Source organism: Misgurnus anguillicaudatus, chromosome 20 (genome assembly GCF_027580225.2).
Source record: "Misgurnus anguillicaudatus chromosome 20, ASM2758022v2, whole genome shotgun sequence".
NCBI lineage: Eukaryota > Metazoa > Chordata > Actinopteri > Cypriniformes > Cobitidae > Misgurnus > Misgurnus anguillicaudatus.
This window is the reverse complement of record NC_073356.2, coordinates 2,549,127-2,962,237: the sequence shown is the minus strand read 5'-3', so window position 1 is coordinate 2,962,237 and position 413,111 is coordinate 2,549,127. Positions and strand designations below refer to the sequence as shown.

Below are 413,111 nucleotides of genomic sequence, written 5' to 3'. Positions count from 1 at the left end.
CACACACACACACAAGCTGCTCATTTAACAGTGCAAGTGTTTAACCTGATGTGTTTCAGTGTCATGAAGTTGTGAGTTTGAAGGCTGCCAGCAGCTGCAGGGTCACACACACGCCTCGTAAACATCACAGAGCTGTCAGTGCTCAGGCATCTCTAAAGCTCTGCTTTTACCTCACTTTACATGTAGTGATCATGCGATCTTACCTTCACGATTGTTGTTTTGTTGTATTTGACAGGTAAAAGCATCATAATATCTCTGCAATTTAATACAATACACTTTATTTGACCCCTGGTACTATTAACTGAATCAGGTGACGTTACTGACTGTTTGATAAGTCATAGCCAAGAATGCTAACAAGAGTTTTCAGTTATATACGCTTAAGTACCTCACTTTAAAAACACTGTTGCGTTATGCTTGAGTTCATATCGAAACCTCTGATTTTTGATCGAAGACTTGACAAATTCATACACACAGTCTGCGACTTTACAGTAATGTTATTTTCAAAAAGACAAATGTGAAATTACAGTATTTTCCCCACAGAAATTACATGTTTTCAATTGAATCTCTTTGGTGTTGGAAAACGTGGGTGATTTTAGAAAACCTGTTTATGATTTTTTTTACTTTTGTGGTTTAAGTAAGATACGTTGACTGAAATGAACCCTCTTTTGTTATGTCAATCTGGAGCACTTGAGAAGTTTTGAGTTATGTGTGAACAAGGTAAGATTTTGATAGTCTGATTGATGTTTATGCAGTCATTAACACCACAGCCTGCTCGTCTGACACTCCTCAGCTCTGACAGACTGTTTTGTGAAGGTCCCGCTGGTTCAGAAACACAAACATGGGGGTTTTACTCTAACCACCTACACCAGACCCCGAAACCTCACAGCTCAGAAGTTCCTGTAACACAAACTGATGCTGTAAGATTAAAAGTTGAAAGTGAGCTCTTGATTAAATAACACATCCATGTCATTTATCTCATTACCTCTTTCTCTTCATTATATATCTCTATTATTCTTTTTCAAGATACAATCCCAGCTGGCACACAACCTACCTTTAATGTTGAAATTTGGTTGAAATACGTTCTTTGTTTAACTTTGAAACAACAGTTAGTGCTAACTGTTGATAAAAAGTTAACAAAATGCTTAAAAATCAACGTTAAAATTCGGTTGAAATAATGTCAGTTGTTTGTTAAACGTTGATATAACGTTGAAACAACAGTTAATGCTAATTGTCTGCAAAAGGTTAATAAAATGCTTAAAAGTCAACGTTGAAATTTGGTTGAAATAATGTCAGTTGTTTGTTAAACGTTGATATAACGTTGAAACAACAGTTAATGGTAAATGTCCGCAGGAGGTTAATAAAATGCTTAAAAGTCAATGTTGAAATTTGGTTGAAAAAATGTCAGTTGTTTGTTAAACGTTGATATAACATTGAAACAACAGTTAATGGTAAATGTCCGCAGGAGGTTAATAAAATGCTTAAAAGTCAACGTTGAAATTTGGTTGAAATAATGTCAGTTGTTTGTTAAACGTTGATATAACGTTGAAACAACAGTTAATGGTAAATGTCTGCAAAAGGTTAATAAAATGCTTAAAAATCGACGTTAAAATTCGGTAGAAATAATGTCAGTTGTTTGTTAAACGTTGATATAACGTTGAAACAACAGTTAATGCTAATTGTCTGCAAAAGGTTAATAAAATGCTTAAAAGTCAACGTTGAAATTTGGTTGAAATAATGTCAGTTGTTTGTTAAACGTTGATATAAAGTTGAAACCATACTAAAATGCTAAAAGCGATTTTAATGTTGACTCAATTTGCAAAATCAATGCATATTTCAAAGTTAAAATTTGCTGTTGACGCAAAGATCTTAATTCACCCGTGTTGAAAGTGAGATATCAATATTGATTCAATTTCAAAATCAAAAGGTAATTCAACGTTGATTCAACCTTGACGTTGAACATTGAAATGCTGACTGGGGATAAAAACAAACGTTTACAAAATTTCTATTGTTTTGTACCAAGGGTGCTTTCCATTCTCTTTCTGTAAATAGAGCTTGGGTTTATGGTAAGTTGGTAAATGAAATAAACTTCTTCTATTACTTCATCGACTGAAATGTTTGAGTTTAATGGATGTTGTTTACCCAGAAGGCCTGTTATCATTTACACACTCTTACCATATTACTTCAAAGTGGTGAATTTTCTTATTTAAAAAAAATGGAATGGAGACAGACATCACAACCAAAATAACATCAACTTCCCCCCAAAAGACAAATCATTATCTACATTGATCACTAAAATAATCCCCTCTATGCAGCATCACTGGAAACTTGTGAAAGATAAATGAGTACAATGTGAATTGTACAACATCACTGGGTTGAAAGCAGATCATACATATGAGACAGATTCATTCACCTCATAAAATAATCACAAATGTATATATTCTGGTAAGAGATTGTGTTGAATAATGATTATTACCATGCAGAAATTCAATTCTCCTATGCAGAGGTGTGAATGGTATTTGAGAGCTGCCGTGTGTACAGTTTTTGGGAAATAACGACTACAAATTTTGATTGACATGACTAAAATATGACAGAATTTAAATCTTTGACATCCATTCACTGATAGATGTAATTGATTTTACTTACCCACACATGTACATATTTAAAGACAAAGAAGCCGAGCCTAGGCCCGAACTCCCCCACCTCCCCCCAGCAAAGCCTGATGTCTGTTAGACAGCTTGTGCGGCTCAGGCTCAGATCGGCCGCAGACAGGGTCGCAGTAACGGCTGCTTACCGGCAGCCGCGCAGCTGTCTGCGCACGATGACCCCTTGTGTGACACCCCCCGATGTTGATTCCCAGGCCAGGAGAGGAACGGGGTGGGGGGTCGGGGATTACAGCCACCACACTCCCATCCTGTACTTACAAAACACATACACACGGCCCACCGCCCCAGACCAGCTCTGATCACAGCAGGTGTCTGTGTGTCATCAGTGCAAGCGATCGGGCAGTGTGCGTCCTTACGTGTGCACACCGATCCCCGACACATCTGCTTGAAAATATGAATTTATTGGTGATTGCAAAATATCACTCATATTCATGATAGCACTTTAATTAATCATTAAACTTTACATGTTAGCTGGCTCGATGGGTAGCACTGTTGCCGTTCAGCAAGAAAGGTCCCTGGTTTGAGCCCTATAGGCCTGTGTGGCTAGGTCAAGTGGCCTTTTTGTGTGGAGTCTGCATGTTCTCCCTGTTAGCATGGGGTCATTTTGGGTAATCCAGTTTCCTCCCAAAAGCCAAAAAGATGCAGTTTAGGTGAATTGGAGATACCAATTGCCCCTCCCCCAACATGTGTCTGGATTAACTTGTGTGGATCAACTTGTGTATTGAATAACCAGTTCAAAAACAACTTTACTTGTATTGCACTTTTATGCTTCCTAAATATCTTTAAGACCTGTAGACACCAAAATATCGTAACAACTATTCGAAACACCTTTGCAACTGTATGCACATTAATATGTGTGTTATTATATGGGTGATTCTCACGAAAACTTGGTTGTAAAAATGTCAAGCATGAAAATGTAAAAATTGCTTAAATTTACTTTTTTTTCCACCAGACATTAGAAACAAAGTCTGAAGTATATGGGAACATTAATTTAAAAACTTTTACTTATCATTTAACACTTTTTGTAACATAATTTCAAAAATAAGTCCTAAAAAATCTCATTACCGCAACAGTCAGAAAACATCAACACTGTTAGAAAAGCTAATATCTTTTCACATTTTTAAAAATTGATTATTAATAGTCATGCACAGTAAATTGAAATTCTGAAATAATATTTATTTTAAATTTAAGGTTTTTTTTTATTTTGTTTTATTTAGCTCATATACCGCAACACCTTCCACAATTTACAACTATTTTTTTTATATATTTCGAAGAAACCTGACACATTTTCAAAATGACATGACAAACCTGAAAGAACATAATTTGGAGATTCTGCACATGCATTTAAAATCAAAGTATTATGCTTCTATTAATGAAATTAACATTTAATAAGCATCTGTTGCGGTAATGATACATAGGTTTCGGAAATGAGGTTAATTATTTCGGTAATGAGAATACGTATACTAGCCTGAGATTTTGTTAAAAACTAATTTTAAAGTTAAAAGTCTGATAATATTTACAGCATCATGCGTTCAAGTTCAAAACTGTTTTATTGTGTAGTCTTTGAAAAAAATATTAAAGAAAAAACATGAGAACAGGAAGGCTTATATTAATATTCCTTTGTGTCATATTTAAGTCCCCATTTATGCATTTAACATACTGAAATAAGATGGTCTTGATGACATATGCTGCCTACAAATGCGAGCTCTGAAGGCTGCAGCCATCGGATTGAGAAATGGCCAGCTAATGTCAGCTGGATATCACAAAACATTTGTGTAAATAAGATGAAAAATATTTCCTTGCTGGATATGATTTGGTCTTCTGACCTTTTACCATTCTGTATCTGTTTTGATTAGAGAGAGAGAGAGAGAGAGAGAGAGAGAGAGGGAGAGAGAGAGAGAGAGGCTGTATCCGAAAGTTTAGACAGCTGACTTGTTCCCTCGCTGCCTTATGAGACAATGACTTTGGCTGCATAATGGCAGCTCCAAGAAATGCTTTAGGACAGACTTCATAGGCCCTCTCTGTGTTCCGGGATGTCGCAAATCTGCTTGTGGTGCGGAGGTCTGATCGACCCACCCAATTCACACGAGCTCTGTGTGCTCTGCTTGGGGCTTCTCCACCCAAAGGCGCCAATTGTTGGCTCAGGGTGTCCCTTATTGTGAGGATCTCCCGATGAAGGTGCTCAGGACCCGGCTCAACATCGCCCTTGGAGGTTTCTTACTGCAGTGTCCCACTGCCGGCAAAGAGCCGCTGGTGGTTGTCCTCCCCTCGCTCAACCGGTTCAGTTTGTCACCGAGAGCCTGTGTCCTGAACCGGGAGCCGCCAGGTCTGTTTCCTTTGGGTTTCCGGCAGAGGAAGATGAGATGTCTCTGACAGCGTTGGATGGAGACTGGGACCAGGCTCCACGTGGTGCATCAGACACACAGCCATCCTTCTACAAGGAACTGGTGCGCATTCTCTTCAAAGCCGTGAAGGACTTGGAGATTGAGTGGAGCACCCCACAAGAACCCCAGAGAAGCAAGCTTGACTTTTGTTTTCTTCACTCAGGCCACCCCGCTGATGCTTGGAGGAAAGTCACCAAAGCGTGGGCTACCCCTCCCCCCATTTTTTTTCTTAGGTAGGCTACCTGTGTATTCCCCCCATCAAGGACGCTGTGGCTGCTCACCTCTTTCCCTTGTCCACTTCCTTGGATGGTGTGGCGCAGCTTTGAGGGTAGTGAAGCCTCATGACAGCACACCTGTCCGAAAAAGCATACGCGCGCCGAGAGAGGCTCTGTCTGCATTGCACACTATGGCGGTCCTACAGATCTTTTAGGCGCAGGTGCTTAAGGCTCTGGATGAGGGCAGCGTGGATCTAAATACCTTCAGGGATCTGAGAATGGTTACAGATTTCACGCTAAGGGCCACAAAGACCACTCATGGTGGCCATGCACAGTCACGCCTGTTTCTCCATCCGGCCTGTTTGGTGACACGGTGGGCACAATCACGGAGCATTTCTCGGAAGCGGTGAAGAGCTCTAAGGCTATGAGCCACTTCCTACCTCACCACCCTGTGTCTCATGGACCAGAACCGGTGGTGCATCACAAGAGTCCCTGGCACAAATCCTCCAGTATATGATGCAAGAAACTGGGTCTTGGGGGACTGCCGTCCGGAACGAAGCCGCTCAAAAACAGAGCATTTTTCTCCTCAGTTGGTTTTGTGTTGCTCGCCCCAGGGCCCGTCCTCACATAAGCGTCTACAACACGCCCCCCCCACTCTCGAACACGACCCACATGCTGCGAAGACAGCAGAGGCGGAAAGGGTTAACGCACAGTCCTAATGAATTGCGCAGCAACCCGCTTTCTGTCACAGCGCCGGGCGCTTTTAGGCCATCCCCTCTGGTGTCTGTGACTCACGCACTGCGCAGAAAGGAGGTGCCGCCCTTAGTCTCCCTTTGTCCCTCGCCCCCAGGCAGCAATCTGACGCTGCAGACAGCGCGCGTTGTGCGGTCGCAGGTAGCTGAGATGCTGGCACGCATGGGATCCAACTTTGTGGATCTTGTGATCCAACTGATGTTGCAGCGCCTAGATGTGTGGCGTGCCATCGCTAGGTTGTTTTTGATACCTGAAAGTGGAAAGAAAGCATAACATTAAATTAGCAAGTCTCACAACATGGGAGAAAAAAATGAATGTACACATCATCATATAGTTTAGACTTGTTGCGTTGTGTTGTGTGTTTGTCATGTACATTTCCTAACACTGTAGTGTGTTTTTTGCTAATTACACCTGCTAGTAACATCTCCAAACCTAACCTCTCTCTCTCCTTCCTTCTGTACTCCTCTAGCCATTCTGGGTTGCTGTTAAGTTTCTCCCTGAACTTTGTCAACCTGGCCTTTGCTAAAGCTTTTTCTCACTTGCTGACTGTCTACAATGAAGCATCATAAAGCAAAATATCAGCAGTTATTACATTTTAAATTTATATTAAATTCATAAGAGAGATTTAAATGTAATAAACAATATGCTTAAATTCTCATTTCCGAAACAGAAGTTCTCTTTACCGCAACTGCTATTAAATGGTTGCGGTATATGAGAATGGTGTTGCGGAGGATGAGGTACCCCAGTATGTTTTGCTAAAAATAGAGAAGCCACGTAGGCTTTGCTAATTTTTTATTCAGTGCATATAATTAGACTTTAATAAAGAACATTTTCATAAAAAATTGTAAATCAAACAATTTTCGAAATGTAGAAAACTACCTGTTTCGGTAATGATAATCAAAATGACGTGTAAGCATTCTGACAAGAGAATATATCAAATTTAACTGGAAATATATAAAGAGATGATCTTAACTGGTAGCCAACTTGAAGTAACTGGTCCATGTGCTTGGTCACTCAAAATCAAACTTTATTAAAATTCTGTATGTGTGCTTAAACTGTTCTCAAAAAGTGTTGCGGAGGATGAGAACATCAGGCATGGACACATCAATTTCCTAATTTTTCTTCAATATTATTATACATGAATATTCAGTAAATTATTTTTCTGTCATCTAAAGTAGTCTAGCAAAACATCAATTTATTTTTTTTCTAAATATTTTTGTTTTAATATGTTTAAATTACAGCATAACGCATGTTCAAACACAGCCGGACGCATTGCGGTAATGAGAATTTCAGCAGAAAATGAGATAAAATTGACAAATTATAAATTCTTATGTTGAAATCACACATTGTGCAAGGTAGAACACAGTATTGTGTTAATTCTGATGCTTTTTAATATTACTATATTACACATTTTATAGCTAAAATCATTAGTGCCGTGGTGTTTCAATGGTTTCGTGAGAATCACCCATATGTGTGTTTTAGACCATTCATAAAATGGTGTCCTTGTAGCTCAGCTGGTAAAGCATTGCATTAGGTCATGGGTTTAATAACCAGGACACACAGTCCTAAATGTAGAGATAAAGTTCAGGACCTGATTGATGTTAAAAGAGTTATTAAGAAGACATGAAAACGATTCTCGCGCTGACTGACAGATCTGAAGCATGCACACATGTGTGCAACCCCGATATATATACACATAGACAGAATTACAGTTTTAAAAATATCTCTTTTGAATGTTTGATTAACTGTTGTGGATCTGATGTGTAATATTTAATAAGATCCTTACATTACAGTAGATCTTAAAGCTGTCTATCTCAATGTCAATCAAACAATAAAAGAAAGAAAAAAGTTGAACTTTTCCTAAAGTGTTGTTTTTGACTTGTGTGTTGTGTGTGCCAAATTAGTCTTACCAGTGATTTCAAGGTATGGATGCAGTGATTTTGTTTTAAACCTTAAAAAATCTCCAACTGACTAAAAACTGACTCGAGCTGACTCTATCAACTTCAAACCGGTGTAGCACTGTCATTTCATACATAACTCATACATAATTTTGAATTTTTTTTTATAGAAAATTTCAAAACACCAATAACAAATTTTTGTAAATTTGCTCATTTTGCCAGCACGGGTCACAAATGCATAAATGTAAGTGTAAAATGACTAACAACTGACCTCAGCACACACTGAAGACCTCTTCTGCAATGCCACCAGCAGTCCGTAGCAAAAGCAGAAGTGCTACAAAACACCAATAGGAAGTGGTCAGCTAGTCTGGTGGCGACCCTTCAACAAAGCTGAGAAACAGCATAAACTGTAAGCTGACTGGGCTTTAGGTTCCTTCTTCTCGAGGAATGTAAGCTCACCCAAAAAGAGGAAAGTAAACATTTTTCTTTCGGAGTCTTTTTTCGTGCCATTGTGTTGCTTATTTATGGAAGCTGGCTGCCGCTTTATGGCATGTGAAAACTGCTTACACAGTTCCTGCACGTTCACTAACCATGTTTAAGCTGCGCAGTGCATGGTATTTATTTTCCTGAGCGGGAGTAAAGACAAGGAAGCTCAGTTTCCCTAGCAGGGAGAAACCTGTTCTCTAACGGGGCTGTTTAACTCAGGAGTATAGTTTGCTTTTTTTACGCCTACGAGTACAAAGTACGCACTGTTACAAAAATCCGGTGTTGTGCGAATACTATTCAGATTGCAAAATTTGCGACATGTGCATTATACGCTGACCGTCGTGTACGCATGAAACCTGAACTATAATAAACAGTAAAGTTTTCTGTTCATTTACATGATGATGCCTTTGAAACTTTTGAAGACAGGTTTCAAAGTAAAGGGTTTTAAAAACAACACCTTGTTGTTTCAATGTTAACGCAAATCTGTGATAATGGTGACGTCATGCACATGTTAATTCAGTCTACAGGACTGCTTGTGCTGCTCAAGATACTAAGTTTATTAACGCTTCTCCAAACAAAGTTTAGCAATTTTTATAGTAATTTAATAGTCGTGGCTCATTTGTAGCAATAAACATTGATCAGTCTAAACATAACTGCTCATCGTTTTTTTATCACTCTGTTGAACAGTGGTCTCAAACTGCCGGCCCTGCATATACTGTCAAAAATATAATGTAATTTTTAAATATTGGGTTTCATAATTGTTTGATTATTGATCTTAACTTTTAAGGGGTCATTCGCGTCATGTCTAAAAACGTTTTTAAGCTGTATTTCCACAGAACTCAGGTTAAACTCCCATTGCATCTTCCATAACTAAGCAAACATTAGCCGAGCTTTCTGAGCTTTTTACTCAAAAAAAAAAAAAAAAAATGAATTACGAGTTACCAATTACATCTTTAATCATGTAATTAGATTACTGTACAAATTTCTCTGTCCAAAAAGTATTTAATTCGTAAAAATTACTTTCTAAATCCTATTTAGTAAATAATACAAAGATAAAACGGCTCAAATTAATCATATAAAAGTACATCAATTAATCTGTTCACGCATTTTAATGTGCAATTCTAACTATTAACTGGGTGCTTCTTGCGAAATTAGACTTATGAGGTGTTATGAAACATTTTGATAAAAAAAGTAAATGCAAAGTAAGAGTATCAAAATAAGGAACATACAGTTACAAACATCTCTTCATGTACTATTTTGCACATGATTTCAAATGACATCATACAAACCAATTTTGTTGTTTTTTCCACATTTAAGGGGAAACTTTTCATTACCGCAATGTGTCCATGACTTGATTTGGGTTCTTTGAGATGGAAATATTATAATTAAAAAATCTAAAAAATAAAAAGCTTCAGTGCATCTTATACTATAACCATTTACAGTAAAGAAACATGTGGTATTTGGTGATCATTGGTAAATGTAGAGACAATAATAAGGAATATAAGTGTCCAAGAAAATTTTTCTCATCCTCCACAACAGTTTTCAATCATTGTTTAAGCCCTTAATAAACTAACATTTTCAAAAATAAATGAGTTTGAAGGGCCATAATTGACTGTGACACTTAAGATGGCTACCAGGTGAGAAGTTCTTATTTTTTCTCTCCAGATAAAAGTTGACATTTTGTTTGTCATAGTACCTAGACAACTTTTTAGTTCTCATTACCGAAACATGAGTTTGTAAATGAATATATTCAATGTAATATCATGTTGTGGTAATGATAATTTTTGATAATGATAACAATTTTAAATAATTCTATAGGAAATATTTTTTAAATCCTCTAAAAAATAATTACTGATTATTATTACTTAGTGAAGTAGCTGTTAAGTTTAAGTTTTGGTAGGAATTGGGTAGGATAAATAAGGTTTTGTAGAATCAGGCATTAATATGTTAAACAAAAATAAGAGCAATCCTTTACTTTACTTTTGCAAGGGAAAATTAAATTACAGTAACTAATTACTTAGTAACTACCCACGTCAATCATATAATTGTCAACATGCAATCAGTTAATCTGGTTGTTCGCCCAGAGAGGAGCTGTCACGTCAGACACAGCTTATGCATTTATACTGTACAAACTGTATATTCTATTCCCCTTACCTACCCCATTCCCTAACCCCAACCATCACAGAAACCCTTCTACTACTTCACATTTTCAAGAAACATCGTTTCGTTTGATTTATGAGCTTGTTTCCTCATGGGGACATCAAAATGTCCCCACAAGGTCACAAAACACTGGTATTCCTATCTTTGTGGGGACAATTGGTCCCCACAACGTGATAATTACCAGGTACACACACACACAGACACACACACACACACACACTTCCTTTGTCCCTCGAGGAGCCAATTCCCATGCAGTTTAGGGGTGGTTTGGTTTCTGTCTCACCCAGTCACACTGTTCTGTAGGTAACGACACATTGTTCTCCAGCTGGGTCCCGACCGGGGAAGGGTTACAGGAAAGAGGGTGGTGAGAGAGGGAGAAGCTGGCCTGGTAAGGACCTGAATGGAGTTTTGTCTAGGCTGTGCGCTGCAGCAATCTGATCTGGTGGGAAACCTTTGAGACGACCACAGAGTCACAAATAGAACAACAGGAACTAAAGACAATCACAGACTGCCCCATAAAAGAGGCACTATCCCCACGTGAGACAGTCCTTCCCCTCACACATGTGCTCGGACTAATATATAATATTAAAGTAGCTGTCATGTTATATTATACATCCGAAAAAATGCTGGGTTATTTTTACCCCAGTCTTGGGTCTAAAGGGATGAACCCAGAAAATGTTTATATTTGACCCAACAATGGGTCTTGGATAGATACAGGACAAACCCAGCATTAAATACTCATTTTCAATGCTGGGTTTGTCATTTTGATCACTGACTCCTTGACATACCACACGTCTTCAAGCGTGACCTTACTGTTCATTTTGGGGAAACTGTAGGATGCACAATAATCAGTCAGTTTTATTGATTCATGTTAAGATCTATTCGTTTGGGGTTTCATTGCACTAAATCCACCTTTCAAACACTGAAATCAAACGTTGATGCCTCATCCTTATGAGTCTGGATTTCACAGACAGGATCACATATTATTCTTATGTCCCGTAATATTCTCATAAATAATAAAAAGCCAATGTTTTTGTGTTAGATGTTGACAATTTCTGTATTTATTCCAGGGAGGAAGTCTCTCATGAGTCCGTCTACTGATGTCATTCATAGACACAAAATGACTCACATTTTCCCATGCATGCGTCTTCTGGACCAATGACATGCTTTGGATCTCCAACTGCTCGATGTGTTTGGGTGAATTTGGTTGAAAAATCACTCACTGATGCATCCCACCGGTCAGCTGCTGCGATTTTGTCTCCTTTATTGTTGTCTTGGGCCGCTGATGTCACTTCCTCTGCCGTAATCACGGAGAGCAACTGTGGGCCGCAGCAGGATCAAGCTGTTCTAGCACATGGTTGAGCTGTGCGGTAATACTCAGTAGGTGCAGAAAAACAAGACTCACTGGATCTCAATACACACACGCCAAGTGTCATGAATTTGAATATATAACCTCACAGTCATGTGTTTCTCTAAGCTTCAGTAAAGGTGACTGTGTGTGCGCACGTGTGTGCGTGAGGACATCTGTGTGTGTGTGTGAGAAAGCTAGATGCAGATCTGTCCCACCCTCTCAGATGTAATTATCTGCAGATTTGGTTCTTGTGTTTTGCTAGACTGTGTATCTATACAGATGTTCTTTTTGGCACCTGAGCAGACTCTCAAAACCCTGGTGAGAACTTCCTCTGTAGGCCAAAGAGCTCTGAGTGAGCCGGGAAGAGCAGGGGAACATTTTAATGAAACATGATGGATAACAAAATGAAAGTAAGTGAGTTTTGGACATTTTCAGAGGAAAATGTGAGTCATGCAAAACCTGCAACTAGTCAAAGGTTCTCAAAAGAACAATTTATTTTTTACCAATTGTAGAACCCTTCATGCAACAAAGAATCTTTTGTTCAACAGATGTTAAAGGTTCTTTATGGAACCATACAGCCCAACAACAACAGCCCAAGGACTTCTGAGTGGTTCTTAACATTTTGTTAGGGTTGCTGGGTGGTTATGTGGACAATACTAAATGCTTACTTACTGGCCAAAGGACTCAAAACAGTAGTCAAATAAACCATGACCAAGATAACATGATATTCTGATTCTTACACCCCATTCAGACAGCCAACGACAAGCAGTAGCAGAGCAACGCGATCTCATTCATTTCAATGGAAACTGGGCGACTTCCGGCGACACGAGCGAACGTGACCGTTGGCGACAGAAAGTAGGCGCGATTAGCGACGGAGTCGCGCGACAAAAGTTGAGAAAAGTTTAACTTTATGCAAATTAGCAGCGAGTTTCACGAGCGACTACCAATGGGAGTGAAGTAAGTGGAGCACTGATTTGTTGTTTACAACATGGGGTAACGTCACACTACTACGCAACCAGAAGTGGGAACGCCCACAAGCGACATCAACCACCAGCGGCAGGCGATGAGCAGCGATAACATCGCTGGCTGTCTGAATGCGGCTTTATGCTGCATTCCAGGGGCCCGCAAATCACGACTCACGACTCAAAACTGGGAGTGTGCGTTCCAGGCAACCTGTAAGCCGTGTTTTTCCAACCTTCTACCCGTGAAAGCGCACTGGAAGCCAAGTCAAACCCGTGACTTCCCACCCGTGAACTCATACTAGATCGATGTACTCACAGTTCAGAGTCGTGAGTCATGGTTTTGAAGTCGTGATTTGCGGATTGTTGGAATGAAGCATTAGATACAGTATATGGGTGCATCCAAATTCAAAGGCAGCTTCCTCCGAATGCTGTATTCGAAGGCCAGTGACATCACCACACTGCGACGAAGGCTGTCCCAATTTGGAGGCTCATTCAAAAGGATCCAGCCTTCGAAATGGAATGCCCCCCTTCCTCAAATGTAAATCTATATGATTTTTTTCCACCAATTGAAGTGGTCAATGTGAAACTGTAAATTATTTAGCAAAATAATAGCACACAGTTTAATGTTGCATTCACATGGGGTGTCAGCGCTAGTGTGGCTCTAATGAAATCATAATAGTGAACAGCCAATCACAGCTTTGTTATGATAGCTAATGGATGCTAAAAAATATATTGTCATAAAGGACCAAGTGATTACCCACCGCAATTTAACTTTCTTCCATTTTTTGCTTCTCTGTTCTCTGGTCTTCCATAAACATAATTGGATAGGGTCTGCACTAGGTTATTTGCATAAGGCGATAATGCTTAAAAAGTTGAACAATTTTCAACTTCTGCCGCAAGCAATGCCAATAAAGCAACACAGACAGATTCACAATTCGGATGCATAACATCACTCATTTAAAGTAAATGAGAAGCGTTAATGCTGACGTCCTGTGTAAACCGCGTAAGTTCTCATTCGTATCTGTGCAAAAACTATGCAAAATGACTTGTACTTAAAAGTTTGGGACTTTTCAACTGTGTGGCATGACTAGGCTTGCCACGATGCGGCTTGTTTTACTTTGGCTCGGTTTGCTTTTCCACAGCAGTTTAGCACTGCTTTAAAGTGTGTGAGATTATAGACTTATTTTAGTTGCACCACATCTACAGCTATGATATCATCGTAAACATGACACAAACAACACAGGAGCAATGGAGCAGACCGATGGAATGATGCTCTTGATTTTTGGCATGTGGGTGTTTTTCGTTAACTTTGGGAACTCGTACGACAAAGCACAGATGGCGATATCACTTGGTTTGCTCGACAGCACATGAGAGTAGGCTAATCTTGCATTTAGCAATGATGCTTGGTAGTGACGGTTCTCTCTGACCAATCACTGATTGGCCATGTTTTAAAGGGACAGTAAGTAGGGTTTTAAGTGTTTTATTAATCAAAATCAATGTCTTTATTTATAAATATGTCCTCGTTGGTGTCAAATTACCTCTGTCAGAGTTTAGAATTTTTTCTCTTTACTTACATTGAACGGGTAAGTCCAAGGAGGCTTCCATGTCGTTCCACCATACTGATAAACTATAATAGCAGAGAGGGACAAAAAGCACTAGCCTACCAACGCGTTTCCACAATGTGTTTTCATTCATTTTCATTTCACGTGAACCAGCTGAAACGGACAAGGAGATTTGTGATTACATAAAGGCTACCGTAGATGCAACACGCATTTGGAAAAGCGAGGCGCTAGAGAGCACTATTCGTTTGAATGCAAAATACAATTTCACAACTAGATGGGGGTAAATCCTACTTATTGTCCCTTTAATAAGTACTGCTCGCTTAGAACCTCAACAAATATTGTACTAAAAAAAGTAACAGGAACTAGGTACTGTAAAGAGTGGAAATTTCCCCACTCTTGAGTCATACCGAGCTATATCATGCAGTGGAAAACACCACTATTGATCAATAATAATAGTAATGCTTGCCTCAGTAAACACTTCCAATGAAGAGTTTGAAGTCATATATTTATGGTGGGAGAAGCATGGGTCAAATCCAAACCTGTGCTGTCCTCTTCAGAGCTCAGTTTGTTTTTGGTGTTTCCTGACGGTTCAGGCGCCGTGGGGTCCAGACCGGCCTGACAGCATCTGACTCTCCCATTGCATCACACACTGTGATCGTCCAGACTCATTCACTTTATACAATGGCCTGTGATGCCTGACACATAAACCTTTGAGTCATTGTTTACTGTAAAGCAGTTCTGAATGAAAAGAATACACGAGCAGTGCAGTAGATCTGCGTCCAGTGACCGCTGCTTCTCTCCAACATCTCATCACCGTGGCAACTTCATACCTCACAATTAAATACGGAAATTATGGATGTAAAATGAAATTGTTATCCGCTCACGGTCAGGAATTTAGCTTTGTTGTTGGACTACAAGAAGTTTCGCTGTTCAGTCCGCAATAATGACACGCTGAGCACAAAGTGGAACTCTGGACAGCTCAGTTTGATGTGGGTGATGTTATAAAAAACATCCAAATAAAGAGAAACAGAAGTGGTTTTCAAATTGCATTCCAACAACAAAGCAGAAGAAGCCAAGAATAATCAAGCTTCTCCTCAATGGTCCAGACGTACTGGCAGGCGACAGAAAAGATTCCCCCCTGACCACACCCTAACCACCAGAGAAAGAATGTGGGTACAAAGACCCAGACAGAAAGAAAGGCTGATTGGGTCGAGCGTAGAGATTCTTGTTGTTCTCTGTCATTCTCTGGCCTAAACCGCACCACACACGCAGAGGGGCCACAGTAAAGGACCGGGCCCCTGCTAAAAACACAGTGGTCTCAGCATTCATCTCTTTAAAAATAAAAACTTCACGTGAAATGCTGGGAATCATAAACTGCTCACACAGATCACACAGCTCTATTAGTGTGGATGACAGGTCAAGTATGTCATGTATATGAACGCAAGCTTTTGTTTTGTGTTTTTTAAACCCAATTCAAAGCATCTTTTCTAGTTATGATACTTACATTTACATTTTATGCATTTGGCTGTTGGCAGTTTGGCAGTTTCTGTGTCCCCTAGGAATTGAGCGAACAACCTTTGCATGGGAAGCAGATGCAAAAGCCTACAAAGCTCCTATATTAATAGTTTCTGATTTCGTAGGGTGCTTTCACATCTATAGTTCGCTTCATTTGGTCTGGACCAAAGTCAAAAAATGATACATAGTAGCTTTTTAGCAGTTTTGGTTCCTTTTCACACCACACCGATTGCACTGATCCTCACCAGTTGAAAATACAGTCATGTACAGTAATAACATCCACATCACTCATTGGCCACATGTCTTTGAATGATTTCTTAAACTGCTTCTGGATTGGTCAGAATCAACATGTGGGAACCTCCAACGGAACCCCCGAAAGTAAACGAAAAGGAGGAAAATAAATTATTTTATTATGTTTTCGTGGTTGTTATATACTACATAGTCTGTATACAGCACTCTACACAAACTATTCATTTCCAGAATGAAGTGCGGATGCGACTTGAAAACATCATTTTAATGCACTGCAAACGGCGAAGCCACAAAATTTCTATGAGGCTCCGCACCTTCTCGCAACTCCAGAAATGTATGAAACACTTCCTCATCCCATAATGCACAGCGCAGCTAACTACAGCAGCTGGTTTAGTCTAAAAATTCATAGTACTTTTTGCAGTTAGGTCTGTTCGATCACAGATCGCGTTCTCACCACAAACAAACCACTCCACAGTTCGTTTGAAAGCTCTTTGAGGAGGTCTCGGTACACTTGTTTGGTCCGCTTTTGGTGCGCACCAAAGTTTGATTGCTGCATTCATACCTGCCCAAACAAACCGCATCAAGTGAGCTATCGAACTCTGGTACAATTCAACCAAACTAAATAGGCAGTATGAGAAGGCACCCTTTATTCCAACCTATAATAGAAACTATTTGGTAACACTTCATTTTCATAGTTCACTTAAACCAGTGTTCTTCACTCCCAATCCTGGAGAGCCGGTGTCCTGCAGAGTTTAGCTCCAACCTTAATCAAACACACCTACCTATGATTTTCTAGTGATCATGAAGACATTGATTAGCTTGCAGGTGTGTTTGATCAAGGCTGGAGCCAAACCCCGCAGGGCACCGGCTCCCCAGGGCTGGGAGCGAAGAACACTGACTTAAACATTCCCGGTCTTATAAGTCCACACCTTACGTTACATTCACACTGGCTATTAGCGTTAAAGTGCCCATATTATGACTGCTTTTTCACAAGTTAAATAGGTGCATGAGTTCCATTTTTCAAAAGTTGTTTGCTCGAAATAGCTTGTAGGAAAAGATTGTTACCCATCTCTAGGAGCCTCTGTTTCAGTGCATTTCAGATTGGTCGCGTTTTGAGGTGGTCATTACATATTTATGAGCTGCTGCTCCTTTGATCACGCTCCACTACTAACGTCATGTGCGCGTGCATAGTGATATCGTGAGCACTGAGCAGTACAGACCATACTGTGTTATTTTTATATATTATTATTAATGGTTTATGTTGCCAACAGACAAATCAAGCAGAAAAGTATCACTAATAAGTACACTACAGGAGAAGAAACTCATGACACACAATGATTCCAGAGTAAATTGTGAGGTGTTTCAACAATAAACGCGTTTTCCCTGGACAATGCTAACATATTCCCGTTATAAAACATTTTCAAACGCATTATTTTCGCAAATGACAGAAATTTAGACCCGGCGGGGGATGTATACTACTTGTGGGCCGCATGCTAATTGCTAGAAGCTAGCGGGAGGTCCGGACCGTAAAGTTACAAGAGTCTCGGGGGTTAGCCTTGTCAGAAAAGCCGGGTCGGTAAGGTTTGGCAAAACACTTTTAGTTTGGCAAAGCACTATTACTTAGTTCATGTAGAATTGTAAAATAAAGCCATTAAATATTTTTTTAACTTTCGAAACCACACTGCAAACTATCTAGCCTGCAAAAAATATCTATATAGCCTACTGTCTAAACAATATTATTCACAATAATATAAATTTAAAAGGTATAATTTACGAGATTAGCATTAATGTATGGTCTCTGTTTTATAGGGGTGTCACGATTCTCCAAATCCTCAAATCGATTACATTTTCGATTCTAAGGCCACGATTCGATTCGATTATCGATTTTTACATAATTTTTGAAAGACAAAAATGATATGCCATTATTCATTATTATTATTATTATTATAGTTTAACATTAACATGCACATTGCACAACTCGCATGGGGGTTTGTGGGCTTCACTTAACACAAGAGCTTGTAGAGAGAGGATTCCTTCTTGCACGCACATGGACTTAATGTGCACGTCCTGGACTGCATATGAAATAAAGCGCGTCATAATCAGATGCGCTTTTCTCTGTCTCACGTGCATGCGCTCTCGCATCCGTCCGAAGTCTAAACATAAACTAAAGTAGTAATCCTTATGTATTTGTTCAGTTTTATGCGTTTCATGCGAACTGAGGCAAACTATCTCTTTTGTTTAAAATATAACCCGCTGCGTATTGCCGCCTCTTTCACTCTCACGGACGTGCAGAGAGCTGCGCTCTGTTCAAAGTCAGATCACTAGGTAGTAAACCTGTTTATGATATGCATTTCAAGGAGTTGTAGCAATACATTCCTCGTGTTTAAAATATGATCGCGTTCCGCTGGACCGATGTTTTTAAAGGCATCTATAAGAGCTTTTTTCCCTTGCTTGGCACGCCGACCGGACGTGACATGGGGGCGTGGCAGCATCGACGATCCCATTTTTTAATTCGAAGTTCGAAGCTGTGACTTAATTTCGATCAATTTCGATTTAAAATCGAAATCGTGACACCCCTACTGTTTTAAGATACAGATGCTCTAGCATCATAAATGTAGTTTGTGACAGAAGATGACTACATGCAAAATATAACGTGACTTCTTACCTTTTGTGTTGATATAACGATCATGAATCGAATCCAGTCTGTCAAAAAAATCCAATGACCATTATTGTCCACAAATGCGTATAATCCATGAAATATAGATACATAACATAGTCTGTTGTTTACATCAGATTTTGCATGAACGTCTTATCGCCTACAATCTGATGACTGTTTGCGTCGTCGTAACACACTGTATATAAGATTATTCTTTAGGTTTAAATAAATACGCGTTAAAACTTTGTTTTTAAAAGTAGGCGGGAGTATAATCCATAATATCCAAATAGCGCTGTTATTTCCGTGAGACATGATAACAGCATAGAGGGTATCAGCGAAGTGACTACTCTGTGCTTTCTAGCTCCCTGGTGGGTGGAGACCTGCAAGTGGGGTTTTGCGGGAAAATTCAAACGGAATGTGACGAAACGGCTAGTTACGTCACAACGGCGCTGGGTTTGAACTCGTGCAATCTGAGACTCAAGGCAGAGGACATTCAGAAACATGTATCTCACTCAAAAAAGCATGGATGGATTTTTTGTTTGTTTGTATGCGTGTGAGAGCATCAGAGACACAAATGAACACCCCAAAACCCAGAAAAAGTGAGTTTTTCATAATATGAGCACTTTAACGCTTGACGGAAGGCGTGTCTGAAGCCAACATCACAGTGGCCGCAACACTTGCATAAAGGTAATTGGCTGGTTCTGCAGTAGGTTATTTGCATAAGGTGATCTGATTGGCTGTCACAAGCGTTGGTGCTTGAAAAGTTGAGAAATGTTCAACTTCTGCCGCGAGCAATGACAGTGACGCGAAGCCGACGGATTCACAATTCAGTTCGGCAATGCATGATGCCATCCATCCAAAGTAAATGAGAGACGTTAATGCTGACGCCTCGTGTGAATCTACCATTAGTGACGAATTGCACTTTGACTGTCATAAGAAAGTCTGCCCCAAAGCTCACACTGTTGGAGGCTCAGGAAAAGTGTGCATCAATGGCACATAGGGACTGAAAAGGGGGCGCCCATGAGTACATTTGAAACCTAAAATGACAAATAGGTCCCCCTACGGTCTCTAAGTCCACATGAAGTGCGCCATTTGGGACGCAGCCATTTCACTAACTATAAGTAACTTTGCAACTTCTTGTCTGTCAACTACAGGTCATTACAGTATTAATAGACTATCAGCTTACACTATATTCTTATGATCGCCCTACAGACATTTATCTGTTTATAAATAACTAAGACTAATGAGAGTTAGTGGACATGAAGAGCCACATGTTTTATTCTGAAGACCTTTCCAAGCTCACGCTGTCAAAGGACCCGCGGTATCACATAAACATCTTTACGCAACATGAGTATAATAGTCAAGTATTTGTAACTGCAGACTCTCACTGTGGATCAGCTCGAGTGATCAAGTGGTTTGTTTGTCTACTTCATCCTTCAGCACCTGGTGAAAATCCCTTCTTCTGCATGACCAGACCTGCTGTATGGAGAATGCGGAGGAGATGCGGATAAGGTGAGAAAACCAGATTTATACAGGTGTCGAAGCCCTGAGGGGAGGATATGACAGTTAAACTCTATCCTTTTAGAAGAGACTTAATGGATTAAACTTGTTAGTACATAATGGAAGGTTAAAATGTCATTCAGATATTGTTAAAAAAAATAAGAGTGGTCAGATGGAAAAGTTTAGAGTAATTTTCAGTGAGAAACACACTTCAATACAATATGATTTATCCAAGACTGGATTGTGAAATCTGGTTCTGTACAACAAGAAGTTGGAGGGAAAAGAATATAAAAGGAGAACATTTGATGACATCATTGAGATTATGAAGAGAATAATAACATACATTTAAGCAATATCGCTCGAGTAGGAGTGTGATATAGCTCTATATCATCACGGCTGTGATTAGGCCAGAGGCACTGTTTGAACGTTTGCTTAGTGAGATTCGGTACGTATGAGAACCAAAGCATGAGCGGACGTCAGTGTTCACTCGCCCCGCTGACCACCGCCCTCTCTGGGCTACATCTCTGAAAGAGATTCCCCGGCTCTCATGTTGGCCTTGTTTGTTTATGATCGTCAAAATGAGATCAAATCAGCAGTATTTGGTGTCATGATCAAACTATTACTTGTTTTTTAATTCATATTTAGTGTCTTTTGTGTTGTTATTGTTTTGGCGCGAGGTAAAAGTTAATAAAACTACTTGTATAACGTTACTATTGCGTTCTCATTTATTCTTAACGCGATACGAGCACTCGATTATTATTATTAAACTTTGTTCTTGTCAGTACTATACAAAACGGTGTTTTATAAGTGTCAGAGAGATGTTTTTGCATGCTGCTTATAAATATACCAGTGGCGATATCTCATAACATGTTTTAATAGTCACGTCACGATAAAGTAAATGATCAATGTCCACATTTAAAAGCTGCGGTGCTTACCTGCTGTTTCACGGTGTTTTCGCGTTCTGATAAAAGATGTAGCTCCAGAAAAAACGAGTGTTTATATTCCTCTTTCCAAGTGTTAATAATCCACACGATGTGACAAGACATTTCTCCCATTAACTTTAACGTAACATCCAAGAGCGCTGATCTTTGACGGAATAATACTTCTGATTGGGGATTCACAGACTGATTTATGAGCTAGTAAACTAATGAGACACACACACACGGAGAGTGATTCAAACAGCGCGTCTGTGTTTTTCCATTCAGAGATGAGCCTGCTTAGGACCTCCATTCACTAGGTGGCGGAATGATACGAAAGGTGAAGCGGTTACAGTGCCGATATTAGCACAATATCGCACAGGTCTTAGCCAATCAGATTCGAGAACCAGAAAGAACTGTTGTATAATAATGAATATCACAAATACTAGGAGCATATACTGAGATTTAACCCCCCCTTGAACCCCCCCCCCCTTCTTTTTATGAGTGGGGAGAATGTGAAAAGTTGATGTTCACCTTCAAATCTGGAATAACTGGAATTATTTGCTCTAGAAAGCTAAAGGTACACTAGGGCAATCCATGTATGTGAACAGTACCCGTACAACAGTGCATGTGCATGAAAATATTGAGACGGGACACTCCACTACAAACAATTTCACAAAGGCAATAGACAGCATTTGCACAAACACCATCGTCTTTTCTTCTTTCATTTTCACTTCTTCCAAGAACAGAAAGCTGTGGAGCATTTTTGTTACCATAATGTTTGATTCCTGTTCTTTGTTTTCTTCTTGTTTGTTCTAAACTTTGTTTGCAATGGTGGATCTGCTAGTTTTCTTCATCTATCCTTAATTGAATGTACTGTAAATGTCGTGAATCAGTACTGCCCTGACAGCCTGGTAGAGTAATAATTTGAATAAGAAATCATTTGTACTGCATACGTGTCGAACATGGCCATCCGCACGTAGCTGCATATGCATGTGCGCGAGCCAGTGTGCATACTCACAGATTTGATTGCAAAGTATGCGCGAGCCAGTGTGCATACGCAAAAATCCAAAGCAAAGCTCATATTCATAAAAACTGTCAGGGTCTGAGCAGACGTACGCATTTTTGCTTGTCCGATTGCTGCAGGCTTTTGGAAATATAAGCCATTCTTGCTTCTCGAAAAGGGTTTAAACATTGACAAGCGTTCTTTTTTATGTCTATGACATTAATTAGGCATCGCTTAAAGGCGGAGATATGAAACTGCTCAGCTGCGCACAAGTTCAAGATCATTTACGATTTATAGATTTCACATTTGAAATAAAGTGGTACACGCATTTTCTTAATATACGTTTGTTCTATAAATCACACATACGCATTTTTGAAAAATGATTGTAAGATCAAATGTGGGTTGGTTTCTACTCAGCATTTTATAACTGAGGCCCCAGGTCTCTTTTTAAAGAAGACACTTTAAAGTGGAGTTGTTATTATTACGTGATCCAAAATAAAAAAATCACAACAATTGAGGTTTTTGTGTCACTTTAAGAAGATTTACCAACAACTGCCACTAGGTGTCATTGGTTTGTTGCATATTCTTGTCCCAAATTGATACATTACTGTCACTGCATTGTTATTAGTGTAACTATGTTTTTAAATATGAAAACTACATTCTCACAGCTTTCCAATGATATATAGTTTGTCAAGATTATTTTGGGTTTAGAATATTAAAGGAACAGTATGTAGGATTGTGGCCAAAACTGGAATTGCAATCACAAACCTTGTGGCTAGAAATGGTACTGCAATCACACAACTGGTGGCCAGTACACAAAATGACAACATAAACATCAGTTGAGGGCTGCAAGTCCACTTTTTAAATGACAATATCCTGGCCAGACCACTGTGGTCAGTGATATAAGTATTTGAAATGAAAATGATTTCTTAATGTCTAGTGACATATCAGGGCCATTTTATGATTAATTTATATATATTTCTTACATACTGTTCCTTTAAGTGTAAGTTAAAAATTAGTGCCACCCTTGGGCCTGTGATATTTCACAAAATTACTTTCACTACTACATCATTTTTTTGATGAAAACTACATTCTTAGATCTTTCCAACAATATATAGTTTGTCACAATATTTTTAGTATTAGAATCGTGTGTGCCTCATAAGTCTTGAGAAGTGTAGCCGTTGGCTCTTTGAGCGCCCCCTGGTGGCTGGCTGCAGTACAAGTCATAAACCCCGCCCTCTCCATTCAAACGAATGGGACACTGCTCTAAATAAATAAAATATTTACACTTCCAATAAAAGTTTGCGAAAGATGGTTTTGGTCCTTTCAGGTAGCTGATATCACGCTGATATATGTTCAATTTTTTGTGATACGTTTTATTTTAGCTAGTAATTTGATGCTATAGAATCCGGCGTGTCGTTATGATTGGCGTGGTTGAATTGGGCGAGCGAGCGTTTGGGCAGAAGTTTGATACTGCGGCTCCGCCTCTGGCTCCACGAACGATTCCTTCTGCGCATGCTCCAAATTGACGTTTTTATGTAACATGGCGGCGACCAGGGTCGGACATTTTTGGCTTCAATTCATTACAAATCATCCATCTTTTTTTTACAGTCTATGATTAGAATAGGGTATTATTGGTTCAATAGTTACATAAACAATTTGGGTTCACTTGTGGGCCTGTGACAGTTAAGAAACTATATTTCTGTACTATACTGTTCACAGACATAACTGAAAGAGCATAAATATTGATTATAGAGAACACATACCGGCCTAAAGCAAACATATGAAATAACTAACCACTCATATTAAATAATGAAATACACAGCAAGAGCCTCCCACCGACCCAAAATACTGAAAAATATGATGATCAGCAGGAGCCAGTGGCCATCAGGCTTCAAGCGTGTGTAAAGTACAGGGAAGCTTTCAATGCATGTATTCACTTTTATTTCCTCTCTTTTGCTGTGAGTCTCTCACTCCCATACTGTAGTTTGGCAGGCACAAACAGGCCATCCTTGTGTGGACAAAGCAACTGCCGCACGGCCTGCGGGCTGATCCCATGACCCCTGACGACATGGGAAAGTGTTTCGTTCAGCTGTCGGCCAGCTCTGGTCCCAGCAGCGAGATGTTCCTGAGAAACACACAGTCCGTATCGTCGACACGGACACGTTACACTGTAACACGTGATCTCGGTGTCTGAATGATGCTGTGTGGAAATGTCAGAAATGTCTCTGTGAGAAATCCACTGATAACCGTGTGTGTACTGAAGGACCAGTCGTAGCGATGCGTCTTGAGCCACGCTGGCTATTCTGGTCATTTCACGTTTTATGTGCGGTTCTCACAGTGCCTGGGAATGAAGGAATTCATGGTATTTGAGATCTCCAAAAGTGGACGACGGTTTGAAATGTGATTGAGCGCAGGGCTGGTGGTTCCCATGTCACAGGGCTGACAGCAGTACAGGGAGTTTGTTAGCGGCTGTGCGCCCTTACACATCTGAAACAGAGAGAGATATAGACTGCAAGCTCAGCTGCTGATACTGTACTGTATATACATACCAACACACACGCATTTGAATGATCGTTTTATTCTTAATTATTTGGTTTAGTAATCACAGGCTAAATCTGTTGTGTGTTTATCATCTCATTATGTAAATGATCAAACTACTGTAATCTTGATTATTGTGGATTACTTTCTCTCCTACCCGCACTGCTTGTTTTTCTCCTTCATTGATCAGATGAGACAGACAGATGCGCAGGCAGTGAGAGAGACATACAGGAGCAGCAGAGAGACAGGAGATCTGCCATTGTGCCCTAATTGGTTAAGAGGCAGAGATGTACCTTTCATCAGACATGTGGCACGCGGTGGCACTCTCTCTCTCTCTCTCTCTCTCTCTCTCTCGTGTGTGCAGCTGACTGCATTAAATATTTCATAGGAACGTAGTGGGGGCACTTTCAGGCCTGGTGGGGGAGAAGTGGGTCACATGGTTTAAAGGGGTGTAATTACCCCCAATTATGCATGCTGTCATTGCCGGGTCAATAACACAGGACTCATCAGAGATGTGAGCTCTTGCGTCCACACCTAATCTTGTTGAAAAGTCATAAGTTTGATTCCCAGTGAGCACACATACTGCTCAAATGTGTACATTAAATCCATCGTAAGTTGCTTTGCAGATTTTACTGCATGAGATTAAAAAGAGTTAAAGGTGCATTGTGTAACTATTAGAAGGATCTTTTGACAAAAATGCAATATTATTATTTAAGCAATAAGGTACGAGAGGCTGTGCTGTATCGTGAATAAGTAACGGCTGAAGGGCGTTGTTAGGCACGACGCGAAGCGGAGTGCCTGCAACCCCTTCAGCCGTTACTTATTCACGATACAGCACTTGCCTCGAGTACCTTATTGCTTTTATAAAACGGTTACCACACAATATTAAAGTAAAAAAAATATTAGTGCATTTAACTTTCATGAAGTTAAATCAATAAAAGCATTCCTTCCGCTAGAAAAAATAGTCCCTGAAGCAAACAACAACATGGAAGCTCAAATAAAAACAACAAACTGTTCTCAGACTTTGTCTCATTATATGTTTATGTGTTGCTAAGGGCGCAGTGATATTAAATAGAACCGTTGGGTGAAGCGGTCATAGCAGTGCTTTATTGTGAATAAAGCACACCTATTGACCAATCAGAATCAAGGATTGGAACTAACCGTTTTATAAATTATTATAAACAATATCAGTGGTGTATAAAGGCCATACATAATGAACTATATTGTTTTTATTAACTTAGAATGAGGCATTTTTATCTACATACATCTCGGGTCCCCTTACATGGAGTCACCATCATGTTTCTACAGTAGCCCTAAACGATCAAAATGCTCTATTGACCCCAGATTTACACCGGCTGCGGAATGTGTATATTTCCACTGACTGCGTTCCAAATCCGTCATAGCTCCGGCCATCCGCAGCCCTCCAAAACAAATACGCCGAGCTTCTATTTTTGACGGATGCCGGACAGCTCTGCAGTGCGGAGCCATGACTATATCGCGTGATCATACCTGAATTCGCGAGATCTCGTGTTGTGATCTGGGCTGGTCCAGCAAAACGTCATCATTTAACGTCAAATTGGGCGGAGACAGAACTAGATATCGCACGATCATCACGTTAATTTGCGAGACCTCATGGGTCCTCGTCACTTCAGCACGGAGCCGCTCTGCAACAAATACGGAACTGGTGGGTATTGGCGGAGCCGATCTGCAGCTGCTCCGCAGTCGGTGGAAATCCGCGGTGAGAGCGTGTTTTGTCACAATGTTGTCTCAGACGATGACATGTTTGTCCTGTTGCAACTTATTTATGCGTTTTAAAATGGAGGGGCGAGGTGAGGACTGAGCTGGTTGCAATTCACAATCTCACCACTAGATGCCGCTAAAATCTACACACTGTACCTTTAAAAGGATGAGATATAAAATATATATTAGATATACAGAGTCTATTTACAAAACTCACATTGAACTAAAATAATGTAAACTTTTTTAATAATACACCTTATTCATTCCACCGCAATGTTAAATCCAAATCGAGGCTGTGAGGGATGGACGTCCAAAGCGTGTGTTTTACAAGTCGCCACAGGATAAAAAATGTGAATTGTTAAAAAGAAAAGGGACATATGATCTAATGATGAGAATAGTGTTGTGTACATAATAAATAATAAAACACCAATACTTTATGACAACAACTAAGTATACACTTCCAATTTGTATAGAACATAAGAGTTATTAACTTAATAAAGTGTGATTGACTTGATAACAAGCTATTTGCGTGATAGTTCATCGTGTAAGTAGCCTATTGTTAGAATTAAAACCCCATATGAACCCCAAAGTTGTGTACAAATGTTATTTAGTTAGAAATAAATCCTGCTTCTGTTGATTCCAGTCAATGTGCTTAAAAACTGAGAGAAACGTTTTTAACGTGTTCATGCCTTGCGTTTTTCTGTACGAATTGGAGATATGTACTTAGTTATAGGACTATATTACTGTTTAAAAGAAAAGTAAACATGCTTACAACATTAGAAATTAATGCCAACATGCTAATAACAAAACAGATTTTATGTACACATTGGCCTGCGCTGTAACAAACTTCCGTAGAAATTATGGTGTTACTTGCAGCTGTTGCCAGTAACTTACTGTAGATTTAAATTTATGTTATTTAGTGGCAACATTTTGGTTAAATGAACATCAAACATTTACAAGTCTTTGTCTTTACAGAATAAAACTAAAATAACAGCATCAATCAAAGCATTTTGGGAAACAAAATCTGAAACAAAAAAAACAGAATAAGTTTGATGATGATTTCTGGTTCCCAGAATGCTTTGCATGAGGATGTTATTGTATAGTTTTATTCTGTAAAGATAATGACTTGTTAATATTTAATGTACATTTAACTTTGAACAAACTCTTGCCGGTAAATAACATACATTTAAATCTACAGCAAGTTATTGGCAAACAGCTGCAAGTAGAATTTTTTTACAGTGTGCTCTTATTTTAATATTAGGTCATATGTCCATTCTCATTTTAAAAATCCATGATTTCTGAGGTAAATTGTCCTGTGGAAATTTGTAAAATTAGATATTTACTGTGTTTAAATGGCTGAATGACCAGTATCCTCATACAAAACAATAGGTTTAAAGCGCACGCTATGGACGTCCATCCCTCACAGCCTCGGTTTGTAATCTACATGGCGGTGGATTGAATTAGGCGAATATTAACCAACAAATAAACATGATGCAACACATGGTGGGAACTTTCAAACAAATATTTTGTTCAGATTACAACCCTATATTTGGCAAGTTTGGCAAGTTGCATAAACTTTCTGACAAATTTTGGATATAAATGAAGTATCCAATCAACAAATAATCTATTAGCAACATGTTTGAGGCCTCATTTAATTCAGTATACACAAAATTATGAATTGATTCATAACTGATGACTAAAACCTCTTTGTTAAACTTACTTTATGATGTTTGTTAGAAGAAGATCTGTAAGTTAGATTTTTTTTACAGTTATCATTGTAACAGAATTATCACATTGAGCATTCAATACGACACTAGCGTGAGGAGGCCTGAACGAAACTCAACTCCTCCAAGAGCGCCGCAAGGAATGAAAATAGCGAGCGGAAAAGAAGACGAGAGTGAAGGAGCAGGAGCGTCTCTCTTTGATGTAAATGAAAGGCTGAAATGATTGTGATTGGATGAAATTGGTGCTCTGTGGGGAACGCCATAGGCTAGCTACACACGGACTGAATGAGAGCCAGACCCGACACTAGACTCTCGATCTGTCAGATAAAAGGGTGTGGTGAAGAGACAGATAAACTGAGCGAGACGTGCGTGAGGATGTGTGTTTCTAACCTGTTTCTACTCTAATGTAAGTTTGTTATATCTGACAACCTAACTTTTGAAGAGGTCCTAAAAGAAAAAGTGCCTTGTAAATTGAATGAATTATGTTTTATCCAAAGTGGACATAATAAGAGTTACAAATCAAAAACTATTAAAGGCGGAGTCCACGATGTTTGAAAAACGCGTTGGAAAAGGAGACGGGCCGACTACCAAAACACACTTATAGCCAATCAAATCAAATCAAATGCCGGTTGCGTATGTGTGGGGCGGGTCTATCAACAGAAGGTCCAGATTCTATTGGGGTAGGGGCGTGTTTGTTTTGGTGATTTCAAATATCAACATTGGCTTTCAAACATCGTGGACTCCGCCTTTAAGATCAGAGAATTGTAGGGGTTTGTGTCTGCTTGCAACATAAAGGTCATGGGTTTGATTCTCAGGAAATACACATGCAGATAAAAAGTATATCTTGAAGTGCACTGTAAGGCTCTTTGGATCAAACATTTTGCTTAATATGTCACTGTAAAAAAAACTTTGCTGCCTAAAAATTTTTTGTTAAATCAACTCAGATTTACAAGTCATGTCAACAGACATTAGTTGTCACAACTTATAAAATATAGTTGAGAAAAGTCAACTTAAATTTATAAGTTATAACAACTCACCTGTAGTTATAACAACTTATCTCTAGTCAAAATAAATAATAGTAAGTTGAAATGACAAAAAATTTTAAGGCAGCAAAGTATTTTTTTACAGTGTATAGACAGTTTTAGCGGCAACAACATAAACAGCTTCTGTGGCCCAAACTTAACTTCTGGGATACATCCGCATAGAATCAACAACAACCATTTACATACTAGTAACAATAACACTTTCTATGAAGCCCATGCAATGAATTATTGCCCCCTTTATAATTGTTTATAGGTAATATATTTATAAAGAAACAACAACACATATAGCCCATTATAAGAACAGTTATAGTTACATTTATTATATTTTTATTATTACTTGCATTTGCGATGCATTTGCTTTTTCAATGTGCAGCTCATAATCCATAATACACTGATTTATAAGTAATAATTACTCAGTCGTATACCTCCATCAGTCTATATGTAAAGACGCAGCCTGCATCGTTATAATGTCATTATATTATAGTTACGACTTATTAGTAATGCAGATTTAGTTCAACAATTTTATAAACTGTTTAATATTGTTGTTAATAGCCATGTTGTAAGTTAACCTATTATTGATGGCTTTAAGTAAAGGGAAAGCCAAGGATACAAATGTTATGATATTATGAGGATATTATTCATGATCCATCTTAAAAGGTTTATTTGCTAATTTAGCTACAGAACAATAATGGCAATAATAAAGTAATGAAAATAAAAATACAGAAATTATATTAATACAAACAGTTACAAATATCAATTATTGGAAAACACAGCAACATTATTTTTTTCATTTATTCAATTATTCATTTTTTTTTAGGTAAGTGATTTTATTCCCTTTGTATGCATCTTCTTTTATATGTTCTTAAATTTGATGTATGTGTACTTTATAATGTATGTTTTATATGATTCTGTAAAGCGCTTTGAGATGCAACTTTAAAGGCGCTATATAAAATAATGTTTCTTATTATTAATTTGCATTGCATTGATTCACAGTAAGTAACTAACAACATGGGTATACAACAATATAAAACAATTCAGTTATTTGACAAAAAAGTAAATCTGCATTACTGATTTAGTCATTGAATATAGTATGTGCATTGAAAAGCCAATACATCACTTATAAGTAAGCAGTGTTGGGGGTAACGCATTACAAGTAACTTGAGTTACGTAATAATATTACTTTTCTGAAGTAACGAGTAAAGTAACGCATTACTTTTTAAATGTACACATTAATATTTGAGTTACTTTTTCAAAAAAGTAACTCAAGTTACTTTTTTAGTTTAATTAATTTGATTAAAAATATGTACTGAATTAAACTTAACGTATGCACTTTCTGTGCCTGTGTGGAAACAGTTTGAGTCAGAAACTGAGATGGCAGGCCAGAGCTAAACATTTTTGTGATGAAATATGCAATTTCTGAATGCAGAACTTTTCAGTCATAAAAGCAAGGCCTGAAAGAGATCAAGCTTTAGCCAAGAAAAAGTAACGCAAAAGTAACAAAGTAACGTAAGCATTACTTTCCATGAAAAGTAACTAAGTAATGCAATTAGTTACCTTTTTAGAGAGTAACTTAATATTGTAATGCATTACTTTTAAAAGTAACTTTCCCCAACACTGTAAGTAAGTAATAATACAAATTCTATAAATGTAATTGTTATTATAATGGGCTTTAGTGTTGTTGTGTCTTCATAAATATATTTATAGAACAGTAATAATTACCTATAAATAGTTATAAAGGGGGCTATAATTCATTAAGCATGAATTTCATAGAAAGTGTTATCATTAAATGTGCCATAGAATAAAACAATTTATTATTTATCTAGGCACATATGAATAATAAGAGCTATGTACATGGTAATTACATATTGTGAGCTTCAAAAGCGTTTGTTTCTTCCTTCTAATGTAAGCCTAATGGATGCAAAAGACTGCTGGAAAGCAGACAGATATCAACATAATGTAACAGTCAAGATGTATGCCCCAACATTAAATGACACATTAAATTAAGTACAAAGTTGTTATGTTTACTAATGCGAGCTACTGGCATGAGCCGCAGAGCACAGCACAGCAATTCATTCTAAATAAAGGCAAATCCTGGGGTTGTATATGGAAATGTCTCTTTGTGTGTGTGTGTGTGTGTGTGTGTGTGTGTGTGTGTGTGTGTGTGTGTGCGTGCGTGCGTGCGTGTGTGTGCAGTCCAGCATACTGGATTTGACTGTATTGAGGCCGTGCGTGTCTGCGCGCTTGTGCGTCGGCCTGGCATGAGCAGGCCTGGTGCATGTGAATGGATCTGAACATTGACAGTCAGGTGGTCCGGCGTGCAGACAGGTGGTGGTTTGTTTCATGCACAGCCACTAATTGTGATGAAGGTCAAGTTTACAAGACATGCACTCGCACCAAGAGAGAGAATAAAGAAATGAGAAAGTGAGGGAGGGGGCGGCGCTCACAGGCTGTAGTCTGTAGATCACTGGCCGCTTGACCGTGTTGTGCGCTAATGGAGCTGGCAGGGCGGAATCAATTATTGGCCCGGGTGGATTTTCCCACAGGCTAGAGCTTGGGAAAGCCGGAGAGCTCCGCGGCCAAGACAGCTGGCACGGAGCAGCCACTGGGAAAAGAGCTGGTGCCCCTGAAACAAGGACCTAATACATTTGTGACAGACCATTACTTATGTTTCTTTCCTCCTAAATCCTGAGTAAACCAGTTAAACCTCATCACCTCTGCCATCTTCATCCGCTGACACTGAATACACTTTAATACATGCCCAATACATAATAGAGTGTGATTCATAAATGTCATGATTGTACATCATACCTTACCCATAATTCATTGCTGTTTTTCATTGCATCACAAACATAAACACTTTTTGGGTGGGGAAATAATACACTGTTTTTATTACTGCATTATTACTGTAAAAGGAGAAATGCCTACTGTAGAATCTGTATACAACATGTTGCTGTGGGCCTGCAAAGCATCATGGGTAAATTTCATTGGCGAGGATTAAAATATACTTTCCTTTGAATCACATTACAGTCATTCTGAGCAGGATTCTTTCAGCAGTATAAACAGAAGCGATCCACACATTTTTCATAATTGAGCTCAAAAATGTAACATTGCTCATTTTTTTCGATATTTTTTTCATTGTGATTATAATAGCAAAGTTTCCCTTGTAAAGTTATGTGTGATTAACTTAATATGAAGCTCTGTAAGAGAAAGAGGTGACATGCACTTTCGACATATCAATATCGTACATATCACTATTTGTGAATAAAGTTATGAGGCATTTTCATATTTCACAACTTTTTATTGATAATGTTTTCAGTTTGTTGAAGGACTAACATATAAATAATCCAGAATTGTGTCCGTGTGTATGTGATGATTGTGAATTAGAAGTTTAAAGACACTAATTCGTTTTTCTCTTGCTAGATAAATAATTACTAAACTGAGAGAACACAGCAACAGGTAAGACTTCAAAGATTTTAAGAGAAGTGAAGCACTGTGATGAATTTGAATTAGATCATTTGATTTGAATGCAATTCAACTTAAAGTGCACCTATTTCATTGCTAAAAAACAATGTAATTTTGTATATTTGGTATAATACAATGTGATTTGGTAGAATACATCGCATAGTTTCTGCTTAAAAAAACATTAATTTCCACATATCATACAATTTTGTAGCTCCTGATATATTGTCTTCCTGAAACACACTGATTTTGTTCAAAACTCATCGATTTGAAAAGCGCAGTGTCCCTGATTGGCCAGCTAATCTGTACATTGTGATTGGCCCAAATACCTTACAGGCTGTGAGCAGTGGCGGCTCGTGACTGCTCATCCGAGGGGCGCCAATTCAAAAAAAGTGTTCGGAGTATCATGTGTGTGGTTCCATTTTCCAAAATATGTGACATGTGTTTTGTCATAATAAGTGCCTGCTGCACACGCGTCAAAACCGTTTATGATAAAAGAGACGCTCACGTTCACAAAGTACACGCAAGACACTCCCTTAACAGTGAACTTTGATTACACATGAGATTATGCAAGTATCTGGCAAACGCGGTCGTCTCTTTTATCATAAACCCTTTAGACGCGTCTTCAGCAGGCACTTATTTTGGCATGACACGTGATGCACACACGCTCTCTCAAAGCGCAGAACACATATTTTGAAATTACGAACCACACACATGACAAGCTACATACATGGTGTGATGAACTTCGCATCGAGGGCCCTCAAAAAAAGAAGTCACCAGCCGCCACTGGCTGTGAGTCAGATACGGGAGGAATTATGATAATATCGGTCTTTGCTACATCACCAATCCCAGGAAGTAAACTGTTGCCTACAATCCGTGTGTTTGTTGTAGTCCAAGAAAAGAGATTTACATTGAAGACGATAACTCGCGTCATCGTTTACTTTAGGGTTTGTACCTTTTGCATATTGTTAACATGAACTAATACACACTTACACATCAGGAAATGTGAAATCGTGAATCGGATCATAGTTACTCTTTAACAAAACATTGTCTTGCTTATACTGTAAGCTTGTTTGTTAATAACTATTTGTTTTCTCTGCAAGGAAGAGGAGTTCTAAGGAAATTCCTACAACAGTTACAAAAATGTTGCTGAAAATTATATATTTTCTAGGTTTTGTACAAAATAAAATGTTTACAGAATAAAAAAATACAAATTGTAAATAGATGTGTATGTATTTTTACATTTAAAATGTTTCCTGTTGTTTAGTTATCTGGTCACAAATTGTTTAATGTCCTCCGTTCAGCACTGTTAAGACTTTTTATTGTATATATGCGTTAACTCACTGGCAACGCGTTACTGTTTCTATCTACAATTCTCAATAAATTATTTACACTGCTGAAAAACAATTCACATTTTGAAATGTGCTTCACTGCTAAAAGCATAACAAATAACTGTAGTTTTATTCGACTACAGTAGCACCACTGCTGTTGTTTTACAGCAGTCTACCGCAAATTCAAAACATACAGTAAATCACTGTAAATTAAATGTTAATACCCATAATGCAATGCATATTACAGTAATGATCTAGAAAAGAAAATGATGGTATTTTACTGGGCATTTTGTGGTAAGTAACTGTAGAAATTACAGTTAAGTCTAACAGTGAGGTGCGTCTTATTTAGTCATCTGTTCTTTCTGTTGTTGTTTGTACAGCGTGGTTAGTTTCTATGTGTTATTGAATTGAAATATGCAAATTGTGCATCTGATCCTTCTCTTTGCTCTGCAACCACAGGTTCAGTCAATAAATGTTATTTCTGTGACAAAAACAGTGTCTTTCTTTTTAAATGTATGGAATTATGCTCATTACAGTAGTCTAAAATTTGCTGTGATTTAAAATACAGCATCCTGATGGCATTTACAGCACTGAAAATTGACAGTAAACATACTGTAAACTATACAGCAATTTACTTGCTAATTGCAGCCAGCAAGTTGCTGTACATTTCAATTCACACTTTTCTTTTTACAGTGTAATCATATTTTTTCATAAGTTTTATATTGTTTACTAGTAATATGAAGAAAAACATGTAAACATCATACAATGATGATTTTAAGACTAAGCTTAAACTGTAACTGTTGTTCATGTAGCTCGACTGATAGAGCATTGTATTACCAGCGCAAAGGTCCAATCTTGGCATAAAAGTATATGCCAAAAGCATAAATGTAATTAATATTCATAAGCCAAGCAGGTGAGTTTATTAAATAGAAGTATTGATTTTAGCTGAACTTGTTTTATTATGTCAGATGCAATGATAACACAGAGGTTCTAAAACGTTTCGCTGTTCACCCCCCCTTGTGTAGGGTACATCCCTTGGAAAGAAAATTAATGACATAAAACTTTGAATTTGAAACATGAAACGTTAAAGGTTAGTAGCCTTATTTTTCTGAAAACTGGGACCCCTGGCATCATCTCACCCCCCCCCCCCCAAGGGTGGCCCGACACCTAGTTTGAGAACCACTGGGCTAACATAAGAGACATTAAGTTAAGCTTAGTATAAAAACAAGGTAACAAAATGAATGATCAATACTACAGCATTTATTGATCTTAGTTATTTCTACATAAAATGTAAAGTTGTAATTGTTAACATTGTTAAGTGAACTACAAGAAGAACTGCATTGGTGTTAATTAACGTTAACAAAGATGAATAAATGCTGACTCTATTCTTGTTCATTCTTAGTTCATGTTAGCTAATATGATGTTAATATTAACAGTCAATCATACAGTTTATTTTACAAAAACATTGAACTTGACTGACTTCTGAGAACAAACTGTTATCGTAAAACAATTTCCATTATTGATTTCCAGACATAATGACCTTTGTGCACGTTGAGGCAAGAGGTCTTGATGTCTTTTGCTCTTTTCCGCCTATTCAGAGGCTTTAGTCTTGAGCTGATGTGAGGCACGGCATCAAACCGAGAGCTCTGAATGACCCTGTGAGGGTTCAGGACCCTCTGTGTGCTGTCATGTGTCACTCTGCACACGAGGAGAGGGGACGTGGCGAGCGCTGGGACCATTGTGCAGCTCAACTCCACCTTAGGGGTCCTTTCAATAGCAACAGGCCACTGACACAAGCCCAGTCAAACAAATAAGCGTTCAGGAGTGCGTTTGAGTGCTTGTTTGGGTAAAGCAGACAGATTCAAAGAGAAGAAGACATGCTTGGACAGACAGACAGAGAGGAAGAGATGTGCTCATGTGTCAGTGTACAGAGACGAGAAGCGGAACTGTGGGGTTTGTTTTCATCATAGTTTCTCATCAGCCAAGACTCCCTCAAGACATCATGTCAATCACTTATACACACACACACACACGCACACACACACACACACACACACACACACACACACACACACACACTTCTTTTTCTGGGAATTACAGTAACAGTACCAGAAACTGTAATGAAAGACTCCTAAAAACCAGCCCATATGATTCTTGTCATATATTTACTTTGGAAGTAATTGGCAGCTTTATAAACAGCAACATGTTAAAATTAAAATAAAGCTTAATTAAATTCATTTTAAAATATATTTAGTTTTAACATTCATATATTTAACATATATTTCAAAATGTATGTCAGAATTTTAGCGCACATAAAAATATTTTTCCTTGCCCAGTTTGAACGTTTTTTTTTTAATGTATAAATTATACTTATAAAACGGTTAGTTCCAATCCTTGATTCTGATTGGTCAATAGGTGTGCTTTATTCACGATAAAACACTGCTATGACCGCTTCACCCAACGGTTCTATTTAATATCACTGCGCCCTTAGCAACACCCTTAGCAACACATAAACATATAATGAGACAAAGTCTGAGAACAGTTTGTTGTTTTTATTTGAGCTTTCATGTTGTTGTTCGCAGTCAGGGACTATTTTTTCTAGCGGAAGGAATGCTTTTATTGATTTAACTTCATGAAAGTTGCACTAATATTTTTTTTTACTTTAATATTGTGTGGTAACCGTTTTATAAAAGCAATAAGGTACTCGAGGCAAGTGCTGTATCGTGAATAAGTAACGGCTGAAGGGGTTGCAGGCACTCCGCTTCGCGTCTTGCCTAACAACGCCCTTCAGCCGTTACTTATTCACGATACAGCACAGCCTCTCGTACCTTATTGCTTACGTATAAAATGTATAAGATTGCATAAAATATAAACATACAAGTATATTTTTGCAATTAATTTTTATTTTATTTTAAACCTGTTATGTTGTTTGTAACATACAAAGTTTTTCTTTGAATGCGACAATGCTTAAAAATACATTATATTTGAAAAAAATATTTTTTGCTGTTTGGGTCTCTAAGGTTTTTAAACTTTTGAAATGTTTAAATTCCTGCTTATAATTTTACAATAATAGCTTTGCAAATGGTGTTACATACTAAATGATGTCAAAATATCATCTCTGGCTTTTATTAGCATCTCACAGATGCACAGTTACATTAAACAATGGGACATTATACATTTAAAGTAAAATGTAAAGTAAAAGTCATTTTAATTGCTGTGGTAGTGAACTTTATACTGACATGAACAAAAGTTTTGATGCCATATTAGAAAAAACGTCACTAGTGAATGATCTACATCAAAAAAATATCCAATAATAAGTAATGTTTAAGAAGACTGTGAGTAGCACTGGCTAATGAGCCAATCAGCTGATCTCAACACACAAGCTATCCTTATGATAAACAGCTTATTCTTCATTTTAATATATATAATATAAATCACTATTTTCTCTTAAATATTTAATGTATAAACACAACTGTAGCATTTCCCAAACCTTAAGATTCTGGCAGTTGATAAGCTGATGGTTTATGAGCTCATGTGTCACCTGTGCTCAGTACATCAGAGCTCACAGTGAGACGCCTCAGGCAAGAAAAACACAAGAGTCATTTTTCATCTGCACATCACATGCAAGAAACACACGCGCACACACACACACACACACACACACACACACACACACTTACGCATAAGTATGGAGTCAAAGTTGTACTCAATGGACAACCTTTCGATCTCTATCATGAAGCCAATACGGAAGTGATTTAAACATCGACAGGCTGGCTCCAAAAGGGAGTCAATTCCCATAGACCCTCATGTTAAAATGGCCAACTTTACAGCAGAAAATAACATGTTTACAGCCTGGTACAAAAAGTGTTTTTGGTCTATATAGCTAATTTTGCCCTTCATGGCAACTGTGAGGGGGATGCATTTTTTTGTAACTCATCCTTAATGATCGCACTTCTGCATAATTAAGGGCGTGGCCACTTGAGTGCTGTCACTAGAGTAGAGCTAGGCGGGCGTGGTTTTAGCAACCAAACACCTCAACTTCACCTACGTCCCACCTCTTTACCTATTTACGGTTATCCACAAGTGATACGCGGTGACTGTAAAAAAAGATGGACGACACGTGTTCGCTCTCTTCCATTGGTGAAAAGTGAAGCCGTCAGTGTCCCGATACGGCGCTGACATCTTGGGTCTTGAGTCTGCACAGTAGCGATTTCGGGACCAGTCCTGCGCAGTAGTGAGCAAGAAGTAAAGCCGCAAAATCAAGACCCCGCCCTCGCTCTGGCAGAATGCGCATATCATCACAGCTGTCAATCATGACGTGACACCAATGTTTTTATAGCATTAAATAACCAACTAAAAACAAACTTATTTTAAAATCAAACATTTAAATTTACATCAGTGTGATAAAAACTACAGTAAATGACAGAAACCACACTGCAAAATAATTTTGCAGCTGGTTGCCAGTAACTTACTGTAGAAGAAAAAGTCTGAAAATGTTTCATGTTCTTTTAATTTTGAACAAAATGTTGCCAGTAAATAACATAAATGTAACATCTACAGTAAGTTACTGGCAGCTAGTTGAATTTTTTTACAGTGCAGCTTCGGAAAAAAGATAATTGAAGTGTAAATAAATTGTTTAGATGGTCTCAAGTCCCATTGAATACAATGATTGAGGCGGGGTTTATGACCTATACTGGGACCAGTCACTGGGGGGGCGATCGAGACGTTTTGGCTTCACTTTTCAGGGCTTGTGCGGCACGCTTGGTGGTGACGCGCTGCCAAGATGGCGATGGCAGGCTCCACCAACTATTGGCTTCAAAAAAGCTCTTCACAAACCTATGGGTGACGTCACAGACACTACGTCCATAATTTTACAGTCTATGGTTGTAACTATTTCAGGGGTGAAAGATTGAGGGGATGTATTGAGGGGACAAGAATGTTGTTTGTTTCACATAGGAGGAGGTGAATACATGATGTTTATATTGAGGGGGTGGTGATGGGGTTTGAGGTGACCACACTATGGTGTGATTGTTTTTTATCATAGAGCAGTAGAATAAACTTCAGTCTGTGTGTATGCGTGCACGTATATGTGAGCGTGTGGTGTGGTGTGTGTGTGTGTGTGTGTGCGCGCGCACCCTGAGGTAAAATGACACAGACGAGCCCTGACAGAAAACAGGATTCACAGATTTCTTTGACTGACAGATCTGTAAGTGTAACTGAGTCTTTACTGAGACGATGATAGCAGTAATTTACCACACAGCACTTTATGAAACAGTTACTGAACGGCACTTATATACAAATACACAGTGAAACCTATCCATCTGTGTATGTGTACACCCCGAAGACTCACTTTAAATTTCATGTGATAAAAGTGAATAGCAACTGGTGCTCTCAGGCTAAAAATGCTCGACATCAAGTGAACGAAACTCCTCCACCATCAGCTCCCCCCCAAAAAGCTTGAGGGTCCATAATTAACAAGCATTCTTTCAGGGACTCCTGTGATTCAACTCAGTCAACCAAGTCTTTGTTCAACTCACACACACACACACACACTCATCACACAAACACAGAGCTCTCCCACACTCCTCCACATCTGTTTTTATTTCTTCCCTGTCTGTGAACCCCCAACAACGCGCACACACACACACATATATAAACACACACACGGACACACACTCGTCCCTGCGCTCTCCCCAATGGTCCCGGCAGGCAAAATGTCACGAAACCCGATGCCCCCCACCCAGCGCGCCTCCTTCTTCTCTCCTCCCTTCTGCTGTTCTCTCGTTCCCGCAGTTGCTGAATGTCAGGTATAAGGTGTCAGGATGGTGTGCACACAGGATGCGCGGGGGCATGCGGTCCCAGAGTTGACACAGTAAGTCGATCCGGGCGAGCCCCTGCGCCGAGAGGCCCGGGGGACCCACGGGGGAAGTGGCCGCCGCGCACACACACACGTACGAGCGCGGTACCGGTGGGAGGGGGGAGAGCCGGCCGCGCGGCGCTCACACGAAGATTGGGTTACCGCCGAATTAGATCAGAGCTGTGGGAACCAGCACCTCGCCAGGCGCACACACACACCCTCGCACACGTGCGCACACATGGCCGGGTGCTCGCGTACGCAGTTGTGCTATGTACACAAACACGCTCTGACGGATTGTCACACGCACACATGCGCAGACATAAACACACCTGTATGGCATACATCTCTCAACTGCAGACACATTGACACATTTATTAATAATGCATGTGTTTAGGTTATCAAGGCATGCGCATGACGAAGTATCTTCCAAAGAAGGAAACCTCGGACTGTGTCTTTAAATAATTTCTGTCTTTAAGTAGTTTGCGTGCATGACATCAAATAAAAACAAATCTTTCTTATTATAACTACTCTATAACACATGTTAATATTATGTTTTTATTAACCTACCGGAGTCCCGTATAACACAGCAGCATTTTAGTATAAAATTCTCACGTTGAACTGATGAAAGGAAGTCTGAGAAGTAAATTATGAGCATTTTTCAGTAATAGTTTATTCGCTGCATATAAACTGATGTAATAAATCATTTCAGCTATGTGTGTATTTGTGTATATGTGATGAGGACACGGGGTGTTGGTGGAGCCTCTCCTCTCTGTTCTTGACTTCATATTGAGGAGTGAAAACAGATCTGGAATAAAGGAGTGCAGGGGGAGGCAGTGGTGGACTGAGTGAACTTGACAACTTTATTTCCTCCTTTTTCACATGCTAATGCCCCCAGTGTGCCAGTGCAGGGGAGAAAACGGCCTCTTCAAAACTGACCCGCAAGATTCACAATACACAACATTTATTCAGCGTGTGAACCGAATCGGCTTTTGTGACACGGGCCATGAGATTCCCCTTAAAATGAATCGATGGCAAACTGATTCCTCATAACTTTCTCAAGCTGTCACGAGTCAAACTGTCATATAACATTAGCAAAGTCATGCGTCCTCTTTACCAAACGACTTCTTAAACTTTTATTTTAAATTATTAATTCACATACATTTCTATAATATACTATTTAATATATAGTGTATCCTCTATAGGTTCAGCTATGTTTTGCTCTCTCTCAAGGGTTTTTTTCTCCCAAGGACTTTATTCTCACAAGGTTTTTCTTCTAGGAGCTTTTTCAACCCCTAGGGTGACATTAGCTTAACTTATACCACGGGTCTGTTGAATGCTGCATTCTGATTGGCTGAGAAATGTTCTATGGGTGTTGATTATTTTTCTGTAAACCGCACACCTAACTTTTCAAATTTCTTAAAAGTAGGCACCAGAGCAATGTTTGTGGTAACCGTGGTATAAGCGGAATAATTGACTCCGGTCCTTTGAATTATTTGAAAATAAATTCGTCGTGCCGCATTACCACCTTGGTGTGCATTATTTTCTTATAATTCAATGGCCCGTCGTCAATTATTCCTTACTTAGAAGTACACATTACTTACATACACATTACATTGTTACTTCGCTCACTATGGATTAATTTTAGCCCCTGTACTTTTCTACTTTGTTGTCCTTGTATTTATTCATGTAAAGCTGCTTTGCAACAATTAAACAATTGTTAAAATCGCTATATAAATAAAATTGAAAGAATTGATTTACATTTACAATGTGCAAGATCCACATTAGCATCCAACATGGTTTGTTTGTAGACTTATAACCGTATTATTACATAATAACAACGTGAACAACATTAATATGTCTTAATATGTAACTTAAATGTTAAATAGGCAGCTTGAGTCATAAAAAGCATGAGACTGAATACTAGCACTCCAACAACTAACCAGTAAAATCAATAACAACCGATTCTATATGTCAATATCAATTAGTCAGCCTGCCCATGTCATGGAAAGCATTTGCAACTCAATACTTGTTGTTTATTTATATTTTGGATATTTAAACATTTACTGTTTAAAAACAGATCAAACTTTTGTGTTTGTATAATATTGTCAGAATGAAAGACTTCATTCTTTTCCATTTTTTTAAACATAAATACCCCAATTTAGGGTTTCGTTTCATAATAAATAAAAAAAGGGTACACTTTTTATCCAATTAATAAAAAAATAAAATAAAATTATTTGATACCAAAATAATAGTTAGGCCTATAGTGGTAGGCAATACATGACAAACACAAATGCTTTTATGATAAACGCACACTTAAAGGATTAGTCTATTTTCTTAAAAAAAAATCCAGATAATTTACTCACCACCATGTCATCCAAAATGTTGATGTCTTTCTTTGTTCAGTTGAGAAGAAATTATGTTTTTTGAGGAAAACATTCCAGGATTTTTCTCATTATAATGGACTTTAATGGACCCCAACACTTAACACTTAACTCAACACGTAACAGTTTTTTCAACGAAGTTTCAAAGGACTCTAAACGATCCCAAACGAGGCATATGGGTCTTATCTACCAAAACGATTGTCATTTTTGACAAGAAAAATAAAAAATTAGCACTTTTAAACCACAACTTCTCATCTATCTCCAGTCCTGTGACCTCACATAATTGCGTAGTGACGTGGAAAGGTTACGTGTTACATATATGAAACGCACATTTGCAGACCATTTTAAACAATAAACTGACACAAAGACATTAATTAGTATCATTCCACATACAACAATGGCGGAGCTGTCCTCTTTCTCCAACACTAGTATTTTCGAAACATCATTCGTGACCTCTTGACGTCATGACGTATTGCGTGAGGTCGCACCGCCGCATTACAGGACCGGAGATAGATGAGAAATTGTGGTGCATATTTTTTCTTTTTCTTGTCAAAAATGACAATCGTTTCACTAGATAAGACCCTTATGCCTCGTTTGGGATCATTATGAAACTGCAATTTTAAACTGCATTAAAACTGTTAAGTGTTGGGGTCCATTAAAGTCCATTAAAATGAGAAAAATCCTGGAATGTTTCCCTTAAAAAACACAGTTTCTTCTCGACTGAACAAAGAAAGACATCTGCATTTTGGATGACATGGTGGTGAGTAAGTTATCTGGATTTTTTTAAGAAAATGGACTAATCCTTTAACTGCACTTGAATCTCATACTGTAAAATAAAACTTCCTTTATATACAGGGAGAATATACAGGAGATGATAAAGGACATCACTTTTATTCTGATTTATCAGCTATTCAATCATAAAAGCAGGTGCATACAGAAGTCCCGCTGAGATTCATCTCCACATTAACACCTGCAATCCATCCCACCTGTTTCTGACAGCACGGGAGGTCCGGGTGATAATCGTCTTACATACCTTCAAAACGTACTTGAAATCTACCCCGTCCCCTATCTGACCTCATCAGCTCCTGCGAAACTATGCCGTCATACAAGATGTAACCGCATGCAACGGGAGACACAAAGGGAAGGAAAATCGACCGTAAGCATTTAGTCCTGCCCTCAATAAACGGTCGCCACAAGCCACTGTCAACAACTGCAGCTGTGACCACACTATTACCTGCTGTTCTTTAATTCACCCCACCACAGTTCAGAATGAAATACGACAACGTACAATAGCACCAGGACAGAAGAGAGAGAGAGAGAGAGAGAGAGAGAGAGAAAGGGAATGGAACCGGTACACTGCTTAGAGGATCCGGTTTCAGACGCTGAAGGGCCAAACCAGAGGGTCGGAGCATGGGAACAGGCAAAGAGAAGGTCCTGTGTCAATAAGGGACAGTGGTCGGGCACAATGGGGCCGGCTTCACACAACAACACTGACAGACACCCATACAAAGACAGCCATCCATTCTCACACAACCAGGAGAATGAGGCAGTGTGTGGATGCCCAGGGGCATGTTTGAACCACACACACACACACACACACACACACACACACACACACACACACACACACACACACACACACACACACACACACGCTATACACAAACATTCATTTACATCAATGAACGCGGCCAAACAAACACACTTACACCTTCGCAAACAAAATGTGTCATATATTTTGCTGATGTAACATCAGGTATTCAATAACATCATATATGCTACATATTTAGAAATTTTTCTGTTTTCTAAACTGATTTGTTTTCCCCCTGTTTCTGTTGTTTTTCTTATGTCCTCACAGTTTTATCACAAGTGTATTTCCTGTATGGCTGATTTGCAACAATGCAAAACTGTGAAAATTGCTATAGAAATACATTTGAATTAACTTGATAATTTGAATATTTTAAGAAATCAAATCAATTGATTTTAGATAATGTTACTGTTTAGTGAAAATAATAGACACACATATAGATACATAATTTACTTTGTAATTTCATAAAGGTTAACCAAGTGATTTTTGAAATCATTCTCATAAAATCTATCCTAAATTAATTGAGATATAATTTATTTATAATTTATCATAAGAAGTAGATGGTCAGTTAAAAACAGTAAGAGACACTTTCTAAGGTAATACATAATAATAACAACATAAACTTTCAGAAAGGTTCAATTAAATGTGGATTTACAAGCCCAACATACAAAAGTATTACTTACAGTAGTGGAGTTTATATGTGTGTTGCTGCCTTCTAGTGGCCAAAATCCATATGGCAAAAAATACATTTCAATGGCCAAAAATATGTTTTAACTATATCCTAAATACATTTTGTGGAAAGTAAAGCGTAATTAAATGTATTTTTGATTTGAAAATATATTTTATTTAACCCAACATACATTTCAAAATGTATTTCAGGGGCAACAAAACATTTCTAATTTTACAACACATACAGCAAAAAATATATTATTCCTGGCCAAATATATTTCAAAGTATTAAAAAATGGCCTACAATATATTGGTAAAAATACATTTTTTGTAATCATGTTGCATAATATATTTTAGCACATATATTTTTTGGGCTTCTTTTTTAAAAATGTATTTAAAAGTATATTTCATAAGATTTTTTGCCGTATAAAGACCTTTAAAATGTCACTGTCAATATTTTGAATTCTTCAGTCTATTCATCATTTTTGCAACTGCACAAAAATATATTGTTCATTTATCTAATACACTGATGCAATATCAAATTTGTCCAACACAACAAAACATTTTAACGCCGTAAAAGACTCCACATCTGAACTCAGTATTACAAGAATTTCTCATGCAAACGTTAATTTGTTCATTCAGCCCGTGATAAATCAAAGGCGTGTTCGACTCAAGGTTATTTTAGTTTTGCTTTTTTTATTTTAGTATCGTTTTCAATTTTGCTTTAAATTTAAGTTTAGTTTTAGTTAGTTTCATGAATGGTTTTGTTAGTTTTAGTTTAGTTTTTATTTTGTAAACACATTTCTATTTAGTTTTTATTTTATTTAGTTTCAGTTACAGTTTTAGTAATTATAGTTTAGCAGCTAACAGTAGCTAGACTGTCTGACATATTTATTAGTTAACTGAGGTTGCTTTCAGCCTCAGCTAACCTCACATGCATAAAGCACCATCTACAAGTAAAGACTCCTTAAAAGTTTGTAAACATTGCAACGTCTCTGGGTGGGCGGGGATTAGTTGGAGCCAAAAAGAGGCGCAGACGCAATGCTGACAAGCGTAAGCTAGGACGTTTTAGGAGGGATTTATTAAACATAGATGCAGAAGAAGGTTCGGAACTGTCCGAATATGTAAAGTTACTTACTCTGCGTAACAGCTATTTTTGTAAATTAACGCTGTAACAATTAGTTCTTGTATCTTGTTCTCATTGGAAACATTTTAACCAGGTTTTGGATATTTCCAACATATGAAGTATTTTCGGCTGGTTTGGGGAATTTTGTCAAGGCTTGTTGTCTAATGTAACCTATCGCTGGGCTAACTATGATTAGCAATGGGGATTATTTTAAGAGATCATTCAAAGGATGGCACACACATCTATCGCTGTATGTTTGTTTAACATTTAAGCTGGCTAGTGCACTGACGGTTGACTTATCATCACCTATAAAACAGAAACTTGCTGATTTGTACTAGATAAGACCAACACACCAATACATATGCATAGATTATTTTACCTGAAATGAAGTGTGCACTGCAAACACGAGCATTATTTGCGATCGTCTCCGTCCATTCAACCACAATTGTCTTCTTTATTTCTGTGAAGGAATGTCTGCCGGGATCCGGTAAAACTTTAGCTTTGAACCAAAGGTACTGTTACTTATATTTTGGCAGCCAAAAACACAAGAAGTGCGCCTCAACACCTCAAACTTTTAGTGCGCCTGCTATGAGTTCTCATGTTTTGCCTCCAGCTAGAGCGGTGACGTCACAGTGACGTAGGCGATTAAGGGGTCTATTATAAAGCCTGTTCAGATTTTCCGCCACGGGATGAGAGCTTATTAATTACGAAAACGAATACTCATTTTTGATATTTATTATTTTAGTTCAGTTAGTTTTACAATAACTTTTGCTCGTTTCGTTTAGTTTTAGTTTTTCATTTATTATGAATTTTTAATTTTATTTCAGTTAACGAAAATGTTTTTTAGCTGATAGTTTTAGTCTTAGTTTCAGTTTTCGTTTACGAAAATAACCTTCACGCTGCACTAGCTGAAAACTCGCTCTCGCGGTACTATGATGTCATATAGACGTTACTAGACCGCGCGTTGGCTGCTGTATTGTGGGTGAACGGCGCAGCCATATTAGTGGTGGCAACTTCTCCATTATCTCATAGGTAAATGCCAGTTCGTTTTATTGTAACATGTACTAATTTAGAGTTATATTAAATTGTGTGTCTTACTGTAGCTGTAAGAAAAGAAGGATCTACTATCAGTTAAATCCTTATGTTGTTAATCGTTGTGCTATTTTAGTGTGATATAATTTTAGTGCTACACAAACTAATGCAGACTGTCACTCTTTTGGATCTGGATTTGCTGATTTTAGTAAAAGCACAAGAAAACTAAATAGTTGGGGTTAACAATACAAAAAGAGATATTTACAATGGGAATAATTTCATGTACATTAAGCTATATTAATATTATATTATATGAATAAACATTTATGTACTCCACACAGAATAAAAATCATTAAAATCGGTTGAGAAATGTAAAAGTTTTTGTGTTTTATATCTCACCCAATCAGCTCACCCATTTGCTCGAATTTGTTTGCAGGCTACTCTTGTCACATCTAATCCCATACTGCAAAAAATACATTTCTCTGGCCAAAAAATATTTTTAATATATGCTAAATACATTTTGTAGAATGTTATGCTCAACTGAATATATTTTTAGTTGAATTTGGAAATATATTTAGTTTTAACCTTTATTATCAATATATTTTAAATGTATTTCAAGGGCAAGCAAATATATTTCTAATTTTACATCCCATATGGCAAAAAAATTATTTTGCGTAAATATATTTAAAATATATTCTTAATACAAGTTCATTTTATAAAGTATATTTTTGAAGTTGAAAATAAATTATGATGAAAACTGTTGTATTTTCAGGATCGGAACATAAAATTTTTCTTCCACTGCGACGTGAATATATTTTCTTGGATTGAAATATAGGGCTAATTTTATATGGAGGGATTTCAAAACATACAAAAATGGCCAAAAAATATAGGCCTATCATTGAAAAAAATATATTTTTGTAAACATATTTCAAAAGATATGTCTGCAGATATATTTTTGTAGATTTTAAAATATATTTAAATATTTTTATAATATATAAATTTCTTTGCTGTATGGGATATGGCGGCCCCATACTGACCAAAGTGGCGAATGCGCGGTCTAGTTATTTCTTATGTCTATGCAATGATGTCATGATGTCGCATGACGTCGACGGTCGAACACACTGCATGTCTTTCAGGCAAGCAGCCACTAGATGGCTGTACAGACAATGACAATGAACTGATGCATTTCACTATGATGACCTACAGTACATATACAATGTAAAATAATAATTGACTTGAAAAATGTAAATTTGACTTTAGAACTTGCTATTTTTATTTTGAGTGATAAGTTGCTGTAACTTATAAAATAACGTTGAAATTGCTAAAATGATTTTGGGGTGGTTTCCCGGACAAGGCTTATGCTAGTCTCAGTCTAAAATGCATGTTTCAGCTGCCTTAATTTAAAAACATCTTGCACCGACATATCCTAACATTTATCAGTGTCATTTTTTGTTTCAAGATGCACCCCAGTAATGTTTTTGGTGAGGTATGTTTGTAAAATCTACTTAAATGTCCTAATATAACCAAGGTCTATTCCTGGATTAATCTAAACCCTGTCTGGGAAACCACCCTTTTAAGTTTATTTTATAAGTTACAACTCATCGGTTGAAATGGCTTGTAAAGTCAAGATGATTATACTTAAAAAAAATAAGTCCAAAAAAATGTCTTACAGGTACATGAAATGAATTTTTAATAACTTTAATAATTTTATCTTAACCCCAGGAGTCAAATTTTTGTCTTTTGTTCAACGAGGCTGGATGATGTCATTCAAATAAAAGCAGCATTAGATAAGCAAACATCCAGAAGTGTGATATAACACATTTGTAGGTGAAAAAATGCATAAAATGTAAGAAATAACAGCTTAAGTTAAATTACTCTTAATTACTATCAAATCAGCTTCTAAGCACTTGACGTTTCACAGTTGTTGTAATAATACAGTAAAGCGCAGAGAAATATCAAAGTTTTATTTTAAAATTTATAATAGAGGAACAGTAGTACAATTGAAAGAGAAGGAAAATGTATTTGTTTAAAACCTTGAAAAAACATAAAGAAGAATAACCTGATTTGATTTGTGTTTGAGGTGAGCCTATGGCCCTGTTTGCATCACTGTAAGAGAGTTGAAAAATACATCTTTGAAACAGCGTTTACAAAATACAGCTGGAAAAACCTTCATCTGTAGTGTTATTTTTTTTTCTTTTTGTATGTTATGTTTGTTTGTCCATATACAGCATAAAATCTAGACGTGGTGGTGAGTTGAACAGATACACAGACTGACGGTGATGGAGCAGTGTGAAGGTGAGAACAGTGAAGCCAAGCTTTTACATCACTTAACTGTGTGTCATCATTTAAACCAACTCATTAAATAGTTATATATATATATATATCATAAACTTTCATGTGTATTTATATATATATATATATATAATGTATATAATATCCCTCCCACAGTGATCTGAAGGTAAGTAAGTAATACAAACAGGATCTTCTATACAGTTTTTAAAATACACTTTCTTCTTGAGTAAAGGGAAAGATAGACGATTTCTGTAGCGGTATAGCACTTCAATATATCCACTGCATATGAACACAAACTCCTGCTCCTAAGAATTAACCCACAAACAATTTCTTACAAAATATGTGCTTAAAAAAACAACGAATGGACAAGAACAAAATGAAACCTCAAAAAACAAGGACAAAATGAAACAATATATGCATCTAAGGGTTAAAGTGGATGATTGGGTTTTTTTTTTTTTAGAATAAAGACATTTAAATCTGACAACATACACGAGAGCAAGGATCTACGCTAAATATTTTACCTGCTTTATCTTATACAACATAATCTTTGAACAATTAAAAACAACGATTTTGGTAGGACAAATAGAAATTAACAGTCTTGATTGCATTTTGGAGTCAATACATATATAACATTAAATAATGAAATGTCAAAATAAAATAAAATAAAATAAAAAGTTCCGTATGGAATAAAACATAACAGTTTAAAGTTATTTCCATCCAGACCGGCTTTGGGGAAATAAGAAATAAATGAGGTGAGAGCAGTAAGTGCCTGTCTATGTGTTTTTTACATAGACCTTCTGCTCTACGCTAGCACAAGCAAAGTGTTTTCACTCAGCAGACACGAGACAAAAGTCTAAATAATCTCTTCAACTAAATCAAAAGAATGTTTCGGGGGAACAATTTTCCATCTCGATCGTCTGCATTCTTCAATAAAACGTTACACAGGTCATTCAAGTGATTACAAGTATGCTCAGTACCACTAACCACTAACGCTCAAGAACATCAGGTCAGTCCATCTATACAAGTACTGCCAGTAGTTTAAACAACAAACATGATGTGTGTGTGTGTGTGCGCGTGTGCATTTAATAGAAAAGACTTTATAAACGGAAAAGCATACCTGATAGGCTCCTTAGCACAACAGTGTAAAATACAAAGCTGATTAGTATAACTGAGTTTTGAGTAGGCTTAACCATTATTAACATCATATACAGCTTGTAGGTCCAGTATTTAAAAAATAATATAAAACAAAAGCGTTACAGCACCAAACGTTTCCATCATTTGGCAAAATTCAAGCTTTAAGTGAATGTCAAAATGCTTTATAAAGTGTTACTGTGATGCTGTGATTCAAATAAAGCTAGCGATAATATATATGTATATATATTCCCCTTATATTTTCATATTTTTCGATTTTTTTCTCCATATTTCTCTGCTTTACGTTCTCGCAGCATTTTCAGTAGTTTGTGTCCTGCAAAATCTTGGTGTGCATTCTGCTTGGCACGATCTAACAGCCCGTATAACTTAATCATAAATATGGCTGTGGTCAATTAGAGTCACAAAACAGATTTTTGGTTCCAAGATCCGTGCAGGGTAAAGGAAAATATGTATTATAGATGTATTTCATGACAACATACAACTAGAAAGGAAACACGACAACTCTTCCTGTAGGTGGAATTTCTATAATGCTTCTTCTTCTACTCCTCTAAGCAATATACGATCGAATCTGTCAGGAAGCGCAGTTAAAAACAAGATAAGAAGACGTACAAAAAAAATCTAATTCTATCATTTCGTAAGACCATAATATCTTTCTTCATAAATTAAATAATTAATAATTCTTTTCATACGATTGGCCTATCATAATGCTCAAAAATGCTGTACACCCTCGTCCCCTACAAAAGAAACAAATACATCACAGAAAAACCTGATTTTTAGTTTTATATATATATTTATATATACATTATACCTCTCCCTCTGACAGGCACTGGGCCCAGACTCTGACAGATAAAACAATCTTTAAATATTGGAGTCCCTCTCTAACAAAGCTATAGAAATCTTTGACATAACTTCACGTGCAACAAAGAGGTTCGATAGCACTTTGGAATCGTTGATTGTTTCCCAGCTAGTTTTTTTTTCTTTGCATTTTGATTCGTTTTTCTACCGGGTTAGGTTTAAGTTAGTCCTGCTCGGGGGTGCCGCCCGCATCACCCGCGCAGTTAGATTGGTCAATCTCGTTAGGCTCCTCCCCCTCCATGTCCTCGTCTCCATCTCCCGTCTCCTCGAAATCCTCGTCGCGGGAGAACTCCAGGTCCTGCATGCCTTCGAGTCCCTCCTGCGAACCCTGGTGGGAGTCGGCGCAGTCCACGCACACGCCGTAGCGCCGCGAGCCGTGCCGTATGCCAACGCTCGCCGCCAGCATGAAGATCTTCTTACAAACCATGCACTTGTATTTCTTATCCTTTTTATGCACCTGTAAGCAGACGACATTGCGAGCGATTAAGCACATTGTGAGCATACCATCCGGCCCAACACCAACTCGACCTATCTGACTTGATGCACACGGGGGGTGGAGGTACTTTTGGGAGTACTTCGACTCGCCTGAAAAGTCCGCTCCCCTTCTCCCTCTCATAATGGGAGAGGGAGGGTGTTACTGCGCCCAAAAGTGCTATTACGCCATAAAATATAGTTCCTCCTTTAAATCCGCTTAGAAAAGCGCTACGTTTTATTTTGTACCACCAAACTTGCTCGTGCTCCCAAAAGTGCTATTACGCCGTAAATTATAGTTCCTCTTTTAAATCCGCTTAGAAAAGCGCTACGTTTTATTTTGTACCACCAAACTTGCTCGTATAACTACTCGTCTTAAATAGGAAAAACGTTGATGTGTTTGGTCACTTCTAACTTTATCTCTAAATGGTACCATTGAATGAATGGGGCTAAGCTAAATGCTATCGAAGCGTCGCAGCACGCTTCAGCGCTTACGTGCACGCACACAGATGATAGAGGGATGTATCAACAATTCTTAGTTAAGGTAATAACATATTTTAATATTGAAAATGAGTAGACTATTCCTTTAAGATATTTGACAGGTCAGGTGTGCGTTTATAGAAAAACAATGCATACCAGTGAAACATTTCAGTATAAATATATACAAAACATAATTTTCTTCATTTCTCGTAGGTTTTTGTTTGAAATGTGACGCTGATATAGGATCTTACCAGGGAATGTCTCTTGACGTGCTCTCTGCGAGTGAACAGCTTCCCACAGATATCACAGCTGAAGGACCGGACGCCCGAATGAATGATCAGGTGTCTCTTTAGTGTTCGTCGGTGCTTGGCAATGTAGTTACAGTGAGGACATTTCAGCTTATTTATGGCGTTTTCAGATGCTTCACCTGAAAGAAAAGTGCACAAGCGATCAGAGGACCGTAAAGGCGGCAGACAAGGTTTGTCCTATCAGCTCTTAAATGGCAGTTTTGAAACATGTGATTTGTGAAGAGTGGCTTTATGTGCATGAAGAGAAAGCCATTGTGTGCGTGCATAGGCTGAAATAGTGTCTCGGTTGCCATAGAGACCATAACTATATTACCTTAATGCAATTTATGTACTGATAAACAAGCCATGTATGAAGCTGAGCTCCTAATCCGCTCTTTGGAAAACTGGAGTCACCGGGATCGACCCCTCATGACAACTAGACCATAACTGCCTCACTACGACGTTGGGGGGCTTTGTTTGAGCCAAAATGGGCAAACAAAGCAGGTTGCCATGAGGTGACGAAAGCCAGATCACCTGAGAATTCAACAGAAGCTCTAAACACCGCCTCGTGGAGACAGCCTCGAAGCTAAAGTTCAATCTGTTGCTATAGGCACATCCCGTACTTTAAAGGGTTAATGATTAACCTAGATTCTCATTGGCCGAGCACGAGTCATGAGACTGTTCAGGATCGTGCAAATGTGTTACAAAGAGCAAGCGATTTCTGCATCTCTTATGTCTGGATGAGATGAGACCTGCTTGGCCAGCTCTGTGAGATCACACAAAGGGAGGCTGGTGGTAAATAATGGGCTCATGGCTTTGACTCCACCCCTAAACGCTTTAAACAGAAACACTTCTAGCTAACATAAGATAAGGGAACATGAAATTCTCAGTGCTGGCAGAAGAGGGCGCTCTACTAGCCATTTATTAGCACAAACTAGAAAATGTAAAATTTGTGAACAAGTTTATACATGTTAAAAACTAAAAACTTAAATAACAAACCATATGATTTAATGGTTTTTAAAAGGAGGATCAAGTTTTAAGAATGATGAAATGATGCAAGACCACAACATGCATGCAACTCATCTGCATTTATTTGCTTATTTTTTTGCATTACTCTTACAGTAACAAAACCAGAGATTGTACAATCCTTATAGAGTAAAGCCGCCGTAGTTAAACGCTGATCTGCTCGTCTGATCTGTGACTGTAAGTGTGTGTCTGTATGGGTGTGTGAGAAAGATATGATGTGTAAATAAATGGGTGAAGCGCTAACAGTGGATCGTCTTACACGCTGTGGATTAGTAGGTAGGGAGGCCAAAGCCGTTAGATCCCATTGTAAGTACCTCAGCAGTGGGTCCACTCTGCCTGGGTCAATATTTGGAATTGCACAGATAGTTGGGCTGCATTAGCAGGATTAGGGCGGGACGACTCCTACTGCACACCTCATAAGAGAATAACGGAGTAGTGTGTCTCTGTGTGTTATGAAAGAAAACCGACGGACTTCTTTGCCTAAAATCATTTTAATAAGGCGTACCTGGAAAATATTTTTAAAAGTTGGGACTTGAAGATAAGTTGTCGGTACAGGCTGCAAGTGAAAATGCAGCGTGTACCGACAACTAGGGGTGTGCCGGTTTCAGAATTGGTGATGATGGTCAAACAATTATAGCCAATCAGACCATATTTGATCTTCAGTATGCAGTATATGGAGCAGGATTTTGATTAATGATGGTAAGCACACAGCTAATTGTTACCATTGACTTCCATAGTAGGAAAAACAAATACAATGAAATCAAAGGGTACCGTCAACTGTGTGCGCACCATAATTTATCAAAATATCTTCTTTTGTGTTCATCAGAAAACATACAGGTTTAGACCAACATGAGGGCGAGTAAATGATGACAGAATTGTTATTTTTGGGTGAACTATCCCTTTAAAGAGTTTAAAGACCTACATTCTTAAAAATGAAAGTGTTTCACGATTCCATTGAAGAACCATTTTAGGCGGTTCCATAAAGAACCTTTAACATCTGAAGAACCTTTCTGTTTCACTAAAGGTTATTTATGATTATAAAAGGTAAAAATGGGTCATAAAAAACGAATTTTTGTTTATTTAAATGACGTTAATTAAGACATAAGTTTTTGAAGTTTTATGTATTTTTCATTTAGTCACAATTGTAATATGGTTAAGTTAAGCTTATATTCTGTGTGTGTATATATATATATATATATATATATATATATATATATATATATATATTGATTGTACAGAAATTATATTATATAAAATATTATATGCTAACCCCAACACTGAAAAAATTATTTATTCAATTTACTAAATTTGTTTTTTTAAGGTAAGTGGTTGCAATCAATTTATTTAAGCTACTTTAAACAAAAAAAATAGTAAAATAAAATAAAAAACTTTTGTTTAGATGCAGCTTAAATCACTTGATGGCAACCACTTACCTTAAAAAAATTTAGTAAATTAAATGAATAATTTTTTCCCGTAAACCCCAAGTGATGTTTAATGTTTTAGACCTTGACTTAAATTGTTATGTAAACAGACTAGAAACACCAAGTGAGAGCCCAGAGCGAATGAAAAAACATAGTCTACATAACAGACTGCACAATATCTTCTTTATTTAGTTTGACATGTTTTTGTGAAGAAAGACAACCATATTTATGTCTACCTGCTCCGGTGAAAGCCAGTTCTTCTGACTACAATAACGCCAGCTGCTTAAAAAAACTCTGTCATCCGGTAAGAACAACAGACAGATCTAACAAGAATATCTGAATTTAAAGCTCACATAACACACGCTGTTTTTGCATTTCTGATGTTAATCTGGAGTACATATACACTGAAAAAAATTATTAATTGAATTTAATCAATTTTTTAAGGTAAGTGGTTGCAATCAATTTATTTAAGCTACATTTAAACAAAAGAAATTAGTAAAGTAAAATAAAATATAAAACTTTTGTTTAAATGTAGCTTAAATAAATTGATTGCAACCACTTACCTTAAAAAATTGATTAAATTCAATTAATCATTTTTTTCAGTGTAGAGTAGTATGACATCCTTTAAATCTCCGAAGAGTCTTTAGTTTAATCAGATTTATAAAAGAAAGATTAGCTTTACAGAATCTTTCCGATAACATACGAAAAAATGAAGGAGGAGTTACTACCGCGGGAGGAGCGAGTACGAGTCATGCAACACTTTATACAACACTGTTTTAACTTATGATTCAGTACATGTTCGTGTCATTTATATAATATGCACGCGCCTATATCCAACATAAGACAGAAGTCTTACTTACTGCATGCAACTCATGACCCGGTTGGGAAAATCCACTGCATCAAACACACACGCAAAACTCCGCTGCTAATCCGGATAATAAGCTATATCCATTGTTTCCATAAGGCTGACTTTCTTCTCCTTACATCCAAAAACACACTTATTCAGTCATGCCATTGTTGAGTTTTGAAATTAAACAAAGTTGTGTCGCGTGATGTGATGTTTGCAAGTTCTAACGTCTCCCGCTGATTGACGGGTGGGCGGGGTTTTCCGGGGGAAGTGCCCATATAAAGAAGTAATACGTATAAAAACCCCTGAAATGTCAGCTGGACCTGTAATCGAAAAAACTTTCCGAAACTTTCCGGTACTACGAACCCTGGCGAAGTGCATTCGGCACAGAAATACTCTGAAACACGTCCAACTGCTTTTTTGACACCTTGCCTACTTTTAGCACGAGGAAACAACTCTATAACTGTGTTAATAAGTCAGAATGCATGAAATACCATTGAACCACCCCTTTAACATTATTTTACAAATAGCGTAAGCTGACTCGATACCTTATTGCTGACTGTGCAAAGTTACGAGCTTAATTTAACAACACTACACAAAGACTGTTTGCTGTTAAACACACATCTGCAGTTAAGCGGTTCAGAACTTTTGACTAAATGGTTCTTTGAGGAACCAAAAATGATTGTGAAGAACCTTTTAAGCTCCTTTATTTTTTAAAGGGTAAGCACAATCTCATTAAAAACACAATAAATAAAAATAAATTTCAACATTTACTCCTAATATATACAGAATATAAGCTCAGCTTGTTATGGAAAGCGTACCTCACCCAAACAAAGATTTATTTAGTGTCAATGTAAATAAGCTTCTATTTTACAATTTATTGCTCACAATTAAATTAAAAAAATTAAACATTGAATAATTGTGTTAAATGAGCTCACTTTAAAAAAGGAAATTAAAAATTTAGCATGGCCGACTGACAAAATGTCCTGTTTCATGCAAAAACCAAAATTTTCATAAAAGAAATAGTTTTTATCATTAACATTTACACTTTTTTGTGCCACACCTGGTAAGGAAACCAGCATGCATAACCAGATAATCCATTATGACTGACTTAAATTACAAACCTGTCTGACTTTCTTTCTTCCGCACAACACAAAAGAAGATAATTTAAAGAACGCTGCCAACCAAACAACACTGTCCTCCATTGACTTACATTGTATGGACACAAAACCACTGAAATATTTCTGAAAATATCTTCTTTTGTGTTTCACAGAAGAAAGAGTCAAACAAGTTTTTGAACAACATAAGAGCGAAAAAATGATGACAACATTTTATTTTTAGTTGAACTATCCCTTGATTATAATGATTTGGTTTACTTAATACTTTTTTGTGTAAAGCAAAATTTACTAGGTAGGGCTGTAAGATATATCAAAATCATGAAAATATTGCAAACATGCACATCGCAATATCTCACGCTGACACTGGGAGAACAAGCATAATCCACACATGAAGGTCACCTGACCTATCCAGGGCTCAAACTGGGGACCTTCTTGCTGTGAGGCAACAGTGCTACCCACTGAGCCACTGTGCCACCATTTGCAATAATTAAATGATTTAATATTTCAAAAAGTTATAGCAAAGTGAATGGTTAGACAGAGAAAGCGATGCTTTCCTTCACCCAGAACAAAAAAAGGTGAAATGTAAGTTAATTAGTTTTCAGTTTTTTAAAATATATTTTATCATAATTTAAATGTAGGGATGCAACAACCAATCAAAGAGTGGAAAAGATTTGATAATGAAAATAGCATTCAACGAATGTCATTATCAATTAGTTTGGTCTGTGACATCACTTGTCCACCATCCTATTGCAAAAGTAAGAGCTGTATGTAGGGCTGGGTATTGTTTAAAATCTTTCGATCCGGTGCCAATTTCGATACCGGTTCCTAAGGATACTTTTTTCGATACCATATGTTTTCAAATCCATTTAAACATTAACAAAAAATACATTAAACACACAACTTTTATTTTTCACCTTAATTAAAACAATGCTGGTAACACTTCTCACACAGGGTAACATTATTAATAAAACTGGTTGTGCTTTTTGGATAGGGGTGCGCCAGCAGACACACTTATCAGTTTTTTATGAAAATAAGGAAACAAAAATAAAGAAGTTAAGAATATAATTAACACTGCTGTATTTTATGAAATGTAAAATGGTATTTAGCTTGGACTAACAGTATTTAAATAAGTGGGTTCATTATAGCTGCAACTTTGACAAAAAGTTAAAATATTTAAATGGGTGACTGAGTTTTACTGGGAAGATTTGTATGCATGTTTGTTTTTGTAAACAATACTCAACTTCATAATTATCAAAATATTAAATACATTTGGGATTTTTAAAATGAGTAGAAAATGCGTTCAATGTCATTTCATTCAAGTGAAATTAGCAAACCAGTTAAATGGAATTTTAGTTTGTTGTAAATAACGAGTCAGGCTTGTAAGCAGTGTTGGGCTGCGAGAGTGCGTCAAGTTTAAACCATAGACTGTAAAAATAGGTTTAAACGAATCGTTCATTTTGGGAGATGAGGGCATGAAGGCTTTGCGATGCGGATAGACAGGTGCCAGTATTTCATAAGGATTGAGAGACACAAGCTGCGCGCGTGGGTCAAGTTTAAACACCTTGTCGACTCGAGAGTGGGACTGTTGTGGGAGACTTGCGCGCAAAGTCTTGCCATGTGGATACAGGCGCGAGTAAAACAAGCAGACACAGGCTGCGCGCGTGCTTTAAATTGAAACCCATCGTCATTTTAGGAGAAACGCCGTTTTGGTTGACATGCCTTTCACGGAGACAGCACAGCCATACTCTATTGGTAAGATAACTGTCAAAACGCCGTTCTGTATATTTCTCATATTACATCCTTTCTACACTTGTGTTGGGTGACTGCGAGTTGAACTGCGAGTATTTTCAGAACTCCTCCCTGTCACATGGTGGTGGACCGCCAATCGGCGGCGCTTTAGGTCCTTACACGCAAGTACAGGCTCACACAGACACAGTCGCTTGGCTTTTGGAATCAAAGTTTGGCACCGAAAGATACATAATTTTTCGATACTCAAACTATCGGAGTTTTTCGTTCGATACCATAAAGGTATCGACGTTCGGTACCCAGCCCTAGCTGTATGGTTTAATTGGGACAGTTTTTATAAAGTTCCTAATACAGTTTATTAATTTAGTACCATCATGTAGCTGTGAGGTACTAATATGCACTCTTTGTTATTACTTTTCAAATGATTTTGGATGTTAAAGGTTCTTTATGCAGCCCAAAAAGGTTTATCTATGGCATCGTTAAGCACCTTTATTTTAAATGTGTAAAAATAAATTGTGGAAAGAGAGTGCTTAAAGAGCAACTATTGTCCGATTCACATTTTTACATTTTCTTTGGTGTGTAAGTGTATATTAGTACATGTTAACGATATGCAAAAGGTACAAATCCCAAAGTAAACGATGACACAATCTCTTTTCTTGGACTACAACAAACACACGGATTGTAGGCAACAGTTTACTTCCTGGGATTGGTGATGTAGACAAGACCGAAAATTTCACAATTCCTCCCGCTTGGACTCACAGCCGGTAATTTAACTTCTGTCAGCCACCGAATCTTTCAAACATGGTAAGGAGCGTCATATTTCCGGCTGATGTCAGAAGTATTCAGGCCAATCACAACGTATAGATTAGCTGGCCTATCAGGGACTTTTGTTTTGAACAAAAATCAATGTGTTTCAGGAAGACAGGAATATCAGGAGTTACAAAAATGAACCATAAACCACGCGAACACATTGTATTATACCAAATACACAAAATAACGTTGTTTTCTAGGAATGAAATAGGTGCTCTTTAATAACTGTTATAATTAGGGGGTCCTTGGAAATTGTCCTCCCTTGTAAGAGAGCCATGGCCCCAAAAAGTTTAAGAACTCCTGTTGTTAAGGGGTGGTCACACTACACTTTTCGGTCCATTGACCACTATTTACACGCATACGAAAGTCTGGTGAACTCTGACCTGCAAATTAGTATAAAGTGAAGATGTGTGACTAGTAGAAAACTGGTGCGTCACCTTTCTTTCTACTGAAAAGCGAAGATGGATGAAGCCAAAAAAACTTATATTAATGAAGCGCTCCCCACCCATATTCGTAGTAACATCTGCAAAAAAAGTGTAGTGTTACCGCCCCTTAACTCCCACTTTCTGTGATGTATAAACAAGGAGCTTGCGTTGTATGGTGCAGACACACGGTCACAGACCGAACGAATCTATAGACGTTTTCAGCAGTAACAACTTACACAAATGGCTTTCGTGGAACAAACGTAACTTCTGGTAAACTTACATCAAGAATCAATAAAAACAGAGTCATTTTAGAGTAGTTTAGTTCTGATAACAAGCAATATAAACAACAAGTAGATTACCTTTAATTCAAATCATAGCTAAAGCGTATCAAAAACTACACTGAGCTAACGTTACTGTGTAAAATGTGTACTATATAATGTATACAATCTTAAGCCGAAGGTATACTAGGGACGTCCGCGTATGCGCGCCGTCCGCATGACGTCATTTTCTTTATCAGGTGGGTGTGCGGCCATATGCGAACTCCACTACAAACAATTATAAAAAGGAAATAGACAGCATTTGCACACACACACATCTTTTATCTTCTTTAATTTTTACTTCTTACCAAAACAGAAAGCTGTGGAGCATGTTACCATAATGTTTTTCTTTGTTGTCTTGTTGTTTGTTCTAAACCGTGCTTGCAATGGTGGATCGGTTACTTTTCATCACCTCTCCTAATTTTTTAATGTACTGTAAATGTCGCCAAATCAGTGCTGCCCTGATGACCTGGTAGAGTAATAATTTGAATAAGGAGTATACTTGGAAAGCTGCTCGGACGCATGCGAACTGGATGCAAGCGCGGAAAAAAGGTATACCCCGGCCTTTAACTACAGATCGGCTGCAAACCTCCCTGATCCATGATCGCCGTCTTCCCTCGTCTTTAGGAAACCAAAACCTTTAGTCCTTTAGTCCAGACGCATAACCATGACAACGCGGATGCTTTCGATGAAACAGTCTATAATGAAGTTCATTAAATGCTATTTTCATTATCAAGTATTATTGACTATTTTATTAGTTGTTGAAGCCTTAAATATAAATAATTTTTACGACTGAAAGCATTATTATATCGCAAATTATCACATTTCTTCTAAATACCATGCAGCCCTACATCCACCTTATGAGAAAGAGTCCCAAGTGTAAAAGACAAAAGTGGGCCAGCAACATGAATGCATGAACAAAGTCAAGTAAGCATCTGTATGCATGAGGTCTGCAGGTGTGAGCCATCAGCTTGGCACATTTAATCTCCCTCAGGAATATAAGCTAAGTGCAGTTGAAAGGGTTAAGGAAGCCTGAGGGTAGACTTTACTCGCTTTACTGTATTATCCTGCATTAGAGGAGATGGTGTTGTTGCCCTGAGCTACACGGGGCCCAAAAAAAACCTTTCAAAACTAATGATTGAGACGTTTGTGCATGTTTAAGAATGTGGGAAGAAATTCATGTTTCAGGACAAAAATGGGGATTATTTTAGTAATCCTGTGTATCAAGCAGACTACCAGTGTCTTTTATTGGTATTAAATTAAACAAAGTACTGTTTTAATGGGAAGTAAGGGGGACGTTGCACTGTAGTGCTTAGCATTAATACTTCAATGAGCATTACTAGTCTTGTGAAACTGACTAATAATGTCACGCCTGCATGAAGATGCTTAAAACAATAAAAAACATGTCGTTAGCAAATGTTCAGCAACAATCACAGACATTAGGTAGGTTTATTCATATTGGCACGCATAATGCAGCATATTGAACTTAATAAAACCACCGTGGAGATAGTACAGGGATGTAAACAGCGCGCTTTTCGGCGCCTCGTGCTTTTTTCATGTCAGTTTGGGTGACTTGGGTCTGAGAGGGTTGGATTATAATTTCACAAAGTCATCTGAAGCCATTCCATAGCTTAATGTGAGGGACAGAAGTCTATTTACATCATTACATTAAAGTTTATGGAAACTCGTTCCCTCCTGCCTTAACATAACATTTCTAGACGTCTTTAAGCAATTTTCCTTGTGTTGTCAAATAGGCTAGACCTCAATATACTCAGATCTTGTCGTAATGTATTACTTTAATATTTGTATTATTAGTAACGGTGTACTTATGGTAAATAAAAACAAGCAAATTGTTCCAAATTTTGGCTTCTTAATGAGGTGTGTAACCAAGTTTTCCTTTAGGAAACAGCAGAATAAAGAGAAAAAGCGATATTACCAAAGCAAAGGTCAGGTGCAGATCAGGGCCAAACAGATCCCAGTTGTTCTATTTTTGCTGTATACCTAATACATATAGGTTATAATTGTGTACATTTTGGAAAATAAACAACTTTAATTTAATCTATATACATTTTGTGGAAAATAATTAATTTTTAGTGTAATTGAACACTTTGTACATTGACCCTCAAAATAATACCTTGCCACCCCTGTTTTAAAAGTTTAGCTCCGCCACTGCAGACTACACAATGACATTATTGCATTTACAGTATATAATGTACATTTTTATGTCCTTATGGACGTTTCGAGTGTGATGTAAGCAATTTTGCATGCCAGAACATTTGCATGTATTATGCATATCAAATTTCTTTCATGTGTAGTCCGGGTAGTATAACAGCGTGCTAGTTTGAACACGGCCTGGGATGGCTGTGTATTCTGGCCTTCATAAACAAGGATTATACTATTGGTAATCAACAGCTTTGAGGAAACACGTTCTGGTTTTTGTGTGTGTGTATGTGTGTGTGTGTGTGTGTGAGGTCTGAAAGATACTATTGTCAATCATCTTCCTTTAGAAGGTTTCGTTAGACAGGCACGAAGTTTGTATGACAGTGTGATAAACCAAAATAGCAGGGTCTTACTATCACCTAAAAACTCATTTTTATGCACCCTATTTAGGTGTGTTATTTGACATTTGAATCTTTTGGGTCTAGTGATTTGAATTGGATCTGGTTTGGAAATGGAGATGGCACATTGTACGTTTGAAGAGGAGAGAAAGGCATGACGGGTAACCTACCGGCATTCTCCGAGAGGTAAGAGTAGTCCTCTCTGGTGTAGGAGGCAGACGGCTGGATAAACATGCCCTCGTCGAAACCCTCTTCCGGCTCTGGTGGGATGTTGTAGACGAAACGTCTCGCGGTCTGCTTTTTCCGCCTGCCGCTGCCCGGCTCCGGACGTGCCTCCCTCTTGACGCCGGCCCCAGCGCCTCGATCCGGCTCGTTCCAGACGAACACCGGCCCCGGTCCCTGTGGATCCATCTCTGTGGACTCCGAGGAGTTTTCTCCACCCCAGCCGCAGCCCTCGCCCCCCGACACCTCCACGTCGCTCGGTTCATCCTTCACCTGCCCACTAGCCTTGATGGACAACTTGGACAGGATGCTGGTGGCCCAAAAGTTGCTCGGCTTCTTGTCGGCACCCTGACAGTCTTTCGCCACCGTCCGCCGCTTATTGTAATCCACCACCACGGAGTCGGGGGCTTCCTGCTTGATGCTAATGTTGAGGGCGTCTTTGATGAAGGCGCGACAGGACTGGACCACCTCGGTCATCTGGAGGTAACTCGCCACGGACATCACCTCGATGGCGTTCTGGCTGGTGAGCAGAAGGTTTCCGGAGTAGAGAAAGTCGAGGATAACGGAGAAGCCCTGCACGGCCGCCACGTCCAGATGCGTGATGGTTGTTTGGTCACAGCTTTCGCTCTTCGTCAGGCAGTAAAGGGTCTTGAAGTAGCGGCTCCCGGCGACCAGGATGTTCTTGTGCGCCCTGAACACCTGACCGCTCACCACGATGTTGACGTCGCACAGGATGCCGCTCTTGCGCTGTTTGTCCAGCTCTTGCAGCAGCTGGTAGCAGTAGGAGTTTTCATTGGGCTTGTTCCTGTAGTCCTCCACCTCCGGGCTCTCCGCGTCCTCCGGCCTTTCCATCTCCTGGTGGAGTCACAACAAACAAAAATGAAAACGGCATTAGTCTACAGTGTAAACACAAGGTAAAGGGCAGGTGTATGGTGACAACTCCAACAGGAGAACTGGTTTATCAGGCTCTAAAGCTGCAATTTCATGGGATCTATATTGCAGATTACCCGACCGCTTGGACCCACATGCTTTGCCCCTGTTAATGCTCTTTAAGATGAAAAGTATTCTGTCATTATCCCTTTCCACAATCATCTGCTCTCACAATTAAAAAAGAGCTGGCTGGTACGTACCACTGGGAGTGACTGTACAATATATTTCTGAATAGAGAAGCAGATGTCCTAATCCATGCAGACATTTCTACCGCTCGGGCCCTGCATTTTTTCTCCTCCTACCACACAGCTGTGTGTTTTTTGCTGGAGTAATTCAGATTAAATCTACTTCTCAGGGCGGAGGCCTTCCCAACCCCCCCTCCTCCACACTGCTGGGCATCTCCTGCTAGATGGGGTTATTACTGTAAACCCAACCAGTAGCCAGAGAGAAAGAGAGAGAGAGAAAGAGGAACAACCCCATTTCTCCATACAATGCCAGCTCTTTGCTTCAGGCTTATTGTTCAGTACTGGTTAGTGCTACACTGAAGCTTTGTGAAGAAAGCACATACTCTCTAGCACATTAACAAGTGAAGGTTGTGACAAACTTAAATATATGACTTCTTTCAGAAAGTATAGAAAACAATTATGAACCTCCATGATGCTGTTTTCATAAAGTTGTTTAGATATCATTTGTGCTTACTGCTATTTAAACTTCAACATCAATACACGTTAATGACACAACATGACTTTTGTTTTTGCATATCCGAAAATGTGGAAAGTTTGAATATGGAGCATTGAGATTTAAGAGCTAAGGTAGAAAAGAAAGCTGTCAAATGATCTCATGCATGTTTGAAATCAAATGAAGTACCGTATTTTCTGGACTATAAGTCGCGTTTTTTTTTCATATTTTGGCTGGTGCTGCGTCTTATTCTCTGAAAGTCTGTATGAATTAATTTTGACATTTATTAGGGAAGAGAGACAATTAACGCCTACAGCCGTGAGAGTCCGCTATATGCTGCTCCAGTATTTATGCAATTCAATGGATTCAGTGATGTTGAATGACAAGTCCGCGAACTTGATGCTCATTGGCTTGTTTGGTTAATTTATCCTCTTCAGCCTTCCAGGTAAGTTCTGTATGCTATGATTCATTGTTTAAATAACTGATAATATTACTTTAATATACAGACATCTATTCAGCCTGCTGTTCTGTCTGCTATTGTTTAGTTGAATAACTTGCCTCTCCAGATGAAATGTCTGTTCTTCGGCACGAATTTTGTGAAATAATGTTATAAATAAATGCCACGTATAGTCCACTGCAACTTATATATGGTTTTTTGTCTGACTGACACATTTTTGATTTGTGCGACTTTTTGATTTAACATACACACAACAACACTGTCATAAATATTTTCATTTGCATGGATCCACAGGCCAGTAGATGGTGATGTTACCTTGTAAAGAAACACTACAAGACTACGCAAATGAGCACTTTTCACGCTGCGATAAATACAAACAGTCAAGCTGGAGAAAGCATCGAGCAGTTCTGTTTAGATGTACGATAAGGTAGGTTTATTTCTACGAGTGACCCTGGACTATAAAACAGCTAAATTTTATAAACTTTGTTGTTGAGCAGTCCTGTAGGCCGCCATTATTGTTTTGGCTATGCTTGTGCATGCCTATAGACTGCATTGACACATTCATGTGAAGTCACCATTATCACAGGTTCACATTTGCGAATTAAAAAGGAAATGACAAAGCGTTTTGAATAAGCTGGCATATTTAGGATCCCAAAACGCAGTTGTCGCATAAACAGCCAAACTGCTTAAAAAATACAATTTGTTGTGTAAATGGTCCCCTAGAATAAATGGCAAGTCTGTTGTGTTTTGTGTAATGGAGAACAGGTTAAAAGAATGTGGATAAGGCGAAAGAGAGGGCGTGTTAGACGAGAATGACCGACGGTTTGTGGTGTCACAATGTCCCCACTATTGTTCCCCTCTGTCTATCCAGAGAAGGCTTGACCGTGTGCCAAGCCATGCTATGGAGAGAGGACAGATGAGGTGAAATTTTAAGACATACTAAAGTAAACCTCTTTTTCTTTCATTCTCTCATATATGCTCACGCTTCGCTCATCCTTTCTCCAGATGTGCCACGTGTAAACGTAGTGCTAGAGAACAGATGCTTTTAGAAGATTCACACATACAGAGCTTCAAAACTTTTGACATTGGCTTTTTCCAAATTCAAAGATTGTTATTCCCTACAGTTCAAGTGCAAGTGTGTTACTTTATGACAGTAAAACAAAAGGAAGACTGTGTACTTTTATAATGACTATAAAAGTCTTCCAGTAGTCGATTATTTTACCACTTGAAACTCATCTTTGAGCATCATAATAGCATATGTAAAAGTTGTTCCTGTGACAGTAATTTCTTTATGCTTTAAAACAGCTTAAATTTAACTCTACACCCTTGCCTCGTTTAGTGGAGCATATGAATAGGAAATTTAGTCCCCGCCTCCACACTTTCGCACCATTTTGGACCATGGATATGTATGTAAACAGTGCTACATTCAGCAGTTTCAGACACATAACTGCTAAGTCAGAGTTTCACACAATGCATACGCTAGTTGAGTGTTTGCAGCACTAATTTTTTAGCACTGATGTTAACAGGTTAAGCATTCACAGTGCATGTGTGAGCAGCACGTGTCAACATCACAGACGTAGAGCTGAAGCAGCTGTGCTGCCATCGTTTCAGCGCCAAGTCTATTTGGCAGTGGCATCCATACATAATACACTCAAAAAAATCCCTCATCAGTTGAATGTATTTTAATTACGTGGCAAATTTCCACATAAAATTATTACATTAGTATATCTTCTGTATCTAATTATGTTTGTTGGATGCAATCAATCTCTTTCTGCAATTACAATGAATCAATGTGATTATTTTCCTCTCAGGAACTTGGCTTTATTAGATTGACTTTAATTCAAATCAAACATATCTTTATTATTTTAAACCAATGTGTTTACCCAAAGTCAAACCTAATGCAAAAGCAACAATTGATGATGGGCTGTTGAATTATTTGAAAATAACGCACTCCCAATGCGGCACGACGCGAATCTGAGTTAAACCGCGGGTGTGCATTATTTTTAAATAATTCAACGGACTATCTTCAAATTATTACTCTTATACCACATTTATCACAGACTAGTGTTGGGTATTCCCCATTGTGAGATCGTCTTATCGTCAGCCTGTAAGATCGCCAAATCGCTATAGTTTTGGGGGGCGGGGCAATAGTTTACTCATTTATTTACTTGTTTATTTTATACTCATTTATGACAAGCCACTTTATTGGTGAACAAAAAAGAAGCTGATTTACGCAAAGAGCAACACTGTCACGACTCCAACCTTCTTAAAACTGATGCCATTAATCCGGTGTAAATTTTCCTGAATGCCAGGGAACGATAACAACACACTCGCTGGTTTTAAAGCCCTGCATGCCTAACGACCTCTCTAGTGCAAGGAAATGACGGAGCCGCACATATTACAAATTCAGGTGCTAGAAGGAGTCCATGCCACATGTGTTCAGGTCCAAACAAGAGTACAAGACCTGCGCATTACAAGTCCAGGTGCGTGCAAGATGGAATCCGTGCATGTTACAAGTTCTCTCGCAAAGTGAAGCCCCAAACCCTCTCGTGCGAGGAAAGGCACGCAAGGTGCATGTTAATGCGAAACTAATGATGATAATAATAATAACTATCGCCAACTGTCATCATGAAAGCCTGCTATCGGCCATATGTCTGATGATCGACAATTGTCTATCGGCACAACCCTACCACAGACATTGCTCTGCTGGTTATTTTAAGACATTTGACAGGTCAGGTGTGCGTTTTACAGAAAAATAATCAACACCCGTGGAACATTTCTTAATCAATCAGAATAAAGCATTCAACAGATATAAACAGGTATATTACATATATTAAAGGTAGGTGGCGTTAGGGCACACAACTCACATTTCATTTATTAATCCATAAGTAGCTTAACTCTAATTGCATCTACAACTTGGACAAGTTAAATTTTTTCCAATAAAACTAAAATACATCTTTCAAATAAATGTATAATATTTCAATTGACCTTAAATGAACAACTTATGATCATTCAGTGAATGTCCATGTGCATTTATTGAGTGTATCTATGGCTCGAACTACTGATCCACTTGTTCAACTGTGATGACGTGATTCGTTACATGTTTGTGACGCAGGAAACCGAGGCGATTCAAACCACGGTTTTGAGACTGTCTCCAATTTTATGTAGAAAATACTGATGTTGAATGATGAATCTGCATATGGTTTGTCTTTAAGCATATTGAAAACACCACATAAACTTGATTTTTACCACAGGGGGCCTTTAGTAATGTGATCTCATGTGGGAGACACAAAAATATGATGAGTAAAATATGTGTAAAAGAATCTATCTTAATAATTATGATTTATTTTCTATGTTCTGTATTTTCTTTTGTTTATTAACTGTCAGCCACGATGGCTATGTTCATGGCAAGATGTTGTGTATTTTATTATTTACTTACTTTAAAAACATTATTAAACTACTTTTTAAATTACATAAACACTTGAAGCAATGTTGACTTAAATAATTAATAAAAGCTATGTAATATGAATTTAATTAGCAACACTTGACAATAAGGTTGAATTTGTTGATGCATTAACTAACATAAACTAGGCCTAACAATAAGCAATATAGTTTTTCACCTTTTTTAATCGTTGTCAGTGTTAGATAATGCCAATGCAATTGTCCATGTTAGTTCATGGTGCATTAACTAGTTAACAGTTAATTTACAACTTTTGACTTAAAAAAATCTCTTAGTACATGTTGAAAGGAAAATTAACTAGTAAATGCTGTAATAGTAATGTTTATTGTTAGCTCATGTTAGCTTATGCATTGTAAAGTGTTGCCATTAAATTTGTTAGTTCCTTTTAAATAAATGAAAGTGTTGATGTGCATGTTAGTGTTTGCCATTGGCATGTTAGTTTTGCTTTTGGTATCAAAACTGGCATTAATAATTGCGACAGTTCTGGTGTCAACTTTTATTCTGGTACTGTCATAACCCTGTACGCGTTGCGAGAAACTTTTTTTCTAAGTAAAAATGCGTATCATTCAGAACGATCGACATGAAAGAAAATAGGAAACAAGATCTTTTCTGATGAAATGCATCGTATATGAAACTCGCTGTGGTTTCACTCTCTGGTTTCCCACCCAGACTTTCATTTTGATGCGAAACAGGAACATTATACAACCACTACCAATACCACCGGCTCTTATGTGGCAGTTAAACAGACAGTACGTCTAAAGCTCGTCAGGCGATGGGTCGCCAACACCCATTATCCTATTGTATACTTCCAACAGGTTCTATTCACAGTAAACCAACAATAGCTCCCCAATATTTAAACACACAGCCTTCGGCAAAACAGAGGCCGGGTCTCTCTATCACCTACTACACTACACGATTGGCACGTCAGGGGGACACTGTGCCTCAGACAACAGGGTCGGAGGTTTTGTTTTTCTTGTACATAGTCTTCCTGAGCCATCCCAGCCCCTGAGGCCAGCGCCTGGTCCCATCATCCAGATGCAGGAACAATGCAGCAGTGTGCTTGACCCAAGGTGTGGGAGGGGAATGCCAGGATCTGGGCCTCCCAACAAAGAGAAGGGCTCATCGATACGAAATTCCACGGAATTCTCTCTCCCCCCTTCCACAACCACCACCAGCACCAACAACACAACAACTCCCCCCCCCCCCCCCAATACACACATATTTCACAAGTGGCAGACAGCGAAGGGGCGGAGACCCTCGTCTTCATTGCAGCTCGCTCGCTAATAAGGGCAAGAGGGGGTAAATACTTTGAGGGCAGGCTTCACAGTGAGGCAACCCAGATACCCTTCTCTGAGGTTAATTGAATTACAGCCACGAGAGCCTGGATATGATAGGGAACAGTAAAGAAATTTAGCCCATTATGACAGACAGTCGCTGCACAGAAAAACATAATACATCACAATTATTGGAGGATGTGGCCAGAACAGTCATAAGAGTCTGTCTTTACCCAGACTTTGCAGACGTGCCCATGTTTTAACCAATTAACAGATAATATTCTGCCGTGATCTCGTGATCTTCATGTTTGCCGTAGACACAGACAGAAAAAGTCACAAGTAAATGACAAACATGCATAAAGCCAAACGAATTAAAATATCTCTTTAAGGCACACACACATATATGTACAGTAATATAGGGCTGCATGATTATGAGCTAAATCATAATCACGATTATTTTGTTGAAAATCATAATCGCGGTAACTCCGTGACTTTGAAAAAATGCCTTTTTATTAAAGGATAATTCCGGTATTTAACATTTTGAGTCTCATTTCTGGTTTGTTTTGGATGAACTACACTGATGGACACAGAAATTTTGACAATGGGTCGTGTCTTGACTTTTTGACTCGTTAAGAAGCGTCCCTTCAGAATGGAAGTCAAGGGCAATGCACAAACATGTCATTAAAACAACACTTAACGTTCATTTTCAAAACTGTGCTACTCACAGAGTGGTTCGTGGTGTTCGTTGATGATTAAAAACAAGTAGTGTAGCGAAATATAGTTTCTGTCATGTTATATTTGGCATTTTGTAAAATTCCATTGACTTCTTTTGGAAGACTCATTGCTCGCTGATATATCACTCCGCCGCCGGAAACGGAAAAGGGGTCTGTTTACATGTGCTTGTAGTTTTTTCGCTCGGTTTCTCTCAGAAGAAATTTTTTCCATATTTGATGGCTCAGTGACCAGCCTTACTGTGGGTTTACACCAGATGCGAGTTCAACAATTTGTGCGAGTAGATTACAAAGTCAATGCAAGGACGCGACCAGACGCGTCCTCGCATGGGGTGATGCGAATGACGCGATATGGGCGGCGCGTTTGCCGTGAAACCACGCGCTATTCGCCTCAAACACACCTTCGCCCAAGTTGAAAATATTCGCATGACACGAAGTTAAATCCTGTGAGTAATCTAGAGCGTGGAACGCGATGGATTGCTTCGCGTTTGGTGTAAACCTACAGTTAGGTTTGAAGTTGAGCTCGATTGTGACTGTCTATATGCTAGACACAGAGTTCGGTTCAGCGTCCTTGTACGGCAAAGTGGTTGTCGCCATGAAGTGGTCAGGAGTGTGCTAAAGCTTCAGACTCAAATAGAGAGCGGACGTATATACGCGGTTGTGAGGTATCTGAAAAAATAGTTCCACTATAGCAAATAACACGGATTGAAATCATACATTGCGCCGATAAATTTGTTTTTAATCATCAACGAACATCACGAACCACTCGGTGAGTAGCACAGTTTTGAAAATATACGTTAAGTGTTGTTTTAATGACATGTTTGTGCATGGCCCTTGACCTCCATTCTGAAGCAGTCAAGAGACGCTTTTAAACGAGTCAAAAAGTCAAGAAACGAACCGATTGTCAAAATTTCAGTGTCCATCACTGTAGTTCATCCAAAACAAACCAGAAATGAGACTCAAAGTGTTAAATACCGAAATTATCCTTTAAGTAAGTGTTGCAAACACTTCGAACACATCGCAGCACGCAATTTAGATTTGAATTGCACAATAATTGTTTTACCTCGATTATGTTGTTTTTGTAATTGTTTGTATCAAAAACTGAAAATCAAAAGCGATTAATTGCACAGCCCTACGGTAATAAACAACAATGTTAAAGGTTCACTGACAGAGGTCACTTGAAAGAAACGAACAAACAAAGAGTGACACGGTTCAGATCTGCTGTAATGTTTTAACCCTTGTGTTGCTGGCGGGGGGTGTGATTATCTCCTCCTCCTGTCCTTCCTCATTACCGGGGTATATAAATTGATTTAGTTTATGTTACCCTGATTAGAGTGACTGCACATTGCCATACCACACTACCCAATGGGATTTTACTGCCAAACCAGTAATGCTGTGCCTTTTGAGTTCTTACTTAATAAGCGATTTTGTAACACAGGGAATAGAAAGCACTTTAATAGCATTACACATGCTCCTTGAGACTGAGCACAAGGCATATATCTAGTGAATAATACAGGTTAAAAATTCACCATCGTGCCTCATGAGGCTTACAAAATGTCCAGTTTTTTTCTAAGTAGCAAAACAGAATGTAACATAACATATTATATATGTGTCATACATAACATTTATGTTTTGAGCTGATACTACACACTTTATCAGAGTATGTGTGTGTTGAATCAATGTGAATCGAACCCAAGAGTTTTGCGGTGCTAACGCAATGCCCTACTAACTGAGTTACTGGAACATACAAAACCTAATCTCATTCTGTCCATTGCACATATCAGGCATGACTGTCATTACAGTCAACATAATTTACTTCAGCTCAATGACACGCACTATCTATGGATCTTGGGGAGTCACCTAACACAATGCCTCTAATTTAGGTGCCCTAAAGGGGAGGGTGAGATGTACCAGAGGTCACTTTTTACAGCAAGGCAGCAGGGAGGGGGTTGGGAAGGGGTGCGGTTCCCCAAAGGTAGCAGGGTCAAGCCCTTGCCATTGTGTGACCTCTGTGACAATCAGGTTAGTTACTATGACAACCAGGGTTGATAATTACAGTGTTATAATAACACAGCAAGGCACAAATCATTGACTATACCGAACATTACACATAGCAGACGTGTCATATTTAATATACTTCAATGATATATAAACAGAGGGCTTATTAGTAGATTCATATCGTTTATAAAAATACAAATATGATTGTTTCGACATGTTCTTAATAGTTTTATTGACAGCAAATAACAACACTAAAAAGAAAAACGTATTTTTGCTTTAAAATTTCCCAATGCAGACCTTTTCAACTAATCCCAATATTTGACAGTGCTAAAAAAGTTAGCCGCATATGCTAACCTGCTATCACCGACCTGAAAGTAGTGTCTGCAGCTAACGTAGCAGACCTGTTAGCTCGCTCTAAACAGCTTAAAAGGCACAATTACAGTTTAAAGGAGTAGGAAAAAAACAAACCATTAGTTAATTAAAGACAAAACAATACATCCCAGTCCATTTCGGTCGCGGATCGAACCGTTCCCGTCACAATAATTGCTGTGCAAACGTACCTGTTTGGTCGGGTCATTCCTGCCGTGCTCCGAGGACAGGTGATGTCTCAGCAGCAAGGCCCGTTTATAATTCCGGCTGCCTTTTACCAACTCGTCGCTGTTGTTGTTGGTGGTGGCGATGTTATGGCACCACGAGCAAGACATCAGTCCCGTCTCCTGGCAAAATTTGAGCCAGGGAAACTCCTGCAGCCAGGAGGCTTGGAAGAGCGAGTGTTTCTGCAGCAGCGTCTGAGGTCTCATCTCCACCAAAGGCTTCCTAGCGCCCGCGTCCTCTTCCCGCTTACCGTCCTCCGCTCCGGCGCTGTTCACGCCGTTGCCAGTCGTCCGCCTACACGCACCTTTGGATCTTTCGTTTTGAACCATTACGTTGTTTAAAGCGCTTTTTTCGTGATCTTTCTCCGCTGTCCAAGTGCCCCCTTCCGGGTCCTCGTCCTCCTCTGCCTCCGGCTCCGTGCTGTCGCTCACGGACCCCTCACCCTCCGCTTTCCCCAGCGATGGTCCTTTCGCCCCTAAATCCCTATCCTCCTCTTTATCCTGTGGCTTGTTCCCGTTCAAATGTCGCTCTTGACAGGCCGGGCCCTCACAGCTGTTCCCGTTGCTGGCAACTCCGACAGCGCTCGCGCCGGTGACGGCTGCGCCACCTCCTCGGAAAGCCAGCGACCTGCGGTTTCGCTCTCCGGACATTTTCTTAAAATAAATTACAATCTATACTTTCTCAACGACAAAAATCCTAATCGGCTAAATCCGATTACGCCAAAGGTCCTCCGCTCTTTAATATCAAGTATTCCGCATGAAATGACCTGTTTTTTTCCGCTCCGGCCTCCTGGTAAGAGTATGTAGGTTATGCGGAAATAAATAGGGGTTTTAAAGGCATAATGAATTTCAGGGTTCTGTCTGCGTCCGCGCAGGCCCTGCAGAGGTCGAATGGCAACGACTTCCCCCACAATGCATCTCGGTCAGGGCGAGGGGGGGCCGTGCTGGGGGGGTGGGGTGCTCGCGTTTACAGGACGCTGGGGGTGACGCCGAGCAGCCGGGGGTCTTTTGTGTCGATGACTGCACCCATTTTCCGCATGCTTTTTCATCTATAGAGCTACATGTCTTGATGCAATAAGTCCTCGTAGTCCTTTCATGCCCTCCCCTGTGCGTGTCAGTGGGCTTGACATTAAACACGTCGCGCGAGTCTTGATGATCTGGACAGGTGGGTTGCTTGGATGGATAAAGGTTCGCGCGACGAGCGCATAGGTGTATTTTGCAGGTGGTGACAGATGGATCCACAACAAGCTGTTTGAAATCATTTCTTAACAACTACACATAATAATTATAATACATCTAACAATAATTAAACAAATAAGAAAAGCCCAGGAATCTTTATAACAAACACTCTGCTTATCTTTATTGCAATTTAAAGTAAAGTTATTTCTTTAAGTCTTGTTTTTATTTTTTTTATTTATAGTTAAGTCTTTGATCTAATGTATAACTCTTTAAAATAAATAAATAATTTGTATTTTATTTTGTAATAATGTTTCAAAATGAATTCAGTGATGTAATGTACAGTACTTTATCTTCTTGTTATACACATTTTAATTTTTTTAATGAATGCTCAGTATTTTTTTCAGGATGTTCCATTAACCCCATTGGTTTTCTTATTTTCGTTTTCCCAATATTTCCAAACAGCAATGTTTACAAGAAACTTTTTGAAGCAAAAAGTAAACCGTCAACCAAAAATATTGTAATAAAATACTTTACTATAGGATTATAGTGTCATCCAGTGGGTGGCGTAATTTCCTACACTACAGTAGCTGTGCTTCATAAGGCTGTAATAAACAACATTCCTCTGGGGGTGTCTTGTTTCATTGCAGGTAAATAGGTGCTGTGAGTCTACACTGTGTACATGTGGGATCCGCCCTTCTTTTCTGATAATTATGCACATATCGGGACCATTTTAAAATTTGATTTTTTTTATCCAAATACATAATATTAACTTGTTTGTTGATGTAAGGTAGTTTGGTGTCATTTTTATCTTGAATAAAGAAGCAAACAGATGTTACCAAATTAAATTTGTTGGGTTACCTGACAAAACTTTTTCTCAATTCGTATCTAAAACAAAACATTCGTTTTGGTCTAGTGAGAAGGCTTACCATACGCAACTTTTATTTTATTTTTTATAAAAGAGATAAAGAGATAAAGTTTACATTTAAAACCAATTAAATACATCTGTATGTTTAAATGTAAAATGTTATTATAAATTATAATACTTTATTATTATTATATTTTTTATTACTAGGCTATTTGTTTATCTTTTCTTTCTCATATAATTTTCTCCCTTAAAAAAACTCATAAATACAGTTTATGTATTTTATAACTAGGCAACAAAACGATTTACACACGTTTACACAATGATGTGTTCAACTGTACGTGTTCAACAACGATACTTATCGTGTGTTATTACGGCGGTATCTCAATGCATTTGGTTCAGTGGAATCAACAGCAGCAGCTCACGTAATAAGAGTTTTATCGTGGGCGCGCAGGTGCCCGTTTTTATCTGTTTACATCTTTACGTGCATTGCGTCGTGACGTCACAGACGACCCCACCCCACCTCGCGCAGCAGCCCAGTAGCAGTGGTGTCAGCTTTGAGCTTTGAATTTGCATTTGAAGTGGAAAATCAAGACCGCAGGGATCAGACTGAGCAACATACCGCATAAGACATCCGCAAAGACAGGATGGAGGAAGCCGAACAAGGTAGTTGAATTTATTTGTGAGCTTGAAGTGACACGTGGAGAAGATTAGGTTAGAAATGCAACTGATGTCAACTTTCTGAAGTTAGCTAGCTTGTTTGTTAGCACAGCCAGGAAAAGTGCTCGCATTATTTCTTACTGTGAAAATGAGAAATGTGACAGCTGGTCTGAAGGATTATGTACGAAGTTTGCATTCTGTTTAAAGTAGTTTAGAAAAGAGAATGACTTTATTATTATTACAATTGATATTTTCCCAATACTGATACAAGAGTATTAAGGAAGTATCAGAACCTAACCATTACTTCCCATCATTCTATTGCAAAATATATTTGTGTTGTAATAAGTAAGGATTATTTTATCTGTTTGAACATGTTTAGGCTTATATTGCATCATAGACAATATTGTTGAACCATATGTTAGCTTTATACACCTGCTGGAAATGTGTGTATGTGTTTTCACAGTTAAAATACTCATTGATCCTGTTAAAATACTGTGTTTGCCATGTTTGAATTTCTAGTGTCTTTTTAAATATTTTTTGTTTTTGTTTTAAAGGGGACATTTCACAAAACTTTTTAAAGATTTAAAAAAATCTTTGGTGTCTCCAGAGTATGTATGTTTTTGTTTTAGCTCAAAATACCATATAGATAATTTATTATAGCATGTTAAAATAGCCTCTTTGTAGGTGTGACCAAAAATGTGCAGTTTTTGGGTGTGTCTTTTAAAATTCAAATGAGCTGATCTCTGCACTAAATGGCACTGTCGTGGTTGGATCGTGCAGATTAAGGGGCGGTATTATCCCCATTCTGACATCACAAGGGGAGTCAAACTTCAATAAGCTATTTTTTCACATGCTTGCAGAGAATGGTTTACCAAAACTAAGTTACTGGGTTGATCTTGTTCATGTTTTATAGGTTGATAGAGGCACTGGGGACCAAATTATAGCACTTAAACATGGAAAAAGTCAGATTTCATGATATGTCCCCTTTAATGTTTTGCAGACAAACTACTTTTTAAGTTTTACTAGGGTTGCATTGGAGCAGAAAGACCCCGTTCACACTGCAAGCCTTTTTCTCAATTCGGATATTTCGCTCAGATCTGATTTTTTTGTTTGGCTGTTCACATTACCTCTTAAAAGGTGGCCTATATCAGATACCAGTGTGAACTGTTTGCTGTTTCGAACTGACCCGCATGCGCAAACAAACAATAACGACATCATACGCAGCACGCCGTTGTGCTAAAGTTGGCGAGGTTATGAAGGAAGTAAGCATTTTTGCTTTTCTTTCTAAATGTTTGTGTAATGGCAGCCGTAACATTAATGAGCAGGTGCTGAGGACTAGAAGAATGAAGAGAAAGAAAGCAAAATTAGATATTTTGGCCTTTTGCGGGGTTATGGCTGAAAATTCACTACAGAGGTCTGTGTGGTGTGGACGAAGCCAGGAGTGGTGGGAATGTGATGGTAGATTGACATAAAAGTCGCATCAAGTCCGCCTTGGTTGTTTACACTGCGGCCACATTGGAAAAAAACAGATCTGGGCAAGATTTGAGTGTTCACACTACTCCTGAAGAAGTCTGACCCCCAAAAAATCAGATTTGGGCCACTTTTGCCTGCAACAGGGTCAAAGTTTTCTTTCTTTCTCTTCCTTGTCTTTATCATTTTATGTATGATGCCTCTTTCAATTTTAAGTAATTTGATAACTTAATATGAAGATGAGGTTGTCATGTATAAGTACATTTTCAACATGAAAACATATGATGATCCTGAGGTGGTTGTGATGGTCATGTTCCTCATACCTGTCCATTATAAAGTTGAGGAGACTGTGCTTGTTGTTCCTACTGTTGAGATCTGTTCTGTCTGGGTTCTTGTTTGCCCAATACAGTGGTACATAAACAATGTGTTGCTGATGCTGTTTTTCTGGCACTTCTCAAATTGTGATGCCTAGTGTTGTTAATATTATCTTATATGCACAGCAAAATCACCCATCTTAAAAGTACACTGCTAGTGTATATACCACCAGGTCTGGGGGTACTCAGATAAACACCAGCAGTGTACATTTAATGCTAATGATTTTGCTGTGTGGGGTAACACTGACTTCTGACTGTCCATTTTGGTCACTTCATCTCTGTGCGTGGATCTGAGCGGCCGGTTTTCTCTCATTCCTCCTGGGCTTTAGTAAGCTGATGAGCAACCTCCCCAGGAGCCAGAGCTTTCCTGTCTGAATCTTCTGTTCTCCACCTCTCATCTCTCTCACGCAGGGCCACCATCTGCTCATTCCTCTTTCCTGCATGCCCACGTTTGACTGCAGCTGCTGCCCACAGGCCATTATGTGACCTGATGAGCAGATTGCAGGACAATGCCAGAGAGACACCTTTAATTTATTTACCCAGGAATGTTGGGCAGGTATACTGACCTTCCAGTGGGATTATTTGTGGAACCCATAATGATAGCTGTTGGTTGGAAACATCCTTAGTTGGTGAATGTGTACAAAGGATGTGGCACAAAAATGCTTGAGAGAGAGAGAGAGAGAGAGAGAGGCATTACAGGAAGAACCTTTACCCAGAGAGCCCAGTGCTATACACCCAGTGTAGCAAACCTGTGCTATAACACAATGAAAATGACTTTACATCTTTAATAAATAGACTTGATTTGCAGTCATCATTTGCTTAGGCAGTGCTTATTCGGATCAATTCAGGCAAAATAAACAATAGAAATTAAAAATAAAAACACGATTAGCAGTATGATGTGGAATGAGGAAGCTGTAATTTAATTTACAACTGCTGTTATTCATGAATTTGTTCTGTTTTTAGTGTGGTTGTTGTACTTTTAGCCTGAATTGGTTAAGTTGACTATTCTGTTACTCAGATTTGTAAGTTGATGTGACTTTTATCTTTTTATTATAGCTGAAAGCTAGCAGAGATAAATCTTCTGATCTGAGTGGTGGAAATTTCCACAGCTGAAGTTTGTTTGTGCGCTGCAGTGTTCAGATTCTCGTCTGCATTTGTCTGCATGTTAAGACAGTTTTCTTTCAGACAGGTTTTTATTGCTTGCGTTTGTGATCACGGCTCTCTCAGAACGTGGAATGCCAGATTTTTAGTGCTTTATTTTCTTTCGGATATTGTCCCAATGTTCCTGTTGGAATTTTCCAGTGGAAATGTACAACCTATTTTCTTGTATTCTTGGTTTTCTTAATTAAATAGACAATAAGATGAAAAGAATAAAAGAATGGGAAAGTAGGGCTGCTCGATTGTGGACCTAATCATGATTATTTAACATACCTCAAAGACTATGAAAAGATGCATTAAGTTAAAGGAACAGTATGTAAGAAATTTATATCAATTAATCATAAAATGGCCCTGATATGTCACTAGACATTAAGAAATCATTTTCATTTCAAATACTTATATCACTGACAACAGTGGTCTGGCCAGGATATTGTCATTTAAAAAGTGGAGTTGCAGCCCTCAACTGATGTTTATGTTGTCATTTTGTGTATTGGCCACCAGTTGTGAGATTGCAGTACCAGGTTTAGCCACAAGTTTTGTTATTGCGATACCAGTTTTGGCCACAATCCTACATACTGTTCCTTTAACCTTTTAAAAGAGTTATTTCAAGTGGGTTTCCTTGAAAATGAAGTATATACAGTCATATGCAAATGTTTGGGCACCCCTGACAATTTCCATGATTTTTATTTATAAATATTTGGGTGTTTGGATCAGCAATTTCATTTTGACCTATCAAGTAACTGGAGGACACAGTAAAATTTCAGTAGAGAAATGAGGTTTATTGGTTTGACAGAAAATGTGCAATATCATATATAATGTTTAATATATAATATAATATATATAATATTATGTGCATCGAAACGAAATTAGACGGGTGCATAAATTTGGGCACCCTTGTCATTTTGTTGATTTGAATACCTCTAACTACTTAGCACTGGTTAATAGACCCCTTCACGGGTTCACGTCACAGGCAGTTCCCACTGTGCATGTCGGGGTCAGAAAAGATTGAGTCGCGTATTATTCGATATCGTCAAAAATGCCTACTTACGTCGTGGGCTGTGAAAATCGCGATTCGTGCAGAATCTAAAAACAAAAAATACAACATCTGCGGCTGCAAGCAATTAACGTGCAGACTGGAACAATACAAATATCAAAGAGGCTTGTTTGTAGTGCTCACTTCATTTGAGGTAAGTCATCATTTTTCAGCCCTGTTAGATTAAATTATAAAGCCTGGATGGTATGAACAGTTTGACCCCATGCTGCGCGCGCACCGATAGTCATTCAATGTTTACAAACCTTGAAGGGGTCTATTGGAACACACAATTGGTTTGGTGAGCTCATTAAGAAAAAGAGAATGTATTTAAGGTGGCCCATTGCAAGTTGTTGTTCTCTTTGACTCTCCTCCGAAGAGTGGCAACATGGAGGCTTCAAAACAACTCTCAAATGACCTGAAAACAAAGATTGTTCAACATTATGGTTTAGCGAAAGGCTATCGCAGAGATATAAGCTGTCAGTGTCCACTGTGAGGAACATAGTGAGGAAATAGAAGACCACAAGCACAGTTCTTGTTAACGCCAGAAGTGGCAGGCCACGTAAAATATTGGAGAGGCAAAGGCGAAGGATGGTGAGGAGCCAAAAACACCCCACGGACCACCTCCAAAAACCTACAACATCAACTTGCTGCAGATGATGTCAATGTGGATCGTTCAACAATTCAGCGCACTTTGAACTTTGATGCGAAAGAAGCCCTTTCTGCACACACGCCACAAACAGAGGCGCTTGAGGTAAGCATTTGGGCAAGCCAGCTTCATTTTGGAATAAGGTGCTGTGGACTGATGAAACAAAGATTGAATAATTTGCTCATAACAAGGGGCATTATGCATGGCGGCAAAAGAACACAGCCTTCCAGGAAAAACACTTGCTACCCACAGTCAAATTTGGTGGAGGTTCCATCATGCTGTGTGGCCAGTGCCGGTACTGGGAATCTGGTTAAAGTTGAGGATCGCATGGATTCCACTCAATATCAGCAGATTTTTGAGAATAATGTTTGAGGAATCAGTCACAAAATTGAAGTTACGCCGGGACTGGATATTTCAACAAGACAACTACCCAAAACACTGCTCGAAATCTACTCAGGCATTTATGCAGAAGAACAAGTACACATTCTGATATGTTCTGGAATGGTCATCCCAGTCCCCAGACCTGAATATCATTTAACATCTGTGGGGTGATTTGAAGCAAGCTGTCCATGCTCGGCAACCATCAAACCTAACTGAACTGGAGATGTTTTGTGAGGAGAAACCAAAAAACATTCATCCAGAATCCAGACACTCATTACAGGCTATAGGAAGAGTCTAGAGGCTGTTATTTCTGATAAAGGAGGCTCGACTAAATATTAATGTGATTTTTCTGTTGGGGTGCCCAAATTTATGCACCTGTCTAATTTCGTTTTGATGCATGTTGCACATTTTCAGTTATTCCAATAAACCTCATTTCACTACTGAAATATTACTGTGTCCTTCAGTTCTTTGATAGGTCAAAAATGAAATTGCTGATCCAAACACCCAAATATTTATAAATGAAGATCGTGGAAATTGTCACGGGTGCCCAAACTTTTGATTATGACTGTATATACATTTGAAACTACTAACTAACCCTTGACTATGTATAATGTGTTGGACTTGATGAAACTAACTACCTCTAGTGCACTTATGTATTGCTGTTCTTGTGTTGTTCTAATTGCTGCTATTGTTGACCTAATTTGTATATGGAGATAGATTAATCTCATTAATAATTCACGCAAAAAACATGATTCACACATGTGTAGACAATTTCACATGCATGAAATCTAATTCACATACACAAAAATATATATATTCGCAAAAAAACGATTTACATACACAAAATAAAAATACATATTCATAAAATACATTTCACAAACGTGTATGAAAATTTTTACATTTTGAGTTTATCATGACTGTGAATGTACGAATCGTCTTTTTCGTGTGTGAATTGCTTTGAATTCGTGTGTGTGTTTTTTGAGACTTTGGTGGCAGCGCGCTTCTCCAACGTGGGCCACTCATACTCTTTAGCCAATCAGATGCAAGCTTACCATTCAACCAATCATAACCCGCCAAGAGCGCAGCACTCAAGGAGCTCAGCAATGCACACCTTTTGCGCAATCTGGCTCTCCTGACGTATTTCCGGAAGAATCTTCCAGCGTATTTCGTATCAGAGTGTACTAGCAGCAAAATGCTTTCATATAATTATTTGAGAGCGATTTATAACTAAAGTATATTTATAGCATTATATAGTTAACCATTATAGTAATGGCTTCCAGAAAGTTTAAATATCAGCAGCGGAAAGAAAAGTATTTAAGCTGAACATTGCTGTGTCCAGTTATGTGAGGACTCCTCAAAGTTCAACTCTGTATGAGCTTCCAAAAGTTTTTTTTTTTGTGGACGAAAAACAAGCAGAAAATGGATTCACAACATTCGACGTGAGCGATTTAACATCACATCCCATACAAGGATCTGCAGTCATTTTAAAAGTGATGATTTGATCGTGCTATTGACCCTTAAAGTGCATCGCTGGCTGAGAAAGGACGCTGCCTTGGTATTGCATTTAGTTTTGTTCAGGTATAATTAATATTGACATGCATATAATCAACTTTTATTCAGTGTTGCCTGCACTACAGGAATGTAAATATAAATGACTTTACACATTTGCAATGCAGTAATGAATGTAAATATACTGTAAGTAAGTTTTATTCGGTGTTGCATGCACTGCAGGAATGTAAACATGTGACTTTGAACATTTTCAATGCAGTAATGTATTTAAATATACTGTAAATAACTTTCATACAGTGTTGCCTGCACTGCATGAATGTAAACATGTAAATATAAATGACTTTGAACATTTGCAATGCAGTAATGTATGTATGTAATATACTGTAAATAACTACCTTAACTTCAGAAATGTAAACATGTAAATATAAATAACTAACAAGCAAACAGATGTGTCAAGGCTGTAGCCAAATAGTTGCAGAGGTTGTAGTTATGGGGCATCTTGATAGCGATTAAGGTTGCGTGTTTGTTGCTGCTGTTATGACAGCACACTTCCATTCTAAACTTTGTCAAAGCCAAAATCCACCAAAGAATTGACATGTGACATCCTGATAGTGGTGACCGAAGGGGCTACAGCACTGGCAAAGTCCTTAAATGCCTCTGCTACTTGGAGGACTGTGAGGTCAGGCAGCTTACAGGTGACACTCTTTTAAAAAGTACTCCTGAAATGAAAAAAAGTGCAATTCCTATCATTTTAGTCTGTATGCTTCTTATTACATGGCATTTGCAATACTTCTAATCGTCTGACGTCCTGAATGTCACACCGCAGCCTCAATCTGGACAGGACTATTTATTTGTACATTGTAATGGTTTGTTCTGTAATAATGGACTCGTATGGACTTTATCTGTTATATAAACATTTTCAGTAAAATGAGCCTGATCTCATACAGTATGTCTTTTGTGAAGTGTGTGTGTGTGTGTGTGTGTGTGTGTGTGTGTGTGTGTGTGTGTGTGTGTGTGTGTGTGTGTGTGTGTGTGTGTGTGTGTGTGTGTGTGTGTGTGTGTGTGTGTGTGTGTGTCTGTGTAAAATTCTACATTGCAAAATTTTTGTGTTGTACCTTAATACATTAGCAAGCTTCCTTTCTTTGGGTCTTGCAGACAGAACCTCTGAAAATACACAGAAAACACACAGTGGCCATGGTAACATTAATTAAAATTACAGCAAAGTTTGGAATACTACATTACAGTAAAATGTAGATTAAATAAAAATTACCATTGTTCTAGGTCTGTGTCAGCTCTCCTCCGTTTCAGTACAGCTGTGAACTTCACTGAGTTCTGAGTAGTGCAACAATGTGCTGTCCCTGCAACACAAGAACAACAGCTCTGTGACAGTATTACACGGCGAGAGTCCTTTAATACAATCGGTGAATAAATGACATTAAACAATATCAAGAATTAAGAATCAATGTTATATGTAAACTGATTCTAAATATGACACATGTAAACTCTATTTACTAGGCTACTGTCATTAAACTGAAGCACTTATGAACAGATTTAGCCTGTCTATGCACAGATGTAGAACCCACAAAAACGTCTGCTTAAAATGCATTTTAGCTGTCTTTTGTGTTTTCATATAGACTCAGTTTATGTTGTTTGACTTTCTCATCGACCTGAAACAAGTCGCCCTCACCCTGATCTCTCATGCAGTGACCTGATCCTTACTGAAAAACTACTCATAGTCAGTAACAATCGTATTTCTGTACGTACATTGCAAAAACAAACACTTTAGGCATAACATAATAAAGACTATATTGTAAGTGTTTACTATTTAACTAAATAGATAAATAATACAAAGATCAATATTAACTGGTCAGAAACAGAGACGAGGATTAAGCATGAGATGAGAATACTTAACGTACTCTCAAAGTTGTTAATTTAACTTAAAAAAAGACACTTCTCCTTCTTACTGTTAGGTAAGACAGTCTGTCTTGCAATACGATTAACGTCATTCGTGTTAATCGCGGGAATCTCTTGTAAACAGCGAGTGTAATGTGTGTTATTTTAGCAATATTAAATTATGAAACAATATGAAATAAAGTAATAACTTACACGTATATCCCGCACTTCGTTCGCCATACTTGGTTGATGACGTGAAGCTTCATTTCAGTTGATTGCGCAAAAGGTGTGTATTGCTGAGCTCCTTGAGTGATTGGCTAAAGAGTACGAGTGACACACGTTGGAGAAGCGCGTTGCCACCAAAGTCTCAAAACACACACACACGAATTCAAAGCAATTCACACACACACGAAAAAGACGATTCGTACATTCACAGTCATGATAAACTCAAAATTTAAAACTTTTCGTAGACAGTTCTACATTTGTGAATTGTTTTTTTTTTGTTTGTGAAACGTATTTTATGAATATGTATTTTTATTTTGTGTATGTACATAGTTTTTTGCGAATATATATATATATATATATATATATATATATATATATATATATATATATATATATATATATATATATATATATATATATATATATATATATATATATATATTTGTGTATGTGAATTAGATTTCATGCATGTGAAATTGTCTACGCATGTGTGAATCATGTTTTTTGCGTGAATTATTAAAGAGATTAATCTGTCTCTATATTTGTAAGTCGCTTTGGATAAAAGCGTCGGCTAAATGACTAAATGTAAATGTAGTTGAGGTCACGAGGTCACAAGTTACCTTTCAAAATCTGGAAAATGCTGAACATTTTGGATAAAGAAAAGGAATATTGAAAAATTTTTTAATTCCTGTCCTAAACAAGTTGTTTCACATGAGATATTTTTACAGGAAGTTACAGCACAGAATAATAACTTTATATAACTAGGATTTTGTTTAAAAAAATAACCCAGTTCAAAAGTTTACATACACTTGATTCTTTAAACTGCACAATGTTGCTTGGACAATCAATGAGAGTTTTTATGTTTTCTGATAGTTGTTTAAAGGTTTCGTGTATTCCTGAGCCATTAAACTGTTCACTGATCCTCAGGCAAAATTCTTCATGTCCTGCAGAATCTTTGTTTCAATATCTTCTGCATATTTGAAACCTGTCCAACAGTGACTGATGTTAAGATTCATCTTTTCACATTGAGGACTACAGCCTAGTCTCACTGTTAATATGTAGTATTAATACGTAACTTTCAAAAACACTTTTTTATAAATTTTTGTAAATTGCTGTATTATTTTCCCTGTAATCATTTATCCATAATTTTACCACCCTAAAGCTTTGTTTATACTCGACACGTCTGCATGAGTACGTTGGTTCACGCAGCAAAAATGACGTCAACGCGTAGTGTTGGGTGCGCAAGACCTCATTTCGCTTGAAGGTGTGTACGGCAATTTTTGTAACCGCACAAGTGGCTCCACATCCGAAAATGATCGACCTCATACCAATTCTGTTCGAGCAGGCAAGCCTTTGACGTATCTCTTTGATCTAGCCATTCAAAACAATGCATATAGTATTTATCTGACACGAAGTAAAGTACAAGACCTTTGCCATTTAAATTTTTTTTTTTGCATATGATTCAGAATTAGGGATTCTTTGATTAATCGACCGCAGACCGGTATCGGTCGATCAGAGCATTAAATGACTCCATCGGTACTTGCTAAATTCGCTGATCTCATGAACTAATCTTGTCATCATAGAGCTCCTGTATGCGGACGCAATGGAGACCATTTTCACGCAGTGCAAGCATTTTTACAACCCGTTGTTCATGTGTGACATGCAAACTTGCATTTACAGAGATATGTGTTTTTTCTATGAGTATGGGAACGACGACTTCATACTGCAAGAGTTTAGCAGAGGCTCGTGGTGCGGAGTAAAGCTTGAGTTTAAACAAAGCTTAACCCTGCCCCAAACCTTACCCTAAACCCAAACCCTTTTATTTAAAAATGTTTACAGATATAATGTATTATTTTTTATATTATGCAATGTATCCGACCGAAATGTGTAGAAAAAAAGTTTTTAACTATATAGCATTTAAAATATATTTTATGCCGATAATACAGTCCTACCCAAAATCTAAAGTTTATTCAAATAATTTATAGAAAAGTGTAATCACAATAATTTATTGCGATCCTTTCTGGAGTATATGAAGTACAGAGAAGTATTAAATTATTAATCCACCAGAACGTTAAATCCAGCTTCTCTCTGTCAAGCCGCTCATTTCAAATTTTAAAAGTACATCAAATGAAAAATGGCAATCAATGTCGCAAAGCTGTGATGTAGCACACAAGGGCCAATGAGCGTTTGATATCGGTGCTGTAAAGCAATGTGTCGTAAAGCTTCTTAAGGCGCAATATATGAACTTAAGTTCATAACAAATTTGAGATTTGACGTTTATGGTCACCGATGAGAATCGGGATTACGATGGATGGATAAAGGGCTGAATTTAGATCTATTCCTTGCAATTGTATGAAATTCAGACGCAGGCCTGCGTGCATGGTCAAGCACGAGCAGAGAGAGAGAGAGAGAGAGAGAGAGAGAGAGAGAGAGAGAGAGGAAAAGGCGCTGGGGTCTAAAAAAAGCTTTTGTTAATGAACATTTTATTTCTCATGTAATATTGTAGGACTTTACTGGTTCTAGGAAGTTTTTATTACATACTGGCTGCAGTTGCTTTTCGTCGTTTTTTTCCATTTATGTAAGGAATAATTGACGACGGGGCATTGAATTATAAGAAAATAATGCACACCAAGGTGGTAATGTGGCACGACGCGAAGCGGTTTACAGAAAAATAATCAACACCCATAGAACATTTCTCAGCCAATCAGAATGCAGCCTTCAACAGACCCGTGGTATAAGACATGAGATAAAGCGCTAAAGTCTCTCGTTCTCCGTGCTTGTGCATTCAGCAGAAAACTACCCAGGATCGATGCCGCTGTGTCTTTCTCATACACTGCACGGTGTTCAGGATTTCTTGATTATAAAGGAAACTTGTATTGCTGTATGTTTTCGTGGCTTTCTCTGACACTTTAAAATGCTTTCACCAACATGTTCGCTGCATTTGTGCGTCTCTCACTCTGTGCTGGTTGCTATTTGATAGCGTCATCAAAGACCTCATTGTTCAGCAAAATTATTTCTGTCTTCACTTGTTCGGCCGAACACCGAAAATGAGTTTATTGCTGTTTTCCGCCGATCAATTTCGGTTGCCAAACAATGGTTGCATCCCTAATTAAAACTATTAAATTAAATACAAACATTCAAGTCAGCACGATTAATGAAAAGTCAGGTGGGTTTGGTTGTTGCTGTTCATTGTCATGTTTTGGTAGCATAATGGTCATATAATAAGGGCTTGACGAATCACGGAAGGATATGTCCCAATTGGGGAGCAAATGTGGGCACCCACGCCTTTGTTAACATACGATTCTACTGCAACAGGGTCTGCAGCCTTTACAAAAGTCTCTGTCTCTGAGGGTCGAAAACTTCAGAGTAGTGTGACTTTGAATAGCAGGCGTAGCCGTAGCAAAAGTAATGCATTTTAAAACAAAACACACAGCAGTATCTGAGCCCTTTGTTTATTTCTGAACATTAACTTTGTGTTTGCCATAATGTGGCCAAAGTAAAACTCAATAGAATAAAACTCTTAAGCATATTAAGATTTCATCTTTCAGAATCATGTAAGGTCTTCAATGTGAACTCTTCACAGGTCTTTGTGAAATATCTCTTCCTTGAGAATTGGCTTGTATTTTTATGGTGCCTCTCATATCATATTTTATTTTCTAGGTTTAGCATCTGGGGTACTTTTTATACCAAAAATACTTCAGCTACATTGTCAACTACAACTGCATTTTTTTTTATTTAGACTACCTTGCAGGTTTGGCAAAATGAGACATAACTTCAAATGTAAAAATATGGCTTCTTTATTTTACATAAAGGTGAGAACTTTGGCACGCTGAAGGCGTGGACCAGCATTGCACTGAATGGAGAAACTTGAGGACAGGGTTCAAAATGAACTTTTATGGCGCTTTTCCATTGCATAGTACCCCACGATTTGGTTTGGGTCAGGTCGGGTCAGCTCACCTCACTTTGGCTTGGTTAGCTTTTCCATTGAGTTTAGTGACACTTCGGAGTGGGAGGGATTATAGACGTGTCATATATATGGACATATATATGTGCTGCCTGCTGCTGTGACATCATATGGCGCTTTTCCATTGCATAGTACCCCACGGTTTGGTTTGGTGTAGTTTGGGTCGGGTCAGCTTACTTTTGGGAGCTTTTTCATTGGGTGCAGATTTTTTTCGTAATCTTACCACCTTGATTAGGGTTCCAAGCGATCCGAGCCGATACCAAACGTGAAGCGAAAACACCGTAGATTACTCATTGGTCTGAGAGAATCGTCACTACCAGCGTCACCGCTATAATGTAAAAGATTAGCTTTGTCTTAGTGCAAGCTTGCGTTGTTTCAAGCAAACATCTGTGCTCTGCTATAAGTTCCCAAACTCCCTTTTAGCGATGAAAAACATCCACAGGTTGAGAACCAGGAACACTATACCAGTTTTTTCCCGACTTGCAGTTTGTAGCGGCACAGTCGCAACGCACGTGCGCATTATATGTGTATATGCAACTTAAATGAGGTTCAGCGGAGCGTATCAACTGACGACGCCACCGGTGTTTGTACAGAAACTGTCATGAGATACAGAGGTAGTGAGAAACACGATGTGCAAACATCTTTGTGGTGGTCAATTTTGAGTTTGTGGCGGACTGGGAAATGAATGTATGGGGATGTATAACATTACAACAACGCTCTCACTTAGTCGGACACACTGGATGACTTTTACATCTTAAACGATTTGGATGATTCGACTAAAGCGCAAGACCACATAGAGTCTGTAGTAATGTTTTCATTGACACGAGATCTCACAGATGTGGTAGTTCTTACATGAGTTATTATAAAAGCACTTGTACTATAGATGTCCAAGTCGATATTCTTCCTCAATACTCCTCTTACATGTCATGTTTGTGGGTGCCTTGTTTTAGCTATAAAAGCACGCAACATCTAGTTGAAGCTTGCACGCTCTCATTGGCCAATATATAGAGTTGGTCTTGTGGAGGCTCCAACGTGGTCGGTAGCAGCAAAATGAAATGCCGTAAATTTTGGATGGATGTTCTGTGGACCGTTTTAAAGCTTTAAATGTTGAAGTATGCACAACACCCTTGTGAATGAAGTTTGTATTCATCAGCCAAATAGAAAATGTACGTGCATTTGGTGTTTGATGGGACTCATTTCAGACCCTGCTTCAGTCCTCACTGTGAGCCTCCAGCTGTAATTGAGAAATCGATTCTTTCTCAGCCTTGAGACCATGCAGAGAATTTATAACTTTGATTTTGTTTTGAACAAGGACAAATCTTATTATTAAACTCTGGGCTGTAAGAATTTGTGTTAGTGCTGATAAAAAGTTTAATTCCACACGGTACATCGTAATCATAATCATTTTCTAATAGAAGGCTACATAGTTTCACATCGATTGATGACAAAAGGGTGCAACATTTCCTCCATCGTGTCACTCATGATTCCCTGTGCTGTGTCTGCTCAAACAGCTACAGTCGCTTTCATGTCCCATGATTCTGATTTTTGGTCCATTCACGGGATGCGTTGCGTTTGAAATAACCAAGTAATGGATTAGACGCTGTGCTTTATTAGCTGCTGTAAATACTGTCTTTGTTCCTTTACTGTGGTAATTGAACTTATGCTCTCTGTTTAAATGGAAGTCATACAAAATCCAGTTCCTGATGTTGAAGAGACATGCACCCATCGAAATGTTTATTCATATCTATTTGTATGCTTGTTGCTCATTGATTTAAATGGTTGTATGAAGTCATGGGACTCCATGTCTGTCCTATTATTGGCATTGTGATCGGCCTAGCCGCCCGGTCTGGGGTCATGGGAATGTAATTAAACACGTCTCTATATAATCAGTAATGTATGAGGGAATAGTTCACTTGAAAATTCAAGTTTTATAATTGAATCTTTTCCATACAATAAAAGTGTAAGGTGATCATATAGTTCAGTGAATAGCATTAATATACAGTTTCAGTATCACGTGGGTTTGAAAGAGCATCAAGTGATTGATGAATACTCTCTTTTGTGTGTATTCTTCTTGAACTGTTTTGTCAGAACAAACGTGTGCTCATTTCCTCTTTCCAACAACTTCTCTGTGGCAGATTTTTGTTTAAAAAATGGGAAGTTGGGCATCTTCCTTCAGCAGATGGGTTTATTTCATTTCCACAGTCTAAAGTAGATATTTACTGGTGTACTTGTGTGATGTAAATCTCACCCACAATGCATCAGTCTTCTTAAGGCTGGTCTGGACTAGCCAACAGATGTTAATGTGCTGTTACTGAACATTTGCCACTTGCCAGTTAGTTTGGTTTGACATTAATTTCAGATTTAGGGTGTTTATTTGAAGCCATTTCCAACCTTTTGATGAGAGTTTTGTCAACTGTACATGAAACTTAAAAAAATCTAAACTTGCATATAAAAGGGAAATACAAAGACTTTGTAGACTGTGCTCCATTTGATAATGCACGCATGCTTTTGTTGCGCAGTCAGAATAACCAGGTGATGCAAAAACAGGCTTGAAGCCAAGAAGGCAGGCACACATCCGGATATATTGGCAAAGCACAGAGGCGTCCAGGATCTGCTCCTTTAGGGTGTGTGTAAGTTGCTAATGTAGGTTATTCACTGACATGCACACAGACAATCCTACATGTTCGTTTCTCTCTACTTGCTCGTGTAAAGTCATGTATGTGATATCAGCTTAATGATGTCTGTGATTATAACCATCTCATGTCATTTCAGTACCTCTGGGTATAGAGGGTCCCAGTGCCTTATCTCTTGGCATGTGTGCATTTTAAGTCTGGGCAAAGGGAAACTGAAGTGAGTGCTGTTGTGGCGTCCATGGATGTTATTACATGAATGTGAAATAATGTTTGCTACACTTTTGATGTTATCTGGTGGTACTTGTTTTGTGAATGAGGATGCTCAAAGGGATAAATGTAGGATAGGGCTCGTTTTTATCGATCAGGAATTAATTGGGTAATCAGAAATGGTGTTACATATCAGAATAGATCAGATGTTTGGAGGGGCCAAATTGTTGTGTATTTAAAACCTTTCCAAACTGTTTTCTTTTACTTCTTGTCCTGATGCACAGTGTTTATTTAGCGAAATCAATCTGAGAGTAGCTTAACAATAGTCATCTCTGCACAATAAACTGGCTAAAGACAATATTTCAGCTTTGACTGCTTGTTCACATCAACATTAATTTTTAAAAACCAGCTGCAGATTTGGCCAGATGGTTGCTCAGGTGTCTGTCAGGATCTGTGTGGCTCAGGTAATTAATCTGACCCCTGCATTAAAGACACACTATGCAGTTATTTTACCTTAATATAACAGCTTCAAAGTTATTTCGGTGGTAAACAAAGTCATTGTAAGGCGAATCATCCTCCTGTTGAAGCTCGGGGAGGACGCCGCTACCAAAACCAGCAATGCAAGCTTGAGAGAACTGCCCCTGACAAATCTCGCGAGAATCACGACTTGCTTTACGGCAACGACGTCACACACATTAGGCTTGTTCGACTTCATGTGGCGCTGCAAGAACCGACCGCCGGATGACGTCAAAGTACCGCGAGAATGATCCGAGACGGCACTTTGACGTCATCCGGTTGTCGGTTCTTGCAGCGCTGCATGAAGTCGATCAAGCCTATAACAACAACTGCACGCGCGCATTTGAGACGTGAGGCTAAACGATTTAAAAGTTAAGAAAGCGCGTTCGGAAGAGAGTAGGAAAAGAGAATCTGACCGCGTTAGGAACCGGACAAGAGTACCACTCGGTCAGGCTTTTACTCGTTGCCGTGAGCTAAAAGACAGCACTGGAGGGATGCTGATCTGGCGATCTTGTTGATGGACTAGTAAGTAAATCTCTTATTTGTAAACTTGTTTGCGGTCTATGTTGTATGTTGTTGCGCTTTCTTGTAGTATGTCATGCGATTATCATGACAACAGTTGTCAATATCTCACATAATTATCAGGACATAAATAAGCCTAGAGGTTGTAAATAGTGTTAACATGCACAATTTGCAAACTATTATGATAAATAGCAATAATCATGTATAGTGACATTATAACGAACAATGTTATGAGATAATGCAACGTACACAATTAACTTTGTCATGGCATTTTGTAATGTTTACTTGTGATTTAGCTGCAATCATGTAAAAACGTTATAAGCTAGCAAACGCGGTACTTTATTATTATATGCACTCTACACTTATTATCCTATTACCATCATCTGTAGTTTAGTAGACTATGCAGTAGCCTAATATTTGTAAGAAATTGTGAAACATTACCTGGTCATTATCTTCGGAGTACTAGAGTGGGAAATTACGACAGTTGCAAGTATTCTCCAGCGACTCTAGGGGTCGCTGTTTGACAAAAACGGCGAATTGCATAGAGCAGCTTTAACTAATGCATATAGTGGGTAAAATAGACTCTTATCTTTAATAAACAGCAAATGTTGATCTCTAAGCATAAATAAGATCTAATCCTCCACACAGAATAGAGATGAATGGTAGAATGTAGATTTATTTAGAGTAGACATAGATGTGGTATTGTACCTCATACCTAATAATACTGTATAAATATATACTCAAAGCATTGACGTTTTTAAATAAATGTGAGCCTGTTTATGAAATCCAGTCTAAAGTCTCATAATATAATGGTAAGTTTTGGGACATCAAAGTTTGATTTCACTCATTGATTTTATTCTTTGACGTGGCCTTACTCAGTCAATATGGGGCGGCACAGTGGCTTGTCAATATTAGATAGCTAATGTAAGATATATTATGCAAGGAATAATTAACAACGTTTCGGAAATGGTGGTAATGCGGATCAACGCAAAGCAGAGTTCAAATAATTCAAAGGGGACCGTAGTCAGTTATTGCTCTTATACCACGGTTACCAGACATTGCTCTGGTGGTTATTTTAAGACATTTGACAGGTCAGGAAACACTAAAGTCTTGTGCATTCAGCAGACAAATACCCAGGATCGCTTGTTCAGTCTTGATTGTTCAGGATTGTCTTGACACTTCTAAATGCTTTCATCAACATCTTTCACTTCTCACTCTGCCCTGGTTGCTTTTCTATTGCATCAAGACCTCGTTTTTCTGTAAAATGTATGTGTTTGTTTTTCATTTCTGCCCTACAAAGGCAAAAGGCAGTAACTTTGTTTTCTGGTCGAAAATTAGTTATTGATATTTTTGGGACATTCAAAACCTCCTTTATCATGTGCATAAGTATTTGAGTCAATTTTTTTTCTTTCGAGAAAATAAAAATCAAGAAGAAAATAACTGACAACTAAAGTCACTAAAAAGTCTAAACTTTAAAGTCATTTTTCTTAGTTCTACACTGTGGCGAGTTAAGGTCTTTTGCCTTTGTAGGGCAGACTTGTTTGCCAAACATTAATTTTTTGCTATTTCCAGCCAAACATTCGGTGCATCCCTAGTACAACGATTAATCGCAACTAATTAAAAGTTTTTGTTTATATTATAAATGTGTTTGTGTGTATAATAAGTATTTATATATAAATTGTATATAAATACATATATACACATGGAAATAATTCTTAAATGTATACATGCATGTGTGTGCAAACGATTAGTTGCGAATATACCACGGGGCTGTTGAATGCTTGATTCTGATTGGCTGAGAAATGTTCCATGGGTTTGATTATTTTCGTGTAAACCGCGCAATCCATAATAAAACAGCCCGTCGTCAATTATTCCTTACTTAATCGCTTTGCAGCCCTAATACAGAACATGCTAAGAAAGTGAGCAAAAGATCACAATGTAATATATCACAGTTTAAATAAATATGCAATAAAAAATCCTAGTAATATTGTAGTATGACCCAGATTTGAAATCCCTGTTGAATCTCATCTCTATTTTTTTAAGCACATGTTTCTCTTCAAAGTGAACATATATCCATTATTGTTTGTTATTTGTTGTAAATGTAATTTAAAAGAATATCAACTCAACACAGTTTGACAATACATTGAAAGCATTGGAAAATGTAATGCATCATTGGCTGTGTGATACTGTGTGTTGGCCTTTAGTTATGCATGTCTTACACTTGGCTGAATTCATTTCAGTCGGCATATAATGGTTTTAGGGCAGCTGGTGTGTATCTGATGGTGCACTGAGGCTCTTTGTAATGGATTAGAGCCATAATCTGGGCCACGGCAGATTACAGTTACTTTTTGTGGGCTTGCCATTGTGCCATGTTACCATAGGACAAATAGACCTTAGAAAATGTATGGAGGGGGCTGAGCATGAGGACAGATAAAGTCAGCTCCAAGTGTAGCTCCATGGACTATAGTTCCCGCAAGAACCATAGGGATTACAGCTGGGAGCGTCGGCCCGTGACGGAAATAGATTGTTCTGGTAACTTATTAACTCTCTTTTTGCCATCCTTGCTTTGTGCCGGCTGTCATGTGAGCCTTCGGCTCACCCTGCTAGCACTGCAGAATCCTCAGCACGCGCTTGTCCTCGCAACTGCGACTAGAAGATCGGACAGACGGCGCTCACAGGCTCGGTCACATGCATTTAATTAACATCCGGGGAGATTCCTGTTTATGGGCAGCATGGAGGAACCCGTGGAGGAGTACGAGTCTCCGTTTAACTTCGAGCAGGGAGTAAACACCAGCTACCTCTACCTGTCACCCAAAGAAAATTTCTCTCCACCCGGTTCACCCGTAACATCGGTCAAAGGTAATGGTGTTTGTTCAGCTGCTGAGCGTGTGTGTTTAGGTGTGGACTGGAGTCTGTCTCAGGGACAGGGACATGTAATGTGACACATTGTGATAATGAAAGCGTGTGGGGTGATGTATCAGGTGCTGCTGTTGTTTTGAAGAAGGGCAGGTGTCAGGAGCAGACGCTGTGAGGGTGGGGGCATCACTGAGCTCTTATAAAGTTACAGTAAAATCACAAACACAAAGCGAATACAGAACAACGTGAAAGAAATGTACAGGACGCCTCAACTTAACTGACTATATACTGTTCATACCATAATTTTTTTTCAGAGGAGATCAGACAGTTGTAAATACTATACTCTTGTCTCATTCAGCGAGTTGTGGCATTGGTTATAGTCATGAATAGCATGTGAGTAATGTCATGTGAGGCAGTGCCGGCGCCAGCCGAGCGCTGATGAGGGGGCGTCTTAAATACCAGAGGGGGCGATCACACAAAATGCATTTAATTCCACAAGCTAGAAAATACATATAGCTTTGGTACGTCCCTTAAGCTTTAACGTGTTATAAACAAACATCTCTGGAATACAACCACAAAAACTACAGCTATAGTGAGCAACGTACATGATCTGAACACTTTTACTATATAAAACAACAAAAAAGCATAGCCTACCTAACGTTACTTAACAGCACAGCACTGCTAATTTGAAGTTCAGACCCAGCCAGAGGTAGTTTCTTTTTAATCCATTTCGAATGTCCATGGTGAAATTAGTTAATGCAATATAATACTTTGTGTTTGCTTTCCGTAGTGCAAATCATTTTCACGGAATGGTGGGGGACAGTGTTTGCAAATGGTTTCTAGCGCAAAAACGGTCCAAACGCAACATTTTATCTAAATTTTGGTTCAATTTGATCATTTAACGTAGTTGTTTTTAACTGCCACAAGTAAGTCACCATAAGCTAGCGAAACACCAGCAGATAGAGAACCACAATAGCAAAATGACAATAACTCGTTTACACATTTAGCTATGCTTTAGGATAGGCTAATTCAAATACCTGTTCGTTAATTATAAATTCAATGTCTGTTTTTTATCTATTAATATTAATACATGTATTTTACTTCTGATAAACAGGTGTGTGTGAGAGAGATGCTTACCTTTAACGTTAAATGCAGAACATGTTGGTTGTACTTTAACTTGCAAGGATGCTGAAGAACATAAACATCTCAACTTTTCAAAACTATGTACAGTCTGCTGAAGTTAATGCCAGAATTGACATGACAGCCGAACATTTGGTTCTGTGCATCTGAAATGCTCCGGTAATAATCCACGCCACGGCATTAATTGATGTGTGATAATCCGGAGTCCGGTTTGCAGAATTTGCAGTGCTATTTTCCATATATCCATTGCTACAGGGCAGGACCGGGTCACTCTCCCACTCCTTTCTGTAACTTTTGATATACTTTCGCACTTCGACATCTTGATTTCCCGCTGAGACTGAGAACGCGGGGTCATTGTCGACGTGGGTCAACCCGTCAACACAAAAGGCTTGTTCAACTCCATGCGGCGCTGCAAGAACCGACAGCCGGATGACGTCAAAGTACCGCGAGAACGATTCGAGAAATCATGCAAAGTGTAATTTTATCTCGCTCCCGCGGCGCTTTGACGTCATCGCCCCACAGCTCCAGCGGCGCCGCCTGAAGTGTAACAAGCCATGGAGTGGGCGTGTATTTATTAATGTCACGGTAGACAACAGAATACATGCACACTTTTTTTTTGTTTTGTTAAATAATTAGACTATTAAATTCACTTTAGGAAGACAATACACAAGGCAAATGTGATTTTTAAATAAAATTGTATCATTAAAATCCCATTCAACATTAATGGTGATATAAGGGGGCGGGAAAGTGCCGGTGAGGGGGCGACGCCCCCTCACGCCCCCTCGTGGCGCCGGCCCTGATGTGAGGTAATGTGTAAACAGCTCGACTGTTTCCTTTAAAATGGCTATCAGGTGACATTGTCAATATTGATTTCTCACAGTGAATGAATATGTACATCAATAGCATAAGTCTGCATTAGTGCATAACTCCACATTCACTTACAAACGATGTCTGTTTTTGGGATATCATGAGTTATATTTTACTAGACTTTGTGAAAGTTGACACTGAAAGATGAAAGCATTTTGATTAATATTAAATCAAATTAATTCCAATCTGTACTGAGTTCATTCTGGTATAAGTTATAATCCATACTCAGTCCAATTTAATGACTTTAAATAAATCATTTGATAGGAAATAGATGATGTGACTATATGGTAGTTGTGTATCAATCAATCAATCCTTAGTACTTTCTTCAGGTTGTTCGGATTTGTGTACGTGACCGTTTTAAGGGGACTTTAAAGCAGGGTTCTTCATCTCTATCTATCCACCCAGTGCCGGCGCCAGCCGAGCGCTGATGAGGGGGCGTCTTAAATACCAAAGGGGGCGATCACACAAAATGCATTTAATTCCCCAAGCTAGAAAATACATATAGCTTTGGTACGTCCCTTAAGCTTTAACGTGTTATAAACAAACATCTCTGTAATACAACCACAAAACTACAGCTATAGTGAGCAACGTACATGATCTGAACCTATGATCTGAACACTTTTAGTATATACAACAACAAAAAAGCATACATAACCTTACTTAAAGGGAAACTTCACCCATTTGCATTAAGCTTTGTACCGTTAGAACCCCAGTCATGTTTTTGAATGGTCGTGCACCATTCCCTCAGTTTCCCCTGAGAGGGGAGAAATACTGATTTCAGTGAGGCACTTCCTTCTTTCAATGATGTAAAAATCGTCATTTTGCGTCATTGAAAGAAGGAAATCCTGTATCTCTATTGAGTGTGAAAGACTACAGACACTCATTCCTCATTTTTCCAAGGTGGGGGCTATGGGTGGGACCCACTCGCGCTTCAGACCAATTACAGATAAGTGGGTGGGACTTACGAAAATATACGAACACAGACCGAACAAAAACGATCAGCCGCCATCTTTATGCTAAGCTAAGCTAAACAGAAGCTGTGGAGCGAGCCGTATTCATTTTACAATAACAGTGGAAGTTAATCAATATTACATGGAAGAGGGTGATTTTACAAGCGTGATGCTCTAATCCGCTGTTCATTGCACCTTTATGAGCCACAATACTGCAAAGAGCTGAGGCAGATGTAGGAACAGAAGCCCGAGGAGTAGGCCGGAGCCTGGGCGTCGGCTGGGTAGAGGAGCCCGGTGAAGAAGCAGCAACCATCAGCCTCTGCTGCGTAGAGAAGCTTGCCTGTTCTCTCGCTGTGTGGCTTCTTTATAACATTTCTGCATCAGATAAGGATATGGACGTTTGTTTGGTGAAGGTTTCTATGCAAGAGAGGAACTTTGCGCGCGTTTGGAACGTTTATTTCACGGACATGTTTCGGTTTACGAGCAGACGCGCTGCGGAGTATATAAGCTTGGACGGACTCGCGCCGTTTGCTTTCGGTTTAACATTTCTGGATCAGATAAGGATATGGACGTTTGTTTTGTGAATGTTTCTGGTCGCGTGCTTATTTCAAAGACGTGTTTCGGCTTACGAGCACAAGCTCCAAGAGCTGAGGCAGCGCGTCTGTGGAGATATTATGCAGGGGACGCGTTTGTGTGGAGGATGCAGGGATAAACGGACGTCTGACTAAAGTGAGTGTTAATATTTTCTTTGTTATACTAACGTGGCATTTATGTACACAATAGCATATCTGAGCGGGGTTTTATATGTCTATATTGTGAGAGCAGTGAGGCCAATAATAACACAAATGTAATTACAGTAAACAAGAGACAAAAAGAAAATTGGTAAAACTAAATAAACATTTAAAATGCATACACTTTTTTTAAGTACTTGGAAAGACATTTGTACTGCGGATCTGAAACCGCACGTTACTGTTTGAATAAGACTTTGCTACACACCAGGCCAGAGTGTTATTGTGTGTACCACAATGTAACATCACGTTTAAAAGTAAATCATGATTGGTGTCAGTCAGACACAGTGGTGGTGGCTATTTTCTTTGTTTTACTAACGTGGCATTTATGTACACAATATCATATCTGAGCCGTGTTCCGAGTAATGGGAGTGGCTTGCAGAGCTGTGCATTGTGGTGCATAGTGGCAGTTGTAGTTTTTCATACAAATGTGCTCTAAAGTCACATTTTGTCTTTTCTCTGTCAAATAGGCACAAAATTCTACATTTATGTTACATTTTGACTACAAATATGACTCACTTTCCATAAAGATTAATGTTCCTATCGGTGAAATGGCCCTTTAACAGCACAAAACTGCTCATTTGAAGTTCAGACCCAGAGGTAGTTTCTTTTTAATCCATTTCGACTGTCCATTGTGAAATTAGTTAATGCAATATAATACCCTGAAATTATGAAATGTTCGTACTTCGTGTTTGCTTTCCGTAGTGCAAATAATTTTTACGTAATGGTGGGGGACAGTGTTTGCAAATGGTTTCTAGCGCAAAAACGGTCCAAACGCAACATTTTATCAAAATTTTGGTTCAATTTGATCATTTAACATAGTTATTTTAACTGCCACAAGTAATGCACCATAAGCTAGCGATTAAACACCAGCAGATGGAGAACCACAATAGCAAAATGACAATAACTCGTTTACACATTTAGCTATGCTTTAGGATAGGCTAATTCAAATACCTATTCGTTAAATATAAATTCAATGTCTGTTTTTTTCTATTAATATTAATAATAATACACGTATTTTACTTCTGATAAACAGGTGTGTGTGAGAGAGAGATCGTATGCTGCTTACCTTTAACGTTAAATGCAGAACAATAATAGGTTGGTTGTACTTTAACTTGCAAGGATGCTGAATAAGATAAACATCTGAACTTTTCAAAACTATGTACAGTCTGGCTGAAGTTCATGGTGCCAGAATTGACATGACAGCCGTACTTTGGTTCTGTGCACCTGAAATGCTCCGATAATAATCCATGCCACGGCATTAATTGATGTGTGATAATCCGGAGTCCGGTTTGCAGAATTTCAGTGCTATTTTACATATATATCCATTGCTACAGGGCAGGCCCGGGTCACTCTCCCACTCCTTTCTGTAACTTTTGATATACTTTCGCACTTCGACATCTTGATTTCCCGCTGAGACTGAGAACGCGGGCTCATTGTCGACGTGCGTCAAGCCGTCAACACAAAAGGCTTGTGCAAATCCATGCGGCGTTGCAGGAACCGACAGCCGGATGGCGTCAAAGTACCGCGAGAACGATTCGAGAAATCATGCAAAGTGTAATTTCGTCTCGCTCTCGCGGCGCTTTGACGCCATCGCCTCACGGTTCTAGTGGCGCCGCTTGAAGTGTAACAAGCCATGGAGTGGGCGTGTGTTTATTAATGTCACGATAAAATACATGCACACTTGATTTTTTGGTTTTGTTTAATAATTAGACTTTAAAATTCACTTTAGGAAGACAATACACAAGGAAAATGTGATTTTTAAATAAAATATTATCATTAAAATAAAATCCCATTCAACATTATTGGTGGTCTGAGGGGGCGAGATAGTGCCGGTGTGGGGGCGACCCCCCCCCACGCCCCCTCGTGGCGCCGGCCCTGTATCCACCCCAGGGGTTTTGCCATTGCTTTATGGCTAGCTTTACATGACAACAATGTAATGAAAAAAGTTTTTTGCTGCAATGACCACACTGTCCAAACTAATCTGCGTTTACACAGATCCACAAATCCATTGTTTTACATATGCCAGGCCAGTAGATGATGTTACCTTATAAAGAAACACTACACACATACGAATTCTGCTACAGAGCAATAAATACATAAATGAGATGCTGGCAAATGATGTCAACTCAAGTGGATCACCTGCGACCCAAATGGCACACTCTGGACTTGTGGACTTCCTTAGAATCCAGACTTTGATGTCATTATGTAGTGCAGACCTTAGGGTCTAGTTGTATTTTGAATTAAGCGCCATGCCGGAATTAAGCGTTATGCCGGAAATAGGAAGAGAAGTTGCCCATCCGTCATCTGATTGCTCTTTCGCAAGGACTTCTGGGTTGGTAAAGTGCGTGGGGTCTGCAGCAGTGCGGGCTTCGCCGAAGACTGCATTACGGGTGCAAAGGGGGTGCTGATGAGCACACTTCAGAGCATAAAAACAACAGATGGGACACCCTACGGACTCGTAGACTAAGCAGGTGATTCTCACGAAAACTTGGTTTTAAAAATGTCAAGCATGAAAATGTAAAAATTGCTTAAATTTACTTTTTTTCCCACCAGACATTGAAAAACAAAGTCTGGAGTAAATGGGAACATTAATTTAAAAACTTTTACTTATCATTTAACACTTTTTGTAACATAATTTAAAAAATTAGTCCTAAAAAATCTCATTACCTCAACAGTCAGAAAACATCAACACTGACATATTTTCAAAATGACATGACAAACCTGAAAGAACATAATTTGGAGATTCTTCACATGCATTTAAAATCAAAGTACTATGATTCTATTAATTAAATTAACATTTAATAAGCATCTGTTGCGGTAATGATAATCAAAATGTCGTGTAAGCATTCTGACAAGACAATATTTCAAATTAACTGTAAAAAAATGATCTTACCTGGTAGCCATCTTGAAGTAACTGGTCCATGTGCTTGGTCACTCAAAATCAAACTTTATTAAAATTCTGTATGTGTGCTTAAACTGTTCTCAAAAAGTGTTGCGGAGGATGAGAACATCAGGCATGGACACATAATTTTCCTAATTTTTCTTCATTATTATTATACATCAATATTCAGTAAATATTTTTTCTGTCATCTAAAGTAGTCTAGCAAAACATCCATTTATTTTTTTCTTAATATTTTTGTGTTAATTTGATTAAATTACAACATGTTCAAACACAGCCGGACACATTGCGGTAATGAGAATTTCAGCAGAAAATGAGATAAAATTTACAATTATAAATTCTTATGTTGAAATCACACATTGTGCAAGTTAGAACACATTATTGTGTTAATTCTGATGCTTTTTAATGTTACTATATTACACATTTTAAAGCTAAAATCATTAGTGCCGTGGTGTTTCAATGGTTTCGTGAGAATCACCCAAGCGAGCACACGCAATTTAAGGCCACAAGACCGAAAGTCCACATGAAGTGTGCCATTTGGGACAAAGCATTCTTAGCAGCGCTAAGTGGAGGATAAAGACTCTGCTTAAAGGATAATTCCAGTATTTAACACTTTGAGTCTAATTTCTGGTTTGTTCTGGATGAACTACAGTGATGGACACTGAAATGTTGACAATGGGTCGTGTCTTGACTTTTAGAAGCGTCGTCTTCTGTGTGCTGTTTGTTTTTATTGTACTACTGTCTGTACAGCACTATGGTCAACGTAGTTGTTTTATTCAGTGCTTTATAAATACATTTGAATTTGAATCATTAACATTTACTCATGTACACTTACAAAGGAAATTTAAAATCGTGAATCGGACAATAGGTGCTCTTTAAGTGTAAATGCAAATATCGGATAAGAGTCGCTTTTAAAAGATGATGTATGCGGGTCAACATACAGGCAACAAATCAGAATTAGGCATCAAGGTTTGCAGTGTAAATCCAGCCTTAGACAAATGATAATGTAGATGTATTACTACAAGTGACCCTAGACTATAAAGTGCCAGTATTTTGTAAAGTTTTAATAAACTCAGTATGTTAAAGGTAATATTATTGTTTTGGTTATATTTGTGGTTGCCTGTAGACTGAATTGAGACATCCGCACGATGCCACCTTTATCACAGATTTACATTTTTGTAGTTTACACGGAGATGTGTTGTTATCAAAAACATGCGGGTGGAAAACCGCCAGCAAAAGTTAGCATTTTCGGGAACCCAAACAGCCATCATCGTGTAAATGAACCGTCAAACTGCATAAAAACTTTACAGTTAAAATAAAAAGTTGTGAACCCTGTTTTAAAACAAACCAAACACAGTAAATTTGTAGGTATGCAGCCAGCTACAGTACAACAGATCCACTTTCTTTTGTGATGGCAGGCAGAAGTACAGGTTCTTCTAGAAATACCAAACAAGAAGTTTATAAATGAGCAGCACACCTTCCTCAATATGTCATGTGATTGTAAATGGCATGCGTTTCTTCCTGAAAACTGAATGACGCTATCCTATTCTTCAAAAGTCACCTAATCTCATTCTAGAGGATTCCTCCCATACATTTAGTTGTTGGTAATTGAGCTGCTTGTGTTTACTTCATCAGATGTGTATAATAACTGCAGATTTTAGGTAGGTGTAAAATGAAATACATTAAATGAATAAAAGTGTCTGCCATGGATAAAGCTGATATTACTGAAGACATTGATCTCAGAGCTAACCCACAGAGTCATCATATCAGGTCATTCCTGTTAATGCAATAATAGCGATGGGATGCACAAAAACACAGATTTGTCTTTGAAGTCATCCATGGATGAGTGCAGTGCATCACAGGATCTCTCAGATGCTGACCGTCTGATGATCTTTTAGTTTGACAGAGCTGAATTTTTGCCCTTTCCTTCTGTCTTCATCTGTTTGAGTGATGCCGTCCATTATGTTGTTTTCCATGGCATGTCAATGGTACATTTCCCGGATAGCTGATAGCCGTAGGTGGGTGTCCATCATACCACAAATGTTTTTGAAGCTCTTTGATGCACGACTTTATCATGCTCTCTCTTTATCTTTATTTTCAGTCTTTCTTCTTACCCCTCTGGCCTCATGTCTGATGCTGCAGTCCATTACAAAGCCATTTTGCTTCTTGCCATCAGACTAACAGGGCTTATACTCTGAATTCATTTTAGTACTGATCTACTGTAGCTTAATGGTTAGTGCCAGTGCTAAGGTCATGGGTTTGATTCTCAGATAATCAATAGGACATTCAATACGCTTTGGATAAATGTATGCCAAATGTAAACTTGCAGCTTAGCAAAACTGTCAAAAATAAATACTATGTAGCATTTATGTTGCTCTACAAAACAAATGTTAAGAAGCCTTTAGATAAAAAAAGTTTTTTGAGCTCATACTAAGCTACAGTATTTCCATCCAAATTAACCGGTGGTCTATGTGTTTGTCTGTAGGTACTAAGAGGCAAGATTTTATCCCAGAAGTGGGTGAAGATGCGGTGAACACTGTGGAACCGACAGCATCCAGCACAGCCCTGAGTGAAGAAGAGCAGGCTGAACTACGCAATGAACTCGCTAAGGTTAAACATCCTTCAGTCTTCGTTTCTATCAACACTATTTCACTGTTGTCTGAATAGGAGAAGTTCAAGATCACATAACACACACAGTTTCTGCCAATTTCATGCTAATCTTGGTTAGCTATAGAGTAGTATTTCATCCTTCATATGTCCAAAGAGTTTTTCATTTTGTCAGATTTATAAAAGACAGAACAGCATTTCCGTTTTTTTTCCGCTAAAAGACGAAGGCATGCGGTGGGTGGATACTAATCCAACAGCTGTGACATCAATGTAAATAAAACTTATATAAAAACTTTTTTTATAATTATGGTTTATAGTAAGATATAGCCATACATATATGATCCATAACAGGATACTGAGCCGGTCATTGATCAACGGCAATGAGTACAGCAGGACGTCTTTATCTGGTAATTAATCCTTGTTTGTTTATCTGCTATTTTAATTTAAAAAATGTGACGTAATTCTTAATGTTGTAGGTGTTAATGTCATAAGTGCGGTACAATGCCAACTGTTTTTGCTGTTGTTTTCATTACATGCACCGATTGCAAACAAAACACGTAAGATTTTGATTTACTTACCACCTGTGGGTGCGACTCTTGAACGGGGTCTTTCAAAGTTAAGACGGCTCCATCACTCAGTTGTAAACAAGTGAAAATCCAGCTTCAAACTGAGCCTTGTTTGTGAACCAATCCTCTCAGAAATGCAGGGAACAAACATAAACCAATTCGCAATTACGTTACTGTCCGGGGAAAACAAACTGCATCCACTGTTGTCTTAAGAGACAGGGTTACTAAGAAAGCTGAACAAGGTTTTCTTCACCTTACATTCGAAAACACACTTCTTTTGTCAAACTATCTTGATATAAAACCTGTGACTTCTACTTGACGGAGCAACACTACTGTGCTTTCACGCTCTTATTCAGGGTTCACACCAGACACGGTAGAGGCGGAAAGTGTGAGTGATTTACATGTTAAGTCAATGCAAAGACGCGATTAGGCATCCTGCAGCACGTATGGTGCGTTTCGCGTTAATTGAGTGTTGCCGCGGGAAACATGCGAGTTGAAAAATCTGAACTTTGGCGGATTTCCGTGCCATGTTAACCAATCAGGACCTTGCTGTAGTAGTGACGTGATTACAGGAACCAAGCGGAGTCTCAGCAGAGTAGCAGAAGCCCCTCCCTTGACGTGAATTTCCGTGTGAATGTCTCGAATGACTAGGCTTTCACGCGCGAATGAAGCGAGTCAAATGTTCAAGCGTCCAACTACGCACATATAGCGCATTTTTGCCGCCTCTATCGTGGCTGGTGTGAATGCACCATTATTCTGATTGACGTGTGGGCGTGGTTTTCTGAGGGAAGTGCCCATAAAATAAATATGGGGTCAGTGATACGTAACGGGGTACCCATGTTCGAAAAAACTTTCCAAAACTTATAGGAAAGAGTAGGCGTGAGTTTGGCTCAGAAATATTCTGTCACATGCTCTACTGCTTTTTTGACACTTTGCATTTGTTTAGCATGAGGATAAAAACTCTTAAACTGTGTTAAAGAAACATGCCCACATTTTGGGAATTTAGCTTATTCACCGTATCCCCCAGAGTTAGATTAGTCCATAGATACCTTTCTCATCTCCGTGCATGCTGTAACTCGGTCTGACGCAGCCCCCGCTAGCTTAGCACAAAGACTGGAAGTGAATGGCTCCAGCTAGCATACTGCTCCCAATAAGTGACAAAATAACGAGAACAATTTCCTATTTATGTGTTGGGATTTGTATAGAAACACCGTGTACAAATAACAAGGTCATATGAGACCCTGCCATCTTTTAACAGTATACATACTGGGAACTATATTCTCAGAAGGCGAAGCACTGCTACTGGGCGGAGTGATTTGCACAACTCTGACTGAACTCTCTGCTCCTCGCCAGGGGCTTCTGTAAGCAAATCACTCCGCCCAGTAGCAGTGCTTCGATTTCTGAGAATATAGTTCCCAGTATGTACAGTCTTGTTCAAAATAATAGCAGTACAATGTGACTAACCAGTATAATCAAGGTTTTTAGTATATTTTTTATTGCTACGTGGCAAACAAGTTACCAGTAGGTTCAGTAGATTCTCAGAAAACAAACAAGACCCAGCATTCATGATATGCACGCTCTTAAGGCTGTGCAATGTGGCAATTAGTTGAAAGGGGTGTGTTCAAAAAAATAGCAGTGTCTACCTTTGACTGTACAAACTCAAAACTATTTTGTACAAACATTTTTTTTTCTGGGATTTAGCAATCCTGTGAATCACTAAACTAATATTTAGTTGTATGACCACAGTTTTTTAAAACTGCTTGACATCTGTGTGGCATGGAGTCAACCAACTTGTGGCACCTCTCAGCTGTTATTCCACTCCATGATTCTTTAACAACATTCCACAACTCATTCACATTTCTTGGTTTTACAGCATTTTTGATATCACCCCACAAGTTCTCAATTGGATTAAGGTCTAGAGATTGGGCTGGCCACTCCATAACATTAATTTTGTTGGTTTGGAACCAAGACTTTGACCCAAAACACACTAGTAAACAGGCATTGTCTTGTTGAAACAACCATTTCAAGGGCATGTCCTCTTCAGCATAGGGCAACATGACCTCTTCAATATTTTAACATATGCAAACGGATCCATGATCCCTGGTATGCGATAAATAGGCCCAACACCATAGTAGGAGAAACATGCCCATATCATGATGCTTGCACCTCCATGCTTCACTGTCTTCACTGTGTGCTGTGGCTTGAATTCAGAGTTTGGGGGTCGTCTCACAAACTGCCTGTGGCCCTTGGACCCAAAAAGAACAATTTTACTCTCATCAGTCCACAAAATGTTCCTCCATTTCTCTTTAGGCCAGTTGATATGTGTTCTTTGGCAAATTGTAACCTCTTCTGCACATGCCTTTTTTTTAACAGAGGGACTTTGCGGGGGATTCTTGAAAATAGATTAGCTTCACACAGACGTCTTCTAACTGTCACAGTACTTACAGGTAACTCCAGACTAGTGTTGTCAAAATTTTCGATATTTCGATAGATATCGATACTGAAATTTTAAAACGATTCCAATACTCGTGTCCCGCGGAATCGATACTCCGAGACGAGCTGCGAGTTGTTTTTTATGTAACTCTGCAAACACCAGCTGCACGCTCTCTCTCTCTCTCTCTCTCTCTCTCTCTCTCTCTCTCTCTCTCTCTCTCTCTCTCTCTCTCTCTCTCTCTCTCTCTCTATATCTTTCTTTTAAACGGCGCCGCACACACAGTGCACGTGAATACAGTCCTCCGCCTCCTCTCCTCGTCTCGTCCGCTCTGATTTAACAGTAGTACAAGAAAGCCAAGCAGTGTTGCTGTGTGGAGGTTTTTTCGGATGTGAGTCAAATAAACATGCGAACCCGAAGGACACAAGTGAAGTAAGCCAAATATGCGTTGCTACAGAGCCGCGTGCTAACGGCGCTAGCAAAGCACTGAAGGACCGACACGCCGACGAGAGATTGATAATCATCCCAAACTATTAATTCTAGACTTTCCAAATTGTTGTTGATATGCGTGTGGTCACGTTTTGCCAGTAATGATCCAAGTTAATACAATCGCCTCACAGTTATCAGACTTAGGAAATTAGACAGCATTTTAGCTGACAAGAAAATACTTTTACTGTGGTAAAAAGTAAATGAACCCAGATACTGTTGTGCTTTAAGTTCACAAAAACACATCATTTATTAACCCTCATGTCGTTCAGTGAGGTATATTTTCATATTTACACTATAATCTGTTTATCATATAAATGTTAATGTATTAACATTAACAAACAAAAAGCAATGCATTTGTTTAAGTACTTGTTTATCTTTTTTACTATGCTAATGCTCACTAGAGAAAAACTCAGATAATGCTGCTAAAATTATTCTTTTTTTACCTTGAATGCCATTGCTCTAATTTATTTTTTATATTGATATATTTTATATTTTGCTTAAAGGGATAGTTCGGCCAAAAACGATATTAAACCCATGATTTACTCACCCCCAAGCTGTCCGAGTTGCATATGTCCATCGTTTTTCAGACAAACACATTTTCGGATATTTTAGAAAATATTTTAGATATTTCTGTTCATTAAATGTAATGTTGCGGGGTCCAGGAATAGTCCACGACCTTCAAGTCCAAAAAAAGTACGTCCATCCTTCACAAATTAAATCCAAATGGCTCCAGGATGATAAACAAAGGTCTTCTGTGGGTAATCCGTGTGGTGTTGTTGTAGAAATATCCATATTTAAAATGTTATTAACTTTATAAACTAGCTTCCGGTAGCGCCGCCATCTTAGACTCAGGAGAGAGGATTAGCGTAGTGTACGCACTTTTCTTAGTGACGTATGACAAATTCGGAGGGCGGGGGCACCGAGCAGCAGCAGAGAAACTCTGTACGCTGCGTAAGCTCTCATCCTGAATGCGCATCACTCCAAAATGGCGGCGCTACCGGAAGCTAGTTTATAAAGTTAATAACATTTTAAATATGGATATTTCTACAACAACACCTCACGGATTACCCACAGAAGACCTTTGTTTATCATCCTGGAGCCGTTTGGATTTAATTTGTGAAAGATGGACGCACTTTTTTGGACTTGAAGGTCGTGGACTATTCCTGGACCCCGCAACATTACATTTAATGAACAGAAATATCTAAAATATTTTCTAAAATATCCGAAAATGTGTTTGTCTGAAAAACGATGGACATATGTAACTCGGACAGCTTGGGGGTGAGTAAATCATGGGTTTAATATCGTTTTTGGCCGAACTATCCCTTTAAATGTTTAATATATCTGCTGTTCATATATGTTAATTTGTTAGTGTGTTATATGATTAGAATGTTGTCCTGTTTTTAATATAAAGCACAGCAATGAGATTTGAGAGTGTTTCTCCCTTTTCAGAAAAAGTATCGAAAAAGTATCGGAATCGAAACCATTGACATAGTATCGGTATCGAACCAATAATTTTGGTATCGTGACAACACTACTCCAGACTGTCTTTGATCATCCTGGAGGTGATCATTGGCTGAGCCTTTGCCATTCTGGTTATTCTTCTATCCATTTTGATGGTTGTCTTCCGTTTTCTTCCACGTCTCTCTGGTTTTGCTCTCCATTTTAAGGCATTGGAGATCATTTTAGCTGAACAGCCTATCATTTTTTGCACCTCTTTATAGGTTTTCCCCTCTCCAATCAACTTTTTAATCAAAGTACGCTGTTCTTCTGAACAATGTCTTGAACGACCCATTTTCCTCAGCTTTCAAATGCATGTTCAACAAGTGTTGGCTTCATCCTTAAATAGGGGCCACCTGATTCACACCTGTTTCTTCACAAAATTGATGACCTCAGTGATTGAATGCCACACTGCTATTTTTTTGAACACACCCCTTTCAACTAATTCAACTAGTTGCCCGGTTGCACAGCCTTAAGAGCGTGCATATCATGAATGCTGGGTCTTGTTTGTTTTCTGAGAATCTACTGAACCTACTGGTAACTTGTTTGCCACAAAGCAATAAAAAATATACTAAAAACCTTGATTATTCTGGTTAGTCACATTGTACTGCTATTATTTTGAACAATACTGTATACTGTTAAAAGATGGCTGTGTCTCATATCACGTTGTTATTTGTACATGCTGTGACTATACATATCACAACACATAAATGGGAAAATTTCGCGTTGTTTTGTCGCTTGTTGGGAGCAGTGTGCTGGCTGGGGCTATTTACTTCCAGTCTTTGTGCTAAGCTAAGCTAGCGGGGGCTGCGTCGGACGGATTTGCAGCACGCACGGAGATGAGAGGGGTATGTATGGACTTGTCTGGCTCTGGGGGACACGGTGAGTGGGCTAGGTTCCCAAAATGTGGGCATGTTCTTTTAATATGTCAGAATGCATGAAATACTATTAAACCCCACCTTTAAAAGCCTAGGAAAATAAAAAATAACATCTGATCAGACTGCACAGTACAGCATTATGTTTCATATGTAATTATAATTTCTCTGATTTTTACACAGCTCTCGCTCTTAATGGTAATTTTTTTTTCTTTAAGGGATATTTCCATGTAAGCTGGAAAGGCATGTCTAGTTTAATATGATGGCTGTCTCTTTAAGACTCTGTTATATGAACAAAACATGAACTGCTGTTATATTTTATCCATGTTATCTATGTCAGGAGAATTTGTGTTTCCTGTTTCCCTCCAGGTGGAAGATGAGATCCAGACTCTTTCTCAGGTGTTGGAGGCCAAAGAGAAGCAGGTGGCAGAGCTCAAGCGGAAGCTGGGCATCAATCCACTCAATGAGCTCAAACAGAATCTGAGCAAGAGCTGGCATGAAGTCACCACCTCCACTGCGTACGTGCCCTCGCCCGTCTCGCTGTCTGCTCTGTTTGTTAAAGTCCCCCTGTACTCCTTTATTTTATCACTTCAAACTCATCTGTGAGCAACATTATAGCATATGTAAAAGTTGTTTTCCTGTCACAGTCATTTCTTAATTTAAATTAACTCTACACCCTTGCCTCATTTAGTAGACATGGATCTATGAATATGCTAATTAGTCCCCGCCTCTACTCAATCGCACCACCTTGGACCATAGATATATATGTAAATAGATGCTACATTCTGCACTTTCAGACACATAATTGCTAAGTCTGGTTTCACACAATGCATACATGAACTATCTATGACTTGAACTACTGATCCACTCGTTTAAGTGTGTTGATTTTATTGGTTACATGTTTAAAACTATTTCAAACCAATTTGAGACTGTCTTTGGAAATCTTCGATTATATGGATAAAACATTCAGCAGTAGTGTTGAATTATGCATTTGCCTGGTATCGTTAAGCATATTAAAAACACCACAAACACATATAAACAATAAAAAATTGATTTTCACCACAGGGGAACTTTATCACTTCTACTATGCATTCATAACTGCAACCTCTCGCCGTTTGTCTGAATCACATTGCAGAAATGTAGTTGTTAGGATTCCTGCTTTTCTTTCTAGCACCAGAATGATCAGATCTTGTGTAACTGTGATGTTGTGTTGTCGGTGATGTTTTCTCCAGTAATTTGTCTCCTGTCTGTGCTTGAGCAGGTATAAGAAGACTTCAGAAACCCTGTCTCAAGTGGGTCAAAAGGCGACGACAGCGTTTTCCAGCGTGGGCTCAGCCATCACCAGAAAGCTGGAGGACGTTAGGTGAGAGGTTCGGTACTTGTCCGACATCTGATCCTTCGGTTTCACAACCTTACCTGACTAACAGTGTCTATTTTAAATCACTTTACATATTCACATGGCAGCAGAAAACTGTTTGGAGTAATAAATGCTGTCATCCACATACAGTTTAGTTACAAGAAAATGACAACAGCATTCAGTCATGGAGGCGACTACATAACGGTGTAACAGCTGAATTCTGTAAACAAGATTTAAGTGTCACAACTGTTAGTACATGCGATTGCCAATTATAAACAATGTGTGAACCTAACCATGTTAATCTTCAGCACTTATATAACACTGCCGATTTGCACAAGTTTAAATTTTGCACCCAGAAAAGACAGAGCCACAATGAAATTAGGGATGTGCACGACTAGTTGGATATTGTGTGATTTGTGACCCCATTTTTCATGAGCTTAACTCAAACATCTAAGACATTTTCTATGTACACAAAAAGCCTTTTTTCTCTCAAATATTGTTCACAAATCTGTCTAAATCTGTGTTAGTGAGCACTTCTTCTTTGCTGAGAGGTGTTGCATATAAAGATGCTGATTATTGCACAGGTGTGCCTTAGGCTGGCCACAATAAAAGGCCACTCTAAAATGTGCAGTTTTACTGTATTGGGGGTCCAAACCCAGTCAGTATATGGTGTGACCACCATTTGCCTCACGTCTAATCTCGCATAGAGTTGATCAGGTTGTTGATTGTGGCCTGTGGAATGTTGGTCCACTCCTCTTCAATGGCTGTGTCAAGTTTCTGGATCTTGTAACGGTATATCTGTGCATTCAAAATGCAACTGTGTTCGTAGTCCATAACATACGCCTGCCCACACCTCTCCTTAGTGCCAGACGGCATCAGATGTGAGCATTTGCCCACTCAAGTTGGTGAACTGCAGTCAGGCCGAGACCCCGATGAGGACGGCGAGCATGCAGATGAGCTTCCCCGAGACGCTTTCTGACAGTTTGTGGTTATGCAAACTGATTGCTGTTGCAGCAGCTGTCCGGGTGTCTGGTCTCAGACGATCTTGGAGGTGAAGTACTGTAAGTACTGTGTCAGTCAGAAGACGTCTGATTGAAGCTAAGCTGTTTGCAAGAAGCCCCAACAAAGCAGCATTGTTGAAATAAAGTCACGTGCAGAATCACATCAACACATACACTGTCACAAAGAAACCTAGAGGAACATTTTGTGGCCTGATGAGACTAAAATTTTTATTTTGGGGTCTAGTGGTTATCGACAGAACTTCAGGTGACCCCCCGGTATGCTGTAAAGACAGTTGATGATGAGCAAAAATCATGATATTGGGATGTTTTTCACACTACCGTGTTGGGCCTATTTATCATATACAAAGGTTTTCCTATTATAAGTAAAGTGAGTGAGTGAAATGACGTATTTGCCAATGTATGGTAACCCATACTTGGAATGTGACCTCTGCATTTAACCCATCCAGTGAATACACACGCACTACAAGGCTCATGGGCACCACAGTCGCAACCCGCCAGTCATGAGCCTCAAACCGGCAACTCTCGGGTTATAAGCCCAACAGCTGCCCCTATGGAAGTCAATGGTTACAATCAGCTGTGTGCTGACAATCATTTTTCAAAATATCTTGTTTTGTGTTCTTTAGAAAAAAGAAATACAGGTTTAGATCAACATGAGAATAAGTAAATGAGTGAAATATCCCTTTAAAGTCGCCATGAAGTGGAAGTATTGTCTTATTTTCCCCGTGGTGACCATAGACTGAGAGAAAAGGTAGACGTAGTGTCCGTGACGTCACCCATAGGTTTCTGAATATCGTTTTTGAAGCTTAAAGTAGGCGGTGTCTTCCGTCGCCATCTTGGCCGCGTCACCGCGAACATGGGTAAAGAGGCGGGACGTGGGTGAAGCTGAGGTAAATGGTTGCTGAAACCACGCCCACCTAGCTCAATGTCAGTGACAGCAGTGACTGTTCACCCGTCACTCAAGCGGCCACGCCCTTAATTATGCAGAACTTTAAGGCTTAATATAATTTAAACAGATGAGTTGCAAAAAATTCACAGGGCAAAATTAGCTATACAACACTTTTTGTACCAGGCTGTAAACATTATTTTCTACTGTAAAGTTGGCCATTTTTAACATGGAGGTCTATTGGAATTGACTCCCTTTTGGATCCTGCCTCTAGCGGCCAGTCAATGAATTGCAGTTTAAATTACTTCCATATTGGCTTCATCAGAGAGATCGGAAGGTTGCCCCTCGGTGGTGACATATATCCCCCGTGAATGAAACGGCTTTTGAAATGAATAAAGGTAGGGCGGGACTTGAATCAGTCTATTGATAACTGATTGGATTGTTCGAAGTTGGGTCATGTTGCTATTTGCTAATCTCTGCGGACCCCACCCACCCGCCATACCATATGACCGGAAGTAAAGAGAGATCAGGTGTGTTTGACTTCATGCGGCGCTGCGCAGACCGATTGGCGGCTGACTTGAAGCAGTGCATGCCGGTTAGAAATTTGTCCGACTAGAGCCAGGGCTGAAGGCATGTGACTGTGACGTATGGTTTTAAGGTACCGCGAGAGCGTTTTGAGAGCAGTCGGCTAAACACATCAATTAAAAACATGAGCTCACTCACAATAAATCATTTGAAATTTCATTTCAATTTCATTGCGACTTTAAGTGTTTTTACTAATAATAAACCTCTGCCGTTTACAGATTACAGTCATTTTCTAACTCATTTGGGTAAGACTTCAGGATTTTAAGGGCTTTAGTCTAAAGGCATTTATAGTGAATGTGACATGACTCAGTAGTGTGATGAGTATAGTCTGATATATTAATGAACAGCATGTCTTTATCTGTCCCTATGCATGCACGGCCCGCTGTGTCTTTTGCAATGTTTCTGTGTGGATATGCATATTAGGCCTTCAAAGTCAAAGAGCACATTTTTACCACTGATATCTGAATGAATACAAACTTTAAATCAAACATTTACATAGAGTCTCACTTAAGCTTTAAAGACAGCATGAGAAGCGCCTCCTGGAAACAATAAGGGTGGTTTTCCAGACAGGGCTTATCCTAGTCCAAGACTGAAATGCATGTTTAAAGCTGCCTTAATTTAAAAACACGTTGTACTGACATATGTAAACATACATCAATGTTATTGTTTTGTCTCAAGGAATTTTTTTTTTTTTGTAAGGTATGTTTGTAAAAAATTTATTAATTCAACTAAGGCCTAGTCCTGGATTAATCTAAACCCTGTCTGGGAGACCGCCCCTAAGAGTTGTTTTTTTTTCATAAAGGACTTAAAGGTGCAGTGTGTAACTTTAGAAGGATCTCTTGACAGAAATATACAAAACTATATTGTCAGGGGTGTATAAAGACCTTTCATAATGAACCGTTATTTTTTATTACCTTAGAATGAGACGTTTTATCTACATACCGAGGGTCCCCTTACATGGAAGACACCATTTTGGGCCGCCATGTTTCTACAGAAGCCCTTAACAGACAAACTTTTTTTACTAAGTTGTAGCTACCGTATAGCTTCTCTATGCGTTTCAAAAGCGAGGGGTGAACAGTGAACTGAGCAATTCGCAACCTCACCACTAGATTCCGGTAAAATTTACACACTGCACCTTTAATATAAGTTAATCTCAAATGTAAAAAATCTCAAATGTTCCTCATCCATTTCAATGTTTCAAATGTCAATAAGATAATTTTTCCCATCACTTTTGTTCTTGGCTTTCTGTTTTTTTTTCCGTAATCTCATTGTTTTTCATTAGACTTCATTATTGTGGGTGTTTGTATCTCATTGTCTTCTCAATCCTCCTGCCGTCACGCTGATGAACGCATCCTTTCCTCTGACAATCACATGTTTAAACCCTACTTAATATCCGCTAATACTCTCACATCCCCTGTTTATCCCAACCACACTTGATGACTGCATGAATCCATTTCAGTGATATCAGTAATAACGTCTTAAACCTCGTGGTCGCTTACAACATTGCATGAAGTTTTGTGTGTGGGGTGCATGCTTCATTTCTGATCTGTATCGAGGCTTTAGCTAACTGCTGTCTGCTCTTCTTTAATGCTGACGCGTGTACAGTATTCGCTCCATACAGCATTCTGCTAGCATGCCGGTGATGAGGTAAGCAACAAGTCACGAACTGTGCGCAAACCTTGACCAACAAAAATCATCTGTGTTTTATATTTTATACATACACGGTTGGGTAAAACATGGCAATTTTTTTATTTAAATTCAACTGTTGGGTTTAAATGAGTCATATTTCACCAAACCATGAGTTGAAACAACCCAGCACTTGTAAGCAGTTGCTGTTTGAAACCACTAACAGAAGACATCCAATGTAAACGTCATTAGCTTCTCGTCTTGAATGAAATATTCAGCTAAATTCCCACAGAAAAACTGTTTTATCTTATAAGGCAGCATCATATTGCCACCTACTGTCTTTGTATGATGCCTACATGCATTGCTTTTATCATTGCATCACATCTCTTGCAGGAACATGCCCACTTTTAAGTCATTCGAGGAGAAAGTGGAAACTTTAAAGGTAAGGCAATGCTGATTTTATCGATTCGCGTGTGTTTGTGTTGGTCTTTTTCACATAGACATTTATGTCTTTGCAGACCAAGATAAGCCCCACACCTTCAACAGGAGACATTGAAGAGGTTTCAAACTCAACCCTTGAAGAAGAGCCGGTGGTAAAACAACCAGAGGCAACAATAAGCCCAGATCAGCAACTTCACTAAAGACCCCCACATCTGACACTCCTCAACCCGCCCATCTAAACTCCCAATCTCTCTCTCTTTATCTCCTGTTCACCACCACTCCACAGCTACACAACTGTGATAACCAGAAGACGATTTATTATATTTACAGTAAATGTAGAACATGAGATTGATGTCTCGTGCATTCTGCAAGTGCATGTGGATTTAAATATTTCAAAGCTGCTCTTCGACACACCACACGTTTGTGTGGCGATGATAAGCATTAGTACAGCCGGTTTATTTGTTTATCTGCTGGCGTCTTCAGACTGAACACGGTAGTCGTGCACTGGAACAGATCTGTGTGTGTGTTTGTGGGCTCCCTTATGCACTATAGGAGCAATACATCACTCTGACCTCTGACCCTTAACCTTGTGTGTCAGTGCTGTTCTCACAGTTTACATGAGAGACTCAGTCCTTTAAAGAGGAGGCTGTGCATATCATGAAATTAGATTATTGAAAATAATTTTCACCGATAAAAAATAACATTTGCAAGTAGCTCTACTAAAAACAACCAAAATTCTATTAGCACTTTTTTATAGTAAATTAACATTGTGTTTGTTCTCCTTAATAATGCCAAAAACACACAGGATCATGACTTCTGTCTAACCAGTTTTCCGTATTAAGTCTGTGTTATTAATGTTCATAACTATAACACCAAATATGATCAAAGGATGTTGTGACATTGTGGGTTTGTGTACATGATAGACAACTTGTGTTATTAATGTCGCACATCACTGAGATCTCAGTGGCTCGTGTTGCTGAAACTGAAAAGCGTTCATTTAAATTTGATGGTGTGATACGACGTACTAGAATGTAAGAGAGATGGATGTCAGTAAGAAAGTTAATCTTAGACTAAAGCACATTTATAATCACACCTGCTGTTATTGTCTTTTTGTGTGTTTATTAGCTTTAGGTTCCAGCACTACATCATCGTTCCAGGTCGAAATAATAAAAGTGTTTGAGTGTTTTAAACGTGCTTTCGGGGGGAAGCCTTTATTTTTTATTTTCTTTTAAATTGATGCATATCGCAAAAGTTTAATGCTTGCTGCTATACATATCCTAATAAATGTTCATATAGATTAGAAATATGACTCTTCTAGTTATCTTCCTAGTATTGATTTCTACTAATATGGAAGATGTTAAGCATCAACAATAATCCAGTTATATATACATGTTGGGACCAAGAATGTTTTATTTGTATCGTCCTCATGTGTCACAGATGTTGTAGCTCAGGTTTTGTATGTTTTCTGTGTATTCCTCCTCATCATCATCATCATCACTTGAGTATCTGAATGCATAGACTGAATGTCTTTAATGGGCTTTTCTCTTGGGTAGCTGTTGTTTCTGTTATTACTGCATACTGAAAGACAAATATTTGGTTTCTTTGAATGTCAAATGTCTAATAAAGCACACAACACATTCTCTTTATCAAGTATGATTCTTTAGGCTTAAACAAAGAGGTTTCACTACCTTTACTAAACACTAGATGGCACCATAATGTACACTTTAGTCTTGTACTCTGCCATGGTGATTACAAAGTTAAATGGGTAATACTTTACAAAAAGGTTGCACTTGTTAACAGTAGTTAATGCATTAGCTAACATAAACTAAGATTATTAACGAGCACCTATTTCATTGCTAAAAAACAACATTATTTTGTGTATTTTGTATAATATAATGTGTTTGCGTGGTTTATGGTTAAAAAAACATATTGTTTTCCACATACCGTACCGTATTATTTTAGCTCCAGATTTCACTTTCTTCCTGAAATGCACAGATTTAAAAAGCTATGTGTCCATAATTGGCCAGCTAATCTGTACGTGATTGGCCTGAATACCTCTGACATCAGCCGGAAATGTGACGCTCCTTACCATGTTTGAAAGATTCACTCACAATGCAATGCTGACAAGAGTTAACTTACAGGCCGTTAGTCCGAAGCCGGAGGAATTATGATAATGATAATGTCTTTACTACATCACCAATCCCAGGAAGTAAACTACAATTGTTAGTTCATGTATAAATGTATTGGTAAATTCTAAAATGAACAATCACTTAAACCATATTGTCATTAACTAACATTAACAAAGATTAATAAATTCTCAAGAACAATATTGCTCATTGTTAATTTATGTTAACAAATGCAACCTAATAAGTGTTACCGTTAAATGTTTTATGTTTAACATATCAAAGACTTGACTAGGAATGTCAATATATGTGCTTTATTTGTTTAAATTCATCACTGTGTTTGCTCAGAAAAGACCTGAATAAAGAGGTTTCATGATTTCTGAAATTGTGATACGTAGTTTCCTTATTGCTAAACAAAAGGCAAACAATTATATCTAGATTTGGTCAATCTTCTCATTCATTTCGTTTTTCATCTCATTCTTTTGTCGTGTTTTACCAAGTAAATGTCTTCTTCCAAGATGTTAAATAATATACATTGATGAAAATATATTTAGTGACTGAGGGTGAAGCACTGGCCCGATCGGGCAAGTGACAACACTTTTTACTGACCCAAACCTCTCTCCCTGACACTGTGCACCCTTAAAAAATCAAGTGCTACACGATACAACAGAAGAAGACATTATTGGTAGTATGGTTCAGAACATCTGAACCTTTATGTTGTAAAAATGTTTTTTGTAATGGTTAAACAAATTATTCATATGGTACATTGGGGAACCAAAAATGGCATTACCTTTTAAGAGTGTTGGGTCTGCATGCTATCAAAAAACCTTCATAATGTTACTCAACGCAGTATATGGCTGTTTTTTAGGTTTAAATATTCTGTCTGCAAACTATTATAATAATATAAGCCTTGTTCATCTCAAAGGCTATTTCAGAAACAATTACACACTGACACACACTGTATAGTAAACAGCTGCCGAAAAACTTTATTTTTCTGTGACGATAAACCAGGAGCTCATAGTAACACAGGCACCTTCGAAAGGTTTCACACCAATATAAACAACAGCGGCACTGACAAGCACCACAACATTGTCACTGTAGCACAATTACAATGGCAGTTTCTATTTACACACAGCTCAGAGTAAAAACTAATAATACAGCCAGCAAGTGAGATAAGAAGAAGAATAACAGTCACCGAGTGTTTCCTCCCTTATAGGAGATGAAAATCTTTTTGAGGAAAATAAAAGAAATAAAGGGAACAAAACGGTGCAATTAGATCAACGTGGTGGTAAGACACAAATATACACATAGCGAAGTGCTTTCAGTTAATGTATTGCAGTATAAGATCATCTTAGCTCCCTCTACGCTCCTATCCACAGTCAAGACAAGTGTGTGCACAGTAAATGTATGGTGTAAAAATAACTTCTTTCAATCTTACTATATATGTTGCCATATGAGCCTGTACACTAAAGCATAAAATTGCATAATTGTATCCGAGTGAACAGACCAGACACGACCACAAACTCTAGTGGCATGAAGCCTTGAAAATATCTTCTAATTAAGGCCCTCGTCTCCGCTGATGCTTGACTCCGTTTAACAACAGGGCTACATTTCTTTCATTTCATTAAGAGTCAAGTGTTGCCGGTTACAAGCTTTCAGCAGCAATTCCACACCACAGATATCTGAAATCTTTCTTCATTGCATTATAACGGGTTGATGTTGAAGAAAGGTTTGAGGGAGGTTAAACCCCGCTGGGATCACAAGCAACGACAAAGACATCCACGTGCTAAAAATAGAAACTTGTGGTTTGATAGTTTAGACATATTTGAATTTTTCACAGTGCCATCTCACAAATTGACCAAAATTAAATGTCTTGCCCTTTCCTTTCATGTTAGATGTCGAATTTGAAAAATCTTTGGATTTTTTTGTGCTAATGTCAATGGCAAGTAAATCGTGTTTTGAGAGCAATCTGTAATATAGTTTATAGCTAGCTGCATCTACAAGAGTTCGTCCTTCACATTGGCATAAACGGGTACCTTCTTCCATGAAAAGCTTTGAAATACACGTAGTCAATGTGCAATAATGAATAATACACAGTAATATACTCTAAACATTGCTTAATGGTCAAATGATAGATGTGGAATTTGGGGACGTTATTATTTTGGTAAATGGGTCCCCAAACACCTCTTTTCTTTTATGGCTTTACAACTTAACTGCTGTGTCTGCTAGCAGCGGCATGCAAAGATGAAGACATCCTGAGTTTCTCTTGACGCATCGTGTGCCGAGGAAAACATATTTCTCAAACCAGGAATGTCAAAAAAAACATACAACTTAAAAAAGCACATTCTGGGCTGACTGCAGAACAAGAACTTGTATTGGTCCTTCAGATCAACCAGTCCCTATATTTAGTCTTTGTTATTATGCCATTATTATCTGCTACCGAGGTCAGACGCTGTTCCTATTATCATCAGCATGTGTTTGTTTTTAGGGCGGTCGACCCTGTGCAACAGTCTATAAAATCAACGGATGTGTGCACATGATGCTAAGTATAGCGCAGGTCTAGAAGAAACCACACACACTTTTGGCTTTCTTAGCTCTCCCAGTGCACACAAAAAGTTCAGTTGTTTGCTCACCCTCGTGTCAGTCTAAACCCCGAATGATTTAGTCAAAGCACACAGTGACCACAAGCTGTTATGACTAAAAATGAGACCATAAAATGACTATAAAAGCAGCTCAAGACTCTTGTGCTAACTCCCCTAAAGCTCTGTATATTCATACTCGAGATCATTTCAGAAAGTTGTATTTCTTTAAGGGATAAACCCATGAGGGAAAAGCCCTTCGCGTCAGAAATGTAAGACTATTCCCAGTGCTGAAACTGGATGATGGAAATGAATGGAAGTCAGGATGGAGGAGGTTTTTGCAAGTCCTAACAGCAGCCTACCTGCCCTGTGTCGGTTTACACGGATAAAACATCACCAACGACATTCAGAAATTCGGCAATTTTTTTCTTTTTTTCCATCGGCATGCACATGCAGTATTAAAAAATACACTTAGATCAGCAAATACTTGAAAAAGTGTAAAAATCCAGTGCGACAGTCTTTGAGTTCTTGAGGTTAACATGGTTTTTGATTGACAATGATCAGCAGTGAGATAATCCATTCAGAGCAATGCGCCTAACCGTCTCGTGCCAGATTAAATAATCGTATCTAATCGACAGCTATGTTGAAAAACCATAGCATGCTGTGTTGCCCTTTACATAGACAGCTTGCAAAATCCAACCAAAATGTACAATTGTAAGCATCCTGAATTGCAGAACTGATCAACAAACATATATAAGTACATACAGCACACATATTATGGTCTTAGACTAAATGATCAGATCAGCCTAATATGAATAAAATGATTGTTTCGAATAGATTTCTTCTTCGAGTTATCATTCAGGGAACAACGTTCACATTGGGAGCACAACATAGCATGCTAGGTTAAGGAACAAAGCTAACATGTGTCCAAACCCATTGGAGGTGATCTCATAAACTTGTATCTGGACCAGACAGCAGACGAATCCGGGCCGGATCCGGCCCGGAGCTGCTGATTTCGGCGTAGGTCCGGTGCGGATCCGGCCCGGAGTCATTTGCTGTCTGCGGTTAGGACCAAGATAGTAATTCATAACCCCAAGATTTTTAGCATATATGTGCACGATCTGGTCTGTTAGGCTGAAGTTTTAGTCTCTGAGAATAATGAATGATCTCACCGTTTAAGCATCTTGTAAGAAAAAAGTTTCCCCCGGTCTTTAAAAACTCAGCCGTAATCATGTTGATTAAAAGCGTCCCGCTGTTTCCAAACCCGGAGATGAAAACGACAGAGAAAAACAACTACAAAATTGTAGCTGAAAGTCGTTTACAAAGGACAACTGGGAAAAAAGACGCCCACCCCGTTCCCCTAAGATTCAAATTCATCAAAAGACTCTGAGAATAGCAAACGCTAGACCTTAAATCTGCCGAACGTAAAAAAGGCCTTCACTCCGACGAAATGAACTCAGACAAGCCGACACCGGAAACATTCCTTTGCTTTTCTGTGCATCTCCGCGCACAGCATCAGACCTCACCAAGGCACAGTCAAACTCCGGTATTCCTCATACAAATACATTCCTGAAAAAGTTTGGAGAGATTTTCACCCCTCCACGGAAAAACAACAAAAGCATTTCAGGTCCCCTCTCTGGCCCACGTGCTACAGAGACCCACCAGCTGTTTTGTTGTTAGTATGCATTGCAGAATGAATAACAAATAAAATACAAAATCTTGATTTTCCAGTTGGCCAATCTTTTCTGCAGACGCAGCGATTTTTCCGCACCGTCAATGTCCTTCGCTCTTGCTGTTTGTGGCTGGACACACAAACGCACACAACTACACACAGTTACATAAGCAGACTAGCGAGTGGTCCATCTGCCATCTGGCAGTTACATGAAGGATTCTCGCCCGATGCAAAGGCAGTAAATATTCAGCCTCGTGTTGGGACCTATCGACCAACACATCTGCACAGATATGTGTATCTGATCAATACCCCTCCCAATTTTCTTTACATCGCCGCATGACAAAAACAGATGGCGAGAGTTTTTATGCCTTAACTATCACGAACTCCTGGTGTCCAACGGGGAAACATCTTTGTTCTCCAGAATCTTCACCTGTAGCTTACAATGTAGATCAAAACATTTAGACGTTGATTAATATAATACGTAATATCTTGGTTATGACCTATACTGTATGTTAACACAGAACCAGAGAAGACTACTGAGTTAAAGACAGCTAACGGTTAATCTCTGTGTATTCTGTACTGCCTAACTATGCGACCTTGATCAAAGCTGGTATTCATGAGCAGCGCTACGTCTATATAGTGTTAACCAGGTAGCTTACACAAGTACTGTATGTAAGTTATATATGGTTTAACCTGTGGAAGAAAGCTGGCGATATAATTCAACAAGCGTGGCGAACGTATTCATGTTGTAGCTTGATATGCGCCTTATATTTTCATGTTATATAAAACGAGAAGAAAACCAGCAGCCCCAATAAACACCAGTGATGTAAAGATGCTAATAAAACTACAGCCAATAGATATGGTGAGCACCATGATAACACAATGGTGTTTATGAAATATCATTACTCAAACTAACCACCGGTAAAGTCGCCAACGGCTTATCTGAGGCAAGAGCATATAGAAATCATTTATTAAAGATACTCTGGGTCATCCCAATAGCACCCGATACTTGATCCCAAAATTACTTCATTTCCACACATGGAAACACGATGGAATAAGTTTCCCAGAATGGACACCCAAGTGTAAAGTGTAGGAAGGTTCATCAGCTTTTACTCAAAACCCTCTATGAGATATCTCACAAGCTGTGGTAGCACCAGGAAGGGAATGAAGAGAGGCGGCAGCTGATCATCCTCATCCTAAAACACATCCCTTCATCTCTGGTGGAAGATTACAAAGGTTTCGGGTGCTGGTGTGGGGTTTGACCGTAGCTAAGTCTTGTTATTGATGGGATGTGTTTTGTGGATTGGCAGTTTTCACACATAAAATGTCTTCTGATACAAAGCTGAAGTGTGTAATTGTTTTCAATCCCTTAATATTGAAGTTTTATTTCTATAAAAAGAGTAAACACAGTGATGCTATCGAAACATTGCACTCATGGACCCAGCATCCTAATATGGCAACAGTGATGTGAATTTGGGTTGGGACTATCTGGTTTCCCAGATGGAGAGAAATCCCGTCATTATTTTTGCAGTTGGATTCGTTGAAGATGAATTACACACCTCAGCTTTAATAACTGCATAAAGGTTGTGATATATCATTTCATCATAAAAATGCTCTCGGTCTAGTTAACAATTAAACCAAATACAAACACAAGTTGTTGGAAGCGTCACTTTTAGCTTTGGAGCAACCATGACTATAAATCTTTATAAACATATTAAGTGCAAGTAGAATCATGGGATGACAAAACACCAGAAAACAACGTCAGATAACTGAAGAGCGAGCTGCCGTAATTCCTTTCGGATCTGTTCTTGGATCAAACCGGACCCATCAAAACCATCTGACCAAAATCCTCACGAGGCCAGTGAGCCGTCCTGTTACACAAAACCACAGACAAATAACAAAAAGTTTCAGCTTGTCCGGCTGGTGACGTGGACGTGGCATCTGCTCCTTTCATTCCTTCCTGCTTGAGCCGTTGAGGTCAAAATCAAAGGTGAGGAAGATCTCTTCACCTATAGGAGGTAAACGAAGCGTTTGGCAGAGTTTCTGTAGTCGGGTGTGCCGGTCGACTCATATTGACTGCAGCGTGAACTCACGTATGGCTCTCTTGTGAATGAGTTTGTTTCTCTGCCGGAAGAGTCTGATGTGCCGATGAAGTTCAATAAATGTCCTTTATTGTGAAGTCAGATATACACGAAGCAAAAAATTGGCACGTTAAAAAAACCCTTTTTGGTAGCAAGAAGTTATTCCTGTGACAAAAACCCTCGGCTGTTAAATCTAACTGCTGGTTTTGCTTGAACTTTCACATCCCTGAACGAAACGTCCTATTGATATAAAAGCAGAGATATAAAATCCCTCCATCGTAGATGTAATTGCTTGTGACGGCACGGCTGAAAGTCTTTTTCTATCCATTTTGCTTGCCATAGCTTCATTTTTTGCATTGATGAATTCCCACTCAGGGGAGACGTCCACTCAACCTTACAAATCCTAAAACAAATCCCTGTGGTGTTACATTCTTGAAGAAACAGGGTTTTCAGGCTGTCCGACCCTTAACCTTTAGTAAAATGGGCAGGAGAAAAATGTACACAGAGAAGAAAAAAACACATTTTCCATTCGGTTTCATAGTGCTCTCAAAGTCTCCGAGAGAGTTTTGTACTCTTTGAAAAGACCTCGGACAGAGGTTGGTCCTCCAGGCATTGACTGGATGGCTTTATAAGCAGTATTTCACAAACAAAGTCAAGTTTTTTCTTTTTTTTCGCAGTGCAAAGCATCTCGCCTCAAAGAGAAACTTCATAAAGAAAGAAAGAAAGAAAGAGAGACAGTCTGTTGGTTCAGGAGTGAGGTTTGACCTCCGGCTTCATATGGGTTTAGGATAAAGCAGGGCGGGGCTGTGGTCAGTAACAAAGAAAAGGAAAGCTTTTTATTTTCATTATGGTACGCATGCACGGGAAGCCCACCCTGTTTATACGTCTCAGCTATCACAGCTGTTTCAGTCAACAAATCTCTGGCAGGCTTTCTTCCAGCGGCAGGCCGTGCACCACATGTCCCTGTTCTCCATGCCATAGACTTTACGACATTTCTTCCCCTCGCCGCGTGACTTCCTACTGCACAGAAAGAGACGAGAAGGATTTTTTACAAATATTGTACAGCATACAGGATCCTACACAGTAAGACTCATTCATGTGCAATATGCATATGAGATTACACATGGAGTTGTGTTTTATATGGATTAAAAGCACAATTTACAATCCATGTGGAGTACATAAATGTTTCATCTACATGTGCCAATGGCCGGTGACTTGATAAAACTAACTGGACATAAATATTTTTACTGTTTTTTGTTAACTTACATATACACTAAATAAACATTATGCAATAAGCTACCATGTGTTAACTACAATAATTAACCTGACCTGTCATTAAATAAATAATACATCTAAAGCATTTATTCATCTTAGTAATAGTACTGTCACTATTATTGAATAGGCTGTCACGATTTTGAAATTTTGCTGACGGTTAATAAATTGTAATGGTTATGACAGTTAATTGCCTATTTTAGGACTTTGACGATTATGATGATTAATTGTCTGTTTTATTGCTTTGACATAATAATTCTCATACATGTTTTTGTTTGTTCATTAAATAATTTTCACACATTGTTGTGACCTGGCAGTACACATATCACATATTTAAAAGTGATTATTTAATGAATATGTCTTTCAAAAGCTGAAAATAAAGAAATAAACACGATAAAGTGTCTGAAAAACAACTAAAAATGCAATCAAAATAATATACCAGAACAGGCCTTAAATTGTAGCCAATCCTACTAAGGTCATATTAGTACTGGACCACATGTCTGTGGTGGCTGCAAATCCATAAGAATAGCTTCCTTTAATTCCCTAAATTTGGAATTGCTGTTTTGCCTGGCAGTTCATACTGCTTATCAAAGTTTTGCAGCATTTCTTTAACCGCTGTTTTTCCACTGTACTGAACGGCTTTGCAATGCATCACGTTACACTGTCAGTTAAGGAGCACCATCTGATACAGTCTCGTTTATACAGGCACAGCAGCTCCCCCTTGTGTTTTTAGAGGGATGTGCAATCATCGCGGTGATTTGAAATCATCCTGATGAGGTCAAACAATCGCGATGAGACGATTATTTAATCATTGTGACAGCCCTACTTAGTACATGTTAATAAACATTAAAGGAGACTTTTCACAAGACTTTTTTAGATGTAAAAATATCATATGTAAAGTTTTAGCTCAAAATACAATATAGAAAACTTATTATAAAATGCTAAAATTGCCACATTGTAGTTGTGAGCAAAAATGTGCTGTTTTTGGTGTGTCCTTTTAAATGCAAATGAGCTGATCTCTGCATTAAATGGCAGTGCTGTGGTTGGATGGTGCAGATTAAGGGGTGTTATTATTATAATAAGATCCCCTTCTGACATCACAGGGGGAGCAAAATTGCAATTAGCTATTTTTTCACGTGCTTGCAGAGAATGGTTTACCAAAACTAAGTTACTGGGTTGATCTTTATCACATTTTCCAAGCACTGGGGACCCAATCATAGCATTTAAACATGGAAAACATCAGATTTTCATGATATGTCCCCTTTAACCTAAACAATTTCAAGTTCAAACATTAGTTAATGTCTATAAACTAACTTGAACAAACAAACCGTTGTATTATAGATTAATAAATGCTGTAAGGTTAATATTGTCTTTCACTTTCTATTCCTATTTCACAGACTATAGTAGCACATACAATTCAGTCTCTCTGTATTGCATCATTATTCATCATCGTGAGTTTGCTGTTCGCCCATCATGCTTCCATTTTAGTGGAGTTTGACTTCCCACAGCGGTGCTGCACAGACCAATTGCGCCACATGAAGTTAAACACCCATTAGAGATGTGCACCTTTTCATCATGAATACTCGCGCTTGGCAAGTGCTGGGTGCTAGGCTGTTTATTTTCTTTTTAAATGGTGCTTAAACATGAAAACCATCCTCATCTACTGATGTTTCAGAAAAGATTTCTCTCCAGACTATACTCCACCGTAAACATATGAAACATAACCATTGACACACACTGGGCAAGCATGTACAAGTGTTAAAAGATCTATCATTTATTTCTTTTAAATAACTAACTATGTCACATTAGTATACGTGTAAAAAGCCAAGCAAACCTAATAGAAGAAAATGAAGTGACTTTATTGATTCCACAGCTAGTTAAATCAGTTAAAGTCATTCTACAATACTGGGATTACCCACTCCTTCTGGCATCATACCAACTCAAAAAAGAGCAGCAGGACTTACTGTACTTTTCCCACATTACTCACACATTTTATGAAGTGCATCCAGACAACAAGAATGTTACTTTATAGGTGTCACATCTCTTGCATTTACCAGCACCTCTTCAAATTAAATTCAGCCATTTTAATCTTTACACTTTCAAAATGATTTATGTCTTCTGGAGTCAAATATGAATGCATCTTAAAACTAAACGTAAATGTTTAGGTGCACAGGTGTGTAAATGTTTAGGTGCACAGGTGTGTAAATGTTTAGGTGCACAGGTGTGTAAATGTTTAGGTGCACAGGTGTGTAAATGTTTAGGTGCACAGGTGTGTAAATGTTTAGGTGCACAGGTGTGTAAATGTTTAGGTGCACAGGTGTGTAAATGTTTAGGTGCACAGGTGTGTAAATGTTTAGGTGCACAGGTGTGTAAATGTTTAGGTGCACAGGTGTGTAAATGTTTAGGTGCACAGGTGTGTAAATGTTTAGGTGCACAGGTGTGTAAATGTTTAGGTGCACAGGTGTGTAAATGTTTAGGTGCACAGGTGTGTAAATGTTTAGGTGCACAGGTGTGTAAATGTTTAGGTGCACAGGTGTGTAAATGTTTAGGTGCACAGGTGTGTAAATGTTTAGGTGCACAGGTGTGTAAATGTTTAGGTGCACAGGTGTGTAAATGTTTAGGTGCACAGGTGTGTAAATGTTTAGGTGCACAGGTGTGTAAATGTTTAGGTGCACAGGTGTGTGTACCTGAGGGAACCTGCGGCTCTGGGTGGAGATGAGATCACTGCAATGGTCTGAGAGCGTTGCTCACCAAAGCCCTGAGTCCGGCTGTGAGTGGGTGAAGCCTGTAGTCCACAGAAATCAAACACATGTTTTTAAGTGCATGTTTATTTTGTTCACACATCAGTCTGTGGCTGGCATGGTGTGAACACAGAGATGGTTGAGTGTGGGTGATGGAAGCAGCTTACATATCTGTTTGTGTGTTTGTAGAACCAAACAAATAAACAATTTATATGCCTACACACATGACATGAGCAACCTAACACAGCTCTTGGTATCAAACTGTATAGTACAAACAAACAACTGTATGATTTTGTGGGTTCAAAGGGGCTCAATATAATAATTTAGGGCACGATAAGCACAAGATTGTGTGTGTGTGTGTGTTTACTCACAGAGGTGCCAGTGAATGTGACGGGTGGGGACTGCCAGGAGATACTGAAACTGCTGCTGGATGGTGTAAAGCCGGTGGAGTTGGTTGATGGGATGGTGACTGGGGCGGTGGCCTGTGGAGTGACAGGATTGTGTATAATCACACTAATCTAAAGTCTCTCTATGGCAGGGGTCTTCAACTACTCTTTCGTGTGCGAGATTTTAAAATTGTAAATATGATGCAGGCCAAACTTTAACCCCTATTTTAACATTATATATATATATTTGCTTTTAAATTACTGAAAACTCATATTTTCTTTATTAATATTTTTAAAAATTACAGTTTAACATTGCAAGAGCCAAATGTTAATAGTTCATCTATGAACATTGCACAAAAAAGTGCAAGTGAAGAGTTTCGTTGCAAAACGAGATAAATCCATTTTTTTACATTTTTCTCAAAACATGTTTATTATTATGTTATCATGTTATTATTTTGTTTTATGGTGCTACTTAGCTGTATTTTTTAAGTTATGAAGGTTTAAATCAAAACAAACCAACTGCAGTTGTATTGAAATTAATTGGAATGCACAACCAAAAAACAAGATTTCTGAACAATTTAAAAAAACGGTGGTTATCTCGTTTTGCAACGAAACTCTTCAAGTGTAAATAATGAATTTTGTATAGGGGTTATTTGATCTACGTCATCAATGTTCGCGACGGCCATATTGTTGACATAGAACTGTCAGTCTCTCAATTGACAAGCGCGGCAGCGTGGGTATTATGCATGGTATTATCGGTGTAATTGTTTTTAAACCGCGCGATGTTGTGTGGTGTAATACACGGCTGTTCTAATAACAGCAAAAAGAACCCCGGAATTACTTTTTATGCGATACCGACTGTCAGAAAACATGAAAGGCAGGAGACAGAGGAGTTGAACCAGCGAAGGAAAGACTCCCAACAGCAAAGTCTGTCCCCATCATTTTACCACAGGTAACGTTAGGGATATATGCCTCACAGCAAAGTCTGTCCCCATCATTTGATCACATATGGTTAGCTGTAAGCAGTGGCTGAAACTGCTCTTTCAAATAAGCTGCCATACATTGAGACAGTTATTAAATTAGTATTAATAACTATATGAACATAATAATAGGTCTGGCATTGATACTAGGTAGGGAATTAAGGGCCGTTCACATTATAACAATATTTATAAAAAAATATATAGTTTTGAAAATCGTTTTATATTAAAGATAATAGCGGAGCTCACACCAAAACTATAACGATACAGATACAATGAACGGCATCATTGGGATCACTTTCTGAGCGATTTTTTCCACCTGATGAAGGATAAACCATTGATAGCATTAAAATCTATTTGAACTTCAAAAAGACATTGAAGCTCATTGCTGAGGTCTATAACATTAGATTACCTGCCGTTGCTGTGAAAATCGACTACGTAATGCTTGTTAATCTATTACATTAACTAACTGTTATGCCAAAAGGTAAGAGATTACACAAACTAGATTCACTGTTTAGAGTTACGCGAAACGCAGCGTGTTGAGGACTGCAAAAGTTTTTATTACAAGCAATATTAAAGGCAAGTGATTTGCGCGAGTGCCGTGAGCGAATTAGCATAAACGTATTGTTTGGTGATGTGGACGATGATATAGTTATCGTTATAATGTGAACGGCCCTTCAGTGCTTGTATGATGAATGCGGATACTGTATGAACGATATAGTTATAAATATCCGGATAAGTTACAGCTGGCAATAAGGACGGATCTTTACTTAAGACTATTGGGTCTATTTGATATGGTTTCACAATAATCAAGCTCATCTTCTCTTAATACAGACGAGATTAAGCCATTAGGCTACTGCTCCCCTCGACTCAAATCTACGTGCGGCTAGGGGCAGGACAGATGTCATGTCAACAAGATGGCTGCGGTTAGCGACTTCCGGTGTTTGCGAATAAGCCCTATAGCAGAGCTCTTAAACTTCTTTTGTTTATAAATGTTTAACTTTTATACATTTTTACATTTCAAGTATTCACAACATATAGTCTTCTCCTAAATTACTTAAATTGCACTTCATGTTTTATTTTTTAATATTTTTAAAGGGGTGGTTCAATGGTACTTGTATTCTGACTTATTAAGACAGTTATAGAGTTGTTTCCTCATGCTAAACGTAGGCAAAGTGTCAAAAAAGTAGTTGGGCATGTTACAGACTATTTCTGTGCCGAATGCAGGGTTCGTACAAGTTTCGGAAAGTTTTTTTCGATTACGAGTCCAGCTGATGTTTCAGGGGTTTCTATAAGTATCACTTCTTTATATGGGCACTTCTCCCGGAAAACCCCGCCCACCCGTCAATCAGCGGGAGATGCTAAAACTTACAAACATCACGCGATAGCTTTCTTTAATTTCAAAACTCAACAATGGCACGGAAGAAGAAGTGTGTTTTTGGATGTAAGGAGAAGAAAGTCAGCCTTATGAAAACAATGAATATAGTTTATTATCCGGGGTAGCAGCGGAGTTTTGCGTGTGTGTTTTATGAGCTGGATTTTCCCAACCGGGTCATGAGTTGCATGCGGTAAGTAAGATTTCTGTCTTATGTTGGAAATAGGCGAGTGCATATTATATAAATGACACGAACATGTAGTGAACCATAAGTTAAAACAGTGTTGTATAGTGTTGCATGACTCATACTCGCTCCACCCGTGGTAGTAACTCCTCCTTCTTCATTTTCAATGAAGGATTCATAGTTTTCACCTTGCACAGTGTTTTGATTGGAACAGACTGAATTACAGCACTTCCGGTTGGAGTGTCACATGCAGTGTAGTCGCACAAGTTTTTTTTATGTATCCAAAACCCAAATTGGATCCGAAAATTACGCACCCGCAGATGGTTGGCACCCTACGCAGCCCCTTTTCAACTCTCCTTCCGGTTTATCGACCGTCATTTGTACAGTGGAAAGGAGGAAAGTTAAAACACTGATTTTTAAATCAGATAAGGATAACCGGCGGGCCAGATGAAGATGATTGGAGGGCCGCATTTGGCCCACGAGCCGCCGGTTAATTAACCCTGCTCTACGGGCTCGGGCGGGTGGGCTTAGACTTTTGTTTCAAACATACAATGAGAGCGACACTCCTAACTTACTTAAAAACAGATAGGGTTCAGTGAACTAGTCGTGTATGAGCAATGCTGTCATCAGTGCATCACTATTGTGTTTTGTTTTGAGATGACCCAGTATGGGCTTTCTTGTCATTTTTAGTTTTGTTATGATAACATGTTCCTGTAGCTCAATTGATATAGCACTAAATTATCAGCACAAAGATTGTGGGCTTTGATACCCAGGGAACCCAATGCTAATAAGATCTTTTAGGAATCAAGCCACTTTGGAAAAAAACCCAATTACATTCAAGTTGGCACCTCTCATCTTTAAACATGACTGTAAGTATTAAGAAGAACATGTGCTATCTCATCATTATACTGTATATGTGATGTATGTTACTTGTGCTGGTTTGTACAGCGTGACCAACAGAACAATCTCATGTCAGTCATATGGGGGCCGAATCTCTGTAATGTTTTACAGTAACTTAGGAAGACACAGTGGATGTTGGCACAGATAAAAGAACAATATTAAAGGCTTAAATGTCCACAATCCACTCATTATTATCAGATGGGCGGTACCTGGTAGGCGTGGTCTGTGTGCACTAGGTAGAGTGCACTGGGAGCAGAGCGACTGAGAGGGGTGCTGGGGCTGTTCTCGTTCTTTGGGCCGTTGGTGCTGTCCGGTGATCTCTGGTCCAGAGGTGGTGGAGAGGACAGCACAGACGGGGACACAGGAGACAGACTGCTCAAACCGTCCGCCACAGAGTCTGTGTTCAGCTTAATCTCAGTATAGTAGAAATCCTCCTCACCATCACTGCACTCGGACTCACAGTTACGCCTAAAGAGAACATCATGTATCATATTACTACAGTATTTGTTTTGTGACCACTGATTTAACTTCTAGAGTTCAGCTCTATGCTAATCTTTTTAATCTACCCGTTTACATTGTGTACTCGAGTAAAGTTGTCACGACACGGAAGGGTTGAAAGGACAGGACGCAAATGCAAGGTTCAAAATAAATAAAATTTAATAATAAAAACACGAGTGCAGACATAGTGAAGGCAGGAACACAGGAACATGAACACAGGAACATGAACACAGGAACATGAACACAGGAACAGACAGGGTATCAATGACAATGATCCAGCAGTGAGCAAACAGAAGACAGAGGTATATATACACACACAGACTAAATGACAAACAGGTGTGATGAGGCAGGTAATTAATCAATGAATGTCCAGGTGATAACAATGGGAACAGAGACAAGACATGACACGGATTAACCGTGACATTACCCTCCCCTCTACGAGTGGCTACCAGACACTCACATAAAACACAACAAAAACAAACTCTGGTAGCGAGAGTCCAAGGGAGGGGTGGAGGGCTTGGGGACCCTGGCGAAGCCGGCAGCCGCCGGGATGAGACCAACAGGACGGTTGGCCGGACTGCGCCAGGAGAACCGGAGCGATCGCTCCGAGAACCGAGGTAGACGAATTACCCCCCTCCTGGGAATCGTCGACGATCAGATGCCCCCGGAAATCATCTCCCATCCCCTCGCGGAAACGGAGACCCTCGGTAGCCACCCCGGGGAAATGATCGGGCGTGGTCCGTTCCGGATCCCCCTGCGAGCAGGATGGTGGTCCTCCGAGGGACTGTCGACGACGACTCAACCGTTGGGGGACCGCCTGGGCCGATCCTCCTCCCGCAGGAGCGAGCGATCGCTCACGGTGGTCCCCAAGAGACATCGGGGCTGATGGGGAATGAACCCCGATGTCACTACTCCCCCTTGACGAAACTCCTGGGGGAGCCGCCCTCCGTGAACCTGCTGCGTCCAGTTTGGGCTGGATCATTCTGTCACGACACGGAAGGGTGTAAGGACAGGACGCAAATGCAAGGTTCAAAATAAATAACATTTAATAATAAAAACACGAGGGCAGACATGGTGAAGGCAGGAACACAGGAACATGAACACAGGAACATGAACCCAGGAACATGAACACAGGAACATGAACACAGGAACATGAACACAGGAACAGACAGGGTATCAATGACAATGATCCAGCAGTGAGCAAACAGAAGACAGAGGTGTATATGTACACACACACAGACTAAATGACAAACATTTGTGATGAGGCAGGTAATTAATCAATGAATGTCCAGGTGATAACAATGGGAACAGAGACAAGACATGACACGGATTAACCGTGACAAAAGTATAGTAAAAGTATGTTATACTAAAGTGCAGCATGTATGGTGTAATGCTGTATGTGAAAGGGCAGTTTAGTATGGAATGGTGTGGTATAGCATAACAATATATATAGTCATAATGTATAGTATGGGCCAGCTAACAATTTTTTGTTCTGGTTGTCAGCATGTTGTTTTTAAGGTTTGTTTTTGGTTAGCTAAGAGAGTTTTCCTGATAAAGTTAGTTTGTGGTTCCCAGAATGTGCTACTGGAGAAAAGTGTACATGTATTAGACACGCACTTAATAAATAATACAAAGAAAATGGATTAAAGAATGTTGTGTTTTCACTAAATCCTAGTTTAATATTTTAAGATATGGAAAGTCAGATGGATAACAATCATCTGATCGCTCTGAGTAGTTGCTAAATTGTTAATCATATTTAACCATCTTTAAGTGTAAATTCTTATTACTTTTTCACAATAAACTTTTGTATGATATAGTATATTATACAACAGTTCTTTCTGGTTCTCGAATCTGATTGGCTAAGAGGCGTGCGATATTCTACTGATAACGGCACAGTAACCGCTTCACTATTTTGGATCATTCCGCCACCTGCTGGTCATTTTAGTATTAGTGATACAGGCTCATCTCTGACTGGAAAAACCGCGCGCACACACACAGATGGCACGCGCTGTTTTTAAACACTCTCCGTGTGTCTCATTAGTTCACTAGCTCGTGAATCAGTGTGTGAATCCCCATTCGGAAGTTATTATTCCGTCAAAGATCAGCGCTCTTGGATGTTACAATAAACTTAATGGGAGCAATGTCTTGTCACATCGTGTGGACGATTAACACTTGGAAAGAGGAATGTAAACAATTTTTTTTCTGGAGCAATATCTCTTATCAGAACGCGAAAACACTGTGGAAGCACCACAGCTGTTAAATGTGGACATTGATCATTTATTTTATTGTGACGTGACTATTAAAACACGTTATGAGATATCCCCACTGATATATTTATAAGCAGCATGCAAAAACATCTCTCTGACACTTTAAAAAAAACTGTTTTATATAGTACTAACAAGAACAAAGTCTAATAATAAGCGAGTGCTCGTATCGCGTTAAGATCAAAGGTGAAAGCAACGTTATATAAATATAGTTTTATTAACTGTTACCTCGCGCCAAAACAATAACAACACAAAAGACACTAAATATGAATAAGAAATCAAGTAAAAGTTTGATCATGACACCAAATACTGCTGATTTGATCTCATTTTTGACAATCAAATACAGACAAGGCCAACATGAGAGCCAGGGAATCCCTTTCAGAGATGTAGCCCAGAGAGGGCGGTGGTCAGCGGGGCGAGTGAACACTGACCTCCTTTCATGCTTTGGTTCTCATACCGAATCTTACTAAGCAAACGTTCAAACAGGCGCTATCTTTACTAATCGACTGCAGATTTAAATATAATACATATACATTCTCGACTGAACTAATCTTAAAACTACACTTTGTGACCAAGAAACGTTAATATAAAGAAACGCCTATCCGTCCATTGAGTTATTATGAGATTCAAAGCAGCCGAAAGTGTTACCTGTCATTCTGGCCGCCCTCAAATCCGTGGCGGAAGAAGTAGTTCTCAAACAAAGAGGCTTTTAAAATAACTCTGTTGTTGTTTTCTAGTTTTCTTTAGTCAAACGTGTGCCGTCAAACTGTTGTATAAAAGCAATATCGCTCTCGGAGTCGTGTGTGATATAGCTCTACATCAGTGTTTCCCAAACTTTTTCAGCGTGCGGCCCCCCTTGTGTACGGTGCATTCTTTCGTGGCCCCCCAAAGAAAATTTGTGACAAAAACTCAACATTTTAATAAAAAAAAAACATTAAATTATACAAAAAAAGTAGTGCTTTTGGTTAGTAGTCTTATTTTTTTAGGTTTAATTACACAGAATTCATGATAAATTAATGTATTTCATAAAATGTCATAAAACTGGGGCCCCCCTGGCACCATCTCGGGGCCCCGGTCCTCAGTTTGAAAACCACGGCCCCCAGTTTGAAAACCTAATGGCCTAATCACAGCCATGATGATATAGAGCTATATCACACTCCTACTCGAGCGATATTGCTTAATTATTACACGGCTCACTAGAATGCTTGATTCTGATTGGTCAGTCGTAACATTTGCAAGTTTGTTATTTCTAGATAACTACCGCTCAAAACTAATAAAACACGGTAACCAGAATGCTGCAAATGAGGTACAGTGATTAGGTACAGTTTAATATGACACAAAAATTTAAATAAATGTCTTATAATGTCATATATGTTTTTATATTTACACATTATATAAAAGTTTAATTAGACTTTAAACACAGAGTCACATAAATATTCCTTCACCATCATTTGATCTTGTCTGTCAGCAGTGATATTGTGACTGTGATGATAATCCTTTAGGAATTAGTCTGCTGTTTTCACACACTGAATATGGAGCAGCTTGCACTCTCTTATCTCTCGAAATCAAAGCCGGCAGGCCTCCCTTCTGACACAATGCACACATTGCCGCCTTGCTCCCCCCTGAGCAATGTCCTTTTACTGTAGCTCTGTTCACACAGTTTAGCACTGACAGACGCATGCTTACAGTCTGGAAATATTGTGTTCACACCGTGGGAATATTGTCTGTCTATATGAACCAACAACCAAAGTCTATTACTACAGTTTGTCAAAAAAAAAGTCAAAAAATGAGACTCAATCCTTAAAAATGATAACTATACTGTATTCTATAATGTAAAAGAGCACTTAGTTTGCGGCACTTCAACCTTGCTCCGCAGTAACATCATCACTCCTGACTCCTCCTCTCGCTCAAACTTCCGTCAATATTACTGCACCCGAGGTGGAAGTGCTGAAAACTAAGTGCTCTTCCGCCATACAATATAGTTCTCATTTTTATCAGTTTAGAAAAAACGCCACGTTTTATTTTGTGCCACCATACTTGTGCAACTGCTCACAGTCTTTAAATAGGGAAACATGGAAGTGTTTGGTGGCTTCTAAATTCATCCCTGTTTGGATCCTAAGGAATGAATGGGGCGAGGCTAAATGCTAACACATTCACGACATGCTGTACAAAGATGTATGTATTAAAAAAAGGAAGGTATGTATTAATTTGTCTAAGTTGAGGTAAGAACATAGTAAAATATTGAAAAACGGTAATATTGTTTTCCTTTAAGATACTACTATAAAACGCTGAAATACATTAAACTTTATTTACTAGGGGTCCGTTGAATGCTTGAATCTGATTGGCAGATGAACGTTCTGAGGTGTCCAATTATTTTCCGATGAAACGCACAGCAAACGTAGTTCCAGGCAGCTTTCTTGACCGCATTACAGTTCTATATCACTTTGCATAGTTATTTGTAATAACAGAATAACAAAAACAACATGACAGATGGTTTTCCGAGGCAATAACAGCGCTGTTTAGAGACACATAGAGGTAGCCTCATTCACACAATCTCTCTTGCTTGCTTGCTCTCTCTTTCTTTCTCTCTCTCTCTCTCTCTGTGTGTGTCTCTGTCGCTCTCGTTCTCTTTCTAATAACTTCCTTAATAACTGCATTAGAATGTTATCAATGCTCGAGCCTCCATTGCCAGCTTTAAAATGACGTTTTGGAACAAGCAGAAGAGCCGTTGGATGAGATGTGGAAGAAATAGTCCTACTCACAATAGCAATTTAAGTACAAAAACCTGACGAATTCCTTTAAATATATCATGTGATCGATGTCTTGATGTGTGGTAACCATAGTTTAAGCAGAATAATTGACGACAGGCGTCGTGGCCGTATCACCACCTTAGGTGTGCATTATTTTTCTAATAATTCAATGACCTGTCGTCAATTATTCCTTACATAATAATGTGATTACAGCAGAGGTGGTAAGTAAAGCGGTACATTTACTTTATTACGTGTATTTGAGTAAGATTTTGGAAAATATGTACTATTAAGAGCAGTGTTGGGGAAAGTTACTTTTAAAAGTAATGCATTACAATATTAAGTTACTCCCCAAAGAAGTAACTTATTGCGTTACTTAGTTACTTTTCATGGAAAGTAATGCTCACGTTACTTTTAAGTTACTTTTGCGTGACTTTTTCTTAATTTGCTGAGGCTTGATCTCTTTCAGGCCTTGCAGGTGTTTTGTATGATTGCAAAAATGTCAAGCTCTGGCCTGCCATCTCAGTTTCTAACTTAAACTGTTCCCGTAATGCGTAATTTTACATTAATATGTTCAGTGTAATTCAGTACATTATTTTATTTTAAATTTGAATTAATTAAAGTGAAAAGCAACTTGCATTACTTTTTTAAAAAAGTAACTCAAATATTAATGTGCGTGGTCTTGCAAGTAATGCGTTACTTTACTCGTTACTTCAGAAAAGTATTATTACGTAATGCGTATTACTTGTAATGCATTACCCCCAACGCTGCTTAAGAGTACATTTAAAAAAAGGTACTTTTACTCTTACAGTGATCATGGATCTCCGCTATGTGAAGGAAGGTTTGGTAGCTGATCTGTCGTTAACATTGTATACATTATAGTACACAGTAAGGTTAGCTCAGTGTAGTTTTTGATATGCATTAGCTTGAACTAAGTTAATCAACTTGTTGTTTATTTAGCTTGTGATTAGAAATAAATTACTCTAAAAGGACTCTGTTGTTATTGATTCTTTGTGGAGTTTACCTGAAGTTATGTTTGTTCCATGAAAGCCGTTTGTTTATGTTGCTGCTGAAACCTTCTATACAAAATGATTTGTTTAAAAGCAAGCATGTTCGAAAAAAGTAATTTCTTTAAATTGAAAGATTAAGAAGATACTACTGATAAACTGTCGTGATGTGCATCTCTACATCTTACCCAAGGTGGACGGTTCGAATATGCCTCTGGATCCCAGCAGCCGTACTCAAGACCTTCCCACAGTTCTTCCACAGACACTTGAACATCACCTTCATGGAGTTCTGTCAGAGAGACACACAGTGTGAAAGTAAGCAACATCATCTCTTCACCCCCATCTGACACAGTAAATCTCTCTTTCTTTCCATTAAACACAGAAAGCCACATCTTCTGATGTCTCTCATGGTCTGCTCTGAGGCTTATAATTGGTTGTCAGTGTGAGTGACTCAATAGTGCATTCAGTGTTCAAGAGCTCGTGCTATTTTTCACACAACATGTCTGCATTAATTAAAGAATTGTCATTCGTGAACTGCAGCATCCGTGTGAAAACTGCGCTCGAGTCGCTCATGACTAAAGATGAAAGTCTTGACGTATGGTTCTCGCGTCACGTCTTAGCGTGTTTACAGTTGTCAGGATGTTCATTTCATTTTCACTTTATGGCCATTGTGTTGGCTTGTCAAACAAAGCAACTTCTTTCTGTTTAGTCGGCCCATCGTGTCCCTGGATGACTCAATGTCAATTCGCTGTGCTGTGAAGCAGCTTCTAATTAATAACACAACTCAAAGCAGCTGTTGGTTTATTTGTGTTGAAACTGACTCGGTAGAAGTCGGCTGAAGGTCGTAGTGCAACTCATTTTTCTTCATTTTGGAAAGATGCTTTGGATGATGCTGCCCAGAGAGACACTGAAATATAAAAATGTCTGCATCTGCTAAATGACTAACTTAAGCATCTAAATCAAGTATCTGCTAAATTGATAAAGGTAAACTACTATCATTGTTTTTTTTTTGTATATAGTATATTGTATATTACCATGTTTTGGGGGGTTTTGATACAACTCTAAGGGCCAGATATACTAATCGCGGCAAATCAGTGCAAGAGCGCAATTATAAAAAAGCACCGATGGGAGTGTAATATCTGCAGGTTATTTACTAAAAAAGCGCAAAATAAATAACACAGGTGCAAAAGCTGATTTCTATAATGACCAACGCTATCTCATAAGAGCAGCACCATAAACATCCCAGCTGAAATGTAAGGTAACAAAGCCATAGGACATGGCCATGGTTTACAAAAAGTGACTTCTGCTAGTGACCTCTTTTATTTCCTGCAGCAAACAAAAAATAACATGGTTGGCAAACAATATTTTGAAATAAGAAGTTCCTCTGGCATTCCAAATAAACTGTTACGTGTTAAAACAATCATCTGCATTGTACCACACGCTTTCTTATGCCTCTCCTATCAGCAACAACTGCAGCCATTTCAAGCACAAAGTAATTTAAGACATACTTCATTCAGAGTTAAATAATGACGCAAATACCAGTAATATCACCCGTGCAAACATTAGTAAATCGCGTTGCGTGAATGATTTAAATAATCTACTCCCATAAATGTCCTACAGGGTTCCCACAAATTCATCCAATGGTGAGGCTTAACGACAAAGACAGGGTGACGGGGGAACCAGGAAGTATATCGCTATCTGAAATATTGCCAAAGACGGCGTTACAGGGACGCATGAAGTATGGCAAGGGAGACGCAGCGTCTCGTTCCCTTCTCAAGGAACAACAGTTACATACATAAAGCAACAAGGTGATGACAAACAGCAGCACTGGAATCCTGAGATGGACTATAAAGAAGGACAAAGAAACCGATTCATTTTCACAAATGAAGGACAAGAATCTGTGAGGTATCTGACATTAGCCTGATGAATGATAAGAAAGTAGATTTGTGCCTGTAAGCGCCTGGTTCACAGCTAACTTGCCTTTGTAAGAACAAGTAATCGTCTTTGTACAGAGCATTGCCAATTTTAGTTAATGGCAACTCCAAAATCCACATTTCAGATGAAAAGCATGAAAAGTAAAGAAATATGCGTTTAATAAGCCTCTGCCATGCTTATATTAGATCAGCTGGTTTAACTTCAGGACTCAAGATTTCATATTTAATCTGACATCAAGTTACAGCTCGAAAACTCGAAAACTTTTATTCTATAAAATTATGACATGCATAAAATTGTATAATCATATAAATGGTCAAACGCTGAAATGTATTTATGCTAACATGAAGCTTTCTACATCTCTTCTCAGGCTCCAATATTTCATTGCACAAAACAAAGCATGTTTATCCTCAATAAACCTGTATTTAATGCAGTCTAGGTTGTTTCATTTTGCATGTTTCAAGGGTGATTGATGCTATATTACGCAATCTTTCCATGTTGGCATCTGCTTTATTCATATAGCTGCTTCCAAGTCAAAGATGATTTTGTGCCAAAATAGAGTTGGATTGGCCATGAGGCACTGGATGCCAAAATAACAAAGTAAGAGGAGCATTTTCATCTCCCAGTGTGAAGTCTATTTATTTATCTTGTCATCATATTTACTGCACAACTATACGAGTAGTTGTATTTTATTGTTTGCAGATAGCATTGTTGTTTTTTTCTTCTGTTTGTGTTCAGAAAATACCTGCAGCCTCTGGGGTAAAAACAAAACACTACAACAGATCGTATATAAATCACACTTGCAAAGCAGACACTGTAAGTCGGTTCATTGCATATCTTAAAAGGTTTTTGTATGACATTAATCTACTTTTATAGTGTCTTCAAATTGCATGAAAACTTCACAGGAACACTGGCAGTGGGGCAGCTGCGGCATACTTTCCATGCGGCTGTAAATTCATTAATTTCGCCATCTATTCATCCAATCGTAACGTTTAATTGAGTTAAGTCAGATCAAATCACCCTAAGTGGAGGTGAGGTGACGGCGGCTCACCTTGCGTTTTCGGGGGATGGGTTCATCGAACAGCAGGTTGTTCCCGTCGTGCTCATCGATGTTGTCGTCGGGTGGGCCGTTGAGGCTGGGCATTCGAAACGGTTTGAAGCTGTCGGCGGACAGGGGCGGGGACGGTGTGGACGGGTTCGACTGGTCGCTGGGTGCGCTCCAGCTCCAATATCCACTGCTGCTATAGCTGGATGGGGTGAAGCCTCCGTCCTTCCACGAACCGTTTAGACCTTCTGTGTGTAAAAAGACAGCGAACAGTGATGTTAGACGCAATCATCGAGAAGATACGTATAGAGCTCTGTCAATGCTAAACATAAATGAGTGTAATGAGAAGTGAACAGACATCAGATAAACTCTCTCATAAATGCACTCTGAAGTTAAAGTCCTAATTGTATTATATAAAAGACAAAATTATATTACTGTATAAAATAAATAACCCAGCCTCTTAGAAGTCTTAAAGGGGCAGCGCCATGCAAAACAAGTTGTGGCTGTTACATATTAGCATATGCCCGCCCACATTTACATTTAGCCATTGTCATTACTAATGCTGCGTTTACACCAACCGCGATAGAGGCGTGAAGCGCAAGTGATTTCAATGTTAAGTCAACGTGAAGACGCGTTGATGCGCGTCTGGAGGTCTCGTGGCGCGATTCCGCCTGATTCGCGCGTCTAGTTCACGCAAATTTAGCGCCTGGCGCTGTACGCACGAATAGTGCTTTTTGTGCATTTTGCGTTTGAAGCAAGTTTGCGGCTGACGCCCGAGTTGAAAACTTTGAACTTTGGCGGAATTTCGCCCCGCGTTAACCAATCAGGAGCCTGCTTGCTGCTGTGGCATGTGCATGCTCAGATGCATTGCAAGGGAAACTTTATAAGCAAGACATAGTCAGATTTGTTTTATTTACTGAAACAGTAAAACATGGCAGAATGTGGAACATGTATGTTGGCTATATAATTATTTGTTTTTAAATATATTTTAATATTATATAAATAAACTATGCATTATCGTATCAAAATTATGCAGCCCTAGTACAGACCCTTTAGTGCATAACAAAAAGTTTTGAAAATGAGCATCCTCTTATGACAGCTGAACAAGATTTGACAGTTGCATGCAAGCTTTTAATGCAAATGAAAACAGGAAACTGTTGAGTGCACGCAGCTCAGTGTGAAATTCTGCTACTCAGAGACAACAGTTTTAAACATGACATCAGTTACTTACCATTGACTTTTACAGGAGGACTTCGTACCAGCGGACTCGTGGACAGGCTGGTCAACACCATGGCAGCTGTCACCTTGTCCATATCCAACTCCTCCTCTGACTTCCTATGAGCGACAAAAAAAACCCCATCAACTTATTGTATCAACCAGACCAGAAAAATACAATACAAAAGAATCGAAACTGATGATTAAAATATCTACATTTTGGTCGAATATATTTAAGTACGTGTTGTATCAAAAAGTGAAAAATCTTCCAGGCAGTGCAAAAAGCAAAATGCTGTTATTGTCAAGCTACATACTCTGAGCATAAGTCTACACTCACCTAAAGGATTATTAGGAACACCATACTAATACTGTGTTTGACCCCCTTTCACCTTCATAACTGCCTTAATTCTAGGTGGCATTGATTCAACAAGGTGCTGAAAGCATTCTTTAGAAATGTTGGCAAATATTGATAGGATAGCATCTTGCAGTTGATGGAGATTTGTGGGATCTTTCACCACATCCCAAAGATGCTCTATTGGGTTAAGATCTGGTGACTGTGGGGGCCATTTTAGTACAGTGAACTCATTGTCATGTTCAAGAAACCAGTTTGAAATGATTTGAGCTTTGTGACATGGTGCATTATCCTGCTGGAAGTAGCCATCAAAGGATGAGTACATGGTGGTCATAAAGGGATGGACATGATCAGAAACAATGCTCAGGTAGGCTTTGGCATTTAAACGATGCCCAATTGGCACTAAGGGGCCTAAAGTGTCCCAAGAAAACATCCCCCACATCATTACACCACCACCACCAGCCTGCACAGTGGTAACAAGACATGATGGATCCATGTTCTCATTCTGTTTATGCAAAATTCTGACTCTACCATCTGAATGTCTCAACAGAAATCGAGACTCATCAGACCAGGTAACATTTTTAAAGTCTTCAACTGTCCAATTTTGGTGAGCTTGTGCAAATTGTATCCTCTAATTCCTATTTGAAGTGGAGATGAGTGGTACCTGGTCGGGTCTACTGCTGTTGTAGACCATCCGCCACAGCGTTGTGTGTTTTGTTGCTTCACAAATGCTTTGCTGCATACATCGGTTGTAATGAGTGGTTATTTCAGTGATAGTTGCTCTTCTATCAGCTTGAATCATTCGGCTCATTCTCCTTTGACCTATAGCATCAACAAGTCATTTTCACCTACAGGACTGCCGCATACTGGATGTTTTTCCCTTTTCACACCATTCTTTGTAAACCCTAGAAATGGTTGTGCGTGAAAATCCCAGTAACTGAGCAGAGTGTGAAATACTCAGAACGCCCCGTTCTGGCACCAACAACCATGCCACGCTCAAAATTGCTTAAATCACCTTTCTTTCCCATTTTGAGATTCAGTTTGGAGTTCAGTAGCATTGAAGCAACTGCCATGTGATTGGTTGATTAGATAATTGCATTAATGAGAAATTGAATATATATTTATATATATTGTATTGCTATACAGTGTCATATATAGTTTTTAGACTTTTTTTACTTAAACGCAAGACAAGAATACTTGTATAGAGCAGTTTTTTCCATGCTTTTGCGACAGCTGCTTTGTTTATTGTTAGGGGGTCTCCAAAGCTACAGCACACAGCGTTCATATGATGGACAGAATAGGAACATCTGCCCTGACAGATGCTCTCATCACTCGCAGGGATGTAGCAAAACACCATATTTCTTTATAAAAGTGATGATGATAATGATGATGATTGTTGCTGCCTCGATGCAATCCATTTCGGTTGAGCCGACAATGAGCCGCTACATGTTTGCAAGCAACACTCAAACAACAACAAAAAAAAGACATCACAGGTTTATCTACAGTTGAGGACGTGTAAAAAAGGCATTTCCTTTCTGTGATTGAGAATGAAAGCAATGATGTGCAGAATAAATCTTTTCAGCAGTCAAACCTGCGATGCCCTGCCAAAGGTGCAATGTGACATCTCGTAAGCGAGGAGAGAGTGCTGAACCTCCATTAGAGATTTTCCTTCCTAATTTATGTTTCTTGTTTGGTGAGAATGATGTCATTATGGCTTTCCGATAAATCATGTAATCGTCTCCGGATGCTACCTTTCCCCCATTACAGTCACTTCCTGGTCACCTTGTGAGAGCACATTGGGTGTGAAGGAGCTTTCAGATTGTGCCACGCTGACTGATCCTGGACATCTACTAATTAACAGCTTTAATATCTTTTATACAATGATATACTGTACATCCTGAAAAAGGCATTAGATCCTGTGTAATTAACATGTGATATAGTGCCATCCTCAGAGAGTAAAGTCCCAAACGGCACTGTTCATTAATACTGTACAGTCCTTATCAATTCACAGGAGCGGATGGACCCGGTGTTTATGGATGGTAATTAAATAAGAAGGTTAGAGATACGTTCAGCATGCATCTAAAGTGACGTGTGTACATGCATCAGAGCCGGCTGCCGTGCACAAAAACAATGGATGGGGGCTGTGCCAAAAAAAAAACAGGACCCAAGATTAAAACCACACAGACACTAATTACTCATCATAAACTAATATAAAAAACATTTTACTATGGTTCATGAATCTTAGTCAACCTAAATCTAAGAGTATGACAACAGCACACAGTGTAGAGATGCTGCTATAAACATCTGATCCTGTCTGCCCAATTATCCAGACACACGGCAGACAGTAAGAGTGACTGTTTTCACCTGCAGCAGATTTGACAACTACTGAGGGTTTGTATCTGTGTTCACATTACTGTGTAGTGCTTTTCACACAGTTATTTCACACGTGTGACCAGTGTCGGGTGTAAAGTGCAAGTTATAGTCGTGCGTAAGGTCTATGCCGTACGTAGGTTATCCAGAAGCTGTGCATAGCCTGACGCGCACCTCACCAAAATTTTAATAATGCGTACATTCTATGCGGACCGCAAGCGCTGTGATTGGTCCATTTGAATCCCTTCTGTCAGGTAAAAAAACTGCATCGACGGTAAGAACAAAGATGGGCCAAGTTGAGGAGTGATTTAACTCAAACTGCAACAGAAGTCGCTGTGTATTTACCTCCATCACTGCTGGTCTTCTCAAATCATACACAATCTGCTGCTGCTTCTTCGTTTGTGGGTTTACTGGCCAAGTTGCTGCTTCTTTGGCTGTTGCACTGCTGCTGTGGTTATACAGTACGAGTGGATACTCCCTACTAGCGGTCTGCATGTGTAATTGCACATAGACGCGGATGACGACGCAGAAGCATATATGAAAACTGATGCGTAGCCTATGGTGTCGAGGCTACGCCGTAGGACTTATGCACAACTATAATGAGCCCTTAACTAGTTACTAAGTAATTAGTTACTGTAATTTAATTACTTTTCCTTAAATAAGTAAAGTAAGGGATTACATTAAAATGCAAGTTTTTATGTATCCTTCTCGCTTTAAATACTTTGGTGAGTTAATAAGAATAATGGTAACGCTCTAGTGCAGTTTACAATTCTCACTATTAAAGGCGGAGTCCACCATGTTTGAAAAACGCTTTGGAAAAGTGTCACGGTTTATCCGTGTCATGTCTTGTCTCTGTTCCGATTGTTATCACCTGGACATTCATTGATTAATTACCTGCCTCATCACACCTGTTTGTCATTTAGTCTGTGTGTGTATATATACCTCTGTCTTCTGTTTGCTCACTGCTGGATCATTGTCATTGATACCCTGTCTGTTCCTGTGTTAATGTTCCTGTGTTCATGTTCCTGTGTTCCTGCCTTCACCATGTCTGCCCTCGTGTTTTTATTATTAAATGTTATTTATTTTGAACCTTGCGTTTGCGTCCTGTCCTAACAACCCTTCCGTGTCGTGACAGAATGATCCAGCCAAACTGGACGCAGCAGGTTCACGGAGGGCGGCTCCCCCAGGAGTTTCGTCGAGGGGGAGTAGTGACATCGGGGTTCATTCCCCATCAGCCCCGATGTCTCTTGGGGACCACCGTGAGCGATCGCTCGCTCCTGCGGGAGGAGGATCGGCCCAGGCGGTCCCCCAACGGTTGAGTCGTCGTCGACGGTCCCTCGGAGGACCACCATCCTGCTCGCAGGGGGATCCGGAACGGACCACGCCCGATCATTTCTCCGGGGTGGCTACCGAGGGTCTCCGTTTCCGCGAGGGGATGGGAGATGATTTCCGGGGGCATCTGATCGTCGACGATTCCCAGGAGGGGGGTAATTCGTCTGCCTTGGTTCTCGGAGCGATCGCTCCAGTTCTCCTGGCGCAGTCCGGCCAACCGTCCTGTTGGTCTCATCCCGGCGGCTGCCGGCTTCGCCAGGGTCCCCAAGCCCTCCACCCCTCCCTTGGACTCTCGCTACCAGACTTGGTTTTTGTTGTGTTTTATGTGAGTGTCTGGTAGCCACTCGTAGAGGGGAGGGTAATGTCACGGTTTATCCGTGTCATGTCTTGTCTCTGTTCCGATTGTTATCACCTGGACATTCATTGATTAATTACCTGCCTCATCACACCTGTTTGTCATTTAGTCTGTGTGTGTATATATACCTCTGTCTTCTGTTTGCTCACTGCTGGATCATTGTCATTGATACCCTGTCTGTTCCTGTGTTAATGTCCCTGTGTTCATGTTCCTGTGTTCCTGCCTTCACCATGTCTGCCCTCGTGTTTTTATTATTAAATGTTATTTATTTTGAACCTTGCGTTTGCGTCCTGTCCTTACACCCTTCCGTGTCGTGACAAAAAGGAGACGGGCCGACTACCAAAACACACTTATAGCCAATCAAATCAAATCAAATGCCGGGTTGCGTATGTGTGGGGCGGGTCTATCAACAGAAGGTCCAGATTCTATTGGGGTAGGGGCGTATTTGTTGAGGTGATTTCAAATAGGGTTGTGCCGATAGACGATAGTATCGTGTATCGACGATCTTCAGACATATCGCCAATGGCAGGCTTTCATGGCGATAGTCAAGACGATAGTTGGTGAATGGTTATTATTATTATTATTATCATCATAGTTTTATATTAACACCGACAATGCAGTTTTATATTACCACTGACAATGCATGCTTTTCCTCACATGAGGGTTTGTGGGCTTCACTTTACGTGGAGAGCTTGTAAAGAGAGAATTCCTTCTTGCACGTACCTGCACTTAATGCGCGCGTCTTGGTCTCCTTCTACCACTAAATCCAGCGCGCCGCGTCATGAGCAGCTGCGCTTCTCTCTGTCTCACATGCACGCGCTCTCGCGTCTGTCCGCAGTCTAAACATAAACTAAAGTAGTAATCCTTATTTGTTCAGTTTAATGCGTTTCATGCGAGCTGATGCATGCAAACTTTACTTTTTGTTTAAAATATGACCCGCTGCATATTAGCGTCTCACTCTCGCGTACGTGCAGAGAGCTGCGCTCTGTCCGAAGTCAGATCACTAGGTATTAATCCTGTTTATGATATGCATTTCAATGAGTTGTAGCAAACCCGTCCCTCGTGTTTAATATATGATTGTGTTTAAAATATGATTGCGTTCCGCTGGACCGATGCGTTTAAAAAGGCACCTCATGAGAGCACCACTGCTTGACACGTGTAGTCTTCTGCAACAGCACTAAATAAATGCATTGAATAGTTTGTATGTGCGCGCACGTGTGTGTGCGTGCGCAGATGCATGTTTTTACAGATACTAAGTAATCATGATAGGGTTTTAATGACGCGCTCGCTTTAATGGCATCAGTTTTAAGGTTGCGGTCATGACGGTGTCACGGTCTTGTTTTTTTTGTCCACCCATCAAGTGACTTGTTATAATGAGTAAAAATTAACAAATAAAAAAATGAGTAAACTACTGCCCCGCCCCCCCGATAATATCGTGTATCGCCGATCTCACAGGCTGACGATAGGACGATCTGAAAATAGGGCATATCGCCCAACACTAATTTCAAATATCAACATTGGCTTTCAAACATCATGGACTCCGCCTTTAACTGGTTAGTTATTAGCATTAATATTACTGAGATATTGGTTTATTAATACTTAAAAAGCACATATTTATTCATGATACTGCAAAATCTATTCTACATCCTTAATCCTACTCAAATCCTACAAGTACTTAAACTACTTTACTAAGTAAAAATAAACAGTAATTAGGAGGCAAAAGTAGCTTACAGTTAGTTCTCGCATACGGCCCCTCTAAACAAAAAGTGTCTTACAATTTCTAAATCAATATATTGTTTAATGTGAATGAGTAGGCAGAATGATTTTCACACCATTTTAAAGAAAAAACTCTAGACTACTAGATTCTGTTTTCTTGTGAAAACATGTCTAGTATGGGTTTTGTGGACTTATATCAGTGACTTAAAAATTTTGCTTTTTCAAAAACCGCGCATAAACATTTTTGTACAATAATCTAATTACATGATTGAAGATGTAATTAGTAACTAGTAATGAATTACTTTTTTTTTGAGTAAATTACCCAACACTGCATGTGACTGTCTGTGAAATCCAGACAAATATCTCATAATCTAATTCTGAGATGAGGAGCATCAATGTTTGATTTTTACTTATTGATTTCAATCTTTGTCATGATCTTTGTGCTGCATCCTGTTGTAGGGTGCAGTTTAGCGACCCCTAGAGGTAATATATGTTATTTAAGTGGAGCATGTGGTGGTCAGCCATATTTGTTGTGTTAGTGATCCAAGAGAATACATGAGTGTAATCCCTCTCCATCCTCACTTTGTGGGTTCTTGAACAAAGCATTGTCTGTAAGTTTGTTTTTAATCATTAAAGTTGTACATGTTTTTTAGTGTTTGTTATTATTGTATTGTGTTTGAAGCTATTTGATGAGTTTGCATAGGCCTACTAAACATATTTCCCAGCTGGTTGGATTCATATTATAGACTACTATGCAGCTGTGGATTTTTAATGTTATATTTCAAATGTGATAGAACATGTGTATATTAAAGAAATGTAAGCTGTTGTGGTGATTTCATGTACTACAATTGTTGTGTAGATTAGGCTATTTGTATTGGAAAAGTGATTTATTTGAATGTTTATACTTATCCAATGTGATGTATTTTTTCTATTGTTGTATTTTACAGTTTTACACCGCTTCCATTAAAAATGCTTGAAGACAGTTCTGTTTTGAGTACTTTACTGGAGGAGTGTTAAGCTTGCTGCATAGCTGTGTATCTGAACGCATAGTGAGGGCAGTACAGTAAAAAGACAACAAACTTCAAGATACCAATGTGAACTGGATGTACGTTACTGTTTATTCCAAATGTCTGATGCAAAGTCTGTCAACGCTGACCTGGAAGGTCTGGAAGTTAAGTCCGAGTGGGCTGCCTCATCCTCATCTTCACGAAGATCAAGCCGGTCCAGTATAGCTGCAGCGCAAGCTCGTGCTAAAGCAGAAGGAGCACGTAAAAGAGCAACCTTCGCAAAAAGAGAGATTGAGATGCAAGTTGAGAAAGCACGCATTGAAGCAACGCTAAATGCATTAAAGGAAGAGTGTGAGGCTGAGGCTGCCTCAGCAGAAGCTGAAGTGTTGGAGGCACTTGTTAAAGCGGAGGAGAGTGAATCTGAAAGGAAAGGAAGTCATGTTCCATCAATCCACAGATCTATTAACCGTACGGAAGAATATATTCAAAACCACTTTTCTCATAGAGATGATAAGACTCCCCAATCTGCAAGTGCATGCAACCATAGTCAAATGCAATGTCATACAGACTTAGCAAGTCAGCTACCAGTTGCAACAAACGCTAATTCAACAGATGTTTTGGAACTGGTTACTTATTTATCTCGGCGAGACCTTATTACTTCAGGTCTTAAGGTGTTTGACAGCCAGCCTGCTAGCTATCTGTCGTGGAAATCTAGCTTCAATAATGCAGTGGAGGGGTTGAGCCTCAAGCCTAGTGAAGAACTGGATCTAATTATCAAGTGGCTTGGTGGGGAGTCACTGCAACATGCCAAACGTATCAGAGCAGTTCATGTGAACAACCCAGCTGAGGGCCTGGAGATGGTCTGGCGGAGGCTTGATAGAAGTTATGGTTCTCCTGAGGCTATTGAAGCTTTTCTGTTCTCAAGAATGTATGATTTTCCTAAACTTTCAATCAAAGACAGTAAAAAGCTGTTAGAGTTCAGTGATCTACTTCTTGAAATATTAGCAGCAAAGAAAGAAGAATATTTACAAGGTCTGAACTTTCTTGATACAGCAAGAGGAATAAATCCAATCTTAGAGAAGTTACCCTATAGCATTCAAGAACAGTGGATAAGTAAGGGGTCTCGTTATAAAAGAGAGCATTGTGTGGCATATCCTCCCTTTTCAGTTTTTGTGGACTTTGTGTGTGAACAAGCAGAGATGAGAAACGATCCCAGTTTCTTCTTATCAACATCCAGTACTGCCTTTTTCAGGGGCGAGAAGCAACATCCAAGCAAAATATGGAAACCTAATGCCCCTTTTTCAGTGAATAGGACAGAGGTAGAAAATCCTTACTCTGTGGAGCATTTAAGGGAGGATCCAGATAAAGAATGCCCTCTTCACAAAATGCCACATTCACTGAAAAGGTGTAGAGCCTTTAGAGGAAAAAGCTTTGTAGAACGGAAGCGTTTCTTGTTACAGCATTCTATATGCTTTAGATGTTGTGCTTCAACAGCACACCAAGCCAAGGACTGCAAAGCTGTAGTGCAGTGTGAGGAATGTAATAGTGAGCGTCACATCTCAGCTCTTCATCCAGGACCAGCACCCTGGATTATGGAAGATCTTCCTGTACTGATGGATGACCACAGTGGGGAGCAAAGTGAAGGCACACCAGTGGCAAATACTTCGATGTGTACTGAAGTGTGTGGAGAAAGATTTTGTGGCAAATCTTGTTCAAAAATCTGTCTAGTGAATGTTTATCCAAAGGGACAATCGGAAAAGAAAGTGAGAATGTATGTACTACTTGATGATCAGAGTAATGTCTCGTTAGCAAGATCAGCATTCTTCGATATTTTCAAGATTCAAGGTGATGTTTGCCCATATATGCTTAAGACATGTTCTGGAATGACAGAGTCAGTAGGAAGAAGAGCAAGTGGGTTTGTCGTGGAGTCACTAGATGGAGAAGTTTGTTTATCACTTCCAACTCTTACTGAATGCGATCTAATTCCTAATAACAGGGATGAAATTCCAACTCCGGAAATTGCACATAACCATATCCATCTTCAAGCTGTAGCTGACCAAATTCCGCCTCTTGACCACAATGCAGAGATTCTCCTGTTGCTTGGCAGAGACATCATTCAGGTGCATAAGGTACGAGCTCAGTGCAATGGTCGTCACAACGATCCCTTTGCTCAACAACTTGATTTAGGATGGGTCATTATTGGCAACGTCTGTCTTAATGGTGCTCATATACCTACTGTTTCTTCCTGCAAAACAAACCTCCTCTGGAACGGACGTCCTAGTTACCTGACACCATGTGAGAACAACATATTTGTGAAGGTACAGTTGTCAGCTGATCAAAATACGCCTATTGCTAGGCATAAGCCATCATACTCGGATGTGGGTACATTAATTTTTAAACAAGAGGAGAATGATTTTAAGTTTGCTGCTTCAGTTGAAGATGAACTCTTCTTGCAAATCATGAATCAGGAATTCCAGAAAGATGATACAGGTAGTTGGGAAGCTCCGCTACCATTCCGTATACCAAGACAACGTTTACCCAATAACAGACGACATGCTTTGAATCGACTTATGTCTCTCAGCCGCACCTTGAAAAAGAATGCCGAGATGAAAGATCATTTTATAGATTTCATGAAAAAGATCTTTGAAAATAAACATGCTGAAGAAGCTCCACTCATTCAGGGAGAGAAGGAATGTTGGTATTTACCAAGTTTTGGAGTTTATCATCCTAAGAAACCTGGACAGATTAGAATTGTGTTTGATTCAAGTGCATGGTTTGAAGGTGTGTCATTGAATGATGTTCTCCTTCGAGGCCCAGACCTTAATAATAGCTTGCTTGGGGTCCTCATGCGTTTTAGAACTGAGCCAGTGGCAGTGACAACAGATATCCAGCAGATGTTTCACAGTTTTCTTGTAAAAGAGGATCATCGTGATTACCTCCGTTTCTTGTGGTTTCGCAACCACCAGCTTGATGGTGAGATCATGGAGTATCGCATGAGAGTTCATGTATTTGGAAACTGTCCCTCACCTGCTGTGGCCATTTATGGTCTCAAGAGGACAGCTATGGAGGGAGAAAGACAGTTTGGAGCAGAAGCAAGGAAATTCATAGATAGACATTTTTATGTTGATGATGGCCTCAAATCATTTCCCACAGTGGAGGAAGCCGTCAGTGTGGTGAAAGCAGCTCAAGAGATGTTGGCCCAATCAAATCTTCGATTGCATAAAATTGCATCCAATAAACTGGAGTTCATGAAAGCCTTCCCTGCTGTTGATCTTGCTAAGGGTTTACAAGACATTGATGTTGGTCAAGATCTTTCCTTTGAGCAACGGAGTTTAGGCCTCAAATGGGACCTAGTTGGGGACACATTCACTTTCCAAGTGGCTGATGTCAATAAACCATACACTCGACGTGGTGTTTTATCTACTATCAATAGTCTTTTTGATCCACTTGGATTTGCTGCTCCTGTGAGTATTCAAGGTCGAAAGATTCTAAGAGATTTGAGCATTGATGCCTGTGATTGGGACGAACCACTCCCCAATCACAAGTTTGCCGAATGGCAGAAATGGTGTACTTCTTTACAAGATCTAAAAGATGTGAAGGTTCCAAGAATGTACACAACAATCTCTCATTTGCATATTCAGGAAAAGGAAGTCTGCATATTTTGTGACGCATCAACGAAAGCAATTGCTGCTGTTGCCTACTTGAAAGTCAGGGATACTGACGGACAGATAGAGGTTGGCTTTATATTTGGTAAGACAAAACTGGTTCCGAAACCTGATCTTACCATCCCTAGACTTGAACTCTGTGCTGCTGTTCTGGCAGTAGAGGTAGCAGAAGTAATCTCTGAAGAGCTGGATATAGAGATGAAGAAAATGAAATTTTTCACAGACAGCAAGGTAGTTCTTGGTTATATATCCAATGAATCAAGACGTTTCTATGTGTACGTTAACAATAGAGTGCAACGAATTAGACGCTCAACTGAGAAATATCAATGGCATTATGTTCAAACTGATCTTAATCCAGCTGATTGTGGAACAAGGGCCGTTTCAGCAAATCAACTTACCATCTCTGCATGGCTGACTGGTCCAGCATTTTTATCTCACATGCAAATTGGTCAACCACTTGAGGAAGCCTTTGAACTTATCCATCCCGAGTCAGACGTAGAAGTGCGGCATGAAGTAACATCATGTTTGACAAAACTTTCTCCACACCTCGGAAGTGTACGTTTTGAAAGGTTTTCAAGCTGGACATCAGCTCTTAGGGCTGTTGCACGACTTTCACACATAGCTCAGTCTTTCTTGAAATCGCTCAAACAGGATTCCTGCCGTGGGTGGCATATGTGCAAGGAACCTTTGAATGTGGCCCAAAGGGAGGATGCAAAGATCAAAATTATTCTTGCTGTTCAAACTGAGATCTATGCAGAGGAGAGAGAGAATATTAAACAAGGAAAACCTGTCCAAAAACAAAGTTCCCTGGTTAAACTCTGTCCATTTATTGATTCTCAAGGTGTACTTAGAGTTGGAGGACGATTGTCAAAAATACAACTTCCATTGAAGGAGGTGCATCCAATTATAATTCCAGGTAGACATCACATCACCTCTATACTCATCAAGTATTACCATGAGAAAGTTTGCCACCAAGGTCGTCATTTTACGGAAGGGGCTGTTAGGGCAGCTGGATACTGGATTGTCGGTGGTAAAAGGCCTATTAGCAGTGTAATATACAATTGTATAGTATGTCGCAAGATTCGGGGTAGGCTGGAAGAGCAGAAAATGGCAGATCTACCTGTTGACCGCTTGAGCACAGATCCCCCTTTCACTTATGTGGGTTTAGATGTGTTCGGGCCATGGTCTGTCGTGACAAGAAGAACACGGGGAGGACAAAGTAACAGTAAGCGCTGGGCAGTTATTTTTACGTGTATGAGTACACGAGCCATCCATATTGAAGTGATTGAAGCAATGGATGCATCTAGCTTCATTAATGCCCTTAGAAGATTCTTTGCAATAAGAGGACCTGTGAAACAATTGAGGTCTGATTGTGGGACAAACTTCATAGGGGCTAGTAGAGAACTGCAGCTTGATTCTACATGTGCCTACAAATCTTTGGAAAGCTATCTTTCAGAGCAAGGTTGCACTTGGGTATTTAATTTGCCACATTCATCACACATGGGAGGTAGCTGGGAGAGAATGATTGGAGTGTCTCGGCGCATTCTTGATGCTATGTTTCTCCAATTCAGATCCAAACAACTTACCCATGAAGTTTTAACAACTTTTATGGCTGAAGTCACTGCAATAGTGAACTCAAGACCATTAACATCTGTGTCTTCAGATCCAGAACAACCTCTTATTCTGACTCCTTCAATGCTTCTTACGCAGAAGATCGGAGCACATACTGTACCACCAGGACAGTTTGATGAGAGAGATCTCTATAAACGACAGTGGCGACAAGTCCAGCATTTAGCCAACGAATTCTGGAAGAGGTGGAGAAGTGAGTATATCTGTAGTCTCCAGAAACGAAGAAAGTGGACTCATGAGAAAGTAAATATGCAAGAAGGAGATCTTGTCTTGCTGAGGGACATCCAAGTTAAGAGACAAGAATGGCCTATTGGCCTAATCACCAAAACTTTTCCTAGTGATGATGGGAAAGTTAGGAAGATTGAGGTGAAAACTGTACGAGAAGGTGTCCCTAAGTTATTCTTGAGACCAATTTCTGAAGTTATTCTTCTTTTGAGCAAAGAGGGAAAGGACTTTTGTGGTTAGTTTTATTAAATGGACATAAGATTTATTTGATACTAATGTTTGACATCTGAAAGATGTCAAGTGGGGAGTGTGCTGCATCCTGTTGTAGGGTGCAGTTTAGCGACCCCTAGAGGTAATATATTTTATTTAAGTGGAGCATGTGGTGGTCAGCCATATTTGTTGTGTTAGTGATCCAAGAGAATACATGAGTGTAATCCCTCTCCATCTTCACTTTGTGGGTTCTTGAACAAAGCATTGTCTGTAAGTTTGTTTTTAATCATTAAAGTTGTACATGTTTTTTAGTGTTTGTTAATATTGTATTGTGTTTGAAGCTATTTGATGAGTTTGCATAGGCCTACTAAACATAGTTCCCAGCTGGTTGGATTCATATTATAGACTACTATGCAGCTGTGGATTTTTAATGTTATATTTCAAATGTGATAGAACATGTGTATATTAAAGAAATGTAAGCTGTTGTGGTGATTTCATGTACTACAATTGTTGTGTAGATTAGGCTATTTGTATTGGAAAAGTGATTTATTTGAATGTTTATACTTATCCAATGTGATGTATTTTTTCTATTGTTGTATTTTACAGTTTTACACCGCTTCCATTAAAAATGCTTGAAGACAGTTCTGTTTTGAGTACTTTACTGGAGGAGTGTTAAGCTTGCTGCATAGCTGTGTATCTGAACGCATAGTGAGGGCAGTACAATCTTACTCAATCAATAATAAAGATATCATGCTTATATTTTCACAGAATGTTCTTTACATTATGTAGGAGGAGTTTATATACAAAAAAGGCAGCATCACATCTGATTTAAAATTGACAAATGTTTTGTAAGGTGTTTTGGCTGAACACATTTCTGAAATCCATATATTACACTCATTTAACTATACAGCCTTTACAGCCAACCGGGGTCCAAAAAAACCCCTTCTGCCACAATTGCATGTCAGTAAGTGTCTGTTTGAGAGGTTTGCACACAAAACAGCTTTTCATCCTCACATTTTTGTTTGGGTGATTTACTGTCTGCTATGTCTGCCATACTCGCCAATTCTCAGAGTATTAATTTCAGCTCCTGTCTACGATGTATAAAACAAAGTTATTTTAGGACCTAAAGGATGCGTTCAGATTTCCGCTGGAAAGGAGTCCTCAAGGGACTTTCAGTTGAAGAATAGTCCTGCATTACAGCGCAGTGATTTCAGAGAAACAGCAGCATTTGTGCAGATACATCACAGCCTCCATTTCCACCATCAACAAAATATTTAGCCGCAAAGCTAGAAAAACATAAAAGAAGTTACTTTCCCCAAGAAGAGAAACAGAATAAACAAAACAGATGCTCTGAAATAAAGCCAGCGATTTGACTCGTCTCCCATCTCATTTACAGGAACCCGGTTGACATCTTTGCTTCTTACTGCATCCCGAAATGAGAGAGCAATAAAAAAAAGTTTCCTGTTCATTTCCAGGCAGACGGGTATGAATTAATGACCTCTGGTTAAAATAAGTCTGGGTTTAAATTACCCAGATCTAAGACTCGTTTAATGCACTGTAATCCTTCCCACGGTCGCCATCATTTGCAGGAAACTAAACATCAATTCCTCTTTTCGGTCATGAAGGTAAATGGGTGAGATGGCAGCCGGCCAGAAGGGGAAGGCGGTCGGCCGACATCTGTTGCGATTCGGCGGACAGATGTGCCAACTTTTTGTAGCTGTCAAGAATTGCATGACAAACGAGTGAGCGGGTGGCTAGAGAAAGGCTATCCAACAAGCAGGCATCGGTACCGTTCCCGGACATCTGGACTTTTTTCTGTAACAAGTCTATTGAGGAGGTCTTGCACCCACACTGGCACGTCACTGTGAAGATGTTTCTAGTTTCAAATATAACAGTGGTTTAGGGGACATTATTACAACTTATTGGATTACAGTCATTTCCCCAAGATGATGTCTGTCATCTATGATTTTATTGATCATTTTTGTCTGCCAGCCCAGTAGTGGCTATAATACAACAGGATTCAACAATAAGGACGACCCAGTAAGGGAGATTGATGAATCCTAAATACATACTTTATGTGGTGTGTTGTATTGAACTATGTTCTGCTGATGGACAACACGGATAAGGTTTTGTTGAAATTGAGAATATAACTCTTCAGTAAGAATGAGTTTAATTTGAATTGTATACCATCATTTTCCACCAAACGTGTGTTTAGGAATATAACAAAATAAATATAAATATAAATAAAGAAATAAAATCCTTGCCATTGAGCTCTGCATAAAAAAACACAGCCTGACAAAATAAGAGAGCTGCTTTTGAAATGACTGAAAACAAACTGCACACATTCAGAACAACATTCAGCATCAGTAAACACAGATATCTCTGAAACAACACGGCGGTTACAGGAGGGCAGGGGAATTCCCTGAAAAACCCGAGCTAGCGTCTCCTCCCTCGCAGCCCCTCCCCGTCCCATTCGCTCTGTAAGAAACTAGCCTGAGCCGGGCCGCCCATCATTTATTACAGTCACTAGTGTATGATGCTCATTTCCTTCTGAATAACGGGCTATAAATCAGACATCTCAGTCCTCCTGACTTCTCTTATCACAAAGAACGGCGCGGCCGCCAGGGACATAAAATTCTGCATACGATGTGAGAAAAAAAACACAACAGACATTAGTAAATTATAAACGGTTACCTGCTGTACATAAGTAACACTGTGACTGAGATATCTGCCCATATAATAGTGATCACACCCAGTCATTGGCTGAGCCCTCTTGGGTTTATTATCGGCAACATGCAGATCAAATGAAAACCACACACTGTCGAAAAGTAAAATGGGTTGTTTTCTTTCAATTTTCTGTGCATTGTCAGTACAGTGTGTTGTTTATTTCTATTTATGTGCATTATTTTTGTGAATTATTTTTCAGTAGGTGTGCGTTTCATACCACTATGCCAGGTTTAAATGTATAAAAATAAATTCAACAAATAAAGCTTAAATGTGTGCATTATTTTTGAATAAATCAACAGCTTATCGTCAATTATTCCTTAAGTATTCTGTGTCTGCCAAATGCATAAAATGTAAAATGCGTCATATATCAGGTATTTTACCATGGTTTAAAATCATAGCTCATGTGATCATATTTATGTATACTACTTTGAGTCTTTTGCTTTAACATGAGTTTTAAAAATTATGTCATGGATATATAGCAGTACAAACAGTACAGATATATCATATAGCACCTTGTCCAACTACTGTACTGTCTATCATCCACATAGATTATCTAGGAAGCTCTCTCTCTCTCTCTCTCTCTCTCTCTCTCTCTCTCTCTCTCTCTCTCTCTCTCTCTCTCTCTCTCTCTCTCGAAGGCAAATTTGCAAAATGCTCTGCTAGAAAAGTGATTAACCTTGGGATACACAAATTTATCTATTTCTAATTTGATTAAAACAAAGATTAATTTGTTCACTATCTATTAGTTTGTATTATTACAGGTCCAGCGGGTCGCTGACACAGATAGTATAAACACGCTTATGTTCTTTGTTCTCAACACATGCTCATTTCATTGCCTCCGCTCACTTGCGTTTCCCTAATGCCTGCACGCCAACTGCTTGCTTGGGACACATCGAGTGTGTGGGGCTCGAGGGGTTACTATCGGTCAACACAGGGGTGCCTGAAATGGTCCAGAAATCACAGTGGTTGACACCGATCCAAAGCCAACCAATCATTACCTCACACACAACCCAGCTTACCACAGTAAAAATAAACATTGTGCCTGTGTGTGGACCTAAAGCTGGACCCAAACAATGATTTTCCATAATAGTGGATACCCTTGTTTACTTGCTAATCTGTTAAGAGACAAAATACAGCACAGCGTTTCCTCTATATGGCCGTTGGTCCATTTACAGCTTCCCCTTCCCCCAGCTCGCATGGTTTTATGTGTGGAGTTTTTACGATTCCCTGTAGCGTTCAAGAGCATTTGTGACTCTGAGGCGGGTAAGCGCATTCACAAAGAGGGAGATATCCAAATTCCCACTAAACACAGGCTGGTTTAAGGTTCGGTATTTACTGCCAACATCAAATTTAGGACATTTGCACCTGTATTTGTGAAGGGAAATATAAAATGAGACTCAATCTGACATCACCATATGTTGGCACTGTAAAAAGGCAGAATATTAAATCTTGAAAGAAAGAACAAGAGAAAAGCTGAGGCATGCATACTGCCAGGGAATAAATATGTCAAGTATGTCTGATACTACAGCTGTATAGTGAGCACATCAACAGAAAATAGAAAAATATATTTTTATTTGTAACGCACTTTACATTTTAGACAAAACCTCAAAGTACTACAATGTCTAAAAACTTAAAAGACAACCAAAAGCTCTTCTAAAAGGTAGGTTTTAAGGCCTCATTTAAAAATATCCACACTCTGTGGTGTCCTCAGGTGGTCAGGGGGAGCATCCATAAACTGGGAGTGCCTGAGCAGAAAGCCTGGTCTCCCATAGTACAGAGAAGTGTAGAAGTCTCTGGGATAAAGAGTTCCTTAAGATAAGGAGGAGCATCACCAGAAATGCACTGGTAAACGAGAAGAAAGATCTAGTACTCGATCCTGTATGAGACAGGAAGCCTGTGAGGTGATTTGAGAATGGGGATATTATGGTCATATTTGCGCAACCTCAACATAATCTAAGCAGCGCTATTCTGAATGTACTGCATTTTCCGAAGATGGTTTTCAGGGATCCCGATAAGAAGCGCATTGCAGTTATCCAGTCTGAAGGAGACAAAGGTGTGGCCAAGCTTTTTCGCATCTGCAAAAGTAAATGTAGGGCGGATTTGGGCAATATTAGTAAGGTGGAAAAATGAGGTCTTATACAGATGATTTATGTTAGCCTCAAAAGTCACATGAGAGTCCGTTATAACATCCAGGTAAAGATGTTGAGAGTGAGAGAGTTAGAAAAAGTAAAACTGGTTATGACAGATGTACGGACCTGATGTGGGGTGCTGACTAGAATAGTTTCTGTCTTGGAGCTGATTAGCTGCAGAAAATTTTGCTTCATTTACGTCTTTATCTCCTCCAGGCAGGTGGTCAAGGTGGATCATGGCATAGTAGCAGAGGAGGTTGAATTTGATAATTTGTTAAATAAAGTTGCGTGTCATCAGCATAGCAATGAAATAAAATTCCATGCACAGCAGAGGGGGGGAATATAGGGGATAAACAGGGTGGGGCTGAGCACAGAGCCTTGAGGGACACCACAGGTGACGTTGTACATCATGGATTTAGCCTCTCACAGGGCAACATTCTCAGTTCTCCCGGTGAGATAAGATGAAAACCAGTAATTAACAGAGTCAGATAAACCAACGGTAGAATGTATACAGTGAAGGAGAATGTGATGATCTGCAGTGCCAAACTCTGCAGTCAAATCCAAGAGGATGAAAACAGATGGAGAGCCAGTGTCATTTGTGACCCTGACCAGAGCTGTTTCCGTGCCGAGACTGGAAAATTTAAAAAAAATGTAATGGACCTTCAGCCACTACCTTTTACAATGCAGAAATAGAGAGGTTGGAAAGGTGGAGATGGGCCTATAATTGCCAAGGACGTCTGGGTCTAAACACGATTTTTTGAGAAGTGGTCTGATGACAGCAGTTTTCAATGTAGCCTAAACTTGGCCATCCTGGAGAAAGTTGTTTATAACCTTAGTAATTAGGGGACTTATGGCACAGAGATTGGATATGAGAGAGAAAAAAAGAAGGGTACAGCTGCAAGCTGAAGTGTAGATAAATCAGTGTTTCTAAACAATAAGAGAAGAAGACTCGTTGGATACATACATGCATACAAACAAACATGTCAGCTCATCTAGGTCACAGCAATAGACAAACACAATGTGTATAAGCTGACAACACTCAAATAATAAAAACACCCGTTAAACATTCACAGTGCTGGAGGGACAGCTTGTTGAACCTCCTTTGGCAGCAATTACTTCAAGCAAGCGCTTTCAGTAGTTCTGAATCAGACTTGCACTAGCCTAGAAATCTAGACGCACCCTAGCGGCCGCAAAATATATTTGCTGCCAGGGTTTAGTCTAGGCACTCAAAATACACATAACAGCTCCAAAAACCAAAATTTGGTCAGGCCAATCACATCGTGTGTAGCGTCTGTGGGGCGGGCTTAACATGATGACGACAGAGCTGCCTGCGACGGTTCATACTTGAAAAAAAATAATGGCTGCTGCTGCTGGCGAACAGCTTTCTTTTGAAGCGGCTTTGGCCGCGACTCTGGAGGACTTAGACTTATGTGTTTCTTTGAGAGAAGAGCAAATAACCCTACTGAAGTCCTTTTTAAGCAAGAAAGATTTGTTTGGAGTTTTGCCGACTGGTTACGGTAAAAGTTTGATATACCAATTAGCTCCACTGGTGGGGAAACGCAGGGGACTCATACGTCACCTTCTTCGTTGCTCTGATTGGTCATAGCGCTATCCTATTGCGTGCAGAGGCATTTTGAGGGACAACCTTATATCCCGCCCCTTGCATTGAGCAGTTTGTGTGAAGAGTTGCCAGACCTTACATCTTGATGTAGGTCTGGCTAACCAGGCTAGACTTGCACATCATTTAGAAGGAATATTTGCACATTCCCCTTTACAAACCACTCCAACTTAGACACATTTGTAGGATGTCTGGTGTGAACCGCTCTCTTGAGGTCATTCCAAAGCATCTCTATGAGGTTAAGGTGTGGTCACTCCAAATGGCCCATTTTGTTTTTCTTAAGGTAGTCTGTGTTGGATTTACTCCAATGATTAAGGTCATTCTCCTGCTGCATCAACCAACTTCTACTGAGCTTTTACTGATAGACAGCCACCCTGATATATTCTGTAGGACATTTTGTTAAACTTTGGAATTAATTTTCCCCTTGATGATGGCAAGTGGTCCAGGCCTTGAGGCAGCGGGGCAAGCACAAATCATGATGTTCCCTCCACCATAATTCACTGTTGGGATGATGTTTTGATGTTGGTAAGCTGAGCCCTTTTTGTGCCATAGTATTTTTCCCAAACAACTCAAATTTAGTTTCATCAGTTCATAAAATATTTCTCCAGTAGCACAGGTGTTTGCCAATGTGCTCGTTTGCAAAATTCAAGCTCACAGCAATGTTTTTCAGGAGAGCAGCGGCTTCCTCTATGGTGTTCTGCCATAGACACCATGACTGTTCAAAGACTTACGTATGGTAGACTTATGAAAAGAGATGTGTGCCAGTTCCAATGATGTCTTCAAGCCTCTAGCCGTTACTTGTGGGTCCTTTTTTACTTCATTGAGTATTCGTTGTGACTTACGCCTGTTTCACACATACTCCGTATGCAGTGCGTTTGCGGTGCGTAATTTTTTATGTAGCCATGTTAACAGGTTAGAGCTTTCACACATCATACGTATGCGGTCCGTCCTGTCCGTTGCAGATGCGGTGCGGTGCAGCAGTGCTGCGATCGTTTCGGCAGCGAGTCTATTTTTGCTGTATGGCACGCAAGCTGCACGCGCTGATTTAAAGTGATAGCGCATGTTTTGTGGTCAGAATGAAGACGGATTTACACAAAAATGCAGTAATTTCACTCTAAATGGATGTAAATAAAGTTTTTTTCTGTAATCCTATTTGTTTAATCCCAGTAAGCAATTAAGTAAGTAACTTACCACGAGTTAAAAAATGATATGTATAACATCTTGTTAAATATTCTACCGTGTTTATTGCATATACATAAAGTATGCTATTAATTTTACCATTGTTTAATTATACTAACATAGTCTTTTAGTTTTTATTTGTAAAACAACAGTAACCAAATTTATATTGTCATAACAATATCCATAACCATGGAATTTTTAGTTAAACTAAGGTAATACAAATCATAATCAATCTGACAAAAACCGTTTTGTCAACCGTTAAAATTATGGTTAATTTTTCTAAGGAGAACTATACAAAATGATCTGTTTGATAGACGGGGAAGCGCACCTGTCAATCAGCGCTATTATAACAGAGCGAGGCGAGAGACGAACGTGCTCAGTAACGGGAGTAATATGGAATAATGTGTGGATCTTGAATGATTGTAAGAATACATTTGCTTTAAATATAATGTTTGTCATACAACGTTTTGGAAGATAATAATGATTTTTTTCAATTGTTATTGAGCTTATTTAGACGTGTTGCAGTTATAACAGCGTGTTTTACCTCAGAGTTTGTTTCAGTAATATTGCTGTTTTTCCGGTAATAATAATACAATTTGCATGTCAATCTTGCTTCCTTGTCTGTTTATTCATGTCATTATGCTGTTATTTTAATTATTTGAGAATATTTCTTGTCATATGAGCTTCATTGCCGTTATATAAATACTCTCGTCTATGCAAATATATAAATAGTATAAGAAATGTAGCCTATAATGTAACCATGCCTGTCACCTATATTTTCTCTTCAAAAGTTATAATGCTAATTTATATTTATGATATATGTGGAGATAAATAGACCTTTGATCCTTTCATGTGTCCTGACCATTACACTAGAGATTTTTAAATATCCTAGTCTATCAAAAAATATCTAAAGTATATTGTTTTGTGAAGAAAAAAATCACAGCAGGCTATTATATAGTTTATTGATGAGGCGCTTTTCAACAGAAAGTGTCAATCACATGATTATTTGATACGCAGAAGCACCAGTTAGCAACGCACTGCAAACGGAGTATGTGTGAAAGCACAACGGATGCTTGACGGACCGCACCGCATACGTACTGCAACACGCACCGCAAACGCACTGCATACGGAGCATGTGTGAAACAGGCGTTAGGAGTCATCTTGGATGTGCGCCCACTTCTAGCAAGAGTAGCTACAGTATTTAACTGTCTTCATTTATAGACAATTTGTCGACTGTTGACTGACGGATGTCTAAACATTTTAAGATTGTTTTGTATCCCTTTTCAGCCTTATGGAATGTTACGGATATCTTTAGAGAGCTCCTTGTAAGGCATGGTTCATAAGAGCAGAAGCTTCTTAAGGACAGCAATCGTAAAATGTTTGAGTGTTTTTTAATCAATCAAAGTAGCAAGAAGTAATTTTATTAATTGGTCTCCAGTTTGCCAGCTTCTGACACAAATTAGTTTTCATTAAAGTAATAAGTCTTTGTGTTCACTTACATTTTCCTCCAGCACTGTGAATATTTAATGGGTGTTTTCAAAAAAGAAAAAGAAACTAGAATTATTTAAGTGTTGTCAGCTTATACACATTGTGTTTGTCTATTGTTGTGACCTAGATGAGAATCAGATCAAATTTAAGGCAAATCACTGTAGAAAACTGGTTAATTCCTAGGGGTTCACATACTTTTTCTTGCCACTGTATGTCTTTTTACGTGTTTCATGTGACAGGATGATGGCAGCCCTTATTGTTGTCTTGTTTTGCATGGAGAGTCACATGGACTGTGTTTTGTGTTTGTGTACCTCATGCTCTCTTGTCTTAGTCTTGACCTAGCCCCCCATGTTTCCTTGTTAATTATTCTTAATTCGTTTACACCCTACCCCTGTCTCTCCTCGTTCCCTAATTTACTTTTCCTCTATTTAATGCCATTGTGTCTGCTGTCTTGTGCTGGATCGTTGTGTGTCTTTTGACGTCATCATGTGTGCCATGTCTAGCCCTGTCATGTTTATTATTCTGATCATATTGCCTTTTGTTTGCCCCCTCGAGGGTATTTTCTGTACTTTAATAAAGTTGGTTAAAGCTGTCTGCAATTTGGTTCCGTCTCCCCCCACACGACACTACTCACACCATTGTTCATTCAATTAATCCTTCGTGCACATAGAGGATGATGCTGAAACGTTTTTGTGTTGTGTAACTGATTCTGCCAACAAAGAATGGCCTGAGGCCAGGATGACTCGAATTTAAAGCAAAATTATTTGATGAACATATAATATGTGCCAAGAGCATTCGATCAATATCATTACCTCATTTTTGAGAGAGGTGATGTTTAGCAGCTTTAGCATCTGTGCTCTTCATGTTTTCAAAATTGTTATTTTATAAAAAATAATTTTAGCTGGGTTTTTACAAGCAGGGGCTCACATTAGTACACACTAATATTGGTTAATATATGAGTTAACATTAACTAACAATGAACAATAACTAAATGCTATGGAAATACTGTTAATTTTGCAACCCTATATCACGAAATTATGTACCTATAGACACGTTTCGCCGCGTTTGAGCGTGAGCATTTCACACTTTCTGTTTGTGTCACTGTCATGTATTGGTTAATCAACTTTTTTGTCCTATTTTCAAACAATTGTCGCTTCGGTTTAGGGTTAGATTTGGCGCTTGCGTTAGTATGTCACTTTAAGTATTGGTTTATTAAAAAAAAAATACAAGACTTATTCTTTTATATTTTCGAAACTTTAACCAAATGTCGCCTGACGTTGGGGTTAGAGTTGGGTTTGGGTAGGGATGTCATTTTATGTAAATCTAACCCTAAACCGAAGCGACAATGGTAAGAAATTTGGACAAAAAGTTGATTAACCAATACGTGACACAAACAGAAAAATGTGACATGCTCACGCTTAAACGCGGCGAAACGTGACATTGTCACGCTGGTCCATACGTGCCTATAGGTACATAATTTCCTAATTTACTAATGCATTTTTAAAATGAAAAGATTTGTTTTCAGCATTACTTACCAGTGCACAGTGCATGAACTCACACAAACACTGAACTTTTTAACTTTTATTAACTAACATTAATAAAGATTAAAAAGAAAAAAAAAATGTTAATTGTTAGTTGATGTGAGCTAATGTTAACGAATGGAACATGACTAAAGTTTTAACTAGTGTATATTTACAATTCCCAGCTCAAAAACTGTCATAAGAAATTAACATATAATCTGGTGATGTGTGTCATGCCACTGTGAACACATAGCAGTGGTGTCATACATTCAGAATATATCCTACAGACAATAATGTAGGTTTCTGTTTGACCTAATGAGTGATGCTTCTGCTGTAAGCAATTCAACACTTTATTTCTCAAGAACTGAAAACGATAGACAGATCACCACATGGAAAAAACACAGCAGTCGAGTGAGTCATTACAAAGTCTTTTCAGATCAAACATATCCTCTTTCTATACACACTTGTTTTATTAAACTCCATTCACCAGAGTCAGCAGCGGTACTTGACCTGTGCACTTAACATTGAGTTATTACTGCCTGGCAGATAAAGATCATTTCATCTGAGAGAGATGTTTTCAGTTGATTACATTCTCCATTAGTATTTTATCTAATGATGTTGAAGAGTGTTATTAAACATATGCAGACATACGATGTGGTGCTTTTATCATTTAAAAGCACTGATTAACATGCAACGGTCATGAGATGCACTGGCTCTGATTTGGACCTTGCAACACTTTGAGGTTTATGTGGGTTTATCTGTGGGACCTCTGGTGGTTTTTACTGATCCTAACCCAATAGTTTTTCTTCATTCGTTACAAAACCCTAACAAAAGGTTAATGAGGTGGTGCGTGTTTTTTACAGGGATACCTGTAAGCAGTGTTGTGGGTAATGCATTAAGTAATAATATTACTTTTCTGAAGTAACGAGTAAAGTAATGCATTACTTTATAAATGTACACATTAATATGAGAGTTACTTTTTTTAAAAAAGTAATGCAAATTACTTTCAGTTTAATTAATTAGAATAAAAAAATGTACTAAATTAAACTGAATGTAGTCACACAGAATAACGCACTGTATGTGTGCGCTCCTGAGCAGGAACAGTTTGAGTCAGAAACGGAGATGGGAAGCCAGAGCATGAAATCTTTCCGATAGAAATATGTAATTTCTGAATGAAGAACTTCCTGAAAGAGATCAAACCTCAGCCAAGTAAGAAAAAGTAACGCATAAGTAACTTAAAAGTAATGCAAGTATTACTTTCCATGAAACGTAACTAAGTAACGCAATTAAATACTTTTTGGGGGAGTAACTAAATATTGTAATGCATTACTTTTAAAAGTAACTTTACCCAACACTGCCTGTAAAATATTCATCACATTAAAGGCATAGAGAATGCTGATGCTTTATCGTGTATTCATCTAGTCTAATATTATACGATTTGTCCTGTTTGCCTTGTCTTTATCTCTGTTCTTTTCTTAAAATTGCTTCCAAGGCGCCAAGGTAGCTGGAAAGAGTTGAAGCGTTAAGAGTGCTGGAGTTTTGCGATCTGGACTGAATATTAACTTTAAGACTTTTGAAGCTTTGTGGAGTTATGATTTATTTTAACAACTTGGTCTTTTTTAGGGGGTGTGTGATTGGAAGACTCACAGAATTATGTCCACCTGTTCCTCCCCTATAAAGCTTCAGCTTTATTTGGTGTGGGTTGTTGGCTGGCTTCCGGTTGTTTGGTTTTGGTTTGTTCATTTTCATTTTGTTGATTTCTTGTTTTATATGTTTTTCTATCTATATTAAATCTGTGTTGCATCCTACCAACCTGACTATGTCTTTCTTTCCATTTGTCACATCTTTGAGCCGATTGTGCCACAGTAAAGACTGCGATATGAAGATCACCTGCATCACTGTCCAGAAAACAGCACTTAGAACTGGACTGTAAGATGAGAAATTGAATTCACAGATTTGCATAAGTCCATCAGTGAACTGGGTGCAGAAACAACAGAGACAGTGTGCACAAATAAACAACGCTTTCAATGAGAGCGATATATGAACGTCAATGTTAAGCATACACTAAAACAGATTTAGGATGTAACAAACCTGGGCAACAAAACATTTCTCAAAATGTAGCAGCACGTGAATAATAAAAACCATAAAAGCAATCCTGTGCTCCTCATTTTGTTGTACTGTACCTAAAAGGGTTCAGGATTTTGTCAGCAAGTGAAAAACACATCAAAACTTTCCAGCGACACTTTGAAAGAGCAAATGAGCTTTTGGTCAATAGTAATGTAACATGAGCATTCATCAGTGTAGATGTTTTTATAATCGAGTTTCAGCATGCACATATAGTTGTATCTCATGAGAGTAAAGAAGACTTGCCTTGTTCCTTCCACAGAGAGTTAAAGTGAAGGACCTAATGGACCCCACAAATTTAGATTTATGGGTGACGTTGTACCTCTAGAAATGTACACAAAAATCTGTAGATTCTCATGCCCATCAACCCTGCCCTCATACCCCTCCCACACCAATATCTAAAGTTCCCCAAGGACCCATCAGAAGGACTAATCATATAGTGTGTGTATGGGGGGGGGGGGTTATGGAGTGCCCCATAAAAACCAATCTTCATGAGACTGGACTGCAGGATAAAACTGTGTTTTGGTGAAGGGGGTTGTTAGTGGTCGTCCTCTGAACATTATCTCATGAATGCCTCGGGGTAAAACAAAGACCCTGTCACTTCTGCACATGTTGTGGACTCTTATTAGAGGAGTTACAGTGGTTTCCTTCGGGAGACTCAACACAAAGGAGCCTAAGGGGCGTAATAAAATTGGCAGGTGCCAGGTTAAGTTTGAGAATATGACTGTGGGTAGAACCTCAAAGGAACGTCAGTGTTTGATTTATTTACCAGCATTACGCATAGAGAGTGCAAGATCTCAACCCTTCCCCTACAGACATAAACAATCCTACAATAACAACGATCACAGACGTATTCAATATACAGCTTATGTTTGAGGTTAAGAAGGTCTTCTTAACACTTTCAAAGACTTCAGCATATAACTCGCTCTGTATATAAGCATCAATGACCGTTATGATACTGAAAGATGACAATGACCAGCCAACAACGACTGTGTAAACAATAAGATGGAAGCTGAACTGCAGGCTTCGCTGAGTTTCAGCTGTTCAAACGCTCAATATGTGTTTATTTATGACACAAACAAGCACAAAAGTACTACCATAAATGTTTTCACCACTAATGAGAACATATAACGTGAAAGCGCATCGTTTTTAATTTGAAAATGATGCATCCTATATAGTGCACTTAGTGCCACCAACCTTTGTCACAGATTATAAACTTATTTTTAAAGAGGTATCCTGATGGAAATTAAGGGCCAGATTTACCATCAGCTTGCGCCAGCGCAAACCATCATTTTGTGGATCATTAGCGCTGAAAAGATGTGGTCTAGTTCTTTTTGCGACCTTATTGCATATGCATTTCTAGGAGTTTCCCTTTCAGACGCTGCATTTTTTTGGAGGAGATTATTTAAATGATTCATGCAACGTAATATACTAATGTTTGCATGTGTAATATCACACAGGCATTTGCGTCATTATTTAACATAAAAAAGTCTTAAATTATTTTGCGCTTGAAATGGCTGCAATTGTAGCTGATAGAATTTGGAATGCCAGACGAACATATTATTCAAAAATATTGCTTGCCAAGCCATTTTTTATTTCCTCCAGCAAATAAAAAGAGGAGTCACTAAGAGAAGTCACTCATTACTTGTTAGAGCCATTTATGGTGTTATTCTTATTTTGTACACTAGGTGGAGTATTGAGTTTGGGAAATGTATAAAATAGGTAAAGAAGAAATGCTGCACAGGTGCGGGTAATGAGCATACCAGTTTTGACCGCGTGATTGGAATGGCATTGGAAAGCCATATGTAAGATCTGTATACTTTGTAAACTCTTTTTAATATTTAAACGTGAATAAACAAAATATAGAACGTGAAGATATGGACATTGTTATTGGTACACGAGTCAAACAGCATTCGCCCACAACCTCTGTGAGTGACTGATTGGCAGTCACCGCAACATTACTAGACGTTTCAAAACTTCTTGTAAGCTTAAATTTTATCCCACACTTTCAGCTGCGATGTCCGTGGTGCTGAACTCAAGCGCATCAGGTGTAAGTAGATCACCCGCACCTCATCAGCTCTGCTTATTAACGACCCTAAAACTAATTTGCGCTGCTTTTAGTAGATTGTGTTGGTCATTATGGAAGTCAGATGTTGCGCCTGTGTTATTTAATTTGCACCTTTTTAGTAAATAACCCGCAGATATTACCACTCCCATTGGCGCTTTTCTAGGCTTGTTCTCTCACACAAATTTAGTAAATCTGGCCCTTAGAGTTAGACATGATATAACATGACAAACATTTGACAATGATTACAGAAACATATAAAGGCAATTTAATTTATTAATTGGCATTTCATTATCTAAAATGGTTTACTCTGAGTATCAGGCCGTTTCACCTGATCCTCTTCTATCTTTTGGTCTAATAGTGTTTTTGAGAGTTGAGGTCTTTTTGTTTGAAGCATTACACTGACTGAGTTGAGTCAGCAAGCTGCAAGACTCTGAGGTAGGAGGATGTCCGAATTTGGACACTGTACTTAAAACAGGGTCTCCAACCCTGCCCTGGGCACCCCCTGATCTCCAACCCTAATCAACCACACCTGAACCACCTCTAATCAAGATCTTCAGAATCACTTGAAAATTACACGCAGATGTGTCGGAGTAGGGATGGATCTAAACTTTGCAGGACAATAGCTCTCCAGGAGCAGGCCAGGACTGAAGACCTCTGACCTAAACCACGGCTGCGTCCGAAAACTCTAAATTGTTGCCTTCTTCTGCAGCATTACCAGGCAAGAAGGCATCTGAAGGCATGTCCGAATCCAATATTAGGTTTACTTCATGACTCCTGAGATCTTGTCCCTAAATTCTAAGTGTGTACGCGCATGGGGAATGTGATTGGTTGAGTTTGAAAACATGACGGCCAAGAAAGTGGCTGGAGCACAAATTTATTGTAAATAAATGTATATTTTCACCTTTTAATTGCATTTCTAGCAAGAAATTAGTATTGTAATTTTCAAATATGTGATTAGTTATCACAAAGGCGCTCTCTTTTTATATTTCAAACACGCTGCCTTTGAAGTAGTCTTCAAGTAGTCTTGAAGTCGAAGCGTTTCTCTGAGCTGCCTTCATGCCTCCGAAGTAATTCCCTCATGAGGCAGCGAGGCAACAACAAGTCAGCTGCCTAAGTTTTCAGATGCAGCCCATATTTACGGACTCTTGTTTGACTTGGGCCATTAGGCAGCACGCTTACAAACACTCAAAACATCTTAACAAACCCCACAACAACCAAAACCACTCTGACCACCTTATGAACTGCACAGCAACAGCCGGCTAACCAATTATACTCTCACATCAAGGGCACCATTTTAGTGTTTTGTATATATTCACCTTCCCTAAAATAATATCTGACAGTTATATTGTGGCAGAGATACCTCTGCGTGCCTGTCTTTAACTAAATAAATGAAAACAGTACAAGAACAGTAAACAGGATCTTAACAACTAATTCTCCTTTGTTTTCAGTGAAGATGGAGTGCATGTTGATTGAGTAAACAGCAGCAGATGCTCTGGCTGTGGTAGCTACTGCTCCATATGTAAATGTGAAAGTGATAGGCAACGTACCACAGCGCACCGCACAGCGGTGCATGAACATCTCTCTCTTACTGAGCAGAAAAACATGTGAGCCAGAGAGACAAAGGGGACGAGCGAGGGGACGAGAGAGTTAGGGGATAAACAGAAATGAGAACTAGAGAGAGAATGAGAGAGACCGAGATGGAGAGGGGTTTTGGCCACTCAGCACCTGGGAGTGAAGTAAAAACAGAGGGAGGGAGGAAGTGAAAGCGAGAGTGGGCGGGGCTTATTGTTCTCATTGTTTCTGAGTGCCTGCAGAATGGCTGCTGCTTCATTTATGGCTGTCACGTACCCCTCTACCACGCCTGAGAGTCACCGCTAACTGCTGAGGGGGGTTAGGTCAGCCACTAGATTCTCAAAGGGCCCGAGTCCCAATTAATCATTCGCAAAACGCATCACAGTGGCTTTTGCAACATCCTACTCTTTCCAATTAAGATTTTGAGAGAAATTATGTTTAGAGAGTCTAAATAAGGGGTCTGCACGACAGGCCAAGTTGTTGAAGGTTTACATGATATAAATAATGCCGTAAAGTGTGTAAGTAGAAAGGATTTACGCACGTCCGAAAGTGTTTGTATCTCCACTGCCAGATTCATGCGGTTTTCATCGTCAAAAAACATGTCATGTCTTTTTCACTCACAATCTGCCTTTACAAGACATTTCGAGGGAAGAATTAACTCGAATTAATTCGCTTATAGCATGCTTTGTAAAACACAGGTCACTTTGTTTTCCACAACACCTCATCCAAGTGGCAAACTAGTACACAAAGCTGACACACAGCTGTTGGTAAACGTGGCTCACGGTAGACAAAGACACTACGTTGACAAAATCCAGCGTTTACAGACACTTTAGGAAGCACCAAAAGCCCTAACCTCTCACTTTCACGGCTGCTCGAGTTACACGGGCGACTTTCATGTGCACACAGAGCGGAGAGGAGCAGCAGCCTCTCGGGTTTGGCAGCGCCGGTCGGCGTCCTTCCAAACGGGGTAAAGTTCAGAGCCTGCGAGAAGAGCGCTGCCTCTCCCACAGATGCTGCAGACCTGCTGCGCTGCCCCACACGTGACCGCCTTACTGTTTACTCCAGCACACAGGCATTCTGTCAACACGCTGAAGTCTTTGTAGAGAAGAAAAACACAAACGTAGCCCCCAACCAACGCTTCTCTTGAAGGAGGGTTGAGGGGGAAAGTTTACCTGTTGTCACAACTACAAAGGAGAAAGGAGGAATCCAGAGAGGCTTTGAGGTGCAAAGCCCAAAATGTGTTGATCTGCAGTATGGTGACAACACAAACAACTCAAGGTCAAACTCTTTCTCTTATACGGAAATGCTGATTGTTGTTAAAACACCATGGCATCAAGAGCAGACAATATATGAAAACTAGATTTCTGATAAGATATCCTATATGACAGATACTTAACAAATAAACAGGATATATACCTATAAAGCTTTATTGCACAAAACAAACACGATCAAATTACAAAAAACACAGGCCTACCAATTATGCATAAGGAAATAGCTCACAGCAAGTGCTTTAAAACAATATGATTTTAAACAAGAGAGATTTTGAGTGCTGTTTCAAGGCCTTGATGAAAGGTTGCCAGTTCATCCTCTCTTAAACACTGGCTGCTAAAAACAATATTACACCAACAATCTAGATGAAATACCAATAGAATAATAATAAGTAAATCACAATAACTGACAATTCAACCAACTTGGTAAAATGGACTGCTTTTAACAGACCTATGGCCATCCAAAGCGCTTTACAAGTTGCCTCACATTCACTCATTCATACACCAACAGCGGTGTCATAGCCATGCAAGGCCCCATCCAGCTCGTCGAACTTCACAACATCACTACAACAGAACTGATTGCGGCTTTCTTAGAAGTTAAAAAACATAATTTAATCGTCTCCAACTTAAATCTCTTTTCTTGGACTACAACAAACACACAGATTGTAGGCAACAGTTTACTTCCTGGGCCTGTTGACATGGACATGACATCATTATCATAATCCTGCCTGCTTCTGACTCACAACCTATTTAAATAATTTACTACTGACTAAACTATGATTCAAACACAAGTTTTAAGCGATGCAAAGTTGTGCTTCTTGTTTGTTGTTTCTACGATCACAAATGCAGACATGATTATAATGTTTTAATATCCTTACCTTACCAATCTGTTACGTTCTGCTCAAGCCGCGATGGTAAAGTTGATCCATCAGCTTGGTCATCTGCATTTACTGGATCAGATTCGGCTCATATTGATAAGGTAATAAAGACGATATTAAGAAGTGTCACATTTTCTTTGCATGCTTAAGGAATTTGGCCAATCACAACACACTGGATAGCTGGCCAATCAAAGCACACTGTGAGCTTTGAACAAATCAGCACGTTTCAGAAAGGCGGGCATAGAGCATTAATGAGCATTTTTACAACCCGTTGCTTATGTGCGACCTGCAAATTTGGATTACTCTCTCTGCCTTTACAGAGATGTGTGTATTTTCTATGAGGACACGCTCCGATCCGATTTTACTTGCAGCTGCTCTTGTCTACGTACACCCGATGCTTGCACACAGATAGCCTGTCATTCATCATGAGTACAGAGCGATCTCTCTCATGTCTTAAAGCTACAGTAACCGGAGTCATTTATCAATAATATTAAAGAGAAAATCACTCTCTGCTCATGACTGAAGAACTGTTTTACTGTATAAGAATCTGTGTATAATTAATTCATACAGTAAAGACTGTGACGTGTTTTATTTTCAGTACTTTTAACAGACATAAGTCTTTTTAAAGGTATATTAAATTGCTCTTTGTAGAAGGAATATTTGCTGTGCCTATTAATTTGATTCTCTAATAAAACAATAATATAGGCTATAGTGATGCAATAATACACTTATTTTACAGTTCAATAAAATTTTCGGTTCTTGTCCGCGGTTTTCGGTTCGGTTTCGGTTCTGATGCCTTGGCCCATAAAAGTGTTTTTTAATTATTCTATGCTTAGGTAACAGGAACAGTGAGATGTTAAGAAGCAAAAATACTGGTTTTAATTGCAGTTCTCTTTATTTTATGTAAATGCAAAATCATCTTACGCATTTCTAGTGTATTGATACAATAATATAAGATATAATTAAATAAAGATATATAAAAATGATATCCTATTCAAACTGGAGAACATGTGAATTCATTACATTACATAAATTGGCCATTTTATATACCTGTACTTAGTAAATTAAACTTTACATTGTAAATGAAAATCATGCTGTCTGTGTAGAAACCAAAAATGCATTTCTCAATCAAGATTACTGGTGGGATTTATTTTAGCATCATGCCCATTCTCTTCTTGAGTTGAACTTTATCAACTTGCGAGGAAGACATGTTTGAGGCAAATAACGCGCGTTTGCATCAATAACAAGCCCAATTTGCGTCATTCGCATTGCCCCATGCGAATTTGCATCTTTACATTGATGTTGTATGTAATCTACACGCGCAAGTAATTAATCCACACCTCAGATTTAAAAGACAGTCGTTCTGCTGCTTTTTGTTGTCATACTTCTGTTGGGTGTGTGTGCACGCGAATGAAATCTAACACCAGCACATTAACAAAAGTACAGGGAATATAAAACTGACAGATTTGGATGGATAAAAAAAAACGCAATTCACATGCGCGTATTGGACCATGGGGGTCGAACCGAACGGTTCAATATTATATTGAGAATTGTGGCATCCCTAATAAGCTACCTTATTACTGCAAGCAATATAACAAAGGGAACATAAGTGGAACATTTCTTTATCTAGAAATAAAAGTTTATTAGTTACAGTCATCAAAGAGTTTGCATACTAGCTTGAAGTATCAGTATTGTGCATTGGTATCGGCTGATCATTACGACAAAAAAAAAATCGGTACTCCGTATCGGCTGCAAAAATACTGATTGGAGCATTCCTAGTCATATGGGCTCTTTAAGATAGATAGTTAAGGGGACAATTTAGATGGATAAACTTTAAACCTGCAGTCGATTAGTAAAGTTAGTGCATATTTAAAAATTTGCTCAGACATTTTCTGAACTCCAGAAATGTGCCAGTTGCTCTGATGAATGTGTCTGATTGTCAAACATGAGATTTAATTTGTTTGGGGTATATTTATCCAACAGTCTTTGGTATCATGCTGTAAATCTATTATTTCTTTTATTCATATTAAGTCAATTATTTGATAACTTTTTGGGTAAAAGTTAAATTCCATAACACATTTTTTATTTGTTTTGTATTCAATTTTAACACAGTAGTAGCTTTGTGCTTTTGATTGTATTTTTTCTTGTACTACATAAAACAGAATAATTACGTTATTTATATTGTATTGAACAAAATAAAGTCAAAGAGATGTTGTTTCTGCATGTTGCTTACCGTATAAATATCAGTGGTGATGTCTCACAATGTGTTTAAATAGTCACGTCGTCAAAAAATAAGTCATCAATGTATAGTGAGGCGAGCCCCCGTATCCCACATGCTGAGACCCTTAGACGGCTGAACATCAAACTGTTGTCAGTAAAGATGTCACATTTTGAAGATTGAGTTTGTTATGTAAGGGGGGGAATGATGAAACAGTATTTTACAGTATGTTGTTTATGATTTTAAATTAATTTCATGTAATCCCTACCTGCTGTGAACCAGTTATAGCAGTTCAGCAGTTGTATGAGATGAATATCAACTCTCATCCCTTTCACATTTAGAAACATATTAAGTCATTAGGATAGTCCACCTCCATAAGAAACATATTTCTTTTCACACTTTTCACACAAATAGTTATCATCATGACCAAAATCACAACTCTGTAAGCAAGGTTAATGAATGGCTTGTTTAGGGCCAAATATTAATGTTTGCAACTATGTTCATGTATTGAGGCCATTTTAAATTTAAAGCCACAATTGTCTAAGAGAAACATTTGTCTGCCAATGATTAATATCCGATTTAGGCTCCTGTCAGTCATCCTGGTATCTCTAACCCATGCCACATCTGTCCCAATGTCTACCGCCACTCTCATCCCGCTGAACTATGACAAAATTGATGAGAGCCACCCAAATTAAATCTGACACAATTATGACACCCCCATGCAGAGAATGCAATTAGTACATCTCCACTTTAATTAATAAAGGCTTAATTTATTATACCAACTATAATTAACTATCATTTAATGCAGGTTTATTTTAATAAGACACACTTGAGTAGCCTGGTCCAACCAGACTCTCGTACATTCATTTCATTTGTACAGAGAGTCTGGCCACGCTCCATTGCAAATATCATGTGCCGAAACCGGCCGGAAACAACAAGTACGAATAATCAGATGAACAAAACTTAGCAAACCTGCTTCTTGCTCCGGCTTTAACTTCTGTATATTCGGCAGTTTTGCAACAATGGACCGAATAGCTTTTCTCACGTCTTTCTCTGCTGCCATTACTGAACTACAACTCAAACTGACGCACGACCTCAACGTCATCGTTCTCAGCCACCCCCATCTGTTCGCTGATTGGACCTGCAGATTTCTGCCGGAGAAAACGAAACTCTACACAGCAGTCCCAGACGTAGTAGTGAAGCGAAATGAAAATTAAGCGGAAGCACGTAGGAGGGCGGAGCCAGGCTAACACTTGAGTACCTCAACATCATGATAACTCTGTGTCACAAACAACACACTCTAAAAAATTAGCTGTAATTTTGCAGCTGGTTGCCAGTAACTTACTGTAGAAGATAAAGACTGAAAATGTGTCATGTTCATTTAACTTTGAACAAACTGTTGTCAGTAAATAACATAAATGTAAAATCTACAGTAAGTTACTGGCAGCTAGTTGCCAGTAATACTGTAATTTCTACAGACATTTTTTACAGTGCAGCTCCAACTGAATTGCTTCCTTTTAGCATCCATGAGATATAAGAGAATAAGACTAGAAATACAAACACACACATCTCTATACCTTGAGATTAAGGGCTCTATCATACACCCGGCGCAACGCAAGTGTCTTTTGCTAGTTTCAACCCGGCGCAATAATCATTTTCATGTTTAGCACCACGTTGTTTAAATAGCAAATGCATTTGTGCCCAATTTTGTGTCCATGGGCGTTCTGGTCTGAAAACGAGGTGTGTTCAGGCGCATTGTTGGCGCGTTGCTATTTTGAGACAACTAAAATAGACTACACCATTGACCAACAAAAACCTGCTCTAAAGTCTTAAGTCAATGCCGCAATATTGTTTTTGTTATTTAATGAGCGTGTTAGTAATATGCGCCTATAAACGGGATGACAACGCGGGTTTGCTTATCACACACATGAATGCGCAGCAACACAAAAACGCTTTTAAATATGAAAGATTAAAGGAGCATTTCACCCGTAGAAGCATTAATCTTTATTGAAAGTAGTCGAAATGTAACATACATTTCGAATTTGGTGCCCATTTGACAGAGAAAAGGGGTGTTTGTAGTCTCACCCTCTTAAGATATTAAACTTCCTGCTTTCAATGATGCAAAATGATGATTCTTACATCATTAAAAGAAGGAAGTGCAACACGAAAATCTGTATTGCTCCCGTCTCAGCGGCAACTGAGGAAATGATGCACGACCATTCAAAAACATGACTGGGGTTCTAGCTATACAAAGCTTAATGCAAATGGGTGAAGTGTCGCTTTATTGATTATTGAGTCTCTTGGACATAAATGAGGATCGATTATGAGACGTTAGAAGGCGTAAAGAGCTGCTTCACCTGTAGCCTGGTAAGTAAATAACTGCTTTGCTTTAAACAAATGCATCTGTTTTAAATGTTTTTTTTTTTTTAAATGCTACCCTATGGATTTATTGTATATGATGACACTGTACCTGTGGATATGGTGGTGGAATAAGAAACATTTTAAGTAATGCTTTAAAAAACTCACAGCGCTGTCCGAGTGCTGAAACGCTTTGTCTCTCCGCACGTTTGTAAATGCTTTATCTCTTGTATGTATTTTTAGAGTACAAACCTTTTCTTGCATATTTGCAAATTATTTTATGAGATTACAATGATTATGTAGGATATCAATACATTCACAGCAGTTAAAAGCCTGCTATTTGTACTTCTATGACTGAAAGAAAAAGGCTACAAAAAATTAACATTTCAATAAAAATTTTATTTTACATTTTATTTTACATTATTCTTAAACTGGGGGTCTTCTTCCTCCGCTTAGTTTTTCAGTTTACAAAGTCCGTCATCTAAATAGGGATTAGACGTGGCTTTTAAAGGGGATGAGAGATAAGACTGTCATTTGTTTATTGCACGTTACGGCCAAAACACACCCATTACTCATAAAGAGAATATGAACAACCCTTTTCGACCGTGCGCTTAGCGCACAAACCATTTTTCCCGTCGTTAAATTAGCAAAAGTTGCATCGGACACGCCCATTTAGACCGTGCACTTTAGACAATGCGCTTAGATCGTTAAAATAGGGCCTTAAGACACTTTGATTTTTTTATACCTAAAGCAGTTAAAAAGACCGATCATTTCAAAATAAAACCTCTGTTATGATTTACTCCCCCTTATGTTGCTTCTCAAGAGTTTCTCCATTCTCTGGCAGCCCATTTTAAAGCCTTCATAGCAGCAAGTAGACCTGAAGGCAGGGCCTCACCTCTAGGAAAAGTAAAAAGGCAATGCAGCAGAGCATTTATTATATAAACTTATAAAAACAATATTTTTAATGAATTTTTGAGAATTTTTATAGGCTATAAAATGTACATTTGGTCACTTCAGATAAAGCTTATATCCACAACAAATTTACATTGTAACTTTAAACTGTAATCAAAAATCTGTGAGTTATGCAATGTGTGACAAAAAGTATAAAACCCATTTCAAGCTCATGCAAAGCAAATGAAAACCTGTTGGTTAAGAATAACCCAGAGACCAGAGAAAGCAGTCGAGTCTGCATATGATCATCATGTTGTTTCAGATGTCTTTATTCATATACATATTTAAATGCTTGGGTGAAATCGGCTCTAATCTGTTAACAATAAATGTTGCTAAGCAATGGAGTTTATTGAGGTGCTTTCAATTTGATTTATTTTTTTACATTTATTCTGCATGCTTGAGGTAAGTAAAACAAGAAAGAGGGCTATGCAGAATGTCCTGTCATGACTTAATCCATCATCAAATGACTTAATCCATCCGACTGTCAAATATTAAAATTTGCTCCAGTCATAAGAAACACTTTAAGTGTGTTAAGTCCAGTCCAGCTCAATATTGTAGCTGTAATACAAGACAGGATAGAAGTATGATATTTTCGCCACGCAAACAAATTAAATGTTGTTTTGATGTGAGTGCCTCTTCGAAATGAATTAGCATGGATTTGTGCGAACGCAATTCATGCGCATGCACTTGATCGCTTGTCAATTTTGCATTTTATTTGACACAATACGATGTTGGCTTTGAAAAAAACTCCAACTTTAACAATTCATAATTGTTTTCAACCGGTAATGACAGTCAAAGTTTTGATAACTAATCATAGTATTTAAATTTGTTTACTTGTGTTTGTGTTCAGAGTCCTCTTCATTGGTTAAAACATTAGCCAATCATACCGTACATTCTGACGATCACACTCGAGGCTTCTTAAAAGTAAAGACCTCGAATATGATTTTTTTAATCACAGGACTAAAAACAGGGTAAAAAAGATGAGAAATGACTTCATTCTGAATCTCAAAGAACATAAACACCAGTTCAGAAAGGCTGAATTTCCTTCATTAGCTGTTGGACTGCGTCAGACGTGGCAGCCCTTTGAATTAGCAACTTTTTTCAATAAGTAAAGGCAATTGAAGCGCCTGTATTGTTCCCTTGAAAACCATTCTTGGTCACTCCCCCTCACTTATATTCAGGGATTTTAATTAAACCCCTGATTTGCATAAAAATTAAACAAATTTCAATAATCCATCCCAGGCGGTCCAGTTTCCAAGGTTGCATCATCACCCAAGCACCCCATGATTTAAAGCATCTAATGAAAACAGCTCTTATTGCTCTGCAAAAATAAAGAAGCTGCTCACAAATGGCCTTTTTGAACACAATTTCCAGATCACTGGTTTTATAGAGACAACACTGCTTCAACATAAAGGAAACAAAAACGATCCTTCGACATTTAAATACTAATGCATCTGGAAATGGGCATTATTTAAATCAGTAGTAGGGCTGTCGAACGATTAACCGTGATTAATCACATACTGTACAAAATAAAAGTTTGTATTTGCATTAATGTGTGTGTACTGTGTAATAATTACATATTCTTAAAATATATACATGAATGTTAGTGTATTTATATAAACATGTTAATTTAAACACACACATATTATGCAAACAAACTTTTATTTTGTATGCGATTAATCGTGATTAATTGTTTGACAGCCCTAGTATAAAGTCCAAATGAAATCAAAATGGAAAAAAAACGAAACCTCTCATTTCTGCAAAAATGGATTAACGATTTTTATGACATCATTCTTCACTTCATCTTCTCATCAGATTCCAGACGGTGCGGTAAACTAAATGCTATTGGCTATTTTAAAGGAGGAGGGGTCACACTCATTTTCTGCTTATTTTAAAAAGCACTTTGTTACTTTAACATGTTTGAACCCTTGTTTGCAATAACATGGATGTTTGTGATAAAAAATACAAGCAACAAGCTGTGCTCGTATCATCCTCTGTCGAAATTGTTATTAAATTGTACATTTTTGCATGCCAGTATAAGAGAATGTGAGTTTATGTTATTCAATTCACAACTATGCAACCACAAACCAGTTTAAGAGTGTAGTTTTCTATTCTGGTTACATGCCACACATTTAGACATGCATTTTGAGACTTGCTGCATGCTCAGACAATCAGACAGGCGCCTCCAAACGGTTTCAATCATGGTGAAGTTCGGGGAAGTCCGAGAAAAGAAAAAACAACAACACTGTGTACAGTCTGACAAGTCATCCAGGACCAACAGCAGGCACTTGAGAAGTTTAGTGTAAGACTACTGGAAAAAATCCAGCATTACAAAAGTCCAGGCTCAGCAGAGAGAGAGAAAGAAAGAGAGAGAGAAACGCTTTTCAGATGCTAATCACTAGCTCTCTATAGTTGCAACCCAGCCACCACCGCTCTCTGAGAGAAGTTGTTTTCTTTGGCAGCTATAACTGATCTTCTGAGAAAGCATACTGTTTTAACCAGAGCAGCCCCCTCTCTTTATCCCCCCGCCACTTACACACAGTACATCGCAACACAGGATCAACGAGGGAAATTCTTCTTGTTGTAGGAAAAGCAACAGCAAGGTCACGCCCATATTTCAAAGAATTATAAAGCTGCCTGAGGAGCTAGTAATTTGTTTCCATTCTTTTTTTCTGATTTGACCACAGTAATAGGTTTATTCATGTAATACATTTATTTATTAGGTAAACATGATGATTGAGGAAAAAGCGTAGTTTAAAACCAAGATAAACTGGGGTTAAAATCCTGGTTTAGAACGAATATAATCCAGGGTTAAAAAGCGTGCATTAGAACCAAGATTACCCAGGATTAAAAGCGCAGTTAGGAACAAAGATATCCTGGGGTTAAAAGCCTGGTTTAAAACGAAGGTAACCAGGGGTTAAAAATCTCAGTTTAAAACAAAAATAACCCAGGGTTAAGTGCAGTGTGGAAAGTCCTAGAGCAGTGGTCTCAAACTCCTGGCCCGCAGGCCCGCCCTCCCCCTCTCTGCAGCTTGAGTATGCTTTCAGCAATATAACATAATCTGGCCCACAGAAAGACTTTTATTCACTTTGTTTCATATTCATTCGATTTTTCATTAAACGTTTAAGGGTCTGTTCACATGTAGTGTCTAACAACAGCTGTTAAAGACAAGTCAAGGCATTTTTTACTTTCCAAAGTGCTCAGGAGGTTGCGTTCCCATGGCATGGGGTCTTCCGTTGCTACACTCTAAAAACAAACGGTGCTATATAGCACCAAAAGTGGTTCTTTGCTCGTAATCATAGAAGAACCGTTTTTAGTGCCATATAGCACCGTTGAAGCACCTGTGTTGCACCTGTGTAGAACCAAATAGGGGCCATATAGCACCACATATGGTTCTACATAGCACTATATGGTTCTACACAGGTGCTTCACTGGTGCTATATGGCACTAAAAACGGTTCTTCTATGATTACGAGCAAAGAACCACTTTTGGTGCTATATAGCACCGTTTGTTTTTAGAGTGTACGCAGCCATGAGCCGTGATGGCGAGCATAACGGAATGCGTGATCGGATTTTAATTCCTCATCCGAACCTCGAGTCAATCATATCATTGTCACCATGAAATCAGTTAATCTGGTCGGGACTTTATAGTGTTTGTCCACTACAGAAGATTTGATACTTCTGGGTGGATATCAGCTGTTACTCAGAGAAGAGCTGCAGCGGGATTAGTTCACATCAAGTCACAGCTTCTAAAGTAAACACTGCATAGGAAGGCAGAGCCGTACATGTAATGCAACACATATTACACATAGAGCAGTAATATTATTTTTTCTGTCCAGCTAGCTTATGTAACATTGACTATCCATTCAAAGGTTTTAGGATCACTTTTACTTTTTATTCATATTTTTCCACATATTACTATAATAGCAAATTCATTAAACTGCAGTGGAATAACAGAGATACTGAAGTCAATACTATGATTAAAAAATCAAAACAGAAACACTTACTGGTGGTAAAAATAGTATAATAGATCATAAATGTATTCTGAAATGTTATTTGTTGATTTAGTGCATGGTTTTAATAGGCCTAAGTTATTTAAGATACAGTTAAGAACAGATTACTTTTATAAAATAATGTATATTAAAAACCACTACTTATACCCATGGCCGTAGCCAGGGTTTGAAAATTACCGAAGTCCAAGGTGGGGTGTTAAGAGTTAACAAATGCTATCCCAGGTGAAAAAAGTGCACTTAAATAAAATACACTTTTTAAGTACACTTAGTAAATGTACTATTTTCGTGCACTAATTTTGTGGCTTATATATCACATGTGTTTATGGTACTTCTTAAAATTAAGTTAAGAACATCTAAGTGTTATTTTGAGACATCATTTATTTCAATAAAAGTTGAGTCTAGTTGGTACTGGTATTCTTACTTTTTCAGGTAAACTGAAGTACTGCTCAAGTAGAACTTTACTTTTAATAAGTATATTTGTAGCATAACTTTACATAACTTACAATGTATACTTGCTAGTATTTAAGGGGTTTAAGTACATTGAAGCATACTTTATTTAACACTCTGTTTTGGGGGATGGACTGGGACTGCTGGATTATTTATTACTTTTTCAGCAATGTTTATTTTTGTAATCATTTTAATAAGCAATATTATATATAACAAAAACGTTACAAGAACTTGTTTAGTGCTCTTATTGTTTTCAGCATGACTTTGTTAAAGGTTAACTTCTAAATTAAATGAAATAACAGAATTCTTAATGCTTACGTTTTGTTGAGATTAGCTTTACCATTTTACGCGACGTGTTTTAACATATTTGGCATATTTTATTTAAACCCAATTCTTCTACATCTTTGTACCAAAGTTATTTTCTGTTTTTCGATAGTGTTGTTGATACTGTTGATACTCTTACAGACACAATTATGATGATTTCTGCTTTTATCTTACCGAATGTAGTATCAGCAATAATCTGCTCGTGCTGAATGATGCGTCTTATTTGATAACGTTCAGTTTCCATGTTGCCAGATATTAGTAAGAAAAGCAAGCAAAAATAATTGGCCTTAAAAAAATAAGTTCGTCCAAACCTAACACCTAACAATCACTTTATAGATAATGTCAAAGTGTCACATTAATTGCTAAAACACTACGTCTAAAGAGGATTTTTAACAATAGGATCTGGCAACACTGCAAATTCTGTACCCGCGCTGTCGCAGCTTAAGCCAGTCTTCGTCATTTTACACTAAACTATATACACACTGTCTAAACTTAATTATATATGCGGATTCGTTTTGAAAAAACTAATTAGTCATTCAGAGAACTTCAAATTTTATTTTTTTATATGACAAAATTACCGAGGTCCAGACCTCTGTGACCTCATAGCTGGCTACGGCCATGCTTATACCTTTTTGAAGTATTATTATATGTTAAATAATAGAAATTAAACAGTACATTTACAGAAATATTGTACTTTTTTATGTTAAAATAGCTCTTTGGCCCTCCGATGAAATGTCTCAGAAATGGCCCCAAGCCAGTTTAAGTTTGAGACCCCTGCCCCAGAGTAAAAAACTTGCTGGTTGATTTTCTTTAAAGGGATAAACAATGTAAAGAGCTTGTGACATTGGATCAGTTAAACAGTATGACAGGTCACCTTCAGTTTCAGCAGAACTACCCATTAACCTGCTAATAACACAGAAATGACACACTTTACTCTTTGCTCAGATATATTAGAAACAAACGACTCAAATGAGGCCAGTTGCACGGTTTTACCTTGCAGTGACCGACCATAATCGCATATTTTTTATAACTCGCATATGCACACACCCACAAAACCAAATCAAATTCCGACTAGCAGTCTGGAGGCTATTTGTCAGCCCTTTAATAGTAGTTTGACTCTTCTTGTTAACTGCTGGTTACCTACATTAGATCCATGTCATATACCTATGAAAACAAAAACCAAGCATTTTCAAATCTTTTAATAAACCTCTCTCTCAGCAAGGCAGCTCAGGGAAAGCGAGGTCAATAATCACGCTGGGTCAACTAATATATAAAGTTACAGAATGCTTATGGTGTAATTCTGTAAACAAATATGATGAGCCAAGCCATTCTGTGTCCAATAATGAACATTTAAACAGCTGACAAGAAAGACCTGCAGGTCACCAAACCCCACATACACATACAGAGAGATCAAATACAAACCAAGAGATTTCTACTTCATTTAGGTCATAGGCTATTGTGTTCAACCACAGCTTCAAGAACTTCAAGATTGTGTGGTCTGCTCTCTGAAGGCAATTAAAGCAGGAGATACGATGGGACCCTAAACGCTCCATTGTCTCTGGCTACATGCCATTCTTTACTATCAAGCTAGACGCATCGACTGTTTCAAAGCAATGAATCACAATTTGAGTCTGATCATGGCCATATTCACTTAAGAAGTCACTTAAGAGTTCTGAACACAAAGCAGTTGAATCTATATCCCAGCCTTTCTTTTGTCACGGGGCTCTCTGTGTACAATAAATTAAGTTCATACAATACACTCTTGTCCCAAAGGGATCTCATGGTCTTCGGGTGCTCTATAAAAATCATTCGGCACAAAGCTCTATGTATTGATTTTGACATGTTGAAAACACTTTACGCAATGAGGGGGCGTGTACACCAAGGTGTTTACGCCGGCGGCCGGTGTTGTTTCCAATAGAAGTGCTAGCGTTATTTTCCACATAAAGTTCCCGTGCTTTGTGTTTTATCCCCGATCAACGGTGAACGCCCAGAGCTGAAAAAAATTCAACTTTGGGTAAAACGTTTAGCTCAAAGTCACTTCTCACTCGGCCGTCCAATCACAGTTGAGGGGGGGCAGGACAAATATCACAACAACCAACCGGTGCATCGTTCAATGACTTATAAACAAAGCAGAAGTATCAGCAACCAAAGCGCTTGCAAAAAACGCTGGCAAAGTGCCCACAGTCAGCATCCACCTGCATTTAAATGCTTCGGTGTAAACACTCCCTGAAACTAATTCTTACGTTTTTTTGGCACCACAAACCACACATTTATTATTGCCTATATGAGTATGAGTATGTTTATAAAAGTGGGAATTTTAATCTTGACACAACAACACTTGTGGCGCAATGATCAAACAAACCGAGTGTAGCACTTCCGAAACGCATCCACCTAAAGGCATGGAAATACTTCACTTTATACGCATACGTGAGAGCCAGCGTACAGCACAAAGTGAAGCAAATTTTGTCATCAGAATAGTGTGCGCATACTATACACGCACCGCTGGAATTTTGTAATACTTTGTACATACAAGGGGCTGTTTACACTTGGTATTAAGATGTGTTTTCATTGGTCGGATCACAAGTGGACGAGAGAGACACATTACGTTTACACCTGGTATTTAAATCCGTCTCTTTTGTCCTCTTTCGACCGCTTATGTCCTGAATACTGTGAGGAGGTGGTCTGTGAGACGGTGGGCGAGTCTCTCCGCTGTCATTCAATCCCAAACGGGAGTAATTATGAGTTTATATGGACGCAAACTAATATTATGTCGGAGTCCGCTGCTTGTGTTTAAGTAAACATGCTGCACAGTGTTTTGTACATGTATATGTTAGAGCTTTCTCTGAATTTTCAGCGCAATTGATGAAATAGGATCGCGCAACTTTCACACGCTTTCAAAACGAAACTATGGAGATCAGCCGCTTTAGTTTTATCAATGAAAGGCTAAAAATAGCGCTGTTCACCGAATGTTCACGTCAGAAGTCAAAAAAAAGACGTAAAACTTGTGTTTAATACCTCAGATTAGATAAATGGGCAGAGAGAAGGCGGTCGCATGTGGCTGTTCGAACACATTTCAACCACATGTGCGTTCCCCAACTCCAAAGCGATCCGATCGAAAGTGGTTTCGACTACCTCTGGATGTGGTTGAAAGTGGTCGAAAGTGGACGAGCGTTTTGAACACCGTTTACACCTGGCATTAACGTCGTCCACTTGTGATCCAATCGACGAAAATGCATGTTAATGCAGTGTAAACAGCCTCAAAGTCGTGCATGCACGTACAGGAGTATGAAGCCAGTAGGCCAGAAGAGGTATTGCAATTTCTGCATGTGTCAAAGGCACGTGTACGAGTCAAATTAAGTATGCTTTGCAAGGCTGTGTGATCGACTGTGTGGATATATGCGCTTATGTGTAAAAAAACGTGGGCCTTGAACATGTTTCTGTTGTAGTGGTGGCAAGGGAGTTTTACCCATCACGATCTCACAGCAATTCATAATTAAGTTTTACCAGGTGGCTAATTTAAATGATCTCATTTGTACCCTATTAGTATGATCTGCTTTCTCCTTGGGCATTGGGTTTAGGGGTGGGCCTTCATTACGTTTTTATTTCTAAGAATTTCCATATCGCACAAATCATACTTTGTAAATTGTATACATTTCCAATACATCAGGCTGTCTCCACAAACTGTCTAAAAAACTTCAGAACTAGAGCATCAGTGCCAAAAACATCAAAATACATACATTAAAGATACAATTTGTATTTATGTGCCGAAAGATGGCGCCAGATCAAACAAAAACAATGATGTTGTTTACTGACGCTCTGAAGCAGCATGGAATTGTGGGATTTGTAGTCTTTAACTTTAGCCATGAATCAAACGAGAACGAGAAATCACGTTGATGGATAAGGTAATCAAGTCTTATAAATGTTGCGTTTGATGACATCGTTTATTTCATTATGTAAGTTTATATGTGATGTTCAAAACGAAATTGTTAGTCATATTGATATTACAGTATTAGTCCAAATTCGATGGTAAACACAGCTCAGAATTAAGTTTTCAACTTACAATCTACAATGATTTTTCACATAATGTATTGACAGTACAAATCTTATTGTGAAGTGTCTTAAAATGACCATTTATATTGCTGTACAATACCTTTGATGTGCATATCGTCCGCGGGAAGACGCGCTGATTACAGTCTACACACTAATGTTGTGATCAATATAATAGCATACGTTTTTTGAAGGGTTACGAATCAAAACAACTCACCCATCGCGTAAAACACAAGCAGGATCAGAATCTCGGTCTAGTTAAATGTTGTCGTGAAGCTCTCTCTATCCAGATAATGCAACACCAAATTGATCCTCCCTCGTTTTGTTCCAAACTTTTCTTGGGTCGTTTGGTTGGCCCGTACGCTTACAGGAGCTGACACAACCAGCGGCAGACGGTACAGAGATATCCATAAGTCCATAAGCAAGCGCATAGTTCCGCATTTGTCCACAACACTGGCTGCGTCCGAAACCTCAAGACTGTGAGGACTGTGAGGACTTGTGGCCTCGCTGCCTCATGAGGACATGACTTCGGACTCGGAGGCCTGAAGGCCGCTCAGAGAAAGGCTCTCTGACGCACTTCAAAGGCAGCGTGTTTGAAATATGAACAGAGAGCGCCTTTGTGATAACTAATCACATATTTGAAAACTACAATACTAATTTCTCGCTAGAAATGAAATTAAAATGCTTAAAAAGTGAAAATATACGTTTATTTTCACTAAATTTGTGCTCCAGCCGCTTCCTTGGCCGTCATTTTATTTTTCGAGCTCGACCAGTGTTCTCATGTGGTTTACGTCAGTAAAGGCGGTGACAAAGGGTCACATGGATATTAACGTCATTGACAGGAGACTGCACTGCCCCGTGTCAATGTTTTGAATGGAAATTTTCTCACGATTTACAAGTAGTAGAAAACATTACAGATATTGATAGTAATCAGCTGGACAAAATATATAACACTGGCCTAGTGTTTTTTGGAGATTTTACTGCAAATATCTTACAAATTGCACCTTTAACATTATAGATGTTGAACATTGAACATTAAACATCACTACTGGACTAGTCAGTAGCTAGATGCCAAGCTATCATCAATCAACCACTGTGACCCATCCTACCGCAAAACTACCCTGGAGTTAAATTTTTCTGAAGAAAAATACAAAAGAAACCAAAGCTTCGCTGTGTGTCTATGCTGACCATCCCTGCCAAAAGCAAGACACTGTAATTATTTTGGAAAATTGAAACATTACGCTGCTCCGTGCCTAATATGCCTCAGAGCTTAAAATGTGCACGTGGTTTGAGATTTGAGTCATCCAAAAGAAACACAGAAAACAAAATATTTGAGCAAACACAGACTCAAAAAATGCACTGAGACTGAATCGACTTAAACACACAAATCTATAAGAGATCTGTGAGATGATGAATCGCTCGGCTTCAATGTTTATTCATAAAGCTGTTTGTATTGGACAGTGCAGTCTTTTAGGGTGTAGGGCTTGCAAGACTAACTACATCATTTGTTGTACATGGAGGATTAATACGTTTCCTATGAGCGTTATAAATAATGATCTTCACCGAGAGAGAGCACTACTGAAGGAATCAATATAACAACTGCCGATATCAATAGTCAAAACAAAAACACACAGACAATTAAAAACAAATTATATACAACCATCAATTAAACTTCTTTGAATGAGTTGTTTTACTGAATGGATAAATAATAAACTGATCAATAAATCATCAAGAAATAAATATTCAGTCTGAGTATACTAATAGAGGCATCAGATGGAGGCTGTTTTATATCTTCACATTGAGCTATAAATCGATTTCTGGCCTATAAAGATGAGAAGGTCTGGCTGAACCCAAGTTAAGCTTCAGGCTAACATAAATTGGCACGTACCAATTACATGTGACAAAAAGGAAAAATAGCACTTTAAGTATGCTTTTAACATAAGAGAGAAAACTTCAAAGAGCAAATGCTGTAAGGTGCAAAACCACAAAAATGCCTGTGTTGATATACAATAACAGTCTTGCTATGTTATACATCTCATAAGAACAACATCATGTACTGTGATAATACTATGGTACTCGGTGCATTTCATGTGCTTGATTATAATATTCATGGGAAAACATTGTAATCTATCCAACATGATGCTATTATAGTAAATGTACCAAAACTGTTTGTGTTGATGCTAAAATGGTTCAGTTAGAAACAATAGAAATCTGCCATAAAAATATTTAAAGGGGAATATTATGAAAATCTGACATTTTCCAGTGCTATAATTGGGTCTCCAGTGCTTCTATAAACCTAGAAAATGTGAAAAAGATCAACCCAATAACTTAGTTTTGGTGAACCATTCTCTATAAACATGTGAAAACATAGGTCATTGAAATTTGTGATGTCAGAAGGGGATCTTATTATAATAATACCTCCCCTTAATCTGCACTATCCAACCAGAGCACTGCCATTTAGTGCAGAGAGAGCGAGAGAAACTAATTGACAGCACAATTGAGTTTTTATTTTCAACAAACCACTATTATGGCGATCAGTGTTTGCATTTCATCAGCTCATTTGCATTTAGCACACCCAACGTTTGCACATACAAAGTGGCAATTTTAACATGCTATAATCAATTATCTATATGGTATTTTGATATAAAACTTGACATATTTACTCTGGGGACACTGAAGGTTTATTTTACATCTTAAAAAAAGTCCACTATGAAATAAAAGTTGTGAGCAAAATCAGGAAATACAATGATCATGATAAAAAATATCTACTAAATCCATATGTACCGAGCACAATGTTTTAACATCAGACCTGACATCTAGGGTGAAACCCACAGTGTGGTCTTTAGGTTTCGTGGGTAAAACTGAAGCGACTGCTCTCCGCTTCTTTCATTTTGCAAGCGTGTGAAAGTTGTGTGAGCTTATTTCATCAACTGCTCTGAAATATCAGAAAAAGCTCCTTCAGATATACACTCACCTAAAGGATTATTAGGAACACCATACTAATACTGTGTGTGACCCCCTTTTGCCTTCAGAACTGCCTTAATTCTACGTGGCATTTATTCATCAAGGTGCTGAAAGCATTCTTTAGAAATGTTGGCACATATTGATAGGATAGCATCTTGCAATTGATGGAGATTTGTGGGATGCACATCCAGGGCACGAAGCTCCCGTTCACCACATCCCAAAGATGCTCTATTGGGTTGAGATCTGGTGACTGTGGGGGCCATTTTAGAACAGTGATCTCATTGTCATGTTCAAGAAACAAATGTAAAATTATTTGAGTTTTGTGACATGGTGCATTATCCTGCTGGAAGTAGCCATCAGAGGATGAGTAAATGGTGGATGGACATGCTCAGAAATAATGCTCAGGTAGGCCGTGGCATTTAAATGATGCGCAACTGGCACTAAGGGGCCTAAAGTGTGCCAAGAAAACATCCCCCACACCATTACACCACCACCATCAGGCTGCACAGTGGTAACAAGGCATGATGGATCCATGTACTCATTTTGTTTACACAAAATTCTGCCTCTACCATCTGAATGTCTCAACAGAAATCGAGACTCATCAGAACAGGCAACATTTTTCCAGTCTTCAACTGTCTAATTTTGGTTAGCTTGTGTAAATTGTAGCCTCTTTTTCCTATTTGTAGTGGAGTTGAGTGGTACCTGGTGGGGTCTTCTGCTGTTGTAGTCCATCCGTCTCAAGGTTGTGCGTGTTGTGGCTTCACAAATGCTTTGCTGCATACCTCGGTTGTAACGAGTAGTTATTTCAGTCAAAGTTGCTCTTCTATCAGCTTGAATCAGTCGGCTTCTTCTCTGATCTCTAGCATCAACAAGGTATTTTCGCCCACATGACTGCCGCATACTGGATTTTTTTCCCTTTTCACACCATTCTTTGTAAACCCTAGAAATGGTTGTGCATGAAAATCCCAGTAACTGAGCAGAGTGTGAAATACTCAGATTGCCCCGTTCTGGCACCAACAACCATGCCCCGCTCAAAATTGCTTAAATCACCTTTCTGTCCCATTCTGACATTCAGTTTGGAGTTCAGGAGATTGTCTTGATCAGGACCACACCCCTAAATGCATTGAAGCAACTGCCATGTGATTGGTTGATTAGATAATTGCATTCATGAGAAATTGAACAGGTGTTCCTAATAATCCTTTAGGTGAGTGTATGTATGTACATACAAAACACTGTTCAGCATGTTTACTAATAACCAAGCAGTGATACTTTGACATTATATTAGTGCACGTCAACTTAAATATTTTTTCTGATTGTGTTCAAACGAAAGCAGAGGGACCCGCCCACAGACCCGCGAAAGTGAAGCGGTCGAAAGTGGACAAAAAACACCAGGGGTGAAAAAACGTGTGTCTCTCTTGTCTACTTGTGATCCGATCAATCTAAAACGCATCTTAACACCAGGTGTTAACAAGATCTGTGATGTGCAATTTATTTAGATTAAATCATTTCAGCTTTGAATGTGAATTCATTGCATTTATGGAGACTTTCAATACCAAGTTGAAATGCTTTATCTAAAATTAATTCTCAAAAACGAGTCTTACAATAAGTCAAACAGTTCTCATTACCACCTGTAGGGGGCGCTGATCAGTCTTACCTGGCCTGTGGTACGTCGATGCTGGATGAGACCACCTTTCGCTTCTGCTCCAGTAGAGAAACCGAGCGAGTGGTTTCCTTCTCTTGCTCAACCGCTCGACCCGTCCTCTTGTGCTCCAGCACCCGTGACTCATCTGCGCTCTCTGGGCTGAAGCAGGGCGTCTCTCCCCTCTGTACTCCTCCATTCTGACCCGCCGTGTGTCCGTCCCGCTGGCCACCGTTACAGGTGCTCTGCTGAGGAAAATATATATACTGTAAACAATCTCTTCTTTATGAAGCTCCCATGAATAAAGCCTTGTTTACCTCGCAGGGGACTTTAATGACAGAAACTCTTACTGTAAAGCTAATTAGCTTGCAATCATTAAGCCTTACAGTGCATTTAATCTGTTAGCACTTTGGTCAATATAAACACCAGAGCAATGCTTTGAATCAAGAAATCCTATTCGTTGATCAGCAGGCCTATTTGTATCGCTGACAATTAAAGAAAAATAAACCACCCTCGCCCTGTCATTTCAGCACGCAAAAAACCATCATCCGTGACCAAAGATGAGCAGGTTGCAAAGACGAGCAGCTTTTTCTCATCTACATGGCAGCTGTAGTCTTTTCATTACACTGTGACTAAAGCTGCACCACGCTAAACATGGCACACTACAGAGAGGGCAAACAGAGGCCAAGATGACACACGTCACAACGCAGAGAGACTGATCTAACAATGAGCCACACAAAATCCAGATCATTATCTTAACGTAACACCATAAACGCTTATCACCCAGGGCATTGAACATCTGTGATGACACTGACTATAATGAAGTTAAAATAGATGGAGTACTTTAGGCACAACTGTCTTGTTCATGTTCAAAAAGTAAACGCTTGCAGTGCGATTTAAAGACGTGTGTGGGGTTGTTTCAATGAAAGTGTGTGCAGTTTATTACTAATATGCAGAAATATATAATAAATAAACCAGGTTAGTTGGCTGTTCTCTGAACATTTTTCTGTGGCACATTTTTAAAACGGTCTCACCCCAACCAGCACAACACAGCAACATTGGCACAATCAACAGTGTGAGATTTGGCAAAGGCGACGGCAGGGTGGAAACCTTGTTGAAAACAATCTCAATCATTTTAACCATTCAATTTGTGATGCTTGTGGTTTTACTTCAAAGAAATAGTTCACATTAAATTCTATCATTAACTCTCCTTTAAAACCCACAGGCTGTTATTTCAATGCAACATAAAAGCAGAAAAGAACCAATATAGCTCTCGCTAAACAGCAATAGTTCACAGAGAAAAAAACTTTTAAAAAAAGTAACATAACTCCATATAAAATGTGTGCTATATTTTAAGTCTCATATCAGTAATACACAAAATAAAAGATTTACAGCTATTTTTAGGCAAGGGTGAGGATTATTATCAGTAATTTTAAAACGGGCAGTTCTTGCTCTTCATTCTGATTGGTTGAAACGCATTCTAACTTAATACCCCGGTAAACCCACGGTTCAGACCGCATTACATAAGTATCATTGCGCCACTGTTGCTGCGTCCTCATTTATGAAAATAAACACCACAGTCTTTAATCATATTTTTAATTTTTCTACAATTGCACAATTAATGGCGATATCCAGTAAATGTCAATAAATATTGTTGAGCCTTCAATAAACAGAAAACGTTCCCTGAGGAGATTCTACCTCAAATCCATATTTTTTAGGCTACGTTTACATGGAAACAATCTGAAAAGAAAACGCTGACGTTTTTATTCCGCATTTAAACGAGCATTTTGAGGGGAAAATCTGCGTGCATATGGTGACGCAAAGTGTGTGATATTCGATGTAGTATGCACTCCAGGCGGCTAGGTGGCAATGTGAAGCACTGACACACAACAACACCAAGTCCATGTGCCTGTGTACAACTAGTGATGTTACATTCGAAGCGAGGCTTCGGAGCTTGTGTCGAGCAAAAGTGGGCGTGCCAGATGAAGCTTTGATTCGAAGCTTGTGTTGTTAACGTTGAAATCACGTGACCAATGACAAACGAAGCTTCACTTTCTGCTTAGTCACGTGCGCGCTTCGCTTTGCGTGTCAGAAGGTTCGAACCCTAGAAGTTTTTTATGAGTTATTTGCCTTATTCACATTTTGGTCCCACATAATACTGTATATATAGTATTGTATTTACTTATTCTTGTGTGCGCGTCTGTTATTATGCCTGTGAACATTATTCTGTACAATACAGTATTTAATCATATGAATATTAACTCCTGGAATTTATTGCCACACTTTAATCAGTAAATACATTTATTATATTGACCATTCACAGACATGTTGTCTAAGCTTTATTTGTACACATAATCTTAATATTCATCTGAATTTCATCAGCTTGTTGAAGCTTTTTCCAGAAGCAACTGCTATATGTTTTATTAACCAAAAGATGGCGCTGTTTGTTTTCGACACCCTCGTTGAGGCTTCGAATCATGGTTCGAAACAGTAAGAGAAGTATCGGTGCTTCATTCGAAGCTTCATTTCCCCGTCACTATGTACAACCTTCTTCCTTGTTCTCCCAGGTCCCGTCCTTCTGGTTTGCCTCAGACGAATTGGCGCATCAAACTTTGACTGAGGTAATTAATGCGCCTTCTCTGATCAGCAATACTAGCTGTGAATATTTCGTACAACTGCTGGAAAGACTTTTGTATATTTTTCAGAGCTTGCTATGGCAACTTGAAGGTCTGACGTATAGAAATAATCTGATATTTCCCTGAACTGGCACATGCCTGTAACGTAAACGCGTATGCAACGAAAGCCACCGTGAGCAAACTTTTGCGTTTTTACTCTTTAGACGAGAACGCGACGGTAGATCGTTTTAAGATTTCCACTCTGGAGGGTGGTTTCACTCTTTTTTGCGTTTTTAAGCCCCCAAAACACCATCGCTGTGTAAACGAAAGGCACATCCAATCAAATATTTTTACGTTTTCACCCTCAAGCGTTCTCATGTAAACAGGCCCTTAAACACTGACGCATTCACTCACCAATAAAACACTGTGTAAGTTTTGATCAGGCTCTGAATCTGATCTCTTACAAAAGTTCTTCACAAAAATGGAATTATCTCCGCTTTTAGCTGAAAATTTTAGAGGTGATAAGAGAACAAATGAAGGTAGGAGAAAACATTTTTTTTTTTTTGGATGCGGTGGGTCTGTTCTTTCATTTGATATATTTTATGTTTATGTAAAGAAGATCATTTTTCTGGAAGGCATTAAACTAAAACTGGTTGGCAAATTATTTTTTTTTTTAAATGCTGAATGGGAAAGAGTTAAGCATTCTTCCAAGCATATTTGATTATCACTTCAGCAGTTGCACGATATAAATGTTAATGTATATTTTAGATGAATGTTGATTTATAAAAATAAACACCACAGTCTTTAATCATGCTGTGTCTGTGTTGGTTGAGAACTGCCCTCTGTTTCAGCCACACTTGATTCTGAGGAACTAGTGTTATTTGTGTTTTATTGTATGAAATCCTGCTATGCATATGAAGTAACCGTTTTATAAAAGCAATAAGCCCCGCAAAGCAGTGGTGTTACAGTGCATTTGATACTCCGCTTCACGTCGTGCCTAACAATGCCCCTTAGCTGTTATAAAATGCACTGGTAAGTAACCCACTGCTTCTTGGGGTTTATTGCTTTATTAATTCAATGGCCCGTAGTCAATTATTCATTACATAATTTGCAGTCTGCGCACAAAACGTATATGGACTTACTTTTTATCAGATTTGTTTTTCTGTCCAGTTTTAGCTTTTGTATTTAAAGTTGTTTAACTTTTTATTTATTTTTTATTTTACATCTGTGTTCCACATATCAAATGATGACCTTTTAAAGGTCATGACATTGAGGGCAAGTAAATATAGTCAAATATTTAAGTGATTTATTCACATTACAATAATAACATATCATGTAAGATAACTGTCAGGTTCTGCTGTATTGTTTGAAAGATGAAGTCAGATTTGTAGTAGTATCAAGTTATGCCATACTTTCAAGTGACAAATCAAAAAATTCAGTTTACAAGTTTAAATTTAATAGTTTCTTTTTCTGTCTCTTATGATAAAAACACATTTTGTTTTTAAACGGCCATGGCGTTCTTGCCACATCTGATCAAATATGAGTCATTATTCATGTGTCAATCAAATTATTTAATTGAGATATTGTTTAGCCAATAGTTAGGGATTTAAATTGACTGAACTAATAACAGAATGCATTCAATTTGGAGCAGGTTGCACACAGATTTAATAATCTACACTTTATTTACACTTGAATACCAAACATGGGCACTACATACTGTATGCACTCAAGATTTGGGGTATGGCAATATGCACACCCCTGGTAAAAAAACAACAACATCAAACACATCTGCTGCTTGTCTGTGTAATACACTACATTAGGCATGGTTAAATCTTTAGGCATTTGTTTCTAATGTTCTAAGTTTAAATCGGCATCCCAGCCTTGTGTATAAAGAGTCAAGTCTGTCAAAAGATTGATAATTCAATTTAATATAAAGCAGTGGAAACAACAGGGGGACAAAAAATCTATTCTGCCTTTGTCTGGAAAAGTCATACTGTAAAGCCACCGAACGTGCAGCCCCTCCCCATGAAACAAGTCAACAAGTGGCATTCCCCCAAGCCGAATGGCAATGGTTTGAGATTCCAGGCAGCTTGCCAAAGCCTCAGATTCTATGAGCGTGACCCTCTGTAGAGCTGCATGCACTGGGATCATTTACCCCCACCTTAGTTTCACATCCTATATCAACGTTTCCTTGTTCGCACAGCCGCTAACATGTACTTTAACTCATCATATGAAACCAGAGAAGATATCGAGGTCCCCAGTACATAGCAGGTGCTGGAACAGGATTAGCAATATTGCACTTTACTATTTCTGAATAGAAATGAAGCAGATGCATGTGCACTATGAAGTCATGAAAGAAACAACAGTCTTTCTAAAAAAAAGCAATCAAATAAAATCAAATAAAAAATAATATTGTATCTTAGTTCTTAACTTGGTTACATTTCATTATGTGTTAAATGTTAGTAGTGTTTTATTTTTATTTTTATTTTTTTTTTTTTGACCCTCTTTGTTTGATGTGGCACCTCAGGGCAGGCTGTATAACTTCATAACGACTGCAATTAGGTCAATATATAAAAAAAACCTTTTGTGATTTGCAATTATGTGCAACTCTCTCACCCTAGTGCGCAACTGTTACACACAGAGCTCGATTTCATGAATACATGTAAGTTTTGCCAAAGCATAAAGCACAACATCATGCATTGTATAGCCTCTTGTATCCAAAGCGTCTTGTGCATTCAAGTTATAAATTGTATTCTGTACGTGTTATTATTCGGAATCGAACCCACAACCTTTGCATTGATAACACATCGGTTTTCAACGCAGCTACAGAAAGCAGAACTGCAAAAGTGACCATACTCATTTTCAAAAACATGATCGGTGTAATGACAATGAATGCTTGTGTAATAGGTACCAAAAAAGAGCCGGTGCGCGCGCGCACTCCGATGCCTCTGCTGGCGCGTAAATGCTGCAGAGCGTGTTTGTTTGCCACGGTTATCCACCCACTAAAGTCAGATAAACACAGGCCCTCTACTATATCAGTATCATTACTGCAAAATCCACCCTCACACACCCGAGTACTGTTTGAAACCCATCAAACAAACAATTACTCCATGCACTGTAAACAACAACAACAACAAAAACAACAACAAACCCAGCTGACCACACAACACACCTTCAAACTGGACTTTAACGGCGCTTTCGCAGTCATCTGCGCGATCTCTTCCTCCGTGTACTCTTTTAAGCTCCCGTCCTGCATCAGCACCGTGTACACGTTGCGCCGGTGACCGGCCGCAGCATCTCTGTTGTCCTGTTTGACAGCCTGAATGACTCCCGTGAGCGGTGCCGCGTCTCCCGGTGAACCCGGCGCGTATACGCGGGTTCCGATGACCGAACGCTTCACCACCCGCCGAGTATGCATAGTTCATGTATCAATGAAAGTATAATCACGCTGAACAACAATGTCGCTTTAAAAACAGCAAAACGCGAACGGACAGACCTTGCGCTCTGCGAATATTATCACGGGCCGAACGTGCGACATTTTCACAGATCTGGAGCGCATCCACATATTTCACCACTTGATCCGCGTTCATGTACAACGTGAACTCGCACGTTCAGGACCGGCGACCGGTGCACTTTTACAGCATGCAAATAAGAGATTTACGTTTGATAACCTCTGCATCCGACCGACTGACCACCGGCAACCGATCTTTCTTCTATCGACCTGTTTGTTTTCCTTGCCGTCGTTCCCTTAAAGCTGGCGGGCTGTAGAAAACGCGGAGCGGAGCGCGAGTTTCGGATCTACAAACATGATGCGTCTTGCACAATACAGACTACGATATTTATGCGATGAACCCCTAAAGATTTATGCGGATGGATGTCAGAACATTGTCTAGCTCGTGCACTGTTCTGAGTGTTCCTCCAATGTGCAACTTTATGCCCCGACCTCCGCAGACCGGGTGTCGAGCGAGAAAGACTCCGTTCCGTGTGATCCCTCCGGGTTTTCCAGAGACAGTGACTGTACCGGCGGAATGTCGCCTGTAAACATGTGCGCTCGCGCGCCCCGTGTGAACTCTGATTGGCCAACGACGCACACGCCTCCACGCGCTCGCTTCTCGGATTAATACAATGACGCAAGGCTGAAAAGAGAGCGCTGTCACCACTGTGAGGTAGTTATTTACCTATGCTGGTCATTGTTCATAATATTAACGATACTGGTGATGAATTCTCGCAGAAGGGGAGTGAATGCGAGACAACGTGACCCGGCGAGAGTGAATGACGCGGCACGTGAGGGATTCCCGAGGGTCCTGATGCTGGACGAGCTATATTGCAGAGTTACTATTTGGGTTAAATCACTCACACTAACCAGTATCCACTTAAAAAACAGACTGGTCTCACTCTAAGTACAAACCATTATTTGTAATGTTGAGGAAGTTAAGACATTTTTATTTTATTAGCCAATTTGTGTTACACATTTCCTGTACAAAATTTATAGTAACGTTAATCAAGCAAACATTTTTCAGGAGTTTAACAAAGCAAGCACATTAGTTAGTTAATTATTAATTAATAACTAATCCGAATATTTTAGGGTTTTGTGTTCCCTTATCTGCAGTGGTAACATTTTCATAGATTTTAAATAATATTTACATGACGCACTGTAAATAGCGAAAGTTTGATCTACTTGGTGTTACCAATTTACCAATTTTAAGTTAAATGAAAACTCTACTTTCATTGAAAAAAAATAAATTTTACTCACCCCTGTCATCCAAGATGTTTGTGTCTTTCTTTCACTCGAAAATATATATATATATATTTTTATTATTATTATTATTTTTTTTTTTTTTGAGAAAAACATTCCAGGATTTTTCTCCATATAGTGTTTACAGTTTACAGTGTCAATTCAGCTTCAAAGAACTCATAAGGGCATGAGGGTCTTATCCAGCAAAATCATTGTCATTTTCATCAAGAAAAAAAACTTCTTGAGAACTTCTCGTCTTGCACTAGCCGTGTGATGTGCCCGCGTGACCTTACGTATTGTGTAATCATGTGGAAAGGTCATGCGTTACATATGTGAAACACACACTTGCGGACCATTTAAAAAAATAAACTGACACAGAGACATTAATTAGTATCATTACACATACAACAACATCTGAATGCTCCTCTTTCTCCACACTTTCTCGGTGCGGTGGTTTTACATGTCATGCGTGACCTTTACATGTGATTATGTAATATGGTCTCGTTGGCGCATCACATGGCTAGTGCAAGATGAGAAGTTGTGGTTAAAAAATAATTTTACGCCACAAATTTTTCTTGCTGAAAATGACCAACCGTTTGCCCCTCAGTTGGGATCGTTTAGAGCAGGGTTTCCCAAATCTTACCCTTGAGGGCTGAGCACTACAGAGTTTAGGTCCAACCCTAATCAAACTTACCCACCTGTGATTTTCTAGTAATCATAAAGACCTTGATTAGATTTGGGGAACCCTGATTTAGAGTCTTTTGAAGCTGCATTGAAACTGTAAACTATCGAGGTCCACTAAAGTCAGCTATATGGAGAAAAATCCTGAAATGTTCTTCTAAAAAAAAAGAATTCTTCTTGACTGAACAAAGAAAGAAATAAACATCTTGGATGACATGGGGTTGAGTAAATTTTTTTATGTGGAATATTACTTTAATCCAACTTTCATTTTTACAGTGTGTTGTTGAAACAGAAATAACCCAATTAATCACATTTGAACACAGTATTAAAATGTAGCTGTAATTTTTGCATCTTAAAAGCATTTACAGTACCATCCAGTTAAACAATTTCAATAGGTCAATCTCGTAAAAAGTACTTTCAATATTGCAAACATTCATCTATCCATTCTCTGAACCTCTTGTCCTCTGCAATGTCACTGAGGACTGGAGCTGAGCCCACCACAGGCACGGTACACCCAAATAGACCGTCAATAACAGGACACTGAGGTGCAATTTACTGACTCCAATTCACCTAACCTGCATGTCTCTGGACTGTGAAAGAAACCAGAGAACCCACACTGACACATTTAAACTCAATACAAAAAGAACTGAGGCTCCAACATTATAATAAAGATGTATGATTTATAAACATGTACAGTGTATTGCTGTTTATATACATAGACAGTAGTTAAAATGTTATTATTGTTAAGGATATCTTGTCATCATTAGTAAGTGTTCAAGCATGGGACATCATTGTACCGTCACGTCTGGTTCAACACACGTTTGCATGTATGTCCCTGTCGGCATGACTTCTAACATACTCGTAGCATTGATCCTTTTAAACTATAGCCTGTTCATGTATAATAGGAATTATTACTGTGTGCTTGCGAAAATGATTCAGTCGTAAGAAGTTGTCCATTAGAATTCCTCCTTAGGGGAGAAAAGATCTGATAAATATTTATGAAGAAAAAAAATCCTTGTGAAGTGAGAATAAAAAAAATCTATTCAGTCTCCTTTAACCACAATTTCCTTATGAAATAATCACATTTAAAATGCACACATTCTCAATCAATCAATAACAGGCAGTAGAGGTGAATATGCTTTTTATTTACCACGTGACATAAAACTCACTATTGAAGATTGTTTCAAGAAAATTGTTTTGTAGTTTATATTGACAGATATAATATCAACAGCTTTGTATGACTGTCTTTTATATATATATATATATATATATATATGTTTTACTGAAATGATCATGTAAACAGAGCTAAACATGTTTGATTTATAAATAACACATGAATTGGCCAGTAAATGGCGGATAAAACATGCACACACATCATGTTAATAGTCCAGCATGACTGCGCTGTTTAATAAGCAACTATCGCAATAAAAAATATAAAATTAATGCAAAATGTACTGTATTTACAACCAAAAGCCTAAAATGTGATAAGATTGAAAAACGTAACGTGTAATGTTTCATTATGATATTAAATAAAACAAGGACCTTCTCAATACAGAACCTGTACCAACAACACAATGTACCATTATTACAAGCAAACACACAAACAACATTATACATTTACTCAAACCTTACATTTGAATCCTGCTATTAACCTGTTCACTCATAATGTTAATAAACTTTAAAAAGCATCTAGAAAACCATTTACTCCAATGATTTTTCATTAGTTAAAACGAACAAGACCTTCCTTTTACGCTCTTAAAAATAATTACAATAATAACAATTCTGCTAAACTGATGTCTGTTTTCTTTTGTGCAGCAGAAATCTTTTGTGATGTCTTTTATGGAACCATAGATCATAAGGCATCTTTATTTTTAAGTGTACTGTCATTGGAAATGAGCTGTTGTCAATGGTTACAACGTTAATATCATCCTTAAACAGTGATATATATATAATATAACAGCTCACAATCAGTCATTTGAATATTTACAAGTGTTTCTTGGCATGAAATTGTCACATGCAATGTCTGGACACGCTTGTTTAATTTTTGATTATACAGCTACATGTAAAAGCAGCTAACAACTCAAATGCATACCTGTTAATAATAATGTCTGTACATAAAAAGCTGCCAGGCATTGTGGCAGTACCATTGATTTCTCTTTCCCCTGTGCTTATAAGTCTTTTGAAATGCGGCGTACCTATTATATGTCAAAACCTTGATACACGCTATCAATACAGTTGCATGAATTAAAAACAACTCAAAATGCATTTTCATTTCATATTGACGTAACATAACTCAATAACATCACAAGTGCCATTTAAAGGACTTGAGTCACATCAGAAAAGGATAAGAGACAACCTTTCAATAATAACCTATTAAGACACACTCACATACTTCGCGTACCTAAAACTTCATTTTCACACCTGAGCGTCTCAGAAGTGTGGCTACATTTAAACATTTCATTTGATATGCATCACGTGACATCACCTGCCTACTACATCATCTTTTGTGGAACTAAAGCAGTTCTGAATGATACAGACGAGTGAAGTTCCTTATTGGCTGAAAGTCCTGTTGTACCTATAGTTGTATTTTTGGGTTAATGTAAGTACACCAACTTTTTTTTGCTTGAATTGTATCATGATCACAGCAGATGCAGCGTGCAAGAAACGTCTAATACACGTTATGAATACGTCTCATAAGAGGACAGCTGATATAAAAGGGGCACCGCTGTGCTCACATCTTCATAGTAATAGCATACAGTAGCAATAGCAAACCCTCTTGTGAGCCACATAGCGGTGTTTCATTTCTTGTGCTGGGTCAAGATGACTGTGGTATTGTTTACTAGTAGATCTTAATGGCCTTAACACCACACTAAACCCATCTAATAGTAATGTTCAAAAACAAGGGGTGCATAAATGCTGTACTCTGAAAGATTCAGGGTTGAATTCACTAAACTGTTGTGGCACTTTTGCATGCGTCATTTTCACTAACCACTAACAATCAAGTTAAATGAGCAAATAACACTGTGGCATAGTGCTGTTGTATTATTATTTTTAGTGCACAAATGCCTCCTCCTGCAAAATGTGGCTTACGTTTTATTCACAATACTATTTGCCTGGCGCAGTTCAATTATTTAAGATTTTCTTTTGATCATACTGATAATTCAAACAATAGCTATGATCATTATAACTGGGCTTATATTTTCTTTAGGTGTCTGGAGCAGTGCTTTACAGTCCCAGTATAGTATGAAAAATCGAAGCAAAATTTAACACTATTTTTTGGGTGTGCTCATTTTGTTTGGATGATAGCTACAATAATTGAATAATTCCTGTAGTAAATCAGCTGCTCATACACGTTATGCGAATTATGCTATATCATGTTTAGTGAATTGTCCCATGAAGGGTTAAGTGCATTATACTTAAAATATCACCCCAGATTCTACGTCGAATAACAAATCCCAGTATCCACGGTCAAAGACGAGAGATCTCCTTGTTCAGATCCAGTTCTCCAACGCTCTCATAGTCTGGTTCCACTTTCCCGTTACTCTGATCAGTCTCTTCAACAGCTTTGGGAATCTTAATGCTTTCGTACCCCGGTTCTCCATTCTCTGTAAGCTCCTCCTGAGATTGGGAACCCGGAGCGATGGGGAATTCATCCCTGACTGTGGCGTAAAGATCACTGGAAGTCGACTCTGGCACCAGACCCTTGATCTCTGCGATGCTGCTGTAGTCGTGATCTGTTTCCTTAATAACCGCCTTCACTACCTTGGAGTACATTTCTGATAACTGGAAATAAAAATGTAGACATCTTCAATTAATATTATTATAGCATGATGTGCAATGTCACTATTATTTATGCTATAATGTAGTTTATTAATATTTATAATTATATTAAATAAAATTAGCAGCATTTCAGATACAAATATTAAATATGGTTATATGTACAGAAATCATATAAGTTTTCTATTATTATCTTAAGGGAATATGGGTATATTGATCACCTATTTAAAGTGATTATACTTATTTAAACATTAGCTCCTAAAGTCCTAAAAACTCTTGCTTTATTAGGAAATAATGATTTTTAAATGGAAAAACTGCTAATAAACTCCTAACTTTTGATACAACATAGAGAACATTGACTTCAGAAGTCTGACGTAGCCTACTTTCTAAAAATGCCTTTTTAAAGTCCTACACAAACATATACATTTTTGAAGGATAGAGTGATGTTTGTACTGCACAACAGCAATGTCCCTAATAGTAAAAACAACAATAACTTTATTTACCTTACAAGGGTTTTTAGAGGACAGTTTTTCACCAGTACTTACGTCATCATCCGGAGACATGTTATCCTGTAGCTCCGAAGTCAACAACGAGGAGTTTAACTGCAAGACAGTGATTGAAACGAGACGATTAGTTTAAACTGCCCCGCATTTAAATCAATAAAAACGTACATCAGTGTTAGAAATCGAGCGCATCAGCTGACATGTGTCAATGTCAAGAGACGACTGATGCATAACAGAACAACTCATTCATTACTTAAAGAGTCAATGATCGAAATCAAATGTATAAAGCACTGTTGCTAAAAGAGAAACTGTACATCCAAAGAAAATCAATAAGTAAGAGTCATTAATTAACAAAGTAAATCCTACAGCAGATCAATAAGAGACACCTTAGCTGTTGAGGAAGAAGATCAATCCCTGTTTCAAATCACCGCGCTGACAGAGAAATTACAGTTCAGTGAGAAACGATCTGTAACCTCTTTACTGTTAAAGCTACAGCGTTTAAGTGAAAACTTTGATGAAACCATCTCACCCCGTGTGTTTTGCTTTAATACGATTACATTGGATCTGCACGCGGGGTCTCTGCAGATGTGCTTTGATATTGCTTTAATTAGCAAAGCAATTAATTTAATAGCTTCTGAGGGCGTTGGGGTATCTCGGCGAAGACACCCCTGACCCGATCGCATCTTACCCTATAGCTTATCTGCTAATTCACTCCTGCCTTTGTCTATGTCCAGGCCTTTATATTAATTAAAGTGCCTTCTCTATTGACTTTGTTGTATAAGAAATAAGTAACGATCAGAAGACCATGTATCAGACAAAAAACTGATACGATGCATAGTGTGAGGTTGCACACAAAAGGAACCAGACATGGCCTCATGTATTGTGTCCATTAAGACAGTGCCCACACGTCCTCAGCGTCGCTAACAATGAACGTCTTTCCCCTTAGCGAGAGACCTCCAAGTAGAGGTCTACACGGGTCCAAAAATTCCTACCCGAACCCGATCAGACCCGTAAATGTACTACACTGAACCGACCCGGACCCGTCTGTTGTTTTGAAAGCTGGACCCGGAACCGACCCGGACCCGTCTATTATTTAAAAGCTGGACCCGGATCCGACGCGGACCCGTCTATTATTTAAAAGCTGGACCCGAACCCGTCCGGGAAGACACAGACCCGACCGGCAAATATTCTTTAGCTAAATGTTATTAATAAGTCAATAAACAAGTAGCGAAAATTAAACTTTTTGTCTCACCCATAACGTTAGAAGTTGTCTTCTCCCTCCTTGTACCTGACTGTGTGTGATGCACAATCCTTATTTCCAAGAAAGTTCCATCCATGTTATTCCTCTCTTGACGATTGAAATGTTTAATGCTTATTCCAGCTTTAAAAGTCCACTTTGTTGTGTATCGGGTCAACTTGCTTAATAATGTTTGCCCATTTGGATTATAATAACGATTGCTCGTTCGGTGTCATAGCTGCTTTCGTTAGCTTTACTTTGCTATCATCTCTTTGCTCTTTGAGCAGAGTCGCGAAAACTTTAGATATAAAAGCAAGACGGTCAATTTATAATATTGTTATAAAAATTATAGAAGTCACGTCAGTGCAAAATGCGCGGTACGGCGGAATAGGTCCCGCCTTCTAAATAAAAGACCCAATTGTCAAAGGTAAAGTCATTGCGTCTCACTGCAGAAGCTCCTGACTGGTAGCCAGAGAAACATTACAAGAGCGCATGCGCGTTAGCTGCCTGGTTGGAGCAACCAAATATAAACTTTTTAACGCAACTTTAGCGTCATAGAAAAAATGTATGCGACAGTTCATCTAAGTTTTTGTTGCTGGAGAAATATTTTATTTAAATGTGAGTGTGTGTTCTCCGAGTCCGATCGACCTCGGGTATTACCCACAATGTTAAACAGACCCGGACCCGAAGTAATAGATTGAGACCCGACCCGGACCCGGCTGATCATTTAAAATATAGACCCGAACCCGTACGGGTCCCGGGTCGGGTCCCGGGTCTTCGGGTCTCGGGTCTTCCGTGTAGACCTCTACCTCCAAGTGTAGATGTGTTAAAATCACAGTTTATCTAAACAGTTGCCCTCAGGCCAACACACTTTTACAGCAGGACCAACGCAGAAGCGTCCCGGCTTAAACACAGACTGATGTACCCGTGAACAAACGCTTTGTCTTCTCATTCATCACAGGGACGAACTGTCATACAGCGAGAAGGCTGATGTCTATACGCATACATCGCAATCAAACACGTGTGGCAAATCGCTGACATCCGTTTACGTGTGGACGTCGCACCGCAGGGAATGAAATTTGGAGTGACAGGTGTCAACTTTAAACTCACAGTGTAGTGTGGGGTGGTTAAAAACAATCAGAAGGATGAAGAGTGTAATAGAGTAAAGCGCTGACTTCACAGTATACTGGACCACTGATATGGTGTCATGCTGGTGCCTAATGAGATAAATTGATTTTGAGCTGTAAAAATGGGCATCCCAACAGTTTCTAAAACCTGGATAAACAGGTTTTAACCATAGACTGTAAAAAAATATGGACGTAGTGTTCGTGACGTCACACACAGGTTTGTAAAGAGCTTTTTTGAGCTTGACCGCGCGTCACTGGGCATCACTCACGGATAACCTGAAAATGGGTAAAGAGGCGGGATGTGGGTGAAGCTGAGGTGGCTGGTTGCCAAAACCACACCTGCCTAGCTCGATTGTAGTGACAACAGTGGCAGTTCACCTGTCACTCAAGTGGCCACGCCCTTAATTAAGCAGAACTTTAAGGCTTCATATAATTGAATTAGCTATATAGCCCAAAAAAAAAACCTTTTGTACCAAGCTGTAAACACATAATTTTCTACTTTAAAGTTGGGCATTTTAACATGGGGTCTATGGGAATTGACTCCCTTTTGAAGCCAGCCTCTTGCGGCCAGTCCATGAATTGCAGTTTAAGTGACAGAGCGCAGTTATGCTAATTTGAAAACCACGCCCACGGGGGGAAAACAATCCAACCATCTCCATTGACTTTGTATTGCGAGAGGTTGCCTCCTTGTCATTTCTGGCTTATAACAAAAAACTGAATAATGCCTAAAAGCTGCTGTGTAACAAGCAAAAAAAAACAGAAATAAGTTTTTATAAGCTGTCGAGACGTAAAACCCTGCCTTTAAGGAGAAAAAAGTGGATCGCCGCCTACGTATCCCTCTAGTGGACGCAGTTCTAATAATAGGAGTACTATGAAAAGTTGCCTGTTTCCACTGTTGTGTCTTTAAACGCTTGTTTTAAGGCTCGACAGCTTATAAAAACGTATTTCTGGGTTTTTTTGCTTGTCACCAAGCAGCTTTAAGGCATTATTATGTTTTTGTTATAAGCCAGAAATGACAAGGAGGCGGCCTCTCACAATACAAAGTGAATAGAAACGGTTGGATTGTTTTCCCCCCGGTGGGCGTGGTTTTCAAGTTATGACGTGTTGCGCTCGGAAGCTTGCCTCTCGATTTTAACATTAGGGACATCACAAAACGCTCCCAGCATCGCCCAACAGCATTTCAGTTGACAGGTTACAGTCCTGCGTATGTCATCTTGCATACCTGTACACGAGTCCTAATCCCACTTTATTTGTTCATTTAAAGTCTTTGTTTGGATTGACAGCTAAAATAAACATACGATCATTGCTGCATAAAGATGCTGAAGTAATTGAATTACTCTTGATGTTAAAATATGTAAGCAATACTCATATCGCATGTAAACAATGCAATGCGCCGTTTGTGGGCAGGTTATGAAGAAACAATTACGTCATCGTTTGGCTCTCCAGTCAGTGAAAATTTGGGTCGGCTGAGACGGGTTCACAGAGTCGACCCCTGCTGGTTTCGACCTGCAAACCAGCATTACTTCTTTAGATAAGGGCTATAAATTATATAGAGTGCAAGGACAAAGACAAAAAACTGAAACAACAAAGCAGGGTAAGACAGAGAGAGAGAGAGAAAGAAAGAGAGAGAGAGCATGAGGGAATGATGAACAAAAGAGATGCTGGGCGGTGGTGACAGTAATGCGGTAAGCTGTTCACACAATACACAGACAGCGTTTTCAATACTCCACTGACACCTTCATTTGTATGCTACAGGCACACATATATCACATCTTAAAAGGTTGTAATTAAAAGGGACACGAACAGCCTGTGATTGTTCTCAGCGGTCTTTAACTTCAGATGAGAAGCTGTAGCGCTGTCCCTTTGGTCTGTTTATGAAATAATTCCTCTTTGAAATAAACTACTATGTGTGTGATGGGCTGCATCTCTGATCAAGAGTATATAAGAGTATATTGAGATGCTTCATTACCGCATTATCAACTCATGCTGTTTTAACCCCTTAGTGAACTTTCTTCTCTAAAGAAATGGTAATGCTATTAGTAGGGCTCAAAATCAATTTATTTCTAGGTAATATATATATTTTTAAATAACAGTGATATGGTTCCTAAACACATTTCTGATATTTCGATACACATTACAGTGTCCCGTGGCCGTTCATGTCATGTCTAACAATGCGTGTTAAATGCGGGTCAAGGCGCTTCTTCCTTCCAAAGCGCTCTTGTGGTGTCTTTCATAGCTAACAGGTTTCATAGCTCCCACACATTAGTTAACTTCAAATTCAAGGACCTTTCAAGGACTTTCCAATACCCTCAAATTCAAGCACTAAATGTGGGGATACATTTCAAGTGAGAGCAAGGTTACATTGTGTAACCTTTTAAGATACATTGTTACAGTTCCCTTTCGAGGGAACTTGCGCTGCGTCACTGTGGTGACACTTTGGGGACGCCTCCAGGGGTAAGTGCGTCTGAATGTGTTTATCAAATTCAATCAATGATGAGGCTTAACAACAAAGACAAGGTGACGCTGGAGTCAGGAAGTATATCGATATCTGAAATATTGCCAAAGACGACATTACAGGGACGCAGGATTTATGGCAAGGAAGACGCAGCGTCTCGTTCCCTTCTCAGGGAACAACAGTTACATACGTAACCTGAGACGTTTCATGTGACAAACCCAACTATACAAAAAAGCATTTTGGTATAAATCAACATTCACATACAGAAGACATAAGCATTTAAAGAGAACAGTTTAGCACGTGTACTTAAAAAGTCTAGAATTTTTATGATATTATCCTACAATACACAGAGAATAATATGATTTTTTTTGGAATAATATGAATTTTTTTTTTGAAAACTTATATATATATACATGTATATGTATATTTATTTATTTATATTTTTATATATTCTAAATTATATATAAATAAAAACGCTATTTAAATAAAACATTTCTTATATATATATATAGTGGGCATTCTTTGCAGTTTATCGCAACTTTTTAAACATTCATACCGTTATTGGATTTATACCGTATTGACCGAAATTTAGAAGAATTCCGGCGATAGAAATTTTGGCCATATCGTCCAGCTCTAGCTATTAAATGGTAATACAATGAAACTTTGATGTATGAATACATACATACAGTTTTCTTAGGAGCTCTCAAATATGAATATATGCATCTACTAAAATGAAAATACTCCAACCCATGAGACAAAATCTTGTCATTTGTAAATTTCCTCAAATACAACCCATAAGTACATTTGCTTAAATGCATTTTGTTAATGAAATGTTGGAAAACTAGCAGATAAGAGAGCATGTGAAAAGTGTACATTGTGTAATAACATCACACTGGGATGGTTAAAGGGATAGTTCACCCAAAAATTGTAATTCTGTAATCATTTTCTCATCCTTATTCTAAATATTTATGAATTTCTTTTTTCTGATGAGCACAAAAAAAACATTTTAATAATTGATGTTAAGCACACAGCTGATTGTATCCATTGACTTCCATAGTTTGTGTTCATCTGAAAAAAATTCATACAGGTTTAGAACAACATGGGGACGAGAAAATTATCATTTTTGGGTGAACTATCCCTTTAACTTAACTGTAGATCATTATAAAATGTCTGCTAGTCCCCACCTGTCCATTGGAAAGCTCCTGAATCTGTTGGTTGTCATTCTCATCCAGAACTTTGTCTGGAACTGGAGGTGGTTTGTCTTCCTCCGGCTCTACGAGATATAAGATGGCGGCCGAGCGCCTGGCTTCCATATCTGTGCTGTTGCGGATTTTCTTGCTGAGGTTAACGGAGGCGTACTCGACGCCATCGGGCAACACTGACCGGTCTGGCGTGGCGGGGCTCGGGTGACTGTTGACCAGGGGTGCGGCCGGTTCCTCCGTGTTGAGCGTACCGTTGGGGAGGCCGACGTCTTTCAGCTCCTTCACCGTCTCGTACAGAGAGTCCTCCGCGCTGACGTCTCGGGACGCGGCGTCCTTCACCACCTCGTACGTGCCGTCTCCCGGGGCAGCTTCACCATTGAGCACGGCTGCATTTAGGGCATCGGTGGGTGGAATGCTGGGTAATTCCCGGTCCTGATGATACTTGGAGGACCTGATCTCTGATTGGCTGGACAGCATGTCCTCTGAAGCCTGAGGACTGTCCATGGTGTCTGTGAGTACTGTGGACAAATAAAATGGGCGACTGAGAGCTGGTTATAAACAGTGATGAGAAGAAACACTTGGATCACGTTGTTACCTGTACCACTTGTGACAGGACCATCATGGGAGCTGTTGCACGCCAAATCTGTGCCATGACTCTCTGCTGATTGGCTGCACGTTTCCTTCTCTGACACCTGTGGGGAATCAGGTTATAATTTTATATTTACACTGATCTAAATGGTACTCAGTCATGCGATGACCTTTCATATGTTATCAATGACACTTGGAGCAAGCTCTTTGTTTGCATCTTCAAACCGTATCGAAAGCACAACACAGTGGCTCTATGGGACCACCTAGTGGCAGTCTTTTGATTCAGCCTGTTGCTAGGGTGATGAAGTCCTTTAGACACACAAGGTTAAAGCTGAGAGCCACTCAGATTGTCAAGGCAAGACAAAGACTTCATTTAACCTGTCAGCCGCCCGACAGACGCCGTCATTTAACTGTATTCATACTCAATGCACTCACACACCAGATGTTCAGTATTGTACACAGGTTAAACTCTGGAGATCCATCATGTTTTATATCTCAGTGCCTATTTGAAATACAGTGTGTGGAGGATTAATGTCAGACCTTTGCCAAAGCGTTTTGCAAACCGTAACACCTGCATTGTGTAATACTGTCGTATACATATTTTTAACAACGTCTGTCACTTAAAGCACTTGCATCAGATGCCATCATGCTGCACTGTAAAAATGTTCAGGTTAAATTATAAACCTTGTTTTTAATATCATCATTCATGCAGATTTTGTATAATGATCAGCTAAGTTAATTGATAAATTCCTATAAGGATACACTAAATAAACAGTTACATCATCAGTCCCCTTCATCCACATTGGCTGCACTGTTCTGTTTAACACAGAATACAATATATTGATAAATGATGGAAACCACACAGGTGACGGTACCCATTGACTTTGCATAGTATTTGTTTTTCCTCCTATCGAAGTCAATGGGTACTGGCACCTGTGTGGTTATCATCATTTACCAAGCGTGCTTATGAATATGAACATATATAACTAGGGCAGTGACGGTTGTCATAACCACCGTACCAACATGGTGGTGCAGCGCCATTGCAGTGGTGAAGTCTCACCCATGGTGGTGTACACGTCACAAACGGCCAGCAGACTTCGAGTTAGTGCGCTATTTGCAAGGGAATGCAAACTAATATCAGTAATGACCCGCTGGCTTGGGGGCAGAACAATAAGGCAAGATATTCTCTCTTGGTAACTCAAGGTTGTGAATACAGTATCAATCTGTGCTACCAGTAGTACACCATCAGAATGCGTTTTCAGTGCGGCTAGTAACATTATAACCCCATTAAGGTGGCTTATAACCCCACTTGAACCGGGGCTGGGTTCGAGCACACACCCAAATGGCCTAGGTCACTTGCTTCACATTTGCTTCACATTTCGCGCCTAAAACCACACGGAAAAAGTGACCGCACCACTTTCTTCCTTCTTTTCAAAGTGCTTGGACGCTCGTCTGCCTTGCCAAGTAACCGTCCTAAGCATTGCTTGACGTTGATGGAAAAAGAAATAATAATGTTAAGAAACGTATATCTGATCCCTGTTTACATTTTTAAACTTGAAAATATACAGTACAGGCCAAAAGTTTGGACACACTTGACTAAAATGTTAACTATTATCTTAAAAATCATTTAAGATGAAGGTGTATGGTTAAATGCTTACAATTACTTTTGTAGACAAAAATATACCCATGCCAAACAGATTATTTTTTGTAAAACTAAAATTTTATTTTAAAATATTATTTTTGAAATAGATGACTTACACTGAATATTGAAGAAAAAGCAGCCAATAAGAGCCTAGATTAAATATGAACTCCTTCTATATTCTTTTAAATTAATCCTAAATTGAACATTTAAGAAGCTTCTTAAAAAAATGACACGCATACGGTTAAACAATTTCTAGGCAAAGGGTGACTGCACTTCAAATAATAAAATAGTTCTGATTAGTTTGGATGCTTTTAGTCACCAACATAATTTCCAAAGTTGCATTTGTGTTATGCCATAGTTTGGATGAGTTTATTATTATTATGTTATATGGAAAAATGTATAAATAAAGAACGAGTGAGTGTGTCCAAACTTTTGGCCTGTACTGTATGTATGGGTTATATATAAGCCCATATGCATCAATGCGAATGTGCACAATCACATACATGCATGCACACACACACATGTTGGTGGAAAAAGAAATTAGCGCCTATGAATGCACATTTGTTAAGAAACATATCTGATCCTCGTTTACATTTTTAATTTTGAATATAAATGTATGGATTATATATAAGCCTATATGCATCAATGGATCAGTGTGCACGTGCATGTACTCGCATGCACACACACGCACGCACGCACGCACGCACGCACACACACACACACACACACACAAACACATGAACAAACACACACGCACGCACGCACGCACACACACACACACACACACACACACACGCACACAGACATGCAGTAATAACAGTTCAATAGTCTCTGTCTATCCAGCTGTTTATGTGCACATGTATGTGCTTATTTAATCACTCATTCACTGAGAGCTAAACATCTTCTGAACTTTTGAACTCATTTCACAGACGACACCCACTCAGCAGATCCAAAGACGACTCATGCGTGAAGTTTCTCATGTCCCCGTGGCCAAACAGACATTTTAATCTGTGCGTTTCCTCCCACAAACCCTAAACTTCACAATAACCGCCCATTCCCCCCGACTTTACCAAGCCCCCAAGCACAGCGCTCACACATTCCCATCACAAAAACACAGCCGATTACTTCAGCACCAATGCCAAATACACTCTCTAAAGACCATTCATATAACACTGAGTCCTGTGTCATTAAAATCCCTTTAGAAATGTTATGAAAGAAGACGTGGGCTCTGTTTCAGATGAAAGCATTATGATAACACATGCTTACGTACCCCATTCATCAGGTTCTCATGGTCTCCTGTAGGCCCGCTACCTTTTTTCTGCCTGTGGAGATAATGTCAAGAAATTTTGAGCCTTTTGTCCGTTTTTGAACATCGACATCAAATTCAAAATTCCAAGATGCACATTCACTTTAAATATAGTAACAAAAGAGTGGTGTTATTATAGGTCAAATAATACATGTATATATAATAATATGTCATTGAGACCTGGTTATGTAAGCAGAAATTAAACTCAAATGATTTACACTCATGATACACATATGACTGATAGGACCATAAAAATTTTCTGCAAAAAATTGTTGGCTTTCTTCTTACTATCTCTATTTTGCTGCTGTGACACCCACATTTCTCCAGCTGGGGATTATTAAAATGTTATCTTAGTTCAAGCTTCTTCACTTCCAACATTTTCAACTACAATTGCTTAAAAAATGTATTTATATATGTCTTATTTATAGCCTTACTGCATATGAAGGGGAAGGAAATCAGCAAAATATGATGTGTGAAGTGTTAAACAAATGAAAATATTATTGGGTCAATGACATGACATGCAAATCTTTGTCTAGGGTCATGTGTACTATAAAATAACTTTATACATTTATTCTCACTATGCTATGAAACCTGTTTAGTTTAAATACATTGTCAGTATACTTTTTCATACTCTTTTTTATTCAATTTTCTCAATCATGTAAATTGGCAGATGCGGCAACCGTCAGTACAAAGTAGCAGTTTAAGACAACTAAAAACAGTGTTTTAATAATAAAACATTTCAAATAAGATACTTTGGCATTATTTTGTATATAAACAGATTTCACAAATATCAGTAGTTTATCAGTAGGATAATTTCAATTTTCAACAGTTTTCAAATGTCAAGGTAGTACAACCGCATGGGCTTGTACGAAGTGAACAAATATAAACCGCATCATCCAGTGAACCCCAGGTGCTCTTTATAGCTGAATGAAAAGTGTGTTTATTTCTCTCAGTTAGCTACTTTAATGTAATGGGTAGACTGGTAAACTTTTTGTGTCAGGTGGTACAACCAGGCAAAGCTTATACCAAAGTAGACGTCAGTTAAATGTAAATTCATTGCAGATGTCAGGTGGGGCAACCAGAAAGTCAGAGGGGGCAAAGAATGCCCCTATGAAATAAAAAACATTAATCCAAATAATTTTATAAGGTAATCATTTTAGTTTTAATAAATGCAAGAAAAGGTTGTCTTGGTAGTATACTTGATTTTAATCATTGTCTTTAAATTTCAGAGGCGGACACTACTTGAGTACTTTCAGTAAATTTTCCAAACATCTGTGCTTTATCAAAGTGTTTGTCTTGGGAAAAAAATTACTTTACTAAAAAATGTTCACTACATTCTAAAGCATAGAATCATACTGTGTATTCCTTTTATATTGCATATTAAAATTGATTTAATACCTAATTACATAAAAATTGTGTACTTTTACTTTCAAAAGTATTTTTTACTTAAGTAAATGTAAAAAAAAAATACTTGATGTTTAATGTACGGTACTTAACTTGAAATTATGAAATGTAGTGGAGTAAAAATTATGATAATATGCTTTGGAATGTATGTTTTCCAAAGAAAAACACTGATAAAATACGAATACTTGAAAATGTACTTTTATGTAGAAAGTAAAAAATACTTAATACTTAATACTAATACTCTGTTAAATTTATAGTTCTCAAATGTTAGTTTAATGGTAAAGTTGTTTTACACTTTCAAACTATTTTCAGGATTATAATTTTAAATGTCACTATAAAATAAACAAACAATATCAGCATGACACAGGGAGCACATTTAAACTTATCTGGTAAATAGACAATGATTGGTTGTACCACCTGACATTTTATGAATGGGGATATTAAAATATTGTAAAAAAATCACTAAAATGTACTGAAATGTTGTTCAATAAATAAAACTTTATAAACACATTTTTCTTGCTTCAAAAATATGCATTACATACATTTTTTTAAAAAGATCCATCAAAAATACGTTTTTATGAGTTTGTTTTGTCATTGACCCAAATACGATATGCACAGATTTTTCTGCTCATGTTAAATTGCATTTATTATACAGTATGTGACCCAGTCTTTGAAAACTCAGCATAATTCAATTTATTTTTTGTGATTTACCGTTTTCTACACAAACTCATCCTAAAATGTAAAGAAAATTCTGTAAAAAAAAATATAACCTTGACTTAAAGGTGCAGTGTGTAATTTTTAGAAGGATCTCTTGACAGAAATGCAAAATAATATACAAAACTATATTTTCAGGGGTGTAATAAAGACCTTTCATAAAGAACCGTTATGTGTTTAATACCTGAGAATGACACCTTTTTATCTCCATACACCGAGGGTCCCCTTACATGGAAGTCGACATTTTGTGCCGCCATTTTTGTACAGAAGCCCTTAATGGATTTTTTTTTACTAAGTTGTCTCCAACGATGACATGTTTGTCCGGTGGTGGCTACCGTAGCGTAGAAATGAGCAGTGGAAAAATGTACACACTGCACCTTTAAGAGTGGATTTCATAGAAAGGGTCACATAATGTATTTTCTGTATATCAGTATTCCACTTGATTTTGGCTCCTTTGCTGTTCGAATATCAGACTTGGCCATTCTTGAAAAAACCATATTAGCCAACCAATACTGTATATATGATTTGAAACAACATGATGCTATTTTAATGATGCAATATTAATGAACTACTGAGTTGTTATGTTACTCACCCCTGACAGCTCGCACACAGCAGCAGCAGCACAACAGAGATCAGCAGGAAAACCGAGAATGCTGTGAGTGTGCCTATAAGAGCCAGTTCACCTTTAGCCAAAACTGTGACCTCTGACCCTAACACAGCACTCGCAACAGGAGCCATTATACATCACAATGATGAGAGGACTTCATCGACCAAATGCACCTCACTGCAGAGGCTGGACAGAAAAACACACAGAGAGAGAGTATATACTACATGACATGCTAAGACACTATTGTGCATAGATAGAGGAGAAATGCAAAAACGTTCTCAAGGTCAATCTAATAATATTAAAGTCCTCTGAGCTGTCCTTCTCCTCTTCATCTCACACAAAAGATCTGCACTGCTCATCTCAAACTGAAATGACGTCATGGAACAAACCTGCAAACATCTCTCACTGTGCTAAATATTTATTCATTTCTATGATCTTTGCGAGCCAGCCACAAGAGGGCAGACAAATCCAGACATACAGTAGCACAACCCACCGCTCTCGTGCAGTACTGCAGTCAACTCGGCCTGAGACTTTATCAGAACAAATAGCTCGTGGATTTTTTCCCTTAGTAACCCAAACATGTAGGCAACTTTCATTTGACAGCCATCCAAAAGTCCGAGCTCTGGTCCAGGACGCTGTGTGTGATGCTGTGCCCCACCTCCACAAGCTGAATAGACCGATAACAATCACATATCTGGCATCCCAGCGGAGCCCGAGGCCCAGCAGCACGTCTGATCCTTTGTGTGAGATGAAGAGGAGGGAGAGGAGACGGACAGCTCAGAGGGGTGACTTTTTCCTTTTCACTCGGACGTTCCGATAAAAAGGAACGGAAAGCTAACCAAAGTCCCGAGGAGGAAAAAGTTGGCACTGCTTCTAAACAAATGACATTGGATGCATTCAGTCTTTCGGCTTGATTCTTTTATGCAAACATGTTCAGCCTGCTCCGTGAAGTTGCACGGTTAATGCATGCCAGGGGGAATAACAGTATGTTTGTATTAGATGAAACAGACAATTGTGCAACCTAAAATCCCATGCAAATGAGACTGATACACATTAACATGTTAACAAACCCTCTTGGAAAGCCCAGCAAGTAAACTCCAAACACAACGTATCTCACTGTCTAACCAAACTATTTGAAAGCACAAAATATAATTGAAAAAAGAAAAATAAGAATTATGACTTTTTGCCGTGAGGCTTAAAGTGACCGAAATGACATACACACACACACACACACACACACACACACACACCTTTTTTTGTATACTAGATGCTGAAAATAATATAAGTAACAAAAAAAAACATTTCCCAAAAAAGCTATAAAACACAAGTCTTGCACAATTCTCTGAACCAAAAATGAATAACAAGTCCTACCTGAAGATTTGTTTGGCTCTGGTGATTTTTGCCTACAGGGAAACAGAGAGATCAGGCCATTATTAGATTCAGGAAGACAGATCTCACACATATTACTAGACAACACAAGGCGAAGAATACGTGTCACTCATTCAGTGATCATGCAATATACAGATCTTATCTCTTTTTTTTTTTTTGCCTTTGGCACACACTTTTATCCAAAGTAGAAATGTTATCATTGTGTGGGAATGGAAGCCATGACTGCAGTGCTAATGTAATGATGCTGTCTCCATCACTAAACAAACACAAGTCATGTGCATGAAATATTCTTCAGTGATGATGATCATTTTCTTTCCTCCATAGGCCTTTTTCCTCCTATTAAATTTTTTTTCTCCTATAGGAATTATTCGATCTACGTCATCAATGTTCGCGGCAGGCCATGTTGTTGACATAGAACTGTCAGTCTGTCAATTGACAAGCGAGGCAGCGTGGGTATTATGCATGGTATTATTGATGTAATTTTTTTTAAACCGCGCGATGGTGTGTGGTGTAATACACGGCTGTTCTAACAACAGCAAAAAGAACCCCAAAATTCGTTTTTATGCGATACCGACATGTCAGAAAACATGAAAGGAAGGAGACAGAGGAGTTGAACCAGCAAAGGAGAGACTCCCAACAGCAAAGTCAGTCCCCATCATTTTACCACAGGTAATGTTAGGGATACATGCTCACAGCAAAGTCTGTCCCCATCATTTGATCACATATGGTTAGCTGTAAGCAGTGGCTGAAACTGCTCTTTCAAATAAGCTGCCATAAATTAAGACAGTTATTAAATTATTATTAATAACTATATGAACATAATAATAGGTCTGGCATTGATACTAGGTAGGGAATTAAGGGCCGTTCACATTATAACAATATTTATAAAAAATATATAGTTTTGAAAATCGTTTTATATTAAAGATAATAGCGGAGCTCACACCAAAACTATAACGATACAGATACAATGAACGACATCATTGGGATCACTTTCTGAGCGATTTTTCCCACCTGATGAAGGATAAACCATTCATAGCATTAAAATCTATTGGAACTTCAAAAAGACATTGAAGCTCATTGCTGAGGTCTATAACATTAGATTACCTGCCGTTGCTGTGAAAATCGACTACGTAATGCTTGTTAATCTATTACATTAACTAACTGTTATGCCAAAAGGTAAGAGATTACACAAACTATTAGATTCACTGTTTAGCGTTACGCGAAACGCAGCGTGTTGAGGACATCTGCAAAAGTTTTTATTACAAGCAATATTAAAGGCAAGTGATTTGCGCGAGTGCCGTGAGCGAATTAGCATAAACCTATTGTTTGGTGATGTGGACGATGATATAGTTATCGTTATAATGTGAACGGCCCTTCAGTGCTTGTATGTAGTATGCGGATACTGTATGAACGATATAGTTATAAATATCCGGATAAGTTACGGCTGGCAATAAGGACGGATCTTTACTTAAGGCTATTGGGTCTATTTGATATTGTTCCACAATAATCAAGCTCATCTTCTCTTAATACAGACGAGATGAAGCCATTAGGCTACTGCTCCCCTCAACTCAAATCTACGTGCGGCTAGGGGCAGGACAGATGTCATGTCAACAAGATGGCCGCGGCTAGCGACTTCCGGTGTTTGCGAATAAGCCCTATAAGTTGTTCAGCACATAGGGAGTCAGCTGACATTGGTTTAACGTAGAACTTTCTTCTATAGACGGTTTCATCGGACGCCTGTGTGTTGTCGCGGTTATGCGTCTGGTTGAAACTTTACTTCCGGTCTCTGTTTGTTTAATGGTCTGACTAGTTGCTAACTGAACTCTGAAACAAATACCTCATCAAAAATAACAAATGTTTTGGTTTCCTAAAGACAAGGGGAGACGGCGATCATGAATCACTTTTATATCAATTAATCATAAAATGGCCCTGATATAGACATTAAGAAATCATTTTCATTTCAAATACTTATATCACTGACAACAGTGGTCTGGCCAGGATATTGTCATTTAAAAAGTGGAGTTGCAGCCCTCAACTGATGTTAATGTTGTCATGTTGTGTATTGGCCACCAGTTGTGTGATTGCAATACCAGTTTTGGCCACAATCCTACATACTGTTCCTTTAACATTGTATACATTATAGTACACATTTTAAACAGCAACTTTGGCTCAATGTCTTTTTTATACGCTTTAGCTAAGGTAATCTACTTGTTATTTATTTTACTTGTTATCAGTAGGGGTGACCCTGAATAGTCGAAGATTCAATGCATCGATAGGAGAAGCCTGATTTGACTATCAATCTCATTGTCGAATCTTTGCAATATATTAATATACAGCATATTATGATAATGCTATATGCAAATAATATGTGAAGTAGCAGTAGCTAAATATTTTTAAAATGCATTAAAAAATCCAACAACCTGTGACAGGGCTACACGTCCATAAGAGGTTTCTATAAACCATTGCCTTTTTGTTTCTACATTTAAAAGACAAAGCTGGCAATTCTGGCTATACTTTCGTTCTTTTAATAATTTGTTTATTTTATTTTATTTATAAATCACTCTGGGTTTTATCTATTTGGCTTGTGTTTTGTTTCCGTGCACTTGAGGCATATTGCACATATTTGTACTGCACCTTGTTATTTCATTAAAAATGTGTATTTATTATAAACATAAATTCTGATCTAATTTAAGTCTGTAAATTTTGGATTGCTTTTGTGAAAGAAAATAAACATTACCCATTTGTACCTTGTCTGGCCCCCTCCCGACCCATGCACACGACTCGACTATTCGACTATATGATTCGACTATTGGTCGACTATAGAAAGATTCGACAATTCTGATTCAAATATGTAAATCCTTAGTCGAGGACATCCCTAGTTATCAGAAATAAACTACTATAAAATTACTTTGTTGTTATTGATTCTAAGCAGAGTTTACCAGAAGTTACATTTGTTAAACGAAAGCCGTTTGTTTATGTTGTTACTGCTGAAACCTTCTATACATTACATTATTACTACGCTTGCTAGTATGGTTTAATCTTAGCATGGTTTACTCCACTTCTTATGTTGTCCACCGATTTTTCTGTGTTTTCTCCTGCTTTTATTAATGTAAGTCTGCTCTGAAACAATTAAACAATTGTGAAAAGCGCTATATAAATCAAATTGAATTGATGATGATCTCTGTGAATGATTATGCTCTCACACCATCACAGAGCTCTTCTCTGAGTCTCTCAGCATGAACACATCTCAGACATCTGTTAAAAGCACCAGTGTGTGACATTCAGCCGCTCTACAAAATCTGTTTCTCTGTTTATCTGAGACAGAGAGCAGAGGAACATCAGCGAGATCTTTACAAACTGGATGTAAAGATAAATCACTATGGGAAGTAGAGAAATAGATTTTTCAGGGAAGTCATTGTGAGTGCATTCCAGTGTGTTGCTATGCAGTTGCTAAAAGCCAAAGTATAGTCCATTTTTACATGTACACAGGGGTCCGCGTACAGTGTACGTGATGCAATTTTCGTAATCAGAAGACTGCGTGCGTACAGAATTGTACCCGCACCGCCGGATTTTTGAAACATGCTACACTGTACGCGTAGCGTAGGTCATGCACTGAACGTCTGCATACACGTAAGAATCAAATAAACTATGCTTTGCAAGGCTGTGCATTCGACTGTGCGCATATGTTCGCGTACATGTAAAAAACACACTATACTTTGGGGTTAATGTGTTCTACTTGCTTACTGAGTCTGACCCATTCTTACGGAGACCATCCCCATATATCTATATAGGTGTCATGAAACATTTTGATAAAAAAGTAAATGCTATAAAAAAAGAGGCATACAGTTACAAACATCTCTTCAGGTATTATTTTGCACATGATTTCAAATGACATCATACAAACCAATTTTGTTGTTTTTTCCACATTTAAGGGGAAATTGTCATTACCGAAAAAATCTAAAAAATTAAAAGCTTCACTGCATGTTATACTATAAACATTTACAGTAAAGAAACATGTGGTGTTTGGTGATCATTGGTAAATCTAGAGACTATAATAAGGAATATAAATGTGTCCAAGAAAATTTTTCTCATCCTCCGCAAAACAATTTTCCATCATTGTTTAAGTCCTCAAGGAACTAACATTTTAAAAAAAAATTGTTGGAAGGGACATAATTGACTGTGACACTCAAGATGACTACCAGGTAAGCAGTTCTTATTTTTTTCTCCCCAGATAAAAGTAAAAATTTTGTTTGTTGTAGTACCTAGACAAATTTTTCGTTCTCATTACCGAAACATGAGTTTGTAAATGCATATATTTCATGTAATATCATGTTGTGGTAATTAGGGATGCACCGATATGGAAATTTTGGCCGATACCGATAACGGATAACTCTTTAAATTTTGGGGCCGATAACCGATATCTATAGGCCGATGAATATTCATATTATTTTCACAATGAAAAACTCGCAGACCACGGACATCTTGTCTTTGCGCTAGACTAGCACACTCTTCTTAAGCCCGCAACACGTGTCATCTTCGTGCTATGTCACAGAAAGCACCAATCAAAACTTCACATGGCCAGCAATGAGCAAGTAAAGTGGTTCAACAAACCAAAATAATACATAATTTATCGGCATAATTTTGCTATCAGACCGATTAACCGATAATATTAAAAATAAGCAGTTATCGGCCGATAATGATATGTCGGCCGATATATCGTGCATCCCTAGTGGTAATGATAATTTTTGGTAATGATAATCTAAAAAATGTAAATAATTCTAAAGGAAATATTTTTTTAAATCCTCTAAAAATAATGGTTATAGTAAGTTCAGACCTAAATCTTATATGTGCCAAAAAAAAGGCTTTTTAAAAATTCTGATGCTGGACACCTTCTAAATCTGGATTTCTTGAGAATCACCACAGCCTGACCCTGTTCACCAGAGTAAGAAACCGTCAAACCTCTATCTGAAACCAGCTTCAGCTGTTCTTTTAACAGGTTTATAAACGGCACACCACTCCTTAATAAGATGCAGTTTTAGACGTCTCCTTCATGTCCAAAGCACTAAAAGTAATACAGAAAATATTTGAAGAGATGTTTGCTTTGTTGATACATATAGGGAAATACAGCTGACTGGCACACACACACACACACACACACACACACACACACACACGCACGCGCACGCGCACACGCACACACACGCACACACACACACACACCGTGTTATTGTTATGTATCATTTACACTCTTCACCAAATCCATTTACCTAAACTGGCACAATGTCCTTTTCTCTTTTGTGTTGACTGAAGAGTGAGTTTGTGTGTGAGCGAGTAAGCAAATGAGATTTACACCGACTCATCTGGACTGACAGCCAAGTGAGCTGACGCTTCGCTTCTTTAATTCAGCCAAGAAAGTATTGGGAAGAAAAGATGAATGAAAGAAAGAAGAGAATGGAGGGGTCTGCAAGAATCTGCCAAACACAAAACATCCCAAATCAGGGCTGGCTGTACACCCTTTGCACACAGACAAATGTGTTGAAATGACAACCCTTACTATGCTTTTTAACCACATTTTGTATAGTTTCTTTACTTGTAATACTTTGTACTTACGTACTTGCCATTAAAAAACTGTTTTTATGTTCTATATTTGTTTGGTTGTGGGTGTTTTCATGCAACAAGATCTTCTAGTGGAACATTAAAACTGAGTCTGTATCTCAAAACAAAATCATATGCAAACTAGTTTGTTTGTGTGTGTGTGTATGCGTCAAGAATGTTTGTGTGTTTAGCTATATCCAGAATAGCATGCACACTCTTATAAATAAAACTTCATAAATGGTTCTTTGTTGGTTTGTTGTATGGTTTTATAAAGACTCTATTCTGTTTTCTATATATACACACATATATATATATATATATATACATACATATATATATATATATATATATATATACATATATATATATATATATATATATATATATATATATATACATATATATATATATATATATATATATATATATATATATATATATATATATATATATATATATATATATATATATATATATATATATATATATATATATAAATGTTATATAATATATAAAGGGGTCATATTATGAGATTTTTTTTAAATGTTAAATAAATCTTTGGTGACCCAGGGTACATATGTGAAGTTTTAGCTCAAAATACCCCACAGATACTTTATTATAGCATGTTAAAGCAACACTAAAGAGTTTTTGCTCTTTGCTCCCCCTACAGGTTGGAAGCGGAATTGTTCATTACCACTGTCGTAAATAATTTAGCCTACAGCAGCATAGCTGGCTCTGATTGGATTGTAGGTCTGCCGTAAAGCAAGTTTTTGTAGTTTTCCCTCGAACTACAGGACCGCGACCCGACGGTTGAAAACTTCTTTAGTGTGGTTTTGGCCGATAGAGGGCTGCAAAGCGAATGTGAAAGTGCCGTTCACCCTGTTTCGAGTGGATGAACGACTGAAACTTTTTTGGAAACCTTATTTTAAGATAAAAAAAACCTCTTTGGTGTTGCTTTAAAATGTACACTTTCTAGCTCTGAGCAAAAATGTGCCGCTTTTAGGTGTGTCCATTTAAATGCAAATGAGTTGATGAAAAGCAAACTCTCTCTCTCTCTCTGCACTAAATGGCGATGTCATGGTTAAATATTGCATATTAAGTATTATTATATTATTATAATTGTACTTGCTACATCACAAAACAGGCGATATCTGAATGACCTATTTTTTCACATGCTTGCAGAGAATGGTTTACCAAAACTAAGTTACTGGGTTGTTCTTTTTTACATTTTCTAGGTTGACAGAAGCACTGGGGACCCAATTATAGCACTTAAACATGAAAAAAGTCAGATTTTCATGCTATGACCCCCACTGCACCAGGTACAGTTTCCCACAATGCAATGCAATGCAATTAACTTGACTTTTGGTACAACTAATTAAAGTAATGTCAGGCAAGATTTTTCTTGATTTATTATTTGACCAGACTCCCAATTTTAATTAAAAACGACATTAAGAAGGCAAACATTTATATTTTCCATGATAGCCAACGTTGTCTGCACACAGAAAACATGCAATCAGGTCGATCAATAAAAAATGTTTATATAACATGCAGCATAAAAATATAAAAGTGCAGAGTATTTAAAAAAAAAAGCATTTTTCCAAAATTACAATTAAGCACCATTGTATCTTTGTCATGCAGTAGTAAATGCCCAATGTCTCTATAGACAGACAGACAGACAGTAACGGGACGTCACTCTGAAGTGTACTCACAGATGGGAACAGCTGTCAAATATAAACTCCAACACACTGGGACACTTGTTTCTTAACATATGGGCTTTTGGTGAGGAACATCGCTCTCATTTCTAGTAAACAGTCACATTGACTCTATCTGTCATGATTCGACAAATAAACAATTCCTCTGTTTTATCATGAATTATAGTCATGATGCACTGATCTGACCTTCACACACATTGGCTCAGTCATTAGTAACGGTTACTGGTTTAAGCCACAGCAAGGTCCTTCTATATGCAAACCATCTGATAAACCCATGAGATGAGAGCTGTTGCCATAGAGACACAAATCAGCTGATCAAATGTGGCTGTTTTCATTGGACGAGCCCTCCGGCTCATGAGTTTGCTGATTGGTTAGTTGTTTACTGTCAGGCACAAATGACAGTCAGTGACCCATGGAAATGATTTGCTGTTGCTCTGCCCCAAACAGCGCTCATAATGAGACTGTACACAGTTCATTAGCTTACTGATGGTCTTATCTTATCTGTATTTATCTCAGGAGTACAGTGAGGATTTATTGTTTAGCTCAGCTGCTGTCTTTCCCTCATCTTTCTGTTCTCACACTGCAGACACAAGATGGTCAGCGCTCTCTCTCTCAATATGATTTTGGCCTCCGGTGATGATGAGTAGGGGGTTGGGTTGTGTCCAGGATTTCTAGGTTTGGGCTGGCTGTTTTGAGGATTTTGAGTAATGGGTGCTAAATTACTTTTCAAAGACCCCACACTCAATAATGCTTGGGTTGTTTTAACTTATGGTTGAGTCAAAAACATTTTTATTTTCAAAGTAATTTATACCAACCATTGGAATTATTCATAATTACCAAACCACTAGTTGAAACAACCCAGCATTTATGTAACAAGTATATAACAAGTTGTTTTCTCTTTCATAACACTTTGGTCCATTATACCAATAAAATAGTGTGGGCTACACAGAATACCAACTTTTCCAAAAGAGATATTTCTTCATTTCGAGCATGATCTGCTGAAGATGAGTTATTACCAAAGCTTTTGTTAGCAGAAAAAGTCATGAGCACAGAACATCTAAAAATTCCTTATTGCTTTACTCCCACTTCTGTGCAATTATTTATTCAAGAGATGCCGCTGGCGCCCGCATGGAAATCCATCACCGGACGCATTCTCCGGAGCAATCCAGCTGTGCTTTTCCACAAAATCATCACAAACTCTTCGTGATCCCGGAGAGAAAAGTTTTACAGCGTGCTTCTCTATGACTATAAACCAACTTATCTACAAGTATGCTACTTTTCCATTCCTTTCTATATTATGATCTATGTCAACCAGACGCTGCAGGTCTCAAGACACAGACAGAAGAATGTAGGCACGTATGGAGTTTGTGAGCGTTTGTGAGGTGATCCAGATAGATAAGGCTTTTACATGTGATCTGTTGATGGTTCATACTGTACAGTGATCAAAGGCTTTGTTGCCAAAGGCAACAGTTGCTCGCCTTGCTTTAAGACTACAGCTTTCCCAAACACATTCCTCCATTAAATGGCTTTTCCAGTCTTTTATTGTCTATGGCATGGAAAACACAATCCTAACATTCCTTTATAAATGAACTGATTTCTTTTTTCCTTTTATCGCTCTATGGACTCAAATTATTTCGCTTTTTAGGGAGAAATTGTGACTGTTAAATGCATTTACCATTACTAGAGGATACTAGACAGTTTTTGTAGGCTGACAGCAATAATTTTGGTTTCTGACATTGACAGTGAGGGGCATCACTGTGCAGATAAATGGATTGGTATGAGAATAACTCTTGTGGTTAAGGTACAAGTAGATCACCTTTTCATCCACGAACACAACTCATGACCACACCCATCTACTGCTATGCATTTGTTCCTCAGCCTATCGGAGAGGTTACTGCAGGGCAATGAGGTCTTAATGCAGTGGCCAAATTGACATGGGAATATCATATTTCTTCATAAGGGCTCTTCGGTCCAGCAACATCAAAGCAAATAGATTTATTAAAAGCTGAGGTCTGGATCTTACAAAACCTAAGCAGCCCAATAATATGCACTCATTCACCACAACACTTCATGTGTCTGATATTGAGATGATCAACTGTAATATACTCTCCATATTCTCATACATATAATGGAAATGTACTTCTTATGAAAATTATGTAATATTTTTGTAAAAAGACCACTTAAGGCCAGATTTACTAAATGGGGCAAATAAGCGTGAAAGCGCAATTCCCAAAAAGTGCCGATGGGAGTGGTAATATATGCGGGTTATTTAGTAAAAAGGCACAAATTAAATAAAACACAGGTGCAACAGCTGATTTCCATAATGACCAACACAATCTACTAAGAGCAGCGCAAATATGTTTAGGGTCGCAAATAAGCAGAGCTGATGAGGTGCAGGGGATCTACTAACACATGATGCGCTTGAGTTCAGCACCACAGACATCACAGCTAAGAAGCCATAGTACACTAAAAAGAACAAAACAAGATGACAAAAAGTGAAGGTGTACAAGAAATTATGTTGCTCTGGCATTCCTAATAAACAACCTCTGCATTGTAACACGCTCTTTGATCTCTGTGATGCATCTCCTATCAGCAACAATTGCAAAATGATTTAAGACATGCTTTTTTGGTGTCAAATAATGACGCAAACACCAGTGATATCGCAAACATTAGTAAGTCGCCTCCTAAGACCTGGGCCGGGTTTCCCAAAAGCATCGTAAAGCTAAGTAGATCGTAAAAACGATCGTACGAATCATCTTAGAATTACGGGCTGTTTCCCAAAAGCTTCGTAACTTAAGTTGCACTTGAAAATCATCGTAGATCTACGAGTGCTCTGGAGTAATCGTTCATTCATAAGTGCATCGTAAGACAACAGAGTTACAAGGACACCTGCAGGACAACCAGCAAATTACACTCCTGCAATGACGATAATGTAATGTTTTAAATGTTTATTTATTTACTGGGTTCTTCTTTGTTTATTTTATATTAAATATATAATATATTATATTTAAAATTCAAATGAGAAATCAAATTTAAATGACTAAACATAAATTAATAAAGAAGGAAAACGTATTTTGAACAAGTTGGTTTTTGTATTTTGGTAAAAGTTGGTATAGCAAATTGATAAATGGTTCATGCCGATTGCTGCTATAATTCATCTAAACATTGTTTTGACGGGAAATGGCATCTAATTAAAGAAACCAAATAAATATTTACGGTACAATGCAATAATCCATAATAATTAATAAACATAGATAATAAACAACAACAAATAATAATAATCTAAACTACAATAGAAACGCAGAAGGCATTTCGCAGTGGGACGAGTCCTAACTAAATACGGAAAAGAATATTTAATAAATTATTAAAACATTTAAAAAGTCATTGAACAATAATGAAAATATATTATTAAAAATATTAGTGCACATTGGCTGAAGATCATTAGCCTAAACAAGCTTCTGCTACAAATTCGAGTCATTCTATTGGTGACATTTCAGCACTTGAGAAATGGATAGCGACTCGTAAGTAGCACTTAAAATCCAGCTGCGAGCGATCGTTTCACGTGCATCTTTGGGAAACGCACGTAAATGAACAACGAATGTTCGTTAAGTAGCTCGTAGAAAGCGCTCTTAAGTGCTAAGTTCAATCGTTATCGGGAAACCCAGCCCTGGTATGTCCACATACATGTACACCACATTTTTTGTTGTTTGCATCTTAGTAACCTGTTGTATACAAGCGTGGACAATTACACTCCTTCATTCCCATGCAAAAAAAGACAAACCAAAGCTCGGTCTTAGGAGGTTAAATAATCTCCTCCCAAATTTTTTGTGTCTGAAAGGGAAACTCCTAGAAATGCATATGCAATACGTCAGTCGCAAAAATAACTAGACCACACCTTTTCAGCGCTAATGATCCACTGCGCGTCTTTAGTCAATCTCGACAGTCATTATTTAATGCCAAAATGATGGCTGGCACAAGCTGTTAGTAAATCTGGCCCTAAATCATCAAATCCCTGTTGTTGCTAATTATTTCTGCGTATGTTGGTTTCATCCCTATCGTATCACTCCAGAGTTTCTGTTTACATCCTCACAAATTCAACCTCAAATCAATATTTCATGTGTGTTTTTATTGGATAAGTAGCTGTGTAATAAGCTGAAAAGGGGAAAATAACCTTTTTATCGCTGAACAAAAAAAAGCATTTGATAATGGGTTCCCAGGCCGTTGACTCTGCAATATACCTTACATATATAGCAATATTAATTTCTTCTGCAAGGTTAACACTGCTCACAGGAGAACCTACGATAAATCCTACACCCAGACTTCAGATAGTAATAAATAATGTTTGTAATGAGGTTACCACCACTAACTGGAGAAATGGTTTCTGGTTTTCTTGAAGTGTGTTTGTAGGGTTTGAGATGAGGACAGAAGGGGGGAGGTGTCTGATTTATTTGATTTAGTACACATGGAGGTGGGGGTGTGATGGTCAAACAAGTGTGTGTCTGTTGCATGTGTGTGTGTTTGCAGAAGGGGGGGGGGGTTAACAGGCAGCACAAAGCTATGCAGACGTTTACAATGACCTTTCCTTCACATCATTTATCAAAGCACTACACCCTGTGAAACCATATTGCTTTTGTTAAGACATCTCTTTCTCGCTGTCCTGCTCGCTCATCACTTTCTCTCCACAATATGCAACATCAAATCAGGTTTTTATCACACTAAAGATGAAAATATAAATGCTTTGACCTCATTTGTACTGAAGATGAGTAATCTGAATAACAAACAAGAATAGATGTCTGGAAGGCTGTTTGTATCACACTGGGCCTGCACGAAGAAACTGACATTGCAATATTGAGGTTTTCTGCAATGTACATTGTGATATGAGAAATACTGGTTGACCGCATGTCAAACATCCAGACCACGTTAATAAAACCGTCATATTAATTGCTACCACCATGTCTTTCACAATGTGTAATGAATCTGTGATTTCTCTCTGCCATATGAAAAGGCGTCTGAAATCGTTTTCCTTTAAAAAAGAAATGCCCTGCATTTTCTCTCGACATGACGCATATTGCAATGTCAATGCTGAAATAAGGTGCATCATACTGTATTTTCAGATGGTATCAAAATGAATCTATGATAGTTTATGATTATGAAAAAGATTGAGTTTGATTACATCTTGACAACAAGGCAGGGTCTACAGAGGTCTCTTCAGCAGTATTTAACTCACAGGAAAATATTCTCTACGACGGTAACTTAAAGAAAACGCATCTTTAAAATATATATCAGAAAAATTTGATTGAATGTCACGAATGTCGAGTCTGAATAACGTCACCAGAGTCTGCCATACGTTGGCTTAAGGTGAATTAACGCCACATATTGAACGTCATTACCACATTATCATATCTTGACATAAACAACTCGGTCAGGGGCAGCTGGTACTATGCAAAATATCTACAGAAAGTCTCCTATAGCCTTTCATTCTCTCTGCGTTTGCCGACATTAATAAGACAAAGAATATAAATAATGTATTTTCTGTTTGAGACAAATAAAGTAAAACATTCAGATCTGATTTATATTCAGTATATTTTACATTGAGTTTTATGACTGCCTGCCAGTCCAGCAAGCTGTTCTACCGGGCCTGAGTGACAATATATCTTAGGGTCAAAAAAAATGACAAAAACACAGAAATGTAGTGCATCAGCTTTTTTGAAGACACTGACTGTGTCTAAAATAGCTCCCTATACACTTATTTAGTAAACTACTAAACTACTTACCAAGTAGACATTATCAAGTGTACTCATTTAAAAACTTCAAATGCTAAATGTTTCATACTATTCATTAAGCAGATCACTATCTGCTCTGTGTTTACCATCATTTCTCAAAATATCTTCTTGTGTTCAACAGAAAAAAGAAATTCATACAGGTTTAAAAACATGAGGATGAGTAAATGATGACAGAATTGTCATTTTAAAGTGAACTATCCCTTTAATATTATCAGTTAAAGTTGAAATGAAATTAAAATTACAAACTGTGATTTGTTATTTTTTATTGCTGTGAGCTTTATTATAATTTTTTAAAATTCATGTGGCAAATCTCCTCCCCTCCTGAAAACGATCTCTTTTTACTTCCGGTCATATGGTATAGTAGGTGGGCGGGGTCCGGGCAAAGATCACAGCTATTAGCAACATGACCCAACTTCAAATCATCCAATCAGTTCTCGATGGACAAATTCAAGTCCAACCCTACCTTTATTCATTTCAGAAGCCGGTTTCACTCGGATATATGTCACCACAGGGAAAAATTAGACAATCGCTACTTTCTTTATATGGTGACTTTAAAAGAAAAAAATCTTTGTTAACGTACGGTGCGTGTCGACACGTGCCTACAGACATCTCGTCACTTTTCTCATTTGTATTAGAAATAATTTGTACTGCATATGTGTCCGTGCTTGAGTATGGTTTGGAAGCTGCACAGAGCCAGACAGACCTTTACTGATCGCCTCCGTCCAAAACCCTGACCATAAACATCTCTCTTTTTGCACAGAGAAAGACACAAAAGCAAAACTGAAATCTGTCCTGTTTTAAAAATGGCCACTGTGGTAACGTTAGATGAGAAATGACAATCCACCCTCTATTAAAATCTTATCAGTTAACGGTTAATGTTCAGTTAACAATTGGTTGTCGGTCGGAAAAATGAACTGAAATGAACTGAATTTCGTGTTATTTCTCCATGCATTTGGCTCATAATGCAGTGCACATGTTAAAACATCCCATTTAAAAAGCAGTTCTTCATGACAGCAAATGAATTAAAATGGGCCTGACTCTGAATCTATAATACTGAGCTGAGAAGACAGAGAATAGAAATGAAGCAATTAAAGCGACTGCCTCCCTCACCGACCTCAGCTTGAGCAGAATACATTAGACATCTGTGAAGTGACCCTGTGTGTGTGTGTTTAACTCTTGTTAGGTCCTCAGTTATTTCTAATCAATATACTGCAGATAACTTTAAAAGGCCAATATTATGCAAAATTCACTTTTACAAGGTGTTTGGACATAAATGTGTGTTGGCAGTGTGTGAATAATGCACCTCCCTACCCTACAAAGAAAAAAATCACCCCCTCCTTCTTTTTAATCCTCATTAAATCACAGCAGTCTCATTAGACATGCAGTTTTGATTCTCTTGTTAATGTGATGTCACACTGATAAAGCCCCGCCCACAGCCACTGACTGACTGGTTAATTTTACTCAAAAGCTTTTCTAAATGTGTTTGTTAGCACATTGTAGTGCTGATGATGACATTATTGTCTAAGTCTGTATTCCCAGAAATCAGATCTTTTTTAACTGAAAGCGCTCCCTGTCTGTTGGTAAGAGAGTGAGGAGCTGTAGCTCATTTGCATTTAAAGGTACGCACATGAAAACAGCGCTTTTTTGCATTTTGGACATGTTATAACATGCTATAAAAATAATCTGTGGGCTATTTTGAGCTGAAACTTAACAGATGTATTCTAGGCACACCTGAGACTTATATCTTGTATAAATGGGTATAATATTGGCCCTTTAACACTTATCACAGTGTGTGGCAAATTAACAAGCAGTGCAGTTTATAATAGATTGCAAAACATGATGTAGATGTTTAAATATTCATCTGATATTAAATATGAATAAAGCCAATCAAAGTTTTCTACCTATTCTCTAAGCATGCTTCATTTTTATATCCCTGTCTAAACAAAAGTAATCAGTGTTAATGTTAATGAATATTCATGTGATGTACAATTAAACCATTCTCTCGCCTTTACTATCAGCACAGCTTATGATTATAATTATGAGCTTCTGACTTGTAAAAGCCCTTCACGTCTTTGCCGAACTTGTAATTACAAGTAAGAGACTCGGTACTTCTCCCACACGATGATGTACTGTATAAACACAGCAACTTCAATGAACAACCCCTGCGTGTTTTTACTGCATTCTGTTGTTCTTAAGCATTCTTGCAACGGCATGAAATAATGAAGAGGTGAAATAATGCACTGGTTAACTTTTGTTAAGCATAAATCATTATTATGAGAATTGCTATATTCTACATCCAGAGACACGTAAGAGTGTTGTTATCGCATAATTACAGTAATTCTGACATGAACGCTGTATTATTAGAGCCTTCGAAATTGCACCGGTTTAAAAGATATCTTACATCTATCATATAGACTGCAGAGACACATTCTGCATAAAATCTTATGCAAGCTGTTAGTAAATCTGGCTCCAAATCTTCAAAACACATTTTTAGATATTTTTGATGAAAACCCAGAGGTTTGTGTCTGTCTCATAGACTGCGATTTGATTTTCACAATCAAGCCCAGAAAAAATGAAAGACATCACCAAAAAGGTCCATGTGCCAACAGTAGTTCAATAATAATATTATGAAGCGACAAGAACACTTTTGTGCACAAAGAAAACAAAACAAACGATTTCATTCAACAATTTGTTCTCCTCCTTGGTCGTTCAGTGTGCGTTCACAAGCAGACGGCACATGATGCCTGCCTAGCTCGACTCCAGTGACAGCAGTGGCAGTTCACTAGGGCTGGGTATCGATTCAGATGTTCCAGATCGATACGATTTCGATTCACAAGCTATCAAATCGATTTAATTTTGATTCTCGATTCAATTTTCGATTCCGGTTCTCGGGTCGGTTTTTATACTCGATTCAACTCAATGAATATAAATTTAATACAAATACTATATTAATAAAAAGAACAATGAACAGCAGTTTACAAGTGGGTAATTAATAAAAAGAAATTAAAAGCCACAACACTATCATCGTCGTCTTGCTTGTGAAATCTAAAATGCTTTCATACTTCTGACTTTTTATGTGAAGGTGGCATCATCATCGATGAAGCACCTGAAACCGCCATTTTAAGCACTGAATGAATGAATGACAGGCTCGCCTCTCGCTCCTTGGTAACATCGCGCAAGGCAAAAAAGAGGGTGACATGTTTGCAGAAATAAATCTGAGAAAAAAAATCGATCCTGCTCTTTGAGAATCGATTTTGAATCAACAACATTTTGAAAAACGATTAATGAAAAATCTATTTTTTTTTACCAGCCCTACAGTTCACCCGTCACTCAAGTGGCCCCGCCCTTAATTATGCAGAACTTTAAAGTGTAAGTCCACCCTTAAACAACATTATGCGCCTCCAACACTATATTTCATCACATATTTGTGCTGCCATCAAATGTACTAACTCCATATAAAAAATTCAAGCTTTTAACTGCTACAGTAACGGTGATTTGATGGGTCGTCAAATCGGTCGCCGTGATTTCACCAAGTAAGTTGTGATCCTGGATCAACATTTTTTGTTGATCCTGGATCAACGTTTTAATCAAAGATACCTAAACCTACCCTTAACTCAAACCCTAACCATTTTTGAACCCTCAAATTAATGTGAAATAATAGTTTGAGGAGTATTTCTTAAAAGCCCCTAACCCAATTCTAAACCTAAATCTAACATACACACTAATCCTAATCCTGCAATCTGATTGGTTAATGAAAATGTTGATCCAGGACCAACAATGGTGTTGATCCAGGATCACATCTTACTTGGTGAAATCTCGTTCACCTCGTCAAATCACCGGAAGAAAAATGCACGACTACATAATTCTGAACGTTCTAAATGGGGGCGGGATTATTGACAGTAGATGATAACGTTCTTTGATTGACAGCTGCACAGGATGAGCTAACATTTGCTTGCTTTGCTCATGTTCATAATAACAACAACATTATAATAACTTTCTACGTAGTATGTTTACCGTAGTTACACAAAACAAGCTACAACTAAGCCAAATTATGTTTTAGATATTTTTACTGAAAACAGGACTCCAAATCTTCCTGACGAAAGTGCTGGCTGCATATTCAAATTTTTGAGTAATCTGTTAGTGGTGTGTCAACTGAGGGTCACGTTGATGTAAACAATAAACACTCCCGGTGGCCTGAATTTGTTGTCCTTACATCGACATACTGCACGGGTTCTGGTCATCTTTTATCGAGGGTTTTGGTGATTTCCCCTTCAGAGGCGGTAAAAGCAGAGTTACTCTTTATTTGGGTTCGTCTGCTGGCTAACTTCAAGTTGACTTGAGCTGATTTGAGAGCAAGTTGACTGGTTGCGGTAAAAGAAGTTATTAGGCTTGTTCCACTTCATGCGCCGCCGCAAGAATCGACAGCCGGATGACGTCAAAGTACCGCGAGAGCGATTTCCCGAAATCATACGAAGGAGTTTGCTTTTACATGGCTCTCGCGGAACCTTGACGTCATCTGGTTGTCAGTTCTTGCGGCGCCGCATGAATTCGAATAAACCTGAAGACTGCATCGATCTGTAGTGGGTGGAGCTAATGACTCAGTTTCGCGCAGTGCATTCTGGTTAATTGAGTCCATCAAAAACCGTTACGAAAATTCCGCTTCAACACACTATCAATCTAATAATCGAAATCGTGCAAAGTTCTTTTTTCTCATGTAAAATGCAAAATGGACATAAATAACCCGTGATAACAGGCTAAAATGTTTAGGGTTCAATTCCGCATTAAGGCTCATAACCCGTGGGCCCCGTGGGTTGGGTTGTCGCGGGTAAAGAAATTGTAACTTTATTGCGGGGCGGGCCATTAAAAACAAAATAAAAAACATGTACGTTGCGTCTAATTACCTGTAGCATATGTTAAATATTTGGGAATATATATTTTCATATTTTATTAGGTTCTTTGATAAGATTAAATTATGTAGGCCTACGTGGCAACGTAACTTCTGCAACGTAAGACGATCTGCTGGAGAAATTAAGGTTGGGAATTTGTGAATAGATAATACAAACGCTGCTTTGTAAATGTTGAAAATGTTTATCATTATTCTATCTCTGTATTAATATGATCTTGCTGGTTTTTATGGTTTATTTGCGTATGTTGTTGCCAGTTTACATGGCGATGTAATCTAATGGCTGATTCCAAGCACTAAATAGGCTGAAATAAAGCCTCTTTTTATTTACATTACAAATGCCTAGTATGTCTATTTTAATGGTCGCGATTCACGGGTGCAGGGTTGTAAAAAATAGAAACAATTATGCCTCAATAGTTAGTCCGTCTGAAACTAAGCTGATTAAACCACATCACTGTGTGACACTTGCATTACATGTGAACGGCCCTTACGCTAATATGATTTTGTTTTTCTCTCCCTGTCTCGTCCCTGGGTCCCATTGACCCTGAGGACAATGGGACAAACAGACCCAGTTCCGGTAGATGTGAAAGTCGGTACACCTCTGATCAACTGGTCGTCCTTCAATGTGATGCCCAGCTGATGCCTGACCAACGACCACCGGCAGGACCCGCTTAATATCCGCTTAATCTCTGCTTAATCTCCGCTTAAGCTCCTTATCCGTTTATATGTGTGTATATACATGTATATCTCCCAAGGGTTTTTCCCTCCTAGGACTTTTATTTTTATTTCCTCGGCTAAACAACCCGGGGTTTTTGTTTTTTTTCTCCTAGGGGGTTTTTTACTCCGGGGAGGTAGCCTGCTTTGGCTTAACTTAGCTTCTTCTCCTAGACGTTACATTAGTAATATGCTGGCTCATAATGTTGCGTCATAGCCGCAGCAAATTTGACTGCTTATGCTATTGTGTATTATGTTATGCTTTCTGTCGTTTTTCTGTGCTTTTACTGCTTCTATTAATGTAAAGCTGCTTTGAAACAATTGAGTATTGTGAAAAGCGCTGTATAAATAAAATTGAATTGAATTGAAAATTGAATTGAATTGAATACAGTGGTGCGGGGCGGGTTGGGGCAGGCCAAATATTTCTTAAAAGCAGGACCCGCGCATCATTACCAGGCTGTAAACTGTATTATTTTCTGCTGTAAAGTTAAGCATTTTTACATGAGGGTCTATGGGGAATGACTTCTTTTTGGAGCCAATCATAGCGGCCAGTCACATAGACTGTAAAAAGGATGGACGAGCCGACGCTGCTTCCTTCCATTGTAATGAACTGAGCGTAAAATGTTCAACGATGGGGGTTGGCATGTTACGCAAAAACGACAGTTTGGAGCCAGGGCATGCGCAGAAGGAATCGTCCATGGAGCCCGGAGGCGGGGCCGCGGTATCAAAGTTCTGCCCAAACGCTCACGCGCCCAATTCAACCACACCCCTTGAACGACTCATTTGACTGGCTTGCTAAAATAAGGTAAGTTTAATTCAACTCATTTTGTCGATGTGAAATAACACAGAAATCGAAAATTAATAGTTAGTTATATCTTCAATCTTCCCTCGAAGCTCAGAGAGTCTGCTCAAAGAAGCTGTCAATCACAAATGTCAATAATAAAGGCACGCCCTGTTTCTATATCAACAAATCTAATCTTATCTATATCTTATTACAAAAATGAACAATTGAACATATATCAGCATGATAACAACTACCTTAAAGGACCAAAATCATCTTTCATAAATGGTATTGGAAGTGCCACTTCTTTTCTTTTTGACCCGAGTCCCATTCGTTTGCACGAAGAGGGCGGGGTTTATGACTTGTCTTGCACTGCTGTATGCAGTGGGAGTTGTCAGAAAGGGTATGAAAAACCACTTTCCATTAGCAGCAATTACATCTGAATTGACTGCTTTAATGTCTTCCATTACTGCATTAATTCCCTGGATACTTAAAGCAAAACTGCTAAACACACACACACACGTCTCTCTTCAACACTGACATATTACCCATCATGTCTGCCTGGCTTGCTGCCTGATCACTCCATCAGGATGTAATTTGAGCAGGCGGTCACAGCTCGAGTCATTAGCATGAAATATGATGAAAGAGAGATTCCCAGCTCACTGTCCATCAGCTAGTTTTACACGTCTCCCTCAAACCTATACGGCATTATTAATAATTCTGCTAAAATCATTCTTTTATAGCAGCCATCATATTTTCTTCCTCTCAAGATGAAAAATCTCATATCCATCGAGAGAATATCTGACCTCAATCCTGTGTGGACAATAACTAACTGAATGTCAGGCCAGGTTAAGGCTGGGCTAAGAAATAAAGTTTAGCCTTAAGTCAAAATATATCTGCTGTCAATTTATGTGAGACAAGATCTGTTTGTGTTTTGTAGTTTTTGTTAATCCATATTATTGTAATTAAATAAGGTGTTTTAAAGGAGACATTTCACAAGACTTTTCTAAGATGTAAAATCTTTGGTGTCCTCAGAGTACGAATGTCAAATTCTAGCTCAAAAAATAAAAATTAAAATGTGCTGTTTTTGGTGTGTCCTTTCTAATGAGCTGATCCCTGCACTTAATGGCAGTGCTGTGGTTGGATAGTGCAGATTAAGAGGCGAGATTATCCCTTTCTGACATCACAAGGGGGAGCCAAATTTCAATGAGCTATTTATTCACATTCTTGCAGAGAATGGTTTACCAAAACTAAGTTACTAGCTTGATCTTTTTCACATTTTTTAGGTTGATAGAAGCCCTGGGAAATCAATTATAGCACTTAAACATGGAAAAAGTCAGATTTTCATGATATGTCCCCTTTAAGAAATTTCAAGAACCTCAACCAGCTCAGCACAACAGCAATATGTTAACCAGATGAAATCTCTCTAATGAATGAATTATTTCTCCCAGATATCAATGAAGAGCAAATGAAACCTCAGCTTGAGTCTCCTAAAAGAAAGTCTCTATTAGAGTTTCAGATAAGATTTTAACACAAACTCAGATTTGTTAAGAAGTCAATATTGTTAAAGACAATATTGAAACATTTTGACTTTTTTTACATTATTATTTAGGCATAAAACAGACGCTTTATTCTAAAGCAACTTACAAAAAGCGAGGAACAGCAAAATGATTTGTCAAAGGAAAGCAATAACACAAAAAGTGCAGTTAAAGTCTTTTACAGTTTACTCCAATGTATTTCAACAATTGTTTAATTAATTTCTATTTTTATTTCTACTTATACTTACATACTTGATCCTTAAATAAAGCATAACTGAGATCTCTATCAAATCTCCTGAGCTATGAAAGAGAAACATCCGAGCAAGAAAAATCTTATGTTTTCTGGTTGGTGATGCCAAACACAATTTTTTGTGTGTAAAGGCCAAAGTATGGCTCATTATTTATGCAAAACCTACGCGAGGGTCCCTGTACAGTGCGCATGATGCATTTTTCATGGTCAGAAGAGTGCGCTCGTACTGTACATGCACGCCAGATTTTTCAAACCCAGCGTACATTGTACAAGCAGGTCACGCATGCGCCTACAGCAGATTATGTAGTATGTAGCCAAGAGAAGGACATTGCATTTTGTCACAATAGTCAAATAAACTATATACTACTGCGTTCGGCCATGTGCCTACGTTTGTGTACTTTACACATAAAAAACAGACTGTACTTTGGGCTTAAGAAAAGAAACTCTTTGCAAACGCTCCATCGGTCAGCAGCATTTCTGTCTGTGACATCAGTGGTCGGCTGGTCTTCACATAATCACCAGTGCATTCTCAGAAAGCTCTTCACATCTCAGACTCCCACAGGAGAGGACAAGCAGGATGATGGATTAGTTCCTTTCAGAGGCTCTGCTGTAAACACAGGGAGTACAGCCCCTCATAATTAAAGAGAGAACAAATCCAGACTTAATGCCTGCACCGCCAGGAGATATTTCACTGGACTCTTTTAAGGTTAGCGCCCTGGTCCTGGGACCTTAAATAAAGCAGAGAAAGATTCCAGCCTAAAAATACACAAACAGAAGTCCTCACAGGAACACAAGTGGAATGTGGAGCAGAATTCCCAATGGAATCGGTGGAATGTGCTCCTATGGAGCTAGGCCATGATTTCAGTATGGATAATCTCAGTGAAATCTATAGATAAACTTAGGATGGCGTAGTACTGTAAAAGCACGAAAACACAAACATACAATAGTAGAAGTGAAAATGACTGTTTATACTCCACATCTGTGGCATTTGAAGCTTGTCACATACTTGTCCCTGCTTGACAATGTGCTTGGGACAATGAATTTCTAGGTCAATATGAGATTATGACAGCGTCTCAGGGCTGAAATGAACCAGGTCAACTTTTACATCCACCAGAAGAATGAAAAACATGAAGAATCCTTTATGTTATAAAGCTAAGCAGCTGTTTTAACAGAGAACTATAACTTCCTGTTTCATTTGTGGTTTTAAAAAGTTTTTGTGGTTCATTTAAAACGTTTCTGTTTTCATATAGGCCTACTTATAATCATACAGTCACGAGAAATGCTGCATACACACCAAACGCTAAGCATTCCTTGCTCTAGATTACTCGCAATCATGCAAATTTTTCGCATGAAATAAATATTTTCAACTTTTCAACTTGACCTGTTTAAATGGATATTCTGCCAAAAATGATATTAAACCCATGATTTACTCACCCTCAAGCCGTCCTAGATGCATATGGCCATCATTTTTAGATTAACATATTTTCAATTATTTTAGAAAATGTCTTACATTCTTAGAATGAATGTGTTAAAAAAACACCCATCTCTGTGTTATTACTGAAACAACACATTTGTGTTACTTTTAACACAAAATAAACACAAAATTACACATAATATGTTAAAAGCTTAACGCCCAAAGATGTGTAAAAAACTAACACATCCCTACTAAGAGTGTAGATCTTTCAGTTGTTCAAATGCAAGGATATGGTGGTCACCTCCTTCAAGTCCACAAAATGTGGATCTTAAACGCCTCTGTATTCAGGAGAGAGTATCAGTGTAGTGTGTGCACTTTTCTTAGTGCTTAGCACAAAGCAGCAACAAAGAACCCTCCGCAAACTTCGTACACTGTCATCTGGATGCAGAGGCGTCTAACGCTGGATTTCCACCGGTTTCCGTTCAAGTCAATGTGTGTATTTCCACTGACAGCATTCTGAATCCGTCACAGCTCCGGCCATCCGGAACAAATACGCAGAGCTTCTATTTTTGGCGGATGTCGGACAGCTCCCGAGGGCGGAGCCATTACTATATCGCGTGATCATACCTGAATTCGTGAGATCTCATGTCATGATCTGGGCTGATCCACCAAAACGTCATAATTTAACGCCATAATGGGTGGAGACAGAACTAGATATCACGCGATCATCACGTGAATTTGCGAGACCTCATGGGTCCTCGTCACTTCAGCACGCAGCCGCTCTGCAACAAATACTGAACTGGTGGATATTGGCGTGCGGTGGAGTGCGGAGCCGTAACGCAGCGGAGCTGATTTGCAGCCCATCCGCAGTTGGTGGAAATCCAGCGTAAGGTTGCAGCATAACCGGACATTAGTTATTTTCATTTAAATTTTACATTTTGTTATTCCTACGGAAAAAAAACCTGCGAAGATTACCCTCAGCCGACTGGATTACTTTTGTGAAGGATGGATGCACATTTTTTTGACTTAAATGATGTGGACTCCATGGGCGGTTTCCCGGACAGGGATTAGACTTGTCCTAGACTTAAATAAATGTAAGAGCTGTCCAAACTGAAAACAACTTGCACTGACATTAAAATATCTTTAAATACATCAGTGCCCTTTGTTTTGCCTCAAAATGCACAAAAATAATGTTTTTAGTAAGGCATGTTTGTTCAAACTAGTTATATTTTCTAATTAAACTAAGGCCTAGTCCCGATTAATGCTAATCCCTGTCCGGGAAACCGCCCCCATATCTTTGCATTTTATAAACTGAAAGATCTAGGACTTTTTTTTAAATAACTAAAAATGTGTTTGTCTGAAAAATGATGGACATATGCATCTCAGAGTTAAACATTTGATTTTTACCGTTTTGGAATCCATTCAGCTGATCTCTGGGTCTGGCGCTAGCACTTTTAGCATAGCTTAGCACAATCCATTGAATCTGATTAGACCATTAGCATCATACTAAAGAATAACCAAAGAGTAGGGATGGGACGATTACCGGTTTCATGATTAACCACCATAAAATGTCCTGGCGGTTAGTATTATTGTTTAAAATGTAATTATCATTACAACTGTGTTTGATTACCGTGATTTTGAAAACTCGCTGTAAATCCTGTCCAGCCAGAATCAGTTTGACGCAGGCGCCCACATGCAACATAGTTTTTGCATAAGAAGGCATGTATTGTATTCATTCACGGTAAACTTATTAGACCGATTTATTTATTTATTTTTTTACCACAGAAATAATTTCAGGGACATGAAATATTAAATTGTGATTTTCAAAAATAAAACTTGTTCAAATGTTTTTAGTGTGTGTATCAGTTCTTTTTCAAAATTTCCATCTCATTTTAACAAAACCTCGATAATATTGATAACTGTGATAACTTTGGTCAATATAATTATGATATGAAATTTTCATACCGTCCCATCCCTACCAAAGAGTTTGGATATTTTTCCTATTTAAAACTTGACTCTTCTTTAGTTACATCGTGTACTAAGAATGACAGAAAATTAAAAGTTGTGATTTTCTAGGTTGATATGTCTAGGAACTATACTCTCATTCTGGCATAATAATCAAGAACTTTGCTGATTTAACATGGCTGCAGCAAGCTTAGTGATATAACGCAGCGCCCGAAAAAAGTCCCCCGCCATTGAAAGTAACCAAGGGGATTTTCAAGAATCAAATGTTTAACTCTAGGGGAGCTGGAAAATGAGCATATTAAAAAAAAGTGGAATGTCCCTGTAAGGCGGATAGTGTGTTTTTGCAGCAATTGCATTGCCCAATTGCCGTCATTTGCATTGCATCAGTTTGTGTCTTTGCATTGACTTTATATGTAATGTATTCATGCAAATCATTGAATTCACGTTTGGTGTGTACATAAGATTGTATCTCTGCCTCATCCTACATCTGATAGTTTCTGAAGCCCCTGTAAAATCTTTCTGAGATCAACAGAGAAAAAGCTTTACCATATTCTGGATCCATTCAGAGGCGAATTGTTTTGCTGCACAAGGTTAAAGTCTCCTCTAACTAACCTCAATTGAATCTGAATGGTGTTGGGTTTTCCCAAATCAGATAAGTGATACATTCCTTCAGCCTGTACAGAATTGAGTTTCTTTGTATTTCCACTTTCTTTCTCTTCAATCAGAGAGCGCAAGAGGGGAAATATCAATTACTGCCCATCAGTATGAAAACTGTCACATTCACTTACTGTAACATGAGAAAATCTTTCAAAACTCACTGTGATGGACTGTTTTTATTTACCAGGATTACAAATTAGATTCTGAAATGGAATATCAATTTGGGTAAAAAAAATAAAGTTTTAGACTAATGAATAACCTGTTTTTCATTTATTGTCGATGCAGCGGCAGAGGGGCCACATCTCTATAAAATCCAGCACTTCAAAGAGTAACGTATTAACCTGCTTTCCTTTAAATTTAAAAATTGAGACCCCAAAGGCAAACCCCATTGCTTTATGAGCCACCAAATCAAGAGCATGTGAGACAGAATACATCAGAGCGATCATAAAAACTATACACCTGCAGACAAACACTTCAGGGGTTCTTTGATGTGGATCCTTTAATATGAGAGCGAGTGAACAACAAAAAAAGGAAGTGAAAGAGAAAGAGAGAGAAATAAAGAGTGAAACTGTCTCTTCTGCTGAACAAGACCTCGCAGATGAAGTGATGGTTAGTAAACAGATATGAAACTGCCCACCTCGCTAAACAAACTCTTACTCAGACGATTTCAACATTGCATTTTGCTGTGAGTAGAAGAGTTTACAAAGATCTGAGTCACGTTAAACGCTTACAACAGCAATGCGCCGGGCATTTTCAACGGCATAAAAAGCTTTGGTGTGTATGTCCCCTAAGTTACTAGAAGGGTCAGAAGAAACAGCTACGTATGAATGAAGAGATGATGAAGCAAACATGCTAATATGAGACATTAACAGTCGATGAATCATCCTGAAATATTTTGTAGCATGTGACTAACCTGAGGTATTTTATTTTGAAAAGATGATCGTTGTGTGTTAAGAACGAAAAGACAGAGCAAGTGTAACGTGACAGATTTTAGTACCGGTCCAAACCATAAAGCCTTATTCACAGTTTTGGAGGGAACACGAGGCATCTGTTTTTATGATCTGTTCCCCTCACAGAGATTTGCTCGCATATTCATTCTCCAGAACGTTCTGTACCAATTATTTCTGCACAGCGGCGGTGAAACGGGCAGGAACAGCTGGGGTAAAATTTTGTTTGTCATGGGGGACTGAGTGCTACTGTATATGTGTGTGTGTGTGTGTGTGATTTAAGGTCCTGTGTGTTCACATTCCTTAACCAATGACAAATGGGGGTCAAAATGGAAAAATGACATTTACAGCTTTTACAGGTCTCACTGAAATCGCGGCAAACAGCTTAAGACTGTGTTATAAGCACTTATAAACTGTCCTGCTGCTGCTGCTGGCATTCTGCCTTGAAGGTGCTCAAGTGATGAAAAGAGTAAATCTCAAATGACCTGTCACATATTTGGATGAATCATGTGACTGAACATGAGAAGCGGTGTTGGAATTGCAGGATCGTCCTTGTTAAAATAGTTCGCAGTCTAACAAGGGTTGAAGCATAAAGTCAAAACTATGCTGTCTGATGACCTCTGCAACATAAAAACATTATCATAGTAATACTGTGATGTTTGGACATGTGCATTGTAATACTTTAGGTATTTAACCCCCTGGGGTCCAAAAAGGCGGCGCCGCGTTTTGACGTGTTTTCTCCTTATCATGGCAGAATCAACTTAAAATACTCATCATTAATAATCATACACTTACGTGTTTGACATCATTTAAAACTGTGAAGGGTCTTCTTTAATTTGTGTACATTCACAATAACAACAGATCTTTGTGTTTTTGTCAAATAAAGAAAACAAACAGGGTGCGCATTCAGACATTACTGTCTCCGCCAGCTGTCTCTCAAAACACATTGCAAAAATCAATTGAAACTCAACGAATACTTGTCACACAAACATGATACACATAACCAAAGAAAGCCTAAAATGTTTACGAAAACAAATATTGCCTGTTTATGTAGTAGGAGGGCTGCAAAATGATTAATTGTGACTAATCGATTGCAGAATAAAAGTTTTTTTTACATTATATATATATATATATATTTCTTAAATATATTCATGCATGTGTGTGTATTTATATATTATACACACACATATATAATGAAAACAAAACTTTTATTCTGCAAGCGATTAGTCGCGATTAATTGCTTTGCAGCCCTACTTTAAAGTTCCATGAAGACAGTATAAAATGTCATGATTCATGCATATGTATTTAAATATATTCATGTAGTGATTAGAATATTATATGCAAAGTACAAACCTGTAAAAAATTTGCAACAAAGCGTGCATGTCATAAAACATGTCCATGTTGCATTACATTATAATATGAATATGAATAAGAATATAAAGCCTATAGATAATTAAACATTTTGCAATATTATTATAATATTATTTCTTGATGTAATAAAGTAATTACACATAGTAATTATATCAATAAAACATTTAGCATTACTGTCATAATAAAGCTAATGTTAATTATTTCTATAGATTTTAGGGTGAATTATGAGCTGTATAAATGTCCAAGAAATGCAGCATAATAATATTTACACCGTCTTACACAACAGGTCCCAGACTGAATCCCCTTCTTCATCTCTTTATAGTAAATGTGTGATTATCAATGGGATTTCCTCTCTGTACATCCTGAATCGCTGCCCTCACCACTTTACTCCATTTTCACTAGGCCTTGATCTCTTCCTGTTACTAACATTTGTTCTCCATTTGCTACCAACCACACTTTCAAAAAAGCCCCACCTCCTCTTTCTTCCTGTCTATAAATGTTTCTTGTATAATTACTCGTCAAATATCAAACTTCACATGAAGTAGTGTGGCTTATATAACAGCTGGAACATCCTGGTTTGAAGTTCTCATTAGATTAGAAAAACAAAGGGTTCAGTTCCCAGACTTCTTTTTTTTCTACTCTTCTGCAGAAGTAATTTTAATGCTTCCTCCAGATTGGACTTTCTGCACCACACACAGAGGACTGGAGAAAAGACTAATCCTAATGTTTTTACTTAGTAGTAGTATTACATTTTTCCTAGAAAAGACCCGTATAAATCTGAAACATCAAATTTGTCAAAATACCAAAGTCTGCAATTTTCAACATGAACTAATTCATCACCAAATTATTTCAATATGCTTACCACTAAGTTGTGGTACTGCAATTAATGTTGATTTCACTACGGTAGACAATATATATCACTTTATCACAAAAATTAGGCTGGTTTTGCCTGCTTGTACTCACTTTTGGAGAACAATAGTGTCATGAACTGTTACAGTGGTTCTCAACTCCGGTGTTTCATATAAGGATGAGACGTCTGGGAGGGGGGAGGACTGGAGTTGAGAACCACTGCACAACAGCCAAATACATATGAGGAGCTCAGATGCAAAAGCCGCTAAACTGTCAAATAGAGATAATGACATTAACTCTTAACATATTATACATTCATCAAATACCTAAAAGAAACAGTATGTAGGATTATGGCCAAAACTGGTACTACAATCACAAAACTTGTGGCTAAGACTGGTACTGCAATCTCACACCTGGTGGCCAATACACAACATGACAACATAAACATCAGTTGAGGGCTGCAACTCCACATTTTAAAGGCTCTCTAAGCGAATCTGTGTGACGTCACTTTTTGTTAATGTTTGAATTGTTTTCAAACAAACGGAGCGTAGCTAACTTCTCCCCCTCTCTTCCGTGCTTTCATGAACGCGCCCAATCCCCACCCCCAAATCCTTCTTGTCATTTATTGGCTGGAACACTTTGTTATCATTTCTGGTGGTAGGTTTGGCCACTTAGTTTTTATTGCAGTTTGTGGAGCCTATAGGCTGTCTACAGAGATTGCGGCAGCAAGCAGATAGTGAGGAGATATTTGCTGTATGTAACCAAAAAATGTTTTATGGTCTAAAATGCGTGAATTCGCTTAGAGCACCTTTAAATGACAATATCCTGGCCAGACCACTGTTGTCAGTGATATAAGTATTTGAAATGAAAATGATTTCTTAATGTCTAGTGACATATCAGGGCCATTTTATGATTAATTGATATACATTTCTTACATACTGTTCATTTAAAATCAAATCCGCTTAATCCTGGCCTCAGGAAATTCAGAAATACCGCATTGTTGGCGTAATCATTTAAGAGTCTGATTAAGCTAATTTACAAGAAAACATTTCAGACTTTTGCATCTGAGCTCTTTTGATGTAACATTAGATTCATGGCTTTATATTTAAATGGCACTTATAAATAACGAACTTTCAGTGTCAGCACAACAGTAGTACTAGAATAAATTTTTTCTGGAAAGCAAACAGTAGGATAGGTAATATAGCTTAGTAGGCATTTAAAAACAGCACGGTGTTCACAAAGCAAAACATGATTGGTTGATGTACGTGTCAGTTATATGGCATCTTGGGTGGTCTTTGGCCATTTAAAACAACCATGGTTCCCCTGACCTTCAGTATTAGGCCTAGTCCACATGGACACGGGTATTTTTCTCCTGTGGTTTAAAAAAATCCCGTCCACACATGCTCGATTTAAAAGAAATCTCCGCCTACATGAAAATGGAAAAACACGCTATCACGCGCTGTCAAGAACATGCCATACCAGCAGGCGGTGATATAACCCTAATCGTAACGCCACGTTGGCTAATCAGAAGCCTTAATCGGAAGCAACAACCCCGGTTTTACTGTCTACACGACAACACTGCAACTAGCATTTCTGAAAATCCTCACCCTGGCAGGGGTTTTCAAAATGTTCGGTTTCAGTGACCTGGTACTGCATTTCCGTGAGGACGAACAGCCGAACCGAAAAAGTCACGGTTATAAAATACCCGTGTCTGTGTGGACAAGGCCTTAATTTGTGTGTGTGTCTTTTATTTTATATGGTCACATGACAGGAAACAGGAAGTGCCAGTATAGAGGGAATGCATTGACGTCACTTTTCCATCGAGTGGCAAACCTTCAACAAAATGGCTGGCTTTCATAGCAGCTGTGGCACAAATGCTAGTAAAACTGACTATTATCAGCTTAAATTGGATTTAGTTGGACTTTATAGCAGAGGTAGACAATACTTAGTTACATTAGTTACATTTTCAAAGCATCTGTGCTTTATTAGGGTGTTTGTATTAGGAAAAATGTTGACGTCATATAGATACCCTCTATAAAAGGAAGCGGTAAAGAGCACGGCTACCTGATGTTATAGCTCAAACAAACGTCAGTGGAGTTTGTTTGTGGACTTACTTTTCCAGTTACGTTTAAGGGATTAAGGATTATCATTGGATTGTATATTAACTGGACAACACTTTGCACTTTTGGACTTTTAACACGTTTGGACTTTTAGATTGTTTTTTTTGTATTCCTTTCTTTTAACAGTCTTAAGTTTTAGTGTGTGGTTTTAAGTTCAATGTGATTATTGTAAATACGCTTATTTTATTGATTTCACTTGTTTGTCATTCTTTTAACATCGTTTTAATCTCACACAGTAAATCCAACCCTATTTTTAACAAATTGTAACTCAGACAATAAAACTGTTTGTTACAACATGACCCAATGTTGATACTTAAAGGGTAGCAGTGCACAATATATTGAAAAAGTGCCGGTTTTGTGATAACAGTATGCGATATCCATATTGCGGAGAGCTGTGATAACTTAAATGTATTTTGCGAGTCTATCATTTGTGTTGCATGCTAGATTGTCCAAATTAGACCAATCAGAAGGGGCCTTACTAAATACCTCCACTGTAAAAAATACTTTGCTGCCTTAAATTTTTTTGTTGAATCAACTCGAATTTACAAGTCATTTTAACTTACTATTATTAATCTTGCCTAGAGATGAGTTGCTATAACTACAGATGAGTTGTTATAACTTAAAAAATTAAGTTGACTTTTCTCAACTATATTTTATAAGTTGTGACAACTCATCTCTGTTGACATGACTTATAAATCTGAGTTGATTTAACAAAAAATGTTAAGGCTACTACTATAGTAGTACTAAAAATAGTAGTTCTAGGAAAGAGGCAAGAAATACCGTTACTGCAACGGTCAACAGCAGAATTGCATATTTTCTCAATTTTGTGCAGTCCTAGCAAAGGATGAAGCTGATTGGTTGGCTTTTGTCACATGACCTGCGGTGCAACACAGCATTATAACGTTTGAAAACCATTTAAATATTAATTACTTATTACACGGCTCTCTAAAATGCTTGATTCTGATTGGCCAGCCACAACATTCCAAGGTTTGATCTTTTCAGATAACTACCGCTTAAAACTAATAAAACATAGCTGTTAAAATCATGTTGTTAAGTACAGTTTAACATTACACAAAATGAAATATGTATTTTAATAACATGTGACATCATATATGCACAACGCACAGTCTAAAAGGGCGTGTCCGAATCCACTTTTGCTAATTTAACAACGGGAAAAATGGTTTGTGCGCTGAGCGCACGGTCTGAGAGGGTTGTTCCTATTCTCCTAATGAGTAATGGGTGTGTTTTGGCCGTAACGTGCAATAAACCAATGATAGTCTTATCTCTCATGCCCTTTAAAAGCCAGTTGCGCTGGCGCTATGTCTAATCCCTATTTAGATGACAGACTTTGTAAACTGAAAAACTAAGTGGAGGAAGAAGACCCCCAGTTTAAGAATAATGTTAAAAAATTGTGTTGTGTTCATTTGTAATGAAATTATTATAAATTGAATAGCTCTGTACTCATACTTGTACACTTGTACTCGTAAGTAAGGTGACTGAGAAGACAATCTGTCAAAAACTAAAATCAATGAGTCAAACTATGATGCTCCTAATCTCATTATTAGATTATGAGACTTTAGGAAAAACAAATCCGAATATGAAATCCTGGAATATGAAATCCTGTTAGAACATTGATAAACACTGATATCATCTGGGCAGATTAAACCTCCATACAAGCATGAGAGAGAGAGAGAGAGAGAGAGAGAGATATATAATAGTGTTATAGACTATTAGCCATTCACATAATCACATTGGTACGAATTAGCATAATCCTCACCGCCATTACTTTACCATGACCAGTAGATAGTTTGGTAAGCAAAGGGCATCAGAAACGGAGGCCATTATCATTATAATAATGTCTGTAGAGTAGTGAAAAAACACAATGAAAGCCCATTTTCCCCCTAAAGCGTAGCCAGCCCCCCTTCAGGAAACTCCCATTCCAGGGACCCTTATAACCCGAGTTTGTTTCACAAGCTTTTTGGAGAGGATTCTTTCAGTCTGTACCAAACCCAATGCACAGCACTGATCTCATCACCCAGTCTTTCAAAGCGGTGGTCCCATACCAGAGCTTGGACTTTGTCATTCACAATCTGAGCCCCCAGCTATTGTCCGAGGCTAAACGCAGCATATTTCCATATTGTTTAGCCCTGGAAAGATACCAGCCCCTGGTGTTTTTCCATTGCTTATAAACACTTCAGTCACTGAATGACAAGTTAATGTCTAACTCACAAGCTCAGAAATGAGCTGAGTTGCAACAAATGATAAAATAACACGGGTAATGGCTTTAATCGCATCATTTTGCCATCCTACTATCCTCCCGTTATTGCTTTGCTTTGACATGTGCTTCGAAAGCAAAAAGATGAAGGAATGTGATGATGTGGACTATTTATATTACAGGACCATTATCAGAATCTGGTTTCATCAAGTCACGGGTACATGTTTCAAACACAACCATTTGCCTTTATATTAAAGTGTTTAGGTCATCAGTGCCATGTGTGCATGTAAGACGCTGCATCACATCTCACTGACCATAATCACTGAACCTGTGTGAAATAAAGATCAGTTTAGCACATTTCTAGATCAGCTGATGTTCCTATTCAAAATGTTCAATTTCTACCCCAAAGTTAACCCATTTAAAGTCAACATCACACTTATCAAAAAGGAGATCCCAGAATTCATTGCAAGAAGCTGCATTATGTAAAAACTTCCAAGAAATATGTCAATCTTATGCACTGTTTATTGATTAAAAAATAAGTCAAGCTTACTCAAAATTCGACCAAATGTTTGTTTGTATGATATCTATCTAAATCTTTCTTGTGCTCCATTTTAAGATGTTCAAAAGCAATCCTGGTACTTTCTCTGTGTATGAAAAAGGAAGTACATTTTCTGATTTTCAAGAAAACAGGTCCAGATTTAAGCTAAGCTGAAAAAGTGTGACATCTTTGTCCTGCAAATAGTTCAGCTCAATTCACCACAATCACAAGCTCCTATGTTTTGCCGATAACCACAGCAGATTCATTTAGATTTTACTTCTGCATGTTATTTTAGCGATCTCAACTATATTTTCAGCGTTACTGTTTCTGTAGCTTACTTGGAAAAGCATTGTATTAGTAGTAACCCACAACCTTAAGTAGTGCAAACTAAAGGTTGTGGGTTTGATTCCAGGGTAAAAGTGACTTACAGTGCGTGCATTCAAACTATACATTTTATCTGCCAAATGTAAATCTATTCCAGCAAAGGAACTGTATATTTTGTATTTTTACAGACAACACAGATGCCAACATCTGATACACTGAACCAAACTCACCCCACAAAGGGAAGTACCAGGGCATAAAAAAACACACGGCTGTTCGTTGAAGTCATGGCTGAGGCAGTTCTCTGTTAACCCGTCATGTTTTTCGATGCCTTTTATTATTATGCCCTCTGTAGATAACAGCACATTTTCGAGAAAAAAAATTAAAATTAGAAGAGTCACTTTATGTCTTCCCGAAAACTAGGAAAAAAGTTTTAGATTTTTTTTTATTAAGTGTTTGGGTGGTAACAAAAGTTTTTTCTTTTGAATTTTATGACATGTCCACTTTAGAGGACAACAGGACTTTAATGTTTAGTGTTCTTGCCATTTGATAAAATGTTCACATGTATTTTATTTTTACATTAAAGGCTATGCGCACCATCCTTATTCTCTCATCTGGGTGTGGCTTTCTTTGAATTATTTGGTAACACTTTACAATAAGGTTGTATTTGTTAACATTAGTCAATGCACAATGAACTAACATGACATTGAACAACTGTATTAACATTAACAAAGATTAATAAACGCTGATAAACGATATTGCTCATTGTTGGTTCATGTTAGTTAATCCATTTAATAATGTTGACAAATACAAAGTGTTACAAATTGTTTTATTCAAAAACTTCTCAGCATCTGCCATATAGAACGGCCTATTACAAGAAGTGAAACAAACATAAGAACAAAGTCCTGGTGTCCCAAGGGATGGGACGGTATGAAAATGTCATATCATGATTATAGTCAGTGTTGGGAAAGTTCACTTTCTACATGAACTAGTTCAGTTCATAGTTCATATTTCAAAATTTTGAATATTATTAAATATTATTATATTATTAAAAAAAAAAAGATTGCCATTATAGCCCATATAACCACAGACAACAATTATTTTATCAGTTTTAACACTGAAGCTAAATGCGTCAGATTTCATCTTCATATCCAACTTTAAATCCTTATCCAGCCAGGTTTTACATTAGCATTGACTGTCTTTTAATGTTTGTATTTGCTTGCACATACCTTGAAAGGCTAACGTTAGCCGGTGTTTCAAGGGGGTTTTCCGGGCGAAAAGCGCTGCGAGGCATCGCGTATAGGACAACCGCACGTGCACGTTAAATAGCGTGAGCTTAGTCAAAGTCTATTTCAAGATCCAGAATATGCGTTAGCAGCCTAACTTATGTTAATCGTTAACCGTTTGGGACAAATGTGGTGCTATTTAATGTTAAATTATGTGAGTGTCGCGGCAGGGATTTGGATTTCAGCAGCGTCCAGTCAGTGTTGTATTGATGACGCATGCAGCCTGGTGGCGGTGTTGCCAGATTGGGTGTTTTTTTCCGCTACACATTAAGGCCCGTTTACAATGTGTTTTAACCGGGTTTTCGCCTGGAAGACTCTTTAGACATCTGGCACCCTATTGAACTGAGAGCGCGTGCCGTTCACAAGCACCAGAATAAACGAGTTCACAATAAGTTCATCAGGCGTAATACAGTACGTTCAGTTCACGTTCGCTCAAAATATGAACGCGTTCATGAACTTTCGTTCAATGAACTCGTTCAGGCACAACACTGATTATAGTGACCAAAGTTATCACAGTTAACGATATTATCGAGGTTTGTTAAAATGAGATGGAAATGTTCAAAAAGAACTGATACACACTGAAAACATTTGAAAAAGTTTTATTCTTGAAAATCCCAATCTAATATTTCATGTCCCTGAAATTATTTCTGTGGTACAAAAAAATCTGTCAAATAAGTTTACCATGAATGAATACAATACAGTATCCCTTAAATGCCGCCTTGTGCAAAAAACTATGTTGCATGTGCGCGCCTGCGTCAAACTGATTCTGGCTGGACAGGATTTACAGCGAGTTCTCAAAATCACGGTAATCAAACACGGTTGTAATGATAATTACATTTTAAATGATATACTAACCGTCAGGACATTTTATCATGGTTATTCGTGAAGCCGGTAATCGTCCCATCCCTAGTGTCCACTACAAAGGACATCAAATAAAAGTTGTGTTTCGAAAAAATCTGAATTATTTTACATTTCTGAAATACTGCTACATTTTAAGTCTAGCCTCTCATGTTGAAAAAAAACCCCAACATGATCTCACGTTTTTTCGTGAAATAGTCGCACAATATTTTGCTCATATTTGCGTGTCATTGTAACGTATTTCCATCATTTTACGTGCTTGTGCCACAACTTCCTTTTTCATGTAGGTCTCACTCAACCGTTTTTCCTATTTTTAAACCATTGTCGCTTCAAGTATTGGTTTATACTATTTTTTTCATATGCTTTTTAAACCATCGTCACCTGACGTTTAGGGTTAGAGTTGGGTTTGGGTATGGATGTCATTTTATGTAACAGAAAGTCGTTCTAACCCCAAACCGAAGCAACAATGGTAAGAAAATACAGTTGAGTAACCAATATGTGAAACTGACATGAAAAAGATGTGGCACGGGCACACAAAATGGTGGAAATACGTAACAACGACACACAAAAAACAGCAAAATATTGCGTGACTATTTCACAGATTTTGTATGATCAGGTTGAAAAAAAACAATTGATGATTATCAAGAAAACATATAATCTGCAAAAAAATGACTTACTTCCCTTGTTGCATAAATGTGAAAAGTTTGTGTGTTCTGGACAAATATATCCACACAAATATATGTTTACTAGAAAGCCCAGGATGTCCTCTTCAGATTCAACTAGGTTGAATAAATTGTGCTTGACTTAGAGGTCTGTCGACTACAGAGGACAACAATGAATAGCTGGGTCTCAAGAGGATATAAGAAGTCCAGTCAGCATAGAAGTTATTATAATATCATTTCAGATACGGCCTCCCACACCCACGCTGGATGGCGGTCACTAGATCAGGAAGTTTAAAGGAGTAAATAATTATCACATTAAATGATCATTTTTAACTTTAGTTTAGTTAGTGTGTAATGTTGCTGATTGAGCATAAATAACAAAGTTATGCTCAAAGTTCAATGCAAAGGGAGATATTTTCAGAAAACGCTTTTTAAAGGCTTCGGACTACATCAAGCTTCCTCTTGGGTTTGTAACATCATTAACCCCTGAATTCAGATGAACCCCACCACGAGGAATATGCAAAAAATGAGGCCAGGCCTTGTTAAGCTATTGACCGACTCTTACTAAATGGCCAAGACAGTATAGAGGACCCAACAGAAGAGCATTTGCTGTACTTGGTCATAAGCCACAGGCCACAGACACTGTGATCTTTTCATTATTAAATAAACACACAACCGTTGCACCTGACGCCACAGTCAAATCATAAGCAGGGGGATGGGAGCATACAGTATACGCAGCATTTTTCACTTCTCATAAACACATCTGCTTATTCTGGTGGCCGCTCTGAAACAAAGTTTTAAATGGTTCAAGGCAGAGAGGATGAAACTTGTGTCATATATAAATCCACAGGCAGTGTGCCAAAGTAAACCCCAGTTATGCGGCTCTTCCCTACAGATACAACATTCAGTCTCCAAATCTCTCCGTGAAATCTGTCATCATCAGGACGGTTAAAAATATTTGGGGCAGTTGCTCCAAGGCATAACTGACAGACTATCCATAAACATGAGTACTTACTAAACATGATCATCAGATGAGTTAGCTACATGCAGGGCTCTACGTTAACTTTTTTTGAGCTTTGAAAGTTTTGTAGCGCAGACCAAACTGTTGTAACACAAACATAAAACTTCATCATTACCATTAAGTTATAATGTCTAATAATTGAAGAGTGCAGAAACAACACCTCTTACACCTCAACACTAAAGTTACACATAAAAGTAGAATAGATCGGTGAGCAGACATCACTCAATTAAAGCAGGTCTTAATAAAACACTACATTTTCAAACTAGCAAACAAACATGAAACCGTTTCTGTTTCTCCTTAAAGGGGGGGGTCGCACACGTATCTAAAAATGAAACACATTATGTTCTATAAATGTACACACTGTGAGTCTATGGCACACACATATATACAGCAGCTTGTTTGGGGTTTTCCTGGATGACTTGAAAATACCGATTTTTCCCATCAAGACACTCAACTAGCAGCGGTGTAGAAATGATGGTGCGCGGTCAATATCACACAAACAAGCACAAGGAAAACACTTCAGACACTATTAAGCGGCTGTTATGCAAAACTTTACTTTCTCACTCCTGCTACAATGGGAAATGTATTAATCGCACACCAGTTTTTTCATAGCACGTGTGACATATATGTCGCACTGTACAGCCCTGACATGCATATGCTTGTATATCTCATCCTTAATGTACTTTTATTGTGATACTTCAGTGTGATCAGTCTTTTACTTTTCTGCAAAGTGTTTGTTGAGGTTAGCATCATTTTGCTTACGAATTGTGTGTATAGCATTTAAACTGCCTGCTTTTTTTTTTTTTAAGTTGTTTTTTGGGCCATTTTGCCTTTATTTGATAGATAGTAGTAACAGAGATGACAGGAGAGTATAGGGTGAAGAGAGGGGTATGGGATTGGCAAAGGTAAACAGGTAAAAATATGCTGGCCCCAGTATGGTATTAGGGATTATTAAAGTGCCCCTCAGATGTAGTTTCATAAATGAGCTTTATTGCAGTGTGTAATGAAAACCATCAGTGTAAACGGTCTGAAAAGCTAAGCTAAAGTGTCTGAAACGCATTAACAAGTCCTCTGTAATTCGGATGTTAAATCTGTTACAGATCTTACACAGTTGTATGATGCCTGCCTATGGCCGTTCAACACAAATGATGTCTACTTTGACCTGACATCAAACGCTTCAGCTGGTTCATGTGGTTTACATGAAGATGCTTTGTTCAGCGCTGTGAAAGTACATTAGTGTTATTTCCACTTTCAAAGAATAATTACATTTCTATAGTTTGGAGTATTTATTAAATAGACGGAGACACACTTAACAACAAACAATAAAGAAATGTCAACTGTGTGTGATGAATGCACACGTGTTTTAAAGCAATACATTTACAACAAAAGGATGTAGCAAGATTTTGGTTTACAAACTGTAATGTTTTACATTTGTGCTCGGCTAACGTATGCATTATTATGGTAATGGAGGTTTCGTTTCCAACACCCGCTGTATGCGGAAAGACCAATCACAACAGACTGGACCAGCTGGCCAATCAGAGAAGAGTATGCTCACGCATAAGAGTTAAATGAGACTAAATCTTTGAAAGTCTTCAAAAGAATCGTTTCTAGATCTAAGAAATTACTGAGGTGATATTGTCAGTAAAGGACTGTGTTTTTGAGCTTGTACGCATTTGAACCTGTTGCATCGGACTCTAAAACAATATAAGGCAACTTTAAAATACCATATGATGGGCACTTTTAAAATAGAAATTTATTTTTTGCAATAGAAATGAATAATGTTATTGTTAATGTTAATAATGTTAATGCTTTGTTAAGAAATGTTTAGATTTGTAATAATTTTACATTTACATTTAGGCATTTAGCAGATAATTTTATCCAAAGCGACTTACAAAGATTAGGAAACAATAAAGCGATTTGTTATTAGGGAGGCAATAATACAAAAAGTGCTTATTTTACTTAAAGAAACAGTATGTAGGCTTGTGGCTAAAACTGGTACTGCAATCACACAACTGGTGACCAATACACAACATGACAACATAAACATCAGTTGAGGGCTGCAACTCCACTTTTTAAATGACAATATCCTGGCCAGACCATTGTTGTGAGTGATATAAGTAGGACCCTATAAAATCCGTTTTATTTTTTCCCAAATTCTGTTTTATTTTTTCCCAAATTCCGTTTTATCCGTTTTAATTTTTGGCAATTATTTTTTTTACCCCTTACAGTTATTTTAGTCATAAAAATAGTGTGCCTTTAATGTTAATGATTAAAATGTAAATGATTTGGGGAAAAACTGGATAACACGGTTACTTAATGACTGTAAAACACGCATTTACACACGCACATACAAATGCTTACACACGCGCGCTCGCGCCCACACACACACACGGACGCACGCGCACACACACACATAACAGTTCTCCGGTCACATAAAAGTCATGTGAGACCTGCTCGGAACTAAGTGCTTAGCGTCGAATTTCTTAATTTTTTCGCTTCGCCATGGTTTCAGTGTTTTGGAGGCGGTCTGAAACGACGAAAGGGGGTGTGTCGCCCAGATTTACTTCCCCCGGTCTGCATTTCCCCCAGACATACTTTCGTCTCCCACACAAAAACATAATTTTATTCAAAATATGTAAAATTCTGTGAAATTCCGCGTTAATACTAAATTCCGTGTTAATTTGCCAATTCCGCGATTCCGTGATCGCGGAAATTATAGGGCCCTATATAAGTATTTGAAATGAAAATGATATCTTAATGTCTAGTGACATATCAGGGCCATTTTATGATTCATTGATATAAATGTCTTACATACTGTTCCTTTACAAGTTTTTGCCTGGCCAATGATAAAAAAGTTGAAAGGAAAAAAATCACTTAATTATCAATAAATGTATATTGTGGAAACAAGCAGCATGTTATTTTCCCCTGAACTTTTACATTCATAACTTTGCCCCTATATCTTGGTGATGTCCATAAAATCCATAGCTTTCACGCAGGATTTGGCTACTTTAACAATGTTAATGTCTGCCAAAATGCAGATTTTATGTGCTTTTTACAGAAGGACCACCCCCCCCTCAAAAGTTTTGTGCTTGTTTATTGGGCAGGCTTTGCTGTGAAAACCTGGCAACCAATGAAAATTCCCATGAAATGTCCAACCCAACAGCACAAATGATAAATCTAATATGTGTACATTAATTGTTTATGCACTCGTTAAAGCAAAATGTTTTGTATTGCAGCTGAAATGATGACAGAATACAATTGAGGTTTGTAGCGAAGACACATCATGTACTGTATATATATATATCTATATTTATATATAAAGCAGCAGTCAAATTTGCTTGTGGTTTTCACACATACACACACAGAAAACAATGACACACAAGGGGGGTGAGCTCAATGTCAGAAACCTTTCACTTCCCAGCAACATTTGGGTTTAATTAAATTTATAGTGTTTACTTGAAAGATCCAGACACTTCCTCTTCAGAGCGGAAATATCAACAAAATAACAATTAAGCCTGCAGTCAACAAAATAACAATTAAAGGTACCACCCAGCTATCCTGAGAAAATTGCTATTGGCCATTATTTGATAACAGAGCGAGACAAGATAAGACAAGTCCTGTTGTTTTTGAGACCAGCCAAACATGTCTGATAACAGCAAACCCTGTCAGCTACATATAAAACACACCAAAGTGGAAATTCAACATTCCTGACTTCACATTAATCCCATGAGATACATGTATTATTAGATGATGATGACCATTTCATGTCTCGTGCAGATAATGTCAAGACATCTGAAACAGAAACGTTGCAGCTGCCGAATGTAACTGCTTTAGTAACAGTGCTTCACAATATTAAACCAATGTTGTATTGCATGTGCCATGTAAGCATTACAGTAATATGTGCATGTACAAATGCAGGTTGAGTTTCATTACAGTAAATCTGCTGTTGCAGCTCTATACAGAAAATAAAGTGATAGATTTCCTTTAAAAATGACCATAATAGGGTCCTGTGTATGTTCTGTAGGTCTCTGTCGTTTATGTAAAAATGTACGCATGACTGCTTTCAGTATTTTTTCGGTGCTCTTCCTGTTATATCTACGGAGTCATGCAAAACTACAAAGTCTCATCAATGTTAGCTTTTCTCAGTAATGTTTCACTAAACAGCATCTGGTAGCTTATTGATAAAGTATTAAGTCACATTAGAATTATGTAACATTATAAGTGAAATATTTGCCATGATAAATAAATCAACACAAGATGAGAGAATGTAACCGTATACGGACAATGGCATGCGTAGTCAATCAATAACTTTAAGCAACATTATTAAATAATTCTCAATCCAGATTTTCATTTCTCTGCTTCTTGTCCTCTCAGTTAGGACTATTATATTACAGACCTTGTGTATCTGATGCTTAGAAAGACCAATTGAACGTAAAAGCATACTTCATTTCAAGTAGCATTAAAGGTTAAATGTGAAGTGTGTACTTTAATTCTGTATAATAATTTCTCTTAGCCCAGCTTATTATGCAATTAGCCATTTTTAAGTTAACTTTTACATTAATGGGTCAATATCACCATAAACTGCCTTTATATCCTCATGATTTCCAAAAGAAAGACATGGCTAGTCAACTGGCGGCCCGCGGGGCAAATTTGGCCCTCCAACCATTTTTTTCCAGCAAACTGGTCATCTTTGTCGGTCATAAACCGGAAGAAAAGTCGGAAAGGAGCTGCGCGGGGGGCCAACCATTTGAAAAAAGTGTGTGATTTTCAGATACAATTTGAGCTTTAGATGCATAAAAAAACAACTTGTGCGAGTACAGCGCTTGTGAGATGCCCGACCGGAAGTGATGTATTTCAATGTGCTCCAATCAAAACACTGTGTGCAAGGTGAAAATTAGTAATCCTTTTTTGTTTAACTTTATAAGTAACATCCTTTAAAAACGATTGATTACTGATAATTAAATTTTGAACTATAGATATACAGTATTTGTAGATTAAAGGCTCTTAAGCTGAAATGAGCTTCCTCCCATGTTGGCACGGAGTTACGAATTAAAATGACATTTCATTATGACTGCCACTAGGGGGCGAACTTCTACTGTCGTGTCCAAATGTAGTGTACAATGGAAAAGCGGTTTAGCTTATATATCTTTAAAATATAAAAAAACATGAAGTGTAATTTCAGTCATTAGGAGAAGACTATATGTTGTGAATACCTGAAATGTAACAATTTTTGAAAGTTAAACATTTATAAACAAAAGAAGATTAAGAGCTCTGCATTACAGTTAGTGCTATACAAAAATGTGTGTTGATTACTTTTTTGTGCAATGTTCATAGTTTAACTATTACCATTTGGCTCTTGCATTGTTAAACTGCAATTGTATTTAAAATATGAAAAAAGAATAGAGAAAAGTTTATAGTTATATAAGTTTTGCCCGCATCATATTTAGTTTTAAAATGTGGCCCTTGAAGAAGAGTAGTTGAAGTTTTGCAATTCAATTTATATTTGCTGTATATTAGACATTACGCTGTGAGACTTAAGCTCAAGCACATTTTATAAATGACCTGCAAGCAAACATGAGTAAACCACAAAAGATGTCATCCCTGTCATGGAATGATGATTATATACAGTGATTATATAATGTTGATCTGAAGAAAGATAATGTGTCCCTTTATAAACAACACATTTAAGTTATTGGAGAAAGTCTTTATATAGATTAAGAACGAAATTACTGCCAAAACATTCATTGCCCAATAAAATACGCAATATATTTTAATAAAATCAAGCAACCATTTAGCCAAAATTTCCAATAATACTTACTGGTCCTCATTTGTTTATTAAGAAATCAAGAAATCCGACACAAAATTTTGCTAACTTGATAAAATAATTGGTATATTTTCATAAAAATGTATATAGCCTATATTTCCCAATATCTTTTTGCCATCTCAACTCCACTTTCAGACCGATTCCTATCAAAACCTTCCCTTACAAACTGGCTGGTTTGTAAAGTATCAAATGATCATCGTTAAAACACCTGGAAGGCTTTGTAATGGGGTGGACAATGACAGGATGGACTTTTTGGGTAACGTTAGCATTTAATAAACACACTTGCAGTAAGCAAAGTGATTAACTGTTAAAGCTGACAGTGCACTGTTTACAATTTAACAAAAAAATGTGATGAATCAAGAATGATAAGTAATGATACTGTACTCGATGTGCATTATATGATTTAACCTTAACTGAACAAAGCCAGAATGGGTTTCAGTTGTGTTTTATCACAGAGTGGACATCAATTTCAGGAACACATGCAATATTATTATTATTATGATAATATATTATTACGAGAATAAATGAATCAAAATGACTTGTTTTATCAAATAAATACAGAAAGTAAATTGTATGTATTTTATCCACTTTTTACACTCAAAGTTAGCTGAGCAGTACGTGGGACATGCCAAAATCACATACAGTACATCCAGTCAAAAGAAATACACTATATTGACAAAGGTTTTGGGACACCCCTCCAAATCATTGAATGCAGGTGTTTCAATCACTTCCAGTGAAAGAAACTCTTAATGCTTCAACATACCAAGACTTTTTGGACCATTTCATCCTCCCAACTTTGTGGGAAGAGTTTGGGGATGGCCCCTTCCTGTTTCAACATGCGCAGTGCACAAAGCAAGGTCCATAAAGACATGGATGAGCAAGTTTGGTGTAGAGGAACTTGATTGGCCTGCACAGAGTCCTGACCTCAACCCAATAGGACATCTTTGGGATGAATTAGAGTGGAGACTACGAGCGAGACCTTCTCATCCAACATCAGTGTCTGGCTTTACAAATGTGCTTTTAGAAGAATGGTCAAAAAATCCCATAAACACACTCCTAAACCTTGTAGAAAGTCTTCCAAGAAGAGTTAAAGCTGTTAGAGCTGCAAAACTCCATATTAAACCCTATGGATTAAGAATGGGATGTCATTCAGGTTCATGTAAGGCAGGTGTCCCAAAACCTTTGGCAATATAGTGTAGCATAAAATTAGAAAAGCAAGACACTTAACCTTGTACTACTTATACATGTGTGTAAATGTTTGGCCATTTATAATAAAACCTTAGAGTTTCATTAGTTTGCATTTTGCTGAAGATAACTGATGAGGACACCAGATGCACTTTATAGTGATTTGGACCCAAATGTGGTAAACAACACTGCTAGAACCTATAAACCCATCTTAGCTTACAGCCACATGTCTTTCTAACAACAGGAGGGTGCACGTGTCTGCGTGACTTTTGTTATTCAGAACAACCAATAATGCAATCGTTAGCTTCACCCATAAACAAATCTGTCAAGGACAACACAAATGTTTCTTGAATCTTATTCTGCAAAGGTTTTCAGCGTCTGACTGCTTCCCATTACCGTAAGTGCAGATGAATAAATCTCTCAATGATGAAAAAAGTGAAGCAGCACAAATCTTTTCATCCTAGTTTCAATATTTGGTTATATTCAACTTACACGCATTAAACAGCATATCTCACCTTACATCAGTGAAGTGAAGCACAGTGTTTAATTCTTCCAACACCGAGTGTGTTTACATGCACAGAATAAGCCGGATAAATATCAAAAATCTGCTTATCATATAAACCTTTTTTTGTGGGTTTACATGCAAATCAATAAACCGGCTACGCAGAAAACTGCGTTTACATGGGATTTGGACCATCGTCAGGTTTCTAATAGGCAGTGATGTCACCACATATAGTACATACGCAGGAAATCTGTCTTAAGCTATACTTTTGTATCTCTTCTCTGTAAATGTAAAATGAGCTTTAATTTTCAGTTGATTTCAGCGCAGACTTTTATACGTTACTTTGCCTTTACTTCCGCGAGTGACGTTTATCTTTCATACGCAGAGACATGTGCACATGAACAAAACGGCGAGAAAGCCGGTTAAGGTGTTTACATGCAATGTGAAATCGGGGTAATGAGCAAAAAACTACATGTGCCGATCCAACACAATCTCCAAGGCAAGTCAAGGTATAGTCATGAAATATTTCATTTATTTATTCGTGTTCACGATTTTCCACTTAATGTTTTTTTCATGTCACTCAGCACTGTAAATAGGTTTTCGTTTCTGTAGTACGACTTTCTTTTTCGTGTCATTTTATGGACTGAGCAGTCTTGTGGTAACCAAACCAAAAAAATCTAACAATTTACTAAAACCCTCAATGTGAAGCACAGGTGCACTGCAGTGCTACAGATGAAACCGAGCCTGAAACTACGCTCAGCCAACCGGGACAGCATTATCTGTTTAAATAAAGTCTAAGTCAGAGCTTTTTTCTGGCCAGACTTATAAAGTGTCAACCCAACAGCTTTTATGTTAAATCCAGACACATTGATTTAAAGGGAACATTTCACAACGACTTCTTTAACATAAAAAGAATAATTTTATAATCAAAAAAGAATCAAAAAATAACATCAAATAAGTCTCTGGTGTCTCCAGAGTACATTTGTGAAGTTCTAGCTCAAAATACCGTATAGATAATTTATTATATCATGTTAAAATTGACACTTTGATCTCTGCACTAAATGACAGTGCCGTGGTTGGATAGTGCAGATTAAGGGGCTGTATTATCCCCTTCTGACATCACAAGGGGAGCCAAATTTCAATTAGTTAGTTTTTTCACATGCTTGCAGAGAATGGTTTACCAAAACTAAGTTACTGGCTTGATCTTTATCACATTTTCTAGGTTGATAGAAGCACTGGGGACCCAATTATAGCACTTAAACATGGAAATAGTCCGATGCTCATGATATGTCCCCTTTAAGAAAATGCACTGTAATTCTAGGTTTGACCTGCAAAGGCTGCCTTTATTTCACAATAGGCTTTATTTGTGCTGAGAGGGGACATTTACAATGCACCGATATTTATACTTTGCTGACTGGCAGAGAGATAACATCTTTAATGAAGAGTTGTGTGTAAAATATGTGTTTATTAGAAGAGGTCATTAACCCTCACTGGTATTCTGTCCAGAACTGTAAAGTAAACACGTTTATTAACAAAAAGTGTGAAACAAACATTTGACTATTTGCAAGACATATATGCCTAACCATGCCTCTGAACTGAAGCCTACATTATTACAAAACAGTAAAGAGAGATCCACTTTCAGTCATAGATTCTTAAAAGAGATTTCTTTTTACCTTTTTATAGTCCAACAAACATTTATTTAAGTGATCTAATTTTTATACAAACCAAAGGTGTTAATTTGCCCAATAAACTATAAATTTATTACAGTTTTCCGTAGCTCAGCACAGATTCCCTTACAAAAGTAACCATAGTTTTAATACACTAACCATGGTTTAACCATGTTTTTTTGTTGCACAACCATGGTTATTGTGTGGTAAGCATTGTTTAACTACAGTAACTAACTAACCATGCTATTTTGGTTTTAATTTTCGCGTTGGTTATAGTATGTTGTGAGTTCATATGCTGACATCAATAATTGTACATTATTATTAGATTATGATTAATCACGTGTTATTTTGTTATTGTAACATTGAGAGGTCAAAGGTTGTTATGCAGGCAAATGTTTCGTCGTATAAATGTACTGCGATCTGTCCGCTTCTCACGTGTTGCGACGTTTAAATAGTACATGAGGGAACTTCAATACGTGCAGTGACAATTATAATGCATTTATTGTTATTACATATATATGCCTTATCGTGGATAACTTTTCCACTCATGAAGCCCTGTTATCGAGTGGACTGTGTTATTAAACGAGCACTTACCCGACACGAGCATCCGTAGATCAGCTGTTCTCCTATGTCGAGTTTATCGTATATGGTCAGATCTCAACCGTATGCAGGCGGCAACGTGCAGTGTTTAAAAAGAGAGTAAATAGGAAGATGAAATCGAGGCTGAAGGTCTGCAGTATATAACATACCGGTCCGGTGGTACTCTGACTCTCTATTCAGCCCTCAGTCCTCCGCTACACTTCAAAGATGTGGAGGGGTGGAGTGACAGAACCCAGCAGCGATTGTTAAGTTGCGCCGCAATGGATCACGGGATATGTAGTTTCCGTCACTGCAACAAAATATGCTCGGGTATGATCAGGAGCTTGAATTTGTAGTTTTTTTTGTCAGCTGGTTGATACATACAATTATAATTTGGCATCAAAAACTATTCAAAGGAGGCTTAATAATGACTATATACCTTTAAATTACTGCAGGATGAAATGAAAGTTGGTTTAATTCAGCGTATGTTAATAGAAAATTATTGACGTTTCAAAAGATCCTGATCTATGTTGGGAAAATAACTTAAACAATGTATTTCTTATTCACTACTATTACAAACACATGTTCACAAATATACAACATAAATGACTTTATAAATCTACAGATAAGTCTACAATTGGTTTTAGAAACATACAGTAGCATCCAAAAGTGTCACTAACGCCTTCTGTTTTCTAAATGAATACCCAAAAGCCTTGTGTTTGACTTCCTGTTAAGCTTCTAAATTTATAACACAAGAAGCAACGACAGCAATTCTCAAATTTAACATTTGACACTGACACTGTAAAAACGCCTCCCATGTGGTTTTCACCCACATTGTTTGTTGTCTTGTGCTTGTTGCTTGGTTCATTTAGATTAAATAAAGCCGCTCCCGGTGGCATTTACTGACATTATTATTCTTGATGCTTAATAGGAAGTTCAGACCTCAACCCCAATGTTTAAATATAGTTTAATGTATCCACATCAATGCATTTATTATTATGTGATTCAGTAAAGAAACTGACTGGGTGTTGGTGAAATGACAGTGAGAAGATGTTTTCACACAACACCAGCAGTGTTACTAGTTACACCTTTCAAAAGTAATATTATTGCTTTACTCAATATTCCCAGCAAACAGTATTAGTTACTAATTACATTACTTTTCCTTTACACCCCATCAAAGTAATTGGGTAATTTTTGCAGTCTGTGAATCCATGAACGTTACAGATAAATTAAGAGTACAACTGACTCAAACTATTTTTTAAAACAACTTCTGTAATTTTATAAAGCAGTAACATTTAAAATAAAATCTGTAACAGTGCTCAAGCACGTGAACCAATGAAAAAGAGCTGGCTTCCTCCGTTGGTGACATTGTGACAAATAGTAATTAGTAACTAGCCATTTTTTGGGGTGATAATATTGTTTGGTATTATTACAATTACTATTATGACAATTTATTGTAATAATAATGAGTTTCACTAGTTACCAAGGAAAGTAATAATATTGCAGTATATATTAGTTACTAATAGTTACTGATCACCAGATGACTTGTTGGTTTCTTAGAACAGAAACATGATGATTTACATGAGAAAACCATTGTAGCCCATTGTTTCAGTAGTTGCTTAGCAATAGATGTACTACATAATATTATAACAATAAATAGCCCACAAATCTGAATACTGTGTAAGATAAAAATATAAAGTTACAGAGCAATTTTTCAAAGGAACACCATAACCACATATACAAATATTTTCTTTCATATCTTCTAGGCCAATCCCATTCCCAGCGGCACTTTATTTGATAAACACGATGTTCATGACCTGTCTGGTCTCATATGTTTGTATTACTGATGCTATGTTATTTTTAAGAGACAGTTATATAGCATATAATAATATTAGTTTTATATTTAAAACTAATTAAAAATGATGAACTAAACATTCCTTGACAACAGACTTATAAAGAAGTAGAAAGAGTAGAAAAAACATTATGTGATAGTCAAATAAAATAGGTGATAAAATAAAACTGAAACAAATTACAGCAGGGAAAAAGTAAAAGTTTCTTACTGATCAGAACATGTTTAATGAATCAAGAGATAAAACAATAATTTGTATTAATGGGCATTCATATGAGCAGAATCGAGACTTAATGCACTTAATGAGAACACATAAAATATATATATATATGGTTTTTATTACACAAATCCTTTGGTATTCGTTCAAGCAACAAATAAAATGGACTAAAGGCAATTAAGTCTTTATGCAGAATTTCTCGTCCTTATACAACCATACATTGTAAACATCCTAATACTCATTTAGGACTACGGTGTTTAGTTGAATTTTGCCTATAGGTTGAACACTATGGGGCAGTTTCCCGGACAGGGATTATCTTAAAACAGGACTAGGCCTTAGGTAAATTAGGAAATAGAACTATACTAGTCAACATTTGAAGTGGATCAAAACCGTTCATCAAAGTTGTCCTAAGACAAGAACGGGTATTGGGTATTGGTTTTAAGACAACTTTAAGGAAAGGATTTGATCCACTTCAAATGTTGACTAGTGTAGTTTTAACAATGCCTTAATAAAAACATTACTTGTGTGCATTTTGAGGCAAAACAAAGGGCACTGATGTATTTTAAGATATGTCAAGATGTTTTCAGTTTGGACAGCTCTTACATTTATTTTAGTCTAATAAAACTATACCATGAAGTGGATTGTAAAGCTGTGTCACATAAATACATCATCCACTCGCGCCATCTACTGGACATGTTCATTATCCTAAAAACAACAACTCAAGTCGTAATCATAATCGTAATTTTCACGTAGTTTGCTCCGATTAGCGCAGCTATGAAAACTGTATTATGATGTAGGCCTACAACATATTAAAAACCAACAACATATGAATTTGTAGTTTATAAACCTAAAACCACTAAAATATTTTTATACAAAACAGTCCTTGAATTTGAAACTATTAACATGAAAAGATCTACATATATCTATATAATGCTTTCACATGTACACGTGTTTTACACTTTTTTTTTTATTGAATATCATCAACAAGTATGAAATACATTTTTGTTCAATGCCACATGAACATGAGGTATTACTCACACATTGTTCACAAGTTATCAGAAAAGAAAATAGAGAAAAAAAATTACAAAAAATTTAGTATTTTTAAAATATATGTTTTCTGAGCTTTTTTGTTCTTAACTTTTTTCAAAGGGGTACTGTATAATTTGAAATCATTTATAAAATGTGACAGGTTTGGTTTACAAAGGACCCATTTTGTTTTGTGTATATGATTCTTTTCCCTGACCACAAAATTCACAAGCATATGAAATATTAAGCTTAAATCTTTCCAAAACATGTTTAACAGGATAAATTCTATGAAGAACTTTAAGACACCTCCTTAATTCGTGTTTTACACATCATATGTACAGGGCTGATACGTCATCATCAGGTCAAAGGGCATCTAGACAAAGATGGCGGCGTCCAGGGGAGCTGTAGTGTTAAAGACGGTCAAGAAAATAGCTGTACAGTTTTGCCCATTTGAATCTAATGTCCGCTCTACAAGGTAATAATATTACACATATATTCATTTTTATTCAATTTGTGTTAAAGCGGATTGTTTACTAACGTTAAAATGCATGCACGATTTGTTCTGTAGGAGCTCTTCTTGTAACGTCAGTCACACATGGACAAATTGTACATCATTGTGTTTCTCAGTTTATGGTCAATTATAATATTTATTGCGTTTTTAAAGCAACACTGTATAGTTGGACTCATAATATACATCATGCAATTTAGGAGTAACGTTACGTAAAGAGTTAAGCTAACGTTACTAAGTTATGTGCTTATGGTGCTTGTAAATAATAATAATATTGTCGATAATAAGAGAGTGTACTGTTGTTATATTAATTCTGTTTATGATACCGCCTAAAAACTGTGCAGATTATTGTCGAATTGTTGAATTTTATATCTTCTCTAACAATAACTCGTTCAAACATTGAACTTCTGGCGCCCCCTTCAGGTGAAATGTAGTAACTGCAGCAGACTTGTAAAGTCGTGTTGGAAAACAAATGCACTGCAAATGCAATTCGCCTATTTTTAGTACTTAATAGTAGTCGAAATTAGTACTATAGGTTCCACTTCTTTCCATGCACTTCTCAAGGTTTATACTTTTGCCTAACAAAAACAGTACATACCTTCAGTGCTAAATTGAACATGATCATAGTTATGCTTTTCATTATGGCCAGACTATGGGAATCAAACTTTTCTTTGGATGTGAAATTTTAAACGCATGTAATCAGTACAGTTTTCCTTTGGTAAAGGCTTTTATGCCATTGCAATTTTATTGGAGTGAAATAGTTGGCATTTACATGCTCATCATACTCTGCTCTTTTGGCTTTTTTTAAAGCTAATTTGACTAGGTCATTGTCTTTTCTGTCCTAAGCTGTCCAGTGTACTTATTGAAGTTTTTTAGTTTGAAAATTCCTTCTGAAACACCCACACTTCAAGGTCTTTTTTAGGGGATTTGCCACACAAGCATCATTTTCAATCAGCTATCATAATGCTTATGATTTTGTCAAGTGCAAAGAACCTGACAGGTTTGCTTCTTTCCGACAGAGAGTTTCTCTTCATGGTTGGCTCTGATAAAGCCAGATCCTCAAATATGAACTGTGAAGTTGTCACAGAGGTGAAGCATGACCGATCAGAGCCTCTGATAGACATCACATTCTGTAAGTGAAGTTTACTGACGTTTCAATAATATGATGCGGTGTCATTTTTGATGTGTGATTCATGGTCTTTGGCAGTGGATGGAGAAAGGCTGGTGATGAAAGGATCCAAACTAACCACACAAGAAATGCTGTCAGCACTACAGACCCGCTGCAATGCTAAAGACCCTCAAGCAAAAGACAAGAAATAGTCTGCTGAAATAGTATATTTCTATGTAAATACTGTATGTGTGTGTGTTTTTGTATCCAATAAACTTATCTGAGACGTAATCGTGTGTTTGAGGTACTTTTGCATCTTTCTTTAGAGATTAAATGACCTGACCAGATTCTCACAGACACACGGCTGTCATATTTATCCATTGTCCATCTTCAATATACATTACCTGGGCCATATATGGGCCAATTCTACTTGACATCTAAGAAAATAATACATTACTATTTAACTATAATGTTGTATTAAAACACATGGTTTTATCTATAGACCCCTTCAAGGTTTGTAAACACATTGAATGATTATCGGTGCGCGCGCAGCACGGGGTCGAACTGTTCATACCATTTAGGCTTTATAATTTAATCTAACAGTGCTGAAAAATGATGACTTACCTCAAATGAAGTGAGCACTACAAACACAAGCCTCTTCGATCTTTGCATTGTCCCAGTCTGCACGTTAATTGCTTGCAGACGCAGATGTTGTATTTTTTTTGTTTTTGAGATTCTGCATGAATCGCGAAAACTTAACGGAAGACCTCGTGCGATTTTCACAGCCCACGACGTAAGTAGGCATTTTTGACGATACCGAATAATACGCAACTCAATCAGCTGTAATGACTTTTCTGACCCCGACATGCGCAGTGGGAACAGCCTGTGACGTGAACCGTGAAGGGGTCTATAGAAGAGTTGTTTCGTGCACAGTATATTAATGCTTACAAGCATGTTATTATACGCATTATAAACAAAATATGTAATGCTTGTGGATCAATGAAAGTTAAAGGTTTGTATAATAATAAAAGTTTTACACTTTTAAAAATAAAGACTTTTGAATATAAATGTTCTAAAAGAGGCAGCAATGCAACAAAAGAAACATTTTTGGTTCGCCAATCCCTACTGAAAAATCCAGCATAAGCTGGTAGCTGGTTTAAGCTGGTCCTCCCAGCCTAGCAAAGCTGGTGCGTCAGCTGATCTTCCAGCTAGACCAGCTTAAAGAGTGACCAAAACATGTACAGCTAGACCAGTTTGCTGCACCACCAATATCAGCTAAAACCAAGCTGGAGACCAGCTCACCAGTTTATGCTGGTCTTAGCTGGATTTTTTAGTAGGGATAAACCTTTTTAAAAAGTCAAAGGGTCTTAAATGTGACAAGTACAACAGATGAGATCTTTATGGCACCATCCAATACGTCAGCCAAAGGCATTTTTAAAAGCTTTATTTTAAGCGTCTATCCATTTGTGTGATCTTTGTGATGATTATCCTCTGCCCCAGTGAATGTTTTTTGACCGTGAATATTGCCAGCACCCTTCCCCGAGTTTGGGGTGGGAGGACGAGGAACTCCACAGAGTGACGTGAAATGATTTGATTGGCTCGTCGAATGATGCACGTGCTGGAGAAGGGATTGAAAAAGCCCGCAGTCATGAGATGCGCGATCATCGGATGAAAATCTCGGCTCAGAGTTGTGTGATACAGGACGACATCGTTTTAAAAGATGGTTGAGAAATTCGTGGGAACATGGAAAATGACCAACAGCGAAAACTTTGACGAGTACATGAAGGCACTGGGTATGTTCATCTCGTGCAAAAAAATAAGACCTCTAAAATATTTGCGCGTATTTTCTAATGCAAACGAGTTAAACAATGCAGAATAAATGTAAGAGTATATTTAAAAGTTGTACATGTGCATTATTTGGTAACACTTTATAGTAAGGGTCCACGAATCATGAGCTAATGCCTAAATTATGTCTTACTAATGCAGTTAAGGCATGTAGCCTACATGACTCAAAACATGAATTCATTGTTAATACATAAACTAACAACTAAAACTATGTCATGTTGTACTTAATGATTAGTTTATGTTTAGTACATGCCTTCACTCAATTATGTCTTGGTTCATTATAATTCATGGATCCCATTTTCTTTTTTCAGGTGTAGGTTTCGCAACTCGTCAGGTGGGAAACAGGACTAAACCAAACCTGATCTTATGTGTGGATGATCAAGGGTTAATATGTATGAAATCACAGAGTACCTTTAAAACCACTGAGATTAAATTCAAACTCAATGAAGCTTTCGAGGAGACCACTGCAGATGACAGAAAGACAACGGTTTGTAAAGACATTATTGGAAGATATCAATGATATGATGAAGTTGAGCTCTTTATGATATAAAGTTAATGGACTTCTCTCTGTTTTCGTCATCAGACCGTCATGAGTCTCGAGAACGGGAAACTCGTGCAAAAACAGACCTGGGATGGCAAAGAGACGACGATAGAGAGAGAGATCACTGATGGGAAATTAATAGCTGTAAGGAATCTCTTTCATTTTAAACGGAATATTTTTAAAATACCAACCGTAAACCCAAAGTATAGCACTAAAATGTATATTTTGCATTACATTTGCTTAAGCCTAAACATAATGCATTGCAATGTAATTACATTTAGAGAGTTTGGATTATTATAAAACTTAGATTTTTGTATTTTATTTTTAAATGTAACATACTTCTGTTACAGATTATATAATATTTATTAAATACCTATTACTGAGGTCTAAAGTTACAAATGTTGAGAGTTATAACACAGAAATATAACTGTGTTATAAATTATTTATTTACAAAAGAGATGAAACCTTGCATTGTGTCCAGCATTGTTTCTGATGGTAATATTCCTCTTTGTTTTTCTTTTTACAGAAATGCGTAATGGGTGATGTTGTTGCTGTAAGGACATATGTGAAGGAGTAATGAAGTTATCCAATCAGGATTTAAAGATCCCAGGCTCAGTTCAATGAGCACAAAGCCAAAATTATTTCTCTCTTACTGAAAATCCCCATTTATTTTTGACACCGAAGCAATTGCTTGCTGACCATTTTCAAATGCATTTATTGTCAGTCTTTATGGTGCTTTGAATAAAATTGTTTTTATTTGACTTTAGCTTAGTCGTTGTATTATTGATCCCAGCTATTTCAATGGGCTTAGAGATTTTGCTCAAAAATTTTCAGAATTTTTTTTCACTTTTCCTTTACAAATGTAAAATAATATCTGTTTTGTGCAGCTCATATCAGTTCATTTCTCAGTAATTTGTTTCATGACAATCTCTTGAGTTATGCTGACACAAAGGCAAACAGCAACAGTCATTGGGATTTCTAAAAGCATTTAAAGTTAAATTACATTATTTCAAGAGGTACTTTTTATTTAATTTCTTATGTGCTTAAAGATTTAAATCTAAACTGTGTATATAGTGACATCAAATTGCACTGAACCTGTGAAGAAATAAAATGACTAAATTATTTACACAAACAGCACATGAGCACAAAACAACACCATTGATGAGAGCAGACAATACCAGAAACATCATTTAAATAAACTAAATACAAATACATTGTACTGACAGTTATACATTTATATTACATATTTATAAGTATACAAAAATCTGGAGGGCTACTTTTTTAAAAACATTTTGTTTCACTTGTTAATTTTATTTTATTGTACTTGTTGATATGTTTTATCATTGTTTAAAATGTTAACATACGTAAAACAAGCCAAACTGATTAAATAAATATTCAAATTGAGGCTATTAATAAAATGTGCTTTGGCAGGCAACTCACAAACTCTGTGCGGGCAACAATGTTGGAAAGTAATTGTCATTTATAAATGGATTCACTGTAACTTAATCATTTGTTAAAAATGTAAAAATCTTTGCCTGGGATATTCAAAATACTGCACCATCTTCTACATTCTGCTCCAGTGTCCTTGTTCTCATTATAGTGTACATCAGCCCTATGAGAAAGACAACAAGAATGTAAAAAACATGTTCAAGTGATCTGTGCTGAAGGTTAAAAGGAGGATATGTATTTCAGTAAAACATTTCCCTTTTTTGAGCATAGTTTGAACAAAACTGGAACACAGTGAGTCCCAGCAGACTCGTTGCCTTTGACCCACACAAAATGTAAAGTATGTTTTATCAGCGAGCGCTCCCACTCCCAGGACAGGAAAATCTCTGAGATACGCTGATAATAATTGACTGCAAAAACAGCTGAAACAGGTCATGGGCCAGCTTTCTCTCTAATCACTATTCAATGAAAAACAATGCCTTTTCCTATCTGCAACAGATCTATTTTGCACAAAGTTTACCGGCTATACGGCGGCACTGGAAATCCATTAAATCTAGAAGTAAGGCCGTTTCTATTGTGTTCCCCCTTCCCAGCGTCCTCCTAACAAATCCTATGGTGCTTTATTTCTGATGTGTTGAATTGAGTCACGTTCACGCTGAGATCAGAGGTTCAGAGCGTATGGAGTGATAAAGATGTTTATTATCATAACAAAGCAGCTCAGAGATGTTAGATGAGGACTAACAAGTTACAGGTTTCTTATTGTTTGCGATACCTGAATGAAAGCCTCATTTTCATGTCAAAATGAAATAAATGGGTTCAGTTTTGTCATTTCTTTGCCACACATCTATCAGTTGCTCAAAGACATGCAACACCAAAGTTCTGGGTGAACACGCATATGCATCATAGATCACTTCAGATAAAAACTTGTAAATGTAAAAGCTGTAATGTAAGAGATGAGGTTGTAGAGATTCTTCATGATGGAAAAAACAACAAACAGAGTCTTTAAAGTCTGTGTATTGCATTATGGGTGTGCACACCACGCGGGATGTCTCAGTATTGTGTATCAGACACATTCACAGGGGTCCGGTCCTAGTGTGTTGACCTGAGGACTGTTTTGCTTGCCCAGATAACACTGCAGGAATGATATCATATCCTTTGAGTAACATCTGGAAAACTCCACAGCAGGACACCGATCGCGCCCTTCCGCTCGCTTTCCTTGGAACATTGGAACGGACAATACCTTCACACAACCATCGGCCTGCGACGGAGACCGGAGCCAACAGTCTCTTTCCGATAAAACCACTTCTGTTGTTATTCAGATATCAATAACTGCACCTTTACACATCACTGGTGCGGTTTTCAACTGATAACTTTTAATAAGTCACTTAGCGTGTCAGCCTATGTGGTATAATTTGTCAATTCGTTTCGGTACAGTAGTGCATGTGCCTGTTGCCCAATGCTTTGATTTACAAATCGACATTCGCCGGCAAAGGGTTTTCAAGTTCGCCCGGTGGAAATCTGGGTTGCTATGGGTGAAGATTAATATCAGCAGGGGCTTCTGAGAGGTCTGTTGCTATGCAACTAGAGTCTGGACTCCAAATCCTGCTTGGAATACAGAAAGATGTATTGGTCACTTAAGGGTGGACATTAGTCCAGATTAATAACAGGTTTTTAAGGGATGAGGGCTGCAGTGTTTGACCTTGTGATTTATTACTCTTGGGAAGTGGCTGCAAATCCAAGATTTTTCCAAGAAGTCTAAAGATTTTTCAAATGAATCATGTAACAAATAGGACAGAGTGTGCACTGATGTCATAATAGTTCAGCTCATAATCTATTTTTGACTGCAATTTAAAACTCGTATCTATAGTATAGTTCATGATGAAAAGGTCAGGATCCTAATGCAAGTCAGAAGTTTAATACAGTAAAACAAGACAATACAAAGAAATACCACTGAACTGACAAAAGTCAACTGAAAAGCTGAACAAATAAACTACAAAGGACTACAAGCACAAGACAGGAAACAGGAACTCGAAATGCAAACTAAAAGTCCACAGAACAATCATAATAAATAACGCCATACATTTCAGTTTTTTCTTTACAAAGTTATCAAAAACGAGTAAAGTATGAATCTTTAATGTGGTGGATGTGTTAGGTTCTGGATGAAGAGATTTTCTTCTCTAGATTAGTTTGATCTGTAATCTCAGTATGGAGTCTCTATAGAGTAAAACATCAAAGAGACACAGATGTTTAACCTACAGACAGTACAGATGGGCTCAGCTCCTCTCTCACCCCCATATCTCAAATCTGTGTGTTGCCTAAACCCTCTTCCAATGGTCCAATTTCTATACAGTGCAGGACTATCACCAAAAAATCTTTTGTTTGAAATGCAATCTGAAATGTAAAGTGGCTGCCTCGCTGCCCAGTAAGTCTTGAGATAAATAGAATATCATGAAGAAATGAATTATTTCACACAATTAATAAAGCCATGCCAATATTTATTGACTTGTGTTTATGCATTTGACACATGCTTTTATCCAAAGCAAAGTATGTGTTTCCTGGTTTCGAATGACCTTTGCACAATGCTCTACACTGTAAAAAAATGTCTATAGAAATGACACTATTACTGTCAGCTGTTTGCCAGTAACTTACTGTAGATTTAAATGTATGTTATTTACTATAAACAGTTTGTTCAAAGTTAAATGAACATTAAACATTAACAAGTTTTTGTCTTTACAGAATAAAACTAAAATAACAGCCTCAACGTACATTCACATTCACGCGACTAGCAGAGCGACACGATCTCATTGATTTCAATAAAAGCTCTGCGGCATCCGGCGACACGAGCGACATTGACCGTTGATGGCTGGATGGGTCGTGTCCAGTCACGCGACAAAGGCCCTGTCCCAAATGGCACTCTCCAGACTTGTGGTCCTCCTCAGAGTCCACACTTTGATGACTTCATGTAGTGCAGACTTTAGGGACCCTTGATGCAAGTCCACGTAGGTGCACCGGAGTCGTAATTTGAGACAGACTCGAGGGTCACGCCAGAAATAGGTAGAGAAGTTGCCCGTCAGTGTGAACTCCTCCCTTCCGTCGTCTGGTTGGTCTGATTGCTCTTTCGCAAGGACTGCAGCCAAGGGTGCAAAGGTGGCGCTGATGAGCACACTTCGAAGCGTAAAAATTATGGTACACCCATCCAGAGTTCACGTCATCCGTCTCTCGTCAGTTACCAGAGTAGATGTTACTTATTTGTTTATGACAGCCAGATATAGAAACGCCTCTTTTGAAAGAGATGAGCGACATACAGCGACTTAGGCCCTGTCCCAAATGATGCATTACATGTAGACTTTCGGCCTCGTGGCCTTAAAATGCGCGTGCTCGTTTAGTCTACGAGTCCGTAGGGTGTCCCTTCTATCATTTTGAAGTGTGCTCCTCAGCGCCACCTTTGCCCCCTTGATGCGGTCTTCACACATTTTACCAACCCAGAAGTCCTTGCGAAAGAGAAATCAGACCAATCAGATGACAGATGGGCAACTTCTCTTCCTATTTCTGGTGTGACGCTCGAGTCTGTCCCTCCGGTGCAACCACGTGGACTCGCATCAAGGGTCCCTAAAGTCTGCACTACATGATGTCATCAAAATGTGGACTCTGAAGAGGACCACAAGTCCACACTGTGCCATTTGGGACAGGGCCAAAGTCGCTTATAATGTGAATGTACCTTCATGCAAAGCATTCTGGGAAACAAAATCTGAAGGAAAAAACTATAAAGGTTGATGAGGATTTCTGGTTCCCAGAATGCTTTGCATGAAACTGTTTTTATAGATTTTTTCTGTAAAGTTTAATGTTTATTTAACTTTTTAACAAACTGTTGCCAGTAAATAACATACATTTACAGTAAGTTACTGGCAAACAGCTGGATAATTACAGCACATTTTTTACATTGTAGCAGTTGAGCTACAGGAAAACTGTAACAGAAATATTGACACTGCCTGTTTCTTCTTATATGGGAAAACTGACATTTATAAGGAAAATACTCATTATCAACCATCCACCAAACTGCATGAGCCAGATTATAGGATAAAGAGAGAACAGTCTATTGTATGTCTTCAAAATGAGATGAATGGATTTAAGACGGGATGTTATGTAAACTTTGTATTCGTACATATCCTCTCAATCTCTTGGCTGTGGAGATTTAACTTATTATTTTAGGCTGCAGTTCAGGATTTGGAACACTGTTAATCTTCTCATTCGGGAAGAGATTTGGAATTCTGCTTAGAATTCCTGTTAAATATAACATCACGGCACAGATAAGATGATACGCACGTTGGAGTTAAACTTTACTCCCATACGATCCATCTCATCTCTGAAGTGTGAATTTAAGGCCACTGAGATCTCTCACACACAGTTACCTCATATACCCCGACATTAAAGCTCTGGAAATACTGGCATCCTGAACTTTCTCCGTCTCCATGATCTCTGCTTTGAACTGATGATCAGTTTCGATACATGTCAAGTACCTTTCCTGTTGGGGTGGATTTGATATGTGACATGTTTTAATTCCAGTGAATATAAATAGAGATATTTGCCTATGGGTTTTTATTTTCAAGATCATGAGTCTAGACGACAATTGTTTTGTTAAATTATTTTTAAAGACGTACTTCCACATGCTGTTGAGGAAAGATAACAGCGGTTTGTCACAGGAAATAGGAAGCAATAAGTTATACGGCGACCTTTTTTCTTGCTGCTGACTTGTAAACAAACCCTGATGATTGTGCTCGTATTTAACCTGAAATATGAAGACTTATTAATATGAAAGTTTGGGTTTTCTAAGAACTCAGCTCTGATGGATGTTATTACACACTTACACTACAAGTGCTCTGTGGCCAAAACATCATCTATATCTGGAATACAAAGCAGCTTTGAAGTCAAGGCCGTTTGCCTCGTGTCTTTGTCTGCACACAGCTGCAAGTACAGCAAACAAACATTTTCAATAGGTCAGAAGTTCTGGAGTGCTTTATGGCTTTTCCCACGACTAACGTTTGATCTAGAAAATGCAAGGGGGAAGTGTGTGTCTCGTGTGATTGGACAGACAGACCACATATAGAGCTCTGACTGTGTGTCAGTGAAAGGAGAATAGTGGGTGGTATATAAGCTATGAGGCCCGGCTCCTCGCGCATTAGTCTTCACGCGGATAATGCTGACATAATTAACTTAATGGGTTTTTGGTGTGCACTGCAAATAACTGTGCTAAAGGGAATCTGAACGTTTTAAGTTCTCAGGCGGGGCACAGATGTATGCAAGCAGCTATCATACAAAAACTAAAAAGCTGACAATCAGTTTTTTTCTTTTTGTTATTTGGTAGTTGACACAAAATACTTTTGTAAAGTTGACCTGTCCTGTGACGTGATGTGCAGTTTTTTTCACATTGCAGGATCAATGTCAACGTCACACATGACACATATACTCAAGGTGCACAGGTCATGAATAAATAAATTATAACAAAAATGCCATTTTTTAAAAATGTGATTAAAATGTAAAAAAATTGACCAAATGGAGATTGTATAAACCTAAAATATCTTTTTTTCTTTCAAATATACTTGATGCATTTTAGATGCAACAGGAACATACAGTATATATTGTCTCAAAAAAATCAAAAAGTGTGTATAAATGACTTTCACAAGAGCTACTGTAACACCATGATTGTGACATCACATGACTTCACTGGTTCATTACACACCGTTTCTTTCCTAACATCAACGTAGAATTGTGGCCAAAAAAGCAGAATAGCACTTTGCAGAGTTTGCAAGTTTAAGATAAAATCTTTATGTCAGCATCTGTGAATCAAGCAATGTGCACATTTTCATGGCCATTATCAAACTATAGACATTCACTGCAAATATTTCTATCTTATTTTTGTGCCCCATTTGATAGTGTCCATAATGTTTTAATCAAACCTCTTTATAAGATGCCTTTATATCTAAAATACATTCATGTTTATAAGTGCTTACTTTTAACTGGGGGAGTTTCTGCTTTCACTATTCAGATGTGAGGACAGTGGGAATATATCCGTGGGAATAAACTTGAAGCGGATACTGTGAAATAATCCAAGAAATGTACAATGAAATGAAACATTTAACAGGCCTTTCATTTTAGATATCAGTCAGTGTCACAAAGGTCAAAGAAAGACTGGCGAGACTTTTTCCCTCAATCCTCCCTGAACGCTTAAACTGCTGACACAATCTCAAGTACACTATAGTAAAGTTCAAGTAAACAGTCACCAGCAATCTTGCTTTCTTCTTTTTAAATGCATGAACCTCTTGTGTGACTTTGAATATGGTGATAATCTGTCTATCGACAGTAGACAGACAGACAGAAACACCTCATTCATAATCCTCAGGTTTCATGGAAGTCAGCGTTTGTTAGATGCTGCTTTTATTTCAGCCTGATTATTTCTGTGCTAGCTGTCTGATGTCCTGTCAGGGATGATCAGCCTCACACGGGCCGATTCTGTTACGCCTGATGGCTTCCATTCATGACCCAGCACAGTCACCAGACCGGCCAGACCCAGACCTCACTCACAGACCCAGAGCAGCCCAGTCAGCAAATACACCACCAGCATTCACATCTGGCTCTTTATATACACTTTTGAAAAATGCTCTCAAAACATTTACATTTGAGAATCTGGATTACGTTTATCCCGATACCATCTTTTTCATTATTCAGACTTTTTATTTTTAATTATTTATATGCTAGTCACAGACCATGAAGAAAACACGAAATAGGAACAGGTGTATGAGATCATTTTACTTAAAAAAGCTTTACACAATGATTAAATGTGCTTTGCTTTACTCAATATAATATCCATCATTCATATATATCTGAAAATATCAAAAAGTGTGTTTAATCGAAATTCAACCTGATGTGTTTGCTTGCAAAATCAATCATGTTAAAGACATTGGCGACACCTTGTGGTGATTTAAAATACTTTTGAAACTATTAGTCCAAGATTTAAGATTTAAAAGTAATACTTTTAGTTTTGCATAGTCTCCAAAATATAATAATAGATTAAAAATATATAGTAACATTTTATTTAAATATGTGAATGACTTGAATACTGCATTATTTCTTGAACAAGGTTTCAAGGTCCTGAATTGGTTGGCTGGTTTAAGGCTGGGAGATTAGCGGGATGTCCAGAAATATCATAAACAAATTACTGCTTATTCCCATTTAGCCAGCAGGTCCTTTAATAAATAAACCTGTTACAGGTTTCCAAATAGATCCTGCAAGCTGCAACTAGTAAAAAACAATTTAAATGAAATTGGTAATTTTGTTTTTTAGTACAAAGTATTGTACTAAAGTTAACTTCAAGCCTGCAACTTTAAACGTCTATCTTCTGTGTCTATATGTGATATTAGAAATAATATGCAATTATTTCCTCACATAGGCTAATATTGAGATAGCAAGACATAACCACTATTAGAGACAGAGCGCAGCGCGTCACAACCTGAAAACCACGCCCACCGGGGGGAAATCAATCCAACAGTCTCCATTGACTTTGTATTGCAAAAGGCCGCCTCCTTGTCATTTCTGGCTTATAACAAAAAACTGAACAATGCCCAAAATCTGCCCTGGGACAACATGCACAGCTAACAAGCCAAAGAACACAGAAACAAGCCTTTACAAGCTGTCGAGCCGCAAAACCCAGTCTTCAAGGAGAACAAAGTGGATCGCCGACTACGTTTCCCCCTATAGAGACAGAGCGCAGCGCGTCACAACCTGAAAACCACGCCCACCGGGGGGGAAAGCAATCCAACAGTCTCCATTGACTTTGTATTGCAAAAGGCCGCCTCCTTGTCATTTCTGGCTTATAACAAAAAACTGAATAATGCCTAAAAGCTGCTGTGTGACAATATGTACAGCTAACAAGCCAAAGAACACAGAAATAAGTTTTTATAAGCTGTCGAGCCGTAAAACCCCGTCTTTAAGGAGAATAAAGTGGATCGCCGATTACGTTTCCCCCTATTGGACGCAGTTTTACTAATAGGAGTACTATGAAAAGTTGCCTGTTTCCATTTCTGTGTCTGGACGCTCATTTTTTGAGGTCGACAGCTTATAAAAAATTATTTATTTATTTTTTTGGCGTGTTAGATGTACACCTTGTCACACAGCAGCTTTTAGGTATTATTCTGTTTTTAAGTTTAATCTGTAAATAAGTCTTTATAAGCTGTCGACCCCAAAAAACGAGCGCCTAAAGACACAAAAATGGATACAGGCAACTTTTCATAGTACTTCTATTAGTAGAACTGCGTCCACTAGGGGGAAACGTAGTCGGCGATCCACTTTATTCTCCTAAAAGGCTGGGTTTTACGGCTCGACAGCTTATAAAAACTTATTTCTGGGTTCTTTGGCTTGTTAGCTGTACATATTGTCACACAGCAGCTTTTAGGCATTATTCAGTTTTTTGTTATAAGCCAGAAATGACAAGGAGGCGGCTTCTCGCAATACAAACTCAATGGAGACGGTTGGATTGATTTCCCCCCCGGTGGGCGTGGTTTTCAAATTTGCATAACGGCGCTCTGTCTCTATTGGATGCAGTTTTACTAATAGGAGTACTATGAAAAGTTGCCTGTTTCCATTTCTGTGTCTAAATGCTCGTTTTTTGAAGTCGACAGCTTATAAAAACGTATATTTTTTTTTGGCGTGTTAGATGTAAACCTTGTCAAACACCAGCTTTTAGGTATTATTCTGTTTTTAAGTTTAATCTGTAAATAAGTTTTTATAAGCTGTCGACCCCAAAAAACTAGCGTTTAAAGACACAAAAATGGATACAGGCAACTTTTCATGGTGCTTCTATTGGTGGAGCTGCGTCCACTGGGGGGAGGCGTGGTCGGCGATCCACTTTATTCTCCTTAAAGGCTGGGTTTTACGGCTCGACAGCTTATAAAAACTTATTTCTGGGTTCTTTGGCTTGTTAGCTGTACATATTGTCACACAGCAGCTTTTAGGCATTATTCAGTTTTTTGTTATAAGCCAGAAATGACAAGGAGGCGGCTTCTCGCAATACAAAGTCAATGGAGACGGTTGGATTGATTTCCCCCCCGGTGGGCGTGGTTTTCAAATTTGCATAACGGCGCTCTGTCTCTATAGTGGCAACTTGTCCTTTCTTTAAAAAACATACTTTAGTATTAAAAGTTGTGATATATTAAGCGTATTTTAATTATTTTACGAAATACTTTCTTGTATTGTATAATTATAACCATTTATTTTTTTCTTTAAATAATATTTATATTAATATTTGTAAATATAAAACGATATAATAATCTTAATATTTTTAAGCTAAACTATGGGCTTTTCCTCAGTCGTAGATTAAACGTTAATAATCATCATCATCATCATCATCATCATCATCATCATCTCTTTTTTATTTTTATTATAATTTACATTTCACATATTATCAACATACATATGTTTAATCATAAGAATCTCTATCTGAAAAATATTTACATTTCTAAGGAAAACTGGAGGCTTTCCCCGCTGCTGACACGACAACCGGAAGTACAGCGAAGCAAACAGGAAGTGGTGAATCAGGAAGACATTTTTAAAAGATCATAATGAACATCAACCAAACAATGATTTAAATGTATGTATTAATAATAATCCGCGTGGCTTGTATTCGATGCAGTTTATTGTTTATAAAATACTCTGTTTGTTCTGTGTTTGATCAGTTGTAGCGTTAAACAAGACTCGTTAATGTTTTGTTCGTTGCTGCCTGTTTCACTTGCTGTCATGTTTGTTAAAAATCTGTTTCTTTTAAGTCGTGTCTGCATTTGTCATAAGTTAGAATCACCGAGTTTGTTTATATTGTTGTGAAAGTCTATACAGATATTCAACGGAGTATTAAATAGAAGTTATTACAGTGGTAGGATTTTTATTCCTTTCTAACGGTCGCTTTTTATTATTGACGTCTCTCTAACTTCGTTGTGCCGTGTCTTTCTGTGTATTAAAGTTGTTTATTTATTAACTTAGCAGAGAAGCGCATGAATGTAGAGTAAAGATGGAAGTCCCTTCATATCTGTCGAGAGTTTTGTCTGAACTGAATGAGCAGCGCAAGCGGGATTTCTTCTGTGACTGCAGCATCGTTGTCGAGGGTCGTGTTTTCAAAGCCCATCGTAATATCCTCTTCGCCAGCAGTGGGTATTTTCGGGCCCTGTTGGTGCATTATTTGCAGGACAATGTTCAAAGACACAGCACGGCTTCTCTGGACATCGTCACAGCCGAGGCGTTCTCCTTCATCCTGGACTTTCTCTATTCAGGTCGACTTGACCTGCGCAGCAACAATGTCATTGAAATCATGTCAGCTGCGAGCTACCTGCAGATGACGGATGTGGTGAACTTCTGTAAGGGCTACATCAAATCATCTCTGGAGATCTGTAACCGCGATGGGGAGAAATGCAAGCATAGAGAGGGTCCGGATGATGATGTGACTCCGGTTTCAGTCACCGGTCCCCCGGTGGCATCCACATCTGAAACAGATCAAAGGAGCTCGGCGCAGGTCACAGAGGTCTTGAGCCCCGACGATGCACCGACAGCTGCCGTCTCCACACCTGCGGCCACCAGCAGCAGCAAAGACTCGGAGAGCGAAAGCTCACAAGGAGCATTTCCTAACCGGCCCGCCGTTAATGCTCCGGTAAAGAGCGATTCGGGCCCAGATTTGGTCAACTCGTCCACCCCGGGTCTGCTTTTGGGGTTGGTGCACCCAAAAATCGAGTATGACCCTGATGAAGAGGGTGAGTCTTCGCGGGAATCCAAAGACACGGTTCTTTACCGGGGTCAGAGTAACGAAGGTGAAAGACCCGGTGACGCTAGCCCGGCCTCGAGCACTGAGCTATCCTCCAATTTATTCGGTAACTGTCAGGTGAAGCAGTTCCCGGATGTGCTGTTTCGAGGTGGAGCCAACCATAACCGCGATGAGCACTTTTCACAGAGTTTGGGATACTCCAGTGGATTTGCTCGTATGGATGACATGCTTGGCCCCGGTGGCCCCTGCAGTATGGAGATTCAGAATGACTGGTATGGGGATGATCCAGGTGAGAGCAACATAAAACCAATTTTGAATGTTTGTGTACCTCAGCAAGAACTTTTGTAACACATCTGCATTTTTTTTCACACAGGGAGGCTGCACAAATGTCCATTCTGCCCATACACGGCCAAACAAAAGGGCATTTTGAAGAGGCACATCCGCTGTCACACAGGAGAGAGACCGTTTCCATGTGAGGTCTGCGGCAAGAGATTTACACGACAGGAACATCTTCGCACTCATGCTACTTCTGTAAGTCTCAGTAAACTCTAGGATATATCTGTATCTCCAGACTCATTCATTTCTTAGGATCCAAACAGGGATGAATTTAGAAGCCGCCAAACACTTGTTTTCCCTATTTAAAGATACATGTTACATGAGTAGTGTATGCACAAAACAAAATGTGGTGATTTTTTTAAGCGGAAAAAAATGAGAAATATTGTATGGTGGAAGAGCACTTAGTTTGCAGCACTTGGACCGCTACGCAGTAATATTAAACGATGTTTGGGCGAGAGGAGGAGGAGTCAGGGTAATGTCGTCGCTGCAATATAGTTCTCATTTTTTATCCGCTTAACGGATTTAAGTTTTATTTTGTGCCACAATACTTACTGGTGTAACTACTTATGTAGTCTCAGACGTCACGCCCACAGACTGTTGGCTAAACGTCTGATGTTTTTCGCACACTTTTCTGGAAATCCTGTGAGAATGTCAAAGTCGTCTTTGATTGGTTGAAATAAACTGGATTTCCAGGAGACGGGAGTGTCGCGATTAGTTTCGGTCCCTGGAAAACAAAGCTCTGGCGTTCCATTGAGGAAGAGAATCAGTCGTGTTCACGTGGATAATAATGACCAGTTATCATGATCAGCTAAACATTGGATTCTCAAAAATATGCAAAGTTTGCAGCATAGACTCTCTAAAAGACGTCCAAGAGTTTTGCTTGAGGCAGTTAGTTGAGTCAAAAAGTTTGGTTCTCCTGAATTGCTTGTATGTGTTAAAAAGTGGAGAGATATGCTTCAAACAGACATTTAACGGGAGCGTCTCATTGGTGTGGCTGTTGATGAAGTGCACAACGTTGTTCTATGGTGAGTAATGTTGTTTATTTAGATGCTATTCGGTTGCGGCTGGTTATTTCAATAACTGACTTGTTGCCAGCCGGCTCGTTATTGTGGGGAATCCGAAACGTGACGCTAGACGAAACAAACTGTGATTGGTTGTTTGACATGTCGGTCAAACAGCTTGTGGGCGGGCTTTGTCCAGAAAAAGCAGCGAAAAACACCTACGCAGACTACTACTCATGTAACAATCTTTAAATATGGAAAACTTGGAAGTGTTTGGTGGCTTCGAAATTCATCCCTGTTTGAATCTTAAGGAATGAATGGGGCTAAATGCCAACACATTCACAACGCGCTGCACAAAGATGAAGTGCATGCATTGAAAAAAGATAGGCATATATTAATTTGTCTAAATTGAGGTAAGAACATAGTAAAATATTGAAAACCGGTGGTGTTTTCCTTTAAGATTATTGCATAATGGATAATGGAGTCTTTCTATTTTTAAAAGGCATCTGTTATGCAAAATCTACTTTTACAAGGTGTTTGCACATAATTTGTGTTGGCAGTGTGTAAACACAACCACCCTACAATGAAAAAAACCCCATAAAACCAAAGCAGTCTCATTAGACATGCCGTTATGATTCTCTTATCAGTGTGAGGTCACATTGATAAAGCCCCACCCACTAACAGGCCTGCATTACCATAATTCCCCCCTCAGTGAGTTGTATTCTGTCCACTAGATACTATTGTCTTAGACTGTATTAATCAGATCTATTTTAAATGAAAACACTCACTGTCTGTTTGTAAGGAAGAGAGGAGCTGTAGCTCATTTGCATTTAAAGGTACAGACATTAAAACAGTGCGTTTTTGCTCCTACCCAAAAAGGGACATTTTGGACATGACAGAATAAATGATCCGTGGGGTATTTTGAGCTGAAACTTCACAGACACATTCTGGGCACACCTGAGACTTGTATTACATCTTGTAAAAAGCAGTAATAATGCATTGAAATATCTTTCTTTTTTGATGGACAGGTCCATCGTTCCACCTGGCCCATCGTGTGTAAAGGTTGCCGGCGAGTGTTCTCAGGCCTTGTGTCGCAGGGAATGAAACGATATGGACTTTGTGATGGCTGCACCTTTGTTACTACAACCAATGAAGATCCCTCCTCTATGAACATCAGCATCCAGTCTGAAGCTATGGAGAGGGGGGCACGAGACTCCGACTGGTCCGTCTATATAGTGGAAGGGGATGAAGAGGAGCCAAGCGCTAGTACTCCTATACAGGAACAGGACGATAAGCAGAATGTTGCCAGACAACTGGCAGAGAATGGGACTCTGTTGTAGATTCATTTGCATTTTTGTCCTAGCATTTCATCACACTAAACCACAGCTATTATGTGGGGGTTAGAAAGGAAGGTTCATATTTTGGTGCAATTATAAAATAAATTTGAACTGCAAAGATTACACAGTATGTGTTATGTTTAGTTTAAATCTGAAATGGTAATGTCTGATTATGAAACATGTTTTGCTATATGACAATGATGGCACAACATGCTGTTATATGTGTTGTGGCAGTTGTTAAGGAATATTGTTTTGCTTTGAAGAAAAGCACAATAAGTGTTATTATAGATGGTTCCATCAGGCACGTTGCTGCGGTTACGCGTCTGGCCCGAAGTTAATTTCTGGTCTGTGCTTGTTTATCAGTCTGGCTAGCGACTAAACTGACCTCTGTTACAAAAAATGTTTTGGTTTCCAAAAGTCAAGAGGAGATGGTGAGATTGGATCACCACTGTGTGGATTTGTCAGCCACGCAAGAATTTAAAGCAACACCAAAGAGTTTTTTTACCTTAAAATAACGTTTCCAAAAAAGTTTCAGTCGTTCATCCACTCGAAACATGGTGAACGGCACTTTCACATTTGCTTTGCAGCCCTCTATCGACCAAAACCGCACTAAAGAAGTTTCCAACCGTCGGGTCGCGGTCTTGTAGTTCGAGTAAAAACTACAAAAACTTGCTTTACGGCAGACCTACAATCCAATCAGAGCCAGCTTTGCTGCAGTAGGCTAAATTATTTACGACAGTGGTAATGGACAATTACGCTTCCAACTTGTAGGGGGAGCAAAGAGCAAAAACTCTTTAGTGTTGCTTTAAGAATCTGTAGTTAACATTTTATACAGTCATTTTACACAGTGTAATGGTTGATACGCTTTACCTATGATTTAAACTAAGGTATTGTTGTTTATTTTGCTTGTTATCAGAATTAATCTACTTTAGAGGGACTCTGTTGTTATTGATTCTATGTGGAAGTTGACCGGAAGTTATGTTCACAAAAGCCATTTGTTTATGTCGTTAACGCTATAAGCCTAAAACAGTTCAGTGGACCTGTCATGTTTAGTATAGGTTTACTATTGTATTATTAAGCATCATTTCATAAACAGTTGTTTTTTATTTAATATTATTTGTTATCCTGTGTATGAATATCTACAAATAGTTCAAAGTCATATTGTTTTTTATGTCTGTTTGTCTTTCTTTGAGAAACGTACAGTATATTTATTTTGAATTATGTAAATCAATAAAAATTGCATACAATTTTCACAGTTTTCTCTTTATGTATTGTAAGTGTCATTTCACATTTGACAAAAAGCAACAGGCGTGTTTTTAACTTCGTTGCCACTGCGCAGCCCGATCGGCATATGACATCACAGTAACGCGAGAGCGATTCAAAAGCACAGTACTCGCGGAACTGTGATGTCACTTAACAGCCCGCGCAGCGGTGCATGACGTCAGTCTTGCATGGAAGTCATGTGCTGTGTTCAAATGTTTGATATCATATGACAAACCAGGAAATAAACTTGTTTTTTCGGTTTTTGTGGCTGCGCTATGTGGAACAGAAAGAAATATGTTTCTTATTCAGAGATCAAAGTGCATTCATATAGGCACTGACAGCCGTGCTTGATCCGTTCACTCTTACTCTTACTTACATTCATCATCATCATCATCATCTGACTGACCGCAGTGAATGCATAGAAATGACTCGGATATCGCTGTTTCTTTGTGCCGTATTTTGCACATCATGCATCGGAGTTAAATTTACACCGGACTGGACGAGTTTGGACTCCAGACCTCTGCCCAAATGGTACGACGAGGCGAAGTTCGGCATCTTTATTCACTGGGGGGTGTTTTCTGTACCTGGTTTCGGGAGTGAGTGGTTCTGGTGGAACTGGAAGGGCGCCCACAAAGCCAGTTACGTAGACTACATGCTGAAAAACTATCCACCAGGATTCACATACGCGGATTTTGCACCTGACTTTCACGCACAGTTTTTTGACCCCGAACAGTGGGCGGATGTTTTCCTAGCTTCGGGAGCCAAATATGATGATTTAGATATACTTAATATAAATATACTTTAATATAAATATAGATAGTTGTTTGTGTTGCGAGTGTGTGTATATTAATACTTTATATGTTGCGTGCAGATACGTGGTCCTTACTTCGAAACACCACGAAGGATTTACGAATTGGGGATCCCCGAATTCCTGGAACTGGAATTCGGTTGATAATGGACCTCATAGGGATCTTGTCGCAGACTTGGGCGATGCAGTAAGGAAGAGGTACAGTAGACAGTGTTTGTTTGAAAATAAAGGTTTCAAAACACACACTTCCGCTATCATTCTGACGTCATTTTGCCCTTCAGCTTTCCACATGAAAATATACTTATGTATACACTATTCACTTCCTAGGTACTATGTATACTGTAGTAGTTTTGAACCTTACCAGAGTAAATATTTAAAATATACTACAGTATTTACTTAATAGTAGCCTGAAACTGTAGTAAACATTAAAGGTGCCAAAGAATGCATAAAAATAATCTGTTAAATTGTTCTCTAAAATCTACATAGAAGGAATGTGTTTAAGTGCAAAAATGATCCAGAGACAGTTTTACATGTCATTTACAACCCTAGGATTTGGGTCATGAATAATAATGTTGAGCTCTGCTCTAATTGGCTGTTTCTCAGAGCAGCTCCTTCAGTAGCTCTGTGTGTTGAGTCTGTATCAGATGAAGATGCAGATTTTAAGGAATATTCAAATGTTTGGAGATTGTTAATGGTCTTTTCTGAGTGGTAAGGTGTTTTTTCAGTATGGACCTGCAAAATGTAACTATAATGTGAATAGAAGAACTAACAGCCTAAACGTTAGCATATAGCATTAACTAGCATATGAAGAGTTTCGTTGCAAAACGAGATAACTCAGTTTTTAACATTTTTGTCAAAACATGTTTATTATTATGTTTTCATGTTATTATTTTGTTTTATGGTGCTACTTAGCTGTATTTTTTAAAGTTATATTTAAATAAAAAAACAACTGCAGTTGAATTGATATTAATTGGAATGCACAACCAAAAAATGAGATTTCTGAAAAATAAAAAAACAGAGTTATCTTGTTTTGCAACGAAACTCTTCATATAGCGCTAACTCAGCAGTTGCAACTTTGTTTTTAGCATTGTAACAACATTGTACTTAATTTAATGTGTAATTTAATGTTGGTTGTACATCTCGACTGTTACATCACTGATGTTAAGATCGGTCTGTTTTGTTTTTTACATGCACGAGGTTTACATAAGAATGAGGAAACAGTCATGTTTAAGTCTCGTGATGTGTCAGAACTTTTATTATTCATCTATGCTTAGATAAGTTTTACATTCTATGGCACCTTTAACTTATAAAGTGTTACAGTAATTATTACATTCTACAGTATATTATGTAGTACAGTTTACTATAGTGAATACATAAGTATACTACAGTATTTTCTATGTGGATTCTTTTCAGATTCAAGGCTGTGTGTTAAACAAATTAAAGTTTAACAATGCTGCAATGCTGATTTGAAGACATTTCAGGTTTTTTTAAACTAACATGTTATTTGAAATCTGTTTGTGAATATTAGGTCTCTACATTATGGACTCTACAGCACTCTATTCGAGTGGTTCAATCCCCTCTACCTGAGTGACAAGCAGTCAGGTTTCAAAACCCAAGAGTTTGTTATAAACAAAGTAATGCCAGAACTCCACAATCTGGTCAATAGGTAAAAGATATTGATCACATGATGTTGTGCGTGAGAACCTTTACAGCCTACAATACATATACTGTATATGGCTTTATTGTAATAGTTTTATGACATGTGTCGGTCCTTTCAGGTACAAGCCAGAATTAATTTGGTCAGATGGGGATTGGGAAGCACCTGACACCTATTGGAACTCCACAGAATTTCTAGCTTGGCTTTACAATGATAGTCCTGTCAAAGTGAGATTTCTTCTTATTTTTTTTTTAACTGCGTTTGAAATGTTCAAGATTATAAACACAACATTTTCAAACTCTTTACAGGATGTAGTGGTGACCAATGACAGATGGGGGGCGGGCTGTTCCTGTAAACACGGAGGTTATTACAACTGCGCTGACAAGTTTACCCCGGGGCAGCTTCCCAAACACAAGTGGGAAAAATGCACATCAGTGGATAATTACTCCTGGGGGTATCGCCGAAATATGATGTTGGGAGAATTAATGGACTTGCCATCTATTATAAAGGTGGGACGTGTTGTTGATATTAGAAGTAGTCTGTCTTGAGTACATTATACATACAAATAAGCATATCTTAAAGAGAGCATTTCACAAGACTTTTTTAAGACAAATGAAATCTTTGTTGTCCCCAGAGATCACATGTTAAAACTGCCACTTTGTAGGTGTGTGAAAATGTGCTGTTTTGGGGTGTGTTCTTTAAAATGCAAATGAGCTGATCTCTGCACTAAATGGCAGTGGCGTGGTTGGACAGTGCAGATTAAGAGGCGTATTATCCCCTTCTGATATCACAAAGGGAGGCAAATTTCAATGAATTCTTTTTCACAAAGAATGCAAAGAATGGTTTACCAAAACTAAGTTACTGGGTTGATCTTTTTAGGTTGATAGAAGCACTGGGGACCCAATTATATGCAGATTTTCATGATACATCCACTTTAATTTGATATGAAATAAAATATGTTTATTAAAACTGTCATGAATTATAGGAGTCTGATGTAAGCATACTCCACGATCCTCCATGAAGTAAAGTTATTTCTCATGGTGTGTTTTCACAGGACATGGTCTACACAGTGAGTTTAGGGGGAAATTACCTGTTGAATGTAGGGCCGACAGCAGAAGGCATGATTCCTCCTGTGTTTGAGGAACGTCTCCGAAGTATTGGTGACTGGATGAGAATCAATGGAGAAGCCATCTATGCAACCGAGCCTTGGAAAGTCCAGACTGAGAATGCTACTGTACCTGTCTGGTGAGTTGATTCTTGTTTTTCTTTCATGGGAAGTGAATGGATCTTTTTTTCACGTATTGTCTTTTAAAGAACTTCAAGAAGTTATATCTCCAACTGAAATCATCATCATTGAAAAACAATAGGAGCCCGCGGCGAAAACCACAACTTCATGTCCAAAGGAAAGAACTGCACTGTTCCCTGATCATGTGACCGTCGTGAATGATTCAAATACTTTTCCATATGTTCATTATAACAAGCATCCCGCTGTCTTTTCTGTGTGCTTCTGGTGTCAAACATTAGCTTTTCTATTAAATCTCTGAATGCTTCATTAGTTTTAGTGTTTCTTAATTTCCAGGTACACTTCAAAAGGCAGCACGGTGTATGCCATCTTTACCGCAAATCCCAAGAAGGAAATGTTTCAGCTCTCTACACCCATAACATCTGACAAAACCGTGGTAAGTATTCACAAAATCAAACTAACTTTACGTAACGATGTTTAGGAATGAAATGTGCATTATTTGAACTTCTGACATATGAAAGGAGGTCTCAGTGTTCGTCTTGCATCTCTGTACAGGTGACTTTGTTAGGTAACCCTGAGCCGCTGAAATGGGCTCCTCTGCACTTATCAGGACTCATTCTTCTTCTGCCAGATCTGCCTTGTACACCTGCTCAAGCCTGGACCATCAAACTGGATGGGGTCAATTAAACCCCTTCAATTACAATGTCATGATTTTTAGATGTTTAAAATGGAGCACTGAATCACATTTTTACTGCCTTTATAAAACTGTTTGCTTAATGATTGAACAACTGACACATCCAAACCAAATAAACTACTTTTTTAAATGTTTAACTATGTAATTGTGTTACTTGACCTTTGCTTGGGCTTAGAAACAATACACACTGAGCAAAACTGTTACTTCACTTTTAAGGGGACATATCATAAAAATCTGACTTTTGCTATATGCGTGTCTTCAATAATTCTATCAAGTAAAAAAAAGGGAAAAATTTCAACCAGTAGCCTAACTTATTTTTGGTAAACCATTCTCTGCAGCATGTGAAAAATATCATTGATAGGTCATGTTGCTCTTGTGATGTCAGAGGATGACCTTATTATAATAATACCGCCCCTTAATCTGCACTATCCAACCACGACACTCCCATTTAGTGCAGAGAGGGAAAAAAAAGAAGAAATAATTGACAGCACAAATGAGTTTCAAATTTCAACAAACCACCATCATGGCGATCAGTGTTTGCACTTGTGTGTATTGTTTCTTGGACTTTTTTTATATATTAATGATCTCCCTCAAGTGTGTAAATACTCAGAATGCTTACTGTATGCTGATGATACTGTGATTTTTTTTACTCAAATCCTGATTCTAAATAAACATTTGACCTTCAGTGCGTACATGATCGGTTAAAAAAAAGACTAATCTGAGCATCAATGTAAAAAAAATGTATGCACTTTCATGATCATAAATGTCAAAATTAATTCATACTGACTTACAAGGCGCACCTGACTATAAGACGCAGCACCAGCCAAGATATGAAAAAAGCGGCTTATAGACGGAAAAATATGGTATATAACTTTCACACATGTACTCTGGGGACACCAAAGATTTATTTGACATCTTAAGAAAAATCTTGTGAAATGTCCCCTTAAAACAATACATACCTGTAAATAAACAATACCTACTGTAAATAATCATCACAATTTAATCATCGCGAATACATTTGTGAAACCTGTCATTTATAATCCTGTGGCCAGTGATAGTCTTGTTAATTACTAGTGGTCGGCCAATATGGGTTTTTTAAAAAAAATGTAATGGACGATACCGAAGAAAGCTGTATGGCCGATACAACAAATAAGAGACAAACAGAAAATTGGTGAAACTACATAAACATTTATACTTTAAACATATTTAGATAATTAATAATTTACATCATAAGACATAATTAATGTGGATCTGACATCTCACGGTGCTATTTGAATAAGTGTGTTGAACTAGTGTATAACATGTTAAAAAGTGAATAATGATTGGTCGTATTACCGTCTGTCAGACTTTGACTTTACATTAAGTGACACTGAGTGTTTTTTCATTAAAAACAACAAATTTAAGTAAGAGAGAAATTTACTGGCCGACTGAAAAGATTTTACTGGCCGATAGAAAAAGAAAATCAAAATGTCTCTGCAATATGCTATTTTACACAATAAATTGATATCTTAAATTTAAAGCAAAATACATAAAAGGGGTTGTTCACAAATTCACCCTTTAAGTTGTTCCAAACTTTTAGGAATTTCTATGTTCTATTTAACACAAAAACGTTTTCCAAAATATCTTCATTTGTGTTCTAACCAAGCAGATCTGCGGCACCATTGATTTGTAGGAAAAAATACTGTGGAAGTGAATGGTGCCCCAGATCATTAACATTTTTATCTGCATTTGTGAGGGCAGAATTTAGTTTTTTGGGTGAACTATCCCTTTAAAGAGTCAGTGGCTCATGGCACAATTCCTTGTATCACATATAGTACAACCACAAGCCTGCAATAACGCAATAGGCAGGGACAAATAAGATCTGTCCATTTATCTCCATCCTCTCCCCCCGCCCTCCATCTCCCATGAGCTTTTATATATTGATTGAGACAGGAGCAGTACTTGAGTCAGACAGCAGGTGCAGTGTGAACACACCCGCAGTACTGCAGTCTTCTACATGTGCTGTGTTTATAGGTGACATTCAGCCACACAGGACACACATTTATCATCACCACTGCTGAATGCAAGAGGAGGGGCGAGCAGAGAGAGACTGAGAGAGGGACTGCAGGCCTTGCCAAATAAAGCAATGGGGACCTGGGCAGTGACGGCCCTTTCTACGCTATAAATACGCTGCTCTTCTGCCGGTTCGGGTTTGGTGCCCGGAGCTCCAGACCATCGACCGCACCGGCCCGTCTCAGGAGACTCCCGTCTGCTCTCAGATCTGCCGCTATGCCTCGGGTGGATGCTGACCTCAAACTGGACTTTAAAGATGTCCTTTTCAGACCAAAGAGGAGCAGTTTGAAGAGCAGGTCTGAGGTGAGAGAGAAACCTGTGTTTATTGTCTTAAAGACTTCAAGTACAGGAGGTTTAATATTAAATCAACAGGACGGCTTTGATTCCTAACTGTTGCATGTGGTAGAGAAGTGGGAGGGCAAATCTAAGTGACCTTGACGGAGTCTGAATGACAGAATCGGTTTTGATTTGTTTGGACCATATTTTGGTTCCTTTTGGTTTATCCGTGGCCTGTGTTCCAGATTATGTTGTGTTGTCTGTATTTTGTGAAACAAGCCAAGCAAAGTTTTCAATGACAACTGACCAGTAAATGCAACCTGAGATCAAGAGCTCTGAAAACATGGTTAAAAATAGACCTGCAGGACAGAGGGTGATACTCGTGAATAGTTGTTACACTTTAATACCTAACCCTCCAAATGACATGGGACCAAAACATACCACACTCCATATGTCCAGATGCTCATGTATTCATAAACGTGTTTTATAATGACTCAGTCATTGAGCTTAGTAAGCCTAGAAGTCGTTTCTACTTCCAGATTTAGTCCAGCATGGTGTTGGGTTTTGATTTTGTATATTGTATATCTCTTTAGGTTTCTTTCTTACTCAGAAGCAGTTTCAGGATCCATGAGCTAAAATCGAAATCTTGCAGATGCTTTCATTTGCCAGCACTTTGTCCTTACATTGTAACATCATTGATAGTCTAAACTTTGGTCAGTGGTTTCTGCACTGAAAGGTTTCTCTCTTTCTCACTGCAGGATGACGTAAAGGACAGATGAAACATAAAGACAGATGACTCTTAAAATCAAACATTAATAAATCATTCATCTGGCCAACCATAAGCAATTATCTTATGAGTGAAATAACTGTAATCTTTCTCTTTAAAGAGAAACATGGTGATTTTCCCCAGCAGAACAGTTCGGTAAATGGCAGAAGAAGGATTATTCATAGATCAGTGTAGTGTGACGGATGTATGTGCACTAGTTACTGAGAGAGAGAGAGAGAGAGAGAGAGAGAGAGAGAGAGAGAGAGAGAGAGAGAGAGAGAGAGAGAGAGAATGTATACAGGTCAACAACCATACTCTTTACTGACAATTATTATGAGTTATGTCTATGCATATAGACATAACTCTATACTAGATTTGTTTTACTAACACTAGCTTCACAAGTAATTGTTTGTGCACTATAAACATCATAAAGCGTTCGTCACAGTTCCTGTTGTTCATGTTGTGTATTTTTGTCCAAGGTTGACCTGCAGAGGACCTTCACATTCCGAAACTCCAAGCAGACGTACAATGGGATCCCGATCATCGCTGCCAACATGGACACCACTGGCACTTTTGAGATGGCACAGGTGCTTAGCAAGGTGAGTGCATCTTTAAATAAAGCCAAGTAACCGATGAATCAGCAACTGAGCCTTTGAAATCCAACCCAGAGAAAGTCATGTTTTACTGTTGGGTACCAATGATCAATGTGATTATCATGATCTCACTGAAACGTAATAAGCAGTATCTAATGCCATGATTTGAGATCCATAGCCTCTTATATTTCCGTCTGTCTCAGTGCCAGACGTTTACTGGCGTCTGCTCTCTCTTTCAGCACACTCTCTTTACAGCCATCCAGAAGCATTACTCACTGGAGGAGTGGAAGAGTTTTGCTGCCAGTCATCCAGAGTGCCTGGAGGTGAATGCCTACAAATCAATTCCTCATCTAGGTTTCATTTAGATGCACAGTCTAATCTAGCATCCATCTAGAAATGTGGATGCAACCAGCAAAACACTGTGGCGATTGACCATTGATGTCATAGCAACCGGCAGGAACACTGTGGCGACAACCCAGCAATGCAATAGCAACCACCTAAAACACTGTGGCAACACCCCAATGAAGCCATAGCAACCAGCCAAACACTGTGGCGATACTCCAGCAATGCCAAAGCAACCACCAAAACATTGTGGCAACATCCCAAGGATGCCATAGCAACCGACCAGAACACCAGAAATGCCATAGCAACCACCCAAAACACTGTGGTGACAGCCCAACAATGCCATAGCAATTGGCCAGAACATTGTGGCAACAGCCTAACGATGCCATAGCAACCGGCCAGAACACTCTGAGTTGGACTTGTAACCCGAGATTCGAGTTTCACGGCTGGCAGATTGCAATTGTGGTGCCCTTGAGCAAGGCACATTACCCTAATTGCTCCCCGGGCGCTGGGATAGCTGCCCACTACTCTGGGTGTGTGTGTGTTCACGACTTGCACCGCGTGTGTTCACTACTCACTGGGATGGGTTAAATGCAAAAGCTTGTCACTTTCACACTTAACAACCACCCAGAACACTGTGGCGACAGCCTAGCAATGCCATAGCAACCACCCAAAACAATGTGGCAACAGCCCAAAAATGCCATAGCCACTGGCCAGAACACTCTGACAACAGCCTATAACAACTAGCCAGAACACAGTGGCGATAGCCTAGCAATAGCATAGCAACCAGCCAAAACATTGTGGCAACAGACCAACAATGCCATAGCAACCGGCCAGAACACTGTGGCAACTGACCATTAATATCATAGCAACCGGCCAGAACACTGTGGTGACAACCCAGCAATGCCATAGCAGTGACAATGGCTGTGGCAACAGACCAACAATGCAAGAGCAACCGGCCAGAACACTGTGGCAACTGACCATTAATGTAATAGCAACTGGCCAGAACACTGTGGCAACTGACCATTAATGCCATAGCAACTGGCCAGACACTGTGGCAACAGCCCAATGAAGCTGTAGCAACTGCATAGATCAATCCTATGGCCTAATATTGTCTTAGCAATTACTCAGAATATCCTAGTGAATGACTCAGCAACCAACTAGAACAACTTGGTAGAACAACTGCAAAAAAACACATAAGGGGACCGACTAAAGCTGCATGCACACTGCCAGTGACTAGCAACAGCGGAGCGACGCAATCTCATTTCTTTTAACTGAAGCTTGGCGACAATACAAGTGACGGCGGCCGTTGGCGACAGGAAGTGGGCGTGTCCAGCTACGCAGCAAGTTGAGAACAGTTCAACTTTACTCCTCATTCGCCTGTCTCTTTTAATTAGGTCATTGGGAGTTTTTTCTAATTCTGCATGTCAAAAACAAATGAGTAACGTCCACTGCAATAACTGACGAGAGACGGATAATGTGAACCCCTCTGCTTCGCTCTTCATTTGCATAAGGTTTTACTTTTCTCAACTTTGTTGCCTTGCCGGACACACCCACTTTCTGTCGCAAACAGCCATTGTCACTCGTGTCGCCAAGTTTCAATTCTTGAAATGAATGAGATCATATCGCTCTGCTACTGCTGGTAGCTGGCAGTCTGAACGGGGCGCTATGCAAATGATGAGTGACTTTCGGAAGCAACAACCAAAGAGAGTGAAGCAGTGAAGTTTCTTACGTCAAAGGACGGGTTACTAATTTGTTTATAGTTGTAACTCGGTAACACCTCCTTATGACCTCATTTAAAGAGATTAACGACGCAGTGATAAAGTCACTGTCAGTGTGGACGCACCGTAAGAACTTCTTGAAACGATATCATTTAGCAACAACTTAGCAAGACCTGCATCCCTTTAAACTCACAATTTAGACCAGATGTGGGGAACCCTGATCCTGGAGGGCAACTGTCCCCTAATTAAACACACCTAAAAATCTAATTCAAGTCTTCAGGATTACTTGATAATGAAGTTCAGGTGTGTTTGGTTAGGGTTGGAACTAAACTCTCCAGGACCTGTCCCCACTACTGCTTTAGACTCACCAAGTATTTCAAACTACATTAAAATGATATCTGTCAAATCCATCAGTCTGTCTGTAATATACTATAATAACAGATCATCTTTTGACAGTCCAGACTTACATATTTGTCAAAGCATTTCATGAAAGCATCCCATTGTTTCTCCATAGAATGACATTGCAAATAAGACAATATATCCAAAGTCATACAAAAAGATTTCTTTGCTTTAGTATCACAAAGCCCACACTACAAACATAGACAAATTCACTTTGTTGAATAATTGAATGAGCATCTTTCCTGGTCCTCAGCACGTAGCAGCGAGCTCAGGCAGTGGAGCAGCGGATCTGGAGAAGCTGTCCAGCATCCTGGAAGCGATTCCACTCATCAAGTACATCTGCCTGGACGTGGCCAACGGATACTCCGAACACTTTGTGGAGTTCGTTAAAAGAGTTCATGAAAAGTTTCCTAACCATACCATTATGGTAAGATGAGTTTGATTGAAATGTAACGTTGAATATATTTTTATGTTTGTTTATTCGCACCTTTAATATTGTACTATTGTATTGTACAGGCAGGAAATGTGGTGACAGGAGAGATGGTAGAGGAGCTCATTTTGTCTGGAGCTGATATCATTAAAGTGGGCATTGGGCCAGGTTCAGTTTTCCCATTCACATTTAGATTTCCAGTTAAAGCAATACATTTTCCGATACAAATTGAAGCACGTTAATAATATTTGAGAATGCATTCTGATCTTTAGGTTCAGTGTGCACCACACGCATTAAGACCGGTGTGGGTTATCCACAGCTGAGCGCTGTTATCGAGTGTGCCGACTCGGCTCATGGACTCAAAGGACACATCATCTCTGTGAGTCTTTAAGTAAATCATTACCGCAACTCAGTGCTTTGACTGTCAAATAGGAAACCAGACGTCAGTTACAACACATGAGCACAAGAGGACAGCAGTGTTTCCTGACCTTTCTGTCGCGTGTAGCCCAAGCAACAAGCACATCATCAACACCAAACCAGAAATGAGTTCTCACACATACATTATACTCATGTTGTTGAAATAATCATATTAGTTAAGAATTAGTCACTTTTAAACAATCTACTGTATACAATTAATATTATGAGAGAGATTCAACAATTCAAGAAGTAATAATGGAGAGACGGTTGATAAATTAAATCCAGTTCATTCCTATTTTCTATTTTATTAAATCTGGGATACACAATCCCCTTATGTTTAACTTTGTAAGTCTTATTGTATTTTAAAGTAGGCCTTTGTAATAAAGCTGAGATTTTTCTCTAGGATGGAGGCTGCAGCTGCCCGGGGGATGTTGCCAAAGCTTTTGGTGAGTTTTATATTAAAATAAAAAAGAATTGTTTTCATTCATGCAGTGTTTCTAGAGCTTATTATGTATACGTGTTATGAATGTGAGATTAGGTGCAGGGGCAGATTTCGTCATGCTGGGAGGGATGTTAGCGGGACACGATCAGTGCGCTGGTGAGGTCATCGAGAAGGATGGCAAGAAGTTCAAGTTGTTTTATGGCATGAGTTCAGACACAGCCATGAAGAAGTACGTTGGAGGGGTAGCAGAATACAGGTAAGGATGTTTACATTTGTGATCAAAGTTGATATTTAGGGTGTTTTTGAGGTGATTCATTTTAGGAAGAATGTCAGGAGAACCACATGAATCACAGACGCTGCTTAAAGGTCCCGTTCTTTCTGTGTTTTTATTGTGTTTACAGTGCGAATATAACATGTGTTCATGTTTCACATGTAAAAAATGCAGTATTTTTTACACAATTAACTTATCTGCATAGCGCTGTTTTCACTGTCCTCAAAACGGGCTGATGTCTTCCTTGAATGAAGTCCCTTCTTCAGAAATATGTATCGAGTTCTGATTGTGTAGCTTGTTTAGTGTGTTGTGATTTGATAGCAGCTTAGCTTGCCGTTAGCTTAGCTGGCGGCTGATGTATTCCTGTGGGCGGAGTTTAGTCAAAATACTGGTCAACTGACCTCATTAAAGCAGGAAGTAAAGGACTGTAGTCCAAACCGGCTGTAGGCTTTAAAATGCAATTTTTTAAAAGAAAAAATATCGCCTGGCAGTGAACGTTGAGCTTTATCATTTCGTGAATGTTGAGCTTTATCAGGTATTATTTATGCAGTAACAGCAACATTACACACTAATTAAAGTAAAAAAAAAATGGGATCAGAAAGAGCCATTTAAAATGATTGTATGCCTTAAAGTTGACTTATTTTGTTGAATTATTGTTTTTAACCAAAATTTAAGTTAAAATAACTTTTGTTATTATTAACAAATAACAATTGTAGTAATTCTAAATGAACACATTATTGAGAAAATTCTACTTAATTTCTATCTTACAAATTAAATGGATTATGATAAAATTAATAAAATTATGATAAAAACTAATATTGTGTTAAAAACTACATGAATGACTTTTGTAGACAAAAATGGACTGCATTTAAACACTATTTTATGTGTTTTTAACTATAAAGTGTTTAATGTTCCCTGCAAAACTTTTATTCACTTCTCTGACATCCCTTTGATATTTTCACATCTTTTACTAAATAATTTTTGGCTTGATTCTTTATTTACAAAATAATTGTATGAATACATTTGAGCACTTTTTCCTTCTTGTGTCATTATTTAGTTAAAGAAAAAAAGTAGGGATGTCTTTGTTGTTGATTCAAATAAGTTAATAAAAGTTCTGCAGCAGGTATTTGTCTGTTGAACAGTTTCAGCATATGGTATAGCCTATTTCACATAGCAGATAGTAATAACTGAGTAATTAAGTGTAAATAACTGATTCTGCATTTTACAGCCCTGATACTGTGTTGTTTTCTTAAAACTACACTTATTTCAAGGTAATTACAAAAAATAACACTGAGACTTTATGGTCTGGAAAATTAAGTAGGAACAGGTTAATACATTAATTTTATTTTACAGCCCTGATACCATGTAGTTTGTGAATTTAATTCATTTCTTTTAAGGTAGTAACAGATCAAATTTTACTCCTTTATAACACCATTGGCTGTGTAATTACAGAAATATTACTTCACAATAAATAAATAAACCCTGAACGTTTATAATTTCAGTTAGTACATATTCACTACAGTTATTACCATTTTAGCATTAGCTTTAAATCAACACAATTTTCATTGTTATTGCCTGAATAATGAACAGTAATTACTTGTAATATGTGGTTTAAAATATTACCATGAAATTACGTATATATTACCAAGACATTACCCAGTTATTACTGATCTGTAAAGTGCTACCAATTTATCTTTGAGATTTATAAGAGTTTCTTTTTCTTTTTTGAGTTTTGTAGTTACCATTGTTCATAAGAGTGCTGCAATGAAAAATCAATGAAAATCATGATGTGTGTTAATAACTGTGCTAATGCCAGTACGCAGATCAGTTTCTTTGTACTCATCATACTGTGGTATATAATAATAAATATGTATAGAAAAGAAGACATTTCACAAAGATTGCGATAAAGAATAAGCCTTTAAAAGTACTTAAAATATTATGTATATTATTGTTACCAAGTAAAATCACATATTGTTTACAGTGTAATTTTACTTAATTTCCATATATGTGAAACTTACTTGAAAAATAATTGTGCAAAAACTTGAAAAATAAAAGTAAATCCTAGGGATGCATTTATTTATACAAAGTTATTATACACAGTTCACACACACACACACACACACACACAAAAACAAAAAACTTTTTTCTGCTATAGATTAATCGCAATTAATCGTTATGCATCCCTATCCCACACTATAAAAATTATTTGCTGCCTTAGATTTTTTTGTTGAATCAACTCAGATTTACAAGTCTTTTCAACTTACTATTATTTATCTTGACTACAGTTGAGTTGTTATAACTTATAAAATATAGTTGAAAAAAGTCAACTCATTTTATAAGTTGTAACAACTTATCTGTAGTCAAGATAAATAGTAGTAAGTTGACATGACTTGTAAATCTGAGTTGATACAACAACAAATTTAAGGCAGCAAAATTTTTTAACAGTGCACTTATTGTTTTTTCTGCCGTGCATTGATGTACATATGTTTATTTGATTTCAGGGCATCTGAGGGCAAGACAATCCAGGTGCCTTACAAGGGCGATGTGGAAAACACCATCAGAGACGTCTTGGGCGGCTTGCGGTCCACCTGCACGTATGTAGGAGCTGCCAAACTCAAAGAACTGAGCCGCAGGACGACGTTCATCAGGGTCACGCAGCAGTCTAGCCAAATGTTCACCTAGTATTGTGTACTAAAGCAAGCACACATAGCTGCCTATGTGTATTCACCATTACCAGTTAAGATGAGCAAGGGACCCAGAGTTCACTTCAAATCTTTGAATAAGTGGCATAATTCCACTCTAGAAAGAAAAGACAGACAGTCTTATACGACTTTTCTGTGCTGTTTGGATGCATGTATCTCTGTAGATGATTGACTAACTCCCTCAAAAACACTACTATACACATACAGTATATTAGTTACTATAGACAGACACATTTTTACTGTTTTACTCAGGAACATTGTTGTATAGCCATGTGCATATCCAATGATACAACAGCATGACTTAGTTTGATTCATTTAAAGCCTTGAATTGATTACAAAACAATCTGACAGGAAAGCTCTTTACGTGAAGACACCGAAGGAATCGATTCATTCTTTCTAACTATGCAACCGATTCTTTACTTACAGTCTACTGGTCAGATGATGATAGTGAAGTACATTCTCTTGTGTGTTATTATTATGGTGTGTTGTGTACTGTTGGGAAGTATTTCTTTGTGAATGTACAGTGGGTGTGGTGGGATGTCAGATCCGATCAGAGGAATGTAAAACTGCTACACCTCATTTGTTTAACATGAAGCATTGAGCAGCAGATGAGGTTGAAAGAAAATACGATATTAAATTTGTGAAATGTATGAAAACATATCTGAATGAGAAACGCCTGGCATACTTTTATGACTTTCAATGAGAGTTGGCAAGGACACGAGTGAGATAAGCAGAGTTTATGCAAATAAGCAGCGATGCAGCAAACTCCAATGGGAATGCAGACAGTAATCTTTGTCTAATAAAGTTACTATAATCTAATAGTGGATAATTCACACCATCTTTGACCCAACGTCTTATGTATATCACACACAGTGGAAGACATCCATCTGAAATTTAGTAACTTCAGTGGGTTTTATTTTATTTATTTGCTTATAAAATACTAGGTTGATCCAATGTTTATAAGGACAAAGTAACCTATGAATTTTCTCAAAGTGTGTACTGTATCTTCAAAGGTCCTACATTCCTAAACCTAACATTAAAAAATGGGCTTGGCTGTAAAGCTTTGGAGATTTATGGATTCTGCCTGCATTTTCATGTGCAGTAAATGCTAGTATGTAATACACTGGCCCACTTTGGTTTGCTATGTAGTACACAACACGTCAAACAACTCGACTCCAGAAAGGCTGCGGTTTGCAATTGGCACTGTCATTTTTATTAGTATGTGTATACTGCAACAATAAACTTGTACTGGTATACAGACAATTTCTTTTAAAACAAATTTGTTCACAACCTGAATCAAATATTTTGTTGTTGTTCAGAATAATGAAATCATTTCTAACTAGAAAACCGGCAAGCACCATCAAAGAAAGGGACCAAAAAAAAAATTCAAGAAACAAGGTGAGTGTATCCTACAAATAGACACACCACAATTAGAAAATAGAATTTCAATTTTCTTTTTTTATATTAGTTTTCTTTTTATAAAAGCTAGTGCAAGTACAATATTTTACACAACTTACAGAGTATGCACGCATATGGAAAAAAACAAATAAGTTTGTCTTTCACAATTATTTCCTACCTAGAGCTTTATAACGTTTCATATATATATATATTTATATCTATATATTTTCCTTTACTAAGTAAGGTGCAAAACATAACCTCCTCTCCCAATCTCTTGCTACTGGCCAGAATCCTCTGTTAAATTTTCCATACCAAAACAGAACCTCTGGATTAGATTTAACATTAATTTTTTCTTTAACAGTCATGGTTTATTACACACCAGTAACCCCAAACCCATGTAAATAACAAACCGACTGAGTGAAATGACATCTCAGTCGATGTTTTCATATAGTAGATAACGTCCAATCCGGTGGTTCTGTGATCGTAGATGTTTCTGTCCAATGGCAAGCGAATAAAGAAACTAGAGAAAGCTTCCATTTCCCTTCCAATGGAAGACATCAAATCTCTTTACAACAAGACCTGCAACACTTTTACTGCTATATCTGATACCCACTCCTTCCTGAGGAATGACCAATGGCTTCCTTTATGTCTCAAAACACAACTTTACATTTCAATCTCAAAATAATAGAAAACAGAAATGAAAAGAACTAGACATATCATGATAACCGAACCTCACAAAGTCTGGGCTGTTTATCTGACAGGGTCGCATTTCACTGCCAGCGCACTAGAGGGAGCTCCTAAGTATTTGTGTATCTGTCCTCAGATTTAATATACTCAACATGTGCCGATTATTCATTCAACTGTGAACGTTCTCCTTTAAGATTTTGATTCACACAAACTCTTCTGAATGAGTGAAGTGTTCAAATTGGGCCACAAACGCTCTATTAAAAAAAAAACAATTTTACAGAGACATATTTGTAAGCATTCATTGGCAATTACCTTTGTTCTCAAAGATATGTTCAATTTCTCGAAAGTGTAGTTGTACAAATTTGGTAAGATAAACACACACACGCACGCACACATTAAGAGATTGTTGATTGCTGTGTGTCAGGGTGATATGTGAGAACAGCATCTGTACACAGGTTGGTTTAGGTGGTCAATAAGTCTCCGACATTTAGTTCTCAGTGGTCAACCGTGGCCAAGTGTCCGGTTTAACCCAACGGCAACAAACGTCCCTCAGTGTTCGACAAGGGAGTGTTTCACAAGTCTCTTGAAACAAGGCTTTATCTTGTGTGTTCAGGCTGGGTTTGGCCTTACTGAGAGAGTGCTTGTCAGTTTACCAGCTCACCGATGAGACATGAAATTGGAGGCCAGTCTCCCTTCTTAAAGAGTGCGCACGGTTTTTACTATCCAGCAATGGCTGAATGCTCAATAATAGTACAATGAACAATATTTATAATCATAGTAAGAGTCATTACAATACCCATAATATCAAGCAGCCCACACATCAGGGTGAAATAAAGTCATAATGTGGGCCTGTAAAAGTTCTCAGCCTGAGGTTTATAATCCAGCGGTTCAGACATTTGTCAAACAACAGTCAATTTAACAGAGAATTCATGACTGATATTGAAAAGAAAACCCCAAAAGAACAACAACAACAACAAAAAAAGATCTTAAGAAAAGAAATTTTGATTTATTTTTTTAAACCGCTGAAACACGCACAAACATTCGTCTTTGTGTGCCAGTCAAACAAAAGTAGAAACAAGGAAACTGTCAGTGTGCTCCTCTCAAGAGAAACATTGATGAAAACACTTTCTTTCATCTCCCGTCACGGTTTAAGAGTGCTACAGAGGAGACCAAATACAAGAAAAGGTCAAATATAGAACCGTCTTGAAAACAAAACACAAAACAAGCACAAATCAATACAACAAAAAGTTAAGTCGTCTCAAGTCAAACTTTATTTGAAATCTCTGCCCTCGACATCTCAACGCGTTGGACCCAGGAACGAGCAGAGATGGAGGGTAGAAACTATGATGTCACCATGTCCTCCTCGTCATTCCTCGGGATTAGAAAGTGCTGAAACAGTATTATTAAGTCTATCTATTCTGCAAAATGTGCATTTTAAGTTGGTTTTTATAAAAGTGGTCCCCACTTGGATGAGGTCGACGATTCGTTTCTCATTCGTTCAGTCTATTTCAATATCTTGCATGTGTGAGGATCTGAGCTTATGATGTCAGTGGAAACACAGACAGACAAACGCAAACAGACAGATACACGGAGACAGACAGACAGAGAGTGTGTGTGTTAGGAAGGCCTCATATGGTGTAGAGACAGTGTGTGAAAACCAAAGCACAGGGCCAATGACACGACCGTTTAACACACAACTTGAAAACAAACGACACATGTCTTTACAATTACACCAAACTTTCCAAGTTATAAACCCCCATCAAACAACATGCACGCATTCACACCGTTCCCATCCCTGAGTAAAGCCCAAGGAAAGATTTTTGACCTTTAACAGAAAGGCTGATGATGACGACATCATATCAACTACATCAGACCCTTCTGCTAAAGTACAAGAAACACAGACAAGAAGCAGATGTGCAAAAACCATACATCAGGTGAAAATACAATAATTGCCTCTCTTTACTCACAAATAGCAAATACAACCCGCGGGCTGTTTTAAACTACATATACAACAATAATAGAGCTAGTAAGTTGTCTGAATGAAGAGCACAGAAACACTGCTACATACAGGTGACACAAGAAATGACATTTGTAATACATTTCAAGACAGAGGAGGGAAAAGTTGGGTTTCACTTTTATATTTACGCATTTTGGTACAAATAATAATTCTCTATGATAACGACTAAATGTGATTGAGGTGAAACATCTAGGTATAATGTCAGGCATATTTCATTCATTTGCAACTGGACTTTTGATATTTGAGAGTATTTTACAATCACTTATTCGAGTGATCCAAGACGAACAGCAAAACATCTTTAAAGTCCAGAAGCCAACAGACGACATGCTTGTCAATAAGTGTGGTACAGAAACCAAACCTAGATAATTCACCCTCACGTTGCATGAATAGTTCTTCTTTGAAACGTAACAAAAGTTCATTCAAGTAGATTGGTCGCAGGGACTGTCAAAATATGTTTTACTGAAAATGTAACTTGACAACCACTGGTGCTCGACGTTAAATCAAAGGAAAGTCCATTACAAATACTGTCAAGGTTTTATGGCTGTGAATGAGACAAAACAGGGAGCAAAGGAGGGGGAGATGAAACCTTCCTGTCATTTATTGTTCTCGGGTGTTGGGACGGCAGAGGAGGCGGTTGCACGCACGTGCCAGGCAACAGAAGGTAGCTAACGGTTGTGGCTGGGTAAACATACTCTGGGCCTCGTGGCCATGAGAGGCGTACTGGTTCTGTGTGGGCACCTGAAAAAAAAACCTGGAGGTCACTATCGATTAGGATTTAAGACGGCTAGGAGGGGACAGACTCTGTCACTGCATATTAACGTACATTTCTCCCTGAAGTAACCGAGGGCCGGCTGTGCAAACCGCAAAATCAACCTAAAGCGGATGAAAGTGGTCGGCGAGGTCGAACGGACCGTCAATGTCCGAGTTCTGGCATCGATGTCCGGTTCGCTTTATTTGGTTCAGCACAAGACGAGAGGTTATTGCTACGTGCCGTTGATCGGAATGCTTCTTGTGTGTAAAATGGAAACGCTCTGTGCAACCAGAATGTTGTATTACTGAAGCAATGCACTTCTACTAAATCTGAAAATGAATGGGATTGATTAAATCAATGGTTTGCTATTGAAAGTCGCGTTCTTGCAGTGCAATGCACATCAATGGACAAGCCATATAACATCTTAGTTCTACCTTTTGGCCCAAAAAACACACATTGAACAGAAAGATCAAATGAAATTGGTTGAAGCAGATACATACAATCCAAGTAAAACACAGACACTTCAAACGGGGACAGATGTCAAATGGAAAAAAGAAAAAAATGCACAGTTGTGGTGTTGATCTGTGAAACCCTGTTTTATTATAAAAAATAAAGCATTTTCAAATTATATATGGGGTGCACTCACCCACCCACCACCACTCAATAAATCGGTTAACCAACCCATCCATTCATCATTCACTACCACTAATCATCTTCACCCACTCAAGTTAACTTGAGCCTGACCATTCAAAGGACTCAAACAAGTGAGCAGGTCACAGGCAATGACTCGATTCACTCCTATACACCAAACTATACTCCGACCCCGGAAAGGAGGCTTCGAAAAGAATTGCGGGGTCAAATGAATCAATCCTGCCAACCGGACAAACTTGTTAAGAAACTGCTACATTTCAGTAAAATCGGGTTTACAGCCCTATCCTGTGCCGGCTGAAAACCAAACAAAAATCGTGTTACTATCTCTCCAGATGTGCAAATTGCAATATTCTTTTAAGTAGAACTTAAATATCTATTTATAATATGCTTGGTATTATACGCACACACACAATTCGCGCATCCTCTCTTCAAACACACACAAATATACTACAAATTACTGAAATTACTACATTTCACATACGTTCAATGAGTCAGTGTGTCTTTGGGGCGACGGGACTGAAAACAACGTGCTTGCGCTTTCATACAGTAAGATAGATAGCATATGCAGTTCTATACATGTTAATGTACACAAAAATACATGACATATTTCAACATGATTGAAAATCACCGTAACCACATATAAATGTGTATGTGTGTTTATGTACGTATATGCCAATGCGTGAACGCATACAATGATGCACGCAATCACATACATAGCAAATAAACGTATATGACAGCCTTCAATCTCTTACCCAATCTCTCTGTAAATATAATCAGACAGTCTCTGTACTTATTTTCGCTTGCATTCACACTTTCATACATCTCTTTAAATGCTTTAAATGGCAGTTGTTTTACAGGCCACGCCCCATCGCGCCAATCTTTACCCAAGCTGCTGAGGCTGAACCAATCAGACGCGATGAGAAAAGTGCTTACTGTACTTTAAAGCAGTCCTCTCTAGGACGAAAATCTCATTTTCCTTTTTTCTTTCTTAAACCCGTTACATTCTTCTCTTCACAAAGTAAGAGATCCCCGTGATCCCACACGACATCCAATTCATCATACAGTACTGTGTTCACGTTGAAAAATCAACAGAAAATAGTAGTAGCAATCATAACCAAAATAATTATAGTATTATTAATTATAATAATCATTACCACCCATCTTATAATTGGACTAAGCTATGACAGGCTTTTAAAATGCTTTAGGACAACCACTCGTTACGTCCAACTTTCTTTCCCTTTCTTTCAAAATAATCTCTTTTCTCTTGTCATATCAAAAACAGGGACTGGTCGACCTCAGCTCTACCCTTCTAAATGACTGAACTATTGTGTTTGTATGCATCAATACATGCACATATACACAGACATGAACCCTTCTGTCTATGTAAAAAATGACCCCTGATTGTAAGGTTTACAAATTCATCGTAAAAAGAAACAAATATCAGTTTTGATAGGAGGGCTTGAAAAGTGAAACGGAAAATTAAAACATGCAAAACTACAAAGAGCATCAAATTAAAAAAGGTTAGACAGTTGGATATTTATAAAAATAGACTCAACCATTATCCCTGTTCAAAATGAAGTTTCATCCTTCTTAGGAGCAACTGGCACTGCTTGATGACATCATCTTTCTTGGCCTGTACCAGGATAGAGTGTTTCCCAACCCTGTTCCTGGAGGCCTATTTAAACACACCTGAATCAGCTCATTAATAGATACTCCATAATGGAAAAAAATTCGGTCAGATAAGGGAGACATTCAAAATGAGTTGGTGTGCCTCCAGGAAAAGGGTTGGGAAATGCTGCCATAGTTGTTGAAAAGCTCTTCTTACTATTGAATAGGTAAATGTAATCAATGCAGGTCTAACTGCAGCAACGATTGTTAGGATTGATAATCTCTTTAGGTCACAGTTAAACATCAGATGAAACAAGATGGCTGACATCATGTAAACTCCCGCAACCAGTGAAGAAGTGAAATCCGTTCTGCCACCGTTAACAATGTTATTCACACCAGTTTCCCACCTTCTCTCTCTAAAGTTCTCATGCTTATTCAATTCAGAAGGTGAATTTTTTATGCTAGTTGGACTACTGGGCCAAACAATGTACATGGTGTCAGAAATAGGAGACTTTTAGCCTTGTTAGCTAAGACTGGTCTGCATATACCTTTCAGGCAGTCACGCAATGCTTGGGTAACCACAACCTTTTTATCTCGCATATTGCCCACATTAAACGAGTTTAACCAATCGCCTGTGTAATATTGAATGCATCTATTACAATGTTAATATGTGATGTGATCATGTACATATGAAGTCAATTTAGATTGAAGGTACAATAATCTGGATAGAAAATCAAAAGTCAGAAATCAAAAACATTCTGTGGTTAAATTCATGTATAATTTCATTTTTAAGCTCTGATAGTCTGACGGGCATTCACTTGCCAATATTTGATTTGCCTTCGATACTAATTTTAACCTCCTGAGGGATAAATGAAGGCTTGGGGAACGTTAAAGGGGGCTCTCCATCTGGATTTTCTACTTTGCGGCCTTCAGGTGCTGACCATCTCCTTTTGCGTCCTGTGGGTTTGCTGTTGGACTCTGATTCAGTGGGCAGTGGTGCTTTGAAGATGTCCCTTTCCCCAAACCTCAGTTCTCCATTCTCTCCATTGCCCTGAGCGCCACCGCCACTGCACTGCCCAAGTCCATTCTCCTGTTCTGTGTGTCGACGACCCCCTCGCGCCCCACTCGAGTGTGCTTTGGGTGACTTGAAGGGTGGACCGAGGGTTGGCCCGTCCAAAACTTGGCCTTGGTTCTTCTTGATAGAGCCGTTCCTTAGGTTTTTCAGGGTAAGAGAAATGCAGACGTCACCCACTGACAGCTTGGTGCACGGCAGCTCCAGCAGCTGGGTGGTCCGTTCGGGACAACAGGATGACCAGCCCTGACCAAACACGAAGAACGGATACTCGACGAGAACCTCCACGCTGACCTGGAGGAGAAGAGGGTGGCAGAAAAAGAAGTCATGGCAAACATAAACGTCATGCAAAAAAAGCATGGTGAAATGAATGAACGCTTTTGCTAAATAGCATCTGTTAATCAGCACCTCTCATACTGACAGACTTTAGTGCTGATTTGAGTGGGTGGCCCCATCTCAACTCCAAGACAAATGAAACAGATTTTTCATAGCCCACTCACAGTACAACAGAAGGAAGCAGAAATAAGGAATGACTCAATTCTGCCAGTAAATCCCACACAAACTAAACAAAGATGCCATGGGGACAGCCAGGAGATGGATTGTAGAACAGGGATATGATTTCAGCTGCCAATTTACCCCACACCTAGTTACGATGATTGGGTGCAGGTGGAGTTCATGTAGGAGGACATTCACACCCTTAAGGCATATGAGAATATCAACCTAATGACCATATGGATAACCAAACTGAGATTATAACGATGTGTGAATGCTATAACAAAGTAAAAAAGATCCCTGGGCATTAAGATATCTTCAATTGTTAAACTGAAATTAAATTTGTCATCTAGGGGTATATCTTTCAGAATCCAATATCTCTTTAATGTCCACAGACAACTGACAAAGAAATTAGTTTATGGGCTATTGTTCTGTAACTTTTTAACACTGCTCTGTTTATTTGAGCAATCCAAAATGTCAGCTTCACAAATGTCTGCATCATATACACTTTACTTGTAAGGGCAAAACAGAAATAAAGAAATGCTTGGCATATGAATGTAACAATAGCATTAAAATATGGACACAGTTTGATTACTATATAGTATTGAACTATCCAGTAACAGTAATACAAAAAATCCCACCTGTGAACGATGCTCTCCTACAGCAAACTGTATAATTGCGAAGTTAGTTGTATGACTGTTATCAATGCGCTCTACAGTGCTGGAGTCGATCTTCAGTTCATTGCTGATCTCAGCACTTTGAATAAAATCCTCTGTCTTCAGGTCCTCCACTCGCTTCAGCTCCCCATCTGCCAGCTGGATGATAGAGCCCTTAGTGAAGTAAGGGGGCAGCGAGGGAGATGAAGATGGAGGTGGAGTCGTTAGCAGACCAGCAGAGGCTGGAACCACAGGCAGGTGTAGCTGGGCTTGAAGCACCGCTGCAGCAGGGTGGGGATAAGGGGCCGGAGCCTCAAAAGACTCCACCTTGGGGGGCGTTGAGGTGATGAACGCGTGGGGCAGTGCTGCAGGCAAGGGTGGCGAAGTTGATGTGGTGGAAGCTTCTGTTCCACTTACTGGGATGATGACCGGCTGAGTTCCAGGAATGACCAGGTGCTGGGGCAGGCTGGTGTGGTAGCTGAGAGGCTGCTGGTGCCCTGTGCCAGCAATGTAACCAATTATGGGCTGCTGTGCAGAGTAGAAACTGTTAGAGGGAAGGCCCAGGGAAAGTGACTCTGTGGTGTTGTGTGTGGTCTGGATGACTGCATGTGGGGACAGTGCAGTAACTGCTCCCTTTAGATTGTCCACAGGTGGAGGCGGAGGAGGAAAAGGATGGGATGCAGAGGTGGAGGAAATGCGAGATACTGGTTTGCCAGCACAAATCCCTCCTTTATCACTGTGGGATGTTGGGGGAGGCAGCTTGTCCGGTGTACCTCCAGGGTCAGCAACACTAGAGTTATGACTGTTGGGTATAAGCACTAAAGAGGTCCGCATGGCTGCACTATCTTGTGTATATTCAACAGGAAGCACCAAGTGGCGAGCCTCAAAGTGTTGCAGGCTCTGCTGCTGGTGAATCTGGTGCTGTTGGTTGAAGGAGCTCCCTTTGGCAGTGCTGCTGCCCTGCTTCCCTGCACTGGACTCTGGAGATGGACCAAAGCGTTTGTCCTTCTCCAGCTCTCCATTTAGGATCTCCCTAGGCCTGTTATCCTCCCTCTTGGGGAAAAGTCCATCTGTGCACTGAACAAAGACCTGTGAGGCGCCACTGATGGGAAGCGTGTGGTGAGGGTGTAAGTGTAGGGGCATGTGACCATGGGGAGATGCAGCAGTCCGAGGGGATACGTTTACAGAACCAGCAATTTGCACATACTGGGTGGAGTGGGGCAAAGATGTGCTATCAGATGTTGGACGACCCAGCTGATGGTGCTGGTCAATTTTAGATGCGGAAGAACTGGAGGTGCTAGCGTAAGCATCACGCTGTGTGGTGCTGGTGGCGACAGCAGACTGGGGTACTAGCGGAGAGATGTAGCCAGGATATGGTGCTGCATATGGTGAGCTGATAAAGTGCACATTTGGGGGCAGGGGTGTGTACTGGATGGTGCCTGCTGGGTGTGAGAGCGGTGACGTGTACACTGCGGGTATGGTGGTCACTGCAATTGGAGCTCTCTGTGAGTGTGTTGATAAAGGAAGTGCACTTTCAGCAGGGGCAGACATTGGTTTGTATTGAGGCCCATCGTGTTCTGCAGAGGTGCTGGTGTGCCTGGTGCCTTTATCATGCCCACTTGCCAGACTGGCAAGCCAGGCGAGGTTCCCCCCACGTTGGCTCTCATTGGCAGGCGCCATAATCATGGGCCTCTCCTCTGAGGGCAGAGTGCTTGCTGGGATCTCACGTTTTTTGGGGGGCAGGCATTCGTTCTGCGTTGACTTCATGGTGTGTATGTACCCTGTACCACTCTTTCTTGATGTTTCTTTCCCCTGACTCTCTATAGCCCTCTCTATTTGTCTCTGTATATCGTATCCCTCCCACTTATCAGGTTGAGAATAGGGATGGGGTCAAGAGGAGAGTGGTGCTGGAAGGGAATGTGTCCTGTGCTTAGGGTTGGATGGACACAGATTTCAATCGTAAGCAAAGGAAGTCACTCCTGCTGTGGGAGAGCGGTCCATGCAATTCATGCGGAATCATTTCCCTCTGAGAGTAAGTCTCCAGGACTGCAGGAAGAACCTGAAATAAACACACACACACAATTATGTCATCAGGAGGGTTGTTTCTGTGTTGCAAAGAAGGCACATTATAGAAGCAAGTCCTAGAAAATGCCAATGTGAAAGCTAGTTTAATTTAAAACCAGTTTTCTAAATAGATACTGCATAAGGTAATGATCAATCTCTTATCTTGTCATTTACAGTCATAATGTGTGTGTGGTATATGTAAGTGCCCCCCCAGCGGGGCCAGATGGAGCACACAGTAGTGGCATCATTAATAATGAACCAGTACTCTGCACTCTGTGGTAAACGGCACATAGAGACACGCTTGTGTGTTTATATTAGGCTCATCCACTGTAGTGTAACTGTGAAGAAAGCTTTAAAGATCACATCATCATTTTACTCTTACACACGGAATCAGATTTTGCTCACTTCAGCAGCTCTCCAGCATAGAAGTAAGCCAATGATGTCCCTCCCTTACACTCCAGGGTGTATGGGGAGTCACATGATCAAACAGTGATGTTGTGCAGTGTTATGGCTTGTTTGACATAATCCTCCCTGAGCTCTATTGATTGAATTCATTCAACTGCATCTGTTGTCCAGTGCTACTGGGAGGGTGGTTTTGCATGATAACCAGGGCCCTGATGGTTTAACAAGTGTTGCAGTGCTATTAAAGAACAGACAGACTCTGCTGTGAAGGGGAACTCACCCTTCAAGCCAGTCTACAAGCTGTAATATATTTTTGTGTTTGTACATTGTGCTTGGATGGTATTTTTAAAGTACCAATTGGAAGTCCTGGGTAAATAAGTAAATCTAATACTACAGTATTATTATTGTGTTTCGGATATTGCCTCATATTCAAAACATATCCTACTGACATTTACCACAATAATATTATGATATATTGGTTTTCATGGGAGTACCAGTGGGGCTGTTGAATGCTTTATTCTGGTTGGTTGGTTGACAAATGTTGCATGGGTGTTGATTATTTTTCGATAAATGCACACCTAACCTAAGGAAAAAACTTGCAATACATGAATACTTTTGTACGGTCAAAGGTTGTTTAGGGTGACAAAGGTCACCAAATTAAAGCAGACACAACAACTTTCAGCAAGAGTCTGGACTTATGTCAAAGTTGTCGGTAGAATTGAAGAGTTTAGTTGCAAAACGAGATAAATCCATTTTTTAAATTTTTTGTCAAAACATGTTTAATATTAAGTTATCAGGTTATTATTTTGTTTTATGGTGCTACTTAGCTGTATTTTATGTTTAAGTTATGAAGGTTTAAATCAAAACAAACCAACTGCAGTTGAATTAAAATTAATTGAAATGCACAACCAAAAAACGTGATTTCTGAATAATTAAAAAAAAATGGTGGTTATCTCGTTTTGCAACGAAACCCTTCAATTGTTTCACAAGACTGAAAATTATTGATTGACAGCCTTTTGACATTAAACATTTTCTTGCTATAGCTCATATCATACCTCTGACATCAACTCCCGCTCAACCCTACAAATCTCTCATTTCAGCATAACTTGCATGATGAGACAAGAGCAATCAAGCATGTTAATAACCCTCTTATCATTATCGTTTAAATAAACGATTTAAATAATCATGCATGCTAGATGACAATATTATTTAGAAGGTGTTATAACTTATACTTGAAAAGAAAATAGTGATTTTTGCTCTGTTCCTTTAATGGCTGCCACTAAAAGCCTTTAATATGCTGATATAATTTAAAATCGTTTACAACCAAAATGTTTACTCTTCTCAGGTTAATATATAAACTTCATCTGGATCAAATCTCTACCCAGAAGAATGTTAATCGAATCACACCCAATACTCCCTGCCTACAAATATGCATACTTTCCTGCTACGCAGTATGCAAAAAGCAGTACGTCAAATGAGTGGGATGTCCGTGGGGAGAGACAAATCATTACCACAATAACGTAAAGCTTCTCAAAGGACACCACACATGCTCCACCCTCTTCACATCAATGCCCGTTTTTCGCGGGACGTCGACACCCATGATGCTTGGAAATCAACAACTCTTTTTTTAAAAGAGATGCAAGTCTGTCAGTGTGAACGCGACACACTGTTAAAAGACAGAACAGCAAAAAAGATCAGATACTACAGGAGTGCGAATGAGAGGTGTTGTAGTAGTATATTCTCACCTCATTTGATTGCAGTCTACATCATTCTTTACTGAAGACAGACAGGATTAATGACACTGATGCCAACGCCTGGTGTTTTATACGCACACACATGCACGTGCACACACACACACGCACACACACACACACACACGCACACACTGTGTTTCTGTGGTATCCCGGGGAAAGCCAAGTCCTAATCTTTCACAGTTGGGTCCTCTCTAACCCTGCCTGCTTATCCCTCAGGATTAAAGTCAGCTTGAGCACACACAGTAGGAGGAGAGAGAGAGAGAGAGAGAGAGAGAGAGAGAGAGAGAGAGAGAGAGAGAGAGAGAGAGAGAGAGACAGCAATCTAATGACCTACATTATAGGGAACACTATGCTACACCTACAAACACAAATGCTTGTAAAGCAGCAAGCACATAGCAACAGAAGAAATGCACTTATTCAAACACACACTCACACACGCACGCACACAATATAGTACAACTCTATTCTGCACTGTAAACTGAGAGCATAGTGAGAGTGAAGGGAGGGAGAGAGAGAGAGAGAGAGAGAGAGAGAGAGAGAGAGAGAGAGAGAGAGAGAGAGAGAGAGAGAGAGAGAGAGAGCATGCAGTATAAAAGCCTTGTCAGATGGATCTTGCTGAGCACACTAGGAACAATATCAGATGACCTGAAACCTAAACGTATTGTCCTCCAGCAGCTCTGGCAACACTGTGAATCACGTCCCCACGGCCCAGAAGCCACAGAGAACAGTGGGGACAAATCAAAGGCATTAAACAAAGACATCAATCAATGTGAATCTAACACACACATGAATGAAAAATAACACCGACTCCTGCAAAACCTCAATCTGACTGCAATAATAATGCAAAAATAAATGTGAGACAGCACGATCTGTCTGCATACGTATGACAGGTTAGTGGTCAATGAGAGATGACCATGAGTAGGACAGCCAATATAACCAGAGTCCATTAATAATGCAAGAACACATTTAATATACTGTACAAATACGGTATTACCTTCATACAGTAGATAGATAGTAGATATATATTAACAGAAGATTTTATTATTATTTTATTCATGGAACAGTTGTACTTTTAAACATTCATCACATTCATAAAGAGCTTGTTGAAAGTAATGTTCATACTCACTTATATACTCACTTATAACCTAAAACATTGCTGTAATACGAGATATCTGTCATCTACTCACGTCATTCAAAGTGTTCAAGTAATCACACACAGACCGTGTCTCTTAAACACATGACCAGCCTGTCCACGTGCCCATGATAAATTCAAGATTAGTCTCAAAAGGTTGCACGCTAAGTTTTAAAACACACGCCTCATTTTCTGAGATACTGTCTCTTTAAATGTAGGCAGATACTGAGCACACACTATTCCTACTTTTACAATCGGTCCCACTGCCTGATGTCTACAACAAACAACACTGAAAGGACATCATGAGCAAACAGAGACATGCTGTAAAGAACGAGAAGGAGAGAGAGCGAGCGAGAGAGAGAGAGAGAGAGAGAAACTATGTACTACAACTCATTGCTTCCCAATCTTTAATCTTATACACCGACACAGCAAAGGCTCAAGCAGATCTTTATCAACACCTGCTCAGAAATGTCATCATTTTAATTCCTATTAAAGTAGTTTACTGCATATCATTTAGCATTATTATTAGATATAAAGATAAAAGTACGTACATTTAGTCCACAACACATTATTTCGAGCTTTCTTTCAAACTCAGGTAAGAGTTCCTAAACACAGTCAGGACAAACAAATACAGACACACTGTATAAACACACACACACACACACACAGAACAGTAAAACACTTAAAGCTTACCATCGCATTCACATGGGACATTTGCAAAGCTCTCCACCTCCCGCCCCGACACCTTACAGAGGTACAGCACTGAGCCTGAAGTGTAAAAAGACCCTTCCTGGTCTAAGTCATGGCTGTGATCCAAACACTGACCCCTGCCCCGCCGGGCCCCGACTGTCACACGGGCAGCCGGCAGCTCTGAGCTCAGCCTGCAGGACTCTGTTACGCAAGGCCTCAGTCTGAGACGCCTGCTGTGCCTCTCTCTCTCGCTCGCTCACTCACTCAGCTCCTCCTACGCCTCACCTCACTGCGCACCATCAACTTCATCAGGTATTCATTCAAAAAAGACACATGCCAGCTGGCCGCATGCCCAGACTACACTGCCGAAGAAAAAGAGAGAGTAAAAAACGAAAAGAACGGGGGAGGGAATAAAGGTAGAAGGGAAATCGTGTGAGGGAGGGGGTCATAAAGCGAGCGACGGAGATTAAACCGGAGAGATATATAGACACAAACTGCTCAGATGAGTAAATATGCCCGGGCGGGACGTGCACTCCTACACACTGCTGACGGTAATAATCGCTTCAGCAGAAACACACACACACACGCTTCCACAGAGAATTCCCAGGATTACACGCTCTATTCAGGTGAGCTCAAGGAAAACACAAGGACAAACTACATCACAGACAGAGATTCATCCAATCAGAGCTCTCTGAACCTGTGCCTAAATAGAAATGAATTTGACATTTATATAGTACAGAAAACAGATCTCTGTTGCTATAGCATCTACTGTAGCTCTCGTGTAAGTGTATAAACTCACCAGCAGGTGGAGGTAGAGAGAGAGAGAGCAGCATACAGCTTAAGGCTAAAGAGTTTGTTTAGATGACCTAGTTAGCTAAGCAGTTTTGATAAATATATATTCTGCTCAGCTGTGGCGAGGATGGCACATCGAAAGTGGACGAAGCAGAAACATCTCACACTTTAAGAACAAGAAGATGAGAGCCTTAACATTTCAGTCCAGATATTGATTGGAGTAACATCTATTTGACTTATAAACCTATGGCTTGTGCTGATTATACAGGACAATCTACTACAGAATGCATTGATTATACACTTCTCTTGAATACTTGATTCTGATTGGTCTGTGATCCCCAATAACAACACCATTTATTCAGATACTGCGAGTCAGCTTGATGGGCAGATGTTTAATGTATCACTCCGCTCTTTTATTCATGCCAACATAAACACAATACCTTACCGCTGCCAAAATATTTCTTCATGTGACAAGTAGTCGTGTAATAGGCAGGATGGTTGACAACCAACAGGTTGTTTTTGCAAATGCTCTTCATCAGGGTTTTAAAATACATCTGCTATTGCAAAGAAAACTAAGATCTAATGCGATCAAGTAATGTCATTCTTGTAGATTTACCTAAATAATAGTTGGTGTATGTGCTGTGTTAATAATGTGTCAAAATGTGATGATATTGGAATCAATGTCAGGCCAGATATTTTCGTGATTACAAAAACACACTACCAAATCAATCTCTGACACCATGAATCAGTCAATTAATAGTGACCAACAACAAAAGAAAGCTTCATGCTGCAATGCATGCTGGGTATCAACATAGTACTTAACTAATCCATGACTCCCAACATGCAATGCAGTTCATCGTTTTATATGAATTAGTTTGATGATTGTCACAATTGTAGAGATTTGTAGGATAAGTAATGATGTGTGAATGTGTCAATTTTGCGAACAATTTTAACAGCAATGAAAGAATCAACCTCATCAATTCATCTCATCTTGCTGCTTTTAATAAAAGCAACAAATTTTAATTGGAAACACATCTTTCTTTCCCAATGCACATATGTTTCTGTACACTGATCACCATAATGTTGGTTTGTTGAAATTTCTATATTTTTTCAATATTAATGGAGGGGGCAAACGTGATATTGATTAAATGGGATTAACCTTGACAAATCAATAGGGATGGGATTTAATTATCCTTACAACCGTGTTTGATTACCATGAAAATTTGCGGTAAATCCTGCAGGCGCAAACATGCAGTGTTGGATGTAACTAGTTACTAAGTAATTAGTTACTGTAATTTAATTACTTTTCCCTTGAAAAAGTAAAGTAAGGGATTACTCTTATTTTTCTTGTAATCTAATTACAGTTACTTCTGAAGTAACTAAATACTATAATACAATAGTGGATATAACATGGTTTTAATTTACAATTCTCATTATTAACTGGTTGATTATTTGCTTTAATATTAATGAGATGTTGGCTGTTTATTAATACTTAATAGCACATATTAATGCCTGATTCTGCAAAACCCTATTCTACGCCCTCCCCATTTCTACCAATATTTAAAATTAATAACTTCTTTAGTATTAATAAGCAGTAGTTGGAGTATATTGAGGCAAAAGTAGTTAATAGTTTGTTAATAGAGAGAATTGGACCCTAAAGTGGGACAGAATAATTGATGTACTTTTATATATTCTTTTTTCGAGCCATTTCAAGCCTATCCTTGTATCATGTACTAATATGAATTAGAAAGTAATTAATAAATAATTAAATACTTTTTGGAGAGAGTAATTTGTAAAGTAATCTAATTACTTCATTGAAGATGTAATTAGTAACTAGTAATTAATTACTTTTTTTGAGTAACTTACCCAACACTGACTGCACACATGCAACATAGTTTTTTTGCACAATAATGCATTTAAGGGATAATGTATTGTATTCATTCATGGTAAACTTATTAGACAGATTTATATATATTTTTAATAGAAATAATTTCAGGGACATGAAATATTAAATAGTGATTTTCAAAAATAAAACTTGTTTTCAGTGTGTGCATCAGTTCTTTTTGAACATTTCCATTTTAACAAAACCATGATAATATTGATAACCGTGATAACTTTGGTCGCTATAATCATGATATGAAATTTTCATACCGTCCTATCCCTACAAAATAAACAATTGTTAACATTGTGGTTGCTTGCTATCTGGGGTTAATCCCCCATTGAAGACGTCCCTACGGGTTGTGTTATGGAAAGTTAAAGCGGTCTGAGGTCGTCACTGCTTCGGGCTGAAGCTCCCTGGACATTACGTATGACGGGCACGCAAGGAGTTCCCTTATTAAATGAGGGAGTGAGTGTTGTTTACAGAACCGTAGTAAAGAAAACAAGCGGCACAGGAAGGTTTGCGGGTTGCCGTCGCAACAAATTATCTATGCTCTCCGTTTCTGGTCCTTTAGGGCAATTCAATTAGTTTCCTTCTGTTTACTCTAAAGCGCGTGCAGTCACCTGAGAGACGAGAAATCAAAACTAAGATTATGACGACAGACAGAAACAGAAAGAAGAGAGATAAAGAGATTTTGACAAACTGAAACAGGTACACGTGTGGATTAGAATATCTTACTTTGGAAGCCGCTAACTACCGAATAACAAAATATTTCCTCAAATTATTCTTCACAGGACACAACGCGTAATAAATGCCTTTAGTTAAGAAGTGATTTCCCAGACAGGATTTAGATTTATCCAAGACAAGGCCTTAGTTATATTAGGATATTTAAATAGTTTTTACAAAAATATGTCAGTACAAGATGTTTATAAATTAAGGCAGTTTAAACATGCATTTTAGTCTGGGACTAGGATAAACCCTGTCTGGAAAACCTTTAAGCGATTTTCATGTTTTGGTACCTCAATACTTTAAAGTAACCTTTTAAACATGCCTGTATTTGTTTTTTCTATCTTACGTATTGAATCAAAATGGTTGCACGTTTTGTGTGATTTTAGAGCAGTGGGTTTGATTTTATGAAATCTCCTATGAAATCTTTTTACAATGAAATATTGTAAAAAATATTTGAAAATGTAAAATGTCTCAAATTCAGCATTACCACCAAGTGTGCCTTATTTTCAAAAATTCAACAGCCCATTATCAATTATTCTTTAATTATTTTGGGTGCAGTTCATTCTTCAACATCTCTGCTTTTGTGCCGTACTAACCTGATGATACTGCATGAAGAGATATCTTGATTATTTTAGTTTTATGTGAACTACATTTAACCCAGTATCTATAGTATCTCTCTTTGTGTTATACATGCATACTCTTTAACTTTCTCACCTCTCTCTAATCATATCTTAAATGATGTGAAACATTTATCCCTGGGCTCTGTATCACTGTTATCTGCCTCTGAACACTAAAAGCCCAACAAGACTCATTAGCCGAATGGATAGACAGATTGGCACGGGGAGAGCAGTCCTACAGATATACCCAACATAACATTACAGAGATGGGATTTAACCCCATACTGTGACCTGAGGAGAAAGCAATGGCCCTGTCCCAAATGGCGCACTTCATGTGGACTTTCGGTCTCGTGGCCTTAAATTGCGCGAGTCCGTAGGGTGTCCCATCTGTCATTTTTACGCTTTGAAGTGTGCTCATCAGCGCCTCCTTTGCCCCCTTGATGCAGCAGGCTTCGCGCACTTTACCAACCCAGAAGTCCTTGCGAAAGAGCAATCAGACCAATTAGAGGAACGGAAAGGAGGAGCTCACACTGACGGGCAACTTCTCTACCTATTTCCGGTGTGACGCTCGAGTCTGTCCCAAAATACGACTCCGTTGCACCCACGTGGACTCGCATTAAGGGCGATTTATAGTCGTGCGTAGGTTCTAGCCTGTGCGTAGCTCTGCGTAGCCTGACGCGCACCTCACAAAAAATTTAACAGCGCGTCAGATATACGCGGACCGCAAGTGCTGTGATTGGTCCACCAGAACCCCTCCCGTCAGGTAAAAAAAACTGCGTCATAGGTATTTCCGTTTGTGACGGTGAAAACAAAGATGGGGCAAGTTGAGGAGTGATTTAACTCAAACTGGATCAAAAGTCACTGTTTATTTACTTCCATCATTGCTGGTCTTCTCAAATTATACACAACAAGTTGCTGTTTCTTCTTCGTTTGTGGGTTAACTTCCTAAGCTTCTTCTTCTTTCACGTTTGTGCTGCTACTGTGGTTACACGCGTGGATACTGCCTACCAGCGGTCGCGCGTGTGTTTGCACGTCGACGCGGACAACGACGCAAAAGTATAAATGAAAACCGACGCAGAACCTACGCCGTCGCTGCTACACCGTAGGACCTACGCACGACTATAACGAGCCCTTTAAGGGTCCCTAAAGTCTGCACTATGTGATGTCATCAAAGTGTGGACTCTGAGGAGGACCACAAGTCCGGAGTGTGCCATTTGGGACAGGACCAATGTCGTTAGATTATGTGCTTTAAACCTTTTTTTTTGAGACCACAAGAGTCAGCCAATCACAAACCTGTTCTGTATTTATGCCCAAGTCTGAGTATGTAAATATAAACAAGGGTGTGTAGGAGGTCTCTTCTCGACCCACTCAGTGTAAAAATACTAACCCTAACCCTAAAAAAATATCAAAACAACTAGCCTGGAAAAGAGGTGAACTTTTTATAATTCAGAAATTGTTTTTATTTGGCCATGGTAGTGTCAAGATTTTTATTTTATTTATATATCATGTATGGTTTGATATGCATTTAGTTCATTTGTATATTTGGATATGTATATGGTTGATGTACAAAAGGCTAAAAAAGTGATGTCATTTAAAGTGCTCCGCCCTCATTTCATGTTTCAACAGAAAATACAGCAACACATGAAAGAATACTACACTTCAAATATTTGCCCTGAAGCTGCTATTTGACTGACAGATGACAACCTATCAAAATAAACAGGCATAGTAATGATCTGCTGTTCAAACAGACGTGACCTTAACATGAGACTTCTAATCCCATCATAAAACACCCAGAGATGATTTGGTTTCAACCTGCAATCATTTTCACATCTCTGCTGGTCTTTAAAGCAAACAGTCAACGGTACTTGGAGTTTTGCCCAAGCAGCATTCAATCCATCTCAATCCCTCCATTCATAAGTGCTCCCAAATCCAGCATGCTGTGGAGTGCGTGTGTGTATGTCTGATGGATTACACTGAAGCAAAGCAGCGCTAAGCCGCTCTATTACTCGATAATCTCACAGGAGTGTGTACACACAAGCCCATGTGCTGACAAACACAGACTATAGATACACACACCTGTGACAAACAAACATGCATACACTCAATAAAGAGACAGGCTGTTTTGACACATCTAATCCATGATAAACCACACCCAGATTTACACACACAAATAGTTATGCCTAAAGAGTGGTAGCTGCAAATACATATGCAAAAAATGCTTTGAACTGACAAATTAACAAATACATGACGGGCAAATAGTGACAGAGACACATTCAGTGCAAAGATGGAAACACAATTGTATGAGACAAAATATATAGAAAAAGTTTCACCCCTAATTTAAGGTAAGAAAGGAAATTCTCCCATCATTTTCAGTGAGGTCTTTTTGAATGACGAATTATTATTAAGTGGCTGAATGACAAAAGGTTCAATGCATGGGTAAGCATTTGTTTCCAGAAACAGTTTTTATTATGCTGGTTAATCTGTAAAGTGATCTCAATATATTTACATCAATATTTATCTTCTGGGAAAGCACAGGACCAAATCGTGTTCATCCAATCATTGCTTTCCAAATCATACCTTTAAATATAGCTGGAAACAGCAAAGATGTGACCAAGCGTCCTTTACCATCTTTAGCCTCAATGGCAGCAATGCACAGTGGATACATTTAATTTAACCCTAATGTTGAAATATATAATAGGTAGCGTGAAACTTACCCAAGCAAAAAGCTAAGTTAAAGCTCCAATCTGTAACTTTATACTCTCTATCAGTCTCTGTTTGAAACCTAAAATTGAGTATTTTTTTTTAACTTAGGTTTAGATGATGGCTGTTTCATGTAAAGGTCACATTCTTTCCGATCCCATTTTTTAAACCCTAGTTAGTGTGTTATGTTGGTGTTAGAGTATAAATAATACCTGTAACATGATAAAGCTCAAAGTTCGCTGCCAGGCGATACATTTTCTTTAACAGAATTCCCCTTTCAAAGCCTACAGCGAACGGCCGGTTTGGACTAAAGCCCTCTACTTCCTGCTTCAATGACATCTCTAGAACAGTTTTTGACAAAACTCCACCCACAGGATTAGTCGCCAGCTAAGCTAACGGCAAGCTAAGCTGCTATCGAATCACAACACACTGAACAAACTACACAATCAGAACTCGATACGTATTTCTGAAGGAGGGACTTCACATAACAAGGAAGACATCAGCACGTTTTGAGGACAGTGAAAACAGCGCTATACAGATAAGTTAATTGTGTAAAAAATACAGTGTTTTTTACACGTGAAACATAAACACGTGTTATATTGCGCACTGTAAACACAATCTTCAGAAACACATAAAGAACGAGACCTTTAAAGTCAACATTATGGTGATCAGTGTTTGTTTTAGCTGGACTCTTGACTCTTAGCTTGTTCGTTTTTTGTCTGCTATAACTTTGTGTGTTTAAGACATGTTTGTTATGCCAGAGAAAAGACAATAGTGCAACTCTGTGGTGGTGGTTAGTACATAATGTCAAACATCATAAAGTTACAGATTGGACCTTTTACCTCTGCTGGGTGTATATATTGTACAGTGTGTTAAATAGTAACACTGAAGGGGTGTTCATTTAACTCTGGGGATTTTGCTGTGCAGCAATTCTGTTGTGTATGCCAAATTTCAGTCCCACAAAAACCTTAAAAGTAGCTTCCTAAATGGGCCTGAAAACACAAGCAGTTATATTTTTTGGAGAAAGCTGCTTTGATAAAATAATATTTTATATTACATTTATTTGAAAGTATTAAACTGCATGTGTCAAGATGACTCACAGTACCCAGATGAGGATGTGATATTAGTTCTGTGGTTATTATCTGGGAATAACAAACCTCTGAATGTCACCACTGACCAATCAGAATCAAGCATTCCACTGCGGGATATAATAAATGCAGATAAGAGAAGTAACAAATAACATCTTCATTTAATGTTTATTAATATAATAAAAAATAATTTGTGATTTTGACCTGAACACTGACAACCACTCTGTCTCACATGATAACACTTCTATCTGAATGCTGCCTCGGGCCTTTAACCAAACAATACATAACAAACACCCTCTTCAATTGTGTGTCCATGAAAACAATGTCTTTACAGGTATGGAAATGTACACACAGCTGGTTGGCTTTACCACTGTGAGAGCTTTCTGCTTCAATGCTCCTCCACACTGTTTAATTTTTATATACATAAGAACTTTACACACACCGCAAACAGCATGCGACAAGCAACACCGTAACCACGAGAAAACTGATGTCTGCATCTGACCCACAGCTGCATCACGCGGTACCCGCTAATACAGAACATCAAATCTCCAATGAACACACAACACAGCATGAAGACCTTTTAAGACATGCAGCGTGATTCATCCACAAAAGTCTTTATGTACCCAAGAGAATAGGACTGCGTAGATTCAGGCACATTATGACAAATTGGGATAACTGGAATTGTGCTCAGGTTTGGCCTTGTTCGACTTTACGGTCCAGACCAAACAAACAGACACAAGGGCCAGTTTGGTTTGGGGACACTGCTGTGACTTTTAACAGACTGACTCATGTTCTGTGCACTTCAAGTTTAGGAGAAAAACCCCAAAAAGCATTTAGACACTTAATTCAAGTGAATGCATTTAAAACAATCAAATCCTTTGTGATGCTAGGTCTCTTCTAAGATTGAATTCATGTCCATCGAGTTCATCACAGTTTTTATTTCTTAACCCCATATGAAGGGTTTTAAATATAGCAACATAATGATGTCACTTTCTGTCAATGCTCAAAATCTCTTTAGCAGTCCGATATTAAATGTGTTCTTAGTTTGTCACACCACAGAAAAATGTGTTATTCACCACCCAGCCAAATTTTATGAACGGCAAATCAATAAAATAAGTAATTAATGTCCACTGTCAGCTCTGAAACCACGCCCACTCGCAATAAAGCTTTCAAATTATGCTACAACCTGATTGTTTTAGGGGTGGGGCCATGCAGGGGCGTCATGCACCAATTTTTTTTAAGGGGGCACAGTGTCAACAGCTCACAGAAATTTGTGTATACACAGACATCAAACGAAATATTATAAAGCTTTCAGTCTTTTCCATGGCACTTACATTTCTAACAATCTGAAAACCCCTGCTTTCATGCAAAAACCTCCAAAATAAAAGTGATGACTAACTTTAATATCAAATACTATTCAATCGGAATAATGACACATTTGCATTTACATCTGAAACGGCATGTTTTATTTAAGTCTTAATGGCTTGTTTAATTGTGTCATTAATGCATTTTGCACAACAACTACATTATCATATAAAATTAATGTAATTTGAAATCCATAAAGTATATAAACAACGAAAATGACATACGCTATAGCCATGTGATTGATTTTAATGTTCGATTTTAAAAAATATGTTTAGATAAAATTATTACAGGAACGGATTTTTGCATTAAATTTTACCTGATATGTGAGCATGTGAGATTCCGCGCCCGCGTGAACTCTGGCAAACTTTGGCGTTGTGCCAAGAAGATGAATCTCTACTAATATAACGTTGAGACGGTCACATTTAAAACCATACATTTTCTACACAGAGGAGGTTAACTGCACATTACCGTACTGGGGTTTGGAAATGTTGTGAGCGTTTCTAACACGTTTTAATTCCTCAGATAGCCAAATGCAGCAGCAAGCCAGCAACAGCAGAGAGCTCGTGAGCGCGCCCAGACGCTGATGACGTCTGCGACTGCGCAGACTGCAGCGCCAGCTGCCGCCAGAATAAAAGTAATGTAACATGATCAAAACACTATCAAAACGGCGAAAATCTCCGAAAAGTGACAAGGATGCAGCACAGAATGTATAATATTGTGCATATTAAACAAATTAAAAGTCAAATAACAGATTAATGGACGCTTATTTGATTTTGAGGTTGGATGCAAAATCCATTGGTTTAAAAAAACAAAGGGGGCAGGTGCCCCCTCAGTTTGAATGGGCATGACGCCTCTGGGGCCATGCACAGTGGCTCTAGTGTGTTATCAAGTCATCGTTTAGCCCCGTCAAAATAATCCTGAACACTGAAATGTGGAAAAACTGTTTAACGGTTTAACTTCACAATTATTTACTAGAAAGTTCTTTGTAATGTGTTTCAGCAATACATTTTCAAAATTTAAAGGCGGAGTCCACGATGTTTGAAAGCCAATGTTGATATTTGAAATCACCTAAACAAACACACCCCTACCCCAATAGAATCTGAACCTTCTGTTGATAGACCCGCCCCACACATACGTAACCCGGCAAGGATGTCGGTTAGTAGACACGCTCCTTACTGCTGATTGGCTGTAAGTGTGTTTTGGTAGTCGGCCCGTCTCCTTTTCCAAAGCGTTTTTCAAACATCGTGGACTCCGCCTTTAAAATGTGTTTAGAAACAATTCTCGGAAATAACTTACACAGACTTTAAGATAACAGGGATGAGATGTTAATCCTAACAATACGTACATGGGACCAAATCTGTGTTGTAGGGGTCTTGTGAATTAATTCTGTTATAAATCACTGACTCGATATTTCATGTATAAAGATTGCATGTACTGGAGTAATCCAGGTTTATTTTAGCTAGAAAACAAAACACTTGTTCTCCAATCATTTGCATTCATGTGGTATTAGATGATCCTGTTTTGTGCCAACAATACATATATAAATATAGGAAGTTGCTATACATCTCAGATGTTGCATTGAGAGTGATTCCCAAAATGACTTTAGCTGGGTTTTCACAGACCGGGTCTCACATTTCATTATATACAACATGTACTCCGTCTGTAGAGATATAAAAAACAACTTGTTGCTTTTGTTTTCAACATTACTTGGAAATTTGTATATACAGTACACATGTATCTTTAGGCTTGTTTGAGATGAGCAAATTCTGCGCTAAATCAATCACCGGTGATCGCTACGAGATGCATGCCAGTTAAAAAAGTGTCTGAGTCATGTCTGACCATCAACCAATGGCTGAATCAAAAAGGGACAAACCTAACCATTGGGTTCTAAGTGAATGTATGGGTTGTTTTAGTCCAAAATGTTGGGTCAAATATGGACATTTTCTACATTAAATTAACCCAAAATTTGGGTTTGTCGTTTTTTTGACACCATTTTTAAGAGTGACTGCACACCTATTGAGTGGCAACATACACCGATCAGCCATAACATTATGACCAACTGTCTAATATTGTGTAGGTCCCCCTTTTGTCACCAAAACAGCCCTGACCTGTTGATGCATGGACTCCACTAGACCTTTCTATCAAAACCAGCATTCACTTTCTCAACAATTTCAGGTACAGTAGCTCCCTATTGAATCTGACCATCAATGAGCCTCGTCCGCCCATGACCCGGTCGCCAGTTCAACAATTTTCCTTCCTTGGACCACTTTTGATAAGTACTGACCACTGCAGATCGGGAACATCCCACAAGAGCGGCAAAGATGCTCTGACCCAATCGTCTAACCATTACAATTTCACCCTTGTCAAAAATGTTTTTCAGCCTTACACGTACCCATTTTCCCTGCTCTTTCAGCATTTTTTCCGACACTTGTCCTCAAAGTTGATGTGTTAGAAGCAGGTAAAATGGGTAAGCGTAACTATACATATAATATAGAAATACACGATGGGTAGAACTGCAGACACTTTTTATTCCAAGCCCATCAAAGCTTCAGTAATGTGCTGAGAGAAACCTTTATGATGATCTATGGATGAATGTGTAAGTAGGAAACTTGGCCTGTCATTCCAACAGTTTAATACAGAAATATAAGAAACAAGCAGACGTGTAATGCGTGTCTGCATGTACAGGCTTCAAAGTGAGAGAGAAAAGCGTCGTCTCCGAGATACATCTTGAGTGAAAATGTAAACGTGTGATTGTGAGGTGCTTTTGTGTTTCGCTAGTAATTTATTTATTCTCTCTCTCTCTTTCTAGAAAGCGTTAAGCTGAGATGGTGGTGTGAAAGGACACAGTCAGAAGTGTAGAGCGAGCGAGCGAGCGAGAGAGAGAGAGACTCAGGCACAATGGAATGTCACTACTACTCCTGCCAAAAACACTTTTCCCATGCACCGGGAAGCCAAGACGTCCCCCCGCAGCCAAGAATAGTGCTGCTGTCTTTGCACACTCACTGAAGTCTCTCTCTCACACACAAACAAGACAAACACAAGACTGTGGCTTTCATAGCACTAAGCCACAACAACCTTCAAGAGTATCATATCATAGTTTTTAGGATGCGCAGCTAAATAAACGGGGAAGTCATCTGGAATGCAAAAGATCACAGGCGACCGACTGAATGCTTTTATAAGCGTACCACGCTTTGATCTTTTAGATAATGACATCACGCCATATCAATGCATTCCAAAACACAAAGACAGGAATTTCATTAAAACGATTCATTTATCCGGGCTTATCTAAGGGTGCACGTATAAAAATATGTCTTCTGAATTTGTGAAGCAAGTACTTCTATGAAATGTCCTGCCGCATTTAAATGAACGCTTAATAAAAACTGGAATGTACAGAATGCATTATGACTTGAGAGATGTTTCTGATAAAAGCCAGCGGCGGGGGTGTGATGATGTATTGCAATGCTTCACCACACACACACACTAAGAGACCAGTGACCTTTTTCTGCTGGAGAGCTTTTACTCTAAAAGCCCATGATTGGTTAAAGGAGCTATTGGCACAGTAGAGCTGTCTGAGAGAGAGAGAGAGAGAGAGAGAGAGAGAGATCAAAAAGTACCCATTTTAAAATGCCTGCACTAATTCTCCTTGAAATGAGCTCATATGAAGCCTTTCACTGGAAACCACACTGAAATTCTGGAATTCAACATGTCCTTTACAAATCAATTTATAAGAATTGATGGGAAGTGAAAACAACTACAGACTACATTTTCAAAAGGAAACTTGTCAGTACAGAACTGCTACAGTAATCCTGTGTGTTTCAGTACACCTGTAACCGTATGAATGATTAAACCCGTGACACCCAGGTGGTCTCCCATTGGCTCATCGGATTAAACTAGTTCTCTTTTCCTAGAGTTGTTTTATATGAAAGTGTGCTTTAATTCTCAGACCCAGCTCTGTTGCTAGGCAGACCTGCATTATTAATCCACCAATCAGGGTTTGAGTTAACGGGTGAGTAGGACACAGCTTGAGCCAGAGTTATTTTTACTATTGTGCCACACATAATGTCATTACACAAGTAGTAAAATGCATTGAAATGAAAGGTCACGGCTATAAAAATGGACACAAGGAGAGAGAGAGTAAAATGACTGAGCTGTAAACAAAAAATGCAGCTGGCAAAACTCAGGTAAGAATTTGATCTCGAAAACTCGGATTAAATCTGGTCAAAGTATGAGACACTAGCCATGTTTCCACCAAAGGCTTTGTTTAGCGCCTCAAAACATTTACTGATATAGCTGATGGAAATGATGCTTATTAGCAATTAAATTTAGCAAATATCAACAAAATGATTTTCCACTTAAATACCATCTAGTTTGGAACCCCTTTTAACGCAAATAATTGTGGTGTCACATTTTCATCATAGATTATATTGCACAGGAGAATCTCAAACGTTGGCTGTTCTGAAATGTTACAGCTGGAGATTTTTGGTTTTGATTTAGCCCGCTGCTCTGTTTACTTTCAGTTATATCTTTACCTAAGCATAAAACCATTCAAACATTTCTGTAAACTGGAATCTTGGCCTAAATATAATTTGGAAAAGTTGTTTTAGCAATAAACTGAAATAGTTTTGAGGTGGTAAGCTGGCAAATTTCAATAAACTCTTTTTTGTAACACAAAAGGTAGATAGAAAATAGGCTTTATGGCCAGCTGCACTACTTCCTGAACTTCAGCCAGCTCCTTGTTTCCTGTCTGCCATTATTGGACAAACTGAATAATCCAGGTGTGTCTGATTATTGTTGTTGTTGTGACTACTGAGGTCAGGCACACCTGGATTAATCAGTATGTCCAATAATGGCAGAGTTTCAGCAGTAACAACATAAACAAGCGACTTTCGTGGTCAACACATAACTTCCGGTAAACTCCGCTAAAAATAAATAACAAACAAAGTACTGTAAAGGTAGTTTATTTATATATCCAGCAAAATAAACAACACACAGATTTTCCCAAAGAAACCAAAACATTTGTTATTTTCAACGAGGTATTTGTTCAAGAGTTCAGTTTAGCAACTACTCTCAGACCATTAAAAAAACTTAAACTGGAAGTAAAGTTCGGCTTGTATCACAGCACGTGCGTCCGATGAAACCGTCTATACACAAAAGTTTGTATAGAAACAGCTCAAGGTCAGATTTCATTGGTGAAAACACCAAAACATATGCAATAATTTGTCTTCCAATTTTGTGATGTCATCATGCAAACCATTTTAATGATAAAAGGCTATTTGGATGAAGACAGACTAGACCAGTGGTCTCCAACATGGTGCCCGCGGGCACCAAGTTGCCCACATGGAATCTGTGAGTTGCCCGCCAAAGCACATTCTATTAATAGTCTTAATTTGAATATTTATTTATAAAAAAAATTGTTTTAGCTCGGCTTCTTTTATGTATGTTAAAGGAATAGTCTACTCATTTTCAATATTAAAATATGTTATTACCTTAACTAAGAATTGTTGATACATCCCTCTATCATCTGTGTGCGTGCACGTAAGCGCTGGAGCGCGCTGCGACGCTTCGATAGCATTTAGCTTAGCCCCATTCATTCAATGGTACCATTTAGATATAAAGTTAGAAGTGACCAAACACATCAACGTTTTTCCTATTTGAGACGAGTGGTTGTACGAGCGGGTTTGGTGGAGCAGGGTGAAACGTGGCGCTTTTCTGGGCGGATTTGGAAGAGGAGCTACGTTTTGTGGCGTGGTGGCACTTTTGGGAGTACTTCGACTCGCCTGAAAAGTCCGCTCCCCTTCTCACTCTCATAATGGGAGAGGGAGGGTGTTACTGCGCCGAGTCGAAGTACTCACAAAAGTGCTATTACACCATAAAATATAGTTCCTCTTTTAAATCCGCTTAGAAAAGCGCTACGTTTTATTTTGTACCACCAAACTTGCTCGTATAACTACTCGTCTTAAATAGGAAAAACGTTGATGTGTTTGGTCACTTCTAACTTTATCTCTAAATGGTAGCATTGAATGAATGGGGCTAAGCTAAATGTTACCGAAGCGTCGCAGCGCGCTCCAGCGCTTACGTGCACGCACACAGATGATAGAGGGATGTATCAACAATTCTTAGTTAAGGTAATAACATATTTTAATATTGAAAATGAGTAGACTATTCCTTTAACATTTTAAACAACGATAAAACATATCAACAAGTAAAATAAAATAAAATCAACAGGTAAAACAAAAAAGTATATAGTAAAGTATATATAAAAAGCAGATTGTTTTATCCATTGTGGTAGCCCTTGCCCACATAAAGGTTGGAGATCCCTGGACTAGACAGCAAATTTTGCAAACTTTTTTTACTTTGTCGATAACAAAATGGTGCAAAACTTGATGGAAACATGGCTACTGTTGAGATATCTTCTGAAAGTCTAGAACAGACACATTACATGTACAGTACACATTTGACACTAAAGCTACTCACAGTGCATTCAATATCTATTCATATTTTTAATCAGTATGTGTGTTTGCTGGGATCCAATCCACGACCTTTGAGCTGCTACGCAATGCTCTCAGACACAGAAAAATACTGGGATCTGTTTCCTAAGATTCATTTACCTCTCTATCTAATTCCAATGCTCTCCATTACACAAACATTAATACCTTACAGCAGTGGTACTTAAACTAGTAAGGGGCATCCCATCGCAACCCCACCCAAAGAAATATAAGCCCCTCTACAATCCGTTTTAAACAAAACATATTAAATGATACAATCAAGTGCTGTTGGTTGGTAGCCTTTTTTAATTTATTAAATAAATGAATGTGTTTTATAAAACAGTGCCTTCATTGTGAATGAGATGTGTAATGTTGTCAATACCTCATTCAGCTCAAGCCTCCAGTGTTTAGTATGTGTTGCAGTCCATTGAGGTGATTACAAAATCCCAACACAGTTTGTAGTCTCAGCGCAGGCCTCCAGCACAGCCTAAGGACACATACAAACACACACACATTACTCACAATACACATCCGGCACATTTCTACCCTTGAATTCCCTCCTCATGCAGCATCGACGAGCAAACGTGATCCACCCAACCCTGAATCAAAACCCCATACAGGTGCGTTTACAGCCTGTCTCTCACAACACAGAACAGACCTCTATGACAACCATCTAACAAGACAAGACAAAGGCAGAGGGTGTGGGTGTATAGTAAGTGTGCTCTTGAAATAAACGCATTCCTCGTTACAGCTGTGCTTAGATCAGTGTCTGGTCCTTAGGACTTGATCCCAGTTCATTCTCAACATCTCCCAACAAAGTTTTTTTTTTTTTAATAGCCACCTGCGGTTTTCCGAATGGCATAAACTGGAAATGGCATCCCATCCTCTTGATTCCAGATGAGCAAATATAAGAGCTGTGTCCCCAGAAATAACTCAACAACACAGACTGCAGTTTGCAGCAAGATAAGAAATCAGCGCATCATTTATCTCTAGGGTCTTACGTGAGAGATAAATACGTGTGAGATAAATACGTGTGAGATAAACCGTTGCCTTTAGAGGATTAGATAGCAGACGTTTATTTTCAAGTGTCATATCCGGTGCTTACAGCACGTGTGTTGCTATAAAAAACAGATTAATATTATTTTGGAACCGGTCAAGGATTCATTTTAATAAGGGTCAATTTTATTTAATACTCCTTTGAAGTATGCACTTCGACCATTTTACTCTGTATTGTTTTGGCAGACATGCTAATAAAGTATCATTGATGACAGAGAGCAGGAGAGAGAGAAATAAGGAGAGAGAGAGAGAGCAGACAGATGGTCCCAGCGGGTGGGTGCAAAAAAACTTGTGACAACAGCCATTAGAATAGATGGTGAGATGTGTGAACATGTGAATGAGGGAGAGATATAAAGACATACTGTAGGCTATATAGACATCTAACATAAGAGATATTTTCACATACTACTGTATGATGTGACCCCACAACACACCAGTTTGCTTTGATTCTTGCTTCTGAATGTACTTTCAGTGTTAAATCATGAAATAAAAACAGCAACATTTCTTAAGCAACATTTCTATCCAACTATGTAATGATAGATTTGTTTTGGCACTTCAGAGCCCAAGGCTTTCACAGTTGTTAATTCGCAGGGTAAAAATCATCAGACACCTTTAAGGATTTTTTCTTTTCTGACAGGAAAATTATTATTAAGTACAGAGCCAGGCAGGTCACCCCTTGGAGAAAAGAAAACAAGACCCGCAAATCCGTGATCACAAATTATTTAACTGTCCCTTAGTTTTACAAATCATGCGCATGGATTAATAAACCGTACACACAAGTTAACAACCCGTGCGCTCAGATTTGTCAACCGTACCCTCAGTTTTTGCAATCCATCCCCACGGTTTTGCAAACTGTACTCATGGATTTGTAGCCCCACCTTCATTTTAGAAATCACTTTGTTGCTTTTATTCATGCTTTCCATGCTTCCTATTCCTATTGGATATTTTCAGGAATTAATAAAGGTTTTGGCTGTGTTAAGCTTCTGTTGTACAGTATGTCCTTGCCTAACAGGAAACACGCTTTACGTTGTACTTAATATTTACGTAATGTTTTAACCAGATGCTACTTTCATTTGTGCATATAAACATAGCATGCAATTTTAAATCGTTATTTATTAATAACATATTAACCAAATTAGTCTTTAAATAATTATATAAAATTGCATAACTATGTAAAATTGCATTCAGCTACAAGAACAAATGAAAAAAAGTTGACAGTTACGTCATTCAAGTCTCTTTCTTTGTGTTTTTTTAAAGAAAATTTAAGAAATTCTCCATTTAACAAATGAAGTTAAAACGCATTGTGTTATTTACTACAGAGCTGTTGTTGTGCTTGTGAACTACATATTTCTAAAATGAGGGAGGGTCTACATATCCGTGATTTCAATTTGGAAAACCGTGGAGACGGTATGTTAACTCATGTGGGGATGTCACGGTAATGAAATTTGGCTGACGGTTAATTGTCTAATAAATTGTGACAATTATGACAATTTTAGGACTTTGGCGATTAATTCTCATACTTGTTTTTGTTTGTTCATGGAATAATTTTCACACATTGATTTGATTATTTAAATTACATTTTTTGCAAGGTTTACCTGGCAGTAAATATTAATAATATTAATAAAAGTAATTATTTAATGAATATATCTTTCAAAAACTGAAAATTCTTCATAAGAAATAAACACAATAAAGTGTCTGAAAAATAACAGAAAATAAAAATGCAATAAAAATAAACGGAGTATTCCAGAACAGACCTTAAATAGTAGCCAATCATAATTAGGTCATATTAGTGCTGGGCCACATGTCTGTAGTGCCATCAATTTCTTACAGATCCTTAAGAATAGCATTCTTTAAAATTTTGCAGCATTTCTTTAAATGCTGTTTTTTTCCACTGTATTGAATGGCTTTGCAATGTTTCGCATTACACTGTCAGTTAAGGAGCGCCACCAGATACGGTCTCATTTAAACAGGCGCTGCAGCTCCCCCTTGTGTTTTTTAAAGAGATGTGCAATCATTGCGGTGATCTGAAATCATTGCGATGAGGTCAAACAATTGCGATGAGACGATTATTTCATGATTGTGACAGCCCTATGTGTATGGTTTATTAATCCATGTGCATGATTTGAAAACAAAGGAAACTGTTTAATAAGCTGCGAGTACGGTTTATAAACTGATGGGATGAATTACAAAACAGTGATCACGGATTTGAGGTTCTTGTTTTCTTTTCTCTGAGGGATGACCTCGGTAATTAAGCAATAATATCAAAGCAACCAGAAAATCCAGACAATTCCTTTATTATGATATTCCCACCCTGTATTTTTTCCACTAAATAAATCTATCATATTTTACTCAACATATATCATATTATGGAAGTGAAATGCATTTGTGAATAACGCTTAAAGTTTATAAACAATTTTTGGGTAAGTAACCTATCCGTAAGTTTCTATCCGCTCAAGTCATGATGCAAGCAATAACATTTTGTGGTGGAAGTCTTCACTCACTTTACTGTATATGAGACTACAATCTCAACAGTTATTTATGAGCACTATATTTATTCATATAGAAATGGCATATTGATCTGATTTACACAGTTGTGCTGGAAAGCCCCACCCACTCGCAGATGCCATGAAACTCTACATTACATTTCAAATACGTTGTGAAGGATGTTTCATGACACCTTTCACTGTGTTAAATGTAACCTTTGTGCTTAACTGAAAGCATACCTAAAGACAAACAGACTGTAACATTTGACTTACACAGTAAATGACCATTTAGGGATAATACTCTGTAGTAGAAATAAATCATAATCTGATTTTAACCGCGAGTTTCTACTCCACACCTCAGATGAGCTACAGAGCCGAGGTGTGAACGATGAAACCCTGAGCATATCTGTGTTACTACTACAGTCACTCACATTATTATTACACCGGCTGATCTTTATCAATAGGTAACCAAGCGTGATACCAATTCCAATGAATCTTTTCCCAGAAATCTGAGGTTAAAACACAATCTCATGCCAGCTTGTATGTATCAGGTGGCATGTCAGTTGTTTTACTGTAAACATTTTTTTCATTAAACAAACAATAAATAAAAGTGTACTGCTGCTTTAACTCTTCTTTTTTATTTATCTCCTTATATTTGTTGATGTATGACTGTAGCTCAAACCACAAGTAATGGCTCAGCCTTTTATAAACCGCACGCTTCACACTTCAAGTATTATTTTGACATTTCCCTGAAAGTCACTTCTGTAAATTTACTATCAGCTTTGAGAGGTCAAGCTGAGTCAGTTTCTGTGTTGGGTAAACAAGATGCAAGGATAACTCAGGTCAGTGTTAAGGTGAATGGCGTATACATAAAACTATATAACAAACATATAATAACAACTATACAGTATATAAATTATACATTTGGCCTACAATAATACAATGTGCAGCAACTGCATGAAACAAAAGTAAAGCACATCAATAGCATCATCACTGTCATCATCATCTTCACACACTGTGACATGACATAACAAACACCTCCGGCCACCAATCTTGAGGGTCTACAAAGCTTTTAAAGACCAACAATTCACAGCCATAACAGAAACACCCATCTAAACACTTTTCTCAGTTTTGCTTGATTTTTGCCCTGGTAGATTTGACATTAAATTGCTGTATCTTACTCACCAGATCTTAGTCATACAGTAGTTCAGATCACATGATGACAGGGTTTCTCTGCTCACAACACAAAACAACTATCTGTGGTTAACACTTCTGGAAATAAAGGTTTTTACTGTGGACTTTATTATTGCTGCTCACAGAGGAAACGCTTTTGATTAAGTATTAAACATACAGTAGCTCCTCCCACACTGACATGAATGACACTCATGTGCTATTGTATTTTCTAAAAGAGGAGATTGGTAAATAAAATCATTTTGACTGACCCGGAGAAATCGGTAAAGTTGATCCCTAGTAACCACATAGCAACACCTTTCTTCCACTAGTCGGCCATGTTTGCAACGACTCCGAGCAGTTATTTCAGTCATGCAAGACTAAAATCCTAAAAAACATCCACATTCGGCGTTTGCCTGGCGTTTTCAGCCATGTTTAAAGGCTTTGGTGTACACACCCCCTTATAGTAGTGCTCAGTCTTGTTTTATTCATTATCTTTGCTTTCAGATTTTACAACATCCTAACATCATGACGGCGAGTTATACACGGGCAACAACCAATAATATTATTGACCAAAATGTAAAACTTTAGGTATTTATTTCTATTGTAAAAAGAAAAAGGCATTTTCACTAGAATGGGAGGAAAGATCAATTCATACAGTATTATGACATCAATGACAGAAACACAACTGTATATCATATTATACACAGACACGCATGCAAACACATCTCATATATTACAACAAGTACCTGTTCGTTGTTCCTAAAACAAATGTATATTCTCAGCGTCTGCTCCGTAAAGTGCATTGCACAGTTGAATTTGTAAAATCTCATTTGTATGTTTTAGTAGGTTCTGCTTTCGCCCCTGTGACACTTGGGTTTAAGGATGGGGCTTCATTGTTCCTCTTATCTACTGTAATAATCATGTTTCACTTGGTATAAATGTGCAACTTCATAAAATAGTTATAAATCGCCATGAGATGTTTTCTTTAATAATCGCTCTATATTTCTCCCATTTTTAATCTGAGCAAACCCCATGCAATAAAGTTTCTAATAAAGTTATAAGACAACTGCGTGGTGCTAGTTTTAAAGTACTCCATAAAACACATTTTAACACATTTTGTGTTTGCTGGGTCCTAGCGTAAGAATATCCTCTTTCAAACTGACAGATTTTACTATTACTACCACTAACTCTCTTAAGCTTTCTGTTCCCTAAAAACATGCCTTAAAGCTCCATTAAGCAATCGCTGCACATCACTGCTAAATGAAGAAAACGAAAACAAGCTAAGGTTCTGTGTGACATCACTTCCTGTCTCTTGCACAGATCGGAAGCTATTTCATTTTGATTCGCTTTAAGATTGATTCACGCACAAATGCCTCATACGGTGATCGTGATCTTTAATCTGCAAATGTAAGAGTCATCTAAAACCATCTCTCTTCACATCAGATCAAAGCAAACCAGGTGGAGCAGCTCAAAGGAATTCAGCATCAGGTATGTGTGTTTGTGCATTGTCCTGCAGTGAGCATGCTCAGTGTCTCGATTCATTCAAGGTCACTGAGAGAGAGAGAGAGAGATGATGATGACATCATTACTACACCAGCTCTGAGTGATCAATAGACAAAGAGCAGTGAGTTCATCTCAAGCAACACCAGATGGCTGGAGCCGCCCGATGAGAAAGAATGTGCACGTCTGTTTTTCAAACACACAACACATCCCCAAAACACCTACAAACTGAAGCATCCACAGCGATGGGAATTTCCCTCACATTCACAGTGAAGCCGGATGACACTGTTGTGTTTATATCGGATCTTCAGTGTTTAAGAGCCGTGCAGCGAGTCCCTGTCTTTTTAATGAGGAGAAATGGCCGTAGTGTTTAGAGACGCTCCCCGTTTCCACAGTTATATTACAGTCGACTCCTTCCGTCATTTAATATAATGAGACAGGACTAACTTATTCAACCACAGAAAAACAATATTTATACATTTACCAGTGACTCATACTGGATGACGGGCATTAACTTATACTAGCTTATTTCTATGATTTCTTACAGCTGCATTCTTTTAGTTAACAGTTTATAAATGTTAAAAAAAATGTTTCTGTAGCTCAATTGGTAGATCACTGCATCTGCAGTGCAAATGTTGTTGGTTCGATTTCCCAAAGAACAGACGCACGCACAATAGCATATGTATGTAGTTCTGTTTGGTGATGCTAGGGTCACAGAAATGATAAACTTTATCTCAAACACTAATTTTATTAAATCACTGTGTTAGCGGTGGGTGATGTGTTGCAGACACACAGAGCGCTGTGCTATTGTTATTTACTGTTAAAACACGTCGATAGCTTGACACAAGACATAAATAACATAGAAAAACAGACCTGTAGACATACTTGAGTCTGTTTATCAGCAGTACGAGAGGCAAATTAATCAAGCACCTAAGCAACCAGACTTGATACGCATAGATTTTCGACAGTATGTGCGTGTATGTAAACATGTGTTTGTGTGTGCGTGATTATTACTGCACACTTTGAGAACACATCCAATTACTAACTCACCCAAAAACCAGACGAGTACTTACTGTACACACACACACAGAGAGAGAGAGAGAGAGAGAGAGAGAGAGAGAGAGAGAGAGAGAGAGAAACAAAAATCAAAAATCAAAGCTACAGGGATACACAGGCAGATGGAGAGACAAAGCCAGTGAGTAAACACACAAACACACAAAGAAAATATAAATGAGAAAACGACAAAGAGGCATAAAAAGAATGAAAATGTAGTAGGGTCTATTTCTGCAGATTTTCAAACTTAAAATTACTTAAACTCAAAAAGTACATTTATGATGTAGAAAATCCTTCTGTACATACATACAATATACAATTGGATGATGCAATATCACTTTTAGACACAAGGTGGCACTGTATTTCATCTCTATGTTCTCTAACTTTAGTCACATTCACACACTTATATCCTCACATTAACTGATAAGAGTTTGGCAAACTACATCTGAACAGAAGTCAAAGCTCTGATCACAGATCAGTGGCATCCAGAACCTGAAGTATGATGATAACTGCATGTGGTAAGGATAACATATGGTCTCAGTTTGCGTTTTAACAAGTGGTGCCGAGTCTCGAAATAGCTTTTAATAGTTACATAGAGCCTCCCATCACACTGTGTCCCAAACAAGGTACCACATTAAATGGCAAAAATGCAGCCGTTCAGATAATAGTTAATAGGCGTGGCCTTTGGATTTGCATGTGGGTGTGGTCACCCAAAAAGATGCAACAAAAAACAACACAATGTAGCTTAGATTAAAGCTCACGTAACACACGCTGTTTCTGCATTTCTGATGTTAATCTGGAGTACCTATAGAGTAGTATTACATCCTTTATATCTCTGAAGAGTCTTTAGTTTAATCAGATTTATAAAAGAAAGATTAGCTTTACGCAATCTTTCCGATAACGTACGAAAAAATGAAGAAGGAGGAGTTACTTTCGCAGGAGGAGCGAGTACGAGTCATGCAACACTACACAACACTGTTTTAACTTATGATTCACTACATGTTCGTGTCATTTATATCATATGTACGCGACTATTTCCATTATAAGACAGAAGTCTTACTTACCCCGTGCAACTCGTCATGACCCGGTTGGGAAAATCCAGCGCATCAAACACACACGAAAACTCCGCTACTATATCCATTGTTTTCATAAGGTTGACTTTCTTATCCTTACATCCAAAAACACACTTCTTCCGTGCCATTGTTGAGTTTTGAAATTAAAGCTGAGTGGCGTGATAAGTTGTTAGCAAGCTCTAGCGTCTCCCGCTGATTGACGGGTGGGCGTGGTTTTCCGGGGGAAGTGCCCATATAAAGAAGTGATGCGTACAGAAACCCCTGAAACGTCAGTTGGACCTGTAATCGAAAAAACTTTCCAAAACTTGTACGAACCCTGGCGAAGTGCAATCGGCACAGAAATAATCTGTAACACGCGCCCAACTGCTTTTTTGACACTTTGCCTACGTTTAGCATGAGGAAACAACTCTATAACTGTGTTAATAAGTCAGAATGCTTGAAATACCATTAAACCCCCCCTTTAACATAAAAAAAAGAGTTGTTTTATTACCAGTAGGACATGGTGTAATAGCAAATCCTTTCACACTTTCACTAAAGACAAATCCGGTTTGTATGCAAATGATTTGCAGTGGCTGGGTATAGGTGGGCGGTTTATGTAGATCACAACAATATGCCAAACAGCAGAAAACTCAATTAAACTCCTCCAGGTCATGAAAGTGAACGGCAGCACAAAAAACCAGCAGGCAGGCGCTGTAGATGAAGAGGGAATCCCTGCGAATCAAAAACTCACGCTTAGCAAAGTAACCTTTGACAGGATGTGACATCACATTGTAACGGAGGCATTAAAGTATGACATTTAATTTTTACAAACAGCTTTTAGGGCGTCCCACAGTCTGGCGCTGTGATGAAAACAGACTAGCGGGTGTATATCGCCTACATGGCACGCTTGGCAAACCCTCAGTCATTATTTGAGAGATTCCTGTAATGAAATCTCATGCCTTATTACCTCTCTCATACTGTAGAGTAACATCTTGTCTATTTTTAACCCTTTAACACTGGTGGGATGTTTGGCATTACATATTTGAATAATAATTCCTTAGTCTAAACCTACACCAATCTTGACAAACTATATATCATTGGAAAGCTCCAAGAATGTAGTTTGGATATTGACAGAAATTGTATAGGAACAGTCTTTTGTTAAATGTCAATTTGTAAATACCGTATTTTCCGGACTATAAGTCGCACCGCAGTATAAGCCGCATCATTAAAAAATGCATCAAGACGAAATAACATAAGTCACAGTAGACTATACATCGCATTTATTTAGAAAATTATTTTACAAAATCCAAGCTGAGAACAGACATTTAATCTGGAAAGACAAGTTATTCAACTAAACAATAGCAGACAGAACAGCAGGCTGAATAGATGTCTGTACGTTAAAGTAATATTATCAGTTATTTAAACTATAAACCATAGCATACAGAACTTACCTGGAAGGTTGAATAGACTAAATTAACCGAACAAGACAACTAGCTTAAAGTTTGCAGACTCATTGAATTACATAAATACAGAAGCAGCATATGGCGGACTCTTGCAGCTGTCAAAATTAATTCAACTGACTTACAAGGCGCACCTGACTGTAAGGCGCATCACCAGCCAAGTTATGAAAAAAAAACATGGCTTATAGACCGAACAATATGGTATTCATAAATCTAATATCCATCATTTCAATATATGAATCTTCAAAAATCTTGACAACCTACATATCATTGGAAAGCTCAAAGAATGCAGTATTCATATGGCAAAATCTTTTTGCATAAATAATAATGCAGTAACAGTAATTTATTAATTTTTGACCAGATTATGCAGCAACCATTGACACCTAGTGGCCGTTGTTGGTAAAACCACTTGAAGTGTGACAGAAACCTATTTTTTTTGTGATTTTAACTTTAAAGAAGCCATTTCACAAGACTTTTTAATATGTCAAATAAAACTTTGGCGTCCCCAGAGTACATATGTGAAGTTTTTTTTTTTTTAGCTCAGAATAACATATATATAATTTATTATAACATGTTAAAATTGTCACTTTGTAGGTGTGAGCAAAAATGTGCCATTTTGGGTGTTTTTATGCAAATGAGCTGCACTGCCATTTTAAAAATCTAAAATAAATACTTTATTGGATTATTATTTTTTATTTTTTTTTAAATAATTTTAAACTCCTATAAATATTTTTTAATTGAATATTCACAACTCCAAACACTTTAAAATGTCTTTTTTTAAAAGAGACCAGAAGAGTTTGCTTCTAGACCAAAGAATGCCCAAGTTATATTAATTTGAAGATGCAGATCACCTTTTACCCCCCCCCCCCCACACACACACACACAAAAGGGGGGTGAGAGTTAAAGGATTAAACAAACTGCACAAACTCAATACGCAGCATGGGTGAACAGACGCTGGTATAGCACATGTTTACATGAGAACGGGTGGTTCGTGTCACTTTAAGAGCGACGTGCTGTTCATTGAGGCAACCTCACGCTGTGGCTCTATTTATAACCTCTGTGTTTGATGTCTCCATTACATTTGCATGTGAGACGTGCATTCACCTCCCTCGCATCTCATTTACATACGCCGTGTGGTTTTCCTGCTGCGGTTAACCGCTCCGCCAACTTTACTTATGTGTGTATGCATGCATGTGAGCCATCGTGTTTACGTGTCACATGGCCGTCACTATTGCAGTAGCGGTGTCGTGGTTGAGATCGGTCATCATGCAAATCATGGTTTCGTGGCGGTGACCTAAAGGATATTTGCCTGTTATTTTAGAGGAAGAAGCACTTCGGTATAAATCCTGTGCAAAGTAGGTGCATGAACACAGAAACAGACCGCTTAGGGGTTTTTTAAATAAAAGAACACAGACAGCTTTGGCAGTAATAACAAGTGAGAAAAGATCCGGGGTTCTTGAAAAAAGACCCACAATTCACAGATGTGAGATAAGAGTTCACTCATACAGAGAGGTAACTGGAACTGACAGCGGGCGAAATCCCGTGAAACAGCCTTAACCATTAAACGGCCTGCACGTCTGATGTGTGTGAAGGTGATGCCCCAGATAACACTGATGTCCTTCAGCCACTGCCTATAGCTCAGGATTCTTGTAAGCACGATCTTTATCGTGTCTGTGTTTTGTCAGTAACTGCGCTGTGGCTTTCGTTTCTCGTTACTACAGCGTGTGGTTGAGCGAGGACGTGTGTACTCGACAGAGACCTGCCGAATGAGCGTTTATGATGAGTCATTGCTTGAAACAGCAGGGGGATTACCTACATTCACTAAACCCAGTGTGATAGTAAGTGTGAGCGCTTGCACGTGTTTTCATTTGCACCAGTAGGCTATCGGTGGCCATGTTTAAGTAAAAGAGGCCAGATCCGTATCGGGTAAATGTAGCCCGAATAAGAGAACCGCTGTGAATGATATAGGCGGGTGTTGAAGAAGACACGGGCAGAAGATCAAATAAAGCATGCAAAGCATCTGCCAAGCTCTGTAACACCAGATCCGCTCCTTCAAGAGGAACGTCCTCCTAACACGTCTCACTGCGGATGTCTAGCTGTTTTCAAACTTTACTGTTTGTGATAAAAAAAGAGATCATCGCAAGCAGTGCCTCTTAGCACAGCACTGACACTACGGCTATAATAAGACCGTGATGGAGAATCTAGCATTCAATACAACCTTCCAGGTGACAGTCATTTTTCTGCATTATCTTGAGAGCTAACTGTGCATTTAGCTGTGCTTGCTAAGCTGCTAACAAACTGAATTAATTTGTTTTCTATGGGCTGGAGAACTCATAAGTGACAGCAATGAATGACTATGTCACACATCCAGTGACTAATCAAAGTAGTTGAACTTTACCCAAACTATGGGACGGTGAAGTTAATGTAATCCATCTACTACTGTACTGATATTGTCCGTCTTTAATTGTGCACTGAAAGTTTTCCCCCAAAAAGTTTGTTTTAAGTTGCATAAAAACTGTTTTTACGTCAACTTCAAAGTACTTCGTAGCCTTAACTAGCTCTTAACTGTTACTAGGGCAACCAGAAGAAACCAACAATAACAGCAATTAGGACATACTTATACAACTTAATACCAACCATAATTGTTTATGCTATGGACATGAATGATACCTCGTGGGTCGCTCGATTTTTGCCTGTCAGAAAATAAACAGCTTTTCATCATAAGGGACCTGGCAGGTCTAGGGCAGGCGTGTCAAACTCAATTTCATCCCGGGCCACATCAGTTTTGCGGTTGCTCTCAAAGGGGCAGTTGTATTTGTAAAATTATATGAATGTATCAACTCTTTTATTACATTGCATAATTAAATCTACTGTTTTTGTTAATAACCCAGTTAATACATAGCTGTAAAAGTAGAAGCCCAGGACAAATATTGACAATGTGTATTTTAAAAAATAAATGTGGTAACAAAAACACATGTTGTATGTGAGCACACTCTCTGATTTCTCTGTTATCCTTCATAGTGCAGCTAATAAAATAAGAGGCAGGAAATATCCTGCAAAAAATAAAACTTATTAAAACAATAAAATAAGTTGTAAGCTCTTGTGGATCACATAAAATGAAGTGGTGGGCTGGATTTGGCCCGCGGGCCTTGAATTTGAAACCCCTGATTTTGGGTCTCTTTTTCTACAAATGCTTCTACAGTACATTTAGTGTCTGACGCAGAAATTTGAGGTAAAGCAAAGTGCTTATATATCTAATGTTTAGACATAATAAATGGTAGGGATGTCCATGAATGGGTGAATATTCGAATATTTGATCTGCGATAATAATTTGAATAGAAAAAAGTGTTTATCGCTTTTATTTTTTTATCGTTTATCGTGTTTGTCTTTTACAGACTTTAATGTAAAATATATATAAGTATTTAGAGTTTTACCGCCATGTTGTCTGATTGTCCTCCGGCTCATGTGTTATTTAAAAAGATTTATCATAAAAGATTTGTTAGGTTTCTGTTATATAGCCGACTTTATTTTGTTAATACAGAGCTGAACGAGACAGTCACGGAGAACATTTATTATATGCGATGCTCTGTGGAAAATGAACCGCTTAACTGCAAATGTCTGCTTATGTGAAGTGTTGTTAAAATGAGCTCGTAACTTCAGCACAGTCAGCAATAAGGTATCGAGTCAGCTTACGTTATTTGTAAAAAATGTTAAATTTAGATATTCTTGTTAGATCCGTCTGTTGTTCTTACCGGATGATAAACACGGAGCAGAGTTTTCCCCACAGCCCTGGCATTATTGTAGTCAGAAGAACAGGCTTTCACCAGAGCAGGTAGACTAAAAATAGTTGTCTTTCTTCACAAAAACATGTCAAACTAAATAAAGATGATATTGTGCAGTCTGTTATGTAGCCCCTTGTTTTTTCGTTCATGTTTAAGTGCTATAATTGGGTCCCCAGTGCTTCTATCAACATAGAAAATGCGAAAAAGATCAACCCAGTAACTAAGTTTTGGTAAACCATTCTCTGCAAGCATGTGAAAAAATAGGTCATTGAAATTTGGCTCCCCTTGTGATGTCAGAAGGGGATAATACCACCCCAAAATCTGCACTATCCAACCACAACACTGCAATTTAGTGCAGAGATCAGCTCATTTGCATTTTAAAGGACACACCCAAAAACAGCACATTTCTGCTCACACATACAAAGAGGCAATTTTAACATACTATAATAAATTATCTATATGATATTTTGAGCTAGAACTTCACATACGTACTCTGGGGACGCCAAATATTTATTTTACATCTTATTTCCTGAAAAAGGGCTAAAAAATGGCTAAAAAGGACACAAATTGTACCTGCTGTGTTGATTCTATCTTAAAACGGTTTACATCATTGGATTCAGAGGCGTCATGTCAATTCAAACTTTTTTGAGCCAAATGGATTTTGCATGCAACCTCAAAATCAAAGAAGCGTCCATTAATCTGTTACTTTCTTTTAATCTGTTTAATATGCACAATATTATCAATACTGTGCTGCATCCTTGTCACTTTTCAGAGATTTTTGCCATTTTGATAGTGTTTTGATCATGTTGCATTACTTTATTCTGTTGTAATTATAAACCTTTTGTGGAATTGTGACAAAATGAAAAATAGCTAAAACTTCAAAAACGTATGTCTTAATTAACATGATTTAAATAAACGAAGATTCAACTATTATATTGCTGAAAAATGTCTATCCCTAACAAGCGGTCCCTGCTACAGGTTTTAAAGTAGAGGTCATTAGCAGAGATAAGCATTGATGTGGGCTGATCTCTCCGCTCAATGCTGTTTGCAATCCAATCAACCTTGACTGGAGCCCAGCTGGTTTTACAGCTCTTTCTGTGGGCAGCGAATCACAGCAGCCTACAGCTCGCTTGTCGACTTTACAACCATCAATGGCCTCAGTTTGCATACAGTGGGCTAAGCATTTCTGCTAGACCAGAAAAAAAAGATACCGAACAGTTTCACAAACTTGCGTCTAAAAGGCTGAGTCAACCGCAGCTGTGGCCGATGCAATTTATGCCCAACACACACACAGACACACACACACACACACACACAGACACACACACACACACACACACACACACACACACACACACACACACACACACACGAACAGATGCTTGATAGTAGTCAACACGCTCAAATATACTTACACAGCATAAAATAGGACTTTCCCTATACACTGCAAATATTCTATTCTTCATATATATATACACATTGCATACTGCAGTTTATCTTCCTTTATTGGGACATATTTGATTTTTCTTAAGCAGGTACTTGACTAAATATTTGATTTTATTTCTTGAAAGCTAACACTTTTCACACAAGCGAGCTGAACTCCACTGAAGAATCTAACACTCATCTGCTAACAATTTGGTGTGGTCACAAGCTGTACTAAAAACAATGTAGGAAATGTTCACACATTTCAAAGGATTTCGATTTACAGTCATTTGATAGGTCTCCGTTACGCACACTAAAGTCCCCGTGGGATCGCTGGTTAAACGCTTGTAAGCGGGCCGGATACAGAGATCCGTGTGGGAGCGTGGGGGCCGGCATAATCGGTTAGATTCGACTGCGCCGTCCTTTTATTTGTGGCAGATTGATGCTATCCACGGTTTGACAAACAGCTTTCTCCCAAACGTACCAATCGTGGCTCTTTATCCCATTTCCGGTGCGAGGAGGAAGGGCAGCAAATTACATGTGTCATTATTAATGGACCAGCGCGTTTGATAATGCATCTACATTAAGGCCCACACATTTTGCAAGCTCAATCTCTACCCGCAGCTGTCTGCAGCCCTCAGCGGGGCTTTTAGTTCTCAATCAATCGAATCTGCTCCCACACACGCACACACACACACATGTGCACAAAGATGGGCGCACACACATAGATGCATGCGCCAACACGCACGTAAGAAAGACAAATCAAGACTCATGCATACAGATCAGACACTTAAAAACGTAACAAAAAAATATTTAGCTTGCATCGCTGTGGGTGTGTGATGTAGCATTGCATTGTAGCACAGCCTCCCACGTTCTTTTATTTTAATCTGCCTGCTTTACTTTGATTAAGTGGTAATGTTTAGATGGGAAGTGTTTGGGCAAATGGCCAAACCTGAAACTCCTGTAGGAACGTCATCAGAGGAACCCCACTAACTGAGCTTTACCACACACACACACACCAGCGTACTGAAGAATAAAGGATTCACCATCAGTAAAGTATCGTCTGTCTCATAATGAGTTTTGTTTAGGTCTCTCTTAGGCTTTCCTCTGCTGTTGGCTTCCCTGTTATTGATGGACTGCACAACTGACTGTACCGCGTAAATTTGATCAAAAATATACAAACAGTGTAGGCTACGTGCTGGTAAAAAGAGTAATCTGACAGACAATCATTTTTCTTGCTGCTGAAAATTAACATTCTGTACTGGAAAGCATTTGTACAGTGAATACACATCATAAACAAGATGAATGTTTACCAATGCGTTGGTTTATATTTTTATTATATCCCTGTGTGTGGGCAGAGACACATCATATAGAGTAAAATCACCCACAATAGCAATAACCTCTCTATCTTAATTCTAAAAATGTCTGTAGAAATGACAGTATTACTGTCAGCTGTTTCCCAGTAACTTACTGTAGATTTAAATGTATGTTATTTACTGGCAACAGTTTGTTTAAAGTTAAATGAACTTTTAGTTCATAATGAAATGTTTAGTGTTCATTTAACTTTAAACAAACAAAATAAACACAATAATATACTTTTAATCTACAGTAAGTTAATGGCAAACAGCATAACTACAGCAAATATTTTAGTGTTGATTGGAAGGACACGCCCATATTACATCACCAATGGTTGTAGCCAGAAATAGAGCGCTGAGGGGATGACACATGTTTGTAGGCCAAACCCGAAGGTTAGTGGGACACTGGGTTCCCTCGCTAAAAAGCCCTTTCATTTTTCCCATAAACTTTTGGATTATCGCAAAAAAAAATAAACTGTGTATTTGACAAAAGTTGGACACTTACACATTTTGTCCAGCAAGATAGTATTCATAGATGAATGCAACCTTTATGAATTTTGAAATGAGTTTTGCATTTTGAAATGAGTTGTGGGTTCAATTTCCAGGGAACATATACAGTTCAAATGTACAGTGACATGTATGTTGAATGCACTGTAATTTTAGTTTTTCCTTTTTTAGTTTAATCTTATCAACAAACGCGGAAGAAGCAATTGTGGCAATCGCACAGCCCAATTTGTGTCAATCACATCGCCTCACGCGAATTTGCGTCGATTTGCGTCTTTTGCATTGACTTTGCATGTAATCAATTCACACAAATTGTTGACTTCACGTTTGGTGTGTACAATCCCATTAGTCGCTTTGAATAAAATCATGCCAAATGCATAAATGTGCATGTAAATTTATTTTTATTCTTTTATTTTTATTATACCATTACACACTGCAAAAAATGATTTTCAAGAAAAACAATTCTTAGTATTTTTGTCTTAATTTTACTGAAAACATCTAAAAATTCTTACATTTTGAACAAATTTGAAAACATTTTGAACACTTAAATTCAAGAAAAATTCAATGCTGACCCCATTAGCAGATTTTTAGCTTGTTTTATGCACAGAATCACTTAAATTTGATATTTTTGGTCTAAAAACAAGACTTATTTTCTTGGGTCATACTTTAAATTGCCTTTGAGCGCGCACTCGAGTTTTACTATCACGATCGCACAAAGCCATAGTACAGGAAGCAATCCGTACTGATTTGTCATGGATTTGTTGTGCAAAATCCTCCAACTTCGTCCTGTCAGTCATTACTATCCTTACGTAAAAAAATGTACTCGCTTCAAAGTGATATAGATTGTACGGGCAGTGAAGAAAATTACGAAAAAGGCTACAGTATGTATGACTCTGTGTAGAATCGCTCTTAAAGCGACAGTAGCCCCTATTTTTCTGACAAAAAAAATTATCCAATCTGTAATTGGATGAGTATATCTAGAAATCCTTTTATTTTTTGTAAAAAAACAACAGCATCAAAACAACAATAAGAATAGCAGATTAAACATTGTGGTTAGAGGCCCTATAGGCTTTGTATAGGCGAAATTTGGCATTGAGGAACCCTGTGCTATGCCCACAATGTCAAGTAGCATTTTCTTATCTGTGACTTCAGTTAATATTTCAGATTCAGAATCTGAAGTTTATAGATAAAGTATGAGGTGATTTCTTCACTTTTCTGTTCATAACGGTTCTCACACACATTAGCGTTCTACATGTTAAGCTTCTTGATCCATTGATCTGTGTCTATGAAATCCAGAGGAACATGAAGATCATTATGGTGTCTTGTATATGTAATGAATCTATTGTGTCAGTGGGTTACATTTGGTCTGGATGAAGAGGAAAGTACTGATGAAACAGATTATCAAAACCTACACAGCTTTATTTCTTACAGTGACTTGATACTGTGTACACGACACTGACCCAGGGTCAGTGTAATTATGGGTGGTTATGTAGCAGCGTTGCTTACATGGATGACCTCAGCCAGGTTAGATACAGTACAAGCCCTTTAGCTTTTCATGAATGCCTTGTGGAATTGTGGAGGGTGCAGAACGACCACAGATAAACCTCAACCTTGACTCGAACACTGGAGCTCCATTTCTAAGGGTATGATAACAACATAAGGCAAGAGACAGAGAACGCATCGCATCTCCATTTCAATAGATGCCTTTCATCTTTAACTTCAGACCATTATGTCCATTTCAGGACTGATATATATCATCTTTACCTGACCAGGGGAAAACAGCAACATTCTGACCTCTCCATGTCTAATGGACATTCATTATGGTGCTCTGTTATATAGAGTAGATCTGATTCCTTTAACATATGAGGTTGACAGCTGACACTTACTTCAGTTTAATCCTGTTGGGTCTGGTTCAGGTGAGGTATTTGAATATAAAGTCGATTGAATTTTACCATCTAGTGTTGCAATATTCTGGGAATTTTCAAGGCTGGAAACTTTCCATGGGAACTAACGGAAAATTTGAAAAATTGCAGACAAATTTGTGATTTAAAACCTGTTACTCATGTACTGCGGTAACCTCATCCACTCGGATTGATACTTTAAATCAACGGTGAGGTGGAAAGGAAAGTACTGAAGCAGACACTTACAATTGTGCTGCTATACAGGCATTCCCATCTCCCAAAGTTTCTTTTTTTCCCTTTCATCACATGCTTTTCAGCAAACCCATAAGGAAATGAATACATACGCAGCCTGTGAACTCGGCTCGTATTTTTAGGTCTGAAGTAACAGCTCTCCAAACACAGATCTCACACCACAGGAAAGATTTTAACTGTACTGACAAAAAAACCTGCATGTGCACAAAATGCATAAAAGCGACTCTACCAACCCTACAGTATGCTCGCATCACACAATAATGAGAATATCCATCATTTCAACAGTGTCCCCGTCATCCTGATCTGTTTCTCATCACATGCCTGTGAGTCGGCTCCTCCTGGACCTCACTGAACACATACTGTATCACACGCTCATACACACATTTAAACAGGAAATGACTCGGCAGTCCCAGACTGCGGTCATTCAGCATGTGTTTAAAGGAGGTCTCTGCTTAATGATTAGCATATGGACCAAGGCCATGCAGGCTGGGGATGAAGGTTATGAGAAAAGAGCTCAGGCTACAGATTTAAACAGAACCGGGGGTCTTCGGTGACTCAAATGACTGGACCACATCCTCATTAAGACACCGTAACCCATCGGATCGTTCAGTGTAAATTTGCATAAATCAGGCTGTGAAATTTCGTGCTTGAAAATAAAACTGCACTTTAATTTGCAACACATTTAATCAACAAAATATTCAACAAGATAAAGATGGTCTGGAGGACTATTCCTATACCGGTGCCAGAATCTTTTTTATGGAAATGATTATCCAAAAGGTCTAGGTGACATCAGCTATAAAGTTTCTTTGATATCAACATAGAAAGTTTGTTGCTTTATTAAGTGCAAAAATGATCCAGAGTCAGTTTTACATGTCATTTACAACCCTAGGATTTGCCTTTAGAATGAAATGGTGTATTATTACCTTATATGAAAGTGTCATGAATAATAATTAGGAGCTCTGCTCTGAATTGGCTGTTTCACAGAGCAGCTTCTTTAGTAGCTCTGTGTGTGTGTAAACAGATCTTATGTTTGAGTCTGTATCAGATGAAGATACACATTTTAAGGAATAATCAATAGTTTGGAGATTGTTAATGGATGTTTCTGAGTGGTAAGATTGTGTTTTTTCAGTATGGACCTGCTAACTTAACTGTAATATCAATAGTAGAACTTTAACCCAAACGCTAGCATATAGAAAATTAACTAGCACAGTGGTTTTCAAACTGGGGGCCACGAGATGATGCCAAGGGGACCCCAGTTTTATGACATTTTATAAAATACATTCATTTATCATGAATTCTGTGTAATTAAACCTAAAAAATAATAAGCCAACTAACCAACAGCACTACTAGGTATAATTTTATATGTTTTGTTTAATTAAAATATTACGTTTTTGTCATAAATTTTCTTTCGGGGGCCCGCGAAAAAATGCACTGTACACAAGGGGGGCCACACGCTGAAAAAGTTTGGGAACCACTGAACTAGCATATAGTGCGAACTCTTGGTGGCTAATTAATTTGTATTAATTTTTACAATGTTATTAGTGTAAAAGTGTACAATTATTTAAAAAGAGCAATAATGAAAGCCAACCCATTAACCTAATTGTCAAAATATTGTGCGTTTGTACGAATTATCCACCTCATAAAACAGTTATGAATAGTCATGAGATTGTGTTGGAAAAGTACATAAAGTACACAAGTACCTAATCTGTAATTTTATTGTTTAAACAGAGATGGCGAAATAGAGACAACAGTTATGTATTTTAAATTAACTCTTTCCCCGACATTGATGAGTTATCTCGTCAATTAAGAGAAATCGCTTCCCTGACAATGATGAGTTTTTGCAGTAATCCATATTTCTACTATTATCCACCAGGAGGCGCTCTTACACAACTTATAAAACACTGAAATATCCACTGATCCAAAAACAGCAAAAACTCTGTATGTTTTGATCATCACTCTGAATCTGATCTCTAACAAAACTCCTTCACAAAAATCCAATTATCTTGATCAAAATGTTGTATTTTTTTTTTTTTAAAACTTCACATATTTGAGAAGTGATAAAAAGAGAACAAATGAAAATAGGATGAAAAGTTTTTTTTTTTTTTTTGCAGAGGCAAATGTTCTTTCATTTGATATATTGTATGTTTATATATTTAAAGAAGAACATTTTCTGGAAGGCATTGATCTTTTGTGAAAATCATAAAAAATGCCAGCACTGACTGGCAACTTTTTTTTAAACCACTGGCAGGCAAAGAGTTAAATCAGTTATGGGACAACTTTTTTTTATCTCAAGTTGATTTCAGAGTTTCAAAAAAGCATGAGAAAAGGAAGCGATTAAATATAACCGGGTATTTTAAAGCTACGGCATATGCCTTTGACAGTATGTCACTTCTAATATCTCAAAGCTACTATTAATGCCCCTGCTGACATCATAATGCCATCGGGTTTACAGCAGCACACGAGCTGCTGTGTCCTTATGTGGTCTAAGCATTCACAAGAATGAAATTGGACATGATCATAAATATTCCTAAATTAATGAGTGAAGAAAATTAACTAACAGATAAACAAGTTGACGAGTGATAAAAAGACAGGTGTTTGTGGCTGCGTGTGAGTGAGAGAGACACAGAGAGAGGTTTGCGAGCTTTGATGGATTAGTCGTCGAGAGCTCACTTCATCTTCTATCTCATCCATCTTGCACCCTCACTAGAGGCTTCTGCAACTCTCTCTCCTCGGTTGTGGTGCCAGCAGGGCATCATCACAACACATAGCATTGGCACTCAAATATGCCCCGTGACCATGGCGACGAGAGCGTACAATATCTCAACTTGCTATATATATATATATATATATATATATATATATATATATATATATATATATATATATATATATATATATATATATATATATATATATATATATATATATATATATATATATATATATATATATATATATATGAACGCCGATGCTCACAACTAAACTCTGGCTCATTAAATAGGTCTCCATTTCTTATCTATCCAGCATTTTACAAATCCTCCAATTAAGGGGTTAAACCCCACCGCTACAGAGAGCATAAATCAGCAGGATTTGATTCCGATGGTTTGGGAATCTTTCACACTGGCATCCTGAAAGATGGCCCGGGCCATTTTTAAATGTAAAACCAGTGTAGGCAGTGACTGGCTCATTCGTCACCTGCCTTATCAGTGACAGCAGCCTGCCCCGTCTGCTAGCCAAGACAGTCAGGAGAGAAACCAAAAAAATTAAACCAACCCAAAACACCAGAGAATTCAGCATGAACCCAGACCACACCGTCGCTGCCCTCGTGCTGATCCAAAGAGTTGGGTGGCCTCCAACTTGGGTGGCTTGGGATGTCAGATGATAAAATGTTAGGAGGTTTACCTAACCATCAAAATACACAAGAATGACAATGAGGAATAAAAAAAAAGAGGGAAAGGACTGGTGGGGCGGTGGTACTGAGAATTCATGGATTCATGATTTTATCCATCGTGTTTTAGCCAGGCATGACGTGATAAATCCACAAAAGATAAAAGTTAGCTTTTTTTCAAAATGTCAAGCACAAGCACTGCAAGTGATAGAAGGTTTTGTCACTTAAACATATTCTTGGGTGGCATGACGATTAGGAGGTCTGGTTGTTCGTTACGGATGAGCAGTTTGTATTTTCTTTGTATCTGCCTTCTGATTTTGATCTCATAAGCTTGTAAGGGTCGTACAATAATCTGACGTTAAAGCACACAAAGCATTTGCATGAAATAAAAACTCAGCAGACTTTATGTGCAGCATGGCTGAGAATCTGCTCTGTTCTTGTGTTGTATAATCACCGCGACCGCACTCACACACGCCGTTCACACCTACGAATTCCTCACTTTCACTCACTGAACGAGTTTTCTCTCACTCAGAGCTGTGACTGAAGTGGAAACACCTGAGAGTGTGAGGAGAAGGGCAAAATGAGAAACTGAGTAAATGTGCGAACGACAGCCACACATCACCAATCAAATTCATCCAGCCGAAGAGAACAGGTCGTCCCTCTGAACGACTATAGGAGGCGTCTCTGCCACCCACGTTAAATGTTAAACCAACAATTTGACCATTCTGTCACAGTTTTCCCCTCAGGTATCTCCCAACCCGTACGACTCTTTATTTGAACAATTAAGACGTTTAAAACATCTCCTGCCTGTTCTTCACATCATTTTTACAAACGGGGACGACAGCTTTCATTTTTTAACAAAGGACACAGAAATGTGCATCCCGTTCCACGCCTTACTGGTTGTAGGAGTGTCCTTTCTTTAAATGTCTATAAATACACCGTAACCCATGAGAGATTTATAATTTCTGCTCTCTATACTGTGTGTGCTTGAGTTATGAGAGAGAGGGCTTAGAAAAAGACATGGGAACTATCAAGGCACTTTTAATTATTCAAGAGTCTGTGCTCATTTACAATGACTGCCTGGACTAAGCCTGACATATGACTCACATGAAGGATTTAGCTGCGACTGGAAACTGCAGCCATGTTAATTGAAATGTATTTCTATTAGTGGACTGATATAGTCACTGTGATATTCCTCTCTTAGCACCTCTGTTTAAGGCATCCTGCTGATTACATTACATAGCTAAAGAGTGAGCGCATAGTAAACAATCATACATCGTGTACTAACATAATGTGCACTGTGTACTATTTTTTTTAAGTCATAACATGTGATCCTGTCTTATATTTTTACAAAATGTTCTTTACAAAAGGGTTCAATAAGTCACTAAAAATCACATCAGCTGTGTTCTGACCATAGACTGTAAAAAGTGAAGCCGCCAGTGTCCCGATACGGCGCTGACATCTTGGGTCTTGAGTCTGCGCAGTAGCGATTTCGGGATCCAGTCCTGCGCAGTAGTGAGCAGGAAGTAAAGCCCCGCCCTCGCAGAATGCGCATATCACAGCTGTCAATCATGACGTCACACCACCGTTTTTATAGCATTAAATAACTAACTAAAAACAAACTTATTTTAAAAACAAACATTTAAATTTACATCAGTGTAATAAAAACTACAGTAAATGACAGAAAGTAGCTTCGGAAAAAAGATAATTAAAGTGTAATTCAATTGTTTAGTTGGTCTCAAGTCCCACTGAATAACATGGGGAGGCGGGGTTTATGACCTATACTGGGACCAGTCACTGGGGGGCTATCAAGGCGTTTTGGCTTCACTTTTCAGCTTGTGCGGCACGTTGGTTCTGACATACTGTATGTGAAACACATTGTAAACTTTGTTACATTGTTGTGACATATGAAATGATCTATATAAGCCATATATAAGCATACTTTTTCAAAGAGTGTTGTCAGATAGACAACTCAGTACTGAGTGTGCTAACGTGTTGTTAGGAGACCTACAATTATGCATTTGGCAAACACTTTTATCCAAAGCCGCTTGCAGTGCATTCATCTATATGTTTTTAATCAGTATGTGTGTATCCTCGGCATCAAACCCACAATCTTTGCGCTGCTAAAGAAATACTGTAGTATAGTTTGAGTTAAGTGTGTTGATAAGTCACTAGCTGCATTTCCATTACCCTTCAAATTGCACAAATTCCCTGCTGAATAAAACAGTTTTATAACAATTTGGTGCTGGTATGTTGGTGACCACCAGCATGGGAATTCTACTGTTTTTTTCAGCAGGGTTAACATTGTGAATTAAAAATATGGCCATTGAAAACACGTCCATTTCGCAAAAAAAGTTTTTACGCACGCATGAAGGCAATTCAGAAATGTTGTATTTTGCAAAACTGCAATGGAAAGAGTTTATATGCATTTCTAGGTCACCTGATGCCCAAGTCACATAATTATTATTTGAAGATGGCACGGTGTACTAAAACCTTCCAGAAATACCTCATATGTGTCTGCTCCCAAGTATAAGAGGCTTTCCTTGACAATAATCTCTGGATAACACTCCTGATTCAAAATAATGTACTATTACCTCCAAGAAATTCCTGAGTATTTGAGGCTTTCCTTGGCATTAACGTTCGACTAACACTCTGACGTTTCCTTCGGTTAAAAATAAGGCCTAGTGTGATGGATGTGATATTAGTATCAATAGCAATGCTGACATCGTGGGCGAAAAATCTGTTTCCGCCTGCGTTGGACTGTTACTACCGAGCCCCTAAGGTGACATTGGAGTAAAAAAAATCTAAAGTTTAGTTTCATGTGCTCACACGAAACCTTAATGTGCAATTTTTTTTAAAAGTTTAGTTCGCGTGCGCAAGTGAAACTATCGCGAAACATTTTTTCTCCTTGTCCCCTTAGGGGCTCCGTATGTTACAATGTGTGTCATGCGATGTCCACTCCTCACCGCATGGTTGTAGTACATTTTAACTAAATACGTCAATAAATATGTCAAGAAGAAGCAACAGAAGCATTTGATATTTTGAGCTTTCAGTCCTGAGGTGTTTTTATTTTACAGCAATTGTTTGAAAATTTGTGTCACTTTCAACCGGTTGTTGTGCTTCTACTAAACTCAGGGAACTAATGAAAGGTAGGTGTGTCAAATTATATATCGTCAAACTTGGTGCGGAAAATTGGTTGTCACATTTGTGGTGGTAGATTAGCAAACGTCCTGTCAGAACATCAGAACTGCAGGCATCGTTCTTAAAACCATGGGTCTGATGCACATTCATAAAACAGTAAATTATCATGATTTAATTTGAAAAAACTAACAAAATTCTACCTTCTGTTCAAATTTCATGCAAATATCTGATGAAATGAGAAAGTTATAAGCAAAAACATGTGAATAATAAGCATTTTCAGTCACACACCTTCCATAAACTATGTTTTAGTCGCATATCATCAGTTAGTGGAAACGCCGTCATTTTAGGGCTGGGCGATTTGTCCCCCTTAAAATATCTGTGATTTTTTATAAAAAACTATTTACGATTCGATTCGATTTTCCCCTGCCCCCATTTAAAAAAAAATAATTGCAAACTGTACATATATTTTAAAAATATATATTTATTATATTTTATTAAAATGCATCAACATAAAATTCCCGTAAATCCAAACCAACCCCACACGGCATTTTTTTGGAAGGAGCTGCTCTCTACTCTTTCGCCGGCTGTTTTTGCCACGAAGGAAGATTTGGCGAATGCAAAATGTATGTACTGCGCTATACTGCAGAGGGGGAGAAAAAAAGATTTTTTGAAAATATCAATCGATTTGACCTACCAACTCAATTTTAAAATCAAATCGTTTTTTTCCCAGCCCTACGTCATTTCACAAAAGTTTTAATCGATATTTAGAAAATATTGCATGTTTTGCACAAATCTGTAATGTAAACACAGCTAGTGATTGGTTATTGGTCATTGTGTTGACTGTTTGATCTATGTTAGGGAATGTCTGATAGTTATTTAGTGATGTCTGTAATGGTTCTACAATAGTGTATGTGGGTTATTATGGTTGTGTGCTTGAACTGAGAAGAGAATCAAAGACTCACCGAGTCACTCGGCTTTCTGTTTTGTTGTCACATTACTTCTCTGATCACATTCTGCTTTTGTCTGTAGTACACACGCACACACACACACACACACACACACACACACACACACACACACACGCACGCACGCACACACACCTCTCTCTCTCTCTCTGGATCCCACAATGTCCTCTAAAAATATCTGCATCAAAAGGTCTTCCAAGCCTTGTGTGTGTGTGTGTGTGTGTGTGTGTGTGTGTATCATTTAACCAGACAGAGAGAGCTACTAAACTAATCTCTCTCTCGCTCTCTCTCTCTCTCAATGTGAAAGGATGAAAGTCAAAGCAAGGGAACACAAAAGGATAATTTATACACATTATGAAAATGACTACACATAGATTGGCATGCATGTTTAAATGAGTATTTCTGAGAGTCAGTGTTATGTTTTGTGTATTTGTTGATTCAACACTGCAGTGTAATGTTTGTATTTTCTGAAGGGTGTGACAGATACTGTATGTGTAAGCTCAGGTTAGCATTCCCAGAACTCTACTGTATTTACTGTGAAATGAAATGAATCAGGTTTCGCTCTGAATAAAAACAATAAAGAGAGACAGTCTGCTTCAAAACCTTGACTGAAAGCAAAGATGCAGATGTTTGAAAGGTTATGGCAATAGTAGTGATTTCGCTTTCATTTTAAATCACTTTTTAAAGGAACCGTATGTAGGATGGTGGCCAAAAATGGTACTGCAATCACTTCGGTGTATGCCATCCCCCTCGCCCCTGACTCGAGGTTGCCAGATAGTATAGGCTGCAGGAACGTGCTGGCTGCTGCAACTGACGAGTCGTACACAGTAAGATTTTTTTTATGGTAAACCTTTTAGGCTGACCGGGCCACGATGGCGGGCCTGACGCGTCTTTGTTTACAAACTATTACGTTTACAATGTATTATATTGATGAAGAAGGGTATTAAACTTGCCATATATCATCTAACAAAGGTTAAAGGGTTTAGATGTCATTTCGGAGTGCTGTTTCATGAAATAAATGCTCTAGCAAAATTAATAATACCTTTAATGCAACGAGGTCTTATCGGAATGTGTTCATTCATAAAATGACATCATACCTGTTTTATGGAACAGTGCGTCCATAAAAACTCCAGACTTACGCTGCTGTAATCTCCATGCCAAGCGTTCACAATATAACATCCTTTTGCAGTTTTTGTCCACAAACGTATTACATATGAGAAATATTGATATTCCATCAGATTTTGTATAAAATAATCCTCAATCCATATTGTTTTTCGATTCTAATATAGATAGGGAAAACATTATGCAATCAGGGCAGATTTTAATTCGTCTCCATCTTTCAAAGGCATCTCCTATACAAATCCTTGTTTTATTTCAGACTTTGTCACGACGTATTTCGGATTCATAACGAGGTCTTTTCGGTTTCGTAACGTTTTTTATTCCACACGTTCGTATCTGCAGCTGTGGTAACTAGAGCAGAGCTGGCAACTCGGATGCCAAAACACTACTGACTTCGTGATTGGTAGATAGATGGAGCGTGGCGTAGTAGGCCAAAACACAACATGACAACATAAACATCAGTTGAGGGCTGCAACTTCACTTTTTAAATGACAATATCCTGGACCATTTTTGTCAGTGAAGTATTTGAAATTAATGTGATTTCCTAAAGGTCACATTCTTTCTGATCCTATTTTTTAAACCCTAGTTAGTGTGTAATGTTGCCTTTCAAAGCCTACAGCGAACGGCCGGTTTGGACTACAGTCCTCTACTTCCTGCTTTAATGACGTCACTAGAACAGTTTTTGACTAAACTCCGCCCACAGGAATACGTCAGTCGCCAGCTAAGCTAACGGCAAGCTAAGCTGCTGTTGAATCACAACACACTAAACAAACTACACAATCAGAACTCGATACGTATTTCTGAAGGAGGGACTTCATCGAACAAGTAAGACATCAGATCGTTTTGAAGACAGCGCTATACAAGAAAATTGTGTGAAAAATACTTCGTTTTTTACACGTGAAACATGAACACATGTTATATTGCACACCACTGTAAACACAATCAAAGCTTCAAAAACACAGAAAGAACGTGAGCTTTAATGTCTAGTGACACACAGGGCCATTTTATGATTAATTGATATAAATTTCTTACACACTGTTCCTTTAACTTGCATATCAAAATCTTCTATTCTTGCGAGTTATGGTCTCCAACTTAAATCTCTTTTCTTGAACTACAACCAGTGTTGGGGGTAACGAGTTACAAAGTAACGGATTACAGTAACTATATTACTTTTTTGGGTAACTAAGTAAAGTAACGCATTACACTAATAATATTGGTATCTACACTACTTTACTAGACTATAGGAACGCGCTTTCCTGCGTTACCCAAGCAGTGTTTGTCTGGGTGTAAAGTTTTGTCTGTTTAAGTGGTGCGTGCATGAATGTGCCTGTACGTGTGCCAATGCCATAGACATTAATTTTGACGTAGCTGCTGGTGCAAAGGGGAGCGGGAAATGAAGACGGAGGGTTTCGGCCACTGTGGTGATATTCACATTACTTACAGCTTATTGCTCGAAAGGACAAAAATGTGTCTTTCAACTGCTGACAACGCGATGAGCAACCTGTCTGAGCATTTGTAAGCCAATACAACACTTGTGGCGAAAGATCCTGCTTACCGGTCATTTAAAGCAGAGGTCCCCAACCACCTGGTCGCGACCCAGTACTGGGTTGTGGACAAGTTGCCACCGGGTCGCAAGAACGTCCCGAAAAAAATTGTATAATAGCCACGTAATAGCTTAATCGGGTATTTTGTACTTTAAAAGCCGACTTCAAATAACATTGATCATTTCCACTTTTGTACAGAGCCGCGCTCTCTCTCTCTCTACCAGTGCATCAGCGATCACATTGCTGTCATTAGAGTTTGAGCATACAGTACTTCTAAAACACAATCGATCAAAGAATTGCGGAGGTATGACTTTATGAATCATTTGCAAATGTACGTCGCAATGATGTACATATGCGGAGATGTTCAACTGTGTGACAGCGCAAATGACTGAAAAGTAATTATTTTATTCTTCTTTAAAACAACTTCAGAATTATCCATCGATCGTAGCACCATGATCAAAATAAACTATTAGGCTAATAATATTTTAACGGCTACACTTTTAACGTAGGTTTGAAAGGAACCTAAACTTGTCAATCATCATTAATCATGGTAAACGTCTCCGTGCCTCTGCGTCCAGCCGCAATTCTTCTGGCATCTCTCCTCCTTCACTGCATTTTTCTTCTCTTCTGTTACTTGGAATTGGGTCTCGAGCCCGACCAAGATTCGAGCTGCCTTCGAGAACAGCAAGCCAATTTCGTCTAGGTTCCATTAATTATTAAGACTAAATGGGCAGGCAAACTAGTAAAAACAATGAAAGTAAAAAACAATCCGCCAAAATATGGTTTTACACGTCGAAAATATACTATAGCCTAAATAAAGCAATTATTAATTTTCCTAATGCATGGTTGTTATCTTTACTTACGTTTAAAACGTACATTTCGAAAAGGAGGATTTTCAGCACGTTTGAACAGCAACTCAGCGACCCCAAACCCCCCCCCAATCTCACCCCAAATTTTTTTAAAGCTGAAATCGGTCGGTGGTGAGAAAAAGGTTGGGGACCCCTGATTTAAAGGAGTCACTCATCATCAGCCGACCCCGCCTAAACCATGTCCATGTATCTATGTGGTAAATTAAGAAAAAGGAAAGTAAAGTAATAAGTAGTGAAGTTACTTTTCAAATGCAGTAACTAGTAAAGTAATCTCATTACAATTTAAAGAAGTAACTAGTAACTAGTAACTAATTACATTTTTTGAGTAACTACCCCAACACTGACTACAACAAACACACGGATTGTAGGCAACAGTTTACTTTGTCTGCCTGTTAATTTGGACACGACACTCATTATAATAATTAGAGCCTATAAGTAGTCTATGTTTTCATATTTGAAGAATTTGCTACTAACTCAACTATGACTCAAACACAAGTTTTGAGCAGTGCAAAGTAGCGCTTGATGTTTGTCATTTCTACACAAATCACAAATGCAGACATGGTTTCAATGTTTTAATATCCTTACCTTACCAATCTGTTACGTTCTCCTCAAGCCGGGGCAGCATTTTCTGGATCAGATTTGGCTTGTATTGATAAGGTAGTGAAGACAATATTAGCTCCTGTCAGCAGTGTTGGGGGTAACGCATTACAAGTAACACGCATTACGTAATAATATTACTTTTCTGAAGTAACGAGTAAAGCAATACTTTATAAAGTTACTTTAGTTACTTTTTTTTTAGCCTGAGCAGCCTTTTTTAAAAAAGTAATGCAAGTTACTATGCAGTTAAATTAAAGCAACACTATGTAGTTTCCATGTAAAAATGACTTACAGCTGCCCCATGTGGTTAAAAAGCGCAACAGTGCCTGGTATCAGACACTCTTCTGTAGGCAGGGGGAGGGGCGGAGCTGTGTGCTCTACCCTCCACCGCCACTTTCAGAGTGTGCTTGTAGCAGCTAGGAGGCTGCTCAGGTTGCAGCAACAGTACAATTTAAAAGTTGTTCTATCACTGAAATAATTTTAGAGACATTATTTAAAGGTAAAAAACTACATAGTGTTGCTTTAATTCAATATAAAAATAAAATAATGTACAGAATTAAACTGAACATATTAACATAGAATTACATACTCTGTGCGCCTGAGCGGGAACAGTTTGAGTCAGAAACACAGATGGCAGGCCAGAGCTTGACATTTTTTGCAATCATAAAAAACACCTGCAAGGCCTAAAAGAGATCGTCAGCCAAGTAAGAAAAGTAACTTAAAAGTAACGTAAGCATTACTTTCCATGAAAAGTAACTAAGTAACGCAATTAGTTACTTTTTTGGGGGACTAACTTATTATTGTAATGCATTACTTTTAAAAGTAACTTTCCCCAACACTGCCTGTCAGTATTGCATTAGGAGCTAATCTTACAAACATAGTAAGGAGTCATATTTCACAATGCTCTGGTTAGCTGGCCAATTGGAGGACACAAATATAATACACCAAATACACAAAATAACGGTGTTATTTATCAATGTAATAGGGTCTCTTTAAAATTGGACCTCAATTTTCTAAAACAGTCTTAAAGCCCTTAACATCTTTAACTGCTGCCTACAAAGCTATGTGTTGAAACATTAAGTGAAATGGCGAGAGAGATAAAAACCAAATATAAACAAAGTAGTGATTCACAGAGGACGTCAGTCTCTCCTCTCCCTCCACAGATCCAATAAACTCAGCAGAATCTGTCAATCAAAGACCTGCAGAATCAATCAAAGACAGAAGCTGAAACATTCACGCGTACGCTCTGACTATAATAAACACGTCAGCTCATATCGCTTCACATCGACATCTGTCTTTATTTTCGACATTTCATAGCCCTGATGTGTCCCTGCTAAAGGTTTCCCTTTAACTCTTCCTCAAAACCTCACATGAGAAATGACTCCTATCTACCTCATTCTGTGAAAGACGCTGCTCTGTTCCCTGCTGTTCTAGCGGTACGGCGGCCTATGTACTGACCCAGACAAAACAGCCAGCGGGAAAATAAAATAATTACTCTTTATTTTCCAAACATCATATTTTCCAAACATCACTGTGGACTAGCGGTCGACATGACAGATCTGAATGAAAACACAGAATTTCAGTGCAAATATAGCCCAAGTGAGAGTTTGCTTCGTTCACCATGTTTTGACAAAGCAAGCCGTGACTGATTTTGTGGCGATTAAACAAATCAAGATGATAACTTGTATTTATTTTTTTAACAGATGTAAATGCATGTGATGCTCGAAAACTCGACCACTAGAACATTTGCTAATTTAATGAGCATCAACGTAAAGACAAATACAATAAAACAAGTTTGCAGCCAATCAGAGCACATTTGATTCTGGACCAATGACATTTCAATGTGGGCGGAGCTAACCAGCACTTACACAAATACAATAAAAACACAACATCATGTGATGCTGTCAAATAAAAGCATCTTTGCCAAATGACAAAGCAAAGGATCTACGGTATGTGGACCGAAAAAGACACAGGAACCAAATGACTTGGAGGATAATTGTTTAAAAACGATATAAATAAAATGAAAGCCTAACAATAGTCCATGATACGGTGTAACATAATAACGCTACGTCAACTTGCAAGGCCCCACAGATAAGGATGTTTCTATGTTTCATTATCTGAGGTGAAGAAGAAGAAGGACTCGTTCAATAATAACTTGTGTGTAAACAGCAACCCCTTTGAACACATTACACATTGTCTATGAGACATCCGCCCTGCGGCTGACCTTTCCTCTTATTCTTTATCAGAGAGGCCGTGAGGGAAATGACAAAAGCTTTAACACATCCAGTGTGTTTCTGCAAACCATATTAGCACAAACTCACAAAATAACCACAGAATCGACTCAATGTTCTTCTGGGCTACATTCACATCTTAACAACACTATTTTATCAATTGGCTACAGATAAAGGTGCATTGATCATTACATGATTGTAAACATGATGGAGTTGGTTTGTGTGAAAGGCCCGGTTTACATGAATGTGTTTATGATTTAAAACGCATTACTTTTGCCACGTTTACGCCTTTCATCCAGGCTACTCCACAGTTTTCATAAACTGAGTCGTTGTTAAATGCTGCAGCTTCTGTTTTAGTTTGGGAACTTCTAGGTTGCGCTGCAGTGAAGATGAACGTAGACAGAGTCTCATGGAAACAAACAGCTGAACATGACAGCACATCATTTTCAAAGTAAAAGTGATTTTATTCAGTTAAATAGAGGTTTGCAATAGAGGTTTTGCCTAGAATAGTACACATAGTGCAACCAGCTATTATAAACGTTAAATCAGATTGTTTTTAACATGTATCCTAATAAAGAATGTATGTTTTATATTTATGTTTGAATATTGCTGTAATGTTTTTTTTCCCCCTCAAAATTGTAATCAATGTTTTGTTGAAAAGTTTTGTGAACATAAATAAACAAGAACATTAAAAGGAGCACCGTGCATATCATTGATGCCTAACAAATACAAACCCTTGCAATATGCTACCGAGTAGGGATCGACCGATATGGTTTTTTTTAGTGCCGATACCGATTTTTGATTCATCAGCCTTAGCCGATGACCGATACAGGCTGCCGATTTTCTTTGGAGCTGATACTGCTTTTGCTCACTCAATTTACATCATAAAAATGACACAACGATGATGCCAAATGTTACAAGTCTCAATTTTAAAAAAGTAACATTTATTGAACTTTAAAAAACTATATTTAACAAATAGTAAAAACAGGTGATGGTGCTATGGAACCATGAACTGCACTCTCCACAATGATGAGGAACTATCAGCAAAGGGTATTGATTTCTAGCACTTTACTACTACAAATATATATATAAAGGGGTGGTTTCCCGGACAGGAATTATCTTAAATTAGGACTAGAGCTTAGTTTAATTAGGAAATATAACTAGTTTTAACAAACATGCCTTACTAAAAACATTACTTGTGTCCATTTTGAGGCAAAACACAGGCACTGATGTATTTTAAGATATGTTAAAAAGAGAAGTTTGACAGTTCTTACATTTATTTTAGTCTAGGACTGGTCTAATCCCTGTCCAGGAAACCGCCCCATAGAGATAAAAAATAAAAACCCGCTTTGTCCAGCTATGATCAGCTGTTAGGCCGAGCTTTCGATGTCATGGAAAGGTTGGTTGTTTTTAGTCACATGACCTGCAATCGCTTGTGGCTTCCAGCACTCTGTCTGTAACTAATGTCGGAAAAAATTGGCGAACACGGCAGCCACGTATCGGCCGATACACATAAAACTCGCATATATCGGCTGGCCGATATATCGGTCTATCACTACTACCGAGGCCTTAAATACAAAACCCCCGCTAAAACATGCAGTATTATCATTTGCGATAATATCGTTGTTGCTGTTGTTTTAACGATGTGCAAAATCATATTATTGAGTATATTACTTGCTTGATGAGCATGATGTAGCAGCATATTTGATTGCGGCGTGTGTATGACTTTTAAATGTCATATTAATTTTCAATACTTTAGCCGATCACACTTTTGGAATTTCTGTGTCGCTAGTGGAGGATGTGCGCGGGCTGGGCGCACACTTTTAAAAATCAACGTCATATAAGTTTAAGTGAAAAATTCAAGTTGGAAAAGCTTTTTAGGTGATAGCAAATGAAGTAATTTCTTTAAGTAGATGTTTTCTGTGCACAGTATCTCTACACACAGACCAGCTGCATTGCTGTAGAGTTTGCGCCGAGATGTTTGTAAAGGACAGATGTGGAGTTTAGTACGAGATCATTGGAAATAAGTCAATCGAGAGAATTCTGCCTTCAGCGCACAAACACAACTGAACAACGTTGCCTCCCATCATTACTTCAAACATCTGCAGTTCTGAACAACCGACTTATTTCACCGTTCCTTCCAAGTGGCTCTCGTGAGGGATTTGTAAATATTTGTCTTTGAGGATTTAGGTGGTCAATGAATCATAAAACCCATCATCAGAAATGTATTGAGGTGGAGCTAACAGTGCTGAGGTCTCCTTGTACACAGACAGAGAAATGAATGTGGGAGCACTCAGCATCATTATGAAGATGTAAACATGCTCCTCTGTGGAGGGAGAACCTTTCAGCCTGGCACTCCACAAACCTTTGGTAATTATCCCGGTGCCAGAGAGCGGATGAATACATTCATGAGCTTTGAATCAGATCATTAACTCATTGTTTAGTAATTAGAGATCAGGATAATATTTGTAACAAATAAAAAAAGGAAAGGAGAAAAAGGGAATGGAAAAGTGCAAAACATTCCCATAGCTCAACTAGAAATGCCACAGGCACACAAGAAAGACGTCACTAAAAATGCCTCAAAAAACCATAAACTTAATGGTACCTATTGACTTGCATAGTATTTGTTTATCCTACTATGGAAGTCAACAGGTAAGATTAACTGTGTTAATAAAATATCTTCTTTTGTGTTCATCAGAATAAAAAACTCATGCAGATGCGAAAATTATGACAGAATTTTCATTTTTAGGAGAACTATCTCTTTGTAATGATTTGTGGCTTTTAAATTAGGACATTAGCTTCCTAAAGATTATACATAAATGTAAAATCCTTCCTTAATTTCGATTATTATATGGCGCTCTGGAATCCTTGATTCTAATTGGCCAGTGGTGTTATTATGAGGTTTCTTATACCCAGATCTGAAACATCCTCATCTTGACAATTTAATATTTGTAAAACTTTTCAAGTTGAATAAACGTAAAAGCAAAAGTTTACCTGCTGCCTTAAAATGTGAGATAAATACCCAAAAGTAGTTGAGACGATGTGTAACTTTATGTTTAAAACTTGAGTTCAATATCACTTGCCATGATTATTTGACTTAAAAATAAAAATATATAAAAATAGTAAGTACACGTAACTTAATGAGGCTTTCATGTTTTACAGTGCATGCATAATGAATAACATATGAGATTATATTTACAATGATTAAACTGAATGCATGTTCATTTTGTTTGAACTATGAACATGTTTTAGCTTTAAGCTGCTAAAGAAGAGGATTTTCATTTCAAGAAGGTTTGCATTTCTTACGAATGAGCAAGTAAAAATAAATTAAAGCATCATTTTATGTCTATATATTTACTCTGTGGCAGGTAGCAGTGTAATACAGTATGTGGGATCATTTACATTCAGGTTGTTGTCACAAAGAAATCATTTCAGGGTGATCTGAAAGTCTTGATTAGTTAACCAACTAATCTCATAATCTAATTTAGTAAATAATAGTATAGAAAACTGTAGTTGAGATTTTACATTTAGTATTTAGAATAGCTGTAGCTGTCATTTTAAGCCATTTACAATCAAATACAATAAAATTCAGACTATCCAGATATTTATCAACATTTTCCTGATAATGTTATATCAATTCATTTAGGTACATCAATCATCTCTGTACCAAACTACTGATCCTATATACAGTATAAATGTACGGAGGATTTAGAAATGAGCACATTTCTAAAGAAAGAGGAGGATGTAAATGTGTGTGTAAAACAACTAAATAGAAAAGATGAAAGCGAGAGATGGAGTGCACTTCCATTTAGACAGAAATGAGTTGACCGGAGGAGAAAATGGGCGAGTGTGAAACAGCACAAGAGGTGGCGAAAGATCAAAGCTGAACTCCTCCTGATGGGATCACTGAGTCTGACTGCAGCTCTACTGTAACAGATACCAGATAAACTTCATTCACACAGCACTTTGGTCCACAAAAATTTCTGAGTGAACACAAACACCGTCCCCCTAAATGTTCTAGGATCGCTCCCGTAAAAATGACCCAGTAACACATTCACGGAAAACATTCTGTGTGAACAAGAGGCAGAAACTATGCTGTAAGGTACGTGCCGTAGTGAGGACGCGCGTGTCATCGCAACCAGAAGTTATGGTTCAGCCCTTTGACACAGGGATTTAAACTTTCAACATTCACTACGAGAAATATCGGCAAACTGCACTAAAGCAGAGATTAGGGAGCTCGTCACTTTCAAGGACACCAGCATGACAGAACAGCGCATCACACACTCCTTATGATCTTGTCATAAACAAACATGCACGCGTGTGGTTTCTCAAAAAAGAAAACATGGATAATTAACTTTAAACGCTGTGGGGAAAAAACACCATGTGCAGGACTTTAAATACGTCATGTTTCTTTACGGTATGTGTGTGAATGCACGCACAGATTCTGGAAAATCGTTAGCAGTGTGAATGAACCAAAAATCAAACAATCCCGGACACATTTTTTGTGTATTTTCCGTAATCTCTGTTTGAAAAGGGCTATAAATCACAGACAAGCCTGGAGAGGTGTCATCTTTTACTGAATATTACAGTGACTCTATCTGCATGTGCACTAACACACTCGGACACACCGGAAACTTCTTACATCCCAAACAGGATGGGAAGCAAAATGAGTTCCACAACAAAAGCTAAATTATTCCACTGTCATACGGTACTCAAAGTAAAGAGAGCGTACGAAGGGCATCTTCACTGGCTCTTTATAAGCTCATGAAAATCAAACCTAGGAAAAAATGTAGCCCACTGACAGGTCAAGATGAAATGTTTTTGTTGCATTTTCTGATTTTGAGGGAAAATACATGGAAAACAGGGGAAAACGTATTAGTGGCTAGCATAAATCAATTATCCAAAATATTTCTGCAAGGGATTTGTATGATTTTATGAACGATATTCATTCTAATCTACAAATTACATTTGTGCACAGTTTGTACAGTTTCTGTAGGGAAATCTTTGGAATTTAGCAAAATACAAGTGGGGAAAATAAGGTAATGTGTTAAACAAAGCAGAGAGTCTGACACAAAGTAATATATCATATCAGCCAATATACTTTATAATTCAACGTGCAAATGAAAAACTAAAGGAATATGGTCCAGAAAACTCAGAGATCAGTGACAACAACTGTAGCAGAAACCTGGAGATTTACATCAAATAAAGATGTGTGAAAATCTCAAAATAAAAGGACAATAAAGAAAGTAAATACATTTGAGAAAAAAAATCTTCACTTCCATTAGAAGATGTCTGTGTACATGTGGCGTCTGAGAGGACAAAAAGCTTCAAGTGCCGTATTAAAATCAGAAACACATTTCACACCTTGAGAAAGTTAATGCTTCTGTCTTACCCAATAGGAGAACAGGGGTGGCAGAAGGTTCCTAAGGTGAATTGGAGAGCAGGGTTCAGTTGAAGCGACTGGTAAATCTCTCCACCTGTTGTCTGAGGGGACGGCTTGTGTTTCCCACTCTATCTTTCCACGGCTGTGTATGTCTGGCACCCCTCACCATTCCCTAACACATACAAATGCAAAGGATTTAAGAAAATGAGAAGTGAGAGGCAGTGCTGAATACATTTACAGTTCAACGGTGTGACTTTAAGACACTTTAAAGCTGTACTGTACTGTGAATAAGCCTTTTATCAGCTGTTGCCATTCAGGGTATAAATAGTTTAATGAAATTGTTTCATTTTGGTTGACCATTAGGTGTCCTTACACTACACGTTACAGTGACAGTAAAGTTTACCTTTATACTGTACAGAGATGAAACAACAGTTGTAGTGACCAAAATCACCACGGTTATCAATATTATCATGGTTTTGTGAACAATTTCTAGAAATGGAAAACAAGTACTGATGCAATTTGAATTTCAATTTGATTTTACATGCAAGTGCACTTTGTTCGCATAAACATCAAATTAATAACATTAACATTAATCATGGCACATTTAGGGTAGTGAGATAAATGTTCATCTAGTTCAGAAAAAACACAAGGGAGTAAATCAGATTTTCATTTAAACACAGGACAAACACAACAAGTCATTTGTCTGTGTATGTTGTGAGAAATAAGGTGAACTTTATGACCCAGGAGTAAAGCTGCACGACACCTGCGCTCACAGCAATCACAGCAGAAACAAACAGCTCAACAGATTACATCATTTAATGGAAATGTATAGAAAAGATGGATCTGTCTAAAGAATTATTAAATATTAGATTTCCCTAATTGTGATTTAAATTCAGTCAGTGAAGCACTGTCATCATAAACACATGGGAGCAGACGTGAATGAATGTGTTTGTCTCATGTTATTGTTTAAATTGGTTGATGCTGGACAGAAATTTTCGAGCCGCGACACTGGCACGGTTAAACGCTAATTAAAAAACGATGTGACAGTGGGCATTTTTATCGCCGTTAACCATTACAACATCTCTAATACTGTAGTGATCAAACAAGGTAATGCAGATGTTTTGTGTTATATTAACTACTGCATTTGCAGTATTGACCAATCAGCATTTAAAACCAGAGCTATATAAATGGGAATTATTTTAATACACCATCATATAAAGTAGGGATGCAAGATAAAATGTATTTATTAAAATACATGAGCACTGAATTCCTCTTATATACAGGACTTCAATTGAATATGTAACCAAGGTAACAAGAGACTAGTTGAGAATGTACCTTGAACAGTTTTTAGCCACATGAACCAGTGTGATATCATAGGCTTGGGATTTCCAATAATCACAATAAAATTCATAATATATCTAATATAATAAAAACAGCTTTGAATTTTAATAGACACATCTCCATAGCTATTTCTAAATTCCTCTTACATTCAAATTTAGCTTGAAACACATACATGCCATGCACGCAAATGTCCATTTGTAAATATGCAAGCGAGTAGAAATATGTAAGTGGATTTAGTGCATCTAAGCATGTGTTATTTGTTTGTGTCTATGCAGTGATGTCCGAATTCCCAGTCCAGTTTAACGCACATTCCCATTGCCGATCGCTTTGAGGAATGTCTGTTTAATCAAAATCACTCTCAGGGTCTCTGGCGCTCCTGAGGGAGACACATTCACAAAACAAACACTGGATTCTATTTATAGACGCCTGTCGACATGGCAACCACTCTTTGTTTGTTTGAATCTGAAACAATTTCTTCTTTTTCTCCTCTCAAATGTTTCACTTCTTACAAGTCCCCTGCTTGCTTCAAAGCACCTGCCAGGATTGAAAACGGTGAGATTTCTCATTTCAGACTGGTACGTTTCTACCGAATAACAGGCGGGGCGAAGGGCAGGACATTTTGGGCATTTGTGCACAAGCTTCTTGTGCTTTTAAATATTGCTGTGTTAAACCTATTCTGAATAAACCGCAATTGTTTAGATGCCGTATATAGATATTCATATTCACCTATTCATGAGAAGAGGACTCACAAAAGATTTTCACAAAAGAAGTTTAAGTTGGCTTTGTTCAAATTGGCCTTTAGAATGTGTTGCCTGATCTCAGATCTGTGTAAAGACGGGTAACCCAGTGAGTAAAAGACACTTTGATGTGTGAAAGAACATGAGTCACTGTGGTACATGAAGGTAAGGTGGTGTTCAATCAGATCTGAAATGTGTAAAGGCTAAATATATAACACATTCACTAATATCAGATCTGAGGAATAAAGCCACTTAAAAACCCTGAGATCTGGTTTGTCAAACTAATTTCCTCTTTTTTTTCATTTCCAGTAGCCTTTGGTTTACTGTGTACATGACAGCACTGTAAGATGACTGAATGAATAGTAGACACCTGAACACAAACACTCAAATTTTCTCCTTTTTAAAATAAACCTAGACATTATTCACATAGTAATGATGTTAAGTAATGACTGACCAGAATAAACTCAAGATTAAATCATCGTTTAAGCTTAAATCTTGTGCATCTAGGGCCACATTTACCCAGCAAGTGTAAAGTAACCCGATTACAATTTTGGATGGAGGACAACGGCTTTGTTTAGTAGAGTAATGGCAAAAAAAGTTTGACCTCTTGTTACAGAAATAAAGTGGTATAATATTGAATTTAAGCAATGTATAATCATTTCGTCTGTGTCCACTGCATATTGCAAATGTTTTACATGCTCTGTAATTTAAGCTGTTCCAGGTCAGTCTCTCTACATTAGATTTTTTGCCAAGTGTTTAGTGTAAATGCAAAAAAAAGAGCTCTTTTTGAGTATAAATGTTGATGATTGACAATATGTGTGTGTGTGTGTGTGTAACTTCTTCTTATTACTTACAAAGTGCCAGGAACACTTGCAGCCATAAAAGTCAAATCATTTTATAATTAAAATATGACACTGAAAACATTTCTACATCATGTTTATATGTACACAGAAAAATATGATTTATTCAGTTTACTCAATTTTCTTAAGGTAAGCGGTCGCAATCAATTTATTTAAGCTACATTTAAACAAACAACTTTTGTTTAAATGTAGCTTAAATAAATTGCTTGCAACCGCTTACCTTGAAAAAATTTAGTACATTTAATGAATAATTATTACACATCCTTTGGAGTGTTAGTGTGTATTATTACATGTTAACAATCCTAAAGTACAAATCCTAAAGTAAACGATGACGTGAGTTATCCGTTTTCTTGGACTACAAACAAACACACAGATTGTAGGCAACAGTTTTCTTCTGCAGCAAATAAGGCGACTATAAATTGTAAAACATAACCCGGCAAATGATTTGGTTAATGATTTAACATCATCATCATCACCACAACAGCTGGACATGATTTTCATAGACCCCCCTTACCCCTCATTTTCAAAAACTCATGGGATCTAGACGAATCACAAAAATGACCCATTTTGGATGCAAAATTATGAATTTCGACGAAAGTTGACAAGTTTGCACCCATGCCTGTTGACGTGAACATGATGGCCATTATCATAATTCCGCCCAATTCTGACTCACAGCCTGTGAGTCGACTATGTTTTCACGTGAAATGTGTCACATTTCCGTCTGATTTCAGAGGTATTCAGGCCAATCACAACGCAAGTGTAACCAGCCAGGGAATGAGATGGGGAGCAATCGAAAACAAGTTCCGGACCAGGAAAATAAACAAAGTATAAAAGCCTTACAAATGGACGCGAGGTCTGTGAGGTAATGTTCATGAATGATACACTCAGCATGGGTTACGTAATGGTGAACACACGCCCCTATCAGTCAGCTCAAAGTTCACAACAGATGATTGACCTATGACCTGAAACCTCACGCATCACACATCTGACACAGATAATGAAAGCACATACCAACCCACAACCCTTTATTCATTATGATATGAACTCACAGATGAACTGATACAATGCCGTGCGTTACAACAGGCCAAAGCCGGAGGGAATACCTATAAACTGACTGTTCAATTCAGAGATGATCATGAGACAGACGCCTCCAGACATTTTATGACATGAAAGTTAATCTTCTGCCAGTGTTTTGTATCTTGCACAATGTGTCTGTGAAGCAGGGAATTGTTAAATGTCAGGGTGGATATGATTTAAGAGCACACGGGGCTTGGTTATTAATCTGTTGAAGAAGTTTCTGTAAATGTCTTTAGTGAGGAATCTCTAGCTTTAAAACCCTATCCTAATATCATAATATACTGGATCTCCTTTAAGACTGACTAGTTTTTCATGTGCCCGTTTCACATAAGACTTTGTAATTTCACTTCCATCCGGCTCACGAAAACCTCGGTGAGTAAATAACGTACTGCACAACTCAAGCAGCCATTTAAAACCTAATAGTATTTTTTACATAACACTACAGTTTTCTCCTTAATTATTCTGACCACAAATCAAGTGAATTTTCTTGATGAACAAGAATCTTATGACTTTTTGCAAATGTTTTGGTTAATGTGTGTACTGCCTGCTGGCATCCTGATTTACTTATGTTTGAAAGTTAATTTAATAAAACTAAATCAAATCATTTTAATAAATGCACATATCCAGTAATTCGTCCTATCCAGTACTATAAATACTAGGGTTGCAAAATTCTGGGAATTTTCAAGGCTGGAAACTTGGGAAATGACAGAAATATATGGGAATAAACTGGGAATGTGAAATAACTGCAGTGTTGCCTATAACAGAGAACTTAAAGGACTTAACAGTATGCAATAAATTTATATCAATGAATCATAAAACGGCCCTGATATGTCACTAGATATTAAGAAATAATTTTCATTTTGAATACTTATATTACTGACAACAGTGGTCCGCCCAGGATATTGTCATTTAAAAAGTGGAGTTGCAGCCCTCAACTGATGTTTATGTTGTCATGTTGTGTATTGGCCACCAGTTGTGTGATTGCAGTACCAGTTTTAGCCACAAGTCTTGTGATTGCAATATCAGTTTTGGCCACAATCCTACATACTGTTCCTTTAAATGTATTAAAAAATCTTTCAGCATAATTTTGTATAAACAACAAGAAATAATGCAATTTTAGTTGAATTTCTACCCTGTACATTCACATTGCAATGATTTCTGAAGTATTTTTGATCAAATAAATCCAGGTTTGATGAGTGCAAGTTAGGGATGCATAACAATTAATCGCGATTAATGATTGATTATGACCAAATCTGATTATGACCAAACAATACCCCTTTGCAACCCTAATAAATACACAGATTTTAATGGCACTATGAAAACATTGCTGTGTTTGTTTCAAACCAGACCCATACATTATAAGTTTAAAGTGGGACAGATTGACCAACTATAGGAATATAAAAAGGATTCAGGAAACTTTGTTTGAAGGCACGAGTGGAGCAGGTCATCCTTACTTCGCCTTTATACTTCATATATGCACATACTGTATAACCACACACTATAACACAATTTTAGTCAGGTGCACTTCACTTTTATGCTTACAAAACACGCAATCCTTCGAAAAACATACACACCTTTGAATAGCATAATAATCCCTTCTAGCATACACATTTACATTTATGCATTTGGCAGCTGATTTTATGCAAAGTGACTTTCAGTGCATTCAAAGTAGACTGATCAATTTTGCACGTTAGCTAGGAATCAAACCCACAATCTTGGTGTTGCTAGCACAAGCCCACCAGCAGCCCATCCCTCCAGACCTTCACTTCTGTAAATCATTTGCTATCTTGCGGCGGGCAGATCTGTTTTAAAAAGTACAGTTAAATGACATTTATATATCATATACTTCTTAGTCCAAAAAATATGCTATTACTAATGTTTTTATTCAAGCCGTCCCTCTCACTGCCTTCACCCTGGACATTTCCCTCTGCTGTCCTTCTCAAGATAAAAAAGACCGAATCGAATCATGAAACCTTGAACTGACCCACAAAATAATCCTGTTGACGGTGGGCTGCCCACACATGATATGAATGATCCTGCAGACAAAAATTGTTTTACAGAGAGTGTATTTCATGTGACCCACCTTGTGATTTTTATTTGAAACTTACACGACTGCAATAAAAAAGCTTTTTCATTGTCTGCTGGGGACAGATTGTTAGGCTTTGTTATTACCCATTCATATTATTATTGGTTATAGGCTCAGTAACCATTTTATAATATGACCAAAAAAATTCACTTATATAGTTTATATTTTACACATTTACCCCCCAAAAAATCTAATGTAAATTAGAACCCTAACCCCCTCCTTAAATTATATAAAAAATAGATTTACGTCTGTGTCTGTCAAAATTTGACTTTCTTTCATTCCTGGCCCAAGAGGTTAAATCTGAAGATGGCTGAGGTTGTGACTAAAACACTTCATAAAATCTTTCTTTGTGTTCAACGAAAGTAAAGACGTCATATAGTGTGGGTGCGAGTACTGTAAATGACCACAGACTTTTTATTTTAAAGGTGCTGTAGAATGTAAAATTGTATTTATAGGCATATTGTGAGCTTCAAACACGATTGTTTCCTCCTTCTAATTAAATGTTTTTTTTAAATTATATAAATATCTATCAGAATAAATACATCTTTACTGATATTTATATCAGTAATTCACCTACCATAGTTGTGGAGATAAAAGTAGTTTTGGATCTTGTATGTAATGTACATTAACTCCTGTTATGTCTCAGGCATCTGGAGCTGTAGTGACCTCAATATTTTCCCTACAGCACATCGGTTGTTGCTCACAGCGTCACCTACGGCCCACACAACACACACATTTTACACATTCAAATACAAGAGGCCCAAAATAGCTCTACTTAAACTATAAACTACAAAGTACACACCCATGTACTGTAACACACAGTGAAACAAAGGCACGCAAAGGCATTTTACTCATGCATACACAGTACACACACACCCACACAAACATACATACATGCATGTATTCTTGACAGACTGTTCATAAGACGAAAGATGAAAGAAAGTTGAGCAGAAAAGTATAAAAAAAACTAGTAAGTGAACAAACTTTGATGTTGGCTTGACAAAGGCCCCGACTAAACATGCGCACGCATCTGCCGCACTGTAATCGGACTTATCAGTGGCAAAGTCTGTGGGAATTTTCATCTTCCGTTTTACGAATTCCGTAAGTCCGATCGCTTAGGAAAGATATAGCATAAATCTTCAGACCAGTCAAAAGAAAAATAAGAATAAGTTTAAAAGCTATAACAATATGATATATTGAATAAATAAATAAACACCACCACAGTGGTACGAACAACCCCCCCATCCCATCACAAACCTTACAGAGAAGCTATTCTACATACAGTAACTTTTTAACTGACCCAATTAATGAAGAAACATTTCACATCAAATACATTTACAGCCCATCTGACCCCTAGTGAACTTTTAGAGCCCTATTTTAACGATCTAAGCGCATTAAAGCGCACGGTCTAAATGGGCGTGTCCGATGCCACTTTTGCTAATTTAACGACAGGAAAAATGGTTTGTGGGCCGAGCACACGGTCGAAAAGGGTAGTTCATATTTTCCTAATGAGTAATGGATGTGTTTTGGGCGTTGCAATAAACTAATGAGAGTCTTATCTAGCATCCCCTCTAAAAGCCAGTTGCGCTGGCGCTATGTTTAATCCCTATTTAGATGACGGACTTTGTAAACTGAAAAACTAAGCGGAGGAAGAAGATCCCCAGTTTAAGATTAATGTTAAATAATTGTGTTGTTTTCATTTGTATTTAAATTTAAATTTTTGGATTTAAACTTTTTAAAACTATTTTTCTTTCAGTCATAGAAGTAATAATATCAGGATTTTAATTGCTTTAAATGTATTGATAGCCTACATAATCTTTTTAATCTCATAAAATAATTTTCAAATATGCAAGTTAAGGTTTGTACTCTAAAAATACAAACAAGAGATAAAGAATTTACCAACGTGCAAAGCGTTTCAGCACTCAGACAGCGCCGTGGGATTCTTACAAAGCATTACTTAATATGTTTCTCATCTCATCATATCCACAGGTACAGTGTCATCATATACAATAAATCCATAGGGTAGCTTTAAAAAAACATTTAAAAATAGATGCATTTGTTTAAAGCAAAGCATTTATTTACTTACCAGGTTACAGGTGAAGAAGCTCTTTATGCCTTCTAACGTCTCATAATTAGTCCTCATTTATGTCCAAGAGACTCAATAATAATCTTCTACATTTCAATCATTTAATCTTTTTATATTTTAAAGCGTTTTTGTACAACAACAAAAAACATATTGCGCCATTGACTTTAGAGCAGGTTTTAGTTGGTCAATGGTGTAGTCTATTTTAGTTGCCTCAAAATAGCAACGTGCCAAAAATGCGCCTTAACACACCTCGTTTTTAGACCAGAACGCCCATGGACGCAAACATGGGCGCAAATGTATTTGCTATTTTAACAACGCGGTGCTAAACGTGAAAATTATAATTGCGCCGGGTCGAAACTAGCAAAAGACACTTGCATCGCGCTTTGCGTTGCATTGCGCCGGGTGTATGATAGGGCCCTTAATGCGTGATCCCACGTCTGGGAAGATAGGAAAATGAAATAATCCCAGCAGTGAGACTGGAGAGTATTCATGCAAATGATTTTTAAATCCTTCATGTGCTATACGCTAGTCTTGTAAATAAATATTACTGTTAAAGAAATTGTTCAGCACTAAATGACTTTCTCTTATTATTTACTTCCCCTCAAAGGTGAACACAAATGGCCTTTATAGAAAACTGTGGCATCTCTCCTTATCATTGTAAAGCCGATGGATGCCCTTAAAGCACACACTTCCAATATAAAAGTACACTCTTAGAACGAATGTGTAAAAAACAACACATTATTGTCGATTCTGGGACGACACACTAAATGCGTTGTCCCAGAATTCACCCATCACTGTGTTATTATTGAAACAACACATTTTGTGTTACTTTTAACACAACTTGTGTTATATTTTAACACAAAATCAACACAAAATGACACATAATGTGTAGGGGTGGCACGGTTCACAAAACCCTCGGTTCGGTTCGTATCACGGTTCTATGGTCACGGTTCTCGGTTCAGTACGGTTCTTGTTGTTATTTTTTCTTTTAATTTTTAACACTCCAGAAATGTATTATCTTATTAATGTATTAATTATCCATAATTTAGGATACAGTATTAAAAAAGTTATATCATGTAATCATGCACAAACTGAATTTGACTTTAAGCACATTATTGAGACCATCTCTGAGGAAAGCCAGGTGAGATTTTGATACAGCAAGAGGGAAGACATTGATGATTTCAACATGCTTTTCATTTATTTGGCAAAAAAGAGAATGTGTATTGCCATCTACATGAACTTATGTGCCTTTTTAGCACACAAGATAACTTGCATTTATCAAAATCCCAACTTCAGTGTAGCTCTAAGATTTATTACTGAGAGGCTGCTTAAATATATGTGGACGAGAGAGAAACATAACGTTTACACCTGTAATATTTAAATCCGTCTCTTTTGTCCACTTTTGACTACTTCTGTCCTGATTACTTTAAGGGGCAGTTTATGAAATAAGATCGCGCAACTTTCACGCGGTAGCAAAATGAAACTACGCGGAAATCAGCCGCTTTCGTTTTATCAATGAAAGGCTAAAAATAGCGCTGAATACGAAAAGACGTAAAACAGTGTTCATTACCTCAGATTAGATAAATGGGCGGAGAGAAGGCTGTCGTCGCGTGTGGCTGTTTTGAACACATTCAACCCATAGCCTGCAGTTCTATATCTATATCATCATAGGTAACATGAAATAAAAAATGTTTCCACACACCAAACTTATACGACGCTGGGGCATCCTCCAACTCCGGGCAGACTTCCATTTCTCTCCCTCTTGCCATTTCTACACGTAACATGACCCGCAGCACTCACTCTCCACACCAGTCACCTCCTCTTTCACGCTATTCGCGAAAGGGAAACACGCTATCTGGGGTCACATACAGGGCATGAGGTTACATTGCGCAACCATGAACCGTTGAACCGTACGGCACACACGCGCTCCGAACCGAGACAAGCGAACCGAACGGTTCGGATTTTTTTCATGAACCGTGCCACCCCTAATAATGTGTTAAAATTACACATAATGTGTTAAAAGCTTAACGCACAAAGATGTGTAAAAAATTAACACATCCTTTCTAAGAGTGTATAAATCATATAATGTGTGACCCTGTTTGTGAAATCAAGGTTTAAAGGGCTCGTTATAGTCGTGCGTAGGTCTTACGGCGTAGGTTCTGCGTCGGTTTTCATTTATACTTTTGCGTCAACGTGCAAACACGCGCAAACCGCTGGTAGGCAGTATCCACGCGTGTAACCACAGTAGCAGCGCGACCGTCAGAGAAGAAGAAACTTGGCAAGTTAACCCACAAATGAAGAAGAAACAGCAACTTGTTGTGTATGATTTGAGAAGACCAGCAATGATGGAATTAAATAAACAGTGACTTTTGATACAGTTTGAGTTAAATCACTCCTCAACTTGGCTCATCCTTGTTTTCACCGTCGCAAACGGAAATACCTATGACGCAGTTTTTTACCTGACAGGAGGGGTTCTTGTGGAGCAATCACAGCGCTTGCGGTCCGCGTAGAACTGACGCGCTGTTAAAATTTTTGCGAGGTGCACGTTAGGCTACGCAGAGCACAGGCTATGGACAACCTACGCCGTAGCTACGGCGTAGAACTTACGCACGACTATAAATCGCCCTTAAGTCTCATAATCTAATGATGAGGGGCATCAAAGTTTAATTTCACTCATAGATTTAAATCTTTCTCATGATCTTACACCATCAATATAAAAGAGATCAAGATTATATTTTCACAGAATGTTCTTTACATGATCTAGGATGAGTTTATGTAAAAAACAGTCTTTGGCTGGGTTTTCCCATATTACTCATACTCTAGTGGCTTAATAAATGTCTTCTGAAACTAAATGATGGGCTTGAGTAGGGAAGATTTAAACATTGGTAGATAACGGCTGTTGTGAATGAGAGAGTGGAGTATAACCTGTGTTTATGTTCAGCCAAAGTATGTAAAATGCATTTCTCATTTACCTCATGATCAGTAAAAATGCCCTATTAATGTCAGCAGACATGAAGCGGGCTCAATGTAAACCCTTCATCTGTGACTTCTTCACAGGACACCAAAGCCTCAAGCAAATAATATAAATCGACTCATGCACTAAAAGTCTTCCTTTCGCTGGATGAAACAGTCTCTGACTGACTGTGAACAATAACTGGATGTTTTACGAATGTTTACATTGCTAAGAGTGCTGTGCAGTGATTTCATTGAGTATCACTGTAAATAAAACACAGCTATCAGAACCAAGGACTGGAACTATCCGTTTCATAAATAATTATTGAGTCCATGTGGAAAAATTCAATAGGACTGAAACAAAGACCGAGAATATGTCACATGCCAACAATAAAATTGCTGCTCTTACTACAGAATAGTGAAGCTGAAAAAACCCATCAATCAGAAATAAAATTATAATAAAGAGAGAAAAACGGAAGTCTAAATTTAAGAAGTTGTAGTAAAATGTGTCGGGTAAAATGCCAGCTCACCTCCGTTTCTCCGACGGCCTTGGTGGAAACATATAATTCCCATGTCTTTACACTTGAATGTTTAAAGCCTTGGAGACGAAGAGGAAAGAAGCAGAAGACTCTCCTTATAATTGTGAGCCTACCGTATAACGTTTCTCCAAGGGTGGGTTCCTGTCAGAGATTTCTCAAAAACCACCGTGTCCTCCCTGAAGCCCGAAAAAACTGTGTTATTGTTTTCCATAACGCAACCCAATATTTCATCCTGCCGAAATAAAACTCAGCTTAGAAATAATGCAGAGTTCCACTATGATAATAGATCAACTGCTCTGAAGACAATGTTTCAGAATCAAATCATTTCCAAACAGGAAAAGAAGAAGCCCCCAGCCCCTTTCTGGTATGCTTTCCTGATGTAATCTCAACAACAGGAGCATGCTAAGCAAGAGTGCTATCCTGCCACAATAGTCAAATAATGACCCCGACCCAGAACAATCTACCTACACCAGCCAGATGGACGCTTTATGGACACACAGTCATAGTTCTTCATGTTAGAACCAGCCACTGCTACCTAGATCCTGTTGTGTGTCACAATAAGACATTTAGTCGAGTCACAACAATGTGGGAAGGTGTCAAAATGTTTTGGTTTATGGTAACATACTCTGGCATGGATGATTGACCATACAGGTATGCCTTTCATTTAAACACACTTCCATCCAGATACTTAGCACTGCTTAAGGTTGGACTATAAGACCTGTAGTGGCATGCAATTATACATTAGCTAATCTAGGTGGATTCATCACCATCACAAACCAATAACACACCTATAATAAAAAGAAATGCCCCAACCCTACATACAGTTTATCTTAAAAATAGTTTTTTGAAAGGGACGATGTTTCTAGGACTAAAAAACATCATCATGGTTACTAGTATGGTTGCAAAGCTGGGGAATTTTGGTAGATGGACACTTAACAGGAATTTACAAGAATTAAAGGGAAATTTAGGGTAATTCATACTAACTGTATGACTTACAAACATAAACATATTTGCTTCCTTAACATCTGACATCTTGTTATTTGTGAGCCATGGTCCCCATACGAACTTTATATTCCCGTTAGTTTCATGGAAAGTTTAAAAAAATTCCCAGAATTATGCAACCCTAGTATGGACCCAATCTCTCATAGTCCTGCTGCAACAGACTGTGTTTATCATGTTGGTCTCCAAAATACAATGCTGGTATTCTGGTGCCTACAACCCTTACCAGCAATGCTCAAACAACACTCAGCTATTTTTAAGCTTTTTACCATAACTATCATGAAGAAGCGCGGGAATATATGCTGGTCTTGACTGCAGGGAAGTTATAAAAAAACTCTGCCCACCACTTTAATAGTAAGAGATTTATACAACAAGGAACTGTTTTCTGTTATTAGATTAGCGTTTTGTCATGAGATGGATATCTGACTGCATTCCGAATGTGGAAGTGAAAACTGTGCCAAACAAACTGCCTCTGGATATGCTGTCTCTTCTTCCCCTCTTAAACTGTGAAGGGTAAACAAATAGCGATTCTGGACGTGACACAAAATGAGTAACCAAGTACCTAGTATCTAATTAGCATATTCTGCCTTTTCCTGGAAAACAACGCTGTAGTGGATTCACCACTAATAAAAAACTCTGAGGGCCAATCAATCGTTCTTCCTTTTGTTGCAGTTCATGTCATCTTGCATTGGGAAAATCTTTCCAGTGGTCTTTTAGTACAGATCGCATTAGTGCTTCTATTATTTGCATTGCATGTAAGATTTATAGCATGCAGTTTTTTTTGGGGGGGGGGGTTACATATGCATTCACACACTGTAATGTAAAGCTTTTAAGATTCGAGTCAAGATTGCATGCAGGAAAAAACAGACCTCTTTAAGCTTTTTCATAGAGTTCACACGTCAAAGTCACACATCCTCGTCCTGCAAATGGTTTCAGAGAAGGTGGTTTTGGTTGGGTAATCATCACAAGAGGAGTATCTTACAGAAATAGATATCTGGACTTCCCCTGTGCACTAGCTTATGGTAAATAGTCTCTCAGTCGCTGCTGACACCTGGGATACTGCCTCACACTTTGTGGCCTTCAGATTAACCTCATTCATCTGTGTCAAGTCTCATCAGTCCACTGCCTGCTGCTCATTCAACCTGCAAACCTCCTCATCCCAAAGTGTACCAACAGCTGTGCACGAGTTCCAGAGAGATTAACATTTACATATTTGGAAACTTTCATCCTAAGTGTATTTAAGGTACACATTTTCCTCAGAATTGAACTCATGTCCACTTAATACAGGGTTCCCACACCTTGGTTAACTTCAAATTCAAGGACCTTTTAAGAACTTTCCAATACCCTCAAATTCAAGGACTAAATGTGGGGACACATTTTAAGTGAGAGCAAGGTTACATCGTGTTACCTTTTAAGATACATTGTTACAGTTCCCTTTCGATGGAACTCGTGCTGCGTCACTGCAGTGACACTTTGGGGACGCCTCCAGGGGTAAGTGCGTCTGAATGTGTATATCAAATTCAACCAATGGTGAGGCTTAATGACAAAGACAGGGTGACACTGGAGCCAGGAAGTATTTCGCTATCTGAAATATTGCCAAAGACGGCGTTACAGGGACGCAGGAAGTATGGCAAGGGAGACGCAGTGTCTCGTTCCCTTCTCAGGGAACAACAGTTACATACATAACCCGCGACGTTGTCGTGTGTTAAAGCATTTTGCTATGAATCAACATTGGCATACAGAAGATATAAGCATTTAAAGCGAACAGTTTAGCACGTGTGCTTAAAGTCTAGAATTTTTCTGATATTATCCTACACTACACAGGGAATAATATGGATTGCATACAGTAGATTCAAGCACTTTCAATGACCTGTATCTATGTATGTATATTTTCAAAAACTTCCCAGGTCCTTGAATTTTCCCCTGCAGATTCACAAACTTTCAAGGATTTCAAGGACCCGTGGGAACTCTGTTAATAAAGCCACATACCTTCTATGTAGATATCACAGAACAATTTAACAGATTATTTCAATGCATTCTTTGGCACCTTTAAATAAGACTTCTAAATGTGATGCTTTGAGCACCTTTAAGTAAGTGACTGCTCAAACACATTATTGTAGCGAATGATGGGCCACATAAAGGATACAAAACTGGAAGGCAGCCTTATCTGAGAGATCTTTTGGAGAGACTTTGAAGGGAAAGATGCTCACCTCCTCTTGTAAAACACGGGCACTGCTTTACCGCTCGTATGACATCAGTTTAGAGAGGAAATGAGACGGAACCGGGGCGGCCGTTGCTTGGTTTATCTCAGCAGCCAGTATTTTGCTTTGCGTTAGCCAGTTTTCTTTCTAGCACGTCTCCACTTTGTCAAAACCACACTTTCGTCTTTTCAAGGCCAACCTTAGCTTCAGGAAATTCCTTCAATCTACTGTAACTGTGCTAAGTACAGCCTATAGTAAAGTCCCCACACCCTGCCCAAAAACGTTCTGTTTTTTCCACGAAATTCATGTCCAGCTACACAAGGTGAGCATTTGCTAAGGACTATACGTCACTCCAATAATACGGCATGCGTTATAAGGAAAGACCATTTCGTGCCAACAATAACACTGGTAAGGGTGGATTTCGGTATTCCACGGATTGTTTATATCCGTGCAGTTTTCCTGTTATTGAATTCCTCTCTTATTTTAGCTGGAAGTGTTCAATCCTGATACCCACTGTGAGACCCGTGCTGTTTGGCAGGCCTCACGAAACCACTCTTGCCTGGCAAGCAGGACATTTACAGTATACACCATGCTCACCATCTTCCAGTCCTCTGATCAGGGAGAATTTCACATTCACAGACTTCTTAACCTCATCAGTTAGTTCAGATCTGCTGATCGGCCCAATAATCACCTAGTCTGTCTCTCATTTCCACCCATTATTTTTATCACCGTGCTCTGCCAGTTTACCTACAAGAGCACTGTAAGCACATGATATATAATGCACAGCATGAGGCAGACATGAGGAATGTCATGTGTGGATCTAAGAACTTTGTGATGTTATTTATCTGTGAGTTGGCATCTTGGCATCACAACAATCATCATCTTTTGAGTACACTGCTCGAGTCCAGGGCTTATAACACGCTGGTCAAGTGTTTCCAGCTGTGCGTTGTTTATCAACTTTATGCGAAACAACTTTAAAACGCTCAAAATCACTGTAAGGTTTCGCAACGTTTAATATATTTCACATGCAAAGAAAGAAACTAAAGTATCTTTCTTTGTAATAACCTGTTCTCTACTGTAGAAGGAGAGTAGATGAGATACACATCAATACATTGAAATGTTGCACTGTTTATATCACAGCTGGTTCCAGTCTGGTGTATTATGGACCAGAGTATGTGGTGATAGGGATGATAAGTGGATACAGCACTGCCTCGAGCGGGGACTGGATTTCTTTTTAAAGCAGGAGTGGAGTTTATCATTTACTGAGATTGTGAAATGGAAAACACGGAGTGGAGTTGATTAAAGAACGGATTGAGCAGAAAGAGAAAGAAAGTTCATTTTAAAGTTTCATTACTCCAAAGAAGTCGGTGTGTTTTACTTCTGCCAATATTTTCTATCTTCTATTTCTATCTATGTCTGAAATGTTAGTCGATCTGTTGTACAATAGAACAAACAAATTGATTTTTTTTCGATGCAATTATGATTCAATTACACTGAAAAAAAAATAATTCATTCAATTTTCTAAATTTTTTTGAGTAAGTGGTTGCAATCAATGTATTTAAGCTACATTTAAACAAACAAACAAACAAACAAACAAAAATCTAGAATTTTTGTTTGTTTGTTTGTTTAAATGTTGCTTAAATAAATTGATTGTGACCACTTACCTTAAAAAATGTAGTAAATTGAATAAAAAAAAATTCAGTGTACTTTAACAATACTTTAATATTACAAGCCTAGTTAAGCAGTTAATGTTACATTTTTAATAACTCACGAATGCAACCAAAATATATAACATGAACCTTTAATTCAAGAAAAATTGGGACATTTACAACAACAAACTAAGAAAAAAATTATACTTTTTTTTAAATAAGGAAAAATGAATAATGAAGGAAAAAGGTCACATAAAATCCAGCTTATCAAAATCTTTAGTGTTTCAGCTGGTGCTGGCAAAGGTTTTCTGCCAATCTGTTTGTCCAATCCATTTTCCAAATACAAAATAAACCCACAATGTGTGTCTAAATGTGTGTCACAATGTCTTCTGACTCATTCCGTGTTTTGGCTGCTACAATTGCTTTGTTACTGCATTCACCTCTTGACACTAGCACACGAAAATAAACGAAAATGCACGTTTTGGCGGAAATGCATAGATGGTTACGTCAAGAAATGAGGACACAGAGTGTCAAAATAAAGGTACCTCATATCGATATTTTATGGGTGGGATTGAAGCATCGTTTCATTAGAAATTTATTCGATGCATCAATCCATATCGATGCATTGTTAATGTGATGTGACATAAGATATGGGACACAAGCGATGCCGGCAAAAGTCGGATTCGAACCAGGGACATTGTGTCCTTTGTTGACATGTTGGGTTTAACACATCTCTTTAAACTTTAGTTTTAGTAATATAGCCTTTTATGTAAATGGATTTTGTCAAAAAATGGGAAAGTATTTGTACTGAATGAATAAATATAAATAAACCAAATTTTGTGTTGCCATTTACAATCCTGTGATGAGATTCATTACAGCAGCTGAATGTCTTATGTAAAATTGCTTAAAAAAATCCACTGACATACACATTATTTGGACACATTTGAACATTACAGGTATTCTTAGAGATGTGAAACATGAAACTGACAGTAAATACTGGTGGGAAGTCTTATGTTTTCCCACAACATTCCTTACAAGGCAGTTTTAGAGCCAAAATACATAGTGAAAACCATTAAATATGAATGAAGCTAACATGAAGTGCTAACATAAGGAATGCAGACGCATAGCAGTTTGTACGCTATGCTGATTGACTTATGAATATTGTTTTCGCAATATACACTGTCATCAAGGCTTTTAGAAAGGTATTTTCCTTAGGGCTGTTATACCGAGAAACACTCTTAAGCATTGATGCATAACAGACAACTGGGAACCTGAAGGGGCTTCAACACAGGTACTTACTTTCAATAACAAGACTTTTCCAACTGGCTTTACATGCGTTCTCCCCTCGTTCCAAACTAGCTGTAGTGCTTTACTGTTGTGCATTTGGCCTATGCTGTCCGGAGGTCTGCTGCCAACATATTTGCACCTGAGAAAGAGCCATCGATCTTTGATGCTGACACAGAGCCACAACACTATTCACACTTTGCCATTCAGAGCCGGAGCCATCGATTCCCTTTGCATCCGACTCCGGGTACATCTTATTTATAAGGCTACAGATCATTTGACTGAAAAGCACTAATGTTGCCTTCAAGTTCACCTGTTGAAAGCAACTGCTTTTGAGTCCCATGGTCAGGTCGAAAATGAAAAAGGAAAAGGCCCAGATAATACATAACAAATAAACAATGGAGAATCAGACAAGCTTTTACATGAATCAAAGGATAAACATTAATGAATATTCTGGCATTACTTTAATTCAGGCCTCGAAATTGCGACCATTTTGGTCGAATATGCTTCAGAATTTTTATTGGCGCAACCTCAAAAAATATTTGGGAGCGTTTGTGGGAGTGCAAATGATTGTTGTGGTGTGACCTGTTTTAATGTAATTTTAAATAAAACATTCAATAAATCGTTGTTAGATTGTATTCAATTAATGATTTCAGTTGATAAGATATGATTTATGATTAAAAAAAAATGAGAAAAAGGAAAAACAGAATTTGAGAATAAATAAAACAAAATTTGGAAAAAAAAGAAAACAGATTTGATAGAGCCCTATAAATACATCACTGAAAACTGCAATAACTTCAAACTCATTCACATCCATCTATTGGAAAGGGGCGTGTCATCATCTTTAATGTATCACCTGAAACTTTATTTTTGAATTTCTCTTTTGTCAATGATGTGCACTTAAGTTGAAATGATAATATTTGCAACTCCACTGGAAAGCTTTCAGAGCTCATTATGTTGCATTTGAAAGCACTTCTTATGGCATTTTAAGATATTTCACCAGCACTGTGAACCCTGAATCTGACGTGAATTCTAGAGACAGAAATGTGATTTATTCATACGAGTGCTTTATTTTTAACTACACAGAAAATGAACCGAATGAACCGCCTCTGGATTGATGAACAGATTTATTGACGATGATAAAGCGCCCCGCTTAGACGAAGAAGACAGAGAAGCGGTTTAAAGCCGAAAATTCAGCACATCTGCCGAACAATGAAAAGTCTAAAGTACATTCACGCTCATCGCATTATTCTACAATGTAAAAGGCAAGCTTTTATTCAGTCATCACGGGGAGTCTCGCTGAAGACAAGCAGCCGGCACGCTGACATCCACTCGCTGGAGAAAGGAACGTTTTTCATCTTGATATCAAAAACGCTCTCGAGCGCTGCAGTACAAAAGCAGGTTAGGGATGTGTACTGCGCCAATGGAGGGAGGGCAAATGAATAGAGCTGAGAGATGAAAGAAATGAGCTTTGAAACAGCACTGCTCATTCAATTCCAACACCCTTCCTTTTCCTAGTAAAACGCTGCACTGTCAAAGCCAAGGTCATGAGTTCGATTCCCAGTGTGCGCACGTTTGAATGCATTATATGATGCTATGGAAAAAGTATCTGCCAGATTTAAAAATGACTTTCCAAAGTGCAAGGATTATCTGATTCCAATAAAAAAAACAGCGGCTTCAGCCAAGAAGGTCAAGGCTCAAAGAGAAAGAACTGCTGATGAGTAATGGAAAGAAACATTAATGTTTACATTAATTTGAGTCTTAGGCTGCAAAACAATGTGGGCCAAGTCTTGAGTTCATGCACGCATACCTGTGAGGGAGTGTACTCGGAGAGCTTGCCTGGATAGGCCTAACTTGACACTCTTTTTCCAACAAAACCTCGACTTTGGCTCCACCCTTTCTATGTGTAAACAAATTTCTGGTCCTGCTCACCCATTGGCTGATACAGTCACAGTGGTATTATGTAAGCCCTGTCTGCAGGTGGAGGTGTGTTTTTCCGTATTTCACTGGCACTCGAGCGTGTAAAGTTAGCATTGCCAGCACCTGTCACAAGCGTTGTCGAGTTCATCAAACTCAAGTCTACTGACACTACCATACTTTTTAAAGTGCAGTTGTTATCAAGAACAAGAAGTGTCAGGTGTATGTGTGTGTGTGTGCACGTGTCAAACTAAACAAACGAGCAGACACACTAGAGTATTTCTGTGATAAGTCTATACTTGCTCTCTTAATTACTACTCATTAGCATTTAAAAGTAAGTAAGATACTAGAGCTATCAAACAGATCTGCTTACCGAGTTATAGCACTGAGCAATTCACCAGCACACAAACAACCAGTGCATGGATTAGGTACTGGGTTACAAAGGGCAGACCAAAATGTTTTACAACCTAAGAGGAACACTAATCCACCCGCTCTCAGAAACAACAGGATTTTTACGAAAAGCTCCTTGGAAATGTACACTAATAATAAGCATGAGAACCAAGCACCCAGCAACAATACTCAGACAGAAGACAGAGAAACTGTAGCACAGTCACCATGAAGACAATCTGACTTCATTTATTTTAACATGCTGGTCTTTCAACATTCAATACAAGTCTTTCTTGCACACTAAATAATTTAATTCATGTCTACTTCTGTCTTCTTTCTATGCCTGCAGGCACAAAATGTCTACAAGTCAATAACTTTTCTCTTTGTAAAGCAGAGGGACAGATTTGGTGCATTCTTCAAACGGCCATTCAAGAATAACAATCTTTCTGCGTCCAACGAGTATTTGTGCTCAAGCTGAACTGAGCCTGCAAACAATGAACAATTCAAAAGCTAAACCTTACACACCGTATTACAGTATAGTGTAGTGTAGTATAGTATAATAAAATCATTTAGTACACTATAGTTGTATAATATTACCAGGAAGTATCATTGAGATAAAAATCTCTTTTACGAGAGAGACCTGGCCAAAGTAGCAGCCATACAGTAAGACAAAATTATTTTACAGTAAAACAATACAATACAATTTGTACATTTTACAAGAAAATTAAAACATAGTATCCTTTCAACAAAAACAGTCCCAAGCCTCTATTACCACCACTCTCTTTATAATGCCTTTAAAGGAGACATATCATGAAAATGAATGAAACGTGCTACAATTGGGCTTCTATCAACCTAAAAAAATGTGTAAAAGAACAACCCAGTAACTCAGTTTTGGTAAACCATGTAAAAAATAGGCAATTAAAATTTGGCTCCCCTTGTGACGTCAGAAGGGGATAATACCGCCCCTTAATCTGCAACTATCCAACCACTGCACTGCAATTTATTGCATTTTAAAGGACACACCCAAATATGGCACATTTTTCCACACACCTTCAAAGTGGCAATTTTAACATGTTATAATAATTTTTTGAGCTAAAACTTCACATACACACTCTGGGTACACCAAAGATTTATTTAACATTTTAAAAAGGCCCCTTTAAACTCACCAATAGACACAAATATATCTCGTTTTACATTTCTTTTGTAAATTATTCCATGTCCATGGTGCATGGTAGAAAAATGCAGTTTTCTCAAGTTCAGTATAGACTCGAGGTAGAATCATTTGCATATGCACAATTAGGTAAAGTGAAGTAGATTTGTAAAATATATACTGATTCTCAATTCTACAGTATAACAGTGTTTCAACATTTGTGCTTCACCTTAGCTGCAAATGCACTAAGCCTGCCCACAATGAACATATACTATTTTTATAGTATAGTATATTATAAAACGGCCCGTTCTGGTTCTTCATTCTGATTGGTTGAAACGCGCTCTAAGCCGTGATAAAATACCCCGGTAACCCCACGGTTCAGACCGCATTACATAAGTATCACTGCGCCACTGTTGCTGCGTACTGATTTATGAAACTAAACACCACAGTCTTTAATCATATTTTTAATTTGTCTACAATTGCACAATTATGGCGATATCCAGATAAATGTCAATAAATATTTTTGAGTCATCTCGTCAATAAAGAGAAAACGATCCCTGAGGAGCTTATAAATCAAATCCGTATTTCCGATATTATCCACTGGGTGGCGATCTTACCCAACTTAAACACTGACGCACTCAACACTAAATAAACGGTGTGTAAGTTTTGATCAGGCTCTGAATCTGATCTCTTACAAAAGTTCTTTACAAAAATGGAATTATCTCCGCTTTTAGCTGAAATTTTGAGAGGTGATAAGAGAACAAATGAAGGTAAGATGAAATGTTTTTTTTTAATGCATAGCGTCTGTTCTTTCATTTGATATATTTTATGTTTATTTAAAGAAGATAATTTTTTCTGGAAGCCTTTAAACTAAAATTGGGTGGCAAAAAAAAAGCTGACGGGGAAAGAGTTAAAGTTAAGTATGCTTCCACACATATTTGAGAATCACTTCAACAGTTGGACGATATAAATGTTAATGTATAAATTAGATGAATGTTGATTTATGAAAATAAACACCACAGTCTTAAATTATATTTTCATTGTGTCTTTGTTGCGTCTGTGTTGGTTGTGAACTGCGCTCTGTTGCAGCCACACTTGATTCTGAGGAACTACTTTGTTTGGCGGAAGAGCAATATTTGTACTATAACCCTGCTATGCATATGAAGTAACCGTTATAAACGCAATAAGCCCTGCAAAGCTGTGGGGTTACAGTGCATTTTATAATAGCTAAGGGGGTTTTAGGCATGACGCAAACAACGCCCCTTAGTTGTTATAATACCCACTGCTTCTTGGGGCTTATTGCTTTAGTATAGCACAGCACACTATAGTGTACTATAAGTTACTATAGCATAATTTGCATGCTTTCAGTACTATGTAGCGTATACGTGCAAAAAAAAAAAAACATTCAATACAAAGTCTTATGTTGTATATTATTATAGTATACAAATACAGAAGAATATATAATTAGACCATTAAATAATAACTGTGTTCATAAAATCCTGTATCAGATCCGTTTGTGGCTTAACAAACTGCTTGCATAAGCGACACTAAATTGTTTTGCTTTTTTAGTAAAGCAACTAAACCTGGCAATGAATATATCAGGCATAATGCACCGAGTCCTATCAGCATATACACAGCAACAGCTCATTATATAACCAGCCAAGATGAACCGAGTGACATCACGACGGGATACACTCACAGGCTGCGCTTCAAAACCTAGCAAGCGTACTAACTAGACAGCATTTCGTCTTTGGAGAATATGATGCCCAGACGCTGACTAGTTAGACAGCTTGCTACTGTAGGTTGCAACATTCATTCGCTATCTCTTAAAACACTGACACGTTTTTGTTTTCACGAAGACAAACGTTGTAAATTGAATATTTCGGGAAATTAAATGCACTTGTCGCCGAGTGGCCGTGGGTTTGGAATGTAAAACTCCTTGTTTTCCAAACTCAACAGACTCACTTCCGCGATTGTGTTTTCACATAAAAACCTCATATCCTTCAACAGTGTTGACTCAGTAGAAGTGCGCACGGCTACAGCGAGTGACAGTCCCTTAAAATAATGCATTGCCGATTGAACACGGGCTGCTGGCAAACGTGTGTGTTTACAGACACGGGCAAAGTCCCACTGGACCGATGAGAGGAGGCGGAGTGCCGTAATTACTCCAGCCCGGCGAGAGCTCTCACTGCTCGGCTCACAGCGCACCAGTAACCGCCCCGCTTCCCGTGCGCTACTTCAAAGTAGTTACATAATTTTTAATCGACGTGACAAACATCACAAATAAAACGTCTAGCCTAGTCCATCACAGACAGACTGACCAAATAATCCACGCGAATGTCACAAGAAATATTTTTAAAGCTTTTCAAATAAACGTCATACTTCATTCTTCCTGCGTTTTAGTTGCCATTTTTTCCCCCAGATCGCAACCAAATCCAAAACAAACCAGTACTTACTGTACGGTTCAACGGGCAGGGAAGCGCACGGCTCTCCGTGTTACCAGGGGTCCGTGCGTTTTCGCGCACTGCCGGCGGATTCGTCTCCCCTCCGCTCGCACAATGATGTTTGCTGCAGCTGAGCTGTAGCTCTATCGCCGCTCCGTGCCCCCACCTCCCGCGAGCGCGCGCGTGCGTGCGTGTCTGTTTGTGTGTGTGAGAGCGGAGGCGTGCACGCGTAAATCTGTGTGTGAGTGTGTGTGTAATCCAAATATGGAGCAGTTGGCAGGCCCAGTTAAAGCGACGGGACTCAAGGTTAGAAAGTATAGAGAAAATGACGTTTTTACTACAAAAACATATATATCAGTAAGATCTTGACCTTTATAACTTCAAGACCCCCATTGTCCACAACGAGATCTGAAAACCGAAGTCATGATTTCCTCACAAATTGTCATTTTGTACTAATTTAAACCATTCTGAGGTTGCCTTAGAAGTTTGCTGAGGCCCCCTAGTGGTCCCCGGTCGCGAGGGGCCCCAGTTTTGTGACACTTTATGAAATACATTCATTTATCATGAATTCTGTCTAATTAAACATCAGAACAATAAGGGTACTAACCAACAGCAATACATTGTATAATTTCATATTTTTGTTTAAATCTAATTTTAAGTTTTAGAATATTTTATGTCATAATTTTTCTTCGGGCAGACCAAGGAGGGATGCACTGCACACAAAACACCGAAAAAGTTTGTGAAACAGGTCAAGATGTCATTGCTAACGGTGATAAATTATAAGACTATAAAAGAGCTATAAACTACCCAGGTATGCTGATCATGAGTTCACTTTTTAGTTTTAATAGTGTAAATTATTATTACTTTACACTGTACATCTTGCTATCCATAAATTATCCATCGTAAATTAAACAAGCTAAATATGGCATTATATAGTCCTATCTGAAGAAGGGCTACAGTCTAATGCCAATGAAACATTTGACAAAATGTTTGGTGAGAGAAACTCTAGTAACTTTGAGAATATAAGTCTTTCATATAGATACAGTATTTGAACAAAATTACACATAATGTTAAACACATGCACACACGTAGACACGCTGTGGTCAGTGTGTGAGAAGGGACTTTCCAGAAGAGTTTGTGACTTAGTTTCTATGGAGACTATAACATCCCATTCCACCATGACCATATCTGTAATGATATTTAAAAGTTCACAGCAATGACAACAAACGTCACCAAACTCGTTTTAGATTCAAGTTTATTTTAAGTGTATTAGCCCTAAATATACAGTATGTGCTCAAGATCAACATTTATGGTTCAACAGTTTGGGGACTGAGAGTGATTAATAATCTTTATGGGTTAACATAAATAAAACATTTGAGAATATCCCAGCACACACAGGACGTTTCCCTAAGGTTAGTTTTTGGTTCCCTTTTAGTAAATTCTTTTAAGGTTTTTTGCAACCACAAAATAATGTTCTCACGTATTTTAAATAACCTAAAATTAACAAACAGAACGAGGGTTTGTGAAACAAAGTAGTAATAAGAATTTACAAAAAATGCTTAAATGTGTAACATGTACATACAGTCAATACAAGACATTTTATTTGATGGCATACCCACTTCTCCATGCAGACACCACTACACCACTGGATAAAGAGGTTAACTGTACATCTTCTGTATGCATTATCATGTGTGAGTGTTACTGTAGGTCGGTTCTCTGTGGACAGGTTATTGATCATCTGTACGGACTGGAAAGTTCAGCCTCTCCCTGAGGAGGTCATGCTGATTTTTACACGCAGTGTCCTAATGATCCTCCGCTGCTTCTCCAGTTCACCTCCACGATCACCAGTTGCCTGCTAAAAAACATATGCAGCACTGTTTAATATGAAATTGAGGGATGCAGTGTTCTGACATTTCACTTTCTTTGACTTGCGAAAGGATTTGTCTGTACCTGTTCCTGCACCACACCCAAGCCAGAGAACTACCGCCTGTCAAATCCGTAGCGCGGCGTGCAGAGCGCTCCCGCTCCTCCTTCTTATGGCATGTCAGATGTTCATCTGTAGATCAGCCATGCACTTTATGCCAGTCATCTTTGCCTGCAAGCACAGTCACGCTCGGTAGGCATCTTGTCAGGTTGTATTCACTGTGATGAAAGGACATGTTGATTCCCATACCTTATGTGCTCTCTATTCTCGTACCACTACAGCTGTTTCGTATTTGAGAAGACTTTGTGTTGGCTGAGACATAAATGTATGCTGGCTGAATACTCCAAAACACAGTCCACAGTTTTTTGATAAAGATTACTTTAAATTATTTGAAATATTACAAAACAACCATTAAAGCAAGCTGACGGTTAACAAATATACATTTGCTGGTTAAGATCTAGAATATCGAATTGTACAGAAAGTGTACGTGAAGAAAGGGTTTAAAATATAGTTGTGGACAATGAGGGCCATGAAGGTTAAGCTCCACTGATCTGCCATCTGCTGGTCACAGAAAAATAAGGATTTCTGAAAGCTTTTATTATTCATACTGTTAGTTTTTCTTTTGTCTCATGTATATTTACATTTATTCCATTATCCAAATGAAGGATTTGGTTTTTAGGGGGTTGACTTGTGGTTTCTTAAGGTGATTAGGTGGAGTGGATGTTTGCTAGCCCACCCTAAAGTCTGCATGATGGTCTGCCACATGGCTTGGGTTTCTTCAATTAATGCACAAAGTTTATGTTAAAACAGCAGAGCTTTCAATCAGGGATCAATGTCAAATGTAAAGACATTTCTTTAGTATATGGAACATGAACTTGATGAAGTTATCATAGTTTACATAAAAACAGTGATTGGTATCATTTTAAAGTGCCTGCTGAAATATATTTTTGAAAATGAACCACACATCTTTTCACAGTAAATTAACTTTTTTATTAGAAATGTCTTGAGCTTTTAGCAAACAGAAACTGCCCACACAGGTCTCTATAAATGAAACTCATCCGTTGTACAAACTTGACAAGGAACATTTCCCGTATCAGCCGGATCATCTGTCTGTGTCCTGTTTATGAGTTTTCATCATAATCATATAATTTATTGAATGTGAGATGATTGTCTTGTTGCACTAGTAAGTATTGCATAACTACACAAAACCCTTGTATTTTTTACAGAGTGCATGCATTATTTTTAATATAACATTAGAGAAAGTTTGTGATCTTGGTGTAAGCGTTTTTATGCTTTGGATATATGAACATTGTGTGGGTGTTTGCTATTGCACTTCTCTAAGTTTATTTTACACTTAAAATAACTCAACAAATAAAGAGTGTTTTAGGGATAAAAGTACAGGAAAAATACTTCCTCTGATCTTTAGTAGTCTATATAAACCGAGTTTGTCTGTATAAAGACTTCTGCAGTAAGACGCTGACAAGCTTTCATTTGTTATTCAAGGCCACACACATTATTAATGAACGCTACATTAAACTGTCTTAGAAATCTTTTACTGTATTCATTCATTTCTGTTAGATTTTGTTGGTCAGTAGGCATTTTTAAAATCTCAAAATCCTTTATAAAAATATTTTGATATTTGTAAAAACAATAATAAATGAGGTATACTGTAATGTGAAAAAGCATAAAAACAATTCAGTGTTTATTATTAGATGTGACACAATGTCCACCTCAACATTAAAAATGACTTTTTCATTGTTCATCTTTTGATGTTTTATATGTTTAGTTATTGTATTGGTTACCAAGGAGACAGCAGATGTATTTACATTGTATTGTGTGCTATTAGGATACATAACATCTGAGCTATAAAAGTGGCCTTAGCAAGATAAAGAAATTATTTTTTTCATAATAATTCCAAATGGCATTTAGTTCAGAACATTTTCGGTTTTAAAATAAAAATGAGACTGTAAACATTGTACAATGAAAATAAATAATAAATAAATGAGAAAAAAATAGTTATACCGTGTTGCTGTTGAATGCTTTATTATTGGTTGAGAAATGTTCCACAGGTATTTTTAATAAGCGCACACCTGACCTGTCAAATGTCTTAAAATAACCACTCCGGTCCTTTGAATTATTTAATGTTATTATTATTATTCTGCTTCTGTCGTGCCGCATTGCCATCTTAAGTGTGCATTATTTTTGAATAATTCAAAAACCTGTCGTCAATTATTCCTTACGTGATTACAGCTGATATGTCAGGAATTCATGGACCGGTAGCGGGAAGCACAGAGCTGGGAATTCTTTTGCAGATAATCATCAGATGACAATGTAACAGCGTATACTTTATCCTGATGTTTCAGTTTCACATTAACATTTCACATCCATGTCATTCCCAGCATTCCATGTATGTGGCATAGAACTGCATGCTTCATGGTTAAAGAGACATTAATTTAGCTGGAGATTTGCATGTCATTAATATAAAACTGCATAAGATCTTAACATCATTTAGAGGCAGCAACGAGTTTTCCACATTAAAAATTATGGTAGGTCTCACAATTTAATGTCTGGATCACACACAAACAGATTAGAAGAGATTACAATCAAATTTGATGCAATTATACTGGGGGTGTGGGTGTTTAGGCTAATGGTATTTCATGCAAAGGTTCAAAAGTTCCCGCACTTCGTTAAAGTTTGTACAAGTTTCTGATTATATTTTCAACTACTGAATCTTTTGCGTAAGCAGTGCAGGAAGTACAGTACAGTTAAATGTCTGTGTTTTGTTGGCAATAAGCATTTAAGTGCATATAATGTAAACAACATAAACATGTAGTGGATCATGAAAGGGAGCATAAATGTAGTCCTCAGCTAAATAATGCACAGTAAGACCCCAATATGGAGTTTAAAGATGAGAAAGAATCAGAAAAGTGGGGAAAAGCAAAGGGAGTGAGAGCGAACTGGTGGTTAAATATTGACATATAAAAAGAACAGTCCTGAAGATACATTAACCCCTCCATCATCAAACACACGCACCAACACACAGCACATCAACACACTACAGAATGTGAATCTGTGAAAGAGGGGTCGAGCAGGGGGGGTGACTGAATTATGGATGAGACACATAGCGGCAGGGAGCAAACAAAATGGGAATCGCACTGGCGATGGTAGTGAACCGGAGGTTGCCTAAAGTCAGTGAAGTTTATGGGTTGAGAAGAGGTGTAGTGGTGAGAGGGTGAAAAGCTAAACACTGATGTTCTTTATCTTCATGCATGCATAATGTGGCACAATGCACAAACTCACTGCTATTAAGTAAAAATACAAAGTTCTGTTCTTGCCACTGTTCAATTATTATTACCTTTGCATGCCAAAAGCTGCAAGCATGGTACCTGCATCAATGTGAACCGTGTATAACTGCAATCCCAGTTACATCAATCTCTATAGCCAAGAAACACACACACACACACGCACGCACGCACGCACGCACGCACGCACGCACGCACGCACACACAGATTGAGAAAGATAACAGTCACTCATAGTATTTTGACCTCATGAATGTTCACTGTAAAAGCATCAGAGAAATCTGTCTGTGACAACATTTCATTTTTCTGTTAATCTTTCATTCCTATCACTGATGGAACGACATCTGATGACCTCAATCCATCCTTTGATGTTAACATCACCACTGTGTCTGTAAGTATGTGTGAGGGTCTACAACTCCACTGTGAGTATAGCAGATTTATAATGACAATAACTAGATAGATCATGATCTCAAGAAACTTCTACACAAACTTCACATTTAGCAGTTTCTTTAGCAGTAAAATCAGGTCTATTACAGTAAGACAGTTTTAAGTTAATGTAGAAATGTGTTCAAGAATACAAGTCTGAATTTTTTGACTTCACTGTATAAAAGATTCCAGAAGGGTTAAAAGTTTTATTTAGGGAGCTTTGAAAATCCTGATCAAAATGCAGATAAGACAGAATTTAAAAACAGCATCTACCTAATAAAAGTTAATTTATTCTATTTGAACTGGTTTATGAGGCAAACACTGTTCATGATGTCCAAGTACGAATGCATCACTGTGCACTATGGTTATTTGTTTTAAAAGAGTGCTGCAGAGATGATGTATTTTTGTAGGTCAACCCGGATGTTAGCAGAACACTGGTTCCCTCGCCAAAAAGCCCATTCATTTTGCCCATTGACTTATGGATTATAGCAAAAGCTCTGTGTTTAACAAAAGTTATGGACACGTTTTGTCCAACAAAATAATCTTCACAGATAAACTTTTTGGAATTTTTAAATCTAAATACGTTCACTAGAAATTAAAAGCCATCCTTAGGGTACAAGTGAAATACACCCCACAATCTCTCGACATCAACATAATCACAAGATTTAGAGATTTAGACAGCTTTTTCAAACTTTATTAAACACATTAAAAACATATTCCCTGATGGAATACTCTGTGGAGGAATCTTTGTTGGGATTTGTGCCCATGTTGTTCATGCGTAATGACATTTAAAATCCAAGACAAAGTCTGAAGTCCCATATAGCAACCACCCTTTTAAAGAGACTTTAAAGTTTTATAAAGTCATGAGTGGGGTATTACTTACTGGTGTGTTTCATTTATGAAAATCTCGAACTGAACTTCATTTTGTGTATTTGGTTTTAAACCATTGTTTATGGTTAACACATTCTTATCCACATACCATGCATTATTGTTGCTCCTCTATGGCCTTCTTTTCTGAAACGATCCGTGAGCCGGAAATGTTAAACTCCTTACATATTTGAAAGATCAGCTCCAAACAGGAGTTAATATTGTCTTTATTACCTTAGCAATATGAGACAAGTTTGATCCAGAAAATGCGGATCGATTAACTTTACCAGCGCGACTTGAGCAAAACGTAATAAAATGGTAAAGTAAGGATACTAAAGCATAAAACCGTGTCTGCATTTGTGATCGTAGGGACAACAAACAACAAGCACTACTCTACACTGCAAAAAACATGTGTTTGAGTCCAACCCATTCTCACCAAAAAGCGTACAAATGACACGCAGTGTGACTATCGTGCAACAGACACGCCAAACTCCGATTTTGCGTGCATATGATACACCAGTCCTTCCCATTCACTTATATGGCGAATCGTTTCGTGACGTTTTATTTATTGTTTTCTCATTAGTTTTCTGTTTTTTTTACCATTTTCGCTTGGGTTTAGGGTTAGAACAACTTTTTGTTATATAAAAATGACATCCTAAACCAAACCCCAACTCTAACCCCAACTCCAAGCGACCATGGCTTAAATATAGATAAAACATAGAGAAACCTGTATATTAAATAACCTGCTTAAACAAATGTGAAATCTAACCCTAAACCCAAGAGAAAATGGTTTAAAAAACAGAAAACAAATGAGAAAACAATAAATAAAACGTCACGAAACGATTCGCCATATAAGTGAATGGGAAGGACTGGCGTATCATATGCACGCAAAATCGGAATTTGGCGTATCTATTGCACTGCGTGTCATTTGTACGCATCTTGGTGAGAACGGGTAGGTTTGAGTCATAGTTTAGTTAGTAGCAAATTCTTTAAATATGAAAACAGACTTCTTTCAGGCTGTGAGTCAGAAGCGGGAGGAATTATGATGTTTTTTTTATTGTCAACAGGCCCATGAAGTAAACGGTTGCCTACAATTCGTGTGTTAGTTGGAGATGATTTTAGTTATTTATTTATTTAGTTTATTTGTCAGGGACAATGTACAAAATACATTAATCTTACAAAAAGATGTTTTGTACCAGAGTTAGCAAAAACTAATTTCCATCTTCAGTCCCCTGGCAGGTGCACACAATATTAAAAACATTACATTACAAATAACTGTCAAGTACAATCAATATTAGTTAAACAATGATCATTTAAAAAACCATGACAGCCTAAAATATATAGACGATTTCATCGGACCCACGTGCGTTGTCGTGGTTGAGCGGCTGAACGGTTGAACGGCTGGTCTTTACCTCTGGTATCAGTTTTTTTAATGGTCTGACTAGTTGCTAAACTGAATTATTGAACAAATACCTCGTTGAAAATAACAAATGTTTTGGGTTCCTTTGTAATCTATGTGTTGTTTATTTTGCTTGTTATAAAAATAAACTACTTTAAAAGGACTTTGTTGTTATTTATTCTTAGGGGAGTTTACCGGAAGTTACGTGTTGACCACGAAAGCCGCTTGTTTATGTTGTTGTTACTGCTGAAACCGTCTCAACATAGTCGAATGAGGGAACGGTTTCAGACACAGCTACAGTCTCATCCAGGTACTGTGAATCATCTTGTCCGATGAAGTTTAATATTTACAAATAATTGAATAGCATTTTTACAAATGTAAGTTCATTTTATAACTTTAAACTTGTTTGAACGTGTCTTGGCTTAAAATCACTAGAAAATCACGTTCTCCTTGCAGAAGGTTAGCATTTTTACAGATAAGATAATACAACAATACAATACATCAATACAATTATTTTGTGTCAATTTAATAAAGAGCTCAGATGCAAAAGCTGCTAAACGCCACCTCCATCAAAGATAATGAGATAATGATGTCAAAGGGGACATTTCACAAGACTTTTTAAAGACGTCAAATAAACCTTAGGTGTCCCCAGAGTATGTATGTGAAGTTCTATCTAAAAATATCATATAGATAATTTATTATAACATGTTCAAATTGGCACTTTGTAGGTGTGAGCAAAAATGTGCAGTTTTTTGGTGTCCTTTAAAATGCAAATGAGTGAATTTCTGCACTAAATGGCAGTGCAATTGTTGGATAGTGCAGATTAAGGGGTGGTATTATTATAATTAGATCCCCATCTGACATCACAGGGGGAACGCAATTTCAATTACCTTTATTTCGCATGCTTGCAGAGAATGGTTTACCAAAACTAAATTACTGGGTTGATCTTTTTCACAACGAAACACTGGGGACACAATTAAAGTCAGTTTTTCACCATATGTCCCCTTTAACCTATTGCTCTTGACACGTATTATATGTTCATCAAATACTTTGTTACAAATCCACTTAATTCCAGCCTTAGGCCATTCAGAAATACCAACATGATCTCACAAATTTCCGTGAAATAGTCACGCATTATTTTGCTCAGTTTTGCGTGACATTCTCACGTATTTCCACCATATTACGTGCCCCTGACACGACTTTCTTTTCCGTGACAGTTTCACGTATTGGTTACTCAACTGTTTTTCCTATTTTAAAACAATTGTCGCTTCGGTTTGGGGTTAGATTTGCTGTTTGCGTTAGGATGTCACTTAATGTATTAGTTTATAAAAAACATTCGTATGCTTTTTAAACCATCGTCGCCTGACGTTGGGGTTAGAGTTGGGTTTGGGTAAGGATGTCATTTTATGTAACAGAAAGTTGTTCTAACCCCAAACCGAAGCGTCAATTGTAAGAAAATAGGAAAAACAGTTAAGTAACCAATACGTGAAACTGTCACGGAAAAGAAAGTCGTGTCAGGGGCACGTAATATGGTGGAAATACGTGAGAATGTCACGCAAAACTGAGCAAAATAATGCGTGACTATTTCACGTATTTTGTGAGATCAGGCTGGAAATACGGTTTTGTTCTCAAAGAGCACAGAAGACGAATATGAAACGACCGTGGATCACATTCAAGCTTGTGTCCCCTGTGAGTACTTAGATCTGAATACAACCCGAATGTGGCAGCCATCTATCACAGCGCCCCCTAATGTGTGCTTCAGTTTCTTAATGTTTACCTTTTGAATTTTGACTTTCATCATTTGCAATGTTTGGTCACATCTTTAGTGATTTTGCAACTGCTTACAATCCATACTGTCTTGTGTGGATTTTTTTTGGAAGAGGAATAAGCTGTCAAGTTTTCACACTTTTATATTTTTACTGTATGCCAAGGTGTCTTCCACACACAGCTGACAGATCTCACAGACTGTAGTACAGGGTTCCTCAATAGGCAGCCTGCGGGCCACATCCGGCCCTCGAAAAGTTTGGCCCGCTAAACTCAAATAACGATTGCTATGACAAAATTTAGCCCCAATATTAGAGCTATGGATTAATTGAGAGAGCCGCAATGATGAGCAGGAACAGTTTGCATGTAAATCCGTGTTCTTTATTTTGGTCAGTGGCCCTTCGCTTTGCATTGTTTTCAACATTTGGCCTGTGGTGAAAACTAATTGAGGAACCCTGCTGTCATGTCTGTATACCCTGATGAATGAGTCCAACAAGTCATACCGTGAGTTTTCTTTATTCCAGCTACTGTAGTTTCTGCATTATATTCTTAACCTCAGTCACCTGAACAAACTGCTGTATGATCTTGAGCCGAAGCATGTGAAAGCATCTTAATTCATATCTGTATACCGCACTGAGTAATATATTTCGGAGGTATCCAGAGACAGGTGAAATCCAATTTTAAATCATTGATATGAGGTCAAGTAATATACTGTAAGTGTAAAATAAACAAGAGTTAGTTTCTCAGTGCTCTGGTGCTCCAAGAAGATTACAGAGGATTTTTTTATAGCTGTTGCTATGTTCAATTTCTTCACTTTGATTTTTGTTTCTAGATCAAGGGCTCCCCCTATGGCAGACAGCCAGTTGTAGCCCAGTGTCATATAATACAATAATCATTGAGTTTCTGCCCTACCAACCCAAACTTGACATATAAAGGGGCACACCCTTGTAACAACTAACAGATAACACACATGTATCTCTTTGTGTGTATGACATGCACTTCTTTCTCCCTGCCCTCTGCCCAGCAATCCACCGTCAGGTTCTCCTAATGAAGTTTGCTGCTGAATCTAATAGGTAAATAAACAAGACACGGCACGACTGATCCTCACAGAGGTCACGTACACACGTGTGTGTGTTTGCAATCTGAACAACAACAGATTTCTCCCAGCACTTGTCGGATCTGTTGTCAACAGTTTCTCTCCATTATCCCCAATAGACCTCTGACATTCGGCTGCTCGGTTAGTTATTCACCTCATACAAACACACACACACACACACACACACACACACACACTCCAGGGAACTCATTTATCAAGCGTGCGTACAAACAGAATGGTGCGTAAAGTGTGCGTAGGAACAGTTTTACGGAAAGTGTGGAATTTATCAAATTGCACTTATACGTTGAAATGTGTGTAAATATACGCACACCTCGGAGCATGCTTACGCACAGAATCTAGTGGTAGAAAGACGATACTACACAGGATCATCTCCAGTGTGTAAAGAAGTGTGTATTTATTATCCACAAGCAGGTGTTCAAAATGATTAGTGTTAATATAGAAACAGCAAACAGTGTTGAAGTTAATGATTTATTTGTGATTAATAGTCAAATTGGTGTCCACCCCTAGCCTCGGTTTCCCCATGCTGCCTTGCACGCAAATGTATTCATGCTGCAAGTCTAGCATAGAAACTATGGCCCTTTTTTGCCCCTGAAATAGGGAACCAATCACAGAACGGGGAGGGGGCAGCAAGACGATGACGATGTCTATGTGACACACCAAAGCAGTTTTGTGATTTGTTATAACACGGCAACAGACGCAAAGTAACTTTTCAATGCAGCCTTAGATAGTGTTCGAAGTAATTTTAAACGCAAGTTTATTTAAAAAAGAGCAACTTTTGGCGTTAAACAATTTCATATCCAAGAAGGATGTTTGGATATGGCAAGACATGATAACCCAGAGCTTTATAGGACCAACCTGCTAGGCATCGTCGTAGACAAAGTACAATTAACTTAACTTAATAAATACCGCTTACCATTTATATCATATTGTCATTATGCCTGTACTGTGGTTCAGGGCCGTGCACAGACATTTTGAGGGGCAGTGGCCCAAACAAAAAAGGGGGCACGGGGGGCACCATTTATATGGTTTTAACAATATGATGTTTTATAGATTAGTATCAAATAATATAAGTGATTATAATGGAAAATATACTTTACAACAAGATTTAGAGTGTGACAAAACTTCTTAATATTCTATATGATTTACCTGCTGAAGCTTTGAATCCATGTTTGCAATTTTGAACAGCTTTTGCAGCCTCCCTTCCAAATCTGTCTTTTTTTAAAACATTGTTTTTTATTTTTTGTCGACAAAGTGTGCCAACAACAGCAAATTTGGTGTTATTTATATTAGATCTCATCGGGTACATTACTCATTAGACAATCACTGTAATTCTAAAAATGTTTGCTAAGTTGTTAGCACTTTAAGAAGACAGAGAGCAAATCATTACCACAGAAATACAAAAACATAGGAAAGCTGAGAGAGGTCATCCATATTTTTATTTTTGCTGCTTGTTTTCTCATGATCTCGAGATAACAAAAGTTGTTTTCTCGCTATCCAGACATAATAATCCAAATGCATAATGTAATTTCCTGTCCATAATATTTCATTTATTTTGAAGTGGACTGCTGATGCATATGGAGTCTTCGCCGTTACCACGCGTAATTGTCGATAGACTTAATAAATAAATAAAGTTTGATGTTCGTGAATTTAGGGACCATCTCTAAAGTGCACTGTACACGTTTCTATCTTCAATAGTATTTAACAGTTTATTTGAATAAATATAAAACATCTAAAAAAGTGTGCATTATAGTTGACAACCACGAACACTTTACAGTTGGTTTTGTGACTGTTTGTTGACTTTTAGTTATTCCATTTTAATGCTGTTTAAAGTAGAAACGTATATGGAGTACTTTAAAGACGGTCCCTAAATTCACCGCGCTATCAAATGCAATTATTGTCAAATCTGTTTCATCTTGAGCGAATCCCTGATCTAAGTAAAATCTCATTTGTTCATCCATGCTCATTTAGCTAAATATGCTTTTGCTGTCTAAAAATTATGTTCTATTGAGTACACGTAAGCTTTAATCACATCACAAGAATACAACTTTTGTTATGTTGAGATCACGAGAAAACAAGCTGCTGTTACTAATTACTAATTGAGCAAGGGCCCGTTTCAGAAAGGTGGTTAAGTGAAAACTCTGAGTTTGTTAACCCTGAAATAAGGGAAACTCTGAGTTTTCCGTTTCAAAAAGGGAGGTAGGTTAAACCTGAGACAGCGGGGTAAGTCAAGCCTGTTTCAGAAGGAGAGGTAACTTATACTCAGAGTCTGTTTCCAGAGTAACATACTCTCTGAACCTAACCTAGTGCTGTGTGTAGTAGTTGGGCCAGACGTACCGTCAGTGATCGGAGTTCGAATCCCGGCTGCGCGAATTTTTTTTATTCATGACAAACATTTGTAAAGTTCGTAGCCTTATATGACAAAGTATTATGCTTAATTTTATTTTAGCTGAGCTGCTGTCATCTTTTTGTCCATGGGATTGCATGTGCATGTAAATGAATATAATAACGTACAGTCCTCAGTTTATTTACTTCGGATATTTGAACTGTGATGAAAAATTAAATGTACGCATTTACTAGAGTAGCAATTTACAAAAACAACTCTTTTCTTTAAAATATATGCTCGTAGTTGCTGTAGACTTGCAGTAACACTTTCAGTTTTAGTAGTAAAAATGATTAAGACCTCTTTGTCACGTGCTGTTGCCATGGTAAATCGTAATATCTGAGCTCCATTGATGATGGCTTTTCATTGTGGCTGTGCACGCGCTTAACTCAGAGTCAACCTACTCGACAGAGTCGATTGAACTAACTCAGATCAGCTTTTCTGTAACCGAAAACTCAGAGTTTACTTTCTCAGAGTAAATCAACTCAGAGTTCAAGTTTAAACTCAGAGTTGGTTGAACCTCCTTATTGAAACGGGCCCCAGCTCAACAACTGAGGTAATGTAATAAATCTACCTGTTAATACAACAAACTGTCGTCTTCGCCCTTCAAAGAGTGGACACAGAATGTGTGAGATGCTGCGGAGCGAGCGGGAAATCACGAAGTGGATTACCAGAAACAGTGGATCTTTAGACGAGCGGTAACAGAACACTTTGACTGGGGTTGGCGAGAGGGGCACCTCAGCCGATTAGGGCAGAAGGGCAGTTGCTTTAGCCACCGGGCCACCCCCCTGTGCACGGCCCTGCTGTGGTTGTCATAGTGCCACAAAGTTGTGTTGCTTTTCAATATCAATATACAGCTACCGGTTTAGTTGCATAGCTTTCAGCTGTGTGCACTCATACCCGCTAAAAGTAGTTTACTTCTGAATTGATGTCGCTCTACATACGTCATCTGGTATAATTGAAACAATTGGCTATGAGCTATGTACAGACGCATTAGATAGACATTCGTAGTGCCCAATAAATGGCCCTGGGCATTCGTAAACCACGCCTCAAATACGAATAAATGAGCATATGGTTCCCAGACCATGTCTCATTCTCTATGAGACTGGTCTGGTGTTAGCCAGGCTAGTCAACCCCTATAAAAGAAAGCACTGACGAATCATCCATTCGGCCGGGAGCGCGTTTTCAAAGATCCTGCAGATGATGCTGGCTATATGCGGCTGTCCAAGGTGGAAAGTTCTGTCGTTGTCTGTTCTCCTTACCCCGCTCTCCCATAACCCTAGGTCGTCTTCACTCATATTTCAGACTGATCAAAAAATACACTGGGTTAATAATTTAAGCCTGCTTTGCTGCAATGTTTTATAAGATAGGAATGAATGAAACACACATGGTAAACCCAAAACAGTATCCCAAGGTGAAAAACCCTGAAGTGAAAATAAACACCACACCCACATCTCAACCTTGAATCACAGCACCAAAGTAATGATGTGAGAGAAACAGCCTTGAATAAAACAAACCAAGTTACTCTTGTTCTTGTCACTGTTTAAGAGAAAGTAGTAGTAGGATTCAGGCCAACAAGACTCAGGCACTCTCTTACTGCCGTGACAGCTTAAGTGTCGATATCTCTAATGACATGACATACAGTGATTTAAAGCAACATTGATCTCAGTATGCCGACTGACTGTAAACCCTTGCATGAGTTGTTATCTTGAATGAGTTTTGGAGCTCAAACACACCGTGACTATTTTTAGTCGTGTGTGTAATCACCTCTGCTGAGCTACGGCATACTATATGAAATCTTGTGTTTCTAGACATTTATCTCCTTATCACCTAACATCTTTAAAGAGATAGTCCACACACAAATCTATGTTTACTCGTATATTTTTCATATACTGAAAGTGCAAAGGGACTACAGGCCATTGATAAATAAAAAATAACAACAAGATAAGATAAATGATGACAGAATTGACATTTTTGGGCAAACTATGTCTAATGCTCTATGCCTAATAACAACAACAGGGTAGATCTGCTATGTGCTATTATTGGTAACTGTACATCATTAAGGTGCTGTTTCTCTCATTACAGCTGGAAGCCATGAGTCAGAGTTTACTACCGCATGCTTTAGAGAACTTCAGCTCAATGTACTAGATCAAGGTTGATAGAGACAAGACCACACACACACACACACACACACACACACACACACACACACACACACAC

General features: G+C 38.3%; 11 protein-coding genes and 1 long non-coding RNA gene across 27 annotated transcripts; 7 read left to right on the top strand and 5 right to left on the bottom strand.

The window, feature by feature from the left end:
* Positions 1-48,711: 48,711 nt before the first annotated feature.
* Positions 48,712-74,066, bottom strand: zbtb10 (zinc finger and BTB domain containing 10). The gene is made up of 4 exons (XM_055218924.2): positions 72,883-74,066; positions 62,743-63,649; positions 52,269-52,444; positions 48,712-51,523 (listed from the first exon to the last, which is right to left on the bottom strand). Exons 1-4 carry the CDS (start codon positions 73,564-73,566, stop codon positions 51,230-51,232), a joined length of 2,061 nt encoding a protein of 686 aa, XP_055074899.2. The 5' UTR covers positions 73,567-74,066; the 3' UTR covers positions 48,712-51,229.
* Positions 74,067-75,400: 1,334 nt separating this feature from the next.
* On the top strand, positions 75,401-117,675 carry tpd52 (tumor protein D52). 4 transcript variants are annotated; one of them, XM_055218928.2, is made up of 8 exons: positions 75,401-75,622; positions 104,136-104,260; positions 110,485-110,633; positions 111,377-111,478; positions 114,181-114,207; positions 115,568-115,609; positions 115,982-116,030; positions 116,107-117,675. In XM_055218928.2, exons 1-8 carry the CDS (start codon positions 75,604-75,606, stop codon positions 116,227-116,229), a joined length of 636 nt encoding a protein of 211 aa, XP_055074903.2. In that variant the 5' UTR covers positions 75,401-75,603; the 3' UTR covers positions 116,230-117,675. The 4 variants fall into 4 exon arrangements, with proteins under 4 accessions (XP_055074903.2, XP_055074900.2, XP_055074901.1 ...); XM_055218925.2 differs by lacking the exon at positions 75,401-75,622 and adding an exon at positions 94,617-95,006; XM_055218926.2 differs by lacking the exons at positions 75,401-75,622; positions 115,568-115,609 and adding an exon at positions 94,619-95,006.
* On the bottom strand, positions 82,076-84,371 carry LOC129454403 (uncharacterized). The gene is made up of 3 exons (XR_012359514.1): positions 83,458-84,371; positions 83,303-83,351; positions 82,076-82,906 (listed from the first exon to the last, which is right to left on the bottom strand). It is a non-coding gene; the product is annotated as an uncharacterized lncRNA (long non-coding RNA).
* A 1,438-nt stretch (positions 117,676-119,113) lies between the features above and the next one.
* Positions 119,114-200,045, bottom strand: znf704 (zinc finger protein 704). Of its 5 annotated transcripts, none has more exons than XM_055219656.2 (9): positions 199,207-200,037; positions 193,435-193,667; positions 143,044-143,147; positions 141,819-142,060; positions 139,024-139,124; positions 132,529-132,787; positions 128,869-128,979; positions 128,444-128,541; positions 119,114-125,501 (listed from the first exon to the last, which is right to left on the bottom strand). In XM_055219656.2, exons 1-9 carry the CDS (start codon positions 199,450-199,452, stop codon positions 125,390-125,392), a joined length of 1,506 nt encoding a protein of 501 aa, XP_055075631.1. In that variant the 5' UTR covers positions 199,453-200,037; the 3' UTR covers positions 119,114-125,389. The 5 variants fall into 5 exon arrangements, with proteins under 5 accessions (XP_055075631.1, XP_055075629.1, XP_055075630.1 ...); XM_055219654.2 differs by having other exon boundaries at positions 119,114-125,504; positions 199,207-200,034; XM_055219655.2 differs by having other exon boundaries at positions 119,114-125,504; positions 193,435-193,664; positions 199,207-200,033.
* LOC141351427 (uncharacterized) lies at positions 150,279-156,611 on the top strand. Its single transcript, XM_073858134.1, has 2 exons — positions 150,279-156,158; positions 156,495-156,611. The coding sequence occupies exon 1, from the start codon at positions 150,279-150,281 to the stop codon at positions 155,916-155,918; it is 5,640 nt and encodes a 1,879-aa protein (XP_073714235.1). The 3' UTR covers positions 155,919-156,158; positions 156,495-156,611.
* Positions 200,046-202,578: 2,533 nt separating the features above from the next.
* Positions 202,579-266,913, bottom strand: pag1 (phosphoprotein membrane anchor with glycosphingolipid microdomains 1). Of its 3 annotated transcripts, none has more exons than XM_055219759.2 (8): positions 266,674-266,913; positions 219,384-219,415; positions 217,998-218,198; positions 215,252-215,303; positions 212,347-212,443; positions 211,734-212,269; positions 205,773-205,829; positions 202,579-205,233 (listed from the first exon to the last, which is right to left on the bottom strand). In XM_055219759.2, exons 3-8 carry the CDS (start codon positions 218,141-218,143, stop codon positions 204,919-204,921), a joined length of 1,203 nt encoding a protein of 400 aa, XP_055075734.2. In that variant the 5' UTR covers positions 218,144-218,198; positions 219,384-219,415; positions 266,674-266,913; the 3' UTR covers positions 202,579-204,918. The 3 variants fall into 3 exon arrangements, with proteins under 3 accessions (XP_055075734.2, XP_055075736.2, XP_055075735.2); XM_055219761.2 differs by having other exon boundaries at positions 266,829-266,887; XM_055219760.2 differs by lacking the exon at positions 266,674-266,913 and adding an exon at positions 245,627-245,741.
* A 3,166-nt stretch (positions 266,914-270,079) lies between these two features.
* Positions 270,080-271,657, top strand: mrpl53 (mitochondrial ribosomal protein L53). The gene is made up of 3 exons (XM_055220513.2): positions 270,080-270,225; positions 271,278-271,390; positions 271,466-271,657. Exons 1-3 carry the CDS (start codon positions 270,134-270,136, stop codon positions 271,576-271,578), a joined length of 318 nt encoding a protein of 105 aa, XP_055076488.1. The 5' UTR covers positions 270,080-270,133; the 3' UTR covers positions 271,579-271,657.
* Positions 271,658-273,001: 1,344 nt separating this feature from the next.
* fabp4a (fatty acid binding protein 4a) lies at positions 273,002-274,513 on the top strand. The gene is made up of 4 exons (XM_055220512.2): positions 273,002-273,159; positions 273,523-273,698; positions 273,795-273,896; positions 274,279-274,513. The coding sequence occupies exons 1-4, from the start codon at positions 273,087-273,089 to the stop codon at positions 274,327-274,329; spliced, it is 402 nt and encodes a 133-aa protein (XP_055076487.1). The 5' UTR covers positions 273,002-273,086; the 3' UTR covers positions 274,330-274,513.
* Positions 274,514-284,692: 10,179 nt separating this feature from the next.
* zbtb8b (zinc finger and BTB domain containing 8B) lies at positions 284,693-289,923 on the top strand. 4 transcript variants are annotated; one of them, XR_012359602.1, is made up of 5 exons: positions 284,693-284,838; positions 285,225-286,285; positions 286,370-286,527; positions 288,362-289,198; positions 289,289-289,923. XR_012359602.1 is itself a non-coding variant. In XM_055219050.2 (4 exons), the coding sequence occupies exons 2-4, from the start codon at positions 285,253-285,255 to the stop codon at positions 288,671-288,673; spliced, it is 1,503 nt and encodes a 500-aa protein (XP_055075025.1). In that variant the 5' UTR covers positions 284,693-284,838; positions 285,225-285,252; the 3' UTR covers positions 288,674-289,923. The 4 variants fall into 4 exon arrangements, 3 of the variants coding, with proteins under 3 accessions (XP_055075025.1, XP_055075026.1, XP_073714094.1); XM_055219050.2 differs by having other exon boundaries at positions 288,362-289,923; XM_055219051.2 differs by having other exon boundaries at positions 284,710-284,838; positions 285,228-286,285; positions 288,362-289,923.
* A 223-nt stretch (positions 289,924-290,146) lies between these two features.
* On the top strand, positions 290,147-294,472 carry fuca1.2 (alpha-L-fucosidase 1, tandem duplicate 2). 2 transcript variants are annotated; one of them, XM_073857995.1, is made up of 9 exons: positions 290,147-290,701; positions 290,808-290,939; positions 292,270-292,407; positions 292,520-292,625; positions 292,707-292,907; positions 293,453-293,643; positions 293,978-294,077; positions 294,197-294,332; positions 294,363-294,472. In XM_073857995.1, exons 1-8 carry the CDS (start codon positions 290,358-290,360, stop codon positions 294,326-294,328), a joined length of 1,344 nt encoding a protein of 447 aa, XP_073714096.1. In that variant the 5' UTR covers positions 290,147-290,357; the 3' UTR covers positions 294,329-294,332; positions 294,363-294,472. The 2 variants fall into 2 exon arrangements, with proteins under 2 accessions (XP_073714096.1, XP_073714095.1); XM_073857994.1 differs by having other exon boundaries at positions 290,148-290,701; positions 294,197-294,472.
* Positions 294,473-296,411: 1,939 nt separating this feature from the next.
* Positions 296,412-305,406, top strand: gmpr (guanosine monophosphate reductase). The gene is made up of 9 exons (XM_055219053.2): positions 296,412-296,690; positions 297,909-298,028; positions 298,262-298,345; positions 300,738-300,911; positions 301,001-301,082; positions 301,187-301,293; positions 301,735-301,777; positions 301,870-302,029; positions 304,546-305,406. Exons 1-9 carry the CDS (start codon positions 296,604-296,606, stop codon positions 304,724-304,726), a joined length of 1,038 nt encoding a protein of 345 aa, XP_055075028.1. The 5' UTR covers positions 296,412-296,603; the 3' UTR covers positions 304,727-305,406.
* Positions 305,407-305,931: 525 nt separating this feature from the next.
* On the bottom strand, positions 305,932-397,900 carry atxn1a (ataxin 1a). 3 transcript variants are annotated; one of them, XM_055219047.2, is made up of 5 exons: positions 397,727-397,900; positions 374,015-374,177; positions 336,158-336,262; positions 314,064-316,137; positions 305,932-313,224 (listed from the first exon to the last, which is right to left on the bottom strand). In XM_055219047.2, exons 4-5 carry the CDS (start codon positions 315,843-315,845, stop codon positions 312,673-312,675), a joined length of 2,334 nt encoding a protein of 777 aa, XP_055075022.2. In that variant the 5' UTR covers positions 315,846-316,137; positions 336,158-336,262; positions 374,015-374,177; positions 397,727-397,900; the 3' UTR covers positions 305,932-312,672. The 3 variants fall into 3 exon arrangements, with proteins under 3 accessions (XP_055075022.2, XP_055075024.2, XP_055075023.2); XM_055219049.2 differs by lacking the exon at positions 374,015-374,177; XM_055219048.2 differs by lacking the exons at positions 336,158-336,262; positions 374,015-374,177; positions 397,727-397,900 and adding an exon at positions 320,124-320,389.
* Positions 397,901-413,111: the final 15,211 nt, after the last annotated feature.

What these genes read in the sequence shown, in the direction of transcription:
- zbtb10 (XM_055218924.2), bottom strand. Translation starts at nt 73,566, where the DNA reads ATGTCCGGAGAGCGAAACCGCAGGTCGCTGGCTTTCCGAGGAGGTGGC. An exon ending in GGAATGACCCGACCAAACAG is followed by an intron (nt 63,650 to 72,882) that starts GTACGTTTGCAC and finishes TGACTCCACCAG; the next exon opens with GAGATGGAAAGGCCGGAGGA. An exon ending in TTACCTCTCGGAGAATGCCG is followed by an intron (nt 52,445 to 62,742) that starts GTAGGTTACCCG and finishes CTTTTCTTTCAG; the next exon opens with GTGAAGCATCTGAAAACGCC.
- tpd52 (XM_055218925.2), top strand. Translation starts at nt 94,871, where the DNA reads ATGGGCAGCATGGAGGAACCCGTGGAGGAGTACGAGTCTCCGTTTAAC. An exon ending in GAAGTCACCACCTCCACTGC is followed by an intron (nt 110,634 to 111,376) that starts GTACGTGCCCTC and finishes GTGCTTGAGCAG; the next exon opens with GTATAAGAAGACTTCAGAAA. An exon ending in TCATTTTCTAACTCATTTGG is followed by an intron (nt 114,208 to 115,567) that starts GTAAGACTTCAG and finishes ACGCGTGTACAG; the next exon opens with TATTCGCTCCATACAGCATT.
- LOC141351427 (XM_073858134.1), top strand. Translation starts at nt 150,279, where the DNA reads ATGTCTGATGCAAAGTCTGTCAACGCTGACCTGGAAGGTCTGGAAGTT.
- znf704 (XM_055219654.2), bottom strand. Translation starts at nt 199,452, where the DNA reads ATGCATACTCGGCGGGTGGTGAAGCGTTCGGTCATCGGAACCCGCGTA. An exon ending in ATTCGAACCGTCCACCTTGG is followed by an intron (nt 132,788 to 139,023) that starts GTAAGATGTAGA and finishes TGTTCTCTTTAG; the next exon opens with GCGTAACTGTGAGTCCGAGT. An exon ending in AGAGCCGCAGGTTCCCTCAG is followed by an intron (nt 125,505 to 128,443) that starts GTACACACACCT and finishes CTTTCTGTGCAG; the next exon opens with TAGGAAGTCACGCGGCGAGG.
- pag1 (XM_055219759.2), bottom strand. Translation starts at nt 218,143, where the DNA reads ATGGCTCCTGTTGCGAGTGCTGTGTTAGGGTCAGAGGTCACAGTTTTG. An exon ending in AGGAGCTTTCCAATGGACAG is followed by an intron (nt 205,830 to 211,733) that starts GTGGGGACTAGC and finishes ACTGTCTTGCAG; the next exon opens with TTAAACTCCTCGTTGTTGAC. An exon ending in ACATGTCTCCGGATGATGAC is followed by an intron (nt 205,234 to 205,772) that starts GTAAGTACTGGT and finishes TTTTATTTCCAG; the next exon opens with TTATCAGAAATGTACTCCAA.
- mrpl53 (XM_055220513.2), top strand. Translation starts at nt 270,134, where the DNA reads ATGGCGGCGTCCAGGGGAGCTGTAGTGTTAAAGACGGTCAAGAAAATA. An exon ending in TCTAATGTCCGCTCTACAAG is followed by an intron (nt 270,226 to 271,277) that starts GTAATAATATTA and finishes TCTTTCCGACAG; the next exon opens with AGAGTTTCTCTTCATGGTTG. An exon ending in TCTGATAGACATCACATTCT is followed by an intron (nt 271,391 to 271,465) that starts GTAAGTGAAGTT and finishes GGTCTTTGGCAG; the next exon opens with TGGATGGAGAAAGGCTGGTG.
- fabp4a (XM_055220512.2), top strand. Translation starts at nt 273,087, where the DNA reads ATGGTTGAGAAATTCGTGGGAACATGGAAAATGACCAACAGCGAAAAC. An exon ending in CAGATGACAGAAAGACAACG is followed by an intron (nt 273,699 to 273,794) that starts GTTTGTAAAGAC and finishes TTTCGTCATCAG; the next exon opens with ACCGTCATGAGTCTCGAGAA. An exon ending in CTGATGGGAAATTAATAGCT is followed by an intron (nt 273,897 to 274,278) that starts GTAAGGAATCTC and finishes TTCTTTTTACAG; the next exon opens with AAATGCGTAATGGGTGATGT.
- zbtb8b (XM_055219050.2), top strand. Translation starts at nt 285,253, where the DNA reads ATGGAAGTCCCTTCATATCTGTCGAGAGTTTTGTCTGAACTGAATGAG. An exon ending in CTGGTATGGGGATGATCCAG is followed by an intron (nt 286,286 to 286,369) that starts GTGAGAGCAACA and finishes TTTTTCACACAG; the next exon opens with GGAGGCTGCACAAATGTCCA. An exon ending in TTCGCACTCATGCTACTTCT is followed by an intron (nt 286,528 to 288,361) that starts GTAAGTCTCAGT and finishes TTTGATGGACAG; the next exon opens with GTCCATCGTTCCACCTGGCC.
- fuca1.2 (XM_073857995.1), top strand. Translation starts at nt 290,358, where the DNA reads ATGACTCGGATATCGCTGTTTCTTTGTGCCGTATTTTGCACATCATGC. An exon ending in CTAGCTTCGGGAGCCAAATA is followed by an intron (nt 290,702 to 290,807) that starts TGATGATTTAGA and finishes TGCGTGCAGATA; the next exon opens with CGTGGTCCTTACTTCGAAAC. An exon ending in AATGCTACTGTACCTGTCTG is followed by an intron (nt 293,644 to 293,977) that starts GTGAGTTGATTC and finishes CTTAATTTCCAG; the next exon opens with GTACACTTCAAAAGGCAGCA.
- gmpr (XM_055219053.2), top strand. Translation starts at nt 296,604, where the DNA reads ATGCCTCGGGTGGATGCTGACCTCAAACTGGACTTTAAAGATGTCCTT. An exon ending in GTCATCCAGAGTGCCTGGAG is followed by an intron (nt 298,346 to 300,737) that starts GTGAATGCCTAC and finishes CCTGGTCCTCAG; the next exon opens with CACGTAGCAGCGAGCTCAGG. An exon ending in GGATGTTGCCAAAGCTTTTG is followed by an intron (nt 301,778 to 301,869) that starts GTGAGTTTTATA and finishes ATGTGAGATTAG; the next exon opens with GTGCAGGGGCAGATTTCGTC.
- atxn1a (XM_055219047.2), bottom strand. Translation starts at nt 315,845, where the DNA reads ATGAAGTCAACGCAGAACGAATGCCTGCCCCCCAAAAAACGTGAGATC. An exon ending in TAGGAGAGCATCGTTCACAG is followed by an intron (nt 313,225 to 314,063) that starts GTGGGATTTTTT and finishes CTTCTCCTCCAG; the next exon opens with GTCAGCGTGGAGGTTCTCGT.